Genomic DNA, 566,791 nt, shown 5'->3' with positions numbered 1-566,791 from the left:
CAAACTCTTAATGTAGCTTCCCAGGTGAGCCAGGAAACAAAAGAAGTGCTTTGTGGCATTGGGAGAATGTTTAGAACAGGGGTGTCAAACGCATTTGTTATGAGGGCCGGATCTGACATAAAGGAGACCTTGTCGGGGCAGGCCATGGGTGTACCTATTTAAGATTAGGTGGCAGAGACACAAATGAACACAAAAGCTTTTTTTAAAAAAAAAAACCCTTAAAACATTAGCACTCATTGATCTTAAATGTGCTTTCTTTGTATCCCTGCCATGCAACTCAGGAAACAGGGCAAAGGAAGCTCTGGCACTGTTGTTCCTTCCCCAGGAAACCAGGAGGGTGGGAGCCTCAGCCAATAGAAGGAAGAGAGGCTCGGCTTAGCAGCTCTGCTGTGCTATTGAGAGAGCCTAGCAAAGCAAGCTACCTCCCCCTCGGGAGGAGCCTCAGCCAATGGAGAAAATAGAGGTTTTGCTCTGTAGCTCTGCTGTGTGATTGAGCAAGCCTTGCAAAGCAAGCTGATGTGCATAAGGAAGCAAGAGAGAGGGAGGTGGAAGCAGATGACAGCCAGTTGCTCGGGGGCCTGATAGGAGCCCTCTGGGGGCCTGATTTGGCCCCCAGGCTGCATGTTTGACATCCCTGGTCTAGAATTGCCAGACCGGCACTGGAGATTTTTCCCAACTTTCGTTGGTTGCTCTTTCTGGCTTCACCAAGCCCTCCTGGTAATCTAGAGAGCTGGAGCTGTTCCTCTATCAGCACTTGATTTAAGGCATGGAAAGGATACAGCCTATTCGTTTCATCTTCCCACTTTTATTTAACCTGAAAAGTTATTGCAAAAATGGGGGTTGCGTGAGATGGGTTCTTTTTGGTTCAGCATTGACCTCCTCCCCTTCATGGCCTGGCTCTTCTGCACCTTTGTGTTTCCAGAATGCTCTGCCCAGCGACGAGGACGACAAAGACCCCAACGATCCCTACAAGCACTGGACATCGACCTGGACAAGTAAGTGCCCAGCTGCTCTTTTCACCTCGTAACTGGAGGTGGACAAGATTATGCACGGGACTGAGAAGGTAGAGAAAGAAGTGCTCCTTTTCTCAGAATATAAGAACTCGTGGGCACTCCATGAAATGCTGGGCAGGCGATTTTGAATGGATAAAAGGAAGTCCTTCTTCCAAAAGGTGATTAACACGTGAAATTCACTGCCACGGGAGGTGGTGGCGGCGCAGGCATAGCCAGCTTCAAGAGGGGATTGGATAAGCATATGGAGCAGAGGACCGTCAGTGGCTATTAGACACAGCATATTGTTGGGACTCTCTGTCTGGGGCAGCGAAGCTCTGTCTTCTTGGTGCTTGGGAGGGGCAACAGTGGGAGGGCTTCTAGTGTCCTGGCCCCCACTGATGGACCTCCTGAAGGCACCTGGGTTTTGGCCACTGTGTGACACATGAGTGTTGGACTGGATGGGCCACTGCCTGATCCAACATGGGCTTCTCTTATGTTCTTATGTGACACAGAGTGTTGGGACTGGATGGGCCACTGGCCTGATCCAACATGGCTTCTCCTATGTTCTTATGTGTCACAGTGTTGGACTGGATGGGCCACTGGCCTGATCCAACATGGCTTCTCCTATGTTCTTATGTGTCACAGTGTGTTGGACTGGACGGGCCATTGGCCTGATCCAACATGGCTTCTCTTACGTTCTTAATGAGTCAGGAAAGACTGGGTCCCTCCTTTCGTAACAGAGAACCCAGCAACAATGAACAAGAATACACTCCAAAAGAAATCCTTCGTGCAGCGGTTGACTTGCCGCTACGAGATGCATCCATCATTGTTAAGATAGCTTTAGAAGGAGTTAGGCAAATTGTGGGAGAGTTCATCCGTGATCGTTGAATCTCTACGTTCAACGGCAGTCTCTCTGTCTGAATAGTAGTTTAGAAGGCGATAGCAGAGGCGGGCTTTGGACTCACACAGGGATGGCCAAACTGTGGCTCTTTCACGCATATTGCGTGGCTCTTGAAGCCCCCATTGCCCGTCGGCCAGCTCGGACAGGACCGGGGGGGGGGCAGGGGGCAAAATTTAAAAATGGCGCCCCCTTGTGGGCCATTCTGTCTTATGGCTCCCATAGAATACAATGGACTCCATACCCAATTTGGCGCTCTACCACTGAGCCACTGTTCCTCCCCAGGCTGCTGTGTTTCTTACACGATTGGAGAATCTTGGGAGCTAGAAGAGGCTGATAGTTCCTAATTGCACCCTTGTGTGCCTCCCTCGTGCACCCGTGTAACAAAACAACAAAGATGTTCAGAATTTTTCAAAGGGCGTTTTCGCACAAGGCTTACCCCGGAGCGACGTCCCTCTTCACCGCGCAGCGTCTGCGCGGATTTCGCACCCACAGCTCCGCAGAACCAGGAAGAGCCGCGAAGTGCCGCGGCTTTTGCGTCGCAAATGTAAACCGCCAAAAACCAGTTCACATTTGCGATGCAAAAGCCGCGGCTCTTCCTGGTTCTGCGGAGCAGTGGGTGCGAAATCCGCGCAGACGCTGCGCGGTGAAGAGGGACGTCGCTCCGGGGTAAGCCCTGTGCGAAAACGCTCAAAGTCTTTGTTTTTCCCTATAATGATACCAAACACAGTATAGACAAAAATATTTCAAAAAAAGAAGTAGGTCCCACTACAGAGTAGTCGTATTCCAAAATCAAGACATGTTCATATAGGACATACAGTCAGGTGAGTCCTACGTGCCAAAAAATTGCCACTCATACTTGTGATACAAACCGATTCTTTTTTGTGAATTGTATATTCTTTTGCATGGGATTACTTTTAATGTAAGCAGATTGGCTCTGTGAAAAAGCATTTGTTGTGCAACGTGGTCCGTTAGTCGACCGGCACGTAGAAGGAACCTCGAGAGCCAAAATTTATTAAGGAAGTTGGATTCCGCGCAGAGAAATTTACAAGGAAGAAAGACTGAGTGAACTAGTTTCTCTTATGAGCATGAAGGACTGACTGCATGCCCTATATGAACGTTTCTTGATTTTGGAATATGGACTACTCTATAGTGGGACCTACTCCTTATTTGAAATATTTTTGTCTGTATTGCATTTGGTACCATTATAAGGGAAAACAAAGGGCGTTTTCGCACTTACCTTAAGCCGGAGCAACGTCCCTCTTCACCGCGCAGCGCCTGCACGGATTTCGCACTAATTGCTCCGCAGAACCTGGAAGAGCCGCAAAGTCCCACGGCTTTTGCGTCGCAAATGTAAACTGGGTTTTGGCGGTTTACATTTACGACGCAAAAGCCGCGGGACTTTGCGGCTCTTCCAGGTTCTGCGGAGCAATTAGTGCGAAATCCGTGCAGACGCTGCGCGGTGAAGAGGGACGTCGCTCCGGCTTAAGGTAAGTGCAAAAACGCCCAAAGACTTTGAAAAATTCTGAATATCTTTATAGTTTTGTTACACAGGTGCTGTTTTTTCACTCCGTGTTGCCACTTTGCTTGTTGTCTCACGGATGCAACCAGCTCACCCTGGTGCTGGCAAGAGAGGGGGTGGTTTGAATCACTACCCCTAGCAGTTTATTACAGTCAGTGACCACATTCAAACATTCAACAGGATAAAAACATATAATAGGTAAAAGTAAGGCACAAAGAATACAAGGAACATATCTCAGGAATAGAATACGCAAGTCATATTTCAATTTAAATAAGCAACAATTGTACATTAATCTAAAAATGTAAGCTCTAAATATGAGAGAAGACCTAAAAACACAGATTTATTGTTTGCTGTGCACTTCGATCACTTGGGCACAAAACTTGGTAACAGCTGGAATTTCGTCCGTCAGTAGTTTCTCCAAACATGCCCTATCCGTCAGCACTACTCATCCATCCGAAAGAGGAAGGATTGTCTCGTCTCTAATTTCTTTATAAAAAGGACAGTGTTTCGAGAGGGGAGGGACAGTGGCTCAGTGGTAGAGCATCTGCTTGGTAAGCAGAAGGTCCCAGGTTCAATCCCTGGCATCTCCAAAAAAGGGTCCAGGGAAATAGGTGTGAAAAACCTCAGCTTGGACCCTGGAGAGCTGCTGCCAGTCTGAGTAGACGGTACTGACTTTGATGGACCAAGGGTCTGATTCATTATAAGGCAGCTTCATATGTCCATATATATGAGATGTGTCCCAAGGGGGTCGGTTTCCGCGGGGTCCCTTCCACATGCTGTCTCCGGGACCTCTTGAACACTTCTCTTTCTTCTCTCTTTCTGCTCTTTCCATTCCTGCACCATCACTGCCTTCTGTCATAGTGGTTTTCCTCGCCCCTTTATCCTTTCTCTTTCTCTTTCTCTCTCTCTCTCTGTCTCTCACACCCAGTCTGGTTTCAGGGAGAGCTGGCAGGTAAGAGGATCTCAAGTTATCTAGACTTGTGGAAGGTTGGCTGCTTCCGTCACACTGTAAACCACAACAGGGCCGTCGTGATCCGGGCACTGCCTTTAGTTGTCGACAAGAGGCTCGGTCTCTCTATTCCCATCCGCAAACGAAGCCGCAAAAGCGATTTACTGCACAGGAGAAGCTTGGCAGCATGATTATCTTTTCTTTTAAAAAAGATCTTTGTCTAGCATGCTATGCTTAGTTGCCAAACAAAACAAAAAATACAAGCTAGTGACCAATTTACTAAGAAATATAGAAACCAGTCCAGATGTCCAAAACATGTACATTCAAGTCCCAAAGTAGTGTGGAGACAAGCCAATCGGTTAAGTACTTGTTTCTTTCCAGTCTTCATCAGACCTGGGACCCAATATTGATTCAATTATATAGATTTTTTTACATAATTTTTTTAAAAAGGGGACGCAGAGAAGCCTCATACTGCAAGCCTCATATTGAGAAGCCTCATACTGCAAGAAGCCTCATACTGAGCTGTAGCCGATGTGAAATTGCTGTTGGAGACGCTCTACGTTCCCTTTTTTAAAAAAAATTATGTAACGAATCTATATAATTGAATCAATATTGGGTCCCAGGTCTGATGAAGACTGGAAAGAAACGAGTACTTAACCGATTGATTTGTCACCACACTACTTTGGGACTTGAATGTACATGTTTTGGGCATTTGGACTGGTTTCTATATATTCCTTAGTAAATTGGTCGCTAGCTTGTATTTTTTTGTAGCGTTATCCATTATAGTGACCTCTCTCGGATTGTTTTCTGTGCTTAGTTGCCAGGCGGCTTACAGCCAAGCTATCTTTACCACAGGTGACTGTGGGAAACGGGCTAGTCTATCAAGCCCACATTATAAGCAGGCTTGGTGCATCTGAAGTCACTGCGATAGAAGAGGTCCGAAGGAACTGTTTGAAGCGGGTCCCTGGCCCTGTTGAGCTTTATAGTGCTTGGCTGCTTCCTCTCCCAGTTCCCTCCCCCTTTTCCCGAGCGAGATTAAAAGCCGTGCAAAGCAGGCAGGCTGGGCAGTCGTTCCGAAGTGCTCGGCGGGCTGCAGAATCTGCCGTGACCAAAGGATGTCCCTGGTGCAGGCTTTTCCTTCTGTTCTCGTTTAGCACACTCACCCCCTGAAGGTGGCAAGGGGGAGGCGATAGAGCTTCCCCCCCCCTTTCCTCTAAAGGCCGTGAGGGTTTTAGCGCTTTCAGTCGTTGAAAGACGAGCCAGCGGAAACGTATTTGGGGGCTTGGAGCAAAAAAACCCACCCCTCTTCCACATTGCTCCTCTCTACACTTGCCGAGCGCAGAAGGAGGAAGCCGTGGAAATGATACAGGCGAGGAAAAACCCAAAGGCCCACAACTATAAAATACTGGTGAACAGCAGTTATACAAACTTGCAAATGCAATATTCAGAGTGTTAAGATGCTGCATTCAAAATGTGCAAATAAACAAATGTGAACCACCGGATGTGCGTTTTTTTTTTCTTTCTTTCTTCACTTTGACCCGACAAGCTTCCTCTGTGATCGGGAAATGACAGAACGGCAGTTCAGGATGTCCTGGAAGGAGGCAGCATCCTTTGACTTGAGAGTTTGAAGAACGAGTGTGAATATACCCACCCTATACTCTTAATCTCAGAGTCTCAGAGCAGTCACAATCTCCTCTACCTTCCCCCCCCCCAGAACAACAAACTCCCTGTGAGGTAGGTGGGGCTGAGAGAGCTCTCCCAGAAGCTGCCCTTTCAAGGACAGAGTGGCCTACACTTTCCTTTTCCTTCTTCCCCCACAACAGACACCCTGTGAGGCAGGTGGGGTTGAGAGAGCTCTCCCAGAAGCTGCCCTTTCAAGGACAGAGTGGCCTACACTCTCCTTTTCCTTCTTCCCCCACAACAGACACCCTGTGAGGCAGGTGGGGCTGAGAGAGCTCTCCTAGAAGCTGCCCTTTCAAGGACAGAATCTCAGAGTGGCCTATAATCTCCTTTCCCTTCCTCTCCCACAACAGACACCCTGTGAGGTAGGTGGGGCTGAGAGAGCTCTGCCCGAAGCTGCCCTTTCAAGGACAACTGCAATAGCTATGGCTGACCCAAGGCCATCTCAGCAGGTGCAATTGGAGGAGTGGGGAATCAAACCCAGTTCTCCCAGGTAAGAGTCAGCGCACTTAACCACTACACCAAACTGACTCTCACCATGGAAGATTTACATAACTCCAATTTGAATATCCGGCGAAGCTACGAGTGAAACGGCCGGTTCCAGCCTGTGGCCCCGTGATTAGCTTAGGTATTTGGGCCACAGCCTTCATCTCCACTGGCAACCACTAAAGAAGAGCACCGCTTTCATTTTTAAAGCACTGAAATAGCTTCAGCGGAGTTTAATACGTTCTGAACTGCTGTTCTGCCGTTTCCCGTTCGCAGTGGGAGCGTGTCGGGTCAAAGTGAAGAAAGGAAGGAAAAAACACACATCCAGTTGTTCCCATGTGTTTGTTTGCACATTTTGAACGTAGCATCTTAACGCTCTGAACGTTGCATTTGCAATTTCTTATACCTGTTGTCCGCCAGTATTTTATAGTTGTGAGCCTTTGGGTTTCTCCTTGCCTGTCTCATTTCCACTCCGAACCTTATATTTGAAATTCTGTGGAATTGTTGTTCGCCAGTAATTTATAGTCATGAGCTTTTGGGTTTCCTTGGCTATGCCTTTGCCAGCAAAGACACCCGTTCGATGTATAAATCGGTCTTCTTTTCCTGTGGCCCTTTTGAGCAATTTGAAATGGGCTCAGCAGCTGGACTGAGACCAGTTCAAGCCAGGGAGGGGAGGGGGTTGCTGCAAAAGTACCATTGGCAGCCCGCAGCGGGGTTTCCACGTGCCTCTTGGGGAAGCGTGCGGATTGCCGTTTCTCCGAGGTAGCCCGTTTCCCCCCCCTCTCTCTCTCTTTGTGCAAAGGCCTTTAGCAGACAGCGAGAAGCTCCCCGTTCAAAGGCACAGGAACGCCGACGGCCTGAAGTCCCCACAAGATGCAGAAGCTCCCCCTGTAGAGAAGAAGAGCAAGAAGCCAAAGAAGAAAGAGAAAAAACACAAAGAGAAAGAGAGGGAGAAAGAGAAGAGGAAAGAGCGGGAGAAGAAAACGGAGGACGAAGAGAAAAAGGTGACTCTTACCAGATTCTGGGCACAGTAGATTAAACTTGGGCGTAAATTCTACGAATGCACAGATTTAGACATTTGTGGTATAATGCTCCCTCTAAGCTGTGGTGTCTTGTGAGCAAAAATTCTACTTCGTGAGCTACTGGCGTTAAAGTTGTGAGCTCCTGCATCGATTAGTTTGCTCTGGGGCCATTTTTCCTGAGCCAAGACAAAAATGTGTGAGCCGGAGGCTAAACAAAACTGTGAACCACCTCACACTAATTCAGCGTAGAGGGAACACTGCCATGGTGTACAACCTGGCCTGTTTTAAGGGTGCGGGAAATTAAGAAGGGATGGATTTAAAATTGTGTGTTTTCATTAGCCACAAATGCTCCCTGGGGAAGCCTTGGGCCAGTAATGTCTTCTCTCAGCCTAGCCTAGTTCTACAATTCTGTTTTAGAGACTGCAACCATAAGAGAGAGCAACCAAAAAGAAACAAACAACCCCCAAGCCTCCATGCCAAGAATCAGTAGCTAGAAACATTCAGAATCAGTGAGACTATAGTAATGAAAGTCTAGAACTGGGGTGTCGAACTCATTTGTTATGCAGGCCAGATCGGACATAAATGAGACCTTGTTGGGCCGGGCCATGTGTGTACCTATTTAAGATTAGGTAGTAGAGATATAAACTATATAAAGGACACAGACACACGCACAAAAACCCTTAAAACAAAACATGCTTAAAACATTAGCACTCGTTGGTCTTAAAGGTGCTTTCTTTGTATCTCTCCCACGGGAGCCAGGGAACTGACCTAGTCAGGGAACCAAGAAGGGGGAGGAGCCTCAGCCAATAGAAGGAAGAGAGGCTTGGCTCAGTAGCTCTGCTGTGCAATTGAGAGAGCAGTCGAAAACCAGGGAAAAAAATCTGTGAAAAAAATTACTAATAACGCTCGTACACTTGTTAGAATTAATTATACAAGATTTTTAGTATAACGTTCATAAACAATTCATCCAAATTCTTAGGAAAAAAATTCCTTAAAGTAGCCATGAAGCTGTAAATTGATTGGAACGGAACAAAGTGCTAGGAAAAGTCCAAAGGCCTTGTTTCACCTACTCCTGACGGAGTAGATGTTCCAAACAACCCAAATAAGGACTTTTCCTAGCACTTTATTCTGTTCCAGTCAGTGGAGAAAATTGAGCTTTTGCTCCCTAGCTCCTGTGCGATTGAGCAAGCCTGGCGAAGCAAGCTGTGATGCAGAAAGAAGCAGGAGAGAGGGAGAAGGGAGCAGATGACAGCCAGTTGCTCAGGAGCCTGATAGGAGCCCTCTGGGGGCCTGCTTCGGCCCCCAGGCCACATGTTTGACACTCCTGCTCTAAACTGTGTGGAGTCTTGCGGGCAAAAGTTTTACTTTGTGAGCTAGTGGCATTCCAAGTTGTGAGCTACTGCATAAATCTGTTTGCTCTGGGGCCGTTTTTTTCCTGAGCGAAGACAAAGATGTGTGAGCTGGAGGCTAAAAAAAAAACCCTGGGAGCTAGCTCACACTAACTCAGCTTAGAGGGAACGTCGCTCGCTGTTAACTTTTTTCCCCCCCTCCTTTTCTTTCAATGGCTCGCTTTAGCCTGACGATGACATGGACTTCTGGCTTTCGGATGCTCCTGCTGCAGCCACGGAAGCAGAGGTTAGTCAGCGTGGCTGCAGCGCTCAGAGGCCCCTGCCTTTCTGAGATTGTGTGCCACGATGGGTGGGCCCCTGCAGGGGGATGGTCTTGGCCTGGAGGAGGTGGACTCCCAGCATAGCTGGCCCAAGCAGGAGCTCTGAAATAGAGGCCTTCGGAGTCCTTGGCCAGCTGGCTCCTTAGCAGGTTGCGGAGAGGAGGCGGCTGAGAGGCGATAGGATCACCATCTTCAAGGACTTGAAGGGCTGTCCTGTAGAGGATGGGGTGGGATTGTTTTCTGTGGCCCCAGAAGGCAGGACCAAAACCAATGGGTTGAAATTAAATCAAACGAGTTTCCAGCTCAATATTAGGAAGAACTTCCTGACCGTTAGAGCGATTCCTCAGTGGAACAGGCTTCCTCGGGAGGTGGTGGGCTCTCTTTCCTTGGAGGTTTTTCAACAGAGGCTAGATGGCCATCTGTCAGCAATGAAGATCCTGTGAATTTGGGGTAGGTATTTGTGGGTTTCCTGCATTGTGCAGGGGGTTGGACTAGATGACCCTAGAGGTCCCTTCCAACTCTAGGATTCTTCAGGAGGTGGTGGGCTCTTCTTCTTTGGAGATTGTTCAACAGAGGCTAGATGGCCATCTGACGGCGATGAGGATCCTGTGAATTTTGGGGGAGGTTTTTTGTGCGTTTCCTGCATTGTGCAGGGAGTTGGACTAGATGACCCTGGAGGTGTCAAGCACGCGGATCTCAAAGTAACCAGTCCTTGAGTTGAAACAAAGTATGGTTTTATTGATAATCCCTGTGCTTATATTGAGCCAAGAATTGGAACTGATACAGAGTAACAGCAAAATGCATACTTAAAGGTGGCACATCAAAGGTTCCCTAAACCTTGCTACAATTGCTAAGCATTTCTATATTCACGTGTGAAAGTTCACACGGGTCCCTTCGTTATCTCCTTTGTGGTTACTCTTCCTGGGTTCATGCGCTGCCTGGGAAATTGTCCCTGGAGGTTTTATCTTCAAAGGCACATTCCTGCATTTGTTAGTAAAAGCCGAAAGAGGTGCGAAAGAGGTACCAGCTAATTCTCTACTTCGATGTGCCTCAACTTTGTTTTAGGGTTAGCGACAGCTACAGCATGGCAGTCATATTCTGATAAATATAGTCATAATAAGATAAAACATTGCTTGACAGGAGGTCCCTTCCAACTCTATGATTCTAGGTTTATGCAGTCGCTGCCGGCCTAGAACGGGGTGGCTGAAGTGCGGCTCGGGAGCCACATGTGCCTCTTTTACACATATTGTGTGGTTCTTGAAGCCCCTCCCTCATCAGCTGGCTTGGAGAAGGCATTTCTCTCTTTAAGTCACTTTTCCGAGTCAAGCCAGCCAGCGGCTTGGAGAATGCATTTAAAGATTTCAGGTTTTCACGGCTGGTAACATCATTAGGTGGCAGCCGGAGCAGGCGCTCAGACCTTCTTGGCTGCTGTGCCACTGAGGATGTTCTCCGCAGCTGAGAACGAAACGTCTGGAAGGAAAACCTTCTCCAGTAGAACACGGCACTTGATCCCGAAAGATTCTACAAACCCCAATGCATTTAAAGTTGCTTTATTTCCACCTCTCCCTCCCTCTTCTCTCTCCCCATCTATTTGCCTTCCTCCCCTCCCTCCGTCCTTCTTCTCTCCCCCTCCCAATCTTCCCTTCTTCCTTCCTTCCTCCCCCCCCCCCCCAATCTTCCTTCTCTCAAACATCTGATGTTTGTTCTATGTGGCTCTTACGTTAAGCAAATTTGACCACCCCTGACCTAGAAGATTTCTGGTGGCATCCCTGGAGGGTTTTCCACCTCCTTGGTGTTTCTGCAGAGCCACATTAACAATTAGGCCAAGTAGGCACCAGCCTGTGGGCCCCGATGCCTTTAGGGGCCCCGGGCCAGCTCAACCCACCCTCCACTGTTTCCCCCCTGCTTGCAGCCCTTCCAGCCTGCACACGCAGCCAACAACTGAGCCGCTCTTTGCCCAACTTGCCTGGTGAGGCTGCTGCCGGCGTCGTCGCCAAGTTTGCCTCTCTCTGTCTCTCCCCCGCAGCTTTGTCAAAGGGGCTTTGGAGAAGCTGGCTGCAGCTGGGGCTGTGGGCGCTCAGACTCTGAGATAATTTGCAAGGCCCCCCCCCCCCCACGCAAGTTTTTGGCCGCCCAAAAGGCCTCCGTAGGGTTTAATCCAGCGCCGTGTTTCTGTCCCAGAGCCGGAAGACCCTAGGCTAGCACGAGGGTGGGACTGTGTTGTGATCCACGGGGTGTGTGTGTGTGCGCTTCTTTCCAAAACACACTGCCTTGGAATTGCCTCTTCAGAGTAAGGCGAGCGTGGACTTGGCAGAACCCGGAGAACCAGAGGAAGCCAAGAAGGAGGGGCAAGAGGAAGAGGCGGAGGAAGAAGGCGAAGGGAAGGTGAGCCTGCGAACTGCAGTTGCGATCCTGGAGTGTGAAGCTCCCGCAGGGTTTGCCAATGCACATGCCCTGCAGAGATTCCTCTAGCCCAGGGTTGTCGAACTCATTGGTTATCAGGGCCGGATCTGACATAAATGAGACCTTGTTGGGCCAGGCCGTTTGTGTACCTTTTTAAGATGAGGTAGCAGATAAATACATTTTATAAAGAACACAGGCAAACACAAATATATATATTTTTTAAAAAGTAAAACATGCTTAAAACGTTAGCACTCATTGGTCTTAAAGGCGCTTTCTTTGCATCTCTCCCATTGGATCCAGGGAACTGGGCAAAGGAAGCTCTGTCTCTTTCCTTCCTTCCCCAGGGGACTGTTGGGGGGGAGCCTCAGCCAATAGAAGGAGGAGAGACTTGGCTCAGTAACTCTGCTGTGCACTTGAGAGAACCTGGCAAAGCAAGTGACTCCTCCCCCCTTCCTCCCCAAGGGAGGAGCCTCAGCTAATGGAGAAAATAGAGGTTTTGCTCTGTAGCTCCTGTGTGACTGATCAAGCCTTGCAAAGCAAGCTGTGATGCAGAAGGAAGCAAGAGAGAGGGAGAAGGAAGCAGATGGCAGCCAGTCACTCAGGGGCCTGATAGGAACCCTCCAGGGGCCTGATTTGGCCCCCAAACTGATCTAGGGTAACCTCTGGTGAAGACACAAGGCATGCTTTCCCTTCTGGAAACAGCAGTCGCCTTGAATCTTTCAAAGTTATTTGGTTTGATTCCCAAGCTGCTTTTAACCAAAACCACTGGGAGGGCAATGATGCCGTGGGGCTAGCATCTGCTCCACCTGGAGTGGAGAGTCATGGAAGGAAGGTGGTGGACTGTTGTAGCCCTCTTTTGGAGCGGAGGCAAACAATGCTCCTTCTAAGGCTTAGGTGTCTAACTCATTTGTTAGGAGGGCCGGATCTGACATTTTGTTTATTTAACAGTGTCTGATAACTGACACTTCTTCTGAATCGCTGCGTCAAAAATTGGAGACAAAGTCTGTGCTGTACCAATCTTGAGTAGGCTGTTCAGGTGGTGTTCAAGTGTGTATCTGTTAAGTTGCAAACCTACTTTTGATTTGCTCACCGGCCCGATAGGACCCCTCTGGGGGCCTGATCTGGCCCCTAGGCCGCATATTTGACACTCCTGCTCTAAGCTTGTGGAGTCTTGCGAGCAAAAATTCTACTTCGTAAGCTACTGGCATTGGAGTTGTGAGCTACTGCCAATGTTCCCTCTAAGCTGCAGAGTCTTGTGAGCCAAAGTTCTGCTTGGTGAGCTACTAACGTTAAAGTTGTGAGCTGCCGCATAAATGATGGTGCCCTGGGGCCATTTTTCCTGAGTGAAGATGAAAACGTGTGAGCTGGAGGTTAAAAAAACTGTGATCTAACTCACACTTAACTCAGCTTAGAGGGAACACTGGAGGCAAGCCGCGTGTTTGGCAGCTGGGCTGAAAATGAGACACTCCACATTGTTGACTCTTGGTTCTCCCGGCCCAGTAGAAATCCGCCAAGCACAAGAAGAAGAAGCATAAAAAGGAGGAGAAGTCCAAGGACAAAAAGAAGTCCAAGAAGCACAGTGGGGAGGAGCTGCTGCCTCCGGAGTCTGTGCAGAATGGGACCCTGGAAGACGAGCCTCTGCCGGTGAGGAGCTTGTGGGCGGGATGCGATTGGTGGGCCTTGGAGTCTAGACGAGCCCCTCCAGCTCTGCAAATGGCCATTTAGCAGAGCATAATGGCCAAACAACTGTGCCAAAAAGCACTAAACAAAGTAGAAAAGTATCAAATTATTTATAAGTACATAACCATCTGAAAATTTCTATGTTTCCAGGAGTAATTAAAAATAGGAAGTCCCATAAAGAGTATGTCAATTTCACTGAGTGACTCTGAAGAAATTCTCGGTCTTCAAAGGGTTATGTTGTTGTTCAGTTGCACAATCGAGTCTGACTCTTTGCGACCCCATGGACAAAGTCACGCCAGGCCCTTCTGTCTTCCACCATCCTCCGAAGTCTGCTCAAATTCGTGTTTGATCTTCTTCGTGGTCTCTGTGCCTCACACTCATGGGATAGTGCGCCTGCGCCGTCCCTTTCTTCTTTTGCCTTCTGCCTTTCCCAGCATCAGGGTCTTCTCCAGTGAGGGCTCCCTTCTCACTGGGTGGCCAAAGTATTTGAGCTTCAGTATCTGACCTTCCAGGGAACAGTCAGGGTTGATTTCCCTTAGGGCTGACTGATTGGATCTTCTTGCAGTCCAAGGGACTCTCAAGAGTCTTCTCCAGGGAGTGCTCCCTTCTCACTGGGTGGCCAAAGTATTTGAGCTTCAGTATCTGACCTTCCAGGGAACAGTCAGGGTTGATTTCCCTTAGGGCTGACTGATTGGATCTTCTTGCAGTCCAAGGGACTCTCAAGAGTCTTCTCCAGTGAGTGCTCCCTTCTCATTGGGTGGCCAAAGTATTTGAGCTTCAGCATCTGACCTTCCAGGGAACAGTCTGGGTTGATTTCCCTGAGGACTGACTGATTGGATCTTCTTGCAGTCCAAGGGACTCTCAAGAGTCTTCTCCAGGGAGTGCTCCCTTCTCACTGGGTGGCCAAAGTATTTGAGCTTCAGTATCTGACCTTCCAGGGAACAGTCAGGGTTGATTTCCCTTAGGGCTGACTGATTGGATCTTCTTGCAGTCCAAGGGACTCTCAAGAGTCTTCTCCAGTGAGTGCTCCCTTCTCATTGGGTGGCCAAAGTATTTGAGCTTCAGCATCTGACCTTCCAGGGAACAGTCAGGGGTGATTTCCCTTAGAACTGACTGATTGGATCTTCTTGCAGTCCAAGGGACTCTCAAGAGTCTTCTCCAGCACCACAGCTCAAAAGCATCTATTCTTCTGCGCTCGGCCTTCCTTATGGTCCAGCTCTCACAGCCATACATTACTACTGGGAATACCATCACTTTGACTATACGGACTTTTGTTGGCAGGGTGAGGTCTCTACTTTTTATTATACTGCCCAGGCTATAGTCACTCCCAAATCATTTGCAGCTTGATACCACGTTTCACCGCATACAGCTTTTCTCATAAGCCGAACAAATATACTTGCAGTGTCATCCTGACTAACTCTTGTACTTGCCCTTTTCTGAATTCTGAAATGACGGCTTCATATGAATTCTCAAATGACAAGACTGAGAATTTCTTTGGAGTCACCCAGTGAAATCGGCATACTTTTTATGGGAGTTTCTATTTTTAATTAATCTTGGAAACGTTACAGAAATGTTTGGATGCTTATGTACTTCTAAACATTTTGATACTTTTCTACTTTAATTGTTCAGTACATTTTGGCACAGTTGCTTGGCTTATTGTTCTCCACTGTGCCGCCACCGTTGTCTTTCTGTACCTAGCAGAGCGTTGCTATGGAGAGAGGGAAAGGTTGCCGCGGCCGTGGGGTCTGAGAAGCCGCGTTCGGTCGAGCGGGCATTTGGCTTTGTCGAAAACGGAAGTGTTCCTTTTCGATCGGATCATTAGTTTTATACAAAGAGGGAGCCAGTTCTCTTCACGGGCGCAGCTCTGTTGTTTTACCAATGTTGTCTGTCAACAGACCGTTTTATCTCTGAGGTTAGGAGCTTTCGCTTCCCACCGTGCTTACAAACCGGCGCTTTTCTCCTTTTCAGCCTATGTCGAGTTACCGTCTTCTCGCTGAAAATACATACATCACCATGGTAGGTGTTGAATTTTGTGTCTTCCTTTCTCCCCTCCCCCCCCCACTCTAGTTGCCTCAGGAGGAAACAGCGTGGTTCTGCATCTGCTTATCAGTCTTGGGGGAGTCCCAAGTCCAGTTTATTTAATTCAATTTGTATCCTGCCCTCCCTGCCGAGGCAGACTCAGGACGGCTCACATGTCATGCATATGTATGAATATAGGAAAGGAAAGGTCCCCTCTGCAAGCACCAGTCGTTTCTGACTCTGGGGTAACGTTGCTTTCACAACTTTTTCACGGCAGAGCCGGTTTGGTGTAGTGGTTAAGTGTGCGGACTCTTATCTGGGAGAACCGGGTTTGATTCCCCACTCCTCCACTTGCACCTGCTAGCATGGCCTTGGGTCAGCCATAGCTCTGGCAGAGGTTGTCCTTGAAAGGGCAGCTGCTGTGAGAGCCCTCTCCAGCCCCACCTACCTCACAGGGTGTCTGTTGTGGGGGAGGAAGGGAAAGGAGATTGTGAGCCGCTCTGAGACTCTTCGGAGTGGAGGGCGGGATATAAATCCAATATCTTCATCTACCTCACAGGGTGTCTGTTGTGGGGGAGGAAGGGAAAGGAGATTGTGAGCCGCTCTGAGACTCTTCGCAGTGGAGGGCGGGATATAAATCCAATATCTTCTTCTTCTTCTTCTTCTTACAGGGTGGTTTGCCATTGCCTTCCCCAGTCATCTGCGCTTTCCCCCCAGCAAGCTGGGGACTCCTTTATGAACATATGAAGCTGCCTTACACTGAATCAGACTTCTCAGACTGGCAGCGGCTCTCCAGGGTCTCAAGCTGAGGTTTTTCACACCTATTTGCCTGGACCCCTTTTTGGAGATGCCAGGGATTGAACCTGGGACCTTCTGCTTCCCAAGCAGATGCTCTACCACTGAGTCACCATCCCTTTGACCGACCTCGGAAGGATGGAAGGCTGAGTCAACCTCAAGCCGGCGACCTGAAAAGCCGGCTTCCACCGGGGATCGAACTCAGGTCGTGAGCAGAGCTTAGGCCTGCAGTACTGCAGCTTTAACACTCTGCGCCACGGGGCTCTAATAAAGGTAGTCCCCTGTGCCCGTAAAAAGTGTGCCGTGAAAACGTCGTGATGCGACGTCACCCCAGAGTCTGAAACGACTGGTGCTTGCACAGGGGACTATCTTTACCTTTTAACATCTTGGAGCAGAGTGGTTGTTTGCTCCATCAGCCTCTGGGAAATGGTTAGCCAGAGGAGCATAAAGATTAGAAGTGATGGTAAAGATGAAGAGTCCTCTTGCCCCCTAGCCTTTTAAGGCTGCCCATAAGAGGTTCAGAGTAAATCTTTCTCCTGTTTTCCTAGCTTTGTTCCCTTAGGAATGTACTTAATTCTTTGAACCAGTGGTTCACAGGTACAGTTCTCGGGAGAGGTAGAGATTAAAAAAAGAATCTTTTGCTCCAAGAAAGAGTTGCCGTCTTAATTCGCTAGCTATTGAAGACAACACAGGAGAGGGTGGGAGGTGCCGGGATAGATAAAGTGCGAATAAAATAAACCCTCCTGAAGGAAAACGCAACGGGTTGGTCTTAAAATCCAACAGAAAAGGTCTACAAAAACAAAAAAAAACCCAGTTTCAAATGAGACTACTTTCTAAAAGCTAAAAGAGTCATTGATATGATTTTTAAAAACCCTTAAAACCACAGAGTTCCAAAACAGCGTCTGGAAACAGCCGCCCCCCAGAAGTTCCCCATTTTAGGTCCTTTTAATCTATTGCTGTAGACCAGGGGTGGCCAACAGTAGCTCTATAGATGTTTTTTTTTTGCCTACAACTCCCATCAGCCCCAGCCATTGGCTATGCTGGCTGGGGCTGATGGGAGTTGTAGGCAAAAAAAAACGTCTGGAGAGCCACTGTTCCCCACCCCTGCTTCAGACCAACACAGCTACCCACCAACGTTCCCTCTTAAGCTGCAGAGTCCTGTGAGCAAAAATCCTACTTTGTTAGCTACTGGCATTAAAAGAGGTGAGCGACTGCATCAGTGAGCGTGCTCTGTGTGTTTGTGTGGGGGGGGGGGGGTCATCCTTCCTGAGCTAAGACAAAAATGTGTTGAGCTGGAAGCTAAAAACCTGTGAGCTGGCTCACGCTCGCTCAGCTTAGAGGGAACGCTGCTACCCACCTGGATTTTGTTCAGGTAATTACTGCTTAGCTGCCTTTTTTGCTTCTGTAGCCATCCAATCTTAGGCCAGCTGTGTCCCTCCAGCTCAGTCTTTGTCTCCTGTTACCGACAGCGCTTCTCCCAGGGTCTCTGGTCTTCCCCAGCACTTCCTGTCTGAGATAATTTTAGTGGGAGATGAGCAGGGCTTGAAACTGGGATGTTCCGCGTGCAAAGTTCTGGTACTGAGCCCAGCATCGCTCCTGCGTATGACGTTCCCGAGAGCCCCGTGGCGCAGAGTGGTAAAACTGCAGTACTGCGGTCTTCAGCTCTGCTCCCAATAACATACCGAGTCCGGTAGAAGGTGCTGGTCATTACCTTTAAAGCCCTATATGGCCTGGGACCTGCCTACCTGAAGGACCGTCTCTCCCCACATGTTCCCCAGAGAGTACTGAGGTCTGGGACTCAAAACCTCCTCACCATCCCTAAGGAACCTCCTAAGGAAGTCCGTCTTAAGACAACTAGAGACAGGGCCTTTTCCACAATGGCCCCTACATGGTGGAACCAGCTGCCGGAAGAGGTGAGGGCCCTGCGGGACCTTGCTCAGTCCCGCAGGGCCTGTAAGACAACCCTCTTCCGGCTAGCCTACGCCTGACTGAGAAATAAATGTAGCTTATTAGGCTTCTGTGAATCATACTGTGATGTTAAGATTTTAAGGCTTAGGTTTTTAAATGCTCTGATTTTTTAAATGTTTATATATGTAATAATATTTTAAACTCTGTTTTATTGTTTGCTGTGAGCCGCCCTGAGCCATTTTATGGGAAGGGCGGGATATAAGTCATAGAATAAATAAATAAATGAGTTTGATCCCGGCGGAAGCCATCTAAAAGAACAGCTTGCTTCGAATAAAAATATTGCAGGGAGCTATTGGCTAGCAAACTCCAGAAGGCTTGTGCATCTGGTTAAAAGAATACATTTGGGCTGGCTTAAGCTCCTAATATATATATATGCACTTAAGTGTCGTTGAGTGGATGAGATAACTTGAGAGAGAATATGTTGCAGAGGAATATTAACATTGGGTTGTTACAAGAGGCTGGTAAGCCTGGAAGAAATATAGGCAGGATTACTCCTGAGGAAGTCTATTGACGAAATGAGCCTCTATCCGGGTGCTCATAGGACCTCTGTGATAATAGTGCTATGTGAATGGACATTTCTAGTGAAGTGCAAAAAGATATTTATAAAGATTTCTAAATGGTTTTATTAAACATTGTTAGCCAGTACATCACAGTATTTGTTTCTTTCATTGCCTGGGTTCAGGTAGCCGTCTCCAGGTTGACTCAGCCTTCCATCCTTCCGAGGTTGGTCAAATGAGCTTGCTGGGGGGAAAGTGTAGATGACTGGGGAAGGCCAGGGCAAACCACCCTGTAAAAGTCTGCCGTGAAAACGTTGTGAAAGCAACGTCACCCCAGAGTCGGAAGCGACTGGTGCTTGCACAGGGGACTACCTTTACCTTTTAAATTGCTAAATTATAAGAGCCCCGTGGTGCAGAGTGGTAAAGCTGCAGTACTGCCGTCCTAAGCTCTGCTCATGACCTGAGTTCGATCCCAGTGAAAGCTGGTTCAGGTAGCTGGCTCGAGGTTGACTCAGCCTTCCATCCCTCCGAGGTCGGTCAAATGAGGACCCAGCTTGCTGGGGGGAAAGCGTAGAGGACTGGGGAGGGCAATGGGAAACCACCCTGTAAAAAGTCTGCTGTGATAACGTTGTGAAACCAACGTCATCCCAGAGTCGGAAACGACTGGCGCTTGCACAGGGGACTACCTTGACTCTTTGCAAGAGCCCTGTGGCGCAGAGTGGTGAGGCTGCAGTACTGCAATCGGAGCCCTCTGCTCACGACCTGAGTTCAGTCCCCGGCGGAAGCTGGGTTTTCAGGTAGCCGGCCTGAGGTCGACTCAGCCTTTCATCCTTCCGAGGTTGGTCAAAGGAGTCCCCAGCTTCCTTGGGGGGAAAGCGTAGATGACTGAGGAAGGCAATGGCAAACCACCCCGTAAAAAGTCTGCCGTGAAAACATCGTGATGTGATGTCACCCCAGAGTCGGAAACGACCGGTGCTTGCACAGGGGACTGCCTTTACCTTTTTACCTTTTATGATGTTCCCGCCCTTGCAAATTTCCCTCTGTAGACCTATGACATCCAAGGGAACCTCCAGCACGACAGCCAGGTCACCGTCTCCGTGATCTTCGAGAACAAGAGCAGCAGCTTCCTCAAGAGCATGGAGCTCAACGTGTTGGACTCCCTGAACACAAAGATGCTCCGACCAGAAGGCTCTTCGATACACGACGGCATCCCCGTTCCTTTCCAGTTGCCTCCTGGTAACAATCAGCTGGTGCCGGGGCGGGGAGGGGGGGCAGTCAGAAGGAAGCAGCAACAATGGTTTGGGTGGATTTGCAGGGCTTTTAGAAACCTCTGGGTTTTTAAAGAGAACATCAGCAGGATCTCAGTTGGGCCTGGTGTTGGAAAAAAAAGACAATTATGGGATCACGGTTAAGATACACTGCAAGAAATGCAAAACGACCGTGATATGAGGACTACCGTACTTTTACTTATGAATTGCAAAACAATAGACAATAAAAAACAATGTTCATTGTTGATTAGTTATACAGCATGTAATTAACTAATAATAATTAAATAATACTAATAAAACAAATCAGCCAGTATCATCATGCCCCTGTATAAATCGATGGTGCGGTCTCATTTGGAATACTGTGTGCAATTCTGGTCACCGCACCTCAAAAAGGATATTATAGCATTGGGAAAAGTGCAGAAAAGGGCGGCAACTAGAATGATGAAAGGGTTTGGAACGCTTTCCCTATGAAGAAAGGTTAAAACGCTTGGGGCTCTTTAGCGTGGAGAAACGTCGACTGTGGGGTGACATGAGAGAGGTTTACAAGATTATGCATGGGATGGAGAAAGTAGAGAAAGAAGTACTTCTCGCTCTTTCTCACAATACAAGAACTCGTGGGCATTCAATGAAATTGTTGAGCAGTCAGGTTAAAATGGATAAAAGGAAGTCCTTCTTCACCCAAAGGGTGATTAACATGTGGAATTCACTGCTCCAGGAGATGGTGGCAGCTACAAGCATAGCCAGCTTCAAGAGGGGATTGGATAAAAATATGGAGCTGAGGTCCATCAGTGGCTATTAGCCACAATATATATATGTGTGTGTGTGAGTGTATGTATATGTGTGTGTATATATATACACACACATATGCATATATATATGTGTGTGTGTGTGTATATATATATATATATATACACACACACGCTTATACATATATACACACACACGAACACATATATTGGCCACTGTGTGACACAGAGTGTTGGACTGGATGGGCTATTGGCCTGATCCAACATGGCTTCTCTTATGTTCTTAAGTGACAGAGTATTGGAGTGGATGGGCCATTGGCCTGATCCAACATGGCTTCTCTTATGTTCTTAAGTGACAGAGTATTGGAGTGGATGGGCCATTGGCCTGATCCAACATGGCTTCTCTTATGTTCTTATGTGACACACAGTGTTGGACTGGATGGGCCATTGGCCTGATCCAACAGCTTCTCTTAGGTTCTTATGTGACAGAGTATTGGAGTGGATGGGCCATTGGCCTGATCCAACATGGCTTCTCTTATGTTCTTGTTTGACACAGAGTATTGGAGTGGATGGGCCATTGGCCTGATCCAACATGGCTTCTCTTATGTTCTTATGTGACACACAGTGTTGGACTGGATGGGCCATTGGCCTGATCCAACAGCTTCTCTTAGGTTCTTATGTGACAGAGTATTGGAGTGGATGGGCCATTGGCCTGATCCAACATGGCTTCTCTTATGTTCTTGTTTGACACAGAGTGTTGGACTGGATGGGCCATTGGCCTGATCCAACAGCTTCTCTTAGGTTCTTATGTGACAGAGTATTGGAGTGGATGGGCCATTGGCCTGATCCAACATGGCTTCTCTTATGTTCTTGTTTGACACAGAGTGTTGGACTGGATGGGCCATTGGCCTGATCCAACATGGCTTCTCTTATGTTCTTGTTTGACACAGAGTGTTGGACTGGATGGGCCATTGGCCTGATCCAACAGCTTCTCTTAGGTTCTTATGTGACAGAGTATTGGAGTGGATGGGCCATTGGCCTGATCCAACATGGCTTCTCTTATGTTCTTGTTTGACACAGAGTGTTGGACTGGATGGGCCATTGGCCTGATCCAACATGGCTTCTCTTATGTTCTTGTTTGACACAGAGTGTTGGACTGGATGGGCCATTGGCCTGCTCCAACATGGCTTCTCTTATGTTCTTAATCATAGACGCATTCCGTGTTGCCACTTCTTCAGTATTATTAATGTCTTCTTGTTAAGTTGTACGTAGTGTAGTGAAGGATTAAGCCAGGATCTTTTTTTAAGAAAACTTGCGCAAAGCCTTCCATTTCGTCACTCAACATACAGCACAACAAGAAGATGATAATATCAAAGAAGTGGCAACGTGAAACACATCTGTTATTATTATTCATTAATTGCATGCTGTACGACTGATCAACAATGAGCTCTGTTGAAAATTGTTTTTTTATGGTCTTGTTTTTGTGTAATTCATAGGTAGAAGTACGGTAGCCCTTCTGTCACAGTTCTGTTTTGCGTTTCTTGCAGTGGGCCTGGTGTTGAACAGGCAACAGCCCGGGCTTGGCGACGAAAGCACCAACATCCGAGCACCACCAGCTAACGTTTCCTCCTTGATTTTTAATTTAGGGGTCTCGAATGAAGCTCAGTTTGTCTTCACTCTTCAGAGTATCATCATGGCCCAGAAGCTAAAAGGAACCCTGTCTTTCATAGCAAAAGTAAGGTCAACTCTTCTTTTGAGACACCCTCCCTCCGTGGATAGTTGAGAGCAAGGCTTTTTTTTTAGCAGGGACTCCTTTACGTATTAGGCCACACACCCCTGATGTACCCAATCCTCTGAGAGCTTCCAGGGCTCTTAGTACAGAGCCTACTGTAAGCTCCAGGAGGATTGGCTACAGGGGTGGAATTCTAGCAGGAGCTCCTTTGCATATTAGGCCACACCCCCTGTTGTAGCCAATCCTCTGAGAGCTTCCAGGGCTCTTCGTACAGGGCCTACTGTAAGCTCCAGGAGGATTGGCTACAGGGGTGGAATTCTAGCAGGACCTCCTTTGCATATTAGGCCACGCACCCCTGATGTAGCCAATCCTCCTGGAGTTTACAGGGCTCTGTGCTAAGAGCCCTGTAAGCTCTAGGAGGAGCGGCTCCATGGGGGGCATGGCTTAATATGCAAAAGTGTTCCTGCTATTAAAAAAAAGCCTTAGGGAAACCCCCACAGACTCTTCCGGAAATGCCACAAGGATAAATGGAAGCTTCTAACGTCTTAAGCAAATCAGTGTCTTTCCCTCTTGGCTTTATGGTAAAGTTCCCTTGTAGCATTTGCAAGAGTCCAGAGCGGGGGTGGCCAAACTGTGGCTGTGGCTCTTTCATACATATTGCATGGCTCTCGAAAACCCCACCACTCCACTGGCTGGGATGGAGAAGGCATTTGTCTCTTTAAATCGCTTCTCCAAGTCGAGCCAGCCAGCGGCTTGGAGAATGTATTTAAAGTTAAAGTTGCTTTCTTTCCATCTCTCCCTCCCTCCCCATCTATTTGCCTTCCTTTCTTCCACATCAGGGGTGGCCAAACTGTGGCTCAGGAGCCACATGTAACTTTTTCACACACATTGTGTGACTCCTGAAGCCTCATTGACTGGCTTGGAGAAGCATTCATCTATTTAAATCACTTCTCCAAGCCAAGACAGCCGATGGCTTGAAGAATGCATTTAAAGTTAGTTGCTTTTCCACCTCTCCCAGCTTGGTGTAAAGAGCCAGTTTGGTGTAGAGGTTAAGTGTGTGGAGTCTTATCTGGGAGAACCGGGTTTGATTCCCCACTCCTCCACTTGCACCTGCTGGAATGACCTTGGGGCAGCCATAGCTATCGCAGGAGTTGTCCTTGACAGGGCAGCTGCTGTGAGAGCCCTCTCCGCCCCACCCACCTCACAGGGTGTCTGTTGTGGGGGAGGAAGAGAAAGGAGACTGTAGGTCCCTCTGAGACTCTGTCCTTGAAAGGGCAGCTTCTGGGAGAGCTCTCTCAGCCCCACCCACCTCACAGGGTGTCTGTAGTGGTAGTGGGGGAGGTAAAGGAGACTGTGAGCTGCTCTGAGACTCTGTCCTTGAAAGGGCGGTTTCTGGGAGAGCTCTGTCAGCCCCACCCACCTCACAGGGTGTTTGTTGTGGGGGGAGAAGATACAGGAGATTGTAAGCTGCTCTGAGACTCTTGAGATTCAGTGTAAGGTGGGGTATAAATCCAATATCTTCATCTTCTTCTCCCTCCCCCCATCCATTTGCCTTCCTTCCTCCTTTCCATCCATCCATATGGTTCTCAAACATCTGCTGTTGATGCCTTCTGGCTCCCAAATATCTGACATTTTATTCTATGTGGCTCTTGCGGGATGCAAGTTTGCGCCCCCCCCCCCTGGTTTGGAGCGTTCCTGTGTCTCCCCTGCCCCTCCCCCCGTTCCCCACGCCGACCTGCAAAAAGAGGTTACTTCAAAGGCACTAAGAGAACTGGAACAGGGCACTCGGTGACACTGTCGGCCTCCCCTTTCTCTGCCCGTTGCAGGACGACGAAGGTTCAACCCACGAAAAACTAGATTTCAAGTTGCACTTCAGTTGCGCCTCTTACCTGATCACGACGCCTTGTTACAGGTAAGCTGCCTTGGGTGCCCCCCCCCCCTCACTCCAGAGACGAGATGTGAGCAGCTGCTGGGAGTCTGGAGAATGGGTCTTGGTCCCCCTTCGTAGCTCGGGAACGTGGGCCTGTTTCTGGGCTGCTGGGTAGGGTGGGCTGACAACGCCGTGTTCCTGGAAGCAGCAGGGCTTCTCCTTTGATACCCGGTTGCAATCCTTGATTTGGTTAGGTCTGCCAGTTTGGGGCAGTGGTTAAATGTGCGGACTCTTATCTGGGAGAACCGGGTTTGATTCCCCCCACTCCTCCACTTGCACCTGCTGGCATGGCCTTGGGTCAGCCGTAGCGCTCGTAAGAGTTGTCCTTCAAAGCGCAGCTGCTGTGAGAGCCCTCAGTCCTATCCACCTCACAGGGGGGTCTGTTGTGGGGGAAGAAGATAAAGGAGATTGTAGCTGCTCTGAGACTTTGTCCTTGAAAGGGCAGCTTCTGGGAGTGCTCTCTCAGCCCCACGCACCTCACAACGTGTCTGTTGCGAGGGAGGAAGGGAAAGGAGATTGTAAGCTGCTCTGAGACTCTGTCCTTGAACTGGCAGCTTCTGGGAGAGCTCTCTCAGCCCCACCCTCCTCACAGGGTGTCTGTTGTGGGGGAAAAAGGGAAAGGAGATTGTAGGCTGCTCTGAGACTCTGTCCTTGAAAGGACAGCTTCTGGGAGAGCTCTCTCAGCCGCACCTGCCTCACAGGGTGTCTGTTGTGGGGGAGGAAGGGAAAGGAGATTGTAGGCCACTCTGAGACTCTGTCCTTGAAAGGGCAGCTGCTGTGAGAGCCCTCTCAGCTCCACCCACCTCACAGGGTGTCTGTTGTGGGGGAGGAAGGTAAAGGAGATTGTAGGCCGCTCTGAGACTCTGTCCTTGAAAGGGCAGCTTCTGGGAGAGCTCTCTCAGCCCCACCTGCCTCACAGGGTACCTGTTTTGAGGGAAGAAGGTGAAGGAGATGGTGATTCTGAGATTCAGAGTGAAGGACGGGGTATAAATACAATATCATCATCATCTCCTTTCTTACCAACCTTGGAAGAGTTGAGAAGGGCATATTAATGACACAGGGAACCAGCTGGGACTGGAAGGGGTTCCCCAAGCAGAGAGAGGCCTTTCTCATCTTCGGCTGTCAGGGGTCTTTTCCGCGTCGGGGGCCGTTGCATGCTGGTTGCAAGGCAGGAGCCAGGCTGCCCCCCTGGCCCCTTCTCATCCATCCCCTTTCCTGTGTGTGCAGCGACGCTTTTGCCAAGTTGCTGGAGTCCGGGGATTTGCACGGCAGCTCTATTAAAGTGGACGGCATCACCTCCCCCTTCCATCACGTCTTGGCAAAAATATGCTTCTACCATCACTTCTCAGGTGAGTTCCCTCCCCCACACACACCCAGCGATGAGCAGGTTCCCGTTTATTCAGCCTTGGGACTTCAGTGGGCTCACATAGCTCCCATTTTGGTGTCGTGATTCAGTGCGTGGGCTCTTATCTGGGAGGACAGGGTTTGATTCCCCACTCCTCCACTTGCAGCTGCTGGAATGGCCTTGGGTCAGCCAGAGCTCTCTTACCTGGAAGAACGGGGTTTGATTCCCCACTCCTCCCCTTGCAGCTGCTGGAATGGCCTTGGGTCAGCCAGAGCTCTCTTATCTGGGAGAACCGGGTTGGATTCCCCACTCCTCCATTTGCACCTGCAGGAATGGCCTTGGGTCAACCATAGCTCCCTTATCTGGGAGAACCAGGTTCGATTCCCCACTCCTCCCCTTGCAGCTGCTGGAATGGGCTTGGGTCAGCCAGAGCTCTCTTATCTGGGAGAACCAGGTTTGATTCCCCACTCCTCCACTTGCACCTGCTGGAATGGCCTTGGGTCAGCCAGAGCTTTCTAATCTGAGTGAACCGGGTTGGATTCCCCACTCCTCCACTTGCAGCTACTGGAATGGCCTTGGGTCAGCCAGAGCTCTCTTATCTGGGAGAACCGGGTTGGATTCCCCACTCCTCCATTTGCACCTGCAGGAATGGCCTTGGGTCAGCCAGAGCTCTCTTATCTGGGAGAACCGGGTTGGATTCCCCACTCCTCCATTTGCACCTGCTGGAATGGCCTTGGGTCAGCCAGAGCTCTCTTATCTGGGAAAATCAGGTTGGATTCCCCACTCCTCCACTTGCAGCTGCTGGAATGGCCTTGGGTCAGCCAGAGCTCTCTTATCTGGGAAAATCAGGTTTGATTCCCCATTCCTCCACTTGCAGCTGCTGGAATGGCCTTGGGTCAGCCAGAGCTCTCTTATATGGGAGAACCAGGTTGGATTCCCCACTCCTCCACTTGCACCTGCTGGAATGGTCTTGGGTCAGCCAGAGCTCTCTTATCTGGGAGAACCGGGTTTGATTTCCCACTCCTCCACTTGCAGCTACTGGAATGGCCTTGGGTCAGCCAGAGCTTTCTTATCTGGGAGAACCAGGTTGGATTCCCCACTCCTCCACTTGCAGCTGCTGGAATGGCCTTGGGTCAGCCAGAGCTCTCTTATCTGGGAGAACCAGGTTTGATTCCCCACTCCTCCACTTGCAGCTGCTGGAATGGCCTTGGGTCAGCCAGAGCTCTCTTATCTGGGAGAACCAGGTTTGATTCCCCACTCCTCCCCTTGCAGCTGCTGGAATGGCCTTGGGTCAGCCAGAGCTCTCTTATCTGGGAGAACCAGGTTGGATTCCCCACTCCTCCTCTTGCAGCTGCTGGAATGGCCTTGGGTCAGCCAGAGCTCTCTTATCTGGGAGAACCGGGTTGGATTCCCCACTCCTCCACTTGCAGCTGCTGGAATGGTCTTGGGTCAGCCAGAGCTCTCTTATCTGGGAGAACCGGGTTGGATTCCCCACTCCTCCACTTGCAGCTGCTGGAATGGCCTTGGGTCAGCCAGAGCTCTCTTATCTGGGAAAATCAGGTTTGATTCCCCATTCCTCCACTTGCACCTGCTGGAATGGCCTTGGGTCAGCCAGAGCTCTCTTATCTGGGAGAATCAGGTTTGATTCCCCATTCCTCCACTTGCACCTGCTGGAATGGCCTTGGGTCAGCCAGAGCTCTCTTACCTGGAAGAACCAGGTTGGATTCCCCACTCCTCCACTTGCACCTGCTGGAATGGCCTTGGGTCAGCCAGAGCTCTCTTATCTGGGAGAATCAGGTTTGATTCCCCATTCCTCCACTTGCACCTGCTGGAATGGCCTTGGGTCAGCCAGAGCTCTCTTATCTGGGAGAATCAGGTTTGATTCCCCACTCCTCCACTTGCAGCTGCTGGAATGGCCTCGGGTCAGCCAGAGCTCTCTTATCTGGGAGAACCGGGTTGGATTCCCCACTTCTCTACTTGCACCTCCTGGAATGTCCTTGTGTTGGCCATAGCTCTCACAGAGCTGTCCTTGAAAGGGCAGCTGTTGTGAGAGCTCTCTCAGCTCCACCCACCTCTCAGGGTGTCTGTTGTGGGGGAGGAAGGGAAAGGAGATTGTAGGCCGCTCTGCGTCTTTTTCAGCTGGACCCAGGTGCGACGCAGGAGGTTGTCCTGGAAGTTTCCTGCTTTCCCTCTGAGGTCCTCGGCAGTGGTTTTTAGTAGTAGGAGGGCAGTTCTCAGCCAGAGTGGGACTCAGGCTCCATGGAAGGGAGGCTGTTAGGAATAGTGCTTTGGAAGGTGTATAACTGTGTAACCAACAGGGCTTTTTATGTAGCAGGAACTCCTTTGCATATTAGGCCACACCCCTGTTACGTAGCCAGTCCTGAAAGAGCTTACAGGGCTCTTCATAGAGGGCCTACTGTAAGCTCCAGGAGGATTGGCTACATCAGGGACGTGTGGCCTAATAGGCAAAGGAGGTCCTGCTACAAAAAAAGCCCTGTTCATTTATTTTTTTGTGGTGAGGGCAGTCTCTCTTAACAGACCTCAGAAAAATTCTGTCAAGATTCTATCTAAAGCTTAACTGACTCTTACGGTTTCTTATAAGGTGGCACTTTTTGCTTTGGCCGCTAGCAAAACCAGGGCAAAGGCAGTATCCGGTAGACAGTAAAATGATGTTGTTAACTGGACAATTAGAGCCTGATTACGGAATCACGGGGATGCTGTATGTAACTAAGATTGTGAATAATCTAAATTTGAATGTGTTAATTTTAGAGTCCTTGACTGCTTTTAGCTTGTAAGTTATACGAACATATATGAACCTAAGAAGCTGCCTTTTACTGAATCAGACCCTCGGTCCATAAAACTCAGTCTTGTCTACTCAGACTGGCAGTGGATCTCAAGGGTCTCAAGCTGAGGTTTTTCACGCCTACTTGCCTGGACCTTTTTTAGTTGGAGATGCCGGGGATTGAATCTGGGACCTTCTGCTTACCAAGCAGATGCTCTACCACTGAGCCACCGTCCCTCCATCTCCATCACCTACTGCCTGGGCCCTTTTTAGTTGGAGATGCCGGGGATTGAACCTGGGACCTTCTGCTTCCCAAGCAGATGCTCTACCACTGAGCCACTGTCCCTCCATCTCCATCACCTACTGCCTGGGCCCTTTTTAGTGGGAGATGCCGGGGATTGAACCTGGGACCTCCTACTTCCCAAGCAGATGCTCTACCACTGAGCCACCGTCCCTCTCTAAAGTCAGTCTTGTCTACTCAGACTGGCAGTGGCTTTCCGGGGACCCAAGCTGAGGTGTTTCATGACTACTTGCCTGGACCCTTTTTAGTTGCAGATGCCAGGGATTGAACCTGGTTCCTTCTGCTTCCCAAGCAGATGCTCAACCACTGAGCCACCGTCCCTCCATCTCCATCACCTACTGCCTGAACCCTTTTTAGTTGGAGATGCCGGGGATTGAACCTGGGACCTTCTGCTTCCCAAGCAGATGCTCTACCACTGAGCCACCGTCCCTCCATCTCCATCACCTGCTTCCTAGACCCTTTTTAATTGGAGATGCCGGGGATTGAACCTGGGACCTTCTGCTTCCCAAGCAGATGCTCTACCACTGAGCCACCGTCCCTCCATCTCCATCACCTACTTCCTGGACCCTTTTTAATTGGAGATGCCGGGGATTGAACCTGGGACCTTCTGCTTCCCAAGCAGATGCTCTACCACTGAGCCACCGTCCCTCCATCTCCATCACCTACTTCCTGGACCCTTTTTAATTGGAGATGCCGGGGACTGAACCTGAGACCTTCTGCTTCCCAAGCAGATGCTCTACCACTGAGCCACCATTCCTCCCCTAGTTGCTGTAATTGTAATGGCCAGTGGCTTTACGCAATAAATTTTACTGAACTGAACTGATCGAAAGCTTAAGTGAGGGAGGGAGGACTACTACAATGTTCCCTCCCACATGCCTGTGTTCTTCTTTCAGTCGTGGAGCGAGTCGAAGCCTGTGCGTCCATGTACAGCCGTTCCATCCAGGGCCATCATGTCTGCCTGCTAGTGAAAAAGGTGAGAGCAGGGTGGGGAGCTGCTGGCTCCAGGGAGCCCTTAGTCAGGGTTTATGGCAAGGGTGTCAAACATGCGGCCCGAGGGCCAAATCTGGCCCTCAGAGGGCTCCTATCAGGCCCCTGAGCACCTGGCTGTCATCTGCTTCCTTCTCACTCTCGCTTCCTTCTGCATCACTGCTTGCTTTGCCAGGCTTGCTCAATCGCACAGGAACTACAGAGCAAAGCCACTATTTTCTCCTTTGGCTGAGGCTCTTCCCTTGGGGACAGATAGGGTTTTTTCCCAGGCTCTCTCAATCGCACAGCAGAGCTACTGAACCAAGCCTCTCTTCCTTCTATTGGTTGAGACTCTTCCCTTCCTGGTCCCCTGAGGAAGGAAGGAAAGAGCCAGAGTTTCCTTTGCCCAGTTCTCTGGATTCCATGGGAGAAATAAAAAAAAAAGCACCTTTAAGACCAACAAATGGTAATGTTTTAAGCTTAGTTTTTTTAAAACAAATGTTTGTGTTTGTCTGTGTCCTTTATAATGTTTGTATCTCTGCTACCTAATCTTAAATAAGAGCCCCGTGGCGCGGAGTGGTAAAGCTGCAGTACTGCAGTCAGAGCCCTCTGCTCATGACCTGACTTCGATCCAAGTGGAAGCTGGTTCAGGTAGCCGGCTCAAGGTCGACTCAGCCTTCCATGCTTCCGAGGTCGGTCAAATGAGTACCCAGCTTGCTGGGGGAAAAGCGTAGAGGACTGGGGAAGGCAATGGCAAACCACTCAAAAAAAAAGTCTGCTGTGAAAACGTTGCGAGAGCAATATCACCCCAGAGTTGGAAATGACTGGTGTTTGCGCAGGGGACTACCTTTAGCCCCCCCCTTTTTTAGCAGAGATATAAACTTTATAAAGGACACAAACACAATTGGGTTTCTCCAATGGAGAAAACAGAGGTCTTGCCCTGTAGCTCTGCTGTGCGATTGAGCAATCCTTGCAAAGCAAGCTGTTATGCAGAAGGAAGCAAGAGAGAGAGAGAAGGAAGCAGATGACAGCCAGTTGCTCGGGGACCTGATAGGAGCCCTCCGGGGGCCTGATTCGGCCCCTAAGCTGCATGTTTGACACCCCTGGAAATTGCACTTGGACTCAAGGCATTAGGGAGGCTGCTTCCAGTTTGCGGGGGGGGCGGGGTGGGTTTCCAAGGTTTCTTCTCATTTCTGAGAGGAGCTGGAGGGGGGGGCATATGTGACTTGCCTGATGGCACCCCTCCGCTTTCTAGAGTGTGGAGTAGGGCGGGATATAAATCGAATAAAAAAAATAAAATAAAATAAATAAATTTATTTTGACTTGAACTTAGTAAATGATTTTTTAAACGTACCCCCTCTGTTAATGTTGGTTTCCCCAAAAGCAGCAGACACACAGACTGAAATATTTGATAAGAAGAAGGAGGGAGAAAGTTAAGTTCAGTCTAAATTTAAACAGATAGATTTGAACCTCCTTTTGGAAATAATTTGTCTTGAGAGAACACTTGGGAAAAAATGTAAAGACAACAAAGCGTTAGGCTTCCTGTGTGTGGCTTAGATTTAAGGAAAGCAAACTAGACGCTAAAAAATGACCCTCTTCAGCAGCCCTAATGATCGTAGAATTATTTTTATCTCATCTGGTTGTCTTCTCATCTGTTTCCACCGTTTTTAACTCTCATCCACAGAGGTTGGAGACAGGGGACACCTCATTGCTTGTGTCGTTAGTTTCATATCAGACGGGTGATTACAGTAGCGCTTGCACTTTGTGACAGAAAATATAAATAATTTTAGTTTGCGAGTTCATAATTTTTCAAAGGAAAAAAAAATGGGATTATGTGTATTTGTGGCTTGACCTCACTGCCTCCTCTCCTCAGTTTAAAAATCAATAAAGCACACGTGTACTGTCTTTAAAAGAGCCCCATGGCGCAGAGTGGTAAAGCAGCAGTACTGCAGTCCAAGCTTTCTGCTCACGGCCTGAGTTCGATCCCGGCGGAAGCTGGGTTCAGGTAGCCAGCTCGAGGTTGATTCAGCCTTCCATTCTTCCGAGGTCGGGAAAATGAACACCCAGCTTGCTGGGGGGAAAGTGTAGATGACTGGGGAAGGCAATGGCAAAGCACCCCGTAAAAAGTCTGCCGTGAAAACATTGTGAAAGCAACGTCACCCTAGTCGGAAATGACTGGTGCTTGCACAGGGGACTACCTTTAACCTTGTACTGTCTTATGCAGTTCTTGGGGAGAATTACCTGAAAAACATCAGTTACGACTTCAAAAACTGCAGAGCTTCCCTGAATTGTGCTGGTTCATGACCTCCATTTATTGTGTTGAAGCTTATAAAAAGACATCTTAGAAATGGGAACATTTTCCATGGAAAAAATGAAGTCCTGGGGAATGTTTTGCACACACACACACACAAAGCACACCAGGTTGAATTTGCTGATTGTACTGCTTTGCTGTCGTTTCTATCAGGTAGTTCGATTTAATGTAATTTCCCCTCTGCTTAATAATCACTTTGGTTGTTCCGGTGCGGATATTTTAAGGAAGCTTTTGATGGGTGCGAATCCACAGGTCGCTATTAGCTGTGCTAAATGTTTCTCAGCGGCTTGTAGAATTCAGCGTGAAATTTTAGGTATAGATTCTAAATTTTAGAGCTATATAATAGGTCCGGATTTTACTATGTATGGATTTTAAATCAATTTAAAATGGATTTGATTTTTAAATCCATACATAAGAGAGCCAGTTTGATGTAGCGGTTAAGTGTGCGGACTCTTATCTGGGAGAACTGGGTTTGATTCCCCACTCCTCCTCTGCTGGGATGGCCTTGGGTTAGCCATAGTTCTGGCAGAGGTTGTCCTTGAAAGGGCAGCTGCTGTGAGAGCCCTCTCCAGCCCCACCCACCTCACAGGGTGTCTGTTGTGGGGGAGGAAGGTAAAGGAGATTATAGGCTGCTCTGAGACTCTGTCCTAGAAAGGGCAGCTGCTGTGAGAGCCCTCTCCAGCCCCGCCCACCTTACAGGGTGTCTGTTATGGGGGGAGAAGACATAGGAGATTGTAAGCCACTCTGAGTCTCTGATTCAGGGTCTAAATCTGCAATTCTTCTTCTAAAACGTTAAATCTTAGAGATATTCCTGTTCTGTTTAGGTCAGTTTTATTCTTAAAACGTTTCATTGAAGAGTTTTTGCTTTTGACTCGTACTGGTCATTGACCAAATAAACTGATTGATTGATCGGTTCTCTTTAAGGGAGAGAATTCTGTGTCGGTGGATGGGAAGTGTGACGAATCTACTCTGCTGAGCAACCTGCTGTTGGAACTCAAGGAGACTCTTTCACAGTGCTGAAGCCTCTTGGAGGAAACCGGTGCAGCCTCCCACTTCTCCCCCCCCCCCCCCAGATCAGCTCATGGACTGACCCCTGCCGAGCATTCGGTTTCTCCTTCCTCATCTCTCCTTACGTGCGCATGTACAATGCCCAGGACGTGTGTGTGTGTGTGTGTTTCACTTTCACTCCACCCTGGGTTGTTCTTCCCCCCCCCCCATCCGTTTTGTTGCCGTTTACACATCCCACAGCTGTACTCCTACCCCCTCCTGTCCCCCCCCCTCCGTTTCAGACTCTTAGACCGCTCGTGGCACGAGCTTCCCCCCCCCCCCCCCTTCTAGCTGACCGGCGAGATCTCTGCCGTCGATGCCTCTCTGTCATGGGCGGGCCAGTTCTGCAAGGCGTCGTAGGGGCAGCTTGTGAAAAACACCGGCCCGCGGCCTCAGTTGCCTTCTACTGTGGCGGGGGCCCATCTGATGCAAACCCGCCCCCCATCTCCCCTTGTGGTCCTTGGGAAGGAAAAAAAAAAATTGGGGATTGACCGCAGTTCATTTCCACGGTACCCAACTGGGTCTTCCCCTTTGTAGGAAAGCATCTCTAACTGCACGTCCCGGGATGGACCAGATGCTTCTGCTCCACCCCCACCCCCACCCCGCTTCCTGCCATGGGATTTCTGCTGGTGCACTCTGTGATGTCCACTTGAAATAATCACATTCCTGAAAACAAAGTAGAATGTAGCAAACGAGAACTGGAGATCCAAAGGCTTTTGTTTTTCCATTTTTGGGTTCTGTTTTCCCCCTCCCCTTTCTTCTTTCGCTCTCCCCGGCTTGCTGCGTGAGATTGACCACCACCAGGCAGAGACTGTCCCAGCGAGTTGTGTTCTTCTTCAGTGACGCATTCTCCGGGCTCCATGTTTCAAAAGTCCGAGGCAGCCCTCGAGAAGGGTGAATTTGTGCTGCTCCCATCTCCCATGCGTCGGTGGTGCCGTGTTCTGAGGTTGAAAACGACAGAACGGTATAGGATACAAGCAAGTGGACAACTTGAAAATTCTACCTTCGGCTGGAAACTTCATTCCCCTTCTCGCTCCACTCCCCTTTCTGCCGCAAACCTTTTTTTTTTTGTCGCCCAAGAGTGGGACGACTTAACGGTTACTTAAGCCTGGGTAGAGAGGAACTCTAGATGAAGTAAACCTCTCCCAACCCATCCGCACTTAAAGTTAAAAGAATGCACCGAGTAAGAGTCAGTATTGAGCAGGGTGCCCGCCTGGATTAGAGCCCTAGATACATGGGAGGAGGGAGCTGAAAGGGAAAAGCTTGGAAGGAAGCGTCGTTTTCGTCACCCGACTTGGTTTGTGCTTTTGCTTCAAGACATCTGGTGCCTCAATACATTTTTCTGCGGCTCGGGGTAATCCCCCACCCCCCAAAAATATATTCATCGTAGCGTGTCTGCTGAGATCAGCTCTGTCTTTACTCTGTGACGGAACTTGATTTCTCACAAGAAATCCGGGTCTCTTTCTCCTCACTGAAGCCCACGGCCGCTTTTGGGTGTGTTTGGTCAGCGTCAACGGATGCATTCGGCTACGTTTCGGGGGAGGCAGCAGCTCGGGCTTATTCGGAAATCATCCCAAAAAAATTTAAATGCTCCTTGGAATTAGTGGATTTAAATATATATATATATATATATACACACATCTATATATATATTCCTGGATGAAAACTGTCACTTTAGCATGTCGAGTCTGTTCTCTTACAGAACCCTGTGCGGTGATTCTAGAAACTCCCCCCCCCCCCGAGAACTTGTATGAAGTGTTATATTTAAAAAAGAGAAAAGAATTCCTTATTTGCTATTGACATTCCCCCGAGAGAGAGAGAAGGAAATAAAACACACACACATACCAAGAAGCTGCTGTAACAAAAATTTTTGTGTCAGGATGATCCAATAAAATTTCAAATCTAGTTGACTGTTGAGAACCTTTTATTCCCCCCCCCTTAAAACAAACAAAACCAAAACCACCATCTTACTGCCTATTGCAAGCAGCGTCGAAGTGATTCTTTTTATTCTAGGAAATGCAACAATGTGGTTTAATGAGTCTACCGTTGTATATGCAGGGTCAACGTATATTCCAGGGGTGGCCAAACTGCAGCTCGGGAGCCACATGTGGCTCTTTCACACATATTGTGTGGCTCTTGAAGTCCCCACCACTCTATCAACCAGCTAAGAGAAGGCATCTGCTTCTTTAAATCACTGCCAAGCCAGCCAGTGGCTCGGAGAATGCATTTAATGTTAAAGTTGCTTTATTTCCACCCCTTCCTCCTCATCTACTTTTCCTTCCTTCCTTCGGCTCTCAAACGTCTGATGTTCACGTCTTGTAGCTCTCAAACATCTGTTGCTTATTCTACGGCAGGGGTGGCCAACGGTAGCTCTCCAGATGTTTGTTGCCTACAACTCCCATTAGCCCCAGCCAGCATAGCTGATGGCTGGGGCTGTTGGGAGTTGTAGGCAACAAACACCTGGAGAGCTACTGTTGGCCACCCCTTCTCTTACATTGTGGCTCTTACATTAAGCAAGCTTGGCCCACCCCTTCTATATGCGATACTGGTGGCGGTGCTGGAAAGCCCATTAAGTTGCAGCCGACTTACAGCCGCCTTGTTTCCGAGGCAAAAGACATTCAGAGGTGGTTTGCTGTCGCCTGCCTCTGCGTAGCAACCCTTGGCTTTTTGGGTGGTCTCCCATCCAAGCACTAACCGGGGTCAGCCTCGCTTAGCTCCTGAGATCTGGTGAGATCAGGCTAGCCTGGTCAAGGGAATAAATAGTCCAATGGAGGTGGTTTCCCATTGCCTGCCTCTGCGTAGCGACTTAATGCATCAGGGCAGGGGTGTGGAAACTTTTTTCTGCCAAGGGCCATCTGGATATTTATAACATCATTTGCGGGCCATGCAAAATTATCAACTTAAAAAACTGCTCCGCCAAGGGAGAACGATTCAGGCCAGCAAAATTAATGCAAACAATTGTTTTGCTATTTGAAGTCATGTGGGGAAAGTCTAATTTGGGGCACATCCCCCTCCCTGGCCTGCTGTCCTAAGCAAATGTCTAGATCAAAGGCTTTTTAGCATATTAGCATTAGCATATTAGACCACACACATTAGCATATTAGGTCATACACATTAGCATATTAGGCCACACCATCTGGGATAATCAAGTGCAAATTGAACTGGTGGTAGCTGGCTCCCACCCCTCCCTCCCTTCATGCAGAAACTGCAGCTGCTCCCAAAAGACCTTTAAAGGCACCCACCTACCCCAGCAGCGGTCCTTCACAATGCCCACCACTCAGGCTCCACAGAGAGAAGAAGGAAGGAATGGAAAGATAGAAATGGGGGGAAGAAAGGTAAATGAAAGGGAGGGGAGAAAGAGTCATAAAAGAAAATAATTAGGGGAGAAATGCAAATAAACAGAAACAAAGAAGGGGGAATAAAGGGAAATAAATGGGAAGAGAGAAGAATAAAGGGAAATAAATGGGAAGAGAGAAGAATAAAGGGAAATAAATGGGAAGAAACAAAGGGGCGAAGAAATAGAAAGAAAGCAAAATAAAATGGAAGAAAAAGTAAAGGGAAATAAAGGGGGGAAGAAAAGGAAATAGGAGAAATAGAAAGGGAAATAAAGAAATGAGAGAAGCAGCTTACCTGAACTTTGACAGTGACTTTTCCAGACCCCACAGCGATCCTGGCTAGCCAACCAGGCTCCAGAGAGGCCACCGTGCAGTGTGGCTGGGCCCCACAATCCCTGCCGGCTGGCCAGCCAGGCCCTGGAAAGGCCATCACGTAGCTCGGCTTGGCCCAGCGAACCCCGAGGGCCAGACCAAATGATCTCGAGGGCCATGAACGGTCCTCGGGCCTGACGTTCCCCACCCCTGCATTAGGGGGGGCGACTGCATTTTAATGGGTTCCTGTGCTGGATAATCCCTTCCCTGCCACGCTGTTGAAGCAGAACTCCATCTTGCAGTGTCCCAGCAGCAGCAAAGGGCGGGCGATTGAGTACAGCGTCCCCCCCAGACATCTTTCCCTCCCTTCGTAATGCTAAATGCTCAGAGGAGAGGGGGGTATCGAGCAACGAACAGATCAGGACGCACCTCCTTTGATCACAATTTTATTCGCGCGGTTCTCCAGGCTACAGAGGCGAGTCGACTGGGCAACTGGGCATGAGCAGTTCCACCACTTCCACTGCCTCGCTGGTCTCGTTCTTGGCCTTCGCTGTGAGCCAGTTGTGGGACAGCGTGGCATTGATACCTTCAGAGGGGAGAAGGAACACGCAAGCAGAGACGGATTAGCAATTAGGCCAAGTAGGCACCGGCCTACGGGCCCCCACGCCTTTAGGGGCCCCGGGCCAGCTTCCCCCCCAGCCCCGTTTCCCCCCTGCTTGCAGCCCTCCCAGCCTCCCACTGAGCCGCTCTTTGCCCGATTTGCCTGGTGCAGCCGCTGCCGGCGTGGTTGCCAAGTTTGCCTCTCCCCCACAGCTCTGTCAAAGGGGCTTTGGAGAAGGTGGCTGCAGCGGGGGCCGTGGGTAGTGTGGCGGGCGCTGAGACTCTGAGACGATTGGCAAGGGGGCCCCCCAAGATTTCAACCGGCTATGGGCCTCCACGGGGTTTAATCCAGCACCGCGTGCAAGGCTGTTAGCCAGGGCTGGCGTCGTCAGCTCCGTTTCGAGCTTGCCTGCACACAGGGCTCTTTTTCTTTAATATCTCTTCTTCCTGCCTGTCACGGGGCCTGTGAACTGGCTAATGAAAGATTTAAAACATCAGAAGAAAGCCGGCGTGGGTGTTTCCATACTGGGTTCCAAGGGAACTTGGGTCGGAGCTCACATCTCAGAAGAACTGGAACAAAGTTTTGAGTCCGGTGCCCCCTTTAAGTTTAATTCTGGGTATAAGCTGTTGTGTGCGTGCACACTTCTTCAGATATCTAGTACCCAAAGGAGTAGGCACACGTACAAAAGCTTATACCGAGAATTAAATTTCCTTGGTCTTAAAGGTGCCACTGGACTCATAGTTCTGTGGCTTCAGGCCAAGGATGGCTAAACTGTGACTTGTAGGGTTGCCAAGTCCAATCTCAGAAATATCTGGGGACTTTGGGGGTGGAGCCAGGAGACTTTGGGGGTGGAGCTAGGGGGAGGGGGGGAAACGGCGCCAGGGAGCGTGGCGAGCTGCCCCGTCTCGGAGCGGGCGATGCCGCTGTGCAGCTGCCGCCTCTTCTCTGCTCACCGTGGCTGCTCCTCCGAGATGGGCTCAGGCTGAGCCCATCTCGAAGGAGCAGCTGCGGGGGGGGGGGGGGGGGCGGCAGCGGCGCGGCGGCCTCGCCAGCTCCGCCTCTGGGGTGGAATCGGAGGGGGGGTGGAGGCGGGCCGGGGGCGTGGCTAGCCTCGAGTCCGGGTCCTAGAAGGGCCCGGATTCGCGGCTCGCCATGCTCCTGGCCTGTCTCCGCCCTCCCCTTCTCTGGGTTTGCCTGCGCTGCTGCCGCCTCTTGGCTGCTCCTCCAGAGGAGGAGCAGCTGCGGTGGGCAGGGAGGGGGCGGCAGCGGCGCGGCGGCCTCGCCTGCTCCGGGATGGGGCGGCTCGCCATACTCCCCGGCGCCGTTTCCCCCCCTCCCCCCGCTTTCGGTTTTTTGGGGAGCGGGGGAAGAGGGTGGAAATCCTGGGGTCCCCCGCCAGGGCGGGAGGGTTGGGAAGCCTAGGAGTCACATGTGGCTCTTTCATGCATGTGGCTCTCAAAGTTTCCACTGCCCCGTTGGCTGGCTCGGAGAAGGCATTTGTCTCTTTAAATCGCTTTGCCAAGCCAGCTGGCAGCTTGGAGGCTGCATTTAAAGTTGCTTTCTTTCCACCTCTCTACCCTCCCCATCTGTCTGTCTTCCTTCCTTCTTTCTTCCTACACCCGACGTTCATGTCTTGCAGCTCTCAAGCATCTGGCATTTATTCCGTGCGGCTCTTACGTTAACCAAGTTGGGCCACCACTGCTTCGGACCAACACGACTGCCCCACCTGAATCTACCCAAAGAACAGGGTGCAAAAAGAGCACAAAAGCATTCCGTTGGAGAGAGGTTGCGTTGCGCCCTTCGCACGCACCACAGCCTGCCTACCTCACAGGTTTGCTTGGAAGGCAAACTCGAGAACCATGTGCTGTTCTCGAAAGGATGGGATAAAAAATACAGGGTTTGCCCATTTGCCATCTCAGGACCGCTAAAGCAGGGGTCCCCAGCCCCTGGGCCATGGACCAGGACCAGGACCATTCCGTGGCCTGTTAGCGACCAGGCCCTGAGTTGTATAATTTTTTCATGATATGTTACAATGTCGTGATAATAAGAAAGAGCCTCGTGGCACAGAGTGCTAAAGCTGCAGTCTGAGCTCTCTGCTCACGGACCCTGAGTTCGATCCCGGCAAAAGCTAGGTTCAGGTCGCTGGCTCGAGGTTGACTCCGCCTTCCATCTTTTGAGGTCGGTAAAATGAGTACCCAGCTTGCTGGGGGGAAGTGTCAATGACTGGGGAAGGCCGTGGCAAACCACCCTGTAGAAAGTCTGCCGCAAAAACGTGATGAGACGTCACCCCAGAGTCTAAAATGACTGGTCCTTGCGCAGGGGACTACCTTTACCTTTGCTTTTTAGTGATAATAAGACGACATTGGATTTATATCCTGCCACTCCAAATCTCAGAGCAGCTCGCAATCTCCTTTATCTTCTTCCCCCCACAACAGACACCCTGTGAGGTGGGTGGGGCTGAGAGAGCTCTCCCAGAAGCTGCCCTTTCAAGGACAGAGTCTCAGAGCGGCCTACAATCGCCTTTCCCTTCCTCCCCCACAACCAGACACCCTGTGAGGTGGGTGGGGCTGAGAGAGCTCTCCCAGAAGCTGCCCTTTCAAGGCTGACCCAAGGCCCTTCCAGCAGGTGCAAGTGGAGGAGTGGGGAATCAAACCCGGTTCTCCCAGATAAGAGTCTGCACACTTAACCACCACACCATAATAAAGTGCACAATTGTATCATCCCGAAACCATCCCCCTCCCACCCCGGTCCGTGGAAAAATTGTCTTCCACAAAACCGGTCCCTGGTGCCAAAAAGGTTGGGGACCGCTGCGCTAAAGAGCAGGTGCTTTCATTTCTCTTGGCCCCGGAGCTCTCACTTAGGGCACACGAAGGCTTTCTCTGGTTGGGTAAGAGGCCCAGCAGCAATAGGTCTCCCAGAACATATCCCAGAACCCTTTGCATTCTATGGGAAGGATTGCTCTTGCATGTGGAAGCTTACCCCTTGAGTAAAATAAAGTTAAGAGGCCAACGAAGTTTTACTCGAGGTCTGAGCTTTCGTGTGAAGAAGTGTGCCATTGGACTCAAGCTTCGTTGCAGGATAGCTTCGTGGCGCAGAGTGTTAAAGCTGCAGTACTGCAGTCCGAGCTCTCTGCTCACGACCCGAGTTTGATCCCAGCGGAAGCTGGGTTCAGGTCGCCGGCTCAAGGTTGATTCAGCCTTCCATCCTTCCGAGGTCAGTAAAATGCGTACCCAGCTTGCTGGGGGGAAAGCGTAGATGACTGGGCAAACCACCCCGTAAAAAGTCTGCCGTGAAAACGTCGTGATGCGACGTCACCCCAGAGTCGGAAACGACTGGTGCTTGCACAGGGGACTACTCTTACCTTTATCTGTGAGGGGAATGCTTAAGTCTTTTTGTTTTTAGCCAGGGGCAGATCTAAAGTAGCAGTAAGCTAATAATTGAATATCCACTCCTCCCCCACAACAGACACCCTGTGACGTAGGTGGGGCTGAGAGGGCTCTCCCAGAAGCTGCCCTTTCAAGGACAGAGTCTCAGAGCGACCTACAATCTCCTTTCCCTTCCTCCCCCACAACAGACACCCTGTGAGGCGTGTGGGGCTGAGAGAGCTCTCCCAGAAGCTGCCCTTTCAAGGACAGAGTCTCAGAGCGACCTACAATCTCCTTTCCCTTCCTCCCCCACAACAGACACCCTGTGAGGCAGGTGGGGCTGATAGAGCTCTCCCAGAAGCTGGCCTTTCAAGGACAGAGGCTCAGAATGGCCTACAATCTCCTTTCCCTTCCTCCTGCACAACAGACACCCTAGGAGGCAGGTGGGGCTGAGAGCTCTCCCAGAAGCTGCCCTTTCAAGGACAGAGTCTCAGAGCGGCCTACAATCTCCTTTCCCTTCCTCACCCAGAACAGACACCCTGTGAGGTAGATGGGGCTGAGAGGGCTCTCCCAGAAGCTGCCCTTTCAAGGACAGAGTCTCAGAGCGACCTACAATCTCCTTTCCCTTCCTCACCCAGAACAGACACCCTGTGAGGAGGGTGGGGCTGAGAGCTCTCCCAGAAGCTGCCCTTTCAAGGACAGAGTCTCAGAACGGCCTACAATCTCCTTTCCCTTCCTCACCCAGAACAGACAACCTATGATGCGGGTGGGGCTGAGAGAGCTCTCCCCAGAAGCTGCCCTTTCAAGGACAACTCTGTGAGAGGCATGGCTGACCGAAGGCCATTCCAGCAGCTGCAAGTGGATGAGTGCGGATAGTAGAATCAGCATTCACATCACGTCAGAGCCTCTGATGTTATTTTTCTGAAGAATGAATTAGAATAGGAACCAGATTTGGGGGGGGGGGGTAGGAGGAGTCCACAGGAAAAGAGTTTACTGTGGATCCGAATAACCTCATTTTTCATTGCACAGAAAAGCACAAATTGGCAATTCAGAGGATGACGAAATGAACAACTGTGGAAGATTTTGGGCCCTTAAGCTTGATTCTTCCCCCCTCCCCCCCCCGCCCACCACCTGGAAAGTCTGGGGTGATTCAGGCCTTTGCTTCTTTATACATCAGCTTTCAAAACTTACTGTCAAAGTCCAGATTCTCTAGGCTGCAGAGAAAGAAGCAACATTAAAATGTGACAAAACTTTGTCAACAAGTCAATTTTGAGAAAACCCCTCCCAAGAGTGAATAAACTGGACGTTGTAAGTTAAACTAGTTGTAAGTTGTTGTAAACTGGTTGTAAACTGGATGTTGTAAGTTAAACTAATTGGTGGGTCCCAGCCAAAAGGCCAGCATCTCTCTCCCAGCCCCCAACAGCGGCTGAATGCTGCCACAGACAATACAGGAAAGGCACGTGACTTCTTTTTTCAGTGAATGGAGGCACTGTCCTGGGCAATTTAGCTGTCATGTTGTATTCCTGGGGTAGAATTTTCTTTCGATGAATGTCTCATCTGTATTTTTAAAGCCCTCTGAGCCTAGTGACCCTGGCTATATCCTGTGCTGGAGAATTCTGTTAACTTAATTGTGTACTGAAACAGCACTGGCTCATGATGTCTCAAACTACAGTACCTATCCAGGGTTGCCGCTAAAATTTTATTTTGACTTTTCCCTGATCGACATTGGTCAGTTTCCCTAACCACCATTCAAATATAGCCACAAGTTTTAAAAAAACGAATAGGTCGCATTGCATTAATGCAAGGCTTAATGAAATGTTCCACTCTACAGCTACACAAGTCTCAACTGCAAAAATATTTGTCAAAAGTAAGAGATTTAATATCAGCTTCTTTCAACATTAACTGCAGCAACCTCTGTTTTGCAACTGCGCCAAAAATGACACCAAGATACAAACTTCCAAGTAAACTCTGAATGCTAACAAGTAGGACCTTTCCCAAGCTGGGAAAGTTTCACTTTCTGGTTCCGAAAAGTGTAAAGAGCAGATCAGCAGCAAGAAAGGAGGTGGAGCTTCTGCAATCTAGAGAAGCGGACAACCCTCATTTGCAACCTTTATGCATGGGAGAAGTCAGGAAAGAGAGTGAGAAAGTTGGTACTCTGTAAACTCCAGCAGGAGCAAAATTTACTTTGCATGGTGCAGAGTAGAAAGTGCTAGTTGTCTATGAAATCCAACAGTGGGCAGACTCATTTGCAACCCTGTGTTGTGTTCAGCAGGAGACAAAACGTCCATTCCATACACAAACATGACCCAAAAGCATGCTTCTCTTTATATGAAAGTTAAATGCAGTACCAGCAGGTCGGGATGAAAACAGATGTTTAAAGTTTGTATATTATTAAACCTTTAAACTAGCCTTGCTTTGCAAATGCTAAAGGCAGACCTTGGAAATCAGGCAGGGACAGAGCTCAACACGCACATCAGGCTGCTTGCTGGGAGTGGAGCTGAGAAAAAGGTGAAGCCGGGAAAGGGCATCATTCAGTTTTACTTCTATTCTGCTACTTCTCTATTCCAGTTGCCACAAGAACAGATTATGCTCTTGCAGCAGCAGATAAAAAATCCACCGCTTGAATTTATTTTAATCACAATTTCCCTGACTTTCCCTGACCAATTTCCATTTCCCTGACTTTTCAAAATCTATCCCAAAATTCTGGGCGATCCCTATGAGGTGTGGTACAGTTTGCTCCCTCTGTGTCCTCTTCCCGACCTCAGGGAAGAATCATAGAATCCTAGAGCTGGAAGGGACCTCTAGGGTCATCTAGTCCAACCCCCTGCACAATGCAGGAAACTCACAAACACCTCCCCCTAAATTCACAGGATCTTCATTGCTGTCAGATGGCCATCTAGCCTCTGATCAAAAACCTCCAAGGAATGAGAGCCCACCACCTCCTGAGGAAGCCTGTTCCACTGAGAAATCGCTGTAACGGTCAGGAAGTTCTTCCTCATGTTGAGCCGGAAACTCTTCTGATTTGATTTCAACCCACTGGTTCTGGTCCGACCTTCCGGGGCCACAGAAAACAATTCTACCCCATCCTCTAGATGACAGCCCTTCAAGTACTTGAAGATGGTGATCCTATCACCTCTCAGCCGCCTCCTCTCCAAACTAAACATCCCCAGCTCCTTCAACCTTTCCTCATAGGACTCGGTTTCCAGACCCCTCACCATCTTCATTGTCCTCCTCTGGACCCATTCCAACTTGTCTCTATCCTTCTTAAAATGTGGTGCCCAAAACTGAACCCAAGACTCCAGGTGAGGTCGTACCAGAGCAGAGTAAAGCGATACCATCACATCACGTGATCTGGACACTAAACTTCTGTGGATACAGCCCAAAATTGCATTTGCCTTAGGTGTTGAAGGCCTGTCGGAATAGCATTATGAATTCCCACAACCTTAGGGGTGTTGGATCCTGCTTAAACACTGACCATTTTTCCTCCCAGCGCGCATCCTTTAGGCATCGCTCATGGCAGCTTGTACAGGTTCATACACCTGGCTTCACCTGCTGCTGAGTAACTTGGTCGCCACGATGCAGCTGATGGTGGAATGGCTTTGGGTAAGTCAGAGGAAGCCACAGCCCAAAGTTCACAAGGTCGGAGCAAGGCTGTTGATAGTAGGACGTTTCAGAGGACATTTAATTCATTGGGTCGCTTCCAAGTCAGAAGCGGTTTAACAGCACTTAACACACAAGTCTAAGCTTGGATAAAAGGATACAGGGATGACTACAATACTCTCCACATGGGACTACTCTTGACCCTGACTTGGAAACTACAGCTAGTGCAGAACACCGCAGTGCGACTGTTAATGGGGCTTCTTCTATGGGAACACATTCAGCCAGTGCTGAAAGAGCTGCACCGGCTGCCTATTGTGTTGCGAGTCCGTTTCAAGAAGAAGATGAAGAAATTGGATTTATATCCCGCCCTCCACTCCAAAGAGTCTCAGAGCGGCTCACAATCTCCTTTCCCTTCCTCCCCCACAACAGACACCATGTGAGGTAGATGAAGATATTGGATTTATACCCCACCCTCCACTCTGAAGAGTCTCAGAGCGGCTCACAATCTCCTTTCCCTTCCTCCCCCACCCTGTGAGGTAGATGAAGATATTGGATTTATACCCCGCCCTCCACTCTGAAGAGTCTCAGAGCGGCTCACAGTCTCCTTTCCCTTCCTCCCCCACAACAGACACCATGTGAGGTAGATGAAGATATTGGATTTATATCCCGCCCTCCACTCCGAAGAGTCTCAGGGCGGCTCACAATCTCCTTTCCCTTCCTCCCCCACCAACAGACATCCTGTGAGGTGGGTGGGGCTGGAGAGGGCTCTCACAGCAGCTGCCCTTTCAAGGACAACCTCTGCCAGAGCTATGGCTGACCCAAGGCCATTCCAGCAGGTGCAAGTGGAGGAGTGGGGAATCAAACCCGGTTCTCCCAGATAAGAGTCCGCACACTTAACCACTACACCAAACTGGCTCTCTCTTCAAGGTGTTCGTATTGACCTTTAAAGCCCTATAGGGTCGGGGGCCTGCCTATCTATGGGACTGCCGTTCTCTGCATGTTCGCAGAGAGCTCTGCTTTCAGGGGCACAAAGCCTTCTATCTATCCCTGGACCAAGGGAGGCCAGACTGTGTTCTACATGGGCCAGGGTCTTTTCAGTGGCAGCACCAGAAATGTGGAACGCCCTCCCGGAGGCCATAAAAGGCCCTGCGGAATCTTTCTCAATTCCGTAGGGCCTGCAAAACTGAATTATTTCAACTAGGGTTCCCAAGTCCAATTCAAGAAATATCTGGGGACTTTGGGGGTGGAGCCAGGAGACATTGGGGGCGGAGCCAGGAACAAGGGTGTGACAAGCATAATTGACCTCCAAGAGAGTTCTGGCCATCACATTTAAAGGGACAGCACACCTTTTTAAATGTCTTCCTTCCATAGGAAATAATGAAGGATAGGGGCACCTTCTTTTGGGGCTCACAGAATTGGACCCCCTGGTCCAATCGTTTTGAAACTTGGGGGGTACTTTGGGGAGAGGCACTAGATACTATATTGAAAATTTGGTGCCTCTAACTCAAAAAACAGCTCCCCCACAGCTCCCGAAACCTCCAGATCAATTCCCCATTATACCCTATGGGAATCGATCTCCACATAGGGAATAATGAAGATGTTTTCCTCCCCCCCCCCCCCTTTCTGGCAAATCTGATGCAGGGGATTGGCCTCTCTACTCACGAGTTGCTGCCAGCTTCTTCACAGCAACACAGACACACCATCCCAAGTTGAAGCCTTTCAATCAAGCCTCCAGAGGTGCAAAGGCACATGGTTTTTTGGGGGCGGGGCTCCCCCCCCCCCACTGGCCAGCTGCCTGGGGGCGGGAAGCAGCCTGGGAAAATGGAAGAACTCTCGGGCAAGGAGAAGCTGCTGCGATCCGGGGTGGGAAGGGAAGGGATGAGGAGAAGCATCAGGGATTGGTGGGAAGGGCCGCCATTCCCCCCGCCCCCGCTTTCCGGATTATTGGCGAGCGGGGAGAGGAGGCTCCAAATCGGGGATCCACCACCCAGGCGGGGGATTTGGGAAGCCTAATTTCGACAGGCCTTCAACACCTAAACCAGGAGAGGACTGCCACCCTACACGGCTGAGGAATTACGATCATTATTGGATCACGGTCAGGGGAAAGAAAGATCCCACCTATACTGAAACTGATCAGCACCATACAATGTTTTTTAACTTGCATTTTATCGTTTTTAAATTGTAATTGTAGATATCTGAACTGGAGAAACTTCATCTGAACTTGGAGAAACGTCGACTGAGGGGTGACGTGATAGAGGTTTACAAGATTATGCATGGGATGGAGAAAGCAGAGAAAGAAGTCCTTTTCTCCCTTTCTCACAATACAAGAACTCATGGGCACTCAATGAAATTGCTGAGCAGTCGGGTTAGAACGGATAAAAAGAAGTCCTTCTTCACCCAAAGGGTGATTAACATGTGGAATTCACTGCCACAGGAGGTGGTGGCGGCTACAAGCATAGTCAGCTTCAAGAGGGGATTGGATAAAAATATGGAAGAGAGGTCCATCCGTGGCTAATAGTATATATATGTGTGTGTGTGTATACACACACATATATTGGCCACTGTGATACAGAGTGTTTGACTGAATGGGCCATTAGCCTGATCCAACATGGCTTCTCTTATGTTCTTATGTGACACAGAGTGTTGGAGTGGAGGGACCACTGGCCTGATCAAACATGGATTCTCTTATGTTCTTCTGTGACACAGAGTGTTGGACTGGAGGGGCCACTGGCCTGATCCAACATGGATTCTCTTATGTTCTTATGTGACACAAAGTGTTGGACTGGATGGGCCATTGGCCTGATCCAACATGGCTTCTCTTACGTTCTTATGTGACACAGAGTGTTGGACTGGAGGGGCCACTGGCCTGATCCAACAGGGCTTCTCTTATGTTCTTCTGTGACACAGAGTGTTGGACTGGAGGGGCCATTGGCCTGATCCAACATGGCTTCTCTTATGTTCTTATGTGACTCAGAGTGTTGGAGTGGAGGGGCCATTGGCCTGATCCAACATGGCTTCTCTTATGTTCTTATGATCGTTAGCCACCCTGAGCCCCATGCGGAGAGGCCGGGGTAAAAGTCTGAAATAAATAATAATAATATTTTTTTATTCCTGCTTCCCTGTGGTGGGCCTGTTCCCCACCCATGGGGCAGCTTTTTTGTGGGTTGCCGGGAGAAAAGGGAAGCAAGAACTTCCCCTCCTCCCCTCCACAACAGTGCCCCCCGGTGGAGGGACCTGAAATTCTGGCATTACAATTTCCAATGGATCTTCAGACTATAGAGATCAATTTCCCTGGTGGAAATGGGTAGCTTTGGAGGCAGATCATAACGTAAGACATTTCGGACCTGGCCAATAGCCTATCCCAGGGGTGGCCAACGGTAGCTCTCCAGATGTTTTTTGCCTACAACTCCCGTCAGCCCCAGCCAGCATGGCCAATGGCTGGGGCTGATGGGAGTGGTAGGCAAAAAACATCTGGAGAGCTACCGTTGGCCACCCCTGGCCCATCCAGTCCAACACTCTGTGTCACACAGTGGCCAAATAAACCAGGTGCCATCAGGAGAGCCGCTAGCAGGGCTGGGTCTCCAGAAGCCATCTAGCACTATGGAGACAGTGTCAGACATAAGAGCAGAAGAGAAGCCATCTTGGATCAGACCATGGCCCATCCAGTCCAACACTCTGTGTCACATAAGAACATAAGAGAAGCCATGTTGGATCAGGCCAGTGGCCCCTCCAGTCCAACACTCTGTGTCACATAAGAACAGAAGAGAAGCCATGTTGGATCAGGCCAGTGGCCCATCCAGTCCAACACTCTGTGTCACATAAGAACAGAAGAGAAGCCATGTTGGATCAGGCCAGTGGCCCATCCACTCCAACACTCTGTGTCACATAAGAGAAGCCATGATGGATCAGGCCAATGGCCCCTTCAGTCCAACACTCTCTGTCACATAAGAACATAAGAGAAGCCATGTTGGATCAGGCCAATGGCCCCTCCAATCCAACACTCTGAGTCACATAAGAACATAAGAGAAGCCATGTTGGATCAGACCATGGCCCATCCAATCCAACACTCTGTGTCACATAGTGGCCAAAAAATAACAGGTGCCATCGGGAAGTCCACCAACGGGACCAGAACTTCAGAGGCCCTCCCATTGTTGCCCCCTCCCAAAAACCAAGAATACAGAGCATCACTGCCCCAGATGAAGTGTTCCATCTAGACCTTGCGGCTAAGAGGCCACTCAATTTAAAGGGAGGTATTTGTGAGTTTCCTGCATTGTGGAGGGGGTTGGAGTAGATGACCTTGGAGGTCCTTTCCAACTCTAGGATTCTATGACCTCCACTCCATAGATTTGTCCAATCCCCTCTTGAAGTTGTCTCTGCTTGTAGCAGCCCTTTCAAGGACAGGGTGAGATCTCAGAGCAGCCTACAATCTCCTTTCCCTTCCTCCCCCACAACAGACACCCTGTGAGGCGGATGGGGCTGAGAGAGCTCTCCCAGAACTGCCCTTTCAAGGACAGAGTCTCAGAGCGGCCTACATTCCCTTCCTCCCCCACAACAGACACCCTGTGAGGCGGATGGGGCTGAGAGAGCTCTCCCAGAAGCTGCCCTTCCAAGGACAACCTCTGCCAGAGCTCTGGCTGACCCAAGGCCATTCCAGCAGCTGCAAGTGGAGGAGCGGGGAATCAAACCCGGTTCCCCCAGATGAGAGTCCGCACACCTAACCACTACCTCAAACCGGCGCTCAATGATGAACATATATGTAAAAACGGGAGGGGTGGGGGCAGAAAATCCATCTAGACATTTTGGTGTCCTGGGGCAATGAAGTATGTAAACAAAAGGTGCCATCTTTGGGGCCTGGCCCACTGTCCCTGCTTACCTGTTGGCTGTGCAGTTGCTGAAAAGATAACAAAAAAGGGAAAGTTTTAGCCAAAGGCCCGTCCTGGAAGATCTCCTGCACTCAACAGCCCCTCAGCTGCGCCCACTGAGCATTTAAGGGTAGGGTTGCGTCTGGTTCTCCTTGGGGGGAATGTTTGGGTAGGGGGTGGCTTTGGAGTCAGGATCTGGCATCTTCAATCTTCTTTTCTGGTGGGGTTGCCAGGCCCAATTCAAGGAATATCTGGAAACTTTGGGGGTGCAGCCAGGAGCAAGGACGTGACCAGCACAACTGAACTCCAAAGGGAGTTCTGGCCATCACATTTAAAGGGACCGCACACCTTTTAAATGCCTTCCCTCCACTGGAAATAATGAAGGATAGGGGCACCTTCTTTGGGGGCTCATAGAAATGGACTCCCTGGTCCAATCCGTTTGAAACTTGGAGGATGCTATGCTGAAGCTTAGCTGCCCCAGAAAGCAGCTCCCCCCAGAGCCCCAGATACCCACAGATCAATTCTCCATTCTTCTTTCTGAGGGTTCCCCCTCTTCCTCCCACCCCCCCCCCCCTGCATCTTGTCCATTGAGTATTAGGTGCGGCTGCATAACAATCGCTGGATTAGGAGAGTGGGCAGCCAGCCAGCCACCAAGAGCTTTGCCATGCCCCCAGCAGCCCTCATGAACCCGTGGAGAAGCCCACACCACCCTTTCTCCACTTATGTGATTTGGGGCGGCGGGTGGCTTGCTCGACTTTTGACTGCGGGGTGGGTGGCTCAGGAGAGCCCCAGGTGAACGAGGCCTGCTTGGGCTGGCTGGATCTCTAGCCAGCCCAAGCAGGCCTCGCTTGCCCGGGGCTCTCCTTTCTTGCATCAGGTTGCTTTTGGCTGTGGGGGGGGGTGTGGTGGTGGTGGCATATGCTAATGAGTCATGCTAGCACTCCAGCACCTATTTGTATACAAAACGACCCCTGCCCACACTAATACATCCGTTTCTCTCATGGGGGCTACCAACACCTTTCCTGGCACTCACCAAGTGTTTTTAGAAAGTGGGTGGGACCAGGTGAGGTTTTGGCCTGGGGAGGCATTTGATTGGCCATTGGAGATTTGATTGGTCGTGGAGGATAAACAATTTTATTAGTAACATATGGTAGCAAAACTATATCTACAACTTAGAAAAACTTAAAAAAAGAACAAATTTTCCTACCCCATATCTTACTGGTTGTGGAGATTTTTTTTTTTTTTAAGAAGAAGACGACTGCAGATTTATACGCCGCCCTTCTCTCTGAATCAGAGACCCAGAGCGAGTTACAGTCTCCTAGATCTTCTCCCCTCACAACAGGCACAGTGTGAGGGCGGAGAGAGCTCTCCCAGAAGCTGCCCTTTCAAGGACAACTCCTGCGATAGGTATGGCTGAACCAAGGCCATTCCAGCAGCTGCAAGTGGAGAATTGGGGAATCAAACCTGGTTCTCCCAGATAAGAGTCCACGCATTTAAACACTACACCAAATTCCTTTTGCAGCAGCTGCCCCCATTGTCCAACGATCTACTGTAAAACTGAAGGTAAGATGTGGGAGAAGCCATTTTGGAGCTGGCTCCATCTCTTACGGCAGCCATTTTGGGGCTGGGTCCACCCCACCGGGTCAGAATTCCAAAGGTGTCCATGGAAGGAAAAAGACTGAGGACTCCCAGTCTACTCATTGATCAGGGAACAAGTCACTTACCTAAAGACTGGAATTTGCTTCAAGGCTTCCACCAGCTCCCCAGGTGTCCTGCGGACGGGAACGACAGCGTTATAAGGTGCTGTTGAGTAACGGCAAAGGCCTGTCCCACCCCATGCTCCCAGACACATTAAACTAGCCCCCTAGCTCTGCGTAGGGAATGGCAATAGGTGAGTGGCTGAGCTACCTGCCACCCAACCTCTTGCTATCGCAAAATGACATCCCACTCACTGGCTATCTGAGAAGAAGAAGGAGACTTGGATTTATACCGTGCCTTTCACTTGGCATCTCACAGCAGCTTACAATCCCTTTCCTCTCCCCACAACAGACACTCTGTGAGGTAGGGGGAGCAGAGAGATCTCCCAGAAGCTGCCCTTTCAAGGACAGAGTCTCAGAGCGGCCTACAATCTCCTTTCCCTTCCTCCCCCGTAACAGACACCCTGTGAGGTAGGGGGAGCTGAGAGAGCTCTGAGAGAACTCCTCTTTGGGAGAACCGCTCTGAGAGAACCGAGACTGTCCCAAGGTCCCCCGCCTGGCTGCATGAGGAGGATTGGGGAATCGAACCCAGTTCTCCAGATGAGAGTCCGCCACACCTAACCACCGCACCAAACTGCCAACCGAACGGTGGAGTCAAACTATACCAAAGCTGCTCTGCGCCAAACTCTGCTTTGCTCTCTCCGGGGCAGTGATCCCAAAACTACCTCAGGGGGTGCTGCCACAATCTCCCATATCCCAGTTTTAGTGAGCTTACATCCATTTAATCTTTGTCAAAGGGTCTGGCCAAACTTGCTCAATGTAAGAGCCACATGGAATAAACGTCAGATGTTTGAGAGCCTCAAGATATGAACATCAGATGTTTGAGAGAGGAAGGAAAAAAATAAATGGGGAGGAGGGAGAGAGAGGTGGAAAGAAAGCAAATTTAACTTTAAGTGCATTCTCCAAGCTGCTGGCTGGCCTGGCTTGAAGAAGTGATTTAAGGAGACAAATGCCTTCTCCAAGCCGGGCAGTGGAGGCTTCAAGAGCCTCACAATATGTCTGAAAGAGCCACATGTGGTCTCCGAGCCGCAGTTTGGCCACCCCTTGTCTGGCGTGTTTATCCGATGAAGGAGGGGGGCACTGCTGAGGCAAGAAAGGGCCAATCACAACTCCAGCCAGACCGAGCTCTTATTCGCAACCTACAACCCTTGCTGGAGAGCGACACTTCCCTCACACAGGCAGGGCCGGCTCGCCCACTAGGCAAACTATCAATGGCCTAGGACCCCAGGAAGGGGACGCCAAATTGGGCTCCCCCCCCCGCCCAAGACTATTCCCTGTTTGTCTCCCTGACCGCCACCTGCCCCCTCGCTTTCTTCTACGTTGTTTGAAGAGCACGTTTTGTTCCTCCCTCACTTCTAGTTCCGGAAGTGGGGGGGGTGTGTGGAGAAGCCTCCTCCAGCGCGCTCTTCAAACCACTTAGAACAGCCTTCTTGATTGTATGAAAAGAGACCCATATATTTCATCCTGGACAGCAGTGCTTCTGTCCAAACTTAATCAATTGGGGATAGAGGTAGATGATTTTTCTACCTCTGATGAGTCATATATCTTCAGATATATTAAATTGAGACTGTGGGAATCGGAGGAAATGAAATTATGGCCAACAGACCCTTATATTTGCTCTCCAGCTTCCTTAGGTCTCTATGCTTTCTGTGGCAAAATGCCCAATTATATATCAGACTTAACCACTCCAAGTCATCGCAGGGCATTTATGCTGGCTAGACTTAATGCGTTTCCCTCCAAAGTTTTACAAGGGAGATATCAGCGAGTCCCTTTAGCCGAAAGACTTTGCTCCTGTGGAGCGAATACTCCTGACTCAATCCAGCATATATTGCTTGATTGTTCTTTTTTACTATAACCTCCGTGAAGATTTATTTGGCAAGCTTTCTTTTTCTCCAGATTTGTCTATTCTGCCACCCTGTTATTATTTATTGAGTGATACTGAGGGGGTGGTTAGTGAGGCTGTGGCAAAATTTCTGGCTGACATCCTTAAATTTAATTCTGACCATGTTTGAATGCATCTGTAAGCTCGGTTTTATTTTGATTTTATCTCCAATGTTTAAATTTTTATATTCTGTGTATTTTTATTTGAATCGATTATGCCATTAAAGGTTTGGTATGGTAACTTAGAACAGGGGTGGCCAACAGTAGCTCTTCAGAATTTTTTTTGTCTACAACTCCCATCAGCCCCAGCCAGCATAGCCTATGGCTGTGGCTGATGGGAGTTGTAGGCAAAAAAAACAACTGGAGAGCTACCGTTGGCCACCCCTGACGTAGAAGAAGCCCAAGCGGGTACGGCTGAGCCTCGTAGTGGCACTACTGTGAGACTAGGTGGGGGAGTGGCGGGCAAATAGCCTGCCTGGGACGCCATGTGCTCTAGGGGCGGCATTGCACACAGGCACTTGCCCCCACCCCAACCACAACTTGCTTGCAGACAGCCTGCTAACCTAAAAAACACTTGGACAAGGCAGGAGTCAAGTCGCACGTTTAAGACCAACCAATTTTTATTTAGAACGTAAGCTTTCGTGTGCTCTTAAGCACACTTCATCAGACGAGGAATCCAGCACAGTGAGCAAAGCCGTACATAGCTGAGCAGAGCCATACATAGCTGGTAGGCAGTAGCCCAGAATGCAACACGGTACAGATTTAAGATGATGATATTGGATTTATATCACACCCACCACTCCGAAGAGTCTCAGAGTGGCTCACAATCTCCTTTCCCTTCCTCCCCCACAACAGACACCCTATGAGGTGGGTGGGGCTGAGTGGGCTCTCACAGCAGCTGCCCCTTCAAGGACAACCTCTGCCAGAGCTATGGCTGACCCAAGGCCATGCTAGCAGCTGCAAGTGGAGGAGTGGGGAATCAAACCCGGTTCTCCCAGATAAGAGTCTGCACACTTAACCGCTACACCGAACTGGCTCTCACAAGGACAACCTCTGCCAGATCTATGGCTGACCCAAGGCCATCTCAGGAGGGGCAAGTGGAGGAGTGGGGAATCAAACCCGGTTCTCCCAGATAAGAGTCCGCACACTTAACCACGACACCAAACTGGCTCTCCGGTGACAACAAACCAATGACAGTGAAGTAAAATTGAGCAATTTGTTAATTTTACTGTTCTGTCATTGTGCCATTTTACATTCTCAACCACTGCCTACCAGATAATTTTACTTCACTGTCATTGGTTCTTCAATCTGCACCATGTTGCATTCTGGGCCGCTGCCTACCAGCTCTGTATGGCTCTGCTCAGCTCTGTATGGCTTTGCTCACTGTGCTGGATTCCTCGTCTGAGGAAGCGTGCTCAAGAGCACACGAAAGCTTTCGTTCTAAATAAAAATTGGTTGGTCTTAAAGATGCAACTTGACTCCTGCTTTGTTCAACTGCTTCAGACCAACATGGCTGCCCGCTTGGCTCTATCTAAAAAAACTTGTCACCCACAATGATAAAGTACTTAACAGTAATATGGGCTCTGGTATCAAGGCCTGCAACAAACCAAGATGCCGACTTTCCTGTCATGTAACATAAGAGAAGCCATGTTGGATCAGGCCAATGGCCCATCCAGTCCAACACTCTGTGTCACATAAGAACAGAAGAGAAGCCATGTTGGATCAGGCCAATGGCCCCTCCACTCCAACACTCTAAGTCACATAAGAACATAAGAGAAGCCATGTTGGATCAAGCCAATGGCCCATCCAGTCCAACACTCTGTGTCACATAAGAACATAAGAGAAGCCATGTTGGATCAGGCCAATGGCCCCTCCACTCCAACACTCTAAGTCACATAAGAACATGAGAGAAGCCATGTTGGATCAGGCCAGTGGCCCATCCAGTCCAACACTCTGTGTCACATAAGAACAGAAGAGAAGCCATGTTGGATCAAGCCAATGGCCCATCCAGTCCAACACTCTGTGTCACACAGTGGCCAAAAAAACCCAGATGCCATCAGGAGGTCCACCAGTGGGGCCAGGACACTAGAAGCCCTCACACTGTTGCCTCCCCCAAGCACCAAGAATACAGAGCATCACTGCCCCAGACAGCACTACGCTGTGGAGAGCCAGTTTGTGTAGTGGTGAAGTGCACGGACTCTTATCTGGGAGAACCAGGTTTGATTCCCTACACCTCCACTTGCACCTGCTGGGATGGCCTTGGGTCAGCCATAGCTCTGGAAGAGGTTGTCCTTGAAAGGGCAGCTGCTGTGAGAGCCCTCTCCAGACCCACCCACCTCACAGGGTGTCTGTTATGGGGGAGGAAGGGAAAGGAGATTGTGAGCCGCTCTGAGACTCTGCAGAGTGGAGGGCAGGATATAAATCCAATATCATCATCATCTTCTAATAGCCACTGATGGACCTCTGCTCCATATGTTTCTCCAATCCCCTCTTGAAGCTGGCTATGCTTGTAGCTGTCACCACTCCTGTGGCAGTGAATTCCATGTGCTAATCACTCTTTGGGTGAAGAAAGACCTCCTTTCTAACCCAACTGCTCAGCAATTTCATTGAGTGCCCCGTGCTTTCACTACCCACTAAATAACACAGTTCCCTTTCAAACTGCATGTGTGAAAGCACCAATGTAGATCTTAGCAGCAGCACCATCAGTAGACCTCAGCCAAAGCACCTCAGCTTTACTCCTGTTTATCATGTGATGTGATCTATGCTGTCATTTATCAGCAATCCCTTCCCACCCTCTACATTGCACAAACAGGCCAGTTCCTTCAACAAAGAATGAATGGACATAAATCTGATGCTAGGAACCGAAACATTCAAAAACCAGTGGGGGAACGCTTCAGCTTTCCAGGATGTTCAGTTGCTGGCCTAAGAGTCGCAGTTCTTTTACAAAGGAATTTCAAAGGGAGGTCAGAAAGAGAGACTGAATTGCAAGCGATGACAATGCTCAAGACGGATCCATCCACCTGGACTGAATCAAGACCTAGGTTTCCTCTCTCCTTAGCAATTCTACTACCTCTCTGCATATCACACCACATCCAATCGCACCTGCTGTTGTCATTTGTCTGCTAATGTCGTTTTGGCGTCTGACCTCACTCTGCTTTCACATCTACAGGGCAGATGGACTCCCATTCTAGCCACACCTGAAGAAGTGAGCTCCTGAAAGCTCATTCCCTGCCACAAATTTTGTCAGTCCTTAAGGTGCTACTGGACTCACAGACAGACTAACACAGTGACCCATCTGGGTCTAATCTTGTTGAGAGTTTGCAAGGTGGAATGCGAATTTAGTCACTTTGGCGGGGTCCAATAGCACAGAGTCCACCTTCCAAAGCAGCCATTTCTTCCCAGATAACTGATCTCTGTTATCTGGAAATTAGTTGAAATTCCAGGAGATCACCAGATCCTACCTGGAGGCTGGCATCCCTGAAATAAAATAGGATTGGAGGGGTGATTGTTTTATTAGTCATGCCATGTTAATTGTTTCTGCAGGAAGGCCGTTGTTTTCAAATGCCAGTGAATGGAGAAAGCCTCAGGAAAGGAATTTGCTACTTTCTTCTTGGTGTTTTGCAGGGCTGGTTTTTTTCTGTAGCAGGAGCTCCTTTGCATATTAGGCCACACCCCTCTCAGTCCTTAAAGCGCTCTCTCATGTAGCCAATCTTTCAAGAGCTTACAGGGCTCTTAGGGGGCCTGCTGCAAGCCCTTAGTGGATTGGCTGCATAAGAGGGGTGTGACCTAATATGCAAATGAGTTCCTGCTACAAAAAAGCCCTGGTGTTTTGTGGACGAAACCCGGTATTTCACATTCCCTCTCCTTGGTATCTCCGCTGTTCCCTTAAATTTGCTACGAAAAAGCCACAACACTTTGACAACCTGACATTTTCCGATCCTGGCATTTCTCCCGGCATTTTCCGATCCCCGATTCTCTCTCTCTCCGCCCTCTTCTGCCCCGTTGCCTTGAAACTAGCTGAATCTCGATTGATTCTTCCTCTTTGGCTAAGCCAAACCTCTCTTTACCACCACTTGAAAGCCAACCAAACACCAGCCCCTCTTGCGGGGAGGCTTCTTCACAAGAAGGCAAGCCAGAGCAGTGCCTTGATCTCAGAAAGGGGAAAAAATATTCATTACCGATCTACGACGATAGTTTGGAAATTCCCGACTTACGTCTTCAAATTGCTTCTGAAAGAGAAAACGGGCAGGGGGTGGGGGTGTCTTTAGGCTTCCCAATCCCCAGGTCCCAGCGGGGGATCCCCCGTTTTCACAGGCTTCTCCCCGCCCCCAGCCAGCTGGCCGGCAGGGGAAGCCCCCCCCCCCCCACAATCACCATGTAGTTTTAGAGCTCCTGCAGGTCCGTTTTTAAAATATGTGCCTTTAAGGCTGAGCAGGAAGCAGGAAACAGGAAGGGCTTCGGAGAACGGCCCCTCCCTTTGTTTTGCTTTTGTTTTCAGAGCAAGTAAACTTCTGTAGGAACAAGACCAAGTAAGTTTTTGTGTGTGAGAGAGGGAGGGGCCAGGAGATTCCCTGGTTTGGAGTAGGGTTGCCAAGTCCAATTCAAGAAATATCTGGGGACTTTGGGGGTGGAGCCAGGAGACTTTGGGGGTGGAGCCAAGAGCAAGGCTGTGACAAGCATAATTGAACTCCAAAGGGAGTTCTGGCCATCACATTGAAAGGGACGGCACACCTTTTCAATGCCTTCCTTCCATAGGAAGTAATGAAGGATAGGGGCACCTTCTTTTGGGGCTCATAGAATTGGACCCCCTGGTCCAATTGTTTTGAAACTTGGGGGGTATTTTGGGGAAAGACACTAGATGCTATACGGAAAATTTGGTGCCTCTACCCCAAAAGACAGCCCCCCAGAGCCCCAGATACCCGCAGATCAATTCTCCATGATTTTCTATGGGAATAAATCTCCATGGGGAATAACAGAGTTCCCAGCAGACATTTCACTCCCCTCCCCCCGCTTTCTGGCGCCCCTAAAGCGGGGGGAGGGTCTCCAAACCAGGGGATCTTTTGCCCTCACCTGGGGATTGGCAACCCTAGTTTGGAGGCCTTCTTCCCCACTTTAGAAAGCATGGGGGGGGGGAAGGGAAATGTCTACTGGGCACCCTATTATTCCCTATGGAGAACGATTCCCCTAGGGAATAATCGGGAATTGATCTGCGGGTATTGGGGGCTCTGGGGGGGATATGTTTTGAGTTAGAGGCACCAAATTTTTAGTATAGCATCTAGTGCCTCTCCCCAAAATACCCCCCAAGTTTCAAAATGATTGGGCCAGGGGGTCCAATTCTATGAGCCCCAAAAGATGGTGCCCCTATCCTTCATTATTTCCTATAGAAGAAAGACATTTAAAAAGGTGTGCTGTCCCTTTAAATGTGATGGCCAGAACTCCCTTGGAGTTCAATTATACTTGTCACGCCCTTGTTCCTGGCTCCGCCCCCAATGTCTCCTGGCTCCGCCCCCAATGTCTCCTGGTTCCGCCCCCAAAGTCCCCAGATATTTCTTGAATTGGACTTGGCAACCCTAGGTGTATTGCTCACGAACTGTGCTTTGTAAAAACCAGAACTAGCTAGGATCTGCCCAGAAGTCATTCAGCAAAAGGGGGTTCCTTAGCAGGGGTAGAATGCTGCTACCCCTTTGCATATTACGCTGCTTTGCATATTAGGCCACACCCTCCTGATGTAGCCAATCCTCCAAGAGCTTACAAGACTCTTTTTTTGTAAGCTCTTGGAGGGTTGGCTACATCAGGGGGTGGGGCCTAATATGCAAAGAGCGCCTGCTAGAATTCCACCCCTGTTCCTCGGTCAGATTCCTACCCAGAATCTGATGAGACTTTATCACAGAAGAACAATGTTGCCAAGAAATAGGAGTAGGGTTGCCAGGTCCAATTTAAGAAATATCTGGGGACTTTGGGGGTGGAACCAGGAGACTTTGGGGGTGGAGCCAGGAGCAAGGTTGTGACAGGCACGATTGAACTCCGAAGGGAGTTCTGGACATCACATTGAAAGGGACTGCGTTTCTTTTAAATGGCGCCCTTGCATCGGAAATAATGGAGAATAAGGGCACCTTCTTTTGGAGCTCAGAACTGGACCCCCAGTCCAATCTTTTTGAAACTTGGAGGGTGTTTTGGGGAGAGGCATCAGATGCTATGCTGGAAATTTGGTGTCTCTACCTCAAAAAACAGGGCCCCCCACAAGCCCCAAATATCATTTCTCCATTATACCCTAGGGGAATCAATTCTCCATTATACCCTAGAGCAGGGGTGGGGAACAGTGGCTCTCCAGATGTTTTTGTCTACAACTCCCGTCAGCCCCAGCCAGCATGGCCAATGGCTGGGGCTGATGGGAGTTGTAGGCAAAAACATCTGGAGAGCCACTGTTCCCCACCCCTGCCCAGGGGAATCGGTCCCCACAGAGAATAATGGAGTGCCCAGCAGACATTTCCCTCTCCCCTCCCCACTTTCTGAAGACCCTGAAGCAGGGGGAGGGTCTCCAAACTGAGGGATCCCCTGCCCCCACCTGGAGATTAGGAAACAGAGGAGACCCATGTTTATCTGGCATTAGCGGTTCTCGATAAAAAATAAACTGACTAGTCACGTGGATATTGTTGTGAGCATTGGTTCCAGATAATATGAACTGAATTGATCCAGACAAAGGTCTACAACCGAAACACGGCTTTTTAAACCTAGGGAACGTGTTATCGTTTGCACTTCGTTATAAAGGCACTGCCTCGTGTGTTGAGTCTTCAATAGGGTTGCCAAGTCCAATTCAAGAAATATCTGGGGACTTTGGGGGTGGAGCAAGGAGACTTTGGGGGTGGAGCCAGGAGCAAGGGTGTGGCAAGCATCATTGAACTCCAAAGGGAGTTCTGGCCATCACATTTAAAGGGACAGCACACTTTTTAAAATGTCTTTCTTCTGTAGAAAATAATGGATAGGGGCACCTTCTTTTGGGGCTCATAGAATTGGACCCCCTGGTCCAATCCTTTTGAAAGTTAGGGGGTATTTTGGGGAGAGGCACTAGATGCTCTACTGAAAATATGGCACCTCTACCCCAAAAAACAGCCCCCTCAGAGCCCCCGATACCCACAGATCAATTCCCTATCATTCCCTATGGGAATCGTTCATGGAGGTGCATGATGGCTGTGGGGGTGGGGCTTCCCCCGCCGGCCAGCTGGCTGGGGGAGGGGGGAAGCCTGTAAAACCAGGGGATCCCCCTCTGGGACCTGGGGATTGGGAAGCCTAGTCTTCAATGTATGGAGAGGGAGGGTGGCTCAGTGGTAGAGCTTCTGCTTGGTAAGCAGAAGGTCCCAGGTTCAATCCCCGGCATCTCCAACTCAAAAGGGTCCAGGCAAGGAGGCGTGAAAAACCTCAGCTTGAGATCCTGGAGAGCCGCTGCCAGTCTGAGTAGACAATGCTGACTTTGATGGACCGAGGGTCTGATTCAGCAGAAGGCAGCTTCATATGTTCATATGTACTGCAAAGTAGCTTTTGACATCGCAGACAACATCGTTATCCATCCGGAGAAGTCAAAGCGCACCTACGAGGATTTTGGACTCCTTGGAGTCTTTACTCTACATGGACTCTTTCATGCTGACAAATGGCAAAGGCTTTATTGCAGGGGTGGCCAACAGTAGCTCTCCAGATGTTTTTTGCCTACAATTCCCATCAGCCCCATGGCCAATGGCTGGGGCTGATGGGAGTTGTAGGCAAAAAAAATCTGGAGAGCTACCGTTGGCCACTCTTGCTTTATTGCAATTTTGATTTATAATTTTGGATATACAGATGATATGCTATAAAGTAGTATGAGATATTCCTTCAATAGGGAGTCTTTAAAAAATTCTTTGTACTGAGCAACTACAGCATAAATTTCACTGAAATTGACTTTTTTTTGTAGAACACGGATCTCCCCTGTTTCCTAATTTTACTGTGTTCATCCAGTTCGGTTTGTTTACTCCACCTGGGGATCGGGCAACCCGATTCTGCATACCAACCAGGTGCTGGTGCTCCAAGCGATGGGACCCTTGATATTAAAGAGCACTCTGGGCCATTCCCACCTTCCACCCCGTCAGTCCCTGTGGGGCATAGATCCTAGCGCCGACTTACATGTAGGCATACAAGCCTTTCAGAGCACCTTCCCATTCTTTCGAGGACCTATCGGAGAAAGAGAAACACAGGAGCTATATTAGGGTTGCCAAGTTCAACTCAAGAAATACCTGGAGATTTTGGGGGTGGAGCCAGGAGCAAGGGTGTGACAAGCGTAATTCAACTCCAAAGGGAATTCTGGCCATCACATTGAAAGGGACCACACTCCTTTTAAATGCTTTCTCTCCATTTGGAAATAATGAATGATAGGGGCGCCTTCTTTGGGGGCTCATAGAATTGGACCCCACAGTCCAATCTTTTTGAAACTTGGGGGGTGTTTTGGGGAGAGGCCCTGGGTTGTATGCTGAAAATTTGCTGCCTCCATCTCAAAAAAACAGCCCCTCTACAGAGCTCCAGATACCCATAGATCAATTCTTCATTATTCCCTATGGGAATCGGTCTCCCTAGGGAACCATGGAGCTCCCAGCAGACATTTCCTCCCCCACCCCAGATATTTCCTGTAGTCTCTCTGGCTCCAGACACGGCAACACAGGGCGTGGTCATTGGCATTTCAGTGGCGATTTTTGTTTTAACATTCAAATGATGATAAAGAAGACAACCGTAGATTTATACCCCGTCCTTCTCTCTGAATCAGAGTCTAAGAGTGGCTTACAATTTCCTTTACCTTCTTCCCCCACAACAGACACCCTGGGAATTGGATAGGGCTGAGAGAGCTCTGGTGGAAGCTGCCCTTTCAAGGACAGAGTCTCAGAGTGGCCCACAATCTCCTTTCCCTTCCTCCCCCACAACAGACACCCTGTGAGGCAGGTGGGGCTGAGAGAGCTCTCCCAGAAGCTGCCCTTTCAAGGACAGAGGCTCAGAGTGGCCTACAATCTCCTTTCCCTTCCTCCCCCACAACAGACACCCTGTGAGGCGGGTGGGGCTGAGAGAGCTCTCCTAGAAGCTGCCCTTCCAAGGACATAGGCTCAGAGTGCCCTACAATCTCCTTTCCCTTCCTCCCCCACAACAGACACCCTGTGAGGTGGGTGGAGCTGAGAGAGCTCTCCCAGAAGCTGCCCTTTCAAGGACAGAGGCTCAGAGTGGCCTACAATCTTCTTTCCCTTCCTCCCCCCACAACAGACACCCTGTGAGGTGGGTGGTGCTGAGAGAGCTCTCCCAGAAGCTGCCCTTTCAAGGAAAGAGGCTCAGAGCGTCCTACAATCTCCTTTCCCTTCCTCCCCCACAACAGACACCCTGTGAGGCAGAAGGGGCTGAGAGAGCTCTCACAGCAGCTGCCCTTTTAAGGACAGAGGCTGAGAGCGGCCTACAATCTCCTTTCCCTTCCTCCCCCACAACAGACACCCTGTGAGGCGGGTGGGGCTGAGAGAGCTCTCCCAGAAGAGGCCCTTTCAAGGATAGTCTCTCAGAGGCCTGACGAACATGGCACTACATGGCACACTATTCTCCAAAACATCGACCCCACCCACAAAGAGAAAGGAAAAGCCGTTCTTACTCGCAGTTATATCCGAAACAGCTGGGTTTGGTCACGTTACACGTTTCACAAGAGACGGCCTCGTACTGGTTTATTCCTGCAGCGTAGATAAGATGGGAAAATACTGAAGATGGGGGAAAGGGGGGGGGGATTCTAAACACTAAATATGATGCACTTATCTCACAGGGTTGTAGTAAGGACAGTTTCTGAGGTAATGGAAAGAAAATTGAAACAAATTCCCTCTGATGTGGGAAACGGGTCATTTAATAGAAAAAGAGGTGCTGGAGCTCATTAGCGCAACTCGTTTGCATTTGCCACCCACCCCTGACATCACCAGAAGGTGTACTAAATTATATCCACTCAGTATCTACCTTAAAATGTTTCTTGAGTTATAATTGTCATAACACCTTACTCCCATCATACTTTTAAAATTTCTCCTCTCTGGCCACACTGGCATGAGGAAGATGTCCTTCTGTCTGCTTTATATGTTTTGGTTCTTTTCCCTTTTTTTTTTGTTGGGAAAATATTAGAAAATCTTGTCAGATCTTAGAGTTCAGCAAAGTTCTCACTGGAGGTTTGAACAGTGGAGCCCAGAAGCGAGTATTTCTTTGGGGGGAAGGGGGAGTTAAGAAAGAGCACAATAAAATTTAGAGGTTCTGCTCCTGTGAGCGCCTGCCCCAAACGACACCTGACTGTAATAATAGCAGTTCAATGCTATTCACTGCCACAGGAGGTGGTGACGGCTGCCAGCATAGCCAGCTTCAAGAGGGGATTAGATAAGCATCTGGAGCAGAGGTCCATCAGTCGCTCTTAGCCACAGCATAGCGTTGGAACTCTCTGTCTGGGGCAAGTGATGCTTTGTATTCTTGGTGCTTGGGAGGGGGGGCACAGTGTGAGGACTTCTAGTGTCCTGGCCCCACTGATGGACCTCCTGATGGTGCCTGGGTTTTTTGGCCACTGTGTGACACAGAGTGTTGGACTGGATGGGCCATTGGCCTGATCCAACATGGCTTCTCTTATGTTCTTATGACTGGGGCAGTGATGCTCTGTATTCTTGGTGCTGGGGGTGGGGGAGCAACAGTGGGAGGGCTTCTAGTGTCCTGGCCCCACTGATGGACCTCTTGATGGCACCTGGGTTTTTTGGCCACTGTGTGACACAGAGTGTTGGACTGGATGGGCCATTGGCCTGATCCAACATGGCTTCTCTTATGTTCTTATGACTGGGGCAGTGATGCTCTGTATTCTTGGTGCTGGGGGTGGGGAGCAACAGTGGGAGAGCTTCTAGTATCCTGGCCCCACTGATGGACCTCTTGATGGCACCTGGGTTTTTTGGCCACTGTGTGACACAGAGTGTTGGACTGGATTGGACCATTGGCCTGATCCAACATGGCTTCTCTTATGTTCTTCTGTCTGGGGCAAGTGATGCTCTGTATTCTTGGTGCTTGGGGGGGGGGCGACACACTGGGAGGGCTTCTAGTGTCCTGGCCCCACTGATGGACCTCCTGATGGTGCCTGATGGTTATTTTAAGAGACTCAACAGCCAAAGGTCTAAGTGAGTTGATTCGATAGCAGGAGGAAAAGCAACTCTCTCTCGCTATACCAACATCCTTCCTGCCTTTTTCCTCAGCTCTCCTTCACGAAACATAACATAATTATACAATTTTGACAACAAAGTAGATCTAGTTGATTGGTCCATAAAGTTCTCGCTTCTAGGCTTTCAGCTCCCCTTATGAGTTCAAAGAAACCCGTCTCTGTTCTGGGAGACAGGCGATCACTCCAGATGAGGTAATCCCTTTGAATCCCTTTTGATCTGTACTGGCATCTAGCATCCGGACAGAACTCTGTGGTTATGGGGGTCATCTGAGAATGTGCAGATAGCCAAGGAATGTTGTTCAAGTTCCTTGCCTAGATTTTTTGGCTTGGTTCCAGAGAATATCTCAATAAGCAAAATCTCTACCGTGGTGGGGGTGGGGAGAGGCGCAAGGACTCTTTGGAGGCAGGCAGGAGTCCAAAGCCAGTCCAAGGTCAAAGTCCAGGAAGTCAAGCAGGAGCCAAGTCACCAATGCAGAATCACAAACCGGAATCAGAAGTCAATGTCCAAAAGCCAAAAGGTCAGGGTGCCAAGGAAATCAAGCAGCTGATTGATCAGGAAGGAGCGTGGATGCAAGCCAGAGAATAGACTTGTTGCTTCCACAAGGTCCTGGGTGGGAGCTATATGGGAGTCTGAATCATCCTGCTCCCTGGGTGGCAGTGACTCTGCTAGAACTCAGGGCTGAGAGATATGAAGCCTTGACGTGCCTCATGTCTTCACTCTGAAAGTTCTTGCCGGAGCCTGTTTCGAACTCTTGAGATGGGAGGAGGAGAGCTTGGAGATTGATATCGTCAACAGCTGACACTAGAGAGTGATTGATGGGCCAGCTGCTGTTTGTTCAGCTGAGAAACTGGCTGGCAACTCTTCCACGTCTGTTAACCCTTCCAGCTCCTCCTCGTCAGGGCTCATGACAGGTAGGGAGAAAAGAGTTCTTTTTCAATTGATGTCTACAAAAAACATGATTGTACACGATGACCATCACACGCTATATGGCTTCGGCTAGAGAAAAGGGGCTTTGTATCCAATGTGCTTAGTAGAGAGATTAATAAGAGATTAAACTTTTCTTTGTTCTTTATTTATTTGATTTGATTTCATTTGTATCCTGCCTTCTCCGCCGAAGCAGGCTCAGGGCTCAGAGTAAAGACTCCAAGGAGTTGCAAAGTCCTCGTCGGTGCGCGTTGACCTCTCCGGAGGGATGACGATGTTGTCTGCGATGTCAAAAGCTACTCTGCAGTACATTGAAGACTCAACGCACGAGGCAGTGTCTTTATATTGAAGTGCAAATGATAACACGTTCCCTAGGTTTAAAAAGCTGTGTTTCGGTTGTAGACCATCTGGATCAATTCACTTCATAATATTGTTCTCATGGATAACAAGTTTTATTAAATTTAACAGCGAAAATTAGGGAATCGGGGGAAGGATCAGTGAAGAAAATAAAGGAATAGATTACAGTTATTACTACATCAAGAAAAACAAAAGAAAAAAATATAATTCATTATACCTGCAAGTACTCAAAATTAATACATAGATATTACCTTCAAAGTCTACAAATATTTTACGATCTTTTGATATTACTGTAAAATCCTCCTGTTTTACCAACTATTTAGTGGCAGATTCCAGATTCTTATCTATCATATCTGTGATCATACAAAGCCAAATCTTTGTATCTTTAATCTACATAAAGTAACAGAAGGAAGAAAAAAAAGAAGAGAAAGAAAGGTTCAAATTCTGGTCTTCAGTACTAGCTTATTAACCAAGAGGCTTCAATATGTAAGAACAGCAGCTGCATCTCTATCTAATTTACAAAGGAATCTCAAGGCTAAACGAAAATAAAACCAGCTTCTCATTAACCATGAAAGGCTTTTGAGTTAGATGGGTACAGTTATGATACTCATGTCTTATTAGCAAATGGTGATAACCTTAGGCATCTAGAACAGTTAGCTCTCTTTAATAAACAAAAAGGATGGGTTTTCAAAAAGAAAAGAGAAAAAGTAAGCAAGGGAGGAGAAGGAAAAAAACCCCACAAACCCATGGAATTCCTGTTTTTACAGAAGCCCTCATCTCAGAAGGTGCTAGGCATTCCCAGTTGCTCCCACAGCTTCACACTAAACAGAAAGGGGAAACTTGATCTATAGGGAAGATTCATCTCACTCCCATCAAATTGTACTCATTTACTTCCCTGGAAAGCAAAGGAAAAAGCTCTTAGTGGATTAATTCATTGGCAGACATCTCCATGCATGGGAATCAACTATGGGCACCTTCTCATCAACCATTCAAGAAAAAGCAAAAATATTAAAGGTATGTACACACTTTCCTTATATATTGTTCTCAAGATCACTAAGGCCTGTGGCCCATAGAAAGGAACGATTTCATATATATTTATTTATTTATGATTTGTATCTCGCCCTTCCCACAAAGATGGCTCAGGACGGCTCACAACAGACAATAAAACAAAATTTGAATTAACATTTACATATATAAGCAGTTAAAATAGTCAAAACATTTAAAACCTTAAAACATCCAATCTTATAACAGTATAACAGTATAAATAGCAAGAGTCTAGTATATTAAGGCAGGTTCTATAACTAGAGTCAGTACAGTATGCTCTATGATTAGAATTAGTGTAAATATATTTAGCACTCTGTGCATGCTCTAGGGCACACCTGAATCTACATTCTACCCCTTTCTGTCTTTAAAAAGCAAAGTCCGGCCCTCACTTACCACAGTGGCGTTCACACTTCACCCTACCTGCAGAGAGAGAGGAAAAAAAAGATTTGGGGTGGGAAGCTGACTTTATGGGATCACTGAAAAACAACCATTTGCTGGCTAACATGCAATTACATTTATTGGTTTAAAAAAGCGTAGTTGATCACCACCCCCACCCCCCACACTTTACTGCCAATTTAAATGAATCTCTGTTGCTGTCAAGAGAGAATCCAACCCCACCCCTCAAGGCCTATTTCTGGGGCCCGTTATCTAACACAGGATTGAGTGATAGCTTGGGGAACAAGAGATCATAGAATCGTAGAGTTGGAAGGGGCCTCCAGGGTCATCTCGTCCAACCCCCTGCACAATGCAAGAAGCTCACAAACACCTCACAAACACCTTAAGTTAACAGGATCCTCATTGCTGTCAGATAGCCATCTAGCCTCTGCTGAAAAACCTCCAAGGAAGGAGAGCCCACCACCTCTCAAGGAAGCCTGTTCCACTGAGGAACCGCTCTAACGGTCAGGAAGTTCTTCCTAATGCTGAGCCGGAAACACTTTTGATTTAATTTCAACCTGTTGGCTCTGGTCCTACCATCTGGGGCCACAGAAAACAGCTCCATGCCATCCTCTGTATGACAGCCCTTCAAGGACTTGACGATGGTGATCCTATCACCTCTCAGCCGCCTCCTCTCCAGGCTAAACATGCCCAGCTTCTTCAACCTTTCTTTCATACAACACGCACCCCCAGACTGACTTTCTACATCTAGTGCAGGGGTATGGAACGTTGGCTCTCCAGATGTTTTTTTTTGCCTACAACTCTCATCAGCACCAGCCATTGGCCATGCTGGCTAGGGCTGATGGGAGTTGCAGGCAAAAAACAACTGGAGAGCCTTCCTTTCCCATGGGGCCAGAAGGGGGAAGAGCCTCAGTCAATAGAAGGAAGAGAGGCTTGGCTCAATAGCTCTGCTGTGCAATTGAGAGAGCCTAGCAAAGCAAGCTCTTCCTCTCCAAGGGAGGAGTCTCAGCCAATGGAGAATAGAGGCTTTGCTCTGTAGCTCCTGTGTGACCGAGCAAGCCTAGCAAAGCAAGCTGTGATGCAGAAGGAAGCAAGAGAGAGGGAGAAGTAAGCAGATGACAGCCAGTTGCTTGGGGGCCTGATAGGGGCCCTCCAGGGACCTGATTTGGCCCCCAAACTGCATGTTTGACACCCATGTGTTTTGTCTATTTCTACAAAAATCCCAGTGTGAAACAATGATGTCAGGGGTGTGGCCTAATATGCAAATTAGGTCCTGCTGGGCTTTTTCTACAAAAAAAAGCCCTACTCAAGAGATTTGGCAGATGCTTTGAACGATCAAGATCTTAAAAAGTAAAAGACAAGTTGCACCTTTAAGACCAACTAAGTTTTATTCAGAATGTAAGCTTTCATATGCTCTAAGCAGACTTCATCAGACAAAATTGGAATGGCAAGCCATCTTTAAATATAAAGAAAGTGGTAACTGGACATGGGAATGTTTTCAGCAGATTAAAAGAACCACAAATTGGGGTCTGTGTTTGTTTGTTAGTTTGGGCTGTAACAGCAGTGGAGGGTGATAAAAAACAGACATGTCATAGGTGTGAAGTGCCATAAATCTGGGTTTAAATGCAGGGCATAGTATCGCAAGAGGTTATAACATCATTACAGTTTGCCATTAGAAAAAAAGAATACATTAAAATATAGTGGAAGATGGGTTAGTATATATGTAATAAGATAAACAGCCAATATCCCTATTTGAGTACGTCAATAAAAAACCCCCAAAAATATTCTGATACACTGTTCTGAAAGAGAAATACATTTTAGTTTGCCATTAGAAAAAAGGGTACATTAAAATATAGTAGGATATACCCAGATTAATGCACTTCACACCTATGACACGTCTGCTTTTTATCACCCTCCACTGTTGTTACAGCCCAAACTAACAAACACAGACCCCAATTTGTGGTTCTTTTAATCTGCTGAAAACATTCCCATGACTCTACATACCAACTCACTGCCCACTTTCTCTATATTTAAAGATGGCTTGCTATTCCCGTTTTGTCAGATGAAGTCTGCTTAAGAGCGTACAAAAGCTTCCATTCTGAATAAAACTTAGTTGGTCTTAAAGGCGCACTTGTCTACTGCCTTGTTCTATTCCTTCAGACCAACATGGCTGCCCACTTGGGTCTTAAAAAGGAAAAGAAAGAGCAAGACTTCCACCAATAGATGTACAATTATGACTATAATTCCTTGTTTGCTCTGGGGGTTAGGACACCAGAAGTAGGACAGACGGATTACTCGCTCTCCCTGTCCAGAATTTGTGGAGGTGAACTAGGAAAGGGAAGACCAAGCAAGTTTTATTCAGCTTTCGTGTGCTCTCTAAGCAGACTTCATCAGACGAGTGCACACGAAAGCTGACGTTCTGAATAAAACTCGGTCGGTCTTCAAGGTGAAACTTGACTCCTGCTTTGTTCAACAGCTTCAGACCAACACGGCTGCCCGCTTGGATCTATCTAGGGAAGGGAAGAATCTCTGTATCCAACTCACTTTCAATGATGGCATCACGTAGCATTGCGACTTGTTCCTCAAATATGGAACGCAGGGTTTCCGGAAGAACACCTGGGAAGCAAGAGAAGCATCTGGAGTTCACAGTGTACAAAAATGGACCGTGAATCAGTGGAAGAGCCCGTGATTCGAGTGTGGGAAAGTACCAGAGTCAAAGACCAGAGAATCCTCATGTCCCATTTACTCACACCTAAGTTGCATTGGTTTTACTGCCATGGCTTCCCCACCCCCACCCTCTGCAAAATCCTAGGAATTGTAATCTGGTTGAAAGTTTTGAGGATTCTCTGCTAAAGATTTCCCAGACTCCTCCTAGGAGAAAGAACTGATGTTAAACTGGTTTAATTCTGTAGGAGGTAACTGAATATTGTGTTCAAATCCTCATAGACCAGGGGTGGCCAAACTGTGACTCGGGAGCCACACATGGCTCTTTCACACATATTCTACAGCTCCAGGAGGTCGAAGAGGAACTTACTCTCAAGTATGTGTGCATAGGATTAGGACCTCAGTTAGCTTCTGATTTATATGGTACATGTGTGTTTCCTCCTTCTACGTGTGCCAAAAAAAAAATAATTCCCTAACCTTTCCCTGCACTGGTCCTATGGGAACTGTTATTCCCTGCTTTTGTTTTTTTTTAAAAGAGTCTCCTAGCATGGTTGTGTTGTAAACTGAATACATATGTATTTTATCTTTTGTGCAAAGAAAGTTTTAATAAAGATGTGTGTGTAATGTTTGTTCGTGTCTTTCTGCTCTCAAATACCTGACGTTTATTTTATTTGGCTCTTACGTTGAGCGAGTTCGACTACCCCTGCCATAGACTGATTATTTATTTTAAAAATGCACCGGTTGCTTTTCTTCCTTACAGAGCTCAAGGCGGTTCATAATAAAACACATAAGAGCATATAAAAATGCATAAAACCAAAATTTAAAATCATGATTTAGGATGGCTTTAATCCAATGCAGCCCTAAACAAAACCGTCTTTAAAAAGGTAAAGGTCATCCCCTGTGCAAGCACCAGTCGTTTCCGACTCTGGGGTGACGTCGCATCACGACATTTTCACGGCAGACTTTTTACGGGGTGGTTTGCCACTGCCTTCCCCAGTCATCTTCACTTTCCTCCTTTGACCAACCTCGGAAGGATGGAAGGCTGAGTCAACCTTGAGACAGCTACTTGAACCCAGCTTCCACCGGGATCGAACTCAGCTTGTGAGCAGAGCTTAGGACTGCAGTACTGCAGCTTTACCACTCTGCGCCACGGGGCTCCTAAGGTAAAGGTAGTCCCCTGTGGAAGCACCAGTCATTTCTGACTCTGGGGTAATATCGCATCACAATGTTTTCACGGCAGACTTTTTACGGGGTGGTTTGCCATTGCCTTCCCCAGTCATCTACACTTTCTCCCCCAGCAAGCTGTGTACTTATTATACCGACCTCGGAAGGATGGCAGGCTGAGTCAACCTTGAGCCGGCAACTTGAACCCAGCTTCCGCCGGGATCGAACTCAGGTCATGAGCAGAGAGTTTGACTGCAGCACTGCAGCTTGACCACTCTGCACCACGGGGCCTCTTTAGCTGCCTCCTGAAGATCTTTACTGAATTTCTAAAGCAACAGGTCTCTCCCCCGCAAGGAGATTACAATATGAATTTTGGTAGGAGGAGAACAGAGGAAAAGATACAAAGGGGGAAAGAGAGCAAAGGGGGGAAGAAAGGGGTTGGAAACAAAAGGGCGAGATCAAAATTATTTTCTCCACTGTTTAAGAAGCAAATAGCAGAACGAAAGCGGGCTTACCTGGCTTATATGTTTTCCCTATGAACACAGCATCGAGTTTTGCGTAGATTTTCACTGCTATTTCCCGGAGCTTTTCAAAAGCTGAGTGGCAAGGTGGGAGAGATCAGAAGCCAGCCCAACAAACAGCAAGAAGAAGAAAATGAAGAAGAGACTGGGTTTATACTCCGCCCTCCACTTGAAGTCTCCTTTCCCTTCCCCGCAACAGACCCCTGTGGGGTAGGTGGAACTGAGAGAGCTCTGACAGAAACTGCTCTTGGGAGGAACAGCTCTGAGAGAGTTACGAATTGACCCAAGGTCATACCAGAAGGTACAGGTGGAAGAGTGGGGAATCAAAACCCAGTCCTGCTGGATTAGAGTCTGTGCATTTAACCACTACACCAAACTGGCTCAGGAAGTGCCCACACCCATTCCCAGCACGCAGTAGTTTTCCTTCGACAAGAAGAAGAAGAAGACAACATTGGATTTATATCCCACCCTCCACTCCGAATCTCAGAGTGGCTCACAATCTCCTTTCCCTTCCTCCCCAACAACAGACATCCTGTGAGGTGGATGCGCTGAGAGAGCTCTCCCAGAAACTGCCCTTTCAAGGACAAAGGCTCAGAGCAGCTCACAATCTCCTTTATCTTCATCTCCCACAACAGACACCCTGTGAGGTGCGTGGGGCTGGGAGAGCTCTCCCAGAAGCTGCCCTTTCAAAGACAGAGACTCAGAGCAGCCTACAATCTCCTTTCCCTTTCTCCCCCACGACACACATCCTGAGAGGTGGGTGGGGCTGAGAGTGCTCTCCCAGAAGCTGCCCTTTCAAGGACAGAGTCTCAGAGCGGCCTACAATCTCCTTTCCCTTCCTCCCCCACAACAGACACCCTGTGAGGCAGGTGGGGCTGAGAGAGCTCTCCCAGAAGCTGCCCTTTCAAGGACAACTCCTGCGAGAGCTATGGCTAACCCAAGGCCATTCCAGCAGGTGCAAGTGGAGGAATGGGGAATCAAGCCCAGTTCTCCCAGATAAGAGTTTGCACACTTAACCACTACACCAAACTGGCTAAAGAGGTTATAGGGTGACTTGGAGAAATGTCAGCTGAGGGGTGACATGATCGAGGTTTGCAAGATTACGCAGGGGATAGAGAAGGTAGCGAAAGAAGTCCTTTTCTCCCTTTCTCACAATACGAGAACTCGTGGGCACTCAATGAAATTGCTGAGGAGCCGGGTTCGAATGGATAAAAGGAAGTCCTTCTTCACCCAAAGGGTGACTAACACATGGAATTCACTGCCACAGGAGGTGGCAGCTGTTGCAAGCATCGACAGCTTCAAGAGGGGATTGGATAAGCATATGGAGCAGAGGTCCATCAGTGACTCACGGATCTCCAGGGGGACATCGAGGTGAATTTCCTGCAACGTATCCTGTGCCCAACCCCGCAGCCGCCGACCTGCGGCTGGCACATCCCCGAGACCCCACGACTTGCGACTCAGGCGGGGGATGTAAGAGGCAAACTCCACGGCGAAACTTGGGTCACACTGCAAGCAATTCCGGGCTGGCCCCGGCCCCAGGGCCAAATCGACCACCAAGGCCAGAAACAGGGTCTGCCCGACCCGGCCTTGGTGACCCATTCCTCGAGTTGGCTCCTGGAGTGTATTTAAAAGGGATCATGATTCCAGAACCCAGAACTGCCAGTTGACACAATGGGGATACTTAGCTGCAAGGCCTTCTGGTTCCACAGAACTCTCCAGAATGTTCTGGAACGTTCCTTTGTTTTACATGGCCCAACAACCCCCAACCTAGGGCTGCCAATTCCCAGGTAGGGGTAGGGTCATTGGAAGCGGATAGGGGGTGAGAGGGAAATGTTGGCTGGACACTCCATTATTCCCTATGGAGACCGATTCCCATAGGGTATAATGGAGAATTGATCCTCTCCAGGCTAAACATCCCCAGCTCCTTCAGCCTTTCTTCCTAGGACTTGGTCTCCAGACCCCTCACCATCTTCGTCGCCCTCCTCTGGGCCCGTTCCAGCTCGTCTATATCCTTCTTCAAATGTGGTGCCCAAAACTGAACACAAGACTCCAGGTGAGGTCTTGCCAGAGCAGAGTAAAGCGATACCATCACTTCACGTGATCTGGACACTAGACTTCGGTGACTACAGCTCAGAAATGCATTTGCCTTTTTAGCCACTGCAAATCAGTTTGAGTTGTTGCCCTTGGGTCAGGTGCCAGGCAGAAATTCCACTGGTAGAGCTTGTGGAGAAACGCCATTTTAGTCAGTGGTGGTGCTTCATTGGCAGGGATCAGTAAATTCCTCAGCAGGCTTTGTATCCTTCCCCTCACTCCCCCCTCCCTTCCAGAGCCAAACCAACAACTCTAGGGGGAAAATCTCCTAGAGAGGCAGGAAGTGCTTTTGTTCTTTGCATGTGTTAGGCAGGAAGAGAGGGCAGATTTGAACTGGGGCTCGAGCGAGCATGTGGTGAGCATGGAGGCTCCTGCCTGGGAGGCCCCAGGCAGGCAGACCAAGTAAGTAATTCTCAAGACAGGACAAGTTTAGACCAGGGACAGTAGAAAGCGTTTATAAACACCTTTCCTTTGTCATGCTGTTTGCTGTGCTGTGCTGTGCTGTGCTACTTTTTTAAATGCAACTGTTTTTGTTTTGTTTTTCTTTCCCTATCTTTTTCTCTTGTAAATAAATAGTTTTTCTGTTTTAAAGACTGGCAGTCAATCTCTGTACCACATAGATCCCCAAACCGCTTTAGACCACGCTGTGTTGAGAAGGGGGCCCCGGGGAAGGGGGAAGGCATGCAGTTGGATAAGGTGCCAATCCTCCAGGGGTGCCCCAAAGAAGCGCTGAGGTCTCTGTGAAACCCAAGTGCAGGGTGGCAGAGGACCTGGAGGCCTAGCCTCATAGCTGGAGAGGGGGATCGGGAGTCCTGTTCCTCTCAATCTGAACCCCTAGACTGAGCAGGTGGTGGCAGCGAGCCCAAGGGGCAGGAGGAGAAATAGCTCCCTCCAGGAGTTGGCGACTCCATAGGAAGCTGACGGGACCGGGTCTGAAGGCAGAATCGGGCCGGTTCCGTCACAGAGCTGTTCAGGAAAATGTGAGCTGTTTTGCTGAGTTTCCTTCCATGGGGGGAAAGGATGGGGAATGAGAATACCTGGTGTACTCAACTTAATATTTCTATGTATACAAACATGCAGTGCTTTTGTGCTTTTAAGGCGATGGTTTCCTTGTTTATTGGCTCCTTTCTTTGCGGTGGGGTGGGCAGAAATTCCTCACACCCCCATACAAACCTGGAGATCACAACTATGACATTATTTCCTTTGGGGTAAGCTTTGTGCATTTAGTTCTAATATACAGACAGAACACAGTCAAGAGAGATTTATAGCCCTTTGGTTGCCAATGGAACTAAAAACGTTCTCCCCCAAAACAAATTTTATGATTATCTTATTTACTTTTGACTTACCTGATGTATATCTGATGGCTGATGGCTGGAGAGGCAGTTTGGTGTCGTGGTGAAGTGTGCGGACTCTTATCTGGGAGAACCGGGTTTGATTCCCCACTCCTCCACTTGCACCTGCTGGAATGGCCTTGGGTCAGCCAGAGCTCTGGCAGAGGTTGTCCTTGAAAGGGCAGCTGCTGTGAGAGCCCTCTCCAGCCCCACCCACCTCACAGGGTGTTTGTTGTGGGGGAGGAAGGTAAAGGAGATTGTGAGCCGCTCTGAGACTCTTTGGAGTGGAGGGCGGGATATAAATCCAATATCTTCTTCTTCTTCTATATAAGCACTGAGAGACAGTTTGGTGTAGTACAGAGCCATCAAACTCATTTGTTATGAGGGCTGGATCAGACATAAATGAGACCTTGTCGGGCTGGGCCATATGGGGCCGGGCCATGTGTGTACCTATTTAAGATTATGTAGCAGAGATACAAACTTTATAAAGGACACATGGGATCCAGGGAACTGGGCAAAGGAAGCTCTCTCTGGTTTTTTCCTTCCTTCCCCAGGGGACCAGGAGGGGGAGGAGTCTCTGCCAATGGAGAAAATAGAGGTTTTGCTCTGTAGCTCCTGTGCAATTGAGTAAGCCTGGCAAAGCAAGCTGTGATGCAGAAGGAAGCAAGATGTAAGGAGAAGGAAGCAGATGACAGCCAGTTGCTTGGGGGCCTGATAGGAACCCTCCAGGGGCCTGATTTGGCCCCTGGGTCGCATGTTTGACACTCCCGGTGTAGTGGTTAAGTGTGTGGACTCTTATCTGGGAGAACCGGGTTTGATTCCCCACTCCTCCACTTGCACCTGCTGGAATGGCCTTGGGTCAGCCATAGCTCTCGCAGGAGTTGTCCTTGAAAGGGCAGCTTCTGGGAGAGCTCTCTCAGCCCCACTTACCATACAGGGTGTCTGTTGGTGGTGGTGGTGGGGGGAAGGTAGAGGAGATTGTGACCGCTCTGAGACTCTGATATATAAATCCAATATCAATATCATCTTAGTTATGACTTTCTGGGAATGCCTGCTTTTCGCAGTTCAAAACAGTGCCGGCTGGTTTGAAATGTTGACCGTTTGTACATATCTGCTTTACAGCGACCACACTGTATTTCCAATTTATCTTGCCTTTGCTTTTATGCTTCTGGAGAGATTGTGCTGTCCCCTATATGGAAATATCGCTGTCTCTCTGGTGTTTGGTTTGGTTTTTGAAAAAAACATTGTAATAATAAAAAACTTTCACTCTTTAAAAAACCCCTATTTTCCCTATCTGATGTTGAAATGCATTTCCTGTTCACAGCTAGGGTGTGTGTGTTCCTGTATTTTGCAATACATTTTTTGTATCGTCTTGTTGCCAAAACATCTTCCTTGGGCTGCCTGCCTCCCACGCACACACATCCCCGGAGCGATGGGGGTGGGAGTAGAAGTGTCTGGCTGTGAAATTTCCAGGGTGGCCAACCTCCAGTTGTGGCCTGGAGATCTCCTGCGATGACACTGGAGAAAATGGCTGGTTGAGAGGGAGGGCTGAATGGTGTTATACTAGGGTTGCCAAATCCAATTCAATAAATATCTGGGGGTGGAACCAGGAGACTTTGGGGGTGGAGTCAGGAGCAAGGGTGTGGCAATAACTGAACTCCAAAGGGAGTTCTGGCCATCACATTTAAAGGGACCGCACATCTTTTAAATGCCTTCCTTCCATAGGAAATAATGAAGGATAGGGGCACCTTCTTTGGGGGCTCATAGAATTGGACCCCCTAGTCCAATCTTTTTGAAACTTAGGGAGTGTTTTGGGGAGAGCCACTGGATACTATGCTGAAAATTTGGTGCCTCTACCTAAAAAAACAGCCCCATCCCCGATACCGTTGGATCAATTCTGCATTATACCCTATGTGAATCGGTCTCCATAGGGAACAATGGAGTGCCCAGCAGACATTTCCCTCCCCCATTCTTGCTTTCTGATGACCTTGAAGCGGGGCGGGGGGGTGGTGGTCTCCAAACCCGGGGATCTCCTGCCGCCACATGGGGATTGGGAGAAATACAAAGAGTGCCGTGGAAAAGAAAGCAGGAATGAAGCCCGAAGGCATCCATGCAAAAACAACCTCAATTATAGAAAATTTTATATAAATAACTCACTGCATACCAACAAATCTAATAAATACAGTCACAAAGTACCCCGAAAACACAGTCCTCTCATTCAATACACAGTATATATCTTAATAGTAGAAGTCCGGGGAAAATCTTGCGCTTTGTCGCTTGTCGTGAATACCTTCCTGGCTGAAAGAATCGCCGTAACCTTGGACTTCCACTTCACGGCTTCGCAAGGTTTTCCCCGGACTTCTAGTATCAAGATATATTCTATGTATTGAATGAGAGGACTGTGTTTTCGATGTATAAATCGATGGTGCGGTCTCATTTGGAGTACTGTGTGCAATTCTGGTCACCACACCTCAAAAAGGATATTATAGCATTGGAAAAAGTGCAGAAAAGGGCAACTAGAATGATTAAAGGGCTGGAGCACTTTCCCTATGAAGAAAGGTTGAAACGCTTGGGACTCTTTAGCTTGGAGAAACGTCGACTGCGGGGTGACATGAGAGAGGTTGACAAGATTATGCATGGGATGGAGAAGGTAGAGAAAGAAGTCCTCTTCTCCCTTTCTCACAATACAAAAACTCGTGGGCATTCAATGAAATGGCTGAGCAGTCGGGTTAGAACGGATAAAAGGAAGTCCTTCTTCACCCAAAGGGTGATTAACATGTGGAATTCTCTGCCACAGGAGGTGGCGGCGGCTACAAGCATAGCCAGCTTTAAGAGGGGATTGGATAAAAATATGGAGCAGAGGTCCATCAGTGGCTATTAGCCACTGTGTGTGTGTGTGTGTGTATTTTGGCCACTGTGTGACACAGAGTTTTGGACTGATCCCACATGGCTTCTCTTATGTTATGTTTTCGGGGTACTTTGTTACTGTATTTATTAGATTTGTTGGTCATGCAGTACGTTATTCAGATAAAGTTTTCCATAATTGCGGTTGTTTTGGCATGGATGCCTTCGGGCTTCATTCCAGCCCCACCTGGGGATTGGCAACCCTAGGCAGAACCTACCCCCTTTAAGAAGAGGAGTTTGCCGGAGCGAGACCCGGAGAGGCGGACTTCGCCTTCCTCTTTCCTCCAGCAGGGGGCGCAGGGGAAGTTTCCGGGTCGTCTTGGGCACGCGGGTTCATTGCACGTGAGGATTCTGCACGGGGGACGGGATTTCCCTCCACCCTTTGCCTCTTTTGGATTGATTTCTTTTTGCACTTTTCAAGCCTTTCTCTCTCTCTTTTTTTGGGGGGGGGTCGTCTCCACTACGTCTCATGCCATTCCACTTCCGGGGCGCGTGCAAGGGCCGGAAAAGCGCGGGGCTACTCGTGAGTAAGGGTGCATTTGGCGGCGGGGAAGGTCTTTTTGCAAAAGCGGCGGGGACCGCGTTAGGAGCCAGGGCAAAGGGGGTGCGGAGAACAGCCTTGAGATGTGAAGGTAATTTTTGGTAAAAAAATTGGGGCAGTCCTGCTACCACAGAAGATGGGGGGGTAGGGTTTCCATCTCCAGGTCGGGAAACTCCTGGAGATTTGGGGGACGGAGCCTGCGGAGCACCGGGACGTCACTGGGGTGCGATGCCCTAGAGCAGGGGTGTTAAACATGCAGTTTCGGGGGCCGAATCAGGTCCCCCGAGCAACTTGCTGCCATCTGCTTCCTTCTCCCTCTCTCTTGCTTTCTTCTGTGTAATAGCCTGCTTTGCAAGGCATGCTCAATTGCACGGGAGCTACAGAGCAAAACCTCTTTTTTTTCTCTCCATTGGCTGAGGCTCCTCTCTTGCGGAGAAAGGGGGGAGGGAAGGGAGAGCTTGCTTGGCTAGGCTCTCTTATTCATACAGCAGAGCTACTGAGCCAAGCCTCTCTTCCTTCTATTGGCCCAGGCTCATCCCCCCCCAGCCTCCCCCCCCCCCCGCCCCAAGGAAGGAAGAAAGGGAGGGAAATAGCCAGAGCTTCCTTTCCCCAGTTCCCTGGATCCCATGGGAGAAATACAAAGAGAGCATCTTTAAGAGCAACGAGTGCTAACATTTGAAGCATGTTTTAAGTGTATTTAAAAAAATATATATATATTTGTGTTTGTCTGTGTTCTTTATAAATTGTAATATCTCTGCTATCTAATCTTAAATAGGTAAACACATGGCCGACCCAAGAAGGTCACATTTATGTCAGATCCGCCCCTCATAACAAATGAATTCGGCACCCCTGCTCAAAAGCTTCTCTTTTCTCCCGGGGAACTGATCTCTGTAGTCTGGAGATGAGTTGTAATTCCAGGAGATCCCCAGGTCCCGCCTGGAGGCTGGCATCCATCTCTGTGAGAAAGACAGACTTAAGATACAGTTTATAAAGATATAAATTCCAGTTTTCTTTTCTTGGGGTGCACAAGACAATGTCATACTGAAGGGCATGACTGGGTCTGTAATGTCTCGCGGCCGTCAGTGGGAGAGGTCTGTGTGCGTGTTTTAACGAAGGCCCAAGTTTCTAGACCTCATGACGGTTGCCAGGATTTCTTATGGAGAGTGACACATGTATTGTTTTCCAGTATTTTGCATTTACTTCCTCCCCATTCCCTTTTGTGTAATCAGGTTTCTTCGAAGTGACAGCAATGATCTTTTGTGAGAATCTGGGAAGGTTTCTTTGACGATGCATGTGTATGTTGGGCGGGGGGTGGAGAGAATTGGCTCATCTTTCTGCCTTTTCCTGGGAAATTTACGAGACTATGCGGTTGTTGCTCAGCACAAAGAATTTTTTCAAAGACTCACTTATTAAAGGAATATCTCATACTGTTTTATAACGTATAATGCATATATCCAAAATTATAAATCAAAATTACAATAAAGCATTTGCTGTTTTTCATCATGAAAGAGTCCGTGTAGAGTAAAAACTGCCAGATAAAGAAACTGACTAATCGCGTGCATGTTGTTGTGAGCATTGGTTCCAGTTAATAAGAACATAAGAGAAGCCATGTTGGATCAGGCCAATGGCCCAAACAGTCCAACAGTCTGTGTCACATGAGAACATAACAGAAGCCATTTTAGATCAGGCCAATGGCCCATCCAGTCCAACACTCTGTGTCACATAAGAACATAAGAGAAGCCATGTTGGATCAGGCCAATGGCCTCTCCAGTCCAACACTCTGTGTCACATAAGAACATAAGAGAAGCCATGTTGGATCAGGCCAATGGCCCATCCAGTCCAACGCTCTGTGTCACATAAGAACATAAGAGAAGCCATGTTGGATCAGGCCAATGGCCCATCCAGTCCAACACTCTGTGTCACACAGTGGCCAATATATGTGTGTGTGTGTGTATATACACACATATACACACACACACATATATATACCATGTCTAATAGCCACTGATGGACCTCTGCTCCATATGCTGATCCAGTCTTTTCTTGAAGCTGGCTATGCTTGTAACCGCCACCACCTCCTGTGGCAGTGAATTCTACATGTTAATCACCCTTTGGGTGAAGAAGTACTTCCTTTTATCTGTTTTAACCTGACTGCTCAGCAATTTATGAAGTATGTTCTTTATCTGGCATTAGCGGTTCTCGATAATACATAAACTGACTAGTCGCATGGATGTTGTTGTGAGCATTGGTTCCAGATAATATGAAGTGGATTGATCCAGACGAAGGTCTACAACCGAAACACAGCTTTTTAAACCTAGGAAACGTGTTATCATTTACACTTCATTATAAAGACACTGCCTCATGTGTTGAGTCTTCAGTGTACTGCAAAGTAGCTTTTGATATCGCAGACAACATCGTCATCCATCCGGAGAGGTCAACGTGCACCGACGAGGACTTTGGACTCCTTGGAGTCTTTACTCTACCTGGGCTGGGATCACACACACTAAATAATGCTCTTTCAATCCACATTCAGTGCACTTTCCAATTGGATTTATGCCAGTTCACACAGTAAAATCTAGTTGGAAAGTGGATTGAAAGTGCATTAATTTAGTGTGTGTGATTGCAGCCATGGACTCTTTCATGATGAAAAACGGCAAATGCGTTATTGTAATTTTGATTTATAATTTTGGATATATACATGATATGTTATAAAATCGTATGAGATATTCCTTCAATCGAGAGTCTTTAAAAAATTCTTCGTACTGAGCAACTTCCGCATAGTCTTGTAAACTTCACTGAAATTGGCTTTTTTTGTGGAACGCGGTTCTCTCCTGTTTCCCAACTTTACTGTGTTCATCCTGTTTGTTTTGCTTTTCCTGGGAAATAGCAAAAGTTGATTTTGTGCCCCTCCCTAGCTCTTTTACCCCCCCCCCCCCACATGCTCCCAGAATGAGGTTACGTTGAACCCCCAGATTCTGCCTGGTGTGAATTCAACAAAGCGGAGCAAATGTTAATAATGATATTATTACTTTTATTTGCAGTTGTGCTGTTTATTGCTTGACGTTATTGATTTAAGTCATCTACCTTTCCCTTCAATGGGGACCTAAAGCCGCTTACGTTTCTCCTCTCCTCCGTTTTAGCTTTCACAACAACCCCGTGAGGTAGGCTAGGCTGAACGAGTCCGACCGGCTCCAGATCCCCTTTTGAGCTTCCCTGGCGTGAGTCAGGATTCGAACCTGAGTCTCCCAGATCCTGCTCTGGCACTCTTAACAAATGCATCGCACTGACTGTCCATGAGGTTAGCTGCTTTGGGCAGATTCTAGAGCAGGGGTGGCCAAACTTGCTTAACGTAAGAGCCACATAGAATAAACGTCGGATGTTTTGAGAGCCTCAAGATGTGAACATCAGATGTTTGAGAGAGGAAGGAAGGGAAATAGATGGGGAGGAGGGAGGGAGAGGTGGAAGGAAAGCAACTTTAACTCCAAGCTGCTGGCTGGCTTGGCTTGAAGAAGTGAGTTTAAAGAGACAAATGCCTTCTCCGAGCTGGCCAATGGGGCGGTGGGGCTTTAAGAGCCACACGATATGTGTGGAAAAGTTTTCTTTTCTCGGGGTGCACAAGACAATGTCATACTGAATTGAGGCTTGTTGGCATAACTTGAGTCTGTAATGCCTTGCAGCTGTCAGTGTGAGCGGCCTGTAGGTTTTGAATGAAGGCCCAAGTTTCTAAACCACATGATGGTGGCCAGGATTTCTTATGGAGAGTGGCTCATGTATTATTTTCCAGTATAGAGGTGTACGTTCCTTATCATTTGAGTGGCTTGTGGATTGAATTGGGGGGAGGGGTATAGGAGACAGTTTGGGACTAGTCTATAGAATTGACCTGCTGGACCCCGTACCAGAAATGCAGTCCTCCAAAAGCAGCCCCCCCCCTCCAGCCTAGAAATAGCAGCTCTCCAGCAGCCCTGGCCCCACTCAACGCACAGCAGCCAAGAAGGTCTGAGCGCCTGCTCCGGCTGCAACGCCACTGAGGATGTTCCCCGCAGCTGAGAACGAAACGTCTGGAAGGAAAACTTTCTCCAGTAGAACACGGCACTTGAGCCCCAAAGATTCTACAAACCCTAATGATAGTCCTCCAAACTCTTGGGGTACAGACGTGTCTGTGCTTAGAGAGTCAAAACTGGAAATGCAAAAATGAAGTTTTGATAAGCCTAGGATGGTCAAAAGTAATGTAGCTGTAAGAACATTGTAGCTGGGAAAAAAAAATAATAAAGGTGGAAATCTGAACTGTTGGGTGTTGTTCAATGGGAAAATCCCTGTTGTTTTTCCAGTTAGAAATATACAAAGGATTTCCTGTTGAGGAAATTATCATTTCTGGAAAGCTGACATTTCAAGGAACTATTGGGAAATGAGAAATCCAGTTCTTTGAAATGGCATCTGGTTATTTATTTATTTAAAAATAGATTTTATTTTATTGAATCTAATCCAATGCAAAGGGAGCATAGGGAAAATAAATAACAAAAATATAAATCTAACATACAAGAATCCAAGTTAGATCGTTGGATGCATATAACAAACAATTTACAAGAACAATACTTTATTTATTTAGGGCTCTCCTTCCTTCAAGGTTTTTCAATAGAGGCTAGATGGCCATCCGACAGCAATGAGGATCTTGTGAATTTAGGGGGAGGTGTTTGTGAGTTCCCTGCATTGTGCAGCGGGTTGGACTAGATGACCCTGGAGGTCCCTTCCAACTCTATAATTCTATGCTTTAACTGGGCTCTACTTCCTTGGAGGTTTTTAAACAGATGCTGGATGGCCATCTGACAGCGATGAATATCCTGTGACTTTAGGCGGAGGTATTTGTGAGGTGGACTAGATGACCCCAGGGGGTCCCTTCCAACTCTAGGATTCTATGGTGTTAGGGCTAGGGCTTATATTGTTCCTCAGTGGAACAAACTTCCTCGGGAGGTGGTGGGCTCTCCTTCCTTGGAGGTGTTTAAGCAGAAGCTAGATGGCCATCTGACAGCAATGAAGATCCTGTGAATTTAGGACGAGGTATTTGTGAGTTTCCTGCATTGTGCAGGGGGTTGGACTAGATCAACGATCCCCAACCTTTTTGGCACCAGGGACCCGTTTTGTGGAAGACAAATTTTCCACGGACTGGGGTGGGGTGGGGGGAGAGGGAGGGTTTCGGGATGATACAATCATGTACTTTATTTCTAAAGTGTTTGGTGTGGTGGTTAAGTGTGTGGACTCTTATCTGGGAGAACCAGGTTTGATTCCCCACTCCTCCACTTGCAGCTGCTAGAATAGCCTTGGGCCAGCCATAGCTCTGGCAGAGCTGTCCTTGAAAGGTCAGCTTCTGGGAGAGCTCTCTCAGCCCCACCCACCTACAGGGTGTCTGTTGTGGAAGAGGGTAATGGAGATTGTGAGCCACTTTGAAACTCTGAAATTTGGAGTGGAGGGCAAGATATAAATCCAATGTCTTCTTCTACATTGTAAAATATAATGAAATAATGATACAACTCACGGCCCGGTTGCTAACAGGCCACGGACCAGTACTGGTCCACGGCCCAGGGGTTGGGGACCCCTGGACTAGATGACCCCGGAGGTCCCTTCCAACTCTTTGATTCTATGATTCTACGTTAGATTTATATCCCGCCCGTTCTACGAAGACTCAAAGCAGCTAACAACATAAAATAAACAATATTAAAACAGTAAAATAGGTCAGGATCATATAGTATTTTCCTTTTTCTATGGTGGAGTAGAAATTTAAGATGACTCCCCGCCCCCCCCCCTTTCTGGATGAAAAACTAGGGTTCACCGATAACCAGAAATTATTGGCATTTTTGGGGAACTTTCCTGTCAGCCATTATTACTATTTTTAATTTACTCAACCTTCCTTTCTTCCCAGTCGAGGCCCAAAAACGCTTTGCATAGTTCCCCTCTCTTCCATTTTATCCTCACAGCTTGGAATGGCTGCACTTCGCAGTTAAAAACAATGCAAGCTGGTGTGAAATATTGACATATCTGCCTTACAAATCACCACACTGTGTTTCTAATTTACCTTGTATTTGCCTTGATGCTTTTGGAGAGATCGTGCTGTCCCTTGTATGGAAATACCGCTGTTGCTTTGTGGTTTGGTTTTGTCTGTTGAAAAAACTAATTTAAAAAGCGTGTGTGTTTTTTTTATCCTCACAACTAATTGGTGCGGTAAGTTAGGCTGAGAGTCGGAGACTGACCCAAGGTCACCTAGTGAACGTCCATGGCGGAGTAGGAATCTGAACCTGGCGCTCCCAGATTTGAGCATATGAACATATGAAACTGCCTTATACTGAATCAGACCCGCAGTCCATCAAAGTCAGTCTTGTCTACTCAGACTGGCAGCGGCTCTCCAGGGTCTCAAGCTGAAGTTTTTCATGCCTCTTTACCTGGACCCTTTTTAGTTGTGGATGCCGGGGATTGAACCTGGGACCTTCTGCTTCCCAAGCAGTTGCTCTACCCCTGAGCCACCGCCCCTCCATCTCCATCACCTACTGGCTAGACCCTTTTTAGTTGTGGATGCCGAGGATTGAACCTAGGACCTTCTGCTTCCCAAGCAGTTGCTCTACCACTGAGCCACCGCCCCTCCATCTCCATCACCTACTGCCTGGCCCCTTTTGAGTTGGAGATGCCGGGGATTGAACCTGGGACCTTCTGCTTCCCAAGCAGATGCTCTACCACTGAGCCACCATCCCTCCATCTCCATCACCTACTGCCTGGCCCCTTTTGAGTTGGAGATGCCGGGGATTGAACCTGGGACCTTCTGCTTCCCAAGCAGATGCTCTACCACTGAGCCACCATCCCTCCATCTCCATCACCTACTGCCTGGCCCCTTTTGAGTTGGAGATGCCGGGGATTGAACCTGGGACCTTCTGCTTCCCAAGCAGATGCTCTACCACTGAGCCACCGTCCCTCCAGAAAGCCTGATTCTCTGCACTTTGCTGGCTGTCTCACTGGTCCAGGAAGGAATTCCAGCTGGCAGCAAAAAGGGGAACTCAACATCAACACTGTGGTTCAGTTTTCCTCATACAGTAGTGTGGATTCCCTAAAAGGAAATAATGCAACTCCAACGCATTACTCACTGCGGAGGGGGGAATGTTAATCAGGAGGCTGAGAAACTTCAGCGTTGTCGGTCACCGGGAAAGAAGCAGCCAGCGGTTCAGAGGGCGGGTGTTTTGAGATCTCAGAGCCGCCCTCTCCCAGTGCCCGTCTCTGCCCTGTAAGGGGGCTTCCCTTGAAACCTGCTTTTGGAAACTCCCTTCTACAAAACCATGTGAGGCCAATGCAGTTTTGGACTGTATCAACAGAAGTCTGGTGTCCAGATCATGTGAAGGGATGGTATCGCTTTACTCTGCTCTGGTAAGACCTCACCTGGAGTCTTGTGTTCAGTTTTGGGCACCACATTTTAAGAAGGATATAGACAAGCTTGAACAGGTCCAGAGAAGGGTGACGAAGATGGTGAGGGGTCTGGAGACCAAGTCCTATGAGGAAAGGTTGAAGGAGCTGGGCCTGTTTAGCCTGGAGAGGAGGCGGCTGAGAGGTGATAGGATCACCATCTTCAAGGACTTGAATGGCTGTCATAGAGAGGATCGTGTGGAATTGTTTTCTGTGGCCCCGGAAGGTAGGACCAGAACCACTGGGTTGAAATTAAATCAAAAGAGTTTCCGGCTCAACATTAGGAAGAACTTCCTGACTGTTAGAGCGATTCCTCAGTGGAACAGGCTTCGTCGGGAGGTGGTGGGCTCTCTTTCCTTGGAGGTTTTTACAGAGGCTAGATGGCCATCTGACAGCAATGTGGACCCTGTGAATCGAGAGGGAGGTTTTTGTGAATTTCCTGCATTGTGCAAGGCGTTGGACTAGATGACCCTGGAGGTCCCTTCCAACTCTAGCATTCTGTGAGGACCTGTGCACTTCTAGCAGGACGAAGAGATGAAGGTGTGGATTTGTGCTGGCAGAAGCTTTCTCCTTGGGGATTCGGTACGTGAGGCTCCATCTGCTTTGAGAATCCTGTGTTTTCGGGAGGGGGAGCGTGTTTGGATATGTGACATCTGGCGTGGTCAAGAACGTTTTCGTGGCTGTGTATTTGGGGGGGGGGGCACGCATAAGCTTTGGCGACAGTGTGGCAAATGAAGCTGAGTGCTGGTAAGGTTTTTGCCCCACCCTGGGACAAAAAATTCTGACCAAGTACAGGTAAGGCTGGAATTCTAGCAGGATCTCCTTTGCATATTAGGCCACACACCCCTGATGTAGCCAATCCTCCAAGAGCTTACTGGGCTCTTTTTTGTAAGCTCTTGGAGGATTGGCTACATCAGGGGTGTGTGGCCTAATATGCAAAGGAGTTCCTCCTAGAATTCCACCCCTGAGTACAGGCTTAACGGGGTCTGATCTTGCTGAGACCCAGAGGGGAAAAGATCTTGGGTTCAAAGCGTGTAGAGCAGGGGTGTCAAACTCATTTGTTATGAGGGCCGGATCTGACATAAATGAGACCTTGTTGGGTCGAGCCATGTCAGGTCGGACCATGTATGTACCTATTTAAGATTAGGTAACAAAGATATAAATTTTATAAAGAACACTGACAAACACACACACACATAAAAACTTAAAACATGCTTAAAACGTTAGCACTCATCGCTTTTAAAGATGATTTCTTTGTATTTCTCCCATGGTATTCAGGGAACTGGGCAAAGGAAGCTCTTTTCTTCCTTCCCCAAGGGACGAGGGGGGGAGGGGGGGCCTCAGCCAATAGAAGAAAGAGAGGCTTGGCTCAGCAGCTCTACTGTGCAATTGAGAGCAAGCTATTCCTCCTCAAGGAAAATGGAGGTTTTGCTCTGCAGCTCCTGTGCGATTGAGCAAGCCTGACAAAGCAAGCTGTGATGCAGAAGGAAGCAAGAGAGAGGGAGAAGGAAGCAGATGACAGCCAGTTGCTCGGGGGCCTGATAGGAGACCTCCAGGAGCCTGATTCAGCCCTCAACTGCATGTTTGACACCCAAGGGTTAGAGGGTTGGAGTGCCTACCCTATGAGAAAAAGCTGGAAAGTCTGTGAGTTTTCAGTTTAGAAAAGAGACCACTAAGGGTGTGTGTGTGTGAGAGAGGTTCCTTAAATGATGCATGGGGTGGAGAGAGTGGACAAAAAGGATTTTTTCTTCCTCTCTGAAAATACGAGTGGGCATCCAGTGAAGCTGCTGGGTAGTAGGTTCAGGATGGACAAAAGGAGACTTTTGTTGCCGGAGGGTGGTGGGAGGGCCGCAGGAATAAATGCCGTTTAAAGGAGATTCGATAGATAGATGGAGGAGAAGCCTATCAGTGGTGACTGAGGGGAACCTCCACATTCAGAGACACTAATCCCTTGAATCCCAGAGCCGGCAGGCAACATCAGGGGAAGGTCTTGACTGCTGTGCCTGGTTGTTGGCCATGCAGAGGAACTGGTTGGCCACTGTGTGAGACAGGAGGCTGGACTAGATGGACCCTCACTGGTCTGATCCAGCAGGGCTCTTCTGATGTTCTTCTCAGGGGAAGGCCTCAGCCTCTCTGCCCTGTTGTTGGCCCTCCAGAGGAACTGGTTTGCCACTGTGTGAGACAGGATGGTGGACAAAATAGACCACAGGTCTGATCCAGCAGGGCTCTCCTGATGTTATTATGAAGGCCCCAGCCTCTGTGCCCTGTTGTTGGCCCTCCAGAGGAAGCGGTTGGACACTGTGTGAGACAGGAGGCTGGACTAGATGGACCACTGGTCTGATCCAGCAGGGCTCTTCTGTTGTTCTTATGAAGGCCTCAGCCTCTATGCCCTGATGTTGACCCTTCAGGGGAACTGGTTGGCCGCTGTGTAAGACAGGATGCTGGACTAGATGGACCCTCACTGGTCTGATCCAGTAGGGCTCTTCTGATGTTCTTATGAAGGCCTCAGCCTCCATGCCCTGTTGTTGGCCCTCCAGAGGAACTGGTTGGACACTGTGTGAGACAGGAGGCTGGACTAGATGGACCACTGGTCTGATCCAGCAGGGCTCTTCTGATGTTCTTATGAAGGCCTCGGCCTCTACACCCTGTTGTTGGCCCTCCAGAGGAACTGGTTGGACACTGTGTGAGACAGGATGCTGGACTAGATGGACCACTGGTCTGATCCAGTAGGGCTCTTCTGATGTTCTTATGAAGGCCTTGGCCTCTATGCCCTGTTGTTGGCCTTCCAGAGGAACTGGTTGGACACTGTGTGAGACAGGAGGCTGGACTAGATGGACCTTCACTGGTCTGATCCAGTAGGGCTCTTCTGATGTTCTTATGAAGGCCTCAGCCTCCATGCCCTGTTGTTGGCCCTCCAGAGGAACTGGTTGGACACTGTGTGAGACAGGAGGCTGGACTAGATGGACCACTGGTCTGATCCAGCAGGGCTCTTCTGTTGTTCTTATGAAGGCCTCAGCCTCTATGCCCTGTTGTTGACCCTTCAGGGGAACTGGTTGGACACTGTGTGAGACAGGATGCTGGACTAGATGGACCACTGGTCTGATCCAGCAGGGCTCTTCTGATGTTCTTATGAAGGCCTCGGCCTCTACACCCTGTTGTTGGCCCTCCAGAGGAACTGGTTGGACACTGTGTGAGACAGGATGCTGGACTAGATGGACCACTGGTCTGATCCAGCAGGGCTCTTCTGATGTTCTTATGAAGGCCTTGGCCTCTATGCCCTGTTGTTGGCCTTCCAGAGGAACTGGTTGGCCACTGTGTGAGACAGGAGGCTGGACTAGATGGACCTTCACTGGTCTGATCCAGCAGGGCTCTTCTGATGTTTTTATCAGGGAAGGCCTCGGCCTCTCTGCCATGTTGTTGGCTCTCCAGAGAGGAACTGGTTGGGCACTGTGTGAGACACAATGCTGGACTAGATGGACCACTGATCATCTGATGTTCTTAAGCTCTTGGCCTCTCTGTCCTGTTGTTGGCCTTCCAGGGGAACTGGTTGGACACTGTGTGAGACAGGATGCTGGACTACATGGACCACTGATCTGATCCAGCAGAGCTCATCTGATGTTCTTAAGCTCTTGGCCTCTCTGCCCTGTTGTTGGCCCTCCAGAGGAACTGGTTTGGCCACTGTGTGAGACAGGATGCTGGACTAGATGGGTCACTGGTCTGATCCAGCAGGGCTCTTCTGGTGTTCTTATGAAGGCCTTGCCTCTCTGCCCTGCTGCTGGCCCTCCAGAGGAACTGGTTGTCCACTGTGTGAGACAGGATGCTTGGCTAGATGGACCACTGGTCTGATCCAGCAGGGCTCTCCTTATGTTCTTACATCTTATTAGCAGAAAGTACTGGTCTAGGCTTCTAGGAGGCAGGCTGCTTTCTCAGGTACCTAAGAACCTCCATGTACAGTGGCAGTATACCTCTTAATGTCCGTCTTATTGGGAACTTCCAAGAATCAGTAATTTCTTTTTGTTTTGTTTTTTTGTTTTGGAAAATGCTTGTGCTCCAGCATAACTGCTGTGTACATTTACTGTACACTTTTGGGGATCAAAAAAGTATGCCGTAAAAATGTGTGTTAAAGGAGGCTGCCCCGTTGCATCTCTGCATGCTTTGCTGGCCTTGCCTGTTTTTACAAGTGGCCTGCCCTTTAATTCTGCCCTGTCTCTGTACTGGGCTTGACTGGATTGTTCAGTGTCCCATAACACAGTCTCTCCAAAGCATTTCCAGCTCTTAGAAGAGGCTGCCTGTTGTTGTGTTGCATGAGTTGCTGCTCCCACATGAGCGACACATCCAGATGAAAGTCTCACAGAATCACGGGTGGGCTGGGAGAAGTCTTTCATAGTCTAGACCGGGGGTGGCCAAACTTGCTTAACGTAAGAGCCACATAAAATAAACATCAGATGTCTGAGAGCCGCAAGACGTGAATGCCAGATGTTGGAGAGGAAGGAAGGGAGGGAGGAAAGGAAGGAGGGAAAGGAGGGAGGGAAGGGAGGGAGGGAGGGAGGAAGGGAAGGAGAGAGGGAGGATGGGAAGGAAGGAAGGAATGGAGGGAGGGAGGGGAGGGAGGAAAGGAGGGAGGGAGGAAGGGAAGGAGGGAGGGAGGGGGAGGGAGGAAAGGAAGGAAGGAGGGGAGGGAGGGAGGAAAGGAGGGAGGGGGAGGGAGGAAAGGAAGGAGGGGAGGGAGGGAGGAAGGAAGGGAAGGAGGGAGGATGGGATGGAAAGAAGGGAGGGAGGGAGGGGAGGGAGGGAGGAAAGGAAGGAGGGGGAGGGAGGAAAGGAGGGAGGGAGGATGGGAAGGAAGGAAGGAAGGAAGGAAGGAAGGAAAATAGAGGGAGAGGTAGAAAGAAAGCAACGTAAACTTTAAATGCGTTCTCCAAGCTGCTGGCTGGCTTGTTTTGGATAAGGGATTTAAGAGACAAATGCCTTCTCTAAGCCGGCCAAGGGGTGGTGAGGATTTTGAGATTTCACGCGCTATGTGTGAAAGAGCCACACGTGGCTCCAGAGTTTGGCCACCCCTGGTCTAGATACTGCTTATTGTTGTGGAAACCCCTTTTTCTTTAAAAACGATGAATAGCCGCGTACTCATTTCAGCCAGCATTACAATGTGTTATTAAACACGTTTCTGTCTTTACCGGCTCGCTGGCTTCTTGAGGCCCCGGGCTTTAAAATAAGATCTTTTTGTTACTGTTCCTTTTCAGCGGGTTTGGCGGATCTAGTTACGCTTCTGCTTTCTTGCAAGAAATGAAATTCCGCTCACAGGATGTGGTTAGATCAGGCCGTGACTCGGTTCTTAGCAAAAGGGCGAGGGTTACCGCTTCCCTGTTCTGCCGCGGGGTCCTGACTTCCTTAACAACACAGCCGCTTAATAAAACACATCTGAAGCTCTTCTGGAACGCTGAATGACAATCTAATCTCGGGGAGACCTGTTACCGCGCAACTCTTTCGTTCTGGTTGGAGCTGGGTTTTGTTCGGGGTGTGTAAAATGGCGGCTAGATCCATCTGTAGCTTTGGGGAATGACAGCAAGATGGAACCTCTCGATTTGGGGGCAGTGTATCCCATGAGGGAGGAAGCTGTAACCTTTGCCCTGCTCGTGGACTTTGGCCGGCTGCTAAGATAACTGGCTCCTGAACTAGATTGCCTCTCTGACTCAGAACAAAAGTCTTACGGTAAGGTACATGGAACCTCCATGTTCAGACGCAGTATGTATCTGAATGCAGGGCTTTTTTTGTAGCAGGAACTCTTTTGCATATTAGGCCACACACCCCTGATGTAGCCAATCCTCCAAGAGCTTACAGTAGGCCCTGTAAGAAGAGCCCTGTAAGCTCTTGAAGGACTGACTACATCAGGGGGGGGGGCGTGGTGTAATATGCAAAGGAGTTCCTGCTGCAAAACCAGGCCCTGTCTGAATGTTATGTGGTGGGGATAGAAAAGGGTTGCTGTTTTTGTTGTGCTGAAATTATCTGGCTGGATGTTTTTGGATGTCAAGGCTTTTCCATGGTACCACTTCCTTCCCACCCACCCTGGACTTATTTAGAGAGCCAGTGTGGTGTAGTAGTTTAAGAGTGTTGGACTAGTTTCTGGGAGAGCTGGATTAGAATCCACAGTTGTGTCACGAAAGCTGGCTGGGTGACGTTGGCCCAGTTGCAGTCGCTCAGCCTAACCTACCTTACAGGGCTGTTGTGAGGATAATATGGAGGAGAGGAGAACGATGTAAGCTGCCTGGGTCCTTATTGGGGAGAAAGGTAGGATATTCGTGAATTAAATAAACGTATCACCACACTTTCTGGGAACCAGTTGGAAGAGAGAGATGGAGAAAGAGAGACTGGACTGAGAGAGAGATTGAGGGAGAGAGACAGAGAGAGAGAGAAAGACTGAGAGAGAGAGGCTTAGACTGAGAGAGAGACGGAGGGAGGGATGGAGGGAGAGAGGCTGAGACTGAGAGAGACTGAGGGAGAGAGACTGAGGAAGACTGAGGGAGAGAGACAGAGAGAGAGAGAGAGGCTGAGACTGAGAGAGAGACGGAGGGAGGGATGGAGGGAGAGAGGCTGAGACTGAGAGAGACTGAGGAAGACTGAGGGAGAGACAGAGACTGAGACTGAGAGAGACAGAGAGAGAGAGAGAGAGACAGAGATTGAGGGAGAGAGAGACTAAGAGAGAGACTCCATTTTAAGTGCACTGTGTGATCTTTCTTCCCTCCCCCCCATCCCCTTTCCTACCACTTAACTTAGTATCCTCTTTTCTATGGTATCTCTTCTTGTATTTGAAATCTTCTTCCATAGTTGCTGGATGGCTTGTGGTATCCCAGATGTAGTGGCCCTGTCAATCTATGCCAGGGCACCACGGTATTACCTGTTTTATTGCTCTGACCCGGATAGCCCAGGCAAGCCCAGTCCCAGAAGCTAAGCAGTACTTGGATGGGAAGCCTCAAAGAATACCGGGGCTGGGAGGCAGAGGCGGGCTATATAAAGCCACGTCTCTGAATGTCTTTCATGCCCCAGTAGGGGGCGCCAGAGGTCACTGTGACTTCCAGGCATGCGTGCACATGCACATGCACACGCACACACAAATACAAAATATTAGCTGTTTTATTTTCAGCGTGAGATTTGCCATTTCCCTGATGGTGTGAGTTGGTGGCCCAGATTTTCATCCAAAATAGACTGAGGGTGTCTTAACTTTTTATATAAGAGCCCCATGCCGCAGAGTGGTAAAGCTGCAGTACTGCAGTCGGAGCCCTCTGCTCACGACCTGAGTTCAATCCCTGCGGAAGCTGGGTTCAGGTAGCCGGCTCCAGGTTGACTCAGCCTTCCATCCTTCCGAGATCAGTCAAAGGAGTACGTAGCTTGCTGGGGGGGGGAGGCGTAGAGGACTGGGGAAGGCAATGGCAAACCACCCCGTAAAAGGTCTGCCGTGAAAACGTTGTGAAAGCAACGTCACCCCAGAGTCAAAAACGACTGGTGCTTGCACAGGGGACTACCTTTACCTTTTTAACTTTTTATCTCTCTCTCTTTGGTATGGCAGATTACCAGACATTGGGAAAACCAGTGACACTTGGAGGGCCTTTTTTTAGTAAGATTGAAAGGTGACTGTTGGAACGGCTACCCAGTGGAAATTACCCAGCTGTCGGGGGAAAGACTTTGCGAGAAATGGCAAATCCTTTGAAGCAAGTTTTTAACAAAGACAGGACCTTCCGCCCCAAGCGGAAGTTCGAGCCTGGGACTCAGAGGTTCGAGCTGCACAAGAAGGCCCAGGCCTCGCTCAACGCTGGGCTGGATTTGAAACTGGTGGTCCAGTTGCCGCCCGGGGAAGACCTTCACGATTGGGTGGCAGTTCACGTGGTGGACTTCTTCAACCGCGTCAACCTCATCTACGGGACCGTCAGCGATTCCTGTACTGAGAAGTCATGCCCGGTCATGTCTGGGGGCCCAAAGTACGAATACCGCTGGCAGGATGAAAAGTACCGCAAGCCCACCGCCCTCTCGGCCCCCAAATACATGAACCTCCTTATGGATTGGATTGAGGTGCAGATAAACAATGAGGATATCTTCCCCACAAATGTTGGTGAGTTCCCCCTGCGACCGAATCAGCTGGTGGACTTTCATCAGCACTGACTGGCCAGGGTCTTGGGGAGAGAAGCCTTTCCAGACACCTGCTGCCTCTGATCCTTTAAGCAGAGATGCTGGGAGCTTGGGAGCTTTGCTTAGAAATCATGGTATCTACCACTGAGCTGTGTGACTCTTCCCTGAGACACCCCATTGGGAGACCTTCCCTGAGACACCCCATTGGGAGACTTTCCCTGAGACTCCTCATTGGGAGACCTGGTGAGTTGGGAGACCTTTCCTGAGGCACCCCACTGGGAGACCTGGTGAGTTGGAAGACCTTCCCTGAGACTCCTCATTGGGAGACCTGGAGAGTTGGGAGACTTTCCCGGAGGCAACCCATTGGGAGACTTGGTGAGTTGGGAGACCTGATAGTTGGGAGACCTTACCTGAGACACCCCATCAGGAGTCCTGGAGAGTTGGGAGACCTTCCCGGAGGCACCCCATTGGAAACCTGGTGAGTTGGGAGACCTGATAGTTGGGAGACCTTACCTGAGGCACTCCATTGGAGACCTGGTGAGTTGGAAGACCTTCCCTGAGGCTCCCCATTGGGAGACCTGGTGAGTTGGGAGACCTTCCCTGAGACATCCCATTGGGAGACATGGTAGTTGGGAGACATTCCCTGAGACACCCCATTGGGAGACGTGGTAATTGAGAGACCTTCCCTGAGGCTCCCCGTTGTGAGACCTGGAGAGTTGGGAGACTTTACCGGAGGCACCCCATTGAAAACCTGGTGAGTTGGGAAACCTGATAGTTGGGAGACCTTACCTGAGGCACTCCATTGGAGACCTGGTGAATTGGGAGACCTGGTAGTTGGGAGACCTTACCGGTGGCAGCCCATTGGGAGACCTGGTGAGTTGGGAGACCTTACCTGAGGCACACCATTAGGATGATGATGATATTGGATTTATATCCCACTCCCCAGTCTGAATTTCAGAATCTCAGAGCAACTCACAATCTCCTTTACCTTCCCTCCTCCCCCACAACAGACATCCTGTGAGGTGGATGGGACTGAGAGAGCTCTGACAGAAATTGCCTTTTCAAGGACAACCTCTGCCAGAGCTATGGCTGACCCAAGGCCATTCCAGCAGCTGCAAGTGGAGGAGTGGGGAATCAAACCACACTTAACCACTACACCAAACTGGCTCTGGAGAAAGTGGTGGAAAAAGTGGTGTCCTGGGACGTATTATCCCTTCAACATACCCAAAAGCTTCCAGAGTTCCATTGCTGACCTGGAGTAAGCGGGTCTGGGGCTTCCTTGCTTAGCTTTACTGTCTCAGTCCCCCGCAGCAGCGAACATTGCAGAGGATGTGTTGTAGCTTCCTCAAATCCCAGCATGGCATTGTGCTCATCCTAATCTCAGTTTGGTGTAGTGGTTAGGTGTGCGGACTCTTATCTGGGAGAACCGGGTTTGATTCCCCACTCCTCCACTTGCACCTGCTGGAATGGCCTTGGGTCAGCCATAGCTCTGGCAGAGGTTGTCCGTGGAAGAGCAGCTTCTGGGAGAGCTCTCTCAGCCCCACCTGCCTTACAGGGTGTCTGTTGTGGGGGAGGAAGGGAAAGGAGATTGTCGGCCGCTCTGAGACTCTGTCCTTGAAAGGGCAGCTCCTGGGAGAGCTTTCTCAGCCCCACCCGGCTCACAGGGTGTCTGTTGTGGGGGAAGAAGGGAAAGGAGATTGTAGGCTGCTCTGATACTCTGTCCTTGAAAGGGCAGCTTCTGGTAGAGCTCTCTCAACCCCACTTGCCTCACAGGGTGTCTGTTGTAGGAGAGGAAGGGAAAGGAGATTGTAGGCTACTCTGAGATTCTGTCCTTGAAAGGGCAGCCTCTGTGAGAGCTCTCTCAGCCCCACCCACCTCACAGGGTGTCTGTTGTGGGGGAGGAAGGGAAAGGAGATTGTAGGCCACTCTGAGACTCTGTCCTTGAAAGGGCAGCCTCTGGGAGAGCTCTCTCAGCCCCACCCACCTCTCAGGGTGTCTGTTGTGGGGGAGGAAGGGAAAGGAGATTGTAGGCTGCTCTGATACTCTTTCCTTGAAAGGGCAGCTTCTGGGAGAGCTCTCTCAGCCCCACCCACCTCACAGGGTGTCTGTTGTGGGGGAGGAAGGGAAAGGAGATTGTAGGCCTCTCTGAGTCTCTGATTCAGAGAGAAGGACGGGTTATAAATCTGCAGTCTTCTTCTCTGAATAAACAATGATCTTTTGGTGTCTTTCAGGGACTCCGTTTCCCAAAAACTTCCTCCAAGTGGTGAAAAAGATTCTCTCTCGCCTATTCCGGGTTTTTGTCCACGTCTACATTCACCATTTTGACCGGATCGCCCAGATGGGCTCGGAGGCTCACGTGAACACCTGCTACAAGCACTTCTACTATTTTGTGAAAGAGTTCAACCTCATAGACACCAAGGAGCTGGAACCACTGGTAAGCGGGAGTTGCGGTTGTGGAAGACAAAGTCTCGTACTGTATGCCGAGTCACTGATGGGTAGTCTTGCGCTTAGTGCCGTAGTCAGGGCTCCCTGTTTGGTGAGGCCCACAACAGCATTTTTTTGTTTTGGGAGACCAGGGGGCCACCACGTTCAGCCTTAGGCGTTTTCTCTGCTTCTCAAGGAAAGCTGCAGCCCACTCCCCTCATTTGTCTAACCCAAGTAGGGTTCCCTACCCCCCCAATGCCGGTCTGAAGCCCTTAGAAGAATTGCAGCAGAAGAAGAATTGCAGATTTATGCCCCACCCTTCTCTCTGAATCAGAGACTCAGAGCGGCTTACAATCTTAAAGTGCACGGACTCTTATCTGGGAGAACCGGGTTTGATTTCCCCACTCCTTCACTTGCACCTGCTGCAATGGCCTTGGGTCAGCCAGAGTTCTGGCACAGTTGTCCTTGAAAGGGCAGCTGCTGTGAGAGCTCTTTTAGCCCCACCTAACTCACAGGGTGTCTGTTGTGTGTGTGTGTGGGGGGGGGGTGAAAGGTAAAGGAGATCATGACTACTCTGAGATTCAGAGTATAGGGCGGGATATAAATCCAATATCATCATCTTCTTCATCATCATCATCACCTTCATCTTCTTCTCTTCACTAGCTGGTTGCTTGGATAGTGCATCTAAAGTTGCTTTCTTTCCACCTCTCCCCCCTCATCTATTTGTTTTCTTTCCACCTTTCTTTTCTCCTTCCCTCTCTGCCTCCCTCCCATCCGTGTAGCTCTCAAACATTTGATGTTCGTGTCTTGCAGCTGTCAGACATCTGACATTTATTCTATGCGGCTCTTACATTAAGCAAGTTCGGCCACCCCTCGTTTTATCCAACCTATTGTCTGCTCCGCAAGGTCTCAGAGGCATCCATGAGGGCTAGTATCAATCTTTTTTCTTTTTAAAATGCTGCATTCTGAAACCTCCTCTGTTTGCTGAACTGCAAAACTAATGCAGCCCCTTTGCTAATTCTGTGACATTAAAAAAAAAATCTTTGGCCTTGTCTTGCTTAACCCCCCCCCCCCTAATTATTTTATTTTATTTATTTTATTCGATTTATATCCCGCCCTACCCCACCGAGGCAGGCTCAGGGCGGCTTACAACACAAAAAGCTAACAAGGATCAGTTTAAAATACGTTAATAATTATACAATAAAATACATAAAAATACATAAAACTCACATCAATATGCACTATGCTACCTTTTCCTTAAATCAATTCTTCAAATATTCCAGTATTCAATAACCTGATGTTCGAGATTTAAATATTCAGGCATTCCGATAACAATTAATTATATGCCAACCGGAAGAGGGCTGTTTTACAGGCCCTGCGGAACTGTTCAAGGTTCCGCAGAGCCCCCACCTCCTCCGGGTGGTGAAATGTTTGAAATGCTTTTTTTTGCTCTCTCTTTAACAGAAGGAAATGACTTCGCGGATGTGCCATTGACATTCCGGGACTTTCCTCCTATCCTCCAAACTATTCCCGGTCTGCATCTCTCTCGGAACTGTGGAACCACCTCCTGCTAGAGAAAGCATAGCGATCGTAGAAGTGTTTCCATTTTTTCAACAAAGAAAATAATATATATATATATATTTTAAAAATGAGGGGTTTTTTTCTAATATGTCTTAGAATGCACTGTGGAACTATTTTATGAAATGCTTCTGATCATTAGAAATTTTTTTTTTAAAGTAGGCATTTATCTGCCTTTGGTTGAGATGGCAAACTTTTAAAGAATTGCGTTGAAATAAAATGTGTTAAGGTCGTGATCACTTTCAATTTTGCCCTGGTGGGGGAGGTTTTTGGGGGCGCTACTTCCTGGGTCCCAGAATGCTTGGCATCGTTGAGAAGAATTTGGGATGCATTTCTGGGATTTGGGGGTGAAGGCTGGTGAAAGGTCACACCTGTGTGTGTTTTTAAAGCAACTTGAAAATGTATTTGCACCACTGGCTGGAAACATATATAATTCTTAATAATAAAGCTTTTCGGTACTACCTCCCAATTACGTCTTTCTTGTCTCCATCGTATGGTGTTGCGGTGGGTGAATTAATTATGCTGCAAAGACCAGTTCTAAAATACAGATAGATGCATCACTATTACATAAAATCAGACCTCATTTTGGGCAGGATCTCACAGTAGCAGAGCTCCAGAACCTCTTAACTGTATTGTGTTCTTTCTTTCTTACCGCTCCCCCCCCTCCCCCCCCCCAAATACCCTTGTTTCTGGGCTCCATCGTTCAAACCCCCTGGGAGAATTTTGCTGAACTCTAAATTTTTCACCACCAAAAAATGGGGAAATAACCCAAACGTATCAAGCAGACAGATGGAAATCTTCCTCATGCCACTGTGGCCACACAGGAGAAAGTAATTTAAAAAGTATGATGGGAGTAAAGAAGACTAAGAAGACTGCAGTTTTATACCCCACCCTTCTTTCTGAATCAGAGACTCAGAGCGGCTTACAATCGCCTATATCTTCTTTGCCCAGAACAGACACCCTGTGAGATGGGTGGGGCTGAGAGAGCTCTCTCAGAAGCTGCCTTTTCAAGGACAACTCTTGCGAGAGCCATGGCTAACCGAAGCCATTCCAGCAGGTGCAAGTGGAGGAGTGGGGAATCAAACCTGGTTCTCCCGGATAAGAGTCTGCACACTTAACCACTATAACCAAACTGGCTCTCAAGTAAGGTTTTATTATGACAATTCTAATTCAAGAAGCATTTGAAGGTAGATGCTGAGCTGATATGATTTAGTACACCTTCTGGTGATGTCAGGGGTGGGTGGCAAATGCAAATGATTTGTGCTAATGAGCTCTAGAGCCTCTTTTTCTACAAAATGACCCCTGCATAAAAGGTTACATAAATTGTAAAGGTGTCTGGATGCTTCTTTTTTTGGGGGGGGGGTGCAGGGCGGTCTTAGCACACATTTCCATCTGTAATCGACTGGCCTTGAATTTCTGTAGCTCCCGTTCGAAGCTGAGTGCTTTGAGCGCCGCCCAAAATTAGTTTGATACCGGACCTGTTTTGCCTGTTTCGGCAGTTCGCCTCCATGCCTCACGCTGGATCGTGCCTCTTTCTCTTCAAAGCAAAAACAAAACTGTTCCTCATGCTTTTCTCCGCAGTGGGAATTTCCATCGGCCTGTGAAAGTTGCCAAGCGTGTGTGTCGGCGGATTCCTTGATCTTTCAGGCGAGTTCTTGGATTCTAAATGGGGACTTTTGGAAAGGAACAGGGACTTTTTTTTTTGAGGGAACAGGGACTTTTCTTTTTTTTGAAGGAACAGGGACTTCACACCAAAAACCCAAGTTAGCATCTCGAGAAAAGCCTGGCGGGATGGAAGCCCTCTAGCAGGGATCCTGACCTTTTTTGAGCTTGCAGGCCCTTTTGGAATTCTTACAAGTGGTTGGCGCAGCTACAAAATGGCTGCCACAGGAGATGGAGCCATCCATAAAATGTCAGGAATGGTCCAATCTTTTTGGAATTTGGGGAGGGCCTTGAGGAGAGGCACCAGATGCTGTGCTGAAAATTTGGTGCCTCTACCTCAAAAAACAGCCCCCCCCCCCACAAGAGCCCCAGATACCCACCGTACCCTTGGACTACAAGAAGATCAAATCAGGGAAACCAACCCAGACTGTTCCCTGGAAGGTCAGATGCCGAAGCTGAAGCTCGAACACTTTGGCCACCCAATGAGAAGGGAGCCCTCCCTGGAGAAGACCCTGATGCTGGGAAAGATAGAAGGCAAAAGAAGAAGGGAACGGCAAAAGATGAGATGGCTGGACAGCGTTACTGATGTAACAAACACGAATTTGAGCGGATTTCGGAGGATGATGGAAGACAGGAGGGCCTGGCGTGACTTTGTCCATGGGGTCGCAAAGAGTCGGTCTCGACTGTGCGAATGGACAACAAATTTGTGAGTTTCCTGCATCGTGCAGGGGGTTGGACTAGATGACCCTGGAGATCCCTTCCAACTCTAGGATTCTGTGATAACCCTGAAGTGTGGGGAGGGCCTCCAAACCAGCAGATCCCCAGCCCCCAACTGGGGATTGAAGACCTAGAGAGAACCGTGTCTAAAATCGTTCTTGTTTCACAATATTAAACCGTTATTCTGCTACCGAACACTATATCTGATTCACTGAATTAAATATTTTGTCTAACAAAGTTATAATTGAAACTTGATGTACAGTCATATGACAAAGTATAGCAGAATTCACAATAACATTTTCTACATATAGCATACTATTCATAAAGTCCTTGTAATCCAATTGAATATACAGAGTCCACCAACACTGAAGGATATTCAGTAGGTGCTGGCGTTTCTCTCCAGAATATGAAAGTGACACGCTTCCGGTAAATTAAGACGTGTTTCGGTAGCTTGCTTCGTCCAGCAATACACTTGACTATTCTGGAACTAAATATGGAAAGGCATCTTTGCAAGGGACAATCCTAGAGCAGGGATGTCAAACATGCAGTTCGGGGGCTGAATCAGGCCCCCCCCCGGAGGGCACCTATCAGACCCCTAAGCAACTGGCTGTCATCTCTTTCCTGCTCCCTTTCTCTTGCTTCCTGCATCTCAACTTGCTTTGCAAGGCTTGCTCCATCGCACGGGAGCTACAGAGTGAAGCCTCTATTTTCTCCATTGGCTGAGGCTCCTCCCTTGGGGAGGAAGGGGGGGGGAGGCAGAGCTTGCTTTGCCAGGCTCTCTCAATCACACAGCAGAGTTACTGAGCCAAACCTCTCTTCCTTCTATTGGCTGAGGCTCCTCCCCCCCCCCCCCCGAAGGGATTTATATCTCTGCTCCCTAATCTTAAATAGGTACACACATGGCTCAGCCCAACCTGACATGGCACAGCCCCTCAAGGTCTCATTTATGTCAGATCCGGCCCTGTCCTAGAGATTTACCTAGAGCTGGAAATTCCAAGAACCCACCGCACCTCGTCTTAGAATGGTATATTGCTATAACAATATTCTAGTGCCAATTTTTTTTTTAAATGTAAAAACCTTATTGGCTGGAGGGGTGGCCAGTTCCCAGGGATTGGAGCAGGGAAACTGTGGGTTAACCTGACATGTTGAATATCTGTTGCTGCTACATTTCATTTGTATTCCACCTGCCAGCAATGGTAAACCCCCAAATTCTGGTCCTGTGTGGAAGACATGTTTCAATCACACTAAAATGCTAAAAATGCTCATCATGTGGCATTGCTTGATTGCAGGGGTCATTTTGTAGAAAAATAGGGGGTGGGGCTCATTAGCATATGCTGCCCCCACCTACCTGCCAAAAGCAACCCGATGCAAGAAAGGAGAGCCCCGGGCGAGCGAGGCCTGCTTGGGCTGGCTAGAGATCCAGCCAGCCCACGCAGGCCTCGCTCGCCTGGGGCTCTCCTGGGCCACCTCCCCCAGTGAAAAGGCCAGCAAGCCACCCACCATCCAAAATCACACAAGTGGAGAAAGGGTGGTGCGGGCTTCTCCAAGGGTTAATGAGGGCTGCTGGGGGCGTGGCAAAGCTATTGGTGGCTGTCTGGCTCCCCGCTCTCCTAATCCAGGGATTGTTATGCAGCTGCACCTCAGAAAGGTTCAGGAGCTGTGTTTCTGTGAGCGCCTGCTAAATCTAAGGCCTGCTTGATTGTATACTTTTAATTTGTGGTCGAATTTGTGGTTAATTTGTGCTTCTGTGCAGAGTTTGGAGTCTGTTCTTTCCTGGTTAAAATTCCTTTTTTAAAAAAAGAAACTAGCTGCATGGTCCATATCCTCTTTCTGTGATCTCGCCCCACTCCACACACACAGTTCACATCTCCTGTCCTCAGCCTCTCTCCAGGCCTTTTTTTGGTAGCTGGAACTCCTTTGCATATTAGGCCACACACCCCCTGATGTAGCCAATCCTCCAAGAGCTTACAGGGCTCTTAGTACAGGGCCTGCTGTAAGCTCCAGGAGGACTGGCTACCTCAGGGGTGTGTGGCCTAATATGCAAAGGAGGTCCTGCTAGAATTCCTTACAGGGCTCTTTGTACAGGGCCTGCTGTAAGCTCCAGGAGGATTGGCTACCTCAGGGGGGAGTGGCCTAATATGCAAAGGAGGTCCTGCTAGAATTCCTTACAGGGCTCTTCTCACAGGGCCTGCTGTAAGCTCCAGGAGGATTGGCTACATCAGGGGGGTGTGGCCTAATAGGCAAAGGAGGTCCTGCTAGAATTCCTTACAGGGCTCTTAGTACAGGGCCTACTGGAAGCTCCAGGAGGATTGGCTACATCAGGGGGGTGTGGCCTAATATGCAAAGGAGGTCCTGCTAGAATTCCTTACAGGGCTCTTCTTACAGGGCCTACTGGAAGCTCCAGGAGGATTGGCTACATCAGGGGGTGTGGCCTAATAGGCAAAGGAGGTCCTGCTAGAATTCCTTACAGGGCTCTTTGTACAGGGCCTACTGGAAGCTCCAGGAGGACTGGCTACCTCAAGGGTGTGTGGCCTAATATGCAAAGGAGGTCCTGCTACGAAAAACCTACTACCATAACTAGCCCAACGGGGGCATGGCCCCCCTTGACCAAAAACTACCTCTTGGTTTGCTCCTAACAATGCTGATTCTTGAATCCTGTGGCACCTTTAAGACCAGCACAGTTTTATTCTGGGTTTACGTTTTCGTGGGCATGCACGCTTCTTCAAATGCACGCACACGCGAGCTTTCACCCTGAAGAAAGCTTTGCGTTGGTCTTAAAGGTGCCACTGGACCCAAATTTTGTTCTGCCGCCCACCTGAATCGATGCTGATTCTTGGCATCCTGTGGGTAGTACCCTTGCCCACACACCTGGCGGCTTTAAAAGCAGCAGAACTTTCTGTGACATCACAATAGTGCAGCCAATTGGCACAGGGCACAGGTCTTTGCTTTTTAACAGGTCCTTTCCAGGAAGCTTTCTTGGACAGTTTCAGGGTATGCCCTCTAGAGGGTACTGTTTCCCCATCATCTTTTTGTTGTTCCGTCGCACAGTCCGACTCTTTGCGACCCCCCTGGACCAAGTCTCGTCAGGCCCTCCTGTCTTCCACCATCCTCCCCAGAGCTGGATGAAGAATTACGCCAAGTAGGCACTAACCTATGGGCCCCCATGCCTTTAGGGGCCCCGGGTCAGCTTTCCCCCCAGTCTTCCCCTTGCTTGCAGCCCTCCCAGCCTGCATCTGCAGCCAGCAACTGAGCATATATGAACATATGAAGCTGCTTTCTACTGAATCAGACCCTGGGTCCATCAAAGTCAGTATTATTGTCTACTCAGACTGGCAGCGGCTCTCCAGGGTCTCCAGCTGAGGTTTTTCACGCCTACTTGCCTGGACCCTGTTTAGTTGGAGATGCTGGGGATTGAACCTGGGACCTTCTGCTTACCAAGCAGATGCTCTACCACTGAGCCACTGTTCCTCCATCTCCATCACCTACTGCCTGGACCCTGTTTAGTTGGAGATGGTGGGGGTTGAACCTGGGACCTTCTGCTTACCAAGCAGATGCTCTGCCACTGAGCCACCGTCCCTCCCCTAAAGCGAGAGCAATAAGCGTTAAGTAATTCAAAAAAGCGCAGGCCATCCACCCACCAAGACCTTTGAAGGTCTAACTATTTACAGTTCCATTCACAGATATCCCAGCCTGAGAAATGAAAGAAATGAGCTGCTCTTTGCCCCGCTTGCCTGTTGGCGTTGCCAAGTTTGCCTCTCTCTGCCTCTCCCCCGCAGCTTTGTCAAAGCGGCTTTGGAGAAGGTGAAGCGGGGGCCATGACTGCTTGGGCGGGTGCTCAGACTCAGAGATAATTTGCAAGCCCCCCCCCCTAGATTTCGACCGCCTAAGGGCCTCCACAGGGCTTAATCTAGCGCTGATCCTCCGAAGTCTGCTCAAATGCGAGTTAGTTACATCGGTAACACTGTCCAGCCATCTCATTTTTTGCCGTCTTCTTTTGCCTTCTGTCTTTCCCAGCATCAGGGTCTTCTCCAGGGAGTGCTGGAGAGCCAGTTTGGTGTAGTGGTGAAGTGTGCGGACTCTTATCTGGGAGAACCAGGTTTGATTGCCCACTCCTCCACTTGCACCTGCTGGAATGGCCTTGGGTCAGCCATAACTCTGGCAGAGGTTGTCCTTGATCCAACATGGCTTCTCTTATGTTTTTATGTGACACAGAGTGTTGGACTGGATGGGCCACTGGCCTGATCCAACATGGCTTCTCTTACGTTCTTATGTGACACAGAGTGTTGGACTGGATGGGCCACTGGCCTGATCCAACATGGCTTCTCTTATGTTCTTATGTGACACAGAGTGTTGGACTGGATGGGCCATTGGCCTGATCCAACATGGCTTCTCTTATTAACAGACAACTTTTTTTTACCTTTTTTACCTTTTATTGCTCTCCAGACCAAATGGTCTTCCCATTTATTACACTATTCTGCCATCTGAGTCTAACTTTGTATCCGTTTACAGTCTTAATCCACCAACCACATGTAACAGCCCACTGTCCCCTGTCCCCTCGTCCGAAGAAGTATGCATGTATACGAAACCTTACATTCTGAATTACAATGACTCATCTAAAGCCATAGCTAAGTCCAAGTTCTGAAAGGGAAAGTGTGTTTCTCTCTGTCTCTCTCTCTGTCTCCGGCCTGTCCCCGTTTCAACTCCGGCGAAGCCCGCCAAATTCCCGAGGGACATTCCTATTTTTAACAGGGATAATCTATTTTGGGGTTGTGTTTGGGAGTGGGATAGCGGAAAGGGTGGTGGTGAGGGTCAACCGGGAGGGGGGAGCAGAGGGCAAGAGACTCTGCTTACTGAATACCATGAGCGAAATGACCCCCCCCCCTCAACCTCTCTTCTTGGGCCTTCATTCCCATGTATGGTGCGCACCCGGGTCTCTTACCCTGGGTCATGGGAACTCCGTGTTGTGGTTCAAACACCGAATTTCCAAGAAAGAGCCGAGTAGGAGGAGTTGCCTTCTTCTTGGAAAGAAACGAGAGTCTGTGAGGGGTTTGTTGGTTTTGGCAGCAGGCGAAGCAGCGGCTGTTCAGGTTTTGGCTTAAGGCCTGGGGAAGCGCATGGAGAGCGTAAATGCTGCAGATTCAGGAACCGGGGTGGGGGGTGGGGTGGGGGACTAGGTTTGCCAGTCCCTCGAGTATCACAGTAAGAAGCATAAACAAAACAGAAAACTGTGAAAAATAATATTCAGAACACTTACTTATTTCATAACAAACGCTTACGGTATTGCAATATTTATCTTACAAAAACATAATTACAGTCCTACAGTTACAATCCTAAAGATAGGAATTCGATGAAGTGGCTGAGCAGTCGGGTTAAAACGGATAAAAGGAAGTCCTTCTTCACCCAAAGGGTGATTAACATGTGGAATTCACTGCCACAGGAGGTGGTGGCAGCCACAAGCATAGCCACCTTCAAGAGGGGGTTAGATAAAAATATGGAGCAGAGGTCCATCAGTGGCTATTAGCCACAGTGTGTGTGTTTGTGTGTGTGTGTGTGTAAACAGAGTGTTGGACTGGATGGGCCACTGGCCTGATCCAACATGGCTTCTCTTATGTTCTTATGTCTGGGACAGGGATGCTCTGTATTCTTGGTGCTTGGGGGGGGGGGCAAAGTGGGAGGGCTTCTAGTGTCCTGACCCCACTGATGGGCCTCCTGATGGCACCTGGCTTTTTTTGGCCCCTGTGTGACACAGAGTGTTGGACTGGATGGGCCACTGGCCTGATCCAACATGGCTTCTCTTCTGTTCTTATGTGACACAGAGTGTTGGACTGGAGGGGCCATTGGCCTGATCCAACAGGGCTTCTCTTATTTTCTTATGTGACACAGAGTGTTGGACTGGAGGGGCCACTGGCCTGATCCAACAGGGCTTCTCTTATTTTCTTATGTGACACAGAGTGTTGGACTGGAGGGGCCACTGGCCTGATCCAACAGGGCTTCTCTTATTTTCTTATGTGACACAGAGTGTTGGACTGGAGGGGCCACTGGCCTGATCCAACAGGGCTTCTCTTATTTTCTTATGTGACACAGAGTGTCAGACTGGATGGGCCATTGACCTGATCCAACAGGGCTTCTCTTATGTGACACAGAGTGTTGGACTGTTTGGGCCATTGGCCTGATCCAATATGGCTTCTCTTATGTGACACAGAGTGTTGGACTGTTTGGGCCATTGGCCTGATCCAATATGGCTTCTCTTATGTGACACAGAGTGTTGGACTGGATGGGCCATTGGCCTGATCCAACATGGCTTCTCTTTTGTTCTTATGTGACACAGAGTGTTGGACTGGATGGGCCACTGGCCTGATCCAACATGGCTTCTCTTATGTTCTTATGTGACACAGAGTGTGGGACTGGATGGGCCATTGGCCTTATCCAACATGGCTTCTCTTATGTTCTTATGTGACACAGAGTGTGGGACTGGATGGGCCATTGGCCTGATCCAACATGGCTTCTCTTATGTTCTTATGTGACACAGAGTGTTGGACTGGATGGGCCATTGGCCTGATCCAACATGGCTTCTCTTATGTTCTTATGTGACACAGAGTGTGGGACTGGATGGGCCATTGGCCTGATCCAACATGGCTTCTCTTATGTTCTTATGTGACACAGAGTGTTGGACTGGATGGGCCATTGGCCTGATCCAACATGGCTTCTCTTATCTTATGTGACACAGAGTGTTGGACTGGATGGGCCATTGGCCTGGTCCAACATGGCTTCTCTTATGTTCTTATGTGACACAGAGTGTGGGACTGGATGGGCCATTGGCCTGATCCAACATGGCTTCTCTTATCTTCTTATGTGACAGAGTGTTGGACTGGAGGGGCCATTGCCCTGATCCAACATGGCTTCTCTTATGTTCTTCTGTGACACAGAGTGTTGGACTGGAGGGGCCACTGGCCTGATCCAACAGGGCTTCTCTTATGTTCTTATGTGACACAGAGTGTTGGACTGGAGGGGCCACTGGCCTGATCCAACATGGCTTCTCTTATGTTCTTATGTGACACAGAAGGTTGGACTGGATGGGCCATTGGCCTGATCCAACATGGCTTCTCTTATGTTCTTATGTGACACAGAGTGTTGGACTGGATGGGCCATTGGCCTGATCCAACATGGCTTCTCTTATGTTCTTAAGATAAATGTCCAAAGTAGTATTTCAGATTTATTATTTCAGCCCATATACAGACGTCTGGTTCCGACTTTTAAAACTCACAACAGTTCCCCCGCTCTGAATCACAGTGCCGGTGCTCCAAATGTATAAATGAAAAAACTTCAGGGCGAAACTATACTATCAAAACATATATGTAACAGGGGAAACCCTTTTGGCCTTTCCTTCTGAGTCTGCTCCTAAACAATCTGAGATAAACAATATAAATGTGCACAAAAGGCGCTTTAATAATCCAAAGCTTCTACCTTAAACAGACTGCAATAGGATACCCAAGAATGCACGCAAGCACTTAGACATGACCTCTATTCTCAAGCAGTCTGCACCAAAATAAGAATTCATCATAATGGCACCAATAATCAAATACCACCACACCAAACAATCATCAAAAAACCCCCAAACACCTGTCCAGCAAACCATGAGACCAAGTGGGGCTGGTGATCTACCTCTGACCCTTCTGCGATCTACTGGTAGATCACGATCTACCTGTTGGACATATCTGCCATAAGGTATAATGGAGAATTGATCCGCAGGGGCTCTGGGGGGAGGGGGCTATTTTTTGAGGTAGAGGCACCAAATTTTCAGCATTGCATCCAGCGCCTCTCTCCAAAATACCCTCTGAGTTTCAAAAAGATTGGACCAGGGGGTCCAATTCTATGAGCCCCAAAAGAAGGTGCCCCTATCCTGCATTATTTCCAATGGAGGGAAGGCATTTAAAAGATATGCAGTCTGAAAAGAATCTTAAGAAACAGCCGACAAAACATGAATTTCAAAAAAAAAGGTGAAAGAAATGCAATACAAATTGAACTTGATTCTTAGGAGATGGAGATTAAATTTATTTATTTATTACTTTAAATTTCTATCCCGCCGTCTCCGCAAGTGGACCCAGCGGAGTGGAATTGAGGTATGCTAGACAAAAAATTTTTGAGCGTGCCAACAAGCCTGGAAGGTGGTTGGCTTATAGGATGAGAAAATAAAAGGCCAAAAGAATAATTACGACGCTGAAAGATGAGAACAATAAAGAGAAAACTCAAAAGCAAGAAATATGTCAAATCGTGGAACACTTCTATAAAAAATTATATGAAGATTAGCAAGTTCATAAAATAGATTTAGAAGAATATATCAACCAAAAATAATCTTAATAAATTGACAGAAGAACAACAAAAAACTTTAAATGAACCAATAACAATAAGGGAACTTGGAGACGCAATGGCATCTCAAAAGAATGGCAAAACTCCGGGTCCAGGTGGATTACCTGCAGAATTCTACAAAGCTAATGAAGAGTGTTTACTCTTACCACTTAAGCGTCTTGTGGAAAAGATTCAAGAGGAAGGCCAAATACCAGTTTCATGGCAAGAAGCTACAATATCTTTGACTCCAAAAGAAAATAATGATCTGAAAGATATTAGAAATTATCATCCAATCTCCTTTTTAAATGTGGATTATAAAATTTTTTTGCGGCAATATTGGCACAACGTTTGAAGAAAGTTTTACAGTCTATAATACATTATGACCAAGCAGGGTTTCTTCCTAGAAGGTATTTGAAAGATGTCAGAACAGTTTGTAATATCTTGGAATATTATGAAACTCATTCAGAGAAACAACTGGCTTCAATTTGTTTAGATGTTGAGAAGGCCTTCGATAATGTTCGTTGGCAGTTTATGCTACAGCAACTGAAAGGTATGGGATGTGGTGAAAACTTCCTGAGAGCCGTAGAAAGCAATATATTCTTCACAAAGTGCAAGGGTGACAGCAAACAGCGAACTAACAGTTGCAATCGGCATTCAAAAAGGTACAAGACAAGGCTGTCCATTGTCCCCTCTACTTTTTATCTTATCTCTAGAGGTACTGAATAATCAAATAAGGGAAGATACAAGTATAAAGGAAGCTGTGATAAAAGATGAACAATATAAACTCAGAGCCTTTGCAGATGACCTAGGGCGTTTTCCCACAGAGCTTACCTCGGAGCGACGTCCCTCTTCTCCGCGCAGCGTCTGCGCGGATTTCCCACCAACTGCTCCGCATAACCAGGAAGAGCCGCAGCTTTTGCGTCGCTAACGTAAACTGGGTTTTAGTGGTTTACATCTGCGACGCAAAAGGTCCGGCACTTCCTGGTTATGCGGAGCAGTTGGTGGGAAATCCGCGCAGACGCTGCGCGGTGAAGAGAGACGTCGCTCCAAGGTAAGCTCTGTGGGAAAACGCCCCTAGTCTTTATACTAGAACAGCCAATGGACTCAATAGACTGTCTCATTAATAAGATTAAACAATTTGGTTACTGGGCAGGATTAAAGATTAATTACCATAAAACAAAATTTCTGACAAAGGAACACATTCAATCCTTCCAGCAAAAATCAGGGGTTTTGTATGAAAAAATAATAAAATATCGAGGTGTTGTTATTTTAAATAAATGTAGCAACTTAAAAACAGAAAATTATGACAAACTACTTAAAGGAATTGAAAAAGATTTGGAAAAATGGCACAACTTGAATCTATCCTTAATGGGAAGAATAGCCTTAATAAAGATGAATATCTTCCCAAGGTTACTATTCCCATTTCAAACTATTCCAATATTTTTAAATAGTGGATTTTTTCAAGAATTGAACAAGATGGTCTCCAAATATGTTTGGCAAGGCAAAAAACCTAGAATCACACTAAAGACATTGCAAGACTCCAGGTATGGTTCTTCCATACTGGCAATTGTATTACAAAGCTTCTGTGCTTTTATGGGTAAGAGACTGGATACTACTGAATGATAAGAGACAATTGTTGTTAGAAGGACATAACATAAGAACATAAGAGAAGCCATGTTGGATCAGGCCAACGGCCTATCCAGTCCAACACTCTGTGTCACACAGTGGCAAAAAATTTTTTATATATACAAACAAACTGTGGCTAATAGCCACTGATGGACCTGTGCTCCATATTTTTATCTAAACCCCTCTTGAAGGTGGCTATACTTGTGGCTGCCACCATTTCCTGTGGCAGTGAATTCCACATGTTAATCACCCTTTGGGGGAAGAAGTACTTCCTTTTATCCGTTTTAACCTGTCTGCTCAGCAATTTCATCGAATGCCCACAAGTTCTTGTATTGTGAGAAAGGGAGAAAAGTACTTCTTTCTCTACTTTCTCCATCCCATGCATTATCTTGTAAACCTCTATCATGTCACCCCGCAGTCAACGTTTCTCCAAGCTAAAGAGTCCCAAGCCTTTCAACCTTTCTTCATAGGGAAAGTGCTCCAGCCCTTTAATCATTACAGTTGCCCTTTTCTGGACTTTCTCCAATGCTATAATATCCTTTTTGAGGTGCGGCGACCAGAACTGCACACAGTACGCCAAATGAGACCGCACCATCGATTTATACAGGGGCATTATGATACTGGCTGATTTGTTTTCAATTGATCTTACTTTGGGGTGGCATGCGTATCTATGGTATCAAAGACTTGAAGGCCATTCCTATTTTAAGAATCATTGGTTTTGAAAATCCTTGTACCATACGTGGTCATGGCTAAAGACCAGAATCTATCAAAAAATTCCAAGATGGGTTTCTCCAGTAGAAGCATTTACTCACCCAAATCTTCTAAAACCAAATCAGAATTATAGGTATGATGACCTGTTGGGAAAAGATAATCCATTGAAAACTGGAGAAGAGCTGGAAAATATGGACATCAAGATGAACTGGCGGTTGAGAATGCAAGTTGAATCTAGATATGCCAAAGACAAGGCGAACAGGTTTCAATACAAAACAATACTCATTTGACAAAAAAAATTTTGGTCCACAGGAAAAGCTAATCTCCAAATTATATGCGTATCTACTTCAGGTGAAGACACAAGACGAAGTTGGGAAAGATTGTATGGTTCAATGGGCAAAAAAATTTGGTCGTAATATTGCATTAGAAGAATGGGAGAGACTGTGGAAGCTCAACGTTAAATTAACTAGGTCAGCAACTTTTAAAGAAAATTTGTATAAGATGTTTTATAGATGGTAGGTGACCCCACAGAAATTGTGTAAGATTTATACGAATACTTCTAACAAATGTTGGAAATGCACTAACAGGTTGGTTCTTTTTACCATATGTGGTGGACCTGTGAGACAGTGAAGGGTCATTGGAAAATGGTGTAAGAAATATTACAGAAGATTGTGAAGACACAGATCCAATTCAAACCAGAACTATTTTTATCGAACATATTTCCTGAGAACTATTCCAAAGAAATGAGACATTTGGTGGCACATTTTAACACAGCCGCTAGGATTCTCTTGGCGCAGAGATGGAAATCTCAGGAAATTCCCACGAAAATGAACTTGTTGGGAAAAATTCTGGAAACAGCAGAGCTGAACTTTCTATCCCAGCTGTCGGCTGGAAGATCTAAAGAAGAAGCAAGAAAATACTGGATGAAATTTTATGCCTGGTTAGACACTCAAGACTCTTAAGATTCTCTGGCGGGAACTTATTTCTCCTCCCCCCCTCCCTGTATTTTATATTACAAAGTTGCATTTACTGGAATTGTCAAAACTAATAGATAACTTAAACAAAAGATTTATAGTATAAAATTTTAAAATGTTGATGATGTATAGTATAGACATAATAATATGGGACAATTTATGTAAAGAAAGTATTGTAAATGTAAGCTTGTATTTTTTGAAAGTAGTTTTATGCAGAATAAGGTCCAAATGTATTGTGCTCTCTATTCCCCCTATCCCCTACCCTTACTCTTTCTGAAACTAATAAAACTCTTTAAAAACTGTAAAAGGTGTGCAGTCTTTTTAAATGTGATGGCCAGAACTCCCTTTGGAGTTCAATTATGCTTGTTACACCCTTGCTCCTGGCTCCACCTCCAATGTCTCCTGGCTCCACCTCCAATGTCTCCTGGCTCCACCTCCAATGTCTCCTGGCTCCACCCCCAATGTCTCCTGGCTCCACCCCCAATGTCTCCTGGCTCCACCTCCAATGTCTCCTGGCTCCACCCCCAATGTCTCCTGGCTCCACCCCCAATGTCTCCTGGCTCCACCTCCAATGTCTCCTGGCTCCACTCCCAAAGCCCCCCAGATATTTCTTGAATTGGACTTGGCAGCCCTAGGAGACATTCTCTTGCAGCGGCTGCTTCCTTGGCACTCCTCCTTCACCTGCTGCGTGCGTTGAGCTCCGGTTCGAAACAACGCATGATGCATGCACCTCCAAGCATGCGCAAAGTGCTTTTCGCACCTCCCCGCAAGTCGGTTACCACAGTGATCTTGATCTCACTTCTGCCTTAAGAGCTGGCTGCGGTGTAGTGGATAAAGAGCCAAAGAACCGAGTTTGATCCCTCCCCTCCTCCACATGAAGCCAGCTGGGTGACCTTGGGCTAGTCCCAGTTCTCTCAGCTGCACCGACCTCACAGGGTGTCTGTTGTAGGGAGAAAAAGGGATGGCGATTGTAAATTGCTGTGAGGTTTCTTCTTCTTCTTCTTCTTCTTCTTCTTCTTCTTCTTCTTCTTCTTCTTCTTCTTCTTCTTCTTCTTCTTCTTCTTCTTCTTCTTCTTCTTCTTCTTCTTCTTCTTCTTCTTCTTCTTCTTCTTCTTCTTCCTCCCAGTTTTCTCAGCCTCACTGACCTCGCAGGGTGTCTGTTATGGAGAGAAAAAGGGAAGGAGATTGTAAGTCGCTCTGAGTCTTCTTCTTCCTCCTCCTCCTCCTCTTTGTCTTCCTCTTCCTTTTTGTCCTCTTCCTCCTCCTCCTCCACTTTTCCTTCAGGGCGCTCCATTCCAGTGTCTGTGGTTTTCCCCTTTTCCATTCACCCCCACGATAACCTTATGATGTAGGATTAGGTGGGGAGCTAGCCAAAACTGGCAGAATTGGATATTTTGTACCCTGGTCTTCTCTGACAAAGTCTAGCCACTGTTCTGACTCTCTGGCCTGGCCCAATGCAATGAGAATGGAGCCAAAAATTAGAATGTCTCCAGTCTGAATGGTGCCTCTCCTAGGACTTTGCTAAGTTTCCCAAGATTTGCAGAGTGGTAAAGCTGCAGTCCTGCAGTCCGAGCTCCCTGCTCACGACCTGAGTTCGATCCCCGGTGGAAGCTGGGTTCAGGTAGCCGGCTCAAGGTTGATTCAGCCTTCCATCCTTCTGAGGTCAGTAAAATGAGTTCCCAGCTTGCTGTGGGGGAAGCGTAGAGGACTGGGGAAGGCAGTGGCAAACCACCCCGTAAAAAGTCTGCCGTGAAAATGTCATGATGCGACGTCACTCCAGAGTCGGAAACGACTGGTGCTTGCACAGGGGACTACCTTGACCTTTTTCATTGGCTCAGTCTGTAATATGAGGTTAAAGATTCTGAACCACCTAATAGACTTGTTGCCTGGAATAAAGTCATATTACATTATATGCAGTTTGAATATCTGAATATATTCATCTCAAGTGCTATAATAAGTTGACTAATGAGGAATTATAAATGAGAAAGAAATCCGGCGCTTTGTATGTTAGACAATACGACCTGGGAGATCCAGATTCAGATCCTGGCTCCACCACAAAGCTTACCTGATGTCCTCAGTCCACACACAAATTCTCTCCTAGCCTGACTACTTTGCCAGATTGTTGTGTGGATGAATAATTTTTTAAAAAAAATTAAAATAAAAAAATGCTTAAAACATTAGCACTTGTTGGTCTTAAATGTGCTTTTTTTGTATCTTTCCCATGGGATCCAGGAAACTGGGCAAAGGAAGCTCTGGCTCTTTCCTTCCTTCCCCAGGGGGCCAGGAGGGGGAGGAGCCTCAGCCAATAGAAGGAAGAGAGCTTGGCTCAGTAACTCTGCTGTGCGATTGAGCAAGCCTTGCAAAGCAAGCTGTGATGCCGAAGGAAGCAAGAGAGAGGGAGAAGGAAGCAGACGAGAGCCAGTTGCTCGGGGGCCTGATGGGAGTCCTTCAGGGCCCTGATTCGGCCCCTGGGCTGCATGTTTGACACCCCTGCATAGGCTGCATTAGAAAGATAGGCCTGAGTACCCCCCCACACCCTAAAATGATAAGAAATGACTTCATCTTCCATTCTGTTTCTACACTGACAGCACAATTAATAACAATAAATTTTAAAAGCTGAATAGAAAACACAGCTTCTTGTGCTATGTCTCTCCCAGACCTTCAACTACCCGTAACTGGGCCTTTTGGGTCTCTTTTGCTGCTGCATTTTTAAGAACATATAAGAACATAAGAGAAGCCATGTTGGATCAGGCCAATGGCCCCTCCAGTCCAACACTGTGTCACATAAGAACATAAAAGAAGCCATGTTGGATCAGGCCAATGGCCCCTCCAGTCCAACACTGTGTCACATAAGAACATAAGAGAAGCCATGTTGGATCAGGCCAACGGCCCATCCAGCCCAACACTCTGAGTCACATAAGAACATAAGAGAAGCCATGTTGGATCAGGCCAATGGTCCATCCAGTCCAACATTCTGTGTCACATAAGGTCATAAGAGAAGCCATGTTGGATCAGGCCAATGGCCCCTCCAGTCCAACCCTCTGTGTCACATAAGAACATAAGAGAAGCCATGTTGGATCAGGCCAATGGCCCCTCCAGTCCAACACTGTGTCACATAAGAACATAAGAGAAGCCCTGTTGGATCAGGCCAATGGCCCCTCCAGTCCAACACTGTGTCACATAAGAACATAAGAGAAGCCATGTTGGATCAGGCCAACGGCCCATCCAGCCCAACACTCTGAGTCACATAAGAACATAAGAGAAGCCATGTTGGATCAGGCCAATGGTCCATCCAGTCCAACATTCTGTGTCACATAAGATCATAAGAGAAGCGATGTTGGATCAGGCCAATGGCCCCTCCAGTCCAACCCTCTGTGTCACATAAGAACATAAGAGAAGCCATGTTGGATCAGGCCAACGGCCCATCCAGTCCAACACTCTGTGTCACACAGTGGCAAAAAATTTTATATATATACACACACACTGTGGCTAATAGCCACTGATGGACCTGTGCTCCATATTTTTATCTAACCCCCTCTTGAAGGTGGTTATACTTGTGGCCGCCACCACCTCCTGTGGCAGTGAATTCCACATGTTAATCACCCTTTGGGTGAAGAAGGACTTCCTTTTATCCGTTTTAACCCGACTGCTCAGCAATTTCATCGAGTGCCCACGAGTTCTTGTATTGTGAGAAAGGGAGAAAAGTACTTCTTTCTCTACTTTCTCCATCCCATGCATTATCTTGTAAACCTCTATCATGTCACCCCGCAGTCGACGTTTCTCCAAGCTAAAGAGTCTCAAGCATTTCAACCTTTCTTCATAGGGAAAGTGCTCCAGCCCTTTAATCATTTTGAGATACCCCATCAATTCTTTGCCAAGTTGGCAGCCTGGCAAGGTTGCCGGTACCTGCGCCCGCTGGTCTGAGCCGGAGCTCCGACGGGCTGCCGTTTTCCCACGGGGACACCTGCCCCTCCGGAAAGAAATATTTGACATCTGTGCTTTGTGGTTTCTAGGAAATTATGTAACCTGGAGCTGGATCCTGTCCAGGTCTCCCTGGGCAGGGCGCAAGCCAGGACACCCAAACAATTGTGCAATGCTGGAAACAGAGGAGCTGCTTTCCCTGGCTGTAAATGCTGTTAATAATTGTCCACAAGAGAAAACTCCGTTGAACTTGGTGGGACGGACTGGTGGATAGTTATAAATGGAGCTGGCCCACTGGATACCCAGGAACACTCTGCGCCAGGGCGTTGGCACTCTGGTATGGATGCCATCCTCCGGGTGGGACCTGGGGATATCCTGGAATTACAGCTCATCTTCAGACCAATGTTCCCTCTAAGCTGCAGAGTCTTTTGAGCAAAAATTCTACTTTGGGAACATATGAACTTATGAAGCTGCCTTATACTGAATCAGACCCTTGGTCCATCAAAGTCAGTATTGTCTTCTCAGACTGGCAGCGGCTCTCCAGGGTCTCAAGCTGAGTTTTTTCACACCTATTTGCCTGGACCCTTTTTAGTTGGAGATGCCAGGGATTGAACCTGGGACCTTCTGCTTGTCAAGCAGATGCTCTACCACTGAGCCATCATCCCTCCATCTCCATCACCTATTGCCTGGACTCTCTTTAGTTGGAGATGCCGGGGATTGAACCTGGGACCTTCTGCTTCCCAAGCAGATGCTCTACCACTGAGCCACTGTCCCTCCCCAACTACTGTGAGCTGCTGACATTAAAGTTGTGAGCTCCTGCAACAATTAGTGCGCTCTGGGGACCTCCTTCCTGAGCTAAGACAAAAATGTTTGAGCTGGAGGCTAAAAATCTGTGAGCTAGCTCATGCTAACTAGAGATGTAAAATTTCCAGAAATTTTGAAGCTCGGAAAAAAACCCCAGGTTTTTTCTGGGGGGGGTTTCCGGAAAAAACGGAAATTTTTGGAAAAATTGAAAAAAATGCTATATTAGTGCTTCTTTTTTCTTTTCCAGATTGAAAGTCATTCTGTTACTTTAGGTACATAAAGTATGACTATGGACAATTTTACTTGGCATGAAATTATCACAACTAGCATATTAAAAATATAGTGCATCCAAACAATCATTATGTACAGAATTTACTTTTTAAATAATATCTATTTGCAATTGAAACAAATGGGAGCAACAGTCTCCTGAACTGTTTACTACTTTATGTGGAACAGACAAAAAAACCTCCACAAACAATTTTTAAAAATCCAGAAGTAACAATTAAGGACATAAGAACATAAGAGAAGGCATGTTGGATCAGGCCAATGGCCCATCCAGTTAGGGTTGCCAAGTCCGATTGAAGAAATAGCTGGGGACTTTGGGGGTGGAGCCAGGAGATGTTAGGGGTGGAGCCAATATCAAGGCTGTGACAAGCGCCGCAGCCGCAGGTTCCCGCGCCACAGCCGCACTAGCAGCTGTCCCTCCCTCCTCCTCCCACTCATCCTCCCCGCCCCTCCGCGGCCGCCTGAGGCTGGAGGCCTGGGTGAAGCAGGGCGGTGGCGCGGGCATGGAGAGCAGGGCCGGGGGCTTGGGGCCTCCTCCTCGGCCTCCGGCGCTGCCGCACTGGTGCTGGCGGGGCTGTGCTGCACCCCTCCAAGAGCTCCCTCACCGCCCTGGGCCACGCCTGGCTCCGCCGCCTCCGCTGCTCCGGCGCGCCCGATCTCCTCGCCGCGCTCCTGCTGCCCCTCTGCTGCGCCAACGCCGCCAGCGAGGCCCTCGGCCGACAGCTCCTCCACCGCCGCCTCCTCCTGCTGCTGGGCGCCGGTGGGCCCGCCGCCTACGGCTTCACTGGGCGGGGAGGGGGCGGCAGCGGCTCGCCATTTCCCCCCCCTCCCCCTGCTTCCGTTTTTTGGGAGAGCGGGGGAAGAGGGTGGAAATCCTGGTGTCCCCCGCCAGGGCGGGAGGGTTGGGACCCCTACATCCAGTCCAACACTCTGTGTCACACAGTGGCCAATATATATATACACTGTGGCTAATAGCCACTGATGGACCTCTGCTCCATATTTTTATCCAATCCCCTCTTGAAGTTGGCTATGCTTGTAGCCGCCACCACCTCCTGTGGCAGTGAATTCCACATGTTAATCACCCTTTGGGTGAAGAAGGACTTCCTTTTATCCGTTTTAACCTGACTGCTCAGCAATTTCATCGAATGCCCACGAGTTCTTGTATTGTGAGAAAGGGAGAAAAGTACTTCTTTCTCTATCCCATGCATAATCTTGTAAACCTCTATCATGTCACCCCGCAGTCGACGTTTCTCCAAGCTAAAGAACCCCAAGCATTTTAACCTTTCTTCACAGGGAAAGTGTTCCAAACCTTTAATCATTCTAGTTGCTCTTTTCTGCACTTGTTCCAGTGCTATAATATCCTTTTGGAGGTGCAGTGACCTCATATTTCCTCTCCACAGTATTAAATAAAAATGAAAAACTCATTCTCCTAAAAAGAATTGAAGAGGGGGGAAGTGTACAGAAGGGAGTGTAGGACTAAGTTTCCATGAATAGGCATGACCTACGACTTGCTTGTCCTCAGTGGACAGAAATTAGAACAATCTGATACCGTACATATTTTTTAGAAATGATCTGGAAAATATTTGAACACCTTGTCTTAAAATATTTTATTCACCAAGTTAAAATAAACTGTTCCGTAATCAATTTTTCTTTTCTTTTTTTCCATTTTTTTTCAATTTTCCAGAAAAAAACAAAAAAAGGATTCAGGGAAAAAACGGGGGGGGGACTGTTCCCCCCCCCTAATTTTTCCAGTTTTTTTCTGGGCCTTCACATCTCTAGCGCTAACTCAGCTTAGAGGGAACACTGCTCCAGACTACAGAAATCAGTTCCTCTGAAGAAAATGGACGCTTGGGACGGTGGCCTTTATGGCAGGGGTGACGAATTCATTTATGAGGGACGGATTTGACATAAATGAGGCCTTTTTGGGCTGGGCCACGTGTGCATTAAAATGTAATGGCCAGGTATCAGGCCCCGAGCAATTGGCTGTCAACTGCTTCCTTCTCCCTCTCTCTTCCTTCCTTCTGCATCACAGCTTGCTTTGCCAGGCTTGCTCAATCGCACAGGCGCTACAGAGCAAACCTTCTATTTTCTCCATTGGCTAAGGCTCCTCCCTTGGTTAGGAATAGCTTGCTAGCAGCAGTGGGGGGGGGGGGAGAGCCAAATTTTTCGCCCCCACCTCTCAGCGCCCTAGGCGACTGCCTTGTTTGTCTAGTGGGATGTAGGATTGCCAAGTCCAATTCAAGAAATATCTGGGGACTTTGGGAGTGGAGCCAGGAGACATTGGGGTGGAGCCAAGATCAAGGCTGTGACAAGCATCATTGAACTCCAAAGGGAGTTCTGGCCATCACATTTAAAGGGACAGCACACCTTTTCAATGCCTTCCTTCCATAGGAAATAATGAAGGAGAGGGGCAACTTCTTTTGGGGCTCATAGAATTGGACCCCCTGCTCCAATCTTTTTGAAACTTAGGGGGTATTTTGGGGGGAGTCACTAGATGCTATACTGAAAATTTGGCACCTCTACCCCCAAAAACAGCCCCCCCAGAACCCCAGATACCCGCAGATCAATTCTCCATGATTTTCTATGGGAATAAATCTCCTTAGGGAATCATGAGTTCCCAGCAGACATTTCCCTCCCCTCCCCCCGCTTTCTGACGACCCTAAAGCGGGGGGAGGGCCTCCAAACCAGAGGATCCCCTGCCCCCACCTGGGGATTGGCAACCCTAGCGGGAGGGCCGGCCCTGCCCATGGGATCCAGGGAACTGGGCAAAGAAAACTCAGGCTCTTTTCTTCCTCCCCAGGGGACTGGGGGGAGGAGCCTCAGCCAATAGAAAAAAGAGAAGATTGGCTCAGTAGCTCCACTGTACAATTGAGAGAGTCTGGCAAAGCAAGCTATTCCTCCCCAAGGGAGGAGCCTCAGCCAATGGAGAAAATAGAAGGTTTGCTCTGTAGCTCCTATGCAACTGAGAGAGCCTGGCAAAGCAAGCTCTCCCTCCCCCCCTTCCTCCCCAAGGGAGGAGCCTCAGCCAGTGGAGAAAACAGAGGCTTTCCTCTGTAGCTCCTGTGCGATTGAGCAAGCCTGGCAAAGCAAGCTGTTATGCAGAAGGAAGCAAGAGAGAGGGAGAAGGAAGCAGTTGACAGCCAATTGCTCGGGGCCTGAAAGAAGCCCTCCAAGGACCTGATTCGGCCCCCGAACTGCATGTTTGGCATCCCTGCTCTAGGAGTTTCCCAACCTGGAGCTGGCAAACCTACCCTTCGCCTCCCAGCAGCGGCTGGGGGGACTTGGCAACCCCACACTTTAGAAATGTGTCTGAAGCTCGTGGCACAGGAAGGGGGAAAGCTGGACTCTCCATAAATGGCTTTTGCCTTCCTTTTGCATCCCGTTGGCGAACACAGCGTTGGAACAAAAGGACCCTGGGTGGCCAGCAAGTTTGAGATAAATCGTTTTTCTGAACGGGCTTCCAGTGTGTTCTTGGATGGGGTTACCTTCTTTTCCTGGCTTGGGGCTATGTTAGCAAATGCTCGGGTTGCCAATCCCCAGGTGGAGCCGGAATGAAAGGCACACAAGCCCCTATGAAAGACCAGCCTCAATGAATACAACGCATTTATCAGAAAATAGAAACGGTAGAAAATTACAAACTTATATTGAAATTAATCATACATAAACAGTGAAAACGCCACCCACGCTCGTACCCAAAGTCTCACACGGGAGCACACACACATATATTGGCCACTGTGTGACACAGAGTGTTGGACTGAATGGGCCATTGGCCTGATCCAACATGGCTTCTCTTATGTTCTTATGTGACACAGAGTGTTGGACTGGATGGGCCATTGGCCTGATCCAACATGGCTTCTCTTATGTTCTTATGTGACACAGTGTTGGACTGGATGGGCCACTGGCCTGATCCAACATGGCTTCTCTTATGTTCTTATGTGACACAGAGTGTTGGACTGAATGGGCCATTGGCCTGATCCAACATGGCTTCTCTTCTGTTCTTATGTGACACAGAGTGTTGGACTGGAGGGGCCACTGGCCTGATCCAAGAGGGCTTCTCTTCTGTTCTTATGTGACACGGAGTGTTGGACTGGATGGGCCATTGGCCTGATCCAACATGGCTTCTCTTCTGTTCTTATGTGACACGGAGTGTTGGACTGGATGGGCCATTGGCCTGATCCAACATGGCTTCTCTTCTGTTCTTATGTGACACGGAGTGTTGGACTGGATGGGCCATTGGCCTGATCCAACATGGCTTCTCTTCTGTTCTTATGTGACACGGAGTGTTGGACTGGATGGGCCATTGGCCTGATCCAACATTCATTCATTCATTCATTCATTCATTCATTCATTCATTCATTCATTCATTCATTTATTTATTTATTTATATTTTGACTTATATCCCGCCCTTCCCACCGAAGTGGCTCAGGGCGGCTTACAACATAATAAACTTACATAATTTTAGCTTAAAAAACATTTACATAAGAAGATTAAAACAATAAATTAATAAGACATAAAAAACAAAAAACATGGCTTCTCTTATGTTTTTATGTTCTTAAATTCCACAGATGAGGGTACAGGCTATGGAGTTATGGTTGACTTTTAGACAGAGTCCAACACTCTAAATCTCCTCTTCAAACACAGGAGATACAGAAATACAATGCAGCAAGGCACGATCCAACACGACAGGGTCGTACGTGATGCCCTGTTTCACTCTTAAGCTTCTACAAGCATGGTTTTTCATCCAGTAGTTTAGCCAGGTTTAAAGCTGAAGATTATCGAAGGTGGCCTTCTTCTTCAAAAGGGCACAGCTGTAGGGAAGACACCTTTTTGTCCCCTCCATTTTGTTTCAGGGTCATCAGAAAGCGGTGTATGTGTGTGTGTGAGGTAAATGTCTACTGGACACTCCTTATTTCCTATGGAGACTGATTCTCAGGGTATAATGGAGAATTGATCTGCGGGCATCTGGGGCTCTGAAGGGGGCTGTATTTTGAGGTAGAGGTACCAAACGTTCAGCATACTATCCAGTGCCTCTCCCCAAAATACCCTCCAAGTTTCAAAAGGATTGGACCAGGGAGTCCGATTCTATCAGCTTCCAAAGAAGGTGCCCCTATCCTTCATTATTTCCAGTGGAGGGAAGGCATTTAAAAAGAGTGCCGTCCCTTTAAATGCGATAGCCAGAACTCCCTTTGGAGTTCAATCATGCTTGTCACAACCTTGCTTCTGTCTCCACCCCAATGTCTCCTGGCTCCACCCCCAAAGTCTTCTGGCTCCACCCGCAAAGTCTCCGGATATTTCTTGAATCGGACTTGGCAAGCCTAGCAAATGTCCGGAGAAAGAGAGTTGCTAACTTGGGGGAAGGTGTGTTAGCAGGGAAGCTGTGTCAGGTTGACCTTGAAAAAAAAATCTCTTGACATTTTAAAAATTTCTTGTTCCTGGGTCTCCCCCCTCCCCTGTTTTTATTTCTTTTGAGAGAGGCGGTGGAGATGCTGGTTCAGAGCTCAACAATGAAAGAGTGCTGCTGAGTGTCTTTGATACTCTGCCAGCTGGCTCCAAAATCTCACCAGGGCGAGATTTTCTGGTCTCTTGGCTTGTAGGCAGGGAGAAGGCTACCAAGTTCCTGCCAGGGACAGAGGATCCCCCGGTTTGGCTGGCCCCATGCCCCCAGAGAGCCCCATTGCCGTTCGACGTGTCCTGCACGATGACGCCACCCAGAAATGACATCATCAGCAGGGCAGAGGAGCCTCAGCCAATGGAGAAAATAGAGGCTTTGCTCTGTGGCTCCTGTGCGATTGAGCAAGCCTGGCAAAGCAAGCTGTGATGCAGAAGGGAGCAAGAGAGGGGGAGAAGGAAGCAGAGGACAGCCAGTTGCTCGGGGGCCTGATAGGAGCCCTCCGGAGGCCTGATTCAGCCCCTGGGCTGCAAGTTTGACACCCCTACTCTAGCAATTTGAGTAAATTATTCCCCACGGAGAACGATTCCCATAGGGTATAATGGAGAATTGATTCACGGGTAAATTGGGTAATTGGGTAAATTGCTAGAGCATCCCCCATGTGACATGCCTGATGTGATGGTGTCATCGTGCTGTACATGTCATGCGCGACAGAGCTCGTCGGGGGCGGGGAACCAGGGGCCAGCTCTATGCTTGCGGGTTCGGGGCCCCCAAACCGGAGGAAACCCCGACCCCAGCAGGAGGCTGGGAAGCTGAAAGAAGATTGGAGGGGGTGTTGCCGATTCTATAGGAGGCACCGCTCCTGTGCCCCTCGTGCTGATTACGGCCCAGGGTGGCCTGATGTTAAACGTTCCGTGCTTGCCCCCAGGGCCGCTCACCCACTAGGCAAACTAGGAGGTTGCCTAGGGCGCTGGGAAAAGGAAAAGGAAAGGCCCCTGTGCAAGCACCAGTCGTTTCTGACTCTGGGGTGACGTTGCTTTCACAACGTTTTCACGGCAGACTTTTGACGGGGTGGTTGGCCATTGCCTTCCCCAGTCATCTATGCTTTCCCCCCTGCAAGTTGGGGACTCATTTTACTGACCTCGGAAGGATGGAAGGCTGAGTCGACCTGGAGCCGGCGACCTGAACCCAGCTTCCTCCGGGGATCGAACTCAGGTCGTGCGCAGAGGGCTCTGACTGCAGTACTGCAGGTTTACCACTCTGCACCGTGGGGCTCTTAAAGGTAAAGGTAGTCCCCTGTGCAAGCACCAGTCGTTTCCGACTCTGGGGTGACGTTGCTCTCACAACGTTTTCACGGCAGACTTTTTATGGGGTGGTTGCCCTTGCCTTCCCCAGTCTTTTACACTTCCCCCCCAACAAGCTGGGGATTCATTTGACCGACCTCAGAAGGATGGAAGGCGGAGTCAACCTGGAGCCGGCGACCTGAACCCAGCTTCCTCCGGGGATCGAACTCAGGTCGGGAGCAGGGAGTTCAGACCACAGTATTGCAGTACTGCTGCTTTGTCACTCTGCGCCTTGGGTCGCAGGGCGCTGGGAAGGGGGATGCCAAAATAGGGGGGCCCCTCTTGGTGTCCAAGACAACTGCCTCGAAGCCACTAGGGCCCAGCCTTGTTGCGGTGCACTCCTCTGATTGATGGGGGGGGGCATGATGGAGCACAGTGTGGCGGAGGGAGGGGGGAGGTGGTGGTGGGGCGCCGGGCAGGGAGCCTGCCTGAGGCGCCATGCACCCTAGGCCAGCACTGCTTGCCTGCCATAACCTGGCTAGGATTCTTGGAATCTGCTGTGACATCATGGTAGTCCAGCCAATGGCGAGGGGAGAACTACTACTGGAGTTACAGGTGGACTACGGCTTGTTGTCCCTAGCTCCCTTCCTTAGAGAGAAAGAAGTAAAGCTGAATTCCACGTGCAGGTATGATCCGCAGGTATGTGGGGCTCTGGGGGGCCCCCTGTTTTTTGAGGTAGAGGCACAAAATTTGCAGCATAGCATCCAGCGCCTCTCCTCAAAATATCCTCCAAGTTTCAAAAAGATTGGACTGAGGGGTTCAGTTCTATGAGCCCCAAAAGAAGGTGCCCCTATCTTTCTATTTCCAAGGGAGGGGAGACATATAAAAGGTGTGCGGTCTCTTTAAATGTAATGGCCAGAACTCCATTTAGAGTTCAATTGTGCTTGTCACAACTTTGCTTATGGCTCCACCCCCAATGTCTCCTGGCCCCACCCCCAAAGTCTCCTGGCCCCACCCCCAAAGTCTCCTGGCTCCACCCCCCCCCCCAAAGTCCCCAGATATTTCTTGAATTGGACTTGGCATTCCTAGACTGTGCCCAGCTGCAGCGAAGGATGGCTTCATCTTCTCCACCGCAGTGTTTATGTCTCCCAGGCCTAGGAAAACCGCCCCTCCCGGCCTTCCAACCACAAGACGAGACACCCAAAGCCGAGGACAGTTGACAGCTGTTCGCTTGTCACCCGACACCGGGAACAGCGTGGTAACTGAGCCGAGTAGGAGGCAAGGACTTGGCCTCGAACTTAACAGGACTAGAGGGGTAGCCAAGGTCAGGCGCTCGGGATGGCGGCCCTCTCCTCCAGCCGGACTGTGGCTTCATTGCTCCCTTTCCTATTGTCCAGGGGCTTCAAGGGGGAGACCGTTGCCTCTCTGCAGGAATCTCCGGGCAGGGGAAGTGGAAAAGGTGTGCGCACACAGTGTGCCCTCTTGCATTCTTTAGTTTCGTTTCGTTTCCGTGCACGGTTGCTGTGGCACTTCCTGTTCTGTCTGCTTTTATTGTGTTATTTCTTGTATTCTATTTCGGGATCACAGCATGATTGAACTGTGAAGGGAGTTCTGGCCATCACATTTAAGGGACCACACAAATTTAAGCCGCCCTGAGCCTGCCTCGGCGGGGAGGGCGGGATATAAATAATAAAAAAAAAAGCTTAAACACACCTTTTAAATGCCTTCTTTCCATTGGAAATAATGAAGGATAGGGGCACCTTCTTTGGGGGCTCATAACATTGGACCCCCTGGTCCAATCCTTTTGAAACCTGGAGGGTATTTTGGGGAGAGGCACTGGATGGTATGCTGTAAATTTGGTGCATCAACTTCAAACAACAGGCCCCCCCCAAGCCCCAGATACCCACAGATCAATTCTCCATTATACCCTATAGGAATTGGTCTCCATAGGGAATAATGGTGTCTAGTTTTGTGAATCTCTTCATGTTTAGTTCCAGAATAATTAAGTATCTTGTCGGATGAAGGACGAACCGAAACAGGCCTACTGTTACCGGAAGCGTGTCACTTTCACTATTCTGGAAAGGAATGCCAGCACCTTTTGAACATTAATTTTATTTTGTCTAGTGCTGGTGGACTCTATTTTTTCTTCACGGTAATGTTTTTTGTACATATATCCATATGACCAGAGTGATATTGTAAAATAATCGTTGCATCTTATTGAGAACCAGTTTGGTGTAGTGGTTAAGTGCGTGGACTCTTTTCTGGGAGAACCGGGTTTGATTCCCCACTCCTCCACTTGCAGCTGCTGGAATGACCTTGGGTTAGCCATAGCTCTGGCAGAGGTTGTCCTTGAGCAGCTGCCGTGAGAGTCCTCTCAGCCCCACCCACCTCACAGGGTATCTGTTGTGGGGGGAGAAGATATAGGAGATTGTAAGCCACTCTGAGGCTCTGATTTAGAGAGAAGGGTGGGGTATAAATCTGCAATTCTTCTTCTTTTTGTGGCATGATTGGATATTTGTAAATATATGTTTTAAAAGGTAGTCCTCTGTGCAAGCACCAGTCGTTTCCAACTCTGGGGTGACGGTTCTTTCACAATGTTTTCACGGCAGACTTTTTATGGGGTGGTTTGCCATTGCCTTCCCCAGTCCTCTACACTTTCCCATCAGCAAGCTGGGCACTCATTTTACCAACCTCGGAAGGCTGAGTCAACCTCGAGCCGGCGACCTGAAAACCCAGCTTCCGCCGGGATCGAACTCAGGTCGTGAGCAGAGCTTAGGACTGCGGTACTGCAGCTTGACCACTCTGCGCCACGGGGCTCTTAATATATGTTTAGATATATTCAATAACTGAGTGTCTTTAGTACTAAATTAGTGTAGACATGGTTATCTCCAGGTCTTCAACTTCTCTCGTGTTCTCTTCCCTTATTTGCCTTACCAGAAGAAGAAGAAGATATTGGATTTATATCCCGCCCTCCACTCTGAAGAGTCTCAGAGCAGTTCACAATCTCCTTTTCCTTCCTCCCCCACAACAGACACCCTGTGAGGTGGGTGGGGCTGGAGAGGGCTCTCCCAGCAGCTGCCCTTTCAAGGACAACCTCTGCCAGAGCTATGGCTGACCCAAGGCCATTCCAGCAGCTGCAAGTGGAGGAGTGGGGAATCAAACCCGGTTCTCCCAGATAAGAGTCCGCACACTTCACCACTACACCAAACTGGCTCTCCAGGGGATTGGCAACCCTACATCTGCAAGGTGTCCTCACGTTGGTCTGTTAACTTATAATCAGACCTACTCCGTTTCTCCTCCTTTTAGCATCTTTTACCGGATCCCCAACTTCTAACCGCAAAGATTGCCCACTGCCATGAGGGCAGGCAAGTGAATCAGAAACGTTCTCGAATGAAGATTGAGTTCCCTTTTCTAGAAACAAAACCCAAGCCTTTGTCCCTGGGGGAGAAGGAAAAGCCCTGCACATGCCCAGAGACAGCTGAGCCAAGAGGTTTTGCAAACAAAAGCCGCCTTGTGGGTCCCCAGCTGTTCCAAGATGTCTTCCTCCCCCACCTCGTCTGGCAGATTTCCGGGGAGGGCTTCTTTGGTTTTCGCAAATGCCAACAGCCGGGGGCGGGCAGTTTCAGTTCTTCTAAACTGGGCAGCTTTCACCCTCGCTAGGGTTGCCAATCCCCAGGTGGGGGCAGGGGATCCCCCAGTTTGGAGGCCCCCCCCCGCTTCAGGGTCATCAGGAAGTGGGGAGGGAAATGTCTGCTGGGCACTCCATTATTCCCTAAAGAGACCGATCCCCATCGAGCAGGGGTGGCCAACGGTAGGTCTCCAGATGTTTTTTTTGCCTACGACTCCCATCAGCCCCAGCCGGCACGGCCAATGGCTGGGGCTGATGGGAGTTGTAGGCAAAAAACATCCGTAGAGTGCCATAGAGTGTAATCGAGAATTGATCCACAGGTATCTGGGGCTCTGGGTTTTTTTTTTTAGGTAGATGCATGAAAATCGCAGCATAGCTTCCAGTGCCTCTCCCCAAAATACCCTCCAAGTTTCAAAAAGATTAGGCCAGGGGGCCCAACTCAATGAGCCCGCCAAAGAATGTGCCCCTATGTATCATTATTTCCAAAAGAGGGAAGGCATTTAAAAGGGGTGCAGTCCCTTTAAATGCGATGGCCAGAACTCCCTTTGGAGTTCAACGATCCTTGTCACAACCTTGCTCCTGGCTCCACCCCCCAAAGTCTCCTGGCTCCACCCCCAAAGTCTCCTGGCTCCACCCCCAAAGTCTCCTGGCTGCACCCCAAGCCTCCTGGCTGCACCCCAAAGTCTCCCGGCTCCACCCCCAAAGTCTCCTGGCTCCACACCAAGTCTCCTGGCTCCACCCCCAAAGTCTCCTGGCTCCACCCCAAGCCTCCTGGCTCCACCCCAAAGTCTCCTGGCTCCACCCCAAAGTCTCCTGGCTCCACTCCAAGCCTCCTGGCTGCACCCCAAAGTCTCCCGGCTCCACCCCCAAAGTCTCCTGGCTCCACCCCAAGTCTCCTGGCTCCACCCCCAAAGTCTCCTGGCTCCACCCCCAAAGTCTCCTGGCTCCACCCCCAAAGTCTCCTGGCTCCACCCCCAAAGTCTCCTGGCTCCACCCCCCAAGTCTCCAGATATTTCTTGAATTGGACTTGGCAACCCTAACCCTAGCAGAGGTCAGAGTTTTGACCTGCATTGTATTCTCTGATCCTGGGTGTTTCACAGGGCAGTAGGTATGTGTGAACACAGAAGGGGGTAACCCTTCAAGGCCCTGGCAAAGCTGCCCCCCCCTTTCCTGCACTCTGTCTGTTGCTCCGCCGTTTCCTTTAGAACACGTTGCGTCGGCTCAGGAGTTGCCCACAGTTGACGGAGTGTTTGCTTAGCACTTGGGAGCTGGGCCAAGGGAGCAGATAGGATCTCTCTCGAGTCACAAGACTGTGGCGTAGCAGAAAGATGACCTTACATTGGCACTGTAGGGCGGGTGCCAAGCACACCACACCACCACCTGTGTTCCCAGGCGCAGGCCGTGAGACAGCTGTACTCTTTTTTTAAAAAAACAACAACATTGTGCTAAAAGCTCGTCTCATAAGTTCTCTTTGTCACACGCTGGTGTAACCACGCGTTCTTGGGATGCCCAGCGTTTGAGAAGGTTCATCTTGGCAGGAGAAGTTCCTTCAAAATAAAAAAGCAGAAAGTGTTCCAGAAAAGGAGAAATAATAATAATAAGAGATTGGGTTTATATCCCTCCCTTCACTTGAGTCTCAGAGTATCAGCCAGTATCATAATGGCCTTGTATAAATCGATGGTGCGGTCTCATTTGGAGTACTGTGTGCAATTCTGGTCACCACACCTCAAAAAGGATATTATAGCACTGGAGAAAGTCCAGAAAAGGGCAACTAGAATGATTAAAGGGCTGGAACACTTTCCCCATGAAGAAAGGTTGAAACGCTTGGGACTCTTTAGCTTGGAGAAACGTCGACTGCGGGGTGACATGATAGAGGTTTACAAGATAATGCATGGGATGGAGAAAGTAGAGAAAGAAGTACTTTTCTCCCTTTCTCACAATACAAGAACTCGTGGCCATTCGATGAAATTGCTGAGCAGACAGGTTAAAACGGATAAAAGGAAGTACTTCTTCACCCAAAGGGTGATTAACATGTAGAATTCACTGCCACAGGAGATGGTGGCGGCCACAAGCATAGCCAGCTTCAAGAGGGGGTTAGATAAAAATATGGAGCAGAGGTCCTTCAGTGGCTATTAGCCACAGTGTGTGTGTGTGTGTGTGTGTGTGTGTGACACAGAGTGTTGGACTGGATGGGCCATTGGCCTGATCTAACATGGCTTCTCTTATGTTCTTATGTTCAGAGCGGCTTACAATCTCCTTTCCCTTCCTCCTCCCCCACAACAGACACCCTGTGAGGTAGGTGGGGCTGAGAGAGCTCTCACAGCAGCTGCCCTTCCAAGGACAGAGTCTCAGAGCGGACTACAATCTCCTTCCCCTTCCTCCCCCACACAGACACCTTTTGAGACGGGTGGGGTTGAGAGGGCTCTCCCAGAAGCTGCCCTTTCAAGGACAGAGTCTCAGAATGGCCTACAATCTCCTTTCCCTTCCTTCCCGTCAATAGACACCCTGTGAGGCGGGTGGGGCTGAGAGAACTCTCCCATAAGCTGCCCTTTCAAGGACAGAGTCTCAGAGCGGCCTACAATCTCCTTCCCTTCCTCTCCCCACAACAGATGCTCTGGGAGGCAGGTGGGGCTGAGAGAGCTCTGACGGAAACTGCTCTTGAGAGAACTGTGACTGACCCAAAGTTACCCAGCTGGCTTCACATGGAGGAGGAGCGGGGAATCAAACCCGGTTGTCCAGATTAGAGTCCGCTGCTCTCAACCAGTGCACTAAATTGGCTCTTTTGGGTCAAGAAAGGGGACATTGGGTGCAGGGAGCAGAGGTCTACACCAAATGGAATCTCCAGGCACTGGCTGGAGATCTCCTGCTATTACAACGGATCTCTGGACAACAGAGGTCAGTTCACTTGGAGAAAATGTCTGTTTCAGAAGGTGGACTCCATAGCATTATACCCAAATGAAGTCCCTCCCCTCCCTCAAAACCTGCCCTCAGGCTCCACCCCCCAAATATCCAGGTGTTTCCCAACCCAGAGCTGGCTATCTTGCTGCTGCCAACTTCCAAGTGGTCATAAGAACATAAGAGAAGCCTGTTGGATCAGGCCAATGGCCCATCCAGTCCAACACTCCGTGTCATATAAGAACATAAGAGAAGCCATGTTGGATCAGGCCAGTGGCCCATCCAGTCCAACACTCCTTTGTCACATAAGAACATAAGAGAAGCCATGTTGGATCAGGCCAGTGGCCCATCCAGTCCAACACTCCTTTGTCACATAAGAACATAAGAGAAGCCATGTGGGATCAGGCCAGTGGCCCATCCAGTCAAACACTCTGTGTCACATAAGAACATAAGAGAAGCCATGTTGGATCAGGCCAGTGGCCCATCCAGTCCAACACTCCTTTGTCACATAAGAACATAAGAGAAGCCATGTTGGATCAGGCCAGTGGCCCATCCAGTCAAACACTCTGTGTCACATAAGAACATAAGAGAAGCCATGTTGGATCAGGCCAGTGGCCCATCCAGTCCAACACTCTGGGCGTTTTCGCACTTACCTTTTACTGGCGCGAGTACCCTCCTGACGCCGGCGAATCTGCAGGGATTTCGCACCAGAAGCGCCGGCGCACCCTGAAGCGCCGGCAACTTCCGTCGCTAAGCCAGCGCAAACGGAAATCGCAAAGATGCAGGAAAACGTTTGCGCTGGCTTAGCGACGGAAGTTGCCGGCGCTTCTGGGTGCGCCGGCGCTTCTGGTGCGAAATCCCTGCAGATTCGCCGGCGTCAGGAGGGTACTCGCGCCAGTAAAAGGTAAGTGCGAAAACGCCCTCTGTGTCACGGAGCTCTTCCATCAGGCTTTTAACTGATCTAGCGGGTGTCCCCTGAAATCATCGTTGCCTCCAGCACCTTATGCTTATATTATGCTGAACATTACCAGCCAATACTGTATGTGGTCTATGACTTGTTGCCAATGATGGGGGGCATGGTTTTTGTTAATTCTGTAATGATGAGATTATCTAGTTTGGATGTAGTTTGTTTGATGTTTTGTAAGGTCTCTTAATGGTGCAAGCCACCCAGAGTCCACTTGCAGGATAGGGCGGGGTATAAATGAAAAAATTAAATTAAATTCAATGTAAAAATTGGAACTCCTCCCACTGTCGCCCCTCCCAAGCACCATGAATACAGAGCACCACTGCCCCAGACAGAGAGTTCCAACAATACGCCGTGGCTAACAGCCACTGATGGACCTCTGCTCCAGATGTTTCTCCAATCCCCTCTTGAAGCTGGCTATGCTTGCAGCCGCCGCCACCTCCCGTGGCAGTGAATTCCATGCGTTAATCACCCTTGGGGTGAAGAAGGACTTCCTTTTCTCCATTCTAACCCGACTGCTCAGCAATCGAAACAAACAAAGCAAAAGATCACTATGTGGAGAATACGAATCAAAACTATACCCCGTTCTAGGCACAAGAAGAAAGAGAATCTTTTTGGAGGAGAATCTTTCCCTGTGCGATTATTGTAGGCTTCGGCTGCTAGTGAATCTTTGCAAACACAAGGTCTTGTGAATAAGACTGTAAGTTTCTCGGAGGCTGGTTGGTCCCACTCCAAAAGCGATAACAATTATTACGACTGGAAGCTCTTTGGAGTTCGGTCCCAGTTCGAAGTGATAGAAACAAACAAGACTGATTTTTTTGTTTTTTTTTTTAGATTCGATAGAACAAAGTAGGAGTCACAATCGCACCTTTAAGACCAACAAAGTTTTGTTCAGAATGTAAGCTTATCGTATGCATGCAGGCTTCTTCAGACGAGGGAATGGATACAGTGGACTGAAATACTTGGGTTAAGAGTGTAAACTGATACAATGGCAAAACAGCGTAATAAACTGGAAGACCACTTGGTCTGGATAGCAATAAAAGATGCCCGTTAATTGCTGTTGCGGCAAGTCCAGGTAAAACAAAAGGACATGTATTTCCTAGTGATGTTCTTCTCCACCTAATTTAGATTCAATGTATTCATCCTTTATGACATTTATACCTCTGCTACCTAATCTTAAATAGGTACACACATAAGAACATAAGAGAAGCCATTTTAGATCAGGCCAATGGCCCATCCAGTCCAACACTCTGTGTCACATAAGAACAGAAGAGAAGCCATTTTAGATCAGGCCAATGGCCCATCCAGTCCAACACTCTGTGTCACATAAGAACATAAGAGAAGCCATGTTGGATCAGGCCAATGGCCCATCCAGTCCAACACTCTGTGTCACATAAGAACATAAGAGAAGCCATGTTGGATCAGGCCAGTGGCCCATCCAGTCCAACACTCTGTGTCACATAAGAACATAAGAGAAGCCATTTTAGATCAGGCCAATGGCCCATCCAGTCCAACACTCTGTGTCACATAAGAACAGAAGAGAAGCCATTTTAGATCAGGCCAATGGCCCATCCAGTCCAACACTCTGTGTCACATAAGAACATAAGAGAAGCCATGTTGGATCAGGCCAATGGCCCATCCAGTCCAACACTCTGTGTCACATAAGAACAGAAGAGAAGCCATTTTAGATCAGGCCAATGGCCCATCCAGTCCAACACTCTGTGTCACACAGCGGCAAAAAATTTTATACATACACACACACTGTGGCTAATAGCCACTGATGGACCTCTGCTCCATATTTTTATCTAAACCCCTCTTGAAGGTGGCTATGCTTGTGGCCGCCACCACCTCCTGTGGCAGTGAATTCCACATGTTAATCACCCTTTGGGTGAAGAAGGACTTCCTTTTACCCGTTTTAGCCTGTCTGCTCAGCAATTTCATCGAATGCCCACGAGTTCTTGTATTGTGAGAAAGGGAGAAAAGTACTTCTTTCTCTACTTTCTCCATCCCATGCATTACCTTGTAAACCTCTATCATGTCACCCCGCAGTCGACGTTTCTCCAAGCTAAAGAGTCCCAAGTGTTTCAACCTTTCTTCATGGGGAAAGTGTTCCAGCCCTTTAATCATTCTAGTTGCCCTTTTCTGGACTTTCTCCAAAGCTATAATATCCTTTCTGAGGTGCGGCGACCAGAACTGCACACAGTACTCCAAATGAGACCACACCATCGATTTATACAGGGGCATTATGATACTGGCTGATTTGTTTTCAATTCCCTTTCTAATAATTCTCAGCATTCCCAGCATGGCCCGGCCCAACATGGCCAGCCCAACAAGGTCTCATTTATGCCATATCTGGCCCTCATAACAGATGAGTTTGACATCCCTGAATTAGATGCACCGTCACCTGATGCAGCAAAGGAACAACATCTCCCATTCTTGCGGCAGAATGCTGACGGAAGGAGAGAAAACAAGATCATACAGAGATATACAGTAGTGGGCACCCTTGTCTGAGTTAATGCTCTTGCTGTGAGACTGACTGGATTGTGCTATGGAACGGCCCCTGAAGTTTATATGCAACAAAGTCTCTTGACCTGCCCTGCCAGAAGCCTGCTGGAATGAGATGAAGCCAGAACACTGACTCGTGCAGAGATGCAATGGGCAGCCACATCCGAGAGAGCCATTCTGCTCAGGAAACAGTTTACTTATTTAATCGGGGACATGGAGAAAATTTTCCACAGCACAGAAAACTAAGCCTGAACACTGACTCACGCAGAAACGTGGCAGGCATTTTTGGGCTTCTTTCCTGGCTGAACGGCTTCACCTTTGCCGAATCCTTTCCTTATGTAATAGTGTTATGCTCTTAAACCTCCTGATTTGGGAACAGTTCCATAGCGTGTGAGGAAGGGCTTGCTGTTCCAAACGGTCTTCCCGAGCCAGGCTCAAAGTGAATGTCAGAGATCCACTTCGGGCCTCCAGACTTTCTCAGAAACGCACCGCCTGGGTGGTGTCTTGTGTGTCGGATTCTTGACAAAAACATGTTTTGCTCCACGGCGAAGGGAGTGTCTGTGGGCCAGGAAGGGGAGGAAACCAATCAGAGCGAGCTGTCAGCTCCTCGGTGCGACTGTTTGCTCACAAGAGCCCTCCCTCTGGACTCGTTCACCCAGAGAGTAGTCAGTTCCAAAGTTAAGGCAGAGGCTTGGCGACTGGACTGCGCTCTTTAAACCGGTGCTAACTGGTGCCTATCTGCCCCGTAAACATGGTTGGGTTAACAATTAGGCCAAGGAGGCAATGGCTTATGGGCCTCCACACCTTTAGGGGCCCCGGGCCGGCTTTTGCCGCTGGTTTTCCCCTTGCTTACAGCCCTCCCAGCCTGCTCACGTAGCCAGCAACTGAGGTGCTCTTTGCCCGATTTGCCCGGTGCGGCTGCTGCTGGCGTGTTGGCTAAGTTTGCCTCTCTCTGCCTCTCCCCCACAGCTTAGTCAAAGGGGGCTTTTAAGAAGTTGCCTGCAGGCTGCAGCGGGGGGGGGGGGGTCGTGGGGGCGCTCAGACTCTGAGATAATTTGCGAGGGGGCGCCCAAGATTTCGACTGCTTACGGGCCTGCACAGGGTTTCATCCGGCAGTGCCCGTAAAGACGTGGAGAGCGTAAGGTTGTCAACTTTAAACGCCCATCCACACACACAAGAGAAGAAAAAGAAGAAGATATTGGATTTATATCCTGCCCTCCACTCCGAATCTCAGAGTCTCAGTGCGGCCTACAATCTCCTTTCCCTTCCTCGCCCACAACAGACACCCTGTGAGGTGGGTGAGGCTGAGAGAGCTCTCCCAGAAGTTGCCCTTTCAAGGACAGAGTCTCAGAGTGGCCTACAATCTCCTTTCCCTTCCTCGCCCACAACAGACACCCTGTGAGGTGGGTGAGGCTGAGAGAGCTCTCCCAGAAGTTGCCCTTTCAAGGACAGAGGCTAAGAGCGGCCTACAATCTCCTTCCCCTTCCTCCCCCACAACAGACACCCTGTGAGGTGGGTAGGGCTGAGAGAGCTCTCCCAGCAGCTGCCCTTCCAAGGACAGAGTCTCAGAGCGGCCTACAATCTCCTTCCCTTCCTCGCCCACAACAGACACCCTGTGAGGTGGGTGGGGCTGAGAGAGATCTCCCAGAAGCTACCCTTTCAAGGACAGAGTCTCAGAGCGACCTACAATCTCCTTTTCCTTCCTCCCCCACAACATACACCCTGTGAGGTGGGTAGGGCTGAGAGGGCTCTCCCAGAAGCTGCCCTTTCAAGGACAGAGTCTCAGAGCGACCTACAATCTCCTTTTCCTTCCTCCCCCACAACAGACACCCTGTGAGGTGGGTGGGGCTGAGAGGGCTCTCCCAGAAGCTGCCCTTTCAAGGACAGAGTCTCAGAGCGACCTACAATCTCCTTTTCCTTCCTCCCCCACAACAGACACCCTGTGAGGTGGGTGGGGCTGAGAGGGCTCTCCCAAAAGTTGCCCTTTCAAGGACAGAGTCTGAGAGCAACCTACAATCTCCTTCCCATTCCTCCCCCCACAACAGACACCCTGTGAGGTGGGTGGGGCTGAGAGAGCTCTCCCAGAAGTTACCCTTTCAAGGACAGAGTCTCAGAGCGACCTACAATCTCCTTTTCCTTCCTCCCCCACAACAGACACCCTGTGAGGTGGGTGGGGCTGAGAGGGCTCTCCCAGAAGCTGCCCTTTCAAGGACAGAGTCTCAGAGCGTCCTACAATCTCCTTCCCCTTCCTCGCCCACAACAGACACCCTGTGGGGCGGGTGGGGCTGAGAGAGCTCTCCCAGCAGCTGCCCTTTCAAGGACAACTCCTGCGAGAGCTGTGATTAACCCAAGGCCATTCCAGCAGCTGCAAGTGGAGCAGCGGAGAGTCAAACCTGGGTGTCCCAGATAAGAGTCCCCACAATTAACCACTACACCAAACTGTCTTGATAAGACTTTGCTTTCCCTTCAGGGCACATTTAAACGGCAGAAACGTGCAGGGCCTCGTTTGTTGGGACTGTGTGCGAATGGCACCAGAGGTCTCGCGAGCCGGGCCCGGCAGCTGGTTTCCTAATCCCCCAGCCCGTCCGCTGCTTTCCCTGCTGTGCTTACGCAGGGCAAACCGGCAGGCTGCTCATTATGGGCTTTGTGCGCCCTCTGTGCCTCGTGGTAACCTCTCTGTCTGAGGTAATGTTTGGCTGTGGCGTGCGGAGGGGCCCAGGCCTGTTCTGTGTTGATAACTTGCTCCACCTTCCAAAACGCAGCGCTTTGTGCTTGCAGAGTCCAAGGCCTGACTGATTCTCTGGTGGGTCAAACAAAAATCAACTGTGCCAGAAAGAACAAAAAAAACGTCTTTAGGAAATTATATCAGACGTTCTCCATTTGTGCAATAGAAGAGATCCCACACATATACAGTCCACAAAAGTCCATTCTGATAAGTCGACGCCTGAAAAGATACGCCACTCCAAACGGGTCAGAAAAGCCTCCTTCTTCCTTACGGCACACAAGGAGTCCAACCGACGGCATCGGCTTCCAAGCCGTCTTGTGTGTAAAACGATTTTATTAATTTGCAACATATTGTTATAATATTCTTAAAAGACTAAGAGAATCAATACAAGTTTAATACCAATACATCACACTTTATCCCCCTCCTCCTCTCTCCCCCTTTTCATGACCCCCGCCGGTGTTTACTTAAATTGGTAAAAATACAAGATAATTTTATCAAACCAAGAATCTCCGTATTAAACTATATGTCCATCTTCATTCTTATCCTTTCACCTTTATCAAGAAGAAAAAAAACAAATACCACAATAAGAAAATAAAAAAAAACAAAAGGAAGTTATTTCTTTATAAGTTTTAGTCCATTATTCCACAAAACTTCAGCTATTGTCGAAAATCACTACATGTCCCTTTATCTTCCAATGTTTTTCAACGTATTTTTTAAATTTCTCCCATTCCTTTTTAAATTTCTCCCATTCCTTTTTAAACTTCTCCAAGTCATAGTCTTTTAAGATTCTTGCAAGTTTGTCCATTTCACTCCAAGCCATAGCTTTTAAAATTCAATCCCATTTTTCTGGTATTTTGTCTTGCTTCCATAACTGCTTCCAAGCCGTCTTTAAGAAGTTAAAAATGGGCGTTGATAAGGGTGTGATAGAATGATGCGTTGAGGTTTATCATTCGGCTTTCGAAAAAGCGTCTATAGTGGAACGTGGTCCAAGCTAGCGATCGCGTGAGGTGATGTTTAACCTTAGAAGCCGACGGTTGTCGGTTGGACTCCTTGGGTGCTATAAGGAAGAAGGAGGCTTTTTTGACCCATTTGGAGTGGCGAATCTTTTCAGGCGTCGACTGGGGCTGAGAGCGCTCTCCCTGAAGCTGCCCTTTCAAGGACAGAGTCTCAGAGCAGCCTACAATCTCCTTTCCCTTCCTCCCCCACAACAGACACCCTGTGAGGTGAGTGGGGCTGAGAGAGCTCTCCCAGGAGCTGCCCTTTCAAGGACAGAGGCTCAGAGCGGCCTACAATCTCCTTTCCCTTCCTCCCCCACAACAGACACCCTGTGAGGCGGGTGGGGCTGAGAGAGCTCTCCCTGAAGCTGCCCTTTCAAGGACAGAGTCTCAGAGCGGCCTACAATCTCCTTTCCCTTCTTCCCCCACAACAGACACCCTGTGAGGTGGGTGGGGCTGAGAGAGCTCTCCCAGGAGCTGCCCTTTCAAGGACAGAGGCTCAGAGCGGCCTACACTCTCCTTTCCCTTCCTCCCCACAACAGACACCCTGTGAGGTGGGTGGGGCTGAGAGAGCTCTCCCTGAAGCTGCCCTTTCAAGGACAGAGTCCTCAGAGCGGTGTACAATCTCCTTTCCCTTCCTCCCCCACAACGGACACCTTGTGAGGTGGGTGGGGCTGAGAGAGCTCTCCCAGAAGCTGCCCTTTCAGGGACAACCTCTGCCAGAGCTATGGCTGACCCAAGGCTTTCCAGCAGCTGCAAGTGGAGGAAGGGGGAATCAAACCCAGTTCTCCCAGATAAGAGTCCACGCATTTAAACGCTACACCAAACTGGCTCTCTGTACGGGTAGGTTAGAGAACGAGACAGAGAGCACACATGAGTGATTCTGGATCACCTGTTAAGCTTCAGAGTTGCTCAGGGCTTTGATCTTTGGCCACTCCAGTCTGATGCTGAGCAGGGGCATGGCCAAACTTACTTAACGTAATAGCCACATAGCATAAACGTCAGATGACTGAGAGCCGCAAGAAATGAATGTCAATGTTTGACAGCCACAAGACAGGAAGGAAGGAAAGCAAATAGATTTGGGGGTGGGGGGTGGGGACAGGAAGGGAAAGGTGGAAAGAAAGCAACTTTAACTTCAAATGCCTTCTCCAAGCCGCAGACTGGCTTGGCTTGAAGAAAGGATTTAGATAATGAAATGCCTCCTCCAAGCCGGCTAAGGGGGCAGCGGGGGGCTTCGAGAGCCACACAACATGTGTGAAAGAGCCACGTGCGGGTCCTGAGCCGCAATTTAGCCAGCCCTGCATTTTACCTCTCTCTCTCACACACACACAACACATGCACCCCTCCGGGAGCAGTGCCGGATTAGACTACTTGGGATCAGGGGTGGAATTCTAGCGGGAGCTCCTTTGCCTATTAGGCCACGCCCCTCTGATGTAGCCAGCCCTCCAAGAGCTTACAAAAAAGATCCTTGTAAGCTCTCGGTGGATTGGCTACATCAGGGGTGCGTGGCCTAATATGCAAAGGAGCTCTGAGGCAGGAAGCCAGGAAGGATGGATTTATGGAAAAGAATAAGGATCAATAAGATATGTTTTGGCTTGCTTTAATAGAAGTAGATTAAGCAGAAGTATTATAAGGCTTGCTATAGATAAAGAGGAACTGAAAGACACAGATGTAAGTAAGAACAGAGAGCAACGGAAATGTTTATACCTGAAGAACGGAAAAGAGTTTTACCTGTAAAACGGAAATGTGTACAGCCTTGTCAAGGAAGTGGATTGGGTGTAAGGAGTGTGCAAAGGGTATATAAGGCCTGCGTGCCCCTATGTTCCTCGCTCAGACGCCCATCGAGGTCTGGGCCCGCACGTGTGTATCAAATAAAGCTTGGCTGTTTTCCTGACTTCGCCTCAAGCCTCTTCTGTCACCGCACCGGTTGTAAGTATGACAGAGTGGGGTTTTCCTGCTACAGCTCCTGCTAGAATCCCGCCCCTGCTTGGGATACAGAGTGTTGGGTGAAGGCCCCTAAGCAGTCAACATCTCAGGGGCCCCCTTGCAAATTATCTCAGAGTCTGACCGCCCACCCCACGGCCCCCGCTGCAGCCTGCAGGCCCCTTCTCCAAAGCCCCTTTGACAAAGCTGTGGGGGAGAGGCAGAGAGAGGCAAACTTGGCAATGCTGCCGGCAGCAGCCGCTGCGCAAGCAGGACGAGCAATGAGTGGTTCAGTCGCTGGGTGCGCGTGTCAGCCGGGAGCGCGTGCAAGCTGTGGTTCAGTTTATGGGTGTGCATGCAAGCTGGGCGCGCGTGTAAGCGCGTGCAAGCTGCGGTTCAGCTGCTGGGTGCTTGTGCAAGCACGTGCAAGCTGCAAGCAGGAGGGAAACTGGGTGGAAAGGCGCCCAGGGCCCCTAAGGGCGTGGGGGGCCTATGGGCCAGTGCCTACTTGGCCTAATTGTTAATCCAGCCCTTTCTGGGCATCCCGCAAGCGGGGACCAAAGAGGCCACCGCTCCCTCCCTCTGAAGCACTGGCCCCTCAAAGCTAGATTGCCTCTGAACATGAAGGTTTTGTTCATCAGCCACAGGACACAAAGGTGATTTTGGAGCCCAGCAAACAAAGACATAATCCAGGGATGTCGAACTTGCTGGTTATGAGGCTCTTGACCTTGTCGGGCCCTGGCCATGTGTGTCGTAAAATGTAATGCTAGGTCAGAGAGATATAAACTTTATAAAGGACAAAGACAAACACACAGCCTAACCCACCTCACTGGCTTGTTGAGCCTCAGCCAACAGAAGGAAAAGAGGCTCGGCTCAGTAGCTCTGCCGGGCAATTGAAAGAGCCTGGCAAAGCTGGGGAGCAGCTTTGCTCTATAGCAGGGGTGGCCAAACTGTGGCTCAGGAGACACATGTGACTCTTTCACACATATTGTGTGGCTCTTGAAGCCCCCACTGCCCAGCTTGGAGAAGGCATTTGTCTCTTTAAATCACTTCTTCAAGCCAAGCCACCAACAGCTTGGAGTTAAAGTTAAAGTTGTTTTCCTTCCACCTTTCCCTCCTTCCTCCCCATCTATTTTCCTTCCTTCCTTCCTTCCTTCCTTCCTTCCTTCCTTCCTTCCTTCCTTCCTTCCTTCCTTCCTTCCTTCCTAGAGCCAGTTTGGTGTAGTGGTTAAGTGTGCGGACTCTTATCTGGGAGAACTGGGTTTGATTCCCCACTCCTTGGGCTAGCAATAGCTATCGCAGGACTTGTCCATGAAAGGGCAGCTGCTGTGAGAGCCCTCTCAGCCCCACCCACCTCACAGGGTGTCTGGTGTGAGGGGAGAAGACATAGGAGATTGTAAGCCACTTTGAGTCTCTGATTCAGGGAGAAGGGCAGGGTATAAATCTGCAGTTCTACTTCTTCTTCCTTCCTACCTACCTACTTTCCCACATCTGACATTCATGTCTTGCGGCTCTCAAACATCTGACTTTTATTCTTTGTGGCTCTTACGTTAATAAAGTTTGGCCAACCGTGCGCTATAGCTTCTGTGCGATTGAACAAGCCTGGCAAAGCAAGTTGTGATGCAGAAGGAAGGAAGAGAGGGAGAAGGAAACAGACAACTGTTGCTTATGGGCCTGATAGGAGCCTTCCGGGGGCCTGATTTGGCCCCCAGGCTGCATGTTTGCCACCCCTGACATAATCCCACGCTGACGGTTCAGAGGGCAAGGGAGCGTGTTTTTGCCTGCCCTCTGAGAGAAAGGATTACACAAGGCAGCCTGGCAGCAAGAGGGTTATACACATAACACACACACACACACTGTGGCTAATAGCCGCTGATGGACCGCTGCTCCATATTTTTATCCAATCCCCGCTTAAAGCTGGCTATGCTTGCAGCCGCCACCACCTCCTGCGGCAGTGAATTCCACATCTTAATCACCCTTTGGGTGAAGAAGGACTTCCTTTCATCCGTTTTTAACCTGACTGCTCAGCAATTTCATTGAGTGCCCACGCGTTCTTGTGTTGTGAGAAAGGGAGAAAAGGACTTCTTTCTCTATTTTCTCCATCCCATGCATATTCTTGTCAACCTCTATCATGTCACCCCACAGTCGACATTTCTCCAACCTAAAGAGCCCCAAGCGTTTTAACCTTTCTTCATAGGGAAAGTGTTCCCACCCTTGAATCATTCTCATTGCCCTTTTCTGCACTTTTTCCAATGCTAGAATATCCTTTTTGAGGTGCGGCGACCAGAATTGTACACAGAATTGTACACGGTAGGGTTGCCAAGTCCAATTCAATAATATCTGGGGGCTTTGGGGATGGAGCCAGGAGACATGGGAGGTGGAGCCAGGAGCAAGGTTGTGGCAAGCATAACTGAACTCCAAAAGAGTTCTGGCCAATACATTTAAAGGGACTGCACACCTTTCAAATGCCTTCCCTCCGTTGGAAATAATGGATAGGGGCACCTTCTTTGGGGGCTCATAGAACTGGACCCCGCGGTCCAAACTTTTTGAATCTGGGGTGTGTATTGAGGAGAGACACTGGATGCGATGCTGAAAATTTGGTGCCTCGATCTCAAAAAACAACCCCTCCAGAACCACAGACACCCACAGATTGATTCTCCATGATGGGAATCGGTTCCCATAGGGAAGAATGGAGTGCCCAGCAGACATTTCCCTCCCTCCTGCTTTCTGATGACCCTGAAGCAGGGGGAGGGCCTTCAAACCGGAGATCCCCTGCCCCCACCTGGGATTGGCAACCCTACTCTACAGCCACCTCTCTGTATTAGACCAGCAGCTACGCCTGCTAAGTATCGGATTTGGAGTTCTGTCCTTATTCGAAACATTTGATCAGAGGCCACGGCAAGGGCAGGCCTGCAAGCGCACAAACGGAGACCATGTGCAGGGATGGCTTCGTACGTGATTGCAGCAGCGTGGAGGGCCAGAGGAAAGGAAACAGGCTGTTTCAGGTTTCCTCGAGGGAAGCAGGGAGGGCGGGGAGGGGACATTGTGCAATGTGACCCTCGATTGCCACAGAAGGTAGCGGGCCGCACGTCTCGCAGTAGAGCGGGGGAATCCCCGCGCTGGCCTTTGGAGACTTCTGAATCACGTTTGAAAGCACACGTAATGTTCGACGGCCGAGTCCAGAGCAGCGACTCATGCTGAGAGGCGACAGGCAGTTTCTTGTCGCCTCTCAGCACGACAGGCACCAAACTAGAGAGCCAGTTTGGTGTAGTGGTTAAGTGTGTAGACTCTTATCTGGGAGAAGTGGGTTTGATCCCCCACTCCTCCACTTGCAGCTGCTGGAATGGCCTTGTGTTAGCCATAGCTCTCGTAGTTGTTGTCCTTGAAAGGGCAGCTTCTGGGAGGGCTCTCTCAGCCCCACCCGCCTCACAGGGTGTCTGTTGTGGGGGAGGAAGGGAAAGGAGATTGTGACTGCTCTGAGACTCTGTCCTTGAAAAGGCAGCTGCTGGGAGAGCTCTCTCAGCCCCACCTGCCTCACAGGGTGTCTGTTCTGAGGGAGGAAGGGAAAGGAGATTGTGACTGCTCTGAGACTCTGTCCATGAAAAGGCAGCTGCTGGGAGAGCTCTCTCAGCCCCACCTGCCTCACAGGGTGTCTGTTCTGAGGGAGGAAGGGAAAGGAGATTGTGACTGCTCTGAGACTCTGTCCTTGAAAGGGCAGCTGCTGGGAGAGCTCTCTCAGTCCCACCTGCCTCACAGGGTGTCTGTTGTGGGGGAGGAAGGGAAAGGAGATTGTAGGCCGCTCTGAGACTCTGTCCTTGAAAGGGCAGCTGCTGTAAGAGCTCTCTCAGCCCCATCCGCCTCACAGGGTGTCTGTTGTGGGGGAGGAAGGGAAAGGAGATTGTAGGCCACTCTGAGACTCTGTCCTTGAAAGGGCAGCTTCTGGGAGAGCTCTCTCAGCCCCATCCGCCTCACAGGGTGTCTGTTGTGGGGGAGGAAGGGAAAGGAGATTGTAGGCCACTCTGAGCTCTGTCCTTGAAAGGGGCAGCTTCTGGGAGAGCTCTCTCAGCCCCACCCGCCTCACAGGGTGTCTGTTGTGGGGGAGGAAGGGAAAGGAAATTGTGACTGCTCTGGGACTCTGTCTTGAAAGGGCAGCTTCTGGGAGAGCTCTCTCAGCCCCACCTGCCTCACAGGGTGTCTGTTGTGGGGGCGAAAGGGAAAGGAGATTGTAGACCGCTCTGAGACTCTGTCCTTGAAAGGGCAGCTTCTGGGAGAGCTCTCTCAGCCCCACCTGCCTCACAGGGTGTCGGTTGTGGGGGAGGAAGGGAAAGGAGATTGTAGGCCGCTCTGAGACTCTCTCCTTGAAAGGGCAGCTGCTGTAAGAGCTCTCTCAGCCCCACCTGCCTCACAGAGTGTCTGTTGTGGGAGAGGAAGTGAAAGGAGATTGTAGCCGCTCTGAGACTCTGAGATTCAGAGTTTAGGGCAGGATATAAATCCAATATCATCATCATCTTCTTGTTCTTCTTCCTCGGAGCTGGGCTTTAGTGATAGTCACAGCTGAAACAGCAGCTCTTGAAACCAGCTGGCGTTAGGGTTGGTGGAGGTCAGCCAGGTGCTGGGCCGCCCGACTTTGACCCCTCAAGTGAAAGGACTCAAGGGAGCCTTTTTTTTGCTTCTCCTCATAGGCCCTCCCAGCTAGAAACAGGAGACTGTCCGAAATCTCCCTGTGATGGCATAAAAGTGATCCAGCTGGATCGGACCAAAGGTTGTGCCCTGTTTCCAACAACAGAAAAAGAAGAAGATATTGGATTTATATCCCATCCTATACTCTGAATCTCAGAGTGGCTTACAATCTCCTATATCTCCTCCCCCCACAGCAGACACCCTGTGAGGTAGGTGGGGCTGAGAGAGCTCTTACAGCAGCTGCCCTTTCAGGAACAACTCCTACGAAAGCTATGGCTGACCCAAGGCCATTCCAGCAGCTTCAAGTTTGAGGAATGGGAATCAAACCCAGTTCTCCTGATAAAAGTCCGCACACTTAACCACTACACCGGAAGAAGAAGAAGGAGAAGAAGAGGAGCAGGAGCAGAAGATTGAATTTATACTCCACCCTTCACTTGGAGTCTCACAGTGGATTACAGTAGAGAAAGAAGTCCTTTTTTCCCTTTCTCACAATACAAGAACTCGTGGACACTCAATGAAATTGCTGAGCAGCTGGGTTAGAATGGAGAAAAGGAGGTACTTCACCCAAAGGGTGATTAACACGTAGAATTCACTGCCACAGGAGAGGTGGTAGCGGCTACAAGCAAAGACGGCTTCAAGGGGGGATTGGAAAAACATATGGAGCAGAGGTCCATCTGTGGCTATGACCACAGCATATAGATGGAACCAGGCCTCATTTTGGGCAGGAGCTGACAGGAGTGGTGCTCCAGAACCTCTAAATTTTATTGCGCTCTTTCTTTGTTATGCCCCCTCCCCCAAATACTTGCTTCTGGGCTCCATTGTTCAAACCCCTTGTGAAAATTTTGCTGAACTCTTTTTACTTTTTTGCTGAACTCTTTTTGCTTTTTTATATTAGAAAGTTTGTCAAACCTTAAAAAATAACTAGATAGATAGATAGATAGATAGATAGATAGATAGATAGATAGATAGATAGAAAGAGAGAGAGAGAAAGAGAGAGAGAGAGAGAGAGAGAGAGAGAGAGAGAGCGCTCCGTGGTGCAAAGTGGTAAAGCTGCAGTACTGCAGTCAAACTCTACTCACGACCTGAGTTCAATCCCCAGCAGAAGCTGGGTATTCAGGTAGCCGGCTTGAGGTTAACTCAGCCTTCCATCCTTCCGAGGTCGGTCAAATGAGTATCCAGCTTGCTGGGGGGAAAGCGTAGAGGACTGGGGAAGGCAATGGCAAACCACCCCATAAAAAGTTTGCCGTGAAAACATTGTGAAAGCAACGTCACCCTGGAGTCGGAAACGACTGGTGCTTGCACAAGGGACTACTTTTCCTTTTTTTTTTTTAAAGGTTTGACAAACTTTCTAATATTTTTCCCTACCAAAAAATGGAAAAATAACACACACAAAAAGAGAACATTTAAAGCAGACAGATGGAAATCTTCCTCGTGGCACTGTAGCCACAGAGGAGAACCAACTCTTCTTCTTCCTCAGAGGAAACCCTTAGGTTAGGTCCCTTGTCAGTGCTTTTTGGAAGTCCAGGCGGGGACAGTTTCCCCAATGGAAAGCGGCAACCAGCGAAAGGAAAGCAGCTAAGTGCGAATCCCACCAACACTCCTTTCACACAGGAGTTACCGCTGGAATCTTTCTGGATGGCCACAGGCTCTGTCCATCGCATCAGGAGCCAATCCCATTGGGCGTGCATAGATCCACATGGCCTACCAGGATGTCATTTTCCCCAGGGATTCCCCAAATCTGGAACTGGACCCTACATTCTGAAACACCATCGGGGAAACAATATTAGCCAAGTAAAGAAGTAGTTATTGGATTTATATCCCACCCTCCACTCCGAATCTCAGAGTGGCTTACAATCTCCTATATCTCCTCCCCCACAACAGACACCCTGTTAGGCAGGTGGGGCTGAGAGGGCTCTCACAGCAGCTGCCCTTTCAAGGACAGAGTCACAGAGCGGCCTACAATCTCCTTTCCATTTCTCCCCCATAACAGACTCCCTGTGAGGTGGCTGGGGCTGAGAGGGCTTTCCCAGCAGCTGCCCTTTCAAGGACAACCTCTGCCAGAGCTATGGCTGACCCAAGGCCATTCCAGCAGCTGCAAGTGGAGGAGTGGGGAATCAAACCTGGTTCTCCCAGATAAGAGTCTGTGTACTTAACCACTATACCAAACTTGCTCTAGAGGGGATTTCAAAGGGAGACTCTGATTCAACATTTGCTGACCTGGGACATGTCTTGCCAGTTTGAGGCTGTTTGTTCAGGGCTCAGCGGATATCAAAGTTTTCTTTCTGCTCCGAGTGATAAATCAGCATAGCAAAGAGAGAGGGATTGTGTTATTATTGCCAGTTGTCTGCACTGTGGCCCCTGGAGTTATCTTGCACTGCACTCCTTTGAGCTTCGCAGAGGAATGTCACAAACTCTCCCTTTTTCTCGTTTCACGGTGTCTGAACTCCACTGTTCAACTGACATCAGGATATAATTTCGGGTGCCGGTCTTTAAGTCTCAGACCCTTTCTCCCTTCCTAGCAGAGTTGCCAATCCCCCGGGGTGGGGGGGGGGAAGCAATAGCTCCGTGTAAAAAATACTTCTTGCAATGCCAATAGTTCTCAGTTATGTCCGATAAAAGTGTATTTACACTTGCAGTAGAAAACTGATTCCTTTATCCCTATCAATTTTTTTTCAACATTTCATGCAAATTCATAAATCTTCCGGATTTGCACAGGGTATGAAGTATTGAAAAAAATCAATAATCAAAACAAAAAAAAAATCAATAATCTTAGATGACGGCAAATGCTGAGAAAACGATGTAAAAATTATTTCGGATGTTTTTAGTTTATTTCGTTTCTTTACGATTTATATCCTGCCCTTCCCACCAAGAATGGCCTTGGGTCAGCCATAGCTCTGGCAGAGGTTGTCCTTGAAAGGGCAGCTGCTGGAAAGCCCTCTCAGCCCCACCCACTTCACAGGGAGTCTGTTATGGGAGAGAATGTGATGAGTGAAGCATATGAGTAGGTAAAATTCGTTTGGATAAAGCAGTAATGTGAAACAGGAGTTTTTGGGACTGCTTATGGCTTTAAGTTGGTTATGATGATTGATTTTTTCAATACTTCCTGCATACGCTATGCAAATCCGGAACATGAAATTTTGAAAAATTTTGGATATGAATAAAGGAATCCGTTTTCTACTACAAGTGTAAATACACCTTCATTGGACGTAATTGAGAACTACTGGAATTGCAAGAGGTATTTTTTACACGGAGCTATTGCTCCCCCCAATCTTCTGTCCGTGTGGCTTTTGTCATGTTGCACAATCCCCAGGTGGGGGCAGGGTCCCCCAATTTGGAGGCCTCCTCCCCCAGCTTCAGAGTCATCAGATAGCAGGGGTGGGTGGGTGGGAGGGAGATGTCTGGGGCTTTGCTCTGCAAAGGCTATTTTGTGAGGTAGCGGCACCAAATTTTCAGCATAGCATCCAGTGCTTCTCCCCAAAACACCCTCCACGTTTCAAAAAGGTTGGACCAGGGGGTCCAATTCTAGGAGCCCCCAAAGAAGGTGCCCCTATCCATTTTTTCCAGTGGAGGAAAGGCATTTAAAAGGTGTGCGGTCCCTTAAATGTGATGGCTAGAATGCCCTTTGGAGTTCAATGATGTTTGTCACACCACTGTTCCTGGCTCCACCCGCAATGTCTTCTGGCTCCACCCCCCAAAGTCCCCAGATATTTCTTGAATTGGACTTGGTAACCCTACTTCCTAAGAAGTCCCATTTTCTGAACTTCAAGCCCTTAACACAGGGGTGGGGAACCTTTTTTTCTGCCAAGGGCCAACTTAAAAAAACTTAAAAAAAACAGTGCTCCACCAAGGGAGAATGATTCAGGCCAGCAAAATCAATGCAAATCATGGTTTTCCATCTGAAGTCATGTGAGGAGAGCCTAATCTGGCGCACACACACACACACACACACCTGGCCCGCCTGTCCTAGGCAAATGCATAGGGATTTTTTGTAAAAAAAAGCTCAGCAGGAACTCAGTAGCATATTAGACCTCTCTCTCTCTCGGCTTGGCTTCGCGAACGAAGATTTAAGAAGGGTGCAATAGTCCACGTTTGCTGCAGGCTCGCTGGTGGCTGACAAGACCACATTCCCTAATATTAGCATATTAGGTCACACACATCATTAGCATATTAGGCCACACCCTCTGGGTAGGGTTGCCAAGTCCCATTCAAGAAATATCTGGGGGCTTTGGGGGTGGAGCTAGGAGACTTTGGGGGTGGAGCCAGGAAACATTAGGGGTGGAGCCAAGGTCAAGGTTGTGACAAGCATAACTGAACTCCAAAGGGAGTTCTGGCCCTCACATTTAAAGGGACTGCACATCTTTTTAAATGCCTTCCTTCCATAGGAAATAATGAAGGATAGGGGCACCTTCTTTTGGGGCTCATAGAATTGGATCCCCTGGTCCAATCTTTTTGAAACTTGGGAGGTATTTTGGGAAGAGGCACTAGATGCTATACTGAAAATTTGATGCCTCTACCTAAAAAAAACAGCCCCCCCAGAGCCCCCCAATAACCGTGGATCGATTCCCCATCATTCCTTATGGGAATCGTTCATGGAGGTGCAAGATGGCTGTGGGGGCGGGGCTTCCCCCACCGGCCAGCTGGTTGGGGGAGGGGGGAAGCCTGTAAAACCGGGGAATCCCCCGCTGGGACCTGGAGATTGGGAAGCCTACCTCTGGGATAATCAAGTGCAAACTGAATTGTGACAGTAACTTTTCCAGGCCCTGCAGCATTTCTGGCCGAACAGCCAGCCAGGCCCCAGGGAGGCTGCCGCACAGTACATCTGGGCCCCACGATCCCTGCCTGGCCCTGGGGAGGCTGCTGCACAGGACAGCTGGGCCCCCACGATCCTCGCTGGCCAGCCAGGCCCCAGGGAGGCTGCCACATGGCTCGGTTCGGCCCAGCAATCCCCGAGGGCCACACCAAGTGACCTCGAGGGCTGCATGCGGCCCTCGGGACGGAGGTTCCCCACCCCTGTCTTAACATGAAGGACTGATTCAGGCAGGATTGCCTTGATCTGAGATTGCTAATATTTGTTTTCAGAAATGGTGGTGTCTCTGAGCACGCAGAGTGCATTTGCTTACTGAAAGGGCTGACTTCTCCATTAACAAAAAGGCTTTATGGACCCAGTGTCCTCTGAGCATGCACAAAGAGCGACTTGTGGGGGGGAAAGTTGTTTCACACTTGATGTCTGGATACACCGAGCCCTTGCGTCTGTGCTAGGGTTGCCAGGTCCAATTCAAGAAAAATCTGGGGACTTTGGGGGGTGGGGCCAGGAGACTTTGGGGGCGGAGCCAGGAGCAAGGTTGTGAGAAGCATAAATAAACTCCAATGGGAGTTCTGACCATCACATTTAAAGGGACCGCACCTCTTTTTCAATTCCTTCCCTTCACTAGAAATAATGAAGGATCGGGGCACCTTCTTTGGGGTTTCATAGAATTGGACCCCTTTGTCCAATCTTTTTGAAACTAAGAGGGTGTTTTGAAGAGAGGCACCGGATGCTATGCTGAAACTTTGGTGCTTCTACCTCAGAAAACAGCCCCCCCCACAGATCATTACACCATTATATCCTATGGGAATCGGTCTCCATAGGGAATAATGAAGTGCCCAGCAGATATCCCCCCCGCCCGCTTTCTAATGACCCTGAAGCAGGGGGAAGGCCTCCAAACGGGGGGATCCCCAGCCCCCACCTGGGGATTGGCAACTCTAGTCTGTGCAGAGCCCTTGGGGGGATGGGTACTGCCTTGTTCTCTCTCTCTTTTTTTAAAAATGCATCTAGAAAGTCGATAGGATATTAGTTCAGCCCAGTCAAAAAGAAAAGCGTGAGGAATGCGATGCGCCCCGTGTCCGTAGAAGACATTTGGGGCTTTTAAAAGGGGACCTGGGTGGGGCTAGTCCTCATGGTCTGGTCCCATTCTTCAAAGAAATGCACTTTGTACATGCTCTTAGGCTGCAGGGGCTTTCAAGCAAGGGACAGGCAGCATGTGCTCAGAGACATATTGGTCTTAGATTCCTTATACCAGGGGTGTCAAACATGCATCCCGGGGGCCAAATCAGCCTCCCCTGAGGGCTCCTATCAGGCCCCCGAGCATGTGGCTGTCATCTGCTTCCTTCTCCCTGTTTCTTGCTTCCTTCTGCATCACAGCTTGCTTTGCAAGGCTTGCTCAATCGCACAGCAGAGCTACTGAGCCAAGCCTCTGTTTTCTCCATCGGCTGTGGCTCCTCGCTTTGGGGGGGGGGGAGGAGGCAGAGCTTGTTTTTCCAGGCTCTCTCAATCACACAGCAGAGCTATTGAGCCAAGCCTTTCTCCCTTCTATTAGCTGAGGCTCCTCCCTTCCCTGTCTCCAAGGGAAGGAAGGAAAAAGACACAGCTTCCTTTCTCCAGTTATCTGGATCCCGTGGGCGAAATACAAAAAAAGGACCTTTAAGACCAAGTAGCACTAACATTTTAAGCATATTTTAAGGGGTTTTAAAAAAAATTAATTGTGTTTGTCTGTGTCCTTTATAAAGTTTATATCTCTGCTTGTTGTTGTTCAGTCGGACAGTCGAGTCCGACTCTTTGCGACCCCCTGGACCAAGTCACGCCAGGCCCTCCTGTCTTCCACCATCCTCCGAAGTCTGCTCAAATTCATGTTTGTTACATCAGTAACGCTGTCCAGACATCTCATCTTCTGCCGTCCCCTTCTTCTTTTGCCTTCTGCCTTTCCCAGCATCAGGGTCTTCTCCAGGGAGTGCTCCCTTCATTGGGTGGCCATAGGATTTGAGCTTCAGCATCTGACCTTCCAGGGAACAGTCTGGGTTGATTTCCCTTAGGACTGACTGATTGGATCTCCTTGCAGTCCAAGGGACTCTCAAGAGTCTTCTCCAGCACCACAGTTCGAAAGCATCTATTCTTCTGCACTCGGCCTTCCTTATGGTCCAGCTCTCACACCCATGCATTACTACTGAGAATACCATCGCTTTGGCTATACGGACTTTTGTGGGCAGGGTGATGTCTCTCCTTTTTATTATGCTGCCCAGGTTCGCCATAGCTGTCCTCCCAAGGAGCAGACGTCTTTTAATTTCATGGCTACAGTCACCATCTGCAGTGATCTTGGATCCCAGAAATGTGAAGTCTGTCACTACTTCCATGTCTTCGCCTTCTCTTTGCCAAGGCGCGATGGGGCCGGAAGCTGCGATCCTAGCTTTTTGGATGTTGAGTTTCAAGCCTCCTTTTGTGCTCTCCTCTTTCACCCTCAACAAGAGGTTCTTTAGGCCCTCTTCACTTTCTGCTGTTAAGTGGTGTCATTTGGATAGCTGAGGTGGTTGAGGCATATCTCTGCTACCGAATCTTAAATAGGTACACACATGCCCCGGCCCGACAGATCCATCCCTCATAACAAATGAGTTTAACACCTCTTATACCTTAAAACAGAAAGGAACTATGCTTGACTTTTAAAAACCACAGTTAGTTCCCTTCACAAAGCAAAGGGTTGCCACCACAGGGTTGGGAAATACCTGGAGATTTTGGAGACGGAGCTTGGGGCGGGGTTTGGGGCGAGATGTAACACCATATTCTCTCCAAAGTAGGCGTTTTCTCCAGGGGATCTGATCTGTGCCACCTGGAGATTGGCTCTAATGCCGGATCACCAGGTCCCACCTGGAGATTGGCAAGCCTATATTCTGCTCAGAGATACCTGAGGCCCCCTTTTTAAAATCAGGAATGAGGTCCAGGGAAGAGCACTCTTTGCACATGCTCAGAAACCCAGTGGTTCTTCCCAGAGGGAAGTCAACATTTGCCAGTCTTTCCTCCCTCCCCCTGCGCAGTCTTTCTCCTGAGGGAAGAGAGGGCAAAGTTGGAGACACTGTACAGGCTCAGAGGCAAACCGGGCCTTGCCTTTCCTCCGCTCAGGGCGGCTAACAACATTTCATAAAATTACACAGAGTTTAAAATCACATTAACTTTAAAACATTCCAGTTAACCAAGTATTATACAGATTTCCAGGTGCTAATTCCATTTATAAATGATAATAGCGAAAGCCACCCAACAGCGGTCTCTCAGCCAGCAAAGGCCATCCTGAAAAGGGTGGTCTTGCAGGCCCCGCGGAACTGGTCGAGGCACCGCAGGGCTCGCACTTCTTCCGGCAGCTGGTTCCATAGGTGTGGAGCTGCGATGGAGAAGGCCCGTGTACGGGTGTTTTGGAGTTTGGCCTCCTTTGGTCCAGGGATAGTCAGCTGGTTCTTCCCTGCTGACCTCAGTGCTCTCTGGGGTTCGTACGGGGAGAGACGGTCCCTCAGGTAGGCAGGTCCTCAGCCATATAGGGCTTTAAAGGTAATAACCAGCTCTTTGTAACGAACCCGGTAGGTAACTGGCAACCAGTGCAGTTCGTGTAGCCCCGGCTGTATGTGCTCCCACTTCGGGAGCCCCAATATCAGCCTAGCCGCCGCGTTCTGCACCAGCTGCAACCTCCGGGTTCGGCACAGAGGCAGCCCCATGTAGAGGGCATTACAGTAATCCAATCTTGAGGTGACTGTTGCATGGATCACTGTTGCTAGGTCCCGGCGCTCCAGGAAGGGAGCCAACTGCTTTGCCCGCTTCAGATGGAAAAACGCCGACTTGGCAGTGGCTGCTATCTGGGCCTCCATTGATAGTGAAGGTTCCAGTAGAACTCCCAAGCTCTTGACCCGGTGAGCCGCTTTCAGAGGCACACCGTCAAAAACTGGGAGAGGTATTTCCCTCCCCAGCGCAAAGGACCTCTGTCTTCGTTGGGTTCAGCTTCAGCCCACTCAGCCTAAGCCAAGTTGCTTTTAGTTAGAAGAAAGGACGTGGCGCTTTGCACATGCTCAGAAAGGCACCCCTTTTTTTAACCCTTAAAAGCCACTGGTTTGGCTTTCTAGAATGATAATAACTTAGCATCTAACGAGTGGGGAATGCCTGTTAAATGCCTGGTTTTTATATTGTGTTACTCTTGTAATTTCATGGCAAAACTTTCTTTATGCATTACAGTGATGCTCCTAGAAGATTACCTCTCATGTGTTTCTTCGCTTGTTTTACGTTTTGTTGGCATGGTGTTATACGCGTTGTTTATTAACTTGCATACAAATTTAATAAAATGTAAGTTATGTTTCTGTTTGTGCAGGGCCTTTTTGGTAGAAAACCCCTAGCAGGGACTCATTTTCATATTAGGCCACACCCCCTGACACCGCCATTGTTTAGAATAGGCTTTTTTGTAGAAAAAGCCCAGCAGGAGCTCATTTGCATATTAGGCCACACCCCCTGATGCCAAGCCAGCCAGAACTGTGTCCCTGCACAGAAAACGCCCTGTATGTGTGTATTTTGTTGTTGTTCAGTCGCACAGTTGAGTCCGACTCTTTGCGACCCCCTGGACCAAGTCACGCCAGGCCCTCCAGTCTTCCACCATCCTCCGAAGTCTGCTCAAATTCCTGTTAGTTACATGTGTGTGTATATGTGTGTATAATTATGTGTGTATATGTGTGTGTGTATATATACACACACACAAATATACACACATAATTTTACACACACACACATATATGTGTGTGTGTGTGTTTGTAAAATTATGTGTGTATATATATGTATATGTGTGTGTGTATAGATGTGTGCATATATATGTGTGTGTGTGTATATACAGGCCTTTTTTTTTAGCAGGAATGCACTGGAATGCAATTCCAGCAGGCTTAGTGTCAGGGGGGTGTGGCCCAATATGCAAATAAGTTCGTGCTGGGCTTTTTCTACCAAAAAACCCGTGAAACAATGGTGACATCAGGGGGTGTGGCTTAATATGCCAATAATAATAATAATAATAATAATAATAATAATAATAATAATAATAATAATAATAATAATACTTTTAATTTATATCCCGCCCTCCCCGCCGAAGCAGGCTCAGGGAGGCTCACAACACATAAATGAGTTCCTACTGGACTTTTTCTACATATATGTATGTATGTGTGTGTATGCATGTGTGTATATATATATATATATGCGTGTGTACTTATATATGTGTATATGTGTGTTTGTGTGTGTATATGTCGCCGCTGGTTTCCTTTCGTCTTTCTTTTTGGACGAAGCAAGGTACTCCTTCTTCCATGCATGAATTTCTTAATTTATTTTTTGCGGGGGGGGGGGCGTCAAACCGTCCGCGTCCCCTCCTCCCCCTTCAACCACTTCCCGAAAGCACTCTGTGCGTGCTCAGAAGCGCCGCCTCTTCTCCGTCGGGGAAACCGGGCTTCCCCTTCCCCCGCTGGCGCTCTGCACATGCTCAGAGCCGCCGCCGCCGCCTCCTCCTCCTCCTCCCGGCGGAGGCGGCTCCCGGGGCTCAGCTGCTGCAAGGCGGGCGGGGCGTGGAGCGGCAGCGCCTATATATAGAGGGCCGGGCGAACGAGAGCCGCGGATCCTCACTTTCCCGTCCCTTCTAGCGGCCGCCGGGGCTGGCCGGGCCTTTCCATCGGCAGTGGCGGCAGCACTGCGGAGCCCGGGCAGGGTAAGACTCGAACCCCCCACCCCCTGCGGCTTTGGCGCGTGCATTGCACAACTCCCGTGCGTGTTTTGCGAAGGGGGAGGGGGTTGGCTACGCGAAGCGGGGGGCGGGAAGAGGTCTTGCACGGGCAGGTTTTACAAGCCACCTCCCCCCCCCCGCTTTTTCTGTGTCTAGTTTTTGTGTGCCCCCCCCCCCCCGGTTGCTGTGGATCTCGTGGGGGGAGGGGAATAAACTCCCTGTCGTTATGAGAAAGGTCTGCATTCGGGTCGCCTTTGCAAACGTTGCTTGCTTTTATTGCAAGGGGGGGGGGGAGGTTTGGAAATGTCTACAAGCGCTGCTTGCTTTTATTGCAGGGGGGGGGGTTGGAAATGTCTGTAAGCGCTGCTTGCTTTTATTGCAAGGAGGGTTTTTGGAAATGTCCGCAAGCGCTGCTTGCTTTTAATGCAACGGGGAGGGGGGGGGGGGGTTGGAAATGTCTGCAAGCGCTGCTAGCTTTTATTGCAACGGGGGCTAGAAGAGGGGGGAGGGTCTGGATTTCTTCCTCTGATCGCGGGCGTCTTGCAATTCTCCCCCCCCTTCCCCAAAATACGCATGCAATAATAAAAAACGCGCCCGAAGGGGGGGGGCGGCGACGCGTACACCCCCTAATCCAAGAATGCACGAAGGCAGAGGAAAGGTTCCCCCCCCAATCCCTTAAAACGAACGGGACTGCAAAGCCAGCCCCCCCCCCCTATCGCGAAAGGATATCTGCAATGCAGTCCCCCCCCCCCCCCCCCCCCAAATATTGCAGGTTTGAGAACCGGGGAGGGAGAAACAGAGAGGCGAATCTTGCAAACTTTGGGTCCCCTTTTGCGAGCCTGTGCTGGCTTCTTTCTCCAGCCGTCCCATCACAATAGTGGTGTGTGTGTTGCGTTGTAGAAAGGGGAATTCCTCTCCCGCCTCCCCCGGATCTTTGGCACCCAGTTGTGCAAAAAAAAAAGTACGCTCGGCCGGGGCTTTGTGTGCGTTTGTGTGACTCCCACGGGGCACGCCCCCTTCTGACTCGGCAAGACTTAAATGGATTCAGACCCGGGGAGGGGGAGGGGAAATAAAAATCGGTCTAGTCCTGCAGATCTTGACGTGCAAGATTGGGGGAGGGGGGGGGTTGGAAAAAAGACAACCCGCTTCACTCTTGTGTCGCCCCATTGCGATAATAGCACAAAGAAATCAAGCTATCCCCCCCCCCTCCACAACACAATTTTCTTTGTCATAAAGGCTATGGGGGGAAAGGGAGGCTAGAACTGCGAATGTGTAAATTACAGGGATTTTTTTTTTTTTTAGAAGAACAGGATTTTTGACAAAAAGGGGACTCTTTCTAGGCCAGGGAGCATCATAGAATCATAGCGTTGGAAGGGACCCTCCAGGGTCATCTAGTCCAACCCCCTGCACAATGCAGGAAATTCACAAACACCTCCCCCTAAATACACAGGATCCGCATTGCTGTCAGATGGCCCTCTAGCCTCTGTTTCGAAACCTCCAAGGAAGGAGACCCCACCACCTCCCAAGGAGGACGTCTGTTCCACTGAGGAACCACTGAGAGCCATTTTGGTGTAGTGGTTAATTGCATGGACTCTTAACTGGGAGAACCAGGTTTGATTCCCCACTCCTCCACTTGCACCTGCTGAGATGGCCTTGGGTCAGCCATAGCTATCGCAGGAGTTGTCCTTGAAAAAGGGCAGCTTCTGGGAGAGCTCTCTCAGCCCCTCTTACCTCCCGGGGTGTTTGTTGTGTGTGTGTGTGTGTGTGGGGGGGGAAGGTAGAGGAGATTGTGACCGCTCTGAGATACAGAGTATAGGGTAGGATATAAATCCAAAATCTTCTTCTAAGGATCTGGAAGTTCTTCCTAATGTTGAGCCAGAAACTCTTTTGCTTTTATTTCAACCCCTTGGTTCTGGTCCTACCTTCTGGGGCCACAGAAAACAATGCGACTCTCAACCTGACTCTCACTGTCTCTCTGCCTCGATTATTTTTGCAAATTCTCAGGCCGAAGCTGTTGGTTGGCTCTTGTGTGTTCTGGGATGGGCAACTTTGCCCCCCCCCCCATTATTATTATTTTTTTGCAAAAGCCAGTTTGGTGTAGTGGTTAAGTTTGGGGACTCTTATCTGGGAGAACCGGGTTTGATTCCCCACTCCTCCACTTGCACCTGCTAGAATGGCCTTGGGTCAGCCATAGCTCTGGCAGAGGTTGTCCTTGAAAGGGCAGCTGCTGTGAGAGCCCTCTCCAGCCCCACCCACCTCACAGGGTGTCTGTTGTGGGGGAGGAAGGTAAAGGAGATTGTAAGCCGCTCTGAGACTCTTCGGAGTGGAGGGCGGGATATAAATCCAATATCTTCTATCTTCTAAAAGTGATGTGGGTAAATTGGAGAAAGGGTGTCTCATCCATCCGTCCTGTCTTTCTCCACTCTGTCCTCGTTTCAGAAGTCTGGGATTCCCTCTTCGTTTTGCGGTTTAGATTTTTTTTTCAGTCTGCCTTGTGCAGCCAGAACAGAGGTGGCCAATGTTGCTTAACGTAGGAGCCATATAGAATAAAGAGCAGATGTTTGAGAGCTGCAAGACACGAAGGTCAGATGTTTGAGAGCCGCGAGTCAGGAAGGAAAATACATGGGGGAGGGAGAGGTGGTAAGAAAGCGACTTTAACTTTAAATGCATTCGCTGAGCTCCCAGCTGGCTTAGCTTGGAGAAGTGATTTAAAGAGACAGATGGCTTCTTCAAGCCAGCCGATTGGAGGACTGACCCATTGTTTTGTCTTTCTGTGTTAATGAATCTCTCTCCCCTCTGTTTCCCCCTATCTCTCTAGGGTCTCCAGCGTCGGCTCTGGATTAGCTCCAGTTTCCTCCCCTTCTTGCTTTCTTTTATTTAATACCACCCCCATTTTTGAAACCCCCCCCCCCTTTTAAAACACTCCTTCCTGAATTTTAAAGTGTCAAGATGGTGCAGAAGAAGACAGCGGAGCTACAAGGTTTCCATCGCTCTTTCAAGGTAAGATCCTTTTGCATTTGGGATAGAAGACTGGTGAGGCTCTCTGCTGTTTTAATGCATCTTTTTTGGGAGGGGGGGGGCACTTTGGTTTTGTGCCAGTTCAGAACCCGTTTGGGAAATTCCCGTTTCAGTCTTTCTTTCTCGGTAAAAACAGAAGTGAACGAGTTTTGTTTCCTGCTTTAAAATTTGAGAAAAGGAAACTGCCGAACTCACTGCAGCTCGCTGGTTCAGCATGTGGAAGGTTTGGGGTTTGATGCAGGCGGATAGGGGGTGGCGGCATTGGAAATGATTTCAGCAGGGAGGGTTTTTCTTGGCTGTCCTGATCCACGAGACGTTGCATCAGCTGGCTTCCAGGACTCCAGGGAAACCCTGCGGCCCCCCGATGTTGCAAACCCCCCCAAAAACAAACGCAGGGTACAATCTTGGCTCTTAATGTGCCTCTTATTCGCAGGAACTCCGAGAAGGTGTCCACGCCTTCACCCAAGAGCAAACACGCACTTTTAGGGGTGTCGAACTCCTATGAGGGCTGGATTTGACATAAATGAGACCTTGATGGGCTGGGCCATGTCTGGTTGGGCTGAGCCATGTACATAGTATGTCACAGAAGTGAGTACACCCCCTCGCATTTTGTAAATATTTAAGTATATCTTTCCATGTGACAACATCGAAGAAATGACACTTGGCTACAATGTAAAGTCTACAGCTTGTATAACAGTGTAAATGTGCTGTCCCCTCAAAATTACGCAACACACAGCCATTAATGTCTAAACTGCGGGCAACAAAAGTGAGTACACCCCTAAGTGTCAATATTTTGTGTGGCCACTTATTTTCCAGCACTGCCTTAACCCTCTTGGGCACAAAGTTCACCAGAGCTTCACAGGTTGCCACTGGAGTCCTCTTCCACTCCTCCATGACGACGTCACGTAGCTGGTGGATGTTAGAGACCTTGCACACCTCCACCTTCTGTTTCAGGATGCCCCACAGATGCTCAATAAGGTTTAGGTCTGGAGACATGCTTGGCCAGTCCGTCACTTTTACCCTCAGCTTCTTTAGCAAGGCAGTGGTCGTTTTGGAGGTGTGTTTCTTCGATGTTGTCACATGGAAAGATATACTTAAATATTTGCAAAATGTGAGGGGGTGTACTCACTTCTGTGACATACTGTATGTACCTATTTAAGATTCGGTAGCAGAGACATAAATTCCTTCGGGGGGGGAGGAGCCTCAGCCAATAGAAGGAAGAGAGGTTTGGCTCAGTAGCTCTGCTGTGCGATTGAGAGAGCCTGGCAAAGCAAGCTCTGCCCTTCCCCCCTTTTCTCCCCAAGGGAGGAGCCTCAGCCAATGGAGAAAATAGAGGCTTTGCTCTGTAGCTTCTGTGCGGTTGAGCAAGCCTGGCAAAGCAAGCTGTGATGCAGAAGGAAGCAAGAGAGAGGGAGAAGGAAGCAAATGACAGCCGGTTGCTCGAGGGCCTGATAGTCTCTCTCTCTCTCTCTCCCCCACCCCACCCCCCCCCCCCCCGCCTTCCTGAAAACCACACTGAATTTGAGCAGCTTTTATGCTTCGTAGCAACTAGTTACACTTGGCCTGGAATAATACATTTAGAGTTCACTGCCTGCTGAATTGTGGGTTTTGTGGGGCCTGCATATCGAAATAGCTGGCTTATACCAGGGGGTGGCCAAACTTGCTTACCGTAAGAGCCGCGTAGAATAAACGCCAGATGTTTGAGAGCCGCAAGACGTGAATGTCAGATGTTTGAGAGCTGGGAGGGAGAGGTGGAAAGAAAACAACTTTAACTTTAGATGCCTTCTCCAAGCTGCCAACTGGCTTGGTTTGGAGGAAGGTTTTAAAGAGATAAAGGCCTTCTCCCAGCTGCCTGACCGGGCGGTTGGCGCTTTGAGAGCCACATGAAATAGAGCCACAGATTGGCCACCCCTGGCTTACATGTTTCAGGATTAGAAGAAGGCTGCAGATTTATACCCCGCCCTTATCTCTGAATCAGACTCAGAGCGGCTTATTATCTCCTATATCTTCTCCTCCCACAACAGACACCCTGTGAGGTGGATGGGGCTGAGAGAGCTCTCCCAGAAGCTGCCCTAGGACAGCTTCTCAGAGCGGCCTACAGTCTCCTTTCCCTTCTTCCACCTCCACAGATAGACACCCTGTGAGGCGGGTGGGGCTGAGAGAGCTCTCCCGGAAGCTGCCCTTTCAAGGACAGAGTTTCAGACTGGCTTACAGTCTCCTTTACCATTCTCCCCTACAACAGACACCCTGTGAGGTAGGTGGGACTGAGAGAGCTCTCACGGAAGCTGCCCTTTCAAGGACAGAGTTTCAGAGTGGCTTACAGTCTCCTTTACCATCCTCCCCCACAACAGACACCCTGTGAGGTGGGTGAGGCTGAGAGAGCTCTACCCTTTCAAGGACAACTCCTGCAAGAACGATGGCTAATCCAAGGCCATTCCAGCAGGTGCAAGTGGAGGAGTGGGGAATCAAACCCGGTTCTCCCAGATAAGAGTCTGCACACTTAGCCACGGCACCAAACTGGCTCTGTAGGATTAGAAGGAGAAGGCAATGGCTTCCGAATTTTGCCCTGCCACCTTGGAAAGGAACGGTCATCCCACCCTGCAGCTTGCGCCCCCCCCCCACCTCTCCTGCTCTTCTCGCAGGCCTCCTTGTGCCCATTTTGCAGGTGGGATAACAGAGCCTGTGGAGTGTCTTGGTTGACACGGAGCCTGAGGAAAGGGCGTCTCGCCTCCGAGGCAGCAGCTGAGAACTCCGCTCCGCCCTGTAGCAGGCTCTCCCCAGCGTGCTAACACCTCTCCCAAAGGGTTGCCGTGTACTCAAAGCCACAGGGACAGTCCCGTGATGTGTGTGTCTCTTGTCTGGTGATCGCATCCTGTTGTTGAGGGCGGCTCCTAATTATGGGATGTCGTCGTCCTACTTGGGAGTTCTCAGGAGCGCGTGAGGGCTGGCCCCGCCAGGCTCCAAGCCAGACTCGTCGATCCAGTTCTGGCTCTGAACGAGACGTTGTTATGGCGTGGTGGTTAGGGTTTGCCCCCGGGGACTTGGGGCCCTGTGGCCTAGAAGCTGTGGGCATGACTTGGCTCCGTCCTGGCTCGGCGCAGACAGAATCTGTCCTGGTTACGTGGAGTCAAAGCAGACAGACAAACTGGGTATAATATTGGCGGCTTTTGACGGCCGAGAACATGTCCAGGCTAGGGTTTTCAAACGTCGTTCTGCCTTCGACCTGAGCAGTCCTCAAAAAGGTTCAAAACTTACCCCCCCCCCCTTCTCAGGTTTCTAGTCCTTAGGGCGGCAAGTGCTGAAGATGTGCTGTTTGTGCTCATTGCGGTAGGCGTGGGTGAGGGGGAAGTGTACTTCGGTGCCCTTTCAGTTTCGCAAGCCTGTTTATTTTCAAGGGTCACCACGTTGCCGAATAGCGTAGACCTGCGTGTGGACCCCCTGGATCCTGCTACGGTTTCCCGCCTGATGGCGTAGTTCAGTCTTGGGGGTGTCTGCTGCGTAGGGCTCAGTTTGTCCCGCCTGGCCTCAATTATATTTGGGCCACTGGCCACGGGGAACGTTTGGCAGGTTTGGCTTTGTTTGTCATGCGTCAAAATGTGGAGATGATCCTTTGATCGCCGCACCTGATCCCTCGTCTGAGGAAGTGTGCTTAGAGCACACGAAAGCTTACGTTCTGAATGAAACTTTGTTGGCCTTAAAGGGGATACTTGACTCCTGCTTTGTTCTGTTGCTTCAGACCAGGGGTCCTCAAACTTTTTAAATAGGGGGCCAGTTCACTGTCCCTCAGACCGTTGGAGGGCCGGACTGCCGTTACTGTACAAGGCCGCGGGCCGTCAGTTCTCCGTCTTCTGCATCTCTCTCCCTTCCCCACACCACCTACCCCGGCCTGGGAACTCACCTCACCTCGGTATCACCTCACACTCTGTCTCCGCCGCCTCAGCCCAGTGCCAGAAGTATGCGTTGCTAATGCAAGTTTAGGTCGAACGTCACTTCCGGTCTGATTTTGCCATAACCCGGCGGGCCGCATAAAAGTCCTCAGCGGGCCACATCTGGCCCGCGGGCCGTAGGTTGAGGACCCCTGCTTCAGACCAACATGGCTGCCATTCTGACCCTGGGGAGTGTTTGTGGGGGTTTCTTGCTCTGTGGTCTTAGCATGATCAAACTTGTTGGTGTTAGGAACCCGGTGATCTGAGACTAGTTCCTAGCAAGGTTTCCAGAGCTGCGTATGGTCAGAATAATATCGGCAGGGCTTTTTTTGTGCGGGGGGGGGCGGGGGAGGTGGCGGAATGGAGTTCTGGCACCCCTTTGTGAAAACTTCTCAAAAATGTTTAAAAGCTCACGAGGGTCCCCTGGGTGTTTCTCCTCCATTTCCCTCTTGAGAGTTCCAGCACCTTTTTTTCAAAAAAGAAAGAAAGAAAAAGCCCTGGATATTGGGGTTTGTAGTTGGCAGCAGTGTGAAATCTTTGGCTTACTGTGAATACCTGAAGACTGGCCTTTAGTGTCTGGCCGAAGGATCCGGATATAAGAGCATCAAAAGAGCCCTGCTGGATCGGACCAGTGGTCCATCTGGTCCAGCATTCCGCCTCACACATTGGCCAACCAAGGAGGGCCAACATCGAGGCATAGAGGCTGAGGCTTTTATGAGAACATCAGAAGAGCCCTGCTGGGTCAGACCAGTGAGGGTCTACCTAGTCCAGCATCCTGTCTCACACAGTGGCCAGTCAGTTCCTCTGGAGGGCCAACAACAGGGCAGAGAGGCTGAGGCTTTCATAAGAACATCAGAAGAGCCCTGCTGAGTCAGACCAGTGAGGGTCCATCTAGTCCAGCATCCTGTCTCACACAGTGGCCAACCAGTTCCTCTGGAGAGCCAACAACAGGGCAGAGAAGCTGAGGCCTTCATAAGAACCTCAGAAGAGCCCTGCTGGATCAGACCAGGGGCCCATCTAGTCCAGCCTCCTGTCTCACACAGTGGCCAACCAGTTCCTCTGGAGAGCCAACAACAGGGCAGAGAAGCTGAAGCCTTCATAAGAACCTCAGAAGAGCCCTGCTGCGTCAGACCAGTGGCCCATCTAATCCAGCATCCTGTCTCACACAGAGGCCAACCAGTTCCTCTGGAGGGCCAACAACAGGGCAGAGAGGCTGAGGCCTTCATAAGAACATCAGAAGAGCCCTGCTGGATCAGTCCAATAAAGGTCCATCATCCCATCTCACACAGTGGCCAACCAGTTCCTCTGGAGGGCCAGCAACAGGGCAGAGAGGCTGAGGCCTTCATAACAACATCAGAAGAGCCCTGTTGGCGCTCCTTGGAGCCAGCCTGGTGCGGATCCCGACAACAGCCCCACGAGGCGGTCTGCATGCCCCAGGGTTACTCCGTGACTTTCATGGCTCTGTGAAGATTTGAACTTGGGTTTTCTTGGCCTGAGTCTTTCTGAGAGGGAGAACTCTCGCTCTGGAGCCCTAGGTGGGCCTTTGCTATGGGGGATGCCTTCCAACTCCTTAATTTCTGAATTTACATTTTTTTTTGGGCTCAGAAAGCAAGGCTTTTGCCCAGCCCTTCCGCTTGTGGCATTCCCAGTCTGTTGCATAAGTTAAAGTCTCTTTTTATTTTTAGGGCGGAAGTCTGTCCATTTGAATTGGATTAGATGGTGAACTGTACCCCATCCCTCCGTTGCTGGGCTGGGACTTGTTGATTGCCGAGGCGGCATAAGACGATTTCCCAGCTTGTATTTTTCCCCCCAGATGTTGTAGAATTGTTTGCACCAGGGATGGCCCAAATTGCTAAATGTCAGAGCCGCATAGAATAAATGCCAGATGTTTGAGAGCCGCAAGACATGAACTTAAGGTGTTTGGATTCATCCTCTTCTCGCCTCTTCAAACCCTTTGTCCTATGATAATTTAGCCTTTTTGTTATCTGACAAGTCTCCCGAAGTCACTGCCTCTCTGGCTGAGTTCCTGTCATGTGTATGGAAGTGAAGAAGTAGAGAAAATAAAATATAGATCTATTCTGCCCACCTGCTTGGCCTTTTTAACTTCAGTGGGTTCTGGTTGGTGGCGAGCAACCCTTTTTTACATTTTTTAGGTGCCTAGTACTTGGACTGTTTACCCCTCTTTATTATATTAAAAAGGTAAAGGTAGTCCCCTGTGCAAGCACCAGTCACTTTCGACTCTGGGGTGACTTTGCTTTCACATTTTCATGGCAGACGTTTTACAGGGTGGTTTGCCATTGCCTTCCCCAGTCCTCTACACTTTCCGCCCAGCAAGCTGGGGACTCATTTGACCGACCTCGGGAGGATGGAAGGCTGAGTCAACCTGGAGCCGGCTACCCGAACCAGCTTCTGCTGGGATCGAACTCAGGTCGTGAGCAGAGGGCTCCGACTGCAGTACTGCAGCTTTACCACTCTGACCTAATATGCAAAGGAGCTCCCGCTAGAATTCTACCCCTGATTGTAGTATTGGCAAAATATGTAGTGCAGAATATGTATTAATGAGGGAACTACTGCAGAAAATGTCTTAAACATTCTAATGAAGGGGATGCTGGGAAGAAGTAGCTCTTTATTTGTTTCATATATCCTGTAAGTGTAATAACCTTTGAGAATTATACATTATTCTGTAGGAAAGGAAAGGTCCCCTGTGCAAGCACCAGTCGTTTCCGACTCTGCGGTGACGTTGCTTTCACAACGTTTTCATGGCAGACTTTTTACGGGGGAGTGGCACAGCACTGCAGTCGGAGCCCTCTGCTCACGACCTGAGTCCGATTCCAGCGGAAGCTGGGTTCAGGCAGCCGGCTCAAAGTTGACTCAGCCTTTCATCCTTCTGAGGTCGGTAAAATGAGTACCCATTTTTTGCTGGGGGGAAAGTGTAATGAACTGGGGAAGGCAATGGCCAACCACCCCGTAAAAAGGTCTGCCGTGAAAACGTTGCGAAAGCAGCGTCACCCCAGAGTCAAAAACGACTGGTTGCTTGCACAGGAGACCTTTCCTTTTTTCCTTGTCCTTGCCTTCCCCAGTCTTTTACACTTTCCCCCCAGCAAGCTGGGTACTCATTTTACTGACCTCGAAAGGATGGAAGGCTGAATCGACCTGAACCGGATACCTGAAACCAGCTTCCACTGGGATCGAATTAAGGTCGTGAGCAGAGCTCATGACTGCAGTACCGCAGCTTTAACACACTGTGCCCCGGGGCTACTTAAATTTATTCTGTCACCCCTATATAAATGCTTTCTTTCTGTCTGTACTCCTTTTATGTTATTGTTTTGTAGCCCTGTGGCGCAGAGTGGTAAAGCTGCTGTACAGCAGTCAGAGCTCTCTGTTCACGGCCTGAGTTCGATCCTGGTGGAAGCTGGGTTCAGGTCGCCGGCTCATGGTTGACTTTGCCTTCCTTCCTTCCGAGGTCGGTAAAATGAGTCCCCAGCTTGCTGGGGGGAAAGTGTAAATGACTGGGGAAGGCAGTGGCAAACCACCCCGTAAAAAAGTCTGCCGTGAAAATGTTGTGAAAGCAACGTCACCCCAGAGTCGGAAACGACTGGTGCTTGCACAGGGGACTACCTTGACCTTTTACTTTGTTTTTAAAATAAAACACGTTTCAAAGCAAAGATCGGGTGCCACTTTGGTTTTGAATAAGGTGAAGGTTCTCTCCCCCTGCCCCAAACACTTGTAACATAATCACATGAGAGAATCCCATCCCCGCCCCAGTCAATAGTGTCCTCAAATTAAAGGTAAAAAAGGTAAAGGTAGTCCCCTGTGCAAGCACCAGTCGTTTCCGACTCTGGGGTGATGTTGCTTTCACAACGTTTTCATGGCAGACTTTTTACGGGGTGGTTTGCCATTGCCTTCCCCAGTCCTCTACACTTCCCCCCCAGCAAACTGGGTCCTCATTTGACCGACCTCGGAAGGATGGAAAGCTGAGTCAACCTGGAGCCGGCTACCTGAACCAGCTTCCGCTGGGATCAAACTCGGGTCGTGAGCAGAGGGCTCCGACTGCACTACTGCAGCTTTACCACTCTGCGCCACTGGGCTCTTCTGTGGTCCTTAAATTTAGAGTCCATTAAACCTGGTGGGCTGCTCTTGTGCGTCTAAAATGATTTTGGGTGCACCAAAACAAAGCACTCAGCTGGCTTTCAAACACCTCATTGTGTTGGAGCCCTCCGTGGGGCCAGGCTGAAGGCTCCTGTGTTTGTGTCAGGCTCTTGTGTTTGTGTTGGGCACATGGAGGCGGTGAAGCGGAAGGGAGAGGCTGCCAGTGGGTCCCTTTTTGTTGAGTTGAGGCTCTTGGCCTTCTGGTGTCGTCAGCCGTTTGGGAACTGCCGTATCTTTTGGCGTGTGTGCAGCTAACTTGTACACAGCGGTAGGAGTGATGCAACTCCTGTTGTACCTCGTGGTCTGGGTGCGAGGGTGGCAGGAGGGGGGGTGGACGAGGGGACGGAGAGGAGGTGGGGCAGGCAGCATTATGTAACTGAGGTGGCCTGGCTGTGTGGCGTAAAACTGAAATGGGTGGAGGGGGAGGTGCTAAAGGCAAGATTGCGCAAGCTCAGAGCACAGAAGGTTGGGAGATAGTGGAGAAATGTGCATTTTTTTGTTGTTTTCGATAAAAGTTTTCCAGGAAAGACAGTTGATCCTGCGCAGCTGGAGTTGCACAGTGCTGCATTAGAGAGAAAAGAAGGATCGGTTCATGGCTTTTTAACTCTGGTCCGATGAAGTGTGTTTCTAGCCCACGAAAGCTTACATTCGGACTAAAACTTGGTTGGTCTTAAAGGTGCCACTTGACTCTTGCTTTGTTTAACTCTGGATCTTTTGGGGGGTGGAAGGGGATGCAAGGAAAGGAAAAGGAAAGGTCCCCTGTGCAAGCACCAGTCATTTCTGACTCTGGGGTGACGTTGCTTTCACAACGTTTTCACGGCAGACTTTTGACGGGGTGGTTTGCCATTGCCTTCCCCAGTCCTCTACGTCCCCCCCCCCCCAGCAAGCTGGGGACTCCTTTGACCGACCTCGGAAGGATGGAAGGCTGAGTCAACCTTGAGCCGGCTACCTGAAAACCCAGCTTCCGCCGGGGATCGAACTCAGGTCGTGTGCAGAGTTTAGGATTGCAGTACTGCAGCTTTAACACTCTGCACCACGGGGCTCTTTCTAGGAAGGGATGCAGAAAACCCCCTAAAGCCAGCCTTTTATCCCTCTCCAGCAACCAGAAGGACCAAAGAAACAGGGAAGGGGGAATAAAAATCCAAACGATTGTTTTCCCCCCTTCCCAAGTGGGTGGGAGCGTTTTTGCATTCCACGGCTGTCTGGTGGCAGCCCCTCCCTTCCCAAGCCTGCATTGTTCCCAGCTGCTGCCTCCTGATATATAATCCGTCCCTCCAACTCCCCCCCCCCATATGCTCCTATGCCCTCAGAGCAAAGCATTCTGGGATGGGGGCTGACTCTTCTAGCACAGCGAAGCCTGCACTGCCAACATGCGTGGCGGGAGAAACACGCATGAAATTTCTAGATCGGCCGGCTGGGGCGGGGCGGAAAGCAATCGGATTGCAGTCCCAGTTTTGGCTACTTTCCCGGGATCAGGGAGGGAGGGGGGCAGACATTTTTTTTAAAAAAGAAAGAAATTACTAGGAGGAGGAGAACTCGGCTTCCACACGGCAGCTGAAGCTGGTGGTGAATAAACTTTCTTTCTTTCTTTCTTTCTTTCTTTCTTTCTTTCTTTCTTTCTTTCTTTCTTTCTTTCTTTCTTTCTTTCTTTCTTTCTTTCTTTCTTTCTTTCTTTCTTTCTTTCTTTCTTTCTTTCTTTCTTTCTTTCTTTCTTTCTTTCTTTCTTTCTTTCTTTCTTTCTTTCTTTCTTTCTTTCTTTCTTTCTTTCTTTCTTTCTTTCTTCTCCCCCCCCCCCTTCCCTTCCTGTATTCTGCCCTCCCCTTACGCGCTCAGGGTGGCTGACAACATTTTAAAAACACAATTCAGCTAAAAAACAAGGCAACATAATAAAACAACAATATAACAATTTACAAACTGAGCCAGTTTGGTGTAGTGGTTAAGTGCGCGGACTTTTATCTGGGAGAACCGGGTTTGATTCCCCACTCCTCCACTTGCAGCTGCTGGAATGGCCTTGGGTCAGCCATAGCTCTTTTTAGGAGTTGTCCTGGAAAGGGCAGCTGCTGTAAGAGCTCTCTCAGCCCCACCTACCTCACAAAGGTGTCTGTTGTTGTGGGGGGAGAAGGGAAAGGAGATTGTGAGCTGCTCTCAGACGCTATCCTTGAAAGAGCAGCTTCTGGGAGAGCTCTCTCAGCCCCGCCTGTCTCACAAGGTGTCTGTTGTGGGGGAGGAAAGGAAAGGAGATTGTGACTCCTCTGAGACTCTGTCCTTGAAAGGGCAGCTTCTGGGAGAGCGCTCTCAGCTCACAGGGTGTCTGTCGCGGGGGGTGGGGGTGGGGGGGAGAAGACATAAGAGATTGTAAGCCACTCTGAGTCTCTGATTCAGAGAGAAGGGCAGGGCATAAATCTGCAGAATTTTTCTTCTACAAAACTACAAACTGATCATCCAAGATTTGTTTACCATCGCTGCTGTAATTGCTTTGGTGCTTGCATATTGCTGACAGTATTACTGCTGTTATGTTGGCACTCAGACAGTGTTATCATAGTGCCGGTTGGACTCTCAGAACTATGATGTAAATATTATAATGTAGAAGAAGAATTGCAGATTTATACCCCACTCTTCTCTCTGTATTAGACTCAGAGCGGCTTACAATCTCCTATATCTTCTCCCCCCACAACAGACACCCTGTGAGGTTTGTGGGGCTGAGAGAGCTCTCCCAGAAGCTGCCCTTTCAAGGACAGAGTCTCAGAGCGGCTTACAATCTCCTCTATCTTCTCCCCCCCCACAACAGACACCCTGTGAGGCAGGTGGGGCTGAGAGAGCTCTCCCAGAAGCTGTCCTTTCAAGGACAACCTCTGCCAGAGCTATGGCTGACCCGAGGCCATGCTAGCAGGTGCAAGTGGAGGAGTGGGGAATCAAACCCGGTTCTCCCAGATCCGCACACTTCACCACTAAACCAAACTGGCTCTCAGTTTGCACAGGGGATTACATCGGCAGCACCAACGCTGTGGAATGTGCTCCCTGAGGCCATAAGAGCCCTTTGGGATCTCTCCCAATTCCGCAGGGCTTGTGAAACTGAACTTTTAAAACAAGCCTATAAAAAGCCCCAGCAGGTAGGTGCGCGGCCCCACCTGACCCTCTGCGCTCCCCAAGAGCTGGGCTGACCCCCACACCAGGAGGAGCCCGAGGTGGGACACGGCTGCTTACATGCGGTGTTGCGAACTCCGGATTGGGGCATTCCTGGAGATGTGGGAAGGAGAAGGAGGTCACCACGCCAGCTGGTCCACGCTGCCGTTTTCTCCAAGGGGACTGACCCCTTGAATTTAGGGATCCTGTGAATTTAGGGGGAGATGTTTGTGAGTTTCCTGCATTGTGCAGGGGGTTGGGCTAGATGACCCTAGAGGTCCCTTCCAACTCTAGGATTCTAGGTTTTTAAACAGAGGCTAGATGGCCATCTGACAGCAGTGCAGATCCTGTGAATTTAGGGGGAGGTGTTTGTGAGTTTCCTGCATTGTGCAGGGGGTTGGGCTAGATGACCCTAGAGGTCCCTTCCAACTCTAGGATTCTGTGAACTAGGGGAGAAGGCTGCCGCTCTTATTCTGCTGGGCAACTCTACCGGAAGGACCACCAACAGATAAATGGAAAGCCTAGTATGATCCGAGCGGCCAAAGCTTTTAATATGTTGTAAAACAATATTTTGTTTTATCGTTTTGTATTGGAAACTGAGATGTTGATTTTATTTCGATTGTTAGCCGCCCTGAGTCCATTTGGAATGGACGGGATATTAATGGAAAGTAAATAAAATAAATACCTTTACAAAAATTTTTTTCTAATTTCCAAAGCATTTGTGGAAAGTTTTTTTGGATGGGGGATCACACCTAGGAGATCTAAGCGGTGTAACTTTTCTCGTGGTTTTAGAAGATGATGATGATGATATTGGATTTATATCCTGCCCTCCACTCCGAAGAGTCTGAGCGGCTCACAATCTCTTTTACCTTCTTCCCCATGACAGTCACCCTGCGAGGTAGATGAAGATATTGGATTTATATCCTGCCCTCCACTCGGAAGAGTCTCAGAGCGGCTCACAATCTCCTTTCCCTTCCTCCCCCACAACAGACACCCTGTGAGGTGGGTGGGGCTGGAGAGAGCTCTCACAGCAGCTGCCTTTTCAAGGACAGAGTCTCAGAGCAGCCTACAATCTCCTTTCCCTTCCTCCCCCACAACAGACACCCTGTGAGGTGGGTGGGGCTGAGGGAGCTCTGACTGAAGCTGCCCTTTCAAGGACAACTCCTTTGAGAGCTCTGGCTGACCCAAGGCCATTCCAAGCAGGTGCAAATGGAGGAGTGGGGGATCAGTCCCGGTTCTCCCAGATAAGAGTCCACACACTTAACCACTACACCAAAAGGGACACAGCTGTGGTTCTGTGAGGACAGCATGCTCCTGGCGGTTGAGCAAATAATTCCAGTTTTCAGAAGCGTGTATACTTTATTTTCTTTTGCCACTAGGTTGCAGATGACTTACGGTGTCCCACCCCCCATGAGGTTTTCCGAGCAAGAGACGTTCAGAGGTGATTTTCCTTTGCCTGCCTCTGCATAGTCACCCGGGTATTCCTCAGTGACCTCCTATTCAGATACTGACCAGGACTGAACCAGCTTTGCCTCTGAGATCTGTCCAGATTGGGCTAACCTGGGCAATCTGAATCAAGGCAAGCAAGACTTCCGTTGTAGCAGGAACTCCTTTTCCTATTAGGCCACACCCCTCTTATGTAGCCAATCCTCCTGGAGCTTATAGGGCTCTTTTTACAGGGCCTGTTGTAAGCTCTTGGAGGATTGGCTACATCAGGGGGTGTGGCCTAATAGGCAAAGGAGCTCCTGCTAGAATTCCACCCTGCCTGGAGGTAAGCGTGCATAGTAGTGTGCAATTAACTTGTAACGTGGGACCAGAGGGGGAACTGATCTGTTTTTGATGTTTATAGGGCGTCAAGATACAGACGGTCATGATTTGGTGCCTCTTTGAGTGGTGCTCCGTGTTTTAAAACAGGGGTGTCAAACATGTGGCCTGGGGGCAAAATCACGCCCCCGGAGGGCTCCTGTCAGGCCCCCGAGCAACTGGCTGGCACCTGCTTCCTTCTCCCTCTCTCTTGCTTCCTTCTGCATCACAGCTTGCTTTGCAAGGCTTGCTCAATCGCACAGGAGCTACAGAGCAAAGCCTCTTATTTTCTCTATTGGCTGAGGCTCCTCCCTTGGGGAGGAAGCGGGGGAGGGGGAGCTTGCTTTGCCAGACTTTCTCAATCACACAGCAGAGCTACTGAGCCAAGCCTCTCTTCCTTCTATTGGCTGAGGCTCCTCCCCCTCCTGGTTCCCCAGGGAAGGAAGGAAAGAGCCAGAGTGGTCCCACTGGTGGACCTCTTGATGGCACCTGGGTTTTTTGGCCTCTGTGTGACACAGAGTGTTGGACTGGATGGGCCGTTGGCCTGATCCAACATGGTTTTTCTTATGTTCTAGAGCTTCCTTTGCCCAGTTCTCTGGATCCCATGGGAGAAATGCAAAGCAACTTTAAGACCAACGAGCGCTAACATTTTAAGCATAAGTTGTTTTTTTTTTAAAAGATATTTAATTGTGTTTGTGTGTGTCCTGTATAAAGTTTATATTTCTGCTACTTTAAATAAGTACACACATGGCCAGGCCCAACAAGGTCTCATTTTTGTCAGATCCGGCCTTCATAACAAATGAGTTTGACCACCACTGTTTTAAAACATCCCCCCCTGCATGCAGATATCTAGTGTGTCAGGAAACTAAGGTCTGTTTTTTTTTTCTAGAAGTGCTAGTTTTCCACATTCAAGAGACAGATGCAAACATGAAACCTCTCCCCCCCCCTCCTCCCCCTGTCTGAAGTGGTAGAGCCCTTCCTAGATCATCTAATGTGCTTTTGGTGATTGGGTGGCTCTGTTCTTGGAAATTCTTGCGTGTTCTTCCTCCTCTGCTTGGAGCAGCCCAGATGCGGTAGTTGCGTAAGCTTTATCACCAAGCGGCATCTTGGGGCGTTCGTGGTTTGCCTGTCCCACTTAACTGGCCTCCGCCCAGCTCATTAGGGGCTGCTGGCTTGACCAGCTGGTGTGACGGCGTTCCAGCTGGAGTTTGCTGTCCAACCCACTCGATGGCTTGTTCCGCTCTGTAGCCTTGGCCCATTTTGGGAGACCTGTTTTGCAGGCTGCTGGTGAATCATTCCTGTCTAGGGACAGGAGACAAGAGAAGAATCTAGCTCTGGGGAGGCCAAAATGTGGCTCTTTTATACATATTGTGTGGCTCTCAAAGCCCCCACCAACCCAGGCTTAACTGACTTGGAGAAGGCATTTTGCTCTTTAAATCACTTTGCTAAGCCAAGCCAGCTGGCAGCTTGGAGAAGACATTTAAAGTTAAAGTTGTTTTCTTTCCATCTCCCCCCCCATCCCCATCTGAACATAAGAACGTAAGAGAAGCCATGTTGGATCAGGCCAATGGCCCATCCAGTCCAACACTGTGTCACACAGTGGCCAAAAAACCCAGGTGCCATCAGGAGGTCCACCAGTGGGGCTAGAAGCCCTCCCACAGTGCCCCCCCAAGCACCAAGAATACAGAGCATCACTGCCCCAGACATAAGAACATAAGAGAAGCCATGTTGGATCAGGCCAATGGCCCATCCAGTCCCAACACTCTGTGTCACACAGTGGCCAAAAAACCCAAATGCCATCAGGAGGTCCACCAGTGGGGCTAGAAGCCCTCCCACTATGCCCTCCAAGCATCAAGAATACAGAGCATCACTGCCCTGGACAGAGTTCCAACAATACGCTGTGGCTAGTAGCCACTGATGGACCTCTGCTCCAGATAGTTATCCAGTCCCCTCTTGAAGCTGGCTATGCTTGCAGCCGCCTGTGGCAGTGCATTCCATGTGTTAATCACCCTTTGGGGGAAGAAGGACTTCCTTCTATCCGTTCTGACCTGACTGCTCAGCAATTTCATTGAATGCCCATGAGTTCTTGTATTGTGAGAAAGGGAGAAAAGGGCTTCTTTCTCTGCTTTCTCCATCCCATGCATAATCTTGTAAACCTCTATCATGTCGCCCCGCAGTCAACGTTTCTCCAAGCGAAAGAGCCCCAAGCTAAAAGTAAGCTTTGCCGGCTTCGCAGCTCGCGCATGCGCATTTTGTCTCATTTTGCCCAGCCGTTTCATGTTTCCCCCAGGGTCTTAGGCTCAAAGCACTGTCCATGAGATTGCTCTAACGAATGTCAATAAATAACCTTTCTTCATCTATTTTCCTCCCTTCCTCAAACATCTGATGTTCATCTTATGCGGCTCTTTCATTAAGCAACTTTGGCCACCCCTGATCTAGTTTTTCTTCATTGCTTTCTTCCCGGGGGTTCAAAGAAGGGACACAGTTTCTGAACCCTATTTAAGATCCCTGCATCAAGCCCGTCTACCCAAGTTATCTAGTTCTACAAACATGTATACCAGTACACATTCTCTCTTTTCAACTTTCTGTATCTGGTTTCCTGCAGGCATGTCCTGCTCATTATAGGTCACCAGGGATACATCTCATAGCAAGGCTGATTCGAACAGGGCTTTTTAAAGGCTAAAGATGCCAGGGGTTGAATTTGGGAAGCCAGATGTTGAGCAGATACTATACCACTGAGTGACAGAACCCGCCGCAGCCCCGCACCCCTCCAGCACTCCGCTCGCCTGTCCACTGCCGCTCTCTGCTCGCTTGTTCCCTCCCCCCTGTTCGCCAGCTAAAAGTAAGCTTTGCCGGCTTCGCAGCTCGCACCTGCTCATTTTGTCTTGTTTTGCCCAGCCATTTCATGTTTCCCCCAGGGTCTTAGGCTCAAAGCACTGACCATGAGATTGCTGTAATGAATGTCAATAAATCAAAAGTAGAATTGCAACTTACAGACATCCGCCTGAACAACACCTGAGTGGCATACTCGAGATTGCTACAGCACAGACATTGTCTCCAGATTTTGATGCAATAATTCAGAACAAGGTGTCAGAAACTGTTAAATAAGCAAAATATGGCAAGAGTGCTAATCTTTTAAGCATAGTTTAAATTTTTAAGAAATCTTTTAATTTCGTTCAAATTGTGTGTGTGTGTGTGTGTGTGTGTGTGTATATATATGAAGAAGAAGAAGAAGTTATTGGATTTTTTTTTTCGCATTTATATCCCGCCCTCCCCGCCGAAGCAGGCTCAGGGGGGCTCACAACATCATTAAATATCCACAATAAAACCATAAAGCAATAAAAACAATTATAGTAAGATCAATTAAAATTAACAATTACAGTATAAATATTGAACAGATTTTAAAAACAGTTTTGGTGCTAAGTTCCATACCATGATGTTAAGCAGCTCTGTACTTTAGTTGAAGGCCATTTTGAAAAAGTGTTGTTTTACAAGCCTTGCAGATTGTAAGCCGCTCTGAGACTCTGTCCTTGAAAGGGCAGCTTCTGGGAGAGCTCTCTCAGCCCCACACACCTCACAGGGTGTCTGTTGTGGGGGGAGAGCTCTCTCAGCTGCACCTACCTCACAGGGTGTCTGTTGTGGGGGAGGAAGATAAAGGAGATTGTAGGCTGCTCTGAGACTCTGTCCTTGAAAGGGCAGCTTCTGGGAGAGCTCTCTCAGCCCCACCTACCTCACAGGGTGTCTGTTGTGGGGGGAGAAGATATAGGAGATTGTAAGCTGCTCTGAATCTCTGATTCAGAGAGAAGGGCGGAGTTTAAATCTGCAATTCTTCTTCTTCCACCCCAGATGCTCCTTTTTACTTTTGTTTCTCAAAACCTGTTAGTATGGAGAGTGGGGTGTCAACGCTTTGCTTGGAAGAAGGTAGCAGGAAGTCTTGTTCCTCAGGAACCACTTTGGACGATTTCTAACCAAGGTTCTAATTCCAGCCGAAATTTGATTTTTGTTTTGGAACCCTCTGGCTTAACTTCTCTCTCTCTCTCTCTTGGCAGGGCCAGAATCCATTTGACTTGGAGTTCTCCCAGTCTAATGACCTGGAATGTGTCTTCAGCTTCGAATGCCCTACCCGCCCTGGTGAGTCCGGTTTTGTGTCATGGGAACGTAAAACTCTGGATGGACGGGAAGTGGTTTGAGCCGCATGGTTCTGAGAGGACATTGCAGTTGTTCCGAACGACCTCTATGCCATTGTTCCTCTGTTCTTTAGAAGGAGAAGACGACTCAGAGGTTTACAGGGGGCGGGTCTTAAGACAAAATTGCCCCACAGTTAAGATATTGACATCCCCTTCCCCTTTGGAGGTGAGAAGGGTTGCCCCCAAGGGCAGGGCCTTGACTGTTGTAGCCCCGTGTTTGCCAACTGTTGCCTTTAGTCGTCTCGTACAGCCACACCAAATTAAAATATTTGTTTCCGCTCAAGCTGTTTCCTTCGTTTTTGACCCTCTTGGCCTTTCTCTTCATTTGTGACCTCCCCTTCTCCCTTTTTGAGAACATCAGTTGAGGGTTTGACGCAATTATAGTTAATGGGCACTGCCAGATTGGATCTTTCAGTCTTGCCTGTGGTTTTGTCTAATTTTATGCTGCTGTATTAATGCTGTTGAAACAACAACAACAACACCTTGCCTCTGTCATTCTGCGCTTCAGAAACCGGAGCGGCAAGCTGGAGTCATGATATTTCAATAGAACCTCCATGTTCATGAGCAGTCTAGCTGTGAACAACAAATATTAGGGATGTGGCAGTGAGAGGGCCTATTTTGGGGGGCTTTGGAGAATCAGCGTCTTTGCAAAACCACACGGGGTGGATTTTATTGAAAATCATGATCTAAACAGTGCACGAATAATATCACAATTTAAATTGTGGTTTTAAATCACTCGTCAGTAAGACGATTTAAATCATCTTGTTTTTTTTTTTTACATAAAGTCTTATTCTTGCTGGTATAATCTTTATATTTACAACCAGAGGAAGGTTTCGTTTTTAGAATAATAATTCGTCTATTAGATTACAGATTTGGTTATGCGCCGAATACGATAAATGTCAGGCTGTGTGCACAGAGATCCCAAGACTTGTGAGCAATGTTCCCTCTAAGCTGCAGGGTCTTGTGAGCAAGCATTCTACTTTGTGAACTACTGGCATTAAAGCTGTGAGCTGCTGCATAAATTATTGTGCTCTGCGGTCATGCTTACTGAGCTAAAGCAAAAACATGTGAGCTGGAGGCTAAAAATCTCTGCGCTCGCTCACGCTTAACTCAGCTTAGAGGGGACACTGCTTGTGAATTATTCCGCTCAAAAAGTTTTACTTTCATTGTTACTGCTTGCCGCGCCTTCCTCACACTTGCGCGAATCTGTTCCACTCCAAACAGTCTTCTGTTCATTGAACTTCTTGAAACTTTAGCACTTAACAGGTATGGGGTTGTTTCTGTGTGTACATAGATTTGCAGAGGAACAATGGCATAGAGGTCTTTTTCTTGACCCCGTACGTTTATTTTGTGACTTTTTTTGCTGCGATGTAGAGGCGGGTTCTCTTCAGACCCAAATTCACAGTTTTGAGAACTTCAGAACTAAGCATCTGTAATAATGACTTTGAGATAAGGAAAATTGCTCCAATGATCTTGCAGAAACTTCTGGGAGTGCATGACATTGTGAATGGATTAATGGAATTTGTTTACCAAAAAGTTTAAACGCTGCATGAATATACAGCCTCATGCTATATGATTAAAAACTAATCCTTATTTCATGATGAGTAACCTTTGGGCTATCATGTATCTTAAATAGAAAGCTAATCTGCTCAAAAAGCATTCTATTAAAAATCTGATTTAAATTTAAAAAAACCCCTGAATTTAAGATTTAAAACTCCCCTTTTTAAAAAAAACCATTGGTTTTTGTACTCCCCGCCCTTTCCACTCCGCAACTGGTGGTGACTTGCCCTCTGTATTTTGGGAAATGATTCTCCCTAGTTTTAGATTTGCCGAATGGGGTGGGGATGAGAGGGAAACGACGTCTTTGCAAACCACCCCACAACTGGCAGCGGTCTGCCCTTTCTCCCTCTGACTTTTTGCAAATACATCTCAGTTTGAGGGTGAGTGGGCAGAATCCTCCAGTCTGTGGTCAAGACTTCTAGGAAACACCACCGCCCCCCTGGTTCGCAGAACCTCAGGAAACGTTGTGGGTTATGTTATGTTCCAGTGGGACCTTGTTTTGACTCTTCTAAAGTTCTTTTTTTTAAACTCTCCCTTTGTTAAATCTTGTGGGACAGACATGCCCTCCAGCCAGCCCATTGACATCCCTAATGCCAAGAAGAGGAACAAGAAGAAAAAACGTTGTCGAGCTACGGACAGTTTTTCAGGGAGGTTCGAAGGTGAGATTCTTGGATTTGGCATGAGGACATTGGGGGGCTCTCCAGCGACACATGAAAACTGCCTTATATCCTGAATCAGAAACTTAGGAAGAAACACACTCTCTCCATTTATAAAACAGTAGCAATGTGTAATACAAACTGCATTCACCAGAGAGCCAGTTTGGTGTGGTGGTTAAGTGTGTGGAATCTTTTTCTGGGAGAACCAGGTTTGATTCCCCACTCCTCCACTAGCAGCTGCTGGAATGGTCTTGGGTTAGCCATAGCTCTCGTAGAAGTTGTCCTTGAAAGGGCAGCTGCTGTAAGAGCTCTCTCAGCCCCACCCACCTCACAGGGTGTCTGTTGTGATGGAGGAAGGGAAAGGAGATTGTAGGCCATTCTGAGACTCTGACCTTGAAAGGACAGCTTCTGGGAGAGCTCTCTCAGCCCCACCCACCTCACAGGGTGTCTGTTGTGGGGAAGGGAGATAAAGGAGATTGTGAGCCACTCTGAGATTTGGAGTGAGGGGCGGGATATAAATCCAATATCCTCTTCTTCAAAACACCTTGAATAAGCCGTACACTAATACAGTTACAAAACCATTCCATGCACGATGTAGCTGCTGTCCAGAGTTCATAATGATTTATGATGAGTCAGACAAAAAAACAGAACCGGTCCAATTTCGTTTTGGATGTACTATCCTTCCTCAAGGGACTGTCTTGCCATATGTATTGGAACAGTAGACTTGAAGTGCCAAAATTTCCTGACTTCCTAAAGTCCTGTGTTTTAACAAGTTATTAATAACATATGGTTACAATATTTAATTATATTCTTACTATCTCTAACCCATATGATATTTTCTATCCCCCCTCCCTCCGTTACTAGACTTCCCCCGAAGTTATATATTTAAATTCAATTAAAAAGGTACCCCTAACCAATCAAAATTCAGTGTCTTTTTCTTCTCATTCATGTTAAAAAAAATTGTCCAATGTCTGTTTACGTTCCACTCTTTCTCTATAAATCTTTTAAATTTCTTCCACTCATTTTTACACACATCCAAATCACAGTCTCTTAAAGTTCTTGTTAATTTATCCATCTCGCTCCACGATAAAACTTTCACAATCCAGTCCCATTTCTCTGGTATTTTTTCTTGCTTCCTAAAGTCCTGAATGCTGATAGATACAAATTGGTAGAGGCATTCCAAGAATAAAAATAATAAATAAAGACTTTAAGGAAGCCAGGGTAAGTAGGATTTATAGGAAGTAGTGTGATAAAACGCATTGGTTACCCAATCTGTGGAAAATATTGTTTGTATGGTTTGTTTTTCTGAAACTGCAGAAATTTTGGCACTTCCAAGCCTACTGTTCCAATACATATGGCTAGACAGTCCCTTGAGGAAGGATAGTATATCCAAAACGAAACTGGACCGGTTCTGTTTTTTCGTTGGACTCATCATAAATCATTATGAATTCTGGACAGTAGCTGTGTTGTGTATGGGATGGTTTTGTAACTGTTTTAGTGTATTGCGTCTTCAAGGTGTTTTGGTGAATGCAGTTTGCATTATACATTGCTACTCTTTTGTGAACGGAAAGCGTGTGTTTCTTTCTTTGCACCTCCATGGTCCCGATCATTTCTTTTTATAATTTAAATTTTATTGAAAAAAAGGAATTTTTTACAAATAACATTCCCTATCATTTCTGACGTCGGACCTTTCTGTCCGTCAGTGTCAATATTGTCTACTCAGACTGGCAGCCGCTCTCCAAGGTCTTGAGCAGAGGAAAGGTCTTTCACATGCCCTCCAACCCGGTCCCTTAAACTGGAGATGCCAGGGATTGAACCTGGCACCGTCTGCACACCAAGCAGACGCGTTAACCACTGAGCCGTGGCTCCTCCTCAGAAGTGAGATGCTAGCCAGCATGGTGCGGTGATGACGGTGTCAGCTGAGGATCTGGGGGACCCAAGTTTGAATCCCCACTCCGCCATGAGAGCTTGCTGGATAACCTTGGGCCCGTCTCCCACAAACTCAGTTTGACCGACCTCACAGGCTTGTGAAGATAAAAACTGGGGAGAGGAGGACTACATCAGCTGCTTTCGTTGAAATTAACGCACAGTAGGTTTAGAACAGATGAAAGGAAGTCCTTCTTCACCCAGAAGTCATTAACAAATGGAATTCACTGCCACAGGAGGTGGTGGCAGCTACAAGCATAGACAGCTTCAAGAGGGGATTGGATAAAACATATGGAGCAGAAGTCCATCAGTGGCACAAGGAGCGCTCTGCTGGGCTTGCTCAATCGCATAGCAGAGCTACTGAGCCAAACCTCCCTTCTGTTGGCTGAGGCTCCTCCCCATCCTCATCCACTTGGAGGAAGAGACCTTGGGCCTTGGAACGCTCTGTCTGGGGCAAGTGATGCTCTGCATTCTTGGTGCTTGGGGGGGCAACAGTGTGGGGGGCTTCTGGAGTCTGGCGTCACTGGCAGACCTTTTGATGGCACCTGTGTTTTGGCCACTGTGTGACACAGAGTGTTGGACTGGATGGGCCATTAGTCTAATCCAACATGGCTTCTCTTACGTTCTTAAGTGTGACACAGAGTGTTGGACTGGATGGGCCATTGACCTGATCCAACATGGCTTCTCTTACGTTCCTATGTCTGGGGCAGTGATGCTCTGTATTCTTGGTGCTTGAGGGGGGCAACAGTGGGAGGGCTTCTGGAGTCTGGCCCCACTGGTGAACCTCCTAATGGCATCTAGTTTTTGGCCACTGTGTGACACAGAGTGTTGGACTGGATGGGCCATTAGTCTAATCCAACATGGCTTCTCTTACGTTCTTAAGTGTGACACAGAGTGTTGGACTGGATGGGCCATTGGCCTGATCCAACATGGCTTCTCTTACGTTCTTAAGTGTGACACAGAGTGTTGGACTGGATGGGCCATTGGCTTGATCCAACATGGCTTCTCTTATGTTCTTATGTGACACAGAGTGTTGGACTGGATGGGCCATTAGCCTAATCCAACATGGCTTCTCTTACATTCTTAAGTGTGACACAGAGTGTTGGATTGGATGGGCCATTGGCCTGATCCAACATGGCTTCTCTTATGTTCTTATGTGACAGAGAGCGTTGGACTCGATGGGCCATTGGCCTGATCCAACAGGGCTTCTCTTATGTTCTTATGTGACACAGAGTGTTGGACTGGATGGGCCATTAGCCTAATCCAACATGGCTTCTCTTACGCTTTGGGACCCCAATGGAGAGAACACCAAAGTGTATACATATGAAATAAACGACTAACCCTCAGTTTTCATTTAAGATTTTTATAAGGTGCTTTTCTACTTCAGAAATCCCCAGGGTTTCTCCCCCCCCCCCCATTTAACTAGCTGGGGAAAAGAATTGTGTTTCCCTTCCCCATGAGAAATGAGATCTTTGCGATTGGAGCTGTTGGAGAGGTTAGAACCCTGGAAACATGGCCATGTTAAATGTACAGGGAGGCCGTAGGCTGTGCACACCATGAGGACTAGAAACTTTGATAGTGGAGGGAATCTGAAATTGAGGGAAGATTTGGCAAGGACCTAGGGCTTTTTTTGTAGCAGGAACGCCTTTGCCTATTAGGCTGCACACACCTGATGTAGCCAATCCCCTAAGAGCTTTCAGGGCTCTTTGTACATTGTCTACTGGAGGACTGGCTACACCAGGGGTGTGTGACCTAACAGGCAAAGCAGTTCCTACTACAAAAAAACCCCTGCAAAGACCCATAAGTCTCTGCCATGGGACCTCTGATACAGTCAGCTCTTGACAACTAGGGTGGGTGTCTTAATCTTTTTTTGTTGATTACTTTCCCCCCTCCTCTTCCTCTCCCCCCTCCCTGCGTCCGGCAGATGTTTACCAGCTCCAAGATGAAATTCTCGGGGAAGGGGCCCACGCGAAAGTCCAGGCCTGCGTTAACCTCATCACCAACAAGGAATATGCAGTGAAGGTACTGTTTCAAAGATGGAAATGCAGTTCTGTAGGCAGACATCTTGTCTAACAGCTGAAGGCTGTTGGGTCTAGTATGGCCGAGGACCTGTCTACTTGAGGGACCGTCTTTCCCCGTATGAACCCCAGAGAGCGCTGAGGTCAGCTGGAAAGAACCAGCTGAATATCCCTGGGCCAAGGGAGGCCAGATTGAAGACCACCCGGGATCGGGCCTTCTCCATAGCAGCTCCCCTACTGTGGAACCAACTCCCGGAGGAGGTACGGGCCCTGCGATGTTTAGACCAATTCCGCAGGGCCTGCAAGACCCACCTCTTTAAAATAGCCTTCACTTAATACCGAGCCAAGAAAGTCTTGCTGGATATGTTTTATGTGTTAGTCACTGGATTTTATGGAAGATCTTAACTATAGCACCATACTGTTAATCTTAATGTAAGTTTTAATGATTTTATAATTGAAATTGTAACTATTGTATATGGTTTTATTGTACATTGTATTTACGTGTTGTGAGCCGCCCTGAGCCTGCTTTGCGGGGAGGGCGGGATATAAATAAAAAGTATTATTATTATTATTATTAAGATGTAAAAAAAGTGAAAGTAGTCCCCTGTGCAAGCACGTAATTTCCGATTCTGGGGAGACCTTGCATCACGACGTTTTCACAGCAGACTTTTTTACGGGATGGTTTGCCCTTGCCTTCCCCAGTCATCTGTGCTCTACCCCCAGCAAACTGGGTACTCCTTTGACCGACCTCAGAAGGATGGAAGGCTGAGCCAACCTTGAGCAGGCTACCTGAACCCAGCTTCTGCTGGGATTGAACTCGGGTCGTGAGCAGAGAGTTTGGACTGCGGTACTGCAGCTTTACCACTCTGCGCCACGAGGCTCAGATGAGCTGCGCTCAAACTTCGAGGCCCAAAATGTTGTGAGTTCCCCCCCCCCGCCCTTTCCCCTGCCCCCTCCTTTCTTCCTAGCATTTGCAGGAAAGTTTTTCTAGTGGGCGGCTAGTTGGAGAGACAGAAATTCGAAAGCCTCCCCCTTCCCAGTTTTGTATCCTGTCTCTAACTGCCAAATTCTTCAAAGGGCGCTGGGAAAGACTTGGTTTTTACCTGGTGGAGTTGTCATACAAATCTCCCTTCTCAGTCGTAAGGTTGCTTTATACGTGGTAATCTGGATGATTTTCTTGTCAAGGTTATATGCCGAATTTCGTTTTGGATGTGCTATCCTTCCTCAAGGGACTGTATTGGGAACAGTAGACTTGAAGTGCCAAAATTTCTGCGCTTTCCTAAAAATACAAAATATACAAACTATATTTTCCATAGATTGGGTAACCTATACATATTATCACACTGCTTCTTATTACTCCTACTTGCCTTGGCTTCCTTAAGTTCTTATTTTTTGTTTCATTATTTTTTATTCACCGAACGCCTCTACCAATTTGTATCCGTCAGCGTGCAGAACTTTAGGAAGCCAGGAAAATGTGGCACTTCCAAGTCTCTGGGGACTGTCTGTTTGCTTTTGAGAGGCCGTTGTTTACGAGGACGTGGTAGGTTCAGGATGAACAAAAGGAGAGGCTACTTTATGCAGAGAATGATTAAAATGTGGAATTCGTTGCCAGAGGATATAGTCACGACCACAGAAATAAACACCTTTAAAAGGGATTAGGTAGACCTATCTTCCATGAATCTAGAAGATGATGATGATATTGGATTTATATCCCGCCCTCCACTCTGAAGAGTCTCAGAGCAGCTCACAGTCTCCTTTCCCTTCCTCCCCCACAACAGACACCCTGTGAGGTAGATGAAGATATTGGATTTATATCCCGCCCTCCACTCTGAAGAGTCTCAGAGCGGCTCACAATCTCCTTTCCCTTCCTCCCCCACAACAGACACCCTGTGAGGTAGATGAAGATATTGGATTTATATCCCGCCCTCCACTCCGAAGATTCTCAGAGTGGCTCACAATCTCCTTTCCCTTCTTCCCCCATAACAGACACCCTGTGAGGTAGATGAAGATATTGGATTTATATCCCGCCCTCCACTTCCCGCCCTCTACTCGGAAGAGTCTCAGAGCGGCTCACAATCTCCTTTCCCTTCCTCCCCCACAACAGACACCCTGTGAGGTGGGTGGGGCTGAGAGAGCTCTCCCAGAAGCTGCCCTTTCAAGGACAGTCTCATAGCGGCCTATAGTCTCCTTTCCCTTCCTCCCCCACAACAGACACCCTGTGAGGTGGGTGGGGCTGGAGAGGGCTCTCACAGCAGCTGCCCTTTCAAGGACAACCTCTGCCAGAGCTATGGCTGACCCAAGGCTATGCTAGCAGCTGCAAGTGGAGGAGTGGGGAATCAAACCTGGTTCTCCCAGATAAGAGTCCGCACACTTCACCACGACACCCAACTGGCTCTCCTGAATCTAGTAGCCGTGGTGACTGAGGGAAAACCTCCACATTCAGAGGCACTAAGCCTTTGAATTCAAGAGCCAGGAGGCAATATCAGGGGAAGGCCTCGGCCTCTATGCTCTGTTGTTGACCTTCCATAGGAACTGATTGGCCACTGTGTGCAGAGGTGGAATTCTGGCAGGAGCTCCTTTGCCTATTAGGCCACACCCCCCGATGTAGCCAATCCTCCAAGAGGCTCTTCTTTGTAAGCTCTTGGGGAATTGGCTGCATCAGGGAGGTGTGGCCTAATAGGCAAAGGAGTTCCCACTCAAAAAAAAAAAAAGCTCTGGAAATACCAAAACAATGAAAAAAGGTAAAATAATAATGTGAGCTCGAGGTGTGCGTCAACTGCCATTGTTTTGCTTACGGCTTACGATGACCCCGTGAATTAATGACCTCCGAGTTGTCCGATCTTTAGCAGCCTTTCTCAGGTCTTGCAAACCGAGGGCCTTGGCTTCCTTTCTGGGGTCGATCCATCTCACATTGGTTCTTCGTTTCCTGCTGCTTTCATTTCCCCCCAAGGGGGATTGTCTTTTCCAATGCCTCTTGTCTTCGCACGCTGTGGCCGAAGGATGATAGCCTCAGTTAGCTAGCCTTAAATAAGTATGTAAGCTTTGTTTCTCTAATCTAGACGTTACTTGATCAGTCGGAGACTAGACCAGGGGTGGCTAAACTGTGACTTGGGGACCGCATGTCGCTTTTTCACACACATTATGTGGCTCTCGAAGCCCCTCCGCTCTGCCAGCCAGCTTGGAGAAAGTATTTCTGTCTTTAAACTACTTCGCCAAGCCAGCTGGAAGCTTGGAGAATGCATTTAAAATTAAAATTGCGAGAAAGAAGTACTTTTCTCTCTTTCTCACAATACAAGAACTCGTGGGCATTCGATGAAATTGCTGAGCAGTTAGGTTAAAACGGAGAAAAGGAAGTCCTTCTTCACCCAAAGGGTGATTAACGTGGAATTCACTGCCGCAGGAGGTGGCGGCGGCTACAAGCATAGACAGCTTCGAGAGGAGATTGGATAAAAATATGGAGCAGAGGTCCATCAGTGGCTATTAGCCACAGTGTATATATGTGTGTGTGTGTGTGTATACACGCGCATATATTGGCCACTGTGTGACACAGAGTGTTGGACTGGATGGGCCATTGGCCTGATCCAATATGGCTTCTCTTATGTTCTTATGTGACACAGAGTGTCGGACTGGATGGGCCATTGGCCTGATCCAACAGGGCTTCTCTTATGTGACACAGAGTATTGGACTGGAGGGGCCATTGGCCTGACCCAACATGGCTTCTCTTATGTTCTTTCCACGTCTCCCTCCCCATCTCCCTTCCTCCCTCCCTCCATCTGTGGCTCTTAACCCCCCACTGCCCTGTCAGCTAGCTTGGAGAAGGCGTTTTTCTCTTTAAATAACTTCGCCAAGCCAGTTGGAGGCTTGGAGAATGCATTTAAAGTTAAAGTTGCTTTCTTTCCGCCTCTCCCTCCCTCCATTTATTTGCCTGTTGCCTTCCTATCTTGTGACTCTCCAACATCTGATGTTCATATCTTGCGGCTCTCAAACATCTGACATTCATGTCTTGCGGCTCTCAAACATCTGACGTTTATTCTACGTGGCTCTTACGTTAAACAAGTTTGGCCGCCCGTGGTCTGGGCAGAGTTTTTCACAGTCCTAGAGGCAGCTCTCCTGTCTACTGAAGGCATCAACCTGCGGTCAAGAAGTGACCCAAAAGAAGGGACCAACCAGAATGAAAGGACTTCCTTTGGGCCAACTGCTGATCCTGGTTGACCAATCCGATGCGCTGCTAAGCAGGTGACCTGGCCAATCAGGTGTGTTGCTAGCATGGGGCCATGTGTTCTGCAGTGATATGTGGGTCCAGTTAAGCAAGTCTTCGCATGCTGGCCTCGAAATGCAAAGGCAGAAATCCCTCCTAGTTTTGTCCTTGAGAACTTGTTCCAATGACTTCATTGGCACCTGCGTCTTAACTTCCATCTTCCTCTTATCTCTTTCTTGGAAACCGCAATCACCATGACCTTGAGTTCTCAGAGAAACTTCCACAGTCTTGCTAGGCCATAAGCCTGAACCAAAGCGTTAAAAGCTAAATTTGAAAGGCGTGGAGGCCGGTTTTCTTGACTTAATAATAATAATAAATTTATTTTTATATCCCACCCTCCCCCGCCAAAGGCAGGCTCAGGGCGGCTAACAGACTTGATCCTTTCCTTTAAAGAAGTCCCTAAGTAAGTGGCTGGCTCACAAATAATTTCTCACCCTCCCACTCTTTATGTTGCGTTCGAGCTGGAGAAGATGTCTCCAGGGGTGGGTTGGTGACTTGCGGGTGGTTCTCGGTTTGCCCTGGGCGAGCGTCTACTTGAGAGATTGACTTAATAACTAGGGTTTGGAGTCTGGGGTTTGGGAGTTGGCTCAGCCACACAAACTGCCTGAATGGCTTTGGGCCGAGGCGATCCCTCCTCGTGAGGTTGCTGAGGAGTCGTGGAGGGGATGAAAATTATGATGCTTGCCAGTTTGGTGTGGTTGTTAAGAGCAAGAGACACTAATCTGAAGAACCGGGTTGAGCCCCCACTCTTCCTCCACATGCGGCCAGCTGGATGAGCTTGGGCTAGTCACAGTTCTTAAAAGAGCTCTCAGCCCCACCTACCTCATAGGGTGTCTGTGGTGGAGAGAAGAAGGGAAGGAGATTGTAGGCCGCTCTGAGACTCTGACCCTGAAAGGGCAGCTTCTGGGAGAGCTCTCTCAGTCCCGCCTGCCTCACAGGGTGTCTGTTGTGGGGGAGGAAGGGAAAGGAGATTGCAGGCCGCTCTGAGACTCTGTCCCTGAAAGGGCAGCTTCTGGGAGAGCTCTCTCAGTCCCGCCTGCCTCACAGGGTGTCTGTTGTGGGGGAGGAAGGGAAAGGAGATTGTAGGCCTCTCTGAGACTCTGTCCCTGAAAGGGCAGCTTCTGGGAGAGCTCTCTCAGTCCCGCCTGCCTCACAGGGTGTCTGTTGTGGGGGAGGAAGGGAAAGGCGATTGTAGGCTGCTCTGAGACTCTGACCCTGAAAGGGCAGCTTCAGGGAGAACTCTCTCAGCCCCACCTGCCTCACAGGGTGTCTGTTGTGGGGGAGGAAGGGAAAGGAGATTGTAGGCCGCTCTGAGACTCTGACCCTGAAAGGGCAGCTTCAGGGAGAACTCTCTCAGCCCCACCTGCCTCACAGGGTGTCTGTTGTGGGGGAGGAAGGGAAAGGAGATTGTAGGCCGCTCTGAGACTCTGTCCCTGAAAGGGCAGGTTCTGTTCGAGCTCTCTCAGCCCCACCTACCTCACAGGGTGCCTGTTGTGGGGGAGGAAGGGAAAGGAGATTGTAGGCCGCTCTGAGACTCTGTCCTTGCTTCTGGGAGAGCTCTCTCAGCCCCACCTGTCCCACAAGGTGTGTGTGGTGGGGAGAGGAAGGAAGGGAGATTGTAAGCCGCTCTGAGATTTCGAGGGAAGGGTGAGGTGAAATTCCAATCTCCTCTTCTTCGTGAATGCATCAGAAGGGAAGTTGGCATTGTATACAGTAGGGGTGGCCAAACCTGTTTAACATAAGAACCGCGTAGAATAAATATCTGAAAGCCGCAAGACTTGAATGTCAGATGTTAGAGAGCTGGAAGGCAGGCAGGCAGGCAAATAGATGGGGGGAAGGAGAGGTGGAAAGAAAGCAACTTTCATTTTAAACACATTCTCCAAGCCGCTAGCAGGCTTGGCTCGGAGAAGTGGTTTAAGAAGAAAAAAGCCTTCTCTAAGTTGTTCGATGGGGTGGCTTTTGAGAATCACACGATATGTGTGAAAGAGCCTGAGCCACAGTTTGGCCATTTCTGTTATCTAGCCTGATCTCGTCAGATTTTGCAAGCTAAACAGGGTCATCAAAGATTTCAGGTTTTCACGGCTGGCATCATCATTAGGGTTTGTAGAGTCTTTCGGGCTCAAGTGCCGTGTTCTACTGGAGAAAGTTTTCCTTCCGGACGTTTCGTTCTCGGCTGCGGAGAACATCCTCAGTGGCGTTGCAGCCGGAGCAGGCGCTCTGACCTTTTTGGCTGCTGTGCGTTGAGTGGGGCCAGGGCTGCTGGAGAGATCACTCCCCGCTTTCTACATTCACAAACCAATTGCCCTCTCACCACCACCCCTCCAGCCTAGAAATAGCAGCTCTCCAGCAGCCCTGGCCTCACTCAATGCACAGCAGCCAAGAAGGTCTGAGCGCCTGCTCCGGCTGCAACGCCACTGAGGATGTTCTCCGCAGCTGAGAAAGAAACGTCTGAAAGGAAAACTTTCTCCAGTAGAACACGGCACTTGAGCCCGAAAGATTCGACAAACCCTAATAAACAGGGTCATTCTGGGACGGGAGCCCACCATGGAAGAAGGCTCTGCAGAAGAAGGCAAACCCCCTAAATGACTTGCCTTGAAAACCCCTTTCTTGGGGTCGCCACAAGGCTTGTGACTCCATGGCGCCTCCCACACACAGCTGGTGCATCTACTAAAGTGTCCATCTAAATGTGACACCGATTTTCCCTTTGCAGCCTTGGTTGAATCCCTTCACTGCTTGGGCTATTGCCGGTTCCTTCCCGCCCCCCCCCCCATCCAAAAACCACTAACTGTTCCTCCAGCTTTGAGCATCTGCCTGTTCCAGTGGGATATATGCCCAAGCAGCTTGCAAGCTTTGTTTCTCTTCTTTGTTTTTTCCTACCCTAAGAAGGATCTCTGGTCCAAATCTTATGTATGTTCACTGAGAAGAGCTTTGAATGGAGTCTTGATGGTAATTTATACCCAAGAAATTGCCCCTTTGCTTCAGAGATGATGATGATATTGGATTTATATCCCACCCTCCACTTCAAATCTCAGAGCCCCAGAGCGGCTCACAATCTCCATCTTCTTTCCCCACAACAGACACCCTGTGAGGTGGGTGGGGCTGAGAGAGCTCTCACAGAAGCTGCCCTTTCAAGGACAGAATCTCAGAGCAGCCTACAGTCTCCTTTTCCTTCCTCCCCCACAACAGACACCCTGTGAGGCAGGTGGGGCTGAGAGAGCTCTCACAGCAGCTGCCCTTTCAAGGACAGAGTCTCAGAGCGGCCTACAGTCTCCTTTCCCTTCCTCCCCCACAACAGACACCCTGTGAGGGACTTCTGTCTGGGACACTGATGCTCTGTATCCTTGGTGCTTGGGGGGGGGGGCACAGTGGGAGGGCTTCTAAGGTCCTGACCCCACTGATGGGCCTCCTGATGGCACCTGGCTTTTTTGGCCCCTGTGTGACACAGAGTGTTGGACTGGATGGGCCACTGGCCTGATCCAACATGGCTTCTCTTATGTTCTTATGTGACACATAGTGTTGGACTGGATGGGCCACTGGCCTGATCCAACCGGGCTTCTCTTATGTTCTTATGTGACACAGAGTGTTGGACTGGAGGGGCCACTGGCCTGATCCAACATGGCTTCTCATATGTTCTTATGTGACACAGAGTGTTGGACTGGAGGGGCCACTGGCCTGATCCAACAGGGCTTCTCTTATGTTCTTATGTGACACAGAGTGTTGGACTGGAGGGGCCACTGGCCTGATCCAACATGGCTTCTCTTACGTTCTTATGTGACACAGAGTGTTGGACTGGATGGGCCACTGGCCTGATCCAACAGGGCTTCTCTTATGTTCTTATGTGACACAGAGTGTTGGACTGGAGGGGCCACTGGCCTGATCCAACATGGCTTCTCTTATGTTCTTATGTGACACAGAGTGTTGGACTGGATGGGCTATTGGCCTGATCCAACATGGCTTCTCTTATGTTCTTATGTGACACAGAGTGTTGGACTGGATGGGCCACTGGCCTGATCCAACAGGGCTTCTCTTACGTTCTTATGTGACACAGAGTGTTGGACTGGATGGGCCACTGGCCTGATCCAGCAGGGCTTCTCTTATGTTCTTATGCTTTTCCTGTTTCAACTTTAATTTCCCCCTCCTGATTCCTCCCCCCCCCCCGCCTTCCCAGTTTTAGTTAATAAAAAAGCACTCCCCTTTTCAGACTGGCATAACCAGTGAGTGACGTGGGTCTTAACATTTGACTGAGATGTGAATAGAACGGGTAGATCCTGGCAGGGTCCGTCTGTTTGGGATAGATGCAGGGGGTAGCAATAAAACGGAGGGGGAAGCGTTGAGGTTACAACCTCTTGGGTTAGGGGGGATTAGAACAGCTGCTGCATTGAATTGGCTGCTCTGCAGGCCTTTTATTGGCGAGGGGGAAAGAACAAGGGCTCTTTCATGCAACTTTGTGCCATAAAATGTCAACGAGGGTGTATTTTAAAAGCCTGCCCTCTCCCCTGAAAGAATTCAGGGCTCTTCCCCACGCCTTTCCCCCTTTCTGGTCAGCATTTGCAGCAAAGACGCACAAGTTCTTTATTTTGGAAGTGTGTTCCGACTGGGTTTCTCAAAGGCCTTGTAACTTCTGGGGAATAGAGAGACAAACAGATTTGTTTCTCTGAAGTCACCCCAGAGACTGTTTCTTCTACAGGAAGGGGGAATAATAGAGAATGATCTGTGGGTATCTGGGGCTCTGGGGGGGGGGCTGTTTTTTGAGGTAGGGGCGCCAAATTTGCAACATAGCATCTGTTCCCTCTCCTCAGACCACCCCCCAAGTTTCAAAAAGATTGGACCAGGGGGTCCAATTCTATGAGCTCCAAAAGAAGGTGCCCCTATCCATTATTTCCAGTGAAGGGAAGGCATTTTAAAGGTGTGCGGTCCCTTTAAATGTGACAGCCAGAACTCCCTTTGAGTTCAATTATGCTTGTCACACCCTTGCTCCTGGCTTCGCCCCCAGTGTCTCTTGGCTCCACCCCCAAAGTCCCAGATATTTCTAGAATTGGCAAGCCTAGGCGAAACAGGAGGTGAATTTTTGCTTCCCCTCCCCCCAAACTCAAATGAGAAGAGATAGACTTAACACATTTTACGTTTAAAAAACCATCAACCCAAAGTTTGGGTTACCTAGGATGCGAAGGAGTCTTTGGCGTTTAGCGGAGAGGGACACGTTTGTGTCTTACAGCTTGCATAGTTAGCATCTCAGGTAAAATGGCACTAGTTGCAAAGGATTTAGGATGTGGGTATGTGAACTGGAAGAGCCCCGTGGCACAGAGTGGTAAAGCTGCAGTTGAACCTCTCTGCTCACGACCTGAGTTCAATCCCCGGCGGAAGCTGGGTTTTCAGGTAGCCGGCTTGAGGTTGACTCAGCCTTTCATTCCTTCCGAGGTCGGTAAAAGGAGTCCCCAGCTTGCTGGGAGGGAAGCGTAGAAGACTGGGGAAGGCAATGGCAAACCACCCCCGTAAACAGTCTGCAGTGAAAACATTGTGATGCGATGTCACCCCAGAGTCGGAAACGACTGGTGCTTGCACAGGGAATAACTTTTACCTTTATGTGAACTGGAGCATGCAATTAAATGAACTTGGATCTACAAGCCTTCATGTAAACATACCCACACTTAACCAAAAAAAAATCTCTCTTTTAAAGATCATTGAGAAGAGCCTTGGACACATCCGGAGCAGAGTCTTTCGAGAAGTGGAGATGTTGTACCAGTGCCAGGGACATAGGTAAGTGGGTGTGTGTGGCTCAGAACCCTTGTCCTCATGGAAGTGTTAAACGGAACCAATGCCAGAGAAACTGTATCCACGATGTGGCGAATGCATCTGTGCGTACTTGTTCCCAGCTATGTAAGTGTTATGGCAGGGGTGTTGAATTCATTTGTTATGAGACCTGGATCTGACATAAATGAGACCTTGTCGGGTCAGGCCATGTGTGTACCTAATTCATAGAATCCTAGAGTTGGAAGGGGCCTCCAGGGTCATCTAGTCCAACCTCCTGCACAATGCAGGAAATTAAGATTAGGTAGCAGAGATATGAATTTTATAAAGGACACAGACAAACATTTTAATTAAAACATGGTTAAAACACTAGCACTCGTTGGTCTTGTAGGTTCTTTGTATTTCTTCCATCGGATCCAGGGAACAAGCCAAGGAAGCTCTGGCTCTTTCCTTCCTTCCCCAGGGGACCAGGAGAGGGATGAGCCTCAGCCAATAGAAGGAAGAGAGGCTTGGCTCAGGAGCTCTGCTGTGGGATTGAGAGAGCCTGGCAAAGCAAGCTCTGCCTTCCCCCCCCCTTCCTCCCCAAGGGAGGAGCCTCAGCCAGTGGAGAAAATAGAGGTTTTGCTCTGTAGCTCCTGTGCGATTGGCCAACCCTGGCAAAGCAGGCTATTACATAGAAGGAAACAAGAGAGGGAGAAGGAAGCAGAGGACAGCCAGTTGCTCGGGTGGCCTGATAGGAGCCCTCTGGGGGGCCTGCTTCGGCCCTAGGGCCACATGTTCGACACCCTGCTCTAGAATCTTTTCTTGCTTGATCCAGGCGGGTAGTATCTGAGGAAGTGTGCATGCACACGAAAGCTAAAGCTCACCCCTCGGATAAAACTTGGTTGGTCTTAAAGGGGCAACTTGCTCTAAACTTTGTTCTTGACTTGCGAGATTTGTTTGAAAAACTTTTCCCTTTTTTTTTGTCTTTCCCTTTGGATAGAAACATCTTGGAACTGATTGAATTCTTTGAAGAAGAGGATCGATTCTACCTCGTGTTTGAGAAGATGAGGGGAGGTGAGGAGCATCCTTCGAAAAAAAAAACCCTTTTTGTTTTGACTTTTTTCAGAATGAACATTACACGCCGTGGGAAATATAAGCTGAATAAGCATTATGAACTGAACAAACTTTATAAGCATAATAAACTTGGAAGGGGGCAGAAAATCAGGCGATTATGACGTTACAGAGGGGTGGAATTCTGGCAGGGGCTCCTTTGCATATTAGGCACACACCCCTGATGTAGCCAATCCTCCTGGAGTTTACAGCAGGCCCTGTACGAAAAGCCCGGTAAGGGATTCTAGCAGGACCTCCTTTGCATATTAGGCACACACCCCTGATGTAGCCCATCCTCCTGGAGCTCTCAGTAGGCCCTATACGAAGAGCCCTGTAAGGGATTCTAGCAGGACCTCCTTTGCCTATTAGGCCACACACCCCTGATGCAGCCACTCCTCCTGGAGCTCTCAGTAGGCCCTATATGAAGAGCCCTGTAAAGGATTCTAGCAGGACCCTCCTTTGCCTATTAGGCCACACCCCCCTGATGCAGCCAATCCTCCTGGAGCTCTCAGTAGGCCCTATACGAAGAGCCCTGTAAGGGATTCTAGCAGGACCTCCTTTGCCTATTAGGCCATACCCCCCTGATGCAGCCACTCCTCCTGGAGCTCTCAGTAGGCCCTATACGAAGAGCCCTGTAAGGGATTCTAGCAGGACCTCCTTTGCCTATTAGACCACACACCCCTGATGTAGCCACTCCTCCTGGAGCTTCCAGTAGGCCCTGTACGAAGAGCCCTGTAAGGGATTCTAGCAGGACTTTCCTTTGCATATTAGGCCACACACCCCTGATGTAGCCAATCCTCTTGGAGCTTCCAGTAGGCCCTGTACGAAGAGCCCTGTAAGGGATTCTAGCAGGACCTCCTTTGCCTATTAGGCCACACACCCCTGATGTAAGCCAATCCTCCAAGAGCTTACAAGGCTTTTTTTTTTTTTGTAAGCTCCAGGAGGATTGGCTGCATCAAGCGTGTGTGGCCTACTATGCTAAGGAGCTCCTACTAGAATTCCACCCCTGTGTTATAATAACGCCATTATTTTGTACTTTGTAGGAATCAGGTTCTTTATATTTTCATTCCTTTTGATTTGATTTTTCGAAGCAGCAAGTCTTCCTCCGTCTTTTGATGGCCAAGATACAATTTGATTTTCTTCCGTCTTTTGAGGGCGAATATACAATTTGATTTTCTCTTGTCGTGAGTTTTCTAGCAAAGGCATCTCTGGGCCAGCTGCGGCTGGTGCGAATACCCTCCAATGTTTGCAAGCCACTGTGGTTGGCAGTAAGACAGGGCGCAAGAAGGTTTATTTTTTTTGCGTGGCTTAAGAGCTGAGATTTGCTGAGAGCTGAGAGCCAGTTTGGTGTAGTGGTTAAGTGTGCGGACTCTTATCTGGGAGAACCGGGTTTGATTCCCCACTCCTCCACTTGCACCTGCTGGAATGGCCTTGGGTCAACTGTAGCTCTTGCAGAGCTCTCCTTGAAAGGACAGCTGCTGTCAGAGCTCTCTCAGCCCCATCCACCTCACAGGGTGTCTGTCGTGGGGGAGGAAGGTAAAGGAGATTGTGAGCTGCTCTGAGACTCTGTCCTTGAAAGGGCAGCTTCTGGAGAGCTCTCTCAGCCCCACCCACCTCACAGGGTGTCTGTTGTGGGGGAGGAAGGGAAAGGAGATTGTGAGCCGCTCTGAGACTCTTCGGAGTGGAGGGTGGGATATAAATCCAATATCTTCGTCTACCTCACAGGGTGTCTGTTGTGGGGGGGGGGAAGGGAAAGGAGATTGTGAGCCGCTCTGAGACTCTTCGGAGTGGAGGGTGGGATATAAATCCAATATCTTCTTCTTCTTCTTATTGCTAAGCTGGCATTCTTACAGGCAGTAGCTTCAGAAAGAGGGAAGAAATTACGACTTTGCCCAGCTTGCGGAACCCCCCGCCTCAAGCTGTGACCAGAGCCACTGGCTTAGAGTACTTTAAAGCAGGGGTGGGGGGGGGGGATGTTAACAAATGTATGGTGGTCTTTTGGAGTCAGTACACTGCTATTGCCAAATGGAACGTCTGCATATCAGTTATTGGGAATTGCAGTGGGAGTGGAGAGGTTCAAACGGAGGCGGGCCTTCTCAGGTGTGCTGAATCAGGGGTGGCTAAAGTTGCTTAACGTAAGAGCCACATAGAAGAATTGTCAAACGTTTGAGAGCCGCAAGGCATGAACACCACATGTTTGAGAGCTGAAGGAAGGAAGGAAAATAGATGGGAAGGGGGAGAGGTGGGAAGAAAGCAACTTTAATTTTAAATGCATTCTCCAAGCTGCTGGCTGGCTTGGCTTGGAGAAGTGAGCTAAAGAGACAAATGCTTTCTCTGAGCCAGCCAATGGGTGTTGGGGGCTTCAGGAACCACACGATATGTATGAAAGAGCCACATGTGGCTCTCAAGCCAAGGTTTTGGCCACCCCTGTGCCAAATCTTTTTGTCTGATCTCGCTAATCTCTTCTTAGCGGCTCCTGGAACAGGGGTGGCCAAACTGTGGCTCGGGAGCCACATGTGGCTCTTTCACACATATTGTGCAGCTCTCAAAGCCCCCGCCACCCAGTCGTCCAACTTGGAGAAGACATTTCTTTCTTTAAATCACTTCTCCAAGCCAAGCCAGCCAGCCAGAAGCTTGGAAAATATATTTAAAGTTAAAACTGCTTTGTTTCCTTCCTCCCTCTCTCCCCCCTTCCTTCCTCTCTCTCTCCTTCCTCCCTCTCTCCCCCCCTTCCTTCCTCTCTCTCTCCTTCCTTCCCTCCTTTTCCTCCCTCTCTCCCTCCTCCTTCCCTCCTTCCCTCCCTTTCCTCCTTCTCTCCCTCCCGCCCTATCTCCCTCTGTCCCTCCCTCCCTCTCCCCCTCCCCCTCTCTCTCTTCCTCTCTCTCCCTCCCTCCTTCTCTCCCTCTCTCTCTCCCTTTCCTCCTTCTCTCTCTCCCTCTCTCCCCTCTCCCTCCCTCCCTCTCCCCCTTCCTCCCTCCCTCTCCCTCCTTCCCTCCCTCCCTCTCTCCCTCCCTTCCTTTCCTCCCTACTCTCAAACACCAGATGTTCATGTCTTGCGGCTCTCAAACATCTGACGGTTATTCTATGTGGCTCTTACATTAAGCAAGTGTGGCCACCCGTTCTGGAATACGGCTTATATCCAGGAGCCTGAATATACCTCTGCTTATTTGTTGTTTCTTCCTCTGAAAAGCAGCTGTCAGGACACGACAGGCCTTTGGTCTAATCCAGCCGGCCCTCTTCTCTTCTCTAATGCGCTGCCTTCTCCATCTCTCTTCCCAGGTTCCATCTTAACTCACATCCACCGTCGGCGCCATTTCAACGAACTGGAGGCCAGCATGGTGGTTCATGACATTTCGAGTGCCCTTAATTACTTGCACAACAAAGGTGGGCACCTTGGGAGGTGGGGGTATAGTTCCCCCCCCCAGTATATTTTTATTTTATTTTCAAAGTGAAAATGCCTCTTAATCAGGGCTCATTTTGTAGCAGGAGCTGCTTTGCATATTAGGCCACACCTCCTTGATGCAGCCAATCACCCAAGAGCTTACAAAAAAGGAGCCTTGTAAGCTCTTGGAGGATTGGCGGCATCAGGGGTGTGTGGCCTAATATGCAAAGGAGGTCTTGCTAGAATCCCTTACAGGGCTCTTCGTACAGGGCCTACTGTCAGCTCCAGGAGGACTGGCTACATCAGGGGGTGTGGCCTAATAGGCAAAGGAGGTCCTGCTAGAATTCCTTACAGGGCTCTTCGTACAGGGCCTATTGTAAGCTCCAGGAGGATTGGCTGCATCAGGGGTGTGTGGCCTAATACGCAAAGGAGCTCCTGCTAGAATTCCTTACAGGGCTCTTCCTACAGGGCCTGCTGTAAGCTCCAGGAGGAATGGCTACATCAGGGGTGTGTGGCCTAATAGGCAAAGGAGGTCTTGCTAGAATTCCTTACAGGGCTCTTTGTACAGGGCCTGCTGTAAGCTCCAGAAGGATTGGCTACATCAGGGGGTGTGGCCTAATAGGCAAAGGAGGTCCTGCTAGAATTCCTTACAGGGCTCTTTTTACAGGGCCTGTTGTAAGCTCTTGGAGGATTGGCTACATCAGGGGGTGTGGCCTAATATGCAAAGGAGGTCCTGCTAGAATTCCTTACAGGGCTCTTTGTACAGGGCCTACTGTAAGCTCCAGGAGGATTGGCTACATCAGGGGTGTGTGGCCTAATATGCAAAGGAGGTCCTGCTAGAATCCCTTACAGGGCTCTTCTCACAGGGCCTGCTGTAAGCTCCAGGAGGATTGGCTACATCAGGGGTGTGTGGCCTAATATGCAAAGGAGGTCCTGCTAGAATCCCTTACAGGGCTCTTCTCACAGGGCCTACTTTCAGCTCCAGGAGGATTGGCTACATCAGGGGTACGTGGCCTAATATTCAAAGGAGGTCCTGCTAGAATCCCTTACAGGGCTCTTCCTACAGGGCCTACTGGAAGCTCCAGCAGGATTGGCTACATCAGGGGTGTGTGGCCTAATATGCAAAGGAGGTCCTGCTAGAATCCCTTACAGGGCTCTTCTCACAGGGCCTACTGTCAGCTCCAGGAGGATTGGCTACATCAGGGGTGTGTGGCCTAATACGCAAAGGGGTTCCTGCTACCAAAAAAGCCCTGGGTGTACCATATAAAGTATATCTGGGATCTCAGAACCCTGTTGCCGTAAAGTCAGACCGACCTTCTTGATTGGGTATTCATTTCATCTGGTCATTTATCTTAGCCGTAAGATCTGTATTCCAAATGGTTTTATACCAAAGACGAATAGAGGGGATTGTTCTCCCCTTCCAAGCGGTGGCTATGACATTTCTTGCTGCATAAAAGAGTAGAGTTACACGTTTTCGGATACCCTTCAAAGGATTTTGACTTCCACCCGGAGGTTTAACAAGAGCGATTCTGGTGACAGGTTAATTTTTTGTTAACTGGATTTCCGGGTGCAATCTTTTTGAGGGATCTGGGGGGCACCCTCTGTCACCGCCGATCAGGGCACTGTCCTTCACCCACGCCCTCCGCGGCTTGTGTGGGTGGGGAGTTTTGCCTCGCAGTGGGACATCCAGCCCTCTTCTTTCCTTTCCTCTCCCCTTGCTGATTGAACGGAATGTCAAAACCTAATGTTTAATGCTTCAGAGGCATTCCGGGTGGGGGACTTGTTGCTTAAATCTTGTTTTTCCAGTTCCTTGCCCGCTGGAGCGAGGCGGGGAAACGGGCGGACTGGCACAGCCAGCTCTGTAGAATTGGTGCAGTTCTCCTTTCGAGAACCCTTGGTTGGGGCACCATCAGCAAGAGGGCTAGGGGAGGGAGTGTGCGTATGTGTGTGTGGGGAAACAGGTGGCTCGGAAGCCAATTTGGTGTAGTGGTTAAGAGCACGGACTCTAATCTGGGAGAACCGGGTTTGATTCCCCACTCCTTCTCCAGATGCAGCCAGCTGGGTAACCTTGGAGAGCCAGTTTGGTGTAATGGTTAAGTGTGCGGACTCTTATCTGGGAGAACCGGGTTTGATTCCCCACTCCTCCACTTGCACCTGCTGAAATGGCCTTGGGTCAGCCATAGCTCTGGTAGAGGTTGTCCTTGAAAGGGCAGCTGCTGTGAGAGCCCTCTCCAGCCCCACCCACCTCACAGGATGTTTGTTGTGGGGGGAGGAAGGTAAAGGAGATTGTGAGCCGCTTTGAGACTCTTTGGAGTGGAGGGCGGGATATAAATCCAATATCTTCATCTTCTTCTTCTTCATCACAGTTGTTTCAGAGCTGTTCTCTCAAGAGCAGTTCTCTCAGCACTCTCAGCCCCAGGGCTTTTTGTGTAGAAGAAGAGGAATTGCAGATTTATACCTTGCCCTTCTCTCTGAATCAGAGACTCAGAGTTGCTTACAATTTCCTATATCTTCTCCCCACACAACAGACACCCTGTGAGGTGGGTGGGGCTGAGAGGGCTCTCACAGCAGCTGCCTTTTCAAGGACAGAGGCTCAGAGCAGTCTACAATCTCCTTTCCCTTCTTCCCCCACAACGGACGCCCTGTGAGGCAGGTGGGGCTGGAGAGGGCTCTCACAGCAGCTGCCCTTTCAAGGACAACTCCTGCAAGAGCTATGGCTGACCCAAGGCCATTCCAGCAAGTGCAAGTGGAGGAGTGGGGAATCAAACCCGGTTCTCCCAGATGAGAGTCCACACACTTAACCACTACACCAAACTGGCTCTCTGGTTTTTGAAAGGAGAACTGCACCAACTCTACAGAGCTGGCACTGCTATTCCGCCTGTTTCCCTGCCTCGCTCCAGAAACTCCTTTGCATATTAGGCCACACACCCCTGATGTAGCCAATCCTCCTGGAGCTTACAGTGGGCCCTGTACGAAGAGCCCTGTAAGCTCTTGGAGGATTGGCTACATCAGGGGGCGTGGCCTAATATGCAAAGGAGTTCCTGCTACAAAAAAAGTGCTGGTTACCCCATTCTTCTCAGCAATAGAATATTGGGGGGGGGGGGGGGGAGGTGGGATTTTGCACCTGACATTTAATTTACAACCTTCCTCTCCCCTTTCATCTCCCTAGGAATAGCACATAGAGATTTAAAACCAGAAAATATTCTCTGTGAGAGTTCCAATCAGGTAAGGAGCCCGGTTTAAACTTCTGGGTCGGGATGTTCTTTGAGGGCTGGCAGAACTTACTGTTGCAGGGTGCGGCAAGGAGATTTAAAAATAACAAATGAGAGCTGGCAGCTTTTCAAAAGAAAAGAGAGCCACTTTGGTGTAGTGGTGAAGTGCGTGGACTCTTATCTGGGAGAACCGGGTTTGATTCCCCACTCCTCCACTCGCATCTGCTGGAACGGCCTTGGGTCAGCCATAGCTCTCGCAGGAGTTGTCCTTGAAAGAGCAGCTTCTGGGAGAGCTCTCTCAGCCCCGCCCACCTCACAGGTTGTCTGTTGTGGGGGAGGAAGGAAAAGGAGATTGTAGGAGTGAAGGGGGAGTGGGTTTATATTTAGACCTTGATTTGTATACCCTAGTAGCTTGGTGTTCTTATGAAATTAATGGATGACTTTGTTTTTGTTCCTTTGCTGATGTCTGCCCCAAACACCAGGTTTCCCCAGTTAAAATCTGCGACTTCGACTTGGGAAGCGGAATCAAGTTGAACGGTGATTGTTCCCCCATCTCCACCCCGGAGCTCCTCACCCCGGTAAGAAGCCTCCCCCCCCCCTCCCGAGGACGGAATCCTGAAGGAGATGTTCCAGAAACGCTGTGTGATTTGGATAGAGAAAGTGTGATTTCTCCTGCTGATATAATTTTGAGGTTCATTGGAGAACCAGCTTGGTGTAATGGTGAAGTGCGCTCTTTATCTGGGAGAACTGGGTTTGATTCCCCGCTCCTCCGCTTGCAGCTGCTGGAATGGTCTTTGGTCAGCTATAGCTCTGGCAGAGTTGTCCTTGAAAGGGCAGCTTCTAGGAGAGCTCTCTCAGCCACACTTGCCTCAGGGTGTTACCCCCATTTCCTAAATGGGTTTATACAGAGCCAAGCACCTGGGGCGAGTAGGAGTTCCTCGTTAGGTGACCAGACACGAATAGCGATTGTCAAGGGGAAGTGTTTCCGAGCTGGAAGTCTTCTTTAATGACCAGCACTCATATTGCATGGGATAGTAAAGAAACACGTATGGGGAAGGGACTTTTGCAGGCTTATTTGCATTAATAGGGCGTTGTGTGACCAGGTTTCCCAGTTACTGATCTTTCACTTTAAGAACATAAGAGAAGCCTTGTTGGATCAGGCCAATGGCCCATCCAGTCCAACACTCTGTGTCACGTAAGAACAGAAGAGAAGCCATGTTGGATCAGGCCAATGGCCCATCCAGTCCAACACTCTGTGTCACGTAAGAACAGAAGAGAAGCCATGTTGGGTCAGGCCAATGGCCCCTCCAGTCCAACACTCTGTGTCACATAAGAACATAAGAGAACCATGTTGGGTCAGGCCAATGGCCCATCCAGTCCAACACTCTGTGTCACATAAGAACAGAAGAGAAGCCATGTTGGATCAGGCCAATGGCCCATCCAGTCCAACACTCTGTGTCACGTAAGAACAGAAGAGAAGCCATGTTGGATCAGGCCAATGGCCCCTCCAGTCCAACACTCTGTGTCACATAAGAACATAAGAGAAGCCATGTTGGGTCAGGCCAATGGCCCCTCCAGTCCAACACTCTGTGTCACGTAAGAACATAAGAGAAGCCATGTTGGGTCAGGCCAATGGCCCCTCCAGTCCAACACTCTGTGTCACATAAGAACATAAGAGAAGCCCTTTTGGATCAGGCCAATGGCCCATCCAGTCCAACACTCTGTGTCACGTAAGAACAGAAGAGAAGCCATGTTGGGTCAGGCCAATGGCGCATCCAGTCCAATACTCTGTGTCACATAAGAACATAAGAGAAGCCATGTTGGGTCAGGCCAATGGCCCCTCCAGTCCAACACTGTGTCACATAAGAACATAAGAGAAGCCATGTTGGGTCGGGCCAATGGCCCCTCCAGTCCAACACTCTGTGTCACATAAGAACAGAAGAGAAGCCATGTTGGGTCGGGCCAATGGCCCATCCAGTCCAACACTCTGTGTCACGTAAGAACAGAAGAGAAGCCATGTTGGATCAGGCCAATGGCGCATCCAGTCCAAAACTCTGTGTCACATAAGAACAGAAGAGAAGCCATGTTGGGTCGGGCCAATGGCCCATCCAGTCCAACACTCTGTATCACACAGTGGCCAGTGTGTGTGTGTGTGTATAGGTGTAGAAAGTTTGGAGCGCTTAATTCCAGATTTAGAAATAAAGTAGAATTTGAAATATATAGAAATGTACCATATATGTTTAATAATATTATAACACACCCACATATACATACATGCATACATACACATACACACACACACATATGCTGTGGCTAATAGCCACTGATGGACCTCTGCTCCATATTTTTATCCAATTCCCTTTTAAAGCTGGCTATGCTTGTAGCTGCCACCACCTCCTGTGGCAGTGAATTCCACGTCAATCACCCTTTGGGTGAAGAACGACTTCCTTTTATCCGTTCTAACCCGACTGCTAAGCAATTTCATCGAATGCCCACGAGTTCTTGTCTTGTGAGAAAGGGAGAAAAGGACTTCTTTCTCTACTTTCTCCATCCCATGCATAATCTTGTCAACCTCTATCATGTCACCCCGCAGTCGACGTTTCTCCAAGCTAAAGAGCCCCAAGCGTTTTAACCTTTCTTTGTAGGGAAAGTGTTCCAAACCTTTTAATCATTCTAGTTGCCCTTTCCTGTTGCCTGGCCTACAATCAATACTCTCTCTAGGCTGTGGAGTCTTGTGAGCAAAAATTCTTCTTCGTGAGCTACCGGCATTAAAGCTATTGCATGAATTAATGTGCTCTGGAACCATTTTTCCTGAGCGAAGACAAAAATGTGTGAGCCAGGGGCTAACAAACTGTGAGCGACCTCACACTAATTGCAGGAGGGACGGTGGGGGGGAGGGACGGTGGCTCAGTGGTAGACCATCTGCTTGGGAAGCAGAAGGTCCCAGGTTCAATCCTTGGCATCTCCAACAAAGGGTCCAGGCAAATAGGTGTGAAAAACCTCAGCTTGAGACCCTGGAGAGCCGCTGCCAGTCTGAGAAGACAATACTGACTTTGATGGACCGAGGGTCTGATTCAGTATAAGGCAGCTTCATATGTTCATATGTAATTCTGCTTAGAGCAGGGGAGTTGTGGGGGAGGATGGTAAAGGAGATTGTGAGCCGCTCTGTGACTCTTCGGAGTGGAGGGCGGGATATAAATCCAATATCTTCTTCTTCAGGAGTGTCAAACTCGTTTGTTAATGAGGGCCGGATCTGACATAAATGAGACTTTGTTGGGCCGGGCCATGTAGGGCTGAATCGTGTGTGTACCTATTTAAGATTAGGTAGCAGAGATATAAACTTTATAAAGGACGCAGACAAACCCAAATATATTTTTATTAAACTTAAAACATGCTTAAGATGTTAGCACTTGTTGGGGGGAAATATTAGAAAGTGTGTCAAATCTTAAAAAGGTAAAGGTAGTCCCCTGTGCGAGCACAAGTCATTTTCAACTCTGGGGTGACGTTGCTTTCACAATGCTTTCACTGCAGACTTTTTACGGGGTGGTTTGCCATTGCCTTCCCCAGTCCTCTACACTTCCCCCCCAGCAAGCTGGGCACTCATTTGACCGACCTCGGAAGGATGGAAGGCTGAGTTAACCTCGAGCTGGCGACCTGAAAATCCAGCTTCCGCCGGGATCGAACTCAGGTCGTGAGCAGAGCTTGGACTGCAGTACTGCAGCTTCACCCCTCTGTGCCACGGGGCTCTTGTCAAATCTTAGAGTTCAGCAAAATTCTCACAGGGGGTTTGAACAATGGAGCCCAGAAGCGAGTAATTTTTTGGGGGGTGGGGTGGGGAGAGAGAAATCAAGAGCACAATAAAATCTAGAGGTTCCAAAGCTTCGCTCCTGTGAGCTCTTCCCCCAAATAAGGCCTGGAAACCACCAAGAAAGTACATGGTTGCTACGCAGAGGGAGTCCATGGCAAACCGCCTCTGAAATGTCTCTTGCCTTGCAAACCACATGGAATCAAAGAAATCTGCTACGGCTTGACGGGTACTTTCCACAAAGCCGGTTTGATCCACCCGTCTCTGGCGGTTGTCTGAAAAGCGAAAGGGCTGCACAGATTGTAAACCATAGGAGAAGGCCTAGCCTTTAAAGTAGTTTTCTGCAGGGTTTTTTTTGTAGCAGGAACTCCTTTGCATATTAGGCCACACCTCCTGTTGTAGCCAATCCTCCTGGAGCTCACAGTCGGTGAGGCCTGTAAGTATGAAGAGCCCTGTAAGCTCTTGGAGGATTGGCTACATCAGGGGGGGGCGTGGCCTCATATGCAAAGGAGCTCCTGCTGCCAAAAAAGCAGCCCTGGTTTTTGGCTTTCAAAATTCCTGGCCGTCAAAAGCTGCAAAATCCAGAATTGCGTCCTGAGTGCACTGTGTTTCACCCCGCCGTCTTCGCCCTTCGAGGGAGCGATTGTGTTACGTCCTTACGCAAGAGCGGGCGGGCGTTAATCCGATGGCCTTCTCCCCCCCCCCCCCCCGAAGTTCTGCGCTTGAGTGCAAATCTCAGCCTTACATAATGGTTTTTAATTCTTTGCTCCCCTCCCCTGGCGTGCCCTTCTTCCTCCTTTCTGAACATGCCTGGTTGCCTGGCGGGTTGGAAATGCAGTGTGTCTCTCCCAACTGAGTCAAGGGTGACGGTTCTGGCGAAAAGATCTACCCTTAGCAACAGCTTGCCTGATTGGCTGGCGAGGCAAGGTTGGTGTTTGCTGATTGGGTTGAAGGTTTCTCTCCTCCTCCCTTCCTTCTCCTCCCCGCCTTGATGTGGGAGGTGAGGAAGCTTGCCAAAAAAAAAAAAAATTGGGTCAGTCAGGACTGTCTTTCATCTGGAAGCTGGGGCGGGGACGGCAGCTCAGTCGCGCAGTAAATCAGCATATGTGTGTTTGTGTGTGTGTGTGGGGGTGGAGCTGATGCATAAAAGTCTACTGTGTTGACTATTGTGTTTTCTTGGCCTCCCTCAAAGGAAGTCTCGCACTTCCCATACCCGCGCTCTCCCTCCTCCCCACCGTGTAGTGATTTTTAAGAGGTACGAAAAGTAAGAAGTGCTGTTTTTAAAGGAAGCATGGTTCTCTGGTGTGTAATTGGATTCTCTGGTTTGGCTTCAGATTTAGGCCTTGGTGTTAGTTCCCCCTCCAATTAAGCATGGGCATTTTGTCTGTCTTTCTGCGTTTCCCCAGAAATTGAACCCGAATCTTGACTCTTCCCTGTTGTCCACTTTTTCCTCCGTCTTCTCTCTGGTAGAGGGACGGTGGCTCCGTGGTAGAGCTTGGTAAGCAGAAAGGTCCCAGGTTCAAGCCCCGGCATCTCCAACTGAAAAGGGCCCAGGCAGTAGGTGATGGAGATGGAGGGACAGTGGCTTCGTGGTCGAGCATCTGCTTGGGAAGCAGGAGGTCCCAGGTTCAATCCCTGGCATCTCCAACTCAAAAGGGTCCAGGTAGTAGGTGATGGAGATGAAGGGACGGTGGCTCAGTGGTAGAGCATCTGCTTGGGAAGCAGGAGGTCCCAGGTTCAATCCCCGGCATCTCCAACTAAAAAGGGTCCAGGCAAGTAGACGTGAAAAATCTCAGCTTGAGACCCTGGAGAGCCGCTGCCAGTCTGCGTAGGCAATACTGACTTTGATGGACCCAGGGGGGTTTGATTCCGTATAGGGCAGTTTCGTATGTTCAGTTTGTTTCTCTTTAGGGGGAGGGACGGTGGCTCAGTGGTAGAGCATATGCTTGGGAAGCAGGAGGTCCCAGGTTCAATCTCCGGCATCTCCAACTAAAAAGAGCCCAGGCCAAGTAGGCATGAAAAACCTCAGCCTGAGATCCTGGAGAGCTGCTGCCAGTCTGAGCAGACAAGACTGACTTTGATGGACCAAGGGTCTGATTCAGTATAAGGCAGCTTCATATGTTCATATGTTCTGTATGTGTGTGTGTTTAAAGAGGACGTTTCCATATAAAGTCCACTGAAAAGTCTTTGTAAGGATCGCCCAAAGGTTTTGATTCCCACTCTATCCACTTTTCTCAAGGGCGTTTAGGAAAACCTCACTGTAAGACAGATGTGCCAAACAGAGGCAAACCCAATTAATGTGATTCCCTCCCCCTTCAAAATACAAACATGCTTAGAAACATTAAAACTCTTCCAATCTCTCTCTCTCTCTGTCTCTCTCCACTTTTCCCTCCCCCCCCCTCTCTCTCTCCCTCTCTCTCCCCCTCTCCCCCCCTCTCTCTCTTTAGCTAAACTCTTAAGATTTGACAAATTTTCTAATATTTTCCCCCACAGAAAAATGGAAAAACAATCCAAACATATCAAGCAGACAGGTGGAAATCTTCCTCATGCCCACTGTGGCCACAGAGGGGAAAGGAATTGGAAAAAAAGTATGATGGGAGTAAGGCTTTCTTTTATGACAATTCTTATTCCAGAAGCATTTGAAGGTAGATGCTGAGCTGATCTAATTGAGTTCACCTTCCGGTGATGTCAGGGGGTGTGTGGCATATGCAAATGAGTTGTGCTAATGGGCTCTGGAACCTCTTTTTTTAACAAAATGACCCCAACTTGCAAGGTTTCCGTAAGTCACCTCCCTGATGGCCACCCTCCCGCTGCCCCCCTTAAATGTTCGTTTTCTGTTCTTTCCTGACGTGTAGCTAGACCGCTTCCGGTGTGGAAGGGCATAAAGTGGATTTGGCATGGGGTCAAGAAGCTGACTGAGAGGGAAAAATCTGGGCCTGGTTTCGGCCTAGCACAGACCTTGCAGGGGAGGCGGCTTTCAGATCTGAAAGGTCCTTTTTGGAATCCTGGAGAGTTTGCAGAACTAAGAGGGGCGTCTCCCTTCTCTAACCACCCCTCCCCGAATATTATGTCTGCTGTATGCCACGGCTGACCTGGTTCTGTGGTTGGGGAGGTGAGAGAGGTCATGGGCTCCACCCTGCCCTTGCTGGTTTCTTCTCCGGGCAGCTCAGGTTTCCTTCCCAAGAGAGGGGCAGCTGATGCAACCTCCGTGCAAGGGACTGGTGACTCTGCACCTTGAGGGTTCATTCTAGCCTGGCTGGGGGAGGGGGAAGAGGCACTGCTAACAGGGAAGCTCTGTTATTCCCCTCTGGGCCCTCTTCTTTATGTGGAAAGGTGGGTTATTCATGCGTGCATGCTCTGCACAATCTGCAAGGTGTCGTTCACTTGTGTGTACATGCATGTGCAAAGGGGGTTTCTGAGCATGCAAAGAGTGCTTTTCCGCTGGTTGCCAAGGAGTTGCAGCGCGCCTCTTTTTTTTCTTTCTTTTTTTTAAACTTGCTTTTTCTTCCTTCCCCAAAGTGCTAGAACCTGAGAGCATCCACTGAGTCTGATGGATGGTAGGTTCAGGGCAGGCAAAAGGAAAGACGACTATACAGCTTTAAAGGGGGTTAGACAGGTTCATGGAGGAAATTCTGATGTGTAGGTCTTGGTCTTTCTTGGTCTTTCTGTGTCTCTGTGTCACTGTCTCTTTCTCTGCCTCTCTCTCTCTCTGTCTGCCTGTCTCTCTCTCTGCCTGTGTCTCTGTCTCTGCCTGTCCGAAATCCTTATTCTTTAAAGTGATGGTCCGGGGTGATAGACAAGCCGTCTTCACTTTCCCTATGAAGAAAGGTTAAAACGCTTGGGGCTTTTTAGCTTAGAGAAACGTCCACTGCGGGGTGACATGAGAGAGGTTGACAAGATTATGCATGGGATGGAGAAAGTAGAGAAAGAAGTCCTTTTCTCCCTTTCTCACAATACAAGAACTCGTGGGCATTCAATGAAATTGCTGAGCAGTCGGGTTAGAACGGATAAAAGGAAGTCCTTCTTCACCCAAAGGGTGAGTAACATGTGGAATTCACTGCCACAGGAGGTGGTGGCGGCCACAAGCATAGCCACCTTCAAGAGGGGTTTAGATAAAAATATGGAGCAGAGGTCCATCAGTGGCTATTAGCCACAGTGTGTGTGTGTGTGTGTATATTTAAAATTTTTTGGGCCACTGTTTGACACAGAGTGTTGGACTGGATGAGCCATTGGCCTGATCCAACATGGCTTCTCTTATGTTCTTATGCGAAAGAGCCACATGTGGCTTCCGAGCCACAGTTTGGCCACCCCTGCTCCAGTCCAGCCTTCTGTCTCACACAGTGGCCAACCAGTTCCTCTGGAGGCCAACAACGGGGCATAGAGGCCGAGGCCTTCCCCTCATGTTGCCTCCTGGCTCTTGGGTTTAGAGGTTCTGTGCCTCTGAATGTGGAGATTCCCCTCAGCCACTGCGGCTAGTAGCCGCTGAGAGACTTATTCCCTTCCCCCTTCTCTTGGAGGCACAAGTGAGTCCGGGGGTGGGTGGGGGGGCAGCCGGCCGCTTTGAACCTGTGGCCCTTTTGTTTTTCCTGGAAATGCTGGGTCCTTTTTATAGCTCTTGGCCCAGGGCTTTCTGGGAAGGAATGTCTTTGCTATTTCGGTGCCGGCTGACACACAGGTTGGGAAGGGCAGACAGCATCTGTCTTTGCTGTCCGGAACACAGGGAGGTGCCTTCCGGCAAGAAGCATGGGCCTTCATAGGACTTAATCTTTTGCTGGCTCAGGTAACAAAGCCTTTCGTCTCCACCTGTGGCTGGGAGGAAGCAGTGGGTGAGCCACCTCCCACCTCCCTGTTCGTCTGCAGCAGGGGTGGAATTCTAGCAGGCGCTCCTTTGCATATTAGACCACACCCCTCTGATGTAGCCAGTCCTCCAAGAGCTTACAAGGCTCTTTTTTTGTAAGCTCCAGGAAGATTGGCTACATTGGGGGGGGCGTGGCCTAATATGCAAAAGGAGCTCCTGCTAGAATTCCATCCCTGGTCTGCAGCATCTGGTATTCAGTCGAATTCTTTGGGCTTTAGCTCTTTATCTTGGTCCAAAGTTATTGTCCAGAGTTTATTCTCCACAAGTGACATCATCTTGTGGCAGGGACCTTTTAAATCACCCATACCTTCTGACTCCCACTTGCTCATATCCAGGCCTGGGATTCAGTGGGAGCTCACAGGAGCACAGCTCCTGAACCTTTCTGAGGATTCCCCCTCCTTCTCCCCTCCTACCTTGTCCATTGAACAGGAGGTGCAGCTGCATAACAATCCCTGGATGAGGAGAGTGGGCAGCCAGCCAGCCACCAGGGGCTTTGCCATGCCCCCAGCAGCCCTCTTTAACCCCTGGAGAAGCCCGCGCCACCCTTTCTCCACTTCTGATGTGATTTTGGGCAGCGGGTGGCTTGCTGGCCTTTTGACTGTGGTGGGGCGGGACGGCCAAGGAAAGCTCCGGTGAGCAAGGCCTGAATCTCTAGCCAGCCCAAGCAGGCCTTGCTCTAATTTCTTGCGTCAGGGTGCTGTTGGTGGTGGCGGCGGCATATGCTAATGAGTTGTGCTAATTAGCTCCACCATCTATTTTTCTACAAAGTCACCCCTGCTTGTCTCTCCTCCCTCCCCGTGGTCGTCCTTAGTGCGGTTCCGCAGAATACATGGCCCCCGAAGTTGTGGAGGCGTTCAACGAAGAGGCCTCCATCTACGATAAGCGCTGTGACCTGTGGAGTCTGGGAGTCATCCTTTACATCATGTTGAGCGGCTATCCCCCCTTCGTGGGGCACTGTGGGACCGACTGCGGCTGGGACCGCGGAGAGGCCTGCCCTGCCTGCCAGGTAAAACACACACACACACACACACACACACACACAGAAGCCCATCTGGCTTTCTAACTGCACCTCCGAATAGGAGAACTGCATAAAACTTCTTGGGTTGGAGTTCGATGGCCACCCACGCAGCTTGGCTCACTTGTTCGAGTCCTTCGGGTTTTTTGTTACACAAATCCCATTTCTGATTTCCTCAGGTCCTGCTCCTGGTATCTTTTTAAAAAATTATTATATAAAAATAATTTTATTGAATGAATGACTTCGCTTACAATCAACGTTAAAATATATATCAAATTGTGAAATACAGGATTTTGTGGTAAAATATTATTATTCAAAAGGTAAGTCACAACTGGTAGTCAAGGGATCACAACTTTTTTCCCCCAAAAGACTGAGACGAACACAGTGAAGAATACGCCCTTTTCGATTATCCCATATTTTGTCCTTCCAGTTCTTCAAAGATGGAGGATATTTATCTTTCCATTTTGTTGCTAGTTCAGTTTTCGCTACATCTTTTTTCCTGTGATCAAGCCAACAATCGAGCAAAATCATTGCGGAGTCGGCAGGCAAATTAACACTCAACATTTGATTTTAACACTGAAGTAACTCTTCCAGTAATGTAAGATAAAAGGACAAGGCCACCAATAATGCAAGCACGATGCTAATTGACCACATGGTTTAGGACAAATTGGAGATACCAAAGCTTTAATTTTATATAACGTGGTACCAACACCCTTCCCGGTGGGAGGGCCGGATGGGACTTTTGGTAACCTCACTCCCTGACATTTTGTGACTGGCTCCACCTTCTGCAGCAGCCATTTTTGTGGCTGGCTCCACCTTCTGCGGCAGCCATTTTTGTGGCTGGCTCCACCTTCTACGGCAATCAATTTTGTGGCTGGCTCCACCTTCTACGGCAGCCATTTGTGTTTCTGGCTCCACCTTCTGTGGCGGCTGTTTTTTTTGACTGGCTCCACCTTCTACGGTGGCCATTTTGTGGTTGACTCCATCTACAGCTGCAGCCATTTTTGTGGCTGGCTCCATCTTCTGTGGCGGCCATTTTGTGACTGACTCCACCTACGGCAGCCGTTTTTGTGGCTAGCTCCACCTACGGCAGCTGTTTTTGTGGCTGACGCCACCTTCTACGTTGGCTGTTTTTGTGGCTGGCTCCATCTTCTACGGTGGCCATTTTGTGGCTGACTCCACCTACGGCTGCAGCCATTTTTGTGACTGGCTCCACCTTCTATGGCGGCCATTTTGTGGCTGACTCCACCTATGGTGGTCATTTTTGTGGTTGGCTCCGCCTCCTGTGGTGGCCGTTTTGTGGTTATGCCCATCGCCTTGTGTTGGAATTCCAAAGGTGCCTGCCGCCTCCAAAAGGTCGGGGACCCGCTCTAGCCTCACTTGGAGAACGTGCAGTTCCGCTTTCCCCTACATGTTGCGGGAAGTTGATGCTGCATGGTTTGCTTTGGCAATGATCCTCTGATAATAGATGTGGTGCATGGGGAGTGCTAGTTTGTCCCGGAAGAAAGGGCGTTTCCTTGCCTTTCCCCATCCAATGAGCATTTATTGGTATTGGCCCCGACCTGGTGGAATCAGCTCCCTACAGAGATTCGGGCCCTTCCGGATTTGTTACCATTTCGGAGGACCTGTAAAACGAAGCTGTTCCGCCAGGACTATGGCCGAGGCAAGCGGACGTCCTCAACCTGCTACACCATCCCACTGGCCTCCCAGCGATGACTGCCCCTTCAACTGGGGCCGGTACTGTTGGCATCTTGGGGCTGCCCACGATAATTACGCCTCAAGTGCTTATACCATCCATGCTGTCTTAAATGACTGACTTATTGTATTGGTTTAATTGTTTTAACTCTTTCGATGTTTTATCGTTGGTTTTAATGTTTTAGCTTGTTGGAATCCGCCCTGAACCCTTCGCGGGAAAAGGCGGGCTATAAATGTACAAAATAAATAAGTAAAATTAGAACCCAGCTCGCAGCTGGCTGTCCACCACTAGCTGGCACTGTACCTTACCACATTTGGGAGAGGAATTGTGGGTGTGGTTTGGGCCATGGCTGTTGTCATTTTGACTGCCCAGGGCTAACGTGTTCCCCTTCCCACCCCCCTTGCAGAATATGCTGTTTGAAAGTATCCAGGAAGGAAAATACGAATTCCCCGATAAAGATTGGGCTCATATCTCTTTCGGAGCCAAAGATCTCATTTCGAAGCTCCTCGTGAGGGATGCGAAGAAACGCCTCAGCGCGGCCGAAGTCCTCAAACACCCGTGGGTACAAGGGGTAAGTGGTTTGACTTATTTTCTTGCCCACTTCTTCGGTTTAAAAAAAAATCACCAACTGGTGTCTGCTTTCCCTTTGCACAATTTGGATTTTTGAGTCTTTTTTTTCCCGCACTTCTCTGTTCCCTCCCCCCCCTCTGTTTTTTCTACTGTAAAATTAACATTTCTATGTTAATGAATTGCAGTTCTAGGCGTAAACCTTGTACATTTATAAGCGTTCTGCAAACTGTGTGTTTGAAAATGGGACAGTATAAGCGGGTGTGATGCACAAAGATCTATGAAACTGGCAGGACAAAACAGAGAACGGAAACTGTTCCTGAAATTTCAGTGATTGTTGAAAAGGGATAAAAAATGGGAAAGAGCGGGGGGGGGGGGTTGTAGCAGGAACTCCTTTGCATATTAGGCCACACACCCCTGATGTAGCCAATCCCCCTGGAGCTTGCAGTAGGCCCTGTACTAAGAGCCCTGTATGCTCTTGGAGGATTGGCTACATCCAGGGGGTGTGGCCTAATATGCAAAGGAGGTCCTGCTAGAATTCCATCCCTGTAGCCAATCCTGGAGCTTTTGGTAGGCCTTGTACGAAGAGTCCTGGAAGCTCTTGGGGGATTGGCTCCATCCAGGGGGTGTGGCCTAATATGCAAAGGAGTTCCTGCTACAAAAAAAGCCCCAGGAAAGAGGATGATCTGAACAAGGCGGGTTGGTAGAGGAGGAGGGGGGCGGGATGCTTTGGGGTTTCAGGCCATGTCGGGCTTAGAACGGGAATATTTGATTTTTGGATTCTACCCTGAAACCAATAAGGTCGCCCATGTTAGGAATATCGTTGATCTGACAAAACCTAGAAAGATGGTCATGGGCAAGGGGTCGTTTTGTAGAAAAATAGGCTGTGAAACTCACTAGCGTATGCCACCCTCCCCCTCCAGCCAAAAGCAACCTGATGCAAGAAAGGAGAGCCCCAGGTGAGCAAGGCCTGCTTGGGCTGGCTAGAGATCCAGCCAGCCCAAGCAGGCCTCGCTTGCCTGGGGCTCTCCTGAGCCACCCATCCCCCAGGTCAAAAGGGCCAGCAAGCCACCCGCTGCCCCAAATCACATAAGAAAGGAAGAAATGGTGGCGCGGGCTTCTCCAGAGGTTAGTAAGGACTGCTGGGGGCGTGGCAAAGCTCCTGGGGGCTGGCTAGCTGCCCGCTCTCCTAATCCAGGGATTGTTATGCAGCTGCACCTACTATTCAATGGACAAGGTAGGTAGGTGGGGAGGAAGAGGGGGAACTCTCAGAAGGGTTCAGGAGCTGCGCTCCTGTAAGCTCCAGCTGAATTCAAGGCCTGGTCATGGATGATTGCTGGGGTGTGTTTTTCTTTTCATAATGTGTAAACAAGAAAGCCACTGTGTTATAGCAGTTAAGAGCAGTGTATTGTAATCTGGAACACTGGGTTTGATTTATTGCAGGGGAGGGCAACGGTAGCTCTCCGGATGTTTTTTCCCTACACCTCCCATCAGCCCCAGCCAGCATGGCCACTTGTTGAGTCTGATGGGAGTTGTAGGGGGGGGGGAACATCTGGAGAGCCTACCGTTGGCCACCCCTGATATATTGCGTTAATTTTTTAAAAATCAATTGCGTTGGAAAAGAACGATAAGCTTTTTCACAGTGCCCTGATTTTCCATGTTTCCCGGTTAAGGGGAAAATGCCGTTCAAACAAATTGCGAGGAGAATCTGACTCCCATGGTAACAAGAGAAAGGAATTCTGCTTACAAAAATAGAAGCACATCTGACATGACGTATTCCCATAGGGACATTTAACTTATTGTGAACAGATTTCAGTTCAAAAAAGGTTAACTTGCTGCAGCTCCAAACCCAGGTGAGAGAGAGAAGAGAGGTCCTATATAAGATGTAACAGAAGGCGAGCAAAGGCCAAAGGGGATGAGCCTCTAACCCAGGGGTGCCGAATTCATTTGTTATGAGGGCCGGATCTGACGTAAACGAGACCTTGTCGGGCCAGGCCGTGTTGGACTGGGCCATGTGAGCACCTATTTAAGATTAGGTACGGTGGCTCAGTGGTAGAGCATCTGCTTGGGAAGCAGAAGGTCCCAGGTTCAATCCCTGGAATCTCCAAAAAAGGGCCCAGGCAAATAGGTGTGAAAAACCTCAGCTTGAGACCCTGGAGAGCCGCTGCCAGTCTGAGAAGACAATACTGACTTTGATGGACCAAGGGTCTGATTCAGTAGAAGGCAGCTTCATATGTTCATATAGGTAGCAGAGATATAAACTTTACAGAGGGCACAGACAGGCACATATATATATATATATATTTTAAAAACTTAACACATGTTTAAAACGTTAGCACTCGGTCTTAAAGATGCTGGGCAAAGGAAGCTCTGCTTCTTTCCTTCCTTCCCCAGGGGATTAGGGAGGAGCCTCGGCCAATAGAAAGAAGAGAGGCTTAGCTCAGTAGCTCTGCCAGTTTTGGTGTAGTGGTTAAATGTGTGAACTCTTATCTGGGAGAACCGGGTTTGATTCCCCACTCCTCCACTTGCACCTGCTGGAATGGCCTTGGGTCAGCCAGAGCTCTGGCAGAGGTTGTCATTGAAAGGGCAGCTTCTGGGAGAGCCCTCTCAGCCCCACCCACCTCACAGGGTGTCTGTTGTGGGGGGAGAAGATATAGGTGATTGTAAGCCGCTCTAAGTCTCTGTTTCAGTGAGAAGGGCAGGGTATAAATCGGCAGTCATCTGTGCAATTGAGAGAGCCTGGCAAAAACAAGCTATTCCTCCCTCCTTCCTCCCCAAGGGAGGAGCCTCAGCCAATGGAGAAAATAGAGGTTTTGCTCTGTAGCTCCTGTGCAGTTGAGCAAGCCTTGCAGAGCAAGCTGTTACGCAGAAGGAAGCAAAAGGGGGAGAAGGAAGCCGTTGACAGCCAGTTGCTCAGGGGCCTGATAGGAGCCCTCCAGGGTCCTGATTCGGCCCCCGAACTGCATGTTTGACACCCCTGAAATGAGAGAGAGTAAGGTCAACGACCAAATGTACCGGATACGAGAGAGAATTCTCTTAACCTTTTCCCTCCCAGATGCACTCGCATGCCGAGTTATGACATTTCACATGATTCCTGACTCCTCCACCTGAAGGCAGCAGGGAGACCTTGGGCCAGACAGTTCTCTCTCTCTGAGAACTCTCTCAGCCCCACCTGCCTCACAAGGTGTATGTTGTGGGGAGAAGAAGGGAAAGGCGATCGTGAGCCTGCTTGAAGCTCCATAAGGTAGAGAAAAGGTAAAGGCAGTCCCCTGTGCAAGCACCAGTCATTTCCGACTCTGGGGTGACGTCGCATCCCGACGTTTTTGACGGAAGACTTTTTCTGGGGTGGTTTGCCCTTGCCTTCCCCAGTTCTCTACACTTCCCCCACAGCAAGCTGGGTGCTCCTTTTACCGACCTCGGAAGGATGGAAGGCTGAGTCAACCTTAGCCAGCCTATCCGACCCCAGCTTCTGCCGGGATCGAACCCAGGGCGTGAGCAGATCTTGGGCTGCAATACCGCAGCTTCTTGCCACTCTGTGCCATGGGGTAGGTAGAGAAAAATGGGGTATAAAAACCAGTTCTCCTTCTTAATCTTGCTACTGTTGGTTGGAAAGTTTGGGTACGCAATCTTGATTCTTAAAATCTTAATTCCTCCTGCCCCTTTTTTTGGTCTTTTTCAGTGTGCCCCAGATAACACCCTTCCAACTCCAATCATCCTTCAAAGGTGAGTGAAATCCTGTTCCCCCCTCCCCCTGAAACTTTCGTTCTTTTCAACTTCTTCAAGAAACGTAGAGATAAAAGCGGAACTTGGGTCTAATCCATGGAAGTTAAAAGAATTCACTGCCACAGGAGGTGGTGGCAGCTACAAGCATAGCCAGCTTCAAGAGGGGATTGGATAAACACATGGAGCAGAGATCCATTAGTGGCTGTTAGCCACAGCGTATAGTTGAAACTCGCTGTCTGGGGCAAGTGATGCTCTGTATTCTTGGTGCTGGGAGGGGGGGGCACAGTGAGAGGGCTTCTAGTGTCCTGGCCCCACTGGTGGACCTTCTGATTGCACCTGTGTTTTTTTGGCCACTGTGTGACACAGAGTGTTGGACTGGATGGGCCATTGGCCTGATCCAACATGGCTTCTCTATTGTTCTTATGTCTGGGGCAGTGACACTCTGTATTCTTGGTGCTTGGAGAGGGGCAACAGTGGGAGGGCTTCTAGTGTCCTGGCCCCACTGGTGGACCTCCTGATGGCACCTGGGTTTTGGCTACTGTGTGACACAGTGTTGGACTGGATGGGCCATTGGCCTGATCCAACATGGCCTCTCACGTTCTGCCATATAGTTTTGGTTGAGAAAGTGGCATGCCCATTGGTCGCGCATTGAGTTTCAGGGCTGAACGTGGATTTGAACTGAGGTGAGCCTGGAAGCGGCATTATACCGCTCTAGGATTCAGCAGAAACTCTGTGGTAGAGCCACAGAGTTCCCACTGAGCCCTAGAGTGGCATGATGTCACTTCTGGGTTTGAGCCCTCCCCTCCCCAAGTCCTGTGTTCGAATCACTAACCCCACACTTCTGTTAGGGTAATTTCCATTCCATTCTTGATTCAGGACGATTCACTGGGGGAGGCGTGTGGGTGTCCAGGATTGGCTGACCAGCTTTTTTTCTTCTCTCCCCCCTGTCTCTTCAGGAACAGCAGTGCCAAAGAGCTGACGTCCTTCGCGGCGGAAGCCATCGCTGTCAATCGGCAGCTGATGCAGCACGAGGAGGAGGCGGCCTCTGAGGAGACGCGCCTCATCGTCATTAAAGCTACCTCAGGATCTATGCAGCTGTCTCCCCCTTCGGAGTCGAAGCTGGCCAAGCGGCGGCAGAAAGCGAGCCTGGCCAAAGCGGAGGCCGGCCAGCACCGGGGGGGCCCCTTGGTCCTGGTGGGGGACCATCTGTGACTCTCTCTCTCTCCTTCTTGCCCTCCTCCTCCGTGTAGATAAGCGCTCTCTTCTTCCATTTTGTTTTCCCGTTTTTTTTGGATGAGGACGACAACCGGGGGGGTGGAGGGGTGGGGGGGAGCTTTTGGGGTGGTCGCTAGCGAGCAAGATCAGAATTCTCTGACATTGGCTGGTTTCCAACGTTTCTCTTCGTTTCCTGATCTTGTCACCACTGGCTTTGTTTGCTCTCGCTCTCTCTCTCTCTGCCCTCTGTTTCTTTTTTTAAAAAAAAGTTATTTAAACTTCCTCCTGCCCCCTTATGAGGTTTTTTTTTTTTGCTTTCCCAAGGCCAACGCTGACAATTTGTAATGTATAATTTGCTTTTTAAAAACCCCCCGTAAACCAACCTATGCCTATCCTCCAGCCCCGACCACGTAGACCGCTCACCCCTTTTCCAAAAGAAGGATGATTGAATTAAGTAGGCTACTGGGTTTTTTTGGTTTTTTTCTTTTCTATTGGCTCACTTTTTATACTGTGAAAAGGGGGAAGGGGGGTGGGAAGAAATCTCCTCCTAAAATCTCTCAACTTTAAAGGTAGCATTTTAATGTCCGGGTGCTTCGCTTCTGTTTTTTTGTGTGTTTTTCAATGTGGTTCTTCTGATTTTTTTTTTTTAAAGAAGCGTATGGATTCTGAGTCTTACGTTTTTGTGTACTTGAGTAGGGTGGGGAAATGTGCGTTGTTCATTTCCTGTCCCAGAAGGCATTGGTGTGGGTCACGTGTGTGTGGGTGGGGGGGTGGTTCTTAAGATTCACAAATATCACTTCCCATCCTTTCCTTTTGCTCCGCTGACAGGTAACGGTCTAGGGTTTTTACGGGAACAGCCTAGACAAGAAGGCCGCCGACTGAATCTATGTGCCCACGGTAGGCAGCAGGGCCCGGGTGCAAATCCTGTTCTTTTGAAATGTTGTGCCTATTTAATTTGCAATCTTATTTTTGTTCGTTTTGGGTTTTTTTTCTCGGCAGGGGGGCCAAGCTAGGCGTGATTTTGGCAGAACTGATTTGCTGAAGTTTGGGGGAGGGTGGGGTTACACTCATGTATGCCTGGGGTGGTGGTGGCCAAGTCTGGTTCTGCAGTTGCGGGGGCCCTTTCCCACGCCTGCTTTTCATGGCTGGCCTTCCCACAGTCTCTCCTCATTTCCTAGTGCTTTCTTTTCACTAGCCCTGTCTTATTACAGGAATTGGGCTGGGAGAGGGGGCTTCTGTAAGGGAGAAGGTGGGGAGGGAGCACGAGGGGTCACAGCCATCCCATGTGCTCTTCTTTGTACTTAAAAAAAAATTGGGCCCTCCCCCCCCAAACTCGATAGATCTGGTTTGGCCCCAGTTTGGAGGCAAGACAAGAAGAGGGTGTGTGTGGTGGGGGTGTCTTTCAGTTTGGCCGGATTGACTGAAATAAGCTGTGATGAAAACCTGGGAAATGGGGGCGGAATTCTAGCAGGAGCTCCTTTGCATATTAGGCCACACCCCTCCTGATGCAGCCAATCCTCCAAGAGCTTACCAGGCTCTTTTGGGTAAGTTCCAGGAGGATTGGCTGCATCAGGGGGTGTGTGGCCTAACATGCAAAGGAGCTGCTGCTAGAATTCCACCCCTGGGAATTGAAATATCTTTCGACGGAGGGAAAGTCCACCACCAGGTTATCGAGTCCTCTTTTGTCTTGGCAACTCTTTTCTGCTCTTCTTTAAAGACAAAACCAAAAAAACCTGCCGTCTCTAGGGCCAGAGCGTCCTCCTCATTGGGTGTCTTTCTTCTGGAGAGCTCCCACATTCTTAAAAAGTTTCTCATTGATCAACCTTGGGTGGGGGGCGTTTTTTGGAAGACGGGAGAACCAACGTCAGGGCTCGCCCCACCTTCATCGTCTCATGGGAGGATTTCCCTGTCGATGCCATTTTTAAATTTTTAATTAAACTTCCAGGATCTCCCCCCCACCACCACCACTCACCTGCAACTCAGAAAAAGATTTGTGAGTTAGAGGAGAGAGTGGGCACCCCAGGAAAGTCGCTTTTGCTCCGTTCTCTGCTCCGCCGCCTCCACTTCGATATGCGTTTTGTTCTTAACAGCGATTTTGACTGGCCTGGCTTCTTTCCGAAGAACATCTGAGCTAGTTGATCCGCGTGGGGAACCTCTAACCTCTTTACCCTGCTCTCGTATTTGCCAAACTGCAATTCTCGAGAGTTCCTTGGGGAAGAAGGCACGAGGCTCAAATTAGTACGAAGTTCGTAGGATAAACCTTCAGCAGACGCTGCATTTCTGCCATTGCTGGGAGGGTGAATTGAGACGGTGTATTCTTGGGGGGGGGGGCGGGAGGGGCGTTCAGAGAGCAAGCGAGGATCTTCTGAGAAAACGCTTTAACGTTTTATGTGAGAAGAACCGCTTGGGGCCGGGGGAGCTGAGAAACCCATCACTGTGCCCAGCATATTTTGTTTTCTCTTGGTGCCGTGTTTCGGGCTCTCTCACCGATTCGGGCATCAGCTGGTAGGTTCTGTGTGTGCTCACGCGCATGTGCACATACAGTGCATACAGCAACGTGGAAGGAGCAGCATAGCTGAGAAACGCCTCGGCTTGTTGGCTTTTTCTGTTGTTGCGGTTGTTTTTAGAGAGAGAGAGATTTAGCTGTGAGAATCTTGTCTGTTCTGCAGCGGGGACAGATTTCTGGGGCTTCGCAGAATTGTCCAGTCTGTACCTGACCTGCGATCCAGGCTGAAGGGGCCCCCTTCCTTAAACTGTGCACTGTGGGGACTTTGCACACTTGTGGATGTGGGTTACCTTTGGTCACTGCCCTCTGGTGTGTCTGCTGGTATCCAAGCCTCAGGCGCCATGTTGCACAGTGGGAGAAAATTGGGGCACTGTGTGTGAACGAAGACTGATATACGGGAGTCATGACTTCTTTCCTTTTGTAGCAGGAATTCCTTTGCCTATTAGGCCACACCCCTCTGAAGTAGCCAACCCTCCAAGAGCTTACAGGGCTCTTCTTACAGGGCCTACTGGAAGCTCCAGGGGATGGGCTACATCAGAGGGGTGTGGCCTAATATGCGAAGGAGTTCCCGTTACAAAGAAAGCCCTGATAGGAGGCATCTTGTTGGGGTGCAGAACTGTAGTGCGACGTAGTTTTTTGCGAGGGGGGGGGGGTGCTGCCAATGGCCGCACGGGACCATGGCTATGGAGGCCTAGTGACAGCACCCTTTGGTGTGAGGCAGGATTCCGGGGCAACTTAGTTGAGCTGTAGGGGGGCTTTTCCACTTCTTCAGTTGGTGGTTCGGAGGGGACGGTCCCTAGCAGAAAATTCAGGATTGGGAGGAGAAGGATGGGTTTGAACAAAGCGGTGGGGAGGGGGGAGGGGCAGATTGATACAGGCTGGCTGTAATCCAGTCTTAGGCCTACATCTTTGCATGAGAGTAGGCCCTGTTCTGTGTAGGATCGGGGCTTTTTCGGTAGCAGGACCTCCTTTGCATATTAGGCCACGCCCTCCTGATGAAGCCAATCCTCCTGGAGCTGACAGTAGGCCCTGTACGAAGAGCTTCTCTGTAAGCTCTGCAGGATTGGCTACATCAGGGGGGCATGGCCTAATAGATAAAGGAGTTCCTGCTACAAAAAAAGCCCTGCGTAGGATCAAGCCAAGATCCAGAGTGTTGAGCTTGGAGGAATGCCTGTCGTCTTCTCCGTTGGGTTCACTTCCATGGAAACATGGATGGAAGTGGGCCGTTGGCTTAATTATGGAGGTTATGCTGGCTCTGCACGGATCCTGACAAGGCTGGCAAGCTACAGTTGTTGTTTTTTTCCTCCCAAGGGTCACGTGTGTTTCACCAGTCGCGGGCCGGTATCCATGGGGATACTGAAGCCGTCGGATCGTTCTGGTTTTGCGACCCCAGATCTTAAAGCCGGGTCTAAACGTTGCAATCGCTTCTCTTGCTCGCGAATCCTGTCTGAACTGTGTGGCTCCTGGGGTTGCCGAGTCCGATGACTGTGCTGGCAGGGCTGGTGCAGGGGCTTCTGGGAGTTGAGGGCGAAGCGCCACGACGTTCTGATGTCATGCCGGAGTGATGCCATCACGACAACGGTGTCGCATGGTGTCACTCTGGTTCTTGGGCAAAACTCTAGGGTAAAATTGCCCTCGAACCATAGAGTTTTGCCCCCCCCCCCCCCAAAAAAAAAACCCTCCCGGAGAGCTATGGACATGATGATGTCATTTCTGCATGACATCAGCACGTCATGTTGGGGGGGGGGTCCGCCAAACCTAAGCCCCCTGGCAGCTTTTTGCCCTACAGCAGGATAAACTGCTGGGGCAACGGTGTTTTTGAAAAGAGGACTCTTCCAGCGATGCCACGGCCGGATCCGCCGGTGTGCAGATCGACGGTGGCGGCAGCCGGCGGGCCTCCGCTTGGTCTTCTTTCAGTGTGCGTTTTTTTGTTTGTTTTCCTATTTAAAAAGCGACCTCTTTTAGCTCCTGCTCAGATGCGCACGTCGGGGGGGCCGCTGCCCAGAGCGTGCGCCTGGTGGTGGGTTGGATGCTTTTTCTTTGAATAAGCTGCAAAAAATTGCTTACAATACTATGCAATTGCGTTTCGTTGGGAGCGGGGGGGTGGGCCTAAAGTAGCAAATGACTTCTCGGAATATCTGGACGTGGATGGTTTTGGACAGCGGGATGGGAACGGCAAGATAGATAGGGACCGAATTTTCACTAGGGTTTGTCCGGTCTCGGAGCCCCTCTTCCGCTCCCCCCCCTCCGGTGCTTCTGCCTTATTTTGCACAAGCTGCGCAAGGCTGCGACTTGTTCCGCCTCTTTCCCACGGCAAGCGAGAGCCTCTGAAAACATGTTTCTGCTTGCCGTGGGAAAGAGGTGGGGCAAGTCACAGCCCCCCGTGGCAGCTTCTGCAAAATAAGACAAGCGTTGGTGGGGACGGGGGAGGCTCTGAGACTGGAACAAAAGCCTAGTGAAAAATCGGTCAGGCTTTTTTGCCCCCTCTTTCTCTGGCTTGGATATTCCACCACCGCCTCCCCAAAAATATGTTTCGCTTGGTTTCTAACCAGTGTGCAGTTTTCTCCTGTGGATGCCTGCTTTATTGGAGGGGGGAGAGGCATGGGGTTCTTGTGGTTTTTTAATGGAAAATTCTCCACCTCTCAACTTGAGTAGGCTACCATGAGGGCAAAAACCTCGTTTTGAAAGGAGAGGTGGAGGTGGAGGAGGGAATCTTGGATACTTTCTAACATATTTTTGAGCTTGGCTTGCTTTAATATTTTTTTTTGGGGGGGGGGGGTTAGTGAAAAATATACTTGAACAACATGAAATTTGCTGGAAGTTATGCATTTGTGTGCGAGAGAATGCAGAAACTGCTGCCCCCTTGACTGGGATGCGTGTGCTCCATTGTGTCTGAAGGGTAGCTTGCAGAAGACGGGGTGGTTTGCGTGTTCAGTTGTTGCCTTTTCGCTCTTGCGCTTGGGCTCGTGAACTCAGCCAGTTTTTAAACAGGCTTGGAGACCAGGCTGATCTCCCATGGCCTCTTGTCCAGGGCCGGTGCGTGGGAGTTGTAAAACTAGGTGACCGCTTGGGCGCCAGCTTGCAGTGGGTTAGGGGCAGATCCCCCGTCCCCACTCACACTGTCCCTGAGCCTTTCTCAGCTCTGAGGGGTCAGAGGAGCTCCCCCAATATCTCAGAGCCGAGAAAGAACACGGCTTCCCCTGCCCAGGGCTCTCCGAACTCGGTTGTGGGGGGACGGACATTCCAGAGTACAGGGGGGGTGGGGTAGTATGGTGGTGCAGAAGGATTCCTGGTACCACAGCAAGATTTGATGTCTCGAGTTGTTTGGCTGGGATCTGCGGGCGGTTCAGCCCATTTTGGGAACTGATTTTAAGTCTTACGTTGCAGAGCCGCAGGGCTTTTTTTTTGTATCAGGAACTCCTTTGCATATTAGGCCACGCCCCCTGATGTAGCCAATCCTCCAATAGCTTGCAGGGCTCTTAGTACAGGGCCCCCTACTGTAAGCTCAGGAGGATTGGTTACATCAGGGGTGTGTGGCCTAATATGCAAAGGAGTTCCTGCTACAAAAAAAAAAAGTGCCCCGTGGAAGCAGAAATCGACAGCTAGAAATATCAAGTTCATTCTTGGGTAGCCTGTGCAAAACGCAGACCTTTTCCTTAAAAATGTAGCGAGATTATGCACAACTTGGATAGATGAGCCAGCTTTATCGGGAATCTGCGCACCGCCCCAGAACGCGTCTCTCTACTCTTGTCACCTGCGTTCTCCGGCTCATGCCGCCCCAAGGAACGGACACTTTGGATCTCAATGTGTGGGCCAAAATGGGGGTTGCTGGGAGCTCTCACAATGAAACGCCCCGCAGTGGGTGACGCGGGGCTTTTCACGCTTTTCTTCTCAAGCACCCTTCCTCCTTCTTTCGAACAGGTTCTCAGGTCTTATTTCAGGGTGTTGAAGAATCAGCGAGGCGGTCGTCCCTAGCTGTAGCTTGTGTCCGAGATCTTTTTTTTAAAAAAAAAAAAAATCAAATGAACTGTGCATGGTTGCAAAGTCAACGCAGGCTCTCTAAATACGGGTGTCGCGGCCCTCCGATGCACAGCCTCTCAGACTGGGCGTTACTTTCTTTTTCCAAGGTTGCATGCTGGCCCTTTTCTTGTCTGCATGCGAACTCAGCTATATATGACACGCGCGGGACAAATGTCCACACTGGGGCGCGAGACAGCAAGCGGCATCTCTGCCAAACCAGCGTTAACAACGGAAATCGTTTGGTTTTTGCTCTCTTTCTATAACAACGACGACAACGAAATCTACTTAGAAAGTCGTTGCCACCCTCAGTTTCCAGGGTTCTGAAAATCTTTGTATATTGGAGAAAGTTTTAGAGCGCGTTAGAAGCTGATGCCGGGGGGGGGGGGTGTGAGGGGTGCGGATTTATTTCATGCCCTGCAAAAAATACACCAGGACAGAGTTTTGGCCAGTGTCTTCGCAAACGTGCCTCTTTCAAACAGCACGTCCGGCTTAGTCATCTCTCTGCAGAATGTGAAATCGGGCTGTGTCCCAGGTTAGGCTTGGCTTGGCCTCTGAAGGGTGGTACGTTGGTGGCGCAGGTTTTGGGGACGGTGCATTTTGGCGCTCCTAACCTGCATGGCCTCGACAGGCCCCCCCCCCCCCCGCCAAGCCAGTGGCTCTCGACTGTTTGAAATGGGCTTTTAGAATCAATAGATCAGGCAGGGAGGGAGGTGGCGGCTGGCCGCTAAAATGAGATTTCGCATTCTGCTTGTCCCTGCCGTCGTTCTTCACATTGCGTGTGTGTGATCTACGCCGGGGGACTCCTTTTAAAAGAGTTGTGCGGGGAGGGAAGAGGTGCCGTGGCTTTGTAGCCTCCTTTCTAGTCAAGCCCGTAGCGAACGGTCATGATTGAAGCTGATTGGTCATCACATCGTTGTCCCGGGACTGGAATTTTAGCAGGAGCTCCTTTGCGTATTAGGCACACCCCTTTGATGTAGCCAATCTCCAAGGGCTTACAAGGCTCTTTTTTGTAAGCTCTTGGAGGATTGGCTACATCAGGGGTGTGTGGCCTAATATGCAAAGGAGTTCCTGCTAGAATTCCACCCCTGGCTGTCCTGTTGTCATTCATTTTGGGGATCTCTTTGGATGTCTCAGTTCCCACATACATATATGCTCCCTTTTGCTTCCAGAACTCGAGTGACATCTGCCTGGTTGTCAAATGTGTGTCTCTAAACGGTGCCTCCCGTCTTGGTGTCTCCCCTCCCCCCCCTTTAATGATGTGCACCTTTGTTTTCGGAGACCTATGATGGTGCTTAGATTTCTCCCCTTCCACGCAACAGGTGGTTATAAAACGGTTCTGTTTTCTTTTCATTTGGAGGGGGGGGGGGTTGTTTGTGTCCAGAGTCTTCCAAGATTTGGGAGCACGTTTCTACCAAAAATGCTAAGCCTCATTTTGAGCTTGCGTTAACCTCTGAGGGATGAGCGTTTTAGAATTCTGTCGGAGAATTCGAAGCTGCTGCAACTTGTCGCTCACGATGCCCTTGGCTCGGAAGCCACGACATGTCAAAAGATTGAGCTTAAAGTTACTGGCCCTCATTGAGGAAACTGGCTTTATCTCTGGCTAGGGGCGAGTGGGGAAACCTCTGAATACCTCCAGATATCCCCGCAAGTCGCCAGTTCTCTCTCGACCTAGTATGTAGAAAACAAGGTATTTAGTGTTTTTCTCTTCCCTCTCTTTCCCCTTTTATTATTATTTTTTTAACACTGTGTGAAGATTTCTAACCCTGCCTTATCCAGAATTGTCGACTCTTCTTTTTGTCCATCTGTGTGTTCTTTCCTCGGGAAGCATCTGTTCTCGCAAACAACTCATGTTTTGATACCTCCTTTTAGTTTTCTTTCTAGCTGCAAAAGCGAGGGGGAAGGAGGGAAAAGCGGATGTAAGTTTTTGACATCGCCTTCCCTTCCCCCCCCCCCAATAAGTCAAATGTTAGAAAACCTGGTTAGTAACTTTTTTTTTTTTTAACTGTGAAATCCTATTTTTCTTTTATGAGGTAAAACCAGTCCAGGAGAAAAGGTGTGTTCTCCCCCACCCCCTTCCCCTGCCCAGTTACTGTAGGAGACTGCCAAAGGATTGCGTTTTTTTGACGTGAAGTCACCTTAACATGCTACTCGAGGACGAACACTCAGTAAGGGACTGGTTTAAAAATAAAACGTTTAAAAAAAAAAACTTCAAAAAATCCTTTAAAATAAATAAAAAAAAACAAAGCACTTTATTATACGTACCAGGGGAACCTGATACAGCTTGATGGAACTTTTCCTTTGTAACACCTTGTTGATGCCAGAATTTTTTGTATTCTGTTTTGTAAGAATTTAATAAATGCATTGAAACACAGCGATGCGTCCTGTCTGCTTCTGAAAGTTGGAGCTCGAGAATTGAGCCTTCTCATCAAATACCCTTCCCTCCCTCTTGCCAACCCAACAGCTTCAGGAATGCAAGAAACTCACAAATACCTCCCCCCCCACCCAAATTCACAGGATCCTCATTGCTGTCAGATGGCCATCTAGCTTCTGCTTAACACCTCCAAGGAAGGAGAGCCCCACCACCTCCCGAGGAAGCCTGTTCCACTGAGGAACAATACAAGCCCTAGCCCTAACAACATAGAATTCTAGAGTTGGAAGGGATCCCTTGGGTCATCTAGTCCAACCCCCTGCACAATGCTGGAAACTCACAAACACCTCCCCCTAAATTCACAGGATCCTCATTGCTGGCAGATGGCCATCTAGCTTCTGCTTAAACACCTCCAAGGAGAGCCCACCACCTCCCAAGGAGGAAGCCTGTTCCACTGAGGAACCGCTCTAATGGTCAGGAAGTTCTTCCTAATGTTGAGCTGGAAACTCTTTTGATTTAATTTCAACCCCTTCGTTCTGGTTGTACCTTCTGGGGCCACAGAAAACAATTCCACACCATCCTCTATAAGACAGCCCTTCAGGTACCTGAAGATGGAGATCCCATCACCTCTCAGCCGCCTCCTCTCCAGGCTAAACATGCCCAGCTCCTTCAACCTTTCCTCATAGGACTGGGTTTCCAGACCCCTCACCATCTTCGTCGCCCTGCTCTGGATTCCTTCGAGCTTGTCTAGATCCTTCTTGAAATGTGGTGCCCAAATCTGAACACAAGACTCCAGATGAGGTCTTATCAGGGGCAAGGAAATATCTTCCATTAGTGGAGTCGTCTTGTGGGATTTAAGCCATCTGAACCCCCTCCCCCAATCAAAAGGACTTTGACTTGGTGCATTCAAGCCGGGGGGGGGGGGGGCGGGGGGGAAGCTGTGTTTGGGCATGACTTCTTTGGGTGGCAACTGGTAGGCAGTTACAGCAGCACGGGGCGTGGCAGAGACTGGCCGTTGGCGTTTCTGTCGGCTGCCAAGATGGCTTAGAGTTCCCCTCTGGCCGGCCCCTACCTGAAGGGGTCCCCAACGTTTTTCAGCCCATGGGTGCTTCAGGAATTCTGGCACAGTAGGATGGGCTCAACCGCAAAATGGTTGCAGCGGCCTCAGGCAAAAAAATGGGTGCAGCATGTTACCTTCAGGCACCCAGAGAAGATTCTTGGCCTGCAGCAGTAGCTGCTGCCCTAGGCAAGGGTTTTTTTTGTAGCAGGAACGCAGTTCCGGCTGGCTTGGGAGTGTGGCCTAATATGCAAATGAGTTCCTACTGGGCTACAAAAGGTCTGTGTGGAACAATGGTGCCATCAGGGGGCATGGCCTAATGTGCAGATGAGTTCCTGCTGGGCTCTTTCTACAAAAAAGCCCTGTGTGGAACACTGGTGATGTTGGGGTGTGGTCTAATATGCAAATGAGTTCCTGCTTGGCTTTTCCTAAAAAACCCGAATGGTGCCATCAGGGGGTGTGGCCTAATATGCAAAGGAGTTCCTGCTGGGCTTTTTCTACAAAAACTACTGCGTGGAACAATGGTGCCATCAGAGGGTGTGGCCTAATATGCAAAGGAGTTCCTGCTGGGGTTTTTTCCACAAAAACTACTGCATGGAACAATGGTGCCTTCAGGGGGTGTGGCCTAATATGCAAAGGAGTTCCTGCTGGTTTTTTTTTATAAAAAACCCCTACTGTGTGGAACAATGGTGCCATCAGAGGGTGTGGCCTAATATGCAAAGGAGTTCCTGCTGGGCTTTTTCTACAAAAACTATGCTGTGGAACAATGGTGCCATCAGAGGGTGTGGCCTAATATGCAAAGGAGTTCCTGCTGGGCTTTTTCTACAAAAACTATGGTGTGGAACAATGGTGCCATCAGAGGGTGTGGCCTAATATGCAAAGGAGTTCCTGCTGGGCTTTTTCTACAAAAAAAGGGCTGTGGCCAAAGAATAATAATAATAAAGATTGGCTCAACCAAATGCCTAACCCCTTTAGAAACCATCTGTCTGCACTGTGTGGCAAAGGTGTGCAGAGCATCTTACCTCTGCTCTCCCACGGCGGTGCCCATCCGCAGCTGCCATCTGTGCCCCCCCCAAACTAATTTATAAACGAGATGGTTGCCTTGATGCTGGGGGGGGAGGGGGAATGTCTGCCACGTCTTGCTCGCTTTCCGTCTGGCCCTCATCGCCTGTATGACTCCCGAACCTGAGCACATTTGCAACGTTCGAGTGAAACGCCTCGTTTGCGTGATGCTTCCTCCTGAATCTGACCCTGGGTCCAACAGTCAGTAAGTATTGGCCCTTGCTGCTTTTGTGTTTACTACGCCTCCCGCCTCAGTCTCTTCAAAAACCTGCTTTCCGTATTCACTCGCACGCTCACCCCGCTCTCCCATAAGATTCTGGAATTCCTTCCACGTCCTTTCCCCAGCATTCTGCTGTCACTACACTACACTATGGTGGAGGGACGGTAGCTCAGTGGTAGAGCATCTGCTTGGTAAGCAGAAGGTTCCAGGTTCAATCCCCGGCATCTCCAACTAAAAGGGTCCAGGCAAATAGGTGTGAAAAACCTCAGCTTGAGTCCTTGGAGAGCCGCTGCCAGTCTGAGTAGACAAGACTGACTTTGATGGACCGAGGGGGGGTCTGATTCAGTATAAGGCAGCTTCATATATATGTTCATATGTATCTCTGTAGTTTCCAAGAGTGGCTTTTCAGAGCATCGCTTGCCCCAGAGGGTTCCAACAATACGCTGTGGCTAACAGCCACTGATGGACCTCTGCTCCAAATGTTGATCCAATCCTTTCTTGAAGCTGGCTATGCTTGCAGCCGCCACCACCTCCTGTGGCAGTGAATTCCATTAGGCCCTTTTAGGCCAGAACCAGTTCAGCGTCGTGGTTAAGTGCGCGGACTCTTATCTGGAAGAACCAGCTTTGATTCCCCACTCCTCCACATGCAGCTGCATGCACATGCGTGAGTCAGTCACAAGCTCTCTCAAAGCTGTCCTGCTCAAAAGCGATTTTTGTCAGAGCTCTCTCAGCACTTGCCGTATAAAGCATCTGTTGGGGGGAGGGGAAGGGAGATTGGTAGCTGCTCTGAGACTCCTTGGGGTAGTGAAAGGTGGAGTAAAAATCCAATCTCCTCCTCTTGGGGAAGAGGAAGGCAGTGATGGGGTGAGCTGTTGCAAAGCCAGAAGGGGACGGCACCCTCAAAGTCACACTGCTGGTTACAGCCGTGATTGAACTTGCGGCCTTCTCCGTGCCAAGCAGATGCTCTAACGCAGGGGTGTCAAACTCATTTGTTATGAAGACCGGATCTGACATAAATGAGACCTTGTTGGGCCAGGTCATCAGGCCAGGCCGTGTGTGTTCCTATTTAAGATTAGGTAGCAGAAATAGGAACTTTACAAAGGACACATACAAATACAAGCAAAGATTTAAAAAAAAAAAACCCCTTAAAACATTAGCTCTCATTGGTCTTAAAGGCGCTTCCTTTGTATTTCTCACATGGGATCCAGGGAACTGGGCAAAGGAAGCTCTGGCTCTCTCCTTCCTTCCCCAGGGGACCAGGAGGGGAAAGGAGCCTCAGCCAATAGAAGGAAAAGAGGCTTGGCTCAGTAGCTCTGTTGTGCGATTGAGAGAGCCTGGCAAAGCAAGCTCTCCCCACCCCCCCTCTTTCTCACCAAGGAGCCTCAGCCAATGGAGAAAATAGAGGCTTTGCTTTGTAGCTCCTGTGCAATTGAGCAGGCCTGGCAAAGCAAGCTCTCCCTCCCCCCCCTTCCACTCCAAGGGAGGAGGCTCAGCCAATGGAAAAAATAGAGGCTTTGCTCTGTAGCACCTGTGCAATTGAACAGGCCTGGCAAAGCAAGCTCTCCCTCCCCCCTTCCTCCCCAAGGGGGGAGGCTCAGCCAATGGAGAAAATAGAGGCTTTGCTCTGTAGCTCCTGTGCGATTGAGCAGGCCTGGCAAAGCAAGCTGTGCTGCCGAAGGGGATAAAAAAGCAGATGACAGCCAGTTGCTCGGGGGCCTGATAGGAGCCTTCCAGGGGCCTGATTTGGCCCCCCGGGCTACATGTTTGACACTCCTGCTCTAACCATTGAGTCCTGACCCCTCCCATTCAAAGTTGACTGTGTGTTTCGAACCAGGGCGTTCTGAGTATGCGTTAACAAGATAAAACACCACTGACTCATGGTGTCTCTGATTTTGGAGGGGGGCCCTGCCCAACCCAGAGTGACCCCAGGGCACCTGTCGTTCCAGCAAAACACTCCATTGCACCGCCCATGCACCAAGTGCGGCTGCTTGGCCCAACTGAACACCACAAAACTGCATGGTTGTGTGATTCCTTTTGCTGCCGAGGTGCAAGAAAACCATTCCGGAAAAGACCCAGAGAAAGCTGCTGGTGTTTTTGTTTTTTTTCCTTCATTTTTTTAATGTCAGTTAATAAAATATTTGTATAGAGCCCCCCCCTCCCCCGGAAAAAAGTTCAAAATAGTGCAAAACATGTCACTTGTCATGCATCCATTGGCCGGGAACCAATGTTCAATCCACTTCAGATATGTACAGAACAGACAACATGGAACAATTTGCCAAGATGTGAATTAATTGGATCGGACTGTTTTCAGGGTTTTAGGAGGAGGGCTGTTTTGATTTTTGTTTTTTGCTTCAACCACATGCCAAACAGAAATTAGTGAGGATGGGAAGAATCAGTCAAGAGGGAGATGGACAGGTGGGCCGAACCACATCGTTCCCTCTAATCCGCCCCCCTCCCAATATAGAATGGAGCAGTTCACATCCTAAGAATATGAGCATCGCATCTCACTCGAGATACATCTTCAGGTACCAGGGACTCACAAAAGCCACAAATTTTGTCAGTCTTTTAAGTGTTACGGGACTCTCGTTCTTGGATACTGCTACAGACAGACCGATACGGCTACCCATTGTGATCTGTGAGCAGAATACAACCGCTGTTGTCTTCCAATGGGCCATGGGCACCACAAGGCTTTGTGCGGCCCCCGGTTGGTGCTGCGCGGGGCGCCCTGTGTTAACGAGGGGCCACTCACCTGCACAGCTCAGAGGGAACACTGGCAGAGGGATCATAAACAGGCCCCACCTGGGCTTCTTACCTTTCGGTAGGGTCTTGGGGGCTATGGAGGTCCATTTGTGCAAAGGTGGACCTGAAGGGAAGGTTGGCATTGTGGGGTTGTCACCCCGACTGTTCCTCTCGCTCTGACCAATGCAGTTTATAAAAGTTTGGGTCGGGTTGCATGTGTGTGTGTGTAAACATTCAACTCAAATTTCAGACACTTTGGTCCCAGGCAAGTTGGACTGAGAGAAAGCGGCATTAAAGGGTGGGGAGGGTGGAGAACAGGAATATGGATCCTTTCGGGATGTTGGGCTGGGGGGAGGTAGGGAAGAACAGCCCGTTAAGGGGAAAAGATGTAGGTGGAACTTGTGGATTAGATACCCAAGATACTCAGAGGAACAGCAAATGGTAGGAGGTGGGAGGGTGGGTAAGATCAGCCCGTACGGGAAAAGACTTGGGGATTAGATACCCAAGATGCTCAGAGGAACAGCAAATGGTGGGAGGTGGGTGGGGAAGACCAGCCCATACAGGAAAAGATGTTAGTGGAACTTGGGGATTAGATACCCAAGATGCTCGGAGGAACAGCAAATGGTGGGAGCTGGGTAGGGTTGCCAAGTCCAATCCCAGAAATATCTGGGGACTTTGGGGGTGGAGCCAGGAGACTTTGGGGGTGGAGCCAGGAGACACTGGGGTGGAGCTAGGGGGGAAATGGCGCCGGGGAGCGTGGCAAGCCGCCCGGTCTCAGAGCGGGCAACGCCGCTGCGCAGCTGCCGCCTCTTCTCCGCTCGCCGTGGCTGCTCCTCTGAGATGGGCTCAGGCTGAGCCCATCTCGGAGGAGCAGCTGCAGTGGGGTGGGGGGGGGGCGGCAGCGGTGCGGCGGCCTCACCCGCTCTGCCTCTGGGGTGGAATCAGAGGGGGGGTGGAGGCGGGCCGGGGGTGTGGTGAGCCGCAAGTCCAGGTCCTAGAAGGGCCCGGATTTGCGGCTCGCCATGCTCCTGGCCTGCCTCCGCCCTCCCCTTCTCTGGTTTTGCCTCGCTGGTTTTGCCTGCGCTGCTGCTGCCGCCTCTTGGCTGCTCCTCCGAGATGGGCTCAGCCTGGGCCCATCTCGGAGGAGGAGCTGCCGTGGGCGGGGAGGGGGCAGCAGCGGCGCGGCGGCCTCGCCCGCTCCGGGATGGGGCAGCTCGCCATGCTCCTTGGCGCTGTTTCCCCCCTCCCCCCGCTTCCATTTTTTGGGGGGAGGAGGGGAAGAGGCTGGAAATCTTGGGGTCCCCCGCCAGGGCGGGAGGGTTGGGAAGCCTAGAGATGGGTGGGTGGGGAAGACCAGCCCGTACGGGAAAAGATGTAGGTGGAACTTGGGGATTAGATACCCAAGATGCTCAGAGGAACAGCAAATGGTGGCAGGTGGGTGGATGAGGAAGACCAGCCCGTTCGGGAAAAGATGTAGGTGGAACTTGGGGATAAGATACCCAAGATGCTCGCAGGAACAGCAAATGGTGGGAGGCAGGTAACAAGAAGACCGGGGAGCATCGTCTGGAAAGGAGAGATTTCTACGGAATTACCTGCAGCAGCCTCGGACTACAATTCCCAGGATTCTTGGGGAGAATCGGTGAGGACTGTGGTCAATACAGCATCGATCAATGGGGTCTGAGCTCGTACCGGGCAGGAAAATAGCAAAGGGCAGGATGGGCCTAACGAAGCAGGGCAGTGGGAACGGTGCTGTGTTGGGGGGGGCGGGGAGGGGCACATATGACCCGCCCTGCACCCAACGTGATCACTGAAGTGGAAGGGCTGAACTAGGGGGTGTGTACGTGTGTGGTTAGAACGGGGGCAAGCGTGGGAAGTAGAGCCCTTCCTCTAGAGCAGGGGTGGCCAACGGTAGCTCTCCAGATGTTTTTTGCCTACGACTCCCATCAGCCCCAGCCAGCATGGCCAATGGCTGGGGCTGATGGGAGTCGAAGGCAAAAAAACATCTGGAGAGCTACCGTTGGCCACCCCTGCTCTAGAGATGTGCCACAGGAGAATACCCTGTAACAAGGGTTGACTAGGTAGCCCTCAGGGCAAGCCCTAGACTTTCTGGCCCCCTAGGCAAGGCTAAATTCTGGCACCCCCACTGCAGTGATAATCTCACTGGATCTCATGGGGGCAACCAATTTGGTGCCCGCCCCCCAAAAGCCAGTGCCCTAGGCAATGGACTTGTTTGCTTAGTGGCAGGGCCAACCCTGGTAGCCTTTCACCCCGGGAGAGCTGGGTTTGATCCCCCACTCCTCCACTTGTACCTGCTGGAATGGTCTTGGGTCAGCCAGAGCTATCACAGAGGTTGTCCTTGAAAGGGCAGCTTCTGGGAGAGCTCTCTCAGTCCCACCCACCTCACAGGGTGTCTGTTGTGGGGGAGGGAGGGAAAGGAGATTGTAGGCCGCTCTGAGACTCTGTCCTTGAAAGGGCAGCTTCTGGGAGAGCTCTCTCAGCCCCACCCGCCTCACAGGGTGTCTGTTGTGGGGGAAGAAGGGAAAGGAGATTGTAGGCCGCTCTGAGACTCTGTCCTTGAAAGGGCAGCTTCTGGGAGAGCTCTCTCAGCCCCACCCACCTCACAGGTTGTCTCTTGTGGGGGGTAGAAAATATAAGAGATTGTAAGCCGCTCTGAGTCTCTGATTCAGAGAGAAGGGCGGGGTATAAATCTGCAGTTCGCCGTCTTCTTGGTTTTTCTTCCTCTGCCAGAACTGAAAGCAACCCACTGTGTGTGTGCTTTTTTTGGGGGGGGGGGAGCCGTTTTCATTGGGGAAACGGTGTGTGCGTGCGTGGGGGAGAGTTAATCCCCCTTTGCCAGCCCTGTTTTTCCCCAAATCGTGTCCCCCCCGCCAAGTGCGATCCTGTTTACTACTGACCCTCTGTGTGAGCGGGTCTGTTAAAGCAGATGCAAATTCCTTTTCTGGGAGACCTGCGGCAGGCATGGGGTTGGTGAGGGCTTTTTTTGTAGCAGTAACTCCTTTGCATGTTAGGCCACACACCCCTGATGTAGGCAATCCTCCAGGAGCTTACAGTAGGCCCTGCATGAAGAGCCCTGTAAGCTACATCAGGGGTGTGTGGCCTAATATGCAAAGGAATTCCTGCTACAGAAAAAGCCCTGGGGTTGGTCCATGCATTTGCAGGCTTCTAGGCTTGTTGAGGGAAAAAGTACTCTTGGAAGGGGGTGGTGGAGGTGGAATGAGGTGTGGAAAAGGGAGAGGGTCACCTCTATAGGTGTCTCTGTCCCCTCCCCTTTGAGAAAGAGGTGCTTCCTCTCATCATGAGAGAGGGGCAGATTTGGCAATTTTGCAGAATTGATGCGAGTGACCCTTGGCAGTGGGAGAAAACTCCCAGATTGAGGATTTGGGTGGGTGGGGACAGATTTGCTAGGGTTGCCAAGCTCCCGGGCCAGGCGGCGATTCCCCTGCCCTGGAGGTTCCCAACCCGCTGGCCCACGTTGGACCAACAGGGGAGATCTTCCCCCGACATCGCCAGCGTGATGACGTCACTCACAGTGACATCAAAACGCCAGCGATGTTGCACTCCGGCCACTCTCGGAGCTTCCGGGACACTCCAGTAAACTCTATTGTACCGTAGAGTTTTCCCACCCAAATTGCTAGAGCGTCTGGTAAAACCATAGAGTTTCCCCGGAAACTCCTAGAGTGGCCGGAGCTCAACGTTGCCGGTGTGATGATGTCACTTACAAGGCGGAGGCTGCGGAGGACTTGGCAATCCTAAGATTTGCAAACTCTATGGCTTTGACATGGCTGTATAAAAGAGAACAGGGGTGGGTGGGAGGGAAAGGTGATTCTAGCAGCATGTGGGTAGAGGGAAGGACAGAGGGAGGGGGAAAGGGCCTTAGCTGCTGCCCTCCTCGGCGGAGCGCGTGTCCGACTTCAGCTTGACGAACTCCTTGGCCACCTCGTCGTTGTTGCGCTGGGAGAGGATGCGCAGGACCGTCAGCCCCGTGTCGTCCATGTGGATGCGCCGTCCGAGAGGCAGCCAGCAGGCACAGCTGCCCCGCTGCATGATGTCTTTCAGCTGGAGGATGGCAATGCCCACCGTGCGGTCTTCCCGGGCAAAGCAATAATCCTTCACGCAGACCTGCAGCTCGTAGCACTCCGGCCCCGTCTCCGTTCCCAAGGCGCTGTAGGGGGGAATAAGGAGAAAGGAGGCATGGCTGGGTCAGTTAACACAAGTGTCGTGATCCTGGGTCTAGTGAGGCCTACAGGCTCCAGAAGCCTGCCTAGGAGTAGCTAGAGAGGGCCAATATTTAGGGCTGCCAAGCCCCCGGGCCAGGTGGGGGTTCTCCTGACTAGGAGGTTCTGAACCCGCCAACCCACATTAGGCCGGCGGGGGTACCTCCCCTGACATCGCTGGTGCCAATGACGTCACCCACAAGTGACATCATTGCGCCTGCGACATTGTGCGCCAGTCACTCTAGGCCAGGGATGTCAAACATGCATCCCGGGGGCCGAATCTGGCCCCTGGAGGGCTCCTATCAGGCCCCCGAGCAACTGGCTGTCGTCTGCTTCCTTCTCCCTCTCTCTTGCTTCCTTCTGCGTCGCAGCTTGCTTGCTCTGCAAGGCTTGCTCAATCGCACAGGAGCTACGGAGCAAAACCTCTATTTTCTCCATTGGCTGAGGCTCCTCCCCCTCCTGGTCCCCTGGGGAAGGAAGGAAAAAGCCAAAGCTTCCTTTGCACATTTCCATGGATCCCTTGGGAGAGATTCAAAGAAAGTATCTTTAAGACCAAAGTGAGCTAATGTTTTAAGCCTGTTTTATTCTAAGTTTAAAAAAAAAAATCTTTGTATGCGTTTGTGTCCTTTATAAAGTTTATATATCTGCTGACAAATCGTAAATAGGTACACACACGGCCCAGCCCGACAAGGTCTCATTTATGTCAGATCCGGCCCTCATAACAAATGAGTTCGACACCCCTGCTCTAGGCGTTTCTGGGGAAACTCAGAACGCTCTAGCAATTTGGGAGGGAAAACTCTATGGCACAAGAGGTACCGTAGAGTTTTTCTCTCCCAAAATGCTAAAACATTCGAGGAAACTCTATGGTACCTAGAGCGGCCAGCGTGCAACATGATGATGTCACTTGCGAGTGACTTCGTCGCGCCACGCGCACTTCGCCTCCGGCAGGGGATTTGCCAACCCTGCCAACATTTCCCAGGATCCCCTCTGTCCCTTTGCTTGGGTGGCAAGGTTTTGGAGAGAAAACTGGCCCAGAGAGTGGTGGGATCTGGGAAGAGAGAATAAAAAGGGCCAAGCACAGACAGGGCGTGTTCTCTCTGGGAAAGGCTGCGGGAGAGATCCCTTACCCAAGGGGGGTGAGTTTTGATATTAGAGGAGGGGAATGTCTAGCAGCCAAACGCGTCAGGGCTTCTGTTTATTTGCACCCACCTTTACTGTATATATATTTCACTGTTTTTACCCGCTTATTATTTGGGCACTGTAAAACAACTGTTTTTGTTGGTATCCTGCCTGGGTTCTCACGTCTCCTTGGTCACAGTTAAGAGGTTGTTGCTAATACAGAACATACAGGGGTGGTTGGGTGCTCTGGACCCTCCCATGCAGACCCTGCCCGGAGTGCTGGCAGCCCCTTCTAGGCCCCCTGCTGTGTGACAACACGTGTGTCCCTTGGCGGTGGAAAGTGTTGCCATGCCACAGCCGACTTCTAGTGACCCAGTGGGGTTTTTCGAGGCAAGAGGTGGACAGAGGTGGGTTCGGCATTGTCTGCCTCTATGCGGCAACCCTGGCATTCGAGGGTCTCCCACCCAAGTACTAATAATAATAATAAATTTATTTTTGTATCCCGCCCTCCCCCGCCAAAGGCAGGCTCAGGGCGGCTAACAAGACATGGCATGCACCACGATTACAGTAAAATACAATCCTTACTATAAAACAATTAGATAGTTAAATTACATTCATAAAATTAAGTTAACATTAAATAAACAGTTAGACCATTATAAATTATAAAATTTCGGTGCTACAGCTCAGACTGTATATAAGATGGGCTGGATATCATTTCCCGGGTTTCATCTTAAAGCGAGCCGAAAGAGGGCAGTTTCGCAAGCCCTGCGGAACTGGTTTAGGTCTCGCAGGGCTCGCACCTCCTCTGGGAGTTGATTCCACCATTGGGGAGCCATTGTTGAGAAGGCCTGCTCCCTCGTCGTTTGGTCCAAGGACTTTAAAAAGATTCTGAGAGCTAGATCTCAGTGCTCTCTGAGGAACATATGGGGAGAGGCGGTCCCTAAGGTAGGCAGGTCCTAACCAGCACCAACTCTGCTTAACTTCTGAGATATGATGAGATCGGGCTAGCCTGGGCCATCCTGGTCAGACGAGGGTCCCCAATGCGGTGCCCATGGTAGGGTTACCAAGTCCCCCGCAGCCTCTGACCATAGAGTCTTCCCTCCCAAATTGCTAGAGTCTCTGGGGAAACCATAGAGTTTTCCTGGAAGCTCCTAGACTGGCGGGTGCACGACGTCACCGGCGCAATGATGTCACTGCGAGTGATGTCATTGAGCTCGCGACATCAGGGGAGGATCCCCCCACTGGCCCGGGAACCCCCGCCTGGCCTGGGAACTTGGCAGTCCTAAGGATGGGAAATCTGAAACCATCCTCTTGCCAGCTCTACCTCCGCCAAACTTGCCAGGGAATGGAGAAAGGGAAACAGTGGGGTGCGTGTAGATGTGTCCAACACTCACAACTGGATACTTTCGTTGTATTTGGGAGACCAGCTGTTGTTTTTCGATTTGGTGGCGAATTTCCTCTTCTTGTCGCTGAGGTGCGGCCCGATGATGTTGACCTCGATGAAGGGACGGAAGATGCCCGAGGTCTGCCACTTGAGGTCATTGGCGGCCACCACTGGGGTCAAGAGGGAAAGAAAGAGGAAAGTGGAACAGTAGTCAGCACGGGTAAAAGGGGGAAAGCCAGTCCTGTGTTCGAGTGGACCTCCCGATGGACCTCCTGAGGGCACTTGGGTTTTTTTGGCTACCGTGTGACAGAATGTTGGACTGGATAGGCCATTGGCATGATCCAGCATGGTTTCTCTTATGTTCTCTTACGAGTGGAGTTCAGAGTTCCAGCATTTGCATGCACCTCAGTTGGTCCTAAGAGCCCCGTGGCGCAGAGTGTTAGAGTTGCAGTACTGCAGTCCTAAGCTCTGCTCACGACCTGAGTTCAATTCCAGGCAGAAGCTGGGTTTTCAGGTCGCCGGCTCGAGGTTGACTCAGCCTTCCATCCTTCTGAGGTCAGTCAAAGGAGTCCCCAGCTTGCTGGGCGGCGGGGGTGGGGGGAGTGTAGATGACTGGGGAAGGCAATGGCAAACCACCCCATAAAAAGTCTGCTGTGAAAACGTTGTGAAAGAACCATCACCCCAGAATTGGAAACGACTGGTGCTTGCACAGGGGACCTTTCCTTTCCTTTCCTTTTGGTGTAGTGGTTTGGTGTAGTGGTTAAGTGTGCGGACTCTGGGAGAACCGGGTTTGATTCCCCACTCCTCCACTTGCACCTGCTGGAATGGCCTTGGGTCAGCCATAGCCCTGGCAGAGGTTGTCCTTGAAAGGGCAGCTACTGTGAGAGCCCTCTCAGCCCCACCCGCCTTACAGGGTGTCTGTTGTGGGGGAGGAAGGGAAAGGAGATTGTGAGCCGCTCTGAGACTCTTTGGAGTGGAGGGCGGGATATAAATCCAATATCTTCATCTTCTTCTTCATCTTTCCCAGTTATTCCTGTGAACCTCGGTGTTGGAGCTACTTTAATAAAAGTAAGTTTATCTTTCTCTCTCTCTTTTGCAATATACCTCTTGGGAAATTTATTTATTGCACTCAGTCGCACGCTTCTATGACGGGGGGCAAAACCCTGTTATATTAACCAAATATCCCTATACCCGGCTTGTATAATTAGCCCTGTCTTGCAGATATGAGTGGTGGAGAGGGGCATGGAGGCCAGTGAACTGGGCTCGTAATCTGTCTTTTAATGTTGGAAAGGTGAGAGAAACAATTTCAACTAACTAGGTCTCGGAACAGATGGCATTTGAACTTGGCTCCCTGCAAGTCCCTTTTTTGTAGCAGAAGCTCCTTTGCTTATTAGGCCACACACCCCTGATGTAGCCAATCCTCCAAGAGTTTAAAGGTAAAGGCGGTCCCCTGTGCAAGCACCAGTCATTTCATTATCTTAGAGCGCGGGTGGGTGGGTGCGAACTTGCTTAACGTAAGAGCCACAAAGAATAAATGTCAGATGTTTGAGAGCTGCAAGACGTAAACAAATATCACACACACGTCTTTATTAAAACTCTTAATACTTTCTTCGCACAGAAAGATAAAATGCACATAGAATCATAGAGTTGGAAGGGACCTCCAGGGTCATCTAGTCCAACCCCCTGCACAATGCAGGAAGCTCACAAATACCTCCCCCTAAATTCACAGGATCTTCATTGCTGTCAGATGGCCATCTAGTCTATGTTACAAAACCTCCAAGGAAGGAGAGCCCACATGTATGCACTTTACAACACGGCCATGCTTGAAGGAGACTGTTTTAAAAACAAAAGCTTGGGAATAACAGTACCCTTAAGACTAACATAGGGAAAGGTTAGGGAATTATTCTTTGGCACCAGTGGGAGAAAGAAACACACATGTACCATATAAATCATTGACCACTGTTTGCATCATTATGCATCTCTCTTTGCCTTGGCACCAAGGTTTAGTAAATAAAGCTCCATCGCTATGAAACTAAGGGGGAACCCTGTGCCACCCTCTTTAATCCCCCCCCCCCTCCTATCCAGTGTCTCCCTCTGCTCTTGTGCTCTCTTTCCCCACTCTAGGTCTCTGGGGCCGTTTTCGCACTCACGTTTTACTGGCGCCACGACCCTCCTGACGCCGGCGAATCTGCATGGATTTCGCACCAGAAGCGCCGGCTACTTCCGTCGCTAAGCCAGCGCAAACGGAAATCGCAAAGATGCAGGAAAACGTTTGCGCTGGCTTAGCGACGGAAGTAGCCGGCGCTTCTGGGTGCGCCGGCGCTTCTGGTGCGAAATCCATGCAGATTCGCCGGCGTCAGGAGGGTCGTGGCGCCAGTAAAACGTGAGTGCGAAAACACCCTGGGTGACCTCGGTAGTGGAGGAGAGGAGATTACAAACCTATTCCCCCCTCCTTCCCTGCTTCACACATGGCGAAAAAACCTGCCTATCTCTAGCTCAGCACTCAGAGGCTGATGTCCCAATGCTAAGCATGCTTACTTGAGAGTAAGCCTGCATTAAGTTCTTCCTTGACCTCTGGAAGCCACACCATATGTGGCTCCCGAGCTACAGTTTGGCCACCCCAGTCTTAGAGCAGGGGTGACCAAGGGTAGCTCTCCAGATTTTTTTTTTTTGCCTACAACTCCCATCAGCCCCAGCCAGCATGGCCAATGGCTGGGGCTGATGGGAGTTGTAGGCAAAATGGCTGTTGCATGGCCAATGGCTGGGGCTGATGGGAGTTGTAGGCAAAAAAACATCTGGAGAGCTACCCTTGGCCACCCCAGTCTTAGAGGAATGCCCATCATTTGAAATTGTTCTGGCCAAACATTTACCGTTTTCGCACACAGCTTACCTCGCAGTCACAATCCTGTTCCCTCCGCAGCGTCCGGTCGGATTTCCCACCGTCTGCGCCGGAGTTACAGGAAGTGCCGCAGCTTCTGCGTAGCCAACGTAAACCGGGTTTTAGCGGTTTACGTTTGCTACGCAAAAGCTGCGGCACTTCCTGTAACTCCGGCGCAGACGGTGGGAAATCCGACCGGACGCTGCGGAGGGAACAGGATTGTGACTGCGAGGTAAGCTGTGTGCGAAAACGGTAATTATCGTGCGCCTGAAAACCTCCAGAGCTATTGCTGCAATTTCTCCGCAACTTTAGCACTTGAGAGTCAAGTATGTCTCTTTTCAGAAGTTGAGAATCTGAGCTATCGAAGCCCCAAAGAACTGGAATCTGTAGGTTTTTCATACGCACTCGCCATCTAATGTATCGCAAGCTCTGAAATATTGATCCCAGGCTGATCAGATCACATTTAATAGATGAATGGACCGTATTCATATGGTCACTGAACTGCATACGAAACTCCCCAGTACTTTTCTACCTCAGCCCCCCACCTCAATCAGTCGGGCTAGAACTGATAAAAGGAAGTACGTACTTATTCACCCAAAGGGTGATGAACGCATGGAATTCACTGCCACAGGAGGTGGTGACAGCTACAAGCATAGACAGCTTCAAGAGGGGATTGCATAAGCATATGGAGCACAGGTGCATCAGGGGCTATTAGCCATAGTGTATTGTTGGAACTCTCTGTCTGCGGCAGTGATGCTCTGTTTTCTTGGTGCTTGGGGGGCAACAGTGGGAGGGCTTCTAGTGTCCTGGTCCCACCGGTGGACCTCCTGATGGCACTTGGGTTTTTTGGCCACTGTGTGACACAGAGTGTCGGACCGGATGCGCCACTGGCCTGATCCAGCATGGCTTCTCTAATGTTTGGTGTAGTGGTTAAGTGTGTGGACTCTAATCTGGGAGAACCGGGTTTAATTCCCCACTCCTCCACTTACAGCTGCTGGAATGGCCTTGGGTTAGCAATAGCTATCGCAGGAGTTGTCCTTGAAAAGACAGTTGCTGTGAGAGCCCTCTCAGTCCCACCCGCCTCACAGGGTGTCTGTTGTGGGGGAGGAAGGAAAAGGAGATTGTAGGCCACTCTGAGACTCTGTCCTTGAAACGGCAGCTTCTGGGAGAGCTCTCTCAGCCCCATCCACCTCACAGGGTGTCTGTTGTGGGAGAGGAAGGGAAATGAGACTGTAGGCTGCTCTGAGACTCTGTCCTTGAAAGGGCAGCTTCTGGGAGAGCCCTCTCAGCCCCACCTGCCTCACAGGGTGTCTGTTGTGGGTGAGGAAGGTAAAGGAGATTGTGAGATGCTCTGAGACTCTGTCCTTGAAAGGGCAGCTTCTGGGAGAGCCCTCTCAGCCCCACCCACTTCACAGGGTGTCTGTTGTGGGGGAGGAAGGGAAAACAGATTGTGAGATGCTCTGAGACTCTGTCCTTGAAAGGGCAGCTTCTGGGAGAGCCCTCTCAGCCCCACCCACCTCACAGGGTGTCTGTTGTGGGGGAGGAAGGGAAAACAGATTGTAGGCTACTCTGAGACTCTGTCTTTGAAAGGGGCAGCTTCTGGGAGAGCCCTCTCAGCCCCACCCACCTCACAGGGTGTCTGTTGTGGGGGAGGAAGGGAAAACAGATTGTAGGCTACTCTGAGACTCTGTCCTTGAAAGGGGCAGCTTCTGGGAGAGCCCTCTCAGCCCCACCCACCTCACAGGGTGTCTGTTGTGGGGGAGGAAGGGAAAACAGATTGTAGGCTACTCTGAGACTCTGTCTTTGAAAGGGGAAGCTTCTGGGAGAGCCCTCTCAGCCCCACCCACCTCACAGGGTGTCTGTTGTGGGGGAGGAAGGGAAAACAGATTGTAGGCTGCTCTGAGACTCTGTCCTTGAAAGGGGCAGCTTCTGGGAGAGCCCTCTCAGCCACACCCGCCTCACAGGGTGTCTGTTGTGGGGGAGGAAGGGAAAACAGATTGTAGGCTACTCTGAGACTCTGTCCTTGAAGGGGCAGCTTCTGGGAGAGCCCTCTCAGCCCCACCTGCCTCACAGGGTGTCTGTTGTGGGGGAGGAAGGGAAAACAGATTGTGAGATGCTCTGAGACTCTGTCCTTGGAAGGGCAGCTTCTGGGAGAGCCCTCTCAGCCCCACCCACCTCACAGGGTGTCTGGATCGGGGCGGTGTGACGGTGCTGATGTTGTTAGATCTGTCGGCCGCGTTCGACACGGTCGACCATCGGCTACTGACCTGCCGCCTCGCCGATATAGGGGTGAGGGGGTCTGCCTTACAATGGCTCTCCTCCTTCCTCGAGGATCGGGGACAAAGGGTGGCAATTGGTGGTGAGCGGTCCCGGAGGCGCACACTGGATTGTGGAGTGCCTCAGGGAGCAGTTCTCTCACCAATGTTATTCAATATCTATATGCGCCCTCTTGCCCAGATTGCCAGGAGATATGGACTTGGGTGCCATCAATATGCAGATGACACCCAACTCTATCTGCTGGTGGACGGCCGGCCTGACTGCGTCCCTGAGAATTTAGACCGGGCCCTGCAGGATATGGCAACATGGTTGAGGGAGAGTGGGCTGAAACTGAATCCAGCGAAGACAGAAGTCCTTTGTCTGGGTCGGGGCGCCCGGGAAGGGGAAATACCTCTTCCGGTCTTCGACGGGGCGCCGCTGAAAGCGGCGCACCGGGTTAGGAGTCTGGGAGTCTTACTGGAGCCTTCATTATCAATGGAGGCCCAGATTGTAGCCACTGCCAAGTCAGCCTTTTTCCACTTGAGGCGGGCAAGGCAGTTGGCTCCCTTCCTAGAGCGCCAAGATCTGGCAACGGTACTTCACGCAACGGTCACCTCGAGACTGGATTACTGTAATGCCCTCTACATGGGGCTGCCTCTGTACCGAACCCGGAAGCTGCAGCTGGTGCAGAACGCAGCGGCCAGACTGTTACTGGGGCTCCCTAAATAGGAGCATATACAGCCTGGGCTGCGCGAGCTGCACTGGCTGCCAGTTACATACCGGGTTCGTTACAAAGTGCTGGTCATCACCTTTAAAGCCCTATATGGTCGAGGACCTGTCTACCTTAGGGACCGTCTTTCCCCATACGAACCCCAGAGAGCACTGAGGTCAGCTGGAAAAAACTTGCTGACCACCCCCGGACCAAGAGAGGTGAAGCTGCAATGCACCCGTAATCGGGCCTTCTCCTCTGTAGCCCCGAACCTATGGAACCAACTTCCAGAGGAAATGCGGGCCCTGCGGAACCTTGAACAATTCCGCAGGGCCTGCAAAACTTTCCTCTTTCGACTGGCTTTCGCTGATGAAGGAAGTGATTGCTGATGAAGGAAGTGACTGCTAAGGATTACCGCCATCATATAAAGAACAAACAGCACTAGCACTTTTATTACTAATTAATTAATCAATTTTAAACTTATTAGAATTTTAACGTTAAATGTAACTTTGTTGTTTTGTTGTTTTTGTATAATTGAATGATGTTGTCAGCCGCCCTGAGCCTGCTTCGGCGGGGAGGGCGGGATATAAATAAAATTACCTACCAACCTACCTACCTACCTGGGAGAGCCCTCTCAGCCCCACCTGCCTCACAGGGTGTCTGTTGTGGGGGAGGAAGGGAAAACAGATTGTGAGATGCTCTGAGACTCTGTCCTTGGAAGGGCAGCTTCTGGGAGAGCCCTCTCAGCCCCACCCACCTCACAGGGTGTCTGTTGTGGGGGAGGAAGGGAAAACAGATTGTAGGCTACTCTGAGACTCTGTCCTTGAAAGGGGCAGCTTCTGGGAGAGCTCTCTCAGCCCCACCCACCTCACAGTGTGTCTGTTGTGGGGGAGGAAGGGAAAGCAGATTGTAGGCTACTCTGAGACTCTGTCCTTGAAAGGGGCAGCTTCTGGGAGAGCTCTCTCAGCCCCACCCACCTCACAGTGTGTCTGTTGTGGGGGAGGAAGGGAAAACAGATTGTAGGCTACTCTGAGACTCTGTCCTTGAAAGGGGCAGCTTCTGGGAGAGCTCTCTCAGCCCCACCCACCTCACAGTGTGTCTGTTGTGGGGGAGGAAGGGAAAACAGATTGTAGGCTACTCTGAGACTCTGTCTTTGAAAGGGGCAGCTTCTGGGAGAGCCCTCTCAGCCCCACCCACCTCACAGGGTGTCTGTTGTGGAGGAGGAAGGGAAAACAGATTGTAGGCTACTCTGAGACTCTGTCCTTGAAAGGGGCAGCTTCTGGGAGAGCTCTCTCAGCCCCACCCACCTCACAGTGTGTCTGTTGTGGGGGAGGAAGGGAAAACAGATTGTAGGCTACTCTGAGACTCTGTCCTTGAAAGGGGCAGCTTCTGGGAGAGCCCTCTCAGCCCCACCCACCTCACAGGGTGTCTGTTGTGGGGGAGGAAGGGAAAACAGATTGTAGGCTACTCTGAGACTCTGTCCTTGAAAGGGGCAGCTTCTGGGAGAGCTCTCTCAGCCCCACCCACCTCACAGTGTGTCTGTTGTGGGGGAGGAAGGGAAAACAGATTGTAGGCTACTCTGAGACTCTGTCTTTGAAAGGGGCAGCTTCTGGGAGAGCCCTCTCAGCCCCACCCACCTCACAGGGTGTCTGTTGTGGAGGAGGAAGGGAAAACAGATTGTAGGCTACTCTGAGACTCTGTCCTTGAAAGGGGCAGCTTCTGGGAGAGCTCTCTCAGCCCCACCCACCTCACAGTGTGTCTGTTGTGGGGGAGGAAGGGAAAACAGATTGTAGGCTACTCTGAGACTCTGTCCTTGAAAGGGGCAGCTTCTGGGAGAGCCCTCTCAGCCCCACCCACCTCACAGGGTGTCTGTTGTGGGGGAGGAAGGGAAAACAGATTGTAGGCTACTCTGAGACTCTGTCCTTGAAGGGGCAGCTTCTGGGAGAGCCCTCTCAGCCCCACCCACCTCACAGGGTGTCTGTTGTGGGGGAGGAAGGGAAAACAGATTGTAGGCTACTCTGAGACTCTGTCTTTGAAAGGGGCAGCTTCTGGGAGAGCCCTCTCAGCCCCACCCACCTCACAGGGTGTCTGTTGTGGGGGAGAAAGGGAAAACAGATTGTAGGCTACTCTGAGACTCTGTCCTTGAAAGGGGCAGCTTCTGGGAGAGCTCTCTCAGCCACACCCACCTCACAGGGTGTCTGTTGTGAGGGAGGAAGGGAAAACAGATTGTAGGCTACTCTGAGACTCTGTCCTTGAAAGGGGCAGCTTCTGGGAGAGCTCTCTCAGCCACACCCACCTCACAGGGTGTCTGTTGTGGGGGAGGAAGGGAAAACAGATTGTAGGCTACTCTGAGACTCTGTCCTTGAAAGGGCAGCTTCTGGAAGAGCCCTCTCAGCCCCACCTGCCTCACAGGGTGTCTGTTGTGGGGGAGGAAGGGAAAACAGATTGTAGGCTACTCTGAGACTCTGTCCTTGAAAGGGCAGCTTCTGGGAGAGCCCTCTCAGCCCCACCCACCTCACAGGGTGTCTGTTGTGGGGGAGGAAGGGAAAACAGATTGTAGGCTACTCTGAGACTCTGTCCTTGAAAGGGGCAGCTTCTGGGAGAGCTCTCTCAGCCACACCCACCTCACAGGGTGTCTGTTGTGGGGGAGGAAGGGAAAACAGATTGTAGGCTACTCTGAGACTCTGTCCTTGAAAGGGCAGCTTCTGGAAGAGCCCTCTCAGCCCCACCCGCCTCACAGGGTGTCTGTTGTGGGGGAGGAAGGGAAAACAGATTGTAGGCTACTCTGAGACTCTGTCCTTGAAAGGGGCAGCTTCTGGGAGAGCCCTCTCAGCCCCACCCACCTCACAGGGTGTCTGCTGTGGGGGGAGAAGATATAGGGGATTGTAAGCCACTCTGAGCCTCTGATTCAGAGAGAAGGGCGGGGTATAAATCTGCAGTCTTCTTCTTATGTTCTTATTGTAAAATGTGGTATGTCAAGGTAGACTGCCTCTGCACAGGGAGGTTTCCCTTCTCAACCACGGCTAATGGATACTGTCTTCATTCTGCAATGTGTGATTCTGACCGATTCTCTGCTAGGCTTGTTCTGGCGTCGCTCTTCTCCTCGCCCTCCCACCCCCGACACTTCCATCCAATTTTGCACAAGCTGCTGTGGGGCTGTGACTTGCGTCGCGCCTTTCCCACGGCAAGCAAGGTCCTTTGAAAATTGGTTTCCACTTGCCGCGGGAAAGAGGCAAGGTGAGTCGCAGCCCCGTGGCAGCTTGTGCAAAATCGGATGGAAGCGTGGGGGGGGGGGGAAGAGCTCCCATGACGGAAGAAGCCTAGTGGGGAATTGGTATATTGGACTGGATGCATGGCGGGAAACCTTTGCGGGCATCCAAGCGACTGCAGGAGTGCTAGCCGTGTGATATTTCCGTGTGAGATCTGGAATCTTTTAAAGTAACCAAGGAGTGGTCAGGGCGCGAAACTTGACTGCTGTGATTTGGTAGGGCAAGTTGGGGTAGCCTCTTTTTGCATGAATATAAGCGGGCGCGTGGTCCGCCATGTTGTCTTGTTTTAGTATGCAGCAGCAATAAAGCATGTTCTGTGTTGAACTAATGCAGGAGTGTCGAAAATGCAATTCAGGGGCTGAATCAGGCCCCTGGAGGGCTCCTATCAGGTTCCAGAGCAACTGTATGTCATCTGCTTCCTTCTCCCTATATCTTGCTTCCTTCTGCAACACAGCTTGCTTTGCAAGGCTTGCTCAATCGCACAGGAGCTACAGAGCGAAACCTCTATTTTCTCCATTGGCTGAGACTCCTCCCTTGGGGAGGAAGGGGGGGGAAGGCAGAGCTTGCTTTGCCAGGCTCTCTCAATCGTACAGTAGAGCTACTGAGCCAAGCCTCTCTTCCTTCAACTCGCTGAGACTCCTCCCCCTCCCAGCGCCCTGGGGAAAGAAGGGAAGAGCCAGAGCTTCCTTTGCCCAGTTCCCTGGATCCCACGGGAGAAAAAGAAGCCCGTCTGAAAGCCACCAGAGAAAGGGCTTTCTCCGTTATGGCCCCCGTATGGTGGAATCAGCTGCCGGAAGAGGTGAGGGCCCTGCGGGACTTGGCGCAGTTCCGCAGGGCCTGTAAGACGACCCTCTTCCAGCTAGCCTACACCTAGCTATGATGACAACTGATGTAACTGGCCAGCCATCTGTTTACAGGAAATTGAAATATTCTGTTTTAAAGTTTTAACTGTTTAAATATTTAATTGTTTTATACTTAATATTGTTTAAATTTTATGTTTGATTAAATTGTTGGAAGCCGCCCTGAGCCATTCGTGGGAAGGGCGGGATATAAATCTAAAAAAAAAAAAAAATACAAAGAAAGCATCTTTAAGACCAACGAGTGCTAACATTTAAAGCATGTTTTAAGTTTTTAAAATATATATATTTGTGTTTGTCTGTGTTCTTTATAAGATTTGTAGGTTTCTCATACGCACTCGCCATCTAACGAATCGCAAGCTCTTCGGTGCTACCGAATATCCCTGCTACCGAATCTTAAATAGGTACACACATGGCCCGGTCCAACACGGCTCGGTCCGACAAGGTCTTATTTATGTCAGTTCCGGCCCTCATAACAAATGAGTTCGACACCCCAGTAGTGCATCAAACCCAGTAAGTTCCAGGTCTCTGTTTTCCATGCTAGCACACTGACCTTTGACGGTGACTTTGTGCTCTCCTGTCCCAGGATGGGTGAACAGTTCGACGTAGATGGAGACTTCTCCGACGGGGTCATCCACACCGGACCCTGCGCGGTGAAAGGCAGAATGTTAATTCCTGAAGATGCGACGCGGGAAGTTTTCCCGCTGGCTTAGCCTGCGGTTTTCTCCCATTTTGGACCCTCCCGGCCCGCATGAAGAAGGACTCAGATCAAACTTCTTGCTTCAGAGCTATTCAGAGGCACCCTGACATGGGCAGTCTAGGATAGGCTGATCTCATCAGATCTGGGAAGCTAACGAGGGTCGGCCTTGCTTGGTGTTTAGATGAGCGACTGCCGGGGGTTGCAAACCACCTCTGTGCATCTCTTGCCATCAGTTGGCTTTGTGTTCGCAGCAAAATCTCTGGGAGGACTTTAAGATACGTGAGCAGGAGGAGGAGTTGATATCCTTGCTGCTAACAGCGGCAAAGTTTGCAATAGCAACAAATTGGAGAGCCAGTTTGGTGCAGTGGTTAAGCGTGTGGACTCTTATCTGGGAGAACCGGATTTGATTCCCCGCTCCTCCGCTTGGACCTGCTGGAATGGCCTTGGGTCAGCCATAGCTCTGGCAGAGTTGTCCTGCCAGAGCTTGAAAGGACAGCTGCTGTGAGAGCTCTCTCAGCCCCACCCACCTCACAGGGTGTCTGTTGTGGGGGGAGAATTGCAAACCTCTCTGAGTCTCTGATGCAGGGCTGGGTATGAATCTGCAATTCTTCTTCTAAATTTGCCTCCCTCGGTTGTTTAGTTGAGTAAGTGGTGGGAATATTTTATCTTGGATAAAACTGCTCACAATCTGGGTGGCAGGACGAGACCAGGTCGCAGCAATATCCTTCTTCTTCTTTTCCCCTTTTCTAGATTATTTTGCTTGTGGTATTTTTGGACAGGGTGCGTCTAATTCTAGTTTTTTTGGTTTGGCATTAATAAGTACCAATTATTTTTATATCTTATAGTAACATGGGACAATCTATTTGTAAACTGTCAATTGATTCGTTATCTTGCATATGGGTTTCTGAAATAAAATTATTCTGAACTTTTTAAAAACCAGCCAAAAAAAAAAATCACTTCCCACAATGCTCTTGCCGTCGCTAGTCACCGAAGTTGTGGAAACAGTACAAACTCCTGAAAAATCGGATCCGAAGGCAGATGTTGCCGCTTTGAGCAGAGCGGGCGTCCCTTTTCAAACCACCTTCGGTTCTCAAAAACCCGAGGATTCCTCTTTCCGTGTCTTTGGGCGTTTTCCCGAAGGCCTCTCCTCGCCCTGTGGGCTGCCCAATCCGCCTCTTTCCAAGCTCCGAGCTAGCAAGCTTTTGTGATATGAGTCCCTCGGCATTGCAAACCCATCTCTGCCTCCCCATTCGGTAACTGGACCCTCCCCTCTCCAGCGGTTTGCCCATAAATGCTCCAAGAAGCAGGAGATTGGGGAGGGGGTGTCATTCAAACAGGCGATTCCGCAGAGGAATTCCACATGCAGCAAAGGTGGTGGGGGGGGGGGAAGAGCAAGAAGGTTGCGATGGCCAGCGGGCGGCCTCAGAGTGTTGGATGGTCTCTAGACGGCAGTCCAACCTGAGTGGTGTGAAGGGATGCGGCGGGAAGGGGAGAGAGATCAAGGAGTCAGAAATATAGCAGAAGGGGAGTGATCTTTTGGGTTCTGCGATTTCCACAGGGATCGATGTGGCCTAGAGAACAAGGCTGCGTTTTATGGGTCACAGACTGAGGGACAAGGGTCGTTTTGTAGAAAAATAGTTGGTGGAGCTCATTGGCATAACTCATTAGCATATGCTGCCCCCCCCCCCAGCTAAAAGCAACCTGATGCAAGAAAGGAGAGCCCCAGGTGAGCGAGGCCTGCTTGGGCTGGCTAGAGATCCATCCAGCCCAAGCAGGCCTCGCTCACCTGGGGCTCTCCTTGGCTACCCCATCCCACAATCAAAAGGCCAGCACCTGCCACCCCAAATCACATCAGAAGTAGAGAAAGGGTGGCGCGGGCTTCTCCAGGGGTTAATGAGGGCTGCTAGGGGTGTGGCAAAGCCCCTGGGGGCTGGCTGGCTGCCCGCTCTCCTCATCCAGGGATTGTTATGCACCTGCACCTCCTATTCCATGGACAAGGTAGGTGGGGAGGAACAGGGGGAACCCTCAGAAAGGTTCAGGAGCTGTGCTCCTGTGAGCTCCTGCTGAATTCAAGGCCTGGTGTCACCACACACCTTTTGTACGCAATATGTCCATTCAGCGGACTTCAGTTATACAGATAATGCTGATGGGTTGTTGATGCGTGCATGTTGAAAACTGTCTGCATTTTAAGAGAACAGGGTGGCAAAACCATGCACTGCAGGTGTGATTTGTGCAAGGGAGGCACCAAATGGAAAGCGGTTTTGAGTCTTGCCAGCACAGGTGAGCATTTGGGGGCACATCCTTGAAAAGAAGGGCGCTTTTTTTTGAGAAAGAACACACTTCTGGCTGGCTTGGCATTGGGGGTGTGTGGCCTAATATGCAGATGAATTCATGCTGCGGGGGGGAGTTTCCCCCCTACAAAAAAAGCCCTGCTGGGGAGCATCCAATGACTGAATGCCCCTTTTCTTACACAGGCTGCCCACAAAGAGAGGAAATGGACCCACGACCGTTTGAGAGCCAGTTTGGTGTGGTGGTGAAGTGTGTTGACTCTTATCTGGGAGAACCAGGTTTGATTCCCCACTCCTCCACTTGCAGCTGCTGGAATGGCCTTGGGTCAGCCATAGCTTTGGCAGAGTTGTCCTTGAAAGGGCAGCTGTTGTGAGAGCCCTCTCAGCCCCACCCACCTCACAGTGTGTCTGTTGAGGGGGAGGAAGGGAAAGAAGGTTGTAGGCCGCTCTGAGAGTCTGTCCTTGAAAGGGAAACTTCTGGAAGAGCTCTCTCAGTCCCACCCACCTCACAGTGTGTCTGTTGATGGGGAGGAAGGGAAAGGAGATTGTAGGCCGCTCTGAGACTCTGTCCTTGAAAGGGCAGCTTCTGGAAGAGCTCTCTCAGCTCCACCCACCTCACAAGGTGTCTGTCGTGGGGGAGGAAGGAAAAGGAGATTGTAGGCCGCTCTGAGACTCTGTCCTTGAAAGGGCAGCTGCTGGGAGAGCCCTCTCAGCCCCACCCGCCTCACAGGGTGTCTGTCGTAGGGGAGGAAGGGAAAGGAGATTGTAGGCCGCTCTGAGACTCTGTCCTTGAAAGGGCAGCTGCTGGGAGAGCCCTCTCAGCCTCACCTGCCTCACAGGGTGTCTGTTGTGAGGGGGGGGGGGAAGGAAAGGAGATTGTGACTGCTCTGAGACTCTGTCCATGAAAGGGCAGCTTCTGGGAGAGCTCTCTCAGCCCCACCCACCTCACAGGGTGTCTGTTGAGGGGGAGGAAGGGGAAGGAGACTGTAGGTCGCTCTGAGGCTCTGTCCTTGAAAGGGCAGCTGCTGGGAGAGCCTTCTCAGCCCCACCCGCCTCACAGGGTGTCTGTTGTGAGGGGGGGGGGAAAGGAAAGGAGATTGTGACTGCTCTGAGACTCTGTCCTTGAAAGGGCAGCTTCTGTGAGAGCTCTCTCAGCCCCACCCACCTCACAGGGTGTCTGTTGTGGGGGAGGAAGGGCAAGGAGACTGTAGGTCGCTCTGAGACTCTGTCCTTGAAAGGGCAGCTTCTGGGAAAGCTCTCTCAGCCCCATCCCCCTCACAGGGTGTCTGTCGTGGGGGGAGAAGACAGGAGATTATAAGCCGCTCTGAGTCTCTGATTCAGAGAGAAGGGCGGGGCGTAAATCTGCAAATTCTTCGTCGTCTTCTTCACGGGTGAGTGGGGGCAGTGCTTTTAGGTCCACAGCCTTTGCCCCTTACATGCTGGACAGAGAGCTCCTCCCCCCCCCCCCATGCATATTTTCTTTCCGCTCCCAGTAGTATGTAAGGAGTCGGTCATACGGTGCACACAATTGTACCTTTCTCCCCTCCTTTTGTGCTCCTTCTTCCCGGAGCCACATGCAAATACCCGCTCAGTCCAGGAGCCAATCATGTCCAAGTGCCAAATGCAAGCAAGGGTGCAGCCCCGCCCCCGCTTCGAGAGCAGCCCCCCCCCCCAAAGCTCCCCCCTTGCCTCCTCCATCTGCCATACAGCGTTTGTACAGGCAAGTGTGCCCCCTAGAGGTCACTCTGATGCATTTGATGCACTTGCGTTAGGAGGGCTGGCTGGGTGGGTGGGTAGGGACAGGCAGAGCACCTGGATCAAGGCTAGTAAACGATCCCTTGGGGGGGGTGAGGGGGGGTCTCGGTTTGCTAAGGCTGTTCACCTGAGAATGAAGAGTTCAAGACCCAGGCCTCTTGGGCACCAAAGTTTGCCAACCAGATCTGAGTGCTTTCCCTAACAGCGTGCTTCATACCTCACCAGGGGTGGAATTCTAGCAGGAGTTCCTTTGCATATTATTCCACGCACCCCAGATGTAGCCAATCCTCCGAGAGCTTACAAAAAAGAGCCTTGTAAGCTCTTGGAGGATTGGCTACACATTGGGTGTGTGGCCTAATATGCAAAGGAGCTCCACCCCTGTACCTCACCTATGGAATATTTATGCATTTTTCTTACACTCCCTCGCCTATTAGACTTCAAGAACGTCGGAGAACTCCTGTGGAATCCGACCTCAAAAGCCACGTAGTCCTGCTCCGCGTTGAATCCGGTATCCGGATGTCCTTGACACAAACCTCCCGTTATTTGGATATATGCCGACTGTCTTTTACATAGGGCAAACAGGACAAACCCTATGCCCAAGGATAAATGGATACAAATCTGACATCAGGAATGACAGAACTGAGAAACCTGTGGGAGAACACTTTAACCTTCTGAAGCATTCAATGGGTGACCTCAAAACTGTTTTACCGCAAAGTAACTTCAAGAACAGGATGGAGAGAGAAATTGCTGAGTTACAAATTATTATGAGACTTGGAACAAACACCTCCCCAGGACTGAACTGGGATATTGGTTTTTTATCTCATTACAGATGCTAAACTCACTCTCACTGAGTATAGCTATATATCCACAGTATTCCAATGTATTTCTCTTTTAGAATAGTGCAGAGGTGGCCAAGGGTAGCTTTCCAGATGTTTTTTGCCTACAACTCCCATCAGCCCCAGCCAGCATGGCCAATGGCTGGGGCTGATGGAGTTGTAGGCAAAAAACATCTGGAGAGCTACCATTGGCCACCCCTGGAATAGTGTATCAGCATAATGTTTTTTTAATTGACATACTCAAATAAGGGATATTGGCTGTTTATCTCATTACATATGCTAACTCATCTTCCACTATATTTTAATGTATTTTTTTCCTAATGGTAAACTAGAATGATGTATATATGTGTATTACATGTTTAAATTAAACCTCTGAGAAACTCATGCCCTCATTTTAAACCCCGAGCTAATATTACAACAGACTCCTATTTATGGCACTTCACACCTAACGACATAGACCTCCATCTGCTATTCTGACTTATATTGCCCTCTTGTTGTTGCAGCCCAGTTAAAACAAACTAACAATCACCAGACCCCAAATTGTGATCCTTTAAATCTGCTAACAAACATTTCCAAGACTCTGCATATGCATTCACTGCCCACTTTCTCTGTATTTAGGACTGTTTGCCATTCCATCCTGTGGAAGTGTCAGATCTGGCCCTCATAACAAATGAGATCGACACCCCAGCGCTAGGATTCCCCCAACTTGAAATCACTAGCCCTATCTCCCCCCCCCCCCCCCCCCAGTTCTTCAGCTTTTCCTAGTATGGTTGGATAACCTCACCAAAATGGCTGGATCAGCCCACGAGCCACAAAGTCACTGGCTCTTTCCCTTTAGCCCCACCTTTCCCCCCTCCCCGTTGCTCACAGGGTCCACGTTCTGGAAATTTTACTAGCTCTGACCAGGGTGTCGTGGGGTTGGCTTTCCAGGATGGGTGCAGCAGGGAAAGGGAAGGGAAGGAGTTTCAGAAGAGCGCGAGACGTACCCTTTTCAGGATAAGTTTCTTCGCTAAGTGTAAACCTAACACCTTTTCCACCATGGACTAGTCAAGGGGGAGAAAAGGAAGAGAAAGGACAGAGAAAGAGACAGAGAGAAGGGTTAAAATGAAAGACGAGAGAACACATCCGTCAGGAGGAATGAAAGGCAACAGGTGAGGGAGAGAAAGAAGAAAGAAAGAAAGGTCAGCCACCGCAGACGCAAAACTGGGGCTCCAAACTCTCCTCTGGAGGTTCCAAAACCAAGGTTACATAAAACGCCAGCTCCTATAATGGCGGCAAAGTAGGATTGCCCGGTCCCTCTTTTGGGGGTTTCAATCTGCCACTGGCCAGCTGGCTGACAAGGAAAACCCTGCCTGGTCACGGGGACACCATTCTGCAACATCCCCGATGCAATAACGGCATGTCCGGGCGATGTCATCAGTCAGGGACGTCACGTGCAGACACTCTGGCATTTGGGCAAACTCTATGGTTTTGAAGGTGAACAGAGCATCCCCACAAGATGTCATTCTCCCCCCCCCCCCAATCCCTCCTGCTGGACTAGGGGTTCTTGCACCGCAGGCCGAACCCTTCTCCTTCAGCCCCCTCAGTGGTACATTCACGCATGCTTTGCGTGTGCGCCCTGATGATGTCAGTGATGATGTCACTGTCACACACACACACCCCTCCAACTTCGCCGAGGCTTTGGTGAAGTACTTGGCCTACTCCCACCTGCCAGCCCTGGCTGGATGGCTGAGGGGACCTAGAAAGCCTACAGCAGAGCAACCGTGTGTGTGTGTGTGTGTGTGTGTGTGTGTGTGTGTGTGTGTGTGTGTGAGAGAGGTCTTTGGGAGTCCCCAGTTTGGGAGCCAACATTTCTAGTTCTCCAAGCAGCCCTCAGGCCAAGCCAGACCCAAGGTGTTTTGGGGGGCCTGGCAGAGAAAGGGAGGCAAACGGTTAGAAAGGCAGCGGCTTTTCCACACCTGCAAAAAAACCCAACCATCATCAAGCTTGCTCACATCAGTTCCTAGGGTTGCCAGCCTCCAGGTGGGGCCTGGAGATCTCCTGCTCTGACAACTAACCTCCAGCTGGCAGAGATCAGGTCCCCTGGAGAAAATGGCTGCTTGGAAGGGTGGGCTCTGTGGCCTTGCACCATGCTGAGGCCCCTCCCCTCCCCAAACCCAGCCCTGTCTTGGCTCCACCCCCAAAGTCTCCAGGTGTTTTCCAACACAGACCTAGGGTTGCCAAGTCCAATTTAAGAAATATCTGGGGACTTTGGGGCTGGAGCCAGGAGACTTTGGGGGTAGAGCCAGGAGACATTGGGGTGGAGCCAAGATCAAGGCTGTGACAAGCATCATTGAACTCCAAAGGGAGTTCTGGCCATCACATTTAAAGGGACAGCACACCTTTTCAATGCCTTCCTTCCATAGGAAATAATGAAGGATAGGGGCACCTTCTTTTGGGGCTCATAGAATTGGACCCCCTGGTCCAATCGTTTTGAAACTAGGGGGGTATTTTGAGGAGAGGCACTAGATGTTGTACTGAAAATTTGGTGCCTCTACCTCAAAAAACAGCCCCCCTTCAGAGCCCAGATACCCATGGATCAATTCTCCATTATTTTCTATGGGAATAAATCTCCATAGGGAATAATAGAGTTCCCAGCAGACATTTCCCTCCCCTCCCCCCGCTTTCTGACGACCCTGAAGCAGGGGGAGGGTCTCCAAACCGGGGGATCCCCTGCCCCCACCTGGGGACTGGCAACCCTACACAGACCAGGCATCCCTGTCCGCTGTGCGGCTTTGAGCCATCAGCCAGTTTAGGAATCCCGTGGGCTTGCTATTCTATGGTTGGTGCTACAGCTGTGCTGAGGTATTTGACAGGCTTGAGAAAGTAGCCTTGTTGTTAGGATTCCGGGGAAGTGCTCTTGAAATTCTGACCTAGCATGGTGGGTGCTGCCACAAAATGGCCGCCACATGAGGCAAAGCCGGCCACAAAATGGCTACCACCGCTTACCTTCAGTTAGTCCCCTCAGTGAAAATCCTAGTTCTGAAGTAGCAACTGCCACCAAAGCAACATGTCTAAACATTTGCACAGCCAGTGTGGAAGAGATACCAGGTCATTCTGAACAGCCCCATTCTGGAAACACCCCTGGCTTCCACACGCATTCCCCGTTCCACCTGCTTACCCTGAGCGGACTGAGTCTGGACAAAGGTTTTGATGAGCAGGTCTGTGGCTTGGGTGTAAAGAGAGAGCGCGTAGCGGAGCGACTGGAGGTCAGGACTCTTCTCCAAGAAAGTTTTCTTGAGTCCAACTCCTCCGGCATGGAAATATTGCTGAGGGAGGGAAATTGAGGGGGGGAGAAGACGGGATCATGAACAGAGTGAACTTTTTGCAAAGGCTATCGTCATTAACGAGGGGAAGAAAAAGTTGAAGGCGGGGGGAAGAGCAAATAAGAATTTTTTTTTGTATCAGGAGGTTCTTTGCATATTAGGCCTGATGTAGCCAATCCTCCAAGAGCTTACAAGGCTCTTCTTACAGGGCCTACTGAAAGCTCCAGGACGATTGGCTACATCAGGGTTGCGTGGCCTAATATGCAAAGGAGTTCTTGCTACAACCCCTCTCTGCAGCAAATGCTTATAATTATAAATTAAATCACTTCAATGCAACTCTAACACATGATGTTCTAAGAATGCAATTCTGACATTGTGATGTTCTAAAAATGCTTGTATACGAACACTATGGGGATTTCAGGTGAAGCCCTCCTTCCAAATTATACCTACTTTAGGTGTTGATTGAGTCTGAGTTTCCTCATCACTGCACCATGAGAGCCATTTTGGTGTAGTGGTTAAGTGCACGGAGTCTTATCTGGGAGAACCGGGTTTGATTCCACACTCCTCCACTTGCACCTGCTGGAATGGCCTTGGGTTAGCCATAGCTCTCACAGGAGTTGCCCTTAAAAGAGCCAGTCTGGTGCAGTGGTTAAGTGCATGGACTCTTGTCTGGGAGAACCGGATTTGATTTCCCACTCCTCCACTTGCACCTACTGGAATGGCCTTGGGTTAGCCATTACTCTCACAGGAGTTGTCCTTGAAAGGCCAACTGCTGCGGGAGCCCTCTCAGCCCCACCCACCTCTCAGGGTGTCTGTTGTGGGGGGAGAAGATATAGGAGATTGTAAGCCATTCTGAGTCTCTGATTCAGAGATACTGGCTGGGTATAAATCCGCAGTCGTCTTCTTCATTTAAATATAGAGAAATAATTACCCCCTAAACCAATTTCAATCTCAGAATGTTCTGAACCTAGCCAAGAATAAAAAATTGCAACCAATATATTCATTTGGGGCTTCACCTTGAAAACGTGTCACCATGTTTGCTTGCGAGCGAATTTTGCAGCGAGCCTGTTCAACTGGCGAATATACCCTTTTCAGCATTAGTGACCTGACCACGAGCTGACCGACGATACATTTGGATTGCACTGAGCGACTTGGACAGCCGCCAAACAGGTCGGCGATTGCCTGTTGGTTAGACGCTGACTGACAGCTGATTTGGGGGATCAGCTGCGGGTCGGGTTCTGGTCTTCCAGCGCTCCCCTGAATCTGAGCCTTGTTGTGCTGGGAAACAGGAAAGCTTTAGGGCAGAGGTGTCAAACAGGGGGCTGAATCAGGCCCCCCAGAGGGCTCCTATCAGTCCCCATCAACTGGCTGTCATCTGGTTCCCTCTCCCTCTCTCTTGCTTCCTTCTGCATCACAGCTTGCTTTGCCAGGCTTGCTCAATCGCACAGGAGCTATGGAGCAAAGCCTCTATTTTCTCCATTGGCTGAGGCTTCTCCCTTTGGGAGGAAGAGGGGGAGGAATACCTTGCTTTGCCAGGTAATTGCTTCATTTACATAGTCATATGATGTATGTTAGAGGGTGGGGGGGGTCATATCAAGGAGCTAATGTGTATTGTTCTGAAATAGGCGGTCAGGAAGATTGGAAACCCTCAGTACTTGAGCCAATCAAGGAACAGAGGTACGGTCTTATTTATTTATTTATTTATTTAATGATTTATATCCCGCCCTTCCCAACAAGTGGCTCAGGGCGGCTCACAACATAGAACCCCACATAAATAGGGTTTAAGCATATAAACAGTTAAAATAATTAAAACATTTAAAACATTAAGGACAGCGGAAGTCTAGTAAAACCACACTTAGTTTCTTGTGCCAGCTAGTTGTAGGCCAGCCGGAAGAGGGTTGTCTTACAGGCCCTGCGGAACTGAGCAAGGTCCCGCAGGGCCCTCACCTCTTCCGGCAGCTGGTTCCACCAGGAAGGGGCCATAACAGAAAAGGCCCGGTCCCTGGTAGATTTTAAACGGGCTTCTTTTGGCCCGGGGATAACAAGGAGGTTTTGATGATTTATATGGTCTTGAGACCATGGGAGGTATAAATTGTTTTTTCTTTATTCTGTGCTTTGAGTTTGCTTAGGGTTCCCAAGTCCAACCCCCCAAATATCTGGGGACTTTGGGGGTGGAGCCAGGAGACTTTGGGGGTGGAGCCAGGAGACAATGGGGTGGAGCTAGGGGGAGGGGGGAAACGTTGAGCCGCCCCTGCGCAGCTGACGCCTCTTCTCCGCTCGCCGTGGTTGCTCCTCCGAGATGGGCTCAGGCTGAGCCCATCTCAGAGGAGCAGCCACGGCGAGCGGAGAAGAGGCCGCCGCGCCGCTGCCGCCTCGCCCGCTCCGCCTCTGGGGTGGAAGTGGAGGGGGGGTGGAGGTGGGCCGGGGGTGTGGCGAGCCGTGAGTCCGGGTCCTAGAAGGGCCCGGATTCATGGCTCGCCATGCTCCTGGCCTGCCTCGCCCTCCCCTGCGCTGCTGCCGCCTCTTGGCTGCTCCTCTGAGATGGGCTCAGCCTGGGTTCATCTCGGAGGAGCAGCTGCGGTGGGAGGGGAGGGGGCAGCAGCGGTGCGGCGACCTCGCCGGCTCCGGGATGCGGCGGCTGGCCATGCTCCCCGGCGCCGTTTCCACCCCCTCCCCCCGCTTCCGTTTTTTGGGGGAGCGGGGGAAGAGGGTGGAAATCCTGGGGTCCCCTGCCAGGGCGGGAGGGTTGGGAAGCCTAAGTTTGCTTGGTGTAGTGCTCCTACTGATATCAGTAAAAACTCTGGAATGGATCTACCTGACTGGCTTTGTTTTTCTTTTGGAGGTTCAGGGGAAACCCATTTATCACAAGACTCTGAAGTAATTTGTGAGGGGCCTCTGGAGATTTTGACTGCCTAGGGGCCTCCACAGGGTTTAATCCAGCACTGGAGGCCAAGCTGATTCTGTGATCAGTGTGCTCTTTGGGAGACCTGGTCCAACATGGCTTCTCTTACGTTCTTCTGTCTGGGGCAGTGATGCTCTGTATTCTTGGTGCTTGGGGGGCGGGGTGGACGGTTGGAAAGCTTCTGGTGTCCTGGCTCCACTGATGGACCTCCTGATGGTGCCTGGGGTTTTTTTGGCCATTGTGTGACACAGAGTGTTGGACTGGATGGGCCATTGGCCTGATCCAACATGGCTTCTCTTATGTTCTTCTGTCTGGGGGTAGTGATGCTCTGTATTCTTGGTGTTTGGGAGGGGCAACAGTGTGAGGACTTCAAGTGTCCTGGCCCCACTAATGGACCTCCTGATGGTGCCTGGGGTTTTTTTTTGGACATTGTGTGACACAGAGTGTTGGACTGGATGGGCCACTGGCCTGATCCAACAGGGCTTCTCTTATGTTCTTATGTGACACAGAGTGTTGGATTGGATGGGCCATTGGTCTGATCCAACATGGCTTCTCTTATGTTCTTATGTGACACAGAGTGTTGGACTGGATTGGCAATTGGCCTGATCCAACATGGCTTCTCTTATGTTCTTCTGTCTGGGGCAGTGATGCTTCATATTCTTGGTTTTTGGGGGCGGGGGGGGGATAGTGGAGGGCTTCTAGTGTCCTGGCCCCACTGATGGACCTCCTGATGGCGCCTGGTTTTTTGGCCACTGTGTGACACAGAGTGTTGGACTGGATGGTCCACTGGCCGGATCCAACATGGCTTCTCTTACATTCTTCTGTCTGGGGGTAGTGATGCTCTGTATTCTTGGCATTTGGGAGGGGCAACAGTGTGGGGACTTCTAGTGTCCTGGCCCCACTGATGGACCTCCTGATGGCGCCTGGTTTTTTGGCCACTGTGTGACACAGAGTGTTGGACTGGATGGTCCACTGGCCGGATCCAACATGGCTTCTCTTACATTCTTCTGTCTGGGGGTAGTGATGCTCTGTATTCTTGGCATTTGGGAGGGGCAACAGTGTGGGGACTTCTAGTGTCCTGGCCCCACTGATGGACCTCCTGATGGTGCCTGGTTTTTTGGCCACTGTGTGACACAAAGTGTTGTACTGGATGGGCCATTGGCCTGATCCAATATGGCTTCTCTTATGCTCTTTGGGAGACCTGAACTTGGCGGTAGGGAAGGAAAGCTTACCTTGATGGTGTCCAGGGCAAGCTCCACCACGGCACACTGCTTGGGGGTCAAACTCTTGGCTTCTTCTCGCACCATGTGGTCCTTGAAGGGGGGGGGGAAATAAAACCCTGTCATGAATATTCTGTTCTGTCTTAAAGCAACCTGAACGGAGGAGTATAAAGGGACCCAATAACTCTGGATCTCAGTAAGGCAGAAGAATAGCTAGGATTTTAAAAGTCAGGGGGCTTTTTTAAAAGTCAGGGGGCCCCCTTTCCCATCCACTGTGGGGTCTGCCGCTTCTCATAAGCTTTTTTCTGGCAAAAAAAGGGGGAAATGCAGGCTGCACCCCAAAGAGCCCCCGGACGTTAGGGGGCCTTGCCCGGATGTCAGGGGGCAGTGCCCTCACAGCCCCCCCCCCCGGTATCTACAGGCCTGCAGTAAGGTGACTTAGGGGGAAGTGTGTCAGCTCTGGACCTATCCTCAATTAAAGAAGGCTTCCAGTGTAGTCAGAAAGCTGGCTTTATTGATAGATAGAAACAGTAGCAATACACGTCTGTGTCAGAACTGGCTCACCTTTGGAGATGGCCAGTATGTACACCTTATCCAGGGCCGTTATGCAGCCCGCCAAAAGTACCGTGCAAAAAAGCCCACGTAAAGCAGTACAAACTGGTTCCCACCAACACCTTTAGTTCCCCAAACATTCAGCAATGTGAGCTGTTTCTGAGAAGAGACGAAGAGGCCTTGAGACAGCAGCTTGACTCCCTTCTTCAGGGTATAGACAAGTACTTGTAATTAGTACCATAGCCAGAGCAAAGCAGGCACCTCCCCTGCTTCCAAAAGCACTGCAGCATAGAGAAATACAAAAATGGCAAGGCTTTTTTTGTAGCAGGAACTCCTTTGCATATTAGGCCACACACCCCCTGATGTAGCTGATCCTCCAAGAGCTTACAAAAAAGAGCCCTGTAAGCTCTTGGAGGATTGGCTACATCAGGGGTGTGTGGCCTAATATGCAAAGGGGGTCCTGCTAGAATTCCTTACAGGGCTCTTCTCACAGGGCCTACTGGAAGCTCTTGGAGGATTGGCTACATCAGGGGTGTGTGGCCTAATAGGCAAAGGGGGTCCTGCTAGAATTCCTTACAGGGCTCTTCTCACAGGGCCTACTGGAAGCTCCAGGAGGATTGGCTACATCAGGGGTGTGTGGCCTAATAGGCAAAGGAGCTCCTGCTAGAATTCCTTACAGGGCTCTTTGTACAGGACCTACTGTAAGCTCTTGGAGGATTGGCTACATCAGGAGTGTGTGGCCTAATATGCAAAGGAAGTCCTGCTAGAATTCCTTACAGGGCTCTTCTCACAGGGCCTACTGGAAGCTCCAGGAGGATTGGCTACATCAGGGGGAGGTGTGTGGCCTAATAGGCAAAGGAGGTCCTGCTAGAATTCCTTACAGGGCTCTTTGTACAGGGCCTATTGTAAGCTCTTGGAAGACTGGCTACATCAGGGGGCGTGGCCTAATAGGCAAAGGAGGTCCTGCTAGAATTCCTTGCAGGGCTCTTCGTACAGGGCCTACTGTCAGCTCCAGGAGGACTGGCTACCTCAGGAGGGTGTGGCCTAACATGCAAAAGAGTTCCTGCTACAAAAAAAGCCCTGACAAGGCCTCTTGACATACTGTGCCCCAATCTTAGGGGGACGTTAGGGAATAGATTGGGGCCTCTTCTAGGGTTGCGAAGTTCCTGGGCCTAATTGATTTGATTGATTGTTGAGGCTGGTTAGCACGGAAGCCTGTGGGGTTTTGTCCTGTCACTCTCTACTGTGTTTCTCTGTTGGGTTTGCACAAGTTTCTGGGCCTGGCAGAGGTTTCCCCGCCCCAGAGGTTCCCAACCCACCGTCCGGCATTGGTACCATTTGGGAGGGAAAACTTAATGGTACCTATTGTGGGGCAACAGGTGTAGTGGTTAAGTGCACGGACTCTTATCTAAGAGAACCGGGTTTGATTCCCCGCTCCCCCACTTGCAGCTGCTGGAATGGCCTTGGGTCAGCCACAGCTCTCGTAGGAGTTGTCCTTGAAAGGGCAGCTGCTGGGAGAGCTCTCTCAGCCCCACCTGCCTCACAGGGTGTCTGTTGTGTGTGTGTGTGGGGGGAAGGTAAAGGAGATTGACCGCTCTGAGATTCAGAGTATTGGGCGGGATATACATCCAATATCTTCTTCTCCCCGATTCCCACCCGCTGAGGAGTATCCTGCTCCCCCCTTGTCCCCCCCCCCGGCTCACAACACTCAGCCAACCCCTCCTACCTTGAGTTTTGACAGCTGCCCCAGCTCCTTGGCTGCGTTGAAGATCATTTGCGTACCCTGCAGTGCAGAAGAAGGAACCAAAAGAAAAAAAAGGGGGAGGAGGAAAGAGGGAAACAGAATAAAGTAAGAGAGAATTTTTTTTTTCCAGACAGTAACTGTGACCCCAGTGATATGTTTCTGGACCTGAGAGAATCCCCCTTCATTTGACAGCAACCAGTTCCAGCAGCCTGCCAGCAACGGACTCTTTCACACGTGCAGTTTTCACTCCAAGGGTGTATACTGTCACATGTGAAGGATTAGTCTCCCCCCTGTGAGGCAGAACACATTGTTTGTCAAAGCTTCTCAACAGGTCACGGATTAAAAACAGGCCTTTGTGTGGTAGGGTTGCCAAGTCCAATTCAAGAAATATCTGGGGACTTTGGGGGTGGAGCCAGGAGACATTAGGGGTGGAGCCAAGATCAAGGCTGTGACAAGCATAATTGAACTCCAAAGGGAGTTCTGGCCATCACATTTAAAGGGACGGCACACCTTTTCAATTCCTTCCTTCCATAGGACTCATAGAATTGGACCCCCTGGTCCAATCTTTTAGAAACTTGGGGAGTATTTTAGGGAGAGGCACTAGATGCTATACTGAAAATCTGGTGCCTCTAACCCCCAAAATAGCCCCCCATAGCCCTAGATACCCACGGATGAATTCTCCATGATTTTCTATGGAAATAAATCTCCACAGGGAATAACAGAGTTCCCAGCAGACATTTCCCCCCGCTTTCTGACAACCCTGAAGCGGGGAGAGGGTCTCCAAACCGGGGGATCCCCTGCCCCCACCTGGGGATTGGCCACCCTATTGTGTGGTCAACAAAGGTTCTCACCACACCCAAAAATATCTGCACTGAAGGGTCTCTTCTGGACAAATTTCTGCCCATCCTTTCTCCACATGCGAGGGGCCCCCTCAGAGGCAAGCCATGTGCTGAGAGCACCCCGTCCGCTTGCCGCGAAGGCAGAACGGGGATTCCTGCTAGGCAGGTGTGGAATTCTAGCAGGAGCTCCTTTGCATATTAGGCCACACACCCCTGATGTAACCAATCCTCCAAGATCTTACAGGGCTCTTTTTTGTAAGCTCTTGGAAGATTGCCTACATCAGGGGGGCGTGGCCTGATATGCAAAGAAGCTCCTGCTAGAATCCCCCCCCTGCCGCTAGGTCAAGAACTTGGCATTGGTACCGATCTGTTTTAACAAAATGGCGGTGAGGATGAAGCTGGAGAAGGGCGGAAAGTAGGGCTGAGGGTTGCTTGTAGGGATTTCTGCTGGGGGTGGGGTGGGGATTGGGGTCTGATGCACAAAGAGATGCACTGCCTTCACTTGCCAGGATGCCAAGGGCCAGGGAGGGAGGGGTGGCTGGTTTCATGCCCACTGCAGTCCTCCCTGTTACTTTCCTCTGTGGGAACGGCGCTCCCGTGACTACTGAGAAGAGGGCGGGTCCTATCTTTACAGCCCTCCTCCCCTTCATTTGCATAGCCCCACCCATTGCAGGTTTCTTGGGCACACAACGATCTGTCACAATAGTGGGGACTTGAGTAAAGACAGAGAGAGAGTTAGCTACGAGGAAAGAGATAGACAGAGAGAAGATATTTTAGTAGATGTACATCTTTAAAGTCCTTTTCCCTTGGTCACAAATGCCCAGCCTTCCCCAGCTTTCTGTAATTCTCCTTAAAAAATTTTTTGGGGAAAATGTTTAGGCACATTTTGGGAAATCACCAGCAATCCTAGGCCCCGATCCCATCTTTCGTTTACTGGAGTTGGCACCAAAATGTATTAGGGTTTTTTTTTGTAGCAGGAACTCCTTTGCATATTAGGCCACACCCTCCTGATGTAGCCAATCCCCCAAGAGCTTCCAGGGCTCTTTGTACAGGGCCTACTGTAAGCTCCAGGAGGATTGGCTACATCAGGGGGTGTGGCCTCATATGCAAACGAGCTCCTGCTCCAAAAAAAGCCCTGTATGTATTTATATTTACATTTACGTCCCGTGTCTGTCTGCCCAATCAGGGCCACCAAGCATGACTTCCTCTTCAAGCTTCCAAATATATTCAGTCTTATAATTTCAGGGATTGAGTTTTCAAAGGTGAAGGTAAAGGGTAAAGGTAGTCCCCTGTGCAAGCACTAGTCGTTTTCGATAAACGGACTTTTTATTGAGTGAACGGGGGAAGCCTGACATCCATTCCTGGTAATTTTGGGCGGAACCAGATTCGTCTCACCCTCTCTCCTCTTTCCTTTTTGAAAGGTAAGCACCCCTTTGCTGCAGATTCTGGCGACAAATTCTGTAAACAAAGCATTTTCCTTTTTCCATCCTGAATTTACTGCCACCCATTCGGTTGACTCTGAATACTCCTCACATCCCACGACAGGATATTTAATCATATTTTGCATATTAGGCATTTTTGTATATTAGGCCACGCACCCTTCGTGTAGCCAATCCTCCAAGAGTTTACAGCGCTCTTTTTACAGGGCCTGATGTAAGCTCCAAGAGTAGGCTTCCCAACCCTCCCGCCCTGGCGGGGGACCCCAGGATTTCCAGCCTCTTCCCCCGCGCCCCAAAAAAACGGAAGCGGGTGGGAGGGGGGGGAAATGGCGCCAAGGAGCGCGGCGAGCTGTCCCATCTCGGAGCAGGCGACGCCGCTGCATGGCTGCCACCTCTTCTCCGCTCACCGTAGCTGCTCCTCCGAGATGGGCTCAGGCTGAGCCCATCTCGGAGGAGCAGCTAAGATGAAGCCTAGAAGAGGCGGCAGCAGCGCAGCGCCATTGCCCGCTCCGCCTCTGAGGTAAAATCAGAAAAGAGGAGGGTGGAGGCAGGCCAGGAGCGTGGCGAGCCACAACTCCGGGTCCTAGAGGCCTCCATCCTCCCCTCCACCCTCCCCTGCCCCCACCCTCTTCTCGGCTTCATTTTAGCTGCTCCTCCAAGATGGGCTTAGCCTGAGCTCATCTCGGAGGAGCAGCTACGGTGAGCGGAGAAGAGACGGCAGCAGTGCAGCAGCCGCCCGCTCTGAGATGGGGCGACTCACCACGCTCCTTGGCGCCATTTCCCCCCCTCCCCCTAGCTCCACCCCAGTGTCTCCTGGCTCCACCCCCAAAGTCTCCTGGCTCCACCCCCAAAGTCCCCAGATATTTCTGAAATTGGACTTGGCAAACCTATCCAAGAGGATTGGCTACATCAGGGGTGTGTTGCTTAATAGGCAAAGGAGTCCCTGCTACAAAAAAAGCCCAGGTCAGGGTCATCCCAACTAGATCATCAACTCCTTGCTCAACTGAAATCTGCTCCTTGGTGGAAATGCCTAAAGAAAGATTATTCAAGAGCCCCTTATTTGGTTAATATCACTGTGCACAGTCTTAAGACAGGGGAGGCCAAACTTGCTTAATGTAAGAGCCGCAAAGAATGAAGTCAGGTGTTTGAGAGCCGCAAGACATGAATGTCAGATGTTGGAGAGCCACAAGGAAGGAAGGAGGGAGGAAGGGAGGGAACGAGGGAAGGAAGGAGGAAGGGAACGAGGGAAGGAGGGAGGGAAGGAAGGAGGGAGGGAAGGAAGGAAGGAGAGAAGGAGGGAGGGAGTGAAGGAGGAAGGGAACGAGGGATGGATGGAGGGAGGGAGGGAGGGAGGGAGGGAAGGGAGGGAGGGAGGGAGGGAAGGAAGGAAGGAAGGAAGGAAGGAAGGAAGGAAGGAAGGAAGGAAGGAAGGAAGGAAGGAAGGGAGGGAAGGATGGAGGGAAGGAAGGAAGGAAGGGAGGGAAGGATGGAGGGAAGGAAGGAAGGAGGGAGGGAAGGAAGGAAGGGAAGGAGGGAGGAAGGAAGGAAGGAGGGAGGGAGGGAAGGGAGGGAGGGAGGGAGGGAGGGAGGGAAGGAAGGAAGGAGGGAGGGAGGGAGGGAGGGAAGGAAGGAAGGAAGGAAGGAAGGAAGGGAGGAAGGAAGGGAGGAAGGAAGGAAGGGAGGGAGGGAGGGAGGGAGGGAGGAGGAAGGGAACGAGGGAAGGAAGGAAGGAAGGAAGGAAGGAAGGAAGGAAGGAAGGAAGGAAGGAAGGAAGGAAGGAAGGAAGGAAAATACATGGGGGAGGGAGAGGTGAAAAGAAATCAGCTTTAACTTTAAATGCATGCTCCAAGCCACTGGCCTTCTCCAAGTCAGGCAAAAGGACAGTCAAGAGCTTCGAGAGACACACAGTATGTGTGAAAGAGCCACGTGTGGCTACCGAGCCGCAGTTTGGCCACCCCTGGTTCAAGAGACGCTTTTACCGCACTACGATCTCAGACTACGCCAACAGAAGTGCCGACAGGAAGCTATTCCAAACCACCCCTGGATCAATGTATTTGTCTGTGCAGAACTTCTGTGGAAGGTCTGTTCTGCTATGTCATGGCTTGTCCGTTGTATTCAGATCCTGGAAGCGGAGTCCTATCTGGAATACGAAATAATCTATATAGCTTTTCCGACAGTGATATGAGCCCTCTGGTCTCTTATAGAGTAGCACTCTTTGCATTAGCAGCTAGAAAAGTTAGAGCAAAGATGGGTCTTAGGAATGCAGTTCATTCGGATGTAATGCATTGGCAGAGTAATAGAGTAACAATTAAAAATGGAATTTTACCACGCTGTCTGCATTTTTATTTGGAGGTATTTCGGACATTTTAGATTTTGTATAACTGAATTTAATAACTGAATGTGGTTTTTATAATACTAGGCATGTAATTTCTTTCCATTTTTTCCTTTCTTCTTTTAATTCTAACGGCCAACGTCCGTACACAATACAATAAAACAAACTCACTCCTCATATCCCCGGAGAAAAATAAGTTCTCTCTGAACCCTCTGCCCCTTGCCTTTTGAATGTCGACTCAAAAGACTACACACACGCACACACACGCACACACACACACAAAAGCCTCTACTGGCATATATAAAAGACTACAACACCAGGCAACAGCTGCGTGAGCCAGGATGCCAGGGAGGCCTCATCGAGGTTTTGTGGTACCTCAGAGGTAAGGCCTGTCCGCAGGGGGAGTTCACACATTCATTGGCTAGTCCTCAAGTGGCCAGGGGTTGTGTGGGAAGAGGGCAAAAAAGGCCATGTGACTATATGAACAACCCCCTATGGTTTGCTAATACTAACTCCCAGGGGTGGAATTCTAGCAGGAGCTCCTTTGCATATTAGGCCACACACCCCTGATATAGCCAATCCTCCAAGAGCTTACAAAAATGAGCCTTGTAAGCTCTTGGAGGATTGGCTGCCTCAGGGGTGTGTGGCCTAACATGCAAAGGAGCTCCTGCTAGGATTCCACCCCTGCTAACTCCACTGTGTTGTACCCCCCCCCCCCCCGGCACTAATCAGAATTGACTGGTTTTTACCCAAGACAGCATAATTTATTGCATCATCAACCCCCCCTTCTTCAATTTCCCCCAAATCCTCCTGCCCACTTTCAACCCTGTTTTTTCCTGGGCGCTCTAGCAATTTGGGAGGGAAACCTCTACGGTACCATAGAGTTTTCCCTCCCAAATTGCTAGAGCATCTGGGAAAACCATAGTTTTTCCCCAGAAGCTCCTAGAGTGGCTGGCATGCAACGTCACTACTGGAGGAATGGGGGACTTGGCAACCCTAATCTGGGAATGACATCCTGAATTATGTGCCGCAGATCCTGAATTATGTGCTGCAGCTTTCCCTCCTTTGATTCATTTGTGCACGTGCATACACACACAACTTTCTTTTTTTGTAGCAGGACCCCCTTTGCATATTAGGCCACACACCCCTGCTGTAGCCAATTCTCCAAGCACTTACGGGGCTCTTATTACAGGGCCTAGTGTAAGCTCCAGGAGGATTGGCTACATCAGGGGCATGTGGCCCGATATGCAAAGGAGCTCCTGCTGCAAAAAAAGCCCTACACACACACATCTGTTGGTGGGTGCTTAAGGAACTCCAAAATCCAGGGGGGGGGGATGTCAACAAGAATTCCTTTATAGCCAACAACTCTTGCCCCCCCAGCTTCTGAGCCCAATGGGTGTGTAGCCTGATATGCAAAGGAGTTCCTAAAGCCCTGCCCATGTCTATTGGTCCAATAATGCTTTTTTCTGCTAGTTCCTGCATCTTTTTCCCCCCTTCTTGGCGTTTCCACCAGTCCCCCATCCCTGTCTTTCCAGTTCAGATGCCAAACCCTCGCAGTCCACCCCACCGCATGCAAACAGGCAGACGAGCAAGCTGAGAATCAGATGGGGGAATGTTTCTTTTAAAAAACAACAGAGATTGACAGACGAAAAAGAGGAAAATTATTCAGCACAGGGTGGAAGATAGCAGCCAGGCCCAGGCCGCACGGCCTGGAGAGAGGGGGGAAAAAGACAAGGCAGACATACGGACTGAAAGACCACAGGAAATATGGATAGAGGAGCTCTACGGACAAAAGGAAAGGAAAGGAGAGAACCAAGCAGGCTAAGAATTAAATGCAGTCTCCTTACTTCTGTGTGACTGGGGATTTTCACCCTGCTCTGTGAAAAGAACAGGAAGGTTTATATACTGTTAAAAGCATCCAACACAACACCAACACACACAAAAGGCAGTCTCCCTCCCCAGCATCAGGTTCCACCCCGGGAACGGTGATTTTCCCAGACAATCACTGCAGACTTGGTCGGTCCCGCAAAAAAAAAAAACAAACCCCACCCCTACACCACTTCCGGGAAGAACCTGGAAGTGACATCGGGTAGCTCTAGGAATTGCTGAAAACTCTATGGATTTGGTTGAGGGTCCATCAATGCTCAACTTGTCCCAGCAGTCTTGCACCTGTTTTGTCAGGGTTTCCACTCAAAGAAACCTGGGAGTCTTGGCAAACCCCTCTTTCCAACTCAGAATATATAAATCTCTGTTTCTGGAAAATCGTCCCCTTTTGGTTCTGCCCATTTTTCTTTGTTTCTACTCGGGGTGGAATTCTAGCAGGAGCTCCTTTTCATATTAGGCCACATACCCCCGATGTAGCCAATCCTCCAAGAGCTTAGAAAAAAGAGCCTTGTAAGCTCTTGGAGGATTGGCTACATCAGGGGGTGTGGCCTAATTGGCAAAGGAGCTCCTGCTAGAATTCCACCCCTGATTTCAACTAATGATTTCTGTGTCTTTTATTGTATCCCACTATTATTTACATGGAAAGCCATCTTGAGTTCCTCTAAGGAAGAAAGCTAGAAAGGTGCCAAATAAATATACTAGTATTAAATATTATATATATTCCACTGATAGCCAGATGGCGATTGAAATATCATGCACCTATGTTGAACAGCGGTGGATTTCAAGCTTGATCAATGCTCTCTCTAAGCTGTGGTGTCTTGTGAGCAAAAATTCTACTTTGTGAGCTACTGGCATTGAAGTTGTGAGCTCCTGCATCAATTAGTTTGCTCTGGGGCTGGTTCTTTTTTATTTTTCTGCGCGAAGACAAAAAGGTGTGAGCCGGAGGCTAAAAAACTGTGAGCTAGCTTACGCTAACTCAGCTTAGAGGGAAAACCGATCTTGATATTAAATACTAAATTTACTATATGCTAAATATATTAATACTAATTTAATACTAAATACACTAATTCTCTGATCGAGCAGATGCTCTAGGAAGAGCAAACGGATCAAACCGGGCTGGGATCCATCCGTACCACACTTCCCAATAAGCCACCAGATCTGTCAACAGGAAGCTGATGACTTCATCAGTAAATGCCCTTGTCCAGGGATGGAATTCTAGCAGGAGCTCCTTTGCATATTAGGCCACACACCCCTGATGGAGCCAATCCTCCAAGAGCTTACAAAAAAGTGCCTTGTAAGTGCTTGGAAGATTGGCTAAATCAGGGGGTGTGTGGCCTAATAAGCAAAGGAGCTCCTGCTAGAATTCCACCCTTGCCCTTGACCGAGTCTATGCTTTGGGTCAATTTACCTGAGCCAGAACAGAGACTATGTCCAGTGCATCCACTCTTCGTTTGGATCCTTAAGTTGAAAAGAAAAGGGGAGGCCAGTTCTCCAATTCTCTTGCTCTGAGCAAGGCAGAGTGGAGGTTGTTTCCTAGAAAAAGACCTCTCTCTCCTCCGGACTTTACTTCCAGGAAGACAAAATGGATTACTCTATACCTTTGAAGAGTTTTGTTTGTTTGTTGAGCACTATTGGACAATGCTGCTGGATCACTTTAGGCAGGGGTGGAATTCTAGCAGGAGCTCCTTTGCATATTAGGCCACACACCGCTGATGGAGCCAGTCCTCCAAGAGCTTAGAAAAAAGAGCCTTGTAAGCTCCTGGAGGATTGGCTACATCAGGGGTGTGCGGCCTAATATGCAAAGGAGCTCCTGCTAGAATTCCACCCCTGACTATTAGGGATGCCAGGCAATGACCTGAAATTCTCATGAGGCAGGGTAAGAGGCAGAAATTACTTTAGGCTACATGCCAAGGCAAGGTGGCCACGCCATGCCTGGCAACTGATAGATGGTTTGTGAGTGGGGACATGGAGGGCTGATGTGCTCTGCGCCATCACATCACTTCCAGAGAAAACTTGGATGTATGGTTGCTCTAGGAATCACTGGAAACTCTATGGTAAAACCATAGATTTTCCGGCTATCCTGAGAGCTATCTTTTGTAACTTCCAGGTTTTCTCCAAAGAAGACTTGGAAGTGATTTATGGTTGCTCTAGGAATCACTGGAAACTCTATGGTAAAACCATAGAATTTCTGGCAATACTTAGAACTATCTTGTGTAACTTCCAAGTTTTCTCCAGAGAAAACTTGGAAGTGATGTACGGTTGCTCTAGGAAAAACTGGAAACTCTATGGTAAAACCATAGAATTTCCAGCAATCCCTGGAGCTATCGTGTGTAACATCCAGGTTTTCTCCAGAAGTTATATAGCAGCACAGAGGATGTCAATTTTTCCTGCCTGCCACCACTCCAAGGACATCAGCTGATGTAAGACCTCACCTAGAGTATTGTGTTCAGTTTTGGGCACCGCAATTTAAGAAGGATATAGACAAGCTGGAACGGGCCCAGAGGAGGGCAACAAAGATGGTGAGGGGGCTGGAGACCAAGTCCTATGAAGTAAGGCTGAAGGAGATGGGGATGTTTAGCCTGGAGAGGAGGCAGCTGACAGGTGATGCAATATCACCATCTTCAGGTACTTGAAGGGCTGTCAGATAGAGGATGGAGAGGAATTGTTTTTTGTGGCCCCAGAAGGTAGGACCAGAACCAATGGGTTGAAATTAAATCAAAAGAGTTTCCTGCTCAACATCAGGAAGAACTTCCTGACCATTAGAACGGTTCCTCAGTGGAACAGGCTTCCTCAGGAGGTGGTGGGTTCTCCTTCCTTGGAGGTTTTTAGTCAGAGGCTAGATGGCCATCCAACAGCAATGACGATCCTGTGAATTTAGAAGGAAGTGTTTGCGAGTTTCCTGTATTGTTGCAGGGGGTTGGACTAGATGACCCTAGAGGTCCCTTCCAACTCTATGTTTCTATGACTCCGGGGGTGGAGCCCGAGGAAGGTGGAGTTTGGGAAGGGGACTCTGTCCTTGAAAGGGCAGCTTCTGGGAGAGCTCTCTCAGCCCCACCTAAGTCACAGGGTGTTTGTTGTGGGGGAGGAAGGGAAAAGAGATTGTGACCGCTCTGAGATTCAGAGTAATGGGTGGGATATAAATCCAATATATTCTAATTGTTGGTGGAAACTTGGTATCAGCCAGACGGGAGGTGGGAATTCTTATTCTCTTGGTCCCTCTGTTCAGTTCAGGGGCTGCAAAAACACAACTCCCACTCACTCTGCTAGGAAGTTATGCTGAGGTTATGCAGAGGAAGTCTGAGAAGAGGGGAAGCTGAATTCAGGTTAGAGCCTGTTCCTCTAGTTAAAGAGCCATCCTCATAGGCTGTCAGTTCCTCCCACTCTTTGGAAACGTGAGGTTTATGGCTTGTGGAAGGACAGAGCTTTCTTTGTAGCAGGGACTTCTTTGCATACTAGGCCACACCCCTCCTGATGTAGCCCATCCTCCTGAAGCTTACAGTAGGCCCTGGAAGAAGAGCCCTGGAAGCTCTTGGAGGATTGGCTACATCAGGGGTTTTGTGGCCTAATATGCAAAGGAGTTCCTGCTACAAAAATAGTCCTGGGGAAGGGGGACTAGTGGGGAGGCAAATACTGTCAGGAATTGGATGTGCGAGCACTGTTGAGCATAGCCAGCTTCAAGAGGGGATTGGATAAGCATATGGAGCAGGGATCCATCAGTGGCTATTAGCCACAGTGTATTGTTGGAATTCTCTGTCTGGGGCAGTGATGTTCTGTATTCTTGGTGCTTGGGGGGGGGGGGGCACAGTGGAAGGGCTTCTAGTGTCCTGGCCCCACTGATGGACCTCCTGATGGAACCTGGGGTTTTTTTTGGCCACTGTGTGTGACACAGAGTGTTGGACTGGATGGGCCACTGGCCTGTTCCAACATGGCTTCTCTTACGTTCTTATGACTGGGGCAGTGATGCTCTGTATTATTGGTGCTTGGGAGGGGCAACAGTGGGAGGGCTTCTAGTGTCCTGACCCCGCTTATGGACCTCTTGATGGCACCTGGGGGGTTTTTTGGCCACTGTATGTGACACAGAGTGTTGGACTGGATGGGCCATTGGCCTGATCCAACATGGCTTCTCTTACGTTCTTATGACTGGGGCAGTGATGCTCTGTATTCTTGGTGCTTGGAGTGGGGGCAGCAGTGGGAGGGCTTCTAGTGTCCTGACCCCACTGATGGACCTCCTGATGGCACCTGGATTTTTTTTTGGCCACTGTGTGACACAGAGTGTTGGACTGGATGGGCCATTGGCCTGATCCAACATAGCTTCTCTTATGTTGTTATGTCTGGGGCAGTGGTGCTCTGTATTCTTGATGCTTGAGGGGGGGGGGCACAATGGGAGGGCTTCTAGTGTCCTGGCCCCACTGGTGGACCTCCTGATGGCCCCTGGGTTTTTTTGGCCACTGTGTGACACTGAGTGTTGGACTGGATGGGCCATCTGCCTGATCCAACATGGCTTCTCTTAGGTTCTAATGTTATTTTCTTTGTGTTTGCCCATGGGCGGTTTGTGAGCGACCCAAATGCAAGCAGCTTGAATGTTTCTGAGCATTCAGCGGGGTTGCTTGCAAAAGTGCAGGTGGTTTAGAATTGAGCACAGAAGTATGAACGTATCCATAGGTGGCCTCCTCAAGTGCAGCAGGTGGAATGTCCCACTCCGGCGGCTACCTTGTGGTACTAAGAGCAAGCCTGTCTAGCTCAGGTCGCCAACTCGGGTGTGCAGGTATAATTTGGGGAAGGTGGAGTTTGGGGAGCAGAGGCAACTTAGCAGGGTGTGACAGCATCCTAGGACATCTGTTTCTCCTAAACTCTATGGTATACCATAGACTCCCCGCTCTGGAGCTGCTGTATCTTCCGGGCAAATGAATCTCTGTATGCTGGAAATCTCTGGGAGATCTCCGGGTTGCACCGGGAGGTTGAGGGCCTGACTTCCAGCCATATACAGCACACTGGAATTCCCACCCAGGCCCAAAGAGGGCACTGAGGCTTGAGGGCATTAAAGTCCAAGGGTTCTTCTGTCCTGTCGACATCTCTGGTCAAAGTAGACTTGGTTGATTGTCTGAAGCAAAGTAGAAAACCAGAGTTGGGTTGAGTGCCTGCTGCAAGGGCAAGCTTCGTACTCTTTCCCCTGATTGGAACTCCTCATTTACATTAGGGGTGGAATTCTAGCAGGAGCTCCTTTGCATCTTAGGCTCCACCCCCCCCCCCCGATGTAGCCAATCCTTCAAGAGCTTACAAGGCTTTTTTTTGGTAAGTTCTTGGAGGATTGGCTACATCAGGGGTGTGCGGCCTAAGATGCAAAGGAGCTCCTGATAGAATTCCACCCCTGATTGACATATATATCACTTTACAAATCGTCTGTGTTCATAATGATGAGAACCTTCAACACAGAGGCACCTGAACCTCATTTGTGCACCGGCTGTATCATTTGCACCCCATGATATGATTTGCTGAACCCCCACGAAGAACAAATGCAAGGTTGCCAGACCCCAAGTTGGGGTGGGGGTTCTCCCGATTTTGGGGGGGGGTTCAATCTGCCGCCAGCCCGCTGGCCAATGGGGGAAGCCCCAGCCCCAAACAGCCCCCTCCCGCATTGTTGTCCGTATGATGACATCATGCAGAATGACATGAATAAAAAGTGTGTGCATGTCACATGACGGTGCTCTAGTGTTTTGGCCCAAGCTATGGTGCTCCTGTTCTGTAATGTCTGTTTTTATGGCATTGTTTTAACTCTTATTGTTTTATTGTTGTGAGCCACCTTGAGCCCGCTTGCGGGATAGGGTGGGGTATACATCTAAAAATTAAATTAAATTAAATTAAATTAAACTCTATGGTAACCATAGAGTAACCATAAACCATATGGTAACCATAGAGTTTTGACCAAAATGCTACAGCATCGCTGTGTGACAGGACCAGTGTGATGACGTCACTTCTGCGTGACATCATCACGCTGACATCATGTGCAACGATGTCACCAACTTCGACTCTCCAGGAAGTCTCTCTCCCACCCTCCGCCATCCGGGTGATGACATCATGCAGAATGACATCACCCTGCCAGGCATGTCACATGGCGGTACTCTAGCATTTTGGCCCAAACTCTACGGTAACCATAGAGTTACCATAAAACATATGGTAACCATAGAGTTTTGATCAAAATGCTACAGCATCGCTGTGTGACAGGACCAGTGTGATGACGTCACTTCTGTGTGACATCATCATACTGACGTCATGTGCAATGATGTCACCCCAACTTCCACCCTCCGTTGTCCGGAACCCGGCAACCCTAACCAAACTCCACGAGGCACAAGTCCCTGGACACCACTGCACCCAGACAAAAAAAATACTCAACAAGACACACACCTGAACAACACGAACTACAAAACACGACAACTGAACTCAAGGCCAACGTTCAAGGCCTTGGCCTCCTCTTCCTTCCTCCTTCCCCCTTGCCAACAGTGAAGTGGGGCTGGGATATTGGTTTCCCTCTTTCTCGATTTTGGTTCGGGCCCTGTCACTACAGACAGACAGTCAAAGAACCAAAATGGTGGAGTTACCTTCTCTGTCCCCTTGCCATGCTTTCGCAAGAGTGTCCCCTGTAGAAACAATATCACAAATCGATCAATGCAGTTGTGGAAGGGGAGAAAATGGAAGGAAGGAAGGGAAAGAGGGGGGGAGGTTAGGCAAGCCCTGCAGCTGGCTCCAAAGGACAAGGGGCTTAACTTCCCTTCACAGTGCTGTTAAGGGCACCTGAGAAGGTCAATACACTACTGCAATATGTCCGGGTTTTTAACCAGGGGTGAAATTCTAGCAGGAGCTCCTCTGCATATTAGGCCACACACAGTTGATGTAGCCAATCCTCCTGGAGTTTAAAGTAGGCCCTGTAAGACGAACCCTGTAAGCTCTTGGAGGATTGGCTACATCAGGGGTGTGTGGCCTAATATGCAAAGGAGTTCCTGCTGCAAAAAAGCCCTGATATTAGGCCACAACCCCTTGATGTAGCCTCCTGGTGTTTACAGTAGTTAGGCTTCCCAATCCCCAGGTCCCAGCGGGGGATCCCCCGGTTTTACAGGCTTCCCCCCTGCCCCCGGCCTGCTGGCCGGCGGGGAAAGCCGCACCCCCACAGCCATTATTCACCTCCATGAACAATTCCCATCGGTATCGGAGGCTCTGGGGGGGGGCTGTTTTTTGAGGTAGAGGTGCCAATTTTTCAATATAGCATCTAATGCCTCTCCCCAAAACACCCCCCAAGTTTCAAAAGGATTGGGCCAGGGGGTCTAATTCTACGAGCCCCAAAATAAGGTGCCCCTATCCTTCATTATTTTCTACCGAAGGAAGGCATTTTAAAAGGTGAGCTGTCCCTTTAAATGTGATGGCCAGAACTCCCTTGGAGTTCAATTCTACTTGTCACACCCTTGCTCCTGGCTCCACCCCCAAAGTCTCCTGGCTCCACCCCCAAAGTCCCCAGATATTTCCTGAATTGGACTTGGCAACCCTAACAGTAGGAGAGCCAGTTTGGTGTAGTGGTTAAGAGTGCGGACTCTTATCTGGGAGAACCGGGTTTGATTCCCCACTCCTCTACTTGCAGCTGCTAGAATGGCCTTGGGTCAGCCATAGCTCTGGCAGGAGTTGTCCTTAAAAGGGCAGCTGCTGTGAGAGCCCTCTCAGCCCCACCCACCTCACAGGATGTCTGTTGTGGGGGAGGAAGGGAAAGGAGATTGCAGACCACTCTGAGAGTCTGTCCTTGAAAGGGCAGCTTCTGGGAGAGCCCTCTCAGCCCTACCCACCCCACATGGTGTCTGTTGTGGGGGAGGAAGGGAAAGGAGATTGTAGGCCGCTCTGAGACTCTGTCCTTGAAAGGACAGCTTCTGGGAGAGCCCTCTCAGCCCCACCCACCTCACAGGGTGTCTGTTGTGGGGGAGGAAGGGAAGGAGATTGTAGGCCGCTCTGAGACTCTGTCCTTGAAAGGGCAGCTTCTGGGAGAGCTCTCTCAGCCCTGCCCGCCTCACAGGGTGTCTGTTGTGGGGAGAGAAGATATAGGAGATTGTGAGCCGCTCTGAGGCTCTGCTTCAGAGAGAAGGGTGGGGTATAAATGTGCAGTCGTCTTCTACTTCTTAGGCCCTGTACTAAGAGCCTTGTAAGCTCTTGAAGGATTGGCTACATCAAGGGGGTGTGGCCTAATATACAAAGGAGCTCCTGCTAGAATTCCACCCCTGGTGTTAACAAGCTTCAGTTTGGTAAATTCTTGGAAATTTGGAGGGTGGAGTCAGGAGAGGTCAGGACCTCAGCAGGGTACAATGCCATAGAGTCCACCATTTTTCTCCAGGGGAGCTGATCTCTGTAGCCCAGAGATCTGTTGTAATTCCAGGAACTCTCCAGACCCCACCTGCATGTTGGCAACCTTATAAGTGAGCAGGCCTCACTTTGTCGCAGGAGCTCCTTTGCATATTAGGCCACACCCCCATGATGTAGCCAATCCTCCTGGAGCTTACCGAAGGCCGTGGAAGAAGAGCCCTGTAAGCTCTTGGAGGATTGGCTAGGTCATGGGGGTATGGCCTAATGCAGAAAGGAGCTCCTGCTACAAAGTGAGCCCCGTAAGTGAGCCCCCTTATGCAGGACTAGGGGACCTGGTGAGAATGCCTTATCAAAAGTCCTCCCTACAGCCTGCGCCGAGATACTCTGCTGGATCTGAGCCAAATATTATCTGCAGGGATCTTTTGCAGTACCTGCAACCAGGGCTTTTTTTTGTAGCAGGAACTCCTTTGCATATTAGGCCACACCCCTGTGACTTAGCCAAGCCTCCTGGAGCTTACTGTAGGCCCTGTATGAAGAGCCCTGTAAACTTTTGGAGGATTGGCTACAACAGGGGGTGTGGCCAGCCCCGTAGCTAGGGGCTCCGGGGGAGGGGGCTATAGGAGGGCCATGGAGGTGACAGCAGGAAGCTGGAGAGCCTGGGGCCACCCCTCTTCCTCCCCCTTGAGTGATTTAGAGCCAGCCAATAAGTTGATTGGCTTGCCCTTTAAATGACGTGGGACAGGCAGCCGCTGCTCTTGGAGAGAGAGAGACAGCCCTGGGATGGGGGGTGAGAAGCTCCAAAATACTTTCAGGGGGCCAGGCCTCGTGGGCCTCTGGTTAGCTACGGGCCTGGGTGTGGCCTAATATGCAAAGGAATTCCTGCTACAAGAAAAAGCCCTACCTGCAACTATCCCTGCAATTTGAGATAAGGTGGCGCTTGGACAATTGCCCACTGAAGGAGAGGCAAGGAAAGTCTGCGTAAAGACGAGGGAGAAAGGTAGAAAAGGCCTCAGTGATCGCCTCCAGTTTTCTCCATCCGGAAGTGCTTAGTAGCCCAAAGTCTCGTGGTTCATGTTGATACGATGAACGTAACGCATAGGCAAACTGAGAAGCACAAAGGAGATTTCCGAGTAACGTTACCATTGCCACCTGCCACGCCAGCATTAACGGAAGGTACGCTCAGTGCTTGAGCTGAGATTCTTTGTAACCTCTTGGAGGATTGGCTACATCCCAGGAGGGTGTGGCCTAATATGCAAAGGAGCTCCTGCTAGAATCCTGCCCCTGGTTAAATGTGAAGCCTGGGTCTCGGAAAAGTTGAAGACCCGTGCTTGGAGTTGTACGTGTGTGCGCAATCTGAAGACAAACATAGCTTCGGGCTTGGATTCCGAATTTTCGCACAGTTCCTGTGCTCGTACACATGTGGTGTGCTTGCAGCTTCCATTGGTGGCATGTTACTGATGGTTGCGTAGCCAGCTACAAACCAAAATCTGTGGGGCTATAACGTCAGTTGAAAGAGATGGGCAAACAGAATTTCAAAATAAATTCGTCTTTTTGTTCTCTCGCTGGGATGTGTTTTGCCTTCCGTCCCGTTCCCTCCTAGAGGCTAGTGCCAATGCAGTGTTGTGGTTAAAATGTCAGACCACGATCTGGGAGACCACAGTTCCAATCCTCACTCTGCCCTAGAAGCTTGCTGGGTGACCTTGGGCTTGTTGCGCATGCTCAGCTCAACCTACCTCACAGGGTTGTTGTCAGGATAAAATAGAGGGGAGGAGAATGTTGCAAGCCTCTCAGGGTCCCCGTTGTGGAGGAAATTGGGATACAAATGAAGTAAACTGTTCCAGAATGCACAGAGCAAGAAACATCTTCCACGAACTGAGGTCACGTCTTGGCAGGCTGGATTTGGCCGGAGAGGTGCTAACTGTTGACCCCGAAACATGTGGACTGATTTCCCACTAGCCTTATGCCGCCCTCACTCTCCTTTTCTCCGCGGGGCTTCCGTCGGATTTCACACTATCTGCCCCGGGGCTGCAACTCGCTTTGCCTCTTTCGCGCAGCAAGGAAGATCCTCTAAAAACCAGTTTCTGTTTGCCATGTGAAAAAGGTGAAGCTCCAGGGCAGATAGTCTGAAATCCGACAGAAGCCCCGCCGAGAAGAGGAGCGTGAGAGCGGCATAAAGCTAGTGGGAAATTGGTCCTTAATTTTGGAGAGAAAGCCTCCAACTCAAGCTAGAATCCAAACACACACAAAAACACTTTCTTTCCCAGAGCAGCAGGTTTGGGGAGCTCCATGAAAATGTCTCATTTGTTTGACACAGTCCCCCAGCTGCTCGGCTCTTAATTAGTCCCATTATCACAATCCCACGAGGGCTAGAAGCCAGACTGTAAATAAGAAGCTACCGTTCCTGAGTCACTCATCGGTGTATTCCTGTATCTTCTACACACTGCGGTAGCCAAACGGTGAATCAGCTGAATCAGGACGCTGGGATCACCATACTGGCAATGTAGATGCAACGGTTTGGCTGGTTTCACACTGTGAAATTGACACGATTTTATCCCGTTGTGAAAAAATCCGCTTCAGTTTGAAACGATTCTTGGCTATCAGCCAGCCATTGCTGAAGCAGTGGCCAGTGGTCGCCCATTCACACTGCTAGCCTGGCTCGACCACAGACCGCTGCAGAAAGGGTCGTCTTTTTTAAAAAGCCCCTTGTGTGTGCGCTCGATTGGAGAAGCACACAAACGCATCCCAGAGATGGGTTGAGGGGGTGGGAACACCCAATCTTGCTGGAAATGACTTGACACGATTGCACAGCTCTTCTGCTTATGAGTTGCTCTGGGGCATTCAGATAGCAGCCGATTATGCGACCTACATCCGATTCAGGGGAATAGTACCAGGAAAATCCAGGTATCTTTTTGATGCGGATAGGAGGCGTCTGGAGACAGGGTGAATACAGGTGCGGCTCAGAGGGCAGATGAGCTCGTGTGATCGTGCACTTTTAATCCGAGTGGGAGGCGGGGCTAGCTCGGGGCAAATCTCCTGTGTGAAAACACCCTTTGTTGCTCAAACCTCACCTCTCTTCTGAGCTTACTAGGGGTTCTTAGCCTTCTCAGTCCTCCATGTCTGCAATATGGGAGTTTAAAAAATGCTGCCCAGTTTAGAGAGTTGTTGTATGGAGTAACAGGATCATGTGTGCAAAGGACCTCAGTCATGGTTGAGAGGCTGAAGATCTGCTTGGCATATAGGAGGTCCCAGGTTCAGCCTCCAGCTAAAAGGATCTCTAGCGTTGGGGAAGGCCTTGAGCTGGTTGAGACCCCTGGAGAGCTACATTATTGAATTAGGTGGACCCAGAGCCTGAATCAGTATAAAAAAGGGTAAAGGTAGTCCCCTGTGCAAGCACCGAGTCGTTACCGACCCATGGGGTAACGTCACATCACAATGTTTTCTTGGCAGACTTTTTGTTACGGGGTGGTTTGCCATTGCCTTCCCCAGTCATCTACACTTCCCCCACAGCAAGCTGGGGACTCGTTTTACCGACCTCGGAAGGATGGAAAGCTGAGTCAACCTTGAGTCGGCTACCTGAACCCAGCTTCCACCAGGATCGAACTCAGGTCGTGAGCAGAGTTTGGACTACAGTACTGCGGCTGACCACTCCACGTCACAGAGCTCCTTGAATCAGTATAAGCAGCAATAATTTTTCCCAGCGGTATATATGCTGATGGATAATATTTCCACCAGTAAACTGGTATGTCCCCTATGCCTAAATGGGGGAAGGACAATATAATAGAGGGTACCCTTTTCTTGCTAACCACTGTGTGCCTCTATCTGTGGCACGCCCCCCCCCCCCCCGCAACTGGCCAAGGGTTTACACATAGTCAGTACTCCCTTGTTGCCAGAATATAACCCAGAGCACAGCCGAGAAACTGAAGCTGTGAACCAGTGTGGGGTAACGGTGTCACATTTGAACCTCGGAGTCCAGGATTCAAGTCTCTGTGCCTCCGAGTATTGCATGGCTGTGTGCCAGTGATGCTTTCTCAGCCTCACACGGCCGTTGTGAAAACAAAATAGGGAACGGAGAATCAATTTATCCTTGAAAGAAGGATAAAAATGTACTGGAGAGATGGAGGGGATGGAGAGAGCCAGTTTGGTGTAGTGGTTAAGTGTGCGGACTCTTATCTGGGAGAACTGGGTTTGATTCCGCACTCCTCCCCTTGCACCTGCTGGAATGGCCTTGGGTCAGCCATAGCTCTCGTAGGAGTTGTCCTTGAAAGGGCAGCTGCTGTGACAGCTCTCAGCCACACCCACCTCACAGGGTGTCTGTTGTCGGGGAAGGAGATAAAGGAGATTGTAAACTGCTCTAAGACTCTCGCGTGGAAGATAAATGAGATTGTAGGCCGCTCTGAGACTCTGCCCTTGAAAGGGCAGCTGCTGTGAGATCCCTCTCAGCCCCACCCACCTCACAGGGTGTTTGTTGTGGGGGAGGAAGATAAAGGAGATTGTGAGCCGCTCTAAGACTCTTGAGTGGAGGGCGAAATATAAATCCAATGTCGTCGTTGTCAAGAAGCCCATCGATAGATGGGGGGGACGAGGAGCCCGTAGATCTCAAAGAATGCTCCCCCTGTGATAGCCCCTCAAATACTAGCCCTTCGTAGCGACATGAATTGAAACTGGAATCAGATTCTGAGTTTGGGGTCCCCCGATGAAACTGGCGCAATCTCATCTGCTTTCATCTATGGAAATCCCTCCCATCCACCCACTCCCCAAGAAAGCAATCCAGGCATAGAAATTGGATGGGGTGGGGTGGGCAGCAAACTTTCCACCAAGACATAATAGCTGTCACAAAGCAGCTCAGCAATGGCAAGGGAGTCACAGAACAAGAAGAGGCAAAGGATTCTGGGGCGAGGGAGAAAGGAGCGAGAAGGGGAGGCACAGTGGAGAGGATAGGCAGCCACAACAGAAAAGGACAAAAATACCAGCTCAAGTTCTTTTTTTTCTCTCTTTTTTTTTAAAGGAAGGTGGGTAACTGTACGCAAGGCACACGGACAGGAAGAAAGAAAGAGACAGACAAGACAGACAAGGTGAGCTGCCGTACTTACAATCATCTGCCGGGGTGAGGGGAGCGGAGCAATTGGAAAAAATAACGGTCACGTGAGTGAGCCACAACCTTCAATGCACAGTCCCCTTCCCAGTCCTCCCCATACGCACCACAGTCCCGCCTGACCCACAACCACATGGACAAGGATGCTGGGGAAAGGGGTTTGTTGTTTTTGCAACGGGAGTCTTTTTGTCCCCCCCCCTTTTTTGTTCCTCCTTCATTAGTTTCTCTCGCATAATCGCTTCGCGAATAATTTTCAACGTGGCATTAACACTGAAAGTGAAACATTCGGCGGGAGGGAAGAGAAAGTGGCGCTAAAAAAGTAGGCGACTGGGCTTCGTTTTGCACCAAGGAAGACAAAACAGGGCATTTTGTGTTGCGGGGGGGGGGGGGGGGAGAGAGGGCCATCTCTACACAAAACAGCTTCCCGTCTAACACAAGCAGAGACAACAGCCTTGACGTTTACACACACACGCACACATGTACATAGGCTTCACGAGAATTCGGCACTTTTAGAAATTTTCAAGTGGATGTTCTTGATTCTGCTCCATTCTCCTGAAGCCCCACTCCCCCCCACCCCCCATTACAAGAAATTCACTGCACAGTTAATTTGGACCATCGTATTTCCAAACAGTTTTTTTTAAAGGTAGAAACCGCAGATGCCTAAGTTTGAAAGGCTGAACTGTAGAATGCAGGAGTATAGAATGTCCAACACCGCTCGCCCCCCGCAAAAAAAAAGAAGCTGTTGAGAAACACTTCTACCTTTTTTTTTTTTTTTTGCTATGAAGCTCAAATCTAGGTCTTGCGATAACAACTCTTTGTGAGACTGCAGATTTGAGCTCTCCGCCATGTCAGGTTTAATTGAGTTATCTTCACTTGCAACACAGCTTGCCAAGAAGCTGTTACTCTCTTACAGTGGAGTTGTTTTGACACAGCAGCTCTAGGAAAGTCCACAGATGGGCTCTAGAAAAGTCTACCGGAAATGCAATTAACACTTCTAAAGGAAATGTCAAAGCAGAGGAAGTGACCAGATCTAAGGGCTATTCCGCATTCTCATTTTCTTTACTTATGTGTCCCTATGGCTTAGTTTTTTCCCACTTTTCTGCACATTTTTCTCCCTCTAGTGGATTTGATATTACTTCACCGTACATCCAGCATAAAAACCTGCGTCCAGCATAAAAACCTGTGGTTGATTTGATATTATTTCACCGTACATCCAGCATAAAAACCTGCATCCAGCATAAAAACCTGCGGTTGATTTGATATTATTTCATCGTACATCCAGCATAAAAACCTGCAGTTTAAATTTTATGCCGGACCTAAATCCACGTAGTGTCAAATTGGCCACTAGAGGGAGCAAAACATGTGCAACAAGGGGGGGAGGGATGAAGTGATAGGGACAATAAGAATGTGAAAGAGCTATTAAGTCAGGAAATTTTGAAAGAGGAAAGAATTGCCTGTCTCCCATCCCACCACAAAGTAGGTATCTTGCAGAGCTTTTTTTTTTTTTTGTAGCAGGAACTCCTTTGCATATTAGGCCACACACCCCTGATGTAGCCAGTCCTCAAAGAGCTTCCAGGGCTCTTAGTACAGGGCCTACTGGAAGCTCCAAGAGGATTGGCTACATTAGGGGGTGTGGCCCAGGGCTTTTTTTATAGCAGGAACTCCTTTGAATATTAGGCCACACACCCCTGATGTAGCCAATCCTTCAAGAGCTTACAGTAGGCCCTGTAAGAAGAGCCCTGTAAGCTCTTGGAGGATTTGCTACATAAGAGGGTGTGGCCTAATATGCAAAGGAGTTCCTGCTACAAAAAGAGCCCCGTCTTTGAGGAATCGAAAGGAGTGGTGGCTGTTCTGTCCGAGACCACAAAGAAAACCATATTTACTGACTCCTGCTCCCATTTCTGCAAAATCCCAGATTCAGCTTCACAAAATCCAGATAATTCGTAGGAAATAACCAGGCATTGGGATCAAATGGATCCTAATTAAGGAACAGATTATTTTAATCCACGGTGTATTAGTGCATGACTCGCAGTGCTTTTTTTTTTTTTTTTTTTTGTAAAAAAAGCCCAGCAGGAGCTCATTTGCATATCAGGCCACACCAGCTGCCTGGGAGCACCCGGCTAATGCATGGCGGGTTGGGCCAGCCGGAGCTCTGGCTGGCCCAGGCGGAGTGCTGCTCAGGAGGGCTCCCGCAGAAAAAAAAGTCCTGAGGACTCATATGTAATGTAACCAGCACCCCCCACACTGCCAAACAAGGACTGCTTGTGCTGCTGGTGAACAGCTTTACAAGAATGGCGCTGGGGTCTATAAGGGCATTTTGGGGCTCAAAAAGAGTCGTCCTGAAGCCTCCACACACTCCCCTGCAAGAAGAAGAACTGCAGATTTATATCCCGCCCTTCTCCCTGAATCAGAGACTCAGAGCGGCTTACAATCTTCTACGTCTTCTCCCCCCACAACAGACACCCTGTGAGGTGGGTGGGGCTGAGAGAGCTCTCCCAGAACCTGCCCTTTCAAGGACAGAGTCTCAGAGCGCTCTACAATCTCCTTTCCCTTCCTCCCCCACAACAGACACCCTGTGAGGCGGGTGGGGCTGAGAGAGCTCTCCCAGAAGCTGCCCTTTCAAGGACAGAGTCTCAGAGTGGCCTCCAATCTCCTTTCCCTTCCTCCCCCACAACAGACACCCTGTGAGGTGGGTGGGGCTGACAGAGCTCTCCCAGAAGCTGCCCTTTCAAGGACAGAGTCTCAGAGTGGCCTACAATGGAAGAGTTTGGGAGGGAAGGCTTTTTATGCCAGGTACTTTTCACCCTCCACCCTCTCGCTCTGCCTCTGGACCCACATCTAGGATTGCCTGTTCACAGCCTTATAATTTGTAGAGATTAAAACCCACCCCACGAAATGTGCTCACAAGATAAGAAAGGTTAGCTCTGATGCAAAATACTACTGTCAGCACCTCCCGGGCAAGAGGGGAGCGATGATAGGCCTGCCCCGGAAGTTTCTGGATAAATCTTCTTGCAACCTGCAGAGGGGTGGGCGGATCACCTGCTCTCATTCTTTCCAACAGACAACCTGAACTTGGACTGTTCCGCTTCAGGTAGCAGGTAGGGCCTCACATCCTTTCCTCCAAAGAAATTCACTGCGCGTAGAAAGCTAGGCTAGGCACCTATCCCCTAACTTGGCAGTTTTCTACATGCGAGGATTATTTGTACTGATAAACTCTGAATCTTCACCCACGATCTGAAACGGTACAGCGCAAAAACTGGCTTATGCGTTCCTAAGAACATCCCACCTCAACCATAGCAAAGGTCTCTCTAATTCAGGGGTGGCCAAACTTGCTCAATGTGAGAGCCACAGAGAATAAACATCAGATGTTTGAGAGCCACAAGGAAGGAAGGAAGGAAAGAGAAGAAGAGGACTGCAGATTTATACCCCTCCCATCTCTCTGAATCAGTCTCAGAGTGGCTTACAATCACCTTCCTCCACAACAGACACCCTGTGAGGTGGGTGGGGCTGAGAGAGCTCTCCCAGCAGCTGCCCTTTCAAGGACAACTCTGCAAGAGCTACAGCTGACCCAAGGCCATCCCAGCAGGTGCAAGTGGAGGAGTAGGGAATCAAACCCGGTTCTCCCAGATAAGAGTCCGCACACTTAACCGCTACACCAAACTGGCACGGAAGGAAGGAAGGAAGGAAGGAAGGAAGGAAGGAAGGAAGGAAGGAAGGAAGGAAGGAAGGAAGGAAGGAAGGAAGGAAGGAAGGAAGGAAGGAAGGAAGGAAGGAAGGAAGGAAGGAAGGAAGGAAGGCAAATAGATGGGACGAGGGAGGGAGAAGTGATTTAAAGAGACAAATGCCTTCCCTCCAAGCTGGCTGACAGGGCAGTGGGGGCTTTGAGAGCCACTACACCAAACTGGCTCTCTAGGAAGGAAGGAGGGAAGGAAGGAAAGTAGGAAGGAGGGAAGGAAGGAAAGTAGGAAGGAAGGAAGGAGGGAAGGAAGGAAGGAAGGAAAGAATGAAGGAGTAAGGAAAGGAAGGAAGGAAGGAAGGAAGGAAGGAAGGAAGGAAGGGAGGGAGGGAGGGAGGAAGGAAGGAAGGAAGGAAGGAAGGAAGGAAGGAAGGAAGGAAGGAAGGAAGGAAGGAAGGAAGGCAAATAGATGGGACGAGGGAGGGAGAGGTGGAAAGGCAGAAACTTTAACTTTAAATGCATTCTCCAAGCCATCAGCTGGCTTGGCTTGGAGAAGTTATTTAAAGAGAGAAATGTCTCTCTCAGACAGCCGATAGAGCAGCGGGGCCTTCAAGAGCCACACAACGTGTGTGAAAGAGCCACAGTTTGGCCACCCCTGGTCTAATCCAACATCTTGCTTCCTGTAGTGCCCTGTAAGAGTGACAAGCACGCCTGGTATTCAGAGGTACGCTGCCCACGAACATGAAAGCATCAATTCTGATGGGCATCCCTCTCTTCCAGTCCGCCCTTGAAAGATGCCAAAGCTCACAGGCAACAATCACACCACGTGGCAGGGAGCATGGAAGTTAGCTAATTACATTTATTTTCCTGTTTTTTTCCTAAGCATAAGGCCTTAGGTGCAGCTGTGCCTGTTTCCCCAAAGAAATGCTCGAGAGACTGTACCAAAACATATGGAATCACACCTGCACTTAGTACTGGCGTGTGTGTATGTGTGGAGGCGTGAGACAATCGTGGAGCCCCCAGTGGTTTATCCACAGAGCTAGTAGACTTTGGTATAAAGGCAAAGGTAGTCCCCTGTGCAAGCACCAGTTGTTTCTGAACTCTGGGGTGACGTCGGATTATGATGTTTTCACGGCAGACTTTTTTACAGGGTGGTTTGCCATTGCCTTCGCCAGTCCTCTACGCTCCCCCCCCCCCAGCAATCTGGGTACTCATTTTACCGAACTCGGAAGGATGGAAGGCTGAGTTAACCTTGAGCCGGCTACCTGAACCCAGCTTCCGCCAGGATTGAATTCAGGTCGTGAGCAGAGGTTAGGACTGCAGTACTGCAGCTTTACCACTCTGTGCCACGAGGCTGCTATATGTTCTACTGAGATGCGTATCACCTCTTCAGCTTGGGCCGAAGAACAATTTTGGAGCAGTTATCCTATACGACGGCATAAAGACAATTTTTCTGCACTGTCTTTCCCATGTGTTAAGGGGAGGGACGGTGGCCTAGTGCTAGAGCATCTGCTGGGCGAGCAGAGGGTCCCAGGTTCAATCCCCGGCATCTCCAACTAAAAAGGGTCCAGGCAGTAGGTGATGGAGATGGAGGGATGGTGGCTCAGTGGTAGAGCATCTGCTTGGCCAGCAGAAGGTTCCAGGTTCAATCCCCGACATCTCCAACTAAAAAGGGTCCAGGCAAGTAGGCGTGAAAAACCTCAGCTGGAGACCCTGGAGAGCCATGAATGGGGCTGTGGCTCAATGGTAGAGCATCTGCTTGGTAAGCAGAAGGTTCCAGGTTCAATCCCCGGCATCTCCAACTAAAAAGGGTCCAGGCAAATAGGCGTGAAAAACCTCAGCTGGAGACCCTGGAGAGCCATGAATGGGGCTGTGGCTCAGTAGTAGAGCATCTGCTTGGCCAGCAGAAGGTTCCAGGTTCAATCCCCGGCATCTCCAACTAAAAAGGGTCCAGGCAAATAGGTGTGAAAAACCTCAGCTTGAGACCCTGGAGAGCCATGAATGGGGCTGTGGCTCAGTAGTAGAGCATCTGCTTGGCCAGCAGAAGGTTCCAGGTTCAATCCCCGGCATCTCCAACTAAAAAGGGTCCAGGCAAATAGGTGTGAAAAACCTCAGCTGGCGAGCCATGAATGGGGCTGTGGCTCAGGGGTAGAGCATTTGCTTGGGAAGCAGAAGGTCCCAGGTTCAATCCCCGGCATCTCCTCTAAAAAAGGGTCCAGGCAAATAGGCATGAAAATCCTCAGCTTGAGACCCTGGAGAGCCACGAATGGGGCTGTGGCTCAGTGGTAGAGCATCTGCTTGGGAAGCTGAAGGTCCCAGGTTCAATCCCCGGCATCTCCAACTAAAAAGGGTCCAGGCAAATAGGTGTGAAAAACCTCCGCTTGAGACCCTGGAGAGCCGCTGCCAGTCTGAGGAGACAAGATTGACTTGGATGAGCCCAGGATGGTCTGATTCAGTAGAAGGCAGCTTCATATGTTCATATGCACCAGGGTGCATTGGTGAGGGAGAGGAAGGGGAGACAATGTAGCAGAGAAAAGAGATGAAGGAGTGTGCAAAGAGGCACATGTGTAACATTTGGAAATTAAACGGCGGGGCAACGGAAAATTCCTTGGTTCCGCTTTGGAAGCGAGATTAGGCAACTCGTCGGAACCCCAAATACAAGGAGGCAGAAACTTAGAGGCAGCGGCCTTACTGATGGTCAGCTAGCTGATTTCTGCAGCCGGTACCAATCTGCACAGAATGGACCAAACCTTGAAGTCGTCTCCTCTAGGAATTCAGGATTTCCGCACTGCTACGGCTTAAGGACAGAGGGGCCAGCGCTCTGAGGAGGACTCACCGTTTGATCCGTGAGAGGGGGAAGCACAATGGTCTTCTCCATGGTGTTCATGACCAGTTTCCAAAGCTCCTTCAGCACTCGTTTCAAGACCGTCTTCTCACAGATCTTGGCAAAGAGGGTCAGGCTGGAGGGAGACAGAAAGGTGTCGGCACTGGAAACGGTACAGAGGACTTCTAAAGAATGGGATTGACTTCCGAGTAAACAGACAGGACCTTGGCTGCTGGCAAAGGCAGCATATGAAGTGCTGGGCAGAATCCCCATTTTAATCCTGTCTGCAGCAGATTGGGGAAACTAAGATGCACCAACATGTCCTATAGTGGACATTGCTAGTGTCTTTGCTTCCCTCATTCTGTCTCCAGCTACTTCACGCAGGCCAGCGAGATCAGGGGCGTCAAATATGTGGCCCGAGGGCCGAATCAGACCCCCAGAGGGCTCCTATCAGGCCCCCCCGAACAACTGGCTCTTATCTGCTTCCTTCTCCCTCTCTCTTGCTTCCTTCCTTCAGGAGGGGATTGGATAAAAATGTGCTTTTCGGAAGATACCACAGAATCCCCCGCAATCTTAGACGATGCCCTTGTAGTCAAGGAGTCATCGAAACGGTCCCTCATGTTCTTTTGGACTGCCCTTTTTATAGCAGTCCACGTGCAAGATATCTAGATGCACTGTTTTCTGACCATCAAGACCTTTCTGACAATGCCAAGGTTCGTTTTTTACTCCACGGGAAACACAACTTTGTCACCACTCACGTCGCTTGCTTTTTACAGGTTGCGATCCAAATCAGAGAGGCTTTTACTCATGCATAGCCTACTGCTATTTTATGTCATTTAACTTTTGCTGGTTTTTAAAGGTTTTATTATATTCTATAGTGTCACTGTTGGTTTTAAAGTATACTGTATTCTTGTATTAATGCCAATAAAGGTCTATGGTATGGTATGGATACAAATGTGGAGCAGAGGTCCATCAGTGGCTATTAGCCACAGTGTGTGTGTGTGTGTGTGTATGTGTGTGTGTGTGTGTGTTGGATTGGATGGGCCATTGGCCTGATCCAACATGACTTCTCTTGTGTTCTTATGTTCTGCATCTCAGCTTGCTTTGCAAGGCTTGCTCAATCGCACAGGAGCTACAGAGCAAAGCCTCGATTTTCTCCATTGGTTGAGGCTCCTCCCCTTCCTGGTCCCCTGGGAAGGGAGGGAAAGAGCCAGAGCTTCCTTTGCCCAGTTTCCTGGATCCCATGGGAAAAATACAAAGAAAGAACCTTTAAGACCAACAAGTGCTGGTGTTTTAAGCATATTTTATTTTAAGGTTTTGGGTTTTTTTTTAAAAATAAATCTTTAGTCGTGTTTGTCTGTGTCCTTTATAAAGTTTATATCTCTGCCGCCTAATCTTAACACATGGCCCGGCCCAACAAGGTCTCATTTATGTCAGATTCGGCCCCCATAACAAAAGAGTTTGACACCCCTGATCTAGATCTTGTGTGGGAAAGGGGCAGGTGATGCTCAAACAGCTGCCCGTTGGGCTCTCACCCTGTTCTGGGCCTATCAGGCAGCCGATTAATCCATGGGCTTTTGCATCCTACTTGCTGCTGTTAGGAGCCGACTCCCAGCTGATGACGGATCAGCTGAGAGTCAATTTCAGATCTCTTGCTGGGAAATTTTTGCTCTCTAAAGGTGAATGTAGTCCCCCGTGCAAGCACCAGTCGTTTCCGACTCTGGAGTGACATTTTCATGGTAGACTTTTACAGGGTGGTTTGCCATTGCCTTCCCCAGTCATCTACACTTTCCCCCCAGCAAGCTGGGGACTCCTTTGACCGACCTCGGAAGGATGGAAGGCTGAGTCAACTTTGAGCTGGCTAGCTGAACCTAACTTCCACCGGAATCGAACTCAGGTCATGAGCAGAGAGCTTGGACTGCAGTACTGCAGCTTTACCACCCTGCGCCACGGGGCTCTTAAGATCAGCTGAGATTCAATTTCTGATCTCCTGCTGGGAAATTTTTGCTCTCTACCCAGCAACATTTAGGAATGGCGGAGGTGGGCCAGGAACTGAATCCCAGATGATCACCTATCTTGGAAAGGTTGCTGCATCCCAGACTTGCTTGCTGCAACGAGATGTTTGTTTGAACAGAAGCTCAGCTCAATTTCCTTCCTCTTCTCCCTGCCCCACGTGGTTGGCTTGGGCTCTAGAGAAAAGGAGAAGATTGCTTCTGTTTTCCACAGCCCGAGCTCTCAGTTGGGGGCAAGGGAGGGACAGATTGCTTGACTTCTTCCTACACTGAACTATTGGCTTGGGCTGCAGACTAAAGGATTAGATTGCTTGGGCTCCTCTTTCCTTTCCACTGGAGAGACTTGAAGTAGACATGGACATGAACCGAACCACAAATTGTAATTCATGCATGAATTAGGCCGGTTCGTGGTTCGTTCTGAACTGGTCCGTTTGGTTCATTTCTGTGCTTCGTTTGGTTCGTTTTTGTGCTTTTTTTAGTTCGTTTTTGTACTTTGTTTGGTTCATTTTTGTGGTTCGTTTGGTTCGTTTTGGTGCTTCGTTTGGTTTGTTTTGGTGCTTCGTTTGGTATGTTTTTGTGCTTCGTTTCCCCAGACAGCCTAGTGCTGATTGATTGAATCAGATCCTAGGCAGCACTGAGGGTGGACTTCTGGGAGCCCTAGAAACACCCATAGCAGTTGTCCATAGCTTGACTGGCAGCTCCAGAAGCCAATCACGGAGCTCTCATTCTGCAGCACCAAGAGTTGTCACGAGGGTTGAAGCTGAGCTTTTCTAGGGGCACTTGCTTTGGTGGTGGGGGGGGCACTCTAACTTTGATATTCCAAATCCAAACTTTGCCAAACTTGATGGGTGGGAGGAGGAGAGCCTGCTGAAGACTCCTGGTGAGTTTTACATCTCTCAAACCAAACAAACCAACAAAACACAAATCGTGTCTGAAATCAAATCAATCACAAAATGAAATGAGCCACCATTCCCCCTGGTTCATGTCCATCCCCAGGGGCGGAATTTAACAGGAGCCCCTTTGCATATTAGGCCACAACCCCTGATGTAGCCAGTCCTCCAAGAGCTTACAAAAAAGAGCCCTGTAAGCACTTGGAGGATTGGCTACATCAGGGGGTGTGGCCTAATATGCAAAGGAGCTCCTGCTAGAATTCTACCCCTGCCCATCCCTAGTCACAAGCATTGTTTCTGTTCCCCACTTCCCAGCTTAGATGAATGATCTCTTTCTCCTTTCCCTTTTGGAATAAAGAGCTCAGATCTCCAACTTCACTATACAGCTATTCTTCTGAACATTAGGAAGAACTTCCTGACAGAGCGGTTCCTCAATGGAACAGTTTTCCTTGGGAGGTGGTGGGCTCTCCTTCCTTGGAGGTTTTTAAACTGAAGCGAGATGGCCATCTGACACCAAGGCTGGTCCTGTGAACTTAGGGGGAGGTGTTTGTGAATTTCCTGAATTGTGCAGGGAGTTGGACTAGATGCCCCTGGTGGAGGTCCCTTCCAACTCTATGATTCTATAACATTCCCCACCCTGGGTCACATCGAAGTTAATAAGAACATGAGAAGCCATGTTGGATCAGGCCAATGGCCCATCCAGTCCAACACCCTGTCACACAGCAGCCAAAAAAACCAGGGGCCATCAGGAGGTCCATCAGTGAGGCCAGAACTCCAGAAGCCCTTCCATTGTTGCCGCCCCCCAAGCACCAAGAATACAGAGCATCACTTGCCCCAGACAGAGAGTTCCAACAATATGCTGTGGCTAAGAGCCACTGATGGACCTCTGCTCCATATGCTTATCCAGTCCCCTCTTGAAGCTGGCTATGCTTCTAGACGCCACCACCTCCTGTGGCAGTGAATTCCACGCGTGAATCACCCTTTGGGTGAAGAGTACTTCCTCTTATCCATTCAAACCTGACTGCTCAGCAATTTCATTGAATGCCCACGAGTTCTCGTATTGTGAGAAAGGGAGAAAAGGACTTCTTTCTCTACTTTCTCCATCCCATGCAGAATCTTGTAGACCTCTATCATGTCACCCCTCAGTCAATGTTTCTCCAAGCTAAAGAGCCCCAAGCTCTTTCTTCATAGGGAAAGTGTTCCCACCCTTCAATCATTCAAGTTGCCCTTTTCTACACTTTCCCCAATGCTGCCATAATATCTTTTCTGAGATATTCTGAGAATTGTTCACTCACTTGCTGTCCAGGAGGTCCATGATGGGCTGCAACACGTTGTCAGCATCCTGAGCCACACTGCTGCACGCGCTGGCGGGGACGTTTCCCGTGCCCTTCACCTGACTTAGGATATCCCCCATCTGCTTCACACATTCCTCGATATGGGGCTGGAAACTGGGAAGGGGAGAACAGAAGAACATAAGAGAAGCCATGTTGGATCAGGCCAATGGCCCATCCAGTCTAACACTCTGTGTCACATAAGGATATAAGAGAAGCCATGTTGGATCAGGCCAATGACCCATCCAGTCCAACACTCTGTGTCACATAAGGACATAAGAGAAGCCATATTGGATCAGGCCATTGGCCCATCCAGTCCAACACTCTGTGTCACATAAGAACATAAGAGAAGCCATGCCGGATCAGGCCAATGGCCCATCCAGGCCAACACTCTGTGTCACATAAGGACATAAGAGAAGCCATTTTGGATCAGGCCAATGGCCCATCCAGTCCAACACTCTGTGTCACATAAGAACATAAGAGAAGCCATGTTGGATCAGGCCAATGGCCCATTCAGTCCAACACTCTGTGTCACATAAGGACATAAGAGAAGCCATGTTGGATCAGGCCAATGGCCCATCCAGTCCAACACTCTGTGTCACATAAGAACATAAGAGAAGCCATGTCGGATCAGGCCAATGGCCCATCCAGGCCAACACTCTGTGTCACATAAGAACATAAGAGAAGCCATGTTGGATCAGGCCATTGGCCCATCCAGTCCAACACTCTGTGTCACATAAGGATATAAGAGAAGCCATGTTGGATCAGGCCAATGGCCCATCCAGTCCAACACTCTGTGTCACATAAGAACATAAGAGAAGCCATGTTGGATCAGGCCAGTGGCCCATCCAGTCCAACACTCTGTGTCACATAAGAACATAAGAGAAGCCATGTCGGATCACGCCAATGGCCCATCCAGTCCAACACTCTGTGTCACATAAGGACATAAGAGAAGCCATTTTGGATCAGGCCAATGGCCCATCCAGTCCAACACTCTGTGTCACATAAGAACATAAGAGAAGCCATGTTGGATCAGGCCATTGGCCCATCCAGTCCAACACTCTGTGTCACATAAGGATATAAGAGAAGCCATGTTGGATCAGGCCAATGGCCCATCCAGTCCAACACTCTGTGTCACATAAGGATATAAGAGAAGCCATGTTGGATCAGGCCAATGGCCCATCCAGTCCAACACTCTGTGTCACATAAGAACATAAGAGAAGCCATGTTGGATCAGGCCAGTGGCCCATCCAGTCCAACACTCTGTGTCACATAAGAACATAAGAGAAGCCATGTCGGATCACGCCAATGGCCCATCCAGTCCAACACTCTGTGTCACATAAGAACATAAGAGAAGCCATGTCGGATCACGCCAATGGCCCATCCAGTCCAACACTCTGTGTCACATAAGGACATAAGAGAAGCCATTTTGGATCAGGCCAATGGCCCATCCAGTCCAACACTCTGTGTCACATAAGAACATAAGAGAAGCCATGTTGGATCAGGCCATTGGCCCATCCAGTCCAACACTCTGTGTCACATAAGGATATAAGAGAAGCCATGTTGGATCAGGCCAATGGCCCATCCAGTCCAACACTCTGTGTCACATAAGAACATAAGAGAAGCCATGTTGGATCAGGCCAATGGCCCATCCAGTCCAACACTCTGTGTCACATAAGAACATAAGAGAAGCCATGTTGGATCAGGCCAATGGCCCATCCAGTCCAACACTCTGTGTCACATAAGGATATAAGAGAAGCCATGTTGGATCTGGCCAATGGCCCATCCAGTCCAACACTCTGTATCACACAGTGGCCAAAAAAACCAGGTGCCATCAAGAGGTCCATCAGTGGTGCCAGGACACAAGAAGCCCTCCCACTGTGTTGCCCCTAGACACCAAGAATACGAAGCATCACTGCCCCAGATAGAGAGTTCCAACAATACGCTGTGGCTGATAGCCACTGATGGACCTCTGCTCTATATGCTTATCCAATCCCCTCTTGAAGCTGTCGATGCTTGTAGCTGCCACCACCTCCTGTGGCAGTGAATTCCACATGTTAATCACCCTTTAGGCGAAGAAGGACTTCCTTTTATCAATTCCTTTTATCAGGGAGAGAAAAGAGGAGAGGCCTCATGGGATGTTTTCCAGTGCGTGCATGCGTGGGACTTCTCAATAGGTCAAGAACATAAGCAGGGGGCATTTCAAAGAAAAATAGCTGGTGGAGCTCATTAGCATATCTCATTAGCACATGCTGCCCCCCCCCCCCATCAGCCAAAAACAACCTGATGCAAGAAAGGTGAGCCCTGGGCAAGCAAGGCCGACTTGGGCTAGCTAGAGATCCAGCCAGCCCAAGAAGGCTTCGCTCACCTGGGGCTCCCCTTGGCTTCGCTCACCTGGGGCTCCACCCACCTTCCACAGTCAAAAGGCCAGCAAGCCACCCACCATCCAAAATCACATCAGAAGTGGAGAAAGGGTGGCATGGACTTCTCCAGGGGTTAATGAGGGCTTCTGGGGGCGTGGCAAAGCCCCTGGTGGCTGGCTGGCTGCCGGCTCTCCTAATCCAGGGATTGTTATGCAGCTGCACCTCCTATTCAATGGACGAGGTAGGTGGGGAGGAAGAGGGGGAACCCTCAGAAAGGCTCAGGAGCTGCGCTCCTGTGAGCTCCAGCTGAATACAAGGCCTAAGCAAGAATATCTTGGCTGGAACTGCCCAACTGAGCATTCAGTTGTCAACTCTGGGAAACTTGCAAGGAAGGCATTAAAACTTGTTTGTTTCCACTGATTGGTATTCAGAGGTAGACTGCTCATGGGCACGGAGGTTCCATCAAGACTCCTAGTGAGCAGCCATTGACAGGTTCACCCTTCATAAGATGAGGATCATAGCAAGAAGGTCCATCCTGCACCCTGTGTCCGAAGTGGTCCGTGAGAGCCACAAAGAATAGATGTCAAATGTTTGAGAGTCTCAAGACATGAATGCAAGAGAAGGGAGGGAGGGAGAAGAAGAAGACTGCAGATTTATATCCCACCCTTCTCTCTCAATCAGAGTCTCTAAGAGCAGCCTACAATCTCCTTTATCTCCTTCCCCCACAACAGACACCCTGTGAGGTGGGTGGGGCTGAGAGAGCTCTCCCAGCAGTTGTCCTTTCAAAGACAACTCCTGCGATAGCTATGGCTAACCCAAGGCCATTCCAGCAGCTGCAAGTGGAGGAGTGGGGAATCAAACCCAGTTCCCCCAGATAAGAGTCAACGCACTTTACCACTACACCAAACTGGCTCTCTAGGAAGGAAGGAAGGGAGGGAGGGAGGGAGGGAAGGAAGGAAAGAAGGAAGGAAGGAAGGAAGGAAGGAAGGAAGGAAGGAAGGAAGGAAGGAAGGAAGGAAGGAAGGAAGGAAGGAAGGAAGGAAGGAAGGAAGGAAGGAAGGAAGGAAGGAAGAGATGAAAGATAGCAACCTTCTGGCTTGGCTTGGAGAAGTGATTTAAAGAGACAAATGCCTTCCCTCCAAGCTGGCTGACAGGCAGTGGGGGCTTTGAGAGCAACTACACCAAACTGGCTCTCTAGGAAGGAAGGAGGGAAGGAAGGAAGGAAGGAAAGTAGAAAGGAAGGAGGGAGGGAAGGAAGGAATGAAAGAACAAAAGAGTAAGGAAAGGAAGGAAAGAAGGAAGGAGAGAGGGAAGGAAAGAAGGCCGGAGGGAGGGAGGGAGGGAGGGAGGGAAGGAAGGAAGGAAGGAAGGAAGGAAGGAAGGAAGGAAGGAAGGAAGGAAGGAAGGAAGGAAGGAAGGAAGGAAGGAAGGAAGGAAGGAAGGAAGGAAGGGATATAGATGGCAGAGGGAGGGAGAGATGGAAAGAAAGCAACCTTCTGGCTTGGCTTGGAGAAGTGATTTAAAGAGACAAATGCCTTCTCTCCAAGCTGGCTGACGGAGCAGTGGGGGCTTTGAGAGCCACACAATGTGTGTGAAAGAGCCACACGTGGCTCCCAAGCCGCAGTTTGGCCACCCGTTATAAATAAAAAAGACTCCCCCTCCAGCTCACCCTTCCCGTCAGCTACAGGATTCCTGACTGGATAAGACTATAGATTTTTTGTAGCCAAGCTCTTCTTAGGCTTTCATTAATCGATCCATCAGCCCCACGAGTATTTGCAGTTCCCACCTTCTCAAAGACTCAAGGTGGTAAGAACATATTATAAATAAAAAACCCCCTTCCCCCTCCAGCCCACCCTTCCCGTTATCTGTACCCCTTAGCTGGTCAGAGCCTTGTGGGACCTTGCCCAGTTCTGCCTGGCATTTACCTAAGGGAGGGACGGTGGCTCAGTGGTAGAGCATCTGCTTGGGAAGCAGAAGCTCCCAGGTTCAGTCCCAGGCATCTCCAACTAAAAAGGGTCCAAGCAGTAGGTGATGGAGATGGAGGGACGGTGGCTCAGTGGCAGAGCATCTGCTGGGGAAGCAGAAGGTCCCAGGTTCAGTCCCTGGCATCTCCAACTAAAAAGGGTCCAGGCACAGCTTGAGACCCTGGAGAGCCGCTGCCAGTCTGAGAAGACAATACTGACTTTGATGGACCAAGTGTCTGATTCAGTATAAGGCAGCTTCATATGTTCATATGTACCTGAAATGCTGACCACCAACACCGAGACGCTAGATCAAATGGATGCTTAAGATCATGGAATGCCATCTTAAATCTGTATCGAGACTAGTATCAAATTATTTTTAAACCATTCAATGCTTTTAACGTCAATAATGAATACCTGGTGGCAAACACCCGGCTCAGCTCATCCAAGACGTTGTTCAGTTTCACTTGGAGCTCTTTGAGGATGTCGCTGGCCTCTGTGTCCAGCTGCGGGGGACAGAAAGCAAAACAGTCATTCGGGGGAAAGCAAATCACTTTTCTTGGGTAGTAAGGAAAAGACCTCTCTGTTTCATGCCCAGCAGCTCACTTGTGTGCCCCACTTTTGCAGAACCAAAATAGTACCTTTACTTTTTTTTAACAGAATGGGTGATCCTACATGCAATCGCTTTCTATTAAAATGAGAAGTAAAAAAGGTAGCAAAAGGTGAAAAAGGTAGTAAAAGGTAAAAAAGGTAGTAAAAGGTAAAAAAGGTAAAGTCCCCTGTGCAAGCACCAGTCATTTCCGACCAGTCATTTCCAACATTGCATCACAACATTTTCATGGCAGACTTTTTTATGAGGTGGTTTGGCATTACCTTCCCCAGTCATCTACACTTCCCCCGCAGCTAGCTGGGTACTCATTTGACCAACCTCGGATGATGGAAGGCTGAGTCAACCTTGAGCTGGCTACCTGAACCCAGCTTCCGCCAGGATCAAACTCAGGTTCGTGAGCAGAGAGTTCAGACCGCAGTACTGCAGCTTTACCACACTGCGCCATGCGGCTCTATTAAAATGAGAAGAGAGACCTAATCCTCTCACCTTATCCTATATGGTAAGCTTAAATTTTTTTGGGGGGTGGGGGAGAGAACGGAAGCTTAAGGAGAAAACCGCAGGTGGCTGGGAGACAGCGATGCTAATCGGGGGACATGGAAATGCCAATCAGAGATGATGCTTATGTGGCGTGAACACTGATTAAATGCTTTGGTTGGCCTGAGCGCCTGTCAGGTACGTGCCTGCTGGGTCACCTGCTCCCCCCACTGCCCTTCTGTTCATTCTAAACAGGGAATTGATTCTGTTCTTATAGAGTTTTCTGGGGACTGAGACAGACTGCGCAGGTGTAGACGTGTAGGAGCAATGCGTTTTGGAACAATGCAATATCCAAACAAGGCTGAACCTCACCGTCTGTCAGTTTAGAAACTGGGGTGTCCAATTTTTGGAACGAAGCGGTAGAGCAAATAAAACTTATATTCAATCTAACCATTCCAGTAGATTTTAAACGTCTTTCATTTGCTATCTAGCCTGATAAACTGGTGAGTAGATATCAGAAATCTTTAATCTCGACAAAGTTGGTGATAGCTCATATGACGATTGCTAAAAATTGAAAAATCCCACATGCCCCCATGATTGAAATGTGGTATGATAAGTTATGGGACCAGTATGTAATGGGTAAAATAATGGATAACCCTTTCTTCAAAAATGATAATGATTTGGCTAGAGATTATGATTTGCTTTGAGCCACGGTTCTGGAATTCTTTGGGAACATTTCCTTTTTGCCTAATAGAAGGAATTGCAGGCTATTTCTTAATTCTTAATTCCTAGCATATTATGTATTGTTTTTGTAAATAGTTTGTTATATGCATCCAAGGATCTAAATTGCATTCTTGTATGTTAGATTTATATCTTTATTATTCATTTTCCCTGTGCTCCCTTTGCATCAAATGAGATTCAATAAAATAACATCTATTAAAAAAAAAAAGTTTAGAAACCTGGCCCGGCCCCCTGATTGGTAGATTAAGCAAGGAGAGAAATGACAGACCTCTTTCCCTCCCATGGCCTCGAACATCTTCTCCAGCTGGACGCGAAGTTGTTGAATGTTGTTCATCAAGATGCAGGGCTGGAGGAAGGAGACAATCAAAAGCGTTCGTAAATTGTCAGGCTCAGTTATTCCAGCAGTATGTTAGCACTGGGATATGGACCCTGAAAGTATTTGCATTGGAAACATACCCCTATTTTTCCTTTTGAGACCTTGCTAGAGGTTACGGGTAGACCCTGCATGAAGAGCCCTGTAAGCTCCAGGAGGATTGGCTACATCAGGAGGGTGTGGCCTAATATGCAAAGAAGTTCCTGCTACAAAAAAAGCCCTGGCCTGAACACAGGGGATATGAGAAGTAGGGGGGTTCTGCCCCTGACAAACAGTACACAGAAGGAGAGAGAGTAGTGTAGGCACCCCGAGCAACTGGCTGTCATCTGCTTCCTTCTCCCTCTCTCTTGCTTCCTTCTGCATCACAGCTCGCTTTGCAGGCTTGCTCAATCGCACAGGAGCTACAGAGCAAAACCTCGATCTTCTCCATTGGTTGAGGCTGCTCCCCCTCCTGGTCCCCTGGGGAGGGAGGGAAAGAGCCAGGGCTTCCTTTGCCCAGTTCCCAGGATCCCATGGGAGAAATATAAAGAAAGCATCTTTTAAGACCAACGAGTGCTAATGTTTTAAGCATGCTATATTTTAAAGTTGTTTTTTAAAAAAATCTTTAGTCGTGTTTGTCTGTATCCTTTAAAAAGTTTATATCCCTGTTAACTAATCTTAAATAGGTGCACACATGGCCTGGCCCAGCTTGACACAGCCCAGCCCGGCCAGATCTCATTTATGTCAGATCCAGCCCTCACAACAAATAAGTTCAACACCCCTGCTGTAAGCTCTTGGAGGACTGGCTACATACAGGGGTGGAATTCTAGCAGGAGCTCCTTTGCATATTAGGCCACTCCCCTGATGTAGCCAATCCTCCAAGAGCTTCCAGTAGGCCCTGGAATAAGAGCCCTGTAAGGAATTCTAGCAGGACCTCCTTTGCCTATTAGGCCACACACCCCTGATGTAGCCCATCCTCCTGGAGCTTACAGTAGGCCCTGTGAGAACAGCCCTGTAAGGAATTCTAGCAGGACCTCCTTTGCCTATTAGGCCACACACCCCTGATGTAGCCCATCCTCCTGGAGCTTACAGTAGGCCCTGTGAGAAGAGCCCTGTAAGGAATTCTAGCAGGACCTCCTTTGCCTATTAGGCCACACACCCCTGATGTAGCCAGTCCTCCTGGAGCTTCCAGTAGGCCCTGTACGAAGAGCCCTGTAAAGAATTCTAGCAGGACCTCCTTTGCCTATTAGGCCACACCCCCCTGATGCAGCCAATCCTCCTGGAGCTTCCAGTAGGCCCTGTACGAAGAGCCCTGTAAGGAATTCTAGCAGGAGCTCCTTTGCATATTAGGCCACTCCCCCGATGTAGCCAATCCTCTGAGAGCTTACAAGGCTCTTTTTTGTAAGCTCTTGAACGATTGGCTACATTAGGGGTGTGTGACCTAATATGCAAAGGAGCTCCTGCTAGAATTCCACCCTGGCTACATAAATCCTTTTGCAGTCATGCCCACTTCCTCCAGCAACTGGCATCCAGACATGCCCTGCTTCTAACCACCAGTACCGTTTGGAGAAAACCCTGGTTGCTCGGGGAAGTTTGCTATGGGAAAGACAAGAGTTTGCTATGGGAAGCGGGATACGTCACCACTTTCTCCTTCTCTTTGGAGCAGTAGGAAGCAAAATCCTTTGAGATGATCTCGGCGTACTGCAGCAAGACGTTACTGATGGTCTGAAAGCAAAGAGGGGGAAATCAGAGGAGCAAGTGTCAAGCATTGTGAATTTTCTATTTGTTATAATTGTCAGATCATAGAATCGTTACTAACCATGAATTAGATTCAGGCACATTAAAGTAGCAAACCCCCTCCATTGCTTCTTTCGCTTTTACTAACAAATGCAGGAATGTCCTCTTTGAAGATAAGACCTCCCGGGACTCATTCCCAGGCCTGGACCCAGGATGCGCCAACCGCAATAGAGATAAGGATGTTAGAGTGCAAATTTCACATGCGAATGTAGAATTGTTTATAGAACCTTTGATGTGCCATTTTAAAGCATGCATTCTGTTGTTACTAAGTATCAGTTCCAATACCTAGCTCAACTGAGCCACACGGATTATCAATAAACCAAACTTTGTTTCAAAACCCAAGGACTGGTTATTTTGAAATCTCATGCTTGACAGCAAGATGCAGAAAACCGCTGGAACCAAAGAACTAGAACTTCCTTGCTGGAGCAGACTCAATGGGACAGGGTACAGTGAGCAGAGCGACATATAGCTGGTGGGCAGAGGTTAAGAATGCAAAGTGGCACAAAGTTAAAAACCAATGGCGAAATAGTGTAATTAATAAATCGAAGGAATGTTTGGTCTGGATAGCATTTGTGTGGGAAACCAATCAAAGGTAACAAAAGCTGCCTATTAATTGCATCATCATCATCATCATCATCATCATGCAATTAACAGACATGATCATGGTGATGATGATGCAATTAACAGGCAGCTTTTGTTACCTTTGATTGGTTTCCCACACAAATGCTATCCAGACCAAACGTTCTTTCGATTTGTTAATTTCACTATTTCGCCATTGGATTTTAACTTTCTACCGCTTTGCATGATCATGATCGTTATAATTATTATATTCCGCCCATTCCCCCCCATTTGGGGGCTCAGAGCGGAGCACATCAAAATAGAAATAAAATCGCGATAAAAGCATAATAAAAACCAATTACGACATTCAGTAAAGTGCAACAAGATGGTTCGGCAAGATGATAAAACGGCAAGATGGTACGGCACGAAAAATAGTACCACAATACAGCACCACAATACAGTAGGGCAGCAGAGGGTATTGCCAGCAATAGGGTCTTGCTAGCAAGTAGGGTTAAACGAAGGATACATTTTCCCTAAAGATGTTCTTGTCCCCCTGATTTACTTTTTAAAATGTAACATGCATTATAACAGGGCTGGCCAAACTTGCTTAACATAAGAGCCACATAGAATAAACATCAGATGTTTGAAGAAGAAGAAGAAGAAGATATTGGATTTATATCCCGCCCTCCACTCCGAAGAGTCTCAGAGCGGCTCACAATCTCCTTGACCTTCCTCTCCCGCAACAGACACCCTGTGAGGTAGATGAAGATATTGGATTTATATTCCGCCCTCTACTCCAAAGAGTCTCAGAGCAGCTCACAATCTCCTTTCCCTTCCTCCCCCACAACAGACACCCTGTGAGGTAGATGAAGATATTGGATTTATATCCCGCCCTCCACTCCGAAGAGTCTCAGAGCGGCTCACAATCTCCTTTACCTTCCTCCCCCACAACAGACACCCTGTGAGGTAGATGAAGATATTGGATTTATATCCCGCCCTCCACTCCAAAGAGTCTCAGAGCGGCTCAGAATCTCCTTTACCTTCCTCCCCCACTACAGACACCCTGTGAGGTAGATGAAGATATTGGATTTATATCCCGCCCTCCACTCCGAAGGGTCTCAGAGCGGCTCACAATCTCCTTTACCTTCCTCCCCCACAACAGACACCCTGTGAGGTAGATGAAGATATTGGATTTCTATCCCGCCCTCCACTCCAAAGAGTCTCAGAGCGGCTCAGAATCTCCTTTACCTTCCTCCCCCACTACAGACACCCTGTGAGGTAGATGAAGATATTGGATTTATATCCCGCCCTCCACTCCGAAGGGTCTCAGAGCGGCTCACAATCTCCTTTACCTTCCTCCCCCACAACAGACACCCTGTGAGGTAGATGAAGATATTGGATTTCTATCCCGCCCTCCACTCCAAAGAGTCTCATAGCGGCTCACAATCTCCTTTACCTTCCTCCCCTACAACAGACACCCTGTGAGGTAGATGAAGATATTGGATTTATATCCCGCCCTCCACTCTGAAGGGTCTCAGAGCGGCTCACAATCTCCTTTACCTTCCTCCCCCACAACAGACACCCTGTGATGTAGATGAAGATATTGGATTTATATCCCGCCCTCCACTCCGAAGGGTCTCAGAGCGGCTCTCAATCTCCTTTCCCTTCCCCCCGCCCACCCACAACAGGCACCCTGTGAGGTAGATGAAGATATTGGATTTATATCCCGCCCTCCACTCCGAAGGGTCTCAGAGTGGCTCACAATCTCCTTTACCTTCCTCCCCCACAACAGACACCCTGTGAGGTAGATGAAGATATTGGATTTATATCCTGCCCTCCACTCCGAAGAGTCTCAGAGCGGCTCACAATCTCCTTTCCCTTCCTCCCCCACAACAGACACCCTGTGAGGTAGATGAAGATATTGGATTTATATCCCGCCCTCCACTCCAAAGAGTCTCAGAGCGGCTCACAATCTCCTTTACCTTCCTCCCCCACAACAGACACCCTGTGAGGTGGGTGGGGCTGGAGAGGGCTCTCACAGCAGCTGCCCTTTCAAGGACAACCTCTGCCAGAGCTATGGCTGACCCAAGGCCATTCCAGCAGGTGCAAGCGGAGGAGTGGGGAATCAAACCCGGTTCTTCCAGATAAGAGTCCACACACTTAACCACTACACCAAACTGGCTCTCCTGTTTGAGAGCCACAAAACATGAATGTCAGGGGTGGGTGGGTGGAAGGAAGGAAGGAAGGAAGGAAGGAAGGAAGGAAGGAAGGAAGGAAGGAAGGAAGGAAGGAAGGAAGGAAGGAAGGAAGGAAGGAAGGAAAGCAGATGGAGAGAGGGAGGGAGGAGGGAGAAGTGGAAAGAAAACAACTTTAACTGCACTCTCCAAGCCGCAAGGTGGTTAGGCTTGGAGAAGTGATTTAAAGAGACAAATGCCTTCTCCAAGGCGGCTGACGGGACAATGGGGGCTTCAAGAGCCACACAATATGTGTGAAAAAGTCACATGTGCCCATCCCTGCATTATAAACATCATTCTAGTTTGTCATAAGAAAAAAAAGAATGTATTAAAATATAATGAAAATGGGCTTCGTATATGTAACGTGAGAAACAGCCAACATCCCTTATTTGAGTATGTCAGTACAAAACCCCCCACATTATTTGGATATTATTCTAAAAGAGAAATGCATTGGAATATTGTGGCATATGTAATAAGGTTTAGCATATGTAATAAGACAAAGAAAACCAATATCCCTGTTCAATCCTGGGGAGGTGTTTGTTCCAAGTTTCTGAATTAGCGTGAGTTAGCTCACAGATTTTTAGCCTCCAGCTCACAAACATAGGAAGGATGACCCCAGAGCATAATAATTTATGCAGGAGCTCACAACTTGAATGCCAGTAGCTCACAAGGTAGAATTTTTGCTCGCGAGGCTCTGCAGCTTAGAGGGAACATTGGCAGTGACCAGGAATGGAATTCTAGCAGGCACTCCTTTGCATATTAAGCCATACACCCCTGAAGTAGCCAGTCCTCCAAGAGCTTACAAGGCTCTTTTTTGTAAGCTCTCGGAGGATTGGCTACATCAGGGGTTTGTGGCCTAATATGCAAAGGAGCTCTGCTAGAATTCCACCCCTGAGTACTTGTGTGAATTTCCTGCACTGCTAATGGGGTTGGACTAGATGACCCTGGGGTCCCTTCCGACTCTATGATTCTATGAATGTCTGAATCTGAGGGAGTTTGACAGATATATTGCCTCCTTATGAGTGCAGTATGGAGAGATCTTAGTTGGAGGGGATGCTCCCCCTTCCTTTTTAGAGTTTCTTTCTGCTTTGTTTGTCGCTGCCTCAAACCACTTCTCTCCTTACCTTGGCAAACCTGCGCATGTAGTGACCCACGATCTGCGGATCAGGGCACTCCAGTTTTTTGATGATCTCAAAGCTCTGGTTCAGCTGGGAGAAGACATCCACCACGGAGCAGGAGAAAAGGGCATGCTCTGACGTTTGCTGGAACTGCAGGGAGAAGAAAGAAGGAGGAAGAAGAAGGAAGAAAAGGAGGAGGAGGAGGAGGAAAAGGAGGAGGAAGAGAAGAAGGAGGAGGAGAAGGTGGAAGAAGAGGAGAAGGAGAAGGAGGAGGAGAAGGTGAAGAAGAAGAGGAGGAAGAGAAGGAGGAGGAGAAGGAGGAGGTGAAGAAGAAGAGGAGAAGAAGAGGGGGAGGAGGAAGGAGGGGGAGGAAGGAAGGGAGGAGGAGGAGGTGAAGAAGGAGGAGGAGGGAGAAGGAGGAGGAGGAGGGAGAAGGAGGAGGAGAAGGAGAAGGAGGAGGAGGAGAAGTTGAAGAAGAAGGAGAAGGAGGAGAAGGAGGGGTGAAGAAGGAGGAGGAGGAGGAGGAGGAGGAGAAGGAGGAGGTGAAGAAGAAGGAGGAGGAGAAGAAGAAGGAGGAGGAGAAGGAGGAGGATGTGAAGAAGAAGAGGAGGAGAAGGAGGTGAAGAAGAAGAGGAGGAGAAGATTCGATTTATACCTTGCCTTTCACTTGAAATCTCAGAGCACCTTACAATCTCCTCCCCTTCGTCTCCCCACAACAGACACCCTGTGAGAGAGGTGGGGCTGAGAGAGCTCTGAGAGAACTGCTCTTGAGCAGGACAGCTCTGAGAGAACTTGTAGCAGGCTCAGGGTCAGGAAAACTTAAGAGTGGCTGGCCAGCGAAAACCTAGAGCGGAACATCACTGGCACGATGACGTCACTTCTGGGTGATGTCATCACGCTGGCGATGTTGGGGGAGGTTCCCCCTGACGGCCCAATGCGGGCTGGCAGGTTGGGGAACCTCCAGGGCGGGAGAACCCCTGCCCGGCTCGGGGGATTGGCAGGCCTACTTCATACAAAGCCTACTGTAAGCTCCAGGAGGATTGGCTACATCGGGGGGGGGGGGGGTGGCCTAATATGAAAAGGAGCTCCTGCTACAAAAAAAAGCCCTGCCCTACTGCCCCAGGAAAGCCCTCTCCTGCCTTCTATCTTCCCCACCCTGCTAATTGGTCCTCCAGTGCTGACACGCACTTGCGACACAGAGGCCCCCCCTCCCTGGGCGCTTGTGAGGTTGTGACTCTGGGTCTTCTTTATTTGTGCCATATATTTATTTGTTGCCTGGCTACAGCTCAGTGGATGCCATGTAGTCACCGGGGGGCTAGAAATGGGTCTGGAAAGTGGCTTTAAACAGACATGCCAAGGATCATGCCTGTGACTCACTGCCTGCCACGCACCAAGGAGCTGCCAGTAATTTATGTTGCTCTACAGCGCCACCATCACAGATGGTCAGAGGGAGTACTGCATGATGGGAAAAATGTTAAAAGCAGTCTCCTAATTCCTACCACTGAACTTTTAAAGGCTTCCTCGTATTTTTAACATGTCCCTTTGCATTTCAGCTGCAGCTGCTTTCCAACTCCGCATACTTACCCCGTCCTTTTTGTCTCGTTCCAGCGCTCCATGTAGGAAATCTCGCGAGACTTCCTCATTTTCATCCAGCCACTGTATGACAAAAGGCTCAAACCACCTGGGTGAGTTCAAAAAAGCGGAAAGGTTGACGTCAAGAACATGATCTTGGCTTTAGAATGCCAGCCACATTCCCAAGACAACAACCTTTAATGGCATACAACAGCATCATAGACAGGCAAGGAAATAGTAATAAATCACTGACACATTAATACTGTCTCTCCTCTTGGCGGCCAGATACAAAAATTGGGCCGCCATTTCCATAGTCCATTTCCATTTCTTTTAATAGCTTCTATGACCAAAGGTCTGAAGCTCAACCAGAACGTATCAATTATCTTAACTGAAATTTTTATTGAATTAAATTCTACGGCGAATATTGACACAAATTATTAACCACCTTTTCCCATCTATCTACTATAACATTCATCCGCATTTTACAATAGAAAACATTCTTCAATTAATCCACATACAATTAATTCACCTATATTAGCCAAGAATCATTTTCTATACTGAATCTTATTATCTTCCTGACCGGTTAGAGCAATTCCTCAGTGGAACAGGCTTCCTCCTTGGGAGGTGGTGGGCTCTCCTTCCTTGGAGGTTTTTAAACATAGGCTAGATGGCCATCTGACAGCAACGAAGATCCTGTGAATTTGGGGTAGGTACTTGTGAGTTTCCTGCATTGTGCAAGGGGTTGGACACGATGACCCTGGAGGTCCCTTCCAACTCTATAATTCTATGCTTTAACTGGGCTCTCCTTCCTTGGAAGTTTTTAAACAGAGGCTAGATAGCCATCTGACAGCAATGAAGATCCTGTGAATTTGGGGTAGGTATTTGTGGGTTTCCTGCATTGTGCAGGGGGTTGGACTAGATGACCCTGGAGATCCCTTCCAACTTTATGATTCTATGATCTTATATTACCCGTTAATACCATTCAGTTCCCCCAATTTCATTTTATCCTGATCCCCATAATAACAATATCAACCTGATTAGCTTCATATATTCTAGATTAAACTTTCTTACACTATCTGTATCAATGATCAAACATGCATAGATATTAGAACATTAATCACAAAATTCACAGAATTAAAAGGTTACTGTCTAAATATTCAAATCTACAAAGTAAATAAAATATTAAAGCAGGCATTTCCATAGTCACATTCTTTTGCATTGTACCTATTATTGTGACCTTCGAGCCTTGGTTTTGGAGCCGTTACTAAGAGACCATAAAAATCAACCTGATGAGAGAAAGAGACTTTTTCTACACTTTAACTGTTGTGTAGTGACATTCCGAGGGCTTTTTTTTTTGGAGCAGGAATGCACAGGAACGCTGCTCCAGCTGGCTTGGCCAGGGCTCTGGCTCAAAAAAAAAAAGGTCTCCGGCAGAGGGAAGGCACTAGATAGCGATGTGCTCCCAGACTGCACACTTCCAGAGCCAGTTTGGTGTAGTGGTTGTGTGCGGACTCTTATCTGGGAGAAACGGGTTTGATTCCCCACTCCTCCACTTGCACCTGCTGGCATGGCCTTGGGTCAGCCATAGCTCTGGCAGAGGTTGTCCTTGAAAGGGCAGCTGCTGTGAGAGTCCTCTCAGCCCCACCTATCTCACAGGGTGTCTGTTCTGGGGGAGGAAGATAAAGGAGATTGTAGGCCGCTCTGAGACTCTGTACTTGAAAGGGCAGCTGCTGGGAGAGCCCTCTCAGCCCCACCTACCTCACAGGGTGCTTGTTGTGGGGGAGGAAGATAAAAGAGATTGTAGGCCGCTCTGTGACTCTGTCCTTGAAAGGGCAGCTTCTGGGAGAGCACTCTCAGCCCCACCCACCTCACAGGGTGTCTGTTGTGGGGGAGGAAGGGAAAGGAGATTGTGAGTTGCTCTGAGACTCTTGAGTGGAGGGCGTAATATACATCCAATGTCATCGTCTTCTTCTTCTTCCTCTCTTTTTCTTCTCTCCTCTCTACCGCCTCCATCCTCTAACAGGCTTGCAAAGTGAGAGAGATAGGTGCAGTGCCGCCCACGAGCGCCCCCTCCTGGGAGAAGCTGGACCTGCTGCTGTCCACTCCACTGCACATGGCGCTCTCTCTCCACTCGTGTTGGGGGGGGCGGCAAAACAAGGTCTCTCATTGAGCTATGTGAGAACACACATCCATGAAATGCAGCTTACGGCACTGTACTGTTCTGTGTCAATATGGGGAACCTACTGAATGGGTGATGTCACTTTTGGTGATGACAGGGGGTGTAGCCTAATATGCAAATGAGTTCCTGCTGAGCTTTTTCTACAAAAAAAGCCCTGGACATTCCCAAGACAAATGTGACACCTTCATAGAGCCAGTTTGGTGTAGTGGTTAAGTGTGTGCACTCTTATCTGGGAGAACCGGGTTTGATTCCCCACTCCTCCGCTTGCACCTGCTGGAATGGCCTTGGGTCAGCCATAGCTCTGGCAGAGGTTGTCCTTGAAAGGGCAGCTGCTGTGAGAGTCCTCTCAGCCCCACCATCCTCACAGGGTGTCTGTTGTGCAGGGAGAAGATACAGGAGATTGTAAGCCGCTCTGAGTCTCTGATTCAAAGTGAAGGGCGGGGTATAAATCTGCAGTCTTCTTCTTCTTCAAGACGAACAGCAGAAAGGCCCACAGCTTCAGATGCAGTGGAGTGGGTTCTCCATTTTCATGCATTTGATAAGGAGGTTTAAAAATGGGTACAAAATGCAGGAAGCACAAAGCCGAAGGGCAATCATGCCAGAATTCGAACAGAACCAAGAAAAATACAGTGGAAAAAATCTGTCACTATGTTAACTGTCTGAATATCTGCAATAAGTGGGGAGTAAGGGGGGGGCCCAGCGCTCACATTCTATGACTCTTAAAATGTAGCCAAGGATTGAGTCAATGTCAAGACAGTGATAATGTCAAGACAGTGTGCGATTGCAATAAAAAAGGCCAACGCCATGCTGGGAATTATTAGGAAGGGAATTGAAAACAAATCAGCCAGTATTATAATGCCCCTGTATAAATCAATGGTGCGGTCTCATTTGGAGTACTGTGTACAATTCTGGTTGCCGCACCTCAAAAAGGATATTATAGCATTGGAAAAAGTGCAGAAAAGGGCAACTAGAACCATTAAAGGTTTGGAACACTTTCCCTATGAAGAAAGCTTAAAACGCTTGGGGCTCTTTAGCTTGGAGAAACGTCGACTGCGGGGTGACATGATAGAGGTTTACAAGATTATGCATGGGATGGAGAAAGTAGAGAAAGAAGTCCTTTTCTCCCTTTCTCACAAGACAAGAACTCGTGGGCATTCAATGAAATTGCTGAGCAGTCAGGTTAAAATGGATAAAAGGAGGTCCTTCTTCACCCAAAGAGTGATTAACATGTGGAATTCACTGCCACAGGAGGTGGCAGCGGCTACAGGCATAGCCAGCTTTAAGAGGGATTGGATAAAAATATGGAGCAGAGGTCCATCAGTGGCTATTAGCCACAGTGTGTGTGTATATATATATATGTGTGTGTGGGTATGTGTGTGTGGGTATGTAATGATGTATATGTGAGTGTGTGTGACTATATATATATACACACACACACACATATATTGGCCACTGTGTGACAGAGAGTGTTGGACTGGATGGGCCACTGGCCTGATCCATCATGGCTTCTCTTATGTTCTTTATGGCTCTCTGCCTGCAACCTGCTGAGGAACTGCCAGTAATACGTACCCCAGAGAGCACTATGTTTGGGGTCCCAAAATCTTCTTAAGATCCCCGGACCGAAAGCGGCTCGATTGTCCACCACCAGAGCGAGAGTGTTCTCGGTAACAGCCCCCGCTCTGTTTAATGTCCTCCCCGAAAACATTAGGGCCCTGCGGGACTTGCCACAGTTCTGCAGCAACTGTAAAACCGAACTCACTTTCAACAGTTAAGGGGAGGTGGCTATTATTCCACAGGACTGACAGTCTCATTGAACCAATATCATTGAAACCAGAACATCAGAATAACCAGAACATCAACACACATCTTGGACTTTTATTGACTGTAAAATGTATGGAAATGATTTTATTGCATATTCTGTTTCTAATGTTTTATGTTGCTTTTAACTGCTGCTAGATGCCCTGAGCTTGTCGTATAAATTTGATAAAATAAATAAATAATTTATGCCAGGGGTGGCCAACGGTAGCTCTCCAGATTTTTTTTGCCTACAACTCCCATCAGCCCCAGCCAGCATGGCCAATGGCTGGGGCTGATGGGAGTTGTAGAAGAAGAAAAAGACATTGGATTTATATTCCGCCCTCCACTCAAGAGTCTCAGAGCGGTTCACAATCTTATCTCCCTCCCCCACAACAGACACCCTGTGAGGTGGGTGGGGCTGAGAGGACTCTCACAGAAGGTGCTCTTTAAGGACAAGCTCTGCCAGGCAAAAAACATCTGGAGAGCTACCGTTGGCCACCCCTGATTTATGCTGTTCTACAGCGCCATCATCACAGATGGTCAGAGGGAGTACTGCATGACGGAAAAACTGTTTAAACAATCTCTTCAGCTGCCTAATTTCTACCACTCCATTGTGAAAAGGGCTTATCCAGGATTCATTAAGAAGTTTCATGCGGCTTCCCAACACCAGAGCTTAAATAAACACTGGGGCCTCCCCACCCTCTGCAGATGTTAAGTAATTTAGTGTAACTAGAGGTTGTGTTTTTGCCTTCCTGGGAGGAAGGGCATGATGGAATCAGCTCCCCCTCAAGATTCGGGCCCTTACCGAACTGTTACCTTTTCGTGGGGCCTGTAAAACGGAGCTATTCCGCCAGGCGTTTAGTTGAGGCAGCGGGCATCCTACACTATCGGGCATTCTATTCCCTTGGCTGGCCCTATGCTGTAGCACCACCTCTGTCATAATATTAAATTACCTTTGCTGTGTCTGATTCTTAGAATGTAGGACTGATTCGTAGTCCTTACAACATGTGCCAACGGATCCTTAGGCTATGCCACATGTGCCAACTGAGCCGCCATCTAAGACTTGTCTGTGATTGAACTGTCTTTTATTTTATTCACATGTTTTAACTGTTATTCCATATTGTTTTTATAACGTTGTTATCTGTCCTGAGCCCTCCTTGGGATAAAAAGGTAAAGGTAGTCCCCTGTGCAAGCACCAGTCATTCTCGACTCTGGGGTGACGTTGCTTTCACGACGTTTTCACGGCAGACTTTTTTACGGGGTGGTTTGCCATTGCCTTCCCCAGTCCTCTACACTTCCCCCCCCCCAGCAAGCTGGGTACTCCTTTTACCGATCTCGGAAGGATGGAAGGCTGAGTTAACCTGGAGCCAGCTATCTGAACCCAGCTTCTGCAGGGATCAAACTCAGGTCGTGAGCAGAGGGCTCCGACTGCACTACTGCAGCTTTACCACTCTGCACCACGGGGCTCTTGCAAAAGGTCAAGGTGCAAGCACCAGTCGTTTTCATGGCAGACTTTTTACAGGGTGGTTTGCCATTGCCTTCCCCAGTCCTCTACACTTTCCCCCCCAGTAAGCTGGGTCCGCATTTGACTGACCTCGGAAGGCTGAGTCAACCTGGAGCCGGCTACCTGAAAACCCAGCTTCTGCTGGTATCGGTCATGAGCCGAGGGCTCCAACTGCAGTACTGCAGCTTTACCACTCTGCGACACGGGGCTCTTTCCTTGGGATAGGGCGGACTAGAAATGACCTAAAATAAAATAAATAAAAAATAAAACAAAACAAAAAAGGGAAACAACAGGGATGAAAATGTGGGCAACGCCCCTCGACTTACGCAGGATATTCGGGGACCCGGGTCTTGAAGGAAGGGAGGTCGGTGACGTATTCATTATACAGCCACTTCACCTTAAAGTGCAAATTCATGTAGTCGGCGCTCTTGCACAGACGATGCTTGTCATGCTCTGTCGAGGAGAGAGAAAGAGCCAACAGGGAGGATTTCTAGGCATGTCCTGCTGGTAGCTGGAGCTTCATCTGGGCAGCTGCGAGGCTCACCTAACCAAGCTCCCCAAGGCCTACTCTGCCCCTCTCAGCTCTGTCAAGACACTTTTCCTGGTTATTATTTATTTTTCAAGTTTGATTTTTAAACCACCCTTCCTTGTGGGACAGGGCTCAGGGCAGTATACGTCACTATAAAAATATACATAATAATTATAATAATCTGCCCCGGGGCTGCAGCAAGCATCGGCGTTTTTGCGCAGCTAACAGAAACTACTAAAAACCAGTTTCTGTTTGCTGCACAAAAACGCCGACATTTGCTGCGGCCCCAGGGCAGATAGCAGGAAATCGGAAGAAAACCGTGCTGAGAAGACAAACGTGAAAGTGGAATAAGGTGAGTGCAAAATCGGTCTAAGACGTTTGTACTTTTAAATTCCACAAATACGCCAAGTAATACAAATCTGTATGCTTAGTTATAAAAATATGCATTTTATGTTGTTAAACAGGCTTTACAAATTTAGGCTCGATTGGAAATTAAGCATTACAGGTTGTTCTGTTTTGGCACCCAGAACTGGAAATCCTTTCCCCAGTCTGTCAAGACTCCTCCTCATTCTAAAGCCCAAAGACAGTGCCCCTGCTGTGAGGGCACTAGGGAACTTGGAGGCCCAAGAAACACCCCCTCCCCCCACAGCTTGGCTGCCTGTTCAAGCCATGCTCTGACTCACCTTCCATTGCATATTTCATATCCTGAGCGAAAAGGTTCCACATCACTTCGGCGCTGATCTTTCCCACGTTCAGCTCTTGAGGGAACCTGGCAAAGAAGTCAGGAGATAGCACCAGATCATCTCGAGAGAGCAATGCCAGAAAATCTAGCTAGGGTGGCAGAGCGAGTCTTTGGTTCCATTCTTTAAACACATGCCATGTGCAATTTATTTGTGGAATGAAAATTTGCTGGACCTCAAGCAGGGGTGGAATTCTAGCAGGAGCTCCTTTGCATATTAGGCCACACACCCCTCTGATGTAGCCAATCCTCCACGAGCTTACAGGGCTCTTCTTACAGTGCTTACTGTAAGCTCCAGGAGGACTGGCTACATCAGGGGTGGAATTCTAGCAGGAGCTCCTTTGCACATTAGGCCACATACCCCTGATGTAGCCAATCCTCCACGAGCTTACAGGGCTCTTAGTATAGGGCCTACTGTAAACTCCAGGAGAATTGGCTACATCAAGGGTGTTTGACCTAATCAGGGCTTTTTTTGTTGCAGGAGCTCCTTTGCATATTAGGCCACACACCCCCAGATGTAGCCAATCCTCCAAGAGCTTACAGGGCTCTTTTTTGTAAACTCTTGGAGGATTGGCTACATCGGGGTGTGTGGCCTAATATGCAAATGACCTCCTGCAAGAATTCCACCCCCGACCTCACGCATATCCCTTCCTTCCCTGCATCTTTGTTTCTTCTTCCCAGAACTCGAGTCCTGTAATCTTTGTTTTTTCTTCCCAGAATGCAAGCCCTGTAATCTAACACCTACAGGAATCCAAACGGAGAGCCTGCCAGTAACCAACATCAAAGCTTATAATGATAGGGTCAAGATGAGGACCTGGAAAATTTGCTTTTCTCCTCTACATGTTTATTTTGTAAAAAACAACAGTTGGATGAAGGGTTCTTTTAGGGTTACCAGATGTCTTCTTTGTAGAGGACATGTCCTTTTTTAAAAAATGCCTGTCTTCTTTGGGGATCTTTCTAAAAAACTGATGAAAATACCCTCTTTTTGGGTTGGGAGGCTGCATTGCCCTATAGTCTGCTAAGTCCCCTGTCAAGCACCGATCGCTTCCGACTCTGGGGTGATGTCGCATCACAACATTTTCACAGCAGACTTTTTACGGGGTGGGTTGCCTAGTAGAGGCTAATAGAGGTCTTGCTCTGTAGCTCCTGTGCGATTGAGCAAGCCTTGCAAAGCAAGCTGCGACGCAGAAGGAAGCAAGAGAGAGGGAGAAGGAAGCAGACGACAGCAAGTTGCTCGGGGGCCTGATAGGAGCCCACCGAGGGCCTGATTCGGTCCCCTGGGCCACATGTTTGGCACCTCTGCAATAGGACTTTACTACGCTGAGCCTGAAAACTGGAGGCATGGGAGAGAACAGCAACCACCACCACAAAAGCAGATATTTCGGAGAGTGCAAACTTGCTGTCATCGCTGGAGAAAATGACATTTTCTTGAGGACCTGAAACTTTTTAGGAGGGAGCGGGTGGTCCCCGCTGCATCCTTACTGATTGAGGCAGGGTGTGTATGAGTTCTTGTCTTCCTCAATGATCGACACTATCAAGGTGATAAGTTTGGACCAGAAATCCAGATTCTTGATGCTGGGGCCTTGTTCCTCTGGCGGTACTTCTCCCTTCTTGGTCTAAAGGGGGAAAACCCAAACAGAAAAGAGATCAGTTCTGAGGCAGGTCAAACAACTAGCGCCCTACCTGGCCCCTCAGGACTTAGCTACAGCGATCCACGCAACAGTCACTTCCCGGTTGGACTACTGTAACTCGCTCTACGCAGGCTTGCCCTTGAGGTTGATCCGGAAACTCCAGTTGGTGCAGAATGCAACAGCATGATTGCTGACTGAATTACCCTTCCAGGCAAGCAGTCGGCCGATGCTACGCAGTTTGCGATGGCAATCAATCCGCGTCATGGTTTTAGTACTGACGTTCAAAGATGTCTTGCGTGGCCTGGGACTGGCATACCTCCGGGACCGTCTCTCCCCATATGAGCCCCGGAGGTCATTATGATTGGCCAGCCAACATCTTCTGACCATCCCGAGCCCAAAGGACGTCCAGCTTGCCTCAGCCAGGGCTTTCTCAGCCCTGACTCCAACCTGGTGGAATCAGCTCCCTACGGAGGTTCGGGTCCTCCCGGATATGTTGCCATTCCAGAGAGCCTGTAAGACAGAGCTGTTCCACCAGGTCTACGGCTGAGGCAAGCGGGCGTCCTATTCTACTATATCATCTAATTCAGGGGTGGCCAACAGTAGCTCTGCGGATGTTTTTTGCCTGCAACTCCCATCAGCCCCAGCCAGCATGGCCAATGGCTGGGGCTGAAGGGAGTTGTAGGCAGAAAACATCTGGAGAGCCACTGTTGGCCATCCCTGATCTGATTGGTGCTAGTCAGCACCGATTGCCATCTTGATTGCTAAAAATTGGGTCGATACAGTTGACACCTTTTGGACATCTAAGTTGCTCATAACAATTATGTCCTAATTTATGTGTTCACATCGCCCATGCTGCCTTAAATTAAACTTGACCTAATAGTTTAATTGTATTAACTGTTTGATTGTTTTATTGCTGGTTTTAATTGTTTTACCATGTTGGAATCTGCCCTGAGCCCATTATGGGAAAGGTTATCTTGGAGCGACCCCTCTGAATTCCCTCTGTAGATCATGAAGGTTCCTTTTAGCTACTGTAGCTAAATGCCAAAGATGGGCCTCCGTTCCAGCATCGTTCAAGCCCTGCGTCTTATTTTTGGCTTTGCCAGGGCTGGAAACAGAATCCCAGACTAGATAAGCCGTCTGGTGTTTCCCAGCAGGGGTCTCCTTCGGTTTTCATTGCCTGACCGGGTGACTCGACGAGTGGTGAGTGCTCTCACCACTCCAAAGGTTCAGGATGTCTAGGGTTGCCAAGTCCCCCGTGTGGCGCAATGACGTCACTCAGAAGTGATGGCATTGTGCCGGCGACATTGCATGCCGGCTGCTCTAGGAGCGTCCGGGAAAACATTGGGCCGGCGGGGGGATCCTCCCCTGAGATCGTCCCCTGGAAGTGGATATCGTGGGTATGTTGAACAGGCCTCTGACAGGTATGCTGGCATGTAAAGCCGTTTCCCAATCTCCAGTCTAAGCCACCCTCGATACAGACAGCTTTTAGCAGCACATAATTTACAAGCACAATTTCCTGGGGAGTTTTGTGCAAATACCACAGAGTCCCTGTGTGACATTTTCAACACGATGACATCACCAGACATCCCCGCCCACCCCTGGAGGACTTCGCAAATCCCCCCACTGGACAGGCGAGGGGACCTGGCAACGTAGGGTTGCCAAGTCCAATTCAATAAATATCTGGAGACTTTGGGGGTGGAGCCAGGAGTCATTGGGGTGGAGCCAGGAGGCATTGGGGGTGGAGCCAGGAGCAGGGTTGTAACAAGCATATTTGAACTCCAAAGAGAATTCTGGCCATCAAATTTCAAGGGATCACACACCTTTTAAATGCCTTCCCTCCATTGGAAAAAATGAAGGATAGGGGCACCTTCTTTGGGGGCTCATAGAAATGGATCCTGCAGTCCAATCTTTTTGAAACTTGGAGGGTCTTTTGAGGAGAGGCATTGGATGCTAGGCAGCAAATGTTGCGCCTCTACCTCAAAAAACAGTCTCTCATACTCACAGATCAATTCTCCATTATACCCTATGGGAATCAGTCTCCATAGGGAATAATGGAGTGCCCAGCAGACATCCCCTCCCCCTTGCTTTCTGATGACCTTGAAGCATGGCGAGGGTCTCCAAACCGGAGGATCCCTTGCCCCACTTGGGGATTGGCAAGCCTATGGCAACCCTAGTGCATTGGTTTTTCTCCACTCACTCACCGGGTCAGTCTGGTACTCGCGGCTGTAGAGTTCATGGCAGTTGTTGAAGATGTACTCATATGTTGAGTTGAGGCAGGCCTTCACACAGTCTTTTACCACCTGACTGGCTCGTGGCGGACTCTGGAGTTCTTGAACCTGCGTTGGTGGGAGAGACCTGTTTATTAGAGGTTGTAGGCTGGGGTCCCAAAACTTTTCAAGCCTGTGGGTGCTTTTGGAATTGTGACACGGGGGTGGTGGCTGCCACCACAAAATGGCCGGCACAGGAAGTAAAAGTCAGCTACAAAATGGCTGCCAAAGGAGGCGGAGCCAACCACGAAATGGCAGAGGTCATTCCGAGAGACATCATTCTCCTAGTAACTCTTTAACATTTCAGGCAGGAGTTCTGCTTCAGAGGCTGCCTTTTAGGATATTTTATTAAATCTACATCGCTCAGCTTCAGTCACACAGTGAAGATCGTTTTTAAAAATGGTGCATAGCCAATCGGATATCCGATGGCCAGTCAGAAGTCTTGTGAGGCAAAAGCTCCACCTGGCCCCACCCACTTTCTAAAAACACTTGGGAGCCAGGAAAGGCGTCAGCAAGCACCATAGCACCCGTGGGTGCTACAGGGCACTCTGCCGCGAGCAAACTGGGCCCATCACATGGCGACAAGCCAAATCGCTGCTGAAAAAAATAGTCCAAATACAACAAACCCAAACAACTGTGTTCAATGATGCTACAAAATATATACAATGTACAAAGAAATATAGTCAACAAATACTGGCACAATACTTGTTATACAAATTTTACATGCAATAAAGTCCTTCCAACCAAGCATTCTCTTAACTCAAGCAGTCTCTTAATGTTGTTCACTGTTGTCTTCAGATGAATATACATTCTGGGAAAGTAGCTTCAAAATGTAATTCCAGACAAATTGCCTCAAATTATAATTCCCCACTACGTGATTTCTGGATTATGAAGCACGTCTCAGTCCGTGACCCTTCTTCAGGTAAGATATATTCCCTTAAAAAAAAGCTCTACTTCATGTACTCATTCCAAATACTTGCAAAGAAAAATTTGTGCATAGCTTTCTTTCGGGGTCCCTGTTACACAGGGAAAAAATTGTGCATAGGTTCCTTTCGGGGTCCCGGTTACACTGGGAACAATTGGTGCATAGTTTTCCTTTCGGGGTTCCGGTTACACAGGGGAAAAATTGTGCATAGGTTCCTTTCGAGGTCCCGGTTACACAGGGGAAAATTTGTGCATAGCTTCCTTTCGGGATTCTGGTTACACAGGGAAAAATTTGTGCAAAGTTTTCCTTTCGGGGTCCCTGTTACACAGGGGAAAATTTGTGCATAGTTTTCCTTTTGGGGTCCCTGTTACACTGGGAAAAATTTGTGAATAGCTTCCTTTCGGGGTCCCGGTTACACAGGGGAAAATTTGTGCATAGCTTCCTTTCGGGATCCCGGTTACACAGGGAGGGAAAAATTGTTCATAGGTTCCTTTCGAGGTCCCGGTTACACAGGGAAAAATTTGTGCATAGTTTTCCTTTCGGGATCCCGGTTACACAAGGAAAAATTTGTGCATAGTTTTCCCTTCGGGATCCCGGTTACACAGGGGAAAATTTGTGCATAGCTTCCTTTCAGGATCCCGGTTACACAGGGAAAAAATTGTGCATAGCTTCCTTTCGGGATCCCGGTTACACAGGGGAAAATTTGTGCATAGCTTCCTTCCGGGGTCCCGGTTACACAGGGGAAAATTTGTGCATAGCTTCCTTCCGGGGTCCCGGTTACACAGGGGAAAATTTGTGTATAGCTTCCTTCCGGGGTCCCGGTTACACAGGGGAAAATTTGTGCATAGTATTCCTTTCAGGGTCCCGGTTACACAGGGAAAAATTTGTGCATAGCTTCCTTTCGGGGTCCCAGTTACACAGGGGAAAATTTGTGCATAGTATTCCTTTCAGGGTCCCGGTTACACAGGGAAAAATTTGTGCATAGCTTCCTTTCGGGGTCCCAGTTACACAGGGGAAAATTTGTGCATAGCTTCCTTCCGGGGTCCCGGTTACACAGGGGAAAATTTGTGCATAGCTTCCTTCCGGGGTCCCGGTTACACAGGGGAAAATTTGTGCATAGCTTCCTTCCGGGGTCCCGGTTACACAGGGGAAAATTTGTGCATAGTATTCCTTTCAGGGTCCCGGTTACACAGGGAAAAATTTGTGCATAGTATTCCTTTCAGGGTCCCGGTTACACAGGGAAAAATTTGTGCATAGTATTCCTTTCAGGGTCCCGGTTACACAGGGAAAAATTTGTGCATAGCTTCCTTTCGGGGTCCCAGTTACACAGGGGAAAATTTGTGCATAGCTTCCTTCCGGGGTCCCGGTTACACAGGGGGAAATTTGTGCATAGTATTCCTTTCAGGGTCCCGGTTACACAGGGAAAAATTTGTGCATAGCTTCCTTTCGGGGTCCTGTTTACACAGGGAAAATTTGTGCATAGCTTCCTTTCGGGGTCCCAGTTACACAGCTTAACAGCTTCACATGATTCAGAATTCGGGTCTTATCTTATATTTTTGTAGCATCACTGAACACAGTTGTTTGGGTTTGCTGTATTTGAGATATTTTTACTGTGCTTCTCCCTTTTGTTACTTTGGATAAAAAATAGTCCATGCATATTTGAAATCTACTAATTTTCTGTTTGGCACACAAAATATCCATTACTTTGTTTCTATATCTAAACAAATAAATAAAATCATTATTTTATTGCTCTATCTAAACAGCCCTGAGCTGGGTAGCCCAGGCTAGCCCAATCTTGTCAGCTCTTGGAAGCGCAGCAGGGAAATCCTGATAGGTACTTGAATGGGAGACCACCAAGGAAATTTGGAGTGAGTGACTCAGCATGCCTAGACACTAGGGGGTGCTATATCACTCTGAGGGTTGCACGGGTGTTATCTCCTCAAAGGGGAGCCGCTCTTTGTCTTAACCTGACCCTTCCCCACTCTCTCTTTGTCCTCTCACTCTCTCAGGGATGGAATTCTAGCAGGAGTTCCTTTGCATATTAGGCCACATACCCCTGATGTAGCCAATCCTCCAAGAGCTGACAAGGCTCTTTTTTGTAAGCTCTTGGAGGATTGGCTACATCGGGGTGTGTGGCCTAATATGCAAAGGAGCTCCTGCTAGAATTCCACCCCTGGTCTGGGGCATACCTTATGTACCACCTACTCCCATATGAAGCTTCCCAACCACTCAAGTAACCTTAGGAACATAAAAACATAACAGAAGCCATGTTGGATCAGGCCAATGGCCCATCCATTTCAACAGTGTCATACGGTGGCCAAAAACCAGGTGCCCTCAGGAGGTCCACCAGTGGGGTCAGGACTAGAAGCCCTTCCACTTCTGCCCCCTCCCCAAGTACCAAGAATACAGAGCATCACTGCCTTACATAGAGCATTCCCTCTATACCTTGTGGCTAAGAGCCACTGATGGACCTCTGTTCCATACAGTGAAGCGATGTTGGATCAGGCCAATGGCCCTTCCAGTCCAATGCTCTGTATCATGCAGTGGCCAAAATCCAGGGGCCATCAGGAGGCCCTCAGCCCATTAAGGTCTGTATTGTCTACTCAGGCTGGCAGCAGCTCTCCAGGAGCTCAAGCTGAGGTCTTTGACATCCCCTACTGCCTTGTCTGAGGATCAAACCCGGAACCTTCTGCATGAAAAGCAAAGGCTCTAAAATGCTGAGCGACAGAGTGGACCGCAGGGGTGGAATTCTAGCAGGAGCTCCTTTGCATATTAGGCCACACCCCTCTGATGTAGCCAATACTCCAAGCACTCACAAGGCTCTTTTTTTTGCAACCTCTTGGAGGATTGGCTACATCAGGGGTGTGTGGCCTAATATGCAAAGGAGCTTTTGCTAGAATCCCACCCCTGAGAACGGGTATAGTTCAGAGCAGATCATGACTTCTTATCTCCCAGTTGCAGAGCCCTACTGAGGTGCTGGGGTGTAGCCTGGCTCCAAGGTCACAGTGCTATAAATACTTAATCCTTCTACCTTCCCAGGATAAGGAGGGACCATATGAACTGACTGACGTTAGACAGTTGGATTACCTTCATCCGGAAAAAGGTGATGCTGGTCAAGAGGTCCACGGTCGATTTGAGGTCTTGCAGCCGTTCCGGGCTGCTGGCAGGGAAGTTGTTCTGCCGGGGAGAAAGGGAACGGAGAAGCAGTTATTCTAGGCTTCCGGACCATACAAGGCACAGCCATTCCTGAACTTCTCTTTGCGCAGAACCGGTGGCCAACATCTGGATAATCTCTGACTAGGGCTGCGACATTCACTCATCAGTTGGAGGAATCCATTAAAAATCTTTTGATCTATTGACTAGGCCAGGGATGGCCAACCTGAGGCTCCGGAGCTGCACATGGCTCTTTCGTTCATATTGTGTGGCTCTTGAAGCCCCAATTGCCCCGTTGTCTGGCTCGGAGAAGGCATTTCTCTCTTTAAATCCCTTCGCCAAGCCAGCCAGTAACTTGGAGAATGCATTTAAAGTTGTTTTCTTTCCACCTCTCTCCTCCCCCATCTGTTTGCCTTCTTTATGGCTCCCAAAACATCTGACATTCATGTCTTGCGGCTCTCAAACATCTGACGTTTATTCTACGTGGCTCTTACGTAAAGCAAGTTTGGCCACCCCCGGACTAGACTAAAGATTAAAAAACAAAAAAACACAGTCTCCCCCTTTCTTAAAAACAAACAGAAAAAAAGAACAAGGGGGGGGGGACTTCAAATCCAGCAACTGAAAAAGAATTTAAAAAAAAAAAAAAAGAGAGAGAGAGAGGGCATTTTCCCACAGAGCTTACCTTGGAGCGACGTCCCTCTTCACCGTGCAGCGTCTGCGCGGATTTCCCACCAACTGCTCCGCATAACCAGGAAGTGCCGGATCTTTTGCGTCGCAGATGTAAACCGCTAAAAACCAGTTTACGTTAGCGACGCAAAAGCCGCGGCTCTTCCTGGTTATGCGGAGAAGTTGGTGGGAAATCCGCGCAGACGCTGCGCGGTGAAGAGGGACGTCGCTCCGAGGTAAGCTCTGTGGGAAAACGCCCAATATAAAAAAATACACATACACACACAACTGTAACAACAGTGGTGGCAGATCTACACATAAGTTTCTGTGAGTTTTCTGTTCATGTCACTATTTTGCCGCTGGATTCTGACTTTGTACCACTTTGCATTCTTAACCACCAGCTATATGTAGCACTGCTTACTCTACCCCATTTCATCGTCTGATAAAGTATGCATGCACACGAAAGCGTACATTCTGAATAAAACTTCGTTGGCCTTATAGATGTTACTGGCCTTCTATTTTGTTCTACTGCTTCAGACCAACACGGCTGCTATTGCGGCACCAGTGTGAGTGTCAGCCATATCTTCTAGCTGACAAGCAACCCATCTCTCCTTCCTGTCTTGCCCTTCTCTGCTTTGTTGTTCAGTCGCACAGTCGAGTCTGACTCTTTGCGACCCCATGAACTAAGTCACGCCAGGCCCTCCTGTCTTCCACCATCCTCCGAAGTCTGCTCAAATTCGGGTTTGTTACATCACTAACGCTGTCCAGCCATCTCCTCTTTTGCCGCCCCCTTCTTCTTTGGCCTTCTGTCTTTCCCAGCATCAGGGTTTTCTCCAGTGCTCCCTTCTCATTGGGTGGCCAAAGTATTTGAGCTTCAGCTTCAGCATCTGACCTTCCAGGGAACAGTCAGGGTTGATTTCCCTTAGGACTGACTGGTTGGATCTTCTTGCAGTCCAAGGGACTCTCAAGAGTCTTCTCCAGAGAGTGCTCCCTTCTCATTTGGTGGCCAAAGTATTTGAGCTTCAGCTTCAGCATCTGACCTTCCAGGGAACAGTCTGGGTCGATTTCCCTTAGGACTGACTGGTTGGATCTTCTTGCAGTCCAAGGGACTCTCAAGAGTCTTCTCCAGGGAGGGCTCCCTTCTCATTGGGTGGCCAAAGCATTTGAGCTTCAGCTTCAGCATCTGACCTTCCAGGGAACAGTCATATATGAACATATGAAGCTGCCTTATACTGAATCAGACCCTTGGTCCATCAAAGTCAGTATTGTCTTCTCAGACTGGCAGCGGCTCTCCAGGGTCTCAAGCTGAGGTTTTTCACACCTATTTGCCTGGACCCTTTTTTGGAGATGCCAGGGATTGAACCTGGGACCTTCTGCTTCCCAAGCAGATGCTCTACCACTGAGCCACCGTCCCTCCCCTAAATCAGGGTTGATTTCCCTTAGGACTGACTGATTTGAAATCAACCCTAACTTTCCCTGGAAGCTCAGATGCTGAAGCTCAAATACTTCAGCCACCTTCTCTATTACAGTAATAGTATTACTCAAGCTTGAGGCAAGCCCCGTGGTGCAGAGTAGTAAAGCTGCAGTACTGCTACCCAAGCTCTGCTCATGATCTGAGTTCGATTCCGGCGGAAGCTGGGTTCGGATAGCAGGCTCGAGGTTGACTCAGCCTTCCATCCTTCCGAGGTCGGTAAAAGGAGTTCCCAGCTTGCCGGGGGGAAAGTGTAGATGACTGGGGAAGGCAAGGACAAACCACCCTGTAAAAAGCCTGCCAAGAAAACGTTGCGATGTGATGTCATCCCATGGGTCGGTAACAACCCCGTATTTGCACAGGGGATTACTTTGACCTTTTATTACCCAACTTGGAGCCTGCTTTGAAATTATGTCGCACATGTATGGATGCATGCATGGAGGCATCCAAAATCAGATCAAAGAGCAAACAGTGCAGAATCCATCAGGTTTTAATCCATTTCATTCAAATAAAACCAGGTTCGGGAAACCGAATTTTCTTAAACCTTTTACCGAATTTTTGTAACACCAAAACAATCAGAATTGTTGTGTTTCAAGCTGAAAATTCCAGGAAGGGGGCTTACAATAACTTTGAGTCAGCTCATCTCACAGCTAGTATATGTGAGCCACAGTCAAATCCCCAGCATGTTTCCACAGGATACGCTTACCCGGTACATGGAGAGATCGATCCGAAGAGAATTGTGTAGCTGGTCCAGCAATTTGACAAACCGTTCTTTCTGCAGAAAAAGACAGGCCCCAGAAGCAGGTAAATGGAGTAACAGAAAAATTAACTCTACCCCCTCCCCCCAACAACCCCATCATTCAAAAGACCAACTAGCTATTAAGAGACAAAGTCCTGGCTTTAGAACTGCATACATGTCGGGGCAGGGAACTGACCCCATTATACAAAACGCGAATTCTTTCTTTGACCTTCAGACCAAAAGCATCTGCCATTCCTTGGCACGTCTGATCCGCTTGGTTCATTTCTGAATATATCCGCCTGCTGAAGTCTGTCCCTTCTTGACTCCTGCATACTTCAGGGAAACCCTTCCTCACCCCAAAACACATGGGGTGTCATCAGCTGGGACAGATGGCAACGGAGCTTTCTGGGCCCAAAGAACCAGTATCAAACTATCATCAATTGGAGTGAAAGTTGCTGGCAACCCAAATTCTATCTTATTATTGATCAGAAGGTTTAGGGAGGCCTACCCTGATGCTGTTGCAGGGTACCCAAATCCGACCTTCATTTTTGGGATAGTAAAGTCACCGAAGATGCGTTAAGCTGCCAGAAATCGCAAAGGGGGGCACTCTAGCAAGTGAACCCCAATGGCACTCTTTGTCACACCTGGGAAACGGAACTTCTCTGGCTCGCTACCTGCTGCACTTGGGCACCACCCAATGGCCAGAAAGTGATAGTGCAGTTCACTGACGTAGTCAGCTGACACAAAAGGTCCAATCTATAAAGACTCAAATTCTGAGATGTTTGCTAGCCTGACTTTTTTTGTCTGCTGCTTGAAGGGCACTTGGTGTAATTAGTCAACTGATCAAAGCCACCAATGACACCGTCTTTGCAAAATATATTATAAGGATTGTGTACAAAACAAGAGCCCGGTGTTCACACTGAAATGAGAAGAAGAAGATGATATTGGATTTATATCCTGCCCTCCACTCCGAAGAGTCTCAAAGCGGCTCACAATCTCCTTTCCCTTCCTCCCCCACAACAGACACCCTGTGAGGTGGGTGGGGCTGGAGAGGGCTCTCCCAGCAGCTGCCCTTTCAAGGACAACCTCTGTCAGAGCTATGGCTGACCCAAGGCCATGCTAGCAGGTGCAAGTGGAGGAGTGGGGAATCAAACCCGGTTCTCCCAGATAAGAGTCCGCACACTTCACCACTACACCAAACTGAGAAGCTTAATGCTGTGATTAGAGAATGCAGAACAGGGTTCCTAAATAATTAAGCCGTCAAAGTGAAGAAAGAATGGAAATGTCATCAAAAGAGACGTCTTTTTAAGAAAGCGGCTGCATTAAAACTATGTTCCTTAGGAGCATCCACCTTGTGAATTTCAGTTGGACTATTTCCAAGTTTGGACATATCTTTTCATTTGGAGACGAGTTTTTTTGCCTCCTTGGGGTTTCTGGTACTTTAAAAGGCCCCAACACTGCCGGCCTCTACCGTTATTGTATTGTCTGTTATGTGTTGTACACGATCCTTATAATATATTTTTGCAAACTGAAAGACAACTGCGGGGTGACATGATAGAGGTTTACAAGATAATGCATGGGATGGAGAAAGTAGAGAAAGAGGTACTTTTCTCCCTTTCTCACAATACAAGAACTCGTGGGCATTCAGTGAAATTGCTGAGCAGACAGGTTAAAATGGATAAAAGGAAGTACTTCTTCACCCAAAGGGTGATTAACAGGCGGAATTCACTGCCACAGGAGGTGGTGGCGGCCGCAAGCATGGCCACCTTCAAGAGGGGTTTAGATAAAAATATGGAGCAGAGGTCCATCAGTGGCTATTAGCCACAGTGTGTGTGTGTGTATATATATATATAATTTTTTTGGCCACTGTGTGACACAGAGTGTTGGACTGGATGGGCCATTGGCCTGATCCAACATGGCTTCTCTTCTGTTCTTATGTTTTTAAGACGGTGTAATACCTGGTGGCTTTGATCAGTTGACTTTTTGTGTAGCAGGAACTCCTTTGCTTATTAGGCAGCACCCCCCTGATGTAGCCAATCCTCCTGGAGCTTACGGTAGACCCTGCACGAAGAGCCCTGTAAGCTTTTGCAGGATTGGCTACATCAGGGGGGTGTAGTCTAATATGCAAATAGATTCCTGCTACCAAAAAAAGCCCTGCAAATATGGCTGTTCCTCAGGTAAGGCACCCGAGGGCCCAACCGCTCACATTCCTCACAAACCGTTCCAGCTTTTTGTGTGCCGGTCTTCCTTAGGCTCAAATCAACTTAGGGACACGGGGTGTTAAGATCAGGGTGTATTTCTCCCCATCTCTTTCGAGACTGAGGTTATTGGGAAGGGTTTCTATGGAAGAAGCTGACTTGGAGATCTGGTGCCTGAAAAGGGCTTCTACGGAAGACGATGGCTTAAAGATCACACACCACGGGGGAAGGACCTGGGTCTGTGAAGCCAGTTCTGGCCCCATGAAGTAACCCACAGATAAGGCTGCCAAACCCCTGGTCCAGGCGGGGGTTCCCCCACCTGGAAGATTCCCACCCAACCTGCCAGCCCGCATTGGGCCGGCGGGGGGGAACCCCTCCCTACGTCGCTGGTACGACGGCATCGCAACGGTGTGCAGCGGCCGCCCTAGGCATTTCCGGGAAAACTCTATGGTTTTCCCGGACTCGCTAACCATTTGGGAGGGAGAACTCGATGGTACGATAGGAACCATAGAGTTTCCCCCCTCCAAAATGGCTAGAGCGTCCAGGAAAACCGTAGAGTTTTCCCAGAAACGCCTTGCATCGTGCGCATGCTTTGCACACATAAGTCCCCCACTCCAGGACGCAGGGAATTTGGCAACGCTGCCCACAGAACTTGTGAGTGGTCCATACTAAGGATGTGCTTTGACTGGGGAGGGGGGGGGTCACTCTTCCCCCAATGGTAGGCCCCAGTAGGGCTTTTTTTGGGGGGGGTAGCAGGAGCTCCATTGCATACAAGACTGGATCTACAAGTTTTTGAGGGGAGGGCAAAATTAAAAAAATGATGCCCCTTTATAGGCCCATTCTATCTTATGGGCCCATAGAATAGAATGACTCCATATCCAATTTGGCACCCCCCCCCCTCCAGCAGCGCCCGGGGTAAGCACCCCCTCTGCTCCCCCCTAGATTTGGCTCTGTTTGCTTATTAGGCCACACACCCCTGATGTAGCCAATCCTCCTGGAGCTTATAGTTTGCTGTTGTTCAGTCGCACAGTCAAGTCCAACTCTTTGCAAGCCCGTGGACAAAGCCGGGCCCTCCTGTCTTCCACCATCCTCCAAAGTCTGCTCAAATCCGTGTTTGTTACATCAGTAACGCTGTCCAGCCATCTCCTCTTTTGCCGTCCCCTTCTTCTTTGGCCTTCTGTCTTTCCCAGCATCAGGGTCTTCTCCAGGGAGTGCTCCCTTCTCATTGGGTGGCCAAAGGATTTGAGCTTCAGCTTCAGCATCTGACCTTCCAGGGAACAGTCAGGGTTGATTTCCTTTAGGACGAACTGACTGGATCTTCTTGCAGTCCGAGGGACTCTCAAGAGTCTTCTCCAGGGAGGGCTCCCTTCTCATTGGGTGGCCAAAGGATTTGAGCTTCAGCTTCCGCATCTGACCTTCCAGGGGACAGTCTGGGTTGATTTCCCTTAGGACTGACGAATTGGATCTTTTTGCTGTCCGAGGGACTCTCAAGAGTCTTCTCCAGCACCACAGTTCGAAAGCAGCTTACAGCAGGCTCTGTATTAAGAGCCCTGTAAGCTCGTGGAGGATTGGCTACATCAGGGGTGTGTCGCCTAATAGGCCAAGGAGTTCCTGAGCAAAAAAAAGTCCTGGGCTCCTGAGACTCCACTTTAATGCACCATCTCACAGCTGAATGCTCCTCAGTTTTCTGGGGCGTTGAGGTAGGGGGTCGGATCCCATGTTCTAGCCTGACATACTCACTCAGCGCTGGGTTAAGCAAGATGGAACTCCAACCCGGGTCCCTAGATTCATGCCACCCTCCACTTCCACCCCCCCACCCCCCCCAAACCCATCACGTTCCCCAAAGACTCGTGAGCAAAGCAGATGGGACAAGGGAGTTAGCATTGGTGCGACATTGCATGCAAACAGCAAAGACAGTCGTTTGGAAAACAGTGGCCCCTTCTGGGGGAATCTCAGGTCTTTCTCTGAAGACTATATTTGCTCCACCCAACACAGGGCAGATTCACTCCACTTCCTAACTAGCTGTTGTTTGCCCCTCATGTATGTGCCACTTCCATAGCTGGTGCCCAACTCCCCCCGTCCCAATTTCTGACTCCCATGTCTCTTTCACGTCTTTCACGTCCACTTATGTCCATTGGGGTTTTCTATTCTATGTTTGATTTTAAACTGAAAATGTTTTGAATTATTATTGCAAGCCACCTTGAAACACAAGGCAAGGTGGGGGATCAAATGTCTTAATAAATAAATACAGGGCTTTTTTTTTTTTAGCAGGAACTCCTTTGCATATTAGGCCACATACCCCTGAAGTAGCCAATCCTCCTGGAGCTTACAGAAGAAGACTGCAGATTTATATCCCGCCCTCCTCTCTGAAACAGAGTCTCAGAGTGGCCTATAATCTCCTTTCCCTTCCTCCCCCACAACAGAAACCCTGTGAGGCGGGTGGGGCTGAGAGAGCTCTCCCAGAAGCTGCCCTTTCAAGGACAGAGTCTCAGAGCGGCCTACAATCTCCTTTCCCTTCCTCCCCCACAACAGACACCCTGTGAGGTGGGTAGGGCTAAAAGGGCTCTCCCAGGAGCTGCCCTTTCAAGAACAGAGTCTCAGAGTGACCTACAATCTCCTTCCCTTCCTCCCCCACAACAGATACCCTATGAGGTGGGTGGGGCTGAGAGGGCTCTCATAGCAGCTGCCCTTTCAAGGACAACTCCTGTCAGAGCTATGGCTGACCCAAGGCCATTCCAGCAGCTGCAAGCGGAGGAGTGGGGAATCAAACCCAGTTCTTCCAGATAAGAGTCCGCACACTTCACCACTACCCCAAACTGGCTCTTAAGAGCCCTGTAAACTCTTGGAGGATTGGCTAAATCAGGGGTGTGTGGCCTAATATGCAAAGGAGTTCCTGCTGCCAAAAAAGCCCCGAAAACATAAAATACTGTGAGTTTCCAGGTGTTGCCTGCATTAAAAAAAACAAAAAACAAAACTTCACAATGTTTTAAAAGAATGCACAGAGGCGGTAACTTGGATCACACAGAGCGTTTCTGGAGATGGAAGGATGTCCACCTGCCGAACCTGGTTTTTTCACCTCCCCCTTCCTACTGTAGTCCAAAAATGCCCCCCCCCCCCAAATATTTCTCATGGGGCTCCCCTCTGTTCCAGAAACAACACTGGGGGGGGGATTTGAGGCTGCAGTGGGAGGAGGAAGGAGAACAAACAATGCTTCAAAGACGGAGATCCTTCCAACTGCAGCACCCCTCCAGTGGATCCAAGCCCATCTCTTTCCCATCTGTATGAACAGCAGTTGGCTATTTTGCAGAATCCCTGATGTTCTACCCTTGTGGGACAAATACTTCTGCAGTGTGCGTGGGACCCTGTTCCAGCCACAGACATTTCCTCCCCACCCCTAACCAGGGGGCTTGTAACTTGTTACTGGAATACAGTAATAGGGATATACCATTGTAACACTTTCCCTATGAAGGAAGGTTAAAACGCTTGGGGCTGTTTCGCTTGGAGAAACGTCGACTGCGGGGTGACATGAGAGAGGTTTACACGATTATGCATGGGATGGAGAAAGTAGAGAAAGAAGTCCTTTTCTCCCTTTCTCACAATACGAGAACTCGTGGGCATTCGATGAAATTGCTGAGCAGTCGGGTTAGAACGGATAAAAGGAAGTCCTTCGTCACCCAAAGAGTGATTAACATGTGGAATTCACTGCCACAGGTAGTGGCAGCTACATGCATAGATGGCTTCAAGAAGGGATTGGATAAAAATATGGAGCAGAGGTCCATCAGTGGCTATTAGCCACAGTGTATATATATAGCCATGTTGGATCAGGCCAATGGCCCATCCAGTCCAACACTCTGTGTCACACAGTGGCCAATATATGTGTGTGTGTGACACAGAGTGTTGGACTGGATGGGCCATTGGCCTGATCCAACATGGCTTCCCTTACATTCTTATGTCTGGGGCAGTGATGCTCTGTTTTCTTGGTGCTTGACGAGACAACAGTGAGAGGCCTTCTGGTGTCACTGATGGGCCTCCTGATGGCACCTGGGTTTTTTGGCCACTGTGTGACACAGAGTGTTGGACTGGATGGGCCATTGGCCTGATCCAACGTGGCTTCTCTTATGTTCTTCTGTCTAGGGCAGTGATGTTCTGTATTCTTGGTGCTTGGGGGGACGCAGTGGGAGGCCTTCTAGTGTCCTGGCCCCACTGGTGGACCTCCTGATGGCACCTGGGTTTTTTGGCCACTGTGTGACACAGAGTGTTGGACTGGATGGGCCATTGGCCTGATCCAACGTGGCTTCTCTTATGTTCAGGCAAACTATGGTTTTGAGAGTGGAAATGTTCCGGGGGTGGGCGGTGGAGATGTTGTGTGATATCATTGTGTTGGGGCCGTCATGCTACATCTCCGTCCACTGCCAGAATGTCCCTCCAGTCCCCTCACTCAACGGGCGAGGGGACCTGGTAACCCTATTATCGGAGGAACAAGTCCTTTTCCTGAAAACTGCCTTGAACAGAGGCAGTGTTCTCTCCCTCTCTCTCCCTCCCCCCCCCTCTCTCTCTTTCAATCATCTATCTATCTACACACACATTGTTGTTAACAAGGTTTCCAACTCTAGGTTTTTGAAATGCCTGGAGATTTGAGGGCTGGGGCCTAGGGAGGGTGGGGTTCGTGGAGAGGAGAGCCCTCGACAGGGGTTAATGTCATGTTCTCCAGGGGAACTGCTCTCTATCGCCTGCAGAGTTAATGCAATTTCAGAAGATCTCCAGGTCCCACCTGGAGGTTGGCTAGACTTGGCAGTTCCTCGGTCTGGTTTTTTAGGCTCCCCCCCCCCACTGCCAGCAAGCTGGCCAGTAGGGGGAAGCCCCGCCCCAACAACCACCACATTCCTTCAAACCTTGGCAGATTTAGAAGAGGATTGCAACTGTTTGTGTTTCTGAATGTGTGTACACCTTTAAATCTTGCAAGAGGAAAGCTGCAGAGGGGCAGGGTGAGCAGACAGATCCATATGGCTCTCAGCCCCTCTATTTGATTGGAGGAAAACTCCACCCCCTTGGCTGTTCTTTCATTTCGCTATTAGTCTGAAAAAGTTGGTTGAAATACAGCAGACAGTTATATTCAGCAACTCCTGGGAGAAAATTTCCCTAGTGAGATCACAAAAGTGTGTGTTTGCTAACTGTGTTTATTTCGGCTGCTTTGCGAGAGTGTGTGTGTGTTCACTTTCATTTAGTGGAAGTTTAGCTGCCAGGGGACAAGGAAATGGAGACTATTCTGGGCAACTGCACGGCTGCATTTTTATTTATTTTAGGGAATGAGAACGACTCCTGCCTCCACCTCCAAAGTCCCCAGATATTGTCTAAGTTGGGCCTGGCAACCCTAAGGTCAGCAGCTGTTGTCGTTGTCGTTGATGTTGTTGTTGTTGTTATTATTATTTAGTAGTGTTAAAATAAATAATAATGTTAATATTATTAAATTATTATATGTAGTCTGTACTAAAACACCAGTCTGCCTGCATCCCTTTCTTCATCCTCTTTAGCCCTCAGTACATTTTGCCGCTACAATTCCTCCCGAACTCTGGTTCCATCGTGATAGGGCTCATAGGTTCCTGACTGCTCCCCGCCCCAGCCTGTCTTTCCACTTCTGTCCAGCCCCTTCTTCATCCGCCCTGGCTAAATCTCTCCCCACCCTCTCCCCGGCCTGCCTCCTCCTTTATCGCTAGTGCACGAAAAGACAACAAGAAGCAGTTCTTGCAAAAGACGTGCGCAGCACACAGTTGCACATCCGCCACAACACAGCCTCCGTAGCACGCCTTAGCACCGGCCATGGCACACAGAGGGTTAAAGCGACACAGTCTGGTTTTTTGGGGGGAGGGAAAACACCCAAATTTTAGGTTCTCTGAGAGAAAAAAGAAGAAAGAAACAATGTATTGAAACAAGAAAAGCCTAACATTTTTGTTTGTTTTTGTTTTCTCTAATCGACACGATTTGCAGGCCGCGACTTGAAAAGAACGACAGGAAAAAAGAAAAAGAAGAAGAAGAAGAAAAAGAAAAAAACGAAGAAGACAATCTGTTGAGGTCTAAACATATCCCTCACCGGCGAACAAAATCAATTAAATACAGAAGCGCAGTTGAGGCCTTGTTTACACACAGGGTGGTTGCGGCAAAGGGAATCGTGTTCTCCCCAACTGGGCTGCCTTTGAAATGAAACAGTCAGAAATCAATTGTCCTCCTGGGTCTCAAATGAGGTTTGTTTGCGGTTCTCCTATGCAGGACAGCAAAGCACGCTAGACACTGGACAAGGTGAGCTCTAACCACAAACCAAAGAGCTGTGTGTAAACATGCCTTCACTGGTTGACTTTTGAAAAACGGACGCGGACGAGAAAACCCGGTTCGTAAAACTCCTTAGAACCCTGTTAATACATAGAGGCAGAGTAGTTGAAAAGAGGCCAACACGTCATCTGACTTCTCTCAGCGTAAACGGGAAGGGTTGCTAATGAATTCCCCTGTAACAAAATCGGAGATTCTGCTTCCCTGGCAGAATATTCCTGAAAGCCACATTGTTGCATCTGCTATGAAGTTTCTGGGCATAAAGACTTCGCTCCCCGTAACTCTGCATCAGGGATTTTCATCATCCTAAGGCCGTATATGCATACAGATTTAAGACTACCCACCCATGATTAGAGTGCTACAGCAAACTGGCTCTCAGAAAACCCAGAAGCGATGCCATTCCTCTCTCAATCAATCAAATTTTTATTTATATCCCGCCCTCCCCGCCGAAGCAGGCTCAGGGCGGCTAACAACACAGTCAATACAATAGTTTACAAAGTATTTAAACATAACTAATTAACACATTAATTAAATTCTACTAAAACTCTAAAATCAGTAAAATCATTAAAATTAACATATCGGTGCTATTATATAGATTCCACTAGCAGTTTCCCTTAGTCGGTGAAGGCCAATCGAAAAAGGGTGGTCTTGCAGGCCCTGCGGAACTGTTCAAATTCCTGCAGGGCCCGCAGATCCTCTGGGAGCTGGTTCCATAGGCGTGGAGCCATAACCGAGAAAGCCCGATCACGGGTACTCTGAAGCTTTACCTCTCTTGGCCCGGGGATAGTCAGCAAGTTCTTCCCAGCTGACCTCAGCGCTCTCTGGGGTTCATACGGGGAAAGACGGTCCCTAAGGTTGGCAGGTCCTCGGCCATATAGGGCTTTAAAGGTAATAACCAGCACTTTGTAACGAATCCGGTATATAACTGGCAGCCAGTGCAGTTCACGCAGCCCCTGCTGTATGTGCTCCCACTTTGGGAGCCCCAACAGCAGTCTAGCAGCCGCGTTCTGCACTAGCTGCAGCTTCCGGGTTCGGCACAGAGGCAGCCCCATGTAGAGGGCACTCGAAATTCTGGGAATCACTCGAAATTCTATTGGTAATCCATAGAGTTTTGGGGGATTCCTAGAGCTAGTTCATTGTAGCATGCATTGTGTATGCATAGCCAGGAGATCCTAAGATTGTCCGGCATCCTGAATGTTTCACAGTTATACAGCACTAGATGGTGAGGTAGGCTTATATTTAGAGCCGTCGCTTTAGAATACTGAAAACGGGCGTGTAGGAGGTTTTGCCAGGATGACTTTATGAGTTGGCTTATGAAGAAGCTGCATCGCAGCGGAACGTGGTAGCAAACCGGTGATCACGTGAAGGTGAATTTCCCTTTGGAAGCCGACACCAGTGGGAGGACTCCTCGCTTCTGGATTACTCTGAAGTATTTCACTCAAAGAAGATTTATGAATATCTTTGGAGTCACCCTATGAAATGGGATGCCTCTGTATGGGACTTTGCTCATTGGACTTATATTTTTAATACTCTTGTATGTTTTGGATGCCCCGCGGTGCGGAGTGGTAAAGCTGCAGTACTGCAGTCGGAGCCCTCTGCTCACGACCTGAGTTCGATCCCAGGGGAAGCTGGTTCAGGTAGCCGGCTCGAGGTTGACTCAGCCTTCCATCCTTCCGAGGTCGGTCAAAGGAGTCCCCAGCTTGCTGGGGGGAAAGCGTAGAGGACTGAGGAAGGCAAGGGCAAACCACCCCGTAAGAAGTCTGCCGTGAAAACATTGTGAAAGCAACGTCACCCCAGAGTCGGAAACGACTGGTGCTTGCACAGGGGACTACCTTTACCTTTTTATGTTTTGGATGCTTATACACTCTTATAATAGATACAATTTTTGCATTTTGTATCAAGTGTTTGGCATTTTTGGCACAGTTGTTTTTGGATATCCCATTGATACTGTGTTGCCATTGTTTCTATTTATTGTTAGGCTTCTATTTCGGGCTGAGAGAGCTCTGAAAGAGCTGTGACCGACCCAAGGTCACCCAGATGACTTCACGTGGAGAGCGTAGAATCAAACTGTGGCCGATTCCCCACTAGCCTCGCTGCAGTCCCATGCTCCTTTTTCCCTGCCCGATTTTGCACACGCCGTTGTGAAGCTGCAACTTGTCCTGCCTCTTTCCCAAGTTCTCTCTGTGGCTTCAAAATCTGGTTTTCAGAGAATCCCACAGCTGCGGAGTGGACTCAGGAAAGAGGCGGGGCAAGTCATAGCTTCACAGCAGCGTGTGCAAAATGGAGCAGAAGCACTGCGGGAAAAAGGAATGTGAGACCGCAGCAAGGTTAGTGTGGAATCTGCCCCAGATGTCCAAAATAGAGTATAGAATCATAGAGTTGGGACCTCCAGGGTCCAACCCCCTGCACAATGCAGGAAACTCACAAATACCTCCCCCTAAATTCACTGGATTTTCATTGCTGTTAGATGGCCATCTAGCCTCTGTTTAAAAACCTCCAAGGAAGGAGAGCCCACCACCTCCCGAGGAAGCCTGTTCCACTGAGGAACCGCTCTAACGGTCAGGAAGTTCTTCCTAATGCTGAACCGGAAACTCTTTAGATTTAATTTCAACCCATCTGTTCTGGTCCTACCTTCCAGGGCCACAGAAAACAATTCCACACCATCGTCTAGATGACAGCCCTTCAAGGACTTGAAGATGGTGATCCTATCACCTCTCAGCCGCTTCCTCTCCAGGCTAAACATCCCCAGCTCCTTCAACCTTTCTTCATGGGACTTCATCTCCAGACCCCTCACCATCTTCGTCGCCCTCCTCTGGACCCCTTCCAGCTTGTCTATATCCTTCTTAAAATGTGGTGCCCAAAACTGAACACAATGCTCCAGGTGAGGTCTTACCAGAGCAGAGTAAAGCAGAGTATGTTGCTCTTAACCACTACACCACAGTAGCTCTCTATTCCAAGAGTGGACTGACATCGCTTCTGGATTTCCCCCGGAAATGATGTCATGTCACCTCCTCCAGCCATTGGTTGTAGGACTAGCATTCGGGAAAAAGTGTGGGACCCTCAGAGTCTGACCATCCCTGACCTTTCTGTTACTCAAACTCTGATAAGCTTCAGGCTACCTCAAACCAGAGGTAGAATTCTAGCAGGAGCTGCTTTGCATATTAGGCCACACACCCTTGATGTAGCCAGTCCTCCGAGAGCTTACAAGGCTCTTTTTTGTAAACTCTTGGAGGATTGGCTACATCGGGGTGTGTGTGTGGCCTAATAGGCAAAGGAACTCCAGTTAGAATTCTACCTGCCTCAAACCCAGTTTAAAAACTGCTGGTTTATCATCTCAAGTGTATTTGCCATTTGCCCACCCATGGTGGGTAAACATCCTGCCTCCAATCTCCACACCTTGAGAAACTGAGGGAGGGAACAAATGGCCAAAAACAGCCTCCATAGTGATGTTGTACAAATTTCCCAATGCATCTGTGGTCTTTACCATTAGAAATCAGGTGAAATTCCTAAAATGTCAGCCAGAAGCAGAGATTTCTTTTGCAGCAAGAACTCCTTCACATACTGGGCCACACACCCCTGATGTAGCCAATCCTCCTGGAGCTTGCAGTAGGCCTTGTACAAAGAGCCCTGTAAGCTCTGGGAGGATTGGCTACATCAGGGGTGTGTGGCCTAATATGCAAAAGAGTTCTCCTGCTACAAAAAAGCCCTGGGTCACACCCCTGATGTAGCCAATCCTCCTGAAGCTTGCAGTAGGCCTTGTACGAAGAGCCCTGGAAGCTCTTGGAGGATTGGCTACATCGGGGTGGGGTGTGGCCTAATAGGCGAAGGAGGTCCTGCTACAAAAAAGCCCTGACCTTGATGTGATACTCTCCCCAAATTCCATTCTCCCCAGCAGCGACCTCAAAATCTTCCAGCATTTGCCAAGAATTTCTGGCAACCTCAACCACAAGTGCCCCCTTGATAGGGGGCAGGGCCTATTTCTTGTTCAATCCCTAGCAAAAAGAAAGGGTGAGAAATGTGGAACCGGAAGTTGATATTTTGGTACCCGGGCCAGCGCTGGATCAGACCCACTCGGCGAGGTGACCCGTTGCACTGAGAGAAGCGACGACATCAAGATAGGATTCCTTTCAAAACTCTGCCATCTCTTGTTCCCATAGAAAACCCATCACCTTTAGGAAGCGTTCCTGGCTTAATTGTCACTTGTGCATATACATTTCTTTATTTTACAACCTCTCCCCCTCCGGGCCAAAAATGGCTCCCAAATCAGCGCATAGAATTTTTAAAAATCCGCAGAATTACAAATGACGTTCAAGGCAAAAAATTTTTTTGGTTGGGAAGGAGCTGGATGGAAGACTGCTTGGCTGGCCTTTCCTCTTCTGCCGATGGCCCCACTGATGAGAATTAGACGGGCTTTTTCGTAGTAGGAACTCCTTTGCACGTTAGGCCACGCACCCCTGCTGTAGCCAATCCACCAAGAGCTTACAGGGCTTTTCTTACAGGGCCTGCTAAAAGCTCCAGGAGGATTGGCTACAGCAGGGGGTGTGGCCTAATATGCAAAGGCGTTGCTGCTGCAAAAAAGGCCCTGAGAAATAGGATGGAGGCGGGGCTGTCAGCTGGAGAGGGGTCTAGGTATGATCAGGGAGGTGTAGAAAAATCCCAGCATGAACTCCTTTGCATATTAGGCCACACACCCCTGCTGTAGCCAATCCTCCTGGAGCTTGCAGGGCTCTTCGTACAGGGCCTGCTGGAAGCTCCAGGAGGATTGGCTATATCAGGGAGTGTGGCCTAATATGCAAAGGAGTTCCTGCTACAAAAAAAGGCCCTGAGAAGTAGGATGGAGGCGGGGCTTTCAGCTGGAGAGGGGTCTAGGTATGATCAGGGGGGTGTAGAAAAATCCCAGCATGAACTCCTTTGCATGTTAGGCCCTGCCCCCGACACTAAGACTTCCTGAGGAAGGCTTTGAGTAGTGCAGGCGCCTTCCCTTTGCTTTCACCAGTGGAGGTCTGTGCACAGATCCCCACAGGTGAAAGCGGTGGCGCTTGCTGCTCCTTTGCTTTCAGCTGCTGGGGTCTGCGCACGGACCCCGCATGGGTGGGTGGAGGAAGGTCATGCTGTGGGTGGTGGTGGGGTTCTTACCTGGGGTGGCAAAACCTTTAGCACCGGCCCTGTTTGAGTATATACCCAGAATCAGGGCTTTTCTTGTAGGAAAAGCCCAGCAGGAACATTATGGGGAGGGACGGTGACTCAGTGGTAGAGCATCTGCTTGGTGAGCAGAAGGTCCCAGATTCAATCCCCGGCATCTCCAACTAAAAAGGGTCCAGGCAAGTAGGTGTGAAAAGCCTCAGCTTGAGACCCTGGAGAGCCGCTGCCAGTCTGAGGAGACAACATCGTCTTTGATGGACGGAGAGGGGTCTGATTCCGTAGAAGGCAGCTTCATAGATTCCTAGGAAAGAAGGAGGGACGGAGGCTCAGTGGTAGAGCATCTGCTTGGTAAGCAGAAGGTCCCAGGTTCAATCCCCGGCGTCTCCAACTAAAAGGGGTCCAGGCAGTAGGTGATGGAGATGGAGGGATGGTGCCTTAGTGGTAGATCATCTGCTTGGTAAGCAGAAGGTCCCAGGTTCAATCCCCGGCATCTCCAACTCAAAAGGGTCCAGGCAGTAGGTGATGGAGATGGAGGATGGTGCCTTAGTGGTAGATCATCTGCTTGGTAAGCAGAAGGTCCCAGGTTCAATCCCCGGCATCTCCAACTCAAAAGGGCCCAGGCAGTAGGTGATGGAGATGGAGGGATGGTGCCTTAGTGGTAGATCATCTGCTTGGTAAGCAGAAGGTCCCAGGTTCAATCCCCGGAATCTCCAACTAAAAGGGCCCAGGCACATAGGTGTGGAAAAACCTCAGCTTGAGACCCTGGAGAGCCGCTGCCAGTCTGAGTAGACAGGACTGAGTTTGATGGACCCAGGGGGGTCTGATTCAGTAGAAGGCAGCTTCATATATTCCTAGGAAAGAAGGAGGGACGGTGGCTCAGTGGTAGAGCATCTGCTTGGTGAGCAGAAGGTCCCAGGTTCAATCCCCGGCATCTCCAACTCAAAAAGGTGCAGGCAGTAGGTGATGGAGATGGAGGGACGGTGGCTCAGTGGTAGATCATCTGCTTGGGAAGCAGAAGGTCCCAGGTTCAATCCCTGGCATCTTCAACTCAAAAGGGTCCAGGTAAGTAGCACAAAAAACCTCAGCTTGAGACCCTGGAGAGCCGCTGCCAGTCTGAGTAGACAAGACTGACTTGGATGGACCCAGGGGGGTCTGATTCAGTAGAAGGCAGCTTCATATATGTTCATTTGCATATTAGGCCACACCCCCGATGCCAAGCCACCTGGAATTGCGTTTCTGTGCATTCCTGCTAAAAAAAAAAAAGCCCTGTCCAGAATTAAACTTTGTTGGTCTTAAAAGTGCCACTGGACTCAAACTTTTTAACATTCTGATAACTCTGGGGAAGGACCAAGAGTTATCTAGGACCCTGGCAACCCAATTCTTAGGCCTTGGAAATTCCATTTGACTTTACTTTGGCCTTTCAGATTTCACAGGAGAAAATGTGGTTTGTGTCAGTTAGCGGCCAAACCATGAACTGAACCATTGAACCAAACTGAACCGGGAGGGTTGTTTGCAAACCAAACTGGTTTATGGTTCGTGGTCCCTCAAATCCTATTTCAAGAGACTGCAGTTCCTTTAAACCGGGTTTGCAGAAAGCATGAAAAATAGCTGAGGCTGTTCCCTGCCGCTTTCACAGGGAACAGAACTTGGAGTCCCTTTAAATTTCTGCTTTCTGCTCTATCACGAACCACCACAAACCTCCTATTTGCTTTAAATTGTTCGTTCAAATGCTTTTCTTTAAATGTGATATTATAGTTTTCATTTATGGTGAGTCAATCTGGATATCTTTTTTTTTTTAAGGGAAAAAACTTGCATGCAAATAATCAGGGGTAGAATTCTAGTAGGAGCTCCTTTGCATATTAGGCCACCCCCTCCCTGATGCAGCCAATCCTCCTGCAGCTTACAAGACTTTTTTTTTGTAAGCTCTTGGAGGATGGGCTACATCAGGGGGTGTGGCCTAATATTCAAAGGAGCTCCTGCTAGAATTTCGTCCCTGCAAATAATACTGCTGCAGCCAGGAGGACTAGAAGACTGTATCAAACGAATACTGAGGGTTTTGGATTTGTATTCAGCATCCAGCAACAAATATTCCCCATGCTCTTGCCTGGGCCTAGGTATAACTCCACAGCCCCTCCTGTGTCTACAAATCAATGTCCCACACTCTTAGGAACACTTTTTGACAATGCACCCATTTTCAAAATTAAACACATTCAACGACGACTAAGCCAGGAGCCTTTGGCCAGGTTTCGGGTTGCAACGACTGCTACACGGGCTCTAGAAAAGATCACCACGGAACTGTCCAAATTATATGCTCTGGGATCAGTCTGTCGTCTTCCCGTTGTTAATTGAAGATGTAATCGGGGTTACCAGGTGTCCTCTTTTTTGTGTTTCCATCTTTGGGGCTCTTTTTTTAAAAAACTGGTGCAAATGTTCTCTTTTTGGGTTGGAAAATTAGGAATATTCCTAGTTAGTAGCAATGATCACAGCTTACATGGTAAGGATATTTAAAATGAGATTTGTCCCAGTGATCCATTACTTGAAGTAGTCAGTTGGGAAATGTCTTTTTTTGCTTTTGGTAATCCTAGACATAATACTTTGCTTTCACCCACGCTACATCATGGGTTCAGTAGTCTTTAACTGCATGCTTTACTTTAATTCTTTTCACTATCATCCGAGAACTATCTGCAGTGTTTCTACGGGGGGGCTCCTTACGCAAATTCCATCCCTTACAGACAGGGGTGGAATTCTAGCAGGATCTCCTTTGGCCTTAGGCCACACCCCCCTGATGTAGCCAATCCTCCAAGAGCTCTTTTTCGTAAGCTCTTCGAGGACTGGCTACATCAGGGGGTGTGGCCTAATATGCAAAGGAGCTCCTGCTAGAATTCCACCCCTGCTTACAGACAAGTCAATTTTTGCTCTAAACCTTTTGATAAAATTGCATTCTTTCCTATGAACTTTTTTCCCCCAGGGGGAGAAAAAAGGAGTTTGCTTTGCTTGTGCAAGCAAAACGACAAGGAGAGGGAGAATAATTGTGCTCCATGGTGGTGTTTTCATGAGGCCCCTTCTACCACCATGCACCCCCCTCCCTCCCCAAAAAAAAGCATAGAGAGAAAGAAGTAGGAAAGGAGTGTTTTACGCACCATCGGACTTACCCCGAAATTGGAAGCAGCAAAACGGTCAGAGGCAGAGACGTTGGTGGAGGCAGTGGTGTGAGCATAGTAAGCATTGATGTTGGCCAAGAGGGTGCTCATAACAGCTGGCACCCCAGGGCACATGTATTTGGAGGAGAGACAGGCAAAGTGCCTGCAGAAAGAGGACAAAGAGAAGTCAGTGAATTGCGGGATTGAGCCTCCTTTGTCATTGGCCGTAGATAGTTATTAAAACAAAAGGGTCCCTGCAGTGTTTCAGATGTGGGTCCATCTAGTGGAGTCCTCTGGAGGGAGGGAGGGAAGGAGGGAGGGAAGAAGGAAGGGAGGGAGGGAGGGAAGAAGGAAGGGAGGGAGGAAGGGAAGAAGGAAGGGAGGGAGGGAAGAAGGGAGGGAGGGAGGGAAGAAGGAAGGGAGGGAGGAAGGGAAGAAGAGAGGGAGGGAGGAAGGGAGGGAGGGAAGAAGGAAGGGAGGGAGGGAAGAAGGGAGGGAGGGAAGAAGGGAGGGAGGGAGGGAAGAAGGAAGGAAGATGGAGGAGGGATGGAACGATGAGAAGAAAGCAACTTTAACTTTAAATGCATGCTTAATGTAAGAAACACACAGAATAAATGCCAGACGTTTCAGAGTCGGGAGGGAGGGAGGAAGGAAGGAAGGAAGGAAGGAAGGAAGGAAGGAAGGAAGGAAGGAAGGAAGGAAGGAAGGAAGGAAGGAAGGAAGGAAGGAAGGAAGGAAGGAAGGAAGGAAGGAAGATGGAGGAGGGATGGAACGATGAGAAGAAAGCAACTTTAACTTTAAATGCATGCTTAATGTAAGAATCACACAGAATAAATGCCAGATGTTTCAGAGCCGGGAGGGAGGGAGGGAGGGAGGGAGGGAGGAAGGAAGGAAGATGGAGGAGGGAGGGAATGGTGGGAAGAAAGCAACTTTAACTTTAAATGGATTCTTCAAGCCACTGGCTGGCTTGGCGAAGCTGGCTGACAAAGCAGTGGGGGCTTCAAGAGCCACACAGTATGTGTGAAAGAGCCACATGAGGCTCCTGTGCCGCAGTTTAGCCACCCCAGGTCTGGGCTAAGGCCTGGGAAGAGCAACTTCCAGCTTTGTTCATATGGACTCACGTCATGGCCTGGTAGATGGACTCCACCCCATATCTCATGGCAAACTCATCCACAATCTCTTGGGCTGTCTCATCGAAATAAACCTTCCAAGCGTCATCGCCCTTGGCATCTGGAATTTTTACAACGCCATTGTTTTGGATGTCCGTCACAAAATGAAAGAGGTTCTAGAAAACGAAACAGAAGAGAGGAGTCTGAGTTAAGGCGGGGCCCCCAGGCGGAGAACAGGACACAGTGGCGGCATGCAGACATTACAATAATCCGTGATCTTATCAACCAGAGTTCAATCAAACCCTATATAGTTACAACATCCACTCATAGGTGGTCTGACAACCTGGGGTTTTGAGCAAGGACTTACAGCTAGTTGGTCAGTGATTCATACCAGTTGTGGGTTGTTGTGACATCTAAAGTCATACACCAGAGTTCAGAAACACAGCCCCCGGGGGAGGCAGAGCCAAAGAAATAGCAGGATAGTCAAAGTAGCCTCTAAGATATCCTCTCTGCGGGAAGGCAGCAAGAGGATAAGAAGCAGGCAAATCAGGGTTTGTAATCTGCATTAGGCAAATATTGGCCCTGTTCAGACGCACAGTATAATCAGATGTCGCTGCTGTTTCCTACCAGATTTAAAGTGGCTGATCAGACAGCAACATCTGCCTCCTGGTATTAACTCGTGGTAGCCTCCCGCCCAATCCTTCTCAGAACCGGATTATTTTGTTACCTGCTCCTTTGCGGTGTTTTTTGAGTTTTCCGGTTTAACCTTGTAGTTTTCTCCATCTGGATATTTCTGCTATGATATTAACCAACTTCCGGATGTCTGAAGGCTGTCCCAGAGCAAAAGGAGCCTCAGACATCCGGTTTACGGTTGCCATTTTTTCTTACTACTTAGCAATATGCGCATAACCACATAATGTTTTAACCTATGTGAATGCGCATATGCACGCGTGTGCATGTGCGGATAGTGTGTGCATGTGCATAATAGTGGAGAAAACAACAACAACAACAATTTTTATTTATATCCTGCCCTCCCCGCCGGAGCAGGCTCAGGGCGGCTAACAACATTATTTCATACATTGGTCATACAATATTAAATAAAACTACATTGACAATTTAATTAAAATTCTGATTAAAATTCTAAAACTAATAAAATTAATAAAATGTACTAGTGCTATAATTACGTATTACGTTTATGATGGCGAGTTCTTTAACAGTTTCCCTCTTAATCAGTCAGTGAAGGCCAATCGGAAGAGGGTAGTCTTACAGGCCCTGCGGAACTGTTCAAGGTCCCGCAGGGCCCGCATTTCCTCTGGAAGTTGGTTCCACAGGCGTGGAGCCATAGTAGAGAAAGCTCGGTTGCAGGTGCTTTTCAACTTCACCGCTTTCGGCCCGGGGATGTTCAGCAGGTTTTTCCCAGCTGACCTCAGTGCTCTCTGGGGTTCATACGGGGAGAGACGGTCCCTAAGGTAGGCAGGTCCTCGACCATATAGGGCTTTAAAGGTGATAACCAGCACTTTGTAACGAATCCGGTATACGACTGGCAGCCAGTGCAGTTCGCGCAGCCTAGGCTGTATGTGACCCCACATTGGGAGCCCCAACAGCAGTCTAGCCGCCGCGTTCTGCACTAGCTGCAGCTTCCGGGTTCGGTACAGAGGCAGCCCCATGTAGAGGGCATTACAGTAGTCTAGTCTCGAGGTGACCGTTGCATGAATCACCGTTGCCAGATCTTGGCGCTCTAGGAAGGGGGCCAGCTGCTTTGCCCGCCTCAGATGGAAAAAGGCTGACTTGGCAGTGGCTGCAATCTGGGCCTCCATTGATAGTGAAGGCTCCAGTAAAACTCCCAGTAAAAAAAAGAACTGCATAGTGCCGTCGTGTGGACGGCAGAAGACGGTTTCACTGCGGAGTGATTCGAATTGCAGTATGGCAGTCTGATCGATAATATCCGGAACAAAGATATTCAGAACACAACCGGGTCAGTTTAACACGGACTCAACACGCTGTGCGAACAGGGCCGTTGTCAACAAACTGCAGCTGACCAAAAGACGCACAAATGAGCCTTTATTCATTCTTATTGTTTCCGCGTGTTGTGACTGTGATATTTTGCCTATTAGCCTTGCTGGTGCCCCCCCGATTTTTTTGTTTCTTTGATGCATTTAATTGATGCCAAAGTTACATCAAAAACAGTCGACTGTAACAGGGGAACATTCAATGGGAAGTAACATTAAATGGAACAGAAAGGTTCCCAGGTTCCAATTCTCTAAGGGAGAAGCAAAATCCAAAAGAACAGGGGCTGGAAGTCTGTTATGTACTGAATTAAAATTCAATCAGTTTTAATTTTGTATGGTTTTACTGCTTTAAACGCTGGCTTAGAATCACAGAATCATAGAGTTGGAAGGGACCTCCAGGGTCATCTAGTCCAACCCCCTGCACAATGCAGGAAACTCACAAATACCTTCCCCTAAATTCACAGGATCTTCATTTCTGTCAGATGGCCATCTAGCCTCTGTTTCAAAACCTTCAAGGAAGGAGAGCCCACCACCTCCCAAGGAGGAAGCCTATTCCACTGAGGAATCACTCTAACGGTCAGGAAGTTCTTCCTAATGTTGAGCCGGAAACTCTTTTGATTTAATTTCAACCCCTTGGTTCTGGTCCTACCTTCTGGGGCCGCAGAAAACAATTCCACCCCATCCTCTGTATGACAGCCCTTCAAGTACTTAGGCAGTGAATTAACAATTTATTTATTAAGGGAAGAAACAAAGAGGTCTAGACAGGGTTTTTAGTTTATCCTTGGTTTTAACGCTAATTTTACATCTTCAGTGTCAGCGTCTTAAAAGTCTGTATTCGCATTTTATGCATATTTTAGATGGTATCATATTTTAGTATTGCATAATAATTATTGTACATTTCTATCACCTTTTATTGGTTATGTTTTGGACTTCTATGAATTGTTTGCTGGTCTATAACCGTTATAAATAAATTCATTCATTGCACTGAATTCAATGCTTCGTGACAGCTTCGCACGCATCCGAGTAACCGCGAGAAACCGCAGGCTAACCTTGACTGATTTGAACTATAAGCAAGAACCAATAAGCAGTCATGGCATGAAACTTCACCACAGTGATTTGGTATAGGACTCAGAGGGGTGGTTTGTTTGCATGTTTTATAAGCAGGGTCACAGCCCCACCACGTCGCTTTTTAGCATGTAGTTGCAATAAAGTATGTTCGTGGTTGAACTCCATTGCATCGAACTCACTATTTAATAGGGTCAAACCAGCAGAACTGGGAAATCCAGCTTTATACTATCGGCGCGTGTGTGTGCAGAGGGTGGAAGAGAGAACTGTACAAGAGTGTACTTCGGAAGGAAGTTGAGCCACACACCAGCACCTAATATCAAAACTGTGTATGTCATGCGGGAGACCGGCGCCTGGGCGAGACAGGCAAGGCCGCTCAAGTGTAGGAGAGACGGCTCTGAAGGTGGAAGATAACAGATAACTGCCCTGGTTCTTCTCACCCTAGAAATCTCATGCCTAGGGTGGGAAATGATTTAAACCCCCTAGCCTTTGATGTGTATCCTTATATGCTCATGCTTGCACCCTTCTCGTCATTAGTATCAACGACCCTGCGTTCCGGCATGCATTGCTGTATTCAGTAAACGGAAACTTTGTTTTCAACAAAGCTAGCCTGTCCCTTATTGAAATCTTTCAATGTCCACACGCTGACAGTGTATTTACAAACTACATACAGAATAACTAGTGCGGTGAAAAACATAAATCTGAGTGACAAAGTGCTCCGCCAGGATCCAACTCTCGACTGAGAGAAATACAGACTGGTATTGCAGTCCTTATATATACAAGTCAGCCAATCACGGCAGTCCATATAGTTGCTGACTTCAGCAGGTACTTTCCCTTAGTCACAGTCCAGCCGGAACCGGCTTGCTGACAAGGTTAATCTGACCTGACCTGTCAGATAGATCCACCTGCTTCTTCCTTGCTCCTGTCATGCTGTGGGAAGAAGACTCAATACATCAACATATACAAAGTTTGATGTGGTGTCTGCATGGAGCTTGTGAGTGGTGTCTGGGAAAAGCGACACCTGCTGGCGCCTCACTCACCTCATGAAGGCAGGTGTATTGCACGTGGTACGGTGCCACTTTCTCCTCGCCTTTGATCTCCACACTGATGTGCAGCCGGATGGCGCCAGATACGGCTGACTTGTCCGTCCGCTTATCTAAACCAGGCAGAGCAGAAGAAGTTTTTAGCAAGCTGGCTTGCTTTTATTTTATTTTTTTCCTGATGGACATTTACTCATTCTGCCAGGAATATTTCATGATAAGAGCCCCATGGCGCAGAGTGTTAAAGCTGCAGTACTGCAGTCCTAAGCTCTGCTCACGACCTGAGTTTGATCCCTGGCGGAAGCTGCGTTTTCAGGTAGCCGGCTCGAGGTTGACTCAGCCTTCCATCCTTTCGAGGTCGGTCAAATGAGTCCCCAGCTTGCTGGGGGGAAAGCGTAGAGGACTGGGGAAGGTAATGGCAAAACACCCTGTAAAAAGTCTGCTGTGAAAACGTCGTGAAAGCAACGTCACCCCAGAGTCGGAAACGACTGGTGCTTGCACAGGGGACTACCTTTACCTTTAAAAAGAGCCCCATGGCGCAGAGTGTTAAAGCTGCAGTACTGCAGTCCTAAGCTCTGCGCACGACCTGAGTTTGATCCTTGGTGGAAGCTGCGTTTTCAGGTAGCCGGCTCAAGGTTGACTCAACCTTCCGAGGTCGGTCAAATGAGTCCCCAGCTTGCTGGGGGGAAAGCGTAGATGACTGGGGAAGGCAATGGCAAACCACCCCGTAAAAAGTCTGCCGTGAAAACGTTGTGAAAGCAACGTCACCCCAGAGTCAGAAACAACTGGTGCTTGCACAGGGGACTTTTCCTTTCTTTTCCTATATGCAGGCAGAACAGTCAAGGAAGCGGGCAGACAGAGGTTGCAGAAAGGGCAAACGGTGGGTGAGGTTTCATCACTCCAAATCCTTCCCCGAGAACCTGCATTCTCAGAGTCTTTAACACAATCTCCTAGTCTTCACCCCTCTTTCTTTTATCCCTCCAGCAGCAAACAACTGATACAGCAGCCTTGGCCCCTGGTAAAGGGATTCTTAGGCCTCAAGCAGTGCTGGATTAAAGCCTGTGGAGGCCCCTAGGGGACCTTTCCTTTTCCCTCACGGTGCCCATGACAAACACCTAGTTTGCCTGTCTCCCCTCCGCTGCTGCCCACCCCCTCCCTTCCCTTGTGCTCCGCCTATTTCCCCCACATGATCACAGGAGCACACTGCGCCAAGGCTGGGGTCTACTGGCTTTGACGTAGCCAGCATCTGATCCTTCTTTGAAGAGTGCGTTGGAGGAGGCTTCACTCCCCCTCACTTCCGGTTCTGGAAAGCAGCGGGGAGAAGCCTCCTCTCTCCAGTGTGCTCTTCAAAGAAGGATCAGATGCCAGCCACGTCAAAGCCAGTAGGGTCAATCTGCGGCCCGGTGCGTTCTGATTGGTGTGGGTAGGGGCGGGGGGGGGGGCAGCACAGCGATGGAGGATGGCGCTGTGTTGCAGAGCTGCGGGGTGGGGGGGCGGGCAGGGAGCCTGCCTGGGGCACCACTCACTCTAGGGGCACCAGCGCTGAGCCCCCCGCACTGAAGCAAAAGGGGGAGCTTTTCAGGAAAGATTTCAGCCAGCCTGTGTTGGGATGGCAACCACCTACCGAGGTTGTACCAGACGTCCATCTCCCCGCTCAGAGTCCGCACTTCGATAATCGTCTGGCCCAAGAAGTCGTCGGACTCTCTCTTGAAACGCTGCTTCACTCTCGACTTGATGTCATCGTCTTCATCCCAGACACGGACTTTGATTCGGTCGGAAGAGTTATGGCATTCGCTTATGGGAAGAAACAGACAATTTTTTTTAAAAAAATTATTGGTTTCAGGAGCAAGGCCTATTCGATAAATATAAGATTCCTGCTGGATGAAACCAAAGATTGGTCAAGTTTATTTTTAAGAACATGAGAACATAAGAGAAGCCATAGGGGATCAGGCCAATGGCCCATCCAGTCCAAAACTCTGGGTTACACAGTGGCATCCCCCCCCCCCCAAAAAAACCCAGGTGCCATCAGGAGGTCCATCAGTGGGGCCAGGACACTAGAAGCCCTCCCACTGTTGCCCCTCCCAAGCACCAAGAATATAGAGCATCACTGCCCCAGACATAAGAACATAAGAGAAGCCATGTTGGATCAGGCCAATGGCCCATCCAGTCCAATACTCTGTGTCACACAGTGGCCAAAAAACCAGGTGCCATCAGGAGGTCCACCATTGGGGCCAGGACACTAGAAGCCCTCACACTGTGCCCCCCCAAGCATCAAGACTACAGAGCATCACTGCCCCAGACAGAGAGTTCCAACAATACGCTGTAGCTAAGAGCCACTGATGGACCTCTGCTCCAGATGTTGATCCAATCCCCTCTTGAAGCTGGCTATGCTTGTAGCCACCACCACCTCCTGTGGCAGTGAATTCCACGTATTAATCACCCTTTGGTTGAAGAAGTAACTCCTTTTATCTGTTCTAACCCAACAGCTCAGCAATTTCATTGAGTGCCCACAAGCTCTTGTATTGTGAGAAAGGGAGAAAAGGACTTCTTTCTCTACCTTCTCTATCCCATGCATAATCCTGTAAACCTCTATCATGTCACCCGTCAGTCGACGTTTTCTCTGTGTTCCTCCTTTGGCAGCATCTGCTTGACCACTGCGTGTAACAGGATTCTGGACTACATGTACCACGGTCAACTCCTGATCCAGCAGAACTGTTTTATGTTCACCTCTCGCAACTGAGAAGCGAACTCAAAAAGGAGGAATATTCAAATCGGACTGGCAAGCTTGCACAATTTGGCCACATCCTTATTAGAATTTCCATGGCTTCTGAATGCCAGGCATGACTTCCACCTAGATTGCAACAACAATGCATCAGTCTGAACAAATGTACTACACTTTGGTGGTCTGAGTTAAGCCACTAAAGTGCTGGGTTTGCGGTGGGGGCGGAGGGAGCGATCTCGTAGCTTGTCTCCCAGCCAGGCACCTGTGTCTAATGGTCTGGACCGAAAAATACGGTAGCTTGAACGCACTGTCTTGAGAGTGCAGGGGGTTGAACTAGATGACCCTGGAAGTCTCTTCCAACTCTATAATAAATGTTTCTGGGGCTCATGCATTAGATCCTGGGAGCATTACGATGTTTTGGGGAACCGTGGTAAGAGAAAGTGTTTATGAATTATAAGAAGAGAAAATTCCTCAACTGATGGCAAACATCCTAAGGAATGTCACGGGCGGGGTGGTCACTTACAAATGGAAGTTCTCCTCCCAGACTGGGTTCAAGTTGCCATAGATGGTTTTCGTTCTCTTTTTGGTCTTCCCAACCTGGACCGTGACATATGGATCGCTGGAACCCGTCTTGTCCTTCGCCTGCAGGCCTTGCGCACAAACGACTGCCAGAGAAACACACAGGGATGGGATTTTTAGCCTCCAGCTCACACATTTTTGTCTTAGCTCAGGAAGGGGGACCCTAGAGCACACCAATTTATGCGGGAGCTCATAACTGAAACTGTCACTCACATTCTTTTACATTGTGAGCTCTATTCCAGAGAGAGACACCAATTAATATTCCCATTACTCTCTAAATTTAAACCTCTAGGTAATTATTTGAAATCTGCAGATGTCATGCTACTGAAATACTTATTGGAAGATAATAAGAAGTCTGTAGCTCAGGCAGTAGAAAATTATTTAGCCATAAATAAGTGGAAGTTTTTAACAAAGTAGAGATGGTTAATAATGCCATCCATCCATCCATCCATCCGTCCGTCTGCCCATCCATCCATCCGCCCATCCGTCTGTCTGTCTGTCTGTCTGTCTGTCTGTCTATCTATCTATCTATCTATCTATCTATCTATCTATCTATCTATCTATCTATCTATCTATCTATCTATCTATCTATCTATCTATCGATCTATCCATCCATCCATCCATCCATCCATCCATCATCTATCCATTATCTATCCATCTATCTATCTATCCACCCATTCATTCAACCATCCATTCAACTATCCATTCATCTATCATCTATCCATCCAAGGCTTTTTTGAGCAGGAACACACAGGAACGCAGCTCTGGCTGGCTTGGTGTCAGGGTGTGTGGTCTAATATGCAAATGAGTGCCTGCTGGGCTTTTTCTACAAAAAGCCCTGTGTGAAACAACGGTGATGTCATGGAGTGTGGCCTAATATGCAAATAAGTTCCTGCTGGACCTTTTCTACCAAAAAAGCCCTCTGTCTATCAAAGATTTCAGGTTTTCACGGCCGGTAACATCATTAGGGTTTGTAGAATCTTTCGGGCTCAAGTGCCGTGTTCTACTGGAGAAAGTTTGTCTTCCAGACGTTTCGTTTTTGGCTGCGGAGAACATCCTCAGTGGCGTTGCAGCCGGAGCAGGCGCTCTGACCTTCTTGGCTGCTGTGCATTGAGCCCTCTGTCTGTCTGTCTGTCTACCTACCTACATATATTTCTATTCCGCCCATTCCCAGTAGGGCTCAGGGTGGAGTACAACATATGAAAACAATAAAATACAATGAAAACATTTTATAAACAAACAACTCAACAGCACTCAGAACATTATCCATATCATCCCATATTGCCCAGCCTGGCCATCTCACATCATGATAAGATGTTAACCCATAGAGATGGCAGATATTATTCCATTTTATAGCGCGGGTGACAGTGATGGCAGGGGAGGCCAACCAGATCACGAATAGACGCCCGCAGCCTCAGCTAAAAGCCTGGCGGAACAGCTCTGTTTCACAGGCCCTATGGGAGGCTAATAAGCCAGGCAGGGCCCGGATCTCTGTAGGGAGCTGATTCCACCAGGTCGGGGCCAGGACTGAAAAAGCCCTGGTCCTAGTTGAGGCAAAGTGGGCGTCTCTTGGGCCGGGGATGGCCAACAGGTGTTGGGAGGCCAAACGTAATGACCTTCCGGGCATATATGGGAGAAGACAGTCCCGCAGGTATGTTGGTTCCACATGATCAAGGTCTAACATTGGTGGAATTTGAATATGAGAATGCTTTTATGTAGTCAGAAGTTATGGTCTGTGACTATGAGATTTTGTATATTGTTATTGCTGGTCAATTGACCGAGTTTGGTGTAGTGGTTAAGTGTGTGGACTCTTAGCTGCGAGAACCAGGTTTGATTCCCCACTCCTCCACTTGCACCTGCTGGAATGGCCTTGGGTCTGCCATAGCTCTCATAGGAGTTGTCCTTGAAAGGGCAGCTTCTGGGAGAGCTCTCTCAGCCCCATCCGCCTCACAGGGTGTCTGTTGTGGGGGAGGAAGAGAAAGGAGATTGTAGGCCTCTGGAGAGCCAGTTTGGTGTAGTTGTTAAGTGTGCGGACTCTTATCTGGGAGAACCGGGTTTGATTCCCCACTCCTCCACTTGCACCTGCTGGAATGGCCTTGGGTCAGCCATAGCTCTGGCAGAGGTTGTCCTTGAAAGGGCAACTGCTGTGAGAGCCCTCTCAGCCCCACCCATCTCACAGGGTGTCTGTTGTGGGGGAGGAAGGGAAAGAAGATTGTGAGCCGCTCTGAGACTCTTCGGAGTGGAGAGCGGGATATAAATCCAAAATCTTCCAAATCTTCTAATAAATCGGAAGTTAGAAAAATTGGAAAATCCTGAGGAAAGCAGAGGATAAATAAACAAGTAATTGGCAGCAGGCATGAGGAGAGGAGAAGGAATGCCGTATTTTTTCCTCCCCATATCCAGGTGTGTTCTGTAGGAGAATGCCACAGCAGAAATACCATGGCAACCTTACAGCAGCCAATCAGAAGCTGGTACCTGTGATGCTGATCTTGGCTGACCACTTGGAGGTGCCATCCAACACGCTCTGCTTGACGGCCTTCATCTGCTGGGTGTGAGTGGTCTTGGAGACAGCGAAGATCTCCTGGATCAGCTCAAAGATCTCCGGTTTATTGCGTTCCCGGATCTTCATGCGATCTTTCAGCACCATGATGATATTCTGCGTCCGATCCTCGGCTCCGTGCTTAGAACTTTTCTCTGCCGCTCCTAAACAGACAAAGGACAGGAGTCAGACTCTAAAATGGTGGCTTTAAAACTAAACTGGTAACTTTAACGAGCCAGGGGTAGAATTCTAGCAGGAGCTCCTTTGCATATTAGGCCACACACCCCATGATGTAGCCAATCATCTAAGAGCCTACAAAAAAGAGTCTTGTAAGCTCTTGGAGGATTGGCTACATCAGGAGTGTGTGGCCTAATATGCAAAGGAGCTCCTGCTAGAATTCTAGCAGGATTCTAGCAGAATCTAGAATTCTAGCAGGAGCTCCTTTGCATATTAGGCCACACACCCCATGATGTAGCCAATCCTCCAAGAGCCTACAAAAAAGAGCCTTGTAAGCTCTTGGAAGATCGGCTACATCAGGGGGTGGGGCCTAATATGCAAAGGAGCTCCTGCTAGAATTCCACCCCTGAGAAGACCCAGCATCAGGTGGATTGACTCAGTGAAAAAATCCACAGCCTTCAGTTTGCAAGACCCGAGTAAGTCTGTATGGTGTCAGAAGTGGGATGGATGAGAACCAGGGGTTATTTTGTAGAAAAAGAGGTGCAAGAGCTCATTAGCACAACTCATTTGCATGTGCAACTCCCATGAATCACCAGAAGGTGAACCAAATTAGATCAGCTCAGCATCTACCTTCAAATATTTCTTGAATTATAATTGTTATAATAAAACCTTACTCTCATCATACTTTTTAAATTACTTTCTTCTATGTGGCCACAGTGGCATGAGGAAGAGTTCCATCTGTCTGCTTTTATATGTTTTGGTTATTTTCCCAGTTTCTGTGGGGGGATAATATTAGAAAGTTTGTCAAATCTTAGCGTTCCCTGCTAAGAACATCAGAAGAGCCCTGCTGGATCAGACCAGTAAAGGTCCATCTAGTCTAGCACCCCGGTTCACCCAGTGGCCACCAGTTCCTCTGGAAATCCAACAACAGGGCACAGTTGAGGCCTTCCCTGATATGAACATTAGAAGAGCCCTGTTGGATCAGACCAGTGGTTCATCTAGTCCAGCATCCTGTCTCACAGAGTGGCACCAGTTCCTCTGGAAATCCAACCACAGGGTAGAGAGGTCAAGACCTTCCATGTTAAGAACATCAGAAGAGCCCTGCTGGATCAGACCAGTGGTCCATCTAGTCTGACATCCTGTCTCACACAGTGGCCAACCAGTTCCTCTGGAGGGCCAACAACAGGGCACAGAGGCCGAGGCCTTCATAAGGACACCAGAAGAGCCCTGCTGGATCAGACCAGTGGTCCATCTAGTCTGACATCCTGTCTCACACAGTGGCCAACCAGTTCCTCTGGAGGGCCAACAACAGGGCACAGAGGCTGAGGCCTTCCCCTGAGAAGAACCTCAGAAGAGCCCTGCTGGGTCAGACCAGTGAGGGTCCATCTAGCCCAGCCTCCTGTCTCACGCAGTGTCCAACCAGTTCCTCTGGAGGCCAACAGGACAGAGAGGCCAAGGCCTTCATAAGAACATCAGAAGAGCCCTGCTGGATCAGACCAGTGGTCCATCAAGTCTGACATCCTGCCTCACACAGTGGCCAGTCAGTTCCTCTGGAGGGCCAACAACAGGGCACAGAGGCCGAGGCCTTCACAAGAACATCAGAAGAGCCCTGCTGGATCAGACCAGTGATCCACCTAGTCCAGCCTCCTGTCTCACACAGTGGCCAGCCAGCTCCTCTGGAGAGCCAACAACAGGGCACAGAGGCTGAGGCCTTCCCCTGAGAAGAACCTCAGAAGAGCCCTGCTGGGTCAGACCAGTGAGGGTCCATCTAGCCCAGCCTCCTGTCTCATGCAGTAGCCAACCAGTTACTCTGGAGGGCCAACAACAGGGCAGCAAGGCCGAGGCCTTCCCCTGATGTTACCTTCTGGCTCTGGGATTCAGAGGCTTACTGCCTCTGAATGTGGAGGTTGCCCTCTTTCACCATGGCTAGTCGTCATTGATAAACTCATCCTCCACGAATCCATCTGATTCCCTTTTAAAGCTGTTTATTCCTGCAGCCGTCATGACATCCTCTGGCAGTGAATTCCACATTTTAATCACCCTCCAAGTCAAGTAATATTTCCTTTTGTCCGTCCTGAACCTATTACCCATCAGCTTCATTGGATGCCATCGAATTCTAGTGTTGACAGCGTCCCGAATATTTCACTCATTCCAAACCTATTTTGGCTTTCGGGCAACCCTGTCCGCCCCCTGCCGTCCCTTGTGAGACCAACACCCAATTGGGTTCTGACAACTGAGGCCGCCCCCCCCCCCTCCTCTCACTTTGCAGGCAGTCCGCGTTGAGGAGATCTTGGCACTTCTCGTGGCATTTCACCCCGCACTCGGTGCACCGCATCCCTTGGCGTGCAATGCCCCACAGCAAGCCCTCACACTCGTAGCAGTAGGTGGGCGTGGTGGCCGTCCACACCTCAAAGTTGTGGGGGGTTGTGGAAGAGATGGGGTAGATTAAGGCTTGAAGGGTCTTCTTGTAAACATGGTTTTTCTGCGGGAAGAGAACAAAGACAGACGCACATTCAGTTTCCGTTTAGCCCATTCAGTTTCCGTTTCCGTTTGATTTAGCCCCCTCCCCATCGCAGCCTCTTGACCCATGTGACTATTATATATTATACCTTGTGGGTCCTGTGGCCCTGGGGATAATATTTTCCAGGGTCAGAAATGGTTGCTGTTGAGCGGAGTTGGGAAGATTGGGGATCTCCACACATTCATTGCTAGATTGACCATTTGCCCACCTACAGTAGGCAAGCTTCTACCCCTCACCTCCATCACCACACTCTTTATCATAGAGGGGACTCCTAGAGAGTCAGGGGCACTGTGACCCCTTCTGGGTAGGGCTGCCAAACTCCGCACATGACCTGGAGATTTCCCAGAACTACATCTGATCTCCAGACGCACATTCAGTTTCCGTTCATGGCGTATTTTCAGTCAGAAAAGGAGCGGACGGGGGAGATGAGGGCCGGCCCTGTTACTAAGCATTTGTCTAGGCCACTGGCCCGGAGGGGGCACTGAATTGGGCTCTCCCCCTACTCCTGGTATCCTACGCAAATGCCCTGGTTGCACAGCGGCTGGTAGCTTCAGTGCACAGCTGTTGGCTCAGCTTTGCCTCCCTTCAACTGAATTTATAGTAGCAGAAGAGGATACTCAAGAGGGCTGAAGACACTGGAATTAACGGCACAAGCACCACTACAGTTTTAATTGCTGTATTGTTTAATTTGTTCCACGTTTTAGCGATCAAAGTCCAGAATGGTTTAAATGTTTTATTGTTCTGAGCCGCCCTGAGCCTACTTCGGCAGGGAGGGCGGGATATAAATCCAATAAACAAACAAAGGGAGGTGGAGTGAAGACAGCAGTGGCATACCGGCTGGTAGCTTTGCCTTCCTTCCAATCAGAAGGGAGGCGGGGCAAAGCCGATTGGCCGGCTAGCTTGCACACCTTAGCCTCCCTTTTCAGGTGTTCTCCCGGCCATACTTCACTGTGCAGGTGGTATGGCGTAGCACTGCAGGGTGGTGTTGTGGAACAGGGCAGCTGGGGAGGCAGTGGGCCTGCCTAGGGCATCGTATGTCCTAGTGCCGGCCCTGTGTGTGACAGAAACCCTAAAAAATTACTAGGGCTCAAGGGTGTCACCTAGAGCACCTGGGACATTGAACACCTGGTGTTACATTAGAATAATCCATTCATTTCCATTCCGTGTTGGACCATTGCCGGGTACAAGTCCCTGACAATATCAGTATTCCCTCTAAGCTGAGCTAGTGTGAGCTAGCTCACAGTTTTTAAAGCTTCCGTCTCACACGTTTTTGTCTTAGCTCAGAAAAAAAGGGCCCCAGAGACAAACCAATTTATGCAGTCGCTCACAACTTCAATGCCAGTAGCACACAAAGTAAAATTTTTGCAACAAAACTCCAGAGCTTACAGGGAGAACTGGTTGGGTGGTGGATTTGTGACTCAGAAACAACCAGGTGATTTTCTTGTTAGTATTGTCATTGCTAATGAATTGCCAGTTATTAAGAGTATATACATGTATCCACATATATTCATATAATTATTCATATCCATTTATAAAGTCACATATATTCATGTATTCATATCATATACTCATGTATTCATACCTGCATTTCCACCTGTATGGTTCTACATAGTTATCTATGTAACTATCCATGTATATTCATGACTGTATTAAGCTCTGCTTTTTTAATAACAGCAGGGATTAACCTATATATATAACCTATCATAATGAATTGCTGTTGAAGACACGGCTGCGCTGGGCAGGGCATATTTCTAGGATGGAAAACCTCCGCCTTCCCAAGATTGCTCTGTATGGCGAACTTTCCACCGGCCATCGAAATAGAGGGGCACCAAAGAAGAGGTACAAGGACTCCTTGAAGAAATCCCTTGGCACCTGTCGCATCAACCATCACCAGTGGTTTGACCTAGCCTCAGATCGCAAAGCATGGAGGCACACCATCCACCAGGCTGTCTCTTCCTTTGAGAACGCACGCATAGCTGGTCTTGAGGACAAAAGGAGATCGAGGAAGAATCGCACTGCTACAGCACCAACCCCAAATCAGACTTTTCCCTGCAGCCGCTATGGCCGGATCTGCCTGTCCCGCATTGGTCTTGTCAGCCACCAGCGAGCCTGCAGCAGACGTGGACTACTGCACCCTTCTTAAATCTTCGTTCGCGAAGTCAAGCCAAGAGAATGAATATATATATTCATTATGATTTTATAGTCAGTCATTCAAAAATTTATTGTACATAGCCATTGGCCGTTACAAAACAGAACTCAAACAACAAAGTTTCCAATTAACACCTTAAAAGTTCCCCAGAAAGGCCAACCTCAAGAAGTTACAGCATTTGATATTACTCTTGCTCATATCTTCTGAGCTGCGAGGGCAAACAAAGAAACTCTATGGGACACACGAGCATCATTAGATAGAAATATAATCTTTTCAGTTTCTGAACATGCTTTTAAAGAGGTTAGTACTCTAGACAGAAATTTAATGTTGGGGGATGACATTATAGTATAACGTCGAACAGTCTGAGGCCCAGGGGTGGAATTCTAGCAGGAGCTCCTTTGCATATTAGGCCACACACTCCAACGTAGCCAATCCTCCGAGAGCTTACAAGGCTCTTTTTTGTAAGCTCTCGAAGGATTGGCTACATCAGGGGTGTGTGGCCTAATATGCAAAGGAGCTCCTGCTAGAATTCCACCGCGATGAGGCTCTGATGGTGGATTCTTGCGGGAAGGCTGGCCCTAACATTGTCTCCTTGGGGAAAAGATCCAGGGGGGCAACCACGTAGGTCCAAAAAAGTAGAAGAAAGCAGGAGTCCAGTTGCACCTTTAAGAGCAACAAAGTTTTATTTGGAATGTAAGCTTTCGCGCGCTAGAAGCCCACTTCATCAGACGGTAGGATGGAATGGCAAGCAGTTCTAAACATAGCGAAAGTGGGCAGTGATTTTGCGTACCAATTCACTGCCCACTTTCACTGTATTTAGGACAGCTTGCCATCCCACCCTATTGTTTGATGAAGTGCACGAACGCTTACTTCCTTGGGGAAAAGAGATACGGTACCAACGGAAAAATGTCTGCAGAACGGAAAGACGACCTTGTGAAGAAGCAACACCGTAGTCTGAGAATTGATTCAAAGACTTTTAGGTGGCGAGAACTCAGGTGGGAAAGTTGATGGGCCATTAATTGGTAACCTATATCTGAGCTGTAGCTCTTGGTTATCAATCATTCTGGCAAGACAGTAGTCTCGCATGCACCTGTACACGCTACAAATGTTTGCTTCATTAAAAGCTTCTTTTGCTCAAGGGCCCTGGTCACACAGCGTGTCGAGTCCGTGTTAAACTGACCCGGTTCTTTCCCAACTATCTTTGTTCCGGAATTTAGTGATCAGACTACCATACTGCAGTGTGCATCACTCCGGAGTGAAATCGTTCTCTGCCTTCCACACTGGACTGGATGGATGGGCCATTGGCCTGATCCAACATGGCTTCTCTTAAGTTCTTATGTGACTCAGAGTGTTGGACTGTATGGGCCATTGGCCTGATCCAACATGGCTTCTCTTAAGTTCTTATGTGACACAGAGTGTTGGACTGGATGGGCCATTGGCCTGATCCAACATGGCTTCCCTTATGTTCTTATGTGACACAGAGTGTTGGACTGGATGGGCCATTGGCCTGATCCAACATGGCTTCTCTTATGTTCTTATGTGACACAGAGTGTTGAACTGGATGGGCCATTAGCCTGATCCAACATGGCTTCTCTTATGTTCTTATGTGACACAGAGTGTTGGACTGGATGGACCATTGGCCTGATCCAACATGGCTTCTCTTAGGTTCTTATGTGACACAGAGTGTTGGACTGGATGGGCCATTGGCCTGATCCAACATGGCTTCTCATTTTGCGTAGCCAAACTTCTGTATTTCCTGCTGAAAGTGTTTCAGTTTGGGGTGTGTGTGTGCAGACGGAATACCATTGCTTAGTTAAATGTATGCGATTGCTTGGAAATCGTGTCAACACTGCAAAAACAATACAAATTTAAATTACAAGATGAGGCAAGCAATGATATGTAAAAATTTCAAGTGCTGTCAGTTCTCATGCAAATGACTGCACCTTGTGGTAGCTTTTGGAGGAGTCTTTTAAAACGCATGAAAACTTCTACAATAGAAGTTTGAAACACCTGTAGAGAAATGACCGGATGAAACTAGTTTTGAGAAAAACGTTGCAGCAGCAGCTCCAGAATTTATCTCACCGAAACAAATGTAGATGCTTTGGGCAGCAACGATTCAAATCAGTTGTGAAAACGTTAGGTAATGTAAAAGGTGAATTTCCAATGCGGTGATAGAGTCACAAACTGTCAATGTAAAAATACCCAACTATTCGGACAGAGAAAACTATGAGGTGAAACCAGACAACTCAGAAAACACAGCAAAGGAGCAGGTAACAAAATAATCTGGTTTGGAGAAGGATTGGGGGGAGGCCCACAATGATTGACTACCTGAAGGCAGATGTTGCTGTCTGATCATCCACTTTAAACCAGATGGGAAACAGCAGTGACAACTGATTAAACAGTGCATCTGAACAGGCCCAAGAAGTCTTGGGACAGATTCTAGGCAAAACCTTACAACCATCCTGCTAGAGTTAATCCCTTTTGAACAAAAGAAATTCTGGTTTGGGTCAGACTACCTCTTTGTCATGGATGTTTAGAAACATAACGAGATGCTACGGGGGGGGAGGGGGGAGAGAATCGTACTTACTAGCTCTTCATTGTTTAAAGTGCTCGATGCGAGTGCTGACGTGATACCAGCTTTCCTGGACTGGACCAAGGACTATCAGAAGGAAGAACAAAAGAAGAGTACATTGAACATCTGCTGGGACAACATCCGGCAACAGGAAGACACCGCAATTGTGTTAACAGAAGAAGACCGCAGATTTATACCCCACCCTGCTCTCTGAATCAAGTTTCAAGTTTATTTCAATTTATATCCCACCCTTCCCACCGAAGGGAAGTCTCAGAGCAGCTAACAATCTCCTTAATCTTCTTCCCCCACAACAGACACCCTGTGAGGTGGGTGGGGCTGAAAGGGCTTTGACAGCAGCTGCCCTTTCAAGGACAACCCCTGGGAGAGCTCTGGCTGACCCAAGGCCATTCCAGAAGCTGCAAGTGGAGGAGTGGGGAATCAAACCTGGTCCTCCCAGATAAGAGTCTGAACACTTCACCACTACACCAGATGACTGCTTTACCTTCTTCCTTTCCCTTCCTACCCCACAACAGACACCCTGTGAGGCGGGTGGGGCTGAGAGAGCTCTCAGAGCAGCTGCCCTTTCAAGGACAACTCCTGCGAGAACTATGGCTGACCCAAGGCCATTCCAGCAGGTGCAAGTAGAGGAGTGGGGAATCAAGCCCGGTTCTCCCAGATAAGAGTCCACACACTTAACCACTACACCAAACTGGCTCCACCCAACAGCTACCAGGTGACCACTCTGAGCCTCTGGGAGGGGACTGAATGACACATCAGGAGGACAGCTGAAATGAACTACCCCTCTCCCAATTCCCCCCTCTTAAAATTTGCCAACAGATACTTTTTCTGCATGGGCACATCCTTGGCAAGTATTCTCTGGATGGTCACCTATTCATCCAATATTTGATATGCAGTATTGAACATAAGAAGGTTTCATTGTGACGGCTAACAGTTGACGGTATCTGACCGTCTTCGATGGGCAAGAAGGAAGCATTCCATGCAGTCTGTTTGGCCTGGCCCGCCACAACTGTCAAAAGGCAGAAGTCACACTTCACTCCCAAAACTCAGGCGTGCAATTTAGGAGCAAGTTTTTGAGCCTGGAGTTCAAACTGCAAAGACTGCCACCCCATCTGAGAGGGATTACTCCACTAGCCTTCGAAACAAGCAGCAGTGTCTCTTAGAATCACAGAATTCTAGAGTTGGAAGGGACCTCCAGGGTCACCTAGTCCAACCCCCTGCACAAGGCAGGAAACTCACAAACCCCTCCCCCTAAATTCACAGGATCTTCATTGCTGTCAGATGGCCATCTAGCTTCTGTTTAAACACCTCCAAGAAAGGAGAGCCCACCACCTCCCGAGGAAGCCTGTTCCACTGAGGAACAATGCAGCCCTAGTTCTAATACCATAGAATCCTAGAGTTGGAAGGGATCCCTCGGGGTCATCTAGTCCACCCTCCTGCCCAATGCAGGAAACTCACAAACCCCTCCCCCTAAATTCACAGGATCCTCATTGCTGTCAGATGGCCATCTAGCATCTGTTTAAAAACCCCAAGGTTTCTAAAATAGATTATCTGGTATCTGCTGAGACACCCCAAAGTGTGTCTCAGAAAACGGCAGCTCATATGCAAATATAGGTTGATTCCCCCAATTAATCGGTTGATTAACTGATTAAAGCACACCTGAGGAATCAACTAAGGTTTCTCAAATCTGTGACTGGCCCTAGGGAACAAACAAGGGGTTTGCAGAATACAAAAGGGGGCCCTGCTGAAAAAGACCAAAACACCATCTAGTCTGCCTTTCTGTTTCAAGTAGTTCCCACCTGGTAGTGCCTTTCTGTTTCAAGAAGTGCCTTTTTGTTTCAAGTAGTGCCCACCTTGGAAGTCCATGAGCATGGCATGAAGACTTTCTGTTGCCAAGGTATACTGCTCCTATACACAGAGGTTCTGTTACGCTAGCCTCATTTATAGCCACTGATGGATTCATCCTCCACAGAAATGTATGAAAACCCTTGTGGGACTGGACCAAGGTCTACTCTAGATCAGAAATCTTTTTTAAAATTAGCATTTGAACATATGAAGCTGCCTTATACTGAATCAGACCCCTCTTGGTCCATCAAAGTCAGTATTTTCTACTCAGACTGGAAGCGGCTCTCCAGGGTCTCAAGCTGAGGTTTTTCGTGCCTACTTGCCTGGACCCTTTTGAGTTGGAGATGCCGGGGATTGAACCTGGGACCTCCTGCTTCCCAAGCAGATGCTCTACCACTGAGCCACCGTCCCTCCATCTCCATCACCTACTGCCTGGACCCTTTTGAGTTGGAGATGCCGGGGATTGAACCTGAGACCTTCTGCTAACCAAGCAGATGCTCTACCACTGAGCTACCATCCCTCCATCTCCATCACCCTGGACCCTTTTGAGTTGGAGATGCCAGGGATTGAACCTGGGACCTTCTGCTTCCCAAGCAGATGCTCTACCACTGAGCCACCATCCCTGCATCTCCATCTCCTATTGCCTGGACCCTTTTCAGTTGGAGATGCCAGGGATTGAACCTGAGACCTTCTACTAACCAAGCAGATGCTCTACCACTCAGCCACCATCCCTCCATCTCCATCACCTACTGCCTGGACCCTTTTGAGTTGGAGATGCCGGGGATTGAACCTGAGACCTTCTGCTAACCAAGCAGATGCTCTACCACTGAGCTACCGTCCCTCCATCTCCATCACCTACTGCCTGGGCCCTTTTGAGTTGGAGATGCCGGGGATTGAACCTGGGACCTTCTGCTTCCCAAGCAGATGCTCTACCACTGAGCTACCGTCCCTCCATCTCCATCACCCTGGACCCTTTTGAGTTGGAGATGCCGGGGATTGAACCTGGGACCTTCTGCTTCCCAAGCAAATGCTCTACCACTGAGCCACCGTCCCTGCATCTCCATCTCCTATTGCCTGGACCCTTTTCAGTTGGAGATGCCAGGGATTGAACCTGGGACCTTCCGCTTCCCAAGCAGATGCTCTACCACTCAGCCACCATCCCTCCATCTCCATCACCTACTGCCTGGACCCTTTTGAGTTGGAGATGCCGGGGATTGAACCTGAGACCTTCTGCTAACCAAGCAGATGCTCTACCACTGAGCTACCGCCCCTCCATCTCCATCACCTACTGCCTGGGCCCTTTTGAGTTGGAGATTCCGGGGATTGAACCTGGGACCTTCTGCTTACCAAGCAGATGCTCTACCACTGAGCTACCGTCCCTCCATCTCCATCACCCTGGACCCTTTTGAGTTGGAGATGCCAGGGATTGAACCTGGGACCTTCTGCTTCCCAAGCAGATGCTCTACCACTGAGCTACCGTCCCTCCATCTCCATCACCCTGGACCCTTTTGAGTTGGAGATGCCAGGGATTGAACCTGGGACCTTCTGCTTACCAAGCAGATGCTCTACCACTGAGCCACCGTCCCTCCATCTCCATCACCTACTGCCTGGACCCTTTTGAGTTGGAGATGCCGGGGATTGAACCTGGGACCTTCTGCTTCCCAAGCAGATGCTCTACCACTGAGCTACCGTCCCTCCATCTCCATCACCTACTGCTTGGACCCTTCTGAGTTGGAGATGCCGGGGATTGAACCTGGGCCCTTCTGCTTCCCGAGCAGATGCTCTACTACTGAGCCACCATCCCTCCATCACCTACTGCCTGGACCCTTTTGAGTTGGAGATGCCAGGGATTGAACCTGGGACCTTCTGCTTCCCAAGCAGATGCTCTACCACTGAGCCACCGTCCCTGCATCTCCATCTCCTATTGCCTGGACCCTTTTCAGTTGGAGATGCCGGGGATTGAACCTGAGACCTTCTGCTAACCAAGCAGATGCTCTACCACTCAGCCACCATCCCTCCATTGATGGCCAGATGCTTCTGGAAAGGATCATGAGGGTATTGGCCACCTTCTGTCCTGGGACTCCAACAGCCACCTGGCTAATGTCAGATCCACTGGCTTCTCGGGCTTCCAGTTCAATAGTTCAGCCTCGTAGCAAGACCATAGCCAAATTCTAGCTTGGATGCACCTTTAAAGCCCATGAGGAAGAATCGCGAACCCGGAATCGAAATAACGAGGAAAAAAAAGGGCGATACTCACCATGGCCTGTCAAATGTCGGGGCAGCCAAGAACGAGTGAGATTGGGAAGAAAAGGAAAACCAGTTAAGAATCAGCCTTCTGGGGAAATTGGAAGACGAGGCTTTCCTTCCTAACTTCTCCTACGACAAGAAAGGTGCTAAAACCACCGAAGATTCAGCTGAACTGTACCTTGCTTCTGGATATATAAAGGGATTAGGAACCGCATTCCTCTCTTTTTAGGCTTTTTATAACATTCTCATCGACATTAACTGCCCAAGAATGAACCACTCAATGGCTGGTTTATAGGTAGGGTGTTTTGGTTCCCTTGGCGATCCTCCAAAGCTTTAGCCTGGGCAACTTCCACAACATGTGAAGGACCTTTCTTTATAAGGGAAAAAAAGGGGCTGGCTTTAAACACCAATCTACCTTTCATATGGTGCCCATTCTTGATGTGGGGACGTATGGCAAGGTGATGCCCAGTGTTTCCTCCTCCTTCCAGACACAGCAGATAACAGCAGATAGGCAGGTGATGACTGTGGATCCTGTGACTCTCACTGCATTCTCAAGCAGGAAAGCCAAAAGTGGCTGGTTGCCAACAGTAGCCGCTACCGGCGGTGGAAGAAGAGGAGGCACTGCCAAAGTAGGCAGGCCTGATCCCACCTCTGCCACCTCTGGGCTTTTGCCGTTTGCCCCCAGCGTGCTTATGCTCCCGCTCTCATACATTGAGTCAATGTACCTAGGATCTCCATGGCTCTCTGGTCACTATCGAGTCCCCCCTTCCCTTGGAGGTTCTCTGAATCTCTAGCCTTGGTCTCCTCCCTGACCTGTCAAGGACAACCTGTGAAAACGCCAGCGGACTAAGGGGGGGGGGGCACAGCTCCTGAATTTGTGCAGAGTCTCAAGTGTGAGGGCACCCCAATGCCTTCTTCTTTCTAACCTGGCTTGGTCTTGTGGGGATGAATCTCTCCACTTCACCTAGGGCAGGGCTTTTTTTTTTTGTAGCAGGAACGCCTTTGTATATTAGGCCACACACCCCTGATGTAGCCAATCCTCCAAGAGCTTACAAGGCTTTTAGTGCAGGGCCTGCTATAAGCTCCAGGAGGACTGGTTACATCAGGGGAGTGTGGCCTAATATGCAAAGGAGTTCCTAATGCAAAAAAAAAAGCCCTGAACTGGGGAATTCTTGGAGTGGAAGGAAGTCCTCTAGAGATGGCAAATTTACAGGGATGGAATTCTAGCAAGAGCTCCTTTGCATATTAAGCCACACACCCCTGATGCAGCCAATCCTTCAAGAGCTTAGAAAAAAGAGTCTTGTAAGTTCTTGGAGGATTGGCTACATCAGGTGTGTGTGGCCTAATATGCAAAGGAGCTCCTGCTAGAATTCCACCCCTGGACAAATATTTGTATACAATGAACACATGGAAGGAAGGGAACAGGAGGGTGACTGCCTTCCGACGTCCAGGTGGATGTCATCTATGCAGAACAATCAATCATGCCCTCTAGGCAGAGTTGCATAGGTGTAGAACCCTCACTTGTCTGTACGCTACAGCTTCTATATGCAAACACTATGAGCTTATGCATTATGCCAGGGGTGGCCAACGGCAGCTCTCCAGATGTTTTTTGCCTACAACTCCCATCAGTCCCAGCCAGCATGGCCAATGGCTGGGGCTGATGGGAGTTGTAGGCAAAAACCATCTGGAGAGCTACCGTTGGTCACCCCTGTAATATGGTTTGCATGAAGGTTGGCGGAAAGTCTTCCTGCACACCTCTATTTGCTGGTCATAACTTCAGGGCAGGGGTGTCAAACATGTGGCCCAGGGCCGAATCAGGCCCCCAGAAGGCTCCTATCAGGCCCCCGAGCAACTGGCTGTCGTCTGCTTCCTTCTCCCTCTCTCTTGCTTCCTTCTGCATCACAGCTTGCTTTGCCAGGCTTGCTCTACTGCACAGGAGCTACAGAGCAAAGTCTCTATTTTCTCCATTGGTTGAGGCTCCTCCCTTGGGGAGGAAGTGGAGGAGGAACGGTTTTCTTTGCCAGGCTCTCTCAATCGCACAGCAGAGCTACTGAGCCAAGCCTCTCTTCCTTCTATTGGCTGAGGCTCCTCCCCTTCCTGATCCCCTGGGGAAGGAAGGGAAGAGCCAGAGCTTCCTTTGCCCAGTTCCCTGGATCCCGCGGAACAAAGAAAGCAGCTTTAAGACTGCTAATATTGTAAGCATGTTTTTTAAAATCTGTAATTGGGTCTGTATCCTTTATAAAGTTTATATTCTCACTACCTGGCATTACATTTTATGACACACATGGCCGAGCCCAATAAGATCTGGCCCTCATAACAAATGAGTTCGACACCCCTGCTCTAGAGGGCTGCTGGGGGGTCAAAAGTGGGGCAGACTGCAAGCACCTAAAGGCTAGGGTTGCCAATCCCCAGGTGGGGGCAGGGGATCCCCCGGTTTTGAGGCCCTCCCCCCGCTTCGGGGTCATCAGAAAGCACGGGGAGGGGAGGGAAATGTCTGCTGGAAACTCTATTATTCCCTATGGAGATTTATTCCCATAGAAAATCATGGAGAATTGATCCGCAGGTATCTGGGGCTCTGGGGGGGCTGTTTTTTGGGGTAGAGGCACCACATTTTCAGTATAGCATCTAGTGCCTCTCCCCAAAGTACCCCCCAAGTTTCAAAAAGATTGGGCCAGGGGGTCCAATTCTATGAGCCCCCCAAAAAGGTGCCCCTACCCTTCATTATTTCCTATGGAAGGAAGGAATTGAAAAGGTGTGCCGTCCCTTTAAATGTGATGGCCAGAACTCCCTTTGGAGTTCAATGATGCTTGTCACAGCCTTGATCTTGGCTCCACCCCCAAAGTCTCCTGGCTCCACCCCCAAAGTCCCCAGATATTTCTTGAATTGGACTTGGCAACCCTACTAAAGGCCTAAATGTGTCCCCCTCCAACCTACCTCCCCGCCAACCCAGTTTCTCCACAGGGAACACTGCAAGCCCTTCTGAGACTGGAGGCATCCTTCTCCGTGGAACAACCCCGTAGATAACACAGTCTTTCAAGAAAAGAATCCCAATCACCCCAGCCCCACCCCTGCACACAGAAAGCACAACTTTTAAGATGCACATTTAAACCGTCACCCTCCACACCTCCCAAATCCCGATACCCACACAAAAGACAGAGGCATCAGCATCCACCCCCCCCCCCCCGACAGGAGAGTCAGACAGAGGGTGGGGGAGCAGAAACAGGCAGCTGTATCAAAGGGAAGGGACGGAAGCAGAACACAGAAAGGTCCAGCTGTTACAGGCAGGGAGTGAGAGACAAAGAAGCAAAGGGACCTCCAGGAGAGACACGCCCAAAACATCTGGCACAGCTGGGAGAACTGGCACCGCAAATTACACTCAAAATCAGTTTCTCTGTCCTATCCCTGGCTTCACTGCTAAGATTCCTAGCCCTGGGTAGACCACGGCAGAGATCTCACAGATTACAACTTGCTGGGTTCTTTCATTACAATTTTTCCATGCAGGGGTAGAATTCTAGCAGGAGCTCCTTTGCATATTAGGCCACACCCCACTGATGTAGCCAATCTTCCAAGAGATTAAAAAAGAAGAGCCTGTTGTTTTACTGTTCACTTGTTGTTTTACTGCTTTAAAATGTTGCTATCCACCCTGAGCCCATCCGGGAAAGAAGAACTGCAGATTTATACCCCGCCCTTCTCTCTGAATCAGAAACTCAGAGCGGCTTACAATCTCCTTTCTCTTCTCCCCCCATAACAGACACCCTGTGAGGTGGGTGGGGCTGAGAGAGCTCTCCCAGAAGCTGCCCTTTCAAGGACAAAGTCTCAGAGCGGCCTACAATCTCTGTTCCCTTCCTCCCCCACAACAGACACCCTGTGAGGTGGGTGGGGCTGAGAGGGCTCTCACGGCAGCTGCCCTTTCAAGGACAACCTCTGCCAGAGCTATGGCTGACCCAAGGCCATTCTAGCCGGTGCAAGTGGAGGAGTGGAGAATCAAACTCGGTTCTCCCAGATAAGAGAGCTCTGGCTGACCCAAGGCCATTCCAGCAGCTGCAAGTGGAGGAGGGGGGAATCAAACCTGGTTCTCCCAGATAAGAGAGCTATGACTGACCCAAGGCCATTCTAGCCGGTGCAAGTGGAGGAGTGGAGAATCAAACCCGGTTCTCCCAGATAAGAGTCCGCGCACTTAACCACTACACCAAACTGGCTCTTGGAATATAAAGGGCGGAATCTAAGTTATCTAAATAACTGCCTGTTGATTGGCTAAATCCTTTTTTAAAATAAAAACAACCTTCACTGGGGCCTGTTGTTTTACTGTCCTCAGACTACGGTCTCTGCAAAGTCGGTGCAGTACTGAAGAAGGGTTACAGACCAAGGAAGCAAGCAGGGGAAGGTTGGTAGGGTATGTGACAGCTGTGCTTTGGAAGGTATACTTTCATCCGGCGGGTGGAGGGGAAAACAAAGCTGGAGGAAGACAGACTGATGCCCTTCGGTGGACAGGGATTCTGTTTCCGTTAAAGCGACAGCACCTTACGCAAACAGCCAACCAATCCCGAAATGTCTTGCGAGCCAACCGAAAAGAAGAGCGACCTGATTCAGGATTCCTGGAGAGTGCATCCACCTATCCAGGGGTGGAATTCTAGCAGGTGCTCCTTTGCATATTAGGCCACACCCCCTGATGGAGCCAAAAAAGAGCCTCGTGAGCTCTTGGAGGATTGGCTACATCAGGGGGGTGGGGCCTAATATGCAAAGGAGCCCCTGCTAGAATTCCACCCCTGCATCCACCTCCCCAGGCGGAACAGAAGGAAACCCTGTTTCTGATTCTTGGATGGATCCCGTGATCCACCAAAGGCAGGCCTTGGGATGGGTTTACAACTCTGGGAGCACAGATCTTAGTATGCGGCAACCGGCTGTGGAAGAGAAATGCCAACTCCTCGTTGGGAAATTACTAGAGATTTGGGGTTGGAAGCCAGAGAGAAGAGGAGGAGAAGGTCCACAGCAAGGCATAATGGGCACAGAGTCCACCCTCCAAAATAACCATTTTCTCCAAGGAAATTGATCTCTGGATATCAGCAGTATCTCCAGGCTTCCCCTGGAGGCTGGCAACCCTTGAAATGTAATCTACAGGGCTTTTTTGTAGCAGAAATTTCTTTGCATACTAGACTGCACCCCCCTGATGTAGCCAATCCTCCTGGAGCTTACGGTAGGCCCTGTAAGAAGAGCCCTGTAAGCTCTTGGAGGATGGGCTACATCAGAGGGGTGTGGCCTAATATGTAAATGAAATCCTGCTACAAAAAAGCCCCGGTAGTCTAACTTTTACCCCGACAAGCTCATTTCCTACATACAGGTGGACTGCCTCCTTGAAAACAAAATACAGCAGAGGGTACAACAGCATCTTAAGAACTAACAAGATTTATTGGCTGTTGTAGATTTTCTGGGCTGTGTGGCCATGATCTTGGCATTGTGAGACCTGACATTTCGCCAGCAACTGTGACTGGCATCCTCAGAGGTGTAACTCAGAAAACTGGAGTTCTCTCTGGGTCAAATTGTGAAGAGGGTGGTAGGCGCGTAATTTATATCGACTCAGGCTGGTGGGGCGGGGCTGAGTCATTATCTTGTGGGAGCTTCCTGGGCTGTGACATGCTAATGGAGGAGCTTTCCTGAGGAGGTTCTTTTGTATATTGATTGGCTATTGAAATTCTAATTTTATCTGTACTGCTGTTGTAAGCTGTTTTGTAGGAGCTTCCTGGACTGTGACATGCTAATGGAGGAGTTTTCCTGAGGAGGTTCTTTTGTATATGGATTGGCTATTGAAATTCTAATTTTATCTGAAGTGCTGTTGTAAGCTGTTTTGTAGGAGCTTCCTGGGCTGTGACATGCTAATGGAGGGGCTTTCCTGAGGAGGTTCTTTTGTATATGGATGGGATTGAAATTCTAATCTTATCTGTAGTGCTGTTGTAAACTGTAGGGCATTTTGTGTTTTTCAGGACTGGAAGCCATGCCCTATTCATTTTTAAATTTTCAGCCTTCCTGTTGAAATTGTGTTTTATGTTTCTGGATTTCAGTGGCTTCTCTGTGTAATCTAACATGGTCATTGGATGTGTTGTCCAGTGTTACACTGTCTTGGAATAAGATACTGTGTCCTGTTTGAGTTAGGCTATGTTCAGCCACTGCTGATCTTTCAGGTTGGCCAAGTCTACAGTGTCTTTCATGTTCTTTTAGTCTTGTCTGGATGCTAAGTTGTTGTGTGGTCCCAATGTAAACTTGTCCACAACTGCAGGGTATGCAGTACACGCCTGCAGAAGTGAGGGATTTATATCTAAGTGTGCAACAGAAACCCTCCTCCTGGAAGAAAGAGGAATTTACAAGCAAGGAAAATGAACTTGGAGCAGGGAAGACCTATCAGTCTTGAACTTGGGACAGGGAAGATCTATGGCAGGGTGGCCAAACTGTGGCTCGGAACCACATGTTGCTCTTTCACACATACTATGTGGCTCTTGAAGCCTCCATTGCCCCACTGGCTGGCTCGGAGAAGGTATTTGTCTCTTTAAATCACTTCCCCAAGCCAAGCCACTACTTTTAAAGTTAAAGTTGTTTTCCTTTCACATCTCCCTCCCAATCTATTTCCTTCCTTCCTTCCATCCATCCTTCCCTCCCTTTCCCTTCCTCCCTCCCTTCTTTCCTTCCCTCCCTTTCCCTCCCTCCCTTCTTTTCTTCCTTCCTTCCCTTTCTCTCCCTCTCTCCCTCCCTCCCGCTCTCAGACAACTAACATTCATGTCTTGTGCCTCTCAGACATCTGACCTTTATTCTATGCGGCTCTTACATTAAGCAAGTTTGGCCACCCCTGATTTACAGGAAACTCTTTACCAAAACAGAGAAGAAGAATTCCATTATGTAACCCACAAAAGCTCCGCCAACAGAGGATCCTTCTGTCGAGATAGGGTCCTTCAGGAGTGGAATTCTAGCAGGAGCTCCTTTGCATATTAGGCCACATACCCCTGATATAGTCAATCCCCCAAGAGCTTCCAATAATATGCAATATGCAAAGGAGCTCCTGCTAGAATTCCACCCTTGGAGTCCTTGCCTTAGACTCCTCTGTACCAGGCCAGCGCTAATCCGGTTGAACTCTCAAGAGGGTGGGCGGGATTGGGGTGTTCAGGGAAAAGGGGATCCGTAGGGTGCTCTCTCTTTAACCGCGTTCTCACCAGATCGCTGATCACTAGAGGAAGAGATTTACGTCCCGGCTTAATGTCTGGCATGCTGTCAATGCAGCGCAGGAACTTGACCGCCGCACCCCTGAGGGAGTACCCAGCCAAAACAGCCATCATAGAGAGGGAAAAAAACAACAACAGAAAAGAAACAAGCCATATTAGCTAAGCAAAGCAGAGCCAGTCCCATGAGATGTGGCACGCTGGAGCCATCGGAATGGAAGACAGGGCCCCCGTCCTACCCAACTGTTCTCAAGTGGAAACCGGGGGGGTGGGACCAAAGCAATTTCCTTTCAGAACTATCGGCTTGGAAAAAATAAAAATTACTTTGTGCTCATTTCCCCTTCTTAAATGTCACCCTTATGGATGCTTAAATTCAAAGTCCTAACTTTAAATAGTCGTTATTATTTTCAATAACCATCCTCGTAACAGCAGCAACAACAATAATAATGAATCTGAGAGCAGGTGTGATATGGTGAACAAAGAAGCCAGCTCTGCTCCAAATCACATTGGTTTCAGACTGGTTTGTAGCTACATGAGATCCCCCCAAAGAATTCTGATAATTGTGGTTTGTTGAAAGTTTGGGGAATCGTCTGGCGGAATTCTCTGGTGGTCAGAAGGGACTCCCACGGGGCTGCTTTGGCCTGCGAAAACAATGCGAGAGAGAAAACAGGAGCCCTTCTCCATCCCCATGTGTTGTCCCCAGCCAAATCAGCACCCCCCGCCCCGCAGGCTTTAGAAATAACCTCCCTTGCAGCTTTTGAAAGGAAACTGAGTTGAGCCTGACTTTTTAGCTTTTAAAGGTAGAGTTTAGGCTTGATTTGATCTAGAAATTGCAGGATTAGATATGCTGTTATATCACACTGTAGGAGCCCCGTGGTGCAGAGTGGTAAGCTGCAGTACTGCAGTCCAAGCTCTGCTCATGACCTGAGTTCGATCCCGGTGGAAACAGGGCTCAGGTAGCCCAGGAGTGTCAAACATGTGGCCCGGGGGGGGGGCCAAATCAGGTCCCTGGAGGGCTCCTATCAGGCCCCCAAGCAACTGGCTGTTTTCTAATTCCTCTCCTTCTGTCTTGCTTCCTTCTACATCACAGCTTGCTTTGCCAGGCTTGCTCAATCGCACAGGACTACAGAACAAAACCTCTGTTTCCTCCATTGACTGAGGCTCCTCCCTTGGGGAGGAAGGGCGGGGGAAGGGATAGCTTGCTTTACCAGGCTCTCATAATCACACACTGAACTATTGAGCCAAGCCTCTCTTTCTTTTATTGGCTGTCCTTTATAAAGTTTATATCTCCACTACTTGGCATTACATTTTATGACACGCATGGCCCAGCCCAACAAGGTCTCATTTATGTTGGATCCAGCCCTCGTAACAAACGAGTTTGACACCCCTGAGGTAGCCAGCTCAAGGTTGACTCAGCCTTCCATCCTTCCGAGGTCAGTAAAAGGAGTCCCCAGCTTGCTGGGGGTAAAGTGTAAATGACTGGGGAAGGCAATGGCAAACCACCCCGTAAAAAAGTTTGCCAAGAAAATGTCACGATGTGTCGTCCCCACATGGGTCGGTAATGACATGGTGCTTGCACAGGGGACTACTTTTACCTATATGACACCAGCTCTCAGAAACCAAAGTACTGAACTTGGCCAAGTTTTATCCTCCTGGTACTTAATTTTTGAAAAGTGTCTAAAAATGACCTCAGCATTTTTATTCCACCCTCTTTAAAATTAAAGGCCCCTTAGAACCAAATTTGGAAACGTTCAATGGGAATCCTGCGCGCTGCTGTACTGAAAGACTGGAGGCCACCTCAATTTCTATACATCTCTATAATTGGCAGCCCTTCTTCCATTCGCCCAGCTCCAGAGCAAAAGATCCTGCAGTCCATAACAGAGAAAGCCAACAGCTGCCAAAGAGAGAAGAAAACGTTAGGGAGAAAAACCTCACCAAATCGCTAACTAGGGGAATGGGTTTTCTCTTGCGTATATCGGGCATGCTATCAATTATGATCAACCCTCCTCCAGGCCTAGAAAAAGAGACACAAAAAAGTCAGACAGCACAGAATTCGAATTTAGCATAGAAGTAGGGAGAGATGGAGGAAAAAGGAGAGGGAAATATGACCAGGACAGGGAAAGAGGAGACTAGAAAAGGCAATGAGATGCAGAAATGGACAATTGACGGAGGCCCCAGAGTAGGGGCATTTGTAGCCAAGAGTGACCACCCTGATAGACCATTATTCCCAATATTCACAGGAAGGCCTGGATTCTTCATCTGCGTAACTGCTCCCTTTGTGATTAAAGGGATCTGTTGAGAGTCATTCTGAAGCTAAAATAGCGAACAATTATATAAAAGGGAGTTGGAAGAGTGTTGACGGGCAGGTGTGGAAATGCTCCACTATTCTTTCCAGTCAAGCAGGTTTTGTAAAGCTGCCAAGCCCCTGGGCCAGACGGGGTTCCCCCCGCTCTGGAGGTTCCCAACCCCCTGGCCCACATTAGGCCGGCAGGGGGAACCTCCCCTGACGTCACTGGTGTGATGACGTCACCTGGAAGTGACATCATTGCGATGACAATGCCGTGTGTCAGCCGCTCTAGGCATTTCCAGGAAAACTCTATGATTTCTTCGGATGCTCTAGCAATGTGGGAGGGAAAACTCAATGGTATAACAGGTACCCAAATTCTAGAGCGTCTGGGAAAACCATAGAGCGGCTGGCGCACGGCATTGCCGGCACGATGTCACTTCCAGGTGACATCATCACGCTATAGAGTTTCCCTGGAAATGCCTAGAGCGGCCAGCGCGCAGCATTGTCGGCACAATGACGTCACTTCTGGGTGACGTCATTGTGCCGCGTGTACAAAGAAGTCCCCTGCCGGAAGCCACAGGGGACTTGGCAAACCTAAGGTTAGAAAACAATAAGAACCGACAGAACCTGTTTTTGTCCACCGGGGATGAGCTACTGGGGAAATTTTTCATTTCTTTTCGATTCTGGATATCGCTACTCATTCGCTGTTGGTGTCATTGATGAGTCTGTGGTTTCTCATACGCCATCTTGTTGGCAGCGATATGTTATTGATCTACCACTGATGTGGGAAAGGTGTGTTAATTTTAATAGGGAAAACGCAGCACGAGGAAAAGAAACCGGTGCAACGAGTTTGTTTCTCGCTAGGGGGAAATGCAGGGCTTTTTTTGTAGCAGGAACTCCTTTGCAAATTAGGCCACACACTCCTGATGCAGCCAGTCCTCCAAGAGCTCACAGTACGTCCTGTAAGAAGAGCCCAGTAAGCTCCAGGAAGATTTGGCTACATCAGGGGTGTGTGGCCTAATATGCAAAGGAGTTCCTGCTACAAAAAAGGCTCTGGAGAAATTAAATCCCAGCGAGGCTATTCACACTGAACTAGGCTGCTTGAAGAATTCAGCCTCACCCCTCCTGTATGCAGGGCTTTTTTTGTAGCAGGAACTCCTATGCATATTAGGCCACACACCCCTGATTTAGCCAATCCCCCAAGCTTACAGTAGGCCCTGTACTAAGAGCTCTGTAAGCTCTTGGAAGATTGGCTGCATCAGGGGTGTGTGGCTTAATATGCAAAGGAGTTCCTGCTATAAAGAAAGCCCTGGCTAACAGAGCCTGTCAAATACTTTTCTAAATGAGACCAATTTCCCACAAGCCTTATGCCGTTCCCCCGCTCCTCCTTTCCGCCATGGTTTTCGTCGGATTTCACACTATCTGCCCTGGGGTTGCAACTGGCATCTTTTTCACGCGGCAAACAGAAACTGGTTTTTGGAGGATCTCGTTTGCTGCACAAAAGAGGCAGAGCGAGTTGCAGCCCCGGGGCAGATAGTATGAAGTCCGACGGAAGTCCCACCAAGAAGAGGAGAGTGAGAGCAGCATAAGGCTAGGGGGGAATCGGTGTGAGAGTACATTTTAAAATCCACAGATGTTCTCAGAAACATACCTCTGTTGCAAATTGGTTTCAGATCCGTTATTTTCTAACATCGATAACTTTATTATTTATTAACTGCTTCAGGAGAAAATAAACAGGTGTTGCATACACCCCTGTTTTAAAAAATACAGCTTCCAATCAGTGGCTTAGATTATTCCAGGAACCTAATATCTGTCTAAGAGATTTGCAGTTAGAAGTGTGCCCAAGATCTGTTACTCACCCGCCTTTAAACCACAGAGATTTGGATTCTCCGGATCCTTCACCTCGGGCCTGAAAGACAGAAATTACTGACATTAGTTCTTGTGCTGATGGAACTTCCGCATCCAGGACTCCAAGATGGGGCCTCAAATGAGTAGACCTGATCATTGCTGAGTTCATCCAGCCCTATATGGCCTAGGACCTGTCTACCTTATGGAGGATTCTCAACACACTGGTTGTGCTGTGGGTTTTATACCGTCATCACCTGCGACTCCTCGAGCGCTTTCATCAGCGCTGCCTTCGCACCATCCTCAACATCCACTGGAATGACTTTGTAACCAACACTGAAGTCCTCAAGCGGGCGGAGGTTACCAGCATCGAGGCACTGCTGCTGAAGACGCAGCTGCGCTGGGCAGGGCACATTTCTAGGATGGAAAACCACTGCCTTCCCAAGATTGCCCTGTATGGTGAACTCTCCACCGGCCATCGAAATAGAGGGGCACCAAAGAAGAGGTACAAGGACTCCTTGAAGAAATCCCTTGGCACCTGTCGCATCAACCATCACCAGTGGTCTGACCTAGCCTCAGATCGCAAAGCATGGAGGCACACCATCCACCAGGCTGTCTCTTCCTTTGAGAACGCACGCATAGCTGGTCTTGAGGACAAAAGGAGATTGAGGAAGAATCGCATTGCTACAGCACCAACCCTAAATCAGACTTTTCCCTGCAGCCACTGTGGCCAGACCTGCCTGTCCCGCATTGGTCTTGTCAGCCACCAGCGAGCCTGCAGCAGACGTGGACTATTGCACCCTTCTTAAATCTTCGTTCACGAAGCCAAGCCGAGAGAGAGGGTTGTGCTGTGCAAATAAGGTCTCGTGTAATTGCTGACTTCAAGGCCCAAGGAGAATTTCTCTTCCAAACACTGGAAGCGACTTGAATTTTCATTGAATTATCATGCCTTGCTAACCTTGCAAGAAACTACAGATGATCCGGTAAAGGGAGAGCTTTGCTTACCTGCACTCATGCTGCAAGGTGGACGGAGCAAAGTTGGTGGAAATGATGAACAACTGAAAAATGGGATAAAGAAGCACCCAGGAGGGGTCGCTTTGGAGCCAAAAGAAAATTGGAACGGGGGAAAAAAAAGATGGCAGGTGCATTCTAAAAACAAAACAAAACAAGATTACATTCGGCCAACTCAAGAAACGGGGAAGAAGGGCAGGGGTTGAGCGGTTGGAGAGATACAAGAGAAGACAAACGCAAGCCAGCTCTTCAAACAGACACTTAATGGGACAGGGACGGGCATGTCTGGGATCGGGGGCGGGGAGGGTACACAACCATCCAAAACTGGGCAGGCAGAATTTCCTCCACCAAGGATCTGCACAGGGGTTGGTGGTGGAGCTCATTAGTGAAACTCGTTAGCATATGCCGCCCACCCCAGCCAAAAGCAACCTGATGCAAGAAGGGAGAGCCCCAGGCGAGCAAGGCCTGCTTCGGCTGGCTAGAGATCCAGCCAGCCCAAGCAGGCCTCACTGGCATGGGGCTCTCCTGCACCCGCCCTCAGTCAAAAGGCCAGCAAGCCACCCACTGCCCAGAATCACATAAGAAGTAGAGAAAGGGTGGTGCGGGCTTCTCCAGGGGTTAATGAGAGCTGCTGGGTGTGTGGCAAAGCCCCTGGTGGCTGGTTGGCTGCCCACTCTTCTAATCCAGGGATTGTTATGCAGCTGCACCTCCTATTCAGTGGACAAGGTAGGTGAGGAAGAAGAGGGGGAACTGTCAGAAAGGTTCAGGAGCTGTGCTCCTGTGAGCTCCCGCTGAATCTGAGGCCTGGATCTGCAGCACTAGAGGGGCAGTTTCAGTCCTTGGCTTTCTGTCTCCTGTAGAGCTATGAAAAGCACTAGAACCTTGCTGGAAAAAATGGCCAACGACTCCAATTATGTGGATGTGCATTGATGAAAATCCCTGCAGAATGGAACCCTGCTTGGACCCTGACCCGGATGGCCAAAGCTAGTCTGAATTTGTCGAACCTCAGAAGCTAAGCATGGTCGGTCCTGGCTAGTACTTAGATGGGTGCAGGGATGGAATTCCAGCAGGAGCTCCTTTGCATATTAGGCCACACACCCCTGATGTAGCCAATCCTCCAAGAGCTTACAAAAAAGAGCCTTGTAAGCTCTTGGAGGATTGGCTACATCAGGGGGTGTGGCCTAATATGCAAAGGAGCCCCTGCTAGAATTCCACCCTTGAGCATGGCAATTAAAACTACACAGAGGAGGAGGAAAAGAAAGAGATGGGGCAACAGTGGCTCCAGTCAGGGCTTTCTTGTAGCAGGAGCTCCTTTGCATATTAGGCCACACAACACTAATGTAGCCAATCCTACTGGAGCTTACAGTAGGCCCTGTAAGAAGAGCCCTGTAAGCTCTTGGAGGATTGTCTATATCAAAGGTGTGTGGGCTTAATACGCAAAGAAGTTCCTGCTACAAAAATAGCCTGGCTGGAATTTTCTCCAGAACTTCTTACAGAAAATACTACAATTCCCAAGCTTCCTTTGGGCTGATGATTATAATAAAACTAATGGAATGGCAGCTTTATTGCTGAGACTGCAGGTGCCCTTCCTGTAAGCACTTCTTGCAAAACTTGAAGTGGGTAAAATGCAGATGACTGGGGAAGGCAATGTCAAACCACCTGGTATAACGTCTGCCAAGAAAATGTCGCGATGTGATTTCACTCCATGAGTCAGTAAGGACTCGGTGCTTGCACAGGGGACTACCTTTACCTTTACCTATCTATTTAGCTTTTCTGCCAAGAAAACGTGGTGATGTGACTTCACCCCATGAGGAGGTAACGACGGTGCTTGCATAGGGGACTACCTTTACCTTGTTAATTGTTAATTTTATTGTTTTAAATTGTAATTTTAAATTGTGTTCTGACTGTTAGCCGCCCTGAGTCTGCTTGCGGAGAGGGTGGGATAGAAAAATAAATAAATAAATACCTTTATCTATCTTTTTAGACTTCCTGCCAAGAAAACGTGGTGATGTGACTTTACCTCATGCGTCAGTAATGACTCGGTGCTTGCACAGGGGGGAACTACCTTTACCTTGATAATTTTAATTGTTAATTTTATTGCTTTAAATCGTAATTTTAAATTGTGTTCTGACTGACGGTTAGCCGCCCTGAGTCTGCTTGCGGACAGGGCGCGGTAAAAACTAACTAAATAAATACCTCTATCTATTTAGCCCGTCTGCCAAGAAAACGTGATGTGACTTCATCCCATGAGTTGGTAAAAACTCGGTCCTTGCACAGGGGACTACCTTTACATTTATCTATCTATTTAGCCCTTCTTCCTCTCCTCCTGCAACCGTCTGCCCGTCAACATAACTTTCTGTCCATGTCTGCCTGCACCCAGCATCTTGTCTGCGTGTCTGTCTAGACAGGCAACTGATGAACGAACGATTATCAGCTAATTATTTGCTACTTTGAATTGCAGGAGCCAGAAAACGATGGTGCATGGAAAGAACGTGGAGATTTGAGGATATCAGGCAAGAGTCTTTCTTTAAAGCTTCCCAAGATGGCTGGCATAGGTCATCAGGAGGATGGAAGGGGCAACTTGCCTCTTGAAGCTGCATGGTGATTTTGTTGAATGCTCGTAACCAGTTGGCTTTCGCCCGTGCTTTAGGGTCCACTACGATCTCTGGTTCTTTCTCCCTGGAATCAGAACACGGAAGTCAAGGATCACAGTTGGCTTCTGAGCTTTCTGCCGAAAAGTGCTAACCCAGAATCTGCACCACATAACAACACCTGGGGAATCTAATTCAGACGGCTGAGCTAGCTCCGCCCCTGTCCTGCATACGTCATCCAGCAAGCATCAGCCAGGGCGGCCCTGCCACTATTATTATTATTATTATTAGTTTATTTATATACCGCCCATTCCCTCGTAAGGGCTCAGGGCGGAGCACAACATAATACTAAAATTACAATCAAATCATATAATCATAAAAGTCAGTTTCGGTATTCAATAGAACAAAATAGCCCAGCAGAACAATATGATGAGATGGTGCAGCAGGACAGTGCAGCAAACTGGGGAGGGACGGTGGCTCAGTGGTAGAGCATCTGCTTGGCAAGCAGAAGGTCCCAGGTTCAATCCCCGGCATCTCCAACTCAAAAGGGTCCAGGCAGTAGGTGATGGAGATGGAGGGACGGTGGCTCAGTGGTAGAGCATCTGCTTGGGAAGCAGAAGGTCCCAGGTTCAATCCCCGGCATCTCCAACTCAAAAGGGTTCAGGCAGTAGGTGATGGAGATGGAGGGACAGTGGCTCAGTGGTAGAGCATCTGCTTGGGAAGCAGGAGGTCCCAGGTTCAATCCCCGGCATCTCCAACTCAAAAGGGTCCAGGCAGTAGGTGATGGAGATGGAGGGACGGTGGCTCAGTGGTAGAGCATCTGCTTGGGAAGCAGAAGGTCCCAGGTTCAATCCCCGGCATCTCCAACTAAAAAGGGTCCAGGCAGTAGGCGTGGAAAACCTCCGCTTGAGACCCTGGAGAGCCGCTGCCAGTTTGACTTTAGGGAAGGATAGTGGCTCAGTGGTAGAGTGTCTGTTTGGTAAGCAGAAGGTCCCAGGTTCAATCCCCGGCATCTCCAACTCAAAAGGGTCCAGGCAGTAGGTGATGGAGATGGAGGGATGGTGGCTCAGTGGTAGGGCATCTGCTTGGGAAGCAGAAGGTCCCAGGTTCAATCCCCGGCATCTCCAACTCAAAAGGGTCCAGGCAGTAGGTGATGGAGATGGAGGGATGGTGGCTCAGTGGTAGGGCATCTGCTTGCGAAGCAGAAGGTCCCAGGTTCAATCCCCGGCATCTCCAAAAAAGGGTCCAGGCAAATACGTGTGAAAAACCTCAGCTTGAGACCCTGAAGAGCCGCTGCCAGTCTGAGAAGACAATACTGACTTTGATGGACCAAGGGTCTGATTCAGTATAAGGCAGCTTCATATGTTCAAATCAGCACAGCAAGATAGTACAATAGGGAGGCCAACTGATCTAATGGGTAGATGCCCGCCACCTCAACCAAAGACCTGGCAGAACAGCTCCGTTTTACAGGGTCTACGAAAGGCTAACAAGCCAGGTAGGGCCCGGATCTCTATAAGGAGCTGATTCCACCAAGATGGGGTCAGGACCGAGAAGGACCTGGCCCTGATAGAGGCAAGATGGGCATCTCTTGGGCTGGGGACAGTCAAGCTAGGCAAACTAGGAGATAGCCTAGGGCGCTGGCCTTCTGGGTGTGCTGAGTTGGGTGCCCCCACGTGACTTGGTGATGTTATCAGTGCAGTCTAGGACCAGCCCTGCTATCAGGCTGAGGTAGTAACAGTACAACGAGAAGAACACAGAAAGGTTGAAATCCTGGAGAGACCCGTGTTCCAAAAAATCACTTTGATGATACCGATAAATTTCAATTAATTAATTTTCTGCAGATCCATATATCAGAATAATGATACAAAGTTACAATGATGCTATTTAAGTTTCCAACAGTATTTCAGAATTACTATAACAACAATTCCCATAATTTTGAAAAAGTCCACAAAAAGGAATAAAAGAATTAGGTGCTAGAAAGCACTCTTTGAAGGTGCTGAAAAGTCTTTCCTTGAAGATTAATAATAATAATAATAATAATATAATATATTTTATTTATATCCCGCCCTCTCCGCCGAAGCAGGCTCAGGGCAGCTCACAACATATAAAATTTACAAATTACAATATAGAAACATTATTTCAATGCAATATATATAATTTACTAATTAAAACCATTATAATTAAAACCATCAAAATTACAATTAAAACTAACATTTACAGTGCTATGCTGTAGATGTTCTCCTTAGTAGTTTATGATGGCCGGATATAGTAGACTAAATCCACATTTAAGAAGAAGAAGATTTGGGATTTATATCCCGCCCTATACTCTGAATCTCAGAGTCTCAGAGCGGACACAATCTCCTCTACCTTCCCCCCCCCACCCCCAACAAACACCCTGTGAGGTAGGTGGGGCTGAGAGTGCTTTTATAGCAGCTGCCCTTTCAAGGACAGCTTCTATGAAAGCTATGGCTGACCCAAGGCCATCTCAGCAGGTGCAAGTGGAGGAGTGGGGAGTCCGCGCACTTATCCACTACACCAAACTGGCTCTCACGAAGGCCATTTAAGCGAAGGCTCCACGAAGGCCATTTAAGCAAAGGGCATTTGAAAAAGGGTAGTCTTGCAAGCCCTACGGAATTGATCAAGACTTCGCAGGGCCCGCACTTCATCCGACAGTTGGTTCCACCAGCGATGCTGATGTGCAATGGTACGCTGATGACACGCTTCCTAGGTTTAAAGCCGCGTGTTTCGGTAACGACGACCTTCATCTGATCCATTTATTCCATATTCTCTGGAACCGGTGCTCAAATAATACAGATGTGTTAGTTAATTTATTTCCAGTAGGCATTAGCGGCTCTCTGAGAGAGTAACAGAACAGCCTTGTGCATATTTACTCAGAAGTAACCCCGACTAGATTCAGTGGCATTTTTCTCACTTCAGTTGAAAACAACCTTGTAGCTTTAAACAAACCTGTGCTTTCTCCAGAGCAATTCACATTGAGCACAATGGGCTTTACGCCGCTGTAATAGTGTGTTCATTGTGGATGACACTCAAGAAAGCACACATACCAAAGTTTCTCTAGTTTTTTTTGGGGGGGGGGGGCGGGAGGAAGCGTTAGAAAGAGAAAGGCAGCGTCCGGTTGTGATCACAAATACTAAAGAATGCATTTTAGGGTTGCCAAGTCCAATTCAAGAAATATCTGGGGACTTTGGGGGTGGAGCCAGGAGACTTTGGGGGTGGAGCCAGGAGACATTAGGGGTGGAGCCAAGATCAAGGCTGTGACAAGCATCATTGAACTCCAAAGGGAGTTCTGGCCATCACATTTAAAGGGACGGCACACCTTTTCAATTCCTTCCTTCCATAGGAAATCATGAAGGATAGGGGCACCTTCTTTTGGAGCTCATAGAATTGGACCCCCTGGTCCAATCCTTTTGAAACTTGGGGGGTATTTTGGGGAGAGGCACTAGATGCTATACTGAAAATTTGGTGCCTCTACCCCAAAAAACAGCCCCCCCCCCAGAGCCCCAGATACCCGCGGATCAATTCTTCATGATTTTCTATGGGAATAAATCTCCCTAGGGAATAATAAGAGTTCCAAGCAGACATTTCCCTCCCCTCCCCCCGCTTTCTGACGACCCTGAAGCAGGGGGAGAGCCTCCAAACCGGGAGATCCCCTGCCCCCACCTGGGGATTGGCAACCCTAATGCATTTTCAATCCACTTTCAATGCACTTTCCAACTGGCTTTTACTGTGTGAATTGGCAAAATCCAGTTCTAAGGTGCATCAAAAGTGGATTGAAAGTGCATTATTCAGTGTGTGCGATCACAGCCCTTGATAATCGTCCTCCTTTTTATGCATTTCATTAAAACATGTGCTTTGTTTAGGAAAATGTCACTCTGCCTATGCTCAGAGGCACTTAGTCTGAGGTGTCAATAGTTTGAAGACCAAAGAGGTGATTCCCCCCCCCCCCGATACATGTTGCCTCCCCGGTCCCTGGTTCTAGATATGGGCCCTAGGCCCGACTTAAGTCAACTAGAGACAGGGCCTTTTCAGTCACAGCCCCTTGCTGGTGGAACCAGCTACCGGAAGAGGTGAGGGCCCTGCGGGACCTTGGGCAGTTCCGCAGGGCCTGTAAGACAGTCCTCTTCCGGTTGGCATACAACTGATCGGTACTTGAAAATTTCGACTAGAAGGCTGCAGTACGGTACTTTGGTAAATGGCTTTGTTTTACTGTTTTACTGTTTTTACTGGTTTATTGTTTAAATGTTGTAAATTGATGTTTTTTAAAACTTAATCCTATGTTAGAACTTTTGTGTTGTGAGCTGCCCTGAGCCGCTTTGGTAGGAAGGGCGGGATATAAACTAAATAAAATGAAAATGAAAAATGAAATAGGTGTATGGCATTGACCACCAAGACAAAATTGCTTTTCTTACCTCTCCTCCGTTTCAGGGGTTTTTTCCTCTTGCTCTTTTTCCTTGGCTGAAGCCTCCTCCACAGGTAGCTCCTCCGGAGGGACGGGGAGAGCTTCGTCCACCTTCTCCCCTTTCTGTTCCTGCTGCTGCAAGGGTTGGGGTTTCTGCTGCGCCTGCTGCTGCGGCGGCAGTTGCGGCGGCAGTTGCGGCGGCTGCATCTTTTGCTGCAACGGCGGCTGCTGCTTTAGTTGCACCTGCGGCGGAGGCGGCTTTTGTTGCGCCTGGGGGGGCGGCTGAGCTGGTGGTGGCTTCTGCTGCTGCAACGGCAGCGGCTTCTGTTGCTGCTGCTGTTTTAGTTGCGCTTGCTGCGGTGGCGGCTGTGCTTTCTGCGGCGGCGGCTGCTGCTTTAGTGGCGCCGGCTGCGGGGGCGGCGGTTGAGCTTGCGGCGACTTCTGGGGCAGCGATTGGGCCTGTTGCGGTTTCTGTTGCTGCACCTGTACCTGTTGTGGCTTCTGCTGGGGTGGAGAGACTTGCGGGGTCTCCTGCAGTGGGGCTTCTGGTATCTCATCCTCGGGGTAATACTCCTCGTTGTCGCTGTACTCGTCGCTGAATTTGTCCTCTTCCAAAGAGAGGTCCTCCTCCTCTTCATCCCAGTCTTTGTGGTAACTCACCGAGCTGTGGCAGGAGTGATAAGAGTCCCCATCCCGCTCGTCTAACTCTGAACCTTGTAGACTAATGTCTTCAGGGTCAAAGTCGTCGCTAAGCTGGGAACTCCCTTGACTCAACTCGGCCGACGAGGCATACCGGCTGCTCCCCGTGGGGCTGCAGTGGTGGGGTAGGGATGGGGAGGGACATAGAAAGGAAGAAAAAAAGAGGAAAAGGGAGAGACATGCACAGAGGCTTATAAAAGACCCTAGGCACTCAAAGCCCACCTTGAAGCCGGCCTGCTACAATTTCCCAAAATGGCTGCCTGAGGCACTGTAGCTGATATATCCTCAGTCTTTGAAAATAGTCCCCCCCACCCCAGTCTTATGGTTCTTTAGTTTGGAAACGTGTGGGATTGAGACATCACGGCAGTGCACATGCTGTCAGACCACGTCTCAACAAATGGAAACCATTTCTCACCCTGGTTTCAACCGTGAGCAACCTATGCTTTTAGAAAAAGTGTCGCTATTCCTTGATTAAAGTTCATTAGAATCCTTGAAACCAGGCCTGGTGTGTGGGTTTCTGCCACCCAAGGCAGAACCCCAACATGTGCCCACTCCAACCTGCATTTTTGGTTTTTTTGCACGCATGAAGTGCACATGGGGTGGGGCATGATGATGTCATCCAGAGGCGATGTCATCACGCCGGGCACTCAGCGCATCCCCTCCCCAGCACTCGCTGAGTTCGAGGGGCGCTGTGGACAGGAAGTGCCATTCTTTCTTGGCTTTAAGGGATTGAGGGAGCTCCTCCAACCCCTTAAAACCAAGAAAGAACACTGAGTCAGCACTTCCCCTCCTCAGCACTCGCCAAGTTCGGCGGGCGCTGTGGATGGGATTCTGCAGTGGGGGAGAGGGCTGGGCAAGGGAGGGCCAAGCATTCGCACTCGGTCTGCCCTTGCCCTGCCCTCTCCCTCTTCAGCGGGCGCTGACTGGCCTACAGGCAGGAGCCACCTTTCTTTCTTCCTTTGCTGGGAGCGGGGACGGGGCACCCGCCCCCTGCCCCTGTTGTAAGGTGGCACCCCAGGCAACTGCTGGCCTGGCTTACTCCCACGTGCCAGCCCTGCTTGAAACAGCTTTGAAACTGGTTCAGATCTGTAGTTGTAGCCATTCCCCTGACTCTGGTAGGTTGTGTGAGGATGGGATATTTGTGTGAGGAAGAATCTCTACAACTTTATTAGTTGTTGTAGATTTTCCAGGCTGTATGGCCGTGGTCTTGGCATTGTGAGACCTGACGTTTCGCCAGCGACTGTGACTGGCCTCCTCAGAGGTTTGACCCAGAAAGCTAGAGTTACAACAGAAAGCGACCAACACACAACAAGCTGGTGCCATCCCCCAACCTGTGGAAATTTTGCACACAATGGAGGTGAGGCTCCCAGAATGCCACCACACACATTGCGGCCTTTGTATAGAGGGAGGGAAGGCCACACTTTGGAATGCCCTCAACATGGTAGCTATAAAATAGGCACTAGGCCCCAAGCCTGCTCAGCTTATTTTGCTTGGAATATTTGTGTGATGTAGGTAAGGGTTCGTAAGCGTGGCCTGGCAACCAGTGGGAGAAGGGGGTGGGGACATGAGGGGGACTGCTGTTGGTGACATGATGACATCACTTCTGGGGGAAGTGATGCCACTTCTGGGGGAAGTGATATTAGTTATCTCTAGGAATCACTGGAAATTGTGGGAAAACCACATCACTTCCAATGATTCCTAGAGAGGACTGACGTTACTTCCAGGGTTCCCTTGGAACTGACATCATGCCATCAGGCCGACGGCCAGCCTTTTGTTGATTTTTCTCCTACTGACACTCAGAGCAACAGGAAATGGAAGTTGGAGGCTTGGCAGCTCTATGGAAGGAGACCAAATTATTTTTACAGTGGTCTAGTTCGGTTTACATATCCTCCTTTCAACGTGGTGTCTCTCTTCTGTGAAGCAGTTTGGTTTTGTACCTATTTCTCCTTTTGCGACACCCATTTTTATTTTTGTTACAATTAACCCATTTTAGGTTATATCGCTTCTTTTATTGGGCACCCTTCCTGTAACACTCAATCTGTCACCAAACTCCTCACTTTTTAGCACTGCCTTAAAACCTTTTTGCTCCCTCTGGTGGTTAGTTTGATATTACACTGGTTTATGTTCGGCATGTCTCCTTGCAGATTTAAACTGAAGGTTTTCATGCCAGATATAAACCGGTGATATTGAATCGACTACTAATGAAAGCAAAGCACGTGCAGAATGGAACCCCCCCCCCAAAAGAAAAGAAAAGAAAAGAAAAGAAAAGAAAAGAAACAGGAGCTTGTGACAGATGAAAATGAGAGTATGGAAAAGCTGTGACCACTTCCTAATGAAAGAATTGCAGTAAGCAGAGTTCGGGCTGCAGAATCTTGAAGGATTTATCAATCAACACGTCAGTTATTCCTTTATCCTATACTTTGTGCTCACAGACCAACAGGTCATAAGCAGGCAAATTCAGTAATTCAAAGATACAGAATAACGTCAATTATTATTAGTGACATTCAACTGTACATGTTTGCTTATGCAATTAAGTTTTCTTTTAGTAGCTTTTTATTTATCTCTTGCTCTAAATAGTGATGTAGTTTGGCTCTTGAACGATCAAAAGTTTTGACAGCTCCTGATGTGAAGTCTGACCACATAATCAAACCTTTCACTTTGAGGACCTCCTCCTGCCACCCTGCCCCAACCTCTTCCCCCCTTCCCGTTGCGTCCTCCCCCAGCTGGCCCCACAGATGCGGGCAAGCCATTAGCACACCACGAGACAGTAGCCAAGAACACAGAAACACGGACCAACAAACAGTAGCCCTGTCCTGTGTATGCGCGAGTTCCTCTTGTGATAACTTCATCGCAGCCTAGTCCATCGTGGTGTCAGATGGGACAATATTCATGCCCCATTTAGAAGCCACACCCTTATATAATTGAACAGGAAGGCACTCTACTAGGGCTCCCAAGTTGCTGCCAGGGGTGGGGGATCCCCCGGTTTGGTGGGCTCCAACCCACTGGCAGGGAAGAGGCTGCTAGGGGATCCCCCCCCCAAGAGCCTGTTGCCATGTAGTGCAATGACGTCACCCAGAAGTGAGATATCACGCTGGGCACGTATTGTGGGACACTCTAGGAATTTGCTTGAAACTCTATGGTTTCACACGGGGATGCTCTAGGAATTTTGAGTACCACAGAGTAGCTGGGGAATTGGCAACCCTGCATACCTGCATATAGAGATGCTGTCTTCTTCCACAGAGTCCCCCCCCCAAGGCTTCCCTCCAATTTCTAGGAATAGAACTTCGGTTTCAGACTTCCGCAAACACTGCAAAGAACTGGCTGTACGAGCAGCATCATTAAAGTAAAGAAATGCATGACAACTCCATTTTTTGTGACCTTCTTAGGTCAGACCCCCAGCTTTGGAGAAAATAACTTACAGGACATGAGTTGAGGGCTCAGATCTATATTTCTCCCGCTTGGTCGACACGTGTATCAGAAGGATCCAGTAGAATCCCAACCTGGTTGAGGGGATTGTATCATGTCAGGTATCAAGCTGCGGATACCCTTTCTGAATGTCTCTCCCCCATAAGGGAAACAAAATCCTACAAGTAGAATATTAGCATCTCAGTCAAGGATGGAATTCTAGCAGGAGCTCTTTTGCATATTAGGCTACACACCCCTGATGTAGCCAATCCTCCAAGAGCTTACAAGGCTCTTTTTTTGTAAGCTCTTGGGAGGACTGGCTACTTCAGGGGTGTGTGGCCTCATATGCAAAGGAGCTCCTGCTAGAATTCCACCCCTGATCTCAGCCCTCTGTTTGCTGTACTTGTTTCTTGGCTTTTGGGAAGTCCCTCTTCCAACTTGGGAGAATGCAAAAATATGACCGTCTGCCGCTGCTGATTGAACTGCTACAGTCCATTCAATCAACTGACGGGTATATTGCCTCATTACATTTATGTATTATGTAAAATAACTTCTCAAACATCTTTCCCAAACCTATCCAATTCACTACAGTTATGGTCCCCCCCCCCCTCCCTGAATTCTTCTTTTCCACTTTGGCTATCCTCGGGTACTCTGAATCCTTAGACCAAGGGGCAAAATAGATCACAGAAGGAAAGGGAACAGAGATTGAGGAATTGGACACAGGGAAGAACTGGAGGACTAAGTCATTCACTGAGGGAAGAACTCAGTCCTACGAGATATACTACAGCAGATTTGCTAGACAGTCTCTGAGCAAGTGCAGAAGGCTACGGGAAGCACATGCAGACAAGATACAGGACACTCCTGGGTTAGACCGGAACCACTCCTCCAGCACTGGCAATCGGGAGAAAGGGAGAGGTGATGGGCTCTCACAGGGGTGCCCATCAATTCAGACTCAAGCTAGAAACAGAGGAGAGGAACCCCGAGAAACAATTGGTCTGCTCGGAACTTCATAGTCTGCTAATTGTTCTGCACGACACATCAGCAAACTTGCAATAAGGTACAAGCATGTGAATAGGAATATGGGGGGAGAATTTTCAGAAGCCGAGCAAACCGGGTGGTTTTCTCAAAGTCATATAGTCTTAGGGTTGCCAATCCACAGGTGGGGGCAGGGGATCCCCCGGTTTGGAGGCCCTTCCCCCGCTTCAGGGTCATCAGAAAGTGTGTGTGCGGGGGGGAGAAAATGGCTGCTGGGCACTCCATTATTCCCTATGGCGACTGATTCCCATAGGTTATAATGGTGAATTGAGATGTGGGTATCTGGAGCTCTGGGAAAGGGCTGTTTATTGAGATAGAGGCACCAAATTTTCAGCATAGCATCTGGAACCTCTCCTCAAGACACCCTCCCATGTTTCAAAAAGATTGGACCACGGGGTCCAATTCTATGAGCCCCAAAAGAAGGTGCCCCTATCCTGCATTATTCCCAAATGGAGGGAAGGCATTTTAAAGGAGTGCGGTCCCTTTAAATGTGACTGCCAGAACTCCCTTTGGAGTTCAGTTATGCTTGTCACTCCCTTGCTCCTGGCTCCACCCCCAAAGTCCCCAGATATTTCTTGAGTTGAACTTGGCAACCCTACATGGTCCGCAGTTGGATCAGCAAGGGGAGATGGGCCCAGTTCTTTTGCTGATGCAAAGTGTATCTTGCCCCATCATGAGCCGGGAGGATAAAGCGCTCTGAAGGTTATAGAGGGACTCTTTGGAGGTAAGGGCAGGAAGATGCAATGCGGTTTAAAGGCAGATGTCAAAGGTCAGCACACCTTTTGTGGCCACCAGAGGTGGCCAGTTCACTAGGCAGACCTAGGTGACTACCTAGGGTGTGGGTTGGGGGTCAGGATTGGCCCCCCCACCCCCTTCCTCCAGGGTGACTGATATTGCCTGGAAGGAGAGTCCCTGGGAGCCAGAAAGAGGCCACGCACTGCCCAGCCTTATTATGAGCTAGCCTGATCCCATGCTTGCTTTTGGTTTGGGGTTGTTGTTTGCTACAAATTGTTTAAATCTAACACATTTTTGCAGAGGAGAATACAAATTAAATCCTTACAAGCAAATCCCTGTTGTGTGAATTTGCTTGGGAATTTCCCATGTCCCCGAATCGCCACTGAATTTAATTCCAGCTCCATTTGGCGAACATTAAACAGCTGAGAAGGGAGAGTGAAAATAACAGACTGTTGCCAAACCACACTGCTTTGGTAAGGGAATACGAGAGTTTGGGGACACTGTAGCGGACAGAGACCAGCTGCTATTTCCATGAAAGGAGGGTGGAGAGAACAATGCTAGAAAGGCCACTAACCAGGGCTCTTTTTCTAGCAGGAGTTGCTCTGCATATTAGGCCACACACCCCTGATGTAGCCAATACTCCTGGAGCTTACTAAGAGCCCTGTAAGCTCTTGGAGGATTGGCTATATCAAGGGTGTGTGGCTTAATATGCAAAGGAGCTCCTGCTAGAAAAAGAGCCCTGGCACTAGCTATATGGTTGGGCTGCCAACTCTGGGTCAGGATATCCCTGGGAGCCTGAAGAGAGCAGAATTTGAGTAGGGGTGGAAGCTCACTGGGGTGTGAAAGGAACAAAACTCCAACTGTAATCAGGGCTCCCCCCCCCCTTTTTAGTAGGAACTCCTTTGCATATCACGCTGCACCCCTCTGATGTAGCCAATCCTCCAAGAGCTTACAGGGCTCTTCTTCCAGGGCCTACCTTAAGCTCTTGGAGGATTGGCTACATCAGGGGTGTGTGCCCTAATATGCAAAGGAGTTCCTGCTACGAAAAAGCCCTGGCTGTAATCCTAGGAATACTCCAGCCCCTACCTGGAACTTAGCCACCCTAAGTTTGGCCTTATTTTGAGATCCCATTTTTGAGAATACGAAATGTCTGCAGCCCATTATGCATACGTGTGCATGCTCTCATTTAATGAAGCATTCGAATGAGCTTCATTTGTAGAATTTATTCCTGTCCAAGAGCAGTGTTTCATGAACAGTTAAAAAGCTAGAATCCAAGTGCCCAGAAATGACACTCTGTTCTCCAGAAATCCTTCGGATGCTTTGGGGCGTGGGGCAGCGGTGGTGCTAGTGAACAAAAAAGCACTCTACAACACGCCTTTAAAAATCAGCATAGAGGATCAGTTTGAAGAAATCTGAGTCCAAATTCAGCGTCGTTTGAGAATTTAAAAATGGGCTTTTTGGAAGGAGGAGACTGCTGCCACCAGCTGGATAGATGATAACGGCCTAACCCAAGTTACAAACCAGAAACTACCACAGTACTCCGCAAAGAAGAGGCACACGGCGAAAGAGAAGATAAAGACCCACCTATCAGATAGGTCTAGGGAGCGCCTGCTCTCGAGGGAGGGCTGGCGGCTGGTATGCCTGCTCGATTCGGAAGCGGACTCAGCATCACTGCGCCCGTTCGCGGCAGAATCTACGCTACCGTAGCGTCTGCCGGAGGGGGAGGGGAAGAGGAAGAGGGTCAGCATACAACAGGCATAACACAAGCCGAACAGACAGAAACAGGACCTTGTGGCATCCAGAGTTTGCTCCGAATGGTTGTTAAGGGAATGGAACAGGGGGGGGTGTTTGGACGTCGCGGGCAAACCAGACTATGCATGGCTTAGACTTGAGTGGAATGTTCAGAACAGGGGTGGAATTCTAGCAGGAGCTCCTTTGCATATTAGGCCACACCCTCCTGATGTAGCCAATCCTCCAAGAGCTTACAAGGCTCTTTTTTGTAAGCTCTTGAAGGATTGGCTACATCGGGGTGTGTGGCCTAATATGCAAAGTAGCTCCTGCTAGAATTCCACCCCTGGTTCAGAAAAGTCACCAAGTGGAAGCCATTCCCCACCCCCCAGTCATGTGTTCAGAAAAATCACATGATGAAATTACCCCCCCTGAGCCACACCCTCAGAAAAGTCATGTGATGGAGACAAGTCAAGGCCTTCCACAAATACGTAGCATAACAAGATACAGAATCTGTATATAATTGGTGGGGGAGAATCACTGCTCAAAAATTAAAGAAGTTAGGGGTGGAATTCAAGCAGGAGCTCCTTTGCACATTAGGCCACACCCCTCTGATGTAGCCAATCCTCCAAGAGCTTATGAAAAAGAGCCTTGTAAGCTCTCAGAGGATTGGCTACATCAGAGGGGTGTGGCCTAAAATGCAAAGGAGCTCCTGCTAGAATTCCACCCCTGAAAAAAGCAATATGGGTATATACTCAAAATCCATAAGAAAAAATGGTTTCCCGTATTAGGTTATTCGTCTCCTCACAATGTGGTTCCTAAAACATTGTTCCTTGGCTAATATCTGACATTAAAAAAAGGTTGCATGATATGTTCCAAAAGCAAGATTGTTTGGATGGTGGCTGTTTTAGGTACGTTATTAAGACCCGCTTCTTTAATGCCACATCATTGAGAAGCATTTTTGTTTGACATTCTTTGCAGCTTGTATGTTCAATATCTTACTTACCGAAAGGCTGAACGATACTGCTGTGTTCATGTTTTGTATATATAAATTGTAATAAACCCAATAAAACGTGAAAAAGAAAAGTCATGTGATGAAATTGATTCATTCCCCTCTCTCTGAGTCACATGGTCAGAAAGGTGACATCATGAAGTTACTCCTCACACCATACATTCAGAAAGGTCATGTGATGGAGTCAAGTCACATGTTCAGAAAAGTCACGTGATTCAGTCACTACCTGAGTTACATGGCCACCCTGAGCCTGCTATGGGAAGGGCGGGATATAAATATAATCCGGGCTATTTTGTAGGGAAAGCCCTGCAGGGACTCATTTGCATATTAGGTGACACCCCCTGAAACCAAGCCAGCCGGAACTGTGTTCCTGTGCGTTCCTGCTTAAAAAAACATTTTAAAAGCCCTGAATCTAATGAAATAAATAAAAATAATATAAAATGAATATTTGGAAACATCAAGCAATAGTTCCAGCTGCTGAGAAGAGCTCGACTGAATACACAGGGGTGGAATTCTAGCAGGAGCTGCTTTGCATATTAGGCCACACCCCTCTGATGTAGCCAATCCTCCAAGAGCTTACAAGGCTTTTTTGTAAGCTCCAGGAGGATTGGCTACATCGGGGGGGGGGGTGGCCTAATATGCAAAGGTGCTCCTGTTAGAATTCCACTCCTATCCCCATGCAATGACCATCTATACTGTTCTGTACCTGTGTGTCTGCATGTGTAGAAGATCAAGAGAGATGGAGAGACAGAGAGAGATTTTTTTTACTCCATTTTTTCAAAAAAGTAAAAGGAAAAAAAATCTCATATAACTTCCAACAATCACTAAAAAAAATGACCTTCTGTATTTAGAGGCAGTATATTTTTAGTTACTGGTGTGGGAAAAAAACACCAGGGGAAATATTACCCTTGGTAGAGGGCAGTTTGCCATTTTTTGTATGGTGTGCAGGGCTTTTTTTGTAGCAAGAACTCCTTTGCATATTAGGCCAAACCCCCCTGATGTAGCCAATTCTCCTGGAACTTACAGGGTTGTTCATACAGGGCCTACTGTAAGCTCCAGGAGGATTGGCTACATCAGGGGAGTGTGGCCTAATAGGCAAAGGAGTTCCTGCTACAAAAAAGCCCTGATTTTGTGTGTGTGTGTTCACCTGGAAGTCACATCGACCTCTGGTGACTGACCCCTACTGGGGGCCTGGAGCATATGCAGGGAGGTGGCTGAATAAAGCCTGCCCCTGCCTCCCAACTGCTGGTATTCCAAGGAGGTCTCCCATCCAAGTACTTGCCAGCGTTGGCCCTGTTTAGCTTCTGAGATCTGGCAAGACCAGGCTTGCCTGGGCTAACTCTACCCTTGTGATCTTCTGATGGTCATTTGGTGAGCCACTATAAGAGAGAGTCTCTGAACACTCCCCCCCCCCCCATTGGCACACCTTCATGTACCCATCCCACCCATATTCTCTTTGCAAGGTAAGGGGGATTTTCCTTAGCAGAATGTTCTTGGGCCCTTATCCATGACGGTTTCAGGCTCCTCCCACTTTTACCTGATTGGCCGATGGTCTGAGTAGTCCATCTCGTAGTTCTCTGGGTAGGAGTCGTGGGAAGCTCGGTGCTGGTGGCGCATGGGGTATTGGTGGACTGATGCGTTGGGCTGGGAGGTGGTGTAGTAGGGGGGCGGAATGCTATTGCTGGTCTCGCTGCGGTAGTCGCTGTCCCGGTCATCCACGGTGCTGTCGGGGTCATCATCTGGAAAAGGGGACCCGGTATTGTCAAGTCTGCTGTATTGTTATTAACATGTTGTCTAACTCTGGTTCAGAAGCAAGGGGTTCTGGGATCTTACTGAACACCGAATGCTGCTAGCTACCTCTCCTCCCCCCCCCCTCCTCTTAGCTATGCCTTTGTTGTGTAGCCTGCTTTGAAATGCTGATATGTGAACAAGATTGTGGAGCCTTCTCAAGCTGGGTGTCTGTGGGAGTGTTAAGCGCCAAGGCCGTGGCTTGGGAACGAGGGAGTAACATCCTTGTGCGAAAATATACTGCATAGAGTGCCCCGCCCGTAGGAATCCTTTGATCTATACCTTAAATGCTTGGTTAATGTCCATGTACCCGAGTCCTTCAATCTCTATCATGGTCTTCATTTCTGCTTTCAATAAACTAGTAACTTTGTTTCAACCAGAGACTCGTTATTGAATTCAGCTGACTTGACAGGTATCATGCCAAGTGAGTCACTGAGATAGAAAATGGCTTTCTCGGGAACTTATTTGCTTATTAGGCCATACCCCCTGATGTCACTGTGGTTTCACACAGGGCTTTTTTGTGGGACAAGTCCAGCAGGAACTCATTTGCATATTAGGCCTCACCCCCTGATGGCCCCGTTGTTTCACACAGAGGTTTTTGTAGGGAAAAAGCCCAGCAGGAGCTCATTTGCATATTAGGCCACACCTCCTGACATCACCATTTTTCCATGCAGGGCTTTTTTGTGGTAAAAGCCCAGCATGAACTCATTTGCATATTAGGCCACTCCCCCTGGCATCACCATTGTTTCACACAGTGGGAGCACATTTGAAGATTAGGCCACACCCCTGACATCACCGTTGTTTCACGCAGGGCTTTTTGTAGAAAAAAGCCCAGCAGGAACTCATTTGCATATTAGGCCACACACCCCGACAACACTACTGTTTCACTGCGTTCCTATGTATTCCTGTTCAAAAAAAGCCCTGGACTTTCTATTATAACCAACAGCACAAGGATATAGAAGAAAGGCTTGTGGACTGCGAGGTTTCCTCAAGAGTAGGGAGGATGAATGGATATGGTCGTTTTCACCCCTTTTTGAATTCCTTATCTGACAGAGGGAACTTTGACTCAAAAACTTATATCCCAGAAATCTTTTTGGTCTTTACGGTGCGACTGGCCTTTCATCTTGATTTTTAATTCCTAACGTTGTCCTTTAAGGCCACCTGACATTTGTAATTGATGCGCAATAATGTCGGGAAATGCACAGATTCTAACGGGAGGGAGAGATCGGTGTAAGGAAAGAGAAATAGGTGTGAAAACACGAACTCGCTCCCCCCCCCCGGGTCTCTTTCTCACAAGGGACATCTGAAATTTGGTCTGGGCCCCTACCTGGTGCAATGAGCTCCAGCTGGAGATTCGGCCCCTGTGGGACTAAGTTATGCAGGGCCTGTAAGATGAAGCTTATCTGCCAGGCTTTTAATGATCCTTTGTAGGACGTAGATTCAGCTTTGCACTTGAGCATGGACAGAGTGCCAAACAGAATTGCACTAATATATGGCTGTGAGAGCTGGACCATAAGGAAGGCCGAGCGCAGAAGAATAGATGCTCTTGAGATGTGGTGCTGGGGAAGACTCTTGAGAGTCCCTCGGACTGCAAGAAGATCCAATCAGTCAGTCCTCAGGGAAATCAACCCAGACTGTTCCCTGGAAGGTCAGATGCTGAAGCCGAAGCTCAAATACTTTGGCCCCCAAATGAGAAGGGAGCACTCCCTGGAGAAGACCCTGATGCCGGGAAAGACAGAAGGCAAAAGAAGAAGGGGACGGCAAGAGATGAGATGGCTGGACAGCTTTACTGATATAACAAACATGAATTTGAGCGGACTTTGGAGGATGGTGGAAGACAGGAGGGCCTGGCATGACTTTGTCCATGGGGTCGCAGAGAGTCAGACTCGACTGTGCGACTGAACAACAACAAGAATCCTGAGCACAGAACTCATTTGCACTAACCTGCTTTAACAGTTATAATTAAACCATTACATCCAAAGTATTATATTTGCCTTGAAGTATATAGTGCCTTTTTTTTATGGATTCTAGGCCCAAAGTCTGGGGAATAGGCCTCTATTGGAGTCCTTGGTAAGTATACTAGATATGACAGAATCTTCTTTAGCAGAGCTTTGTTATCATCATTTGTTCTGTAAACATCTTTCAGTGGAAAGTAAATTATCTTTTCTACCTCCGGGAGCCTATCTCTTGGAGAAGGTCAAATCCCCCTGCTAGAGCAGAAGTTCTGCTCTTGCACATTTTGGAGCTGAGCCACACTGGAGACCAACAGGAAAAGGGTAAAACCGCAGATATGAGGATACGAACAAGTAAGACTTGAAGGTCCCGATTACAAAACCCCGAGTAGTATCAATTCATCTCTTGCTTCTAAACCTGGAAATGTGATTTATTTGGCCAATGAATGTAATCAGAGTGTCAGAAGTGAGGAAGAAGAAGAAGAAGATATTGGATTTATATCCAGCCCTCCACTCCGAAGAGTCTCAGAGTGGCTCACAATCTCCTTTCCCTTCCTCCCCCACAAAAGACACCCTGTGAGGCGGGTGGGGCTGGAGAGGGCTCTCACAGCAGCTGCCCTTTCAAGGACAACCTCTGCCAGAGCTATGGCTGACCCAAGGCCATGCTAGCAGGTGCAAGTGGAGGAGTGGGGAATCAAACCCGGTTCTCCCAGATAAGAGTCCGCACACTTAACCACTACACCAAACTGGCTCTCCCTAACGATGTTGCCAACCTGAAAGTTGGCCTTTGTTTACAGAAAGGTATAAATAACTGCAGTCGGAGTCCTCTGCTCACGACCTGAGTTCGATCCCAGCGGAAGCTGGTTCAGGTAACCGGCTCCAGGTTGACTCAGCCTTCCATCCTTCCGAGGTCGGTAAAATGAGTACCCAGCTTGCTGGGGAGAAAGTGTAGGTGACTGGGGAAGGCAATGGCAAAACACCCCGTAAAAAGATCCAAGCGCGCAGCCGTGTTGGTCTGAAGCAGTTGAACAAAGCAGGAGTCAAGGAGCACCTTTAAGACCAACCAATTTTTATTTAGAACGTAAGCTTTCGTGTGCTCTTAAGCACACTTCATCAGACGAGGAATCCAGCACAGATGAAGTGTGCTTAAGAGCACATGAAAGCTAAATAAAAATTGGTTGGTCCTAAAGGTGCTCCTTGACTCCTGCTTTGTTCACCCCGTAAAAAGTCTGCCGTGAAAGCAACAGTCACCCCAGAGTCGAAAACGACTGGTGCTTGCACAGGGAACGACCTTTACCTTTTTAATAAATATCTATGACTATGGAGAAGATGGTCGAAGGAAAAAGGAGGAAGGGTGAAAGTTTTCCTTCCCACATTAATGTGAAAACAATAAAGATCGGCCTATTCATCTCATTTTCACCTTCGTTATTGAATCTCCTGATTTCGCTTAGAAGAAGAAGATATTGGATTTATATCCCGCCCTCCACTCCGAAGAGTCTCAGAGTGGCTCACAATCTCCTTTACCTTCCTCCCCCACAACAGACACCCTGTGAGGTAGATGAAGATATTGGATTTATATCCCGCCTTCCACTCTGAAGAGTCTCAGAGCGGCTCACAATCTCCTTTACTTTCCTCCCCCCACAACAGACACCCTGTGAGGTAGATGAAGATATTGGATTTATATTCCGCCCTCCACTCCGAAGAGCCTCAGAGCGGCTCACAATCTCCTTTACCTTCCTCCCCCACAACAGACACCCTGTGAGGTGGGTGGGGCTGGAGAGGGCTCTCACAGCAGCTGCCCTTTCAAGGACAACCTCTGCCAGAGCTATGGCTGACCCAAGGCCATTCCAGCAGATGCAAGTGGAGGAGTGGGGACTCAAACCCAGTTCTCCCAGATAAGAGTCCGCACACTTAACCACTGCACCGAACTGGCTCTTTGATTGGATCTGACTGGTTAGGACTGACTGGTTGGATCTTCTTGCAGTCCAAGGGACTCTCAAGAGTCTTCTCCAGCACCACATCTCAAAAGATGTAAACACCTTGAAGTCATCGTTTCTCCCTGCACTTTACTACCTGGGTACTTAAGTTATGCTGAATACTAGAACCCTGTAGGTGATTTGACGACTTGCTGCTGATGACATGGATTATGGTTTTCGACCTAATTTGATAATTCTAATTACAGTATCGTTTAGCTTGGATATGGTTTATTTGTGTTGTTGTAAAGTTTTCAATGCCGCAAGCCACCCTGAGTCCGCTTGTAAGATAGTTCGGGGTATAAATCGAAAATTAAATTAAAAATTAAAGTTAAATCAAATCAGACAGCTTTTGAAATTCGGCCTCGTTGCTACTCGCTTCTCTCTGCACGCCAGTTTGCAGGGGCTCCTTTCAAGGGAAGCCAGAGGGCTTAGTTTTTCAGGTAAGGGGGCAAGTTTGCTCTTGTCACGATCTTCGGACTTAGCGTCAAGAGTTCTCCTCTCAAGTGGGTTGTGGATCTCAACCCATGGGCTTGTGACTTGTGAGCTGCTAATTTTAGCTGCTTTTGGGGGGGCAGTGTTGGTCGTTTCATAGAAAAAGAGGTGCCGGAGTTCATTAGCACAACTCGTTTGCGTATGCCGCGCAGCCCCGGACATCACCAGAATTATATCAGCTCAGCGTCTACCTTAAAATACTTCTTGATTTAGAATTGTCATAAGAAAACCTTACTCCCATCATACTTTTAAAATTACTTTCTCCTATGGGGCCACAGTGGCATGATGATCCGCACCTCAAAAAGGATATTATAGCATTGGAAAAAGTGCAGAAAAGGGCAACTAGAATGATTAAAGGGTTGGAACACTTTCCCTATGAAGAAAGGTTAAAACGCTTGGGGCTCTTTAGCTTGCAGAAACGTCGACTGTGGGGTGACATGATAGAGGTTTACAAGATTATGCACGGGATGGAGAAAGTAGAGAAAGAAGTCCTTTTCTCCCTTTCTCACAATACAAGAACTCATGGGCATTCAATGAAATTGCTGAGCAGTCAGGTTAAAACGGATAAAAGGAAGTACTTCTTCACCCAAAGGGTGATTAACATGTGGAATTCACTGCCACAGGTGGTGGTGGCGGCTGCAAGCATATCCAGCTTTAAGAGGGGATTGGATAAAAATATAGGGCAGAGATCCATCAGTGGCTATTAGCCACAGTATATATATGTGTGTGTGTGTGTGTGTGTATACACACACACATATTGACCACTGTGTGACACAGAGTGTTGAACTGGATGGGCCATTGGCCTGATCCAACATGGCTTCTCTTATGTTCTTATGTGACACAGAGTGTTGGACTATATGGGCCATTGGCCTGATCCAACATGGCTTTTCTTATGTGACACAGAGAGTTGGACTGGATGGGCCATTGGCCTGATCCAACATGGCTTCTCTTATGTTCTTATGTGACACAGAGTGTTGGACTGGATGGGCCATTGGCCTGATCCAACATTGCTTCTCTTATGTTCTTATGTGACACAGAGTGTTGGACTGGATGGGCCATTGGCCTGATCCAACATGGCTTCTCTTATGTTCTTATGATGAAGATTTCCATCTGTCTGCTTTCTATGTTTTGGTTATTTCTTCATTTTATGAGTGGGGGGGGGGATATTAGAAAGTTTGTTAAATCTTAGAGCTCAGCAAAATCCTCACTGGGGGTTTGAACAAGGGAGCCCAGAAGCAAGTATTGGGGGGGGGCAAGAAAGAAAGAAAGAACTAACATAATTAAATTGAGGTTCCGGAGCTCCGCCCCTGTGAGCCCCTGCTCCAAATGAAAGGGACACAGATTCTGAAAACCAGCATCATGCAAAATCATGACATCATTTCCAATTGCATACCCAGTCGTGACATCATCATCGTGTCAGCGATACTCTAGGAATCCCCCATATCTCTAACGTTGCTACCATCCAAAGATCAATGCAGTGCTGGAAATGTTTTGATATTTTTATGAAAGGATTGTTTTAAATTGTACAAAACTGTATGAAACGTTTTAAATGATTTTACTGTGATTTTATTTTAGCACTATGTTGGTTTTATTGTTGTTAGCCGCCCTGAGCCTGTCAGAGGAGGGCGGGATACAAATGTAAATAAATAAATAGATATTTTATGTTTTTATGTCTTAATGTATTTTTATATTTCATGTATATTATATTTCATGAACCTGAATTTGATCCCGGAGGAAGCTGGGTTCAGGTAGCCGGCTCAAGGTTGACTCAGCCTTCCATCCTTCCGAGGTTGGTAAAAGGAGTCCCCAGCTTGCTGGGGGGAAAGAGTAGAGGACTGGGGGAGGCAATGGCAAACCACCCCGTAAAAAGTCTGTCGTGAAAACGTCATGACGCGACATCACCCCAGAGTCGAAAACGACTAGTACTTGCACAGGGGACTACCTTTACCTTTTTTAAAGGGGAGCAGGGGATTCAAGAAAGGAAAGGACTAGTTGAGGAACAGAAGATGTAAATTTGGGGCTTACAGAGAATGAGGATACCGGAGAGAGAACAAAAAAAAACACCTTGGAAAAAAGAGAGGAGAGTACAGAGATTTCAACAAGGAGAATGAAGGACTTTTGAAAGAAAGTAAAAACACAACCCAATACGAGGTGAAAGCGGGAGCCAATGCTCAGAACAGAGAAAGAGGGGGCGTGCAGCCCAGAGAGGCAGGAAACTGTTTAGTTGTGTCAGGTTTTTTTGAGAGGTTGGGTAAAGGTTACTTTTTGAGGCTACTGATGGAATGGAGTGAGGAGAGAAGAAAAGGGAGGGCAAGGGATGTACATGAGGGAATACAGGTTGGAGACCGGAAAAGCCCCTCAGCAAGCAAATCTATTCCCTGCTTGAATCTCAGTCCCAAAGGGCGAGTTGGCCACACAGAGGAGTGAGGCAATCGTGAGGTGCTATATACAGGGGTGGAATTCTAGCAGGAGCTCCTTTGCATATTAAGCCACACCCCGTAATGTAGCCAATCCTCCAGGAGCTTACAAAAAAGAGCCTTGTAAGCTCTTGGAGGGTTCGCTACATCAGGGGTGTGAGCCTAATATGCAAAGGAGCTCCTGCTAGAATTTCACCCCTGGCTATGTATATATTCAAGTTCCCTTCATATTAAAGATTCTGTGGAAGTGAAACAGTAGCTGAACACACAAAGGCGAAGATTGAATTTTTCTCCCTGATGTGTTGATTTTCTTCTCCACTTACAGCAAATTTTTACAAAGGGTTACCAAGTCTGACTCATTAAATATCTGGGGACTTTGGGGTTGGAGCCAGGAGACTTTGGGGAGCAAAGCTGTGACAAGCATAATTGAACTCCAAAGGGAGTTCTGGCCATCACATTTAAAGGAACCGCACACTTTTTAAATGCCTTCTCTCCATTGGAAATAATGAATAGGGCTATTATAATTGGACCCTCTGGTCCAATCTTTTTGAAACTCGGAGGGTGTTTTGAGGAGAGTCACTGGATACAAGATTGAAAATTTGGTGCATCTACCTCAAAAAACATCTCCCCCAAAGCCTCATATATCCATGGATAATTTTTCATTCTACTCTCTGGGAATCGGTCTCCATAGGGAATAATGGAGTGTTCAGCAGACACTTCCCTCCCCCACCCCACTTTCTGATGTCCCTAAACCAGGGGGGGGGTCTCCAAACTGGGGGATCCCCTGCCCCTATCTGGGGATTGGCAGTCATATTTTTACACAGAGGAACACTAAAAGTATGACTATCACTCTTAAGAACATTATCTAGGTTTTTAGGATGCTTTACACTTAGCATTTTTAAATTGTCTAACTGTAAAAGATGTAATCTTTCTATGATTAATGGAATATTGCAACTCAGAAATTTCCTGTTTATTTTTCTAACAGAGAGAATTCATCAAAATAGGCCATAATAATTATGTCTTACTATCTGCGCTCACATTTGAAATTGTTAAATGATTAAGACGGTCTCTAGGTTTTCAGGATGGTTTAAATAGAGTGCAGGAATTTGCCTGTTAAAGTTGAAATCTTTTTACTGTTAATAGACTATCACTCTTAAGAAAGTTCTTGTTTATTTTTAAAGAGAGAATTTTACCTTAAAATACTGTGATAATGACATTTTACTGCTCTCACAACTGAAGTAATGTCTTTTACTAAAACGGTTGATTTGTTTTGTTGTAACTACTCATAATATCGGAAAATTATTGATTAATTTATACTTCCCCCTTCCCCTTTTCCCTTCTATACCCCACCTTTCCCCCCCTGAAAATAAAAAAGTTTCAGAACAATATGTCAGAAGCAGTATGACCAATTCTACCCTCTCAGAATATTACCACCTCATTTTGCCACATGTGGGTACCAGCCTACCAGCTCGGAGTTCAAGGCCGAACCCAATACAAGCATACTACTATAATTTTCTCCCCGACCTCCCCTGACACCCCACATTTTTATTTTCTTTAAAAACCCTGAATCAATCCTATGCATGCATACTCAGAAGGAAAACCCACTGAGTTCTATGGAACTTGCTCCCAAGAAGGTGTACATAGAATGGCAGTAAGGCCCCGTTGGGGCAGGGGATTCCCTCCCCCCTAGTTCCCACTTCAAGCTAGGGTTGCCAAGTCCGGTGGGGCACTGTTCCCCTACCGTCACAATGACGTCACCCGCAAGTGATGTCAACGTACCAGCGACATCGCAAGCAGGCCGCTCGAGCAGCTTCTGGGAAAACTCCATGGTTTTCCTGGACGCTCTAGCAATTTGGGAGGGAAAACTCTATGGTGTACCATAGAGTTTTCCCCTCCCAAATTGCAAGAGCGTCCAGGAAAACTATAGAGTTTCCCCGGAAGCTCCTAGAGTGGCCAGCGTGCGATGTCATTGCGTGATGTCATCATGCTGGCAACATCAATGTGAGCCGGTGGGTTGGAAACCTCCGGGGCAGGGGAAACCCCGCACGGCCTGGGAACTTGGCAACTCTACTTCAAGCAGCAGCAGGGAGTGTGGGGGATTAAAAATTTAAAAATTGAAGTTTTACATTAATAAATATACACCAGCATTGCCAGCACGATGATATCACTGCTGGAGAATATCCGAAAGTGACATCAGTGGTTCTAGGAATTGCTGGAGACTCTGTGGGCTTATCATAGAGTTTCTGGCCATTCCTAGAGCTGCTGCATTGCTTCTGGGTATTCCCTGGAAGTGACATCATCATGAGAGTGACCAGGGGTGGAATTCTAGCAGGAGCTGCCTTTGCATATTAGGCCACACCTCCCCGATGTAGCCAATCCTCCAAGAGCTTACAAAAAAGAGCCTTGTAAGTTCTTGGAGGATTGGCTACATCAGGGGTGTGTGGCCTAATATGCAAAGGAGCTCCTGCTAGAATTTCACCCCTGAGGGTGACAGTCCCCCCATGTTTTTCCCCTCACACACTGGTTATCTCAGCCTGGCAACTTTAGATAGCAGCTTAAAGGTTTTTCACCCCAATCCATGCTTTTAACAAAATATTACAATTGCACAGATTAGGGTGGAGCCAAATTGATTCTTTAAAAAACACCCCCACAAAAACTGAACACTGTTGGCAGTTTTGGAAAATGGCCTCTTCCTTTTGCACTACTTGAGGAATGACGTTTGTTTGTTTACTCAAAATGTGAGAGTGGGCAGCTGAATATGTGACTTGCATTTTGCGGTTTTACGAAATTTCTACCTGTGTCATCGTTATTATGACAGCCCAGAGCTTCATTCCAGGGGCCATGTGAAAGATAAGTCTGAATGAGCGTTCCCCGTTTAATTTATTTTTAATTTTGCTTCAAGTTCTCTGTTTTTCGCTGTCAATTGTTAAGAGAGACTCTTGCCATTAGCCTGGGAGTACTTTCACTTTCCACTGTCTCTGCTTTGCACCGCTCCTGTCTCTGTGTAACAAATGAAGCATTCTTTCTGCCTCGTCTTGGAGATGGCCAAGGTCATCTCTGTCTGATTATGTTCGCACCTGCAAGAGGCCTGAGGAAGAATTATTGGGGGAGGGATAGTCCACTTCATACCTAAGATTTAAATGTGTGACGGTTTAACCCTGAACTATAAGTAGAGGGCAAAAGCCCACCAAAGCCAGTTTTCGTAAGGACCATCTTGTCCTGACCTGTCATGTATCAATAAACAGCTATTCTTGCAATGGACTGCTGGTGATCATTGAACTGTTGGCAACTTGACCTCAATTACATATCAGGTATGCATGTATTATAGCTGTGAGTGGCAATTTATAGGGCATTTCTACGTCATTTATCAGTTATCATGTGTCGACTCATTTTTCAGACACATAAATAACATAGAAAAGGGCATTCGTTTTCTCCCCCCCCCCCCCCCCGGGAAGATTTCGGAGTGAGGAAGCAATAGCATGCAAATACAGAATCAGGGATGTGGTTTGCGGAAGGAAGACGCAACAGGCGGGTCGAAGCAGCAAGAGCGTGAAATTTGAAACCATTCCTAGCAAAAGGGCTCTGATTCTACCCATGGGTGTCTGCAACACATGAGTACACCGTGGGGACCACCAGCTATTGAAAAGGACAACCAAGGAAGGAGAAAAGTCCCCATTTGGATCATGCCCTGACATTTTCCAACCGTCCCCTGGCCTGAACCACTGATGTCTTTCCTGTGCCTTCTGGAAAAGGTAAACCTACTAGGGTCAGATTTCATAGAATCCTAGAGTTGGAAGGGACCTCCAGGGTCATCTAGTCCAACCCCCTGCACAATGCAGGAAACTCACAAACACCTCCCCCTAAATTCACAGGATCTTCATTGCTGTCAGATGGCCATCTAGCCTCTGTTTAGAAACCTCCAAGGAAGGGGAGCCCACCACCTCCCATGGAGGAAGCCTGTTCCACTGAGGAACCGCTCTAACGGTCAGGAAGTTCTTCTTAATGTTGAGCTGGAAACTCTTTTGATTTAATTTCAACCCGTTGGTTCTGGTCCTGCCTTCTAGGGTCACAGAAAACAATTCCATACCATCCTCTATAGGACAGCCCTTCAAGTCCTTGAAATCAAGTACTTGATTTGTCCTTCGATAACGAAAGATCTCTGGGGGAGGGGAGGGGAGGAAGTTTGGGATACTTACTTTGTTGATCTCCCCAGCCAAAATAATTCCAGTTGCCTATAAAGAAAGCCAAAAGACATGTCCCTTTAAGAGACAGGCCAACTCTTAACATAGCCAATACTTTCCGTTCCAAAAGGGAAGAGGAGATGCTGGGGGAGGACCAGGGGTAGAATTCTAGCAGGAGCTCCTTTGCATATTAGGCCACACTTCCTGATGTAGCCAATCCTCCAAGAGCTTACAAAAAAGAGCCTTATGAGCTCTTGGAGGATTGGCTACATCAGGGGTGTGTGGCCTAATATGCAAAGGAGCTCCTGCTAGAATTCCACCCCTGGGGAGGACGCTGTAGCCAAATGTACTCCAGGCACGCAAGTAAGTCTTAAAGGCGAGAGCCTTTCTGTCCAGTGTTTGTCCCCAAACAGTGACCAGCAGAAGCAGTCTGCCTTTGAACACAGAGGTTCCATTTATCGATCAAAGTTCATTCAGTGTCCATAAGCCCATCCTCCAAAAAGTCATCTCTTTCTCCTCCCCCTTTTCTCTTTGATAGCCATCTCTGCTCTGTGATGTGTTGTCAACAGTCTCTGGCTGCGATCACACACGCTAAAACTGATTCCCACCAACCTTATGCCGCTCTCACTCTCCTCTCCTCTGCAGGGCTTCTGTCAGATTTCACACGATCTGCCCCGGAGGTTCTAGCTAGCTCTGCCTCTTTTGTGCAGCAAACAAGATCCTCTAAAAACTGGTTTCTGTGTGCTGCGCGAAAAAGACAAGCGAGTTGCAGCCCCGGGACAGACAGTGCGAAATCCGATGGAAGCCCCACAGAGAAGAGGAGCGGCATAAGCCTAGTGGGGAATCGGTCTAAATCATACACTTTCAATCCTACTTTCAATGCGCTCTCCAACTGGATTTTACTGTGTGAACTGGCAAAATTCAGTTGGAAAGTACGTTGAAAATGGATGGAAAGTGTGTGATTTAGTACCAACAGCGAGATCAACTAAGACATCCACTGAAATTAAACTGGCCTACTGAAGACGTTGTGAACTGCCGTGGAAGTTATGATTAGCGTCATAGTGATGTGTTACGGTTTCAGTTTTGCACTATGAGCAATTTCAATGTAACCTTTGTTAGCAAATGTAATTTTTTTAGCTGTTTAATGTACTTTTAAGCTGTTGTTAGCCTCCCTGAGTCTGCTTGCAGAGAGGGTGGGATATAAAATGACTTGGAGGGACGGTGGCTCAGTGGTAGAGCATCTGCTTGGGAAGCAGAAGGTCCCAGGTTCAATCCCCGGCATCTCCAAAAAAGGGTCCAGGCAAATAGGTGTGAAAAACCTCCGCTTGAGACCCTGGAGAGCCGCTGCCAGTCTGAGAAGACAATACTGACTTTGATGGACCAAGGGTCTGATTCAGTAGAAGGCAGCTTCATATGTTCATAAATGAAAGTAAATAAATAAATAAATGTGTGATCGCAGCCCGAAAGAACTATATTCCGTTTTATACACAGTTGTGGGTAACTAGTTTTTGATTCCTCGGAAAGGAAATTAGGCCCGTTCGTGGAAAGAGAGAGGTATCCTAAGACTTCTTGTCTGAGACAAACTCAAGGAACCTCCCTGCTAAGTAGCAGTCTACCTTTGGGTAGAGTAATAAATAATTCAAGGTCATTTTTAGATCAAAGCTAGATTGCCTAGACAGGCATAGTAATTGATAACACAATCAGAAGGTTATAGTGACAAATAACTAATGATTTATAAAGGTAAAGGTAGTCCCCTGTGCAAGCACCAGTCGTTTCTGACTCTGGGGTGACTTTGCTTTCACAACGTTTTCACGGCAGACGCTTTACAGGGTGGTTTGCCATTGCCTTCCCCAGTCATCTACACTTTCCCCTCAGCGAGTTGGGTACTCATTTTACCGACCTCAGAAGGATGGAAGGCTGAGTCAACCTTGAGCCGGCTACCTGAACCCAGCTTCCACTGGGATTGAACTCAGGTTGCGAGCAGAGCTTAGGACTGCAGTACTGCAGCTTTACCACTCTGCGCCACTCTGCGCATTTATAGCAACAAGCAATAAAGAGGCATAAGTCCCTAATCAAGTCCCAAAGGAAAATAATTCATATATTCAAAAGTCCAAAGGAAAATAATTCATATATTAAAGGTCCAGTCGAGTGCCAAGTCATTTAAAGGATACGATCTTCACTGAAGGAGTTTTCGCAACGTAAAGAAGACGCCCTCATTTGGACCTTTGAATATATGAGTTATTTTCCTTTGGACTTTTGAATATCTGAATTATTTTCCTTTGGGACTTGATTAGGGACTTACTGTATGTCTCTTTATTGCTTGTTGCTATAAATCATTAATTTGTCACTATAATCTTCTGGTTGTGTTATCAATTACCTCTAGAGTGACTTCTCTCGTTCCTATAATAGAAGGGGATAGTGGCAGAGCAACTGCTTAGCATGCAGAAGGTCCCAGGTTCAATACCTGGCATCTCCAGTTAAAGATCCAGGCAGTTGTGAAAGACCTCTGCCTGAGACCTGGGAGAGCGGCTGCCAGTCTGAGTAGACAATATTGACTTTGATGGACCCAGGGTCTGATTCAGTAGAAGGCAGCTCCGACTGTTAGCTTGTGGCCTGGCTGCCATTGGGGTCAGTCCACTGAGCCCTCCTTCCTTAACACCCCCTGGAATCCCACTTCACCTTCCTGGTACATACGGTCGCTTTTCAGCCAAGGTGTGTCCCCGCCCCCCGCTCCCATTCCAGTTCAACGGCTCAACAGAAGGTGGGGAGACACGGTGGGAGGGGGACAAAGGGAGGAGGTAGGAAAACACAGAGGGGAGGGTTGAAAAGGAACAGTGGAGGCAATGACTCGTTCTCTGGGCACCCACTATTGGCAAATCTCCTAAAGAGCGGAGCAATACCAACACCCGAATACAGTGCCGAAGGGCGGGGAGGGGTATATAATAAGCCTCTGCTGGGGACGAGCGCCCGCGGGGATGAGATTCACTTACAGCACTGTGAGCCCGGCACTGGAAGGGGCTTCTCTTGCTCTTCCCGGAACGAATACTGTCGGGGAGGGGGGCAGAGGGAGAGGAAGCGAAAAGCAAAATGGTCAGAGCATGTTTGACAATAGCACTACACGTATTCCCCCCTCCCCAATACAGTGTGGGGATAAAAGAGCTGCGATGTTTGGATTGTGATTTTCTTCCTTCAACAACGCAAATGACTCTTCAAATCGGTGAAGAGTCGTCACGTGGGAGAAGGCAAAAAGGAGTCTTTCTCGGCCACTTCACCTGCCCAGCTGCCATTAGCATGCTGAAAGGAAAGGATGGCGGAATCCATCGGCTTTTAAAAGGATACCTCTTTCCCTCACCCGTGTTAAGTGCTAATAAGTGCACAGGAAGCCCAGTTTTGATCAGCAAAACCCAGGGCTTTTTTTGTAGCAGGAACTCCTTTGCACGTTAGGCCACACCCGCTCCCTGATGTAGCCAATCCTCCAAGAGCTTACAGGGCTCTTCTTACAGGGCCTAATGTTAGCTCCAGAAGGACTGGCTACTTCAGGGGTGTGTGCCCTAATATGCAAAGGAGTTCCTGCTACAGAAAAAGCCCTCAGAAATAGCTGGGATCACGGAAGTACAGTAACTTGAAAGAAACACACTCTCTCCATTTACAAATTAGTAGCAATGTGTAATATGAACTGCGTACAACAAAACACCTTAACTTAACATACACTAATGCAATTGAAAAATCACCCACTGCGCAACATAGCTACTGTCCAAAGTCTATAAGAATTTTATAGTAAGTCCAATGATAAAAAAGAACGGGTCCAATTTCATTTTGGATATACTATCCTTCTTCAAGGGACCATCTCGTCATATTCTTAGGTTCCCGGCTTCCTTGTATTTTTATTTGATTTGATGTATTTATTTATGGAACGTCTCTATCAATATCTATCCATCAGCATTCAGTTGCAACTGAGGGAGGCAAATAGGGAAGGGAGGGAGGCAAATAGATGGGGGAGGGAGGGAGAGGTGGAAAAAAAGCAACTTTAACTTTAAATGCATTTCCCAAGCTGCTGGCTGGCTTGGCTCGGAGAAGTGATTTAAAGAGAGAAATGCCTTCTCCGAGCCAGGCGGTGGGGGCCACATGTGGCTCCCAAGCTGCAGTGCGGCTATCCCTGTGCTAGACATGAAGAAATGCAATACAGAATCGACTACTAGGCAGAGCAAAACACAGACAGAACAAAATCCCCCCTTTCAGAAGAAGCAGGAACATACAAGTGAGGCAAATAAGAACGCGGAAAGGCCCTTTCTCTCCCCTTCTACATACAAAATATTCCATCTCCCATCTTAAACCCAACAGAGAGGCTGGAATAGGTCTCTTTCACTCACATCATCCTGGTCTCGCATGGCATTGAGCTGCTCCAGTTTTTTTGCCCAATAACGGGCTTCTTCTTCAGGGATATCTGCATGGGAACAGAGAGAGATGGAAGTTGTGAGGAACCGGTCAGGGTCAGCTCGGGAGGGTGACCATTACGAATGTTTCCCTGTCACCTTCCCTCAGTACCTCAGGCACCCACACAGAAATCCTGTCAGAAGTATTAAAAAATAGGCACCAAACATTTTTAAATTTCAAAAACCACAGAAGAATATTTATTGGTTCACCAAAGGCAAGGGAGAGGGATAAAATAATATTAATTAGCTGTATTAAGAACAAATCCGTTAGCAGGCAGGTGGCTGAAAAATAATCAGTCACTAAACACTAGAGCAGGGGTGGCCTACGGTAGCTCTCCAGATGTTTTTTTGCCTACAACTCCCATCAGCCCCAGCCAGCATGGCCGATGGCTGGGGCTGATGGGAGTTGTAGGCAAAAAAAACATCTGGAGAGCTACTGTTGGCCACCACTGCACTAGAGGTTTGTCAGGCTGAGATACTAATATAATTATAAACAGGCAGGCTTTAAATCTCTACAAAAACTTTGGACAAGCATGCAGTGCCTTCTTGGCACTAGGAATACTTTGCAGGGTTGATCGTCTAGCCCTATTCTCAGGCTTCAAAAATCATAAAAATAACAAACTGACATTCACTCTTTTCCACGCACACTGAGGACTCCTGGCTTGTGCCAGATAACTTTCCCCTCACAGAGATAGATAGATAGATAGATAGATAGATAGATAGATAGATAGATAGATAGATAGATAGATAGATAGATAGATAGATAGATAGATAGATAGATAGATAAATTTATTGTCATTGTTCTCAAAAAAGAAAATGAGAGCAACGAAATGAGGTGCTCTTCCACAAACATACCAACACATCAACACCCCCCAAAAAGGACATGTACATAGACCATTTAAATGCATCTAAAAGCAAATAACCATTCATAACCCTGCATTTAGCCTAACCACGGCACTTGGATAGAAGCTGCCCTTGAATCTATTTGTCTTAGCCTTCAACACTCTATATCGCCTACCTGACGGTAAGATCTCAAATAGCAAGTGGCCCGGATGTGAAGGGTCCCTTAAGATCATTTGTATCTTCCTTTTACATCCCATATTATACAGATCCACCAATGAGGGGAGAAAACATCCACAAATCTTCTGTGCTCTTACCATCATTCTTCGGAGCACCCTTCTCTCTGCTTCCGTGCAGCTCCCAAACCACACGCAGAGGCAATAAGATAAAATGCTCTCAATGGAACTACGATAAAAGGCAACCAGCAGACTCCCTGACAGTTGTTGTGATCTTAAGAGTCTTAAATAGTATAGTTGTTGCTGGGCCTTTTTCTCTAGAGCTAAAGTATTTGCCCCCCATGTTAGATCCTGTTTCATAGTAATTCCCAAAAACTTCCATTCTGTCACCTGTTCTACCATAACACCATCAATAAGCAACGGCTGAATGTCCAGACTACTCTTCCTATAATCCACTATAATTTCCTTCGTTTTATTTACATTAAAAATAAGATTATTTTCTTTACTCCAGATGGACAGCTGATGAACTTCCCTCCTATACGCAGACTCATCATTCTCAGAGATGAGCCCCACTAATACACAATAGCAGTGTTCCCACTGAGTTAGTGCAAGTTAGCTCACAGTTTTTAAGTCTCCAGCTCATGCATTTTTGCCTCAGCTCAGGAAAAAATGGCTCTAGAACAAACTAATTGATGCAGCAGCTCACAACTTGAATGCCAGTAGCTCACAAAGTAGAATTTTTGCTCACAAGACTCCACTGCTTAGAGGGAACATTGCACACTAGCATACAGGATTCACACCTTTGCGAGCTAATTTCCAGCCCCTCGTTCCTGTGTGACCCACCCAGCTAGATTCCTAGTCTGAATCTTGGGATTCCCTTCTAGCCACCAACATCCAGTTCTCCTTTCAGAGTGTTTGCGTGTTCTCAGTTTAAACTAGGAGTGTGTTCTGTTGTGCTGACAGAACCCCACAGAGAGTTTTGCCTCACAGAAGGTGCCTGGTTGTGACCCCCTTCTGACCAGAAACTCTCTCACTGACCGAAGGTTTTATTTACTTCTGTCTCCCAAGGAACTCAGCCCCTACTGGCTGTTCTCATCTCCTTGTCCAGTTGCTTCACACAGCAACTCTTTAGCTTCAGGACCCACTGTTCAGTACACAAGCTCCAATTCCAAAACTAAACTCTGAGGCCTTTTCTCTTCTGCAAGCCTCTTCAATTCGCTACATTTTAGTTACCATGGCTGTGTCCTAGCCAATCGTTGCAAGGCTGTTCCCAGCTTCCAGGTTAAGTGACTGAGTCCATCACAGAAGTAATTCATACCGTCAGCGGCATCAAAAGGCAACCTGTTCCACAGCATTATAGGCTGGGGGGGGGGGGGGTGAGGAGGCTTGTATATTTGAATGCTCTACCATATATATGCAGAGAGATGTCTGGTTTCCCGTTCTTCCTAAGAGGAGGCACAGACAGAACAGGGAAGCATGCAGAGAACTGGCAGGCAGCCTCCTTTGAATTTTAGGCTCACGTGAGCACTTTGGGATTTATTTCTTGACTAAATATAAAGGGAAAGTTACAGACACTGATTTCAGGTAGGTGTTCCTCCGTCTCCTGTATATTCCCCCCATACCGGCTCTATTTTTACACAGTTGGCAGAAAAATGTTGAGGAAATGGGTTCATATATTAGTAATAGGGGAAATCTGGCAAGAGGAAACATAGGGGTGAAAATAAAGCCAAGAAAAAGAAGAAGATGATGATTATGATATCGGATTTATATCCTGCCCTTCTCGCTGAATCAGAATCTCAGAGTGGCTTATAATCTCCTTTCCCTTCCTCCCCCACAATAGACACTCGCTGTGGCAGGTGGGGCTGAAAGGGCTCTCCCAGAAGCTGTCCTTCCAAGGACAGAGTCTCAGAGTGGCCTACAATCTCCTTTCCCTTCCTCCCCCACAACAGACACTCTGTGAGGCAGGTGGGGCTGAGAGGGCTCTCCCAGAAGCTGCCCTTTCAAGGACAGAGTCTCAGAGCGGCCTACAATCTCCTTTCCCTTCCTCGTCCACAACAGACACCCTGTGAGGTGGGTGGGGCTGGAGAGGGCTTTCACAGCAGCTGCCCTTTCAAGGACATAGTCTCAGAGCGGCCTACAATCTCCTTTGCCTTCCTTCCCCACAACAGACATCCTGTGAGGAGGGTGGGCTGAGAGAGCTCTCCCAGAAGCTGCCCTTTCAAGGACAGAGTCTCAGAGTGGCCTATAATCTCCTTTCCCTTCCTCGTCCACAACAGGCACCCTGTGAGGAGGGTGGGGCTGAGAGGGCTCTCACAGCATCTGCCCTTTCAAGGACAACCTCTGCCAGAGCTATGGCTGACCCAAGGTCCTTCCAGAAGCTGCAAGTGGAGGAGTGGGGAATCAAACCCGGATCGCCCAGATAAGAGTGCACACACTTAACCACTAAACCAAACTGGCTCTCTTGGTTTGTTTCTTGAAAGAGAGAAGGCTGGGGAGGGGGGAAGAATAATGGATTCTTGAATTGAATTGAACTAACCAGCTTTTGAAACTGTCTTTCAGATGGAGAGGGGCTTTGGCTCAGTGAAACAAACTCTGTTTGGCAGGCAGAAGGCCCCAGGTTCAATCCCCGGCATCTGCAGTTTAAAAAGCGAACAGGCAGCAAGTGATGCAAAAGACCTCCATATGAGACCCTGAGTTTCTGTCAGTCTGAGCAGGCAATACGGAGCTCAATGGTCTGCTGGTCTGAGTCAGTCAAAGGCAGCTATGTATGATCTCATGTGACCCACATCTTGGTGGTTGTGGAAAGTCCTATCAAATCACATCCATCTTCTGGCAGTTCCAGAGAGCTTTCAAGGCAAGAGGTGGTGGGGTGGGGTGGGGAGGGACAGTGGCCCAGTGGTAGAGCATCTGCTTGGGAAGCAGAAGGTCCCAGGTTCAATCCCCGGCATCTCCAACTCAAAACGGTCCAGGCAGTAGGAGATGGAGATGGAGGGACAGTGGCTCAGTGGCAGAGCATCTGCTTGGGAAGCAGAAGGTCCCAGGTTCAATCCCTGGCATCCCCAACTAAAAAGGGTCCAGCCAGTAGGTGATGGAGATGGAGGGACGATGGCTCAGTGGTAGAGTGTCTGCTTGAGAAGCAGAAGGTCCCAGGTTCAATCCCCGGCATCCCCAACTAAAAAGGGTCCAGGCAGTAGATGATGGAGATGGAGGGACGGTGGCTCAGTGGTAGAGCGTCTGCTTGAGAAGCAGAAGGTCCCAGGTTCAATCCCCGGCATCCCCAACTAAAAAGGGGCCAGGCAATAGGTGATGGAGATGGAGGGATGGTGGCTCAGGGGTAGAACATCTGCTTGGGAAGCAGAAGGTCCCAGGTTCAATCCCCGGCATCTCCAACTCAAAAGGGTCCAGGCAAGTAGGTGTGAAAAACCTCAGCTTGAGACCCTGGAGAGCTGCTGCCAGTTTGAGTAGGTAGGACTGACTTTGAAGGACCCAGGACAGTCTGATTCAGTAGAAGGCAGCTTCATATGTTCATATATGTTCATATGCTCCTCAGAGCCCAGCAGGGATAAATAAACCAACTGAGCCTGCTTTGGCGGGGAGGGCAGGATATAAATCGAATAAACCTGTGAATTTAGGGGGAGGTCTTTGTGAGTTTCCTGCATTGTGCAGGGGGTTGGACTAGATGACCCTGGAGGTCCCTTCCGACTCTATGATTCTATGAAACCTAACCAACCAACTGTAAAAGCAGAAGAAGAGCCAATGACAGCTTCTAAAAGCTGCCTCCTGTTTTAGTTGTATGCCGCCACTCATCCTTCTTACTCTCCTTTAACACAGCCATGGGGTGGGAACTAGTATTCGCTCTAAGCTGACTTAGCGTGAGCTAGTGCACAGCTTTTTAGCCTCCAGCTCACACATTTTTGTCCTAGCTCAGGAAGCATGGCCCCAGAGCACACTAATTGATGCAGCAACTTGAATGCCAGGAGCTCACAAAGTAGAATTTTTGCTCACAAGACTCTGCAGCTTAGAGCAGAGGTGGGGAACCTCTGTCCCAAGGGCCGTATATGGCCTTCGAGGTCACTTGGTGTGGCCCTCAGGGATTGCTGGGTCGAACCGAGACATGTGGCGGCCTGCCTGGAGCCTGGCTGGCCAGTGAGGATCGTGGGGGCCAGCCACGCTGTGCAGCAGCCTCCCCAGGGCCAGGCAGGGATCACTGGGCCCAGATGTACTGTGCGGCAGCCTCTCTGGGGCCTGGCTGGCCACTGAGGATCATGGGGCCCAGCTGTGCTGTGCAGCAGCCTCCCCAGGGCCAGGCAGGGATCGCAGGGCCCAGATGTACTGTGCGGCAGCCTCCCTAGGGCCTGGCTGGCCGGCCAGAATTGCTGCAGGGCCTGCAAAAGTTACTGTCACAGTTCAGTTTGCACTTGATTATTCCAGAGGGTGTGGCCTAATATGCTAATGAGTGTGTGCCCTAATATGCTAATATTAGGGGATGTGGTCTAATATGCTACTGAGTTCCTGCTAGGCTTTTTCTACAAAAAAGCCCTAGACCTATGCATTTGTCTAGGGTGGCGGGCCGGGTTTGTGTGTGTATGCGTGTGTGCCAGATTAGGCTCTCCCCACATGACATCAAATGGAAAAACAATTATTTGCATTAATCTTGCTGGCCGGAATCATTCTCCCTCCGCAGAGCACTGTTTTTTAAGTTGATAATTTTTTATGGCCCGCAAATGATGTTGTAAATATCCATATCGCCATTGGCAGAAAAAAGGTTCCCCACCCTTAGCTTAGAGGGAACATTGGTGGGAGCCATAGCTCGGTGGTCGAGCCTCCTTCTCGCATGTACGAGGTCTTGTCACTAGCACCTCTAAGTCATTCTTTCGCAGTTTCGACCCTTTCCATCTGCAGTCGTAACACTGGCCTTCCACAGAGGACTGTGGTCCAGACTACAAACGGGGAGCCCTTGTGAAATGCTTTGACATGCGAAACATCAGCGCGGACCGTACCGAGTGGCAGTTCAAAGCGGGTATCCAAGAGGATGCGGTGGAAGGTGGGATCCTTGGTCCCCGAGATCTCGTTGTCGGTCATGATGACGTGAGAGTCGAGGGTGATCCACTCCCCTGGGCCTTCCTGCAAAGGGGGCGGGGGAGGAAGGAAAAGAGAGTAGATGCTTGGCATCGGCTTGATGACTGTGAAACGAGAGATTTTGCACCAGCAGAAAATCTCAGATGGATCAGACCAGGGGTGAAATTCTAGCAGGAGCTTCTTTGCATGTTAGGCTACACCCCCCCCCCCCCGCCGCCGATGTAGCCAATCCTCCAAGAGTTTACAAGGGTTTCTCTTGTAAGCTCTTGGAGGATTGGCTACATCAGGCAGGTGCGACCTAATATGCAAAGGAGGTTGTGCTAGAATTTCACCCCTGGATCAGACGAAAGGTCCTTCTAGCCCAGGACCCTATTTATAGCAATGGCAAGGCTGGCGTGTAGAAGTAGGCCAGGTAGGTGGCCGCACTCCAGACCCTGCCCCTGCCACCACCTTTAGCACTCTCTGAGCGTCCTCCAGGCAGAGGACGCTCAGAGACCATTACAGAGCACTGCCAGAAGTCCTCCTCCACCCCTCTCTGATGTTCGAAAACATCAGTGAGGGGCGGGGAAAGGCTCCTGGTGGTGTGCAGTCTTTGTATCATTCCCTGAGCGTCCTCCAGGTGGAGGACGCTCAGGGAGCGATACAGAGACTACGTGCTGCCGAGACTTGGGCATTTGCCTGTGGCACTGGGCTGGGAAGGCCCGATTTGGCACCCTCTCCAGACCGGCACACTAGGCAAATGCCTAGTTCGCCTAATGGGAGGGCCGGCCGTGACTAAATCACAAACCCAATTGCTAGTATGCATGCAAAGAGTCCACTAGCAATGGCCAGAAAAATTTCTTCTGTGCTGTGAGTATTCAAAAGGCGCTAGCAATTCTCTCCAGAATGGTAGTAGATTGAAAGTGACACGCTTCTGGTAACATAGGCATGTTTTGTTAGCGTCCTTCGTCTGACAAATTACTCGATTATTCTGGAACCAGGGCTCAGTACAATACTAGCGCAAGAATCAGGAATCATTTTCACACTAGGCACAGACGGTTTTCCCGTGCGGCACAGCAGATACTCTCACACACACAAAGGCCCCAGGATTGAGAGACACCAATGGAGGTCTATACTCACCTCATTGGATTGCCGAATTGTGCGTAGGGGGATCCAAACTGTGCCCACCATGGTATCCCAGATAAGTCCTTTGTTCCACACTTCCACTGTCAACCCGAGGTCCAGACGATTGATCTCACTAGAAGAGAGGTATAGTGTATTAGCCATTACCAGATAGTCCATGCCTTCAAGTGCGGGTTACGAATCATAGAGTTGGAGGGGACCATACAGGCCATCTAGTTTAACCCCCTGTTCAATGCAGGATCAGCCTAAAGCAGGTGTGGCCAAACTTGTTTAACCTAAGAGCCACACAGAATAAACCTCAGATGTTTGAGAGCCACAAGACATGAAAATCAGATGTTTGAGAGCCACGAGAAGGAAGGAAGGAAGGAAGGAAGGAAGGAAGGAAGGAAGGAAGGAAGGAAGGAAGGAAGGAAGGAAGGAAGGAAGGAAGGAAGGAAGGAGGGAGGGAGGGAGGGGGGAGGGAGGGAGGAAGGAAGGAGGGAGGGAGGGAGGGAGGAAGGAAGGAAGGAAGGAAGGAAGGAAGGAAGGAAGGAAGGAAGGAAGGAAGGAAGGAAGGAAGGAAGGAAGGAAGGAAGGAAGGAAGGAAGGAAGGAAGGAAAATAGATGGGGTGGGAGGAGGGAGGGAGAGAGGGAGGGAAGAAAGGAAGAGAGAGGGAGAGAAGGGAGGATGGATGGAGGGAGGGAAGGAAGGAAGAAGGTAGGGAGGAGGGAGGGAAGGAAGGAGGGAGGGAGAGAGGAAGGAGGGAGGGAAGGAAGGAAGAAAAGAAGGAGGGAAGGAAGGAAGGAAGGAAGGAAGGAAGGAAGGAAGGAAGGAAGGAAGGAAGGAAGGAAGGAAGGAAGGAAGGAAGGAAGGAAGGAAAATAGATGGGGGAGAGGCGGAAAGAAAGCTATTTTAACTTTAAATGCATTCTCCAAGCCACTGGCCGGCTTGGCAAAGTGTTTTAAAGAGACAAATGCCTTCTCCAAGCTGGCCAATGGGTAGGAGGGGACTTCAAGAGCCACATATGTGTGAAAGAGCCACATGTGGCTCCCGAGTCACAGTTTGGCCACCTCTGGTCTAAGGCATCTCCAACAAATAATCACCCAGCCATGTTTTGAAGACTGCCAATAAGCTTTCATTTGCTCACCTTTCTTACCATCCTCCCCCAACCATCAACACATTTCCTCAGGTTTTAAACAGAAACAGTCTTGTGGTACCCAAAAATGCTCCCTACAGACTGTTAACACATGATGGCCTTCACCATACTTTATTCTATATAGGGTTGGCAGTCTCCAGGCGGGGCCTGGAGATCTCCCACTTTTACAACTGATCTCCAGCTAGCAGAGATCAGCTCCCTTGGAGAAAATGAGAGTTTTCTCCAGAGCTAGTGCTGTAAGAAGTGTTTCGTTGGATGTTGGAATGTGGGAGATGTCTCTTAGACAAAGGAATCTGAAACAGTACTACAGGCAGCTTTACTGTCAGAGACTTATCATGACCCACTATTTTCAGAGCTTCTATAACTGATGAAAGTTTCAATATAACATCTGCAAGAGTGAAGAAATGATTTCTAAAATTTAAATCGTCTGGATTCGAAATTCGGACCGCACTAGCACTTTATTCTTCCCGCGGAGTCGGGTGAACGTCTTTGAGCCCTTTAAAGTCAAGAAGTTGACGCACACGAACTGAGAATCTTTTAGGAACTTTATTTCTATCCTTGCACATTGAATTTGAGATTTATGAACTTTTGTAGCATGTAATGAGTTGCACTGTAATACTGACGAACCACAACTGAGACATTATTAGAATTGTTAAGTACTTTCAGGATTAGGGTTTGTAGAATCTTTCGGGATCAAGTGCCGTGTTCTACTGAAGAAAGTTTTCCTTCCAGACCTTTCGTTCTCAGCTGCAGAGAACATCCTCAGTGGCGTTGCAGCTGAGAACGAAACGTCTGGAAGGAAAACTTTCTCCAGTAGAACATGGCACTTGATCCCGAAAGATTCTACAAACCCTAATGATGTTACCAGCCGTGAAAACCTGAAATCTTTGATAACTTTCAGGATTCTTTCGTTATTTTCCCACAGTATTTTTGTTGTCATTTCACCCCTGCAGAAAATGGCTGCTTGGAAGGTCGGACTCTATGGTATTGTATCCTGCTGAGGCCCCTCCCCTCCCCAAACCCCGCCCTCTCCTGGCTCCACCCCCAAAATCTCAAGATTTTCCAACACAGACCTGGCAATGCTAGTTGTTCAGTGATGTCATAGTGCTGGCTGCTCTAGGCATTTCTGGGGAAACACTATGGTTTTCCCGGACGCTCTAGGAATTTGGGAGGGGAAACTCTATGGTACAGTAGGTCCACCAGAAGCCGCGGGGGGGACTTGACAACCTTATTTGGTGTGTTTCCAATCAGTTTCAGGTCTACTTGTAGGCCCCCACATCCAGTTACGAGCCATTTCCAGTCCCCACAGCCGTGGAGTGCTTACAACATGAAATCTTGCTCCCAGCACGGAAGGTTCCCTCGCACTGCAATTGTGGTACTCTTCACATTCTGCACTTTGAGGGTCACGTAGGTGTTGAATTTTTCTGTCGGGAGAAAAAAGCAATACAGAACAGTCAGCACAGGGGATTCTCAGGTTAACTTACCTGACTGGGGTGGGGGGTGTCGACTAACATCCTTCAAGGAGACCGGAAGTGATGTTGAGCAATTTTGGGTCGACTTCTGGTTTCAGGCCTACTTCCAGTTCTGGTTGGGGTAGGGTTGCCAGTCCCCAGGTTATTGATGCCTATCGTGAAACAGGGCATCAAGTGAATCCCTGTTGCGTCCTTCTGCATTGCTGCTTGTCATCTCTACACTGGCTATGAGAAGATTTGGAGCACAGGGCTCCATCTGCACGGCTCATCCCACCATGTCTCGGAGTCCCAGCTTTAAGGAACAATGACAAGGATTTGTATCCCAAAGCAATAGACTACTGCTATAAGTAATTGGACTTCGGGTATGGGTGTGTCTTATATGTGCACTTTTGGTATTGTATGATTCTATGAGGATATTTGATTGTATAAAATAATTGGAAAATCTGGGGTTTACGTGGATGCCTACGGGCTTTCTTTCCTGTTTCCAATCCCCAGGTGGGGGCAGGGGATCCCCCGGTTTGGAGGGCCCTCCCCCTGCTTCAGGGTCATCAGAAAGCGGGGAGAGGGGAGGGAAATGTCTACTGGGAACTCTATTATTCCCTATGGAAAATAATGGAGAATTGATCCGTGTATCTGGGGCTCTGGAGGGGGCTGTATTTTGAGCTAGAGGCATCTGGCACCTCTCCCCAAAATATCCCCCAAAGTTTCAAAAAGATTGGACCAGGGGGTCAAATTCTATGAGCCCCAAAAGAAGGTGCCCCTATCCTCTATTGTTTCCTATAGAAGGAAGGCATTTAAAATGTTATCCAGCTATCACCCTTTCAATGTGATAGCCAGAACTGCCTTTGGAGTTCAATCATGCTTGCCACACCCTTGTTCCTGGCTCCACCCCCAAGGTCTCCTGGCTCCACCCCCAAAGTCCCCAGATATTCCTTGAATTGGAAACCCTAGGTTGGGGGGAGGCATGACACTGGTTTGGGGGCAAAACTCTGTGGTAAATTTGGTTTCAAACTCTGGAGTTTGGCTCAAAAACCAGAGTATCAACCCCAACTGCAAGGAGGTGTGAAACTGTAAGTAGGCCCAAAACCAAAAGTAGGACCCTAAAAATCAGATGGAGGTGACCATCATCCTAGGGTTGCCGGCTTTGGGTTGGGAAATTCCTGAAGATTTGAGGGTGGAGGTTGGGGAGACCACCCTCTGGAGCTATGACTCTGGGAAAACTTCAGTGTTCCCCCCCTCCGCCAAGGTCATGATGGATGAGTTGGGCCACTGAGATGGGTTAAGAAATACCTGGAGATCTTGGAGATGGAGACAATGTAGGGTGGGGTTTGTGGAGGAGTTGAGAAATAACCGGAGATTTTGGAGATGGAGACTATGTAGGGGGGGTTTGTGGAGGGGTTGAGAAATACCCGGAGATTTTGGGGATGGAGGCAATGTAGGGTGGGGTTTGTGGAGGGGTTTAGAAATACCCAGAAATTTTGGGGATGAAGACAATGTAAGGTGGGGTTTGTGGAGGGGTTGAGAAATAGCCGGAGATTTTGGGGATGGAGACTATGTAGGGTGGGGTTTGTGGAGGGGTTGAGAAATACCCAGAGATTTTGGGGATGAAGACAATGTAAGGTGGGGTTTGTGGAGGGGTTGAAAAATACCCGGAGATTTTGGGGATGGAGACTACGCAGGGTGGGGTTTGTGGAGGGGTTGAGAAATACCCGGAGATTTTGGGGATGGAGACTACGCAGGGTGGGGTTTGTGGAGGGGTTGAGAAATACCCGGAGATTTTGGGGATGGAGACTTTGTAGGGTGGGGTTTGTGGAGGGGAGGGGGTCTCAGCAGGGTAAAATGCCAGAGTCCACCCTCCATTTTCCTCCAGGGGAACTGATCTAATACTGGGAGATCTCTAGACATCAACTGGAGGTTGTCAAGCCTCAGGGCTTTTCTTGAGCAGGAATGCACAGGAACACAGTTCCGGCTGGCTGGACATCAGCGGGTGTGGGCTAATATGCAAATGAGTTCATGCTGGGCTTTTTCTACCAAAAAAAAGCCCTAGCAAGCCTAGAGTCTGACATGTTGGGTATGTTCACACTACACTAAATAATGCATTTTGCAACCGGATTTTTCCTATTCTTACACTAAATCCAGTTGCAAAACACATTGGCTGATTTCACACTCACCCTTACGCCGCTCTCACATCCGTCTTCTCAGTGCGGGGTCCTCCCGATTTCCCACTATTTGCGTTTATTGCAGTAAACATCGTGGTTTTCGTGCAGCAAATGGAAACTGGTTTTTAGCGGTTTCCGTTTGCTGCGCGAAAACCGTGATGTTTGCTGCAGCCCTGACGCAAATAATAGGAAATCGGGAGGACCCCGCGCTAAGAAGACGAATGTGAGAGCAGCGTAAGGGTGAGTGCGAAATCAGTCATTATTTGAGCTTACTCAGCTCAAAAGGTCACATGAAATAGCAAAGAGGGACTCACCTTGAGGGCCATCAAACTTGGCTTTTTTGACTGCAGAGAGAAACAGAAAAGGAATGGTTACGACTCAGACCAAGATGGAAGCTTCTAGAATCACCAAAGTAGCTTCTGGAATAACTCTAAAAACTTCTAGAATGACTTATGCACCTGAAGAGAGGTCTCTACCTATCTATCCACCCACCTGCCCCCTGTTGGTCAACTTATGTTGATCTGTTAATGTTAACCTGTTTTAACTGTTTGACTGCTTTATTATTTATCTGTTTGATTGTTTATCATTAGTTTTAATTGTTCTACCATGTTGGAATCCACCCTGAGCCCACTATGGGAAAGGGCGGACTATAAATTTACAAAAATAAGTAAATAAATAAAATAAATAGTGACCATTTCGAGAGGAGAACCCAACCCCTAATAGCTGAGGAAGAACCCTCTGAAGCAGGGGTGGAATTCTAGCAGGAGCTCCTTTGCATATTAGGCCACACACCCCTGATGTAGCCAATCCTTCAAGAGCTTACAAAAAAGAGCCTTGTAAGCTCATGGAGGATTGGCTATATTAGGTGGGTGTGGCCTAATATGCAAAGGAGCTCCTGCTAGAATTCCACCCCTGCTCTGAAGGCATCTTGAGGAATCCCATGCCAATAGCGCCCACACCTGGAACGGCAAGTCCTACTTTTCAGATGAGAATACTGAGCGGACCTGTCCACTGCCTGCCAACTGCCCTCTCTCCCAGTGGTGCCCGTCAGAGAATCAGGGGTGTGCGTTTTTACTCCTTATACTCCTTATAAGCTTTTCTGCTTATTGTTGTTGCTTGACATTCCTGATTCACTTGTTTCTCGGACATTTTTTAAGCAACGGATGTAGAAACAGTGTTAAAAATGGCATCAATGTCATGAGATTTTGGCCAAAAGATGCAGGATGAGAAGGAGAAGGAGAAGGAAGAGGAGGAGGAGAAGGAAGAGGAGAAGGAGGAGGAGAAGGAGGAGGAGGAAGATGAGGAGGAGGAAAAGGAGAAGAAGAAGAAGAAGAAGAAGAAGAAGAAGAAGAAGAAGAAGAAGAAGAAGAAGAAGAAGAAGAAGAAGAAGAAGAAGAAGAAGAAGAAGAAGAAGAAAGAGGAGGAGGAGAAGGAGAAGAAGGAGAAGGAGAAGGAAAAGGACGAGGAGGAGAAGGAAGAGGAGAAGAAGGAGAAGGAAAAGGACGAGGAGGAGAAGGAAGAGGAGGAGGAGAAGGAGGAGGAGGAGGAGAAGGAAAAGGAGAAGAAGAAGGAGAAGGAGGAGGAGGAGGAGGAGAAGAAGAAGGAGAAGGAGATTGGATTTATACCTTGCCTTTAACTACCTGAAGGCGTCTCAGAGCAGCTTACAATCTCCTTTCCCTCCTCACAACAGACACCCTATGGGGTAGGTGGAGCTGAGAGAGCTCTGACAGAAACTGCTCTTGAACAGAACAGCTTTGAGAGAACTTGTGACTGACTCAAGGTCACATTAGCAGCAGTGTTCCCTCTAAGCTGAGTTAGTGTGAGTTAGCTCAAAAATTTTTTAGTCACCAGCTCACAGATTTTGGTCTCAGCTCAGGAAAATATGGCCCTAGAACAAAATGATTTATGCAGGAGCTGACAACTTTAACACCAGTATCTCACAACTTTATTGCCAGTAGCTCACAAAGCACAATTTTTGTTCTCAAGACTCCAGTTTAGAGAAAACTTTTACCGTTTTCGCACACAGCTAACCTCGCAGTCACAATCCTGTTCCCTCCGCAGCGTCCGGTCGGATTTCTACCATCTGCGCTGGAGTTACAGGAAGTGCCGCAGCTTCTGCGAAGCAAACGTAAACTGGGTTTAGCGGTTTACGTTTGCTACGCAAAAGCCGCGGCACTTCCTGTAACTCCGGCGCAGATGGGGTGAAATCCGACCGGACGCTGCGGAGGGAACAGGACTGTGACTGCGAGGTGAGCTGTGTGCGAAAACGGTCTTTGATCAGCAGGTGCAAGTGGAGGAGTGGGGAATCAAACCCAGTTCTCCCATATAAGAGTCCACACACTTAACCACTACACCAAACTGGCTCTCTATTAGAGCTATGGCTGACCCAAGGCCATGCCAGCAGGTGTAAGTGGAGAAGTGTGGAATCAAACCCAGTTCTCCCAGATAAGAGTCTGCGCACTTAACCACTACACCAAGCTGGCTCTCATCACTGTATGGCATTGCGTGTAGAACAGCCTGGAGATCCGAAGATTGTCTGGCAGCCAGAAGTTCTAGCTCTTTTAGCATTATGCATCACTAGGATGCAGGAAAAGAAGTGAGTCTTGCAGCTTCAACTGGTGCAATGGGTGAAACGCAAACCGGGCTTTTTGTGTCAAAATGGCACAGCTGCAAAATTCAAATGCAACGTTGCGGAGGAGGCAGAAAGCAGAATTCGGGGCTCACTAGAGGGGCCACGGGGTAGGCAACAGGTTCGGGACAGACAAAAGGCTACTTTACAGAGAGGGTGGTTAAAATGTGGGATTCACGGCTGGAGGAATAAACAGCTTTACAAGGGGCTAGGTTCATGGAGCAGAAGTCTGTCAACGGCTATTACTAGGCTGGCTTACTACCTGGCTATTACTACCGGGCTTACTAGCCTTTCATAGGGCCTGTAAAACGGAGCTGTTCCACCAGGTTTTGGGGTGGCGTTGGGCATCTGCCCATTAGATCGGTTGGCCTCCCCTACCGTATATCCTACTGAGCTGATTGCTGCACTGTCCAACTGCACCATCTCATCATAATGGTTCTGCCGAGCTATTTGTTTATGGAATAATTGTAATTGCTTTTATTAATATATGATATTATTGTGATTTTAATTATGTTGTGCTCCACCCTGAGCCGCTGCAGGCGAATGGGCGGAATATAAATAAACTATTAGAAGATGAAGAAGATATTGGGTTTATATCCCGCCCTCCACTCCGAAGAGTCTCAAAGCGGCTCACAATCTCCTTTACCTTCCTCCCCACAACAGACACCCTGTGAAGTAGATGAAGATATTGGATTTATATCCCGCCCTCCACTCCGAAGAGTCTCAGAGCGGCTCACAATCTCCTTTCCCTTCTTCCCCCACAACAGACACCCTGTGAGGTAGATGAAGCTATTGGATATATATCCCGCCCTCCACTCCAAAGAGTCTCAGAGCGGCTCACAATCTCCTTTCCCTTCCTCCCCACAACAGACACCCTGTGAAGTAGATGAAGATATTGGATTTATATCCTGCCCTCCACTCTGAAGAGTCTCAGAGCGGCTCACAATCTCCTTTCCCTTCCTCCCCCACAACAGACACCCTGTGAGGTAGATGAAGATATTGGGTTTATATCCCGCCCTCCACTCCGAAGAGTCTCAAAGCGGCTCACAATCTCCTTTCCCTTCCTCCCCCACAACAGACACCCTGTGAGGTAGATGAAGATATTGGATATATATCCCGCCCTCCACTCCAAAGAGTCTCAGAGCAGCTCACAATCTCCTTTCCCTTCCTCCACCACAACAGACACCCTGTGAGGTAGATGAAGCTATTGGATTTATATCCCGCCCTCCACTCCAAAGAGTCTCAGAGCGGCTCACAATCTCCTTTCCCTTCCTCCCCCACAACAGACACCCTGTGAGGTCGGTGGGGCTGAGAGGGCTCTCCCAGCAGTTGCCCTTTCAAGGACAACTCTGCCAGAGCTATGGCTGACCCAAGGCCATCTCAGCAGGTGCAAGTGGAGGAGTGGAGAATCAAACCCGGTTCTCTCAGATAAGAGTCCGCACACTTAACCACTACACCAAACTGGCTCTCCTATTATTAATAATTAATAATAATAATAATAGTCCTGATGATTGAGAGGAGCCTCCACTTTCAGAAGCACTAATCCTCTGAATCCCAGAGCCAGGAGGCAACATCAGGGGAAGGTCTCAGCCTAGAAGAAGAAGAAGAAGATGATATTGTATTTATATCCCACCCTATACTCTGAATCTTAGCATCTCAGAGTGGTCACAATCTCCTTTACCTTCTCAGCCCCACCCCACAACAGCCAGCCTGTGAGGTGGGTGGGGCTGAGAGAGCTCTCCCAGAAGCTACCCTTTCAAGGACAGAGTCTCAGAGCGGCCTACAATCTCCTTTCCCTTCCTCTCCCACAACAGACAGCCTGTGAGGTGGGTGGGGCTGAGAGAGCTCTCCCAGAAGCTACCCTTTCAAGGACAGAGTCTCAGAGCGGCCTACAATCTCCTTCCCCTTCCTCCCCCACAACACACACCCTGTGAGGTGGGTGGGGCTGAAAGAGCTCTCCCAGAAACTACCCTTTCAAGGACAAAGTCTCAGAGCGGCCTACAATCTCCTTTCCCTTCCTCTCCCACAACGGACACCCTGTGAGGTGGGTGGGGCTGAGAGCTCTCCCAGAAGCTACCCTTTCAAGGACAGAGTCTCAGAGCGGCCTACAATCTCCTTTCCCTTCCTCCCCCACAACAGACAGCCTGTGAGGTGGGTGGGGCTGAGAGAGCTCTCCCAGAAACTACCCTTTCAAGGACAAAGTCTCAGAGCGGCCTACAATCTCCTTTCCCTTCCTCCCCCACAACAGACACCCTGTGAGGTGGATGGGGCTGAGAGCTCTCCCAGAAGCTGCCCTTTCAAGGACAGTCTCAGAGCGGCCTACAATCTCCTTTCCCTTCCTCCCCCACAACAGACACCCTGTGAGGTGGGTGCGGCTGAAAAAGCTCTCCCAGAAGCTACCCTTTCAAGGACAGAGTCTCAGAGCGGCCTACAATCTCCTTTCCCTTCCTCGCCCACAACAGACACCCTGTGAGGTGGATGGGGCTGAGAGGATTCTCTCAGAAGCTGCCCTTTCAAGGACAACTTCTGCAAGAGCTGTGGCTGCCCCAAGGCCATTCCAGCAGGTGCAAGTGGAGGAGTGGGGAATCAAACCCAGTTCTCCCAGATAAGAGTCCACACACTTCACCACCACACCAAACTGGCTCTCCTGTTGTTGGCCGTCCAGAGGAACTGGTTGGCTACTGAGCGAGACAAGATGCTGGACTGGCTGGGCTATCGGGCTGATCCAGCAGGGCTCTGTGTGGAAGACCTCTGCCTGCAACCCTGAGGAGCCGCTGCCAGTCTGTGCAGGCAATACCGCCCTTGGTGGACCAACGGTCTGATTCTGTATCAGGCAGCAGCCTCACGCGCAGCCCAAGACTCTTTCAGAGTTTTCTTCATTTCCTCATTTTATGAGAGGCAACTTCCCCAGGTGGCCAAAGAGTGCAAGAGGCTGCCAAGGAATTTAATGAAAACTCCTCTGGGGCCCTTCAGACTTTGAACCACCGCAATGGCTTCGGATTTGCACTTTCAGAGAAAGCGGGCAACGACTCGGCGGCCAAATGGAACAGCGACTCCCAGCGCAGGCTTAGGAGAACACAGTGCCCAGTTTGCACGTCCTGTATCCAGCCGGCCAGGAGACTGGATCCCATCCGTTTCTCTCCCTCCCGGAAAACCGTTGACCTACTTCTGAGCCGACAGCGCGACATTGCTTTTCCCACTGCCACAAACCCTCCAGGGGAAAGACTGAGTCACGCTTGCCGGAAGTCGGCGGAACTCCTACGCTCTCAGGATGGCTCCAAACTGGTCCAGACCAGCCCTGTAGCTAAGCATCACAGGAGGACAGGGCCATGGGGGGTCCACAGGAGGGGGTCCATGGGGGTGAGAGCAAGCAGCTGCAGAGATTGGGGGCCACCCCTCTCCCTCCCTCCTCCAGTGTGATTTAAATTCCATGTACGCTCCGATTCCCCTTCTACCTTTCCTGGAGCTCAGCCTGCAGTGATCAACTTCCAATTCCGAAGTTCCAAAGAAGGCTGACTTGTATCTCTGCGCTCCCTCCCCATTCCCTTGCTTTCCTGTGCCCTTCCCCAACCGGGAGCAGCAGGGAACATGCGTGGCTTGTACATAGGGTTGCCAATCCCCAGGTGGGGGCAGGGGATCCCCCGGTTTGGAGGCCCTCCCCCCCCCGCTTCAGGGTCGTCAGAAAGCGGGGGGAGGGGAGGGAAATGTCTGCTGGGAACTCTGTTATTCCCTATGGAGATTTATTCCCATAGAAAATCATGGAGAATTGATCTGCGGGTATCTGAGGCTCTGGGGGGGGGGCTGTTTTTTTGGGTAGAGGCACCAGATTTTCAGTATAGCATCTAGTGCCTCTTCCCAAAATACCTCCCAAATTTCAAAAAGATTGGACCAGGGGGTCCAATTCTGTGAGCCCCAAAAGAAGGTGCCCCTATCCATTATTTCCTATGGAAGGAAGGAATTAAAAAGGTGTGCCATCCCTTTAAATTTGATGGCCAGAACTCCCTTTGGAGTTCAATGATGCTTGTCACAGCCTTGATCTTGGCTCCACCCCTAATGTCTCCTGGCTCCACCCCCCAAAGTCTCCTGGCTCCACCCCCAAAGTCCCCAGATATTTCTTGAATTGGACTTGGCAACCCTACTTGTACACGCTGGCTGGGGGAGACATGTCCTGGCCGCCCCTCCCTCCCTCCCCACCCTGAAAGGGCTCTAGCTCCCTTTGCGGTCTGTGCAATCTAGAGACCTCTCTTCCCACCCACCCAAGAACTGACCGTTCAGGCTCATGGTGGTGGAAAACAAGGCACATGGAGCTGCCAGCTATTCATGGCTGGACTAAGGGCTTCTGGGAGCAGGGGTGCCCTCCTACCCACCCAACTTTCAGAATCTGCCCCTGTATAAATCGATGATGCGGTCTCATTTGGAATACTGTGTACAATTCGGGTCACCGCACCTCAAAAAGGACATTATAGTATTGGGGAAAGTCCAGAAAAGGGCAACTAGAATGATTAAAGGTTCGGAACATAGTGTATATCGATGTGAGTTTTATGTATTTTTAGGTTTTTATGTATTTTATTGTATAATTTTAATCGTATTTAAATCGACCTCTGTTAGCTTTTATTGTTGTAAGCCGCCCTGAGCCCACCTCGGTGGGATAGGGCGGGATATAAATCGAATAAAGTAAAGTAAAGTAAAGTAAACACTTCCCCTATGAAGAAAAGTTAAAACGCTTGGGGCTCTTTAGCTTGGAGAGACGTCGACTGCGGGGTGACATGAGAGAGGTTGACAAGATTCTGCCTGGGATGGAGAAAGTAGAGAAAGAAGTCCTTTTCTCCCTTTCTCACAAGACAAGAACTCGTGGGCATTCCATGAAATTGCTGGGCAGTCAGGTTAGAACTGATACAAGGAAGTCCTTCTTCACCCAAAGGATGATTAACATGTGGAATTCACTGCCACAGGTAGTGGCAGCTACATGCATAGATGGCTTCAAGAGGGGATTGGATAAACATATGGAGCAGAGGAACTTCTTGTCTGGGGCAGTGATGCTCTGTATTCTTGGTGCTTAGAAGGGCAACAGTGGGAGAGCTTCTAGTGTTCTGGCCCCACTGGTGGACCTCCTGATGCCACCTGGTTCTTTGGCCACTGTGTGACACAGAGTATTGGACTGGATGGGCCACTGGCCTGATTCAACGTGTCTTCTCTTAAGTTCTTGTCTGGGGCAGTGATGCTCTGTATTCTTGGTGCTTGGGAGGGGCAACAGTGGGAGGGCTTCTAGTGTCCTGGCCCCACTGGTGGACCTCCTGATGACATCTGGGTTTTGGCCACTGTATGACATAGATTGTTGGAATGGATGGGCTGTTGGCCTGATCCAGCATGGCTTCTCTTATGTTCTTATCACATTAGAGATTTGGCCCAACCTAGCCATGCCTTCCATCCAGATTTAATATGCGCAATCATACGTACACATCTGTCCCCCGAGTCTTGCCCTCATCTTAGGATGGGCTGGGACCAGATTAAATAGCTACCAGGAACTTTCCGGTAGCAAACCTCTAAAATATATGTAGCCAGGTCTTCTATTGTAGCAGGAACTCCCTTTGCATATCAGGCTTTGCCCCACACCTTTTGCATATTAGGCCACACCCCCCTCGGTAGCCACATGTGGCTCTTTCACACATATCGTGTGGCTCTCAAAGCTCCCCCCCCCCAGTACGCTGATGACACCCAGCTCTATCTACTGATGGACGGCCAGCTCGTCTGCACCCCGGAAAATCTTGACCGGGCACTACAGGACGTGGCTGAGTGGCTCAGGCTGAGTGGACTGAGGCTAAATCCTGCGAAGACAGAGGTCCTTTGCTTGGGTCGCCGTGGGCCGGGAGGGGGAATCCCCCTACCAGTTTTTGACGGTGCGCCGCTGACAGCGGCGGACAGGGTCAGGAGCTTGGGGGTACTATTGGAGCCTTCCCTAAAGATGGAGGCTCAGATAGCAGACGCTGCCAAGTCCGCGTTCTTTCACCTTAGGCGGGCAAGGCAGTTGGCCCCCTTCCTGGAGCGCGATGACCTAGCAACAGTGATCCATGCTACGGTCACCTCGAAGTTGGACTACTGCAATGCCCTCTACATGGGGCTGCCCCTGTCCCAAACTCGGAAATTGCAGCTGGTGCAGAATGCCGCAGCCCGGCTGTTACTGGGTCTCCCAAAGTGGGGACACATTCGGCCGGGTCTTCGGACCCTGCACTGGCTTCCAGTGATATACCGAGTCCGGTACAAGGTGCTGGTTATTACCTTTAAAGCCCTATATGGCCTGGGACCTTCCTACCTGAAGGACCATCTCTCCCCACATGTTCCCCAGAGAGTACTGAGGTCAGGAACACAAAATCTCCTCACTATCCCTGGGCCAAAAGAAGCCCACTTGAAATCCACCAGAGAAAGGGCTTTCTCTGTTATGGCCCCTACATGGTGGAATCAGCTGCCGGAGGAGGTGAGGGCCCTGCGGGACCTTGTTCAGTTCCGCGGGGCCTGTAAGACGACCCTCTTCCGGCTAGCCTACACCTAGCTGAGATGAGAACTCAATGTAGCTTGCCAGACTCCTGTTTTTATATATATTTGGAATGTTTACTGGTTTTTAAGGTTTTAACTGTTTTAAATGTTTAACTGTTTATATACTTAAATATTGTTTAATTTTTATGTTTGACTAGTTGTTGGAAGCCGCCCTGAGCCACTTGTGGGAAGGGCGGGATACAAATCATAAACAAACAAATAAATAAATAAAATCAGCCATCTTGGAGAAGTAATTTGTCTCTTTAAATCACTTCTCCAAACCAAGCCAGCTGGAAGCTTGGCGAATGCATCTAAAGTTGCTTTCTTTCCACCTCTACCTCCCCTCCCCCATCTATTTGCCTCCCTCCCTTCCCTTCCTCCCTCCCTTCCCTCCCTCAGACATCTGATTCTATTCTGTGTGGCTTTTATGTTAAGCAAGCTTGGCCACCCCTGTTTTGGAGGGTCAATTGTCCTCCACTGAGGCCCCTGCCCCATCCCCAAATCACCAGGATTTCCAAGCTGGATCTGCCAACCCTAAAGAGCAGTAAGAGATCCTGTTTGTCTCATCTTACCAAAGCGAGTGGGATGTGGGGTGAGTCTGAAACATGGCAACAATGAGGTGCAGGGAGGAAGAGGCATCCGCCCACGGAACAGGTGCTCCGTCGTCTCCCACGACATGAGGAAACGCCGTTCTTTGTGCAATCAGAAATATCGTTCTCTCCTCCCCAGCTGTTTCTCGGACAGCTGTGTCAGCTGTCTGTAGTGGGGCTCCTTCACTTCCGAGACGTCTGTGGCAATTTGGGGAAGGACGTGGGGGAGGGATTTCTGCCCAGCGTCTTTCGATTAGGGATGATTTTTCAAGTCTTCCTCCCTGCCATGGCCGGATTAACAAGTAGGCCGAGTAGGGGCTGGCCTAAGGGCCCCCACGCCTTTAGGGGCGCATGGGCAGGTTTGCTTTTCTCTGCCTCTCCCCTGCAAAGGGCCTTTTGAGAAGGTGCCTGCAGGAGGTATTAGGAGACAACTGGCGAGGCCCCTCTCCCAAGAGCTTGACTGCATAGGGCAGGGGTGTCAAACATGCGGCCCAGGGGCCAAATCAGACCCCCGGAGGGCTCCTATCAGGCCCCCGAGCAACTGGCTGTCATCTGCTTCCTTCTCCCCCTCTCTTGCTTCCTTCCGCATAACAGCTTGTTTTGCAAGGCTTGCTCAATCACACAGGAGCTACAGAGCAAAACCACTGTTGAACATATGAACCTATGTATATAAACATATGAAGCTGCCCTATACTGAATCAGACCTGCAGTCCATCAAAGTCAGTATTGTCTTCTCAGACTGGCAGCAGCTCTCCCGGGTCTCAAGCTGAGGTTTTCCACACCTATTTGCCTGGACCTTTTTTTGGAGATGCCAGGGATTGAACCTGGGACCTTCTGCTTCCCAACCAGATGCTCTACCACTGAGCCACCGTCCCTCCCCTGTTTTCTCCATTGGCTGAGGCTCCTTCCTTGGGGAGGAAGGAAGTTGGAGGGAGAGCTTGCTTTGCAAGGCTCTCTCAATCGCACAGCAGAGCTACAGAGCCAAGCCTCTCTTCCTTCTATTGGCTGAGGCGCCTCCTCCTTCTGGTCCTTTGGGGAAGGAAGGAAAGAGCCAGGGTCTCCTTTGCCCAGTTCCCTGGATCCCATGGGAGAGATACCAAGAAAGCACGTCTAAGACTGAGTGCTAATGTTTTAAAGATGTTTTAAGGTTGGGTTTTTTTTAACAAAATATTTAATTGTGTTTGTCTGTGTCCTTTATAATGTTTATATCTCTGCTACTTAATCTTAAATAGGGACACACATGGCCCGGCCTGACATGTAGGGTTGCCAAGTCCAATTCAAGAAATATCTGGGGACTTTGGGGGTGGAGCCAGGAGACATTAGGGGTGGAGCCAAGATCAAGGGTGTGACAAGCATCATTGAACTCCAAAGGGAGTTCTGGCCATCACATTTAAAGGGACGGCACACCTTTTCAATTCCTTCCTTCCATAGGAAATAATGAAGGATAGGGGCACCTTCTTTTGGGGCTCATAGAATTGGACCCCCTGGTGCAATCTATTTGAAACTTGGTGGGTATTTTGGGGAGAGGCTCTAGATGCTATGTGGAAAATTTGGTGCCTCTATCCCAAAAAACAGCCCCCACAGAGCCCCAGATACCCGCGGATCTGTTCTTCATGATTTTCTATGGGAATAAATCTCCATAGGGAATAACAGAGTTCCCAGCAGACATTTCCCTCCCCTCCCCCTGCTTTCTGATGACCCTGAAGCGGGGGGAAGGCCTCCAAACCGGGGGATCCCCAGCCCCCACCTGGGGATTGGCAACCCTACTGACATGGCTCAGCCCAGCAAGGTCTCATTTATGTCTGATCTGGCCCTCATAACAGATGTGTTTGACACCCCTGGAGCCTAGGGGCCACTTCAGGCTTAATCCGGTGCCTGCTGTTTCAAACCCCGCCCCCTGTCCTACTTGCACCTTTCCCTTGGGCAAATGGGATTTGTCGGATAGTCTGCTCCGTTAGAGATTCCGGTTCAAAGTTGAACCTGGATGAAGCTTGTGAGTCCAATTTAAATTGCTAGAGCTGCTTAAAAAGTTCTTCATGGTTGCCTGGGCCCTTAGGTCTGAAGGACTGCCTCTTTTGATAGAAGAAGACCGCAGATTTATATCCCGCCCTTCTCTCTAAATCAGAGTCTCAGAGCGGCCTACAATCTCCTTTCCCTTCCTCCCCCACAACAGACACCCTGTGAGTCAGGTGGGGCTGAGAGAGCTCTGCCAGAAGCTGCTCTTTCAAGGATAGCGTCTCAGAGCAGCCTACAATCTCCTTTCCCTTCCTCCCCCACAACAGACACCCTGTGAGGTGGGAAGGGCTGAGAGGGCTCTCGCAGAACCTGCCCTTTCAAGGACAGAGTCTCAGAGCGGCCTACAATCTCCTTTATCTTCTTCCCCTACAACAGACACCCTGTGAGGTGGGTGGGGCTGAGAGAGCTCTCCCAGAAGCTGCCCTTTCAAGGACAGAGTCTCAGAGTGGCCTACAATCTCCTTTCCCTTCCTCCCCCGCAACAAACACCCTGTGAGGTGGGTGGGGCTGAGAGAGCTCTCCCAGAAGCTGCCCTTTCAAGGACAGAGTCTCAGAGTGGCCTACAATCTCCTTTCCCTTCCTCCCCCACAACAGACACCCTGTGAGGTGGGTGGGGCTGAGAGGGCTCTCCCAGAAGCTGCCCTTTCAAGGACAGAGTCTCAGAGCGGCCTACAATCTCCTTTATCTTCTTCCCCTACAACAGACACCCTGTGAGGTGGGTGGGGCTGAGATAGCTCTCCCAGAAGCTGCCCTTTCAAGGACAGAGTCTCAGAGTGGCCTACAATCTCCTTTCCCTTCCTCCCCCGCAACAAACACCCTGTGAGGTGGGTGGGGCTGAGAGAGCTCTCCCAGAAGCTGCCCTTTCAAGGACAGAGTCTCAGAGTGGCCTACAATCTCCTTTCCCTTCCTCCCCCGCAACAAACACCCTGTGAGGTGGGTGGGGCTGAGGGAGCTCTCCCAGAAGCTGCCCTTTCAAGGACAGAGTCTCAGAGTGGCCTACAATCTCCTTTCCCTTCCTCCCCCACAACAGACACCCTGTGAGGTGGGTGGGGCTGAGAGAGCTCTCCCAGAAGCTGCCCTTTCAAGGACAGAGTCTCAGAGTGGCCTACAATCTCCTTTCCCTTCCTCCCCAACAACAGACACCCTGTGAGGCGGGTGGGGCTGAGAGAGCTCTTCCAGAAGCTGCCCTTTCAAGGACAGTGTCTCAGAGCAGCCTACAATCTCCTTTCCCTTCCTCCCCCACAACAGACACCCTGTGAGGTGGGAAGGGCTGAGAGGGCTCTATCAGAACCTGCCCTTTCAAGGACAGAGTCTCAGAGTGGCCTACAATCTCCTTTATCTTCCTCCCCCACAACAGACACCCTGTGAGGCGGGTGGGGCTGAGAGAGCTCTTCCAGAAGCTGCCCTTTCAAGGACAGTGTCTCAGAGCAGCCCTACAATCTCCTTTCCCTTCCTCCCCCACAACAGACACCCTGTGAGGTGGGAAGTGCTGAGAGGCCTCTATCAGAACCTGCCCTTTCAAGGACAGAGTCTCAGAGTGGCCTACAATCTCCTTTATCTTCTTCCCCCACAACAGACACCCTGTGAGGTGGGTGGGGCTGAGAGAGCTCTCCCAGAAGCTGCCCTTTCAAGGACAGAGGCTCAGAGTGACCTACAATTTCCTTTCCCTTCCTCCCCCACAACAGACACCCTGTGAGGTAGGCGGGGCTGAGAGAGCTCTGCCAGAAGCTGCCCTTTTAAGGACAGCTTCTATGAAAGCTATGGCTGACCCAAGGCCATTCCAACAGGCGCAAGTGGAGGAGTGGGGAACCAAACCCGGTTCTCTCAGATAAGAGTCCACACACTTACCCACCACACCAAACTGGCACTCTTAGGAGTAACAACACCTGTGAACGCAGAAAGGAACAAACACCCAGAAAAGAGATTCCCTTCAAGCCGAATGCTCTCTCGACACCTGTGCCAGCGTATCCTGAAGGGTGGCAATGGCCAGGCCCCCTGGCTTCTAGCAGCGTCTGTTGCTGCTGACCCCTCACTCTCGCATAACCTCCGACGCCTGTGCTGCCACCCTTCCACTGACGGCTCCGAGGGTTTTGTCACCTGTGATCCCCACCGCACATGCTGCTTCAAGAAGGGCGTGTGAGCAGAGGTGCACAAAGCCTCACCTTTCCGGGCAGCGGCACTCCTTACAGCACCCGGCACTGATGGTGAAAGGGTGTGCAGGCTGCGTGGGCAGCTGTGATTGCAGGGGGAGGAAGAGTCGGAGTGTGGGCAGAAAGAGCAGGGGTGGAATTCCAGCAGGAGCTTCTTTGCATATTAGGCCACCCCCCTCCGATGTAGCCAATCCTCTTACAAAAAAAGAGCTCTGTAAGCTCTTGGAGGATTGGCTACATCAGGGGGGCATGGCCTAATATGTAAAGGAGATCCTGCTAGAATTCCACCCCTGAGAAGGAGGAGACACAGGCAGGTGTGGGCAGGCAAGGGGGAGCCCAGAAGGGAGCTTTGGGAGCGGTCTAGTACTGGGCATAGGGAGTCCCCAGGCACACTCTTCTCAGGGACCCCAGAACCGGCCTCGATTTGATCCCTTCCCTGTGAGTCTGATGGCCAGAAAGAGTTTAAATTTCAGTTTTGGTGGGCTGATGAGCAGACAACGCAGCTCAATGCTGAATTGAAGAAGAAGAAGATGATGATATTGGATTTATAGCCTGCCCTATATACTGAATCTCAGAGTGGCGTACAATCTTCTTTCCCTTCCTCCCCCACAACAGACACTCTGTGAGGTGGGTGGGGCTGAGAGAGCTCTCCCAGAAGCTGCCCTTTCAAGGACAGAGTCTCAGAGCAGCCTACAATCTCCTTTCCCTTCCTCCCCCCACAACAGACACCCTGTGAGGCGGGTGGGGCTGAGAGGGCTCTCCCAGAAGCTGCTCTTTCAAGGACAGAGTCTCAGAGCAGCCTACAATCTCCTTTCCCTTCCTCCCCCACAACGGACACCCTGTGAGGTGGGTGGGGCTGAGAGAGCTCTTCCAGAAGCTGCCCTTTCAAGGACAGAGACTCAGAGCGACCTACAATCTCCTTTGTAGCAGGAACTCCTTTGCATATTAGGTCACACCTCCCCGATGTAGCCAGTCCTCCAAGAGCTTCCAGTAGGCCATGGAAGAAGAGCCCTGTAAGCTCTTGGAGGATTGGCTACATCAGAGGGGTGTGGCCTGATATGCAAAAGCGCCCCTGCTACAAAAAAAAGGCCCTGGTGTCTGGGCAAAAGTTGGCTGTATTAACCAAATCTCCCAATAGGAACACGGGCAGCGGGACCTTGTTTGGCCCAGCCTCGTCTGCTCTCTGCCAGTTCCACACTCTGTGCCGTCCTCCGGCGCTATCATTTCCCATTTCTCGCTCAGTTCCACCCCCAGTCCTTAACATTTGTCAGGCTATTTTTAAATCTTACCATCAACGGGAGTAACCAGATGGCGAGTGCAAGAGATACACGCAAGCGCGCACACATAGACGGTGGCAGCAAATGACTGCTGCCGCGCTGTTGGATGGAGCTGCAGACGGCCACAGGGTGAAACACAGGGCTTCTTTTGCAGCAAGAACTCCTTTGCATATTAGGCTGCACCTCCCGAGGTAGTCAATCCTCCTGGAGCTTACAGTAGGCCCTGTGAGAAGAGCCCTGTAAGGAATTCTAGCAGGACCTCCTTTGCATATTAGGCCACACACCCCTGATGTAGCCAGTCCTCCTGGAGCTTCCAGTAGGCCCTGTAAGAAGAGCCCTGTAAGGAATTCTAGCAGGACCTCCTTTGCATATTAGGCCACACACCCCTGATGTAGCCAATCCTCCTGGAGCTTCCAGTAGGCCCTGTGAGAAGAGCCCTGTAAGCTCTTGGAGGATTGGTGTCATCAGGGGGTGTGGCCTAATACGCAAAGGAGCTCCTGCTACAAAAAAAGCCCTGGTGCTTAGGCTGCTATGAAACTCCTGGGAGAGCTCTCTCAGCCCCACCTTCACAGGGTGTCTGTTGTGGGGGAGGAAGGGAAAGGAGATTGTAGGCCACTCTGAGACTGTGTCCTTGAAAGGGCAGCTTCTGGGAGAGCTCTCTCAGCCCCACCCACCTCACAGGGTGTCTGTTGTGTGGGAGGAAGGGAAAGGAGATTGTAGGCCACTCTGAGACTCTGTCCTTGAAAGGGCAGCTTCTGGGAGAGCTCTCTCAGCCCCACCCGCCTCACAGGGTGTCTGTTGTGGGGGAGGAAGGGAAAGGAGATTGTAGGCCGATCTGAGACTCTGTCCTTGAAAGGGTAGCTTCTGGGAGAGCTCTCTCAGCCGCACCCGCCTCACAGGGTGTCTGTTGTGGGGGAGGAAAGGAAAGGAGATTGTAGGCCGCTCTGAGCTTCTGTCCTTGAAAGGGCCTCTTCTAGGAGAGCTCTCTCAGCCCCACCCGCCTCACAGGGTGTCTGTTGTGGGGGAGGAAGGGAAAGGAGATTGTAGGCCGATCTGAGACTCTGTCCTTGAAAGGGCAGCTTCTAGGAGAACTCTCTCAGCCCCACCCACCTCACAGGGTGTCTGTTGTGGGGGAGGAAGGGAAAGGAGATTGTAGGCCACTCTGAGCTTCTGTCCTTGAAAGGGCCTCTTCTAGGAGAGCTCTCTCAGCCCCACCCGCCTCACAGGGTGTCTGTTGTGGGGGAGGAAGGGAAAGGAGATTGTAGGCCACTCTGAGCTTCTGTCCTTGAAAGGGCCTCTTCTGGGAGAGCTCGCTCAGCCCCACCCGCCTCACAGGGTTTCTGTTGTGGAGGAGGAAGGGAAAGGAGATTGTAGGCCACTCTGAGACTCTGTCCTTGAAAGGGCCTCTTCTGGGAGAGCTCTCTCAGCCCCACCCGCCTCACAGGGTGTCTGTTGTGGGGGAGGAAGGGAAAGGAGATTGTAGGCCGCTCTGAGACTCCGTCCTTTAAAGGGCAGCTTCTAGGAGAACTCTCTCAGCCCCACCCGCCTCACAGGGTGTCTGTTGTGGGGGAGGAAGGGAAAGGAGATTGTAGGCCACTCAGCCTCTGTCCTTGGAAGGGCCTCTTCTGGGAGAGCTCTCTCAGCTCCACCCGCCTCACAGGGTGTCTGTTGTGGGGGAGGAAGGGAAAGGAGATTGTAGGCCACTCTGAGCCTCTGTCCTTGGAAGGGCCTCTTCTGGGAGAGCTCTCTCAGCCCCACCCACCTCACAGGGTGTCTGTTGTGGGTGAGGAAGGGAAAGGAGATTGTAGGCCACTCTGAGCCTCTGTCCTTGAAAGGACCTCTTCTGGGAGAGCTCTCTCAGCCCCACCCGCCTCACAGGGTTTCTGTTGTGGTGGAGGAAGGGAAAGGAGATTGTAGGCCACTCTGAGACTCTGTCCTTGAAAGGGCCTCTTCTGGGAGAGCTCTCTCAGCCCCACCCGCCTACACAGGGTGGTCTGTTGTGGGGGAGGAAGGGAAAGGAGATTGTAGGCCGCTCTGAGACTCCGTCCTTTAAAGGGCAGCTTCTAGGAGAACTCTCTCAGCCCCACCCGCCTCACAGGGTGTCTGTTGTGGGGGAGGAAGGGGAAAGGAGATTGTAGGCCCGCTCTGAGACTCCGTCCTTGAAAGGGCTGCTGTTATGAGAGCCCTCTCAGCCCCACCCACCTCACAGGGTGTCTATTGTGGGGGAGGAAGGGAAAGGAGATTATGCTTAGAGCAGGGGTGTTGAACTCATTTATTATGATCTGACAGAAATGTGGCCTTGTCAGACTGGGCCATGTCAGGCTGGGCCATGTGCGTACCTATTTAAGATTAGGTAGCAGAGATATAACCTTTATAAAAGACACAGACAAACACAATTAGTTTGGCCATGTTGGCTGGGACTGATGGGAGTTGTAGGCAAAAAACATCTGGAGAGCTACCACTGGCCACTACTGGTGGCCACACACTGGAGAGGCAGTGTAGTGTAGTGGTTAAGTGTGCGGACTCTTATCTGGGAGAACCGGGTTTGATTCCCCACTCCTCCACTTGCACCTGCTGGAATGGCCTTGGGTCAGCCACAGATCTGGCAGGGGTTGTCCTTGAAAAGGGCAGCTGCTGTGAGAGCCCTCTCCAGCCCCACCCACCTCACAGGGTGTCTGTTGTGGGGGTGGAAGGGAAAGGAGATTGTAGGCCACTCTGAGCTTGTGTCCTTGAAAGGGCAGCTTCTGGGAGAGCTCTCTCAGCCCCACTCACCTCACAGGGCGTCTGTTGTGGGGGAGGAAGGGAAAGGAGATTGTGAGCCACTCTGAGACTCTTCGGAGTGGAGGGAGGGATATAAATCGAATATCTTCATCTACCTCACAGGGTGTCTGTTGTGGGGGAGGAAGGGAAAGGAGATTGTGAGCCGCTCTGAGACTCTTCGGAGTGGAGGGCGGGATATAAATCCAATATCTTCATCTACCTCACAGGGTGTCTGTTGTGGGGGAGGAAGGTAAAGGAGATTGTGAGCCGCTCTGAGACTCTTCGGAGTGGATGGCGGCCCGGCGGGATATAAATCCAATATCTTCTTCCAATATCTTCTTCGTATAAATGTCATAAACCTTGGAAAGGCAATTTGAAATAGATAACAAAACCATGTTTTTTCCAGTTCACCGCTATTTCTAGTCTGGCAGCGGACCAGAGTTTTCCCAAAAGTTCATGATTGGAAAAGTTAGGTGATTCGAACGTCCACATATTTAAAACAAAATATTCAAACTGAAGAGGAATGTTGATTCGAAGAATCTTCCTTATTATGATACTGAATCATTTTCCAAAAGCGTCGTATGTGAAGCCAATGCGCATGTTGAGTCCTTATCAGGATTGTTTTTTGGGAGGCAACTGGGAAGTATTCTTTTTAATCTACAAACTGGTATTTTCTGCACATGAAGAGAGTCCCCTGCTGAGTCACAGAGTAGAATTCTAGCTCCTTTGCTTATTAGGCCACACACCCCCGATGTAGCCAATCCTCCAAAAGCTTACAGACTCTTTTTTATAAGCTCTTAGAGGATTGGCTACATCAGGGATGTGTGGCCTAATATGCGAAGGAGCTCCTGCTAGAATTCCACCCCTGTGACTCAGTATATAAAACCCCCAACCCTGTTTGTGGGCAATCCCGTTCTGCCATCCAGCTGATAGGGACAGCACTGTCATCTTCACTTTTTAGGGTTGCCAACTTCCAGGTGAGGCATGGAGACCTCCCAGAATTTCTGCTGTCCTCCAGACAAAGAGATCCTGGAGAAAACTGGGTGTTTTTGGAGACTGGACTTTATAGTCCTTACATCTTGCTGAGACCTCTCCCCTCCCCTCATGAGAACATGAGAAGCCTTATTGGATCAGGCCAATGGCCCATCCAGTCCAACACTCTGAGTCACACAGTGGCCAAAAAAACAGGTGCCATCGGGAGGTCCATCAATGGAGCCAGGACACTAGAAGCCCTCCCACTGTGCCCCCTCCCCAAGCACAAGAATACAGAGCATCACTGCCCCAGACATAAGAACATAACAGAAGCCATTTTGGATCAGGGCAATGGCCCATCCAGTCCAACACTCTGTGTCACACAGTGGCCAAAAAAATCAGGTGCCAGCAGGAGGTCCACCGGTGGGGCCAGGACACTAGAAACCCTCCCACTGTGCCCCCCACAAGCACCAAGAATACAGAGCATCACTGCCCCAGACATAAGAACATAAGAGAAGCCATGCTGGATCAGGCCAATGGTCCATCCAGTCCAACACTCTTTGTCAAACATTGGTAAAAAAAACAAAAACAGGTACCATTAGGAGGTCAATCAGTGGGACCAGGACACCAGAAGCCCTCCCACTGTTGCCCCCCCACCCCAAGCACCAAGAATACAGAGCATCACTGCCCCAGACAGAAGAACCTAAGAGAAGCCATGTTGGATCAGGGCAATGGCCCATCCAGTCCAACACTCTGTGTCACACAGTGGCCAGAAAAACCAGGTACCATCAGGAGGTCCATCAGTGGGGCCAGGACACCAGAAGCCCTCCCACTGTTGCCCCCCCCAAACACCAAGAATACAGAGCATCACTGCCCCAGACATAAGAACCTAAGAGAAGCCATGTTGGATCAGACCAATGGCCCATCCAGTCCAACACTCTGTGTCACACAGTGGCCAGAAAAACCAGGTACCATCAGGAGGTCCATCACTGGGCCAGGACACCAGAAGCCCTTCCACTGTTGCCCCCCCCCCCCGCAAGTACCAAGAACCCAGAGCATCACTGCCCCAGACATAAGAACGTAAGAGAAGCCATGTTGGGTCACGCAAATAGCCCATCCAGGCCAATACTCTGTGTCACACAGTGGCTATAAAACAAAAACAAAAACAGGTACCATCAGGAGATCCATCAGCGGGACTGGGATAAACTGGTCCTCTCCAAACCTTGACACTCAGTGTCAAATCCAGGGCCGGTGCACGGAAGTAGGTGAGGTAACTTGCGCTGTCCCTAGTCCTCTGTGTCATCCTTTCTCGGCTCCGATCACTCAAAGCTGAGAAACAACGATGTGAGCATATGAACATATGAAGCTGCCTTAAACTGAATCAGACCCTTGGTCCATCAAAGTCAGCATTGTCTTCTCAGACTGGCAGCGGCTCTCCAGGGTCTCAAGCGGAGGTTTTTCACACCTATTTGCCTGGACCCTTTTAGTTGGAGATGCCGGGGATTGAACCTGGGACCTTCTGCTTCCCAAGCAGATGCTCTACCACTGAGCCACTGTCCCTCCCCTCCCCTAATGTGCCCCTTGTCCATCTCCCTCTGAAGCCAGAGAGGGCTGGGCGGGGTGTGTGCCAAGCGTTCTTTCTCGGCTATGAGCAATTAAAACCGAGAAAGAACGCTTCAGAAAAGCGCAGCAGTGCAATGACGTCACGAATGCAGCGGGGGTGTGTGTGTGGGGGGGAAGGGTTCTGCCTAGAGTTCCAGAAACCCTAGCGGCAGGGCCGGTTCAATCTCCAGGAATTTCTCCACCTAGAATTGGCAAGCACATATGCTATTAAAAAGAGCGGCGCTTCTACCAGCGTGAAGAATCCTGCCGTGCTATTGTCCTTTTCCTATTCAGCCCTGCTCAGAGCTGAGCGAAGGTTCTCTCTCCCAAATTCGGCCCAAAGCTGTTCACGGTCTGTTTTGTGCAAAGGAAGTTTCTTTTGAAAAATTGCAAGGCGGGCGCATCACAGGCCGTCCAGCTTGACGATTTTTTTTTTTTGGCATCCGTTTTGTCGCAAACCAGGTTTCGCTTCTTGACGCTTGGGCCAATTTCAAAAGCCAAACGCTGGAACACGTTAGATCCATTTTCAGCCTGGTACAAAAGCGTTACGCGGAAATACAAAGGCAGACCTAAAAGCGGCACAAGCGCCAGGTGGCTGGGAACAAAACGCTTTCATTCATTGCCAGTCTGGGGGCTGCAGGAGAGGAGCTGGCCAAAGTTGGCCCAGTTCGAACGTAGGGATACGCAGCCTTCATCTGTCCCTTCCCAAGTCCTAGGGTTGCCAATCCCCAGGTGGGGGCAGGGGATCCCCCGATTTAGAGGCCCTCTCCCCGCTTCAGGGTCATCAGAAAGGGGCGGGAGGGGAGGGAAATGTCTGCTGGGCACTCCATTATACCCTCTGGAGACCAATTCCATAGGCCCATAGGGCAGGGGTGGCCAACGGTAGCTCTTCAGATGTTTTTTGCCTACAACTCCCATCAGCCCCAGCCATGCTGGCTGGGGCTGATGGGAGTTGTAGGCAAAAAAAAACTTCTGGCGAGCTACTGTTGGCCACCCCTGCCATAGGATATAATGGAGAATTGGTCTGCGGCTATCCGGAGCTCTGGAGGGGGCTGTTTATTGAGGCAGAGGTTGCAAATTTGCAGTATAGCATCCGATGCCACTCCTCAAAAAACCTTCCAAGTTTCAAAAAGATTGGACCAGGGGGTCCAATTCTTTTGGCCTCCAAAGAAGGTGCCCCTCTCCTTCATTATTTCTTACGGAGGGAAGGCATTTAAAAGGTGTGCAGTCCCTTTAAATGGGATGGCCAGAACTCCCATTGGAGTTCAATCATGCTCGTCACAACCTTGCTCCTGGCCCCGCCCCCAAACTCTTCCGGCTGCACCCCCAAAGTCCCGGCATATCTCTTGAGAGGGACCTGGCAACCCTACCCCAGGTCTGGGTGAAGGTTCTCACTTTTGGGGTCTTTGGTCCACCACCAGCCAACTGGCTGGTGGGAGAGACCCCATCCTTGAACAGTGATGTTGTCATTCGATGTCCCCAATGTGATGACATCACTTCCAGGTGGCGTCATCACCCAGGGAACATTACTCGGTGATGCTCTGGTTTAGGGGCAAACTCTATGCGTTTGAAGCCAAAAAACCCCATAGAGTTTTGACCAAAAACCAGAGCGTGATCTCTGATGCTGATGACCTTAGGATGCTGCCCACCCCCAAATCCCCCTGCTGAAAAGACCTGGTAACTCTAGAGGGGGTGCCCAGTGTGGCCAGCTCTGGGTTGGGCAATATTTCTCCCATGGGATTCAGGGAACTCGACAAAGGAAGCTCTGGGAGGGGGGAGCCTCAGCCAATAGAAGGAAGAGAGGCTTGGCTCAGTCGCTTGGCTCAGCCAATAGAAGGAAGAGAGGCTTGGCTCAGTAGCTCTGCTGCACAGTTGAGAGAGCCTGGCAAAGCAAGCTATTCCTCCCCCCCTCCTCCCCAAAGGAGGAGCCTCAGCCAATGGAGAAAACAGAGGTTTTGCTCTGGAGCTCCTACGCAACAGAGCAAGCCTTGCAAAGCAAGCTGTGATGCAGAAGGAAGCAAGATATAAGGAGAAGGAAGCAGATGACAGCCAGTTGCTCGGGGGCCTGATAGGAGCCCTCCCAGGGCCCGATTCGCCCCCCTGAACTGCTTGTTTGACACCCTTGGCTTAGAACAAACCAGGTGTGAAGTAGTACCTTTAAGGCCAACCTACTCGTATTCAGAATGTAAGCTTTCGTGTGCCTGTACCCTTCTTCAGGCGAGGAATGAGGTACAGTGAGCAGAGCTACACAGAGCTGATGGGGTTTAGAATGCAAAGTGGTGCAAAGCTAAAATCGTATAGCAGGATAGTAGAATTAACACATTCAGAAAACCTTCGATCTGGGTTGCTTTAGCCTGGGGAACCAATGAAACAGGAACCTGTCAGAATGTGAAAACGTCTGTTAATTATTCTGTTGCTAATAAGCCTGGGTCAAAAGGAGGGCATTTCATTCCCAGAAACCAATAAAGAACGCAAAGTGGTACAAAGTTAAAGTCAAACAGCATTCTGAAACCCACCAGCTATATGTAGCTCTGCTTACTGTACCTCATTCCTCGTCTGATGAAGTGTCATTCACTGCCACAGGAGGTGGTGGCGGCTACAGGCATAGCCATCTTCAAGAGGGGACTGGATAAGCATCTGGAGCAGAAGTCCATCAGTGGCTCTTATCCACAGCATGTTGATGGAACTCTCTGGGACAGTGATGCTCTGTATTCTTGGTGCTTGTGAGGGGCAACAGTGGGAGGGCTTCTAGTGTCCTGGCCCCACTGATAGACCTCCTGATGGCACCTGGCTTTTTTGGCCACTGTGTAACCCAGAGTGTTGGACTGGATGGGCCATTGGCCTGATTCAACATGGCTTCTCTTATGTTCTTCTTTCCGGGGCAGTGATGCTCTGTATTCTTGGTGTTTGTGAGGGGCAACAGTGGGAGGGCTTTTAGTGTCCTGGCCCCACTGATAGACCTCCTGATGGCACCTGGCTTTTCTGGCCACTGTGTGACCCAGAGTGTTGGACTGGATGGGCCATTGGCCTGATTCAACATGGCTTCTCTTATGTTCTTCTGTCTGGGGCAGTGATGCTCTGTATTCTTGGTGCTTGGGAGGGGCAACAGTGAGAGGGCTTCTAGTGGGTGGGCTTCTAGTGTCCTGGCCCCACTAATGGACCTCCTGATGGCACCTGGGGCTCTTTTGGCCACTGTGTAACCCAGTGTGTTGGACTGGATGGGCCATTGGCCTGATTCAACATGGCTTCTCTTATGTTCTTCTGTCCGGGGCAGTGATGCTCTGTATTCTTGGTGCTTGGGGTGGGGGGGCAGCAGTGGGAGGGCTTCTAGTGTCCTGGCCCCACTGATGGACCTCCTGATGGCACCTGGGGCTCTTTTGGCTACTGTGTAACCCAGAGTGTTGGACTGGATGGGCCATTGGCCTGATTCAACATGGCTTCTCTTATGTTCTTCTGTCCGGGGCAGTGATGCTCTGTATTCTTGGTGCTTGGGGGGGGGGGCGGCAGCAGTGGGAGGGCTTCTAGTGTCCTGGCCCCACTGATGGACCTCCTGATGTCACCTGGGTTCTTTTTGGCCACTGTGTGACACAGAGTGATGGACTGGATGGGCCATTGGCCTGATCCAACATGGCTTCTCTGATGTTCTTATGTACCTCATTCCTCGTCTGAAGAAGTGTGCATGCACACAATAGCTTACATTCTGAATAAATGTTGGATGGTCTTAAAGGTGCCACTTGACTCCTGCTTCGTTCTACTGCTTCAGACCAGCATGGCAGCCCACCCGGATCTATATATAACGTCAGAGAGTGCATTCTCCAAAGCTTTCAGGGGAACGGATCTCTGTCGCCCGGAGATGGCTTGCAATCCCAGGAGATCGGCAGCCACCGCCTAGACTCCAGGGGTGTCGAACTCATGAGGGCCGGATCTGACATAAATGAGACCTTGTTGGGTCGGGCCAAAGCAAGCTGGGCCATGTGGGTTCCTATTTGAGATTAGGTAGCAGAGATTTCAACTTTATAAAGCACACAAACACAATTAAACATGTTTAAAACATTAGCCCTTGTTGGTCTTCAAGGTGCTTTCTTTATATTTCTCCCATGGGATCCAGGGAACTGGGCAAAGGAAGCGCTGGCTCTTTGCTCTGTAGCTCCTGTGCGATTGAGCAAGCCTTGCAAAGCAAGCTGTGATGCAGAAGGAAGCAAGAGAGAAGGAGAAGAAAGCAGATGACAGCCAGTTGCTTGGGGAAGAGCCCTCTCGGGGCCTGATTTGCACTTGTTGGTCTTCAAGGTGCTTTCTTTATATTTCTCCCATGGGATCCAGGGAACTGGGCAAAGGAAGCTCTGGCTCTTTCCTTCCTTCCCCAGGGGAGCAGGAGGGGAAGGAGCCTCAGCCAATAGAAGGAAGAGAGGCTTGGCTCAGTAGCTCTGCTGTGCGATTGAGAGAGCCTGGCAAAGCTAGCTCTCTCTCCCCCCCTTTCCTCCCCAAGGGAGGAGCCTCAGCCAGTGGAGAAAACAGAGGCTTTCCTCTGTCGCTCCTGTGCGATTGAGCAAGCCTGGCAAAGCAAGCTGTGATGCAGAAGGAAGCAAGAGAGACGGAGAAGGAAGCAGACAAGACCTAGTTGCTCAGGGGCCTGATAGGATCCCTCCCAGGGTCACACATTTGACACCCCTGGCTTAGAGGCTGCCAGGCCTAGTGGCATTTTAATAGATCTTTTTTCCTGGGGTGCCCCCCTCCCTCCTGGGGTGCCCCCCTCCCTCCCCGCCCTCAGCAGCGCTTCCCCCGCAGCCTGTGTGGAGGAGAAGTCCTAACGCCTGGCTTTCAGCTACCTGCTGATGCATGCGACTGGGGCGACGGTCTACTTTTGAAAGCGCAGCAGGCAGCTCTGCCGAAAGAGGGAGGGAGAGATGTATTTAATTCTCTCCCTCTTCCCGCCCCCACCCCGCCAACGGCAGGCTGGCGCATTGTCAGCCCGACCTACCATTAGCAGCCCTCAACCGCCTCGGAGTGGCAAAGCCGGCTCGTTTTCAGCTCGGCGCCGAAAATAGCAGCTTGTTCAGGAGGCGTGACTGCAGGGGGCGGGGGGGGGGAGCTTGGGGAGTCGCAGGCACACTCTGCATCTTCCCAACACCCTCCGTGGGGCTGACTCGCAGGTGGCCCTGCTCGGAGATGCTCCAACAAAGCCGAGAGAGACAGTTCAGGAGGCGATGCCAGCTTCCAGGCACGGTTCCCAGGTGCCCTTGTCGTTCTGGCAGAGGGCCCGGGGGGGGGGGGCCTCTGGGGGTCGGCAAAGACCTTTCATGATAGGGTTGCCAATCCCCAGGTGGAATAATGGTACCAAAGTCCACTGTCTGTATCCTTTCGTTGATAGACGTGTGCAGTACTAATAAATGCGCTACTTCTTGCTTGGGTAGCAGACCGAAATCCAACAGGTATGGCGTGTGCTACTTCTTGCTTGGGTAGCAGACCGAAATCCAACAGGTACGGCATGTGCTACTTCTTGCTTGGGTAGCAGACAAAAATCCAACAGGTACGGCATGTGCTACTTCTTGCTTGGGTAGCAGACCGAAATCCAACAGGTATGGTGTGTGCTACTTTTTGCTTGGGTAGCAGTCCAAAATCCAACAGGTATGGAATGCGCTACTTCTTGCTTGCAAAATCCAACAGGTACAGCATGTGCTACTTCTTGCTTGGGTAGCAGACTGAAATCCAACAGGTATGGCGTGTGCTACTTCTTGCTTGGGTAGCAGTCCAAAATCCAACAGGTATGGCGTGTGTTACTTCTTGCTTGGGTAGCAGACCAAAATCCAACAGGTACTCCATGTGCTACTTCTTGCTTAGGTAGCAGACCAAAATCCAACAGGTACTCCGTGTGCTACTTCTTGCTTGGGCAGCAGACCAAAATCCAACAGGTACGGTGCGCACTACTTCTTGCTTGGGTAGCAGACTGAAATCCAACAGGTACGGCGCACACCACTTCTTGCTTGGGTAGCAGATCGAAATCCAACAGTTGTGGCGTGCACTACTTCTTGCTTGGGTAGCAGACCAAAACCCAACAGGTACAGCAAACACTACTTCTTGCTTGGGTAGCAGACCAAAATCCAATAGGTACAGCGTGCGCTACCTCTTGCTTAGGTAGCAGACCGAAATCCAACAGGTGCGGCGTGTGCTACTTCTTGCTTGGGTAGCAGTCCGAAATCCAACAGGTGTGGCACAGGATACAGACAGTGGACTTTGGTACCATTACAGCAATTGGAAAATAATTTGTATTTTGACTTGTGCTGTATTCATGGACATTTGTAAGACTTTTGGAGAAGAGTACATGAGTAGGATATAAGAAATATCTGTGGAGCAATTATTTGCAATATATAGGTAACGTAGTGTTTTATTTCAGTTGTTACTAATCAGTACACTCTGGTTTCCGGTTTTGCCTAATCCCCAGGTGGGGGCAGGGGATCCCCCGGTTTGGAGGCCCTCCCCCCATTTCAGGGTCATTAGAAAGTGGGAAGAGAAGAAGAATTGTAGATTTATACCCCGCCCTTCTCCCTAAATCAGAGACTCAGAGCGGCTTACAATCTCATATCTTCTCCCCCCACAACAGACACCCAACCCAGATCTGGCAAACCTTCCTCCCCATCCCCCAACTGGTGCCCAAGAGGGGGGATGTCAGGGGTGTGGCCTAATATGCAAATTACTTCCTACTGGGCTTTTTCTACAAAAAAAGCCCTGTGTGAAACAGTGGTGATGTCAGAGGGTGTGGCCAAATATGAAAATGAGTCCTTGCTGGGCTTTTTCTACAAAAAACCCAACCCTGTGCGAAACAATGGTGACATCAGGGGTGTGGCCTAATATGCAAATGACTTCCTGCTGGGCTTTTTCTACAAAAATCCCCGTGTGAAACAATGGTGATGTTAGGGGGTGTGGCCTAATATACAAATGAGTCCCGGCTGGGCTTTCCTACAAAAGAAAGCCCTGGAGACAACTGATATAGTTTTTTGAAGTAACTCGGAAGTGCCTTCAGTCCTCTGTAGGAATTGCTGAAAACTCTATGGTGTTTACCCTCTAAAATACCAATTTACCCAGTAGTCAAATGTAGACTCGCTCACAACTTTAACGCTTTTAGCTTTTTTCACTCATGAGGTAGAATTATGTCTCACAACACTGTCTCTCTCGGCTTGGCTTCGCGAACGAAGATTTAAGAAGGGTGCAATAGTCCACGTCTGCTGCAGGCTCGCTGGTGGCTGACAAGACCAATGCGGGGCAGGCAGGTCCGGCCACAGTGGCTGCAGGGAAAAGTCTGATTTAGGGTTGGTACTGTAGCAGTGCGATTCTTCCTCAATCTCCTTTTGTCCTCAAGACCAGCTATGCGTGCGTTCTCAAAAGAAGAGACAGCCTGGTGGATGGTGTGCCTCCATGCTTTGCGATCTGAGGCTAGGTCAGACCACTGGTGATGGTTGATGCGACAGGTGCCAAGGGATTTCTTCAAGGAGTCCTTGTACCTCTTCTTTGGTACCCCCCTATTTCGATGGCCGGTGGAGAGTTCGCCATACAGGGCAATCTTGGGAAGGCGGTGGTTTTCCATCCTAGAAATATGCCCTGCCCAGCGCAGCTGCGTCTTCAACAGCAGTGCCTCGATGCTGGTAACCTCCGCCCGCTTGAGAACTTCAGTGTTGGTCACAAAGTCACTCCAGTGGATGTTGAGGATGGTGCGAAGGCAGCGCTGATGAAAGCGCTCGAGGAGTCGCAGGTGATGACGGTATAAAACCCACGATTCGGAGCCGTAGATGAGGGTTGTCATCACAACCGTAGAGCTTAGAGAAAACAATGGTACCTATATACTTACTTGTGTTTAAGAAGAATTGTTTAGATTCATATTGCTACTATTAGTTTATTTAAAAAAAAACTGGTAATGAAAGAAAGGAAGGTAAAATATATGGAGATCTTTATACTTGCAGGCAGAATGATCTGAGTATTTTATTGGGAGGTAGAATTATAATTGATATATTTGTACTTCTTTCTGTTTTCCCCATTCTATCAAGGTCCCTTTCTCCCTTTTTATGTATTCTCTGCATTGCTTTTTTCTTTTGTAGTTTAAATCAATAAAAAAAATTATAAAAGAAAAAAAAGAAAACATTGGTACCACCAAGCTACATACTCCAAGACAGTGGTGTGGGGGAAGGAACAGATATGGGAGTCTGACCCTTGGTCCATCTAGCCTCATGTGGTCTTCTCGGACTAACAAGCTTCTCTCTGGAGCTTTTCAGCTTAGAGCAGGGGTGGCAAAACTATGGCTTGGGAACCACATGTGGCTCTTTCACGCATATTGTGCGGCTCTCAAAGTTCCCACCTCCCTGTTGGCCAGCTTGGAGAAGGCATTTGTCTCTTTAAATCACTTCTCCAAGCCAGCTGGCAGCTTGGAGAATGCATTTAAAGTTGCTTTCTTTTCACCTCTCCTCCCTCCCCATCTGTTTTCCTTCCTTCCAATTGAGGGGGCTAGACAATGCTTGCCAAAATATTTCGCTTTCTAGAAATTTCAGGACACACATAATTCTAATTATTTAGTAGTTCATCTTATTACTATCAAAGATCAGTTTAAAACTGAAATAAATAAGATGTTTTGCCAGCAGCTCAAGGCTGCTTTTATTCTTGCCTGATGCTCTCTCTCTCTCTCTGTATCTGTAATAACATATAACTGCACAGTGAATCAGATAGGGGCACGGTCAGCTTCTTGGGAGCTGGCCTGCCAGAATGAGTCCAGCCACATTCATGTCTTGCAGATCTCAAACGTCTGTCATTTATTCTATGTGGCTCTTACGTTAAGCAATTTTGGTCTATAGTTTTCAAGCCAAGAGACAAACAGGAGTGGTTTGCCATTGCTTGCCTCTGCACAGTGACCCAGGGCTTCCTCAGCGACCTCCGTTCCAAGAACTAACCTGAGCCGACCTGCTTAGCTTCTGAGATCAAACAAGATCTGCCTAGCTCACACCACCCAGGTAAGGGCAGGTAACTTGAGTTCTAAGCAGGGCTGCCAGGTTGCTGGGCTGGGTTTCTCCCACCCTGGAGGCTCCCACCCTGCCGGCCTGCATTGACTCGCAGTGATGTCATTGCACCGGTGACATCATGCACTGGCAGCTCTAGGAGCTTCCAGGAAAACGCTATGGTTTCCCCAGACGCTCTAGCCATTTGGGAGGGAAAACTCTATGGTACCATCGAGTTTTCCCGGAAGCTTCTAGAGTGGCCGGCTCATGGAGGACTTGGCTGCAGGGGACTTGGAAACCCTAGGTCTAAGAAATGTGTGAGACTATGAGATTAAAAAAAAGAAGAAGAGCAAGCCACTGTGTGGAACTCCAATTCAGCCTGAGGCCATAAGGGGAAGGTGAGTTAATTCTTCTCCTGCCAGAAAGATGGCCAGTCTGACCTGATCTCCTCTGTGCTGTAATTACCATTCTTGGGGAGTTGGGGTAGGGTTGCCAAGTCCAATTCAAGAAATATCTGGGGACTTTGGAGGTGGAGCCAGGAGACTTTGGGGGTGGAGCCAAGATCAAGGCTGTGACAAGCATAATTGAACTCCAAGGGAGTTCTGGCCATCACATTTAAAGGGACGGCACACCTTTTCAATTCCTTCCTTCCATAGGAAATAATGAAGGATAGGGGCACCTTCTTTTGGGGCTCATAGAATTGGACCCCCTGGTCCAATCTTTTTGAAACTTGGGGGGTATTTTGGGGAGAGGCACTAGATGCTATACTGAAAATTTGGTGCCTCTACTCCAAAAAACAGCCCCCCCGGAGCCCCAGATACCTGTGGATCAATTCTCTATGATTTTCTATGGGAATAAATCTCCATAGGGAATAACAAGTTCCCAGCAGACATTTCCCTCCCCTCCCCCTGCTTTCTGACGACCCTGAAGCAGGGGGAGGGCCTCCAAACTGGGGATCCCCTGCCCCCACCTGGGGATTGGCAACCCTAAGTTGGGGGGATCTGGCCTGTCTTCATGCCAGCAACTCACAGTGGTAGCGTTCTCAACCGGCAAAACTGGGAGGCAACAGAAAAATTTAGGCCCTCCATCTTCACCAAATCTAGGCCCTGCGTGGGTGCTCTGTCTGTTTAAAAAAGCATCGCAAAAGCCGAGCGCTGGCTTCCCCCGTGTCTAGTTAGGGCCTCTCTGAAACATTCTTTACCTTCAGTACATCTCATGACTGTCTGTTTGCAAAGAAAAGACATGGGATACAAGAGCTATTTGGAGCTCCAGGCAGAGGAAAACCAGCTCTGGAGTGTGGCGTGCAATGTGAGGCCTCATGCTGAGCTTCTAATGAGCACAGAAGCATTGGAGAAGTTTGCAATGGGGTCGGGGTATTTCCTTCTCCAGCTTTCGAATTCCTTGGGCTGCCAGACTCCCAGATAGGGTCGCGAATCCCCAGGTGGGGGCAGGGGATTCCCCGGTTTGGAGGCCCTCCCCCCGCTTCTGGGTCATCAGAAAGCAGGGGGGCGGGAAATGTCTGCTGGGCACTCCATTATGCCCTACAGAGACCGATAAGGTATAATGGAGAATTGATCCACAGGTATTTGGAGCTCTGGGGGGCTGTTTTTTTCAGTTAGAGGCACCAAATTTGCAGCCTAGCATTTGATGCCTCTCCTCAAAAGATCCTCCAAATTTCAAAAAGATTGGTCCAGGGGGTCCAATCCTATGAGCCCTAAAAGAAGGTGCCCCTATCCTTCATTATTTCCAATGGAGGGAAGGCATTTAAAACATGTGCAGTCCCTTTAAAACATGCTTAAAATGTTAGCACTCATTGGTTTTAAAGATCCTTTCTTGGTATTTCTCCTATGGGATCCGGGGAACTGGGCAAAGGAAGCTCTGGCTCTTTCCTTCCTTCCTCAGGGACTTGGTGGGGAGGAGCCTCAGCCAATAGAAGGAAGAGAGGCTTGGCTCAGTAGCTCTGCTGTGCGACTGAAAGAGCCTGGCAAAGTTTTAAGCCTGTTTTAAGTTTTTAAAAATATGCATTTGTATTTGTCTGTGTCCTTTATAAAGTTTATATCTCTGCTACCTAATCTTAAATAGGAACACACAGGCCTCAGATTCAGTGGGAGCTCACAGGAGCGCAGCTCCTAAACCTTTCTGAGAGTTCATATGAACATATGAAGCTGCCTCATACTGAATCAGACCCTCAGTCTATCAAAGTCAGTATCGTCTACTCAGACGGGCAGCGGCTCTCCAGGTCTCAAGCGGAGGTTTTTCATACCCTTTTGCTTGGACCCTTTTGAGTTGGAGATGCCAGGGATTGAGCCTGGGACCTTCTGCTTCCCAAGCAGATGCTCTCCCACTGAGCCACCGTCCTTCCATCTCCATCACCTACTGCCTGGACCCTTTTTAGTTGGAGATGCTGGGGATTGAACCTGGGACCTTCTGCTTCCCAAGCAGATGCTCTACCACTGAGCCACCGTCCCTCCATCTCCATCACCTACTGCCTGGACCCTTTTTAGTTGGAGATGCCGGGGATTGAGCCTGGGACCTTCTGCTTCCCAAGCAGATGCTCTCCCACTGAGCCACCGTCCCTCCATCTCCATCACCTACTGCCTGGGCCCTTTTTAGTTGGAGATGCCGGGGATTGAACCTGGGACCTCCTGCTTCCCAAGCAGATGCTCTACCACTGAGCCACCGTCCCTCCATCTCCATCACCTACTGCCTGGGCCCTTTTTAGTTGGAGATGCCAGGGAATGAACCTGGGACCTTCTGCTTCCCAAGCAGATGCTCTCCCACTGAGCCACCGTCCCTCCATCTCCATCACCTACTGCCTGGGCCCTTTTTAGTTGGAGATGCCGGGGATTGAACCTGGGACCTCCTGCTTCCCAAGCAGATGCTCTACCACTGAGCCACCGTCCCTCCATCTCCATCACCTACGGCCTGGGCCCTTTTTAGTTGGAGATGCCAGGGATTGAACCTGGGACCTTCTGCTTCCCAAGCAGATGCTCTCCCACTGAGCCACCGTCCCTCCATCTCCATCACCTATTGCCTGGACTCTCTTTAGTTGGAGATGCCGGGGATTGAACCTGGGACCTCCTGCTTCCCAAGCAGATGCTCTACCACTGAGCCACCGTCCCTCCATCTCCATCACCTACTGCCTGGGCCCTTTTTAGTTGGAGATGCCAGGGATTGAACCTGGGACCTTCTGCTTCCCAAGCAGATGCTCTCCCACTGAGCCACCGTCCCTCCATCTCCATCACCTACTGCCTGGGCCCTTTTTAGTTGGAGATGCCGGGGATTGAACCTGGGACCTCCTGCTTCCCAAGCAGATGCTCTACCACTGAGCCACCGTCCCTCCATCTCCATCACCTACGGCCTGGGCCCTTTTTAGTTGGAGATGCCAGGGATTGAACCTGGGACCTTCTGCTTCCCAAGCAGATGCTCTCCCACTGAGCCACCGTCCCTCCATCTCCATCACCTACTGCCTGGGCCCTTCTTAGTTGGAGATGCCAGGGATTGAACCTGGGACCTTCTGCTTCCCAAGCAGATGCTCTCCCACTGAGCCACCGTCCCTCCATCTCCATCACCTACTGCCTGGGCCCTTTTTAGTTGGAGATGCCGGGGATTGAACCTGGGACCTTCTGCTTCCCAAGCAGATGCTCTACCACTGAGCCACCGTCCCTCCATCTCCATCACCTACTGCCTGGACCCTTTTGAGTTGGAGATGCCGGGGATTGAACCTGGGACCTTCTGCTTCCCAAGCAGATGCTCTACCACTGAGCCACCCTCCCTCCATCTCCATCACCTACTGCCTGGACCCTTTTGAGTTGGAGATGCCGGGGATTGAACCTGGGACCTTCTGCTTCCCAAGCAGATGCTCTACCACTGAGCCACCATCCCTCCATCTGCATCACCTACTGCCTGGACCCTTTTGAGTTGGAGATGCTGGGGATTGAACCTGGGACCTTCTGCTTACCAAGCAGATGCTCTACCACTGAGCCACCGTCCCTCCATCTCCATCACTTACTGCCTGGACCCTTTTTAGTTGGAGATGCCGGAGATTGAACCTGGGACCTTCTGCTTACCAAGCAGATGTTCTACCACTGAGCCACCGTCCCTCCATCTCCATCACTTACTGTCTGGACCCTTTTTAGTTGGAGATGCCGGAGATTGAACCTGGGACCTTCTGCTTCCCAAGCAGATGCTCTACCACTGAGCCACCGTCCCTCCATCTCCATCACCTACTGCCTGGACCCTTTTGAGTTGGAGATGCCGGGGATTGAGCCTGGGACCTTCTGCTTACCAAGCAGATGCTCTGCCACTGAGCCACCATCCCTCCATCTCCATCACCTACTGCCTGGACCCTTTTGAGTTGGAGATGCCGGGGATTGAACCTGGGACCTTCTGCTTCCCAAGCAGATGCTCTACCACTGAGCCACCGTCCCTCCATCTCCATCACCTACTGCCTGGACCCTTTTGAGTTGGAGATGCCGGGGATTGAACCTGGGACCTTCTGCTTCCCAAGCAGATGCTCTACCACTGAGCCACCGTCCCTCCATCTCCATCACCTACTGCCTGGACCCTTTTGAGTTGGAGATGCCGGGGATTGAACCTGGGACCTTCTGCTTCCCAAGCAGATGCTCTACCACTGAGCCACCATCCCTCCATCTCCATCACCTACTGCCTGGACCCTTTTGAGTTGGAGATGCCGGGGATTGAACCTGGGACCTTCTGCTTACCAAGCAGATGCTCTACCACTGAGCCACCGTCCCTCCATCTCCATCACTTACTGCCTGGACCCTTTTTAGTTGGAGATGCCGGAGATTGAACCTGGGACCTTCTGCTTCCCAAGCAGATGCTCTACCACTGAGCCACCGTCCCTCCATCTCCATCACTTACTGCCTGGACCCTTTTTAGTTGGAGATGCCGGAGATTGAACCTGGGACCTTCTGCTTACCGAGCAGATGCTCTACCACTGAGCCACCATCCCTCCATCTCCATCACCTACTGCCTGGACCCTTTTGAGTTGGAGATGCCGGGGATTGAACCTGGGACCTTCTGCTTACCAAGCAGATGCTCTGCCACTGAGCCACCATCCCTCCATCTCCATCACCTACTGCCTGGACCCTTTTGAGTTGGAGATGCCGGGGATTGAACCTGGGACCTTCTGTTTACCAAGCAGATGCTCTACCACTGAGCCACCGTCCCGGCTCCTTCTGAGAGTTCCACCTCCTTGTCCATTGAAGAGTAGGTGCAGTTGCATCGCAATCCTTGGATGAGCTCCATCACCTATTTTTCCACAAAATGGACCCCAGGAACACACATGGCCCAGCCTGACATGGCTCATCCCAACGAGGTCTCGTTTATGTCAGATCCGGCCCTCATAACAAATGAGGTTGACGCCCTCGCTCTACAAAGTCACCAGGTCAGCCCCAACTTGACAGCATTTCACACAAACATTCAGCCTCCCTGCCCTACCTTTTTGGGGAGGAGGCGTGGCTCAGTGACAGAGCATTTGCTTGACCCTGAGCTGGACGGACCGAGGTAGCCCGATCACATCAGATCTCGGAAGCTAAGCAGGATTGGCGTTGGCTAGTATTTGGAAGGGCAACCTCGAAGACAGGGGTGGCCAAACTGTGGCTCAGGAGCCACATGTGGCACTTCCACACATATTGTGTGGCTCTCAAGGCCCCCACCGCCCTGCCCCATCAGCTGGCATAGAGAAGGAATTTCTCTCTTTAAATCACTTCGCCAAGCCAGCCAACAGCTTGAAGAATGCATTTTAAAGTTGCTTTCTTTCCACCCTTCCCTCCCTCCCTCTCTCTCTCCATCTATCCATCTATCTATTATCTATCCATCTATATAGGGAGAGCCAGTTTGGTGTAGTGGTGAAGTGCACGGACTCTTATCTGGGAGAATCGGGTTTGAATCCCCACTCCTCCACTTGCACCTGCTGGAATGGCCTTGGGTCAACCATAGCTCTGGCAGAGGTTGTCTTTGAAAGGGCAGCTTCTGGGAGAGCTCTCTCAGCCCCACCCGCCTCACAGGGTGTCTGTTGTGGGGGAGGAAGGAAAAGGAGATTGTAGGCCGCTCTGAGACTCTGTCCTTGAAAGGGCAGCATCTGGGAGAGCTCTCTCAGTCCCACCCACCTCGCAGGGTGTCTGTTGTTGGGGGAGGAAGGGAAAGGAGATTGTAGGCCGCTCTGAGACTCTGTCCTTGAAAGGGCAGCTTCTGGGACAGCCCTCTCAGCTCCACCCACCTCACAGGGTGTCTGTTGTGGGGGAAGAAGGGAAAGGAGATTGTAGGCCGCTCTGAGACACTGTCCTTGAAAGCACAGCTTCTGGGAGAGCTCTCTCCGCCCCACCCGCCTCACAGGGTGTCTGTTGTGGGGAAAGAAGGGAAAGGAGATTGTAGGCCGCTCTGAGACTCTGTCCTTGAAAGGGCAGCTGCTGTGAGAGCCCTCTCAGCCCTACCCACCTCACAGGGTGTCTGTTGTGGGGGGAGAAGACATAGGAGATTGTAAGCCGCTCTGAGTCTCTGATTCAGAGAGAAGGGCAGGGTATAAATCTGCAATCTGCAATTCTTCTTCCTTCCTTCTCTCAAACATCTGACCATGTCTTGCAGATCTCAAACATCTGGCATTTATTTTATGTGGCTCTTACACGGAGCACGTTTGGCCACCCCTGCTCCAAGGAATGCCGGGGGTGTGACACAGAGGCTGGCTATGGCAAACCACCTCTGAAACTTCATTTGTCTTAACAAAAAAACCCCAAGTCTAGCTCACCACCTAGTGGCACAAAACACTGATAGAGCTAGAACTGCCGACTGCCAGACAATCTTAGGATCCCCTGATTGTTCTATGCACAATGCCATATGATTATTATTAATCATTATTACTCCCAGGGTCTTGAGGATATGTTAGAGCTGTCCAATGTCTCATTCACCATACTTCTAAAGCTAGCAGACTAAACCACATAATGGGTAGGTTGCCAGTTCCAGGTTGGGAAATACCTGGACATTTTGGAGGTAACACTTGAGGAGGGGAAGGACCTCCGCTCAATATAATACTGTAGAGTTCCCCTGTCCAAACCAGCCATTTCCTCTAGGAGAACTGATCTCTGTCATCTGCAGATCTGCTGTAATAGCAGGGGATCTCCAGGTCCCACCTGGAGGTTGGCAACTCTATTTGTGGCAGTGAGTTCCACAACCATTTTCTTATCGCAAGCTGCCCCAGTAGAAGCCCACTGGGTTGAGTGGGAGCCGCTTGCTTGGATTGTAGGGAAAAGGGTTTGCTGGAAAGAGAAGAAGAAAGAATACCGCAGATTTATACCCCGCCCTTCTCTCTGAATCAGAGTCTCAGAGCTGCTTACAATCTCCTTTATCTCCTTCCCCCACAACAGTCACCCTGTGAGGTGGGTGGGGCTGAGAAAACTCTCCCAGAAGCTGCGCTTTCAAGGACAGAGGCCCAGAGAGGCCTACAGTCTCCTTTCCCTTCCTCCCCCACAACAGACACCTTGTGAGGCAGGTGGGGCTGAGAGAGCTCTCTCAGAAGCTGCCCTTTCAAGGACAGAGTCTCAGAGCAGCCTACAGTCTCCTTTCCCTTCCTCCCCCACAACAGACACCCTCTGAGGCGGGTGGGGCTGAGAGAGCTCTCCCAGAAGCTGCCTTTTCAAGGACAGAGTCTCAGAGCGGCCTACAGTCTCCTTTCCCTTCCTCCCCCACAACAGACACCCTGTGAGGTGGGTGGGGCTGAGAGAGCTCTCCCAGAAGCTCCCCTTTCAAAGACAGCTCTGCGAGAGCTATGGCTGACCCAAGGGCCTTCCAGCAGCTGCAAGTGGAGCAGTGAGGAAACCAACCCAGTTCCCCCAGTTAAGAGTCTGAGCACTTAACCACTACACCAAACTGGATTGAACCTGGGAGGTCAGCATGTAAAAACGGGTCTCTTTAGCCCCTAACCCAAAAGTATCTCCCATGGGGTTACCAACCTTCAGGTGGGACCTGGAGATCTCCTGGAATGACAATTGGTCTCTACATGACAGAGTTCAGTTCCCCTGGAGAAAATGGCTGCCTTGCAGGGTGGAGTCTACGGCCTCATATCTGTGCTAAGCTCCCTTCCCAAACCCCTCCCTCCCCATCATCTTTCCCCCCAAATCTCCAGGAATCTCCCATCCCAGAGTTGCCAATCTTATCTTCCCACATCTGCATAGGGCTCAAACAGGGTGGCCTTCGTCAGGCATGTCGCATGTATAAAACCATGCGCTGGAACGATCTCTGGGGAGCCTGTTCATTCATAAATCCTTTCCGGCAAGCGCATGTCGCCAGAGGCTGATTTGGTGCGCACCTCGTTTCCTTTTGACAGCTGGGAAGGCTTTGATTTATATATTTGGAACAGGGACGTCCATTAAGGGCGCCTGTCTTTTGCGAAGGCGGCCCCTTGGCTCCGACTGCGCCACCCTGCTCTATGAAGGGGGCGCTTCTCCACTCAAACGGACGGACGTCAGTCACTCGCTGGCTAATTCATTTTCTCCGGGGCTTTTAATGCAGGGAGATCATCAATGGAGAGCAGCAATCAGATGCTACTGAGAGGATGGGAATGCATGGCCTTTTTCTACCGCCACTGGCGGGGGGGGGGGAGAGAAGGGGGCGGGGAGGAAACACCGCTTCTGATTGGAGGGGGACACTTCAATGCAGGTTTGCAAGGGTGCCTCTTAGACTCCCCTCCCCCCCGCCCCCTTTGCTATTTCGTCAACAGCAGAAAAGAGAGAATGTGCCTACGTGGGTTTTTTTTTATAATGTCCCATGAGTATTTCCTACTCGGCAGGCTTTTGTGAATGAAGAGGCTGTGCGGCCTGGGATGGGGTTGGGCGAAAAGCTTGTCTGATGTTGCTAAAAGGATGAATTTATGAAAGGCAGAGATAGGCAGAAAGGGCTGCGCGTTCACAGCGGACAGATGGTGACCCCGTAGGAGTTGCAAGAAGAGGTTTTTCAGAGGTCGTCTGCCATAGCCGGCCTCTGCGGAACAACTCTGGGACTGGGAGGATAGCAGACCAGGGACCTCAGAGGCATTCAGAGATGGTCCGTCATTGCCTGTCTCTGCATAACAACTGTGGACTTCCTTAGTGGTCTCCCACCAACTAGGACTGACCCTAAGAACATAAGAGAAGCCCTGTTGGATCAGGCCAATGGCCCCTCCAGTCCAACACTCTGTGTCACATGAGAACATAAGAGAAGCCATGTTGGATCAGGCCAATGGCCCATCCAGTCCAGCACTCTGTGTCACATAAGAACATAAGAGAAGCCATGTTGGATCAGGCCAGTGGCCCATCCAGTCCAACACTCTGTGTCACATGAGAACATAAGAGAAGCCATGTTGGATCAGGCCAGTGGCCCATCCAGTCCAACACTCTGTGTCACATGAGAACATAAGAGAAGCCCTGTTGGATCAGGCCAGTGGCCCATCCAGTCCAACACTCTGTGTCACATAAGAACATAAGAGAAGCCATGTTGGATCAAGCCAATGGCCCATCCAGTCCAGCACTCTGAGTCACATAAGAACATAAGAGAAGCCATGTTGGATCAGGCCAGTGGCCCATCCAGTCCAGCACTCTGTGTCACATGAGAACATAAGAGAAGCCCTGTTGGATCAGGCCAATGGCCCCTCCAGTCCAACACTCTGTGTCACATGAGAACATAAGAGAAGCCCTGTTGGATCAAGCCAATGGCCCATCCAGTCCAGCACTCTGAGTCACATAAGAACATAAGAGAAGCCATGTTGGATCAGGCCAGTGGCCCATCCAGTCCAGCACTCTGTGTCACATAAGAACAGAAGAGAAGCCATGTTGGATCAGGCCAGTGGCCCATCCAGTCCAATACTCTGTGTTACATAAGAACATAAGAGAAGCCCTGTTGGATCAAGCCAATGACCCATCCAGTCCAACACTCTGAGTCACATAAGAACATAAGAGAAGCCATGATGAATCAGGCCAGTGGCCCCTCCAGTCCAACACTCTGTGTTACATAAGAACATAAGAGAAGCCATGTTGGATCAGGCCAGTGGCCCCTCCAGTCCAACACTCTGTGTCACATAAGAACATAAGAGATGCCCTATTGGATCAAGCCAGTGGCCCCTCCAGTCCAACACTCTGTGTCACATAAGAACATAAGAGAAGCCCTGTTGGATCAGGCCAGTGGCCCATCCAGTCCAACACTCTGTGTCACATAAGAAGGGAAGCCATGTTGGATCAGGCCAATGGCCCCTCCAGTCCAACACTATGTGTCACATAAGAACATAAGAGAAGCCATGTTGGATTAGGCCAGTGGCCCATCCAGTCCAACACTCTGAGTCACATAAGAACATAAGAGAAGCCATGTTGGATCAGGCCAATGGCCCATCCAGTACAACACTCTGAGTCACATAAGAACATAAGAGAAGCCATGTTGGATCAGGCCAATGGACCCTCCAGTCCAACACTCTGTGTCACATAAGAACATAAGAGAAGCCATGTTGGATCAGGCCAGTGGCCCATCCAGTTCGACACTCTGTGTCACATAAGAACATAAGAGAAGCCCTGTTGGATCAGGCCAGTGGCCCCTCCAGTCCAATACTCTGTGTCATATAAGAACATAAGAGAAGCCATGTTGGATCAGGCCAGTGGCCCATCCAGTCCAACACTCTGTGTCACATAAGAACATAAGAGAAGCCATGTTGGATCAGGCCAGTGGCCCCTCCAGTCCAACACTCTGTGTCACATAAGAACATAAGAGAAGCCATGTTGGATCAGGCCAGTGGCCCCTCCAGTCCAACACTCTGTGTCACACAGTGGCAAAAAAACCCCCACAGGTGCCATCAGGAGGTCCACCAGCAGGGCTAGAAGCCCTCCCACTGTGCCCCCACCCTTGCAAGCACCAAAAATACAGAGCATCACTGCCCCAGACAGAGAGTTCCAACAATACACTGTGACTAATAGCCACTGATGGACCTCTGCTCCATATGCTTATCCAATCCGCTCTTGAAGCTGGCTATGCTTGTAACCGGCACCACCTCCTGTGGCAGTGAATTCCATGTTAATCACCCTGTGGGTGAAGAAGGACTTCCTTTTATCCATTGTAACCCGACTGCTCAGTAATTTCTGCTTAGTTTGTGAGATCTGCTGAGTTCGGGCTCACCTGAGCTACCCAGGTGAGGGCAAAAAGGCCACAGGGATGTGAAAATGTGAGGCCCATGGTCTGTTATCCTCCCTATTCCATACACATGTGTTGGCAGTAAATATTTAAAACCCAATGGGCATCCATTAGTGGGTCTCAGGAAAACTCCGCTGAGTTGCACTGCCTTTAGCCCCTAACAACTGAAAGTTGTTGAGTAAAACAACTGAAGATCTATTCAGGCTTCTGCTTTAAATTGTTGTGAATGTTTGTCGGGGGAGGGGGGAGGACTCCTGGGGATTGTCCAGATCACGGGGGGGGGGGGGGGGGTCAAACTGTGGCTCGACAGCCACATACAGCTTTTTCTTTCACACATATTGTGCGGCCCTCAAAGCCTTCATTGCCCTGTCAGCCTTTAAATCACTACTTCAAGCAATGCCGGCTGGTGGCTTGGAGAATGCATTTAAAGTTGCTTTCTTTCCATCTGTCCCTTCCCCATCTAGTTTCCTTCCTTCCTTCCTTCCTTCCTTCCTTCCTTCCTTCCTTCCTTCCTTCCTTCCTTCCTTCCTTCCTTCCTTCCTTCCTTCCTTCCTTCCTTCCTCCCTCCCTCCCTCCCTTCCTTCCTTCCCTCCCTCCCTCCCTCCTCTTCCTTCCTTCCTTCCTTCCTCCCTTCTTTCCCTCCCTCCCTCCTTTCCTTCCTTCCTTCCTTCATTCCTTCCTTCCCTTCCTCTCCTTCCTTCCTCCCTCCCTCCCTTCTTTCCCTCCCTCCCTCCCTCCCTCCTTTCCTCCCTCTCCTTCCTTCCTTCCTTCCTTCCTTCCTTCCTTCCTTCCTTCCTTCCTTCCTTCCTTCCTCCCTCCCTCCCTCCCTCCCTCTCCTTCCTTCCCTCCCTCCTTCCTTCCTCCCTCCCTCCCTTCCCTCCCTCCCTCCTTCCCTCCCTCTCCTTCCTTCCTTCCTTCCTTCCTTCCTTCCTTCCTTCCTTCCTTCCTTCCTTCCTTCCTTCCTTCTCTCAAACATCTGAGATTTATTTTATGCGGCTCTTATTTTAAAGCAGTCCCGTGGCGCAGAGTGGTAAAGCAGCAGTACTGCAGTACTGTGGTCTGAACTCTCTGCTCATGACCTGAGTTCGATTCCGGCGGAAGCTGGATTCAGGTAGCCAGCCCGAGGTTGACTCAGCTGTCCATCCTGTCAGTCAAATGAGTCCCCAGCTTGCTGGGGGAAAGTGTAAAAGACTGTAGAAGGCAATGGCAAATCACCCTGTAAAAAAGTCTGCCGTGAAAACATTGTGAAAGCAACGTCACCCCAGAGTCGGAAACGATTGGTGCTTGCACAGGGGACCTTTCCTTATTTTAACCAAGTTTGGCCACCCCTGGTCCAGATGGATCTGATCCAGGGGTGGCCAAACTTGCTTAACTAAGAGCCACGTAGAATCAGCATCAGATATTTGAGAGCCACAATATCTGAATATCAGATGCTTGAGAGAAGGAAGGAAGGAAGGAAGGAAGGAAGGAAGGAAGGAAGGAAGGAAGGAAGGAAGGAAGGAAGGAAGGAAGGAAGGAAGGAAGGAAGGAAGGAAGGAAGGAAGGAAGGAAGGAAGGAAGGAAGGAAATAGATGTAGGAGGTAGAGGGAGGGGGGAAAGAAAGCAACTTTATATACATTCTCCAAGCCTCTGGCTGGCTTAGCTTGGAAGTGATTTAAAGAGAGAAATGCCTTCTCCAAGGTGGGCAGCGGGGGCTTCAAAAGCCACACAATATGTGTGAAAGAGCCGCCCCTGATCTGACCATATATCCATTTTGGAATCCCTTTCTAATGCTGGTCAGCCAGAAGTCTTAGGATGCCTATAAAATCAGTGTGTCAAGGATGGCTGCTCCCCAGATTTCCAAATACCGCCTCTGAACAGAAAGGCTTCACTGACAGCCATGATGGGCAAGCGCGGACGGACCATAAAGAACTGCCTCGCTGGGGTCAGGCTACCTAATCCAGCATTGAGCCAGTGAGATACTTCTCAGAAGCCTCCCCCACCCGTTGCTTTCCCCCAGCTTCTGGAATGTGAAGGTAGATTCTCTGTGTACATGGAGGCTCCATCTTCAGCCTTGAAGCTGCCACACATTGACAGATTGAACATTAGAGCAGTCGTACTGAATGAGAATGGATGCTTTAACATCAGGGGGTTTTTTTTGGTAGCAGGAACTCCTTTGCATATTAGGCCACACCCTCCTGATGTAGCCAATCCTCCAAGAGCTTACAGGGCTCTTAGAACAGGGGCTACTATAAGCTTTTGGAGGATTGGCTACATCAAGGGGTGTGGTCTAATATGCAAAGGAGTTCCTGCAACAAACAAAGCCCGGCTCAGCATCCTAATTCCAAGGGAACACCCGGGAAATTCTAGGAAGCCTTTGCTCTAAATCTGGGGCACGGAGCCAGTAACCTTTCCCTGATTTTCATCTCTAGGCATCTGAGAATCAGAGGTACATTGCCTTGGCACATGGAGGCTCCATTTCTAACCATGGCACATTGCTTTTCACTGACCACCTCCTCGCCATACATTTTTCTAGTCCTTTAATAGTTCTTTTTAAAAAAAACACATTAACTGCTAACCATCACAATATGTTGTGGCCATTCCTTCCAAAATGCACGGAGAACAGAACTTTAAAAATAGGTTATTACTAATAACAGTAAGAAAAAGCGAAGAACGATTTTGTATCAAATTCCCCTAGAGCTGCTGTTTCTTTCCATCGACATTCTCTTGGGGGGAAAAAAACCCAAAAATTGCCCCTAAAATTTACCTTTGTGTGGCAGATAAGGGATAAAGGAGGAGTGGGAAAGAGCTCGAGGGCCGTCACTGATTGGTTTTAGCTATTTAATTTAAAAAAGAATAATTGCACTCAGAGACAGGTGCTAAATCCAGACCGTTCTCCCTTCTCCAACCCCCCAAAAGGGAATCGGGTCACTGTCTCAATTAGGCAACAGGAAACCAGCATTCCTGAGAGATTTTTCTTCTTCGCTTTGATTCCCCCAACCCATCGGTTTAGCCCTTTGTCGAGATCTAAGTGGTGAAATCCCCAAATGGGTCCTCTGCTCCACACACTCACACACTCAACACTAACCACACCCTCGACCTGCTGTCTAAAACCCCAGCGCCCATTCAAGAAAAATGCCTTTTGCTTCATGCCAAAGAGAGATCTCAACCGCTTGACGTAGAGAGGGGGAGAAAACGCACACAAAAGCATCTGGGAAAGAAAAGGAGATGGACACAATCCGCACATCTCTCGTCTCTCCGCACATCGTGGCAATTCTTCCAGAATGCAGTGTCAGAGGTCTAATCTTTCTTGCTCTCAGATGCCTTAATTTCTGATAACGTACAAGACCCTCCCCCCACAACCATAGCCCACCCGGGTCAGCACTGCGACAGCCTTTAACACCTTTTTCTTTAGGAAAAACTCAAGCGATCAAGCGCACGCACGTCAAATCCACCTATTTGCACCACGGATGCATCTATTTTAAAAAAGAAGACCCATGCATGTTGTCTGCATAGGTTGCTCACCTCCGACGCACAGCAGAGACATGGTAGCAGCTTCTCCAGTCTCTCTTTTGATTCCCCCTCCCAGCCGGGTTTGGCTCTTGCTGGCTTGGCTTGCAGCTGGGGAAGGGTGTGTTTCCACTGCCAGAGAAATCACATCCTTTCCCACATCTGCTCGCTCCTCCTTCTCGGTGCCCTAGCAGCCAGCCATCTTGTTTCAGCACCGAGGCCCGTGGACAGCTCCTGACGTCAGGAGGGTGGAAAAGAGAGAGAGGCAGAAAGGGGAGGGGTTTTTATGGAGGACCACCTGATCAGCTGAGGGTTTGGGATTTTTTTTTTGGGGGGGGGGCTTCTTAAAGGGACTCCTCGATCTGCAGACGCTTCTCCCAGCGAAGCCTGTTGCAATAGGCATGTTTTATTCATTGTGACACCATTGTGACACCAAACAAGAACTCGTGGGCATGAAATTGCTGAGCAGTCGGGTTAGAAGGGATAAAAGGAAGTCCTTCTTCACCCAAAGGGTGATTAGCCCATGGGATTCACTGCCACAGGGGGTGGTGGAAGCTACAAGCATAGCCAGCTTCAAGAGGGGATTGGATAAGCATATGGAGCAGAGGTCCATCAGTGGCTATTAGGCCCTAAGATCCAGGGGTGTCGAACTCATTTGTCATGAGGGCTGAATCTGACATAAATGAGACTCTGGGTGTGTGTACCCAGGGCCTTTTTTTGGCAACCCCCCCCAGCAGGAACTCATTTGCATATTAGGTCACACCCTCTGATGTTACCATTTCGGGGAGGGACAGTAGCTCAGTGGTACAGCATCTGTTTGGGAAGCAGAAGGTCCCAGGTTCAATCCCCGGCATCTCCAATTTAAAAAGGCCCAGGCAGTAGGTGATGGAGATGGAGGGATGGTGGCTCAGTGGTAGAGCATCTGTTTGGGAAGCAGAAGGTCCCAGGTTCAGTCCCTGGCATCTCCAACTAAAAAGGGCCCAGGCAGTAGATGATGGAGATGGAGGGATGGTGGCTCAGTGGGAGCATCTGCTTGGGAAGTGGAAGGTCCCGGGTTCAATCCCCGGCATCTCCAACTCAAAAGGGTCCAGGCAACAAGAGATGGAAACGGAGGGGCGGTGGCTCAGTGGTAGAGCATCTGTTTGGGAAGCAGAAGGTCCCAGGTTCAGTCCCCGGCATCTCCAACTAAAAAGGGCCCAGGCAGTAGATGATGGAGATGGAGGGATGGTGGCTCAGTGGGAGCATCTGCTTGGGAAGCAGAAGGTCCCAGGTTCAATCCCCGACATCTCCAACTAAAAAGGCTCCAGGCAAGTAGGCGTAAAAACCCTCAGCTTTAGACCTTGGAGAGCTGCTGCCACTCTGAGTAGACAATACTGACTTTGATGGACCGAGAGCCTGATTCAGCTTCATATGTTCAACTCAATTTGCATTATTTAACACAGGGGGTTTTTTGGTGGAAAAAGCCCAGCATCAACTCATTTGCATATTAGGCCACACCCCTTGACACCAAGCCAGCCGGAACTATGTTCCTGTGCATTCCTGCTAAACAAAAAAAAAAAGCCCTGTGTGTGCCTATTTAAGATTAGGTAGCAGAGCTATAAATTTTTATAAAGAACACAGACAAAACACAAATATTTTTTTTTTAAAATTAAAAACATACTTAAAATGTTGGCACTCATTGGCCATAAAGATGCTTTCTTTGCATCTCTCCCATGGGATCCAGGGAACTGGGCAAAGGAAGCTCTGGCTCTTTCCTTCCTTCCCCAGGGGACCAGGAGGGGAAGGAGCCTCAGCCAATGGAGAAAATAGAGGTTTTGCGCTGTAGCTCCTGTGCAATTGAGCAAGTCTGGCAAAGCCAGCTGTGATGCAGAAGGAAGCAAGAGAGAGGGAGAAGGAAGCAGATGACAGCCAGGTGCTCGGGGGCCTGATAGGAGCCCTCCAGGGGCCTGATTCAGCCCCCGAACAGCATGTTTGACATCCCTGGTCTAGATGGAACTCTCTGTCTGGGGCAAGTGAAGCTCTGTATTCTTGATTCTGAGTGGGGCACAGTGGGAGGGCTTCTAGTGTCCTGGCCCCACTGGTGGACCTCCTGATGGCACCTGGTTTTTTTGGCCACTGTGTGACACAGAGTGTTGGACTGGATGGGCCATTGGCCTGATTCAACATGGCTTCTCTTATGTTCTTTTGTCTGGGGCAGTGATGTTCTATATTCTTGGTGCTTGGGAGGGGCAACAATGGGAGGGCTTCTAGTGTCCTGGCTCCACTGGTAGACCTCCTGATGGCACCTGGTTTTTTTGGCCCCTGTGTGACAGAATGTTGGACTGAATGGGCCATTGGCCCGATCCAACATGGTTCCAGATAAACATCTGAGTTGATTTCAAGAGTAAACAAACAAACAACAACAATTAATTCCAAGACAAGCAGAGAAATTTCTTGGAGGGAGGATCAAAAAAAGAGGGAAGGCTGTGTGAAGACACATCAAATTGAAAGAAGCTCACCTTCCTTTTAATGCTTGCTCAAGGTAGAGAAGACACTTCCGCCCTTCCTACCAATACGCTCTCTAAGCTGTGGAGTCTTGTGAGCAAAAATTCGATTCTGTGAGCTACGGGCATCCAAGTTGTGAGCTACTGCAGAAATTAGTTTGAACTGGGGCCCTTTTTCTTGAGCTAAGACAATAATGTGTGAGCCAGAAATTAAAAAATGTGTGAGCTAGCTCACACTAACTCAGCTTAAGAAGAAACACTGCTTCCCACCCTTTGGCAGTTTTCCTATTTTGTTTTGTTTCCCTTATGCTTCTGCTACCATGAAGCAGGGGTCAGTTTGTAGAAAAAAAGGTGATGGAGCTCATTAGCATATGCCCCCCCCAGCCAAAAGCAACCTGATGCAAGAAAGGAGAGCCCCGGGCGAGCAAGGCCTGCCTGGGCTGGCTAGAGATCCAGCCTCACTCACCTGGGGCTCTCCTGGGCTGCCCTCCCTCCGGTCAAAAGGCCAACAAGCCACCCAACACTCAAAATCAGATAAGGTGGAGAAAGGGTGGCGCGGGCTTCTCCAGGTGTTAATGGGGGCGTGGCAAGGCCCCTGGTGACTGGTTGGCTGCCCGCTCTCCTAATCCAGGGATTGTTATGCAGCTGCACCTCCTATTCAATGGGCAAGGGAGGTGGGGAGGAGGAGGGGGAACCCTCAGAAAGGGTCAGGAGGTGTTCTCCTGTGAGCTCCTGCTGAATTTGACGCCCGCCATTGAGGCAACATGGGTGTCCATTTTAGCAACAACGTTTCTATCCAACTTTGTTAATGAGGCTGGGGAAAGCCACAACGGTAGTTTCGCCAAGTAGGAACAATGCTGCAAGAAATGTTTGTGAACTTTTAAAAAAAGAAAATCCAGACTTTATCCAGTTCTAGACGCTGTCCCCTAGATACAACCATCTATGGGGCCCGTTCCCTCAACGCAAGTTAGCCAAATGTGTCTTTGGACCCTGATTATAAACTTCCTGCGGCAGGCCTTGAATTCAGCAAGAGCTCACAGGAGCACAGCTCCTGAACCTTTCTGAGGGTTCCCCCTCCTCCTCTCCACCTACCTTGTCCATTGAATAGCAGGTGCAGCTGCATAACAATCCCTGGATTAGGAGAGCAGGCAGCCAGCCAGCCAGCCACCAGGGGCTTTGCCACGCCCCCAGCAGCCCTCATGAACCCCTGGAGAAGCCCACGCCACCCTTTCTCCACTTCTGATGTGATTTCGGGCTGCGGGCTGTTTGCTGACCTTTTGATTGTGGAGGAGGGAGGCCAAGGAGAGCCCCAGGTGAGTGAGATCTGCTTGAGCTGGCTGGATCTCTAGCTAGCCCAAGCAGGCTTCGCTCACCTGGGGCTCTCCTTTCTTCCATCAGGTTGCTTTTGGCTGATGGGGGTGGGCAGCATATGCTAAAGAGTTATGCTAATGAACTCCACCACCTATTTTTCTACAAAATGACCCCTGTCCAGAGGTATCGGACAAACTACTTTGGGACTCAAAAATGCACCTTGAGATTGCACTTTGGAACTAAAGGAACATTGGGTCTGATTCCACAATGCAATTTTGATGACTGCTGCCTGGTGTATCCCTCCCTCTAGTGTCAAAAGAGAGAACTGCACTTTTTAAAACCACCATCTTTTTGGAGCCCACTTGGATGGCCCAGGCTAGCCTGATCTTGTCAGATTTTAGGTGGGCAGCCATGTTGATCTGAAGTTCCAGGACAAAGTTTGAGTTCGGTGGTGCCTTTAGGACCAGAGGTGGCCAAACTTGTTTAATGTAAGAGCCATGTAGAATACACATCAGATGTCTGAGAGCCGCAAGACAAGAAGGGAGGAAAGAAAGCAAATAAATGGGGGAAGGAGGGAGGGAGGGAGGGAGAGGTGGAAAGAAAGCAACTTTAACTTTAAATACATTCTCCAAGCCACCAACTGGCTTGGCTTGGAGAAGTGGGCAGTAATGCTTTCTTGGTGCTTGGAGGGGGGCACAGTGGGAGGGCTTCTAGCCCCACTGATGGACCTCCTGATGGCACCTGGTTTCTTTGGCCACTGTGTGACACAGAGTGTTGGACTGGATGGGCTATTGGCCTGATCCAGCGTGGCTTCTCTTATATTCTTATGTCTGGGGCAGTGATGCTCTGTATTCTTGGTGCTTGGGGTGGGGGCAACAGTGGGAGGGCTTCTAGTGTCCTGGCCCCACTGGTGGACCTCCTGATGGCACCTGGGATTTTTGGCCACTATGCGACACAGAGTGTTGTACTGGATGGGTCATTGGCCTGATCCAACATGGCTTCTCTTATGTTCTTCTGTCTGGGTCAGTGAGGCTCTGTATTCTTGGTGCTTCGGGGTGGGGTGCAGTGGGAGGGCTTCTAGTGCCCTGGCCCCACTGGTGGACCTCCTGATGGCACCTGGGTTTTTTGGCCACTGTGTGACACAGAGTGTTGGAGTGGATGGGCTATTGTCCTGATCCAGCATGGTTTCTCTTACGTTCTTAAGTGATTTGAAAAGAGAAACACCTTTTCCAAGCCGGCTGACTGGATGATGGGGTCTTTGAGAGCCACACAATATGTGTGTAAGAGCCCTGTTTAAGACCACACAAGTTTTATTCTGGGTATCAGCTTTTGTGTGCATGCACACGGCTTCAGAGCCAGTCTGGTGTAGTAGTTAAGTGTGCGGACTCTTATCTGCGAGAACCGGGTTTGATTCCCGACTCCTCCACTTGCAGCTGCTGGAATGGCCTTGGGTCAGCCATAGCTCTCACAGAGTTGTCCTTGAAAGGGCAGCTTCTGGGAGAGCTCACTCAGCCCCCACCACAACTTCAAAGGGTGTCTGTTGTAGGGGAGGAAGATAAAGGAGATTGTGAGCCACTCTGAGATTTGGAGTAGAGGGCAGGATATAAATCCAATGTCTCCTTCTTTTCACAACACTGTAATATATAATGAAATAATTATACAACTTACGGCCCAGTTGCTAACAGGCCACGGAACGGTACCAGTCCACTGTCTGGGGGTTGGAGACTCTAAGCTTTGGAGTCTTGTAAGCAAAAATTCTACTTCCTGAGCTACTGGCTTTCAAGCTGTGAGCAAATGCATCTGTCCCTTTGCTCTGGGGCCATTTCTCCTGAGCGGAGACAAAAGCGTGTGACCTGGAGACTTGTGAACTGTGAGCTTGCCCACGCTAACTCAGCTTAGAGGGAACACTTCCATCGACCCAAGGCTAATTCCAAGGGGTTTTTTTTGGGGGGGGGTGGTTCCTGGACAAGATGCCAACATCCGGGGGAAGAAAGTGAAGCAATATCTCCTTTTCTGTATCATGGTGCCAGCCAGGCTGGAAGGGAGGCATATTCTGTTCCAGTCAGACACATTTCCCAGCAGGAAACGGGAGACTGCCAATGAATGTGGGAAGTCCCGGGGTAGATGAGTGGCCGGCATCACTATTTGGCACAGAGAGGCAACTGCTGCGTATTACAGCCTAGCAGAGGGCCGGCCAAAGAGGTTTGGGGGGAGAAGGTGAAGCAATATCTCCTTTTCTGTATCATGGTGCCAGCCAGGCTGGAAGGGACGCATATTCTGTTCCAGTCAGACACATTTCCCAGCAGGAAACGGGAGACTGCCAATGAATGTGGGAAGTCCCGGGGTAGATGACTGGCCGGCATCACTATTTGGCACAGAGATGCAACTGCTGCGTATTATAGCCTAGCGGAGGGCCGGCCAAAGAGGTTTGGCTTATCCATCCCAATGAGAAACTCCTAATGAAATGGATGACTCAGAGAATTTCTGCCCAGTTTCTGATATGTCTGAGTCAAGACTGTCCAGTTTTCCTACCAGTCACGAAGGAAGAAGAAGAAGATATTGGATTTATATCCTGCCCTCCACTCCGAAGAGTCTCAGAGCGGCTCACAATCTCCTTTCCCTTCCTCCCCCACAATAGACACCCTGTGAGGTGGGTGGGGCTGAAGAGGGCTCTCACAGCAGCTGCCCTTTCAAGGACAGAGTCTCAGAGTGGCCTACAATCTCCTGCCCTTCCTCCCCCACAACAGACACCTTGTGATGCGGGTGGGGCTGAGAGAGCTCTCCCAGAAGCCACCCTTTCAAAGACAGAGTCTCCGAGCGGCCTTCAATCTCCTTTCCCCTTCCTCCTCCACAACAGACACCCTGTGAGGCAGGTGGGGCTGAGAGAGCTCTCCCAGAAGCTGCCCTTTCAAGGACAGAGTCTCAGAGCAGCCTACAATCTCCTTTCCCTTCCTCCCCCACAACAGACACCCTGTGAGGTGGGTGGGACTGAGAGAGCTCTCCCAGAAGCTGCCCTTTCAAGGACAGAGTCTCAGAGCGGCCTACAATCTCCTTTCCATTCCTCCCCCACAACAGACACCCTGTGAGGTGGGTGGGGCTGAGAGAGCTCTCCCAGAAGCTGCCCCTTCAAGGACAGAGTCTCAGAGCGGCGTACAATCTCCTTTTCCCTTCCTCCCCCACAACAGACGCCCTGTGAGGTGGGTGGGGCTGGAGAGGGCTCTCACAGCAGCTGCCCTTTCAAGGCCAACTCCTACAAGAGCTACGGCTGACCCGAGGCCATTCCAGCAGCTGCAAGTGGAGGAGGGCGGAATCAAATCCGGTTCTCCCAGATAAGAGTCCGCGCACTTAACCACTACACCAAACTGAAGGATGCCAGCTTTAGGTTAGGAAATACCTGAAAATTGGGGGGGGGGGCGGAATTTGTGGAAGCACAGGGTTTGAGGAGGGAGGGGGACCACAGCAGGGCTTAAAGCCATCAAATCCATTTCCCAGCCCTGACCTATGAACATGAGCATTGCCATATGAACCTATGAAGCTGCCTTCCGCTGAATCTGACCCCCTTTGGTTCATGCCCCCCACCCCTTAGCTCAGGAAGGATGACCCCAGAGCACACTAACTCACAACTTTAATGCCAGTAGCCAGGCCTCAAATTCAGCAGGAGCTCACAGGAGCACAGCTCCTGAGCCTTTCTGAGGGTTCCCCCTCCTCTCTCCCACATACCTACCTACCATGTCCATTGAATAGGAGGTGCAGCTGCATAACAATCCCTGGATGAGGAGAGCGGGCAGCCAGCCAACCACCAGGGACTTTGCCATGCCCCCAGCAGCCCTCGTGAACCCCTGCAGAAGCCCACACCACCCTTTCTCCTTATGTGATTTTGGCTGGTGGGTAGGTTGCTGGCCTTTTGACTATGGGGAGCGGGGGTGGTCCAGGAGAGCCCCAAGCAAGCGAGGTCTGCTTGGGCTGGCTGGATCTCTATCCAGCCCAAGCAGGCCTCGCTTTCCTGGGACTCTCCTTTCTTGCATCAGGTTGCTTTTGGGTGGTGGTGGGGAGGGGAAAAGCATTCATTCATTCATTCATTCATTCATTCATTTATTCGATTTATATCTCGCCCTACCCCACCAAGGCGGGCTCAGGGCGGCTTACAATTCCAAAAGCTAACAAAATCAGTTTAAAATACATTAATAATTATACAATAAAATATATAAAATACATAAAAATACATAAAATACATAAAACTCACATCAATATGCACTATGCTACCTTTTCGTTGACTCAGTCCTTCAAGTATTCCAGTGTTCGATATTCTGATGTTCAAGTTTAATTTTTTCAGGCATCCTGGTATCAATTAATTATATGCCAACCGGAAGAGGGCTGTTTTACAGGCCCTGCGGAACTGTTCAAGGTTCCGCAGGGCCCTCACCTCCTCCGGGAGCTGGTTCCATCAACAGGGGGCTGCAATCGAAAAGGCCCTGTCTCTGGTCGCTTTCAGACGGGCCTCCTTTGGCCCAGGGATTGTAAGGAGGTTCTGAGACCCCGATCTCAGCACTCTCTGGGGAACGTGTGGGGAGAGACGGCCCCTAAGGTAGGCAAGTCCCAGGCCATAAAGGGCTTTAAAGGTCATAACCAGCACCTTGTACTGAACTTGGTATGTTATCAGCAGCCAATGCAGTCTCCGGAGCCCCGGCTGAATGTGCTCCCGTCTAGGGAGCCCTAACAACAGCCGGGCAGCGGCATTCTGCACTAGCTGCAACTTCCGGGTTCGGCACAGGGGCAGCCCCATGTAGAGGGCATTGCTAATGAGTTCTACTAATGAGCTCCACCACCTTTTTCTCCTAAAAAACCACCCCTGCCAGTAACTCACAGCTTTAATGCCAGCAGCTCACAAAGGAGAGTTCTTGCTCACAAGACTCTGCAACTTAAAGGGAACATTATTGTGCAGGGCTCAGAGCTATACGAGAAAAGGGGATTGCCAAGACCCAGATGGTGGCTGGAGAACTCCTGGAAGTACAACAGACAGAGATCAGTACTGCTGGAGAAAACGGCTACTTTGGTGAGCAGCATCGATGGCAGGGGTGTCAAACATGTGGCCCAGGGGCTGAATCAGGCCCCCAGAGAGCTCCTATCAGCCCCCCCCGAGCAACTGGCTGTCATTTGCTTCCTTCTCCCTCTCTCTTGCTTCCTTCCGCGCTCACAGCTTGCTTTGCCAGGCTTGCTCAATCATACAGGAGCTACAGAGCAAAGCCTCTATGTTCTCCCTTGGCTGAGGCTCCTCCCATGGGAAGGAAGCGGGGAGGGAGAGCTTGCTTCAACAGAAGCTCTGGCTCTTTCCTTCCTTCCCCAGGGAACCAGGAGGGGGAGGAGACTCAACCAGTAGAAGGGAGAGGAGCTTGGTTCAGTGCTGTGCAACACAGAAAGCCTGGATGGCGCAGGAGAGATTTTTTTTAAAGCACCTTTAAGACCAACAAGTACTAATTATGTTTTAAGCACATTTTATATTTTTTAAAAATATTTGTGTTTGTCTGTGTCCTTTGTAAAGTTTATATCTCTGTTCTCTGGTATTACATTTTATGAAACACATGGCCTGGCCCGAAAAGGTCTCATTTGATGATGATGATATTGGATTTATGTCCTGCCCTCGACTCTGAATCTCAGAGTGGCCTACAATCTCCTTGCCCTTCCTCTCCCACAACAGACACCCTGTGAGGCGAGTGGGGCTGAGAGAGATCTCACAGAAGCTGCCCTTTCAAGGACAGAGGCTCAGAGTGGCCTACAATCTCCTTTCCCTTCCTCCCCCACAACAGACACCCTGTGAGGTAGGTGGGGCTGAGAGAGCTCTCCCAGCAGCTGTCCTTTCAAGGACAGAGTCTCAGAGCGGCCTACAATCTCCTTTCCCTTCCTCCCCCACAACAGACATCCTGTGAGGTGGGTGGGGCTGAGAGAGCTCTCCCAGAAGCTGCCCTTTCAAGGACACAATCTCAACACGGCATCCAGTCTCCTTCCCTTCCTCCCCCACAACAGACACCCTGTGAGGTGGGTGGGGCTGAGAGAGCTCTCCCAGAGGCTGCCCTTTCAAGGACAGAGTCTCAGAGCAGCCTACAATCTCCTTTCCCTTCCTCCCCCAGAACAGACACCCTGTGAGGCAAGTGGGGCTGAGAGAGCTCTCCCAGAGGCTGCCCTTTCAAGGACAGAGTCTCAGAGCGGCCTACAATCTCCTTTCCCTTCCTCCCCCACAACAGACATCCTGTGAGGTGGGTGGGGCTGAGAGAGCTCTCCCAGCAGCTGCCCTTTCAAGGACAAAGTCTCACAGTGGCTTACAATCTCCTTTCCCTTCCTCTCCCACAACAGACACCCTGTGAGGTGGGTGGGGCTGAGAGGGTTCTCCCAGAAGCTGCCTGTTCAAGGAGGAGAAGGTGGTGGAGAAGGAGGAGATTGGATTTATACTCCGCCCTTCACTACCTGAAGGAGTCTCAGAACAGCTTACAATCTTCTTCGCTTCCTCTCCCCATAACAGACACCCTGTGAGGCAGGTGGGGCAGAGAGAGCTCTCCCAGAAGCTGCCCTTTCAAGGACAACTCCTATAAGAGCTATGGCTGACCCGAGGGCATTCCAAAATGTGCAAGTGGAGGAGTGGAGAATCAAATCTGGTTCTCCCAGATAAGAGTCCACACACTTAACTGCTGCAGCAAAGAAGCCTCTCATCAGAATAACCATAGAAATTGTGCAAGAGGGGACTCATTTAAAAAATCCTGCAAGTTAACATAGAAATCACAATGAAGCAATATATGGGCTCGGCTACGGATTCTGGCTTTCCACCTCTACATAAGCCGAGTCGTCATGATAGGGGATATCTGCAAATCTCCCAGAGAGAACCGCTGATGGAAGGACATTGAATTGTTGGGAGCATAAAAGCTTGATGGAATTGAGGGGATGTAAGATGGCCACCATATAGTCAAAGCGATGGTATTCCCAGTAGTAATGTATGGCTGTGAGAGCTGGACCATAAGGAAGGCCGAGCGCAGAAGAATAGATGCTTTTGAGCTGTGGTGCTGGAGAAGACTCTTGAGAGTCCCTTGGACTGCAAGAAGATCCAATCAGTCAGTCCTCAGGGAAATCAACCCAGACTGTTCCTTGGAAGGTCAGATGCTGAAGCTGAAGCTCAAATACTTTGGCCACCCAATGAGAAGGGAGCACTCCTTGGAGAAGCCCCTGATGCTGGGAAAGACAGAAGGCCAAAGAAGAAGGAAACGGCAGAAGAGGAGATGGCTGGACAGCATTACTGATGTAACTTACAGGAATTTGAGCAGACTTCGGAGGATGGTGGAAGACAGGAGGGCCTGGCGTGACTTTGTCCAGGGGGTCGCAAAGAGCCAGACTCGATTGTGCGACTGAACAACAAGAAGAAGATATGAAAAGCAGGTTGCTGGAGCCCCATCATTGGGTGTGATACCCAGGGCTTTGGGGGGGGGGGGTAGAAAAAGCCCAGCAGGAACTCATTTGCATCTTAGGCCACACCCCCTGACACCAAGCCAGCCGGAACTGCGTTCCTGGGAGTTCCTGTTCAAAGAAACTCCCCCCCCCCGGTGATATCAAACTCCAAAGGGGAGGACATCCTGCGTTGGACCCAGGGGGCAGGCCGGTTGGGCTGCACTCTGCGAAGCCCTGCCGTTTCTTTCGGCCCGCCTGCTCCGTTGCTGAGAAGGAAATCTCTTCTCTTTGCATGCAGAGAGGGGCGGGGAAAAGGGCTGCCAGCCTGCCTGGGAGTTGTAAAGACCGAAGCCACAGTGCGGTTAAGGGCAATTACAAAGTCCTGGAAAATAACCGTCTGGTGGTGGGGAAGAACTCACCTCCCACCTTGCGTATCTCAGGCTGGAGGGGGAGGCGGGGAGAGGAGGCTGGAAGCAAGAAAAGCCACAGCGGCAGAGCTCAAAGAGGGCTTGGAGAAACCCTCTTCTGAACCACTTTGCAGGACTGGATCCATCCCTCACCAGCGGGGTGGGGTGGGGTCCACCATCTCCAATTAGACAGCAGCTTGAGCTACAAAAGAGGAGCCCCGTGGCGCAGAGTGGTAAAGCTGCAGTACTGATTTAGAGTTGGGAGTGAGCAGTGAAGTGGCCAAATTTGCGGATGACACTAAATTGTTCAGGGTGGTGAGAACCAGAGAGGATTGTGAGGAACTCCAAAGGGATCTGTTGAGGCTGGGTGAGTGGGCGTCAACGTGGCAGATGCGGTTCAATGTGGCCAAGTGCAAAGTAATGCACATTGGGGCCAAGAATCCCAGCTACAAATACAAGTTGATGGGGTGTGAACTGGCAGAGACTGACCAAGAGAGAGATCTTGGGGTCGTGGTAGATAATTCACTGAAAATGTCAAGGCAGTATGCGTTTGCAATAAAAAAGGCCAACGCCATGCTGGGAATTATTAGGAAGGGAATTGAAAACAAATCAGCCAGTATCATAATGCCCCTGTATAAATCGATGGTGCGGTCTCATTTGGAGTACTGTGTGCAGTTCTGGTCGCCGCACCTCAAAAAGGATATTATAGCATTGGAGAAAGTTCAGAAAAGGGCAACTAGAATGATTAAAGGGCTGGAACACCTTCCTTATGAAGAAAGGTTGAAACGCTTAGGGCTCTTTAGCTTGGAGAAACGTCGACTGAGGGGTGACATGATAGAGGTTTACAAGATAATGCATGGGATGGAGAAAGTAGAGAAAGAAGTACTTTTCTCCCTTTCTCACAATACGAGAACTCGTGGGCATTCGATGAAATTGCTGAGCAGACAGGTTAAAACCGATAAAAGGAAGTACTTCTTCACCCAAAGGGTGATTAACATGTGGAATTCACTGCCACAGGAGGTGGTGGCGGCCACAAGCATGGCCACCTTCAAGAGGGGGTTAGATAAAAATATGGAGCAGAGGTCCATCAGTGGCTATTAGCCACAGTGTGTATGTGTGTGTGTATATATATATATATTTGGCCGCTGTGTGACACAGAATGTTGGACTGGATGGGCCATTGGCCTGATCTAACATGGCTTCTCTTATGTTCTTATGCAGTCCGAGCTCTCTGCTCACGACCTGAGTTCGATCCCAGCAGAAGCTGGGTTCAGGTAGCCGGCTCCAGGTTGACTCAGCCTTCCCGCCTTCCAAGGTTGGTAAAATGAGGACCCAGCTTGCTGGGGGGGAAGTGGAGAGGACTGGGGAAGGCAACGGCAGAACCACCCCGTAAAAAGTCTGCCGTGAAAATGTTGTGATGAGACCTTCACAGGGGACCTTTCCTTTACCTTTTTAGCTACAAAAAGCCCTGCTGGATCACACCTACCTGCCCTGCAGCAGCCAGACAGAAGCAGGGGACGAAGCCTGCACCCGCATCGGCCACCAGAGATTTTTTGCAGGTAGACTGCCTTTGAACAGGAAGCTCCATTTCGCTACCTTAAGATATTGCTTTGGTAGGTTACGCCAAAAAGTCAATTTAGTGGAACATTTTGTTTCCAGGACTTTTGCAGAGAAGGAGAAAAAGAAAAAGGAGGAGAAGAAGCAGGAGCAGGAGGAGAAGAAGGAGGAGGAGCAGGAGGAGAAGGAGAAGAAAGAGAAGGAGCAGGAGCAGAAGGTGAAGGGGGAGGAGCAGGAGGAGGAGAAGCAGACGGAGAAGAAGGAGCAGGAGCAGAAGGTGAAGGGGGAGGAGCAGGAGGAGGAGAAGCAGAAGGAGGAGGAGCAGGAGGTGAAGGAGAAGAAAGAGAAGGAGCAGGAGCAGAAGGTGAAGGGGGAGGAGCAGGAGGAGGAGAAGCAGAAGGAGAAGAAGGAGGAGGAGCAGGAGGAGAAGGAGAAGAAAGAGAAGGAGCAGGAGCAGAAGGTGAAGGGGGAGGAGCAGGAGGAGGAGAAGCAGACGGAGAAGAAGGAGGAGGAGCAGAAGGTGAAGGGGGAGGAGCAGGAGGAGCAGAAGCAGACGGAGAAGAAGGAGGAGGAGCAGGAGGTGAAGGAGAAGAAAGAGAAGGAGCAGGAGCAGAAGGTGAAGGGGGAGGAGCAGGAGGAGGAGAAGCAGAAGGAGAAGAAGGAGGAGGAGCAGGAGGAGAAGGAGAAGAAAGAGAAGGAGCAGAAGGTGAAGGGGGAGGAGCAGGAGGAGGAGAAGCAGAAGGAGAAGAAGGAGGAGGAGCAGGAGGAGAAGGAGAAGAAAGAGAAGGAGCAGGAGCAGAAGGTGAAGGGGGAGGAGCAGGAGGAGGAGAAGCAGAAGGAGAAGGAGGAGGAGGAACAGGAGGAGAAGGAGAAGAAAGAGAAGGAGCAGGAGCAGAAGGTGAAGGGGGAGGAGCAGGAGGAGGAGAAGCAGAAGGAGGAGGAGCAGGAGGTGAAGGAGAAGAAAGAGAAGGAGCAGGAGCAGAAGGTGAAGGGGGAGGAGCAGGAGGAGGAGAAGCAGAAGGAGAAGAAGGAGGAGGAGCAGGAGGAGAAGGAGAAGAAAGAGAAGGAGCAGGAGCAGAAGGTGAAGGGGGAGGAGCAGGAGGAGGAGAAGCAGAAGGAGAAGAAGGAGCAGGAGCAGAAGGTGAAGGGGGAGGAGCAGGAGGAGGAGAAGCAGAAGGAGAAGGAGGAGGAGGAACAGGAGGAGAAGGAGAAGAAAGAGAAGGAGCAGGAGCAGAAGGTGAAGGGGGAGGAGCAGGAGGAGGAGAAGCAGAAGGAGAAGAAGGAGGAGGAGCAGGAGGTGAAGGAGAAGAAAGAGAAGGAGCAGGAGCAGAAGGTGAAGGGGGAGGAGCAGGAGGAGGAGAAGCAGAAGGAGAAGAAGGAGGAGGAGCAGGAGGTGAAGGAGAAGAAAGAGAAGGAGCAGGAGCAGAAGGTGAAGGGGGAGGAGCAGGAGGAGGAGAAGCAGAAGGAGAAGAAGGAGGAGGAGCAGGAGGTGAAGGAGAAGAAAGAGAAGGAGCAGAAGGTGAAGGGGGAGGAGCAGGAGGAGGAGAAGCAGAAGCAGAAGAAGCAAAAGAAGAAGGAGAAGAAGCAGAAGAAAATGATACTGGATTTAGATCCCACCCTCCACTCCGAATCTCAAAGTCTCAGAGCAGCCTACAGTCTTCTTTTACCTTCCTCGCCCACAACAGACACCCTGTGAGGTGGGTGGGGCTGAGAGAGCTCTCCCAGAAGCTGACCTTTCAACGACAGAGTCTCAGAGTGGCCTACAATCTTCTGTTACATTCCACCCCAACAACAGATACCATGTGAGGTGGGTGGGGCTGAGAAGCTGTCATGGAAGGTGCCCTTTCAAGGACAGAGTCTCAGAGTGGCCTACAATCTCCTCTCCCTTCCTCCCCCACGACAGACACCCTGTGAGGCGGGTGGGGCTGGGAGGACTCTCACAGCAGCTGCCCTTTCACGGACGGAGTCTCAGAGTGGCCTACAATCTCCTCTCCCTTCCTCCCCCACAACAGACACCCTGTGAGGCGGGTGGGGCTGAGAGGACTCTCACAGCAGCTGCCCTTTCACGGACGGAGTCTCAGAGTGGCCTACAATCTCCTCTCCCTTCCTCCCCCACAACAGACACCCTGTGAGGCGGGTGGGGCTGAGAGGACTCTCACAGCAGCTGCCCTTTCAAGGACAACTTCTGCAATAGCTATGCAACTCTCTAACATCAGAGATTCATGTTTTGCCAGTCTTAAACATCTGACATTTATTCTATGCAGCCCTTACATTAAGCAAGTTTGGCCACCCCTGAAATAGCTCTTTTCCTCCAAAAACAAAAGCATCTTTTGCAGGACAAACCCACTACCATATGCCACATACCTAATCAATGGCTATGATACAGGCAGGACTTTTTTGTTGCAGCAGGAACTCCTTTGCATATTAGCCCCCCCCCCCCCCCCGATGTAGCCAATCCTCCAAGAGCTTACAAGTCTCTTTTTTTGAAAGCTCTTGGAGGATTGGCTACATCAGGGGTGTGTGGCCTAATATGAAAGGAGTTTCTGCTGCAAAAAAACCCTGGATATAGGTCGCGGAGGATATATATAGGATATATCGGGGAGGGACAGTGGCTCAGTGGTAGAGCATCTGCTTGGGAAGCAGAAGGTCCCAGGTTCAATCCCTGGCATCTCCAAAAAAGGGTCCAGGCAAATAGGTGTGAAAAACCTCAGCTGGAGACCCTGGGGAGCCGCTGCCAGTCTGAGAAGACAATACTGACTTTGATGGACCGAGGGTCTGATTCAGTAGAAGGCAGCTTCATATGTTCATATGTCAGTGGAGCCTCCATGCATGTGTGAAGTCTACCTGAAAAATCTGCCGGCATTCGGAAGATGCCCGGTTTCCCCTTTGCTCCTTGGCCGGTACATGCCCCAGACTCTAATCCAGCACGCTGATTTAAGTTCCCAAAAGGATCACAAAGAAACCACAACACCCACTCCCAGGTAAAAGCCACCCGATGCCGGAGCCGCTGCAAGGCCTCCCGCGCTGCCCCTCTCCCCAAACCACAGCCTGCAGAAAAATCCATTTGTTCCCTTCCCCTTCATTCAAACCTAAATGGGGGCGGAGAGGAAGAGAGTTTGCCGTGGCTCCAAGAAACCGATCATTTTGTTTGCACCCCCTCGGTCCTTCTACCACCACCCCCCAGGAGACACACCCTCCGTGTTGCATCACCAGCCGGGGTTTTTCTTGTTGTTGTTGGTTTTTCCCTGAAAGGCCACCCAGAAGCCAAGCCGTCCGAGAGAGAGCCAGTTCGGTGCAGTGGTAAAGTCCGCGGGCTCTTATCTGGGAGAACCGGGTTTGATTCCCCACTCCTCCGCTTGCAGCTGCTGGAATGGCCTTGGGTCAGCCATAGCTTTCAAGGAGTTGTCCTTGAAAGGGCAGCTGCTGGGAGAGCCCTCTCAGCCCCACCCACCTCACAGGGTGTCTGTTGTGGGGCAGGAAGGGAAAGGAGATTGTAGGCCGCTCTGAGACTCTGTCCTTGAAAGGGCAGCTCCGTGAGAGCTCTCTCAGCCCCACCCGCCTCACTGGGTGTCTGTTGTGGGGGGGAGAAGATAAAGGAGATTGTAAGCTGCTTTGAGTCTCTGATTCGGAGAGAAGGGCGGGGTATAAATCTGCAGTCGTCTTCTTCTTTTTGCCCCTCCGAAGGGTACTGCTGTTGAGGTCAGCTGTAAGCCCAGTTACCGGCATTTCCATCCTCTTCTCTTGGGCAACGCCTGGTCTGGATGCGCAGTCCCTTGCCTCTAGGGGAGAGCTAATGCGGTCCTAAGTCCAGGGAAGGAGACGGCGGCGGGAGTTGCCTTCCGATTCAAGAATGCAGACTGAAGCCCCCAGGCAGCTCGAAGGGCTTGTGGGACACTGGAATGTCGGGTAGGGTTCCCTCGCATGTCGTTTCCAGTGACATGGAGTTCCCCAGACCCATCGGACTATCTGGCCAGAGCGGAGAGAGCACAGTGAAATGGCAGCTCTGTTACGACATGGCAGCGAAGACCTGGTGGATGGTGAGTAAGCGGCGCTCGGTGGGGGCTTTCAGGGCCGGATTAACAATTAGGCCAAGCAGGTACTGGCCCAAGGGCCCCCACACCTTTAGGGGCCCGGGCCGGCTCCCCACCCCCGGTATTCCCCCCTGCTTGCAGCCCTCCCAGCCTCCACGAACAGCCAGCAACTGAGCTGCTCTTTGCCCGACGTGCCTGGTGTGGCTGCCGCCGCCGTTGCGGCCAAGTTTGCCTCTCTCTGCCTCTCCCCCGCAGCTTTGTCAGAGGGGCTTTGGAGAAGGCGCCTGCAGGCTGCAGTGGGGCCACGGGTGGCGGGGTGGGCTCTCCGACCCTGAGATGGTCTGGGAGGGAGCCCCCAAGATTTTGACTCCCTAGAGGCCTCCACAGGGTTTAATCCGGCACAGGGGGCTCTGTCATAACGCCCCTGCGTAAACCGAGTCAAAGAAGACATTATGGCATTGGAGAATTTGCAGAAAAGGACAACAAACGTGATGAAGGGGGGGTGGAATGCCTTCCGTATGGAGAAAGGTGACGGAGCTTAGGGCTCTTTAGCTTTCCACTGAGGGGTGACAGGAGGGGTGACATTTTGTCTGATGAAGTCTGCTTAAGAGCATACGAAAGCTTCCATTCTGAATCAAACTTCGTTGGTCTTAAAGGTGCATCTTGTGTACTGCTTCGTTCTATTGCTTCAGACCAAGACGGCTGCCCGCTGGGATCTATCTATATGGAGCAGAGGTCCATCAGTGGCTATTAGCCACAGCGTATTGTTGGAACTCTCTGTCTGGGGCAGTGATGCTCTGTATTCTTGGTGCTTGGGGGCGGGGGCAACAGTGGGAGAGCTTCTAGTGTCCTGGCCGCACTGGTGGATCTCCTGATAGCACTTGGGGTTTTTGGCCACTTTGTGACACGGTGTTGGACTGGATGGGCCATCGGCCTGATCCAACATGGCTTCTCTTATGTTCTCTTATGAGAGTTTACAAAATTATGCATAGGATAGAGAAGGCAGAGAAAGAAGTACTTTCCTCCCTTTCTCACAATACAAGAACTCGTGCGCACTCCATGAAATAAGAATAAGCTTAGAACAGATAAAAAAGGAAGAACTGCTTCACCCAAACAGTGATTAACATGTGAGATTCACTGCCAAAGAAAGTAGTGGCAGCTACAAGCCTAGTCAGCTTCAAGAGGGGATTGGATGAACATATGGAGCAGAGGTCCATCGGTGGCTATTATGGAACACTCTGTCTAGGGCGGTGACGCTGTGTGTTCTTGGTGCTTGGGGGGACAATAGTGGGAGGGCTTCTAGTGTCCTGGCCCCACTGATGGATCTCCTGATGGCATCTGGGGGTGGCTTCTCTTATGTTCTTATGTCTGGGGCAGTGATGCTCTGTATTCTTGTTGCTTGGGAGGGGCAACAGTGTGAGGACTTCTACTGTCCTGGCCCCACTGGTGGACCTCCTGATGGCACCAAGTTTCTTCGGCCACTGTGTGACACAGAGTGTTGAACTGGATGGGCCATTGGCCTGATCCAACATGGCTTCTCTTATGTTCTTATGCTGTTCTAGGGGTGGGGGTTTCATTCAGGGTTTTTTTGTAGCAGGAACTCCTTTGCATATTAGGCAACACCCCTCTGTTCTAGCCAATCCTCCAAGAGTTTACAGTAGGCCCTGTACGAAGCGTCCTGTAAGCTCTTGGAAAATTGGTGACATCAGGGGTGTGTAGCCTAATATGCAAAGGAGTTGCTGCTACAGAAAAAGCCCTGAGTAGTTCTGGCAGAGCTGGAAACCTTCAGCAGAAGTTCAAAATCCATAGTTATTGTCTCATTTCAAAAATATTAGCTGGTTTCGAGTTCTGGTCTTCAAGAACATAATTTTGTGGATCGCTTGGGGGGGAATCTTTGGTTCCTAAAACGTATCATCGACATAATTTGCTTTAAGCTCTCTGCTCCTGTGGTATGTTTGTTGCTCTTCCCATCATTGTGACCAGGGCATTTTTTTTTGGTAGCAGGAGCTCCTTTGCATATTAGGCCACACCCCCTGATGCAGCCAATCCTCCAAGAGCTTCCAGGGCTCTTCGTACAGGGCCTACTGTAAGCTCCAAGAGGATTGGCTACATCAGGGAGGTGTGGTCTAATATGCAAAGGAGTTCCTGCTACAAAAAAAGCCCTCATTGTGAGCTTTTTTTGGGGGGGTGGAATGCCAATTCACAGCTGAGTTATGGCAACCCCAGACAGCTTTTGAGGCAAGAGACGTCCAGAGGTGGCATGCCGTTGCCTGCTTCTGCATTGTGACCCTTGGTGCTCTCCCATCCAAGAACTAACCAGGGTCGACCTTACTGAACTTCTGAGATCTGATGAGGTCGGGCTAGCCCGGGCTTCCAAGGACGTTAGTTACATCTAAACCAGGGGTGGCCAAACTTGCTTAACATACAAGCCTCATAGAACAAACGTCAGATGTTTGAGAGCCACAAGGGATGGAGGGAGGGAGGAAGGAAGGAAGAGGAAGGGAGGGAAGGAAGGGAAGGGAAGGGAGGGAGGGAGGGGGGAGAGGGGAGGGAGGGAGGGAGGAAGGAAGGAAGGAAGGAAGGGAAGGAGGGAGGGAGGGAAGGAGGGGGGAGGGAAGGGAAGGGAGGGAGGGAGGAAGGGGGGAGGGGAGGGGAGGAAGGAAGGAAGGAAGGAAGGGAGGGAGGAAGGGAAGGAGGGAGGGAGGGAGGGAAGGAGGGGGGAGGGAAGGGAAGGGAGGGAGGGAGGAAGGGGGAGGGGAGGGGAGGAAGGAAGGAAGGAAGGAAGGAAGGAAGGAAGGGAGGGAGGGAGGGAGGGAGGAAGGGGGAGGGGAGGAAGGAAGGAAGGAAGGAAGGGAGGAAGGGAAGGAGGGAGGGAAGGAGGGGGGAGGGAAGGGAAGGGAGGGAGGGAGGAAGGGGGGAGGGGAGGGGAGGGGAGGAAGGAAGGAAGGAAGGAAGGAAGGAAGGAAGGAAGGAAGGAAGGAAGGAAGGAAGGAGGGAGGGAGGGAAGAAAGGAAGGAAGGAAGAAAGGAGGGAGGGAAGGAAAGAAGGAATTTTGAATGGGGGAGACAAGCAGTTGCATGCAAAGGCAGGAGAATTTGCTTGAGAATCCCCCCTCCCCCCCAGATCATTTTGTTTTAGATTTTTAAAAATCCCCTGTTGTTTTTTTCACAAATGGGTCTTCGGGGGTGGGGGTTAATTGGTGGGGGTTGTTTTTAATCCAGAAAAAAAGAGGTAACTGTCTGGATATCCAGCCGGGCTGGAAAGAAAGACAGATCCTTTACCACAGAAGTACAGGCAGGGATTATGAACCCCTGGGTTCCAAAGTCATGAAGATAACAATTAACAGAAGCTGGGTTCAGGTAGCCGGCTCCAGGTTGACTCAGCCTTCCATCCTTCCGAGGTCGGTCAAAGGAGTACCCAGCTTGCCTGGGGTGAAAGCACAGATGACTGGGGAAAGCAATGGCAAACCACCCTGTAATAAAAAAAAAAGTCTGCTGTGAAAAATCATGATGTGATGTCACCCCAGAGTTGGAAATGACTGGTGTTTGTACCGGGGACAACCTTTGCCTTTCTAGTCCCCTGTGCAAGCACCAGTCGTTTCCGACTCTGGGGTGATGTCGCATCAGATGTTTTCACAGCAGACTTTTTTACAGGGTGGTTTGCTTTCCCCAGTCATCTACAATTTCAGTTGAGGCAATGAGCATCCTAATCTCCTTCTTTTGGCCTCCCCTGCTGGTCTGGTGGTCAGTAGGTTAACCTCCCACAATCCTGCTCAGAAGGACTCTCTATCGATGTGATTTTTATGTATGTTACTTTTGAATCTTATTTGTTGTCAATCCCCAGCTAGGGGGCAGGGGATCCTCCGGTTTGGAGGCCCTCCCCCCACTTCAAAGTTATCAGAAAGTTGGGAGGCTGGAGGGAAATGTCTGCTGGGCACTCCATTATTCCCTGTGGAGACAGATTCCCATAGGGTATAATGGAGAATTGATCTGTAAGTATCTAGGGCTTGGGGGGGATTTCCTGTTTTTTGAGGTAGAGGCACCAAACTTGAAGCATAGCATCCAGTGCCTCTCCTCAAAAGATCCTCCAAGTTTCAAAAAGATTGGACCAGGGGGTCCAATTCTATGAGCCCCCAAAAGAAGGAGCCCCTATCCATTATTTCCAATGAAGGGAAAGCATTTAAAAGGTGTACAGTCTCTTTAAATGTGATGGCCAGAACTACCTTTAGAGTTCAATTATGCTTGTCACACCCTTGCTCCTGGCTCCACCCACAATGTCTCCTGGCTCCACCCCCAAAGTCTCCAGGTATTTCTTGAATTGGACTTGGCAAGCCAGTATCATAATGCCCCTGTATAAATCGATGGTGCGGTCTCATTTGGAATACTGTGTACAATTCTGGTCACCGCACCTCAAAAAGGATATTATAGCATTGGAAAAAGTGCAGAAAAGGGCAACTAGAATGATTAAAGGTTTGGAACATTTTCCCTATGAAGAAAGGTTAAAACGCTTGGGGCTGTTTAGCTTGGAGAAACGTCGACTGCGGGGTGACATGATAGAGGTTTACAAGATTATGCATGGGATGGAGAAAGTAGAGAAAGAAGTCCTTTTCTCCCTTTCTCACAAGACAAGAACTCATGGGCATTCAATGAAATTGCTGAGCAGTCAGGTTAAAATGGATAAAAGGAAGCACTTCTTCACCCAAAGGGTGATTAACATGTGGAATTCACTGCCACAGGAGGTGGTGGCTACAAGCATAGCCAGCTTTAAGAGGGGATTGGATAAAAATATGGAGCAGAGATCCATCAGGGGCTATTATCCACAGTGTGTGTGTGTGTGTGTGTATATATATATATATATGTGTGTGTGTGTGTGTGTGTATGTACACACACACACACACACACATACACATATATTGGCTACTGTGTGACACAGGGTGTGGGACTGGATGGGCCACTGGCCTGATCCAACATGGCTTCTCTTATGTTCTTATGGCAAGCATTCCATTATTCCCCGTGGAGACCAATTCCCATAGGGTATAATGGAAAATTGATCTGTGGGTATCTGGCACTCTGGGGGGGGGGGTGTATTTTGAGGTAGAGGCACCAAATTTTCAGCATAGCATCTGGTGCCTCTCCTCAAAACACCTCCCAAGTTTCAAAAAAATTGGACCAGGGGGGTCCAGTTCCATGAGCCCCAAAAGAAGGTGTCCCTATCCTTTATTCTATCCTTCAATTCTGGGAGCCCCCAAAGGTCCCTATAATACAGTGGGTTCAACACATCGAGGAGACGTAGCAACAGTGATAACAGCTCTTTCTTAGAGGCAGCATGGTAACTGGCTGCCCCAACAAGACTGGCTAAAAGGCCCGCAGGCCCAACCTATATACAACTCTGGTTCCTGAGCCAACGTGCCATTGGGTCATTCAAACAGGCAGGGGGGCCGTGATTGGTTTAGGGCAGGAGGTGTTTGGATCCTACAGCTCATTGTTCCCAAGTCCCCAAGCTCAAATCTTCTGGCTCCAATGAGCCAGGTAGGAACTACATGCACCAGTTCAATACATAACAGCCCCCCTATCCAAATGGAGGGGGAAGGCATTTAAAAGGCATTCAGTCCCGTTATAAATGATGGTCAGAACTCCCTTTGGAGCTCAATCATGCTTGTCACACCCTTTCTCCTGGCTCCATCCCCGAAGTCTCCCAGCACCACCTCCAAAATCTCCAGATATTTCTTGAGTTGTACCCGGCACCCCTATGTGCAGGCCTCAGATTCAGCAGGAGCTCACAGGAGCACAGCTCCTGAACCTTTCTGAGGGTTTACCCTCTTCCTACCTTGCCCATTGGTGCAGCTGCATAACAATCCCTGGATTAGGAGAGTGGGCAGCCAGCCAGCCACCAGAGGCTTTGCCACACCCCCAGCAGCCCTCATGGACCCCTGGAGAGAGCCAGTTTGATGTAGTGGTTAAGTGTGCAGACTCGTATCTGGGAGAACTGGGTTTGATTCCCCACTCCTCCACTTGAAGAAGAAGATGATATTGGATTTATATCCCGCCCTCCACTCTGAAGAGTCTCAGAGCGGCTCACAATCTCCTTTACCTTCCTCCCCCACAACAGACACCCTGTGAGGTGGGCGGGGCTGGAGAGGGCTCTCACAGCAGCTGCCCTTTCACGGCAGAGTCTCAGAGCGACTCACAATCTCCTTTTCCTTCCTCCCCCACAACAGACACCCTATGAAGTGGGTGGGGCTGGAGAGGGCTCTCACAGCAGCTGCCCTTTCAAGGACAACCTCTGCCAGAGCTATGGCTCACCCAAGGCCATGCTAACAGGTGCAAGTGGAGGAGCGGGGAATCAAACCCGGTTCTCCCAGATAAGAGTCCGCACACTGAACCACTACACCAAACTCTCTCTCACTTGCACTTGCTGGAATGGCCGTGGGTTAGCCATAGCTCTGGCAGAGGTTGTCCTTGAAAGGGCAGCTGCTGTGAGAGTCCTCTCAGCCCCACCCACCTGTTGTGGGGGAGGAAGATAAAGGAGATTGTGAGCAGCTCTGAGACTCTGAGATTCGGAGTGGAGGTTGGGATATAAATCCAATATCCTCATGGAGAAGCCTGCACCACCCTTTATCCGCTTCTTATGTGATTTTGGGTGGCAAGCGGCTTGCTGGCCTTTTGACTGGTGGAGGGTTGCCCAGGAGAGCCCCAGGTGAGCGAGGCCTGCTTGGGCTGGCTGGATCTCTAGCCAGCCCAAGCAGGCCTCGCTCGCCCAGGGCTCTCCTTTCTTGCATCGGGTTGCTTTTGACTGGGGGGGATGGTGGTGGCATACGCTAATAAATTACGCTAACGAGCTCTGCCACCTATTTTTCTACAAAACGACCTCTGCCTTTTTGTGAGCAGCCAGAGAGTCCATAGCTCAGTTAAGCACCTGATTTGCATTTGCAAAGGTTCACCTTCAGGCTGTGGCACCCTGGTGCCAAAGATCTCGGGTCATAGAGGCGGAGAGACACATTCCTGCCTCCACCTGGAGACCCTGGAGAGCCAATGCCAAGTACAGCGGATCGTCCTGAGGCACATGGATAGGGTTGCCAAGTCCAATTCAAGAAATATCTGGGGACTTTGGCGGGTGGAGCCAGGAGACTTTGGGGGTGGAGCTAGGAGAAATTGAGGGTGGAGCCAGGAGCAAGGCTGTGACAAGCATCATTGAACTCCAAAGGGAGTTCTGGCCATCACATTGAAAGGGACCACACACCTTTTAAATGCTTTCCCCAACAGACACTCCCCCCCTCGCTTTCTGATGACCCTGAAGTGGGGGGAGGATGGCCTCCAAACCCCTGCCCCCCAACTGGGGATTAAAACCAGAAGAGAAATCACATGAACAATAGGCAAACCAAAAACCTCTGAAGGTATATGTGATCCAAATTACTAGGCTGTGATGTCCATATTGTATATCAAAGTCTTTAATAAATCAGATGTCTCATAGAAATGTCTCACACAGGTATGTTTCACGGCAGAACAAATAGATCTTCAAATCCCAAAAACTGTAGATTGCGGCAGGATTGCAGCCAGCCAGCCACCCTTTGGAATTCAATGATGCTTGTCACAACTGTTCTCCTGGCTCCACCCCCAAAGTCTCCTGGCTCCGCCTCCAAAGTCCCCAGATATTTCTTGAATTGGACTTGGCAATCCTACCTCCTCCCCACCTACCCTGTCCATTGAATAGGAGGTGCAGCTGCATAACAATCCCTGCATAACAATTCCTGCTTCATACATCCATTTCTTCAAGCTTGAGATTGACCGAGAAGCCCAGAAATTCATCTGGTGCTCAATTCTATTTAATTTCCAAGGTACCAGAAGGTCTCCACAATTCTAGAGCCAGCAAAAAAGCTTAGTCAGGCTTACAGCTGGGGGACTGGCAACCAGTGTTCCCCCTAAGCTGAGTTAGCGTGAGCTAGCTCACAGATTTTTAGCCCCCAGCTCACCGATTTTTGTCTCAGCTCAGAAAGGATGCTCCCAGAGCGCACTCATTTGTGCAGGAGCTCACAGCTTTCATGCCAGTCGCTCACAAAGCAGGATTTTTGCTCACGAGTCTCTGCGGCAACCTACACCTGGACCAAGGGCCCAGCATCTTCAGCCACAGGATCCCAGGTGCTGAGAAAGACTCTTCTCTGCCTAAGACCAGGGCAAGAATTGCAGCTTTGAACAAGGTCGCTTTCTGTACTCCCGGGTGCTGGCAAAAAGAGTGCCCTCCACTTAAGACCAAAAAAGAAGATGCGTCTAGCAGAGATTTGGGGCCAAGGCATGCCTGGTTCCTCTGGGGACCAAAGGAGAAGCGCCAGGCGGCTGTTCTGCCACAGAAGCAAACAATTTGCTCGGAGAGAGCGAGCCCTTCTGATAATTGCCCGTCTATCAAAGCAAACTCTGTTTAGATCTCCGTGCCTGGGAAAGATCTCGATGGGTGGGCCAAGTTTCCCGGCTGCCTGGCGCGGTGATGCCAAACCAAAGCCCAGGCCAAGACGCATCCGCCTGGGCCAGCGACGCGAGCCCCTCTCCCTCCCCTAAGGAGTTCCGAGTACCCCAAATATAAATGAAAGCACTGGAAGACTCTTGCCGGATTGGATTTTCGGCGGAGAGGGTGCAGGCGAGTTATCGATAAAAGACGACGGGGGACGGGGGATAAAAGACGACGGGGGATTTTAACCGCTGTCAAAAGAACCTGAGGAAACGGACTCACGGACACGAGCGCATTCCCTGATGAACCTTTCAGAGCCAGTTTGGTGTAGTGGTTAAGTGTGCGGACTCTTATCTGGGAGAACCGGGTTTGATTCCCCACTCCTCCACTTGCACCTGCTGGAATGGCCTTGGGTCAGCCAGAGCTCTGGCAGAGGTTGTCCTTGAAAGGGCAGCTGCTGTGAGAGCCCTCTCCAGCCCCACCCACCTCACAGGGTGTCTGTTGTGGGGGAGGAAGGGAAAGGAGATTGTAGGCCGCTCTGAGACTCTGTCCTTGAAAGGGCAGCTTCTGGGAGTGCTGTCTCAGCCCCACCCACCTCACAGGGTGTCTGTTGTAGGGGAGGAAGGGAAAGGAGATTGTAGGCCGCTCTGAGACTCTGTCCTTGAAAGGGCAGCTTCTGGGAGAGCTCTCTCAGCCCCACCCGCCTCACAGGGCGTCTGTTGTGGGGGAGGAAGGGAAAGGAGATTGTAGGCCGCTCTGAGCCTCTGTCCTGGAAAGGGCAACTTCTGGGAGAGCTCTCTCAGCCCCACCCGCCTCACAGGATGTCTGTTGTGGGGGAGGAAGATAAAGGAGATTGTGAGCCACTCTGAGTGGAGGGTGGAATATAAATCCGATGTCGTCTTCTTTGCTTGCACTCCTGCACCTAGATGTTTTCAGATGTTCGAGGTTGCAAGAATTTAAGCACTTATTTTATTTTCCAGTGGTGGCTGCAGTGGGTGCTTTGTGGGCACTCCTATTGAGGGAGGGGCTAGAAGGAGGACTTCTAAACATCCTCTCAAACACCGATACACACAAATCGCCCGCTGCAGCCCCCACTGGAAAATAAAATAAGTGCTTAAATTCTTGTGACCTCAATTGCTCTCCCCACTGGAGGGCAAAGCTGAATTGCTAACAGCTGGCTTTAGGAAAGGGGTGTGTGTGTGTGTCAATGTTAGCTCACTCAACTGGAATGGAAGGATGGGTATACGAGGCTGTGAGGACATGGGAATGATCACGGGAGACCTGGCCAAGATCCACCATGGAGCCTACGAGCAGGGCTTTGTGGCTACGGTCCTCCAGTCTCTTCGAAAGCCCTTTTCTTCTATCTGGTGCATGTCGGGGCTCTGGGGGAAAGCACTCTGTCCACGCTCACAAGACTCGCTCTTTAGTAGCTGCTACAGAATCAAAAAATCACAGAATTGGAAGGGACCTCCAGGGTTATTTAGTTCAGGGGTGGCCAAACTTGCTTAACGTAAGAGCCACATGGGGGGAAAAAAGCCAAATGTTTGAGAGCCGGGAGGGAGAGAGTGTCATGAGCCCTGACGAGGAGAAGCTGGAAGGGTTAACAGACCTGGAAGAGTTGCCAGCCAGTTCCTCAGCTGAACAAACAGCAGCTGGCCCATCAATCACTCTCCAGGCACCAGTGTCAGCTGCTGACGATCAATCTTCTCCAAGCTCTTCTCCTCCCATCTCAAGAGTTTGAAGCAGGCTCCGGCAAGAACTTTCAGAGCGAAGACATGACGCACGCTGATGCTTCAGATCTCTCAGCCCTGAGTTCTAGCAGAGTCACTGCCACCCTAGGAGCAGGCTGATTGAGACTCCCATATAGCTCGCACCCAGGACCTGGTAACCTTGTGGAAGCAACTAGTCTATTCTCTGGCTTGCATCCACGCTCCTTCCTGATGCTGACCGGCTTGATTTCCTTGCCCCCCCTGATCTTTTGGCTTTTGGACATTGATTTCTGATTCCAGTTTGTGATTCTGCATTGGTGACTTGGCTCCTGCTTGACTTTCTGGACTTTGACTTTGGGCTGGCTTTGGACTCCTGCCTGCCTGCAACCTGAGAATGTGACAGGGAGGGAGGAAAATAGATGGGGGAGGGAGGGAGATATGGGAAAAAAGCAACAGTGGCCCCTGTTCCATTCCCAGAAAATAGCAAAAAATGTGCCCCGGAGATTATTACGATCCAGCACACAACATCTGTTGACCATCCCTGGCCCGAAGGACGTGCGACTTACCTTGATCAGGGCCTTTTCGGCCTTGGCCCCAGCCTGGTGGAATCAGCTCCCTCTAGAGATCCGGGCCCTCACCTAATTGTCATCTTTCCGTAGGGCCTGCAAAAGGGAGCTATTCCACCTCTTAGTATATATTATATGTGCCCAACTGAGCTGCCTTTTATACCTTCTTATGACTCGTTAAATTGCATTGCTTGATTTGGTTTTTAACTGTTATTCTATGCTGTTTTTAGAATGCTGTCATCCACCCGGAGCCCGTTTTGGGGAAAGGGTGGACTATAAATTGCCTAAAACAAACAAATAAATAAAAAGTAAGAACGATAATCAGGTTAATTGTTCCCTCTGACAGGGTTGCCAGATCCGACACAAGAAATATCTGGGGACTTTGGGGGTGGAGCCAGGAGACTTTGGGGTGGAGCCAAGCATGACTGTGACAAGCATGATTGAACTCTGAAGGGGGTTCCGGCCATCACATTTAAAGGGACAGCACACCTTTTAAATGCCTTCCCTCCATTTGGAAATAATGAAGGAAGGGGAACCATCTTTGGGGGCTCATAGAATTCAACTCCTGGTCCAATCCTTCTGAAATCTGGGGGGTGTTTTGAGGAGAGGCACCGGATGCTATGTTGAAAATTTGGTGCCTCTACCTCAAAAAACAGCACCCCCCCTGCCAGATACCCACAGATCAATTATCCATTATACTCTATGGCAGGGGTGTCGAACTCATTTGTTATGAGGGCCGGATCTGACATAAATGAGACCTTGTTGGGCTGGAGCACATCTAGTTGGGCTGAGACATGTCAGGTCAGGCTACGTGTGTACCTATTTAAGATTAGGTAGCAGAGATATAAATTTTATAAAGAACACAAACACAAATATATTGTTTTAAAAACTTAGCATTCATTGGTCTTAAAGATGCGTTCTTTGTATTTCTCTCGTGGGATTCGGGGAACTGGGCAAAGGAAGCTATGGCTCTTTCCTTCCTTCCCCAGGGGACCAGGAGGGGGAGGAGCCTCAATCAATAGAAGGAGGAGAGGCTTGGCTCAGTAGTTCTGCTGTGCGATTGAGAGAGCCTTATTGCTCAGTAATTCTGCTGTGCGATTGAGAGAGCCTGGCAAAGCAAGCTCTCCTTCCCCCGCTTCCTCCCCAAGGGAGGAGCCTCAGCCAATGGAGAAAACAGAGGTTTTGCTCTGTAGCTCCTGTGCAATTGAGCAAGCCCGGCAAAGCAAGCTGTGATGCAGAAGGAAGCAAGAGAGAAGAAGGAAGCAGATGAACGCCAGTTGCTCGGGGGCCTGATAGGAGCCCTCTGGGGGCCTGATTCAGACCCCAAACTGCATGTTTGACACCCCTGCTCTATAGGAACTAGTCTCCAATGGGGTATAATGGAGTTCCCAACAGATATCCCCCACCCTGCTTTCTGCTAACCATGAAGCAGGGGGAGGACCTCCAACTGAGGGATTCCCTGCCTCCTTTGGCTGAGGCTCCTCCCTTGGGGAGGAAGCGGGAAAAGGAGAGCTTGCTTTGCCAGGCTCTCTCAATCGCACAGCAGAATTACTGACCAATGCAGGCTCTCTCAATCGCACAGCAGAACTACTGAGCGAAGCCTCTCCTTTAAAGGTGTCTTTTAAGCCGGTTTTGCATGGAGCCTTGTGGTTTTCCCCCCACTCCTACCTGGGGATTGGCAACCCTAGAGTCCACCCGTCCAAGCAGCCATTTTCTCCAGGGGACCGCTAATGCCCTTTGGAGAAACTGACTAACTGCATTTATACTGCTGGGATCATTGGTTCCAGATAATACGAAGCGAAGGATCAGATGAAAGCTGACACCGAAACACGGCTTTGTAAACCTAGGGAACGTGTTGTCAGCTGCACTTCATATCAGCTACACGTATAAAGACATTGCCTTCATTTTCTGCAAAGTAACCTTGACTTGGTTGGCAACATCATTACTGATCTGGAGAGGCTTTTTCGCATCTATGAGGACTTTGCACCTTTTGGAGTCTTTGTTCTGAGTGGACTCTTTCATTAAATTGTCAATTGGCAATTGCCTTTATGTAAATGTACATTGGACATATGAAACTGCCTTATACTGAATCAGACCCTGGGTCCATCAAAGTCAGTATTGTCTTCTCAGACTGGCAGCGGCTCTCCAGGGTCTCGAGCTGAGGTTTTTCACACCTATTTGCCTGGATCCTTTTTTGGAGATGCCAGGGATTGAACCTGGGACCTTCTGCTTCCCAAGCAGATGCTCTACCACTGAGCCACCGTCCCTCCCCTTGTAAACCGCAAGAATGTTTGTTGTACATTGTAAACTATATAGTGCTAAAGATAATGAGACATCCTGCACTTATTGCATCTAGTTTTCAGGACTTTTCAAAGGGTTTCAGCATTGTTTAGAAACAACCTCACAACACAAATTTATTCTTTAGTAGAACAAGGTTCTCTCCTGTTCCTGACCTCACTGTGTTCGTCCGTTTGCATTTTCTCCGGGGGAGCTGATCTCCTCCAGTTGGCGATCAGTTGTAAAAGCAGATCTCCAGACTCCACCTGGAGGTTTGGCAACTCAATAAGGGAAACTGCTGAGATTGAGAAGAATGTAGGAGGCTGTTAAAAATTACTGTGCAAAGAGCAATTACAACTTGTGGAACACAGCTTAACACAAGAATTACACAGTCTCCACAAACGTTATATCAATGCCCAATCACACTCTGCAATAAGGTTATTGAATCTATATATGTGGACAATCAACAGAAAAACCACCTTTGATTCATTCATCTAAGCCTATCCTTGGTTTTAAACAATTTCATTGATAACATATAGTAACAATTTCCGTTAATAACTTCTTTTCATCTATCCCATATGCTTCTTTCTAATCACCCCTCCCCCCGTTACTTGACCCCCACCAGTGTTATTTACTTAAAATACTAACATTAAAAGGTACCGTTAATTAATTCTAAGCCTATCCTTAATTCAAGGGCTGCTGCCTTTGTTGGTTGAATATACTGCAAACTTTGCATGTTGCTCACAGAAGTAATTGCTGCTTAAACTTGTCCTGTTTTTCTTCGGAGTATTGTTGTTAAAAAAGTTGATTGAGGTGTTTCCCCTTGAAGTGCCGCTAACATAAATACTCAATATATTGCAGCGCGAGTGTGGAGGGTGTGTAATTCTTGTGCTAAGCTGCGTTTCGCGAGTTGCAATTGTTCTTTGCACAGTACATTTTCACAGCCGCCTACGTTTTTCCCCACCTGGAGGTTAGCAGCCCAACTCTCTGGGCTGAGTTAGTGTGAGCTAGCTCACCATTTTTCAGCCTTCAGCTCACACATTTTTGTTTTAGCTCAGGAAGGATGACCCCCAGAGCACACAACTTGAATGCCGGTAGCTCTCAAAGTAGAATTTTTGCTCACAAGACACTGCAGCTTAGAGGGGGAGCCTGGATCAGGTTTCTGGACATGTGGCAAGTTTCCTGTCCTAATGCAATGCAGGTACTAGGTTTGGACAAATCAGCCAGTATCATCATGCCCCTGTATAAATTGATGGTGCGGTCTCATTTGGAATACTGTGTACAGTTCCGGTCACCGCACCTCAAAAAGGATATTATAGCATTGGGAAAAGTGCAGAAAAGGGCAACTAGAATGGTTAAAGGTTTGGAACACTTTCCCTATGAAGAAAGAGCTTGGGGCTCTTTAGCTTGGAGAAACGTCGACTGCGGGGTGACATGAGAGAGGTTTACAAGATTATGCATGGGATGGAGAAAGTAGAGAAAGAAGTACTTTTCTCCCTTTCTCACGAGACAAGAACTCGTGGGCACTCAATGAAATTGTTAAGCAGTCAGGTTAAAACGGATAGAAGGAAGTCCTTCTTCACCCAAAGGGTGATTAACATGTGGAACTTACTGCCACAGGAGGTGGTGGTGGCTACAAGAATAGCCAGCTTTAAGAGGGGATTGGATGAAAATATGGAGCAGAGGTCCATCAGTGGCTATTAGCCACAGAGTGTGTGTGTGTATATATTTGACCACTGCGTGCACAGAGTGTTGGACTGGATGGGCCATTGGCCTGATCCAACATGGCTTCTCTTATGTTCTTATGTGATACAGAGTGTTGGACTGGATGGGCCATTGGCCTGATCCAACAGGGCTTCTCTTATGTTCTTATGTGATACAGAGTGTTGGACTGGATGGGCCATTGGCCTGACCCAACAGGGCTTCTCTTACGTTCTTCTGTGACACAGAGTGTTGGACTGGATCGGCCATTGGCCTGATCCAACATGGCTTCTCTTATGTTCTTATGTGACACAGAGTGCTGGACTGGAGGGGCCATTGGCCTGATCCAACATGGCTTCTCTTATGTTCTTATGTGATACAGAGTGTTGGACTGGATGGGCCATTGGCCTGATCCAACATGGCTTCTCTTATGTTCTTATGTGATACAGAGTGTTGGACTGGATGGGCCATTGGCCTGACCCAACAGGGCTTCTCTTACGTTCCTCTGTGACACAGAGTGTTGGACTGGATCGGCCATTGGCCTGATCCAACATGGCTTCTCTTATGTGACACAGAGTGCTGGACTGGATGGGCCATTGGCCTGATCCAACATGGCTTCTCTTATGTTCTTATGTGACACAGAGTGCTGGACTGGATGGGCCATTGGCCTGATCCAACATGGCTTCTCTTATGTTCTTATGTGATACAGAGTGTTGGACTGGATGGGCCATTGGCCTGATCCAACAGGGCTTCTCTTATGTTCTTATGTGATACAGAGTGTTGGACTGGAGGGGCCATTGGCCTGATCCAACAGGGCTTCTCTTATGTTCTTATGTGATACAGAGTGTTGGACTGGAGGGGCCATTGGCCTGATCCAACAGGGCTTCTCTTATGTTCTTATGTGATACAGAGTGTTGGACTGGATGGGCCATTGGCCTGATCCAACAGGGCTTCTCTTATGTTCTTATGTGATACAGAGTGTTGGACTGGATGGGCCATTGGCCTGATCCAACAGGGCTTCTCTTATGTTCTTATGTGATACAGAGTGTTGGACTGGAGAGGCCATTGGCCTGATCCAACATGGCTTCTCTTATGTTCTTATGTGACACAGAGTGTTGGACTGGAGGGGCCATTGGCCTGATCCAACATGGCTTCTCTTATGTTCTTATGTGACACAAAGTGCTGGACGGGAGGGGCCACTGGCCTGATCCAACAGGGCTTCTCTTATGTTCTTATGTGACACAGAGTGTTGGACTGGATGGGCCACTGGCCTGATCCAACAGGGCTTCTCTTATGTGACCAAGAGTGTTGGACTGGAGGGGCCACTGGCCTGATCCAACATGGCTTCTCTTATGTTCTTATGTGACACAGAGTGCTGGACGGGAGGGGCCACTGGCCTGATCCAACAGGGCTTCTCTTATGTTCTTATGGATGCTTTTAAAAAAATAATCACAGCCCCTGGGCAGCAGAAGTTGCTGCCAGTGGTGTGCAAAATTTAAAACCATACCTAGAAACGCGAAACCCCATTTTAGCAGAGAAAGCGTCGCTGGTGGTGGGCAAGATTACCGGTGCGTGTGAGGGGGGGTGTGTGTGGGGAGAATGGCTTGATCTCTTCTCTTTATCTTTCTTTTCTTCGTCCAAGGATCTGCCGCTTCCTCTTTCCTGCTTTTTTATCCTCACAACCATGAGGCTAGGAGATAATGCCTGGGCGAACGGCACCCAGAGGGCTTCGGAGCGGATTTGAACTCGCGCCGGAATCCCTAGGCCAGCGTGGCTCCGCATTGCCATTAAGCCGAACCGCGTCTTCCAAAAAGCCTCGCGCCAACTTGGCTCACCCTCGCTGCATAATACTTGCCACTAGGTGGCGGTGCAAGAACACGTGAAAGACTTGGGGAGGCTGGGAGGGCTTGTTGGCTCCCCTGCGCTAGGCCTTTAAAGCGCGGCGGTCAACCGGTGATGTTTCCTGGGGATTGGCAAAAGAACCTCCCCTCCCCCACGCCTCCCAGTGTGAATTCTTGAAAGGATGGGAAATGGACAGGATGAGATCTGAAGCTGGGCAGATACAAAGATGATTAGGAAAGGGATGGGGCCGGTCTTTTCATGCCACTGTATAGATCGGGGGTGGGGAACCTCCGTCCCGAGGGCCGTATGCAGCCTTCGAGGTCACTTGACGTTGCCCTCGGGGATTGCTGGGCTGAACCGAGCCATGCGGCAGCCTCTCTGAGAGCCAGTTTGGTGTAGTGGTTAAGTGTGTGGACTCTTATCTGGGAGAACCGGGTTTGATTCCCTACTCCTCCACTTGCACCTGCTGGAGTGGCCTTGGGTCAGCCATAGCTCTGGCAGAGGTTGTCCTTGAAAGGGCAGCTGCTGGGAGAGCCGTCTCAGCCCCACCCACCTCACAGGGTGTCTGTTGTGGGGGAGGAAGGGAAAGGAGATTGTGAGCCGCTCTGAGACTCTTCGGAGTGGAGGGCGGGATATAAATCCAACATCTCCATCTACCTCACAGGGTGTCTGTTGTAGGGGAGGAAGGTAAAGGAGATTGTGAGCCGCTCTGAGACTCTTCGGAGTGGAGGGCGGGATATAAATCCAATATCTTCATCTACTTCACAGGGTGTCTGTTGTAGGGGAGGAAGGGAAAAGAGATTGTGAGCCGCTCTGAGACTCTTCGGAGTGGAGGGCGGGATATAAATCCAACATCTTCATCTACCTCACAGGGTGTCTGTTGTGGGGGAGGAAGGGAAAAGAGATTGTGAGCCGCTCTGAGACTCTTCGGAGTGGAGGGCGGGATATAAATCCAACATCTTCATCTACCTCACAGGATGTCTGTTGTGGGGAAGGAAGGGAAAGGAGATTGTGAGCCGCTCTGAGACTCTTCGGAGTGGAGGGCGGGATATAAATCCAACATCTTCATCTACCTCACAGGGTGTCTGTTGTAGGGGAGGAAGGTAAAGGAGATTGTGAGCCGCTCTGAGACTCTTCGGAGTGGAGGGCGGGATATAAATCCAATATCTTCATCTACTTCACAGGGTGTCTGTTGTAGGGGAGGAAGGGAAAAGAGATTGTGAGCCGCTCTGAGACTCTTCGGAGTGGACGGCGGGATATAAATCCAACATCTTCATCTACCTCACAGGGTGTCTGTTGTGGGGGAGGAAGGGAAAAGAGATTGTGAGCCGCTCTGAGACTCTTCGGAGCGGAGGGCGGGATATACATCCAACATCTTCATCTACCTCACAGGATGTCTGTTGTGGGGGAGGAAGGGAAAGGAGATTGTGAGCTGCTCTGAGACTCTTCGGAGTGGAGGGCGGGATATAAATCCAACATCTTCATCTACCTCACAGGGTGTCTGTTGTAGGGGAGGAAGGTAAAGGAGATTGTGAGCCGCTCTGAGACTCTTCGGAGTGGAGGGCGGGATATAAATCCAATATCTTCATCTACTTCACAGGGTGTCTGTTGTAGGGGAGGAAGGGAAAAGAGATTGTGAGCCGCTCTGAGACTCTTCGGAGTGGAGGGCGGGATATAAATCCAACATCTTCATCTACCTCACAGGGTGTCTGTTGTAGGGGAGGAAGGTAAAAGAGATTGTGAGCCGCTCTGAGACTCTTCGGAGTGGAGGGCGGGATATAAATCCAACATCTTCATCTACCTCACAGGGTGTCTGTTGTGGGGGAGGAAGGGAAAGGAGATTGTGAGCCGCTCTGAGACTCTTCGGAGTGGAGGGCGGGATATAAATCCAATATCTTCTTCATCTTCTTCTTCTCTCTGGGGCCTGGCTGGCCAGCGAGGATTGTGGGGCCCAGCCGCGCTGTACGGCAGCCTCCCCAGGGCCAGGCAGGGATCACAGGGCCCAGATGTACTGTGCGGAGCCTCCCTGGGGCCTGGCTGGCTGTTCGGCCAGAATTCCTGCAGGGCCTGGAAAAGTTACTGCTACAGTTCAGTTTGCACTTGATTATCCCAGAGGGTGTGGCCTAATATGCTAATATTAGGGGATGTTCCTAATATGCTGCTGAGTTCCTGCTGGGTTTTTTTCCACAAAAAAGCCCTGGACCTATGCGTTTGCCTAAGGCTGCGGGCCAAGTGTGTGTGTGTGTGTGTACCAGATTAGGCTCTCCCCACATGACTTCAAATAGAAAAAAAAAATATTTGTATTAATTTTGCCAGCCTAAATTGTTCTCCCTTGGCGGAGCACTGTTTTTTAAGTTGATAATTTTTTACGGCCCGCGAATGATGTTATAAATATCCATATGGCCCTTGGCAGAAAAAAGGTTCCGCACCCCTGGTATAGATCTACTGTGCGGCCTCATTTGGGATACATTTGTGTACAGTTCTCATCGCCGTATCTCCAAACACACATTGCAGAGCTGGAAAAAAGTACACAGGAGGAAGGTGCTGAGACTTGCCCGTTGAGAAAAGAGATGACTAAGGCTGGAAAACTGGGCTAAAACCAATAAAATGAATTTTAACTGAGATAAATATAAAGTTCTTCATTTCGGTAGGAAAAATCCAATGCATGGTTATAGGATGGGGGAGACTTGTCTTAGCAGTAGTCTGTGTGAAAAGGATCTCGGGGTCTTAGTGGATAATATGCTGAACATGAGTCAACAGTGTGATGCGGCGGCTAAAAAGGCCAATGCAATTTTGGGCTGTATCAACAGAAGTCTAGTGTCCAGATCACGTGAAGTGATGGTAGCGCTTTGCTCTAGTAAGACCTCAGCTGGAGTCTTGTGTTCAGTTTTGGGCACCACATTTTAAGAAGGATATAGACAAGCTGGAAGGGGTCCAGAGGAGGGCGACGAAGATGGTGAAGGGTCTGAGACCAAGTCCTATGAAGTAAGTTTGCAGGAGCTTCACCCAAAGGGTGATTAACATGTGGAATTCACTGCCACAGGAGGTGGTGGCAGCTACAAGTATAGCCAGCTTTAAGAGGGGATTGGATAAAAATATGGAGCAGAGGTCCATCAGTGGCTGTTAGCCACAGTATATATATATGTGAGTGTGAGTGTGTGTATATGTATGTATGTATGTATGTATGTATATGTGTGTGTGTGTGTACACACACATATATTGGCCACTGTGTGACACAGAGGGTTGGACTGGATGGGCCATTGGCCTGATCCAACAGGGCTTTTTTTGTGTTCTTATGTGACACAGAGTGTTGGACTGAAGGGGCCATTGGCCTGATCCAACATGGCTTTTCTTATGTTCTTATGTGACACAGTGTGTTGGACTGGATGGGCCATTGGCCTGATACAACATTGCTTCTCTTATGTGACACAGAGTGTTGGACTGGGTGGGCCATTAGCCTGATCCAACAGGGCTTCTCTTATGTTCTTATGTGACTCAGAGTGTTGGAGTGGAGGGGCCACTGGCCTGATCTAAAATGGCTTCTCTTATGTGACTCCTGTGGGGTTTTTTGGCCACTGTGTGACACAGAGTGTTGGACTGGATGGGCCATTGGCCTGATCCAACATGGCTTCTCATATGTTCTTATGTTATGTTCTTATGAGCTGGGGATGTTTAGCCTGGAGAGGAGGTGGCTGAGAGGTGATATGATCACCATCTTCAAGCACTTGAAAGGCAGTCATATAGAGCAGTGGATCTCAACCTGGGGCCATATGAACCCCTAGGGGGCCCCAGGATATTCCAAGGGGGCCACAGGTAAAAAATGCATGAATGGGGGGCCATGGCACGAGACTAGGGGACCACAGAGGGAAGAAAACAGAGAAGTGACCAAGAAAAGAAAACAGAAAAGACAGTGTGTGGGGTGCTGTTTCTTCTCGCAAGTGTAACCCTGAGTCCACTAGGGGAGCTAAAGAGCAGGGGTATTCCATATAAGGAAGAAAAAGCTCAATTCCCCCAGAATTATTGGGAGGCTTGAAGGACTCCAGATTTTGCTAGAAACCTGCATATTTGAGACTCTAGGTATGAGAATTCCTTATACTTATGTTAATTGGCTATCAGTTTGCATTTTGAGTGTTGTTGTGAATGTTTCTAATGGATGCTGTATCAATCTTTTGAGAGTTATTATGGAAGCATGTATTCCTAGGCCAGGACTATATGGAACTCTTGAAAAGGAGCAACAGACAGACCAAGACAGCGCAGAGCTGCAAATGTGTTCACCGTTCAAGGGGCTATAGATATCAGAAAGGGCTGAGCCCTTGGTCTGGTTGAACACCGTAGGCCTGAACAGTTACATGTTCATCAAGTTGGGGTCACGTTGTCAAAGGCTTGATCTCCCTTAGTTCTTAACTGAAAAGTTTTCTTTGGCATCCCTCTTCATTAAATTAGGGTCACACAGGTATTACTATGGAAAGAGGCCTGGCGCTCCATGCAAGAGTTCTGCGTCTCACCGTCAGGTCTTTTTAGCCATTGCGTTTGCCATTCCTTTCGCAGTTGCCATGTTCAGTTGCTTCTCCTTGTAAAGATCTATTGGGATCAGGCACAGTTTTTCATTTTTGTTTGTTTTGGTGTTCTGCCGCTGTTTTGTTTCTGAGAAGTGATCTTCCTTATTAGTTCATGGTTGCAAACGTAACGTAAAACTTCCGTTTCCCCATAAGAACTGCATGTGTGCCTTTTGTGTGGCTGTTTATGCTCATTTGTTCCTTGGCTATTTACAAACAAAACATTGAAATAGCTACCTTCAAGTAGAACACCTTTATTGGCATATAAAATAGCTACCTTTATATCGGTTCAACAGGAAGGAAGCAAGGTCGGAAGGGGACCATGGTCGGAAAAAGGTTGAGAAACACTGATATAGAGGATGGTGTGGAATTGTGGAATTGTTTTCTCTGTTGCCCCAGAAGGTTGGACCAGAACCAATGGGTTGAAATTAAATCAGAAGAGTTTCCGGCTCAACACTAGGAAGAACTTCCTGACTGTTAGAGCAGTTCCTCAGGGGAACAGGCTTCCTCGGGAGGTGGTGGGCTCTCCTTTCTTGGAGGTTTTTAAACAGAGGCTAGATGGCCATCTGACAGCAATGAGGATCCTGTGAATTTAGGGGGAGGTGTTTGTGAGTTTCCTGCATTGTGCAGGGGGTTGGACTAGATGACCCTGGAGGTCCCTTCCAACACTATGATTCTGTTTCCAAGGGAAAACTTGATAGAAGTTTAGAAAATTATACATAGGATCAGGGCTTTTTTTGTAGCAGGAACTCCTTTGCATATGAGGCCACATACCCCTGACGTAGCCAATCCTCCAAGAGCTTACAATAGGCTCTGTCCTAAGAGCCTAAGCTCTTGGAGAATTGGCTACATGAGAGGGGTGTGGCCTAATATGCAAAGGAGTTCCTGCTGGGCTTTTTCCTACAAAAAAGCTCTTTGTGTATTGGCTGATATGAGATCTTTTCCTCCTCTTTTATGTATTTGGTCAATAACTCTGGAATAAATTATGTATGTAATTACATATATATGCCCTTTGTGAAACCATGGTGATGTCAGGGGGTGCGGCCTACTATGCAAATGTGTTCCTGTTGGTCTTTTTCTACAAAAAAAGCCCTTTGTGAAACCATGGTGACACCAACGGGTGTGGCCTAATATGCAAATAAGTTCCTGCTGGGCTTTTTTGGTAGAAGCCCTCTTCCTGGGAGTTTTTTCAAACAGGGATTTTGGACGGGGGTGGGTGGGAACGTTTTGTTGTTGTTCAGTCACACAGTCGAGTCCGACTCTTTGCAACCCCATGGACAAAGTCATGCCAGGCTCTCCTGTCTTCCACCATCCTCCAAAGTATGCTCAAATTCGTGTTTGTTACATCAGTAACGCTGTCCAGCCATCTCCTCTTTTGCCATCCCCTTCTTCTTTTGCCTTCTGTCTTTCCCAGCATCAGGATCTTCTCCAGGGAGTGCTCCCTTCTCATTGGGTGGCCAAAGGATTTGAGCTTCAGCTTCAGCATCTGACCTTCCTGGGAACAGTCAGGGTTGATTTCCCTTAGGACTGACTGATTGGATCTTCTTGAAGTCCAAGGGACTCTCAAGAGTCTTCTCCAGCACCATAGCTCAAAAGTATCTATTCTTCTGCGCTCGGCCTTCCTTATGGTCCAGCTCTCACAGCCATACATTACTACTGGGAATACCATCGCGTTGACTACACGGACTTTTGCTGGCAAAGTGATGTCTCTACTTTTTATTATACTGCCCGGGTTTGCCATAGCTGTCCTCTCAAGGAACAAACGTTTTTTAATTTCATGGCTACAGTCACCTGCAGTGATCTTGGATCCCAGAAATATGAAGTCTGCCACTACTTCCATATCTTCCCCTTCTATCTGCCAAGGTGTGATGGGGCCAGATGCCATGATCTTAGTTTTTTTGATGTTGAGTTTCAAGCCTACTTTTGTGCTCTCCTCTTTCACCCTCAACAAGAGGTTCTTTAGGTCCTCCTCACTTTCTACCATTAGAGTTGTGCCATCTGCATATCTGAGGTTGTTGATATTTTTCCCGGCAATCTTTCCAGCTTGTGCTTCATCCAGGCCAGCATTTTGTATGATGTACTCTGCATATAAATTAAATAAGCAGGGTGACAATATACATCCTTGTCGAACTCCTTTTCCTATTCTAAACCAATCGTTCCATATCCCATTCTGACAGTTGCTTCTTGACCCTTATACAGGTTTCTCAGGAGACATGTGAGGTGGTCTGGTACTCCCATCTCTTTAAGGACTTGCCACAGTTTGTTGTGATCCACACAATCAAAGGCTTTAGCATAGTCAATGAAGCAGAAATAGACATTTTCCTGATACTCCCATGCTTTCTCCATAATCCAGCATATGTTGGCAATTTGATCTCTAGTTCCTCTACCTCTCCGAAACCCAACTTGAACTTCTGGTAGTTCCCGATCTACGTACTGCTGAAATCTAGCTTGTAGGATCTTTAACATGACCTTGCTGGCATGTGAAATGTGTGCAATGGTGAGATAGTTTGAACTTTCCTTGGCATTACCCTTCTTTGGGATTGGAATATAAACCGATCTTTTCCAATTCTGTGGCCACTGTTGTGTTTTCCAAATATGTTGACAATGTGTGCATCACTTTAACAGCATCATTTTTTAGGACTTTGAATAGCTCAACTGGGATACCATCATCTCTGCTCGCTTTGTTGTTAGTAATGCTTTCTAAAGCCCATTTGACTTCACTCTCCAGGATGTCTGGCTCAAGGTCATCGATTTCACTGTCATGGTTGTCCGGGACATTGAGATCCTTCTTGTATAATTCTTCTGTGTATTCTTGCCACCTCTTCCTGATCTCTTCTGCTTCTGTTAGGTCCCTACCATTTTTGTCCTTTATCGTGGCCATCTTTGCACGAAACGTTCCTTTGATTTCTCCAATTTTCTTGAATAGATCTCTTGTCCTTCCCATTCTTTTATTTTCCTCTACTGCTTTGCATTGTTCCTTCAGGAAGGCCTCCTTATCTCTCCTTGCTGTTCTCTGGAAATCTGCATTCAGTTGGGTGAATCTTTCCTTTTCACCTTTACCTTTCGCTTTCCTTCTTTCCTCAGCTATTTGTAAAGCCTCATCAGACAGCCACGTTGCTTTCTTGCATTTATTGTTCTTTGGGATGGTGCTGATTGCTGCCTTCTGTACAATGTCACGAACCTCTGTCCATAGTTCTTCAGGCACTCTGTCTATCAACTCTAGTTCCTTAAACCTATTCTTCACCTCCACTGTATATTCATAAGGGATGTGATCAAGGTCAAACCTGAATGGCTTAATGGCTTCCCCAGTTTTCTTCAGTTTAAGCCTGAATTTTGCAATGAGTAGCTCATGATCTGAGCTGCAGTCAGCTCCAGGTCATGTTTTTGCTGATTGTAAGGATCTTTTCCATCTTTGACTGCAGAGTATATAATCAGTCTGATTTCTGTGTTGCCCGTCAGGTGATGTCCATGTGTAGAGTCGCTTTTTAGGTTGTTGGAAGAGGGCATTTGCTATGACCAGCTTGTTCTCTTGACAAAACTCTATTAGCCTTTGCCCGGCTTCATTTTGTTCTCCAAGGCCAAACTTGTCAGTTGTTCTGGTCACCTTTTGACTTCCTCCTTTGGCATTCCAGTTCCCTGTAATGAGGAGGACATCTTTTTGGGGGTGTTAGTTCTAGAAGGTGTTGTAGATCTTCATAGAACTGGTCCACTTCAGCCTCTTCTGCATCAGTGGTTGGGGCATAGAGCCAGTTTGGTGTAGTGGTGTAGTGGTTAAGTGAGTGGACTCTTATCTGGGAGAACCGGCTTTGATTCCCCACTCCTCCACTTGCACCTGCTGGGTTAGCCATTAGCTCTGGCAGAGGCTGTCCTTGAAAGGGCAGCTCCTGTGAGAGTCCTCTCAGCCCCACCCACCTCATAGGGTGTCTGTTGTGGGGGGAGAAGATATGGGAGATTGTAAGCCGCTCTGAGTCTCTGATTCAGGGAGATGGGCGGGGTATAAATCTGCAGTTCTTCTTCTTCTTCTTCTTCTTCTTCTTCTTCTTCTTCTTCTTCTTCTTCTTCTTCTTCTTCTTCTTCTTTTACTGCGATATTGAATGTTTTGCCTTGGATACGGACCACGATCATTCTGTCATTTTTGAGATTGTATCCCATTACTGCCTTCCTCACTCTCTTGTTAACTATAAAGGCCACGCCATTTCTTCTATGGGACTCTTGGCCACCATAATAGATGTAGTGATCCTCTGAGTTAAATTCACCCATTCCCGTCCATTTTAGTTCACTGATTCCCAAGATGTCGATATTCAGTCTTGCCATCTCTTGTTTGACCACATCTAGCTTACCTTCATTCATAGATCTTACATTCCACATTCCGATGCAGTATTGTTCTTTGCAGCATCAGACTGTTCTTTCACCACCACACACATCCACAGCTGAGCATCCTTTCGGCTTTGGCCCAGCCGCTTCACTCTTTCTGTGGTTACTTGAACGCTCTTCCCCAGTAGCATATTGGGCACCTTCCGACCTGAGGGGCTCATCTTCCAGCGCCATATCTTTTAGCCTTTTGTTTCTGTTCACGGGGTTTTCTTGGCAAGGATACTGGAGTGGGTTGCCATTTCCTTCTCCAGTGGGTCACATTTAGTCTGAAGAAGAAGAAGATCTTGGATTTATATCCCGCCCTCCACTCCGAAGAGTCTCAGAGCGGCTCACAATCTCCTTGACCTTCCTCCCCCACAACAGACACCCTGTGAGGTAGATGAAGATATTGGATTTATCTCCCGCCCTCCACTCCGAAGAGTCTCAGAGCGGCTCACAATCTCCTTTCCCTTCCTCCCCCACAACAGACACCCTGTGAGGTAGATGAAGATATTGGATTTATCTCCCGCCCTCCACTCCGAAGAGTCTCAGAGCGGCTCACAATCTCCTTTCCCTTCCTCCCCCACAACAGACACCCTGTGAGGTAGATGAAGATATTGGATTTATATCCCGCCCTCCACTCCGAAGAGTCTCAGAGCGGCTCACAATCTCCTTTCCCTTCCTCCCCCACAACAGACACCCTGTGAGGTAGATGAAGATATTGGATTTATATCCCGCCCTCCACTCCGAAGAGTCTCAGAGCGGCTCACAATCTCCCTTCCCTTCCTCCCCCACAACAGACACCCTGTGAGGTGGGTGGGGCTGGAGAGGGCTCTCACTGCAGCTGCCTTTTCAAGGACAACCTCTGCCAGAGCTATAGCTGACCCAAGGCCATTCCAGCAGGTGCAAGTGGAGGAGTGGGGAATCAAACCCGGTTCTCCCAGATAAGAGTCCGCACACTTAACCACTACACCAAACTGGCTCTCCCTAAGCAAATCAGGAATGGACTTTGCTGCTTAGATGCATTTTTGTGAAATGATATTTATGTACTTACCCTTGTACTTATTGCTATAGTATATTGTGATAGTCACCATTTGAATGTTTTGACTTTAAAAAAGAATTTTCTGAATGAACGGTTATTTGTTTTCGTTAATATCATCACGGTTTTTGGTTTTGCATTTCATCTCGCCGTGATTCTCCTTGTCGTATTTTCCAGAGAGCCAGTTTGGTGTAGTGCTTAAGTGTGTGGACTCTTATCTGGGAGAACCAGGTTTGATTCCCCACTCCTCCACTTGCGGCTGCTGGAAAGGCCTTGGGTCAGCCATAGCTCTGGCAGAGGTTGTCCTTGAAAGGGCAGCTTCTGGGAGAGTCCTCTCAGCCCCACCTACCTCACAAAGTGTTTGTTGGGGGGGAGGAAGGGAAAGGAGATTGTAGGCCGCTCTGAGACGCTGTCCTTGAAAGGGCAGCTGCTGTGAGAGTCCTCTCAGCCCCACCCACCTCACAGGGTGTCTGTTGTGGGGGAGGAAGATAAAGGAGATTGCGAGCCGCTCTGAGACTCTTGAGTGGAGGGCGGAATATAAATCCCATGTTGTCTTCGTCTTCTTCTTTCCCACCTGGGGATTAACAACCCTACAAAATCCAGTTGAAAAGGGCATTATTCAGTGCATGTGTGATTGCCGCCAAAGTGTATTATCCGGAGGCGATTTTGGCCTTGCCTTAGCCAAGCCGGCGACGGAATGGAAAGGGGCCAATAGGGGTCAGCCTGGAGCCAAAAAAGAGCCATCAGGGAGGGAAGGAGAGAGTTGGGCCTCTGCCCAAGAGGCGTTGGCTGGATGTAGGCGGGGCGATCCCTAATGCCACCAAGTTGATGGGGAGGCGCCTCCGGTTGAACCCAAAGGAGCAGCTGACCTTTCGCCATTTAGTGGGAACTGAGTAATCGAGAGGCAGAGGAGCAAAAGCACCCACTTCTCTGGGCACCTATCGGGAGGTACAGAGGGCAGATTGTACCCATCAGATGGGGGAGAAACCTTCAGCCCAAACTCAGAGGAGTGTGCCTGCTGTACCTCTGCTCTAGGAACCGTTCTGGACTGGTACCTTCCAGGAAGTCTCTACTGGAATGTGTGTGTGTGTGGGAGGGGGGGTAGCAATTCTGTTACCTCCTCGTATTTGATGAGATCACCTCATTCAATTGCTCCCAATGCAAGATTGCAACACAATAGCCTGGTCTCAGAAGAGGCTGCTTGTAGTATCTTTGCACGAGTCCCTGTTCTGGCCTTTTTTCCATTTTAACAGCCTGTGCTGGGAGCCAGTAATCTGGTTGCTTTTCCTCACTGGGTGTCATAAAAACCATCCGTTCTCTCCCATGGGTACACATGGGACAGGATTTGCCTGCGGTATCTCTGCATGAGTCCGTGTTCTGGCTTCATTTCCATTTTAACACCCTCTGCTGGGAGCTGGTAATCTGGTTGCTTTTCCTCACAGCGTGTCCTAAAAACCATCCATTCACTGCCAAAGGTAGACATGGGACAGGATTCACCTCTCTGTACTGGAGACTGCCTGTTGCCTCTCTTAATGAATCACTGATCACTACCTTCAACCTGAACCCAGATTGGTGGCTCATGCAGGAATGTGGTCTCCCCCTGACTTCTCCTTGCTGCCTGAGCCACCCCCAGTTCAGTTTGTACCTCATTTCCCTATGGGGGTGTGTGTGGGCGGGGGGCGGGGCTAGTAATATCCCAGAATTATAGCTGAACTTCAGATTACAGTTATCAGTTTCTCCCCCGGGAGGTGTGGGGGGGGGGAGATGCCTTCGGCATTATACCTACCCAGGCTCCCTACCCCCCAATCTCCAGGAACTTCTCAACCCAGAGGCTGAAGCTGGAGCAGTAAACTGAGGGAAGGAAGAAGACTGCAGATTTTTACCCCGCTCTTCTCTCTGAATCAGAGTCTCAGAGCATTTTGCAATCTCCTTTATCTTCCTCCCCCCTGCAGCAGACACTCCGTGAGATGTGTGGGGCTGAGAGAACTCTCCTAGAAGCTGCCCTTTCAAGGTGTCGTAAAAATCAGAGCAGCGTACAATCTCCTTTCCCTTCCTCCCCCACGACAGGCACCCTGTGAGGTGGGTGGGGCTGAAAGAGCTCTCCCAGAACCTGCCCTTTCAAGGACAGCTCGGTGAGAGCTGTGACTGATCGAAGGCCAGTCCAGCAGCTGCAAGTGGAGGAGCGGGGAATCAAAACCAGTTCTCCCAGACAAGCGTCCAGGCACTTCACCACCACACCAAACACACGGCCTTTCCCTCCCCCCATCCCCCAGTGCCACTCTGGGCCCGGATGCTTTAAATTGGCGCCTCTCCAACATCCTGGTGGGAAAACCAGCAACGTTCGAGAGCCATTAGGGTAGGGTTGCCAGGTCCAATTGAAGAAATATCTGAGGACTTTGGGGGTGGAGCCAGGAGACTTTGGGGGTGGAGCCAGGAACAAAATTGTGACCAGCATAACTGAAATCCAAAGCGAGGTCACATTTTAAATACCTTCCCTCCATTGGAAATAATGGACAGGGGCACCTTCTTTGGGTCCTCATAGAATTGGACCCCCTGGTGCAATCCTTTTGAAACCTGGGGGGGGGGGGGTGTTTTGAGAAGAGGCACCGGATGCTATGCTGAAAATTTGGTGCCTCTAACTCAAAAAACAGACCCCTCCCCTTCCAGAACCTCAGATACCTGCAGATCAATTCTCCATTATACCCTATGGGAATCGGTCTCCATAGGGAATAATGGAGTGTCCAGCAGCCATTTCCCCCCCCCCTTGCTTTCTGATGACCCTGAAGCGGGGGAGGGGGAGGGCCTCCAAACCGCGGGATCCCCTGCCCCCACCTGGGGATTGGCAACCCTACTTTAGGCCAAAGTCTGCAGCGAGCCCCCCCCCCAAAACCCCCCACCCTTCCCCACTTTGCTTATTTTAAAAAGTATCTGGTGGGATAAAGAGTCAGTCTGCAGAGGGTTTCGGCTCCCCCCCCCCACCGCCCCGCAGAGAAAAGGAAAGGTCCCCCGTGCAAGCACCAGTTGTCCAACTCTGGGGTGACGTTGCTTTCGCGTTTTCACGGCAGACTTTTTACGGGGTGGTTTGTCATTGCCTTCCCCAGTCTTGTTACACTTCCCCCCCAGCAAGCTGGGGACTCCTTTGACCGACCTCGGAAGGATGGAAGGCTGAGTCAACCTCCAGCCGGCTACCTGAAATCCCAGCTTCCGCCGGGGATCGAACTCAGGCCGGGAGGGAGCAGAGTTTAGGACTGCAGCACTGCAACTTTAACGCTCCGCACTACGGAGATGGAAAAAAGATCTTTTGGCAGAGGAATAGCAGAGAACTAGAGGGGGGTGGGGAGTGGAAGCTGTGGAGGGAGAAGTGGGCAAGTCTGCCTGTTTAATGACCATCGGGGCCGGTGCCAACTCTCTAATCCGTGCGGGGTTTCAGAACAGGCTGTACCAGCGATTATATAAACCGGCTCTCCCTCTGTTTGTTTAATTTGCTTCTTGCAAAAAAACAGAAAGAAAGGAGACAGAGACAGAGAGAGGAGGGGAGGGGGGAAGGATTTCTGTGCCTGGCCAGCCAATGGCGCAAGGGGGAGTGGCGGGGGGGGGGTGAGGAGGAGTGGAGGAGGGACGGCTGACGCTGGCTCTCCCCCCCCCCCGCCCCCAGGCTGCTTGTGTCGTGTGACCTCCGGCTGCCCGCCCCAGGAGGCTTTTCCCTGGAAACCTTGGCCCTTCTGGGGAAACCGCCTCCTCTTCCAACCCCGCCCCCCCCCCAACATAGGACGCGGAGTGTGTGTGGGGGGTGGAATCCTCGCTGCTGGGATTACAACATTTCCTGCAAGATGGGGGCTAGGGTTGCCAAGTCCCATTCAAGAAATAGCTGGGGACTTTGGGGGTGGAGCCAGGAGACTTTGGGGGTGGAGCCAGGAGCCGGGTTGTGACCAGCAGAAGCGAACTCCAAAGGGAGTTCCCGCAATCACATTTCCAGGGACTGCACACATTATTCCCCCTTGCACACATTATTCCCCCCACTGCAAATAATGAAGGATAGGGGCAACTTCTTTGGGGGCTCCTAGAATTGGACCCCCTAGTCGAATCTTTTTGAAACTTGGAGAGTATTTTGGGGAGAGGCGCTGGATGCTGCGCTAAAAATATGGTGCCTCTACCTCAAAAAACAGCCCCCTCCCACCCGAGCCCCAGATTCCCACGAATCAATTCTCCATTAAACCCTATGGGAACCGGTCGCCATAGGGAATAATGGAGAGCCCAGTGGACATTTCCCTCCCCTTCCTCACTTTCTGATGACCCAGCAGCAGGGGGAGGGCCTCCAACCCAGGGGATCCCCCGCCCCCACCTGGGGATCGTATAGCAACCCAAAGAGTAACGTGGAAGAGAAGCAAGTATACAGCACACAGCAGCCACGGAAAACCAGCCTCAAGTATGGAAATAATCACGAATTTATCACAAATAATAAATAGAAAGTACTTAGACAAGAGTGTAAGGAGTCACACCTGACCCAAAGTCCTTTCATATAAGTCCGAAATCCTTATTCTTTAAAGTGATAGTCCGGGGTGATAGACAAGCCATCTTCACTTTCCCTATGAAGAAAGGTTAAAACGCTTGGGGCTTTTTAGCTTAGAGAAACGTCCACTGCGGGGTGACGTGAGAGAGGTTAACAAGATAATGCATGGGATGGAGAAGGTAGAGAAAGAAGTCCTTTTCTCCCTTTCTCATGATACGAGAACTCGTGGGCATTCCATGAAATTGTCGAGCAGTCAGGATTAAAACGGATAAAAGGAAGTCCTTCTTCACCCAAAGGGTGATTAACACATCGAATTCACTGCCACAGGAGGTGGTGATGGCTACAAGCATAGCCGGCTTCAAGAGGGGATTGGATAAAAATATGGAGCAGAGGTCCATTAGTGGCTATTAGCCACAGTGTGTGTGTGTGTGTGTGTATTTTGGCCACTGTGTGACACAGAGTGTTCGACTGGAGGGGCCACTGGCCTGATCCAAAATGGCTTCTCTTATGTTCTTATGTGACACAGAGTGTTGGACTGGATGGGCCATTGGCCAGATCCAACATAGCTTTTCTTATGTTCTTATGTGACTCAGAGTGTTGGACTGGATGGGCCACTAGCCTGATCCAACATGGCTTCTCTTATGTTCTTATGTGACTCAGAGTGTTAGAGTGGAGGGGTCACTGGCCTGATCCAACATGGTTTCTCTTATGTTCTTATGTGACTCAGAGTGTTGGAGTGGAGGGGCTACTGGCCTGATCCAAAATGGCTTCTCTTATGTAACTCAGAGTGTTGGACTGGATGGGCCACTGGCCTCATCCAACATGGCTTCTCTTATGTTCTTATGTGACTCAGAGTGTTGGACTGGATGGGCCACTAGCCTGATCCAACATGGCTTCTCTTATGTTCTTATGTGACTCAGAGTGTTAGAGTGGAGGGGTCACTGGCCTGATCCAACATGGCTCCTCTTATGTGACTCAGAGTGTTGGAGTGGAGGGGCCACTGGCCTGATCCAAAATGGCTTCTCTTATGTGACTCCTTAAATTTAATTCTGACCATGTTTGAATGCATCTGTAAGCTCGGTTTTATTTTGATTTTATCTCCAAGGTTTAAATTTTTATATTCTGTGTATTTTTATTTGAATCTATTATGCCATTAAAGGTTTGGTATGGTATGGTATGGGGTTGGACTGGATGGGCCATTGGACTGATCCAACATGGCTTCTCTTATCTTCTTATGTGACAGAGTGTTGGACTGGATGGGCCATTGGCCTGATCCAACATGGCTTCTCTTATGTTCTTATGTGACACAGAGTGTTGGACTGGAGGGGCCATTGGCCTGATCCAACAGGGCTTCTCTTATGTGACACAGAGTGTTGGACTGGAGGGGCCATTGGCCTGATCCAACAGGGCTTCTCTTATGTGACACAGAGTGTTAGACTGAATGGGCCATTGGCCTGATCCAACATGGCTTCTCTTATGTTCTTATGTGACACACAGTGTTGGACTGGATGGGCCATTGGCGTGATCCAACAGGGCTTCTCTTATGTTCTTATGTGACACAGAGTGTTGGACTGGATGGGCCATTGGCCTGATCCAACAGGGCTTCTCTTATGTTCTTATGTGACACAGAGTGTTGGACTGGATGGGCCACTGGCCTGATCCAACATGGCTTCTCTTATGTTCTTATGTGACACAGAGTGTTGGACTGGATGGGCCACTGGCCTGATCCAACATGGCTTCTCTTATGTTCTTATGTGACACAGAGTGTTGGACTGGAGGGGCCATTGGCCTGATCCAACAGGGCTTCTCTTATGTGACACAGAGTGTTGGACTGGAGGGGCCATTGGCCTGATCCAACAGGGCTTCTCTTATGTGACACAGAGTGTTAGACTGAATGGGCCATTGGCCTGATCCAACATGGCTTCTCTTATGTTCTTATGTGACACAGAGTGTTGGACTGGATGGGCCATTGGCGTGATCCAACAGGGCTTCTCTTATGTTCTTATGTGACACAGAGTGTTGGACTGGATGGGCCACTGGCCTGATCCAACGTGGCTTCTCTTATGTTCTTATGTGACACAGAGTGTTGGACTGGATGGGCCACTGGCCTGATCCAACATGGCTTCTCTTATGTTCTTATGTGACACAGAGTGTTGGACTGGATGGGCCATTGGCCTGATCCAACATGGCTTCTCTTATGTGCTTATGTGACGCAGAGTGTTGGACTGGATGGGCCACTGGCCTGATCCAACAGGGCTTCTCTTATGTTCTTATGTGACACAGAGTGTTGGACTGGATGGGCCACTGGCCTGATCCAACAGGGCTTCTCTTATGTGACCAAGAGTGTTGAACTGGAGGGGCCACTGGCCTGATCCAACATGGCTTCTCTTATGTTCTTATGTGACACAGAGTGTTGGACTGGATGGGCCACTGGCCTGATCCAACAGGGCTTCTCTTATGTGACCAAGAGTGTTGGACTGGAGGGGCCACTGGCCTGATCCAACAGGGCTTCTCTTATGTGACCAAGAGTGTTGGACTGGAGGGGCCACTGGCCTGATCCAACAGGGCTTCTCTTATGTGACCAAGAGTGTTGGACTGGAGGGGCCACTGGCCTGATCCAACATGGCTTCTCTTATGTTCTTATGTGACACAGAGTGTTGGACTGGAGGGGCCACTGGCCTGATCCAACATGGCTTCTCTTACGTTCTTATGTGACACAGAGTGTTGGACTGGATGGGCCGTTGGCCTGATCCAACATGGCTTCTCTTATGTTCTTATGTGACCCTGAGTGTTGGACTGGATGGGCCATTGGCCTGATCCAACAGGGCTTCTCTTATGTTCTTATGTGACACAGAGTGTTGGACTGGAGGGGCCATTGGCCTGATCCAACATGGCTTCTCTTATGTTCTTATGTGACACAGAGTGTTGGACTGAAGGGGCCATTGTCCTGATCCAACATGGCTTCTCTTATGTTCTTATGTGACACAGAGTGTTGGACTGGAGGGGCCATTGGCGTGATCCAGCATGGCTTCTCTTATGTTCTTAAGATAGAGTCCAACGCTCCAAAACCTCTTTCAACAGTAGTCGGCGGAAAGATGAATAGCAGCAAAGCGCAAGGTGGCAACAGGGGTGCACATATTGCCCTGTTTCACACGAGGCTTCTGCAAACTTCCAAAATTATTCACATCCTTCATACACGGCGCATAGCTCAACATTTCTGCAGATTATCAACGGTCACTGAAATGCTAAAGGTGTGGTGGCCAATAGGCCAGTGCCTACTTGGCTTAAGTGTTAATCCAGCCCTGTCAGGGTTCCTGCCCCTGCTGCTGCTCTTCGCCTAGGGGCTCCCTAAGGAGCAGGAACCCAGATCTCTGGCTTCCTTGTTCTCCAAATAAGGTAAGTTCCCAATAAGGTAAGTTTAGGTAAGGTAAGTTGACCCGCCAGAAGGGGAGCCACTTAAACAGCATTTAAAGAGGACTGTATATTTTTATATATATATATATATATATATATATATATATATACAATGAAGATAGAATGCCAGCAGGGGGTTGGGGGCTTTCCAGTGTTTTGCACTGAGTGTCACATGTATGACTATCTGCCCAAAGGACAGAAGTCTTGGGTGTGTGCTCGATGCAAGGAGCTCCTGGTCCTCAGGGAACGAGTTCGTACCCTTGAGGCCGAGGTGACTGCCCTGGAGAAGCAGAGACGGTCAGTTAGGCACTTGGGGAAGACTCTCGGGGGCGTATTAGATGAGCCCCGCTCTGAACGTAGCAGCCCCGTTGCTGCCAGAGAGCGTGAGGGTCGAGAGGGAACAGGGCACCGTGCTGAGGATAAGGGGAATGCGCCCTCAGAAGGGACCTCTTCTTCGGTTGGTGAGTGGGAATCCTTTCGCGCCAAGGAACCTTCCCTGAGCAGGGGGAGAGGGGGGGGGGTATTGGTAGTTGGTGATTCGATCATTAGGCAAGTAGACAGCCGGGTGGCGAAACCGCATACTGACCGTATGGTGACTTGCCTGCCTGGTGCGAAGGTAGCGGACATTACGCGTGTAGTAGATAGACTGATAGACAGTGCTGGGGAGGAGCCTGTGGTCGTGGTGCATGTTGGCACCAACGATGTGGGGAAATGCAGTTGTGAGGTCCTGGAGGAAAAATTTAGGCTGCTAGGCAGGAGACTTAAGGCCAGGACCTCCAAGGTAGCCTTCTCGGAAGTGCTACCTGTTCCACGTGCAGGGCAGGAGAGACAGGCACAAATTAGAAGTCTCAATGTGTGGATGAGACGATGGTGTAAGGAGGAAGGGTTTAAGTTTGTTAGGCACTGGGATGCTTTCTGGAACAAGCGGGAGCTGTACAAAAGAGACGGTCTCCACTTGTCCCCGGATGGAACCAGGCTGCTGGCGCTTAAAATCAAAAAGGTGGCAGAGCAGTTTTTAAACTAAATCTTGGGGGAAAGCCGACAGGAGATGAAATGTCTCTGGTTCGGGAGGACTCGTCTCAAAGAGATGAAGGGTTAGCTGCTATTTTTCTACTGGGTAACGGACCGGAGTTGTCCACTGTGAAGGTGACAAACAATATGGACTGTCTGCCAGAGTCTCGAGGCAGCAGGAGGAAGGTGGCGGGCCTAGCTCGCCTGGGAAATTATAGATGTTTGTATGCAAATGCTAGAAGTGTTCGAAGTAAAATTGGTGAATTGGAATGTTTAGTGTTGGGAGAAAACATAGACATTGTGGGAATTTCAGAAACTTGGTGGAATGAGGAGAATCAGTGGGACACGGTGATTCCTGGATATAAGCTATATCGGAAGGATAGGGAGGGAAGGGTTGGAGGTGGGGTGGCTCTGTATGTCAGAGAGGATATACGGTCCAGTAAGGCTGAGATCAGAGAATTAGATTCACTTTTAGAAATGCTTTGGGTTGAAATAGAGGGCCCAAAAGGAAATTTAACTATGGGAGTTTGTTATCGCCCACCAAATCAAAAGAGAGAGGACGATTATAATATGATGGAAGGCTTAAAGATAGCGGCTAAACGTAAAAACTGTGTTGTAATAGGTGATTTTAACTACCCGCAGATTGATTGGGTCAATATGTGTTCTGGTCGAGAGAAAGAGATTGAGTTTCTTGATGCTCTCAATGACTGTGCTATGGAGCAGATGGTCTCAGAACCTACCAGGGGTGGGGCGATCCTGGATTTGGTCCTAAGTAATGCCCAAGACTTGGTGAGAGATGTAAAAGTGATTGCGCCGCTTGGGAGCAGTGACCATAATGTTATTGATTTCACCGTTTGTATAAATAGGGAGTTGTCCAAAAAGACCACCACAACCACGTTTAACTTTAAAAGGGGTAAATACACTGAGATGAGGAGGCATGTGAGGAAGAAACTGAAAGGAAAGGTACATACGGTCAAAACCCTTGGGGAAGCTTGGACGCTATTTAAAACTATAATCCTAGAAGCTCAGATAAAATACATACCACAAGTTAGGAAAGGCACAAACAGGCATAAGAAAAGGCCTGCGTGGTTAACAAACAAAGTAATGGAAGCTGTAAAAGGTAAGAAGGACTCCTTTAAGCGGTGGAAAACCAGTCCAAGTGAGATTAGTAAAAGGGAACACAGGCTGTGGCAAATCAAACGCAAGACTGTGATCAGGCAGGCAAAAAGGGACTATGAGGAGCATATTGCAAAAAACATAAAGACCAACAATAAAACTTTCTTCAAATATATTAGAAGTAGGAAACCAGCCAGGGAGGCAGTGGGGCCCTTGGATGACCATGGGGTAAAAGGATTACTGAAGGAGGATAGGGAAATGGCTGAGAAACTAAATGAATTTTTTGCCTCCGTCTTCACTGTAGAAGACGAGAACTTTTTGCCCGCCCCAGAACCACTAATTTTGGAAGGGGTGTTGAAAGACCTGAGTCAGATTGAGGTGACAAATGAGGAGGTCCTACAACTGATAGACAAATTAAAAACTAATAAGTCACCGGGTCCGGATGGCATACATCCGAGAGTTCTGAAGGAACTCAAAGTTGAACTTGTGGATCTTCTAACAAAAATCTGTAATCTTTCATTGAAATCTGCCTCCATTCCTGAGGACTGGAAGGTAGCAAATGTCACCCCCATCTTTAACAAGGGTTCCAGAGGAGATCCGGGAAATTACAGGCCAGTCAGTCTGACTTCAATACCGGGAAAGTTGGTAGAAACCATTATCAAGGACAGAATGAGTAGGCACATTGATGAACACGGGTTATTGAGGAAGACTCAGCATGGGTTCTGCAAGGGAAGATCTTGCCTCACTAACCTGTTGCATTTCTTTGAGGGGGTGAACAAACATGTGGACAAAGGAGATCCGATAGATGTTGTTTACCTTGACTTCCAGAAAGCTTTTGATAAAGTTCCTCATCAAAGGCTCCTTAGAAAGCTTGAGAATCATGGAGTAAAAGGACAGGTCCTCTTGTGGATCAAAAACTGGCTGAGTAATAGGAAGCAGAGAGTGAGTATAAATGGGCAGTCTTCGCAGTGGAGGACGGTAAGCAGTGGGGTGCCACAGGGCTCGGTACTGGGTCCCATGCTCTTTAACTTGTTCATAAATGATTTAGAGTTGGGAGTGAGCAGTGAAGTGGCCAAGTTTGCGGATGACACTAAATTGTTCAGGGTGGTGAGAACCAGAGAGGATTGTGAGGAACTCCAAAGGGATCTGTTGAGGCTGGGTGAGTGGGTGTCAACGTGGCAGATGCGGTTCAATGTGGCCAAGTGCAAAGTAATGCACATTGGGGCTAAGAATCCCAGCTACAAATACAAGTTGATGGGGTGTGAACTGGCAGAGACTGATCAAGAGAGAGATCTTGGGGTCATGATAGATAACTCACTGAAAGTGTCAAGACAGTGTGCGTTTGCAATAAAAAAGGCCAATGCCATGCTGGGAATTATTAGGAAGGGAATTGAAAACAAATCAGCCAGTATCATAATGCCCCTGTATAAATCGATGGTGCGGTCTCATTTGGAGTACTGTGTGCAGTTCTGGTCGCCGCACCTCAAAAAGGATATTATAGCTTTAGAGAAGGTGCAGAGAAGGGCAACTAGAATGATTAAAGGGCTGGAGCACTTTCCCTATGAAGAAAGGTTGAAACGCTTGGGACTCTTTAGCTTGGAGAAACGTCGACTGCGGGGTGACATGATAGAGGTTTACAAGATAATGCATGGAATGGAGAAAGTAGAGAAAGAAGTACTTTTCTCCCTTTCTCACAATACAAGAACTCGTGGGCATTCAATGATATTGCTGAGCAGACAGGTTAAAACGGATAAAAGGAAGTACTTCTTCACCCAAAGGGTGATTAACATGTGGAATTCACTGCCACAGGAGGTGGTGGCGGCCACAAGTATAGCCACCTTCAAGAGGGGTTTAGATAAAAATATGGAGCAGAGGTCCATCAGTGGCTATTAGCCACAGTGTATGTGTGTATATAACATTTTTTGCCACTGTGTGACACAGAGTGTTGGACTTGATGGGCCGTTGGCCTGATCCAACATGGCTTCTCTTATGTTCTTATGTTCTTATGCCCTGTTGTTAGCCCTCCAGAGGAACTAGTTGGCCCCTATGTAAGACAGGATGCTGGACTAGATGGACTCATGGTCTGATCCAGCAGGGCTCTTCTGATGTTCTTATGAAGGCCTTGCCCTCTATGCCCTGTTGTTGGTCCTCCAGAGGAACTAGTTGGCCACTATGTAAGACAGGATGCTGGACTAGATGGACTCATGGTCTGATTCAGCAGAACTCTTCTGATGTTCTTATGAAGGCCTCGACCTCTATGCCCTGTTGTTGGCCCTCCAGAGGAACTGCTTGAGACAGGATGCTGGAGTAGATGGACCACTGGTCTGATCCAGCAGGGCTCTTCTGATGTTCTTATGAAGGCCTCAGCCTCCATGACCTGTTGTTGGCCCTCCAGAGGAACTAGTTGGCCACTGTGTAAGACAGGATGCTGGACTAGATGGACTCATGGTCTGATCCAGCAGGGCTCTTCTGATGTTCTTATGAAGGCCTTGCCCTCTATGCCCTGTTGTTGGTCCTCCAGAGGAACTAGTTGGCCACTATGTAAGACAGGATGCTGGACTAGATGGACTCATGGTCTGATTCAGCAGAACTCTTCTGATGTTCTTATGAAGGCCTCGGCCTCTATGCCCTGTTGTTGGCCCTCCAGAGGAACTGCTTGAGACAGGATGCTGCAGTAGATGGACCACTGGTCTGATCCAGCAGGGCTCTTCTGATGTTCTTATGAAGGCCTCAGCCTCCATGACCTGTTGTTGGCTCTCCAGAGGAACTAGTTGGCCCCTATGCAAGACAGGATGCTGGAGTAGATGGACTCATGGTCTGATCCAGCAGGGCTCTTCTGATGTTCTTATGAAGGCCTTGCCCTCTATGCCCTGTTCTTGGTCCTCCAGAGGAACTAGTTGGCCACTTTGTGAGACAGGATGCTGGACTAGATGGACTCATGGTCTGATCCAGCAGGGCTCTTCTGATGTTCTTATGAAGGCCTCGGCCTCTATGCCCTGTTGTTGGCCCTCCAGAGGAACTGCTTGAGACAGGATGCTGGAGTAGATGGACCACTGGTCTGATCCAGCAGGGCTCTTCTGATGTTCTTATGAAGGCCTCAGCCTCCATGACCTGTTGTTGGCCCTCCAGAGGAACTAGTTGGCCCCTATGCAAGACAGGATGCTGGAGTAGATGGACTCATGGTCTGATCCAGCAGGGCTCTTCTGATGTTCTTATGAAGGCCTTGCCCTCTATGCCCTGTTGTTGGTCCTCCAGAGGAACTAGTTGGCCACTTTGTGAGACAGGATGCTGGACTAGATGGACTCATGGTCTGATCCAGCAGGGCTCTTCTGATGTTCTTATGAAGGCCTCGGCCTCTATGCCCTGTTGTTGGCCCTCCAGAGGAACTGCTTGAGACAGGATGCTGGAGTAGATGGACCACTGGTCTGATCCAGCAGGGCTCTCCTGATGTTCTTATGAAGGCCTCAGCCTCCATGACCTGTTGTTGGCCCTCCAGAGGAACTAGTTGGCCCCTATGCAAGACAGGATGCTGGAGTAGATGGACTCATGGTCTGATCCAGCAGGGCTCTTCTGATGTTCTTATGAAGGCCTTGCCCTCTATGCCCTGTTGTTGGTCCTCCAGAGGAACTGCTTGAGACAGGATGCTGGAGTAGATGGACCACTGGTCTGATCCAGCAGGGCTCTTCTGATGTTCTTATGAAGGCCTCAGCCTCCATGACCTGTTGTTGGCCCTCCAGAGGAACTAGTTGGCCACTGTGTAAGACAGGATGCTGGACTAGATGGACTCATGGTCTGATCCAGCAGTGCCCTTCTGATGTTCTCTTTAAAATACAGGATCAGTTATGACTTTTGATAAGATTTCATGCCATCGATTAACAAGAAATTGAATATAGGATGAAATCAACCAGGTGGGCATTATGAAGAGGAGAACTGTACTATGCCCTGACCTTCAGAGACATTGAGCAGTAAATGTATTTTTTAAAAAAGGTGAAGGGAGTCCCCTGTCCAAGCACCAGTCATTTCCGACTCTGGGGGGACGTCGCATCACAGTGTTTTCACTAAGACGTAAGTAGATGGATTTTTTTTAACAAATGTGGACATAAAATTACTGGTGTGACTGCAAAATAAGAGAGATGGTGCAGGCAGCCTACAAAGCGGTAGGGCTTTTTTTGAGCAGGAACGCAGGTCCGGCTGTCTTGGCGTCAGGGGTGTGTGGCCTAATATGCAAATGAGTCCCTGTTGGGTTTGTTCTACAGAAAAGCCCTGTGTGAAACACTGATGGCATCGGGGGTGTGGCCTAAGATGCAAATGAGTCCCTGCTGGGCTTGTCCTACAGAAAAGTCCTGTGTGAAATGATGATGATGAAGAAGAAGATATTGGATTTATATCCCGCCCTCCACTCCGAAGAGTCTCAGAGCGGCTCACAATCTCCTTTCCCTTCCCCTCCCCCACAACAGACACCCTGTGAGGTAGATGAAGATATTGGATTTATATCCCGCCCTCCACTCCGAAGAGTCTCAGAGCGGCTCACAATCTCCTTTCCCTTCCTCCCCCACAACAGACACCCTGTGAGGTAGATGAAGATATTGGATTTATATCCCGCCCTCCCCTCCGAAGAGTCTCAGAGCGGCTCACAATCTCCTTTCCCTTCCTCCCCCACAACAGACACCCTGTGAGGTGGGTGGGGCTGGAGAGGGCTCTCACAGCAGCTGCCCTTTCCAGGACAACCTCTGCCAGAGCTATGGCTGACCCAAGGCCATGCTAGCAGGTGCAAGTGGAGGAGTGGGGAATCAAACCCGGTTCTCCCAGATAAGAGTCCGCACACTTAACCACTACGCCAAACTGGCTCTCCATGACATCAGGGGGTGTGGCCTAATATTCAAATGAGCCCCTGCTGGGCTTGTTCTAGGCAGCATACAAGGGGCAAAGGGCCAACAAGGCATGTGCAGAGTGCAAACCTAGGGCCTTCTTCTCCCACCCATATGCGGGATCGTTCAGAAGTGACGGCATTCACGGTTCAGCTGGTGATTTCTGGGCAAAGGGAGACTGGCTTTCAGCTTTGGGACTTTGTCTTGATTCCCTGCCTCCCCCCAGTGTGGACCCCTGCACCATCTTCTCCACGCTATCCCAAATCTTCAAATCCCTTTCCTTTCAACAGCAAGCCATCCCCCCCCCCCCACCTCCAGTTTTAAAAGCCACGATTACAGGAAATCAAAACCGGGGTGGGAGGAGAGAGCACGTCATCCGGGAATTAATTAATGACTTCCTGCAGTTACAGATTTACCTTGGCCCTGGGCTTCAAAGCTGCAGACCCGAAGGGCGGGGCTGTTTGGGGAGGGGGGGCGAAAGGAAGGAAGGGCGTTTCCTTCTCTCTCCTTGCCTGGCAAGGTAAACGCTGGGAGGGGCCGGGGCTTGGCGGTGGAGCTATGCCGAAGGTGCCAGGTTCCTTCCTTGGCATCTCCCACTAAAACAGGGATGACCAAACTGTGGCTTGGGACAAACATGTGGCTCTTTCACACATCTTGTGTGGCTCTCCAAGCCCCTGCTGCCTGTTGGCCGGCAGCCTGAAGAATGCAGTTAGTTGCTTTCTTTCCAGCTCTTCCTATTCCCTCTATTTCCTTCCTCCCTTCCTTCCCTTCCCTCCTCCCTCTCTCCCTCTTCCTTCCTCCCTCCCTTCCTCCCCTCCTTCCTCCCTCCCTCCCTCCCTCCCTCCCTCCCTCCCTTCCTTCCTTCCTTCTTCCCTCTCTCCCTCCCTTCTTTTCTTCCTCCCTCCCTTTCTTCCCTCCTCCCTCCCTCCCTCCCTTCCTCCCTCCCTCCCTCCCTCCCTTCCTTCCTTCCTCCCTTCCCTTCCCTTCTCCCTCCCTCCCTTCCTTCCCTCCTCCCTCCCTTTCTTCCTTCCTCCCTTTTCTCCTCCCTCCCTTTCTTCCTCCCTTCCCTTCTCCCTCCCTTCCTTCTTCACTTCCCTCCCTCCCTCTCTTCCTTCCCTCCCTCCTTCCCTCCCTCACTTCCTTCCTTTTCTCCTCCCTCCCTCCCTTCCTTCTTCCTTCTCTCCCTCCCTTCTTTTCTTCCTCCCTCCGTTTCTTCCCTCCTCCCTCCCTCCCTCCCTCCCTTTCTTCCTCCCTCCCTCCCTCCATTCCTTCCTTCCTTCCTCCCTTCCCCCTCCCTCCCTTCCCTCCTCCCTCCCTTTCTTCCTTCCTCCCTTTTCTCCTCCCCCTCCCTTTCTTCCTCCCTTCCCTTCTCCCTCCCTTCCTTCTTCACTTCCCTCCCTCTCTTCCTTCCCTCCCTCCTTCCCTCCCTCTTCCTTTTCTCCTCCCTCCCTCCCTCCCTCCCTCCCTTCCTTCCTTCCTTCCTTCCTTCCTTCCTTCCTTCCTTCCTTCCTTCTTCCCTCTCTCCCTCCCTTCTTTTCTTCCTCCCTCCCTTTCTTCCCTCCTCCCTCCCTCCCTCCCTCCCTTCCTTTCTTCCTCCCTCCCTCCCTCCCTCCCTTCCTTCCTTCCTTCCTTCCTTCCTTCCTTCCTTCCTTCCTTCCTTCCTTCCTTCCTTCCTTCCTTCCTTCCTTCCTTCCTTCCTTCCTTCCCCCTCCCGGATCCAGGTTGACTCAGCCTTCCATCCTTCCAAGGTCGATCAAACGAGTACCCCGCTTGCTGGGGGGGAAAGCACAGATGACTGGGGAAGGCAATGGCAAACCACCCCGTAAAAAGTCTGCCATGAAAACGTGATGCAACGTCAGCCCAGAGTCGGAAAACGACTGGTGCTTGCACTCGGGACTACCTTTACCTTTTTAGGGTTGCCAAAAGCAGCCCTGTGGTGCAGAGTGGTAAAGCTGCAGTACTGCAGTCTGAACTCTCTGCTCAGGGCCTGAGTTCGATCCCGGCGGAAGCTGGGTTCAGGTAGCTGGCTCGAGGTTGACTCAGCCTTCCATCCTTCCGAGGTCGGTCAAAGGAGTATCCAGCTTGCTGGGGGGAAAGTGTAGATGACTGGGGAAGGCCATGGCAAACCACCCTGTAAAAAAGTCTGCCGTGAAAAGGTGATGTGATGTCACCCCAGAGTCGGAAACGACTGGTGCTTGCACAGGGGACGACCTTAACCTTTTCAGGGTTGCCAAGTCCAATTCGAGGCCTGGTTGGGAAAGACCTCCGCCTGAGACCCTGGAGAGCCGCTTGCAGTCTGAGGAGACAGTGCGGATTTTGATGGCCCGAGGGCCCGATTCGGTCAAAGGCGGTGTCGCACTCAAGGGGAGAGGCTGTGACATCACCTGTCTCTTTTCAGCTTTCTCCACCTGGCGGTGGCCCAATAGCTTTGAGTCTCACTTTGCTTGGGAGTTTCGAAAGAAATCCGAGGTTTGATTTATGGCATGTTGCTTTGAGTCATCCTGGGGCGTCTAGGCGGGAGCCTTTCTCTCCTGCGTTCTCTCCGTCCTCTGCAAAGGCCCACAAGCCTCTCTCCCTGCTTGGGGTTCGAATCCCCACCTGCTCCCTCAGCAACCAGGGCCAGGGCCGGAAGAAAGCCTGTGGAGACCCTAGGCCTGGGGTCCCATTCTCCGAACGGTGAGCCAGGACTGGTCCGTGGCCTGCTGGCAACTCGGCCGGGAGTTGTATAATTATTTCATGATATATTACAATGTAGTAGTAGTAAGAAGAAGAAGAGGAGGAGGAAGATGATGAAGAAGACATTAGATTTATATTCTCCTCTCCACTCAAGAGTCTCAGAGTGGCTCACAATTTCCCTTATTTTCTCCCTCTATAACAGACACCCTGTGAGGCAGGTGGGGCCGAGAGAGCTCTCCCAGAAGCTGCCCTTTCAAGGACAGAGTCTCAGAGCGGCCTGCAATCTCCTTTCCCTTCCTCCCCCACAACAGACACCCTGTGAGGTGGGTGGGGCTGGAGAGGGCTCTCACAGCAGCTGCCCTTTCAAGGACAGAGTCTCTGAGAGGCCTACAATCTCCTTTCCCTTCCTCCCCCACAACAGACACTCTGTGAGGTGGGTGGGGCTGAGAGAGTTCTCCCAGAAGCTGCCCTTTCAAGGACAGAGTCTCAGAGCGGCCTACAATCTCCTTTCCCTTCCTCCCCCACAACAGACACCCTGTGAGGTAGATGAAGATATTGGATTTATATCCCACCCTCCACTCCGAAGAGTCTCAGAGCGGCTCACAATCTCCTTTATCTTCCTCCCCCACAACAGACACCCTGTGAGGTAGATGAAGATATTGGATTTATATCCCGCCCTCCACTCTGAAGAGTCTCAGAGCGGCTCACAATCTCCTTTCCCTTCCTCCCCCACAACAGACACCCTGTAAGGTGGGTGGGGCTGAGAGGGCTCTCCCAGAAGCTGCCCTTTCAAGGACAGAGTCTCAGAGCGGCCTGCAATCTCCTTTCCCTTCCTCTCCCACAATAGACACCCTGTGAGGTGGGTGGGGCTGAGAGAGCTCTCCCAGAAGCTGCCCTTTCTCAAGGACAGAGTCTCAGAGCAGTCTACAATCTCCTTTATCTTCCTCCCTCATAACAGACACCTTGTGAGGTGGGTGGGGCTGAGAGAGCTTTCCCAGAAGCAGCCCTTTCAAGGACAGAGTCTCAGAGCAGCCTGCAATCTCCTTTCCCGTCCTCCCCCACAACAGACACCCTGTGAGGTGGGTGGGGCTGAGAGAGCTCTCCCAGAAGCTGCCCTTTCTCAAGGACAGAGTCTCAGAGCGGCCTACAATCTCCTTTATCTTCCTCCCTCATAACAGACACCCTGTGAGGTGGGTGGGGCTGAGAGAGCTCTCCCAGAAGCTGCCCTTTCTCGACAGAGTCTCAGAGCGGTCTACAATCTCCTTTCCCTTCCTCCCCCACAACAGACACCTTGTGAGGTGGGTGGCGCTGAGAGAGCTCTCCCAGAAGCTACCCTTTCAAGGACAGAGAGCAGTCACAATCTCCTTTACCTTCCTCCCCCACAACAGACACCTTGTGAGGTAGATGGGGCTGAGAGAGCTTTTACAGCAGCTGCCCTTTCAAGGATAACTCCTACGAGAGCCATGGCTGACCCAAGGCCATTCCAGCAGCTGCAAGAGGAGGAGTGGGGAGTCAAACCCGATCCTGCCAGATAAGAGTCCGCACACTTCACCACCACACCAAACACTTTAGAAATAAAGTGCACAATTGTATCATCCCAAAATCAGTCCCCCCCCGCCCCTCCCCCCGGTCCGTGGAAAAACTGTCTTCCACAAAACCGGTCCCTGGTGCCAAAAAGGTTGGGGACCACTGCCCTAGGCAGTCGAAACCTTGAGGAGGCCCTCGCAAATTATCTCAGAGTCTGAGCGCCTGCCTCACCACCCCCGGCCCCCCCTGCAGCCTGCAGCCACCTTCTGCAAAGCCCCTCTGACAAAGCTGTGGGAGAGAGGCAGAGAGAGGCAAACTTGATGACAACGGCAGCAGCAGCCGCACCAGCCAAGTCGGGCAAAGAGCAGCTCAGTTGCTGGCTGTGTGTGCAGGCTGGAAAGGCTGCAAGCAGGGGGGAAACCGGGGGGGGGGGTGCGGGAAAGCCAGCCTGGGGCCCGTAAAGGCATGGAAACCCACAGGCCGGTGCCTACTTGGCCTAATTGTTAATCCAGCTCTGACCAGGGGCAGAGAGGAGGGTGGAACTGTTTCTGCCCGGGCTGAATGGGTGCAGCTGGAATCCGTTGGGCTCGGGTTTGTTGCCAAAGCCCTCTTCCTTGCCAACGGCCTCTCTCCTTTCGGATCATGCCAGGGCGTCTGGGTGCTTGCTTTTGGAAATATTTGCACGTGGCTGTGTGGGCGAATCTCCTTGGCACAGTCGGTTCCCAGAAGCGTCAGAGTCCCAACGCGCTAAGGAAGACGTCCTAGGTATTTGGCAAGACTCGAACTCGTGCTGGGCGGCTGCCGTCACCATTGCCCAACAGGGCGGCCCGGAGCCAGGGAATCCGATCAGCTTTTCAAAACAGGAGATGGGAGCCCTCCGAGCTCTTCGGATGTTTGAGATTTTCGTTCGGGACTCGTGACAGATGTGCGGTTGCGAGCGTTCCGCGATGAGGGAAAAGCCCTCTGTGCATGGTCTGGGGGCATTGTTTTTCATTAGGGCTCAGAAGCAGGCCTCTGATTCAGTGGGAGCTCCCAGGAACACAACTCCTTTTTTTCTCCAAAGCGACCCCTGGTTAGAAGAGCTGGTATCACTGAACAATTGAACTACTCTCCTCTAGAATCGAGCACCCCGTCAGATCACATTGGGGATTGGTTGGCAATTTAAACCAGGCAGTTCAAGTTGTTTGTCTTTAGGATCATAACATCATAGAACTGGAAGGGACCACAGAGGCCATCTAGTCTAACCCCCTATTCAATGCAGGGTCAACCTAAGCAGGGGTGTCAAACATGCAGTTTGGGGGCCAAATCAGGCCCCCAGAGGGCTCTTCCCCAAGCAACTGGCTGTCATCTGCTTTCTTCTCCTTCTCTCTTGCTTCCTTCTGCGTCACAGCTTGCTTTGCAAGGCTTGCTCAATCGCACAGGAGCTACAGAGCAAAGCCTCTATTTTGTCCATTGTCTGAGGCTCCTTCCTTGGGGAGGCGGGGGGGGGCTAGGGATAGCTTGCTTTGCCAGGCTCTCTCAATTGCACAGCAGAGCTACTGAGCCAAGCCTCTCTCACTTCTATTGGCTGAGGCTCCCCCCAGTCCCCTGGGGAAGGAAGGAAAGAGCCAGAGCTTCCTTTGCCCAGCTCCCTGGATCCCATGGGAGAAATACAAAGAAAGCAACTCTAAGACCAACGAGTGCTAACATTTTAAGCATGTTTTAAGTTTTTTTAATGTGTGTGTGTATATATATATATATATATATATATATATATATTTGTGTTAGTCTATGTCCTTTATAAAGTTTATATCTCTGCTACCTAATCTTAAATACGTATGCACATGGCCCAGTCCAACCTGGCTTGGCCCAGTGATATGGCCCGTCCCGGCAAGGTTGCATTTATGTCAGATCCGGCCCTCATAAAAAATTAGTTTATATCTCTGCTACCCAATCTTAAATACTACAAAATCTTAAATCCCGTGGATACCTTCCCACCCTTAATTTCAACCATTATTACGAGTCCTTTCCACTGCTGTCACCAGGAACATTTCCCGGCTCTCCTCTAAGCGAAAGCCCATCAAATACTTCAACCATACCCCCCCCCCCCCTTAGGGGTGGAATTCTAGCAAGAGCTTCTTTGCACATTAGGCCACACCCCCTCCTAATGTAGCCAATCCTCCAAGAGCTTACAAAAAAGAGCCTTGAAGTTCTTAGAGGATTGGCTACATCAGAGGGGTGTGGCCTAATATGCAAAGGAGCTCCTGCTAGAATTACTGCTGGAATGGCCTTGGGTCAGCCATAGCTCTTGTAGGAGTTGTCCTTGAAAGGGCAGCTTCTGGGAGAGCTCTCTCAGCCCCACTTGCCTCACAGGGTGTCTGTTGTGTGGGAGGAAGGGAAAGGAGGTTGTAGGCTACTCTGAAATTCTGTCCTTGAAAGGGCAGCTTCTGGGAGAGCTCTCTCAGCCCCACCTGCCTCACAGGGTGTCTGTTGTGGGGGAGGAAGGGAAAGGAGATTGTAGGCCACTCTGAGACTCTGTCCTCCTCTTCACTGAACATTTCCAAGTCCCTCAGTCTTTCCTCATAGGCAGGGCTTTTTTTTGGTAGCAGGAGTTCCTTTGCATATTAGGCCACACACCCCTGATGTAGCCAATCCTCCTGGAGCTTACTGGGCTCTTCGTACAGGGCCTTCATGAATTGGAGTGAACTTAGGAGGGTGGTGGAAGACAGAAGGGCCTGGTGTGATGGGGTCTATGGGGTCGCAAAGAGTCGGACTCGACTGTGCAACTGAACGACAAAAACTCTAAACTCCAGGAGGATTAGCTGCAAAAGGGGTGTGTGGCCTAATATGCAAAGAAGAAGACTGCAGATTTACTGAATGTAAAAACACCCAGAGTCTCAGAGTGGCTTACAATCTCCTTTATCTCCTTCCCCCACAACAGACACCCTGTGAGGTGGGTGGGGCTGAGAGGGCTCTGACAGCAGCTGCCCTTTCGAGGACAACCTCTGCGAGAGCTGTGACTAACCCAAGGCCATTCCAGCAGCTGCAAGTGGAGGAATGGGGAATCAAACCCATTTCTCCCAGGTAAGAGTCCACACACTTACCCACTATACCAGGGGTGGCCAAACTTGCTTAATGTAAGAGCCACGTAGAAAAAAATGCCAGGTGTTTGAGAGCCAGGACGGAAGGAAGGAGATGGAGGAGGGAAAGGAGAGGTGGGAAGAAAGCAACTTTAAATGCATTCTCCAAGCTGTTGGCAGACTTGGCTCGAAGAAGTGATTTAAAGAGAGAAACGCCTTCTCCGAGCTGGCTGATGGGGCAGCGGAGGCTTTGAGAGCCACAGTTTTGCAACCCCTGCACTACACGAGACTGGAGTTCCTGCTGCAGAAAAAGCCCTACAGAACTCAGTTTCCAGGCCCCTCATCATCCTTGTTGCTATCAAAGATTTCAGGTTTTCACGGCTGGTAACATCATTGGGGTTTGTAGAATCTTTCGGGCTCAAGTGCCGCGTTCTACTGGGGGAAGTTTTCCTTCCAGACGTTTCGTTCTCGGCTGCGGAGAACATCCTCAGTGGCGTTGCAACCGGAGCAGGCCATCTAGTCTAGTCTTGCAACCGAAGCAGGCCATTGTCACGGCTGGGGCCGGGTCAGGCAAAGTCCAGAGGCAGTCCGAGGTCTGTAGCCAGTAAGCAGGAGGGTCCGAGGCACCAAATCCAAATCACTGTAGAAGTATCGCAGGTCTGAGGTCCAGAAGCCGAGGTCAGGGAGTCCAGAAGTCCAAAGTCAGGGAGTCAGGAACCAAAGTCAAGCCGGAGTGGATGCTAGAATGTCAGGGAGATGACTAGTTGCTTCCACAAAGCCTCCTCCCAAAGCCCACAGCTATATAGCCCTCTGCTGGCTGTTGCCTGTTTGGGCTAATTGCTGGCTCAGGGAGGCAGCCAGGATCCTGTTACCACTCAAGCATCCTTGCTCTTAGAAGGGCCAGAATCCTCTCAGAACTCAGGGCTCAGGGAGCGTCTTGCTTGTGAGCGTGCCGCCCTCCTCCGATCCCTGAGGTCCTGCCGGAGGCGGTCACGCACACGAGCCACCCGAGAGGGCGAGGCAGGGGGGCTGGGATCTTCTCCAGCAGGAGGCAGGGGCACTGGTGCAGGTGGCAGGGGCACAGTTTCCGCATCAGACTCAACTTCCTCTGAAGGGTCCCCAGCACCCATGACAGCCATCTAGTCTAGCCTGCTCCGGGCGCAACGCCACTGAGGATGTTCTCCGCAGCCGAGAACGAAACGCCTGGAAGGAAAACTTTCTCCAGTAGAACACGGCACTTGAGCCCGAAAGATTCGACAAACCCTAATCCTTGTTGCTCTCCGTACCTGCTCCATTCCTGTCCACATCCTTATTGAAGTGAGGCTTCTGGAAGTGCCCCAATTGGGTTTGTCCTGCGTGGGCCTTTAAACCTTCCCCCTTTGGAGCGCGTGTTCTGCTCGAGCGCTTGTGCAATTGCCAACGCTCAACATATCGGCTCATGCTTAGAACGCGCTGGTTTCCCCGGTGGCAGCGTGAGAACATGGGGGAAGCAGATGGGCATGTGAGAACGCACCAGGTGTGGAAACGTTTGCAATAGAAAGGAGAGCATCGGTGAGCTCTCAGAGGGCTCCTAGCCATTTGTGATCCAGTCAGGAATCTTTACTTTCCTTTAATTATACTGTTAAAAAGCCACATGGGCTACAACCGAGCAATGAAACAAGCAATAAAGGGTTGCAAAAAAACAACAACAACACACCATCTCCGTGCCAGGGTTGCCAAGTCCAATTCAAGAAATATCTGGGGACTTTGCGGGGTGGAGCCAGGAGACTTTGGGGGTGGAGCCAGGAGACATTAGGGGTGGAGCCAAGATCAAGGCTGTGACAAGCGTAATTGAACTCCAGAGGAGTTCTGGCCATCGCATTTAAAGGGACGGCACACCTTTTCAATGCCTTCCTTCCATAGGAAATAATGAAGGATAGGGGCACCTTCTTTTGGGGCTCGTAGAATTGGACCCCTTTGTCCAATCTTTTTGAAACTTGGGGGGTATTTTGGGGAGAGGCACTAGATGCTATATGGAAAATTTGGTGCCTCTACCCCCAAAAAACAGCCCCCCCCCAGAGCCCCAGATACCCGCGGATCAATTCTCCATGATTTTCTATGGGAATAAATCTCCCTAGGGAATAACAGAGTTCCCAGCAGACATTTCCCTCCCCTCCCCCCGCTTTCTGACGACCCTGAAGCGGGGGGAGGGCCTCCAAACCGGGGGATCCCCTGCCCCCACCTGGGGATTGGCAACCCTACTCCGTGCAGAATTTAAAATTGAAATCCGAATCTGAAAGCAGCCAGCTAATCTTAGATTTGATAGTTTTTTGAGGCTCCAGAATTAGAAAAAACAGAGGCAAAAAAGACTTCTTCCTAGCTTCAGCTCTCAAAGGGCAGTTGAATGCATAGTGAGAGCTGGTTTTCTGTAGTGGTTAACTGTGTGGATAAAGGAGATTGTAAGCCGCTCTGAGATTCAGAGTGGAGGGTGGGCTATAAATCCAATAGCTTCTTCTTCTGCAATATGTGCTATAGTGGGGATGGCCAAACTTGCTTAACTTAAGTGCCACGTAGAATAAATGTTAGATGTTTGAGAGCCAGAAGACAGGAAGGAAGGAGTTAGGGAATTCTATTTGAAATTCGATTTCTTTATCTCAAACAGTGTGATGGAGCAAACAACAAACACTATAGAACTACATGCTTACACTAGAAGATCATGTGCTGAATGGAAGACCACTTCCTCCTTCTTCTTGAACTCTCTGCCTGAACAAAGGAAGTCACCTGACTAACTGACCAAACAGACAAAACAGGTTTTCCCACTTCTAGACCTTGATTGACAGCAGTCAGTATCTTCTTCCCAGGTCCTGAAAACAATAGGGAATCAGGCACAATGTTAACCCTATAATGACTGGAACTTTAGAGCATTGCAAAGGACATACAAAACAGATACATATTTCCAACAGAAGGAAAGAAGGAACATAGATGTTAGGAGGGAGGAGAGGTGGAAAGAAAGCAACTTTAATTTTGAAAGCATTCTCCAAGCCGCCAGCCGGCTTGGCTTAGAGAAGTGATTTGAAGAGAAAAACACTTTTTCCAAGCCGGGTGATGGGGCAGTAGGAGCTTTGAGAGCCACACAAATTTGTGTGAAAGAGCCACATGTGGCTCTGAGCCACATGTGGCTCTGAGCCACAGTTTGGCCACCCAAACCCACAGTCATGAGTCGAACGAAGGAGAAGGGATGGACTGGCTGCTAAGCTTGATGGGTAATTTCCTGATGGGCCTCTAGTTTTGTCATTTCCCCCCTATGCTTGGTGGTATTGTCATCACGAGAACACGTTTGTAGTGCGCACCTGGGGTCAAAGCAATTTTTCCTCACCACCCCAGAATTGCGAGTTTGGAAAACAGAACTTGCACTGGCATGCCGTTAGGTGCTATTATAGTGCTGTCAAGCCCCTGGTCTGGACCGGGAATCCCCCGCCCTGGAAGTTCCCAACCTGCCGGCCCACATTGGGCTGGCGGGGGGAACCTCCCCCTGTGTCGCCGGCGTGATGATGTCCCCCGGAAGTGATGTCATCAAAATGGCGGCGCGCACACAGGCCGCTCTAGGCATTTCCTGGAAAACTCTATGGTTTCCCCAGACGCTCTAGCCATTTGGGAGGTAAAACTCTATGGCGGAATGTCCCCCGCTGGGGCTTGAAGAGGACTTGGCAACCCTACGCTGTTATGACCCTGCCTGCTTCCCTTCCTCAGAGGCAAGATTCTCCCTCCATTTTTCTTTCCCTTGACTGATTGAGCCACCCTAGGAATGTGTTTTCTTCTTTGCTGAGGGACTCTGGCTGTCCCACCCTGTCCTGGTACAATATTTTGACTGTTGGTTCAGCCCAGGAACCTGAGGGAAGGATCAGGAGGCTGCTTTAGAAGGTAAAGGTCGTCCCCTGTGCAAGCCCCAGTCGTTTCCGACTCTGGGGTGACGTCGCATCACAACGTTTTCACGGCAGACTTTTTACAGGGTGGTTTGCCATTGCTTTCCACAGTCATCTACACTCCTCCCCCTCCAGCAAGCTGGGGACTCCTTTGACCGACCTCGGAAGGATGGAAGGCTGAGTCAGTCTTCAACAGTGGGAGGGGAGAAAATTAGGCATTCGTCTTGAGCACCAGGGAGGAGCCCAATTTGGCACCCCCCCATTCCGGCGCCCTAGGCAAATGCCTAATTTGCCTAGCGGGTGAGCTGGCCCTGCGTATTGGTGACCTTTTAGGGCAGGGGTGTTGAACTCATTTGTTATGAGGGCTGGATCTGATATGAGGCTTTGTTGAGCCGGGCCATTGTCGGGAAGGGCCGAACCATATCAGGCCGGGCAATGTGTGTACCTATTTAAGATTAAGTAGGAGATATATAAATTTTATAAAGAACACAGACAAGCACAAATATATATATTTTTAAAAGCTTAAAACGTTAGCACTCATTGGTCTTAAAGGCGCTTTCTTTGTATTTCTTCCATGGGACCCCGGGAACTGCGCAAAGGAAGCTCTGGCTCTTTCCTTCCTTCCCCAGGGGACCAGGAGGGGGAGGAGCCTCAGCCAATAGAAGGAAGAGAGGCTTGACTCAGTAGCTCTACTGTGCAACTGAGAGAGCCTGGCAAAGCAAGCTCTCCCTCCCCAAGGGGGGAGCCTCAGCCAATGGAGAAAATAGAGGCTTTGCTCTGCAGCTCCGGTGCGATGGAGCAAGCCTGGCAAAGCAAGCTGTTACGCAGAAGGAAGCGAGAGAGAGGGAGAAGGAAGCAGACGACAGCCAGTTGCCTGATAAGGGCCCTCCGAGGCCCTGATTCGGCCTCTGAACTGCATGTTTGACACCCTTCCTGTAGGGTTTTTAAGGCAAAGAGGCAATCAGAGCTGACTCTGCCACTAGGCAAATTAGGCAGTTGCCTAGGGCGCCAGCCTTCTGGGCGTGCCAAATGGGGTGCCCCCATGTGATTATCAGTGCAGTGGTGGGAGGCGCCAGAAGTTAGCCTTCCTTAGGGTGCAGATCAGGGGTGGAATTCTAGCAGGACCTCCTTTGCCTATTAGGCCACACCCCCTGACGTAGCCAATCCTCCAAGAGCTTACAGTAGGCCCTGTAAGAAGAGCCCTGTAAGGAATTCTAGCAGGACCTCCTTTGCCTATTAGGCCACACACCCCTGATGTAGCCAATCCTCCTGGAGCTTCCAGTAGGCCCTGTACGAAGAGCCCTGTAAGGAATTCTAGCAGGACCCCCTTTGCCTATTAGGCCACACACCCATGATGCAGCCACTCCTCCTGGAGCTCTCAGTAGGCCCTATACGAAGAGCCCTGTAAGGAATTCTAGCAGGACCTCCTTTGCCTATTAGGCCACCCCCCCCCCCTGATGCAGCCAATCCTCCTGGAGCTTCCAGTAGGCCCTGTGAGAAGAGCCCTGTAAGGAATTCTAGCAGGACCTCCTTTGCCTATTAGGCCACGCCCCCCTGACGTAGCCAATCCTCCAAGAGCTTCCAGTAGGCCCTGTGAGAAGAGCCCTGTAAGGAATTCTAGCAGGATCTCCTTTGCCTATTAGGCCACACCCCCTGACGTAGCCAATCCTCCAAGAGCTTACAGTAGGCCCTGTAAGAAGAGCCCTGTAAGGAATTCTAGCAGGACCTCCTTTGCCTATTAGGCCACGCCCCCTGACGTAGCCAATCCTCCAAGAGCTTACAAGGCTCTTTACTGTAAGATCCAGGAGGATTTGCTACATCAGGGGGGGCGTGGCCTGATAGGCAAAGGAGCTCCTGCTAGAATTCCACCCCTGGTGCCGATGATCTAGGGCCGGCCCTGGAGACGATCAGAGGTGGCTTGCCATTGCCTGCCTCTGCGTAGCAGACCTGGACTTCCTTGGGAGTCTCCCATTCAGGTACCAACCGGGGCTCGCCCTGCTTAGCTTCTGAGATCTGAGGAGATCTGGCTAGCTTGGGCCACACTGGTTCAGGCAAGAGACATTCAGAGACGGCTAGTCACTGCCTGCCTTGCTGGTCTTCCATCCAGGCCATGAATTCAGCAGGAGCTCACAGGAGCGCAGCTCCTGAACCCTTCTGAGGGTTCCCCCTCCTCCTCCCCACCCGCCTTGTCCATTGAATAGGAGGTGCAGCTGCATAACAATCCCAGTGGGAAGTCAGGTTGCCAATCCCCAGGTGGGGGCAGGGGATCCCCTGGTTTGGAGGCCCTCCCCCTGCTTCAGTGTCATCAGAAAGCGGGGCGGGGGGGAGGGAAATGTCTGCTGGGCACTCCATTATTCCCTAGGGAAACCGATTCCCATAGGGAATAATAGAGAATTGATGCACAGGTATCTGGGGCTCTGAGGGGGTTGTTTTATGAGGTAGAGGCACCAAATTTTCAGCGCAGAATACCACACCTCTCCTCAAAAGGCCCCCCACGTTTCAAAAGGATTGGACCGGGGAGTCCAATTCTATGAGCTCCCAAAGAAGGTGCCCCTCTCCTTCATTATTTCCAATGGAGGGAAGGCATTGAAAAGGTGTGCCGTCCCTTTAAATGTGATGGCCAGAACTCCCTTTGGAGTTCAATGATGCTTGTCACAACCTTTCTCCTGGCTCCACCCCCAAAGTCCCCAGATATTTCTTGAATTGGACTTGGCAACCCTACCTCCTCCCCACCTACCTTGTCCATTGAGTATTAGGTGCGGCTGCATAACAATCCCTGGATCAGGAGAGTGAGCAGCCAGCCAGCCACCAGGGGCTTTGCCACGCCCCCAGCAGCCCTCATCAACCCCTGGAGAAGCCTGCACCACCCTTTCTCCACTTCTGATGTGATTTTGGGCAGTGGGTGGATTGCTGGCCAGGAGAGCCCCAGGTGAGCGAGGCCTGCGTGGGCTGACTGGATCTCTAGCCAGCCCAAGCAGGCCTTGCTTGCCCGGGGCTCTCCTTTCTTGCATCGGGTCGCTTTGGGCTGGAGGGGATGGTGGTGGCATATGCTAAGGAGTTATGCTGAGCTCCACTACCTATTTCTGCTACAAAACGACCCCTGCTCCTATCCAAGAACTAACCAGGGCTGACTCTGCTTAGCTTCTGCATTCTAATGAGATTGGGCTAGCCTGGGCACACCCGGCACTGAGCAGAACGAAAGAAGCCCTTCCTCGCATCACATGCGTCTCCTTTTCGAAACTCGCTGGAGCAGGGTGTGGTAAAGGTCCCTGATTTAGCTGGCTTCATTTAGGGGATTAGGGGATCTTGGAGAGGTATGTTAATATTCATGAGTTGTAGGAGGGCCTTCACCTTGGTGCCCTGCTTGTGGGTTTTTCCCAAGCTATCTGGTTGACCAATTTGAAAGCCAGTTTGGTGTAGTGGTGAAGTGTGTGGACTCTTATCTGGAAGAACCAGGTTTGATTCCCCACTCCTCCACTTGCACCTGCTGGAATGGCCTTGGTCAGCCAGAGCTTTGGTAGAGTTGTCCTTGAAAGGGCAGCTTCTGGGAGAGCTCTCTCAGCCCCACCCACCTGACAGGGTGCCTGTTGTAGGGGAGGAAGGGATAGGAGATTGAAGGCCTCTCTGAGACTTTGTCCTTGAAAGGGCAGCTTCTGGGAGAGCCCTCTCAGCCCCACCTGTCTCACAGGGTGTCTGTTATGGGGGAGGAAGGGAAAGGAGATTGTTGGGTGCTCTGAGACTCTGTCCATGAAAGAGCAGCTTCTGGGAGAGCCCTCTCAGCTCCACCCCTCTCACAGGGTGTCTGTTGTGGGGGAGGAAGGGAAAGGAGATTGTAGGCTGCTCTGAGACTCTGTCCATGAAAGAGCAGCTTCTGGTAGAGCCCTCTCAGCCCTACCCGTCTCACAGGGTGTCTGTTGTGGGGGAGGAAGGAAAAGGAGATTGTAGGCTGCTCTGAGACTCTGTCCATGAAAGAACAGCTTCTGGGAGAGCTCTCTCAGCCCCACCCACCTCACAGGGTGTCTGTTGTGGGGGAGGAAGGGAAAGGAGATTGTAGGCCACTCTGAGACTCTGTCCTTGAAAGGGCAGTTTGTGGGAGAGCTCTCTCAGCCCCACCTGCCTCACAGGGCGTCTCTTCTGGGGGGAGGAAGGGAAAGGAAATTGTGAGCTGCTCCAAGACTTAGATTCGAAGTGGAGGGCGGGATATAAATCCAATATCATCGTCAATATCCTCATCATTGTCCAAAACAGGATGCTGGACTAGATAATGGTCAGGGGTGTCGAATTAGTTTGCTATGAGGGCCGGATATGACATAAATAAGACCTTGTTCGACCGGGCCGTGTGTGTCATAAAATGTAATGCCAAGTAGCAGAGACATAAACTTTATAAAGGATATAGACAAACGCTATTAATTTTTTTTTTTTTAAAAAAACCCTTAAAATAAAACATGGTTAAAACACTAGCACTCATTGGTCTTAAAGGTGCTTTCTTTGTATTTCTCCCGTGGGATCCAGGGAACTTGGTAAAGGAAGCTCTGGCTCTTTCCTGCCTTCCCCAGGGGACTGGAGGGGGAGGAGCCTCAGCCAATAGAAGCAAGAGAGGTTTGGCTCAGTAGTTCTGCTGTGCAGTTGAGAGAGCCTGGCAAAGGAAGCTATCTCCCCCCTCCCCTTCCTCTCTCAGGGAGGAACCTCAGCCAATGGAGAAAATAGAGGCTTTGCTCTATAGCAGGGGTGGCCAAACTGCTCAGGAGCCAGATATGGCTCTTTCATACAAATTGTGTGGCTCTTGAAGCCCCCACCACCCCATTGGCTGGCTTGGAGAAGGCATTTGTCTCTTTAAATAGCTTCTCCAAGCCAGTCAGTGGCTTGGAAAATACATTTAAAGTTGATGTTGCTTTCTTTCCACCTCTCTCTCCCCTCATCTATTTTCCTTCCTTCCTTCCTTCCTTCCTTCCTTCCTTCCTTCCTTCCTTCCTTCCTTCCTTCCTTCCTTCCTTCCTTCCTTCCTTCCTTCCTTCCTTCCTTCCTTCCTTCCTTCCTTCCTTCCTTCCTTCCTTCCTTCCTTCCTTCCTTCCTTCCTTCCTTCCTTCCTTCCTTCCTTCCTTCCTCCCTCCCTCCCTCCCTCCCTCCCTTCCCTTCCCTTCCCTTCCCTTCCCTTCCCTTCCCTGCAGCTCTCAAACATCTGACGTTCATGTCTTGTGGCTCTCAAACATCTGACATTTATTGTATGTGGCTTTTCTGCTAAGCAAGTTTGGCAACCCCTGCTATGTAGCTCCTGTGCGATTGAGCAAGCCTGGCAAAGCAAGCTGTGATGCAGAAGGAAGCAAGAGAGAGGGAGTAGGAAGCAGATGACAGCCAGTTGCTCGGGGGGCTGATTTGGCTCCCTGGGCCGCATGTTTGGCACCCCCGGTCTAGTTTGATGCAGGAAGGCCCTTATAATAATGCACATTCAATACTTTGCAGACTCTCAGAGCGGTATATGAATCTAGAGAATCATCACGTTGCATTTGGAAGCCAACTGCGGGAGACTTATAGAATCATACAATCATAGAGTTGGAAAGGGCCATTGAGGACATTTAGTCCAACCCCCTGCTCGGTGCCCAATCAGCCTAAAGCATCGCTGACAAGCATTCGTCCAAGTGCTGCTTGAAGACTGCCAAAGAGAGGGGAGCTCCCTGCCTCCTGAGACAGCCAATTCCATTGCAAAACTCTTCTTATTGCAACAAATTTCCCCCTAATACCCAACCATTAAAAGATGTTTGCTCCTTGGGAGGACAGCTATGGTGAACCTAGGCTGTATACTAAAAAGTAGAGACATCACCCTGCCAACAAAAGCCCATATAGTCAAAACGATGGTATTCCCAGTAGTAATGTATGGCTGTGAGAGCTGGACCATAAGGAAGGCTGAGCGCAGAAGAATAAGATGCTTTTGAGCTGTGGTGCTGGAGAAGACTCTTGAGAGTCCCTTGGACTGCAGGAAGATCCAGTCAGTCAGTCCTAAGGGAAATCAACCCAGACTGTTCCCTGGAAGGTCAGATGCTGAAGCTGAAGCTCAAATCCTTTGGCCACCCAATGAGAAGGATGGAAGGAAGGAAGGAGAGGGAGGAAGGATGGAAGGAGAGGAAGGAAGGAAGGAAGGAAGGAAGGAAGGAAGGAAGGAAGGAAGGAAGGAAGGAAGGAAGGAAGGAAGGAAGGAAGGAAGGAAGGAAGGAAGGAGAGGAAGGAAGGAGAGGGAGGGAGGATGGAAGGAGAGGAAGGAAGGAGAGGAAGGATGGAGAGGAAGGAAGGAAGGAAGGAAGGAAGGAAGGAAGGAAGGAAGGAAGGAAGGAAGGAAGGAGAGAGGGAGGGAGGGAGGGAGGGGTAGAGCAACTTTAACTTCAAATGCATTCTCCAAACCATGGGCTGGCTTGACTTGGAGAAGTGATTTAAAGAGAGAAATGCCTTCTCCGAGTTGGCCAAAAGGATGGTGGGTAGTTCGAGAGCCACACAATGTGTTTGAAAGAGCCACAAGCTCCCGAGCCAGTTTGGCCACCCCTGCCCTGTACTGAGGGCTCTGTAAGCTCTTAGAGAACTGGCTACATCAGGGGTGTGTGGCCTAATATGCAAAGGAGTTCCTGCTCCAAAAAAAAAGCCCTGCTGCTCGCTCTCTTCTGCACCTGGTGTCTTCTGTCCACATCCTTTTTGAAGGGAGGTCTCCAGGACTGCACTCAGTACTCCAGGCACTGCCTGCAGTGTACAGCAAAAAATATGACATCTTGCAATTTGGATGCCTCTGTTGATATGCCCCAAGATCACATTAGCCTTTTTTGCTGCTGCATCACACTGATGGCTCAAATTTCGTTTACAGTTTACCTGTACCCCAAGACCTTGTTCGTGCACACCGCTACCCAGAAGCACTGCTACCCCGTCCAGTATGTGTGCTTCTCATTTTTGTTACCCAGACATAGATCTGTGCGTGTGTCCTGGTTGAATTGCATCTTGTTCACATTGACCCACTTCTCTAGCGTGTTCAGATCTCATTGAATTATGCCTCTATCTTTCAGGGGGGTTGTTTGAAACACTTGAATCTGACACCTTCTTGGTGAATTTTAATGTGACGCTGTTGAATTATCCAAACGTTAAACAGATTGTTCCTATTTGTTAAGTGGGTGAAGAGAAACAGACTACTTTTCTTGTGGCAAAGTCACACTCTGGAACAGATGTGAAATTTTGGAGATTTCTGATTCATTTAAGCAGAGTAATTAAGGAGATGATGTTACAAGGAGGCAGAATTAATATCCAAGGAGGTAGCTGTACCAAACTACAATTCAGGGTCAGCTAAGCAGGCAGGGTGTCTGTAAACCTTGAATCTTGCTTCTTTTCTTTTTGGCACCTATCTAAGATCCTAGTCCTCAGGAGACAATATCGAGAAAATTACAAGCTAACATCTGCGGTAGGGCTGACCTGTACGAATCCTAAAACTTAGAGGGTTTTACAACCCACTAAGATTCTAGTCCTGAGGGCAGATTATGGAATTTAGTACAATCTGTGTATTTAAAGATGAACTAGGTCTGGTCACAACTCTTTTGAGCTGTGGTGCTTGAGAAGAATCTTGAGAGTCCCTTGGACTGCAAGAAGATCCAATCAGTCAGTCCTAGGGGACTGACTTACAACCCGCTAAGATTCTAGTCCTGAGGTCATATTATGGAATATAGTACAATCTGTTTGGTGTAGTGGTTAAGTGTGCAGACTCTTATCTGGGAGAACCAGGTTTGATTCCCCACTCCTCCACTTGCACCTGCTAGAATGGCCTTGGGTCAGCCATAGCTCTGGCAGAGGTTGTCCTTGAAAGGGCAGCTGATGGGAGAGCCCTCTCCAGCCCCACCCACCTCACAGGGTGTCTGTTGTGGGGGAGGAAGGTAAAGGAGATTGTGAGCCGCTCTGAGACTCTTTGGAGTGGAGGGCAGGATATAAATCCAATATCATCTTCTTCTTCTTCTTCTTCTTCTTCTTCTTCTTCTTCTTCTTCTTCTTCTTCTTCTTCTTCTTCTTCTTCTGTTTAAAGGTGAACTAGGTCTGGTCACTGTCGGACATTGGAGAGTATTACTGTGTCATTATGCTGAATGTATTCTGTAACTTGTTCCTTGACATGACTAACTCCATTTTGAACCCCTATTACTAACCATGAAGCAGAAGACCTTGCATATCAAACGGTCTTAGAAATGTTACTAACCCATGCTGGGAATTCCTCTGCATAACACTAACAAAGCAATAGCTCTTTGAAGATAGCGAGTCTCAAGGAGAGCCAGCAGGGCTCCTCCGTGAGAAAGGGAGCCGCAAGCGATAAGAAGTAGGGAAAGTGTTACTTGCAACATTAGCGGGTGAGAATGTAGGGTTGTTTATAAATGCTTTGATGTAAGGCCTTAAAACCCATGTATGTTTCAATGTTTGCTATCAGTTCCAATGACTGCCTATTCAGAACTTTGAGATACCAAATAAACGCTACTACTTTTGCAACAAAAGATGGTCCGTTTACTTTGAGCTCCAACGTCTGACAGTCACAGCTCTTTTGAGCTGTGGTGCTGGAGAAGAATCTTGAGAGTCCCTTGGACTGCAAGAAGATCCAGTCAGTCAGTCATAAGGGAAATCAACCCAGACTGTTCCCTGGAAGGTCAGATGCTGAACCTGAAGCTCAAATCCTTTGGCCACCCAATGAGAAGGGAGCACTCCCTGGAGAAGACCCTGATGCTGGGAAAGACAAGGCCAAAGAAGAAGCGGACGGCAAAAGAGGAGATGGCTGGACAGCGTTACTGATGTGACTAACATGAATTTGAGCAGACTTCGGAGGATGGTGGAAGACAGGAGGGCCTGGCGTGACTTTCTCCATGGGGTCGCAAAGAATCGGACTTGACTGTGCGACTGAAGAACAACAAGCAGATCTGGTCTGTAAATGAAATTATAATTCCTGAGGAGCGGGCATGAAAACAGGTTATGCCACTATACCAGATAAAGATGTTAACCGAATTTCACAGCCATGTGCTTTTGAGTTAAAAATCTTCTTTTCAGATGTGAGCTCTCCCTGCTTGGGGTGAATACCCCAACCATATGTAGGGTCCCTGTGGTGAAATTAGGCAACCCTTTTTGTACCAATTGCGTAAAAGATGTTGTCAAAGCAATGAACAAATCCAGAATCTCTCTCGGCTTGACTTCGTGAACGGAGATTTAAGAAGGGTGCAATAGTCCACGTCTGCTGCAGGCTCGCTGGTGGCTGACAAGACCAATGCGGGACAGGCAGGTCCGGCCACAGTGGCTGCAGGGAAAAGTCTGATTTAGAGTTGGTGTTGTAGCAGTGCGATTCTTCCTCAATCTCCTTTTGTCCTCAAGACCAGCTATGCGTGCGTTCTCAAAGGAAGAGACAGCCTGGTGGATGATGTGCCTCCATGCTTTGCGATCTGAGGCTAGGTCAGACCACTGGTGATGGTTGATGCGACAGGTGCCAAGGGATTTCTTCAAGGAGTCCTTGTACCTCTTCTTTGGTGCCCCTCTATTTCGATGGCCGGTGGAGAGTTCGCCATACAGGGCAATCTTGGGAAGGCGGTGGTTTTCCATCCTAGAAATATGCCCTGCCCAGCGCAGCTGCGTCTTCAACAGCAGTGCTTCGATGCTTGTAACCTCCGCCCTCTTGAGGACTTCAGTGTTGGTCACAAAGTCACTCCAGTGGATGTTGAGGATGGTGCGAAGGCAGCGCTGATGAAAGCGCTCGAGGAGTCGCAGGTGATGACGGTATAAAACCCACGATTCGGAGCCGTAGATGAGGGTTGTCATCACAACCGCTTTGTAAACATTGATCTTTGTGCCTTTTTTCAGATGCTTGTTGCTCCACACTCTTTTGTGCAGTCGGCCAAATGCACGGTTTGCCTTTGCCAGCCTGTTGTCAATCTCCTTGTCGATCTTGGCATCTGAGGAGATGATGCACCCCAGGTAGCTGAACTGCTGGACTGTCTTCAGAACTGATTCACCCACAGTGATGCAAATCCAGAATGCAGCGACGAAAATGAGTAAAACCCGATGTACAGAAGTAACAACTCCCCGAAAGACACAAATATGCGACATCCTGAACATCATTTTCACAGCTTGTGCCGCTGAAATTTCTGAAATGCACTCAGTGGATAACTGAAGGCCTTTGCAGTGCTGATGAGGAATATTCAGCCCCCATCCATCAAGGCGATTGAACTGGTTCCTGCAAGAGAGTCTGCGACTGCCCGATTATCTCATTAATCTCGTTATCCCACGAGTTTATCTGAAGACGGGAATGAGTGGATGGCAGGGTGACCTGGGGTCATGGGGTAAACCGAGATCAGAATGGCTTAAGGTCAGACTCCAAACCTGGCTCTCTTTTTTATTGTCAGGGAGGGGGGGAATTCAGAAATGAATTCCTTTTTTTTCTAAATGCATTTTTATAGTTTTGTTGACAATTATTAACGATGCAAAAATGCCAAACAAACAACCAAAAACAATGCAAAACAAGGACACTATACGAGCAAAGAGATATAACAATGCAACCATAAGACAAAACATAACGTCCAACTGGAGAGTGATGGTAAGAATTGATTAGTCCAAAATCAGTACTCTAAATCTAAATTAAGAACATAAGAGAAGCCATGTTAGATCAGGCCAATGGCCCATCCAGTCCAACATTCTGTGTCACACAGTGGCCAAATATATATATATATACACATATATATATGTGTATATATATATATACACACACACTGTGGCTAATAGCCACTGATGCACCTCTGCTCCATATTTTTATCTAACCCCCTCTTGAAGGTGGCTATGCTTGTGGCCGCCACCACCTCCTGTGGCAGTGAATTCCACATGTTAATCACCCTTTGGGTGAAGAAGTACTTCCTTTTATCCGTTTTAACCTGTCTGCTCAGCAATTTCATCGAATGCCCACGAGTTCTTGTATTGTGAAAAAGGGAGAAAAGTACTTCTTTCTCTACTTTCTCCATCCCATGCATTATCTTGTAAACCTCTATCACGTCACCCCGCAGTCGACGTTTCTCCAAGCTAAAGAGCCCTAAGTGTTTCAACCTTTCTTCATAGGGAAAGTGCTCCAGCCCTTTAATCATTCCAGAAAAGGGCAACTAGAATGATTAAAGGGCTGGAACACTTTCCCTATGAAGAAAGGTTGAAATGCTTAGGGCTCTTTAGCTTGGAGAAACGTCGACTGCGGGGTGACGTGATAGAGGTTTACAAGATAATGCACGGGATGGAGAAAGTAGAGAAAGAAGTACTTTTCTCCCTTTCTCACAATACAAGAACTCGTGGGCATTTGATGAAATTGATTTGTATCTTAGTGCAATATGTTTACTATTAATCAAGTATTCACATTTCCTGCCATACTATGAACTTTACCAAAGTTATTCCCATCTTATTCTTATTTTCACATATACATTTTGCTTTCATTGACAATTAATTAAGAGCCCTGTGGTTTGGAGTCTTAAAGCTGCAGTACTGCAGTCCTAAGCTCTGCTCACGACCTGAGCTCGATCCCCGGCGGAAGCTGGATTTTCAGGTAGCCGACTCGAGGTTGACAGCCTTCCATCTTTCTGAGGTCAGTGAAATGAGTCCCCAGCTTGCTGGGGGGAAAGCGTAGAGGACTGGGGAAGGCAATGGCAAACCACCTCGTAAAAAGTCTGCCGTGAAAACATTGTGAAAGCAACGTCACCCCAGAGTTGGAAATGACTTTGGCTTGCACAACAGACCTTTCCTTTCCTCATTGACAAGAGTTGAATTTTCATGTCATTTTTAACCAGCTATACTGCCCTAAAACAGTTTGATGACCTCATGGGCCAGTGAAGTTGATTCTTGGTCCAGATGGTTCTCTGTCATGCTCAGAACCGTTGGTGAAAATTTCATACACGAACCCTCTGGGGTCAGATATCCTTGCTTTGATTTTGTGCAGAACGGACCCCAAAGTCTATTTTTCTTTATTCCCTCGTCTCAGATCTTTCTGGGGAAATCCAACAAAAGATCATAGTGTTGGATATGGTAACTCGGCATGCGAGAGAAGCTGGGAGGGAAAGATTAAGAGAATTCTCTCACTGGGGGACACTTGGTTAACTTTCAGCCTCTTTGGCCCTTGCTCGCCTTCTGCTTTCATCCTATACAGGACCTCTCTTCTTCTCTCTCTTACCTCGGCTTGGAGCTGCAGCAAGTTAGCCTTTTTTCCAAGCAGATCTGTTCACAATAAGTTACCGTATTTTTGGACCATAAGACGCACTCCCCCCCCCCCAAAAAAAGAGGGGGGAAAAGTGTGTGCGTCTTATGGAGCGAAGGTACGTGCCTTCCTCCGGGGGGGGGCGATCCGTTGCCTCCGCCTCCAATCCCAGCGCTTCCCCCGCGCCTGCCTGCCTGGCTCCAGCTTCTTCCAGCAAGCGCTGGGATCGCTCCACGCTGCCCCCACCGCAAACCCAGCGCTTCGCGAGCGCCGGCTGCGGAGAGGGCAGCGTGCTTCCTCCCTGCCTGTCTGTCTGGCTTCACCTCTGATGCTTAAAGCAAGCGCTGGGATCGGAGGGTGGAGAGACAACCTGACAACCTGCATGCAATATTTGAGGAAATCCAGCGAAGCGCTGGGTTTGCGGAGGGGGCGGGTGCTTCCTCCGTGCTTGTCTGCCTGGCTTCAGCTCTGATGCTTAAAGCAAGTGCTGGGATCGGAGGCGGAGGCAGCGAATCGCCCCCCAGGAGGAAGGTGCGTCCTATCGTCCGGAGCGCCTTATGGTGCAAAAAATACGGTAAATGTCCCTACGTGAATATGTCATGTAAGATGTGTGTCTATTATTGTAAGGAAAAATTTCTTTCTCTTGTTACCATGGGAGTCAGAACATCTTTGTAATTTGTTTGAATAGCATTTTCCCCTTAACTTGGAAACATGGAGGATTGGAGATACTATGTAAAATTTCTGTGCTTCCAAGGCAGATAGATAGATAGACAGGCAGACAGACAGACAGACGGATGGGTAGGTGGATGGGTAGATAGATGGATGGATGGACAGATGGACAGACAGACAGACGGATAGATAGACAGACAGACAGGTAAATCGACGGATGGATAGATAGATGGATGGATGGGTAAATGGATGGACAGATGGATGGATGGATAGATAGATAGATAGATAGATAGATAGATAGATAGATAGATAGATAGATAGATGATAGATAGATAGATAGATAGATAGATAGATAGACAGACAGACAGACAGACAGACAGACAGACAGAAAGATGGATGATAGATAGATGATAGATGGATGGATGGGTGATGGATGGATGGATGGATGGATGGATGGGTAGACAGAGGGATGGGTAGATGGATGGATGGATGGACAGATAGATAGATAGATAGATAGATAGATAGATAGATAGATGATAGATAGATAGATAGATAGATAGATAGATAGATAGACAGACAGACAGACAGACAGACAGACAGACAGACAGACAGAAAGATGGATGATAGATAGATGATAGATGGATGGATGGGTGATGGATGGTTGGATAGTAGGGCCGGATGAACAAATAGGCCAAGTAGGCACCAGCCTAAGGGCCCCCATACGTTCGGGGGGCCCAGGCCTTTTCAATGAAAGCAAAATGTATATGCCTGTAGGCACTGCAGTGGGGGCCAAGGGCAGCGGGCTGTGCGCTCCGACTCTGAGATCATTTGCGAGCCCCCCCCCCCGAGATTCTGACTGCCTTGGGGCCTCCACAGGGTTTAATCTGGAATGGGGACTCTGCCCCTGAGAAAGAGGGGGCCCTTCTGAGTAGCTGTGCTTTGGTGTGGCTTTGGAAGGGGTCTGGAGTCAGACTGCGGATCCTCGGATCCCTTGCAGCTCTTGACTCCTATTATCGCCCTAGCCAATTATTACAGTCGGTGAAAGATGCCTCCAACCCAAGTGAAGCTGAGCTGGCAGAGGTTTCTCAACTGCCGCCTTAACCAGATGGAATTCCTGCCTTCCGGAGGCCAGGCCAACACCCTTTCTTCAGACTTTTCCACAGCTGGTTAAAAACCATTTCCCCCCCCAGTCCAAAAGCACACTGCAGGGGTGTCAAACATATGGCCCGGGGGCCAAATCAGGCCCCCGGAGGGCTCCTATCAGCCCCCCGAGCACCTGGCTGTCATCTGCTTCTTTCTCCCTCTCTCTTGCTTCCTTCTGCATCTCAGCTGGCTTTGCCAGGCTTGCTCAATCGCACAGGAGCTACAGAGCAAAACCTCTATTTTCTCCATTGGCTGAGGCCCCCCATTGGGGAGGAATGGGGGGGAGGAAGAGCTTGCTTTCCCAGGCACAGCAGAACTTCTGAGCCAAGCCTCTCTTCCTTCAATTGGCTGAGGCTTCCCTGCCTCCTGGCCCCTTGGGGAAGGAAGGAAAGAGCCAGAGCTTCCTTTGCCCAGTTCCCTGGGCCCCATGGGAGAAATACAAAGAAAGCACTTTTAAGACTGAGTGCTAATATTTTAAGGATGTTTTAAGGGTTTTAAAAAATCTTTGTGTTCTTTATTATGCTTATATCTCTGCTAAAAAGGTCAAGGTAGTCCCCTGTGCAAGCACCAGTCGTTTCCAACTCTGGGGTGATGTCACATCACAACATTTTCATGGCACACTTTTAATGGAATGGTTTGCCATTGCCTTCCCCAGTCATCTACGCTTCCCCCCCCCCCCCCCGTCCCAGCAAGCTGGGACTCCTTTGACCGACCTCGGAAAGAGGGAAGGCTGAGTCAACCTTGAGCCGGCTACCTGAACCAGCTTCCACTGGTGAGCAGAGGGCTCAGACTGCGGTACTGCAGCTTTACCACTCTGCGCCACTCTGCTACATAATCATAAATAGGCACGCGCATGGCCTGGACCCACCCGACATGGCTTGGCCCAACAAGGTCTCATTTGTGTCAGATACAGCCCTCATAATAAATGAGTTTGATACCCCTGAGTATAGGGTTAAATGTAAATCAATCTATCTATCTATCTATCTATCTATCTATCTATCTATCTATCTATCTATCTATCTATCTATCTATCTATCTATCTATCTATCATCTATCTATCTATCTATCTATCTATCTATCTATCTATCTATCTATCTATCTATCTATCTATCTATCTATCTATCTTCTGTCTGCCTGCCAACTATCATCTATCTATCAATCATCTATCAATCTATCAGCTATCTATCTGTCTGTCTGTCTGTGTGTCCGTCCATCTATCTGTCCATCTATCCGTCCATCCATCTCTCTAGCCGTCCGTCCATCTATCTATCTATCTATCCATCCATCCATGTATCTACCTATATGTCTGTCTACCCATCCATCCATCCGTCCGTCCGTCTGTCTGTCTGTCCGTCCGTCCGTCCATCCATCCATCCATCTATTCGTCCATCCATCTGTCTATCTACCCGTATGTCTATCTACCCATCCATCTATCTATCCATCCGTCTGTCCGTCTATCCATCTACCCATCCGTCTATCCATCCGTATGTCTGTCTGACTGTGTATCTGTCTGTCTGTCTACCCATCCATCCATCTACCCATCCCTCTGTCTACCCATCCATCCATCTATCTACCCATCCATCCGTCCGCCCGCCCGCCCGCCTGCCTGTCATCTATCATCTATCTATCAATCATCTATCAATCTATCAGCTTATCTGTCTGTCTGACTGTGTGTCTGTCCATCTATCTGTCCATCTATCCGTCCATTCATCTCTCTAGCCGTCCGTCTATCTATCTATCCATCCATCCATGTATCTACCCATATGTCTATCTACCCATCCATCCATCTATCTATCCGTCTGTCTATCTATCCATCCATCCATCTATTCGTCCATCCATCCGTCTATCTACCCGTATGTCTATCTACCCATCCATCTATCTATCTATCCATCTGTCCGTCCATCCATCTACCCATCCGTCTACCCATCCGTCTATCCATCCATCCATCCATCCATCCATCCATCCATCCATCCATCCATCCATCCATCCATCCATCCATCCATCCATCCATCCATATGTCTGTCTGACTGTCTGTCTATCTGTCTGTCTGTCTATCCATCCATCCATCTACCCATCCCTCTGTCTACCCATCCATCCATCTACCCATCCATCCATCCATTCATCCATCCATCCATCCGTCCGTCTATCTATCTATCCATCTGTCTGTCCATCCATCTATCTATCCGTCTGTCTGTCTGTCTTTCTATCTATCTATCCATCCATCTATCTGTCCATCCATCTATCTACACATCCGTCTATCTACCCATCTACCCATCCATCCATCCACCCATCTGTCTATCTATCTGTCTGTCCGTCCGTCTGTCCATCCATCCATCTATCTACCCATCTATCTATCCGTCTGTCTGTCTGTCTGTCTGTCTGTCTGTCTGTCTGTCTGTCTGTCTATCTATCTATCTATCTATCTATCTATCTATCTATCTATCTATCTATCTATCTATCTATCTATCTATCTATCTATCTATCTATCTATCTATCTATCTACCCATCCGTCTATCTATCCGTCTGTCTGTCCGTCCGTCCATCCAACCATCTATCTACCCATCCGTCTATCTATCCATCCATCTATCGTCCATCCATCCGTCTATCTACCCATCTGTCTGTCTATCTATCTATCTAGCCATCCATCTATCTGCCCATCTGTCTATCTATCCATCTGTCTGTCTGTCTATCCATCCATCTATCAGTTCTGGATTAAACCCTGTGGAGGCCCCCCTAGGCAATGGAAATCTTGGAGGCCCCTCGCAAATTATATCAGAGTCGGGGTGCCCGCTACCACCACCCACAGCCCCCGCTGCAGCCTGCAGCCACCTTCTCAAAAGCCCCTTTGACAAAGCTGTGGGGAGAGAGACAGAGAGAGGCAGACTTGGCAACAACACCAGCAACATCTGCACCAGGCCAGTCGGGCAAAGAGTGGCTCAGTTGTTGGCTGCACGTGCAGGCTGGGAGGGCTGCAAGCAGGGGGGAAACTCGGCGGGGGGGAGCCAGCCCCAGGCCCCTTAAAGGTGTGGAGGCCCGTAGGCCAGTGCCTACTTGGCCTAATTGTTACTCCAGCCCTGCCTTGCCCCGACTCCTCCTTGGCCCCGAGTCCCTATCCATCACCCCAACAGGCGTGTCTGCTTTCCAAAGGCAGCCCTCCCTTCCCTGGGGGGAGGGGCTCGATGACTCAGCAGAAGCCAGGCCGAGTCAGCAAATCAGCTTCCCAAATTCCGTGTGGGGAATCGGCCCAGGCTGGTTGTGACAGATCCCACTTCCTTCCTTCTTTGTTTTCCTGGCTGGGAGTGGGTGGGAAGAATGAGAACGATTTTTCTTTGGGGAGAGCTCCGTGTTTCAGTTGTCGAACTCAGGGAGATGGCTTGGATGTGGTGGGTGGTTTCTCCCTGCCTGCCCCCCCCCAAGGCTGGTTCAGACAGAAATAGTCTATCAGAGCATGGTAGGGTGGCCAAGTCCGACTCAAGAAATATCTGGGGACTTTGGGGGTGGAGTCAGGAGATTTTGGGGGTGGAGCCAGGAGCAAGGTTGCGACAAGCATAACTGAACTCCCAAGGGAGTTCTGGCCATCACACTTAAAGAGACAGCACACTTTTTAAATGCCTTCCCTTCATTGGAAGTAAAGAAGGATAGGGACACCTTCTTTGGGAGCTCATAGAATTGGATCCCCTAGTCTAGACTGCAAAATAGATGGATGGATGGAGAGAGACAGACAGACAGACACAGACAGACGGACAGACAGTGATGATAGACAGAAAGACAGACAGACAGACAGACAGACAGACAGACAGACAGACAGATAGATAGATAGATAGATAGATAGATAGATAGATAGATAGATAGATAGATAGATAGATAGATATCTTTCACACGCCTGTGTTAGAAGGTAGGTAGGTAGGTAGATAGATAGATAGATAGATAGATAGATAGATAGATAGATAGATAGATAGATAGATAGATAGATAGATAGATAGATAGATGTTAGAGAGAGAGAGAGACAGACAGACAGACAGTGATGATAGAGAGAGACAGACAGACAGACAAACAGACAGACAGACAGTGATGATAGACAGACAGATAGATAGACAGACAGACAGACACAGACAGTGATGATTGATGGTCATTATGAACGTGTCATTTGTTCTTTGTATTGTTCAGATTTGTTAGCTTTGAGAAAATCCCCCCATCCTTTGCCCTGGGCCTCACCAGACCTTTCCGCCCGCTAACTGGCCAGGTTGGAGGAGGCAATCATGTTTTCTCTTTCATCCAGCCAAGCTTTTCGACTTAAGAATCAAATCAGCTTGTGTCGGGCCAGCTGCTAAGGACCCAAATCCTACCCCACCGCCAGGTTTAAAAATAGTTCCAGGGCTCAGCAGAGAGTGCCAGACATGCCAAGGTTGGTGCTGCTGGTGACAAGGTCTTGTGGAAGTCGGGGAGGGACTCCCAAAACTCTCCACTTAGAGAGGATGCTGCTTTTATTTTTGTCTCGCCATGCACGTAGGCATCTTGGTTTGCACTAAAGAGATACCTAGAGCTGGCATTTCGTCAAAAGTGATCTTTCTTTCTAGAGCTGCCAAAAAGCAACACCCGAAGGCAGATTTGTAGACTGAGAAGCAGATGGTGAATTGGGTAGGGAGCAGAACGGAGGCTCAGGAAGGGAGACCTTCAGGACCAAGGACAGCTCCAAAGCAAGGGAGACGTTGCTCCCACAAACCAGGGAGGAGCTTCTGGTCTTTTTGAAAGATTTAATGGGTGTCTGCAGACCCCCTGCTCCTCAGTGGAGCGTGGAAAAGACTCAAACTATTTGATTTGGAGCCTCCACTGTTGAGGAGCCCCGTGACACAGAGTGGTAAAGCTGCAGTCCTGCAGTCCAAGCTCACGACCTGAGTTCAATCCTGATGGAAGCTGGGTTCAGGTCGCCGGCTCAAGGTTGACTCAGCCTTCCATCCTTCCGAGGTCGGTAAAACGAGGACCCAGCTTCAGGGCCGGTGCTAGGCTTTCTGGTGTCCTAGGCAAGTCACCCACTAGCACCCCCTCTCCCATTATTTTAGAGATATAGGGGAAATGAAGAGTACCAAACTGGAAACTTTTCACATTTTTAATTGACTGATTTTTAATTTTAACTTTTCAAAAAAAAGCGATGTTATTAAAAAAAATTGTGAAAATAGGTGTTTGCCAGCCACGCCAGGAAGGAGGGTGGGGGGGACAGAATGAGGTGGGAGACCAAGTCACACATTGGGGACAGGGGGGTGGCTTGGCTTTGTGGAGGGCAGCTTGGGGGTGGGAGAGAACAAGGCGACAGCGGTCAGGAGCCAGAGTCATGGGTCAGGGAGGGGGCACCCAGCGGCGCCCCGAGGCCAGGTGACACCCTAGGTGAGTGCCTACTTTGCCTGCTCCCACGCACTGGCCCTGTCCAGCTTTCTGAGGCAGTCTTCGCAGTGGAGGACGGTAAGCAGTGGGGTGCCGCAGGGCTCGGTACTGGGTCCCATGCTCTTTAACTTGTTCATAAATGATTTAGAGTTGGGAGTGGGCAGTGAAGTGGCCAAGTTTGCGGATGACACTAAATTGTTCAGGGTGGTGAGAACCAGAGAGGATTGTGAGGAACTCCAAAGGGATCTGTTGAGGCCGGGTGAGTGGGCGTCAACGCGGCAGATGCGGTTCAATGCGGCCAAGTGCAAAGTAATGGACATTGGGGCCAAGAATCGCAGCTACAAATACAAGTTGATGGGGTGTGAACTGGCAGAGACTGACCAAGAGAGAGATCTTGGGGTTGTTGTGGTAGATAACTCACTGAAAATGTCAAGACAGTGTGCGTTTGCAATAAAAAAGGCCAACGCCATGCTGGGAATTATTAGGAAGGGAACTGAAAACAAATCAGCCAGTATCATAATGCCCCTGTATAAATAGATGGTGCGGTCTCATTTGGAGTACTGTGTGCAGTTCTGGTCGCCGCACCTCAAAAAGGATATTATAGCATTGGAGAAAGTCCAGAAAAGGGCAACTAGAATGATTAAAGGGCTGGAACACTTTCCCTGTGAAGAAAGGTTGAAACGCTTGGGACTCTTTAGCTTGGAGAAACGTCGACTCTGGGGTGACATGATAGAGGTTTACAAGATAATGCATGGGATGGAGAAAGTAGAGAAAGAAGTACTTTTCTCCCTTTCTCACAATACGAGAACTCGTGGGCATTCGATGAAATTGCTGAGCAGCCAGGTTAAAACGGATAAAAGGAAGTCCTTCTTCACCCAAAGGGTGATTAACATGTGGAATTCCCTGCCACAGGAGGTGGTGGTGGCCACAAGCATAGCCACCTTCAAGAGGGGTTTAGATAAAAATATGGAGCAGAGGTCCATCAGTGGCTATTAGCCACAGTGTGTATATATTTATATATATATAATTTTTTTTGGCCACTGTATGACAGTGTTGGACTGGATGGGCCATTGGCCTGATCCAACATGGCTTCTCTTATGTTCTTATGCGACACGGAGTGTTGGACTGGATGGGCCATTGGCCTGATCCAACGTGGCTTCTCTTCTGTTCTTATGTGACACAGAGTGTTGGACTGGATGGGCCATTGGCCTGATCTAACATGGCTTCTCTTATGTTCTTATGTGACACAGAGTGTTGGACTGGATGGGCCATTGGCCTGATCCAACAGGGCTTCTCTTATGTTCTTATGTGACACAGAGTGCTGGACTGGATGGGCCATTGGCCTGATCCAACATGGCTTCTCTTATGTTCTTATGTGACACAGAGTGTTGGACTGGATGGGCCATTGGCCTGATCCAACAGGGCTTCTCTTATGTTCTTATGTGACACAGAGTGCTGGACTGGATGGGCCATTGGCCTGATCCAACATGGCTTCTCTTATGTTCTTATGTGACACAGAGTATTGGACTGGATGGGCCATTGGCCTGATCCAACAGGGCTTCTCTTATGTGACACAGAATGTTGGACTGGATGGGCCAGTGACCTGATCTAACATGGCTTTTCTTATGTTCTTATGTGACACAGAGTTTTGGACTGGAGGGGCCACTGGCTTGATCCAACATGGCTTCTCTTATGTTCTTATGTGACACAGAGAGTTGGACTGGATGGGCCATTGGCCTGATCCAACAGGGTTTCTCTTATGTTCTTATGTGACAAAGAGTGTTGGACTGGAGGGGCCACTGGCTTGATCCAACAGGGCTTCTCTTATGTTCTTATGTGACACAGAGTTTTGGACTGGAGGGGCCACTGGCTTGATCCAACATGGCTTCTCTTATGTTCTTATGTGACACAGAGTGTTGGACTGGAGGGGCCATTGGCCTGGTCCAAGATGGCTTCTCTTATGTTCTTATGTGACACAGAGTGTTGGACTGGAGGGGCCACTGGCCTGATCCAACATGGCTTCTCTTATGTTCTTATGTGACACAGAGTGTTGGACTGGATGGGCCACTGGCCTGATCCAACATGGCTTCTCTTATGTTCGGGAGGGGTGGGGGGAAGTGTAGAGCAGTGGTCCCCAACCTTTTTGGCACCAGGGAAGACAGTTTTTTCATGGACCAGGGTGGTTGTGCTGGTGGTGATGCTTTTGGGATGATACAATTGTGCACTTTATTTTGGTGTAGTTAAGTGTGCAGACTCTTATCTAGGAGAACCGGGTTTCATTTCTCACTCCTCCACTTGCAGCTGCTGGAATGGCCTTGGGTCAGCCAAAGCTCTCGCAGGAGTTGTCCTGGAAAGGGTGGCTTCTGGGTGAACTCTCTCAGCCCCACCCACCACACAGGGTTTCATGGGGGAGGAAGGGAAAGGAGATTGTAGGCCGCTCTGAGACTCTGTCCTTGAAAGGGCAGCTTCCGGGAGAGCTCTCAGCCCCACCTACCTCACAGGGTGTCCGTTGTGGGGGGAAATGTTATAGAAGATTGTAAGCCACTCTGAGTCTCTGATTCAGAGAGAAGGGCAGGGTATAAATCTGCCGTCTTCTTCATCACCTGCATTAAATGAAGGTGACACTTGGCCCCGGCGGAGGCTGGGTTGCTAAGGCATTCCTCACCTGTTGCTTCTGGCCCCTCCACCCGACATCGAATTCGCAGCTCTTTTGTTGCTCTGCGTTCCAAGGGCTCAGCTGGGATCACGCCCCATGATCTCTGCTCCTGCCCTCGGGAGCTGCCAACGCAGAACCTGCAGATGCTTACAAAGGAGGCCCCAGGAGACCAGGCCGTTGCTTACCGACCCAGCCAGGGAAATGAGCAGAATGAGATGTGGCTCTGGCAACCTGGTTGGCCTGACAGATCAAGAGAGCTAGTTTGGGGAAGTGGTTAAGTGGGCGGACTCTTATCTGGAAGAACCAGGTTTGATTCCCCGCTCCTCCACTTGCAGCTGCTGGAATGGCCTTGGGTCAGCCATAGCTCTGGCAGAGGTTGTCCTTGAAAGGGCAGCTGCTGTGGGAGCCCTCTCCAGCCCCACCCACCTCACAGGGTGTCTGTTGTGGGGGAGGGAGATAAAGGAGATTGTAGGCCACTCTGAGACTCTGTCCTTGAAAGGGCAGCTTCTGGGAGATTCCTCTTAGCCCCACCAACCTCACAGGGTGTCTGTTGTGGGGGAGGAAGGGAAAGGAGATTGTAGGCCGCTGTGAAGCTCTGTCCTTGAAAACCCCAGGTGCCATCAGGAGGTCCATCAGTGGGGCCAGAACACAAGAAGCCCTCACACTGTTGCTCCCCCCCCCAAGCACCAAGAATACTGAGGATCACTGCCCCAGACATAAGAACATAAGAGAAGCCATGTTGGATCAGGCCAATGGCCCATGCAGTTCAACACTTTGTGTTACACAGTGGCCAAAAAAAACAGGTGCCATCAGGAGGTCCATCAGTGGATCCAGGACACTGGAAGCCCTCCCACTGTTGCCCCTCCCAAGCACCAAGAATACAGAGCATCACTGCCCCAGACATAAGAGAACATAAGAGAAGCCATGTTGGATCAGGCCAGTGGCCCATCCAGGCCAACACTCTGTGTCCCATAAGAACATAAGACAAGCCATGTTGGATCAGGCCAATGGCCCATCCAGTCCAACACTGTGTCACATAAGAACATAAGAGAAGCCATGTTGGATCAGGCCAATGGCCCACCCAGTCCCACACTCTGTGTCACATAAGAACATAAGAGAAGCCATGTTGTATCAGGCCAGTGGCCCATCCAGGCCAACACTCTGTGTCCCATAAGAACATAAGAGAAGCCATGTTGGATCAGGCCAATGGCCCATCCAGTCCAACACTGTGTCACATAAGAACATAAGAGAAGCCATGTTGGATCAGGCCAATGGCCCATCCAGTCCAACACTCTGTGTCACATAAGAACATAAGAGAAGCCATGTTGGATCAGGCCAATGGCCCACCCAGTCCAACACTCTGTGTCACATAAGAACATAAGAGAAGCCATGTTGGATCAGGCCAGTGGCCCATCCAGTCCATCACTCTGTGTCACACAGTGGCCAAAACCCAGGTGCCATCAGGAGGTCCACCAGTGGGGCCAGTTGAAAGGACCACAAAACAGGTTCTGTGAAAGGCTGGGACCCTGGAGAACTGCAGCCAGTCTGAGTAGAGACTATGGACTTTGATGGATCGCTTGTCTGATTAAGTGTAAAGCAACTTCACAAATAAAAGTACAAAAGTCAGCGCAGTGGAAATCAACATTCTGGCCTTTTTTTGTGCGGTGCGGATTAAAGGAAGGCAGCCTTGTCCAACATGCGAGGGGCTGAGGGCGTGCAACACACAGCGCCCACGAGCATGCGTGAGAGAACATGCATTAACATTAGCGAGTTAAAAATCTAATGTGATTGTGTTAAGATTTCTCCCTCCCATGCGGCAGAGCCCGGTGACGCTTTGAAGGATATCCGTGCACGTTTTTGCTGAGGCTGGCAATCTGGAAAGTTCACGCTAAGTGGTTTGTGTCACCATAAATAAAGCTGGGACTCTCTCTCTCTCTTGCTCTATGTGCATGGCAATTTTTTTAAATGAAGGGGAGGTTTTTTTTTTCCTTATGCGCACAGACTAGGCTCAGGCTTGGAGGTTTAATCAGGTTGCAAACTGTTGCGGGGATTAACAACGCCCCCCCCACACACACGGCAAGCTTTCTTTCACTTTTTTTCCTGTTTGTGGGATGTGCGTTTTATTGTTCTCACTTTATCTCCCTATAATGATTAGGGCTTTTTTTTGGGTGGTGGTGCAGGAACTCCTTTGCATATTAGGCCACACCCCCCAATGTATCTTTAAAAGGTCAAGGTCGTCCCCTGGGCAAGCACCAGTCGTTTCCGACTCTGGGGTGACGTTGCTTTCACAACGTTTTCATGGCAGACTTTCTTTTGGGGTTGTTTGCCATTGCCTTCCCCAGTCCTCTACACTTTCCCTCCCCAGCAAGCTGGGGACTCATTTGACCGACCTTGGAAGGATGGAAGGCTGAGTCAACCTGGATCCAGCTACCTGAACCCAGCTTCCGCCGGAATCGAACTCAGGTCATGAGCAGAGACCTCAGACTGCAGTACTGCAGCTTTACCTATCTTGCAGGGCTCTTTGTACAGGGCCTACTGTAAGCTCCAGGAGGATTGGCTACATCAGGGGTGTGTGGCCTAATACGCAAAGGAGCTCCTGCTAGAATTCCTTACAGGGCTCTTCTCACAGGGCCTACTGTCAGCTCCAGGAGGATTGGCTACATCAGGGGGGTGTGGCCTAATAGGCAAAGGAGGTCCTGCTAGAATTCCTTACAGGGCTCTTCTCACAGGGCCTACTGGAAGTTCCAGGAGGATTGGCTACATCAGGGGTGTGTGGCCTAATACGCAAAGGAGCTCCTGCTAGAATTCCTCACAGGGCTCTTCGTACAGGGCCTACTGGAAGCTCCAGGAGGATTGGCTACATCAGGGGTGTGTGGCCTAATACGCAAAGGAGCTCCTGCTAGAATTCCAGCCCTGGTTTCCAGCAATGGTTGGGCAACTGACTCCAGCAAATGGGTCAGACAAACCCCCCCACCTCCCACTGGTTGATCCCAGTTCTCACAGGTGTTCTGCTACTGATCTTGGAAGGTCCATTTAGTTTTAAAGTCAATTCAGCTTAAAAGCAGGACCTTTCTTTTCCACAAATGCTTGTTTTAACCAGGGCCTTTTTTTCCTAGCAGGAACTCTTTTGCATCGTAGGCCACACCTCCCTGATGAAACCAATCCTCCAAGAGCTTACAAGACTCTTTTTGTAAGCTCCAGGAGGATTGGCTACATCAGGGGTGTGTGGCCTAATACGCAAAGGAGCTCCGGCTAGAATTCCTTACAGGGCTCTTCTCACAGGGCCTACTGGAAGCTCCAGGAGGATTGGCTACATCAGGGGGTGTGGCCTAATAGGCAAAGGAGCTCCTGCTAGAATTCCAGCCCTGGTTTCCAGCAATGGTTGGGCAACTGACTCCAGCAAATGGGTCAGACAACCCCCCCCCCACCTCCCACTGGTTGATCCCAGTTCTCACAGGTGTTCTGCTACTGATCTTGGAAGGTCCGTATAGTTTTAAAGTCAATTCAGCTTAAAAGCAGGAATGCTTGTTTTAACCAGGGCCTTTTTTTCCTAGCAGGAACTCTTTTGCATCGTAGGCCACACCTTCCTGATGTAACCAATCCTCCAAGAACTTACAAGGCTCTTTTTTTGTAAGCTCCGGGAGGATTGGCTACATCAGGGGTGTGTGGCTTAATATGCATAGGAGCTCCTGCTACAGAAAAAGCCCCGGTAATGATACTGGTATCATGACCTGGGCTGATCTTGTCAGTTTTTGAGAAGCTAAAGAGGGTTGGCCCGGGTGACTGCTTGGGTGGGAGCAGGGGTCGTTTTTGTAGGAAAATAGGGGGTGGAGCTCATTATTAAAACCTATTAGCATATGCCACCCTCCCCCCACCAGCCAGAAGCAACCCGACGCAAGAAAGGAGAGCCCCAGGCGAGTGAAGCCTGCTTGGGCTGGTTAAAGAGCCAACCAGCCCAAGCAGGCCTCACTCCCCTCAGGCTCTCCTGGGCTGCTCCACCCACAGTCAAAAGACCAGCAAGCCACCCACAGCCCAAAATCTCATCAGAAGTGGAGAAAGGGTGGCGTGGGCTTCTCCAGGGGTTAATGAGGGCCGCTGGAGGCGTGGCAAAGCCCCTGGTGGCTGGCTGGCTGCCTGCTCTCCTAATCCAGGGATTGTTATGCAGCTGCACCTACTATTCAATGGACAAGGTATGTGGGGAGGAGGAGGGAGAACCCTCAGAAAGGTTCAGGAGCTGTGCTCCTGTCAGCTCCTGCTGAATCTGAGGCCTGCCTGGGAGACCTCCATGGAAGTTCTGGGTCGCTGTGCAGAGAGGCAGCCCGTGGCAAATCACCTTTCTTTCTCTCTTGCCTTGAAAACCTTACAGAGAGGAACTACTGATAACACCAAAGTAGGGATACAGGCCTTTTATTACTTTGGCGTAGGGATTAAGTGTGCAGGCTCTTATCTGGGAGAACCGGGTTTGATTCCCCACTCCTCCACTTGCAGCTGCTGGAATGGCCTTGGGTCAGCCAGAGCTGTGGCAGAGGTTGTCCTTGAAAGGGCAGCTTCTGGGAGAGCTCTCTCGGCCCCACCTGCCTCACAGGGTGTCTGTTGTGGGGGAGGAAGGGAAAGGAGATTGTAGGCCGCTCTGAGACTCTGTCCTTGAAAGGGCAGCTTCTGGGAGAGCTCTCTCGGCCCCACCTGCCTCACAGGGTGTCTGTTGTGGGGGAGGAAGGGAAAGGAGATTGTAGGCCGCTCTGAGACTGTCCTTGAAAGGGCAGCTTCTGGGAGAGCTCTCTCGGCCCCACCTGCCTCACAGGGTGTCTTTGTGGGGGAGGAAGGGAAAGGAGATTGTAGGCCGCTCTGAGACTGTCCTTAAAGGGCAGCTTCTGGGAAAGCTCTCTCGGCCCCACCTGCCTCACAGGGTGTCTGTTGTGGGGGAGGAAGGGAAAGGAGATTGTAGGCCGCTCTGAGACTCTGTCCTTGAAAGGGCAGCTTCTGGGAGAGCTCTCTCGGCCCCACCTGCCTCACAGGGTGTCTGTTGTGGGGGAGGAAGGGAAAGGAGATTGTAGGCCGCTCTGAGACTCTGTCCTTAAAAGGGCAGCTTCTGGGAGAGCTCTCTTGGCCCCACCTGCCTCACAGGGTGTCTGTTGTGGGGGAGGAAGGGAAAGGAGATTGTAGGCCGCTCTGAGACTGTCCTTGAAAGGGCAGCTTCTGGGAGAGCTCTCTCGGCCCCACCTGCCTCACAGGGTGTCTTTGTGGGGGAGGAAGGGAAAGGAGATTGTAGGCCGCTCTGAGACTGTCCTTAAAGGGCAGCTTCTGGGAAAGCTCTCTCGGCCCCACCTGCCTCACAGGGTGTCTGTTGTGGGGGAGGAAGGGAAAGGAGATTGTAGGCCGCTCTGAGACTCTGTCCTTGAAAGGGCAGCTTCTGGGAGAGCTCTCTCGGCCCCACCTGCCTCACAGGGTGTCTGTTGTGGGGGAGGAAGGGAAAGGAGATTGTAGGCCGCTCTGAGACTCTGTCCTTGAAAGGGCAGCTTCCGGGAGAGCTCTCTCAGTCCTACCTACCTCACAGGGTGTCTGTTGTGGGGAAAGATAAAGGAGACTGTAAGGCACTCTGAGATTGATTCAGAGTGAAAGGCAGGGTATAAATCTGTGGTCTTCTTCTTAAAGTGCTTCTCCCAGCTGAAGAGCATCTACCCTGGAGGCACCTGAATGCTCAGTTGGGTAGAGTCCCACTCTAATCCAGGAAGACATGAGTTCTGCCAGTGGCTACCGACGTAAGTCAACTCCCTCCTTCCTGCTCAGTGTTTTAATTGTTAGAACAGATCAAAGGAAGGAAGTTCTTCCCCCAAAGGGTCATTAACACATGGAATTCACTGCTTCAAGAAGAGGTGATGGCTACAAGCAGAGGCAGCTTCCAAAGGGAACTGGATAAACAGATGGAGCAGAGGTGCGTCAGTAGCTATGAGCCGCAAGGTATAGAGGGAACACATTGTCTTGGGCACTGATGCTCAGTATTCTTGGTGCTTGGCAGGGGCAACAGTGGGAGGGCTTCTGGCCCCACTGGTGGGCCTCCTGATGGCACCGGGTTTTGGCTCCTGTGTGACGTAGAGTGTTGGACTGGATGAGCCATTAGCCTGATCCAACAGGGCTTGTTTTATGTTTATATGTCTGGGGCAGTCAGGCGCTGGTGATTGGGGGGGACAATAATGGGAAGGCTTCTGGAGTTCTGGCCCCACTGATGGACCTCCTGATGGCACAGAGTTTTGGCTCCTGTGTAACGTAAAGTGTTGGACTGGATGGGCCTTTGGCCTGATCCAATGTGGCTTCTTTTATGTTCTTATGTCTGGGGCAGTGATGCTCTGTATTCTTGGTGCTTGTGGGGGTGGGGGGGGGGCAACAGTGGGAAGGCTTCTGGAGTTCTGACTGCACTGATGGACCTCCTGATGGCACCTGTGTTTTTTGGCCACTGTGTGACAAAGAGTGTTGGACGGGATGGGCCATTGGCCTGACCCAACATGGCTTCTCTTATGGTCTTAGGTCTGGGGCAGTGATGCTCTGTATTCTTGGTGCTTGGGGGGGGGGGCACAGTGGGACGGCTTCTAGTGTCCTGGCCCCACTGCTGGACCTCCTGATGGCACCTGGGTTTTGGCTACTCTGCAACACAGAGTGTCGGACTGGATGAGCCATTGGCCTGATCCAACATGGCTTCTCTTATGTTCTTTTGTCTGGGGCAGTGATGCTCTGTATTCTTAGTGCTTGGGGGGGGCAACAGTGTGAGGACTTCTGGTGTCCTGGCCCCCCTTAAGGACCTCCTGATGACACCTGGATTTTTTTGGCCACTGCGTGACAGTGTTAGACTGGATGGGCCATTGGCCTGACCCAGCATGGCTTCTCTATTGTTCTTATGCATTTTGAGGTCTGACGGGGTGAAGCATACACTTGGCTTTCACAACCACCCTGTAAGTTAGGCAGATGGGATTGCCCCATGATGCAGGTGGGAGAGGGCGAAAGAGACAGTGGTTGAACAAAGATCACCTGTGAGTTTGCGTCTGAGATCTGAGGGAGATTCTCTGTGTTTGAAGCACCCCTGAGATCACTATACTATCCTGATGCTTCAGAATGGGAGGGAGAAAATTGCACCAGGCAGAAAGATCCATAGTCAGTGGCAGTATACCTCCAGTGAGCAGACGCTTAGGTCAGGTTTTTAGGGGTAGGGATTTGTGAGTTTCCTGCATTGTGCAGGGGGTTGGGCTAGAGGACCCTGGAGGTCTCTTCCAACTCTATGATTCTAAGTTGAGAGTTCATGTTCTAATACTGGGGAAAATGTACTTATACCCAAATGGAAATTTACAGAGTTCCAAGGAAGACACAAAAGAAGAGACAGGTGGACAAGTTGAACATCCAATATTTACACACACACACACAGGTTTATTGTTAGAGGCCATTTGTAATGATGTGTTAAGTGTACCACGTTTGCATCAGTGTTCTCTCCAAGCGGAGTTAGTGTGAGTTAACTCACAGATTTTTAGCCTCCAGCTCACACATTTTTGTCTTAGCTCAGGAAGGATGACCCCGGAGCAAACTCATTTATGCTCACAACTTTCATGCCAGTAGCTCACAATGTAGAATTTTTGCTCACAGGTCTCCACAGCTTAGAGCAGGGGTGTCAAACATGCGGCCTGGGGGCCAAATCAGGCCCCCCAGAGGGCTCCTATCAGCCCCCTGAGCAACTGGCTGTCATCCGTTTCCTTCTCCCTCTCTCTTGCTTCCTTCTGCCTCTCAGCTTGCTTTGCAAGGCTCGCTCAATCGCACAGGAGCTACAGAGCAAAACCTAGTTTTTCTCCATTGGCTGAGGCTCCTCCCTTGGGGAGGAAGGGGGGAAGGCAGAGCTTGCTTTGCCAGGCTCTCTCAATCACACAGCAGAGCTACTGAGCCAAGCCTCTCTTCCTTCTGTTGGCTGAGGCTCCTCCCCCTCCTGGTCTCCTGGGGAAGGACGGAAAGAGCCAGAGCTTCCTTTGCCCAGTTCCCTGGATCCTATGGGAGAGATACAAAGAAAGCACCTTTAAGACCAATGAGTGCTAACGTTTTAAGCATGTTTTAAGGTGTGTGTGTGTTTTTTTTAAATATTTCGTCATGTTTGTCTGTGTCCTTTATAAAGTTTATATCTCTGCTACCTAATCTTAAATAGGTACACACATGGTGCAGCCTGACATGGCCTGGCCCAACAAGGTCTCTTTTATATCATATCCGGCCCGCTTAATAAATGAGTTTGACACCCCTGGCTTAAAGGGAACCTTGGACTGCATATAAAAAGGCATGCTTTGTACATTTTCCCATGAGTGGTGCCCCCTGGAGTATGGGAGGGCACACAGCAGCAGCACCCCAGCCGCCACCTTCAAGTCCCGTTACCTGGTTTCCCCCTCGCCTCCCATTTGTCCTCACAGCCACCCTGCAAGGTAGGTGAGGCTGGGAGAGACCGACTGCGCCAAGGTAACGCAGCAGGCTGAAGAGCTGATTAGGGATCGGAAACCCCCTGACTCTCCCATCCTGGTCTGTCTGCGTGTGGACGGCTGGTGGGGTTTGAGGGGGACCTTTACCCTTAAAGGCTGGCTTTCAGCTCTGAGTCAGGATCTCTTCTGCATGTGAACCTTTTCCATCCCGAGAACACCAGAAGAGCCCTGCTGGATCAGACCAGGGAGGGTCCATCTAGTCCAGCCTCCTCTCACACAGTGACCAACCAGTTCCTCTGGAGGGGCCAACAACAGGGCAGAGAGGCTGAGGCCTTCCCCTGAGAAGAACGTCAGAAGAGCCCTGCTGGATCAGACCAGGGAGGGTCCATCTAGTCCAGACTCCTGCCTCACACAGTGGCCAACCAGTTCCTCTGGAGGGCCACGAGCAGTGTAGAGAGGCCGAGGCTTTCCCCTGAGAAGAGCATCAGAAGAGCCCTGCTAGATCTGAGCAGTGGTCCATCTAGTCCAGCATCCTTTCTCACACAGGGGCCAACCAGTTCCTCTGGAGGGCCAACAACAGGGCAGAGAGGCTGAGGCCTTCCCCTGAGAAGAACATCAGAAGAGCCCTGCTGGATCAGACCAGTTGTATGATTATTTCATTATATATTACAATGTAGTAGTAGTAGTAATAATAATAATAATAATAAATTGGATTTATATCCTGTCCTTCACTCAAAATCTCAGAGCGGCCTACAATCTCCTTGCCCTTCCTCCCCCACAACAGACACCCTGTGAGGCGAGTGGGGCTGAGAGAGCTCTCCCAGCAGCTGCCCTTTCAAGGACGGAGTCTCAGAGCGGCCTACAATCTCCTTTCCCTTCCTCCCCCACAACAGACACCCTGTGAGGTGGGTGGGGCTGAGAGAGCTCTCCCAGAAGCTGCCCTTTCAAGGACAGAGGCTCAGAGCGGCCTACAATCTCCTTTCCCTTCTTCCCCCACAACAGACACCCTGTGAGAAGGGTGGGGCTGAGAGAGCTCTCCCAGAAGTTGCCCTTTCAAGGAGAAGTCCTAAGAGAGCTGTGGCTGACCCAAGGCCATTCCAGCAGCCTCAAGTGAAGGAGTGGGGAATCAAACCCAGTTCTCCCAGATAACAGTCCACACACTGAACCACCACACCAAACTGTAAGGGCTGTTTGGGAAATCTCCTCCGGTTCTGTAGTCAGGGCCAGCCTTAGGGCATTCAGTGCCGTAGGCAGGTCCGCTGCTCCCCGCTGCCTCCTCCATGGCGGCTCCCTGTTCCACGGTGCCACCCAGCACCCGCACAGCGACAGAGGAGAGATAGAGGTGGGGAAGGAGAAAGCTTGCCCGAGAGCGGGGAAGGTGGCGCAAGAATGAGAAAGCCGATGTGAGAGCCTTTGTGAATCATGTGGGGGGTGCAGAGTGGGAAAGCTGCAGTACTGCAGTCTGAGCTCTCTGCTCAGAACCGGAGTTCGATCCCGGCGGAAGCCGGTTCCAGGTTGACTTAGCCTTCCATCCATTGTACTTCCCCTTTCTGCACTGTGGTCTGAACTCTGCTCACGACTTGAGTTCAATCCCAGCGGAAGCTGGTTCAGGGAACTGGCTCCAGGTTGACTCAGCCTTCCATCCTTCTGAGGTCGGTGAAATGAGTCCCCAGCTTGCTGGGGGGGGGGGGAGTGTAAAAGACTGGGGAAGGCAATGGCAAACCACCCTGTAAAAAGTCTGCCGTGCTGTTGTGAAAGCAACGTCACCCCAGAGTCGGAAACGATCGGTGCTTGCACAGGGGGACCTTTCCTTTCCTTTTTCCTCCACTCCGAATCTCAGTGTCTCAGAGTGGCTCACAGACTTCTTTATCTTCCTCCCCCACAACAGACACCCTGTGAGGTAGGTGGGGCTGGGAGGGCTTTCACAGCAGTTACCCTTTCAAGGACAACTCCTGCGAGAGCTGTGGCTGACTCAAGGCCATTCCAGCAGCTGCAGGTGGAGGAGTGGAGAATTAAACCCGCTTCTCCCAGATAAGAGTCCGCACACTTAACCACTACACCAAACTGGCTTTCTAAACAGCATGTCCAACCTGGCTCTCTTTAAACAATATGTTAAAAATGTTAATGACCTTTTAGTAGCTTGAAAATATAATAGGCATCCCAATAATGGTAAAGCACCACTATTGTGACCTGAACTCTCTGCTCACGACCTGAGTTCTATCCCGGCGGAAGCTCGTTCAAGTAGCCGGCTCGAGGTTGACTCAGCCTTCCATCCTTCTGTGGTTGGTGAAATGAGTCCCCAGCTTGCTGGGGGAAAAGCATAGATGACTGGGGAAGGCAAAGGCCTATACCCCGTTAAAAGTATGCCGTGAAAACATTGTGATGTGACTTCACCCCCGAGTCGGAAATGCCTGGTGCTTGCCCAGGGGAAATACCTTCACCTTTTAGGGCTGGTGCCGTAGGCAAATGCCTAATTTGCCTAATGGAAGGGCCGGTCTGCCTGTAGTGCTGAATCCAGCATTGCGGAAGGAACGTGTGGTTGTTTTCCGGCTGTAAAGCATGGGGTTGTGGCTGAACTGGATGTGGATGTGTGTGGGGGGGAAGTGTGTGTTTTTTTGTGACAATCCGTTGAAGGGATCCTTTCTCCCCACCCCAAAGTCCTGTAAATAAAGCCAGACTCCGAAAGGAACCCCCCCGCCCCAAGTTTCCTCCACTCCCTGACCCAAAGGCAACTGGATTCCTCAATCAGTCGACTGCGGTCACTCTGCCCATGCTCAGAGGCTCCTCTCTGACCTTTCCGGAGCCGGAGACATCTGCGCCCCTCCCCC

The 566,791-nt window shown here is 49.5% G+C and overlaps 5 protein-coding genes and 2 non-coding genes across 10 annotated transcripts in view; 4 read left to right on the top strand and 3 right to left on the bottom strand.

The window, feature by feature from the left end:
• AP3D1 (adaptor related protein complex 3 subunit delta 1) overlaps positions 1 to 34,913 on the top strand; it is a 95,627-nt gene extending 60,714 nt beyond the window's left edge. The window contains 13 exon segments of the mRNA XM_060233131.1: positions 823 to 968; positions 971 to 995; positions 7,330 to 7,531; positions 9,125 to 9,184; positions 11,508 to 11,603; positions 13,125 to 13,265; positions 15,270 to 15,317; positions 19,627 to 19,816; positions 22,241 to 22,329; positions 24,153 to 24,238; positions 25,484 to 25,605; positions 29,578 to 29,657; positions 32,886 to 34,913. Coding sequence (XP_060089114.1) covers positions 823 to 968; positions 971 to 995; positions 7,330 to 7,531; positions 9,125 to 9,184; positions 11,508 to 11,603; positions 13,125 to 13,265; positions 15,270 to 15,317; positions 19,627 to 19,816; positions 22,241 to 22,329; positions 24,153 to 24,238; positions 25,484 to 25,605; positions 29,578 to 29,657; positions 32,886 to 32,981 — 1,381 coding nt within the window. The 3' untranslated portion in view covers positions 32,982 to 34,913.
• A 14,177-nt stretch (positions 34,914 to 49,090) lies between these two features.
• Positions 49,091 to 72,633, bottom strand: IZUMO4 (IZUMO family member 4). The gene is made up of 8 exons (XM_060233130.1): positions 72,357 to 72,633; positions 71,002 to 71,082; positions 69,203 to 69,274; positions 66,656 to 66,682; positions 62,365 to 62,440; positions 60,873 to 60,920; positions 50,808 to 50,855; positions 49,091 to 49,112 (listed from the first exon to the last, which is right to left on the bottom strand). Exons 1-8 carry the CDS (start codon positions 72,604 to 72,606, stop codon positions 49,091 to 49,093), a joined length of 624 nt encoding a protein of 207 aa, XP_060089113.1. The 5' UTR covers positions 72,607 to 72,633.
• Positions 72,634 to 77,582: 4,949 nt separating this feature from the next.
• On the top strand, positions 77,583 to 97,906 carry MOB3A (MOB kinase activator 3A). 4 transcript variants are annotated; one of them, XM_060232792.1, is made up of 5 exons: positions 77,583 to 77,675; positions 77,833 to 77,965; positions 92,876 to 93,415; positions 95,664 to 95,866; positions 97,321 to 97,906. In XM_060232792.1, exons 3-5 carry the CDS (start codon positions 93,001 to 93,003, stop codon positions 97,348 to 97,350), a joined length of 648 nt encoding a protein of 215 aa, XP_060088775.1. In that variant the 5' UTR covers positions 77,583 to 77,675; positions 77,833 to 77,965; positions 92,876 to 93,000; the 3' UTR covers positions 97,351 to 97,906. The 4 variants fall into 4 exon arrangements, with proteins under 4 accessions (XP_060088775.1, XP_060088779.1, XP_060088776.1 ...); XM_060232796.1 differs by lacking the exon at positions 77,833 to 77,965; XM_060232793.1 differs by having other exon boundaries at positions 77,588 to 77,965.
• Positions 97,907 to 115,984: 18,078 nt separating this feature from the next.
• TRNAV-GAC (transfer RNA valine (anticodon GAC)) lies at positions 115,985 to 116,059 on the bottom strand. The gene has a single exon. It is a non-coding gene; the product is annotated as a tRNA-Val (tRNA).
• A 37,834-nt stretch (positions 116,060 to 153,893) lies between these two features.
• Positions 153,894 to 215,021, top strand: MKNK2 (MAPK interacting serine/threonine kinase 2). Its single transcript, XM_060232791.1, has 14 exons — positions 153,894 to 153,987; positions 156,821 to 157,002; positions 174,071 to 174,152; positions 176,326 to 176,427; positions 180,275 to 180,372; positions 190,304 to 190,383; positions 191,357 to 191,430; positions 194,746 to 194,850; positions 198,018 to 198,073; positions 198,543 to 198,638; positions 207,535 to 207,729; positions 209,841 to 210,005; positions 213,681 to 213,724; positions 214,681 to 215,021. The coding sequence occupies exons 2-14, from the start codon at positions 156,952 to 156,954 to the stop codon at positions 214,934 to 214,936; spliced, it is 1,404 nt and encodes a 467-aa protein (XP_060088774.1). The 5' UTR covers positions 153,894 to 153,987; positions 156,821 to 156,951; the 3' UTR covers positions 214,937 to 215,021.
• A 17,729-nt stretch (positions 215,022 to 232,750) lies between these two features.
• Positions 232,751 to 463,738, bottom strand: UNC13A (unc-13 homolog A). Its single transcript, XM_060233129.1, has 44 exons — positions 463,711 to 463,738; positions 419,854 to 419,883; positions 417,233 to 417,332; positions 414,770 to 414,887; positions 413,572 to 413,695; positions 407,493 to 407,566; positions 406,113 to 406,167; positions 403,138 to 403,173; positions 391,854 to 392,055; positions 381,713 to 382,513; positions 377,277 to 377,370; positions 373,695 to 373,744; positions 371,484 to 371,562; positions 362,357 to 362,362; positions 358,252 to 358,323; positions 353,257 to 353,476; positions 350,754 to 350,981; positions 348,223 to 348,364; positions 346,602 to 346,771; positions 344,978 to 345,093; positions 340,876 to 341,039; positions 339,767 to 339,917; positions 322,921 to 322,989; positions 320,012 to 320,101; positions 315,934 to 316,068; positions 313,584 to 313,717; positions 312,046 to 312,131; positions 311,160 to 311,286; positions 305,366 to 305,462; positions 303,788 to 303,931; positions 299,716 to 299,799; positions 297,991 to 298,068; positions 296,315 to 296,403; positions 291,538 to 291,690; positions 287,353 to 287,476; positions 280,839 to 280,844; positions 274,011 to 274,049; positions 267,378 to 267,407; positions 260,903 to 260,959; positions 258,637 to 258,717; positions 254,358 to 254,505; positions 246,172 to 246,264; positions 235,660 to 235,819; positions 232,751 to 233,094 (listed from the first exon to the last, which is right to left on the bottom strand). The coding sequence occupies exons 1-44, from the start codon at positions 463,730 to 463,732 to the stop codon at positions 232,806 to 232,808; spliced, it is 5,367 nt and encodes a 1,788-aa protein (XP_060089112.1). The 5' UTR covers positions 463,733 to 463,738; the 3' UTR covers positions 232,751 to 232,805.
• Positions 378,444 to 378,518, top strand: TRNAR-GCG (transfer RNA arginine (anticodon GCG)). Its single transcript has one exon. It is a non-coding gene; the product is annotated as a tRNA-Arg (tRNA).
• Positions 463,739 to 566,791: the final 103,053 nt, after the last annotated feature.

The sequence above is a fragment of the Heteronotia binoei genome, chromosome 2, assembly GCF_032191835.1.
Source record: "Heteronotia binoei isolate CCM8104 ecotype False Entrance Well chromosome 2, APGP_CSIRO_Hbin_v1, whole genome shotgun sequence".
Classification (NCBI taxonomy): domain Eukaryota; kingdom Metazoa; phylum Chordata; class Lepidosauria; order Squamata; family Gekkonidae; genus Heteronotia; species Heteronotia binoei.
This window is presented reverse-complemented; position numbering and strand designations above follow the sequence as displayed.

Bases quoted from the DNA above. Each gene is read 5' to 3' on its own strand.
- IZUMO4 (XM_060233130.1), bottom strand. From the start codon at position 72,606: ATGGGTCACCAAGGCCGGGTCGGGCAGACCCTGTTTCTGGCCTTGGTG. The intron at 69,275-71,001 runs GTAAGCCCGCTT...CTTGCTTCCCAG, and splicing joins AGGGAAAACATATAAGCCAG to GTGTTCTTCCGGAAACCCTG. The intron at 60,921-62,364 runs GTAAGAACGGCT...TTTCTCCGATAG, and splicing joins TGTTTCGGATATAACTGCGA to GTCCTCGAAAGAATGGGAAG.
- MOB3A (XM_060232796.1), top strand. From the start codon at position 93,001: ATGGCAAATCCTTTGAAGCAAGTTTTTAACAAAGACAGGACCTTCCGC. The intron at 93,416-95,663 runs GTGAGTTCCCCC...GGTGTCTTTCAG, and splicing joins TATCTTCCCCACAAATGTTG to GGACTCCGTTTCCCAAAAAC. The intron at 95,867-97,320 runs GTAAGCGGGAGT...TCTCTTTAACAG, and splicing joins CCAAGGAGCTGGAACCACTG to AAGGAAATGACTTCGCGGAT.
- MKNK2 (XM_060232791.1), top strand. From the start codon at position 156,952: ATGGTGCAGAAGAAGACAGCGGAGCTACAAGGTTTCCATCGCTCTTTC. The intron at 194,851-198,017 runs GTGGGCACCTTG...TCATCTCCCTAG, and splicing joins TAATTACTTGCACAACAAAG to GAATAGCACATAGAGATTTA. The intron at 198,639-207,534 runs GTAAGAAGCCTC...GGTCGTCCTTAG, and splicing joins CCCCGGAGCTCCTCACCCCG to TGCGGTTCCGCAGAATACAT.
- UNC13A (XM_060233129.1), bottom strand. From the start codon at position 463,732: ATGTCTCTGCTGTGCGTCGGAG. The intron at 311,287-312,045 runs GTGAGTCAGAGC...TCTCCTCGACAG, and splicing joins TATGAAATATGCAATGGAAG to AGCATGACAAGCATCGTCTG. The intron at 254,506-258,636 runs GTAAGCTTTCCT...TCCCTCCCTCAG, and splicing joins TTGCCCTGGACACCATCAAG to CAATATTTCCATGCCGGAGG.